Genomic DNA, 571605 nt, shown 5'->3' on the forward strand with positions numbered 1-571605 from the left:
CCAGCCCCAACCCACGGGCCTTCTCCTCCCAGGTCTCCATTCTCTCCTGTGCCTCTAGGGCCTTCTCTGGCTAAAAATACTTCCCGCTGAGCCCTGCTGAGCCCTTGCAGCTGCTCTCACAGAAGCTACAGAGGAAAGGATCCAGGAAGCCAGAAACCCAGCCTTTCAGGTGGAGGAAAAAGGAGACACTCCCCTTCCAGGGTTTAAACTGTTTGGGGTTGGATCAGCTTCAGTTGCTTCAGTTCTCTGTGCCTCAGTTTCCTCATCTGCAAAATGGGAGACTGTGAGTTCCAGGTGGCAGAGGGACTGTGACCAACACTATTAGCTCGGTTTGTAATGGTATTTAAAAGCATTTAATGATAGCATTTATTAAGCGCTTACTATGTGCAAAGCACTGTTCTAAGCGCTGGGGAGCTTACAAGGTGATCATCATCAATCGTATTTATTGAGCGCTTACTGTGTGCAGAGCACTGTACTAAGCGCTTGGGAAGTACAAGTTGGCAACATATAGAGACAGTCCCTACCCAATAGTGGTTGTCCCACGGGGGGCTCACAGTCTTAATCCCCATTTTACAGATGAGGTAACTGAGGCACAGAGAATAATGATAATAATGATGATGGCATTTATTAAGCACTTACTATGTGCAAAGTACTGTTCTAAGTTCTGGGGGAGGTTACGAGGTGATCAGGTGGTCCCACGGGGGGCTCACAGTCTTAATCTCCATTTTCCATATGAGGGAACTGAGGCCCAGAGAAGTGAAGTGACTTGCCCAGAGTCACACAGCTGACAAGTGGCGGAGCCAGGGTTTGAACCCATGACCTCTGACTCCAAAGCCCGGGCTCTTTCCACTGAGCCATGCTGCTTCTTCGCTGCTGTTTACTATGTGCCTGGCACTGTACTAAGCACTGAGGGTAGATACAAGCTAATCAGGTTGGACATTCATTTCTTCAATCGTATTTATTAAGCGCGTACTGTGTGCACAGCACTGAAAGAAAGAGCACAGACCTGCAAGTCAGAGGACATGGGTTCTAATCCCAGTTCTGCCACACATCTACTTTGTGACCCTGGGCAAGTCACTTCCCTGCGCCTCAGTTACCCCATCTGCAAAATGGGGATTAAGACTGTGGACACAGAGACTGTGAACAACCTGATGACTTCGTATCTATCCTAGCGCTTGGTACAGTAACTGGTACATAGTAAGCATTTATCAAACACTGCCATTATCAATCAATCAATCAATCAATCAATCGTATTTATTGAGCGCTTACTATGTGCAGAGCACTGTACTAAGCGCTTGGGAAGTACAAATTGGCATCACATAGAGACAGTCCCTACCCAACAGTGGGCTCACAGTCTAAAAGATCATTATGATTATTACTAGGAGACGATACTTTCCGAGCACTTAGTACAGTGCTCTGCACACAGTAAGCACTCAATAAATACAATTACAAATAAATACAACAGTAATAGTAATGATTATACTTGTTAAGTGCTTACTGTGTGCCAATCACTGTTCTAAGCATTGGGGTAGATTCATTCATTCATTCAATCATATTGATTGAGCGCTTACTGTGTGCAGAGCACTGTGCTAGGAGCTTGGGAAGTACAGGTCAGCATCATCATCAATCGTATTTATGCTGTCAGCAACATATATGTTATGTTTAACAACATATATTTGTTCATATAACATATGAACATAACAACATAACATAACATAACATAACATATATTCAGCAACATATATTTATGCTGTCAGCAACATATAGAGACGGTCCCTGCCCAACAACGGGCTTGCAGTCTAGAAGCAGTGTGGCTCAGTGGAAAGAGCCCGGGCTTTGGAGTCAGAGGTCATGGGTTCAAATCCTGACTCCGCCAACTGTCAGCTGTGTGACTTTGGGCAAGTCACTTCACTTCTCTGCGCCTCAGTTACCTCATCTGTCAAATGGGGATGAAAACTGTGAGCCCCCCGTGGGACAACCTGATCACCTTGGAACCTCCCCAGCGCTTAGAACAGTGCTTTGCACACCATTATTACTATTATTATTATTACAATTGAATGAATGAATGAAGAGAAATGGCAGCCTGGGCAATCATCCTCCCCTCGTTCATTAACACGGCTGCAGTCACTGGCTCCTCAGAGCCCTCCCGTCCGGAGGCTTTTAGGGGCTCTCTGCTGGGCAGCCACAGTGGAAACAGGGGGGACCGATGCCAGTCTTGGGGGGCAGGGGTCACATTGGGTGCTGAGTCTCTTCTCACTTTCCTCTGCTGCTCCTCGCCACCCAGAAACTCTCAGGAAGTGTGGGCGACTGAGTCAGTATGTGGGAGAGTGTGTGTCTGGCTGTTGCCATGGCCTGTACGTCTGGCTCTCTTTCTTCCCCCCTTTTCTGTCTCTTTTCATCTCTTTCTCGCTCTCTTTTCTCTTTCCATATGCATTTTCCTCTTCCCCCTCCATATCCCCCCGGGGACGCCAGACTGGACCCTGCAAACCCTGCCCCGTTCAAACCCCGTCCCTTTTCTGCTTCCAACCCCGGCTCACAGGGGCTCCGTAAGTAGGTTGGGAAAAGTCAGTTAATAATAGTAATTATGATATTCGTTAAGCACTTACTGTGCATCGAGCACCGCACTAAGTGCCGGGGTAGATTTAAGATAATTATGTCAGACACAGTTTCGGGGGGGAGGAAGAACAGGTATCTGATTCCCATTTTGCAGATGAGGAAACTGGGGCACAGAGAAGTTGAGGGACTTGAATTAGGTCACACAACAGGCGATTACATATCTGTATTTTATTTATATTGATGTCAGTAGCCCCCTCTAGACTGTGAGCTCACTGTGGGCAGGAAATGTGTCTGTCTATTGCCGCTGCTGATGATGGTGTTTGTTAAGCGTTTACTATGTGTCAAGCACTTTTCTAAGTGCTGGGGTAGATACAAGTTATACTGGACTCTCCCAAGCCTTTAGTACAGTGCCCTGCACATAGTAAGTGCTCAACATGGCATAATGGATAGAACACTGGCCTGAGAGTCAGAAGGTCATGGGTTCTAATCCTACCTCTGCCACTTGTCTGCTGTGTGACCCTGGGTAAGTCACTTCACTTCTCTATGCCTCAGTTACCTCATCTGTAAAATGGATCGAGACTGTGAGCCCTACATGGGACAAGAACTGTGTCCAACTTGCTTGTATCCACCCCAGCACTTAGTTCAGTGCCTGGCAACTACTACCACTTGTCTGCTGTGTGACCTTAAGCAAGTCACTTGACTTCTCTGTACCTCAGTTACCTCATCTGTAAAATGGGGAGTAAGACTGGTAACCAACCCTATGCAGCCCTATGTCTTGTTTTGTGTGAGCCCGCTGTTGGGTAGGGACCGTCTCTATATGTTGCCGACTTGTACTTCCCAAGCGCTTAGTACAGTGCTCTGCACACAGTAAGTGCTCAATAAATACGATTGAATGAATGAATGAATGACAGGAACTGTGTCCAACCCATTTTACTTCTATTCACCTCAGCACTTAGTTCAGTGCCTGGCACAGAATAAATGCTTAACAAATACATAATTATTATTATTTCTATGTGCTAAGCACTGTTCTAAGCACTGGGGTAGATACAAGTTAATGAGGTTGGACACAGTCCCTGTACCGCATGGGGTTCACACTCTTATCCCCATTTTATTATTATTATTTTGATGTTATTTTTTAAGTGTTTACTATGTGCCAGGCACTGTACTAAGTGCTGGGGAGGAATACAAGCAAATAGGATTGGACACAGTCCATGTCCCACATGGGTCTCACAGTCTTAATCTCTGTTTTCCAGATGAGGTAACTGAGGCAGAGAGAATTGAAGTGACTTGCCCAAGGTCACACAGCAGATGTATGGTGGATCGGGATTAGAACCCAGGTCCTTCTTGCATCCCAAGCCTGTGCTCTGTACACAAAGCCACGGGAAAAGAGTCCTACTTGCTCTGTGCTGCTGAGACTTACTCCCTGCAGACTGTAGGTTTGTTGTGGGCAGGGAACGTGTCTACCAACTCTGTCATGTTGTTCTCTCCCAAATGTTCAGTACAGTGCTTTGCACACAGTAAGCATTTGATAAATACATTGATTGACTAACTACCATTTTCTCCATCTTCACAGTGGCAGGCTGCGTGGGAGTCTATTTTGCACCTACTAAGAATGGTGTTATTTATTAAGTGCTTATTATGAGCCATCTACCGTGCTAAGAGCTGGGGTAGTTACAATAATAATACTAATACTAATACTAATAATAATAATGATGATGGTACTGGGTAGGGACCGTCTCTATATGTTGCCAAACTGTACTTCCCAAGCACTTAGTACAGTGCTCTGCACACAGTAAGCGCTCAATAAATACGATTGAATGAATGAATGAATGAATTTGTTAAGCGTTTACTATGTGCCAAGCACTGTTCTAAGTGCTGGGGGGAATACAAGGTGATCAGGTTGTCTGATGTGGGGCTCACAGTCTTCATCCCCATTTTACAGATAAGGGAACTGAGGTCCAGAGAATAATAATAATGGCACTTGTTAAGTGTTTACTATGTGCAAAGCACCATTCTAAGTGCTGGGGGGGATACAAGGTGATCAGATTGTCCCACGTGGGACTCATAATCTTCATCCCTATTTTACAGATGAGGTCACTGAGGCACAGAGAAGTGAAGTGACTTGCCCAAGGTCACCCAGCAGACATGTGGCGGAGCCGGGATTAGAATCCATGACCTCTGACTCCAAAGCCCGGGCTCTATGGCATTTGTTAAGCGCTTACTATGTGCAAAGCACTGTTCTAAGCACTGGGGAGGATACAAGGTGATCAGGTTGTCCCACGTGGGGCTCACAGTCTTAATCCCCATTTTACAGATGAGATTACTGAGGCACAGAGAAGTGAAGTGACTTGTCCAAAACCGCACAGCTGACAATTGGCAGAGCTGGGCTTTGAACCCATGACCTCTACCCCCAAGCCCGTGCTCTTTCCACTGAGCCGCGCTGCTTCTACAAGATAGGTCAGATACAGACCTTGTCTCACATGGGGCTCATTCATTCATTCAATCATATTTATTGAGCGCTCACTGTGTGCAGAGCACTGTACTAAGCACTTGGGAAGTTCAAGTTGGCAACGTATAGAGACAGGTCCCTGCCCAACAGTGGGCTCACATTCTAGAAGAGGATACTGAGGTCCAGAGAAGTGAAGTGACCTTCCCAAGGTTATCCAGCAGGCAGGGGGCAGAGCCGGAATTTGCAGCCAGATCCTTTGACTCCCAGACAGGTATTCTTTCCGCAAAGCCACGTTGCTTCCCACTCTGCCTCTGTGACATCACCCCACTTGTGTGACCTCCGGCTGATTTTTTGCAGGCCGCAGGCAGCCCTGGGCCTGACTGGGGGTGGGGTTTGCTCACCATTCATTCATTCAGTCGTATTTATTGAGCGCTTACTGTGTGCAGAGCACTGTACTAAGCGCTTGGGAAGTACAACTTGGCAACAAAGCCCTACTGAGAGCTCACCTCCTCAAGGAGGACTTCCCAGATTGAGCCCCCTCCTTCCTCTCCCCCTCCTCCCCCGCCTTACCTCCTTCCCCTCCCCACAGCACCTGTATATATGCATATGTTTGTACATATTTATTACTTTATTTCACTTGTACATATTTATTCTATTTATTTTATTTTGTTAATATGTTTTGTTTTGTTGTCTGTCTCCCCCTTCTAGACTGTGAGCCCGCTGTTGGGTAGGGACCGTCTCTAGATGTTGCCAGAGCAGGGCCATGTGAGCCCCTCCCTCATCCACACATCAACTCCTTCATTTCCCCCTCCTTGGCTGTCAGATTCATTCATTCATTCATTCAATCGTATTTATTGAGCGCTTACTGTGTGCAGAGCACTGTACTAAGCGCTTGGGAAGTACAAGTTGGTGACATATAGAGACAGTCCCTACCCAACAACGGGCTCACAGGTTAGAAGGGGGAGACAGAGGAGAAAACAAAACATGTGGTCAGGTGTCAAGTCATCAGAATAAATAGAAGTAAAGCTAGATGCACATCATTGACAAAATAAATAGAATAGTAAATATGTACAAGTAGAATAAATAGAGTAAAAAATCTGTACAAACATATATACAGGTGCTGTGGGGAGGGGAAGGAGGTAGGGCGGGGGGGATGGGGAGGGTGTGAGGAACACAGATGCATGGCAGTGGCAACCAGCGCTTAGAACATTCATTCATTCATTCATTCAATCGTATTTATTGAGCGCTTACTGTGTGCAGAGCACTGTACTAAGCGCTGGGGAAGTATAAGTTGGCAACATATAGAGACGGTCTCTACCCAACAGTGGGCTCACAGTCAATCAATCAATCAATCAATCAATCAATCGTATTTATTGAGCGCTTACTGTGTGCAGAGCACTGTACTAAGCGCTGGGGAAGTACAAGTTGGCAACATATAGAGACGGTCTCTACCCAACAGTGGGCTCACAGTCTAGATGGGGGAGACAGAGAACAAAACAAAACATATTAACAAAATAAAATAAATAGAATAAATATGCACAAATAAAATGAATAAATAGAGTAATAAATTCATACAAACATATACATATATACAGGTGCTGTGGGGAGGGGAAGGAGGTAAGGCGGGGGCGATGACGAGGGGGAGAGGAAGGAGGGGGCTCAGTCTGGGAAGGCCTCCTGGAGGAGGTGAGCTCTCAGTAGGGCCTTGAAGAGGGGAAGAGAGCTAGCTTGGCGGATGTGCGGAGGGAGGGAATTCCAGGCCAGGGGGAGGATGTGGGCCGGGGGTCGACGGTGGGACAGGCGAGAACGAGGCACAGTGAGGAGATTAGCGGCAGAGGAGCAGAGCATGCGGGCCGGGCTGTTTTCTGGAATAACAGTGCTTGACACATAGCAAACGCTTAACAAATGTCATCATTATTAACAAGGGCTCCATAATAATAATGATGGTATTCGTTAAGTACTTACTATTCATTCATTCATTCATTCATTCAATCGTATTTATTGAGCGCTTACTGTGTGCAGAGCACTGTACTAAGCCCTTGGGAAGTACAAGTTGGCAACATATAGATGTGCCAAGCACTGTTCTAAGCGCTGGATGACTGCAGTCTAGTGGGCATTTATGACCCCTTGACCTGACTCATGATCCCACTGTCCAGCTGCTGACATGGAACTTTCATTTCTTAGAGAAGCAGCGTGGCTCAATGGAAAGTGCCCGGGCTTGGGAATCAGAGGTCATGGGTTCTAATCCTGCTCCACCAGTTGTCAGCTGTGTGACTTTGGGCAAGTCACTTAACTTCTCTGTGCCTCAGTTACCTCTCTGTAAAATGGGGATTAAGACTGTGAGCCCCACGTGGGACAACCTGATCACCTTGTATCCGCCCCCCAGTGCTTAGAACTTAGAACATAGTAAGCACTTAACAAATGCCATTATTATTATTATGACTTGTGCCCATGGGTAGGTGGATGTGGCATATTGTGAGCCCGTCTTCTAGACTGTGAGTCCATTGTTGGGTAGGGATTGTCTCTGTTGCAGAATTGTACTTTCCAAGCACTTAGTACAGTGCTCTGCACACAGTAAGTGCTCAATAAATATGATTGAATGAATAAATAACCTGGACATGGCTGTGTTGATGTCCCCTGGGGCACCCATGGGCCCCATCCTCCTACAGCAAGCCACATCTGCCCAGAGGGGGACAGGAAGAGAACCCAGAGTTTTTTGGGGTTTTTTTAACAAATACTACAATTATTATAAGAAGCACCATGGCTTAGTGGATAGGACACAGGCTTGGAAGTCAGAAGGACCTGAGTTCCAGTCCTGACTCTGCCACATGTCTGTTATGTGAAGTTGGGTGAATCACTTCACTTCCCAGGCCTGAATTACCCCATCTGTAAAATGGGGATTAAAAGCATGAGTCCCATGGAGACAGGGACTATTTACAACCTGATTAATTTGTATCTACCGCTATGCTTAGAACAGTGCTTGACAACTAGTAAGTGCTTAATAAATACCATTATTCTTATTATTATGGCATTTTATTAAATCCTTACTCTGTGTCATTCATTCAATCATATTTATTGAGTACTTACTGTGTGCAGAGCACCGTACTAAGCGCTTGGGAAGTACAAATTGGCAACATATAGAGATGGTCCCTACCCAACAACGGGCTCACAGTCTAGAAGGGGAAGGCAGACAACAGAAACAAAACAGAGAAGTGAAGTGACTTGTCCAAAGCCACACAGCTGACAATTGGCGGAGCAGGTGTCAAAGTCGTCAGAACAAATAGAACTAAAGCTAAATGCACATCATGAACAAAATAAATAGAACAGTAAATATGTACAAGTAAAATCAATCAATCAATCGTATTTATTGAGCGCTTACTGTGTGCAAAGCACTGTACTGAGTGCTTGGGAAGTACAAGTTGGCAACATATAGAGATGGTCCCTACCCAACAGTGGGCTCACAGTCTAGAAGGGGGAGACAGAGAACAAAACAAAGCATATTAACAAAATAAAATAAATAGAATAAACATGTACAAATAAAATAGAGTAATAAATACGTACAAACATATATACATATATACAGGTGCTGTGGGGACGGGAAGGTGGGGGGATGGGGAGGGGGAGGAAGGGGGGAGGAAGGAGGGGGCTCAGTCTGGGAAGGCCTCCTGGAGGAGGTGAGCTCGCACTGTTCAAAGCACTGGGGCAGATACAAGTTAATCAGGCCGGACACAATCCCTGACCCATATGGGGCTAACAGTATAATTAAGAGGGCAAACAGACACTGAATCCTCATTTTACAGATGTGGAAATCGAGGCACAGGGAAGTTAAGTGACTTGCCCCTGGTCGCATAGCAGGCAACCGGCAGAGTGTCCACTAGACCACACTGCTTCCCTAGTAGACTTTCCAGCTGTAAGGCCCCAGCCAAGGAAGTGGGGCATTGCGGGCTGGGTTGGGGCAGCCAATGGGTCACGACAAAGCAGAAGCAGAACGGCGGGGGATTTCCAAAGACCACGAACTTAGCTGGAAACAGAAAGTCACATTCATCATTACAGTGAGTTTCCAGGCTAGTGGGAGGATTAAAAAAAATCATTATCCTAAAGCACAAGAGGAGAGAAGAGAAAATGAGATCCCGGCACCTAATTGGGGCAGGGATCTGGACTGGGGAAAGGGAGAGGAGGTCCTGATGTTTTCCAGAGCTTTGGGATGGCAAGAGGGGCAGGCGAAGGGAGCCAGAGGAGGGAAAGAAGGTTAGTGACAACTCGCCTTCATTCCTTCCGATGTCCTGGTGTCTCCATGGCAAAAGGCTACAGTGAGCCAAACCTATTCCAGCTGCTTGGGTTGGATTGATTCGAGGCCTGAGATTCAGGTCTTGGACGAAGCCCACGCAGACCCAGCAGAGGAGCTGTTTTGGCTTCCACTAGGGTTGGTTAGAAAGAAGCTTTTATATGCACCTCATCATTTTTCTTCTGGGTGACTTAAACCAGGTTGCTGAAAGGGGGCCACAGGACTGGGATCTCTGGCTGTAGTCTGATGGTTCCAGGTGAGGAGGGAACTTCAGCGGCGTGGCTTAGTGGAAAGAGCCCAGGCTTGGGAGTCAGAGGTCGTGGGTTCTAATCCAGGCTCTGCCACTTGTCAGCTGTGTGACTTTGGGGGAGTCACTTCACTTCTCTGTGCCTCAGTTACCTCATCTGTGAAATGAGGATTAAGACTGTCAACCCCAGGTGGGACAATCTGATCATCTTGTATCTATTCCAGCGTTTAGAACAGTGCTTGGCACATAGTAAGCACTTAACAAATACCATCATCATTATTATTATTAGTCCCCTCGGTTTCCTACTTCCAATGTCCCCCCCCCACGACCCCCCTCATCATCTCCTCTCTCTTCCACCCCTAATCCCCTTCTCCCTCCCCTCACCCCCCATTCACTCTCCACCCCCTCCTTTCCCATGCAATAAATATCACTGATTTCTCCCCTCACTCTCTCCATCCCCTCATCTTACAACACCTGTCCCTGGGGGAGTGGGGCAGGTATGGGAAGGTGGGGGACTATTTCTAGAAGCCCCCTCCTTCTTCAGGGTTCACACCCCATTAGCGAAGGTACTGAATGAACCCCATCCAATCCCAAAGGGAAAGGTAGTGTGGGGGTGAAACACATAGCATAGTGTTCTGCACACAGTAAGCACTGAAGAGATAAGATTGGGACTCCCAGGCCTGGGAGTCAAAGGTTGTGAGTTCTAATCATGGCCCCACCACTTATCTGCTATGTGACTTTGGGCAAATCACTTAATTTCTCTGTGCCTCAGTTACCTCATCTGTAAAATGGGGATTAAGACTGTGAGCCCCACGTGGGACAACCTGATTACCTTGTATCTACCCCAGTGTTTAGAATTGTGTTTGGCACATAGTAAGCACTTAACAAATACCATTATTATTATTATCATTATCATTATCATTATTATTATTATTATTATTATTAATAATAATAAAAGGCCTCGGTTCTCTTCCTGGCTCTGCCACTAACCTGCTTTGTGACCTTGGGCAAGTCTATTAACTTCTCTGTGCCACAGTCTCCTCATCAGTAAAATTTCTCCTCCTTACGAGAAAGGGACTGTGTCCTACCTGATTATCTTATGTCTACCCCCCGTTTAATAAAGAACCTGATATATAGGAAGCACTTATCAAATATTATTATTAATAATCAATAATTGTAGTATTTGTTAAACACTTACCCTGTGCCAAGCCCTGTACTAAGCACTGTGATGGGTACAACAAGCAAATCAGTCCCTGTGCCACTTGGGACTCAAGTCTCGATCCCCACTTTAAAGATGAGGTAACTGAGGTACAGAGAGGTTGTGATTTGCCCAAGGTCACACAGCAGACATGTGGCAGAGCAGAGATTAGACCTTCTAATTACCAGGCCAATGCTCTATCCACTATACCATGCTGCTTCTCTTATTAGGAAGGTCAAGTCTTGGAGCAGAAGATAAGCAGAGACAGACAACACCTGTCCCACCCTGTGTCCATCCTTTCTATCCTCCCTCTTTCCCTACCCCCTTCTCCTGGAAACATTATCTAACTTTGGCTTCACTGACCCTACTCTCTCCTGGTTCTCCTCCTATCTCTCTGGCCACTCACTCTCAGTCTCCTCCTCTGCCTCTCACCTCTCACCTGCTCCATGGGAGTCCCTCAGGGCTCAGTTCTGGGTCCCCTTCTGTTCTCCATCTCCACCTATTCCCTTGGAGAACTCATTCTTTCCCATGGCTTCAACTACCATCTCTACATAGATGATTCCCAAATTTACCTCTCCAGTTCCAACCTTTCTCCTTCTCTACAGGCTTGCATTTCCTCCTGCCTTCAGGACATCTCTAGTTGGATGTCCCGCTGGCACCTCAAGCTTGACACGTCTAAAACAGAACTCTTCATCTGCCCACCCACCCAAACCCTGTCCTCCCCCTGACATTTCCATTAATACCACCATAACTTACACCTTGTCTCACAAGTCTGTAACCTTGACATTATTCTCAACTCATCTCTCATTCAACCTGCATATTCAATTTGTCACCCATCCTGTCAGTTCTACCTTTTCATCTCCAGAATCCATCCCTTCCTCTCATCCAAACTGCTACCACACTTATGCAAGCACTTTCCATATCTTACCTCAACTACCGCATCAGCCTCCTCACTGACTGCCCCCTGCCTCCTGCCTTTCCCTCCTCCAGTCCCTACTTCACTCTTCTGCCTGGATCATTTTCCTAAAAAATCATTCAATCCACATCTCTCCACTCCTCAAAAACTTCCAGTCGTTGTCCATCCACCGCCACATCCAAGAGAAACTTCTTATTCTTGACTCTAGGTGCTCAATCAGCTCTCCTTCTCCTACCTCACCTCACTGGTGTCCTACTATACTTCACACTTTGATCCTCTATTGCCACCCTACTTGATGTACCTCCACCATGTCTATCTCAACACCAATCCCTTGACCACAACCTCTCTCTGGCTTGAAACTCCCTCCCCCTTCATAGCCAACAGAATTCCACTCTCCTCACCTTCAAAGCCCTCCTAAAATCTTATCTCCTCCAAGAGGCCCTCCCAGACGAAACCCTCATTTCCCCTACCCACCTTTGCCTCTGCTTCTCCTCTGCAGTTGAGTCTGTACCCTTAAGCACTTACTATTCACCCCACTCCCACAAAATAATAATGGTTTTTTTTAAGCACTCACTATGGGCCAGGCACTGTTCTGGGGAAGATACAAGATAATCGGGTTGGACACTCTCCCTGTCCCACATATGACTCACAGTCTTAATCCCCACTTTACAGATGAGGGAACTGAGGCCCAGAGAAGGGAGGTGACTCGTCCAAGGTCACACAGCAGACAAGTGGCAGAGCTGGGATTAGAACTCAAATCCTTCTGCCTCCCGTGCTCTATCCACGATGCTTCTAACCATATTCGCACTCTCTCATTTCCTCTATCTGCAATTTATTTTAATATCATCTCCCCCATAGTCTGTAAGCTCCTTGTGCCGATTTCATTGTACTGTACTCTCCCAAATGCTTAGCACAGTGTTTCATTCATTCATTCATTCAATCGTATTTATTGAGTGCTTACTGTGTGCAGAGCACTGTACTTAGCGCTTGGGAAGTACAAGTTGGCAACATATTGTTCTGCACACAGTAAGCACCCGGTAAATACCATTGATTGATTGATTGATTGATGGCTCCCCAGCGTTCAGCAAGGCTCCATGGAGGAAATCTAACAGCTGGGAGGAATTGTCCCCATATCCCAGGGGTCAGGGAGGTTCTAGATAAGCAGGAGAGCAAACACAGTCATCTGTTTAGGAAGGGAGGGAAGAGTGGAACAGGCTCTGTCCGGCCAATTAGGTAGAAGTCTCCCAGCAAAATATTTGCCCAATGGAATAAGGGAGTCAGGTCTGTCAACACTAGGGAGTAAGGCCGTGTGGAGCCGGTGAGGGTACACAACCCCCCACCCACACAAACCAGGTTATTGGAGAGGTGACAGCACTGCAGGAAGGGCAACGGCGGGCTCTGGGACATCAGTCCTAGCGAGGCCAGGATGGCGGGAGCCACGGAGCAGATGGAGAGGCCTAACATTTCCCTTCCAGATGATCCCTTTCATCCGGAGAGCTCAGAAACATTTGACCCAGGATGCTAACCCCCAGCATCCCTTGGGGAGCCTCTGTTCCATCCCACCTGGCCTGCGGAAGAGGACGCCATGGCAAGCACATGGAGGGAGACCCCTCAGGGCCCAGGCGGAGGGTCTGGGAGAGCACCCGCAGTGTGGCTCAGTGGAAAGAGCCCGGGCTTCGGAGTCAGAGGCCATGGGTTCAAATCCCAGCTCTGCCAATTGTCAGCTGTGTAGCTTTGGGCAGGTCACTTAACTTCTCTGGGCCTCAGTTACCTCAACTGTAAAATGGGGAATAAGACTGTGAGCCCCCCGTGGGACAACCTGATCACCTTGTAACCTCCCCAGTGCTTAGAATAGTGCTTTGCACATAGTTACCTCAACTGTAAAATGGGGAATAAGACTGTGAGCCCCCCGTGGGACAACCTGATCACCTTATAACCTCCCCAGCGCTTAGAATAGTGCTTTGCGCATAGTAAGTGCTTAATAAATGCTATCATTATTATTATTATTATTTCACCCTTCCAGCTGGCTGCTTCCAGCTCCCTCTGCCTCCCACAAAACCCACAAGTCAGTTGGCATCACCACCGCACCTAGAATCAGGTCCATGAGGAGAGTAGCAGAACGGGGTCTCACATCTGTTGAGGGACCCAGATCTTGCAGAGAGGGGGAGGGTAGGGGTGGAGACCTCTAGTTTTGGGTCTAGCCTGGATGGCCAGGAGGGAGCCAAGGGAAGTAATAATCATAATAATAACATCATAATAAATAATGGTATTTATTTGTATGGTATTTGTTAGGCGCTTACTATGTATCGGGAACTATAATAAGCGCTGGGGTAGACCAGGCTATTAAGTTTGGACTTAGTTTATGTCCCACATGGAGCTCACAGTCTTAACCCCCATTTTTTTTAGATGAAGGAACTGAGGCACAGAGAAGTTAAGTGACTTACCCGAGGTCAAAAGCAGACACGTGGTGGAGCCAGGATTAGAACCTAAGTCCTTCTGACTTTCAGGAGCATGCTGTATGTACTAGGCCACACTGTTTCTCTAAGCAGCACTTGGAGAGCTTATTAAGCACTTACTATGTGTCAAGCACTGTACTAAATGCTGGGGCATATATAAGATAATAAGATACCACAACATGGGGCTCACAGTCTACGTAAGAGGGAAACCAGGTATTGAGTCCTCATTTTGTAGGTGTGGAAACTGAGGCTTAGAGAAGTAAAGGGATTTGCCCAAGGTCACACAGCAGACCTTTGGCAGAGTCAAAATTAGAACCCACGTCTTCTGACTCCCAAGCCTGTGTTCTTTCCACTATGCTACACTGCTTTTCAGCCTCTTAGTTTAGTACTCTGCACAGAGTGTGTGCTCAATAAATATAACTGATTGTTTGAGAAGAGATTTACTGATTGAGAAAAGAGGATGAAGAGAGGAGGGAATTGGAGTGGACTTGTCTCAAAAGGAAACCAGCAGGAAGCTGGAACTAAAGTGGAAAAATGGACACCCTGCTTCTCCCTGCCCCTCCCACCCCAGGAGGAGATTAGAAGACCAGGTGTCTAGTGTACTTTGTACCCATTCACCCTAGAAGCCTTCCCCTGGGCTGTGGAATTAGCTAATCAATCAATAGTATTTGTTCATTCATTCACTCAATTGTATTCATTCATTCGTTCAATGTTCAATCGTATTTATTGAGAGCTTACTGTGTGCAGAGCACTGTACTAAGCGCTTGGGAAGTACGAATCAGCAATATATAGAGATGGTCCCTACCCAACAATGGGCTCAAAGTCTAGAAGGGGGAGACAGACAACAAAACAAAACAAGTAGACAGGTGTCAATACTATCAGAATAAATAGAATTATAGCTATATACACATCATTAATAATATAGAGTAATAGATATGTGGAAATATACACAAGTGTTGTGGGGAGGGGATGGGGGTAGGGCAGGGGGAGGGAGGGGAGGAGGAGGAGGAGAGGAAAAGTGGGGCTCAGGGTGGGAAGGCCTCCTGGAGGAGATGAGCTCTCAGTAGGGCTTTGAAGGGAGGAAGAAAGCTAGTTTGGCGGATGTGTGGAGGGAGGGCATTCAGGGCCAGAGGTAGGATGTGGGCCGGGGGTCGATGGTGGGACAGGCGAGAACGAGGCCCAGTGAGAAGGTTAGCAGCAGAGGAGCGGAGTGTGCGGACTGGGCCGGAGAAGGAGAGAAGGGAGGGGAGGTAGGAGGGGGCGAGGCGACGGAGAGCTCTGGAGCCAATAGTGAGGAGTCTTTGCTTGATATGAAGGTTGTTAGGCAACCACTGGAAATTTTTGAGGAGGGGAGTGACATGCCCAGAGCGTTTCCGTAGGCAGCAGAGTGAGGTATAGACTGCAGTGGGGAAAGACAGGAGGTTGGGAGTTCAGAAATTTTGAGTGCTTACTCTGTGTAGATCCCTGGAGTGAGTGCAGCCCCTTGGGACAAAGTACAATAGAGATAGTGGACACAGTCTCTGCCCTCGGGGGGTTTACAACCTAATGAAGCAGGCAGGAGCAAAGGCAGCATTGTCTAGGAGAGATATGGGGAAACTGAGGCACAGAGCGAGAGACAGAGGGAATTAGCCAGTTCCTTCAAGTTAGAGAGGGAGGGGGAGGAGGAGAGAAAGGAAACCAGGCCACTTGACTTCCATCTCAGAGTTGAGGGAAGAATCCAGTCATGTTACTGGAGGACCTTGCTCAGGTTGTAAATTCCTTGAGGGAGGGAATCATGCCTACTAACTCTCTCATACTCCCCCAAAAGCTTGATTCAGTCCTCTGCACATAGTAGGTGCTCAATAAATACAAGTAACCAAGAGAAAGAGCATGGTATTCGAAGACAGGAGAAACTGGTTACTTCCACTATGCCACTGGTCTTCTGTGTAACCTTGGGCATGTCACGACCTTTCTGAGCCTCAGTCTCCTCACCTGAAAAATGAGGATGAGAGAGATCGTGACCCCCACTCCTTGCTCCCCATGTGGGATAAGGTCTGTGCCTGATTTGATAATTTTCTGTCTACCCCAGTGCAGAGCACACTGCAATTGCTTCATAAACATCATTGTTATTATTTGGATCTAGATTCTAATTCCATCTCCTACACTTGTCTGCTCTGTGACCTTGGGCAAATCACTTAACTTCACTGTGCATAAATTCCCTCATCTACAAAAATGGGGTTCCGGTACCCGTTCTCCCCCCCTACTCAGACTGTGATCCCCATGTGGGACCTGATTATCTTGTATCTACCCCCTGCGCTTAGGACAGTGCTTGGCACACAGTGTTTAACAATTAATAAATCAATCAATGATATTTATTGAGCACTTACAATGTGCAGAGCACTGTACTAAGCGCCATGGCCCAGCAGATAGTGCACTGGCCTGGGAATCAGAAAGGCCTGGGTTCTAATTCTGCCTCTGCCACATGTCTGTTGTGTGACCTTGGGCAAGTCACAACTTCACTGTGCCTCAGTTACTTCATCTGTAAAATGAGGATTAAGATTGTGAGCACTATGTAGGCCAGGGACTGTGTCCAACGTGATTTCCTTGTATCCACCCCAGCTTAATAATAATAATAATAATGGCACTTATTGAGTGCTTACTATGTGTCAAACACTGTTCTAAGCACTGTGGAAGTTACAAGGTGAACAGGTTGTCCCACAGGGGGCTCACAGTCAATCCCCATTTTACAGATGAGGTAACTGAGGCACAGAGAAGTTAAGTGGCTTACCCAAGGTGACACAGCTGACAAGTGGTACAGTCAGGACTCGAACCCATGACCTCTGACTCCCAAGCCTGTGCTCTTTCCACTGAGCCACGCTGCTTCCACTGAGACAGTACAGTGTCTGGCATATAGTAAGTGCTTAATGAATGCCACAATTATTAATACAATACAATAGAGTTGGCAGGTATGATCGCTGCCCACAGCAAGCTTACAGTCTGGAGCTACCACAATTACTATCATTCCTTTTTATGGTATTTGTAAAGCACTTACTATGTACCAGGCACTGTGCTAAGCAATATGGGTCGATACAATAATAATGATGGTATTTGTTAAGCGCTTACTATGTGCCAAGCACTGTTCTAAGCTCTAAGAACAGGCTAATCAGGTTGGACCCAGTCCATATCGCACATGGGGCTCACAGACTTAATCCTCATTTTTCAGATGAGGTACCTGCGGCACCGAGAAGTGAAGCGACTTGCCTAAAGTCTCACAGCAGACAAGTGGTGGAGCCGGGATTAGAACCCAGGTCCTTCTGACTCCGGGAGCTTTATCCACGCTGCTTAGGTTATCGATTGCTCCTTTGGGCTGTCCATCTTCAATCTGGGGCAAATGGATGTATGGAAGACCAGGAGAGTTTGCAATGGGGAGGGAACCAGATGTTCCCAGCCGGGAGCAAGTGGCAGAGCCAGGTGGGGAGAAGGAGAACAGGGGGAGGGGGCGAGAAGGAGGAGAAAGGGAAGAAGAGTAGGAGTGTATGCAGTGTGGCTTAATGGAAAAAGCATGGGTTTGGAAGTCAGAGGACATGGGTTCTAATCCCGGCTACGTCCCTGGTGTGACCTTAGGCAAGCCACTTAACTTCTTTGTGCCTCAGTTACCTCATTTGGAAAATGGGATGGCGGTGGAATCTTGGGATTAGAGCCTGGGGTCCAGCTGGGCCGGGCCTGGGATGGAGAGGGGTGAGGGAGTTTGGGGAGGAGATGCAAGTATGTTGCCAACTTGTACTTCCCAAGCACTTAGTACAGTGTTCTGCACACAGTAAGCACTCAATAAATATGATTGAATGAATGAATGACTGGAGGAATACTCTCACCTCTCGCTTTCCTCCCCAACTTGTCCTGCCCCGTCCCAGTCATCTCTCTGCAGACCCTACAATAACAGAGCTTGGCGTGCAAAGAGGGCGGGCTTCGGAGTCAGAGGCCGTGGGTTCTAATCTTGGCTCCCCCACTTGTCCGCTGTGTGACCTTGGGCACGCCACTTCACTTCTCTGGGCCTCAGGGACGTCATCTGGAAAATGGGGTTGAAGACTGTGAGCCCCACGCGGGCCAACCTGATTACCTTGTATCTGTCCCGCGCTTCAAAGAGGGCTTGGCATATAGTAAGCGCTTAACAAATGCCATCATAATAATAATACTAGGAAGAGTCTTTGAGGAAGGAGAGGGCTCGTGGCACTGCTTAGTTGAGTCACCCGTCAGGCAGATAACTAGTAATGAGGGGATTAGGGGTTATTAAACTGTAATGACTCTGCACTCGGAGGAATAATGGAGCATTGAGCACTTCATAGAGCTATAATAACCCGTTATCACGCCGGTACGCTGAGCCGCCGCTGCAGTCGAGGCTCTCGCAACTGCCCGCGGGAGTGACCCAGAGATGCTTCATTAGGCCACTTCTCTGCATGCCAACCCACCCTTCGCCTCCCGCTTGCTCTCCCTCTTCCTCAGCCCAGGCCCTTGGGAGAGCAGGGGGGTGGTCGAACAGGGAGAAGCAGCGTGGCTTAGTGGAAAGAACCCAGGGTTGGGAGTCAGAAGTCATGGGTTCTAATCCTGCCGCCACCACTGATCAGCTCTGTGACTTTGGGCCAGTCACTTCACTTCTCTGTGCCTCGGTTACCTCATCTATAAAATGGGGAGTAAGTCTGTGAGCCCCACGGGGGACAACCTGATTACCTTGTACCTACCCCTGCCTCTGCCATTTGTCAGCTGTGTGACTTTGGGCATGTCACTAAACTTCTCTGCGCCTCAGTTACCTCATCTAGAAAATGGGGATGAAGACTGTGAGCCCCACTTAGGACAACCTGATCACCTTGTATCCCCCCCAGCACTTAGAACACTGCTTTCGAAGCAGTGTGGCTCAGGAAAGAGCCCGGGCTTTGGAGTCAGAGGTCATGGGTTCAAATCCCGGCTCCACCAATTGTCAGCCTTGTGACCTTGGGCAAGTCACTTAAATTCTCTGGGCCTCAGTTCCCTCATCTGTAAAATGGGGATTAAGACTGTGAGTCCCCCAAGGGACAACCTGATCATCTTGTAACCTCCCCAGTGCTTAGAATAGTGCTTTGCACATAGTAAGCACTTAATAAATACCATCATTATTATTAGAAGGGGGAGACAGACAACAAAACAAAACATGTGGACACTCTTGGAGGAGTTGTGCCTCCCCACTGCTTAGAACAGTGCTTTGCACATAGTAAGTGCTTAACAAATGCCATCATTATTATTATTATTATTACCCCCAGCGCTTAGAACAGTGACTTGGCACATAGTAAGCACCTAACAAATACCATCATCCTCATTTCTCTCCCTGCGTCCACATTCCTCCAATCTCTTCCCAGACTCGTCCTTACCACCCCTCTCATTCATTCAACTGTATTTACTGAGCACTTACTGTGTGCAGAGCACTCTACTAAGCACTTGGAAAGTACAATATAGCAATAAAGAGAGACAATCCCTGCCGACAACGGATTTACAGTCTGGAGGGGGAGGAGAAGACAGACATCAAAACAAATAAATAGACATCAGGATAAATAAATAGAATTATAGATATATACATATATACATAAGTACTGTGGGACAGGGGTGGTTGGTGAGGGGGAAGAGCAGAGGAAGCCAGTTGAGGTGACACAGAAGGGAGAGGGAGCTGAGGAAAGGGGGCTTAGTCTGGGAAGGACTCTTGGAAGAGATGCACCTTCAGTAGGGCTTTAAGGGGAGGAAGAGTGATTGCTGGGCATCTATAATTCTTCTAGACTATCTATAATTCTATAATTCTTCTAGACTGTGAGCCCACTGTTGGGTAGGGACCGTCTCTATATGTTGCCAACTTGTACTTCCCAAGCGCTTAGTACAGTGCTCTGCACACAGTAAGTGCTCAATAAATACGATTGAATGAATGAATGAATAAATGGACAGATTTGAGGAGGAAGGATGTTCCAGGCCAGAGGTAGGATGTGGGCTAGGGGTCAACAGCAAGACAGGCGAGGTGGAGGCACAGTGAGAAGGTTAGCACCTCCAAACCTCTCTCACCCGTGCCCCTGTAGACAATAATAATAATTGTGGCATTTGTTAAGAGCTCACTATGTGCCAGGCATTGTACTAAGCTCTGGCGTGGGTATAAGCAAATCTAGCTGGACACAGTCCCCATCCCACTTGGGGCTCACGGTCTCAATCCCAATTTACAGATGAGGGAACTGGGGCTCAAGAAAGTGAAGTGATTTGCCCAGGTGGCAGAGTGTGGATTAGAACCTGCAACCTTTTGGTTCCCAGGACCGGGCTCTATCTGCTACATCATGATGCTTCTCCAAACCGCTCCCAGACTCTTCCCTCCAGGCCTCTCTCCTCCCATCCTCGCCCCTCCAACCCCGCCCCACCATTCCTGACTGATTCCTCCTCAAATCTGCCGGCCAACATTCTGGGTTTTGCTAGGAAGCATTTTAATGCAGAAGCAGCATGGCTTAGTGGAAAGAGCACCTGCTTGGGAGTCAGAGGTCATGGGTTGTATTTCTGACTCTGCCACTTATCAGCTGTGTGACTTTGGGCCAGTCACTAAGCTTCTCTGGGCCTCAGTTCCCTCCTCTGTAAAATGGGAATTAAGATTGTGAGTCCTAAGTGGGACAACCTGATTGCCTTGTATTTATCCCGATGCTTAGAACAGGGTTTGCCACATAGTAAGTGCTTAACAAATACCATCATTATTATTATTATTCATTCATTCATTCAATCATATTTATTGAGCACTTACTGTGTGCAGAGCACTGTACTAAGCACTTGGAAAGTACAACTTGTCAACATATAGAGATGGTCCCTACCCAACAAAGGGCTCACAGTCTAGAAGGGAGAGACAAACAACAAAACAAACAAGTAGACAGGTGTCAATACTATCAGAAGTAATAGAATTATAGCTATATACACATCATTAATAAAATAAATAGAATAGTAAATATGTACAAGTAAAATGGAGCAGTAAATCTGTACAAACATATATGCAGGTCCTGTGGGGAGGGGGAGGAGGTAGGGTGGGGGGATAAGGAGGAGGAGAGGAAAAAGGGGGCTCAGTCTGGGAAGGCCTCTTGCAGGAGGTGAGTTCTCAGTAGGGCTTCGAAGGGAGAAAGAGAGCTAGCTTGGCGGATGTGCGGAGGGAGGGCATTCCAGGCCAGGGGGAGGACGTGGGCTGGGGGTCGACAGTGGGACAGGCGAGAATGAGGTACAGTGAGGAGGTTAGCGGCGGCAGAGGAGCAGAGGGTGTGGGCTGGGCTGTAGAAGGAGAGAAGGGAGGTGAGGTAGGAGGGGATGAGGGGATGGAGAGCCTTGAAGCCAAGAGTGAGGAGTTTTTGCTTGAACACGTGAAATGGGGCTGCCTGCAAATGGAATCCGGCCCAAGACCCTCGCTAAACTACCACGGTGCCTGTGGTGCCAAGAGAGCAATCTGTTGGCTTTCTTTTCCCTTTTAGTGATAGCCATCTAGTCTCTTTAATGTCAAGAGCTGGCTAAGTAATGCTCTAGTTCTGCAGCCTGGGCCTCTCATGCCACCTGTGACTGCACCTGTGGTGTCTAGAAGTCAAAGTTCAATTACTACCTGAGTGGGGCAGCTAAAAAGCAGTGAAAACATGGAGTTTCAGTGGCCTATTGTGTACTGTACTATGCACAGGATGAGCTTCCCACCCAAAGGGAGCCAGCACTCTAACAGGAGAGATGGGCATATGCATATCAAATATGCATAAGTGCATAAATAAATAAAGACATAAGTGCAAGAGGCGGCTGAAGGCTTGGTAGGAAGGGGGGTACTGATAATTATTTGGGGAAGATTTGCTAGAGGAGGTGGGGATTGTAGGAAGGCTTTGAAGGTAAGGACGGCTGACATCTGGAAGATGGATATGGGACGGCTGACAATCTGGTGGATGGATATGGATGGGGACAAGAGCTTGGAGAGGGAAGAGTTTGAGCAAAGAGGACGAGAAGGGCAGGATGTGAGTGAGGTGCAGCCAGGAGGGAAGGGTGGAAGGGTGAAGAACGTGTGCAGGGGGGTAGGGAGTGAAGAAGTCAATAAAGAAGGTGGCGAGAGCTGGATGAGCCAATTCATTAATTCATTCATTCAATCATATTTATTGAGCGCTTACTGTGTGCAGAGCACTGTACTAAGTGCTTGGGAAGTACAAGTTGGCAACATATAGAGACAGTCCCTTCCCAACAACGGGCTCAAAGTCTAGAAGGGGGAGACAGACAACAAAACAAACATGTGGACAGGTTTCAAGTCATCGGAATAAATAGAAATAAAACTAGATGCATGTAACAAAATAAATAGAATAGCCAATGGTAAGGAGTCACTGCCTGTTGTGGAAGGAGATGGGCAACCATTTTTTTAAATAGTATTTAAGTGTTTATTCATTCATTCATCCATATTTATTGAGCGCTTATTGTGTGCAGAACACTGTACTAAGCGCTTGGAAAGTACAATTTGGTAGCAAATAGAGATAATCCCTACCCAACAGTGGGCTCACAGTCTAGATGCGGAGACAACAAAACAAAACAAGTAGACAGGCCTCGATAGCCACGCTGCTCCTTCTGGAGGAACACATGGCGACCGGGCGGGTATACAGGCTCCCTGTGAACCAACCACTGTAGTGGGCACTGGAACAGATAAAAGCTAACTCGGTTGGACACAGTCCATGTCCCATGTGGGGCTCACAGTAATATTACTAATGGCATTTGTTAAGCACTTACTCTGTGCCAAGCCCTGTACTAAGCACTGGATCTTCATCCCCATTTTACAGATGAGGGAACTGAGCCACAGAGAAGTGAAGTGTTTTGCCCAAGGTCACACAGCAGACAAGTGGTGGAGCTGGGATTAGAACCCAGGCCCTTCTGACTTCCAGGCACACCCTGGAAGGAGTAACTGAGGGAAACTTCAGAAAGATGATTCGGGCAGCAGCGTGAAAATGGACCGAAAGGTCCGGGGAGACTGGAGGTAAGGGGAAGGGGGAAGAAGCTGAATCATTTGCCAAGCACAGATATGATGGATGCTTGGCCTAACCAAGTGGCTGTGGACCCCTCAGCATTCATGTCCATAACCTTAACCTTTGCTGATTCCCTAATCTGTTTCTTATTCCAATGTCTGTCTTCACCACTTGATTGTAAGCTCCTTGAGAGCAAGGATCGTACCTGACAAGTCTAGTGTGCTCTCCCAAGTGCTTAGTACAGTACTCTGCATACAGTAAGTGCTTGATAAATACCATTAATTGAGAACACATCTCCTCCAAGAGGCCTTCCCTGATTAAGCTCTCTTTTTCCCCGGCTCCCTCTCGGTTCCGTGTCACCTATGAACTTCTACCTGTGACCCCCCACCTTCAGCCCCCAAACACTAATGTACATATCTATAAATTATATATGATACATTATGTATATTAATGTCCATTTACCCCTGTAGACTGTAAACTTGATTTGGGCAGGAAATGTGTCTACCAACTCTTGAATTACTCTCCCAAGCACTTAGTACAGTGCTCTGCACACATTAAGCGGTGCGGCTCAGTGGAAAAGAGCCCGGGCTTCGGAGTCAGAGGTCATGGGTTCAAATCCCGGCTCCGCCAATTGTCAGCTGTGTGACTTTGGGCAAGTCACTTCACTTCTTTGTGCCTCAGTTCCCTCATCTGTAAAATGGGGATGAAGACTGTAAGCCCCCAGTGGGACAACCTGATCACATTGTAACCTAATCAGCGCTTAATGCTTTGCACATAGTAAGCACTTAATAAATGCCATTATTATTATTATTATTAAGTGCTCAATAAAATACTGATGATGATGAGTAACTGGTGAGGAAGGGGTGAATCTGAAATGTTTTTGAGGAAAAATTGACAGGTTTTAAACAGCTAAACCACTTTGCTTTAGAGGTCGTCTGGTCCATCCCTCAGCCTCCTGCCTCAACCACGATGGCGACAGAATCAGCTCAGACAGTTGAGAGTTTTCCTGCTGTTTAAAGATGTCAAGTGAAGGATAATGAGCAGTTTCGTGTCAGAGAAGTTAATTTCTCTCCTCTAGGGTCCTCAGAGGCTATATGTTCCACCTCTTTACCGAAGAGCTACATAAAGATAGACCCTCCCCCATCCCAGGGATTGTTGGCGGGCCAAAGGTGTGTGTGTGGGGGGGGGGGGGGGGGGGGGGGGGGGGTTGTGGAATCACCTGCTCTCCAGGGAAAGCCAAAAGCTGGACACATCCATTTTATTTCCAATGGAATAAAAGTCAGCTTTGCTCTCATGGAACCTTTCTGATTCAATATAAATGCATTCATATAACTATCTTACCCATCTCTGCTTGAATGCACAATCTGGGTAATTTTGGTCAAATGAGGGTGTCTGATCCTGGGGCAGGAGCCAATCCCCAATATATCACATTGTCCCTGTGAGAAAATTGGTTCCTCTGTACAACATTTTTTCTAATGGTACAGTTTTCATTCATTCAATCGTATTTATTGAGTGCTTACTGTGTGCAGAGCACGGTACTAAGTGCTTGGGAAGTACAAGTTGGCAACATAAAGAGATGGTCCCTACCCAACAACGGGCTCACAGTCTAGAATGGGGGAGACAGACAACAAAACGAAACATCTGGACAGGTGTCAAGTCATCAGAACAAATAGAATTAGAGCTAAATGCACATCATTAACAAAATAAATAGAATAGTAAATATGTACAAGTAAAATAGAGTAATAGATCTGTACAAACATATATACAGGTGCTGTGGGAGGGGAAGGAGGTAGGGTAGGGGGGATGGAGAGGAGGAGAGGAAAAAGGGGGCTCAGTCTGGGAAGGCCTCTTGGAGGAGATGAGCTCTCAGTGGTCAAATGAGGGTGTCTGATCCTGGGGCAGGAACCAATCCCCCATATATTGCATTGTCCCTGTGAGAAAATTGGTTCCTTTGTATAACATTTTTTCTAGTGGTACAGTTTTCCAAAGCTAACTGTACAAAGGTTGCCTGCAGAAGGAGTTCGGGGGAAACAGGAAACAGGAGGTAAGCCCAGGGTTGGGGGAGAAGAGCCAGAAAGGCACTGGCACAAAAAGGGCTGGGCTAGAAAGGGTGGTGGGGGAGAGCTTTTACTGTGGTTAGTTGGCTAAAGTGGGGACTCAGACTTGAAACCCTTCAAGAAGAAATGATTTCCACCTGGCAATGTGAAACCATTAAATCCCACTCAGCTTTCACTTCTACAAGGTTGGTAATCCCAAGGCCTCTTCCCTTTGCTTCTATTATACAGTCTATTCTAGCCATTTCCTGCCTCTGAGCCTCAGCCTCCCCCTGGGTCCCCCTCCCCCCACCCCAACCTCTCTCCCAAGGATCCTGGAAGCCCATTAAGTAGGTCTGCAAAGTGTTGGAAGAGCTTGGGAGAAATGAGATGAGAAGACAATCAAGTCAACAAGTAAAATGTGAGCAGCTAATAGTTGTGGCTGCCTCATTCTAGATATGCCAATGTGTGTGTGACTTTTTTTGAAAGATGGCACCACTGATGGTAAGATCCCTTCCACAGGAGTGGGCGTGACCAAAATGGTCTCTGCGCGGCCAACAATTCATCCTCTATTTTGTGGATGGAAAGATTGCCCCTTGCCATGGGAGCTCATTGGCCACTTGCAGCACATAGCCTTGTTTTTTAAAATCACCTATCTCTATCAGGGCTTTTGCCAATCCAGCCGCCCCTTATACAGCTGGATGAACAGAGGTGCAGAGTGGGGACTGGACTAGCTCTGAGGGGAAACAGATTTAGCATCGTGTCTTCTCCAGGAGGCCTTCCACAATTAATTCCTAATCTCCCCACCTCCTTTATCCTCCCTATTCATCATCATCATCAATTGTATTTATTGAGCACTTACTGTGTGCAGAGCACTGTACTAAGCGCTTGGGAAGTACAAGTTGGCAACATATAGAGACAGTCCCTACCCAACAGTGGGCTCACAGTCTAAAAGGGGGAGACAGAGAACAAAACCAAACATACTAACAAAATAAAATAAATAGAATAGATATGTACAAGTAAAATAAATTAATAAATAAATAGAGTAACAAATATGTATGAATGTATATACATATATACATTTGTACATTTGCCACTTCAGCATTTCTAAGCCTCCTAAGCACTTGGGGTCCTCACTTGGGGTCCTCACACCCCTTCGTAGCTCTTTGTCCGTGCCTTTATAGTCTATTACTTCCTCCTATTGGCAAAGTATTTAGTGCCTTGTCTCCCCTGCTAGAGGAAGCTCCTCAAGGGGAGGGATCATTGTACTAATTCCACTGTTCTCGCTCAAGTGTTTTGTTCAGCATTTTGCACACAGTTAATACTTCTGATTGACTGGATTCCCATCTCCTTGGCTTGGATTTTGCTGCTAAATGTATTTTTATCTCTCCTCCCCACAGTTGCAAGGAGGGCATATCTCTGACTCCCCCTGGTTCCAACCTCTGGTTCCTATGGCCTTGGAGAAGCTCTTCCAGTGGAGTTTCCAGAGGAAACATCAAATCCTAGGGAAGAGAAGCAGTGAGACCTAGTGAAAAGACCACGGGTCTGGGAGGTGGAGGGCCTGGGTTCGGATCCTGCTTGGCCACTTGTCTGCTATGTGACCTAAGTCATTTAACTTCCCTGTGCCTCACCTTCTTCATCTGTAAGCCCACTGTTGGGTAGGGACCATCTCTATATGTTGCCAACTTGTACTACCCAAGCGCTTAGTACAGTGCTCTGCACACAGTAAGCGCTCAATAAATATGATTGAATGAGTGAATGAATGGGGATTTAGACTGTGAGCCCATGTGGGATGTGGACTGTGTCCAACCCGATCAGCTTATATCTACCCCAGTGCATAGTACAGTGTTTGGCATGAAGTAAGTGCTTAACAAATGCCATAAAAAACAAAAAGATCTGGAGAAGAAGAAACAGGGAGTGTAAGGTGTCTTCTTCCCCTGAGTACTGAAGTAAGTGCTTAACAAATGCCATAAAAAACAAAAAGATCTGGAGAAGGAGAAACAGGGAGTGTAAGGTGTCTTCTCCCCCTGAGTACTGGACCCGTCCCATCTAAGCGTCCCAGTGCTCAGGGGGAGAATAATAATAATAATAATAATAATAATAATAATAATAATAATAATGGCATTTATTAAGTGCTTACTATGTGCAAAGCACTGTTCTAAGCACTGGGAAGGTTACAAGGTGATCAGGTTGTCCCATGGGGGGCTAACAGTCTTCATCCCCATTTTACAGACGAGGGAACTGAGGCACAGAGAAGCTAAGTGACTTGCCCAAAGTCACACAGCTGACAGTTGGTGGAGCTGGGATTTGAACCCATGACCTCTGACTCCAAAGCCCGTGCTCTCACCACTGAGCTATGCTGCTTACTTAGTGCTCCAGCACTTAGAACAGTGCTTCGCCGATAGTAAGCGCTTAACAAATGCCATCATTATTATCAGAGCCAGGAGCTGTCCCTCGGGTTTTGGATTCCAGTTCCAGTTGGATTCCAGTTCTCAAGTGCTTAGTACAGTGCTCTGCACCTGGTAAATGCTCAGTAAATATTATTGATTGATTTCCTGGGGCCCTCTTCTTGCAAGGAGTTGGATAGTGTCAGTTAGTGGGAGAGTCCATCAGTAGTGTGAAGTGGGCACCCATAGTGTGGGAGTCAGTGAGAGTAAAGGAAGAATCAGGCCGTGTCTGCCCTCCAGTTGTTGACAGATTTACGGGGAAGATGGGACTGACCTAGATTCTCAAGCATTCTCAAACAGAAAACACAAGGAATAAAAACACACAAAATTATCCTAAAATACAGAAGCAGCGCGGTCTAGTGGAAAGAGGACGGGCCCGGCAGTCAAAGGACCTGGGTTTTAATACCAGTTCTGCCACGTGTCTGCTGTGTGACCTTGGGCAAATCACTCAGCTTCTCTGGGCCTCAGTTATTTCATCTGTAAAATGAGGATTATGACTGAGCCCCACATGGGACAGTGACTGGGTCCAAATCTATTTGCCTGTATCTAACCCAGCGCTTAGTACAGTGTCTGGCATATAGTAAGCACTTAACAGATACCATAATAATAATTACTATTATTATTAATAATAATTATATGAGGATGTGGCCTGTCCTGAGCACTCTGAGGGCCTCCTCTTGGGATGGGCATCTTCCCCACACACCCCCGCCCCATACCTCCATCACGTCAGATTTCAGGGGGCCCTCAACCTAGCAGCTCACCTCTCCCTTTGGCTCCAGGGAGTTGGCCCCAGGAGTTCAGGGAGGGCTTCTGGAAAGTCTTCCAGGTGGGCAGCCTGAGGGGAGGTGACTCAGAAAGGACCCACAGGGGAGGGACGCAGAACTGTGGGGACCGAGTGGGATGGAAAGTTCGGATAGCGTGTTGGGAACAGCTTGAGCTCAGTGGTGACTAGAAGAGGCTGAAGGACGTAAACAACTCAGAAAGAGGAGGAGCCGGCCCGGGAGAGCCCAGGGAATGTCAGCGGGCACTGTATGATGAAACCACAGTGAAGAGATAAGTATAGAGTGCAGACTCAGTGTTCACAGACCGGTGCTGGATGCTGAGCTGGCCCGTCGGTATCCTGGGAAGCCTGGCACAGGAGTGACAGGCCTTGCCCCGATAGTGGTCTGGTTTGAGCCTGGCACCGATCCATCAGTTTGAAGCTTTGGAACTGTCCATCTTCCCTCCAGCCCGGAACTCCTTCCCCGTTCAAATTTGACAGACCATGACTCTCCCCACCTTCAAAGCCCTACTAAAATCACACCTCCTCCCAAAATCCTTCCCTGACTAATTGCTCTCTCTTCTCCCCTCTCTTTTCTCCCTCCTTTCCACATCGCCCATCCACTTGGGTCCATACCCCCTGAGCTCTTTAATACTTACTCCACCTCCAACCCATATCTTTATCTTCTCCATCTCCTGCCCCTATCTGACAGAAAATTACTGTCTCCCACTTCAAAGCTTTACTGAAGGCACAACTCCTCCAAGAGTGTCCACATGTTTTGTTTTGTTGCCTGTCTCCCCCTTCTAATAATAATGATGGCATTTATTAAGTGCTTACTATGTGCAAAGCACTCTTCTAAGCGCTGGGGAGGTTACAAGTTGATCAGGTTGTCCCATGGGGGGCTCACCGTCTTAATCCCCATTTTACAGATGAGGGAACTGAGGCCCAGAGAAGTTAAGTGACTTGCCCAAGGTCACACAGCTGACAATTGGTGGAGTCGGGATTTGAACCCATGACCTCTGACTCCAATCAATCAATCATCAATCAATCAATTGCATTAATTGAGTACTTGCTGTGTGCAGAGCACTGTACTAAGCGCTTGGGAAGTACAAGTTGGCAACAGATAGAGACAGTCCCTACCCAACAGTGGGCTCACAGTCTAGAAGGGGGAGACAGACAACAAAACAAAGCATATTAACAAAATAAAATAAATAGAATAGATATGTACAAGTAAAATAAATAGAGTAATAAATATGTACAAACATATATACATATATACAGGTGCTGTGGGGAAGGGAAGGAGGTAAGGCGGGGGGGATGGAGAGGGGGAGGAGGGGGAGGAGAAGGAGGGGGCTTAGTCTGGGAAGGCCTCCTGGAGGAGGTGAGCTCTCAGTAGGGCCTTGAAGGGAGGAAGGGAGCTAGCTTGGCGGATGTGGAGAGGGAGGGCATTCCAGGCCAGGGGGAGGATGTGGGCCGGGGGTCGATGGCGGGACGGGCGAGAACGAGGCACGGTGAGGAGATTAGTGGCAGAAGAGCGGAGGGTGCGGGCTGGGCTGGAGAAGGAGAGAAGGGAGGTGAGGTAGGAGGGGGCGAGGGGATGGACAGCCTTGAAGCCCAGGGTGAGGAGTTTCTGCCTGACTCCAGAGCCCAGGCTCTTTCCACTGAGCCACACTGCTTTTAAAGCACTGTTCTAAGTGCTGGGGGGATACAAGGTGCTCTGGTTGTCCCACGGGGGGCTCACAGTCTTAATCCCCATTTTACAGATGAGGTAACTGAGGCACAGAGAAGTTAAGTGACTTGCCCAAAGTCACACAGCTGACAATTGGTGGAGCAGGAACCTGAACCCATGACCTCTGACTCCAAAGCCCGGGCTATTTCCACTGAGCCACGCTGCTTCTCCTTCTAGACTGTGAACCCGTTGTTGGGTAGGGACCGTCACTATATGTTGCCAACTTGTACTTCCCAAGAGCTTAGTGCAGTGCTCTGCACACAGTAAGAGCTCAATAAATATGATTGAATGAATGAATGAAAAGAGGCCTTCCCTGACTTAAGCCCTTCCCTTTCCTGTTTTCCCACTCTCTTCTGCATCCCCCTGACTTGCTCCTTTTGTTCTTCCTCCCTCCCAGCCCCACAGCACTTATGTACATATCTGTAATTTATTTACTTATATTAATGCCTGTCTTTCCCTCCCCCAACCTCCAGGCTGTAAGCTCGTTTTGGGCAGGGAATATGTCTGCTTATTGTTGTAGTATACTCTCCCAAGCGCTTAGTATGGTGCTGTGCACACAGTAAGCACTCAATAAACATGATTGAAGGAAAGAATGAATCTGCTCCACCCAGGATGGGTTCTCTGTCTCCCAGCCCCTGCTCTAGGCTCCCTGATGCTAATAATGATAATAATAATAATAATGGCATTTATTAAGTACTTACTATGTGCAAAGCACTGTTCTAAGCGCTGGGGAGGTTACAAGGTGATCCAGTTGTCCCACTGGGGGCTCACAGTCTTAATCCCCATTTTATCAATCAATCAGTCGATCGTATTTATTGAGCACTTACTGTGTGCAGAGCACTGTACTAAGCGCTTGGGAAGTACAAGTCGGCAACACATGAGATAATTGAGGCCCAGAGAAGTGAAGTGACTTGCCCAAAGTCACACAGCTGACAATTGGCAGAGTCGGGATTTGAACCCATGACCTCTGACTCCAAAGCCCGGGCTCTTTCCACTGAGCCACGCTGCTTCTCCATCCTTGTCCCCTCCTCACCTTCTCAAGCGTTCCTGGGTCCCAGCCCACATTTTGAACTCTGTAAGCGGCTCACGGCCAGAGAAAGGCTGAGGCGGGGAAAGATTTTCTGTCAATACGGGCACCTCGTTAGCGGAATGTAAATATTATTAAATACTTTCTGATGGGTGCTGATGACGGTTCAGAAACTAAATATGACAGCAGCAGGTGCAGGTTTCTTACAGTAGGCGGCTGCGCGTGTGTGGATGTGCGTGCGTGCGTGCGTGCTTGGGTGCAGGCATGCGAGGGAGGAGAGAGGAATCTGAGCAAAGAAAATTCAGGTTGAATAGCAGGATGACTCTGATTGAAGGAGGTCTTCCTTGGAGTATAACAGGAATGACAGGATTTCTTTTTTTTTTTTTAGTGATATACCATGGTAATGGCATCCGTTAAGCTTTTACCATGTGCCAGGCACTATAATAAGCATTGAGATAGAGTCAAGGGAGCGTGGCTCAGTGGGTAGAGCACAGGCCTGGGAATCAGAAGGACTGGGTTCTAATCCCAGCTCTGCCACATGTCCGCTGTGTGACCTTGGGTAAGTCACTTCATTTCTCTGGGCCTCAGTTCCCTCATCTGTAAAGTGGGGATTTAAGAGTGCGAGCCCCATGTGGGACAGGAACCATGTCCAACCTGATTAACGTGTATCCACCCCAGTGCTTAGAACAGTGTTTGGCACATAGTAAGAACTTAACAAGTACTATATGGGACGCGGTCCCTGTCCCAAACGGGGCTCACAATCTTACTCCCCATTTTACAGATGAGGGAACCGAGGCCCAGAGAAGTGACACTTCACTTGCCCAAGGTCCCACAGCAGAGAAGTGGCAGAGCTGGAATTAGAACCCAGGTCCTTCTGACTCCCAGCCTGTGCTGTATCCACTAGGCTACACTCCTTCTCAAAGGGATCAGCAAAAGCTTGATGAATTACTGGGAAGAAAATAATAATAATAATAAAAATTTGTTAAGCACTTACTATTTGTCAAGCACTGTTGTAAGAGCTGGGATAGATACAAGTCAATAAGTATATATGTATATATGTTTGTACAGATTTATTACTCTATTTTATTTGTACACATTCTATTTATTTTATTTTGTTAATATGTTTTGTTTTGTTCTCTGTCTCCCCCTTCTAGACTGTGAGCCCGCTGTTGGGGGACCGTCTCTATATGTTGCCAACTTGTACTTCCCAAGCGCTTAGTACAGTGCTCTGCACACAGTAAATGCTCAATAAATACGATTGAAGGAATAAGGTTGGATGCAGTCCCTGGCCTACATGGGGCTCACGGCTGAAGTAGGAAAGAGAACAGGTATTTTATCCTCATTTTACCAATGAGGGACAGAGAAGCTAAGTGTCTTGCCCTAGTTCATACAGCAGGTAATTGATAAAGTTAGGATTATTATTATTGTATTTGTTAAATGCTTACTACATGCCAGATACTGTACTAAGCCCTGGGGTAGATACAAACTAATCAGGTTGGACACAGTTCATGTCCCACACTGGGATCACAGTCCAAATACCCATTTTTTACAGACTGTTTGATTGACTGAGGCTACAGATGAGGTAAATGAGGCCCAGAGAAGTAAAGTGACTTGCCCAAGGTCACTCATCAGAAAGGTGGGGAGCCGGGATTAGAAGCCAAGTCCTTTGACACTCTTTTCACTAGGCTGCCCTGCTGCTAGTTTTCTTGGCCCCTGGCCTGGCCCCTGGAGAGTAGGCAGGAAAGGTAATAATAGTGATAATGATGGCATTTATTAAGTGCTTACTATGTGCAAAGCGCTGGGGCCCATTACAAGGTGATCAGGTTGTCCCACGGGGGGCTCACAGTCTTAATCCCCTTTTTACAGATGAGGTAACTGAGGCACAGAGAAGTTAAATGACTTGCCCAAAGTCACACGGCTGACAATTGGCAGATCCTGGATTAAACCAAAGCCCGGGTTCTTTCCACTGAGTCACGCACTGGGGCCTTGTCTACATTCGATTTTGGGGATTGCTCATCAGCAAGACCAAGAGCTCCTTCTCGGTAGGAGTTCCCGGAGGCAGCCTCACTGGGAAAGACTTCAGATGAGAGCCCACTGTTGGGTAGGGACCGTCTCTCTATGTTGCCAACTTGTACTTCCCAAGCGCTTAGTACAGTGCTCTGCACACAGTAAGCACTCACTAAATAATAATAATAATAATAATAATAGCATTTATTAAGAGCTTACTATATTCAAAGCACTGTTCTAAGCACTGGGGAAGTTACAAGGAGATCAGGTTGTCCCACCGGGGGGCTCACAGTCTTAACCCCCATTTTACAGATGAGGGAACTGAGGCCCAGAGAAGTTAAGTGACTTGCCCAAAGTCACACAGCTGACAATTGGCAGAGCCGGAATTCGAACCCATGACCCCTGACTCCAAAGCCCATGTTCTTTCCACTGAGCCACGCTGCTTCTCTAAATCTCTTAAATATGATTGAATGAATGAATAGTGGATAGAGCACAGACATGGGAGTCAGAAGGATCTGGGTTCTAATCCCATCTCCACCACTTGCCTGCTGGGTGACCTCAGGCAAGCCACTTCACTTCCCTGGGCCTCAGTTACCTCATCTGTAAAATGGGGATCAAGACTGTGAGCCCCATGTGGGACAGGGACTGTGTCCAACCTGATTAGCTTGTACCTGCTCCAGCGCTTAGAACGGTGCTTGACATATAGTAAGCACTTAATAAATATCATCATCGTCATCATTATTATTATTAGCTTCGGTGGGTCCAGATGATAGGCCTGGATCGGCAGGGCCGTGGGACGTTGGCGTTCCAGGTTATCGTTTCCGGCTCTTGTCCCCCCTTTCTGGCCTCATCCCACCCCCTGATGGTGGGGACAGGAGCCCCCCGTCACCGCTCTGGGCTCAGGTGAGGAGGATCCCACGACATCTGCTCGAAATCCCCTTTCTGCTTTCGTCTGGGCTCTTTCACTCCAGAGTGTAAATTTCACATTTGCATCAGAGATGTTCCGGGCGGATGAAGCAGGGCTGACATTTAGAGTTGGCAGCGTTTCCTTCTTCTTGTTGCTTCACTCCTCCTGTACCCGCCCTCCTCCCTCTTCCTGCCTGCGGGGTCTCCCAGCCTCTGGGACGGAGAGCGATGGCAGGAGGGGAGATCCAAAGAATTCCCCCCTCATTCCTGTCCTGACCCTGGAAGGGTGGGATAATGCTAAGAATGGGGAACCAGGATGGAGGAAAGGGAAGGAAGGAGGGGGAAGAGGACCAGGGGTCTGGCCCTCAAGGTCCCAACAAAAGCAGCATGGCCTAATGGAAAGAGCACAGGTCTGGGCATCAGATGACCTGAGTTCTAATCCTGGCTCTGTCACTTGCCTGCTGGGTGATCTTGGGCAAGTCCCTTCACTTCTCTGGGCCTCAGTTTCCTCATCTGTAAAATGATGACTCAGTAGAGAAGCAGCATGGCTTAGTGGTTACAGCCACTACAGTGGGAGTCAGAAGGACCTGGGTTCTAATTCCGTTTCTGCCACATGTCTGCCGTGTGACCTTGGACAAGTCACTTAACTTCTTTGGGCCTCAGTTACCTAATCTGTAAAATGGGGATTAAGAGTTTGGACTCCATGTGGGTCAGGGACTGGGCCCAACCTGATTAACTTGAATCTCCCTCAGCGCTTAGAACAGTGCTTGGCCCATAGTAAGCGCTTAACAAGTACCATAATTATTATTATTACTATTATTATTAGCTCTTCTCCCTCCCACTTATACTGTGAGCCCTGGGTGGGACAGAGACTGAGTCCAACCCCATTATAATAATAATAATAATGATGGCATTTGTTAAGCACTTACTATGTGCAAAGCACTGTTCTAAGCGCTGAGGGAGGATACAAGGTGATCAGGTTGTCCCACGTGGGGCTCACAGTCTTCATCCCCATTTTACAGATGAGGGAACTGAGGCACAGAGAAGTTAAGTGACTTGCCCAAAGTCACACAGCTGACTATTGGCAGAGCTGGAATTTGAACCCATGACCTCTGACTCCAAAGCCCGGGCTCTTTCCATTGAGCCACGCTGCTTCACTTCATTATCTTCTATCTACCCCAGCGCTCAGAACAGGGCTTCACACATACTAAGCGCTCAACAAATTCCATAATCATCACCAGCTCCCCACCCCCTACCCGGCCCTGCAGCCGTAACGCAGTAGGAACGACATGACTCAAGCAGCAGCTGTTTCTCAGGCCGGGATCTCCCCTTCTCACTCCCCCGGCTTGGAGAGTCACCAACTGACGCACGTCCTCCTCCCACCCCCCAAAACCTGCAGACACTTTTAGCCCCTCGGGATCGACGGTGTCATCAGGCCCCCCTGGCTGCTGGGAGATGGGGTGCTCCCTCCTTCCCTCTTCTCCTTCCTTCTTCCCTCCAGGGATTCTTTCTCGGCTGGAGGAAAGGTTGACCTTCCCAAAGGCATTCTCCAAGGACTCCCATTAGGGGCCCGCATGAACGACTGTAGACTGTAAGCTCGTTGCGGACAGGGAAACTGTTTACCAACTTTATTACATTGTCCTCACCCAGGTGCTTAGCCCAGTGCTCTGCACGCAGTAAGCACTCAATAAATACCATTGATTGAGAGAGAATTACGCTACATGGACCGGAGCGTTTATAGGGCAGCCATGGACCTATTCAGTCTTATAAATTTATCCCCAACTTTCCCCTTCATCTCCCCAAACTTGCCCTCTAGTGACTTATTTCCAACTCCTCGTTCATGAATCAACTGATAAGTTCTTCCCGTGGCAATGAAATCTATATGTTTACCACTTGATTTGTTACGGACCTAAAGCTTCAGTGCAACAGCCTCCTGGCCCCAAGGGGTTTGGCACGATGTCCACACTCTTTATGGTTTTGTAGATATTAATCATGTCTGAAATTTTTTGCTAACCCTTTCAGACCGACCTCTTTAAGAGGCGTTTTTTAACGGTGTTTGTTAAGCAGTTACTATGCATCGTGTGCTGTTCTAAGCGCTGGAGTAGATACATGGTAATCAGGTTGGACACAGTCCGTGTCCCACATGAGGTTCACAGTCATAATCCCCATTTGCAGATGAGATAACTGAGGCACAGAGAAGTGATGTGATTTGCTCAAGGTCCCACAGCAGGTAAGTGGTGGAGCTGGGACTAGAACCCAGGTCCTATTGCCTCTCGGGCCTGTGCTCTATCCTCTAGGCAATACTGCTTCTCAAGAGATAAGAGGCTTCATTGCTCTTATCATCTTGGTTATCTTTTTCTAGCATGTCCTATCACATCCTTCCTCAAATGCGGTGACCAAAACCACATCTGCTAACCCAGATGTGAATGCCCCATGGGTTTTATATAATGATCAAACTGAGTCTGCTCTATTGATTTCTGTTGATTTCTATCCCTTCCTGAGGACACCCAGAATCCCTCTAGGCTGCAAGCTCATTATGGTTAGGGAATGTGTCTGCTAATTCTGTTGTATTATACTTAGCACAATGCTCTGCACATAGTAAATGCTCAATAAGTAAGACTGATTGATTGATACACATGGCCTTGTTTAAAAAAATGTTAAGCAGTAGAGTAGATATGAGCTAATCAGATTGGACACAGTCCATGGCCCACACAGGGCTCACAATCTTAATTCATATTTTACAGAGGAGGTAACCAAGGCACAGAGAAATTAAGTGACTTGACCAAGGTTACATAGCAGACAAGTGGCAGATCTGAGATTAGAATCCAGGTCCTTTTATCTCCCAGGCCCATTCTGTATCCACTAGACCATGCTGCCTTTTTTCCTTGCATCTAAGGGACTTGTAGAGTCCTGAAGTAATAATAATAATAATGATGGTATTTGTTAGGTGCTTACTATGTGCAAAGCACTGTTCTAAGCGCTGGGGGGTTACAAGCTGATCAGGTTGTCCCATGGCGGGGCTCATAGTTTTAATCCCCGTTTTACAGATGAGGTACAGAGAAGTTAAGTGACTTGCCCAAAGTCACACAGCTGACAGTTGGCGGAGCCAGGATTTGAGCCCATGACCTCTGACTCCAAAGCCTGTGTTCTTTCCACTGAGCCACGCTGCTTCATACTTCCCAGTGCAAGGACGGTCTTTCTTGGAGACAGAGGGAAGGATGAGATGACCTTTCAAAGTCCCTTCCAGCCCTATGGGTCAATGATTCTATGACTAGAAGAAGCCCAGGGTCACCTGGCTCAGTTTAAGTGGCTCTAGTGCAGCAAAAGCCTGTCTGACTGAGAACTGGCAGGTGCCGGAGGAGAGTTTGAGGCAAGGGGTAATGAGCAGTTGGGCCCATCTCCATCTAGGACACCCTAGAACCTGGGCTGAGTTCCCCAATCTGGACCACTGGGATACCAATGCTCCAACCTCCCAGTCCCCTTCCCCTTTAAGTAACAATAAGGAGAAGAAGGAAAAGGGGGAAAGGAGGAGGAGGAGAAGAAGGAGGAGGAGGAGGAGGAGGAGAAAGAGGAAGAGGAGGAGAAGAAGGAGGAAGAGGAGGAGAAGGAGGAGGAGAAGGAGGAGGAGGAGAAGGAGGAGGAGGAGAAGGAGGAGGAGGAGAAGGAAAAAGAGACGGAGGAGGAGAAGGAGGAGAAGGAGGCGGAAAAAGAGAGGGAGAAGGAGGAGGAGGATGAGAAGAAGGAGGAGGAGGAGGAGAAGGAGAAGGAGGAGGCGGAAAAAGAGAGGGAGAAGAAGGAAGAGGAGGAGAAGAAGAAGGAGAAGAATAGTGGTATTTAAGTGCTTAATTTGTGCCAAGCACTGTTCTTCCACCCCACAGCACTTAAGTACATACCTGTAATTTTTTTTTATATTATTGTCTGTCTCCCCCACTCAGACTGTAAGCTTGTTTTCATCAGGGAATGTGTCTGTTTATTGTTGTACTCTCCCAAGCACTTTGTACAGTGCTCTGTTTATGGTAAGTGCTCATTAAATATGATTGAATGAATGAATGAATGAATGAATGAATGAATACTAAGCACTGAGGTAGATACCAGTTAATCAGTTCCTGCCTGGGGTTCACAGTCTAAGTAGGAGGGAGAACAGGCATTTAATCCACATTTTGCAGATGAGGGAACTGAGGCACAGACAAGTTAAGTGACTTGCCCAAAGTCACACAGCAGGGAACTGGAGGAGCTGGAATTAGAACTCTGGTCCTTTGACTCCTAGGCCTGTGCTCTTTCCACTATGCTGTACTGCTTCTCGTACTGCTTTTAGAACCTGTCCTGCAGATGAGAGGGGGAGAAAAGAGAGAAGAGAGGAAGAGGAGGTGTCCATCTAGTTCCTCTGCTCCTCAGACTGTACTGTCTCCACGCTGGGCACAATGCCCATTTGCCACCCATCCAGGCACCTCCAAAAGGGGGTGTGGACAGGTTTCACTTGGGCCAGAGGAGAATGTCTTTATGGAGATGATCAGGATGACCTCGGGCCAATATGAGCCCTTTCCTACAGGCATCCCGGCCCGGGGTGGGGATGGAGGGGATTGGTTGCCCGCCCATCCAGGAGTGCAGCTTCAGCCAGAGCCTGGATCATCCTGCCCCAGAAATTAATCCTGGAGCTGCCCAAGAAATTAACTGATTGATTATTTAATTGATTAAAGAGAAAATCTAATCTGGAAAATTGGGAAAACCGATCTGATCTTCACAATCACTTGATCAGTTAGTGGTATTTATTGAGCACTTACTGTGTGAGGAACACTATTATGTACTTGGAAGAGTACCATACAACAGAGTTGATAGACATAGAGAAGCAGTGTGGCCTAGTGGATAGAGCTTGGGCCTGGAAGTCATTCATTCATTCATTCCATCGTATTTATTGAGCGCTTACTGTGTGCAGAACACTGTACTAAGCACTTGGTAAGTACAAGTTGGCAACATATAGAGACAGTCCCTACCCAACAACAGGCTCACACTCTAGAAGGGGGAGACAGACAACAAAACAAAACATGTAGACAGGTGTCAAGTCATTAGAACAAATAGAAATAAAGCTAGATGCACATCATTAACAAAATAAATAGAATAGTAAATATGTACAAGTAAAATAAATAGAGTAAGAAATCTGTACAAACATATATACAGGTGCTGTGGAGAGGGGAAGGAAGTAGGGCGGGGGGATGGGGAGGAGGTGAGGAAAAAGGGGGCTCAGTCAGAAGGACCTGAGTTCTAATCCTGCCTCCACCGCACCTCTGCTGTGTGGCCTTGAGCAAGTCGCTTAACTTCTCTGGGCCTCAGTTACCTCATCTGTAAAATGGGGATGAAGAGTGTGAACCCCATGTGGGACAGGGACCGTGTCCAACCTGATTAACTTGTATCTACTTCAGTGCTTAGAACAGTGCTTGGCACATAGTAAGTGTCTAACGAGTTCCAAAGTTACATGTTCCCTGTCCAATATGAGCTTCCCTTCTAGAGGGGTGTCAGTTTGGTGTCCAGCTTTCAGTTGGGTGCCCAGCTGCCTGGAGAGTCTGCCTATAGACGTGCTCAGGCCCAGGTGAGGAGAGCCAAGCCCAATCCATAACACCAGGCCTCCTCTGCCTCACAGCAACCTAGGAACAAAAAGAGACCACAGTTCCTGGAAACCACTGGGTCTGACGTCTCTTCCCTGAGGGGCCTTGGTGGGATTGGAGAAAGGTGGGGGGGGGGGGGGGGGTTAAATTTGGGTGAGGTCAGAAGGCTCTGGAAAGGTTGGGGGGTGAGGCTGGAAGACAGGAAAAGGAGAACATAAAAGTTATCAAAAGTGAAAGTCCCCAAAGCATAGAACAAGCCAATTCCCAGAGGAAATGCTGGAGTGATCCCATCACCTCAGGGAACCGCTCTGCGGCAGGGAGTGGAAGCTGGAGGCTGGGGCCGGAGTCCCAGGCCCCCAAAGCCCCCTGACCTGCAGATGGGAGCCGAGTTGGGATTACGGTCCCCTGGGGTGTTTCTCAGGGCTTCAGCTGCCAGCTGCTCCCTCTGCCCAGTTGTGTCACCCGTTCCCACCTCCCGAGTGGCATGTGACTGCTCCAGAGGCGTGAGAGGCAGCTGGAAAGTGACACAACACCACTCAATTACAGTTGTTCCTGGAGCTAAATTTAGCCAGCGGGACACTGGATGGGGAGACCAGCTCCACCCTCCCCTCGGAGAAGGAGGAGAAGAAGTCCCGGAGGGAGAGTCTCCAGGACAGGACAGGGTTGGACACCTGCTCCCCAGGCTTCTCCCCGTACTTTACTCCATCTCCCAGACTCCATGCCCCAGGTTGCAACAATTTCCCCCTCCTCTGATTCTCGCCTAGCTCCAGTCAGCGAGCCCTCCCTCTTTTTCTTTTCCTCACCCCTTCCTGCTGTTGCCACTTCCCTCCAGTTAACTGCCTCTTACCATCCCTCTGGGCAGATCTAGAAGAGGAAGTTATGTGGGGCAGGGAGAAGTGGCAGTACCAAGCCATCCTGTGGATTGAGAAGCAGTGGAAAGAGCACGGGCTTTGGAGTCAGAGGTCATGGGTTCAAATCCCAGCTTCGCCACTTGTCAGCTGTGTGACTTTAGGCAAGTCACTTAACTTCTCTGTGCCCCAGTTACTTCAACTGTAAAATGGGGATGAAGACTGTAAGCCCCCTATGGGACAATCTGATCACCTTGTAACCTCCCCAGTGCTTAGAACAGTGCTTTGCACATAGTAAGTGCTTAATAAATGTCATTATTATTATTATTATTATAGATTTGGTCCAGTCTTGAGCTGGAGGGAGGCAGTGAGGCCTGACAGAAAGAGCACATGCCTGGGAGTCAGAGGACCTGGGTTCTAATCCTGGCTTGTTGAGTGACCTTGGGCAAGTCACTTAACTTTTCTGTGCCTCAGTTTCCTCACCTGTAAAATGGGGATTTGATACTTGTCCCCCCTCCCACCCCTTAGATTATGAACTCTATGTGGGACAGAGGCTGTCCAATCTGATTATCTTGTATCTAACCCAGCACTTAGTATTCATTGGATCATTCAGTCATAGTTATTGAGTGCTTACTGTAGGCAGAGCACTGTACTAAGCGCTTGAGAAAGTACAACACAACAATAAACAGTGACATTCCCTGCCTACAATGAGCTTACAGTCTAGAGGCGGGGAGGGAGACATCAATACTAATAAATAAAATTACAAATATGTATGTATTCCCAGCTGTGGGGCTGGGAAGGGAGCAAAGGGAGCAAGTCAGGGCAATGCAGAAGGGAGTGGGAGATGAGGAAAAGTGGGGCTTAATCAGGGAAGGCTTCTTGGAGGACATGTGCCTTCAATAAGGCTTGAAAGGGGGGAAAGTCATTGTCTGTTGGATTTGAGGAGGGAGGGCATTCCAGGTCAGAGGAAGGATGTTGGCTAGGTGTCGGTAGTGCAGTGCCTGACATATAGTAAGTACTTAAATACCACCCCTCCCAAAATAAAGAGGGGTGTAAAAGGATTTTCTCTCTCCGTCCTCTGTGACTGCCTTTCTGCCAATCTGCAGAAGCTTCTCCGCAGCCTCCCCTTCTCTGTCAGAGAGCCCCAAGGCCAATAGCTCTTTGTCCTTTTGGTCAATTGACCTGAGTCCTGGAGAAACAGACCTCGGGTCATTTACTGGCTGTGGGCTTCCCTCTAAATCATTAATCCAGTCAGAGGGAGGCCAGTTGCTCGGAGATGGTAAACAAATTCGGGAGCAGTCTGGCTTCTGTCCGGATTTGGCTTCAACGCCTGGAGGTAGGGTGTCGTTTCCTGTTGAAGGTGAAAAAGCAGAATAATACCGAGGACAAAGGTGATGGGTCATTCTGGGCCAGTGTTCACGGGAAGACCCATTTCTTTTCAGCTTCCTGTCACACGTCAAAGTATTCACGGGAACACCCACTCCACTCCCTCCTGTTAAACCTCTCCTTTTTATTTTATGGTATTTGTTAAGCACTTACTGTATGCCAGGCACTGTACTAAGCACTGGGGTAGATATGAGTTAATCAGGTTGGACTCAGTCCAGATCCCACGTGGGGCTCACAGTCTTAATCCTCATTTTACAGATGAGGCCCAGAGAAGTTAAGTGACTTGCCCAAAGTCACACAGCAGACAAGTGGTGGAGCCAGGATCGGAACCCAAGTCCTTCTGATTCCCAGGCCGGTGCTCAATCCGTTAGGCCACACTGCTTCTCATGCCTAACCTCCCCCTGGGAATTTGGATGTGAGCACTGGTGCCAGAATAGCAGGGAGGGCTGACACTGCCTGTTTCCTTGTTTCCTCTAGGACACTTTCCCTGTCCAAGCCTTCGTCTCCCCATCCCTTCTCCGTCGCTCTTGCGTTTGGATTAGAACCCTTTATTCGCCCCATCCCCAGCCCCACAACACTTACGTCCGTATCTGTAATTTATTTATTTATATTAATGTCTGTCTCTCTCTAGACTGTAGCATCCTGGTGGAAAGGAAATGTGTCTACCAACTGTTGTACTCTCCGAAATACTTAATTCAGTGCTCTGCACACAGTTAAGTGCTCAATAAATGTCACTGACAGATTGATTCAGTCTTTCTTGACAGCCCTTCTTCCCGGCCCAACTCACAACCCCAACAGCCCCAAAACTGAGTCTCCCTTAACCCAGCCCTGGGATATGTTTGCTTCCCTCTCCTGAACAGATCGGATACTGAAAAGGTCCAGGCAGAAAGCATAACTCCTCCAAGAGGCCTTCCCCAACTAAAACCTCATTTCCCCTTCTCCCACTCCCTTCTGCATTGCTGTTGCACTTGGAATTGTCCCCTTTATTCGCCCCTCCCTCAGTCCCTTATTATTCATATTATTTATGAATAATAAGCACTTATTTATTCATATTAATATCTGTCTCCCCCTTCAGACTGTAAGCTCGTTATGGGTAGGGAACATGCCTGCTAATTCTGTTGTACTCTCCCAAGTGCTTAGTACAGCACTCTGCATATAGTAAAAGTTCAATAAATATTCCAGATTATGTGCATATCCATAATTTATTTATTTATATTAATGTTCTTCCTCCCTCTAGACTGTATGCTCATTCATTCATTCATTCAATCGTATTTATTGAGCGCTTACTGTGTGCAGAGCACTGTACTAAACGCTTGGGAAGTACATGTTGGCAACATAAAGAGCCGGTCCCTACCCAACAATGGGATCACAGTCTAGAAGGGGGAGACAGACAACAAAACAAAACATGTGGACAGGTGTCAAGTCATCAGAATAAATAGAAGTAAAGCTAGAGGCACATCATTAACAAAATAAATAAAATAGTAAATATGTACAAGTAAAGTAAATAGAGTAATAAATCTGTACAAACATATATACAGGTGCAGTGGGGAGGGGAAGGAGGTATGGTGGGGGGGATGTGGAGGAGGAGAGGATAAAGGGGGCTCAGTCCACAGTATGCTCACTGTGGGCTGGTAAATTCATTCATTCAATCATATTTATTGAGCACTTACTGTGTGCAGAGCACTGTACTAAGCGCTGGGGAAGTAGAAGTCAGCAATATAAATGTAAATGGTAAATGTAAATGGTAAATGTGTCTGCCAGCTCTCTTGTATTGTACTCTCCTGCGCATTTAGTACAGCCCTCTGCACATAGTAAGCATTCAGTAAATTGATCGATTAAGGGAGATGTGAAGCTGGGGTTCACAAGGGATGATAAAGAGGTGATGGGCAGGGGGGCTGCAGCCAAAAGCCAACATGGGTAGGGGGGTACAAAACTGTGGTAAGAGTGGAGGGGAAAGACCAGCACTCTCTCCATCTTCAAAGCCCTCCTATCATAATAATAATAATAATGATGATGGTATTTGTTAAGCGCTTACTATGTGCAAAGCACTGTTCTAAACACTGGGGGGATACAAGGTGAACAGGTTGTCCCACATGAGGCTCCCAGTCTTAATCCCTATTTGACAGATGAGGTAACTGAGGCACAGAGAAGTGAAGTGACTTGCCCAAAGTCACCCAGCTGACCGTTGGCGGAGCCGGGATTTGAACCCATGACCTCTGACTCCAAAGCCCGGGCTCTTTCCACTGAGCCACGCTGCTTCTCTGCTTATCATCTCATCTTCTCCAGGAAGCTTTCCCTAACCAATCTCTCAATCCCCTTACCCTATTCTGCCTCCCTTCTGAGACTCCTCTGCACTTCAGTCTGTAATCCCTGAACACTTTGATACTCACCCTACCATCATAGCTCTTGCGTACAGATCCTTACATGTCATTGTTTCCCCTTCCTGGAATTTATTTTAATGTGTTTCCCCTATTAGACTGTAAGCTCTTTGAGGGCAGGGGTCATGCCTTCCTATGCTATTATACCCTGCCTAACACCTGGTGAGGTGGTCTGTGCACAATCAGTACTTAAAACATATCACTGATTGATTGACGGAGTTGTTCTTTGGGAACATAAGAGCAGGAAGGGTGTGGAGGGCTGAATTTGGCAGGGTGAGGAGAGTCAATCAGTCAATCATATTTATTGAGCGCTTACTGTGGGCAGAGCACTATACTAAGCCTTTGGGAGGGTCCAATGCAACAATATAGCAGACACATTCTCTGCCCACAACAACGTGGCTCAGTGGAAAGAGCCCGGGCTTTGGAGTCAGAGGTCATGGGTTCAAATCCCCCTTGTCAGCTATGTGACTTTGGGCAAGTCATTTCACTTCTCTGCTCCTCAGTTACCTCATCTGTAAAATGGGGATTAAGACTGTGAGCCCCCCGTGGGACAACCTGATCACCTTGTAACCTCCCCAGCGCTTAGAAGAGTGCTTTGCACATAGTAAGCGTTTAATAAATGCTATCATTATTATTATTATTATTAAATTCTGGGTGGCACAGTTGATATGGGATGCAACTCAAGCCCAAGGGCAATAATCATCACAACAATTATTAAACCCTTGGATTTGAATAGCAGTTTCAGTCCTCCAAGGCACAGTCTCATCGGTAATTTCATTTTTCTCCTCAAACCAACCTTGGGGAGTGCAGTGGCGAGGGTGAGGGGAGAAGGGCAAGGGGAATAACAGAAGACTCAAGGTCAGTTTCTGGGAGGAAGAAGGATGGGACGGCGTCTCTTTGAACCACGTTCACTAAGCCGAAAGTGCTAGGTTCCCCCCACTCTTTTCTCCAGGAGGATCCCTTCCCAGGGGGAGAGGCGCTGCTTCCAGAAGAGGGTCTGGGATCGCGGTGAGCTGAGGGCAGCCTTGCGGATAACTACATGCCCACCTGTCTCCCTGCCACTGTCCAACCAGGAGGGCCAGGAGGAAAGCAGGCCAAGATGAGAAGCAGTGTGGCTTTGTGGATAAAGCATGGGCCTGGGATCCGGAGGACCTTTCTTCTACTACAGGCTCCACCACTTGTCGGCCGGTCATTCATTCATTCATTCAATCGCATTTATTGAGCGCTTACTGTGTGCAGAGCACTGGACTAAGCGCTTGGGAAGTACAAGTCTAGAACATATAGAGACGGTCCCTACCCAACAATGGGTTCACAGTCTAGAAGGGGGAGACAGACAACAAAACAAAACATATTAACAAAATAATAAATAAAATAGTAAATATGTGCAAGTAAAATAAACAGTAATCAAGGTGTGATAGGATAAATGCTCAGATTAACATGGTAGCATTCATTCAATCGTATTTATTGAGCACTTACTGTGTGCAGAGCACTGGACTAAGCACTTGGGAAGTCCAAGTCAGCAACGTATAGAGACGGTCCCTACCCGACAACGGGCTCACAGTCTAGAAGGGGGAGACAGACAACAAAACAAAACATATTAACAAAATAATAAATAAAATAGTAAATATGTGCAAGTAAAATAAACAGTAATCAAGGTGTGATAGGATAAATGCTCAGATTAACATGGTAGCATTCATTCAATCGTATTTATTGAGCACTTACTGTGTGCAGAGCACTGGACTAAGCACTTGGGAAGTCCAAGTCAGCAACGTATAGAGACGGTCCCTACCCGACAACGGGCTCACAGTCTAGAAGGGGGAGACAGACAACAAAACAAAACATATTAACACAATAATAAATAAAATAGAAAGTATGTACAAGTAAAATAACAGTAATCAAGGTGTGATAGGATAAATGCTCAGATTAACATGGTAGCATTCATTCAATCGTATTTATTGAGCACTTACTGTGTGCAGAGCACTGGACTAAGCACTTGGGAAGTACAAGTCGGCAACATATAGAGACGGTCCCTACCCAACAACGGGCTCACAGTCTAGAAGGGGGAGACAGACAACCAAACAAAACATGTGGACGGGCGTCAAGTCGTCAGAACAAACAGAATTACTTAACTTCTCCGGGCCTCAGTGACCTCACCTGTAAAATGGGGATTAAGACTGTGAGCCCCACGTGGGACAACCTGATCACCTATATTCCCCCCAGCGCTTAGAACAGTGCTTTGCACATAGTAAGCGCTTAACAAACACCATTATTATTATTATTATTATTATTGTGAGCCCACTGTTGGGTAGGGACCGTCTCTCTATGTTGCCAACTTGTACTTCCCAAGCGCTTAGTACAGTGCTCTGCACACAGTAAGCGCTCAATAAATACGATTGAATGAATGAATTATTATTACCTGGACTGCGCCCCCCGGCGGAACACGAAGCAACAGCAGCGCGGTCGGAGAACGAATAAGCGGGCTGGTGGCGCCCCCTTCCGGCCACAATAGGTACTCCTCCAAGGCCTTTACCTTGGACTGAAAAATGATCAATCAATCAACCAATCAATCAATCAATCATATTTATTGAGCGCTTACTGTGTGCAGAGCACTGTACTAGGCGCTTGGGAAGTACAAGTTGGCAACATATAGAGACAGTCCCTACCCAACAGTGGGCTCACAGTCTAAAAGGGGGAGACAGAGAACAAAACCAAACATATTAACAAAATAAAATAAATAGAATAGATACGTACAAGTAAAATAAATAAATAAGTAAATAAATAGAGTAATAATAATCACCATCATTCACTCATTCAATTGTATTTATTGAGCGCTTACTGTGTGCAGAGTGCTGGACTAAGCGCTTGGGATGTACAAGTCGGCAACATCTAGAGACGGTCCCTACCCGACAACGGGCTCACAGTCTAGAAGGGGGAGACAGACAACAAAACAAAACAAGTTTTGTGCTTTGCACATAGTAAGCCCCTAACAAATGCCAGCAGTATTATTATTATTATTAAGTAGACAGGTATCAATACCATCAGAATAGATAGATAATAATAAAAATAATGGTATTTGTTGAGCGCTAACTATGCACTGGGGAAGATACAAGGTAATTAGGTTGTCCCAAGAAGGGCTCACATTCTAATGCCCATTCTACAGGTGAGGTAACTGAGGCACAGAGAAGTTAAGTGACCTTTTTTTTAATTGGTATTTGTTAAGCACTTACTAAGTGCCAAGCACTGTTCTAAGCGCTGGAGAAGATACAAGGTAATTAGGTTGTCCCAAGAAGGGCTCACATTCTAATGCCCATTCTACAGATGAGGTAACTGAGGCACAGAGAAGTTAAGTGACTTTTTTAAATTGGTATTTGTTAAGCGCTTACTAAGTGCCAAGCACTGTTCTAAGCGCTGGAGAAGATACAAGGTAATTAGGTTGTCCCAAGAAGGGCTCACATTCTAATGCCCATTCTACAGATGAGGTAACTGAGGCACAGAGAAGAGTTAAGTGACTTTTTAAAATTGGTATTTGTTAAGCGCTTACTAAGTGCCAAGCACTGTTCTAAGCACTGGGGAAGATACAAGGTAATTAGGTTGCCCCACGTAGGGCTCACTGTCTTAATCCTCATTTTACAGATGAGGTAACTGAAGCACAGAGAAGTTAAGTGGCTTGCCCAAGGTCACACAGCTGACAAGTGGCGGAGCCGGGATGAGAACCCATGACCTCTGACCCCCAAGCCCATGCTCTTTCCACTAAGCCACGCTATTTGTTAAGCGCGTACTACATGCCAAGAACTGTTCTTAGTGCTGGGGTAGATACAAAGTAATCAGGTTGTCCCACGTGGGGTTCACAGTCTTTAATCCCCATTTTACAGATGAGGGAACTGAGGCTCGGAGAAGTGAAGTGACTTGCCCAATGTTATACAGCCGACACCTGGTGGCGCCGGGATTTGAACCCATCTCCTCCAACGCCCAAGCCCGTGCTCCTGCCACTAGGCTATAAAGAAGGCACGTGACCATCCAGGTTGGGGCACGGAGAGGCTGGGATTGGGAATGGGAGCTTCGTGGGAAAGCAAGCTGTTTGTCCTATCCCCCTGACACCTCACTCTTGACATGTCCAAAACAGAACTCCTCATCTTCCCGCTCCAAACCTGTCCACCCCCTGGCTTTTCCATCACTGTAGACAGCACCACCACCACCATCTCTCTAGAAAGTAACACTGGTGTTATCCTCGACTATCTCTCTCTTTCAACCTAGAAGCAGCGTGGCTCAGTGGGAAGAGCACGGGTTTGGGAGTCAGAGGTCATGGGTTCGAAGCCCCACTCCACCAATTGTCAGCTGTGTGACTTTGGGCAAGTCACGTAACTTCTCTGGGCCTCAGTGACCTCATCTGTAAAATGGGGATGACGACTGTGAGCCCCACGCGGGCCTGATCACCTTATATCCTCCCCAGAGCTTAGAACAGTGCTTTGCACTTATTCAGTCATTCAATTATATTTATTGTGTGCTTACTGTGTGCAGAGCACTGTACTAAGTGCTTGGGAAGTACAAGTTGGCAACATATAGAGATGGTCCCTACCCAACAGTGGGCTCACAGTCTAGAAGGGGGAGACAGACAACAAAACAAAACATCATCATCATCATCAGTCGTATTTATTGAGTGCTTACTGTGTGCAGAGCACTGTACTAAGCGCTTGGGAAGTACAAGTTGGCAACATATAGAGACAGTCCCTACCCAACAGTGGGCTCACAGTCTAAAAGGGGGAGACAGAGAACGAAACCAAACATACTAACAAAATAAAATAAATAGAATAGATATGTACAAGTAAAATAAATAAATAAATAGAGTAACAAATATGTACAAACATATATACATATATACAGGTGCTGTGGGGAAGGGAAGGAGGTAAGATTGGGGGGGTAGAGAGGGGGACGAGGGGGAGAGGAAGGAAGGGGCTCAGTGTGGGAAGGCCTCCTGGAGGAGGTGAGCTCTCAGTAGGGCCTTGAAGGGAGGAAGAGAGCTAGCTTGGCGGGTGGGCAGAGGGAGGCCATTCCAGGCCCGGGGGATGATGTGGGCCGGGGGTCGATGGCGGGACAGGCGAGAACGAGGTACGGTGAGGAGATTAGTGGCAGAGGAGCGGAGGGTGCGGGCTGGGCTGGAGAAGGACAGAAGGGAGGGGAGGGAGGAGGGGACGAGGTGATGGACAGCCTTGAAGCCCAGGGTGAGGAGTTTCTGGCTGATGCGCAGATTGATTGGTAGCCACTGGAGATTTTTGAGGAGGGGAGTAACATGCCCAGAGCGTTTCTGGACAAAGACAACCCAGGCAGCAGCATGAAGTATGGACATATTAACAAAATATTATTTTGTTATTATTATATGTTATTATTATATTATTATTATATTTGTTAATATTATTAACAAAACATATTAACAAAATAAAATAGAATAGTAAATATGTACAAGTAAAATAAATGGAGTAATCAATCAATCAATCAATCAATCGTATTTATTGAGCGCTTACTGTGTACAGAGCACTGTACTAAGTGCTTGGGAAGTATAAGTTGGCAACTTATAGAGACGGTCCCTACCCAACAGCGGGCTCACACGTGGTAAGTGCTCAGAAAATACCGTTGTTTGTTTGATTGCTCTGGCAGGGTCTCCTCACTTCTGTCTTCATCCCCTACACACACTTTTCTCTCTCCATGACAAGCCGGAGTGATCACTTCTGAAACTTTAAAGGATAAACTTGTTACTGTCTTGTCCTCCCGGCTGCCCAGGTCTGTCAAGCAAGCCTGAAGTTCCCTATGTACTACGTGGACCTCAGTGATAGTAAAGGCAACCGTATGTCTCAGAGCGTGAGTCCGAGGACCTGGGTTCTAATCCCAGCTCTGCCACTTGTCTGCTGTGTGACTTTGGGTAAGTCACTTCACTTCTCAGTTACCTCATCTTGTAGAAAGGGAATTAAGGCTATGAGCGCACGTGGAGGACAGGGGATTATGTTCTATCTGATTATCTTGCAGTTACCTCAGCACTTAGTGCAGTACCCAGCATACTACGTACTTAATAAATACCATTAAAAACAAAACCAAACAAAAAACCTCTCAGAGCCGGGTCGAGAGCAGAGGACTCGCAGGTGATTCCAAGTCAGAAAACATTCCAAGGGACCGCAGGGTCTCCCTTCCTCTTTGGTCCAACCCTCCTGCTTGCCAACAGTGGCTGCCTAGTAACATGCTTCCAAACCAAAACAACTGAAATCCTAAAATTCCGTACCTACGCTTCTTTCTCAAACACAGCACATTTTTAATAGACCGACATTCCAAAAGCGTGCACGTAGTTGCTGATGAGCAGCCCTGGGAAGGGGGCTACTCCAGGGCCGTGGTGGGGGGAAAGGTTCTGTGCCAGACTCGACAACAGGGACCCCAGAGGCCTCAGCCCCGGGCACAGGTGCCGGGCTCAGCCGATGACTCACTGAAACTATATTAGATCACCTTCCCACGTGTTGCAGCCTACTTGCCGTACTGTTGCTGTCCAATACACCCTTTCTCTATGAGAAAATAGGCAGGATGGGCGGCAGGGTGGGCGGCAGGGTGGGTGGCGGGATGGGTGAGGGAGTGTGTGGGAGGTGAGGCGGCAGGGTGGGCAGCTGGGTGGACGAGAGGGTGAGAGGTAGGATGGGGCGATAGGTGGGGGACTGGGTGGGCAGGAAGGTGGGCGACAGAGTCCGCAGCAGGGTGAGGTTGCTTGGCAGATTGGGCGGCAGGGTGGGCAGCAGGGTCCCTGTCCCACATAGGACTCATAGTCTTTATCCCCATTTTACAAATTAAGGAATTGAGGGACAGAGAAGCAAAGTGACTTTCCCAAGGTCACACAGCAGAAAAGTGGCAGAGCAGAGATTAGCACCCATGACCTTCTGATCCTCAGGCCCATGCTCTAGCCACTAGGTCATCAAAGCCCTACTGAGAGCTCACCTCCTCCAGGAGGCCTTCCCAGACTGAGCCCCCTCCTTCCTCTCCCCCTCCTCCCCCTCCCTATCTCCCCTGCCTCCTCACAGCACCTGTATATATGTTTGTACAGATTTATTACTCTATTTATTTTACTTGTACATATTTACTATTCTATTTATTTTATTTTGTTAATATGTTTTGTTTTGTTTGTCTCCCCCTTCTAGACTGTGAGCCCACTGTTGGGTAGGGACCGTCTCTGTATGTTGCCAACTTGTACTTCCCAAGTGCTTAGTCCAGTGCTCCGCACACAGTAAGCACTCAATAAATGCGATTGAATGAATGAATGAATGATGCTTCTCGGATCCACTCCAGCGCTTAATACAGTGCTTGGCACATAGTAAGTGCTTAACAAATACCACAATTATTATTATTAGTACTAGTAATAGTAATAATAATAATGATGGCATTTATTAAGCACTTACTATGTGCCAAGCACTGTTCTAAGCACTGGGGAGGTTACAAGGTGATCAGGTTGTCCCACGGGGGGCTCACAATCTTAATCCCCATTTTACAGATGGAGTCAGAGGTCAGAGGTCAGAGGTCAGAGGAGTCAGAGGTCATGGGTTCAAATCTCAACTCTGCAAATTGCCAGCTGTTTGACTTTGGGCAGGTCACTTCACTTCTCTGTGCCTCAGAGCCCGTTGTTGGGTAGCGACCAACTCTATATGTTGCCAACTTGTACTTCCCAAGTGCTTAGTACAGTGCTGTGCACACAGTAAGCGCTCAATAAATACAATTGAATGAATGAATGAAATCTCATGCTTACATTGCCCTTCCTCCTCATTTGGTTTTCTCCCCAGCCATCGCCAACAAATGCCCACTCCATGGAGGCAATGAGGGTGGTTGTCCCTCTCCTCTAGAGCTTTTTAATAATAATAATAATGATGGTATTTGTTAAGCAATTACTATGTGCAACGCACTGTTCTAAGTGTTGGGGGAGATACAAGGTGATCAGGTTGTCCCACAGGGGGCTCACAGTCTTCATCCTCATTTTCCAGATGAGGGAACTGAAGCCCAGAGAAGTGAAGTTACTGGCCCAAAGTCACGCAGCTGACAAGTGGTGGAGCCGGAATTAGAACCCACGACCTCTGACTCCCAAACCCGAGCTCTTTCCATTTAGCCACGCTGCTTCTCATTTTGAGCTCGTCTCCCAGGCTCACTCCTCCCCGGCCTCTGACAAGATGAGAGGGTTTCCTGTCAGGGCTGAAAAGACCCTAAATGTTGACTCTGTGGCCCGTTGGCTCTTTGAAGCACCAGTGGTTGCTTGTCAACCTACGAATCAAGTAAAAACTCCTCACCCTGGGCTTCAAGGCTGTCCATTCCCTCGCCCCCTCCTACCTCACCTCCCTTCTGTCCTTCTCCAGCCCAGCCCGCACCCTCCGCTCCTCTGCCGCTAATCTTCTCACCGTTAGGCCTCGTTCTCGCCTGTCCCGCCGTCGACCCCAGGCCCACATCATCCCCCGGGCCTGGAATGCCCTCCCTCCACACATCTGCCAAACAAGCTCTCTTCCTCCCTTCAAAGCCCTACTGAGAGCTCACCTCCTCCAGGAAGCCTCCCCAGACTGAGCCCCCTTTTTCCTCTCCTCCTCCCCATCCCCCCGACCCTACCTCCATCCCCTCCCCACAGCACTTGTATATATTTGTACAGATGTATTACCCTATTTATTTTACTTGTACATATTTACTACTCTATTTTATTAATGATGTGCATATAGCTCTAATTCTGTTTATTCTGACGGTTTCGACACCTGTCTACATGTATTGTCGTCTGTCTCCCCCTCCTAGACTGTGAGCCCGTTTTTGGGTAGGGACCATCTCTATATGTTGCTGACTTGTACTTCCCAAGCGCTTAGTACAGTGCTCTGCACACAGTAAGCGCTCAATAAATACGATTGAATGAATGAATGAATGAATGAATGAATGAATGAATGAAGCTTGGTCTCTTTCCTGTCCTCAAGTCCCTTAAAATCCCTGTCCCTTTTGCTTACCTGTGTTCAGAATGGAAAATTGGCACATCTGGGCAGGGCCAGTGTTCCGATGGGGGAGACCAAGTTGGAGGTAATGCTGACCACCATCTAGAGGGTCATCTCCACCAGGAAGGGTAGCTCAGAGGTATGGCCATGCTGTCCCTTCTGGAAGGCCGGGGCGGACGGGCGAGACAGCCCACACTCATGTCTATATTCTATGCCCTAGAGAAGGAAGTTGTTCTTTTCTTCCCAGATTGCAGCTGGGAAAACTGAGGCAAAACTGCACAGTGGGTTGGTGGTGAGGTGGAGCTCAGATTCCTAACTCTCCCAAGCCTCAGGGTTCTTTTGGTTTTTTAATGGTACTTTTGTTAAGCACTTACTACGTGCCAGGAACTCTTCTGAGAGCTAAGCTAATCAGGTTGGATACCGTCCAGGTACCACCTAGGGCTCACAGTCTTAATCCCCGTTTTACAGATGAGGTAACTGAGCCCCAGAAAAGTGAAATGACTCGCCCAAAGTCATACAGCAGACAAGCAGCAGAGCCGGGAATAGAACACAGGTCCTTCTGGCTGCCAGGCCTGTGCTCTATTCACTAGGCCATGCTGCTTCTCAGGTTGTGTCTTTCCCTAATAATAATAATAATAATAATGGCATTTATTAAGTGCTTACTATGTGCAAAGCACTGTTCTAAGCACTGGGGAGGTTACAAGGTGATCAGGTTGTCCCACGTGGGGCTCACAGTCTTAATCCCCATTTTACAGATGAGGGAACTGAGGCACAGAGAAGTGAAGTGACTTGCCCAAAGTTACACAGCTGACAGTTGGCAGAGCCGGGATTTGAACCCATGACCTCTGACTCCAAAGCCCGGGCTCTTTCCACTGAGCCACGCTGCTTCTCAATAATAATAAAACTCCAGCATCGGAATTAAGGTTAGGGATTACAGCAGAAGGTAGGACGTTCTGGAAAAATATATAATAATAATAACAATAATGGCATTTATTTAGCTCTTACTATATGCAAAGCATGGATCTAAGCACTGGGAAGGTTACAAGGTGATCAGGTTGTCCCTTGGGGGGCTCACAGTCTTAATGCCCATTTTACAGATGAGGTAACTGAGGCCCAGAGAAGTTGTGATTTGCCCGAAGTCACACAGCTGACAAATGGTGGAGCTGGGATTTGAACTCATGACCTCTGACTCCAAAGCCCGTGCTCTTTCCAGTAGAGTCGCCATGAATCGGAAATGACTCTACGGCATTTGATAACGGTGATAATAATCGGGGTTAAGGAAGCCAAGGGGAAGCAGCTCCACTGAGTCGAAGCCGGTCCCTGAGAGCTGGAGAGGAAGGAGGGTGCCTGCCTAGGAAGTTCTTGGGAAAGGGGCCTGCTTCCCAGGAATCAGGACTCCTCTGGACCCTTCTTGGCAGGAAAGTGGAGAGCTCGCTCAGCTCTCCCAGGAAGGAGGAGGAGGAAGAGAAGGAGGAGAAAGCAGCAAACTATGACAAAGGGGGAAGCCCAGGGCCTGGAGAGAGAGTAGGAGGGGGGAGTGGAGCTACAGCGAGGAGAAGCTGGAAGAGGGAGATGCCCGGAGGCGCTTGTTGCTGGGAAACTGGATCTGCTTAGTGAGGCGAGGGCTGTCCGGGCCTGCCACTCATTCATTCATTCATTCATTCATTCATGCAATCGTATTTATTGAGCGCTTACTGTGTGCAGAGCACTGGACTAAGCTCTTGGGAAGTACAAGTTGGCAACATCTAGAGACGGTCCTCACCCAACAGCGGGCTCGCAGTCTAGAAGGGGGAGATAGACAACAAAACAAACCATGTTAACAAAATGCAATAAATGGAATAAATATGTACAAATAAAATAAATAGAGTGATAAATCCGTACAAACATATATACATATATACAGGTGCTATGAGGAGGGGAAGGAGGTAAGGTTCGGGGGGGATGGGGAGGGGGTCTGCCCAACCCGCCTTGGCATTAATTCATTCATTCAGTGGTATTTATTGAGTGCTTACTGTGTGCAGAGCACTGTACTAAGCGCTTGGGAAGTACAAATTGGCAACACAAAGTTGGCATGGCATGGCATGGCAAGTTGTCATGGGCCCGTGGGCCAGCAGGGGGCGCCGGACACCTCTTTTTGAGGCTGATTTCCAGCCGAGCTGATCGGCAGCAGATGCTAAGTTAGAAGGCCCAGCCCTTCTGGATAATAATAATAATAATAATAATAATAATAATAACAATAACAATTGGCATTTGTTAAGCGCTTACTATGTGCAAAGCACTGTTCTAAGCGCTGGGGAGAATACAAGGTGATCGGGTTGTCCTATGTAGGGCTCACAGTCTTCCCCATTTGACAGATGAGGGAACCGAGGCCCAGAGAATAATAATAATAATGATAATAATGGCATTTATTAAGCACTTACGATGTGCAAAGCACTGTTCTAAGCGCTGGGAAGGTTACAAGGTGATCAGGTTGTCCCACGGGGGGCTCACAGTCTTAATCCCCATTTTACAGATGAGGTAACTGAGGCACAGAGAAGTTAAGCGACTTGCCCAAAGCCACACAGCTGACAATTGGCGGAGCCGGGATTTGAACCCATGACCTCTGACTCCAAAGCCCGTGCTCTTTTCCACTGAGCCACGCTGCTTCTCTAGGTGAAGTGACTTGCCCAAAGTCACCCAGCTGACAAGTTGTGGAGCCTGGATTTGAACCCGTGACCGCTGACTCCCAAGCCCGCGCTCTTTCCACTGAGCCACGCTGCTTCAGAATGCATGGGGGCCTGAAGCCTGTGCATATTTGGTCCCAGCCATTTCAGAGGTGCTGAAGGAGGGGGGTTCCAGTCCGGGGGTGGGATCTCGTTGAGGGTGGGGAAGGGACATTGGAGGGAGAGGCTCCTTCAAAGATGACCATAGATATGCTAGTTTGGAAGGTCAAAAGTGGATGATAATAATAATGATGATAATAATAATAATAATAATGGCATTTGTTAAGCTTACTATGTGCCAAGCACTATTCTAAGCACTGGAGAGAATACAAGTTGGTCAGGTTGTCACACATGGGGCTCACAGTCTTCATCCCCATTTTTCAGATGAGGGAACTGAGGCCCAGAGAAGTGAAGTGCAGAGCATCTTACCCCCCATCTTACCTCCTTCCCTTCCCCACAGCACCTGTATATATGTATATATGTTTGTACATATTTATTACTCTATTTATGTATTTATTTATTTTACTTGTACATATCTATTCTATTTATTTTATTTTGTTAGTATGTTTGGTTTTGTTCTCTGTCTTCCCCTTTTAGACTATGAGCCCACTGTTGGGTAGGGACTGTCTCTATATGTTGCCAACTTGTACTTCCCAAGCGCTTAGTACAGTGCTCTGCACACAGTAAGCGCTCAATAAATACGATTGATTGATTGATTGATTGAAGTGACTTGCCCAAAGTCACACAGCTGACAAGTGGCAGATCTGGAATTAGAACCCATGACCTCTGACTCCCAAGCCCGGGATCTTTCCACTGAGCCACGCTGCTTCTCTATGTTAGCTCTGGAGGGGCTTCTGGAGGAAAGGAATATTCCATTCAATTCAATTCAATCGTTTTTATTGAGCCCCTTCAGTGTGCAGAGCACTTTACTAAGCCTGGGAGAGTGCAGTGTGGCATAGTGGAAAGAGCCTGGGTTTGGGAGTCAGAGGTCGTGAGTTCTAATTCCACCTCTGCCACTTGTCTTCTGTGTGACTTTGGGTCAGGCATTTAACTTCTCTGTGCCTCAGTTACCTCATCTGTAAAACGGGGATTAAGACTGTGAGCCCCACGTGGGACAACCTGATCACCTTGTATCTCTCTCAGTGCTTAGAACAGTGCTTGGCATATAGTAAGCGCTTAACAAATGCCAACATTATTATTATTATTATCATGCAATGATAACAGACATGTGGCTCAGTGGAAAGAGCACGGGCTTTGGAGCCAGAGGTCAGGGGTTCAAATCCTGGCTCTGCCAAGTGTCAGCTGTGTGACTTTGGGCAAGTCATTTAACTTCTCTGGGCCTCAGTCCCTCATCTGTAAAATGGAGATTAAGATTGTGAGCCCCATGTGGGGCAATCTGATCGCCTTGTATCCCCCCAGTGCTTAGAACAGTGCTTTGCACATAGTAAGTGCTTAACAAATACCATCATTATTATTATTAACATTCCCTGTCCACAGCAAACTTGCAGTCTAGACAGGGGGAGACAGACACTAATAGAAATAAGTAAATGACAGATGTGTACTTAAGTACTGTCGGGATGGGAGCTGGGGATGAACAATAGAAGCAAGTCAGGGCGATGTAGAAGGGAGTGGGAGAAGAGGAAAGGGGGGCTTAGTTAGGGAAGTCCTCTTCAATGTGCCTTTAATAAGGCTCGGAAGGCCCGGAGAATATCTAGGCTGATGAGAGCTGCAATTAGAGGAGGAAATGGAGAGAGAGAAGCTGTGGGGTGTAGTGGATTCTATTTATTCTGATGACTTGACACCTGTCCACATGTTTTGTTTTGTTGTCTGTCTCCCCCTTCTAGACTATGAACCCGTTGTTGGGTAGGGACCATCTCTATATGTTGCTGACTTGTACTTCTCAAGCACTTAGTACAGTGCTCTGCACGCAGTAAGCGCTCAATAAATACGATTGAATGAATAAATGAATGAATTCAGCACAGGCCTGGGAGTCAGAAGGTCATGGATTCTAATTCTGCCTCCTCCACTTGCCTGCTGGGTGGCCTTGGGCAAGTCACTTCACTTCTCTGTGTCTCAGTTACCCCATCCGTAAAAGGGAGATTGAGACTGTGAACCCCACGTGGGACAGGGGCTGTGTCCAACTCATTCATTCATTCGATCACATTTACTGAGCGCTTACTGTGTACTAAAAATTTGGAAGAGTACAACATAACAATTAGACTTGATTTGCTTGTATCCAACCCTGCATTTAGTACAGTGCCTGGCACATAATAGGTGCTTAACAAATACCATCATCATTATTATTATTATTAGGAGAAAAGGGGCTCCATTGTGTCCAGTGTGATACCACACAGCATCTCTAAATATAGATTCCCCCTCTAGGCAGAGAATGTATCTGTTATATTTTTAAATTGTACTCTCCCAAGCACTTAGTACAGTGCTCTGCACACAGTAAGCACTCTATAAATATGATTAACTCATCAACTGACTGACAGCATCTCCCCCAAGGACTTTGTTGTGAGGAAACTCTCCGGTCTTCAACAACCAGAGAACTGAGAGTGCCTAATTCCGGCTCCACCAATTTTCTGCTGCATGACTTTGGGCAAGTCACTTCACTTATTTGTACCTCAGTTTCCTCTTCTGCAAAATGTGGACTAAGATTGTGAGCTCCATGTGGGTCAGGGATTGTGTCCAGCCTGACAAACCTGTGTCTACTCCAATGCTTAGTACAGTGGCTGGCACATACTAAGCGCTTAAGAAATATCGTTTAAAAAAAGTATCCCCAGGAGCCCGGGGTGCCGTGAGCTCAAACAAGGAGTATACCCAGTGGAGAGGTAGACCTTTTAGACTGTGAGCCCACTGTTGGGTAGGGACTGTCTCTATATGTTGCCGATTTGTACTTCCCAAGTGCTTAGTACAGTGCTCTGCACACAGTAAGCGCTCAATAAATACGATTGATGATGATGATGGAGAAAATTTGGGCCTGGAACTCAGAAAGATCTGAGTTCTATTGCTGTTTCCACTGCTTGGGTACTGTGTGCCCGGTGTTTCAGTTACCTCACCTGTAAAATGGGGTCTAAGATCGTGAGCCCCATGTGGGACGTGGACTGTATCCAACAGGTTTAGTTTGTATCTACCCCGACACTTATAACAGTGTCTGGCACATAGAGCTATTTTAAAAATACCCATTAAAAAAAGAGGGTTGCAGGTTATCTAGGAGGAAGGTCGTTGACCTTGCCAAACTCTGGCATGGCAAAGAAGAGTAACCCATCCTTCCTCTTCCCAGATCACTGAGGTGAATCTTTCAAAGACCCCTCACTACCACTCAGCGTGGCTCAGTGGCTCAGAGCACGGGTTTAGGAGTCAGAGGTCAATCAATCAATCAATCAATCAATCGTATTTATTGAGCGCTTACTGTGTGCAGAGCACTGTACTAAGCGCTTGGGAAGTACAAGTTGGCTAATCCCGGCTCTGCCACTTGTCAGCTGTGTGACTTTGGGCAAGCTACTTAACTTCTCTGTGCCCCAGTTACCTCATCTATAAAATGGGGATTAAGACTGTGAGCCCCACATGGGACAACCTGATTACCCCGTATCTCTCCCAGGGCTTAGAACAGTGCTTGGCACATAGTAAGTGCTTAACAAATACCATAATTATCATTTTTATTATTAATTAATCACTTGTATTTCTTGAGTGCTTGCACATAGTAAGTGCTTAATAAATGTCATCATTATTTATTTTTATTATTATTATTATGTGCAGAGCACTGCACTAAGCATTTGCATCTGCACTTGCATTTGCACTAAGCGTATGTCTCCCCCTTTTAGACTGTGAGCCCACTGTTGGGTCGGGACTGTCTCTATATGTTGCCAATTTGTACTTCCCAAGCACTTAGTACAGTGCTCTGCACATAGTAAGTGCTCAATAAATACGATTGATGATGATGATGATGATGAGAGTACAATATATCACAGTTGGTAGAAATGTTCCCTGCCCACACCGAGCTTATCCTATTGAATATCTCCTTTCCTTTTCATTTTCTGATCAACCCCCTCTACTCCATAGCCGGAGTTTCTTTTCCTTTGACACTCCCCAGGCTCTGCTCTTTCCTCCCCTTACTCACTCTTCTTCTCAGAACACTCTTACCGGTTCCTGCTCTTCACCTGCCTCCTTCCACCCTGGTCCCAAATCCTCTACTCTTGTGCCACTTCTGTCATGGACCCCTGCAGGGATGTCATTGCCCCAAAATTGATCAAGACACAGTTCCTGACACACAAGGAGCTCACGGCCCAAATGGGGAGCACTGACACAAAGCAATAAAAATATAATCCTGTAACAAGGCAGCTACAGTAGGCCTCTTAGAAAGAGCACAGGATGGGGGCCAAAAATTTTAAATTCTAGCCCTGGCTCCACCTCCGATGCCACCTTAGGCGAAACACTTGATGGCCCCACGCCTCAGTTTCCTCATCTGTAAAATGGGGTAAAATACCTCTTCTCCCTCTCTTTTAGAATGGGAACCCATTGTGGGGTAGGGACATCACCTGACCTAATTATCTTCTATCTACCCTGGTGCTTGGCACCTAGTAAGCACTAAATACAGATTTTGTACAGATTTATTGCTCTATTTATTTTACTTGTACATATTTACTGTTCTATTTATTTTGTTAATGATGTGCATCTAGCTTTACTTCTATTTATTCTGATGACTTGACACATGTCCTGTCCACATGTTTCGTTTTGTTATCTGTCTCCCCTTTGTAGAGTGTGAGCCCATTGTTGGGTAGGGACCATCTCTATATGTTGCCAACTTGTACTTCCCAAGCACTTAGTACAGTGCTCTGCACACAGTAAGCGCTTAATAAATATGATTGAATGAATGAATACATAAAGGGCATACATTAAGTCATTATTACCATTATTACTATTATTATTATTAACAGGAAAAAAGGGGTCAGATTCAATCATGCCAAAACACCAGCAGAAATTTGGAAGCTTTAATCACTGCTTAGAAAGGGCGGTCTTCAGGGACCTCTCCAACTTCGGGCAAAACGGATCTCGCTCAGGAAGCGGCAAAACTTTACAGATATTCTAAATGGGATACAGATTCTAAATGGTGGCAGATGGGAGGATGAAGGCAGGTCTGGCCTTTTGACCCCTCAGACCTCCAGAAGGCCCCAGAACCCCTATGGTTGGAAGGTTCCGGGCTGAGCCACTGTCAATCAGTCATACTTACTGTGTGCAGAGCACTCTACTATGTACAACAACCCAACAGAGTTGGTAGACACGTTCCTGCCCACAATGAGCTTAGAGTCTAGAGGGAATCACTCCCACAATTGGTTCTCAAATCTTCATTTCTAGCCCGGCCCTCTCATCCGCTTTACAATCTTAAATCCTCTGCTGCCACTGGGACAACTAATCCTATCTGACCTGCTGGCATCTTGTGCTCAAGGCACCCCAAACTGAATTTCCTCCCACTTCAAGTCTGACAGACCACCACTCTCCCCATCTTCAAAGTCATTAAAATCACATCTCCTCCAAGAGGCCTTCCCCAACTAAGCCCTTATTTCCCCTACTCCCTCTCCCTTCTGCATTGCCCTTACACTTGGGTCTCTCACCATTAAGCACTTGATTTTCACCCCAACCTCAGCCCCTCAGCACTTGCATATGTCTCTGAAATGTATTTATATGATTTGCCTCCCACTCTGGATCCTTATGGGCAGGGTATGTGCCTATCAACTGTGCCCTGCCAAGAGCTTAGTATGGTGCTCTGCACACAGTAAATGCTCAATAAATACCACTGATTGACCACTGATTGCTCTCTACACTTTCCTTTCGAAATCTTCCCCTCATCCTACCTTTCCCACCACTGTTGTTAACATCATCATCTTCCCTGTCCTAGAAGCTTGCAACCTTGGTGTCATTTCTGTCTCCTCTCTGTCATCTCCCTCCTACACTCAGTCTGTCTCTAATTGCTGCCGGTTTTTCCTCTGCATTATTTCCCAGATCTGCCTCCTTCCTCTCCACTCTTACTACAACCACCCTGGTTCAAGCCTTCATCAGCTCCCTGCTAGATCACTAGAACAGCCTCCTGACTGGTCTCCCCACCTCTCCCTTCAGTCTATTTCCATGGATCATCTTTTTAAAACATTGATCGGAACACATCGCTCTAAAATCTCCCCCTTTTCTTTTCTCACCAAAGACAAAAACTCCTAACTTTTGGCCTTTGGCTCTTCATCCATTGCTTTTTTTCTTGTTGTTGTTGTTTCAATGGTATTTGTTAAGCACTTACTATGTGCCAGACACTGTACTAAATGTTGGGGTAGATACAAAAGTCAGGTTAGACCCAATCCATGTCCCACAAGGGGCTCACAGTTTTAACTCCCATTATGCAGGTGAAGTAACTGAGGCACAGAGAAGTAAATGAGTTGCCCAAGGTCACACAGCAGATAAGTGATGGAGCCAGGATTAGAATCCAGGTCCTCAGGCTACCGGACCTGTGCTCCTTCCGTGCTACGTCACGCAGTTTCCTTTTAGACTATAAACTCCTTGAGAAAAGGGATTATGTCTACCAATTCATTCATTCATTCAATCGCATTTATTGAGCGCTTACTGTGTGCAGAGCACTGTACTAAGCTCTTGGGAAGTACCAATTCTATTGTATTGTCCAATCCCAAGCACTTACTACAGTGCTCTGCACACAGTAAGTTCTCAATAAGTACCACTGATTGATCGATTATGATAAAACACCTCAGTTCACGTGTGACTCCTTCATCCCCATTCCCAGCCCCCACAGGATTTATGTATATATCTGTAATTTATTTATTTATATTAATGTTTGTTTCCTTCTCTAGACTGCAAGCTTACTGTGGGCAGGGAAAGTATCTGTGATATTATTATATTGTACTCTCCCAAGCACTTAGTATGGTGCTCTGAACACAGTAAGTGCTCAATAAATGTGGCTGACGGACTGGCTGACTGACTTCCTAGATTGTCTGCTAGTGGGATCTGGCTCGCCACCTTCACATCTCTGAGTTACTATTTACACCTTTCTCTCTACTGGGGAGGCCTGTCCACTCTACTCCTCTCCTTTCCACTCATCTTTGGCAGGGACAAGATATTTTCCCTCTATAGGATGTTCTGCCAACATCTTCTAAAGTGCTCCACTTGTTAGAGTGTAAGCTCCTTGTGGGCAGTGAACATCTCTTCTTTGTGTTATCAGTCAATCAGTGACATTTATTGAGCACTTACTGCATGCAGAATGCTGAATGGCCTGCCCCACTCTACTCCCCTCTACCAATCTGTGGCAGGAAACAAATATTTTCTTTCTATAGGAAGGTCTGTGAACACCTTCCTCAGAGCTCCGCTTGTTAGATTTTAAGCTCCCTGTGGGCAGGGAATGTGTCTCTTCTTTGTGTCATCAAACAATGGCATTTGTTGAACGTTTACTGTATGCTGTGCACTGTACTAAATGGTTGGGAGAGTACAATACAACAGAGTCGGAAAGCACACCCCCTGCCCACAATGAGCTTCCAGTCTAGAGGGAGAGACAGACATTAATGCAGCTAATTTGCAATATAAAATTTCTAGATATGTGCGGATGTACATGTGTTGTGGTTTCCCAACACAGTGCACTGCAAACGGTGGTTTTTCATCAATATTATGACTGTTACTATGACTTCTACCCTGAAACCAGCATTAACAACAAATCCTGTTCTTGATGCTGTTTATCATCATCACTATCCTCAATGGTATTTATCGAGCACTTCCTATGTGCCGAGCACTGTACTAAGCTCTTGAGAGAGTACAACAAAGTTGGTAGACATGTTCCCTGTCTATCTTGAGTTCACAATCAAGATGGGGAGACATTCATTCAAATAAGTAACATAATATGTATATAATTTATAATTATGTATGTATGTACATGTGTTGTGCATTCACAATCATTCAATCGTATTTATTGAGCACTTACTGTGTGTACAGCACTGTACTAAGCGCTTGGGAAGTACAAGTTGGCAACATATAGAGACGGTCCCTACCCAACAGAGGGTTCACAGTCTAGAAGGGGGAGACAGACAACAAAACAAAACACATTAACAAAATAAAATAAATAGAATAAATATGTACAAGTAAAATAAATAAATAGAGTAATACATATGTACAAACATATACACAGTGCACTGCACAGAATGGGTTTTCCATAAATACTACGACTACTGTTACTACTACTTCAATTCTGCCCCAGCATTAATAACAAATGCTGTTATTGATGCAGCATGGACCAGCGGGTTGAGCATGGACGGGAGAGTCAGAGGGCCTAGGTTCTACCTGCTGGGTGACCTTGGGCAAGTCACTTAACTTCTCTGTGCCTCAGTTCCCTCATCAGCAAACTGAGGTTTTAATACCTCCTCTAGACTGTAAATTCACTATGGGCAGGAAGCGTGTCTACCAACTCTGTCATACTGTACTCTCCCAGGATTAAATATGGTGCTCTGCACACAGGAAGTGCTCAATAAATATGATTGATTGATTGATGTTGATTTTGATCGCGATGGTACCTCTATCCTGCCCTTCTTCCTGCAAACTGACTTTCCTTTCGTTACTAAGTGCTTACTATTTGTCAAGCACTGTACTAAGAGCTGGGGTGGATATAAGATAATCAGGTTGGACAAAGTCCCCGTACTTGATGGGGCTCACAGTCTAAGATGGAGGGAGAGAAGGGAAATCACATGTATCTGCCTGGACTGTGAGCTGGATGTGGGCAGGGGACACTTTGTACTGTATTCTCCCAAGCACTTAGTACAGTGCTTGACACGTAGTAAGCACTTAGTAACGAAGGGAAAGTCAGTTTGCAGGAAGAAGGGCAGGAGGACCTGCGCAGGGTAAGTGCTCAATAAATACCATTGATTGATTGATTGATGTCAGCCCACATCCAAGTCGATCCGTTTTGGGGCTGTGACTTTGTCCTGTGCCTTATATGTATATAACCTGTATATATGTTTGTACGTATTTATTACTCTATTTCATTTGTACATATTCTAATTATTTTACTTTGTTAATATGTTTGGTTTTGTTCTCTGTCTCCCCCTTCTAGACTGTGAGCCCACTGTTGGGTAGGGACTGTCTCTATATGATGCCAACTTGGACTTCCCAAGCGCTTAGTACAGTGCTCTGCACACAGTAAGTGCTCAATAAATATGATTGATTGATTGATTACATGGCAAAGTGTGGGCACTTGAACTGATAAGACACAATGACCTTCTTTGGGGGAGAAGACAAGCTTGGTGGCTCAAATGGCTATGCCACACAAGATAATAATAATAATGGTGGCATTTGTTAAGTACTTACTATGTGTCAAGCACTGTTTGAAGCTCTGGAGTAGTTACAAGCTAATCAGGTTGGACACAGTCCCTGTCCCATATGGGGCTCACAGTCTGAATCCCCATTTTACAGATGAGGTAACTGAGGCCCAGAGAAGTGAAGTGACTTGCCCAGAGTCACACAGCTGACAAGTGACAAGGCTGGGATTAGAACCCAGGCCCTTCTGACTCCCAGACGCGTAATCTATCTACTAGGCCACGCCGCAGACCAGAACATAACTCTCACCGAGCTTCCCGATCTCTCCGTTTCCCCTGGGTAAGATGTGGGGAGGAGAGGAGCAACTCCCAAGACAGACCTACTCCAGCTGATGGCGGAGGATAGTGTCAGTGATTCCCATTAATCAGAGAGATAGTGAACTCTTCTCCAGAGAGATCTGTGTTTCCACTTCAATAGCTCCCTAGCGTTTTGAGTATAATACTCGTTACTAGAAGGCCCATCAGGGAGATTAGGCTGACAAATAGACTTACTTAATAAGACTTACGGATCTCTCGAACCCTCTGTGCATTGCTGAGAGACTGTGGGCAAGAGTTAGTCAATCAGAAATGAACTCTAGAAGTTGGAGCCCAGAGCGAATGCGGCAAATCCTCACAAAGCCACTCCCTGTTTCCACCACCGCCACCCTGCCCATCATGGAAAATGATGGTGCTTGCGATGCTGAGTCAGAAAGTTTTGGCCCCCATCTCTAGGTCCCCACATGACAAGGAGGGCGGCAAGAAATCAGGGAAGACAAGTCCATTCAATTATATTTATTGAGCACTTACTGTGTGCAGAGCACTGTACTAAGCGCTTGGGAGAGTACAATACAGCAATAAACAGACGCATTCCCTGCCCACAACGAGTTTACAGTGTAGAAGACAAGTCCAATGCAATCATTTTTCTGCCTTTCTCTGGTGGGGATGGTAATAATAATAATAATAATAATAATAATGGCTTTTATTGAGCGCTTACTATGTGCAAAGCACTGTTCTAAGCGCTGGGGAGGTTACAAGGTGATCAGGTTGTCCCACGTGGGGCTCACAGTCTTAATCCCCATTTTACAGATGAGGGAACTGAGGCCCAGAGAAGTCAAGTGACTTGCCCAAAGTCACACAGCTGACAATTGGCGGAGCCGCGATTTGAACCCATGACCTCTGACTCCAAAGCCCGAGCTCTTTCCACTGAGCCACGCTGCTTCTCTTACTGGTACTTCCCAAGCGCTTAGTCCAGTGCTCTGCTCACAGTAAGCGCTCAATAAATACGATTGAATGAATGAATGAATGAATGAATGAATGGCTTGCTGATAATGGTCCACTCAAGCTCCCTTACGGCAGATGAATTCCTGGCCTGATCCTCCTTCCCCTTTCACTGTGAGCCCACATAGGACCAGGACTGGAGCTGATCTGCATATATTATATTTACCTCAGTGCTTAGCACAATGCTGAGCATATAGTAAGCACTTTGCACAGGACTGGGAGTCAGAGGACTTGGGTTCTAATCCCGGCTCCATCACTTGTCTGCTTTGGAACGTTGGTCAAGTCATTTAACTTCTGTGTGCCACAGTTTCCTCAGGTGAGAAATGGGGGAATTCAATACCTGTTCTCCCTCAATCAATCAATCAATTGTATTTATTGAGTGCTTACTGTGTGCAGAGCACTGTACTAAGCACTTGGGAAGTACAAGTTGGCAACATATAGAGACGGTCCCTACCCAACAGTGGGCTCACAGTCTAGAAGGGGGAGACAGAGAACAAAACAAAACAAAACATATTAACAAAATAAAATAAATAGAATAGATATGTACAAGTAAAATAAATAAATAAATAGAGTAATAAATACGTATAAATATATATACAGGTGCTGTGGGGAAGGGAAGGAGGTAAGGCGGGGGGGATGGAAAGGGGGAGGAGGGGGGGAGGAAGGAGGGGGCTCAGTCTGGGAAGGCCTCCTGGAGGAAGTGAGCTCTTAGTAGGGCCTTGAAGGGAGGAAGAGAGCTAGCTTGGCGGATGTGGGGAGGGAGGGCATTCCAGGCCAGGGGGATGATGTGGGCCGGGGGTCGACGGCGGGACAGGCGAGATCGAAGCACTGTGAGGAGATTAGCGGCAGGGGAGCGGAGGGTGCGGGCTGGGCTGGAGAAGGAGAGAAGGGAGGTGAGGTAGGAGGGGGCGAGGAGATGGACAGCCTTGAAGCTCAGGGTGAGGAGTTTCTGCCTGATGTGGAGGTTGATTGGTAGCCACTGGAGGTTTTTGAGGAGGGGAGTAAAATGCCCAGAGCGTTTCTGGACAAAGACAATCCAGGCAGTGGCGTGAAGTATGGATTGAAGTGGGGAGAGACAAGAGGATGGGAGATCGGAGAGGAGGCTGATACAGTAGTCCAGACAGGCTAGGATGAGAGCTTGAACGAGCAGGGTAGTGGTTTGGATGGAGAGGAAAGGGCGGATCTTGGCAATGTTGCGGAGCTGAGACCGGCAGGTTTTGGTGACGGCTTGGATGTGAGGGGTGAATGAGAGAGCGGAGTCAAGGAAGACACCAAGGTTGTGGGCTTGTGAGACGGGAAGGATGGCAGTGCCGTCAACAGTGATGGGAAAGTCTGGGAGAGGGCAGGGTTTGGGAGGGAAGACAAGGAGTTCAGTCTTGGACATGTTGAGCTTTAGGTGGCAGGCAGGCATCCAGATGGAGATGTCCTGAAGGCAGGAGGAGATGCGAGCTCTCTCTTCCGCTGGGGCTTGTCGTTCTCAGCCCCGGCGGCCGGGTCTTCCCTCTCGGACTGCTGGTCCAGCTGGTGGTCTTCCCACTTAGACTGTGCCCAACCTGATTATCTAGTATCTACCCCAGCTTTATGCACAGTGCTTGGCACTTAATAAGCCCTTAAAACCGCAATTATTATTGGACATTATTATTAACAAACACTGCAATTGTGTCATGAATTAGATGGCAGTTGATCATGGAACCAGGGTAGGGAAAATGTCGGCCAATTCTGCTGTATTGTACCTCCCAAGCGCTTAGTACAGTGCTTTGCACATAGTAAGCATTCAATAAATACCATCGCTCGACTGAATGATTGAGTGAATGGCAGGTCTGCCCAGGACTTCTAATTCAGCACCTGGTCTCCAGTGAAGGATGCACTGTAGGTAGACAGTTCTCCAGAGTAGTCTAAGAGGTCTCCAGAGAAGATGATGATCCCGAAATTGGCTCCAGGACTGGCTCCAGAACCAGCTCCATCATCATCAATCGTATTTATTGAGCGCTTACTGTGTGCAGAGCACTGTACTGCTCCAGAGACCATCAGCCTACTGACCGGTGTTTGCAAAGAGGCGAGAAAGAGGCCGCTTGGTAAAGGTGGCTCTCCTCTTGTGGAGAGCCAAGCCTCATAGTTGGCAACAGGCTAACTAGTCTGTTGGCTTGTTTATGCCAGGAGTGGCATAAACAATTTTACAGTCCTTAGGACTGGATAATTTGTCTCCTTCAGGGTATCTGTAAGCTCCATCTCCAGAGAGTTCCCTTTCCCCAGGCAGGCTATGTTTATTTTGCTCAGGTAAACATTTTGTTTTTAAACGGTATCTGTTAAGCACTTACTATGTGCCAGGCACTGTTCTAAGCTCTGGGACAAATACAAGGTAATCAGGTTGGACACAGTCCATGTCCCACACGGGGCTTACAGTCTTAATCCCCATTTTGCAGATGAGGTAATTTAGGTACAGAGAAGTTAAGTGACTTGCCCAAGGTCGCAGAGCAGACAAGTGGCTGAGCCGTAATTAAAACCCAAATCCTTCTGACTCCCAGGGTGGTGCTGTATCCATGTATTCTAGCTATTTATTCTTCTAGGTTTATCAGACTCCACCCAGGCCAGGAATTTATTCAACTCACTGGGAAGATGGGGAGGAAGAGAAAAATTCCCAGACCCTGCATTCTCCAGTGTAAACTAAGTGCAAAAGGACCAAATTTTGGAGTTAACCAGAGTTATGTACCCCTGAATTATCTATACTGAGGGCTGTTGGGTGACCCTGGGCAAGACATTTAACTTTTCTGTGGTTCACTGAGGATAGATACTCGTTCTCCTTCCCTCTTAAATTATGAGGCCTGGTTGGAACAGAGTGTGTCTATCCCAGCGTTTAGCATAATACTTGGCCCCTATTATTACATTTAATAAATACTATCAGAAGAAAAAGAGAAGAAGGAGTATTGCCTAGTGGAAAGAGCACAGGCCTGGGAGTCGGAGGTCGTGGGTTCTAATCCCGGTTCCGCCACTTCTCAGCCGTGTGACTTTGGGCAAGTCGCTTAACTTCTCTGTGCCTCAGTTACCTCATCTGGAAAATGGGGATTAAGACCGTGAGCCCCACGTGGGACAACCTGATTACCTTGTATCTCCCCCAGAGCTTAGAACAGTGCTTGGCACATAGTAAGTGCATAACAAATACCAAAATTATTATTATTATTATATTCTAATCCCAGCTCTGCCACTTTTCTGCTGCATGACCTTAGGCAAGTCACTTCACTCCTCTGTGCTTCAGTTACCTCATTTATAAAATGGGGATTTAGACTATGAGCTCCACATGGGACCTGGACTGTGTCCAACCTGATTAGCTTGTATCTACCCCAGCGCTTAGTTCAGTGCTTGGCACAGAGTAATCACTGAGCAAATATCATTAAAAAAAGTTGCAGCTGGAGGGATTTGGGTTAGACATGCAGAAGGACTTCCTGAGTGAGGTGTCGAGACATTTACATAGGCAGATGAGCCAGCTGGACCTTTAAGAAGAGGTTGAGAGTGACCCTCACACTACAGTTATGACTCAGAGGGAGGGGGCTCAGTTAATCAATCATATTTACTCATAATCATAATCATTTAATCATAATCAATCATATTAAGTCATACTAATGTTTACTAAACTTTCATTCATTCATTCTATCGTATTTATTGAGTGCTTACTGTGTGCAGAGCACTGCACTAAGCGCTTGGAAAGTACAATTCGGCAACAGATAGAGACAATCCCTACCCAACAAAGGGCTCACAGTCTCAAAGGGAGAGAGCACTGTACTACGCACTTGGGAGAGCACAATGTAACAGACTCCATAGATGACATCTACATTTACTTTCAGAATTAGGATTCTAAAAAATGCCCCACCAGAGCTCATCCGAAACCCATCCCCTTCCAAAAAAAAAAAAATTAAAAAGAAACACGAGGAATCCTGGCAATGCCACCTGATTGTCTGGGAGATGCTAACGTCAAATCAGAGAGTGATGATTTTGTTTAGCCAGACAAGCTGAATATTCTGGAGGCAGAGTCTTTTCCATGTGCCACTCCCCAGTAGACAAACACTCTTCAGGGACAATTGTTTAGAGAGTTCCTCTCTGGCCAGGACCTGCGATGGGAAGCAATTATTATGTCCATCTCCTTATCCTCATTGATTCCCCCATCTAAAATTGATTTTAACATCTGACTCACACTAGAATGTAAATCCCTGGCAGTCAACCGTATTTACTGAGCACTTATTGTGTGCAGAGCACTGTACTAAGTGCATGGGAGAGTATGATATAACAATAAACAGACACATTCCCAGCCCACGATGACCTTACAGTCTAGAGAGGGAGACAGACATTAATATAAATCAATCAATTACAGATATATACATAACTGCTGTGGGGCTGGGAGGGGGGAATGAATAAAGGGAGCAAGTCAGGGCAACGCAGAAGGAGTGGGAGAAGACGAAAGGAGGGCTTAGTCAGGGAAGGACTCTTGGAGGAAATGTGCCCTCAAAAAGGCTTTGAAGCTGGGGAGAGTCATTATCCGTCGGATATGAGGAGAGAGGGCATTTCAGGCCAGAAGCAGGATGTGGGTGAGAGATCGGCTGTGAGATAGACGAGACTGAGGTAATGGTGGTTGATGGCAGAGTTTTCTCTACTAATCAAGGCCCTCCCAACTTCAAGCAGAACAGAGTCTGTTTATATACAGTTGATACTGTGAGCCCACTGTTGGGTAGGGACTGTCTCTATATGTTGTCAATTTGTACTTCCCAAGCGCTTATACAGTACTCTGCACATAGTAAGCGCCCAATAAATATGATTGATGATGATGATGATGATGATACAGCATCCTAGCTATACGTGTGATCAGACAGCGCAATCATTGTGTCTACCTTTATACAAATAGCAGGAATTTCTCCTTGGGGTATTTTCAGGTCTTGCCTGGTTTCTCCATTATAAGGATCTGGTGGGCAACCACTACTGATAAGCGGGTTAGAAATCCTGATCTGTCTTTATCCTCTTTCAAGACTTTAGTGAACCAAATTTCCCGAGAAGACAGACACCTGGATGGGATGAAACAAGAAAGTGAGGAGGATAGGTGATGCACCCACTTCGAGTTAATGGCGACTTGGCCGGACAAAATGGCATCCAGGCCTGAGGCCCATCATGGTCCATCTCTTGGTATTCTACCACTTTTAGGGACTCTAGTCAACAGAGTTACTCTTGGTCACTTAAACAAGGTGGTTAAGGAGGCAATCCGGCAGGCCCAGAAACATAACAGCTCAGAGGGAACAGTAAGGTGAGAAGGGGTTAATGCAAAGCCTAGACCTCTGTGCTTCCACATTAATTATAATAATAATGATGATGGCATTTATTAAGCGCTTACTATGCGCAAAGCACTGTTCTAACCGCTGGGGAGGTTACAAGGTGATCAGGTTGTCCCACGGGGGGCTCACAGTCTTAATCCCCATTTGACAGATGAGGTAACTGAGGCCCAAAGAAGTTAAGTGACTTGCCCAAAGTCACACAGCTGACAATTGGTGGGGCCAAGATTTGAACCCATGACCTCTGGCTCCAAAGCCCGTGCTCTTTCCATTGAGCCATGCTTCTTCTCTATTACAAAGGCATAGTATGAGGATTTATCATCATCAACAATAGTCTATTGAGCACTTACTGTGTACTAAGCACTTGGGAGAGTACAATATAATAGAGTTGACAGACACGTTCCCCAGTTGCAAGGAGCTTAAAGGGAGCTTTAATACTCCCGAGTCAGAGCATAGTACAATTTTGCCATCCTAACATCCCATTCCACAGCTGCCACAGCAGAAGACAATCCTATGGCGCAGCTGCATTCTATCCTAGAGACAGTATGTTATACAGCTAAACTGTGACTCACATTCAAGCGAGGGGAAAATGCTCAAAAGTTACACATCAGCAAGTGGGATGCCAAAAATCATCTCGGTTTTGTCTTGCAAGATGTTCAGATTGATGAATGTGGGGCAGACGGAGGAAGGGTGGGGGAGAGAAGAAGCCAAAGGGAGAGAGAATCTTTCTACAACAGCCTCTGCCTGCCACAAACATTCCATAGAGTTTCCTAACACTTAGTATTTAAACCTTCCCTTTATCTTTGCATCATTAATTCATTAATCCACATAATAATAATAAGGGAATTTATTAAGCACTTACTATGTGCAAAGCACTGTTCTAAGCACTGGGGAGGTTACAAAGTGATCAGGTGGTCCCACGGGGAGCTCATGGTCTTAATCCCCATTTTACAGAAGAGGTAACTGAGGCCCAGAGAAGTGAATAATAATAATAATGATGGCATTTATTAAGCGCTTACTATGTACAAAGCACTGTTCTAAGCGCTGGGGAGGTTACAAGAGGATTAGGTTGGCCCACGGGGGGCTCACAGTCTTAATCCCCATTTGACGGATGAGGTAACTGAGGCACAGAGAAGTGAAGTGACTTGCCCAAAGTCACACAGCTGACAAGTGGCGGAGCTAGGGTTTGAACCCATGACCTCGGACTCCAAAGCCCATGCTGTTTCCACTGAGCCACGCTCCTTCTGCTGGGGTCAGGAGCCATGTTATTAACTCTCTCTGGAGGTCATGGGGAGACTGAGGCTCGGAGGGGTTAGGAGTAGGTTGCTCCAGTGAGACAGGCAGAGCAGGGCAGTGGGATTCTTTTTTCTTTTTTTAATGGTATTTCATTCATTCCTCCCCCTCCCCATCCCCCCCGTCTTACCTCCTTCCCCTCCCCACAGCACCTGTATATATGTATATATGGTTGTACGTGTTTATTATTCTATTTATTTATTTATTTTATTTGTACATGTTTATTCTAATTATTTTATTTTGTTAATATGTTTTGTTCTGTTCTCTGTCTCCCCCTTCTAGACTGTGAGTCCACTGTTGGGTAGGGGCCGTCTCCATATGTTTCCAACTTGTACTTCCCAAGCGCTTAGTACAGTGCTCTGCACCCAGTAAGTGCTCAATAAATACAACTGAATGAATGAATGAATGAATTGAGCACTTACTGGGTGCAGAGCACCGTACTAAGCGCTTGGGAAGTACAAGTTGGCAACATATAGAGATGGTCCCTACCCAACACAGGCTCACAGTCTAGAAGGGGTATTTGTTAAACGCTTTCTATGTGCCAGACACTGTACTAAGCACTGGGGGTAGACACAAGGTTGTCAGGTTGGACACAGTCCCTGTCCCACATGGGGCTCACAGTTTTAATCCTCATTTTACTGATGAGGTAACTGAGGCAGAGGGAACTCAAGTGCCTTGTACTTCCCAAGCGCTTAGTACAGTGCTCTGCACACAGTAAGCGATCAATAAATACGATTGATGATGATGATGATGATGACTTGCCCAAGGTCACCCAACAGACTAGATGTCCAGGGCCACAGCCCTGGATTTCCTCTCCTGCAGGTGTCCGGATTCTGTGCTCTGCTCATAACTGGTTCAAACCAGACTGGCCATCATCTCTGGAGATCACGCTACGAGGCATGAGCTAATTAATACTGGGCCCCGTGAGGATCTAAGGAAACCTGCAAAACTCTGATGGAGAACCCAAATATGACCCCGGGATGGGGCGAAGAACCAGGAGACGGGCATTCCCAGATCTCTTTTACCCTGCTTGGCTTGGGTGACTAGTTAAATCGTTTCCCTCTGAGCCCAACTTTGCCCATCTGCTAAAAAGACAAGACTAATTCTTACTTCCTGCCTGCATCGCAGAGATGTTGCGAGGCTAATTGAGACTATGTTTGCAAAGCGCCTTTTAAACATAAGATTATTCTCATCTCCTGGCTGGGACATTCCGATCGGAGAAACTCCTTTTCCAATTTCTTGGGATTTGGAATTTGAGATTTTCTGGGTGTTGGTTGCCTGCTGAAAGCTCCCTGTTTTTATTCTTTTTCTTTGGTGGAATGGAGACTCCAACCTCCTTTCTCTGCCCTGGACAGCTCCCTTGGGACTATTGTCTCTCTCACTGCTTTGTAAAAAATTAATAACTGTGGTATTATGTATATGTGTTTGTACATATTTTTTTACTCTATTTATTTATTTAATTTATTTGTACATATCTATTCTATTTATTTTATTTTGTTTGTATGTTTGGTTTTGTTCTCTGTCTCCCCCTTTTAGACTGTGAGCCCACTGTTGTGTAGGGACTGTCTCTATATGTTGCCAATTTGTACTTCCCAAGCGCTTAGTACAGTGCTCTGCACATAGTAAGCGCTCAATAAATTCGATTGATGATGATGATGATGATGGTATTTGCTACCTGCTATGCACCCAATTCTGTACGCTAAACTCTGGGTTAGATACAAGATAATCGTCGGAAACAGTCCTTGCCCACGAGGAGCTCACGGTCTAAGGGGGAGGGAGAGCAGGTTTACAAATGAGGAAACTGAGGCAAGAGAAGCAGAGACTCTAGGCTCATTCCTCTAAGCTCGCTGTGGACCGGGAATGTGTCTGTTTATTGTTCTTTTGCACTCCCCTAAGTGCTTAGTACAGTGCTTTGTACATAGTAAGCGCTCAATAAACACAGTTGAATGAATGAAAGAAGTGACTTGCCCAAGGTCACCCAGCAGGCAAAGAGAGGAGACAGTATTAGAATCCAGATCTCCTGACTCCCACAGTTGGGCCGATCCCTTGGAAAAGCCAGAAATATTTGAGCGAAGCAGCATGGCAAAGTAGATAGAGCACATCCCTGGGAAGCAGAAGGTCATGAGTTCTAATCCTGACTCTGCCACGTTTGCTGTGTGACCTTGGGCAAGTCATTTCACTTCTCTGTGCCTCGGTTACCTCATCTGAAAAATGGGGCACGGGACTGTGAGCCCTACACGGGACAGGAGCTGTGTCCAACCCAATTTGCCTGTAACCACCCCAGCGCTTAGTACAGTCCTGGCACATAGTAAGCGCTTAACAGATACCATAATAATAATAATGATGTTTGGAGGGAGTGGACAGAAAGGAAATGGAATGGTTTATAGATGGTTTCAATCCCTTTCAAAGAGGTGGGACTCGCTCTGCCTCAGCTGAGGAAGAACTCCAAGGGACCCCGGCCTCCAGAGCCTCTCTGCGTCCACCACCGCCCCAATATATCTATATATGTTTGTATGTATTTATTACTCTATTTATTTTATTTGTACATATTTATATTTATTTTATTTTGTTAATATGTTTGGTTTTGTTCTGTGTCTCCCCCTTCTAGGCTGTGAGCCCAGTGTTGGGTAGGGACCATCTCTTATATGTTGCCAACTTGTACTTCCCAAGTGCTTAGTACAGTGCTCTGCACACAGTAAGTGCTCAATAAATACGATTGAATGAATGAATGAATGTAGATATCCATAATTCTATTTATTGATATTGATGCCTGTTCACTTGTATTGATGTCTGCCTCCCCCCACCAGACTGAGAGCCCGTTGTGGGTAGGGATTGTCTCTCTCTATTAGCACTTGTGCATATTTGTACATATGTTTTATTAAAAATGGGTTTATGTATCTATAATTCTATTTATTTATTTTGGTGCTATTGATGCCTGCCTACTCGTTTTATTTTGTTATCTGTCTGCTAGACTGTGAGCCCGTTGTTGGATAGGGATTGTCTCTATTTGTTGCCGATTTGTACTTCCCAAGCATTTAGTATAGTGCTCTGCACATAGTAAGTGCTCAATAAATATGATTGAATGAATGAATGCTCTGCACACAGCAATAGCTCGATAAATACGACTGATTGAATGAACGAATGAATACTATACTTTCCAAGCACTTAGTCCAGTGCTCTGCACACAGCAAGCACTCAATAAATTCATTTGAATGAATGAATACTGTACTTTCCAAGTGCTTAGTAGAGTGCTCTGCACACAGCAAGCATTCAGTAAATGACTGATTGAATGAATGAAGGAAGGAATACTGTACTTTCCAAGCACTTAGTAGAGTGCTCTGCCCACGACAAGCACTCAATAAATATGACTGGTTGAATGAATGAATGAAGGAAGGAAGGAATTAATGATTGAATACTGTACTTTCCAAGCTCTTAGTGGAGTGCTCTGCACAAAGCAAGTGCTCAATAAATACGACTGATTGAATGAATGAATGATTGAGGGAATGAATGAAGTCATGAATGAATACTGTACTTTCCAAGCGCTTAGTAGAGTGCTCTGCACAAAGCAAGTGCTTAATAAATACGACTGATTGAATGAATGAATGAATGATTGAAGGAATGAATAAAGGAAGGAAGGAAGTAATGAATGAATACTGTACTTTCCAAGCACTTAGTAGAGTGACCTGCACACAGCAAGCGTTCAATAAATAGGAAGGAAGGAAGGAAGGGAGGGAAGGAGGGAAGGAGGGAGGAAGGGAGGAAGGAAGGAAGGGAGGAAGGAAGGAAGGAAGGAAGGAAGGAAGGAAGGAAGGAAGGAAGGAAGGAAGGAAGGAGGAGAGGGAGGAAGGGAGGGAGGAAGGTTAAGAGGGAAGGGAGGGAGAGAGGGAAGGAAGGAAGGATGGAAAGAAGGAAGGAGGAGAGGGAGGAAGGGAGGGAGGAAGGGAAAGAGGGAAGGGAGGGAGAGAGGGAAGGGAGGGAGAGAGGGAAGGAAGGAGGAAAGAAGGGAAGGAAGGAGGGAAGGAAGGAAGGAAGGAGGGAAGGAAGGAAGGAGGGAAGGAAGGGAAGGGAGGGAAGGAGGGAGGGAGGGAAGGAGGGAGGGAAGGAAGGAGGGAGGGAAGGGGGGAGGGAAGGAAGGAGGGAGGGAAGGAAGGAGGGAAGGAGGGAGGGAGGAAGGAAGGAAGGAGGGAGGGAAGGATGGAGGGAGGGAGAGAGAGGAGGAAGGAAGGAAGGAGGGAGGGAGAGGGGGAGGAAGAAAGGAAGGAGGGAAGGAAGGAGGAAGGAAGGAAGGTAGGAAGGAAGGAAGGAGGGAGGGGAGGAAGGAAGGATGGAGGGAGGGAGAGAGGGAAGGAAGGAGGGAAGAAAGGAGGAAGGAAGGAAGGTAGGAAGGAAGGAAGGAGGGAGGGAAGGAGGGAAGGAAGGAGGGAAGGAGGGAGGGAAGGCAGGCAGGCAGGCAGGCAGGCAGGCAGGCAGGCAGGTATGCATGCCCTTGCCCCGGCCCCCGGCCCGGACCTGGGGTCAGAGCAGGGCAGCGGGCAGCGGGCAGCGGGCAGCGGGCAGCGGGCAGCGGGCAGAGGGGCAGCGGGCAGAGGGCCCCGGGCAGAGGGCCGCGGCGGTTCCTCCGCGGGCCGGCGGGGGGCGCCGGCGGGGCCCCGGTCGCCATGGTTACGTGCGGCGGTGAGCGCCGGGCCTTACGTAACGAGGGGGCTCGGGGGGGGCGGGGGAGGGCCGGCCGGAGGGCGGCGCGGCGGAGGAGGACGGAGGAGGGCGGAGGACGGAGGAGGAGGGCGGAGGAGGAGGAGGCCGGAGGGCGGCGGCCGCGGGCAGTCGGGGCCTCGGGGAGCCCGGCATGGAGGAGGACGAGCCGGCCGAGCCGGACGGAGGTAAGAACCGCACACCCACCCACCCACCCATCCACCCAGGGAACAGGGCCCCGGCGGGGGAGACGGGGGGGGGGGGGACGGCGGGGACGGGGACACGCCACCAGAGTCCCTTGGCAGGGCCCGGGCGACTGGGCCGGGAGCCCCTTGGCAGAGGCGGGCCGAGGGAGGGAGGGAGAGGGGCAGTGGCCCCTGGGCAGAGGCCTGGGGAAAGAGGGGGCAGGGGCCCCCTGGCAGAGAGGTAGGGACAGGGGCAGCGTCCCCTGGGCAGCGGCGTGGGGAGAGGGGCAGCGCCCCCCGGGCAGAGGTGTGGGGAGAGGGGCAGCGTCCCCTGGGCAGAGATGGGGGGAGAGGGGCAGCATCCCCTGGGCAGAGGCGTGGGAGTAGGAGCAGTAGTCCCCTTGGCAGAGAGGTAGGGAGAGGGGCAGTGTCCCCTTGGCAGAGGTGTAGGGAGAGGGGCAGCGTCCCCTTGGCAGAGGCGTGGGGAGAGGGGCAGCGTCCCCTTGGCAGAGGCGTGGGGAGAGGGGCAGTGTCCCCTTGGCAGAGGCGTGGGGAGAGGGGCAATGTCCCCCTGGCAGAGGTGTAGGGAGAGGGGCAGTGTCCCCTGGGCAGAGGCGTGGGGAGGGGGCAGTATCCCCCTAGCAGAGATATAGGGAGAGGGGCAGTGTCCCCTGGGCAGAGGCGTGGGGAGGGGGCAGTATCCCCCTGGCAGAGATGTAGGGAGTAGGGGCAGTATCCCCTTGGCAGAGACGTAGGGAGAGGGGTAGCATCCCCTTGGCAGGGATGTGGGGAGAGTGGCAGTATCCCCTTGGCAGAGATGTAGGGAGAGGGGTAGCATCCCCTTGGCAGAGACGTGGGGAGAGGGGCAGTATCCCCTTGGCAGAGATGTAGGGAGAGGGGTAGCATCCCCTTGGCAGAGACGTGGGGAGAGGGGCAGTATCCCCTTGGCAGAGATGTAGGGAGAGGGGTAGCATCCCCTTGGCAGAGACGTGGGGAGAGGGGCAGTATCCCTTTGGCAGAGGTGTGGAACGAGGGGCAGTATCCTCTTGGTAGAGGCATGGGGAGAGGGGCAGTATCCCCTTGGTAGAGGTGTGGGGAGAGAAGCAGCGACTCCTTGGCAGAGGCGTGGAAAGAGGGGCAGTGTCCTCTTGGCAGAGACATAGGGAGAGGGGCAATATCCCCTTGGTAGAGGTGTGGGGAGAGAAGCAGCGACTCCTTGGCAGGGGCGTGGAAAGAGGGGCAGTGTCCTCTTGGCAGAGACATAGGGAGAGGGGCAGTATCCCCTTGCAGAGGCGTGGGGAGAAGAGCAGCGACTCCTTGGCAGAGTCTTGGGGAGGGGGGCAATGCTTCCTTGGCAGAGGCGTTGGGAGAGGGGCATTAAACCCCGCAGCAGAGGCGTGGGGAGAGCGTCTGTGTCCGTTTGGCAGAGACATGGAGAGAGGGGCCGAGTTTCCTTGGCAGAGGCGTGGGGAGTGGGGCCGTGTCCCCTTGGTGGAGGCTTGAGGAGAGAGGTCATTTCCCCTCGGCAAAGAGATGTGGGGACAGGGACTGTGTCCCCTTGGTAGAGGTGTGAGGAGTAAGACAGTACTCCCTTGGGGCTGGGCATGGAGGGAGACCAGTGCCCTCCTGGGATGGGCACAGAGAAAGGGAAAGTGTCTACGCCATGATGTGCATGGAGGGAAAGCAGCAGAGCTTAGTGGATAGAGCACAGGCTTGAGAGTCTGAAGGACTTGGATTCTAATACTGGCTCTGCCGCTTGTCTGCTGGGTGACCTTGGGCGAGTCATTTTATATCTCTGTGCCTCGGTTACCTCATCTGTAATGGGGATTTGAGACTGTGAGCCTCATGTGGGACAGGGACCGTGTCCGACCTGATTAGCTTGTGTCTACCCCAGTGGGACTTAACAAATACCATAGAAAAAAGAAAGAGTGAGGGTGCCCTCCCTCACCCCTAAGATAATAATAATAATAATAATGGTGGCATTTATTAAGTGTTTGTTATGTGCAAAGCACTGTTCTAAGCGCTGAAGCACTAAGGTGAATATGGAGAGTGGGCCAGGGCCTCCCTGAGCTGGGCACGGAGCAGTGGTCCTATGGAGAGATGGAAGGAGAAGGGCAATGCTGCCAGTTCCTCTCCTGTGGTCCCTAGGATGAAGGTGGTGAGGGTTCACCTCCTCTCTTCCCCTGGGGTGATGCCAGCTGGGCCCAGCTGAAGGGTTGTAAGAAGGAACGTCGTGTTCCAAGGTCTGGACCAGTCAGTTGGTAGCCTGTATGGTTGGCAAACAATTCAGGAACAAATGAGTGAAAGACCTAAATGTGTCCTTGGTTCTGGGTCCCAGGGTGGCGGCCAGGGAGAAGCACCCGCCCTTCCCACCAAGAAGTCTCAAAGACGAGCGAGACCTTTTTTTCAGGGTTCCCCCTCCCCTCCTCGCTGCCCTGGCTGGGCGGGTGCAGTGAGTCGGTGGGCTGTGTCTAGAGACGAGAAGCAGCGTGGCTCAGTGGAAAGAGCCCGGGCTTGGGAGTCAGAGATCGTGGGTTCTAATCCCGGCTCCGCCACTTGTCAGCTGTGTGACTTTGGGCAAGTCACTTGACTTCTCTGTGCCTCAGTTCCCTCATCTGTAAAATGGGGATTAAGACTGTGAGCCCCTATGGGACAACCTGTTAACCTTGTATCTACCCCAGTGAACAGTGCTTGGCACATGGTACTTAGTGCTTGGCACTGTGAGCCCACTGTTGGGTAGGGACTGTCTCTATATGTTGCCAACTTGTACTTCCCAAGTGCTTAGTACAGTGCTCTGCGCACAGTAAGCGCTCAATAAATGCGATTGATGATGATAGTAAGCGCTTAACAAATACCATCATCGTTATTGTTATTATTATTATAATTGCCAGAGAAGCAACGTGGCCTAGTGAAAAGAGCACAGGCCTGAGAGTCAAAGAATCTGGGTTCTAATCCCAGCTCGGCCAATTGCTTGTTGGGTGAACTTGGGCAAGTCACTTGACTTCTCTGTGCCTCAGTTTCCTCAACTGTAAAATAGGGGTTAAATCCTATTCCCTCCTATTTAGACTGTGAGTCCCATGTGGGACAGGGACCGTGTCTACCCTGATAACCTCGTATCTACCCCAGTGCTTAGAACAGTGCTTAACACATGGTAAGCACTTAACAAATACCATTAAAAAATCCACCATCTACACCAGCCTCAGCAGATGAGACGGGGGATGAGGCCTGCCCAGGACTATCAGAGAAGTTCCCCAAGGCAAATCATCTCTTCCGCGTATTTGCACTGCCTTGTTCTGTTTTAGAAATAGAAAGGTTAAGTCTCGCAACATTTGGGAATCCAAGCTCCATTTGTGGGGCAGCTCTCCATTAGCGTTTTGGAGTGGAAGACTTCCTTGCTTTGGCCCCATAAGATTTGCTTTTTCCACTGCATAATTAAGAGTGGTTCCACAGCTGTGGTGGACTTTCTGGGCCTTCTTCTGCTCTCCCTGAAAGTTTGGGCAAGGGTCTCCCTGGTGCATCATTTCTCCACATGTGGTTTAAAGACTCCGAGTACTCACGGGGTCCTTGGAACTCCTTGGAGGGGTACCATCGGGGACTGATGTAAAGGAACAGAAGGTGAGGGATTGCCCATTAGAGAGGGTATTTGGAAGAAAAAGGGGCATGAGGGACTGTATGGGGGAACAGACGGCACTTTTTTCCAAGGTGGGAAGATGAAAAGAGTGGGAAATCATTTGAAAGTAGAAGCATATCAGTAGGAGGGGAAGAAGAAAAGTAGGAAGAAACCTGGAAAAAAGGAGTCAAAGTGAATCCTATGCCAGAGGGGTTAATAATCAGGGTTCCTGGTGGAAAAAAGTTTAGGAACCAGTGACAGGGTGAGTCAGCAGCAGCAGCTCCAGAGCCAGGACCCAGGTTTCTCCAGTCCTCAGTTTGGCAACTGGACCCACGTTGGCTATATGATCCTCCAAGGGTTCAGCTTCCTAGAAGGGTTTTTCCCACAGCAAGCTGGTGCCCATCTGCCCTGCTCTGGATGCCCCTGGGTTGGTTGTACATATTTACTATTCTATTTATTTTGTAAATAATGTGCATCTAGTTTTATTTTTATTTATTCTGGTGTCCTGAAACCTGTCCACATGTTTTGTTTTGTTGTCTGTCTCCCCCTTCCAGACTGTGAGCCCGTTGTTGGGTAGAGACCGTCTCTATATGTTGCCAACTTGTACTTCCCAAGCGCTTAGTGCTCTGCACACAGTAAGCGCTCAATAAATTCGATTGAATGAATGAGTGAATGGTTTTCAGAGGCGTCAGATGCCCCCCCTCTCTACGGGGTCAGCCTTGGAGGTGAATTTGGGAAATGTTTTGTTTGGAAAGCCACCTCGACTTCCAGGGCTCCAGGGATGAGGTACTCTCCTCTGTATTAGAGCAAGTGGGACGGGCCAGCCTGGCCTGAGGGTGAAGGAAGGGTATGGGCCGCTGACCCAGAAGGGGAAGTTTGTTCGTCCAGCTGTCCACTTCTCTACAGCCTGTCCAGGGACTGAGTCATAGCCAGGTGTAGAAGGGGCGAAGGGCAACGGGGAAAAGACGGAGAAGGGGCGGAGGGTGTGATGGATGCCGGGCAACGATTTCAGCCTGGGCTCCCTGCCTGAGGCGTTCTACCTCAGCCAACCTCTCCAGAACCAGGCCAGGCTGGGACTTGATGCCGGCGAGAGATTGGTCCCTGATGGTGACGGTTGTTGGGTCACCGACCCTTCCCTTCGGGGTTGGGTTTTGGGTGAGCCCTGGGGTTGGATTTTAGAATCCTAATTCTGGACAGGTCACTTAGGGAGTCCCCTGCCTCAAACTTTAGTGTGAGGGTCACTCTCCTCTTCTTACAGCTCCAGCTGGCCCAACTGCCTATGCAAGTGTTTCGACGCCTTCAGGCAGGATGTCTTCCTTATGTTTTCTGTGTGTCTAGCCCAAATCCCTCCAGCTACAATATTTTTTTACAAGTATTTGTTAAGTGCTTACTATGTGCCAGGCACTGTACTAAAAGCTGGGGTAGATACAAGCTAGTCAGATTGGAAGACAGTCCTCTCCCACACGGGGCTCACAGTCTTAATCCCATTTTACGGATGAGGTGACCGAGGCCCAGAGAAGTGAAGTGACTTGCCCAAAGTCACATAGCAGACACTTGGTGGAGCCAGGATTAGAACCCAAGTCCTCTGACTCCCAGGCCCGGGGATTTTCCACTAATAATAATAATCATTATGGTATTTAAGTGCATACTGTGTGCCAAGCACTGTTCTAAGCGCTGGGGTAGATATAAAATAGTCAGGTAGGAGACAGTCCCTGTCCCCCGTTGGGCTCACAGACTTAATCCGCATTTTACAGATGAGGGAACTGAGGCCCAGAGAAGTAAAGTGACTTGTCCTAGGTCACACAGCAGACAAGTGGCAGACCCGGGATTAGAACCTATGACCGTCTGGCTCCCAGGCCTGTGCTCTATCCACTAGGCTTTCCTTAGGCTTCGCTGCTTCTCATCCTTCTGCCACTGCAGCCTGCATGCTACAACTTCATCCTATTTGGACAGCGTGAGAAGTTGGCCCTGTTGAGCTGGGGGTGGCAAGGTGAACTTTCATGCAGGGCAGAGGGTCTACTGTATCTCAGCGTTGTGGCCCCCTGCCTGGCCAAGTGGCCGCTTTGGGGGGCTCCGCTTTCTGGCAAGTGACATTTCCCAGGTACCTGGTGACATCACTCTATTACTGTTACTACTCTATTAGAGTAGTATTACTCTATCACCATTACTCTATTTTATTTGTACATATTTATTCTATTTATTTTATTTTGTTAATATGTTTGGTTTTGTTCCCTGTCTCCCCCTTCTAGACTGTGAGCCCACTGTTGGGTAGGGGCTGTCTCTATATGTTGCCAACTTGTACTTCCCGAGGGCTTATTACACTGCTCTGCACACAGTAAGCGCTTAATAAATGCAATTGAATGAATGAATGAATGAATGAATCACCGGTCCCGATTCCATCAGCCTTTCCGAGTCTGTCAGAAATGCCCTCCTAAGTGCCTGTCTCATCAGCGAGGACGATAATTAGCATTGCAGTTATTATTTAGTTTGCATAACCCTCCAGCCTACCCACCGTACTTGGCGTGTCCTGTCCTGTTCAACCTTTCGATTTGAAGTTGTAAGAGCCGTTTTCAGATGTCCCCTGGCCATCTGCTTCATATGCTGCTTCTCTGACCAGCAAAACCAGATGGCAGGCAGAGCTGATCCTGGGGCTGATGAGGGGGATTGGCGAGTCTTCCCTTAAAAAAGGGGTGAGGAGTCAGAGGCTCCCAGGCTCCCTGGCAAGGCATCTATGGGGAGAAATCAAATGTGAGAAGCCTCGGTTTTGGACGTTTCCGGTCACGTCTCCCGGATTGAGAGACGGGATCCTCCCCATGTGCGCCTCATTCCTACAGCCACTGTCCCTCTTGCGATTCCCCAGAAATCACCGTGTGAATATCCTCTGCTGCCTTCCTTGAGACAGCACTGGAGATGCTGGGATATGCTTAAAAAGAGCAGCCAGCAGGAACTTCATCCCAAGTTAGAGTTTGGCAGCGCACACTGTTCCTCTTCACCTCCACCTTGGCTTCCCTCCCTCCCTCCCTCCGTCCCTCTTCCCGCACAATCCGTTCTCTGGAGGCCGCTGCTCCGGAGGGGCCCGAGAATAATAGCTCATCAACCGTCGGTTGCTTCAGACCCGTTGGCCTTGTTCTGAGGAGTTAATGGTGTGAGGATTTCCTCATAAGGGCTGCTGTGCACTGTTTCCTGATGACCTGAGCCAGACTCTGCAGGCATATTGGGGGAATCATCAATGAGCTTGTGGTCACGAAAGAGAAATCTTTTTGAACCACCGTGGCTAGGACTTTGCAGGAAGTGGTTTTCTCCGCCACATGCGGCTTGCCTAAAACGGTTTCTCTTGGGTTTTGGGGTGGTGCTGCTGGCTTCTTATGTGCTTCTGAGTGCTTTTTTAAAGCCCTCAATCACCGTGCCCCCTCCTACCTCACCTCTCCTACTCTAATGCAGCCCGCACACTTCACTCCTCTAAGCTAACCTTCCCATCATCACCGTCAATCGTATTTATTGAGCGCTTACTGTGTGCAGAGCACTGTACTAAGCGCTTGGGAAGTACAAATTGGCAACATATAGAGACAGTCCCTACCCAACAGTGGGCTCACAGGCTAAAAGGGGGAGACAGAGAACAAAACCAAACATACTAACAAAATAAAATAAATAGAATAGATATGTACAAGTAAAATAAATAAATAAATAAATAGAGTAATAAATATGTACAAATATATATATATATATATATACATATATCCCATTGTGCCTCGATCTCGTCCGTCTCGCTGCTGACACCTTGCCCCTATCCTGCCTCTGGTCTGGATCACCCTCCCGCCTCAAATCGGACAGAGAATTACTCTCCCCACCTTCAGAGCTTTATTGAGGGCACGTCTCCAAGAGGCCTCCCCTGATTAAGCCCCCCTTTCCTCTTCTCCCACTCTCTTCTGCATCACCCTGACTTGCTCCCTCTGTTCATTCCCCTTCCCAGCCCCACAGCACTTAGGTATGTAGCTGTAATTTACTTATTCATATTAATGTCCGTCTCCCCCCTTCCAGACTGTAAGTTCACTGTGGGCAGGTAATGTATCTGTTTATTGTCATACTGTTAATAATAATAATAATGGCATTTATTAAGTGCTTACTATGTGCAAAGCACTGTTCTAGGCATTGGGGAGGTTACAAGGTGATCAGATTGTCCCACGGGGTGCTCACAGTCTTCATCCCCATTTTACAGATGAGGTAACTGAGGCACAGAGAAGTGAAGTGACTTGCCCAAAGTCACACAGCTGACAATTGGCGGAGCCAGGGTTTGAGCCATGACCTCTGACTCCAAAGCCTGTGCTCTTTCCACTGAGCCATGCTGCTTATGTTCTCTCTGAAGCGCTTAGTACAATGCTCTGCACACAGTAAGCACTCAATAAATACGATTGAATGAATGAATGTGCAGTGTCAACCTGAGTTGTGCGAGGGAGGAGGAATTAATAGGGTGTGCAAATGGAATACCTGGATCTAGACATTTAGGATGGGATCCCTGTTGGGGAAGGTGTACTGGACCGTAAGCTCACTATGGGCAGGGAACGTGTCTGCCAACTCTCTTGTATTCCACTCTCCCGAGGGCTTGTGTAGAGCACAAGGAGTCAGAAGGATCTGGGTTCTAATCCTGGCTCCGCCAATTTTCCGCTGTGCCTTGGGCAAGTCACCCAACTTCTCTGGGCCTCAGTTACCTCATCTGGAAAATGAGGATGAAGGCTGTGAGCCCTCTTGTGGGACAGGGACTGTGTCCAACCCGATTTGTTTGTATCCACCCCAGGCTAACTGTAGTGCTTGGCACATAGTAAGCACTTTAACAATAGAGTAGTTATTATTATAATATAATAATAATATAATAATACAACAACTATAATTATATATTATATATAATATAATAATAATAATGGTATTTGTTAAGCACTTACTATGTGCAAAGCACTGTTCTAAGTGCTGGGGAGGTTACAAGGTGATCAGGTTGTCCCGCGGAGGCTCACAGTTTTAATCCCCATTTTACAGATGAGGTAACTGAGGTATGGAGAAGTTCAGTGACTTGCCCAAACTCACACAGCTGACAGTTGGTGGAGCCGGGATTTGAACCCATGACCTCTGACTCCAAAGCCCGTGCTCTTTACACTGAGCCACACTGAGTAAAGAGTACAAATCCAAGCGTCCAACCTGATAAGCTTGTATGTGCCTCAGCACTGAGTACAGTGCTCAGCAGATAGTAAATGCTAAAATGCCATTAAAAAAAGTGCAGGGGCCACACAGAAGGGAATGGAGAAAGAGGAAATGAGGGCTTAGTCAGGGAAGTCCTCTTGTAGGAGGTGTGCCTTCAATGAGGCTTTAAAGTAGGGGAGAGTGATGGTCTATTGGATATGAAGAGATGAAGAGGGAGGGCATTCCAGGCCAGAGACAGCATGTGGGCGAGGGGTCGGTGGACAGATAGATGTGATTGAAGCTGTGAGTATGGGCTATAAAACTGCTGTTGGGGGATATTATTCAACCCCGAGGGAGAAAGCGGGATGCAGTGGAGTTCCAAGCTCCCCAGAATTTGAGCCTGGTTGGGAGTGGGGGTGAGGTTTCTCTGACCCAGAACTGGCTTTTGCTTTGTGGCGTGAGAAGCAGTGCGGCCTCGTTCGTTCATTCATTCGTTCATTCAATCATATTTATCGAGCGCTTACTGTGTGCAGAGCACTGTTGATTGAGCACGGGCCTGGGATTCAGAAGGACCTGGCTTCTAATCCTGGCTCCACCACTTGTCTGCTGTGTGACTTTGGACCAGTCACTTCTCTGTGCCTCAGTTACCTCACCTGTAAAATGGGGATGAAGGCCGTGAGCCCCATGTAGGACGTGGACTGTGTCCAACCTGATTAGCTTGTACCTCCCCCAGTGCTTAATACAGTGCCCACCACTGCCTAGAGAAGCAGCTTGGCTTAGTGGAAAGAGCCCGGGCTTGGGAGTCAGAGGTCGTGGGTTCTAATTCCGCCTCTGCTACTTATCAGCCGTGTGACTTTGGGCAAGTCACTTCACTTCTCTGTGCCTCAGTTACCTCATCTGGAAAATGAGGATTAAGATTGTGAGCCCCACGTGGGACAACCTGATTACCCTGTATCTACCCCAGTGCTTAGAACAGTGCTTGGCACATGGTAAGCACTTAACAAATACCAACATTATTATTATTATTATTACCACATAGTAAGCACATAACAAATACCATGAAAGGAGGGGAGGGGGGCTTCCAGGAGTTTGCTGCTTGCGGAGAAGGTTTGCGTAGAACTTGAGGGCTACAGGGGTGTCTTCCGAGGTGAGGTAATGCCTGGATTTTTAGTTGTGACCTGAGCCTGCTGACAGGACACGTCTGGGAAGGTGGGGTACAGAGGGCCTGTGCCCAAAATGCCTGGATGGGTGTACATGGGAACCCTCACACTTGCTCTTTCTCCAAAAACCCACCCAGGCGCTGGCAGATCGAAAATCGCGTCCCGGATTCTGCATCTGTGAATCTCCTCCCCTCCCACCCGACCCCGTCCGTGATCAGGGCAGAGGGAAGCTGGGAAAACCAGCCCCAATCCTGCCTTATTCATCCGCATTCCTGCTCTGACCTTTCCCGGGGCTGGAGGAGTCCAGATATTTCCTTGTGTGTCTCATGATATTCCTACAAACAGCAACATTGCTATGGAATAACTACAGTAATGCCCATTATTAAGTGCTTACTCAGTGCTACATGCTAGGGTAGATATGGGGTTATAATCAGATGCGGTCCCTACGTTATATGGGATTCACATTCTATTTTATCCTCATTTTACAGATGAGGAAACTGAGACCCAGAGAGATCACACCGCTTTTTCTGTCGTGGGCTTTCTATTTGTTCGGCATCTACCAGTGGTTCTCTCGTTGTAGTGGGGGCTGGATGAGCCCGACTGATTTTCACTTAATCCCCCTCAGGTTTCTAGCGATTGTGGGTGTATCCCGGCCCCTGGGGTTACCACCAAGGTAGTACCAATGTTCTCAACGCTTATTTCCAGTCGCTTGATCATTTTCTCACCAAATTACCCTTTAAAATTTCCCTTGCTTGAGTTAAGCTCAGGAGGTTGCTATTCTAGGAAGTTTCATTAAAACCCTTTCAGCTGTTTTGAAGTTCTCTGTACTTTGGGGATAGGTAGGAGGAGAGGGTTTTTTTTTTTTTTTCACCTGGTGGGGAGGATGGGGAGGGGAGGAAAGAAACACATGGAAAATCTCCAGTACTTGGATAGTAAACATGGGTTGGGGGTGTGTGTGTGTTGGGGGGGGCCGGGGGAGATGGGGAGAGGGAGGATGGGTGTTTTCATTGGAGGGAAGTCAGAATGCTTCAGATTTGTCCGGGATATTACCCAGGTCTTTGCCTCTTTGGAAACCATTTAATTAATTTAGGATTGATGTGCCTTTATTTAGTTGAGGTCAGGTGATTTATTATTGATGTCCATTCACATGAGAAAAATCATTGTTCACCTTCACAGCAAGCTAATGCCACCCCCCTGTTTTTTGTCTGAAGGACACACAGCAGGAAAGTGCTTTATGTTAAGGGTACTCAGACACGTACTTTCACACACCAGGTGCGGTCCGGCGGTCCCTAGGAGCAAGGCGAGAGAGTCCCCTTTGCCTCAGTGCCCGCTAGTTGCAGAGCGAGGTGGGAATCACCCAATTTCCTTGCCATCTTTCTCCATAACAGCGTTAAATGGTGGCCAGCATTTAGTTGATGCTTTCATCTGGCAATACAATTCCGTATCGCCAAGGCGGCTGGTTGAAATACTGAGGTGAGGACAGTCGGATGTACCCTCGTAATAACTTTTATTGATCATAAAAGACCCAAAGAGAGAGCAGTCCAGGAACACTTGAATGCCCTAAACATGACCCAGAGACGAAGACACGTGATGTGCAGGGTGTGTGTGTGTGTGTCTGACTGACTGACTGCGTTTCCTGGACAGAGCTCTCTAGAGCCCATGTTTGGTCCGCAAGGGGAATATGCTTCGATTCCCCAGACCAGATGGGAGTCAGAATCTGGGCTTGGGAATGGGTAATTACACTGCTTCCATGTAATAAAAATAACAATAATGACAGTATTTATTAAGCGCTTACTATTTGCCAAGCATTATTTGTTGAGCGCCGGGGCGGATGCCAGATAATCAGATTGGTTGCATCCAGATTGGTCACAGTCCCCGTCCCTTTATCTCCGAGTAAGGGAAAACAGGTTTCTTATCCCCATTTTACAAGTGAGGAAAGTGAGGCCCAGAGAAGTGAAGTGATGTGCCCAAGGTCACCCAGAAGACTGCTCCAAATTCTAATCTCAGCTCTGAGAAGCAGCACAGCCTACTGGATAAATAATAATAATGATGGCATTTGTTAAGCGCTTACTATGTGCGAAGCACTGTTCTAAGCACTGGGTGTTCAGATTGTCCCACGTGGGGCTCACAGTCTTAATCTCCATTTTGCAGATGAGGTAACTGAGGCTCAGAGAAGTTAAGTGACTTGCCCAAGGTCACACAGCAGACATGTGGCAGAGCCGGGACTAGAACCCGTGACGTCGGACTCCCAACCCTGGGCTCTTTTCACTGAAAAGCACGGGACTCGAAGCCAGAGGACCTGGGTTCTAATCCCAGTTTTGCCACTTACCTGCTGTGTGACCTTGGGCAAGTCACTTAACTTCTAGGTGCCTTAGATTCCTCAATTGCCAAATGGGGATTCAATACCTGTTCTCCCTCCTATGTAATCTGAGAGTACAAGGTGATCAGGTTGTCCCACGTGGGGCTCACAGTCTTAATCCCCATATTATAGATGAGGTAACTGAGGCACAGAGAAGTTAAGTGACTTGCCCAAAGTCACACAGCTGACAAGCGGCGGAGGCAATGAATAAATCATTTATAATACAGAAGAGGAGCAGCATGACCTAGTGGATAGAGCATGGACCTCGGAGTCAGGAGGATATGGGTTCTAATCCCGGCTTCGCCACTTGTCTGCTATGTGATGTTGAGCAAACAACATCACTTCTGTGCCTCAGTTCCCTCACGTGAAAACGGGGATTAAGACTGTGAGCCCAATGTGGGACAGAGACAGTGTCCAACCTGATTAGCTTGTGTCTATCTCAGATCTTAGTACAGGACCTAACAAATGCCATTTTATATGTATTTATATAAACTATAAATAATAATAATAATAATAATGGCATTTGTTAAGCGCTTACTATGTGCAAAGCACTGTTCTAAGTGCTGGGGAGGTTACAAGGTGATCAGGTTGTCCCCCGGGGGGCTCACAGTCTTCATCCCTGATAATAATAATGGCATTTGTTAAGCGCTTACTATGTGCAAAGCACTGTTCTAAGCGCTGGGGGGATACAATGGGATCACGTTGTCCCACGTGGGGCTCACAGTCTTAATCCTCATTTTACAGATGATGTAACTGAGGCTCAGAGAAGTTAAGTGACTTGCCCAAGGTCACACAGCAGACATGTGGCGGAGCGGGATTCGAACCCATGACCTGTGACTCCAAAGCCCGTGCTCTTCCCTAATGAAGTTAGGTTACTAATTGCCCGCTAGCTCAGTCAGTATAGCATGAGACTCTTAATCTCAGGGTCGTGGGTTTGAGCCCCACGTTGGGCGCATAATTTCATTGAAGAAGCAGCGTGGCTCAGTGGAAAGAGCCCGGGATTTGGAGTCAGAAGTCATGGGTTCAAATTCCGGCTCCGCCACTTATTAGCTGTGTGACTTTGGGCAAGTCACTTAACTTCTCTGTGCCTCAGTTACCTCATCTGTAAAATGGGGATGAAAACTGTGAGCCCTCCGTGGCACAACCTGATCACCTTGTATCTCCCAGTGCTTAGAACAGTGCCGTGCTGCGCACATAGTAAGCGCTTAACAAATACCATTATTATTATTATTATTATCCCCATTTTGCAGATGATGTCGCTGAGGCCCAGAGAAGTTAAGCGACTTGCCCAAAGTCACACAGCTGACAATTGGCAGAGCTGGGATTTGAACCCATGACCTCTGACCCCACAGCCCGGGCTCGTTCCACTGAGCCACGCTGCTTCTTGTGGCTTCTTATACATACATAATTTAAAGATCTGTACATGAGTGCTGTGGGTTGTTGGGGAGTGGGTGTGTGTTGAGGGGAGCTGGTTGTTTGGATGACCAAACTACCACAGAGGCCTTACCCTCAGGAATGAGGAAAGGCCAGCAAAGGGGCGAGCAGCGTGTAGGCCGGTCAGTGAAGAGGCCGGAATGCTGTTGGGGCTCCCAATGACCGGGCTCCAGGGTGGCTCTCGGTGGCCGGGAGCTCTCTGCCATCCCTCACCGTACCTCGTTCTCACCTGTCCCACCATCGAACCCCGTCCCACATCCTCCCCCGGCCCAGAATGCTCTCCCTCCGCACATCTGCCCAGCTGAAATAGTAATGCCATTTATTAAGCGCTTACTATGGGCAAAGCACTGTTCTAAGTGCTGGGGAGGTTACAAGGTGATCAGGTTGTCCCACGGGGGCTCACAGTCTTAATCCCCATTTTACAGATGAGGGAACTGAGGCACAGAGAAGTTAAGTGACTTGCCCAAGGTCATACAGCTGAGAATTGACTGAGCCGGGGTTTGAACCCCTGACCTCTGACTCCAAAGTCCGTGCTCTTTCCACTGAGCCACGCTACTTCCTCTCTTCCTCCCTTCAAAGCCCTACTGAGAGCTCACCTCCTCCGGGAGGCCTTCCCACACTGAGCCCCCTCCTTCCTCTCCCCCTCCCCCCTCCCCCCACCCTACCTCCTTCCCCTCCCCACAGCACCTGTATATATGTTTGTACAGATTTATTACTCTATTCATATTTACTATTCTATTTATTTTGTTAATGATGTGCATCTAGCTTTAATTCTGTTTGTTCTGACGACTTGACACCTGTCCACATGTTTTGTTTTGTTGTCTGTCTCCCCCTTCTAGACTGTGAGCCCGTTGTTGGGTAGGGACTGTCTCTCTATGTTGCCAACTTGTACTTCCCAAGCTCTTAATCCAGTGCTCTGCACACAGTAAGCGCTCAATAAATACGACTGAATGAATGAATGAATGAATGAAGTAAACAGGCATCAATAGCATCAATATAAATAAATAGAATTATAGATATGAGAGCTCACCTACCGAGAGCTCACCTCCTCCAGGAGGCCTTCTCAAACTGAGCCCCCTTTTTCTCTCCCCCTCCCCATCCCCCCGCCCTACCTCCTTCCCCTCCCCACAGCACTTGTATATATATATTTGTACAGATTTATTACTCTATTTTACTTGTACATATTTACTGTTCTATTTATTTTGTTAATGATGTGCATCTAGCTTTAATTCTGTTTGTTCCAACAACTTGACACCTGTCCACATGTTTTGTTTTGTTGTCTGTCTCCCCCTTCTAGACTGTGAGCCCGCTGTTAGGTAGGGACTATCTCTCTGTGTTGCCAACTTGTACTTCCCAAGTGCTTAGTACAGTGCTGTGCACACAGTAAGCACTCAATAAATACGATTGAATGAAATCCCATCAGCTGGGTTGCAGCGCAGGGCAGCGGTCTGTCAGGGATTGGGCAATTGCTCAAGCGCCAAATGGCTCCTGAAGGAAAAGGCAGAATCCTCTGGACACTCGGAGGGGAACAGGCGGGGCTGGCCCCTGTATGTCTCGCCCCGCCCAAGGACAGTTGGGAATCCAGTTCTGGACTGCCACCAAACTGACATTTCTTTTCACTTCCTCAAATTTCTCCTTTCTGCCGGCCCAGCATTACATCAGTCGGGCCTGGCAGCCATTTCAGCCACCTCCTTCTCATTCAGGTTCCTTTTTCTGCCAGATATTGGGACAGCGGGGGGAGGCCAGGCCCCTCAGTTGCCAGAGAGTTGGCAAGAGAGCCACCCTCCCGAAGACTTCTCCAGCATTCCAGGCAGGCCGTCCTCAGTTTCCCCCAGAATCCCCTGCCAAGCCACTGGACAGCTGCTCCCCCACCTAACTTGGATACCCTTTCCATTTCTTGGTGCTCCTTCAGCATCTTACTAGGCTAAGCTTTTTTTTTATGTTTTTTAAGCACTTACTACGTGTCAGGCACTGTACTAAGTACTTGCGTAGACACATGCTAATCAGGTTGGACACAGTCCATGTCATCATCATCATCATCAATCGTATTTATTGAGCGCTAACTATGTGCAGAGCACTGTACTAAGGGCTTGGGAAGTACAAATTGGCAACATATAGAGACAGTCCCTACCCAACAGTGGGCTCATGTCCCACGTGGGGCTCACAGTCTTAATCCCCGTTTTACAGATGAGGTAACTGAAGCACAGAGAAGTGAGGTGACTTGCTCAAGGTCATACAGCAGGCGAGTAGTACAGTGCTTTGCACACAGTAAGCACTCAATAAATACAATTGAATGAGTGGCGGAGCCTGGATCAGAACCCAGGTCCTCCTGACTCCTGGGCCTGTTCTCTATCCACTAGTCAAGCTGCTTCTCTTCTATATTAAGAATGACTCATTTATTAATATTAATGTCTGTCTCCCCCTCTAGATTGTAAGCTTCCATTTGGATTCACACCCTTTATTCACCCCCTTCCTCAGCCCCACAGCACTTAATGTCCATATCCGTAATCTGTTCATTGATATTAAATATCCATCTCCCTCTGTAGACCGTAAGTGCACTGTGGGCAGGGAACCCATCTACCAACTCTGTTGTATTGTTCTCTCCCAAGCGCTTAGTAAGGTGCTCTGCACATAGTAAGCGCTCAATAAATGCCACTGATTGATTGGTTCTTCCTGCGGACTGTCTCTGTCCCATGGCTCTTCCACTTCTGATATGCCTCGAGCTTGAACTGAATTACCTGGAAGTTTAGATGGGGAGCCGTAAGGGCAGGTGACTTGGCTTGTAGATATCAGGAACTTGGGCAGCCCTCAACAAGTGCTACAATTACAATAATAATAATAATTGATAATCGTTAAGCGCTTACTCTGTGTCAGGAACTCTGCTAAGTGCTCGGGCGGTTACATGGAAATCAGGTTGGACACAGTCCGTTTATATACACAATTATAATGTGGCCATTAACTTGTCCCGGAGGCCCATCAGTCTCCCTTGGTGGCCAAAATCAATCAATCGTATTTATTGAGCGCTTACTGTGAGCGCTTGGGAAGTACAAGTTGGCAACATATAGATACAGTCCCTACCCAACAGTGGGCTCACAGTCTAGAAGGAAAGGACTCTCTGGCTTAGACCCTTGTGGGAGAGGATTTGAGGGGGTCAATCAATCCATGGTTTTTATTGAGCGCTTACTGTGTGCCGAGCACTGTACGAAGCACTTGGGAGAGTACAATATAGCAGATGTGGTAGACGCGGTTCCCTGCTCACAGTCTAGAGAGGGAGATGAAGATTAATATCCATAAATAAATGACGGACGTGTACGTAAGTGCTGTGGGGCTGAGGGAGGGGTGAATGAAGGAGGCAAATCCAAATGGAAGGGCGATGAAGAAGGAAACAGGAGAAGAGGAAATGAGGGCTTAGTCGGGGAAGGCCTCTCCTAGGAGATGTGCTTTTAATAAGGTTTTGCAAGCGGGGAGAATGATCCTCTGTTGGATATGAAGAGGGAGGGCGTTCCAGGCCAGGGGCAGGATGTGGATGAGAGGTCGCTGGCGAAATAGATGAGGTGGAGGTACAGTTCTAGCAGGAAATCAGAAAGATAAGGTAGGAAGGTGTAATGTGATCGAGTGCTTTAAAGCCAATGGTAAGGAGTTTTTGTTCGATGCAGAGGCGGGTGGGCAACTGCTGGAGGTTCTTGAGGAGTGGGGAAGCGTAGACCGAACAGTTCTGTAGAAAAATGAGCCAGGCAGCAGAGTGAAGAATGGACTGGAGTGGGAAGAGAAAGGAGGCTGATAGTGTCATAATAATAATAACAACAATAATAATAATAATAATAGTATTTTATTAATGATGTGTATATAGCTATAATTCTGTTTATTCTGACAGTACAGACACCTGTCTACTTGTTTTGTTTTGTTGTTGGTCTCCCCCTTCTAGACTGTGAGCCCATTCAGGAGAAGCAGCGTGGCTCAGTGGAAAGAGCACGGGCTTTGGAGTCAGAGGTCATGGGTTCGAATCCTGACTCCGCCAACTGTCAGCTGTGTGACTTTGGGCAAGTCACTTATCTTCTCTGTGCCTCAGTTACCTCATCTGTAAAATGGGGGTTTAAACTGTGAGCCCCCCATGGGACAACCTGATCACCTTGTAACCTCCCCAGTGCTTAGAACAGTGCTTTGTACATAGTAAGCGCTTAACAGATACCATTATTATTATTATTATTGTTGGGTAGGGACTGTCTCTATATGTTGCCGATTTGTACTTCCTGAGCGCTTAAGTGCTCTGCACATGGTAAGCGCTCAATAAAGATGATTGAATGAATGAATGAATACTTGTTTAGCGCTTACTGTGTGCCAAGCATTGTTCTAAGCACTGGGGTAGATACAAGTTAATCAGGTTGGATACAGTTATGCATTCATTCATTCATTCATTCAGTCATATTTATTGAGCACTTACTGTGTGCAGAGCACTGTACTAAGAGCTTGGAAAGTACAATTCAGCAACAAAGAGAGACAATCCCTGCCCACAACGGGCTCACAAGGGCTTACACTCTTATCCCCAGTTTACAGATGAGGCAACTGTAGGACAGAGAAGGTAGTAATAATAATAATAATGGCATTTATTAAGCACTTGCTATGTGCAAAGCACTGTTCTAAGCGCTGGGGAGGTTACAAGGTGATCAGGTTGTCCCATGGGGGGCTCACAGTCTTCATCCCCATTTTACAGATGAGGTAACTGAGGCACAGAGAAGTGAAGTGACTTGCCCAAAGTCACACAGCTAACAAGTGGCGGAGTCGGGATTTGAACCCATGACCTCTGACTCCAAAGCCCATGCTCTTTCCACTGTGCCACGCTGCTTCTAGCATAGGATAACATAGGATAACATAACTAATATAAGTTAACATAGGATAAATGCCTGGGTTAATGTGGAAGCAGTTTGGATGGATTTGGTTGAATTTTAGCAATGTTGTGGAGGTGGGACTGACAGGATTCAGTGACAGATTGAATATGTGGGTTGAAGGAGATGAGTCGAGGATAACGCCAAGATTACAGGCTTGTGAGACGGGGCGGATGGTAGTGCTGTCTACAGTGATGGGAAAGCCATTTGGGTGGGAAGATGAAGAGTTCTGTTTTGGACGTGTTAAGTTTGAGGTGTTGGTTGGGATATCCAAGTAGAGATGTCCTGACGTTAGAAGGAAATGCAAGACAGCGGAGGAGGAGAGAGATAATAATAATAATAATTGTTATGGTATTTGTTAAGTGCTTAATATGTGCCAAGCGCTGGGGTAGATGCAAGGCAATCAGGTTGTCCCACGTGGGGCTCACAGTCATCTTCATCGTCATCATCATCAATCGTATTTATTGAGCACTTACTATGTGCAGAACACTGTACTAAGCGCTTGGGAAGTACAAATTGGCAACATATAGAGACAGTCCCTACCCAACAGTGGGCTCACAGTCTAAAAGTCTTCATCGCCATTTTACAGATGAGGGAACTGAGGCACAGAGAAGTGAAGCGACTTGCCCAAAGTCACACAGCTGACAAGCGGCAGGGCTGGGATTAGAACCCACGCCCGCTGACTTCCAAGCAAGTGCTTTTTCCGCTAAGGCACGCTGCTTCTCCAGTCAATTAGCAGGAGACACCCAACCTGTATATCGAGTTGTCTGGGAAAAGCGGGATGCCAGGGGCCCCTGCTCTGGATATTTCACTTTCCTTCAGGTCCACAAAGGGCCTTCACTGGAATTGATCAACTCTTGAGGTCACAGATGTGTCTGCGGGACCTGCTCGGGGTCTTTTTCATCCCAGCCTGGAGGGATGGCCGTTCCTGGTAAGAGAAACAAGGAATTGTGCGAGGATGGATCATCCAAGCAGCCTCCGGGAACAGATGCAGTTCTCCAGGAAGCCTTGCCTGATTCTTTCACAGACCATAGTCTCTGTGACCCAGTAGCCACTCTTAGCCTGTTCCTATTTAATTCCAACCCTTGGTGCTAATGTGCTGTTTTATAGTTGAGTACTTGACTTTTTATTCAGCAGTTCTCATCCTGACACTGGTACTACTTCCAGTTATAGCTGGTTCCTTCTTTCTTCTACCCCCATAATTTGTAGCCAAGTTTTGTCTGTCTTTCGGTCTGTCTCCCCCATTTGATTGCCCACACTTGGAGGACAGGGAGCATGCCATGTTTCTGTAGTTCTCATAACAATAATGATGGTATTTGTGAGAAGCAGCGTGGCTTAGTGGGAAGAGCGTGGGCTTGGGAGTCAGAGGTCGTGGGTTCTAATTCTGCCTCTGCCACTTGTCAGCTGTGTGACTTTGGGCAAGTCACTTAACTTCATTGTGCCTCAGTTACCTCCTCATGTGTAAAATGGGGATTAAGACTGTGAGCCCCACGTGGGACAACCTTGATTACCTTGTATCCCCCCAGCGCTTAGAACAGTGCTTGGCACATAGTAAGTGCTTAACAAATACCAACATTATTATCATTATCTGTGAAACGGGGATCAAGACTGTGAGCCCCAAGAAGGACAACCTAATAACCTTGTATCTATCCCAGCACTTAGAACAGTGCTTGGCACATAGGAAGCTCTTAACAAATACCATTATTATTATTATTATTATTAAGCACTTTCTATGTGCTAAGCACTGTTCTAAGCACTGGGGTAGATACCAGGTAATCAGGTTGTCCCACATGGGGCTCACAGCCTTAATCCCCATTTTACAGGTGAGGTAACTGAGGCACAGAGAAGTTAAGGGACTTGCCCAAGGTCACACAGCAGACAAGTGGCAGAGTCAGGATTAGAACCCATGTCCTCTGAATCCCAAGCCCGGGGTTACCATTCATTCATTCATTCATTCAATCGTATTTATTGAGCACTTACTGTGTGCAGAGCCCTGGACTAAGTGCTTGGGAAGTGCAAGTCGGCAACATGTAGAGACAGTCCCTACCCACCAACTAGCTCACAGTCTAGAAGGTGGAGACAGACAACAAAACAAAACATGGAGACAGGTGTCAAAATAGTCAGAACAAATAGAATTATAGCTATGTGCACATCATTAACAAAATAAATAGAATAGTAAATATGTACGAGTAAAATAAATAGAGTGATAAATCTGTACAAATATATACAAGTGCTGTGGGGAGAGGAAGGAGGTAGGGTTGGGGGCGGGTGGGGGAATGGGGAGGAGGAGAGGACCCCCCATACAGACCTAAATTGCAACTGTGTTCTCTTGAGGTTGACCAAGAACACGATCAGCAACCCGGTGGTTTACTCAGGATCCATTAATCGTGGTGTTTAAGCGCTTACTATGTGCCAGGCCCTGTACTAAGCACTAGGATGGATACATGCAAATCAGGTTGGACACAGTCCCCGTCCCACATGGGGCCCTCAGACCTAATCCCCGTTTTACAGATGAGGTAACTGAGGCACAGAGAAGTGAAATGACTTGCTCATGGTCACATAGCAGAGACGTGTCAGAGGCGGGATTAGAACCCAGGTACTTCTGAGTCCCAGGCCCGTGCTCTGTCCAATAGGTCATGCTGCTTCTCTACCCTATACCCATAAGGGCCAATTCCACAAGGGCGGTGGCCCCATCCACGGACTTTCTTAGGCCGGACTCCTCCTAGCCTTGCTCGTCCCAGGCCTCCAGCAAGACCTGAAAGTTTCCATTCAGGGCCCCAAAGACCCCAGATTGTGGCCTTCTGGCTTGTTAATGCTCTGAAACTGGTCCCCTCCTGGTCTCCCATCCTCCCAAAGCCCCGGCCCCTCTCAGAGTGAGAAGTTGGCTCCTAGAGGCTCACTCCCCAAGGAACTGGACTCCGAGTTTAAGACTGGCTGAAGCGAATACCATCCTCCCAAAGCCCCGGCCCCTCTCAGAGTGAGAAGTTGGCTCCTAGAGGCTCACTCCACAAGGAACTGGACTCCGAGTTTAAAACTGGCTGAAGCGAATACAGTCTTAGATCCTGGAATTCATGTTCTGGTCTGTTCTGTCTGCATTGCTTCTCGTGGGTTAGGAACACCTTCGATTCAATCAGTCATACTTACTGAGCACTTGTTGGGTGCAGAGCCCTGTATTAAGTGCTTGGAAGGGTACAGTGTACCAATAAACAGACTCATTCCCCGCCCACAGCGAGTAAGCGCACAGTAAATGCTACTGGATTGATTGACCGAATGCGGGCCGGAAGGAAAGTGCCCTGGCACTGAGAGAATCCCAGTCAGTGGAGTCGTCTGCTTCCCGCAGAATCTCCATTCTGAAGGAGGTCTCAGGCCCAAGACTCATCGGTCGTTCTCAATGGGAGCCTCCCTCTTGAAATAGGACCTGGGGAGGAAATGGAGGTGGTTCTTCAAGGCCTCTCCTCTTCCTGCCCTCCGTGTCAGTCAGAGCAGAACAAGAGATGGAGAGAAAAGGATCTACCAGGGGACAGATTCCCTCATCCCGACTCGCCTTCTCCGGGCTCTTTAGAAGGCCATATCCCACAGGCCTGCCATTGTTTCGCTCCCTCCCTCTGTTGCCTCTCAGCTGCAGCGGTCTTTCTGCCAGAGGGAACCCAAATGCCAAAGCAGAAAGCTTCTCCTCATCTTCTTTGTTCTTCACCAGTCCCCAGCGGTCCGTCTCTAGGCTTTGGGAAGTGTTTCTGTCACCCCGAGCTGCTGTGGGTTGTTCTCTGAGCGACAGGGGGCTGTTTGAGCTGATCAATCAATCAATCGTATTTATTGAGCGCTTACTGTGTGCAGAGCACTGTACTAAGCGCTTGGGAAGTACAAGTCGGCAACACATAGAGACAGTCCCTACCCAACAGCGGGCTCACAGTCTAGAAGGGGGAGACAGGGAACAAAACCAAACATACTAACAAAATAAAATAGATATGTACTAGCAAAATAAATAAATAAATAAATAGAGTAATTAATGTGTACAAACATATATATGTATATACAGGTGCTGTGGGGAAGGGAAGGAGGTAAGATGGGGGGGATGGAAAGGGGGACGAGGGGGAGAGGAAGAAAGGGGCTCAGAGGTCAGTGGAGCATTTTGAGCATCTTGAAATCTCCCTCCACGTTATTTGTTTAGTTATCATCATCAACATCATCATCAATCGTATTTATTGAGCACTTACTGTGTGCAGAGCACTGTACTAAGCGCTTGGGAAGTACAAGTTGGCAACATATAGAGACAGTCCCTACCCAACAGTGGGCTCACAGTCTAAAAGGTTATGGTATTATGGTGTTATGGTAGTTATGGTATTGGTTAAGCGTTTACTATGTGCCAGGCACTGTTCTGAGCGCTGGGCTAGATACAAAAGTAATCAGGTTGGACACAGTCCATGTCCCACAAGGGACTCATGTCCTAATCCCCATTTAGAGAAGCAGCGCGGCTCAGATACCCTCCACCAGTGAGCATCCTCCAGCTACCCGTGCTGAAGCCGTAACCCAACGGAGCTCACGGCGGGTCTCTGCCCGCACAGCCCTTCATGGAAATGTCATCAAATCCCCTTATAAAGCAGCTGGAGAAGGGCGTCCTGGGATGAATGAATTAGAGGGCTTTGCATGAAACTGTAGTTGGCAGCAGCTGGAGGCTCGACCGCTTCCAGACCGTATTGGGCCGAGGGACCCTGCTCTTAGGCTGAAACGATCCTTGCTGGGGGGGGGAGGGAGAGGTCATCATCATCATCAATCGTCTTTATTGAGCGCTTACTGTGTGCAGAGCACTGTACTAAGCGCTTGGGAAGTACAAGTTGGCAACACACAGAGATAGTCCCTACCCAACAGTGGGCTCGCAGTCTAAAAGGGGGAGACAAAGAACAAAACCAAACATACAAAATAAAATAAATAGAATAGATATGTACAAGTAAAATAAATAAATAAATAGAGTAATCATCATCATCATCAATCGTATTTATTGAGCGCTTACTGTGTGCAGAGCACTGTACTAAGCGCTTGGGACGTACAAGTTGGCAACATATAAAGACAGTCCCTACCCAGCAGTGGGCTCACAGTCTAAAAGGGGGAGACAGAGAACAAAACCAAACATACTAATAAAATAAAATAAATAGAATAGATATGTACAAGTAAAATAAATAAATAAATAGAGTAATCATCATCATCATCAATCGTATTTATTGAGCGCTTACTGTGTGCAGAGCACTGTACTAAGCACTTGGGAAGTACAAGTGGGCAACATATAGAGACAGTCCCTACCCAGCAGTGGGCTCACAGTCTAAGAGGGGGAGACAGAGAACAAAACCAAACATAGTAACAAAATAAAATAAATAGAATAGATATGTACAAGTAAAATAAATAAATAAATAGAGTAATAAATATGTACCAACATATATACAGGTGCTGTGGGGAAGGGAAGGAGGTCCATTCCGGAGGCGGAATTGACTGGCCCACTCCAGGCTGGCCGGAGCGGTTAGGAGAAAGTGTCGAGAGCCTCTTCGCCTTGAATGCAGTCAGTTGTATTTATTGAGTGCTTACTGTGTGCAGACCACTGTACAGAAGGCTTGGAAGACTACAGGATCATCATCAATCGTATTTATTGAGCGCTTACTATGTGCAGAGCACTGTACTAAGCGCTTGGGAAGTACAAATTGGCAACATATAGAGACAGTCCCTACCCAACAGTGGGCTCGCAGTCTAAAAGGATAACAGTAGTCCTAGACTGTGAGCCCGTTGTTGGGTAGGGACCATCTCTATATGTTGCCAACTTGGAACAAGTTGTAACACGCTGGAGAAGCAGCCTGGCTCAGTGGAGAGAGCCCGGGCTTTGGAGTCAGAGGTCACGGGTTCAAATCCCGGCTCCGCCAATTGTCAGCTGGGTGACTTTGGGCAAGTCACTTCACTCTTCTGGGCCTCAGTTACCTCATCTGTAAAATGGGGATTAAGACTGTGAGCCGCCCATGGGACAACCTGATCACCTTGTAACCTCCCCAGCGCTTAGAACGGTGCCTTGCACATAGTAAGCACTTAATAAATTAAGCCATTATTATTACTATTATTGTACTTCCCAAGTGCTTAGAACAGGGCTCTGCACACAGTAAGCGCTCTATAAATACGATTGAAAGAATGAATGAATGAATGAACAATAAACAAGATACATTCCCTGCCCACAATGAGTTTAGAGTCTAGAGTGGGGCAGTCAGATGTATTCTTCCCTAGAGAACCGTGGCTCCCTGCTTTTCACGGATGGGCAGTGGGCACAGTAGCCCAAGCAACCTGAGCGCTTAGTACAGTGCTCTGCACACAGTAAGCGCTCAATAAATACGATTGATTGATTGTATTCATTCAACCGTATTTACTGAGCGCTTACTGTGTGCAGAGCACTGTACTAAGCGCTTGGGAAGTACAAGTTGGTATGAGTTCAGGGGAACCACGGCAGCTTGCCTGTTTAGTACATGCTGAGCGCTTAGTACAATCTTTGCACATAGTAAGTGCTCAATGAATACTATTGATTGATTACTTAATCTCCCACCCTCATTTTGGATAACCCGCATTCACTTCTAGGCAGAAGCAGCATGGACTAGTCCTCTCCTCCTCCCCATCCCCCCCGCCCTACCTCCTTCCCCTCCCCACAGCACCTGTATCTATGTTTGTACAGATTTATTACTCTATTTATTTTACTTGTACATATTTACTATTCTTTTTTTTGGTTAATGATGTGCATTTAGCTTTAATTCAATTTGTTCTGTCAACTTGACACCCCTCCACATGTTTTGTTTAGTTGTCCGTCTCCCCCTTCCAGACTGTGAGCCCGTTGTTGGGTAGGGACCGTCTCTAGATGTTGCCAACTTGGACTTCCCAAGCGCTTAGTACAGTGCTCTGCACACAGTAAGCGCTCAATAAATACGATTGAATGAATGAATGTTAGATCATGGGCTCGGAAGTCAGAAGGACTTCACGCCGTGAAGCAGCGTGGCTCAGTGGAAAGAGCCCGGGCTTTGGAGTCAGAGGTCATGGGTTCAAATCCTGGCTCCGCCAGTTGGGCAAGTCACTTCACTTCTCTGTGCCTCAGTTCCCTCTTCTGTAAAATGGGGATTAAGACTGTGAGCCCCCCAAGGGACAACCTTATCACCTTGTAACCTCCCCAGCTCTTAGAACAGTGCTTTGCACATAGTAAGCGCTTAATAAATGCCATCATTATTATCATTATTATTATAAGGACCTGGGTTCTAATCCTGACTCTGCCAATTGTCTGGTGCGGGACCTTGGGGAAGTCACTTCACTTCCCTGGGCCTCAGTTTCCTCATCTGTAAAATGGAGATTAAGACTGTAAGCCCCATGTGGGCTCGCTGCAGGCAGGGAATGTGTCTGTTTATTGTTATATTGTACTCTCTCAAGCGCTTAATACACTTGTTTGCACGGGGTAAGTGCTCAGGAAATATGATTGAATGAATGTGGGAACTGGACTGTGTCCAACCTGGGTAGCTTGTGTCTGCCCCAGCGCTTAGGATAGTGCCTGCCACATAGTAAGCACTTAACAAATAAAAAAAAGAGAAAAGGAGGTATGCAGCTCTGCTCCCCTGCAAGAATGGGGTCCCTCCTCTCCAAGGCGAACCCTCCAGTGGACTAAGAGCCGGGACATTGAATAATAAGAAGGGTGGCGTTCAATAAGTGCGTACTTTGCGCCAAGCACTATGCTAAGCTCTCGGGTAGGTACTGTACCATCAGATTGGGCACAGCGTCTGCCTCCCACCAAGGGGCTTATAGTGCAAATGGGAGGGAGAACAGGTGGTTTCACAGGTGGAGAAACTGAGGCACAAGGGACTCGTCCAAGGGCACCCAGCAGGCAAGGGGCGGGTCTGGGGCCCGAGCCCACGTCTTAATAATAATAATAATGGCGATCGTATTTGTTAAGCGTTTACTATGTGCCAAGCACTTTTCTAAGCGCTGATAATAACTGTGGTATTTGTAAAGTGCTTACCAAATGCCAGGCACCGTACTAAGCGCTGGGGTGGTTACAAGCAAATTGAGTTAATAATGATGGCATTTGTTAAGCGCTTACTATGTGCCAAGCACTGTTCTAAGTGCTGATAATAACTGTGGTATTTGTAAAGTACTTACCATATGCCAGGCACTGTACTAAGCGCTGGGGTGGTTACAAGCAAATTGAGTTAATAATGATGGCATCTGTTAAGCGCTTACTATGTGCCAAGCACTTTTCTAAGCGCTGATAATAACTGTGGTGTTTGTAAAGTGCTTACTATATGCCAGGCACTGTACTAAGCGCTGGGGTGGTTACAAGCAAATTGAGTTAATAATGATGGCATCTGTTAAGCGCTTACTATGTGCCAAGCACTTTTCTAAGCGCTGATAATAACTGTGGTATTTTTAAAGTGCTTACTATATGCCAGGCACTGTACTAAGCGCTGGGGTGGTTACAAGCAAATTGAGTTAATAATGATGGCATTTGTTAAGCGCTTACTATGCACCAAGCACTTTTCTAAGTGCTGATAATAACTGTGGTATTTTTAAAGTGCTTACTATATGCCAGACACTGTACTAAGCGCTAGGGTGGTTACAAGCAAATTGAGTTAATAATGATGGCCTCTGTTAAGCGCTTACTGTGTGCCAGGCACTGTACTAAGCGCTGGGGTGGTTACAAGCAAATTGAGTTAATAATGATGACATTTGTTAAGCGCTTAATATGTGCCAAGCACTGTTCTAAGCACGGGGGGTGCTCCGAGAGGCATCCTGAGTTTTAGTCCGGGCTCGAGAGCTAAAGATGACTTAAACGTCTTTCAAAAATGTTCACCTCCAGGCTCTTCCCGAGCCCCCTGTCTTATCCTCGTCAGGAATAGCGGTTTCTGTTTTTGTTTTGTTTTTTGAACTTTTCCTCCCTGGATCCCACTTGGATGTGAGCGGTTTTTTATCTTCGTTCCACGTTACACCTCCACCTCTTAGCCGCTTCTAGTGGCCCTGAACCCTCGTCCTTTCCCTGGTTGATTTTCATCAATTGTTCACCGCCCGGGGAGGGAGGCTGCGGTGTGGAGATCTGAAAGCCAAGCCGTTCAGACGTTGGCTTTAATTAATGAGGGCACTTATTAAGCGCTTACTACATGCCAAGCACTGTTGTAAGCACTGGGGAGGCTACAAGCTGATCAGGTTGTCCCACATGGGGCTCACCGTCTTAATCCCCATTCTCCAGATGAGGTAACTGAGGCCCAGAGAAGTGAAGTGACTTGCCCAAAGTCACACAGCTGACAAGCGGCAGAGCCGGGATTTGAACCCATGACCTCCGACTCCAAAGCCCGGGCTCTTTCCACTGAGCCACGCTGCTTCTCTTTAAAGACACCGAAGTCAACCCATGGAGTTTCTTAAGCTCATTCCCGCATTTAGAGAAGCAGCGTGGCTCAATGACTTCCATCCCCCCCTTCTTACCTCCTTCGCTTCCCCACAGCACCTGTATATATGTATATATGTTTGTACATATTTATTACTCTATTTATTTATTTATTTATTTTATTTGTACATATCTATTCTATTTATTTTATTTTGTTAGTATGTTTGGTTTTGTTCTCTGTCTCCCCCTTTTAGACTGTGAGCCCACTGTTGGGTAGGGACTGTCTCTATATGTTGCCAATTTGTACTTCCCAAGCACTTAGTACAGTGCTCTGCACGTAGTAAGCTCTCAATAAATACGATTGATGATGATGATGATGAATGGAAAGAGCCCGGGCTTTGGAGTCAGAGGTCATGGGTTCGAAAACCGGCTCCGCCACAAGTCTGCTGTGTGACCTTGGGCAAGTCACTTAACTTCTCTGAGCCTCAGTTACCTCATCTGTAAAAATGGGGATTAAGACTGTGAGCCCCACGTGGGACAACTTGATCACCTTGTATCCCCCCCAGCGCTTAGAACAGTGCTTTGCACATAGTAAGCGCTTAACAAATGCCATCATCATCATCATCATCATTTTCATCTCTCTCTGGAAATGAATCGGTGGCTCCCGCGGCTCACGACCTGTCGGCTCCAGGCCCCGGAACCTAAAGAGGTTAAGGATCTTGGAGCGTTGATTGAGGGACCTGATCACGATCATCCTTCCGATCTCCTTTCCACTCCCCACCCCACATCCCTGCCAAGTCTTTCCGTCTAATGGGCTTTCCAGCCCTTAATGGAGCACCCTATAAAGCCGTGGAGGGTGAGGGGTGGAAATAACTTTGATCGTACATTCCAAGTGCACGCAGTGGTATGTTTTCCCTGGCCTACGGATTTCTGTTTAAACTGCACCTTGTCCAATAACCGCAGGGCAGGGTTTTGGAGGGCCGAGCGTGGACGTGTTCTAAGAACAGAGGAGCCCAGACTTGACCAAGGAACTTTCTGGAAGGTGGATCGTTTAATCAATCAATTAATTGTATTTACTGAGCGCTTACTGTGTGCAGAGCACCGTACTAAGCGCACCTGTCTGCATGTTTTGTTTCGTTGTCTGTCTCCCCCTTCTAGACTGTGAGCCCGTTGTTGGGTAGGGACCGCCTCTATATATTGCCAACTTGTACTTCCCAAGTGCTTAGTACAGTGCTCTGCACACAGTAAGCGCTCAATTAATACGATTGAATGAATGAATGAGAGTACAACAACAAAGTAACAGACACATTCCCTGCCCACATCGAGCTTACAGTTTAGGGGACTAAGCACCATTTTAGTACAGTGCTCTGCACACAGTAAGCGCTCAATAAATACAATTGAATGAATGAATGAATGAATGAATGAGAGTACAACAACAAAGTAACAGACACATTCCCTGCCCACATCGAGCTTACAGTTTAGGGGACTAAGCACCATTTTAGTACAGTGCTGTGCACACAGTAAGCGCTCAATAAATACGATTGAATGAATGAATGAATGAATTTTTTTTCCATGTTTCCACTGCAGGCTTTTGGTTTATTTTGGGTGTGCAGAGATGGGTGGGGTGTGTGTGTATGTCATGTGTCGTGTGTCCCTGTGTGAACCTGTTCCGTGAGTTGTGGAGTCACTTGGTTGGTCCAGGTGCCATTCCAGGGTGGGATGAATTCCCGTCCCGTGGACATTTCATTTTTCTCAAGGGCCTAATCTGAACTGAACTGAGTCATTCATCCAATCGTATTTATTGAGCGCTTATCGTGTGCAGGGCACTGTACTAAGCGCTCAGCTCTGTACTAGAGAAGCAGCATGGCTCAGTGGAAGGAGCCCGGGCTTTGGAGTCAGAGGACATGGGTTCAAATCCTGGCTCCGCCACTTGTCAGCTGTGTGACTTTGGGCAAGTCACTTCACTTCTCGGGGCCTCAGTTACCTCATCTGTAAAATGGGGATTAAGACTGTGAGCCCCCCGTGGGACAACCTGATCACCTTGTATCCCCCCAGTGCTTAGAACAGTGCTTTGCCCATAGTAAGCGCTTAATAAATGCCATCATTATTATTATTATTATCCATCCGCCCAAGTGTGGTGCTTTCGGAAGCATGAGAGTCATCTCTCCCTTCCCTCCCTCCCCTCCTCACACCCCGCCCCTCCAAATCATCCCACTTTCCCTCCCTCCTCCTGCTTTCCCATCCTTGGTCCTTGGCTCTCCCTGCCGCGCAAGTCTGGGAGGCGGCAGGTTGGCAGGGCGGTTAGAACAGCGGGGCCCCGGAGGGGAGGGAGGGACGGGGCAAATACAGGGAGGGGATGCCTGGGTGAGATGTCAGGTAAGACGAGGAAACCGCCCGCAGATAAAACCAGTGTCTCCATCCCACAGAAAGACTCCTTTTAACGTCTCCCACAGGCGGGAGGCTGAGAAAACGGCCGCTAACCGGTCCTGCTGGTTTGAGGGAATCGGGGCTGTTGGTCTCGGTGACGAGGACGTTGCTGTAAAGGAGTCATTGTGTTCGCCGCTCTCCTCTTCCTCAGCATTGGGGCCAGCGCTGCTCATCTTCTTTCCCGCCCCCTGTTTCCGCAGCGTTGGCTTGGCCTTCCCGCTCCCCTTGCCGTTCTTCGGGGGGAGGCCTGGTCCAGAGTCCTCAGCCTGGGGCTCAGCGGGGTTCTTATTCCCCCCAAAAGCCGCTCTCCCCTCCTGTGGAGGTCACAGCAAGTAGCCTAGGGGTTGGGGTGTGCGTGAGAAGGGCGGATAAAGCAGGAAGTGAAATCCTCGCAAGAGAAGGAGACTCGCGTCTGGGCCCTGGGCTGCCGGGCAGCAGATGCAAGATGGGGAGGAAAAGCCAGGGGGTCCCTGACTTGGGAGCAAGCCGTTGCCATGCTCTTAGGACAAGGGGAAGGAGTGCAGGCTGGAGGGTGGGGCGGTGGCCTTGTCTTTCTCCCCTGTCCCAGACGAGGGGTCCAGACAGGTGGCCCCCGTTCTGTAGGTGTGAGCCAAGATCCCGTCCCACTGCGAACCTGGTGCCGGGATTTCCCTGCCTGACTGACTCACACTCTCTGCTCCGCTGTTGTCGTATATCATGCAGAGGTTGTTTGTGAAGGTGTCTGGGTAATGACAGCGACTTACTTACGCATCTCCCCGCCAAGACGGAATCCCCCGGAACCTGGAGCCGCCAGCCTAGGTTGGGGGGATCGGTGATGGGAATCTGACCCGGGAGCCTCAGGTTCTGCCGCGGCTCCTCTCCCCAAGGAATTCTCCTTGTTCCTGCTGTTCTCAGGGCCCGGCTCCCAATCTCCCCCTTCCTGCCCTTTTCCTGCTATTCCAGATCGATGCCTGGAACGATCCTCGCACGATCCCTGGGGCGGAAGCCTGATTCAGCGGGGCTGAGAAAACCACCTTGGCCCTCTGTGCCACAGCAAGCTGAAGGGTGAAGGGGTCTTTTTGGGGAGGCTGGGGGCAGAAGCCTTCACCCTCCCTACAGCTGATTAATTGTTCCCCTTGCCTTACTGTATGCTCCTCTCCTCCCTCCTCCTAGAAGAGGAGAATAGAGAATTCATTGATTTTTTTTTTTCCATCCTGCTGCACGATTTCTGCTTTTCCCTCCCAAGCGAGGGGGTTGCGGAGGATGGTTGGAGGGGCTGGCGGGAGGGAGGGGGGTGTCTGTTGAGAGGCATCTTGGAGGTAGCCCTAGGTGCTGATGGATGCCCATGCCCCCGTCCCCCCACCCCCCAGCTCAGGGCAGAGTTTTCCACGTGAAGGCCCCCCGTGGAGGAGCGTGTCTGTGGTCTGCGGCTGTTCAGGCACACGTATGTCAGCGGGGGTAGATGGGCTGCCATTTCTTTGCGGGCGGTGGGGGGAAGGGCTGGCATGTGCCTGTGAGCAGACAGATGATGTGGAAGCGCTTCCACGCCGGCGTGTGGGGGTGGGCCGGCGTGGGGCGAGATGTGCTCCTCGTGGGCGCCTGCCGCGCTCTCCCAGGAAGGTGGTCCCTGCCCGCGGACCCCCGGGCAGCAGGATGCCCTCAGGGGGAGACTAGGGGAAGAATTTGGGAGGGGCCGCAGTGGAGGGCCTGGCATCCTAGGGAGCGGGCATCCTAGGGAGTGACTGGTCTTGGCTGCGGAAGCAGGCCCCTAATGACACGTATGGCTTCTGGCGTGGCCGGGTTTGTCGCCCCTGTCTCCTCCGGGTGGGTGAGAAGTTCTCAGTAGGCTGCAAAGGGCCCCCGGTGCCAGGCCCATCCTGGGCCTAATCCGGCCCACCGGGCCTCACCCGCAGTAGGCCCTCAATCAATCAATCAATCAATCAATCAATCAATCGTATTTATTGAGCGCTTACTGCGTGCAGAGCACTGTACTCAGCGCTTGGGAAGTACAAGTTGGCAACATATAGAGACAGTCCCTACCCAGCAGTGGGCTCACAGTCTAGAAGGGGGAGACAGAGAACAAAACCAAACGTATTAATCAAAATAAAGTAAATAGAATAGATATGTACAAGTAAAATAAATAGAGTAATAAATATGTACAACCATATATACATATATACAGGTGCTGTGGGGAAGGGAAGGAGGTAAGATGGGGGGATGGAGGGGGGGCAAGGGGGAGAGGAAGGAAGGGGCTCAGTCTGGGAAGGCCTCCTGGAGGCGGTGAGCTCTCAGTAGGGCTTTGAAGGGAGGAAGAGAGCTAGCTTGGCAGATGTGCGGAGGGAGGGCATTCCAGGCCCGGGGGATGACGTGGGCCGGGGGTCGACGGCGGGACAGGCGAGAACGAGGCCCAGTGAGGAGATTAATGGCAGAGGAGTGGAGGGTGCGGGCTGGGCTGGAGAAGGAGAGAAGGGAGGGGAGGGAGGAGGGGGCGAGGGGATGGACAGCCTGGAAGCCGAGGGTGAGGAGGCTCCTTGAGAAGCAACATGGCAAAGTGGATGGAACATGGGCCTCAAAGTCAGAAGGTCATGGGTTCTAAATGCCAGCTCCACCGCTTGTCTGCTGTGTGACTTGGCCCGTGGTTGGGTAGGGACCGTCTCTATATGGTGCCGACTTGTACTTCCCAAGCTCTTAGTGCAGTGCTCTGCACACAGTAAGCGCTCAGTAAATACGATTGAATGAATGAATGAATGAATTTCACTTCTCTGGACCTCCGTTACCTGATCTGTAAAAAACGGGGATTAAGAGTGGGAGCCCAGGGTTGGACAGGGACTGTGTCCAACCTGATTAACTCATATCTGCCTCAGCTCTTAGAACAGTGCTCGGCATATAGTATGCACTTAATAATAATAATAATCATCATCATCAATCGTATTTATTGAGCGCTTACTATGTGCAGAGCACTGTACTAAGCGCTTGGGAAGTACAAATTGGCAACATATACAGTCCCTACCCAACAGTGGGCTCACAGTCACATTATTAATAATAATAATGATAATGCCATTTGTTAAGCGCTTACTATGTGCAAAGCATAGTCCATGGATGATGGACTCCAGTAGCCTGATAGAAAGAGCAGCTGGCCCTCACATGGGAATGGGGGCTAGTGCTGGGGGCCGACGGGCCGTCTAGCCGTAGATTGGGCCACGCCACTGAGCCCCGGAGGCTGAATGAGCAGAACCTGGGAGCCGGGTGCGATTCTGCCAGGCCAGTGTCCCTCTAGACCATAAGCTCATTGTGGGCAGGGAATATGTCTGTGATATTGTTATATTGTAATAATAATAATGATGATGGCATTGATTAAGCGCTTACTATGTGCAAAGCACTATTCTAAGCGCTGGGGAGGTTACAGGGTGATCAGGTTGTCCCACTAGGGCCTCACAGTCTTAATCCCCATTTTACAGATGAGGTAACTGAGGCGCGGAGAAGTTAAGTAACTTGCCCAAAGTCGCACAGCTGACAGTTTGTGGAGCTTGTATTCTGTCAAGCGCTTAGCACAGTGCTCTGCACGCAGTAAGTGCTCAATAAATATGCTTGACTGGACCCCACAGAAAAAGAATGAGGTTAGACTGAGGGTCTACAGAGGGACTAGTGGCTCTCTAGGGGGATTTCTAGCCCCCCGCTTGCATTGTCGTCATCATAATCTTCATCATCCTCAGTGGTATTGATTTGAGAGCCCGCTGAGTGCTGGACAGGCAGTCAATCGTATTTATCGAGCGCTTACTGTGTGCAGGGCACTGTACTAAGCGCTTGGGAGAGTACAGTAAAACAATATAACAGACACATTCCCAGCCCACAGTGAGCTTACAGTCTAAACCGGGAGACAGACATGAATGTAGGTAAATAAATTACAGATATGTACATAAATGCTGTGTGGCTGGGAGGAGGGATGAATAAAGGGAGCAAGTAGGGTGATGCAGAAGGGAGTGGGAGAAGAGGAAAGGAGAGCTTAGTCAGGAAAGTCCTCTTGGAAGAGATGTGCCTTCACTCATTGTGAGCAGGGAATGTGTCTGTTTACTGTTGTATTGTACTCTCCCAAGCGTTTAGTACAGTGCCCGGCACATAGCAAGCGCTCAATAAATATGATTGAATGAATGAATAAGGCTTTGAAGGTGGGAGAACTTGGGAGAATAGAATAACAATGATGATTTTAATTGGACTGTTTGCTCAGCGCTCAGTATATTCATTCATTCAATCGTATTTATTGAGCGCTTACTGTGTGCAGAGCACTGTACTAAGCACTTAGCACTGTACTAAGCGCTTAGCCAGGCACCGTCGTAGACACTAGGATAGACAGAATACAGTCAGACCAGGCATAGTCTCTTTCCCACATGGGACTCTCATTCTAAGGGAGAGGGAGAACAGACATGAGACAGGTTTTCCCTGACCTCCAGGAGCATGCGATCTCGTGGGATGGATGACAGATAATTGACCAAGAGTGGGAACTAGAGGGAGAATGAGGGTGTGATATTTAATGGTCTAAATGTATCAAGGTGAAATTGCTGAATTAATAATTGAATGCAGAACTGGTAATACCATTTATTAAATGCTTGCTGTGTGCAGAGCATGGTACTTGCTGCCGGAAAATAGTAATAGCTGTGATATTTGTAAAGTGCTTACTAGGTGCCAAGCACTGATACAAGATAGTCAGGTCCCACGTGGGGCTCAAAGTCTAAGTAGGAGGGAGAACAGGGAAGCATAGTAAGCACTTAATAAATATTATTATTATTATTATTCCCTTCAAGGCCCTACTGAGAGCTCACCTCCTCCAGGAGGCCTTCCCAGACTGAGCCCCCTCCTTCCTCTCCCCCTCCTCCCCCTCTCCACCCCCCAACCTTACCTCCTTCCTACCCCACAGCACCTGTATATATGCATATATGTTTGTACATATTTATCACTCTATTTTACTTGTACATATCTATTCTATTTATTTTATTTTGTTAATATGATTTGTTTTGTTCTCTGTCTCCCCCTTCTAGACTGTGAGCCCGCTGTTGGGTAGGGACCGTCTCTATATATTGCCAACTTGTACTTCCCAAGCGCTTAGTACAGTGCTCTGCACACAGTAAGCGCTCAATAAATACGATTGATTGACTGATTGATTGATTGAATCCCCATTTGGTGATGAGGGAACTGAGGCCCAGAGATGTTAAATGAAGGTCCCACAGCAGCACAGCATGTCCTCTGACTATCAGGCCTGTGCTCTTTCCACTAGGCCACGCTGGCGGGAATTGGACACAATCCCTGCCCCATGGGCAAATAAATATCCAAATAAAAATGTTTCTGCCTGCAAACTGAGAATGGGAATAAGCTAGAGAAAGGCCAAGGGTGGAGTCGCTAGGAAATGTTTTGCGGTGAGAGTGTTCTCATTTGGGTTTTGCCCAGAGGGAGGATTTTGAAGGAAATCCACGTAGAAGCGCGGGTGCGTGTCTCTCTCGGGTTGTGGGGGGCAAAGGGCGGAGAACTTATCCTGCCACCCATCTGACTGGCAGAGTTGGGGGTGCCTGTGCCCGGGAGAGGGGGGCTTGGGAGAGCTGGGACAGACGGGCTCCAGGGGAGGCGTGGGGAGCGGGAGGGGCTGAGTGAGTGGAATCAGGGACACAACCGGGCACCATTTGGAGAAGGGGCGGGCAGCTCTGCTCTTCCCCGTAGAACTGGCGCTCCGGATCCCGGCATAAGCACCGGCACCCTTCCCGTGGGAGGGGAGTGGAAAGAGCGATGGGCCAAGTTTGGGTGGGCCACTGGTGATCTGAGACCACCGTTGGCATGGGGACCCCAGCTTTGCCCATTTAAGCCCGGACGGGGGTCGGCCGGAGGCCTCAGGAACGAGGAGCCCCCCGACGCCCCTCGACCATCTTACTCGTGGCAGATGGCAACCATGACTCCGTTTCTCCCCGCAGCTCTATCCCCCACCCCCTCGCCCTCCCTTAATTGTCTTTTTTTCCGATTTGGTGAAAGGGAAGGAAAAAAGAGCCCTGCACACTGAAAAAGCTGCTTTTGGAGCGCTCGTGATGACTGATGTTGGAAATGTCGGAATTTAGGACAGAGAGTCAGCACAAGCCCTCCCCTCCTCCTGCCCTACATGGGGCTCACGGGCTGAGTAGGAGGGAGAACAGGTCTTGAATCTCCATTTTGCAGATGAGGAAACTGAGGCTCTGAGAAGGGAAGCCCAAGGTTAGTGAGCAGGCAAGGGGCAGAGCCAGGGTGAGAACCCAGGCCCTCTAGCTCCCAGGCCTGGGTTCTTTCCATGGGCCACGCTGCTTCAGTGTGGCTCAGTGGAAAGAGCCCGGGCTTTGGAGTCAGAGGTCATGGGTTCAAATCGTGATTCCGCCAATTGTCAGCTGTGTGACTTTGGGCAAGTCAATTCACTTCTCTGTGCCTCAGTTACCTCATCTGTAAAATGGGGATGAAGACTGTGAGCCCCCCGTGGGACAACCTGATCGCCTTGTAACCTCCCCAGAGCTTAGAACAGTGCTTTGCACATAGTAAGCACTTGATAAATGCCATAATTATTATTATTATTATTATTCTCCAGTCTCTAATCAGGTAGGCAGATGTGAGAGTCCACAGGACCTGGGTTCTAATTCCGCTCTGCCACTTGTCTGCTGTGCAACCTCGGGCGAGTCACTTCACTTATCTGGGCCTCAGTTACCTCATCTGTCAAATGGGGATTAAGAGTGTGAGCCCTCTGTGGGACAGGGGCTATGTCCAACCGATTTGCTTGTATCTACATGTATGTAGATGTGTATGTATGTATATGTTGCCAACTTGTACTTCCCAAGCGCTTAGTACAGTGCTCTGCACACAGTAAGCGCTCAATAAATACGATTGATGATGATGATCTACCCCAGCGCTTAGTCCAGTGCTTAGCACATAGTAAGTGCTTAACAAATAACACCATTATTATTAGGTACCACAGGCATTTGGCACCGTTCCTTAGAAGCCTGGTCCCCGCCCTTCCCACGTTGGCGTTCTCCGTTGTCCACGGCCCATCCCAGGACTCACACCTGATCCATTATTTGCAGAAGGATTTTCCCGGCCTCAGCAGCCAGGCACAGTAACCAGGCTTCTGGTCCAAGGTGGACTGTGTGACTCTGAAAGAGACTGGCCATTTCCTCAGAGAGGGAAGATGGGGGGAGGCCTTTTCATTCAATCGTATTTATTGAGCGCTTACTGTGTGCGGAGCACTGTACTAAGCGCTTGGGAAGTACAAGTTGGCAACATACAGAGACGGACCCTACCCAACCGTGGGCTCACAGTCTAGAAGGGGAAGACAGAGAACAAACCAAAACATATTAACAAAATAAAATAAATAGAATAAATATGCACAAGTAAAATAAATAAATAAATAGAGTAATAAATACGTACAAACATATATACACATATACAGGATATTCATTCATTCATTCAGTCTTATTTATTGAGCGCTTACTGTGTGCAGAGCACTGTACTAAGCGCTTGGGAAGTACAAGTTGGCAACATATAGCCTTTCATTTCTTCCCCCACCCTCATCCTCCTCCCATCCCCGTTCCCAACGTTTTTGGGGTTCAGGACCTGTCTCAGCAGGGCCTTGGGGACCTGCCCTTGGGAAAACCTTCCTAGGTTTTGTGGAAATCCAGCACAGCCTAATGGATAGAGCACGGGCCTGGAAGTAAGAAGGCCGTGGGTTCTAATCCCAGCTCTGCCACTTGTCTGCTGTGTGTCCTTGGGCAAATCACTTCATTTCTCTGGGCCTCAATTACCAAACCTGTAAAATGGGGATCGAGACTGGTAGCCCCATGTAGGACACATATCTATTCTATTTATTTTATTTTGTTAGTATGTTTGGTTTTGTTCTCTGTCTCCCCCTTTTAGACTGTGAGCCCACTGTTGGGTAGGGACTGTCTCTGTATGTTGCCAATTTGCACTTCCCAAGCGCTTAGTACAGTGCTCTGCACACAGTAAGCGCTCAATAAATACGATTGATGATGATGATGATGACAGGGACTGTGTCCAAACAAATTTGCTTGTATCCACACCAGCGCTTAGAATACAGTGCCTGGCACACAGTAAGCATTTAACAAATACCCCATTACTATTATTATTATTATTATTTCCTCTATCCGTAATTTATTTTAATGACTGTCCTCCTGTCTAGATTGTAAGCTCCTTGTGGGTAGGGAATGTGACTGTAAACTCTACTGAATTGTTCCCCGGAGAAGCAGTGTGACCTAATGGACAGAGCTCGGTCCTGGGAGTCAGAAGAACCTGGATTCTAATCCTGGCTCCGCTACATGTCTGCTGTGTGAATTTGGACAAGTCACTTCTCTGTGCCTCAGTTACCTCATCAGTAAAATGGGGGTGAAAACTGTGAGTCCCCTGTGCGACATGGACTGTGTCTAACCTAATTAGTTTGTAGCTTCCCCAGTGCTTAGTACAGTGCCTGGTACATATTAAGCAGTTAACAAATACCATAAAAAGGCACCTAGTTCAGTGCTCCGCAGCCAGTAAGTGCTCAGTAAATTCCACTGATTGATTGATTGGTCCAGGCAGTTGAAATGGAAATTGACATGGAATTGGCCAGTGGAAACAAAGGGATCATGGAACAGAGAAGCAGAGTGGCTCAATGGAAAGAGCACGGGCTTTGGAGTCAGAGGTTGTGGGTTCAAACCCCAACTCCTCCAATTGTCAGCTGTGTGATTTTGGGCAAGTCACTTCACTTCTCTGGGCCTCAGTTACCTCATCTGGAAAATGGGGATTAAGACTGTGAGCCCCCTGTAGGACAACCTGATCACCTTGTAACCTCCCCAGCACTTAGAACAGTGCTTTGCACATGGTAAGTGCTTAACAAATGGCATCATTATTATTATTATTATTATTATTATATGGAACATGGTTAGGCACCTGGTTCACCTTTGTGAAAAGGAGGCATCTTGAAGATGGGAGAAGGGCACCGGAAGTCAGGAGGATCTGTGTTCTAATCATGGCTCCTCCGTGTGGCTGCTGTGTGACCTTGGGAAAGTCAGTTTACTTCTCTGGGCCTCAGTTACCTCATCTGTAAAATGGGGATTAAGACCGGGAGTCCCACATGGGACGAGGACTGTGTCCAACTCAATTACCTTGTATCCACTCCAGCGCTTAGTGGAAAGAGCATGGACTTTGGAGTCAGAGTTCATGGGTTCAAATCCCGGCTCCGGCAATTGTCAGCTGTGTGACCTTGGGCAAGTCACTTAACTTCTCTGGGCCTCAGTGACCTCATCTGTAAAATGGGGATGAAGACTGTGAGCCCCCCCGTGGGACAATCGGATCGCCTTGTAACCTCCCCAGCGCTTAGAAGAGTGCTTTGCACATAGTAAGCGCTTACCATACCATCATTATTAGTAGTAGTAGTAATGCCTGACACATAGTGAGCACTTAACAAATACCACAGTTATTATTAGTAATATTCCTATCCCAGAGAAGAGGAAGGAGCTGAAGTCTTCTGAAAGATCCTGGTGTATCACTTCCCCGGGGGGCTGGGAGTTCAGGCACTGTTGCCTTCCTGATCCCAATTCAATCGCTGCCTTTGTGTGGTTGAGGAGAAGGAGAAGGAGGAGGACACAAGCCCCTGGGAGCCGCCGAAGCAGTCCACACGTACACACCAGGAACACATGGAGTTTGCCCTCGGGCTGCCCTCCCCACCCCTCCTCCCCAGACAAAGCTTCCCTGTGTGGCTTCACCCCCTTCCCTCCATGACCTTCCCATCACCTCTGTAGGATGAATCAGATGGTCTTTTGAATCAATTAATCAATGGTATTTATTGAGCGCTTTGTGTGCAGGGCACTGTGCTAGGCGCTTGGGAGGAGTGCAGTATAACAGAGTGGGTAGACACATTCCCTGCCCACAACGACTTTACAGTCTCTTTCCTCCACTTCTACAGGGTAAAGAAATGCACACAGACACACACACACACAATCTCTCCCTCTCGCAGAGTACATCATTATACTAGGAAATTCTTATGGCCTCTCACCCCTCTCTGCCCATTCCTTCCTAGGCATCCTGCAAAATGGCTTTATTGCCAGAGAGTATGTGGCATTCTCTTTCCGTGGAGATCAGCTCATTCTTTGGGGTGACATGGAGGGAGAGAGGTTTCCCCTCCCATTCAGGAATTTGTATTTATTTATTGTGTGCAGAGCACTGTAGTAAGCTCTTGGTGGAGTACAATATAGCTATATAGCAGACACAGTCCCTGCCCATATCGAGCTTACGGTCTAGAGGGGGGACAGAAAATACATATGAATAAGTGACAGATATGTACATAGGTGCTGTTCCTTCCTCTCCCCCTCATTCCCCTCTCCATCCCCCCCCCATCTTACCTCCTTCCCTTCCCCACAGCACCTGTACATACGTACATATGTTTATACATATTTATTACTCTATTTTACTTGTACATATCTATTCTATTTATTTTATTTTGTTAGTATGTTTGGTTTTGTTCTCTGCCTCCCCCTTTTAGACTGTGAGCCCACTGTTGGGTAGGGACTGTCTCTATATGTTGCCAATTTGTACTTCCCAAGCGCTTAGTACAGTGCTCTGCACACACTAAGCGCTCACTTAATACGATTGATGATGATGATGATGAATAAAGGGAGCAAGTCAGGGCAACACAGAGGGAGTGGACAAGTTTGGTGGAGTGAAAAGCCATGATCCCTGCCCTTATAGGGGTTTACCATCTAACTGGAAAGAGGGCACTAAAATAATTTACCGACTGGAAGAAGAAAGAAAATATGAAGGAAACCGTGCCAGTCCAGCCAAGGGCAGTGTTTCCGGGAGAATCGATCAGTCAATCAGTGGTATTTATTGAGTGTTTTCTGTGTGCAGAGCACTGTTCAAAGCACTTGGGAGAGTACAATATGGTAACCCAATAATAAATATATATTAATATACGCAACACATATAAATATTTTATCTATTTATATATTATTTGTGATATATTTACCTGTAAATACTTTTATAAATATATACAATATGTATTAGAATAGTGTGTATTAAAATATATTAATAGTAATATAATACTAATAACCCAAAAAGAAAGAAAGAAAGAGAGGAGAGAGGAGGGGAGAAAGACTGAAAGATGTAGACATGTTCCCTGCCCACATGGCACTAGAGGGAGAGACAGGCATTAATATAAATAAATACATTATTTATGTACGTAAGTGCCGTGGGGCTGAGGGTGGCGTGAATGAAGGGCAACCCAGAAGGGAGAGGGGGTAGGGGAAATGAGGGCTTAGTCGGGGAAGGGCTCTTGGAAGAGATGTAACTTTAATAAAGCTTTGAAAGGTGGGGAGAGTGATGATCTGTTGAATAAAGGGTTGGGGTGGGGGGGAGTTTCAGGCCGGAGGCAGAACGTGGGCGAGGGTTGGCGCCGAGATAGATGAGATTGAGTATGACGAGTAGGGTTGTAGTGGGAAATCAGTGAGGTAAGATAGGAGGGGGTAAGCTGAGTGATGCTTTAAAGCCAGTGGTGAGGAGTTTCTTTCTGAAGCAGAGAAGGCATCAGCCTTCTCTCTGATCTCCCATCCTCATGTCTCTCCCCACTTCAATCCATACTTCATGCTGCTGCCCGGATTGTATTTGTCCAGAAATGCTCTGGGCATGTTACTCCCCTCCTCAAAAATCTCCAGTGGCTACCAATCAATCTGAGCATCAGCCAGAAACTCCTCACCCCGGGCTTCAAGGCTGTCCATCAGCTCGCCCCCTCCTACCTCACCTCCCTTCTCTCCTTCTACTGCCCAGCCCGCACCCTCCGCTCCTCCACCGCTAATCTCCTCACTGTACCTCGTTCTCGCCTGTCCCGCCATTGACCCGCGGCCCACGTCATCCCCCGGGCCTGGAATGCCCATCCTCTGCCCATCCGCCAAGCTAGCTCTCTTCCTCCCTTCAAGGCCCTACTGAGAGCACACCTCCTCCAGGAGGCCTTCCCAGACTGAGCCCCTTCCTTCCTCTCCCCCTCGTCCCCCCTCCATCCCCCCATCTTACCTCCTTCCCTTCTCCACAGCACCTGTATATATGTATATATGTCTGTACATATTTATTACTCTATTTATTTATTTATTTTACTTGTACATATCTATTCTATTTATTTTATTTTGTTAGTATGTTTGGTTTTGTTCTCTGTCTCCCCCTTTTAGACTGTGAGCCCACTGTTGGGTAGGGACCGTCTCTATATGTTGCCAACTTGTACTTCCCAAGCTCTTAGTACAGTGCTCTGCACACAGTAAGCGCTCAATAAATATGATTGATTGATTCAAAGCCAGAGGTGGAGGAAGGTTAGAAGAGAATGCGTGGATTTGGCCAGGGGATCGCCCCTTTTGACCCTTGTCTCAGCAGACCCAAGAGGGCAGAAACCGGATTGTTGTAGAAGGGAGTTGGACGAGAGGAGAGGGAGGCCGCAAGTGTAGACAACCCCTTGGAGGAGTTTAGGCAGGAATAGGAGGAGGGTGATGGGGTAATAGCCACAGTGGGATTCAGACAAAGGTTTGTACCAAACTAAGAGCTGGAATCGATCCAAACCAATCAGGTCAGACACAGCCCATGTCCCACATGGGGGTCACAGTCTGCGTGGCTCAGTTGAAAGAGCCCGGGCTTAGGAGTCAGAGGTCATGGGTTCAAATCCCTGCTCTGCCACTTGTCAGCTGTGTGACTTTGGGCACATCCCTTAACTTCTCTGGGCCTCAGTGACCTCATCTGTAAAATGGGGATGAAGATTGTCAGCCCCACATGGGACAACCTGATCACCTTGTATCCTCCCCAGCGTTTAGAACAGTGCTTTGCATATAGTAAGCGCGTAACAAATACCAAAATTATTATTATGATTATTAATCCCTGAGGCCCAGAGGTGTGTAGTGACTTGTCCAAGGTCACACAGCAGACATGTGACAGAGCCGGGATTAGAACCCAGGTCCTCCTGACTCCCAGGCTTGTGCTGTATCCACTAGGTCACTCCGCTTCTGGTCCACCCATCCTCACCCTGTCGTGACAAAGGGACCATCTTACCGAGGGTGATTTTAGTTTCCCCCCACCCCTCACCACCCTGACCTCTTTGAGGCTTGCTGGAACCCTCCCCTTGCAAAATATATACACACACACAGAGACAACACACACAAACACACTCTGTCTCTCTCTGTCTCTCTCTCTCTCTCCATCTTAGACTGTGAGCCCGCTGTTGGGTAGGGACTGTCTCTATATGTTGCCAATTTGTACTTCCCAAGCGCTTAGTACAGTGCTCTGCACACAGTAAGCGCTCAATAAATACGATTGATGATGATGATCAGCCCAGCCTTTGCCTGCTGAGTTGCTTCACCCTGAGATCCCAGCCAGGCCAGCGCATGTGGAAGAGAGGTCCCCCCCTCCTCCCAGCCATCCCTCACCCCCAAACACACACGACTCATCCGCTTCTGAAACCCTCCCCTCCAAGGGCTCTGCCTTTGGATGCCTCCTCCGAGCGCGTGGGCTGTGGACGGGGACAGTACCGAGGGGAGGGAGAGGAGGAGGAACAAGAAGAAATGGGGTTGTGGCCCCCGGGGGAGAAGAATGTTTTCCCACTGGGTCAATAGCCCACAGTGCTGACCGGTCCAGCGGGACTGCAACCACAAAAATTGTTCTAAGGACCACCCTTATGCTTAGTACAATGCTTGGCACATAGTAAGTGCTTAATTATAATTATAATGATTATTACTATTCATTTATCCAATTGTATTTATTGAGCACTTACTGTGTGCAGAGCACTGTACTAAGCGCTTGGGAAGTACAAGTTGGCAACATAGAGAGACGGTCCCTACCTAACAACGGGCTCACAGTCTAGAAGGGGGAGACAGACAACAAAACAAAGCACGTGGACGGGTGTCAAGTCGTCAGAACAAATAGAATTAAAGCTATATGCATATCATTAACAAAATAAATAGAATAGCAAATATGTACAAGTAAAATAGAGTAATAAATCTGTACAAAATATTATTATTATTAATATTATTAATATTGAGCTTTCTGACCACGGGTGGGAGAACTCGCCAATAATAATAATAATAATAATAATAATAATAATGGCATTTATTAAGCGCTTACTATGTGCAAGGCACTGTTCTAAGCGCTGGGGCGGTTACAAGGTGATCAGGTTGTCCCAAGGGGGCTCACAGTCTTAATCCCCATTTTACAGATGAGGGAACTGAGGCCCAGAGAAGTTGAGTGACTTGCCCAAAGTCACACAGCTGACAAGTGGCGGAGCTGGGATTTGAACCCATGACCTCTGACTCCAAAGTCCGTGCTCTTTCCATTGAGCCACGCTGCCAATCTAAATCCCTTCTCACTGCTAATGCTCACTGATGTTTTCTGGCCTGCTGCAAGCACCCATCACCCCCAGCCAGTTCACCCCAATTCATAATACGGGAATAATATGAATACATAATTAATACCAACCTGGAATTCCTCTAGTCATTTTCTGTAAAGAACTCCGAGGGCTTCACAGACGTGATCTCATTCATCCTCCCCAGGATCCAGGGAGGTCGAGAGAGGTCCCGGTTGTCCGTGCCAGGAAAACCCAGGGAACGGGGCGGGCGGCGGGCAGTGGGTGTTTGGTACTGGGCAGAGAAGGGACCGACCTGATTATTCTGTGTCTGCCCCAGCGCTTAGCTCAGTGCTTGGCACAGAGTAAGCACTTAACAAATGCCATCATCATCAGAGAACCCAGGCCTGCGGTCTCCCCGTCCTGGGCCCCGGCCCACATCGCGGTTGTTGATGTCTAGGAGCAGAAGCCAAAACCGCAGAGAGCCTATTACGGTGAGCACACTCCTGCGCCCCAAGGACCCATCGGGGATTATTGTTTATATGGCAGCAACACACCTCCCCGCGAGGATCTGGCTGCAGAGATCATTCTCACGGGCCTGGAGCCCGGCACGGGTGAAGAAACAGGTCCAAAAACCCAGTTGATTTCACCCCGCCTCTCAGCAGACATGCCGGGCCAACCTGCCTCCAGGTAGCAACCGTCAAAGGAGATAGCATTATCTCTAATCAGTCAACCAATCATATTTATTGAGCGCTCACGGTGTGCAGAGCACTGTACTAAGCACTTGGGAAGTACAAGTCGGCAACATACAGAGACGGTCCCTACCCGACAACGGGCTCGCAGTCTAGAAGGGGAGACAGACAGCGAAACGAAACAAATTTCCTCAAATGGCCTTGAAACAGCCGTATTAATGCGGATAATGACACCGTATTTTCTGTTACCCTTTTTGTGGGGAGTTTAAAGCTCTCAGCCAGTATTATTTTGTCACCTTTGACTTTCCCTTGGAGGAAGAATCAGTTGTGATTCCCATTTTATAGATTGGGAAACTGAGGGAATGTGTCTGTTTATTATTATATCGTAGTCTCCCAAGCGCTTAGTATGGTGCTCAGCACACAGTAAGCACTCAATAAATATGATTGAATGAATGAATGAAAGGAACAGAAAGATTAAGTGTGGCCTAATGGAAAGAGCACGGGCCTGGGGGTCAAAAAAATCTGGGTTCTAATCCCAACTCCATTTGGGTTTTCCTCTCATTCATTCAATCATATTTATTGAGCGCTTACTGTGTGCAGAGCACTGGACTAAGCGCTTGGGAAGTCCAAGTTGGCAACATATAGAGACGGTCCCTACCCAACAACGGGCTCACAGTCTAGAAGGGGGAGACAGACAACAAAATCAATCAATCAATCAATCAATCGTATTTATTGAGCGCTTACTGTGTGCAGAGCACTGTACTAAGCACTTGGGAAGTACAAGTTGGCAACATATAGAGACAGTCCCTACCCAACAGTGGGCTCACAGTCTAAAAGAGATGGGAAAGGAGGAGGAAAGGAGAAGGGAAAGGAGGAGGGAAGGAGATGGGAAAGGAGGAAGGAAGGAGAAAGGAAAGGAGGAGGGAAGGAGATGGGGAAGGAGGAGGGAAGGAGATGGGGAAGGAGGAGGGAAGGAGATGGGAAAGGAGGAGGGAAGGAGATGGGAAAGGAGGAGGGAAGGAGATGGGAAAGGAGGAGGAAAGGAGAAGGAAAGGAGAAGGGAAAGGAGGAGGGAAGGAGATGGGAAAGGAGGAGGGAAGGAGATGGGAAAGGAGGAGGGAAGGAGATGGGGAAGGATTTGGGAAAGGAGGAAGGAAGGAGAAAGTAAAGAGGGCAGGAGGCCGGAGCGTCCTGTGTACTCACGCACCCGTGGACAGGTGTCAAATCATCGGAATAAATAGAAATGAAGCTAGATGCACATCATTAACAAAATAAATAGAATAGTAAGTATGTACAGCTCTCAAGTTCTTTGAAGACCAGTCCTGGAATGGGGAAGCGGAAGCTTAGGGAGGGAACTGAGCCGCGGGCATGTCAGAGTGGGCAGCAGTTAAGTTGAGATCTTTGACATTTGCAAATCACCAAAACACCATCCTGTGCTCTGCTCCAAACACTTCCCAATTTGGCCCCAAGAGAGCAGGGACGGTGCCGGGGGCGAAGGCTCACTGGGTTGCTGATCCATCCCCTCATCCTTAATAGTAGTAATGATAATTGAGCTATTTATCACTTACTATGCGCCAAGCACTGTACTAAGCGCTGGTACACAATAATCAGGTCAGATACCAGAGAAGCAGCGTGGCTCAGTGGAAAGAGCCCGGGCTCTGGAGTCAGAGGTCGTGGTTTCAAATCCCGGCTCCGCCAACTGTCAGCTGTGTGACTTTGGGCAAGTCACTTCACTTCTCTGGGCCTCAGTTCCCTCATCTGTAAAATGGGGATTAAGACTGTGAGCCTCCCGTGGGACAACCTGATCCCCTTGTAACCGCCCCAGTGCTTAGAACAGTGCATTGCACATAGTAAGCACTTAATAAATGCCATTATCATTATCATTATTATTGTTATATCATCCCTGTTCCAAATGGAGCTCTCAGTCTAAATAGGAACGAGAATGGGCAGTGAGGACCCATTTTCCAGATGAGGAAACTGTGGCCTGGAGAAATGACTTGCTCAAGGTATCCCAGCAATCATCATCATCAATCGTATTTATTGAGTGCTTACTATGTGCAGAGCACTGTACTAAGCGCTTGGGAAGTACAAGTTGGCAATCAATCAATCAATCAATCAGTCGTATTTATTGAGCGCTTACTGTGTGCAGAGCACTGTACTAAGCGCTTGGGAAGTACAAGTTGGCAACACATAGAGACAGTCCCTACCCAACAGTGGGCTCACAGTCTAGAAGGGGGAGACAGAGAACAAAACCAAACATATTAACAAAATAAAATAAATAGAATAGATATGTACAAATAAAATAAATAAATAAATAGAGTAATAAATATGTACAAACATATACATATATACAGGTGCTGTGGGGAAGAGAAGGAGGTAAGATGGCGGGATGGAGAGGGGGACGAGGGGGAGAGGAAGGAAGGGGCTCAGTCAGGGAAGGCCTCCTGGAGGAGGTGAGCTCTCAGTAGGGCCTTGAAGGGAGGAAGAGAGCTAGCTTGGCGGATGGGCAGAGGGAGGGCATTCCAGGCCCGGGGGATGACGTGGGTCGGGGGTCGATGGCGGGACAGGCGAGGACGAGGTAAGGTGAGGAGATTAGCGGCAGAGGAACGGAGGGTGCGGGCTGGGCTGGAGAAGGAGAGAAGGGAGGTGAGGTAGGAGGGGGCGAGGTGATGGACAGCCTTGAAGCCCAGGGTGAGGAGTTTCTGCCTGATGTGCAGATTGGTAGCCACTGGAGATTTTTGAGGAGGGGAGTAACATGCCCAAAGCGTTTCTGGACAAAGACAATCTGGGCAGCAGCATGAAGTATGGATTGAAGTGGGGAGAGACAAGAGGATGGGAGATCAGAGAGAAGGCTGACGCAGTAGTCCAGACTACTAGGCCACTAGGCCACACTACCCCCTTTCCTTCGGGCCTCCACGGAGAGCCATTCAGGAATCACAGGCAGCCTGGAGAAGGGAGATGGGACAGGTGGTGGCCGGACCACTGACCTGAAAGGTGAGATTTTTTTTTTTCCCCAGCTGCACCTTTCCGTCACAGGAATGCATTTTCCTTCCTTTCCTAGTGGGTTGTCGAGATTTTGACTGTAAACTCCTCCCCAGTGTAGACCCAAGGCAGAAGCTTCTCTTTCTCCAGCTCTGCTCAAGGGGCCAGAACGCTGGGTTACTGATTATTCATTCAATCGTATTTATTGAGCGCTTACTGTGTGCAGAGCACTGTACTAAGTGCACGATTACCCTCAAGCAGGCAGAATGGTCAGCTGGGAGGAGGATATGTTTGAGGGGCGGTGGAGGCGGGGAGTGCCAAGAAGAAGCAGCATGGCCTAATAATAATAATAATGTTGATATTTGTTAAGCGCTTACTATGTGCCAAGCACTGTTCTAAGCGCTAGGGTAAATACAAGGTAATCAGGTTGTCCCACTTGGGGCTCACAGTATTAATCCCCATTTTACAGGTGAAGGAACTGAGGCACAGAGACGTTAAGTGACTTTCCCAAAGTCACACAGCTATGTGAGGGAGCCAGGATTAGAACCCATGACCTCTGACTCCCAAGCCCGGGCTCTTACCACTAAGCCACACGGCTTCTCTAACACGGGCGTATGAGTCAGTCCTTAGCTCTGCCATTTGTCTGCTGTGTGATCTGGGCCTTAGTTTCCTCAACTGTAAAATGGGGATTCTATACCTGTTCAATCATATTTATTGGGCACTTGCTGTGTGCAGAGCACTGTACTGAGCTCTTGGGAGAGTACAATATAACGAGCTCAGAGTCTAGAGGGGGAGAGAGACATTAATATAAAAAGTTACGGATATATACGTATGTACTGTGGGGTTGCCTCCTATTCATTCCAATCATATTTTTTATGGCATTTATAAAGCACTTACTATGTGCAGAGCACTTTTCTAAGCACTGGGGATATTACAAGGTGATCAGGTTGTCCCATGGGGGGCTCACAGTCTTAATCCCCATTTTGCAGATGAGGCAACTGAGGCCCAGAGAAGTGAAGTGACTTGCCCAAAGTCACACAGCTGACAGTTGGCAGAGCCGGGATTTGAACCCATGACCTCTGACTCCAAAGCCCGGGGTCTTTCCACTAAGCCACGCTGCTTCTCTGAGCACTTGAGCACTTACTGAGCATTTGAGCACTTATTGAGCACTTACTGTGTGCAGAGCACTGCACTAAGCACTTATAGTAAGTGCTTTGTACGTATAGTAAGTATAGTAAGCGCTTAACACATCCCATATTTTGAAAAAGGCAAAAAAATCCTAGGATTCTACGTCACGGTCCAAGTCCTGGAGCATATGTATGTGCCGCAGCTGACACTGAGCCAGAAAAGACATGCCGAAATCGGGCCCTGAGCCACAGTCTTCTTCCCTCCACATCTTATTATTATTAATCATAATAATAATAATAACAGTTGTATTTGTTAAGCACATTCACTGTACTAAGAGCTGGGGTAGATACAGATAACTCAGTGAGTCACACAGTCCTGACCCACTTAGTATTCATAGTCTAAGGCAGAAGAGGAAAGAAGTATTGCATCCCTATTTGACCAGTGAGGAAACTGAGGCTGGGAGAAGTTAAATGACTTGCCCAAGATCCCACAGTGGACAAGTGACAGAGGCGGGATTAGAACCCAGATCCCGGGCTCTTTCTACTAAGCCACGCTGCTTACTCTGAGAACTGAGAAGAACTGAGATAGCAGTCGATCCATCGGTGGTGTTTACTGAATGCTGACTTTGTGCAAAACAATGTGTTAAGTGCGTGGGAGAGTACAATACAGTTGGTAGATATGATCCCTGCTCTCAAGGAGCTTCCAGTGAAACAGGGGAGACAGACATTAAAATAAATTAAAGGTTAAGGGAGGAGCCAAGGGCAAGGAAATGTATATAAGTGCTGTGGGGATGGATGGCAGGGGGATTAAGTGCATGGAAGAAGGCATTTAGGGAGGTAATATAGGGTGGAGGGATGAGGGCTTAGTCTAGGAAGACTTCTTGGAGGAGATGTGATTTTAGAAGGGCTTTCAAGACGGAGAGAGCGATGGTCTGTCGGATGTGAGAAGCAGCGTGGCTCAGTGGAAAGAGCCCGGGCTTTGGAGTCAGAGGTCATGGGTTCAAATCCCGGCTCTGCCAATTGTCAGCTGTGTGACTTTGGGCAAGTCACTTCTCTGTGCCTCAGTTACCTCATCTGTAAAGTGGGGATGAACACTGTGAGCCCCTGTGGGACAGCCTGATCCCCTTGTAACCTCCCCAGTGCTTAGAACAGTGCTTAGCACGTAGTAAGCGCTTAATAAATGCCATTATTATTATTATTATGTGTACGGAGAGGGAGTTCCAGACAGGAGGGAGGACGTGAGTAGTAAGCGCTTAATAAATGCCATTATTATTATTGTTATTATTATGTGTATGGAGAGGGAGTTCCAGACAGGAGGGAGGACGTGAGTAGTAAGGGCTTAATAAATGCCATTCTTCTTCTTCTTCTTCTTCTTATTATTATTATTATTATGTGTATGGAGAGGGAGTTCCAGACAGGAAGGAGAATGTGAGTAGTAAGTGCTTAATAAATGTTATTATTATTATTATTATTATTATTATTATTATTATTATTATTATTATGTGTACGGAGAGGGAGTTCCAGACAGGAGGGAGGATGTGAGCAAGGGGTGACAACGAGTAGTTTGGTATTAGAGGAGCGAAGCTTGTGGGCTGGTGGCCCCCAGTTTGTTTTGGTTTTTGCTTTTTCCGTGGTATTTATTAAGCTCTTACCCAGTGACAAACACTGGGAAAGATACAGAGTCACCAGGTGGGCAGCGCAGTCTGTTCAGTCTTGGTCACTTCATTGAGTGAAGTGAGTGAGTGAAGGTCACCTCCTTCCCTTCCCCACAGCACCTGTATATATGTATATATGTTTGTACATATTTATTACTCTATTTATTTATTTATTTATTTTACTTGTACATATCTATTCTATTTATTTTATTTTGTTAGTATGTTTGGTTTTGTTCTCTGTCTCCCCCTTTTAGACTGTGAGCCCACTGTTGGGTAGGGACTGTCTCTATATGTTGCCAATTTGTACTTCCCAAGCGCTTAGTACAGTGCTCTGCACACAGTAAGCGCTCAATAAATACGATTGATGATGATGATGATGATTGAGAGCTAACGGTCTCCTACGACAAATGGCTGATGAGAAAGTTAGCTGACCGCTGTTCTGGAAGCAGGAGGCCCCCAAGCTGAAGTTGTGCTGTCAGACTATAGGAAAATGCTGAGGGTTGAAGGTTACCAGTACTGGGTTCAGATCCCTGTGGAGGGAACAGTATGTGAGAGGTTGGGAGTCAGGTTGTTTGGGTTCTGTTTCTGATTTGGCTCCAGATTCCATGCAGAGCCTCGGGCAGGTTTCGTCATTCCTCCTCCGAGCCCCAGTTTGTTCCTCTGTGAAACGAGTTCCAAAAATAGTGTCCGGGTCTGTTTAGATTATGATTTAGACAACAGCTTACTACTTGCGATGAGATGCAGTCAGGAGATCTGGGTTCTAGCCCTGCTTTGCCAATATGCCCATTGTGTGACTTTGGAGGGAATCACTTAACTTTTCTGGGCCTCAGTTTCCTCATCTGTAAAATGGGGGATGAAATACCTATACTCCCTCCCACTTTGAGCCCCGGGGGGACAAGGACTGTGTCCAATCTGCTCTTCTTGCACTAACCCCAATGTACCTAATAAGTACCGTTATTATTAACACTGAGATTTCATAGTAGTCAAACAATTAATTGTACTTATTGAGCACTTACTGTGTGCAGAGCACTGTACTAAGCTCTCGGGAGAGTCCAATACAACAGAATTAGCAGACATTCCCTTCCCGTAACGAACTTGCAGTCTTGTATTTATTACTTGCAGTCCAGTGTGCAGAGCACTGCGTATAGTGCTTCCCTCCCTACTCCTTTCTGTGCTCTGGAAAGGTGGAGGTCAGGGGTGGGCCCTGATTTTAATAATAATAATAATAATGGCATTTATTCAGCACTTACAATGTGCAAAGCACTGTTGTCTGGAGCCCAGAGAAGGGCAGACCTAACATCAGAAACAGGATTCTGTCCTTCTGGCTCCAGGTCAGAGCTTTCTTGGGAAGTCCACTTTCAACCTTCCAAACTATGGTCATCTTTGAAGGAGCCTCTCCCTCCAATGTCCCTTCCCCACCCTCAACGAGATCCCACCCCCGGACTGGAGCCCCCCTCCTTCAGCACCTCTGAAATGCCTGGGCCCGAATATGCACAGGCTTCAGGCCCCCATGCATTCTGAAGCAGCGTGGCTCAGTGGAAAGAGCGCGGGCTTGGGAGTCAGCGGTCATGGGTTCAAATCCCGGCTCCGCCACTTAGCTGTGTGACTCTGGGCAAGTCACTTCTCTGAGCCTCAGTGCCCTCATCTATCAAATGGGGGTGAAGACTGTGAGCCCCATGTGGGACAACCTGATCACCTTGTATCCTCCCCAGCGCTTAGAACAGTGTTTGGCACATAGCAAGCGCTTAACAAATGCCATCATTATTATTCCGCCACCGGGAAAGGCTTCTGCTGCCGAAACCCATGATGGCCACTGCAACGACACCCAGGGGAGTGGGTTAAAGAGAAACCGAGCAACCGGCAGGTTGGCCCGGAATGAGCAGTGCCCGGGAGGCTCCGATCCTGCCTTCTGCCTCCCGCCCCTCTTCCTCGGGTGCGTGTGAAGCAGTGGACACCCTTCCTCCCACCCAAAAGAAAAATCCAAATGGGCTGGGATCCGACAGTCCGAGTGCAGAACCGAGCCAAGGTCAGTGTCGGAGAGCCGGAGAGGGCCCCGGCTGGGGACCGGCGGAGGAAGCCGGAGTCAAAAGGGAATCAGCAGGGTGCCCCCCAAATGTCTTCATTAGCAGTCTAGAAATGGGGAAGGCTCGGTAAAGAAATTGGCCACAGATACTCAGTGCGGTGTGGCTCGCTCCAGGGTCCCGAGAGGAGACAACCAGATACTTGGGATCCAGGTGTGACATGTTTGCATGACTGCTCGGAGAAAAGTAGATTAATCCAAGAGGGGTAGATCGGTCTGAAGACCTCCTCTCTGCAGGGAGAGAGAATTTTAACATTGCAGTGTAGCCAGTTTGGGGTGAGGGGGTTAAGGAGGGGGGCGAGGTGAATGCAGGTTTGCGGCTTGAGGAGAAAAGAGTCTACCTGATTTGGAGGTGCTAGGGGAACTGGATTTGTCTAGAGGGAAGGCTTCCGGGGGTGGGGAGGGGAGCAGCGTCAAAGGGTCACTTTTGGCTTTATGATTTAAAGAGATCTTGGAAAGGGTCCAGAGGAGAAGCCACACAGATGACTAAAGGCTTGGAAAAGGAACTAAAGGTATGGGATTTATTTAGCCCGGAGAAAAAAAGACTGTCGGAAGGCCCAGCTGAGGACTATGGAGATCCCCTATTGTCTGTGAGGGTAAAATCCTAAGAAATTGGTTTCCACTATGGCAGGAGAGATTTTTCAAGTGAGATGTTGAAAAAGGAACTTTCCAAAAATTTGGAACAGTTGACTGAGGGAGGAGGCGTATTGCTTCCTCTCTAATGAGCTTTTGAAATGAGAAGGGTCTTTTCTCCGGCTTGGCTGGGACTCTGATCTGATGAGCCAACACCCTAAGAGTTCTATGATTCCATGAAACCCGTTTCCAAGGAAGGGTGAAAAAGGGATGCTTTGCCCAACAAAGCAGCTAAGCGAGATGATGATGATGATAGTAATTCCCTGGATATGGAACTTTCACATCGTAGTTTCCTCACCCCATGACTGCGAGGTAGGGAGAAAAACCCCTTTTACAAAGAATGGTACTGGAATAGCCAGAGGTTATTGACTGGTCAAATAGATACACCCAGCAGGCTAGGGATGGACCTGAGACGACAATCCAGGTGGCTCGCCATCACCTCGCCCCCTCCTTCCTCACCTCCCTTCTCTCCTTCTCCAGCCCAGCCCGCACCCTCCACTCCTCTGCTGCTAACCTCCTCACTGTGCCTCGTTCTCGCCTGTCCCGCCATCGACCCCCGGCCCACGTCCTCCCCCGGGCCCGGAATGCCCTCCCTCCACACATCTGCCAAGCTAGCTCTCTTCCCTTCAAAGCCCTACTGAGAGCTCACCTCCTCCAGGAGGCCTTCCCAGACTGAACCCCCTATTTCCTCTCCTCCTCCCCATCCCCCCCGCCCTACCTCCTTCCCCTCCCCACAGCACCTGTATATATGTTTGTACAGATTTATTACTCTATTTATTTTACTTGTACATATTTACTATTCTATTTATTTTGTTAATGATGTGCATCTAGCTTTATTTCCGTTTATTCTGAAGACTTGACACCTGTCCGCATGTTTTGTTTTGTTGTCTGTCTCCCCCTTCTAGACTGTGAGCCCGTTGTTGGGTAGGGACCGTCTCTATATGTTGCCGACTTGTACTTCCCAAGTGCTTAATACAGTGCTCTGCGCATAGTAAGCGCTCAATAAATATGATTGAATGAATGAATGAATGCCGTTCCCAAAAGAAAACTCCCTGGTAGATGCAAACCTCTAAGGAACAGATCAACAGGCTGAAAGGGGAGACCATATTTCCTCATGGGAAACAAATAGACATTCCCTGCAGTTATTCCTGTATCTAGGTTATAGGCACCACCTCTTAGACTGTAAGCTCCTTGTGGGCAGGGAATGTGACAGCCAACTCCTTTATATTGTACTCTCCTAGACTGTAAACTCGTTGTGGGCAAGGAATGTATCTGTTTATTGTTATATTGTACTCTTCCAAGCGTGTAGTACAGTGTTCTGCACTCAGTAAGTGCTCAGTAAATACAATTGAATGATGAATGCTGTCCCAAGCACTTAGTACAGTGCTCTCCAAACAATAAGTGCTCAATAAATACCACTGACTGACTGACTGACTGACTGTATCAACCTTCCCGTTCCCGCTAATTGTAAATAATTGGGGTCTGCATGCCTTCCTCATTAGACTGCAAGCTCAGCCAAAGGTTCTAATTCCAGCTCCTCCACTTGTCTGCTGTGTGGCCTTGGGCCAGTCCCTTCGTTCAATCATTCAATCGTACTTATTGAGCGCTTACTGTGTGCAGAACACTGTACTAAGCGCTTGGGAAGTACAAGTCGGCAACAAATAGAAACGGTCCCGACCCAACAACGGGCTCACAGTCTAGAAGGGGGAGGCAGACAACAAAACAAAACATGGAGACAGGTGTCAAAATCATTAACAAAATATATAGAATCGTAAATATGTACAAGGAGAATAAATAGAGTAATCAATCTGTTCAAATATACAAGTGCTGTGGGGATGGGAAGGAGGTAGGGCAGAGTGGGGGGATGGGGAGGAGGAGAGGGAAAAGGGGGCTCAGTGTGGGAAGGCCTCCTGGAGGAGGTGAGCTCTTAGTAGGGCTTTGACGGGAGGAAGAGGGCTAGTTTGGCGGATGTGTGGAGGGAGGGAATTCCGGGCCAGGGGGAGGATGTGGGCCGGGGGTCGACGGCGGGACGGGAGAGAATGAGGCCCTGTGAGGAGGTTAGTGGCGGCAGAGGAGCGGAGGGTGCGGGCTGGGCTGGAGAAGGACAGAAGGGAGGGGAGGTAGGAGGGGGCGAGGGGATGGACAGCCTTGAAGCCGAGAGTGAGGAGTTTTTGCTTCACTTCTCTGAGCCTCAGTTTCCTCATCTGTAAAATGGAGATTCAATACCTAGTATCACTCCTATTTAGCCTGTGAGCCCCGTGTGGAACGGGGACTGTGTCCAACCTGATGATCATTTTTCCACCCCAGTGCCTGGCATGTAGTAAGTGCTTTACAAATACTATTATTATTTATTATTAGTATCATTATCCTTTAGGGTAGCGATCATGTCTTTTTCCCCCTATTGCAGTCATCCAAATCTTTGGTACAGTGCTCAGTCAAGACCAGGCTATTGATTCTGTAGGGATTCCCTTTCACTTGTGGGGTTGTGTGACCTAATGAAAAGAGCATGGGCCTGGGAATCAGAAGATCTGGATTCTAATCGCGCCTCTGCCAGTTGCCTGCTGTGTGACCTTGGGTGAGTGACTTAACATCTCTGTGCTTCAGTTGCCTCATCTGTAAAATGGGGATCGAAAACCTGTTCTGCCTCCTATTTAGACTGTGAGTCCCAACGGGGACAGGACGATGTCCAGCCTGATTAACTTGCATCTACCCCAGCACTTAGAACAGTGTTGTACACATAGTAAGAGCTTAACAAATGTAAAAATAATAATAATAATAATTTGAATGTCCACTCCAGTGCTTAGTACAGTGTCTGGCACATAATAATAATAATAATGACGGCATTTGTTAAGCACTTACTATGGGCAAAGCACTGTTCTAAGCGCTGGGCACTGTTCTAAGTGCTGGATAGTAAGCGCTTAACAAATACCACAATTATTATTATTAATAGGAGATTCTGGGGAATGATGGGGCGCCAGCCTCCAGGACAGGGAAGAGACTAGCTGACCTCTGGGCCTCTCTCATGTCTCCGCAGTGCATTCCTCACTCCAGAATAAATCCCAGGAAATGAAAGCGCCAGATTCCAAAGGAGTTGGCCGGCGTCCGTGACTGGGCCAGCCGCAGATGGCTAATTCAGTTCAGTGTATTCATTCATTCATTCAATCGTATTTATTGAGCGCTTCCTGTGTGCAGAGCACTGTACTAAGCGCTTGGGAAGTACAAGTCGGCAACAGATAGAGACGGTCCCTACCCAACAATGGGCTCTAGAAGGGGGAGACAGACAACGAAACAAAACACGTGGAACAGGTGTCAAGTCATCAGAATAAACAGAAATAAAGCTAGATGCACATCATTAACAAAATAAATAGACTAGTAAATGTGTACAAGTAAAATAAATAGAGTGATAAATCTGTACAAACATATATACAGGTGCTGTGGGGAGGGGAAGGTGGTAGGGCGAGGGGGTGGGGAGGAGGAGAGGAGGAGACAAATGGGAAAGTATTAGAGCGAGCATGAGAAAGTGGGGACTTGGTGCTAAAGAGAACTGTGCTGAGGAAGAGGAGTCCAGGGTCATCATCATCAATCGTATTTATTGAGTGCTTACTGTGTGCAGAGCACTGTTCTAAGCGCTTGGGAAGTACAAATTGGCAACATATAGAGACAGTCCCAACCCAACAGTGGGCTCACAGTCTAAAAGGGGGAGACAGAGAACAAAACCAAACATACTAACAAAATAAAATAAATAGAATAGATATGTACAAGTAAAATAAATAGATAAATAGAGTAATAAATATGTACAAACATGTATACATATATACAGGTGCTGTGGGGAAGGGAAGGAGGTAAGATGGGGGATGGAGAGGGGGACGAGGGGGAGAGGAAGGAAGGGGCTCAGTCTGGGAAGGCCTCCTGGAGGAGGTGTGCTCTCAGTAGGGCCTTGAAGCGGGGAAGAGAGCTAGCTTGGCGGATGGGCAGAGGGAGGGCATTCCAGGCCTGGGGGGATGACAGTGGAGGAAGGCTTGGAGTCTGCAGCTAAGTCACCTGAGGATGACTGGAGGAATCTGGTTGGGATTTGGGATGTGCTGACTTCTCTCTCCTGGATACTAGTAATAATAGTTATGGTACTTGTTAATAGCTTACTATGTGCCAAGCACTGTTCTAAGCACTAGGGTAGATTCAGATTAATCAGGTTGGACACACCCCCTGTCCCACATGGGGCTCACACTCTCATCCCCATTTTACAGATTGAGGTAATGGAGGCACAGAGAAGATAAGTGACTTGCCCAAGGTCACACAGCAGCCATGTGGCAGAGCGGGATTAGAACCCAGGTCTTTCTGTCTCCAAAGCCCATGCTCTATCCACTAAGCCACGCTGAATTGCCAGTCAGTGTGAATCCCCAGCTCCTCCCAACTCGGTTTCTTTCTAGGTTCGTCTGACCAAGTTTCCAAGCTGAGTGTTTTCAGGTGAACAACACTGTTAAGTGAAAGACTGAGAAAATGACTGTAGTTGGCCCGGATCTGCCCGAGCGCCGGTGCCCCCCCACACTGAGGTGGGCACTGAACCCAGCCCGAGCGTGGCCCATACGGAATGATGCTTTGCACAGAGTAAGCGCTGAATAAATGCCATTATGAATTAATTAATTAACCTGCCTCTGCCAGCCGACATCAGGCACATAAAGAGGGGTAGAAAGGAACTCTTTGCTTCACACTTGTCTCTTGCTGAAATCTGGGCCCACCCCTGGGCAGGCTCAGTTCTGCCTTCTGCTCCAGCACATCTGATGTGTGAAAATCAACAGCTTTCAGGCCTCTGACTTGAGTTGAACACACATGGGCACAGCCTGGTGTCACACACCACTGCTAACCCACGCGTGCTCTTGCTTTCTGCCTTCTTCTTCTTCTCCTTCTCCTCCTCCTCCTCCTCCTTCTTTTCCTTCTTCTTCTTCTTTCTTCTTCTTCTTTCTTCTTCTTCTTCTTCTTTTCTTCTTCTTCTTCTTCTTCTTCTTCTTCTTCTTCTTCTTCCTGTGCCTTTCCTACCCCAGTTCCCCTGCAAGGCCGGCCTGGCTCAGCCTGTTGGAGCCCAAAGGCAGCAAAGAGGAAAACCTCTTTAAAAGACAGTAAGACAAACAAACTACCAGCGCTGCATCAATGTCATTTGTGCTCGAGCCAAAGGAGAAGTCTCAGGGCTTTGGTAGGTGATGGAGAAACATTCATTCATTGATTCAGTGGTATTTATTGAGCACTTACTGTGTGCAGAGCACTGTACTAAGCGCTTGGGAAGCAGCAGCACGTAGTGGCTAGAGCATGGGTCTCAGAGTCAGAAAGCCATGGGTTCTAATCCCGGCTCCGCCACTTGTCTGCTGTGTGACCTTGGGTAAGTCACTTCACTTCTCCGTGCCTCCGTTACCTCTTCTGTAAAATGGGGATTGAAACTGCGAGCCCCATGTGGGACAGGGACTGTGTCCATCCCGATTTGCTTGTATCACCCCAGTGCCTAGTACAGTGCCTGGCACATAGTAAGTTCTTAACAAATGCCATTATTATTATTATTATTATTATTATTATTATTATTAATAAAAGATAATAAGAGTGGGTGTCATGTGTCCCGATTCTAGTCTCAGCTTTGCCACTGGCTTGCTGGGTAACCTTGGGCAGGTCACTTCACCTCTTTGGGCCTCAATTTCCTCATCTGTAAAATGGGGATGAGACTTGTACTTCCCAACAGTGCTTTGCACACAGTAAGCGCTCAATAAATACAATTGAATGAATGAATAGCAAGTCTAGACTGTAAGCTCGTTGTGGGCAGGGAACGTGTCTGTTTATCGTTGCATTGTACTCTCCCAAGCACTTAGTACAATGCTCTGCACATAGTAAGCACTCAATAAATATGACTGAATGAATGAATAGCAGGTCCTATGTGGGATAGGGATTGTGCCCGAGCTGATAGTCTTGTATCCACCCCATGGTTGGGAACATAATGGTAATTAATGCCATCGTTATGATGATCCGGTATCCTGCTTTTTAGGGAGGCAAGGCTTTTGTGTCATTGGATTTGTGGGCTGTGTCTTCACTAAAGTGCCTGACCTACCTTTCTTGCCTGTTACCAAGGTAGCGAGCTGAGGAGAAATGACTTTGTCTCTGATTCACCGGTAGGATTAGAACTCACAGCCACCGATGCGCCAGCTTTACTACCTGGTGCTTTAGGGAATGAGGAGCAGGTTCCGGAGCGTTGTCCAGGCCATGAGAGGATGCCCCCTGAGTGTGCCCCCAAATGTGGCTATTTTATTTTGTTAATATGTTTTGTTTTGTTGCCTGTCTCCCCCTTCTAGACTGTGAGCCCGCTGTTGGGTAGGAACCGTCTCTATATGTCGCCAACTTGTACTTCCCAAGCGCTTAGTACAGTGCTCTGCACACAGTAAGCGCTCAATAAATACGATTGAAGGAATGAATGAAATTTGGATGGGACAACTGGATTTCCTCAAAATACATAGCGAGTCACCCCTAGCCCAGGGGTTCTTCTAGTAAGCAACACTACCTCCCCATCGTCTTTACGAAGCCCCCAAGCTTTCCTACGGAGCCCGGCTGTGACCCTCCCCTAAGAACGCCCCCAGCTCCCCGCTCCTCTTAGATTCCCGCAGACTAGACTGAAATTCCCAAAGCTGCCCCAAACTTCTGCTCCTTCCCTGGTGCAGTGCAGCATTCCCAAACTGAGGACGCGCTTCCTCTCTCGTCTTCCCAGTTGGTTCCCAAATAGTTCCCCGCTTGCTGGAACTGGAAGGACCATCCTGCTGTCCTCCCCCAACCTCCAGGGTGGCTGGCCTCTGCACTCTTCCTTTCCTGGCAGTGTCTAACAAAAGGCAGTGAATCAATCAATCAATGAGCGGTATTTATTGAGCGCTTACTATATGCAGAACACCGTATTAAACCTTGGATAAATCTGTGTGCAATGAGGAATGTTCTGCGGAAGCCAGAGAAACCTCAACCTTGCCCAGGAACCTCTTCCCACACCCAGTGATAAGAATTGTGGTATTTGTTAAGTGCTTACTTGGTGCCAAGAGCTGCTCCAGTGGGTCGAACAGCGTGGCATAGTCGCAAGAGCCCGGGTTTGGGAGCCAATCAATCAATCAATCGTATTTATTGAGCGCTTACTGGGTGCAGAGCACTGTACTAAGCGCTTGGGAAGTACAGGTTGGCAACATATAGAGACGGTCCCTACCCAACAGTGGGCTGACAGTCATGGTTTCTATGGTTTCTAATCCCAGCTCCGCCACTGATCAGCTGTGTGACTTGGAGTTGACTTCTCTGTGCCTCAGTTCCCTCATCTGTAAAATAGGGAAGAAGACTGTGAGCCCCACGTGGGGCAACCTCATTACCTTGTATCTACCCCAGCGCTTAGAACAGTGCTCGGCACATAGTAAGCGCTTAACAAATGCCAATAATAATGTATAATAATAGAGCTCGGGCCTGGGAGCCAGAAGGACCTGGGTTCTAAGCCCAGCTCCGCCACGTTGCCTGCTCTGTGTCACTTCGGGGAAGTCACTTCACTTCTTTGTGTCTCAGTTCCCTCATCTGTAAAATGGGGATTCATACTGTGAGCCCCAAGAGGGACATGGCTATGTCATTCTTTAAAAGCAGCATGGCTCAGGAGAAGCAGCGTGGCTCAGTGGAAAGAGCACGGGTTTTGGAGTCAGAGTTCATGGGTTCAATTCCCGGCTCTGCCAACTGTCAGTTGTGTGACTTTGGGCAAGTCACTTCACTTCTCTGTGCCTCAGTTACCTCATCTGTAAAACGGGGATTAAGACTGTGAGCACCATGTGGGACAACGTGATCACCTTGTGAAGCAGTGTGGCTCAGTGGAAAGAGCACGGGCTTTGGAGTCAGAGGTCACGGGTTCAAATTCCGGCTCCGCCAACTGTCAGCTGTGTGACTTGGGGCAAGTCACTTCACTTCTCTGCGCCTCAGTTCCCTCATCTGTAAAATGGGGGTTAAGACTGTGAGCCCCCCGTGGGACAACGTGATCAACTTGTAACCCCTCAGCGCTTAGAACAGTGCTTTGCACATAGTAAGCACTTAATAAATGCCATCATTATTATTATCCACTCCAGCGCTTAGAACAGTGCTTTGCGCATAGTAAGCGCTTAACAAATACCAACATTATTATTATTATTTGCTTGTATCTACTCTAGCATTTAGTTTAGTGCCTGGCACATAGCAAGTACTTAATAAATACCATTTTAAAAAAAAGATCTTGCGGTCTAAGTAAGAGGGAGAACAGGGATTGAATCCCCATTTTACAGATGAGGAAATTGAGGCACAGAGAAGTTAAGTGATTTGTCTGAGGTCACACAGCAGGTAAGAGGCAGAGCCAGGATTAAAACCCGGGTCTTTTGACTCCCAAGCCCATGCTTTGTCCATTAGGCCACACTGCTCATCCAGCCATAAGGTTAGGTAGATTTCTGGACTTATTATTTCAACTCCTGCCCAGTTCACCTAGGTGTATGCCATATCTCATCTGGGCCTCTGTGTCCTGCCCCTGTAAAATGAAACCAGTCCTGGCCAGAGTGCTTAGAGATCATTCTATCAATTAATGAATGACTCAATTACTCAATGTGCGCAGAGCATTGTACTAAGCGCTCGGGAGAGAACACTATAACAAGAGTCAGTCGACAAGACTCCTGCCCACAAGGAACTTACAGTCTCAAATGGAGACGGACATTAACGTAAATGAATAAATTACAGATCTATATGTAAGGGCTGTGGGGCTGAAGGTGGGGTGAATGAATGAATGAATCAATCAATCAATCGTATTTATTGAGCGCTTACTGTGTGCAGAGCACTGTACTAAGCGCTTGGGAAGTACAAGATGGCAACATATAGAGACAGTCCCTACCCAGCAGTGGGCTCCCAGTCTAAAAGGGGGAATGAAAGTTACAAATCCAAGCGTAAGGGCGACGCGGAAAGAAGAGGGAGCAGGGGAAATGAGGGCTTTGTCGGCGAAGGCCTCTTGGAGGAGATGTGATTTTAATAAGGCTTTGAAGGTGGGGAGAGTGGATGGTCTGTCATCATCATCATCATCATCATCATCAATCGTATTTATTGAGCGCTTACTGTGTGCAGAGCACTGTACTAAGCGCTTGGGAAGTACAAATTGGCAACATATAGAGACAGTCCCTACCCAACAGTGGGCTCACAGTCTAAAAGGGGGAGACAGAGAACAAAACCAAACATACTAACAGAATAAACTAAATAGAATAGATATGTACAAGTAAAATAAATAAATAATTAGAGTAATATGTACAAACATGTACACACATATATACATATATAATGTATATATGTAGGACTTGAAGGGGGAGGGAATTCCAGGCCAGAGGCAGGACACGAGCGAGGCTTTGGTGAGGAAATAGAGGAGCTCGTGGTATGGTGAATAGACCGGCATTAGAGGAACAGAGTGAGAGTGCCGGTTGGAGGGAACCAGCGAGGTAAGGTAAGAGGGGGCAAGATGAGTGAGTGTTTTAAAGTCAATGTTAAAGCATTTCTCTAAGGAGATCATTGGAGGGAAAGCACCTGGAGGTGCTGAGTACAGGGCCTCCTTTGAGACTCCCTACTTTCTAAAGGCCCCTTGCTCTCGGAGCGAAGATTCTTTCCTTGAGCAGAGAACAGTGAAGGCCACAAAAAAAAAATAATCGAGTGCGAAGCGGAAGGTTAAATGAGATGGGCTTCATCCCTTAGGAGGAAACTTGGGCTTGGCAGGCTTATTGGAGGGGATCAGTCATCTTCACTAGAGCCAGAGAAAAGCTGAACTTCAGGCTCCATGGGGAAAATGGATGCGCTTCGCTAACGGTACCTAAACTGGCATCTCCAGTGGGGAGCTGGGGAGAGATATTGTCAAGGGAAGGTAATTGATTAAAGACTTCACTGGAGCTGAAGGAAGGATGGCTAAACTTAGGGGGCCTTGGGATTTGTGTCTGGAGGATCGTGACGACGACGAAAAAGGAAAGACCTTGCAAGTCAGCCTGGTGTCCTAGAAAAGAATCTTTTTATCAGTGGTATTTTAGCCTGCTCTCCTTGACTCTGTTGGCCATATTTTATCCATCAGGGTCAACTTCACTGCCTCCCTTTCCTCATTGGAGAAGGATTGATAGGCCAGCTCATTGATCCCATCCGATACCCACTCCCGACTCCCAAATCCCAGAGCCAATCCCCGGCCTCCTGCCTCAGCCCCTGGCCACAGGTCCTGGCTCTGCCACCCCCAGAATGGGGGACCCTTGCTCCCTCAGAGGCATCTGTCCCCGAAATCAAGGAGCTGGCCAAGAAAGGACCTTAGAATTGGGAGCATTCAGACTTTCAACCAGAAAATGTCTGGGTTTCTCTGTGCAGGCCAGGCAGGTCCCTTATCAGAAGCTAGGAGGAAATACCCCCTCATAGATCTGTTCGGGAGCAGCAGCTCTGCCCCTCCCTGCCCTCCTTGTGGCAAGGAGTGAGGGCCAGAAAATAATAGTTATAATAATAATAATAATTGTGGCATTTGTTAGGTGCTTACTATGTGCCAAGAACTGTACTAAGCAGTGGGGTGGATACAAGCAAATTGGGTTGGACACAGTCCCTTCCCCAAAGGGGCTTGCAGTCTCAATATCCATTTTACAGATGTGAAGTGACTTGTCCAAGGCCACACAGCAGACAAGTGACAGAGCCGGGATTAGAACCCAAGACCTTCTGACCCCTGGGTCCGTGCCTTCCCCACAGTTCATCAGCTTTGCTTAGCCCTTTCTGGTCCCAACCGAGTGAGCAACAATACCCTCGTGCTACGTTGTAGCTTCCATTACTATTAAATTTCCTATTTCCTTGAGGTCTATTTGTTTCAGGCCACAGAGACCAAGGCCCTAGGCTAGCGAGTGGGATAGGCTGAGGCCCTCCGGGATTCCTGGCTTTCTAAAGTGAGAGAAATGTTGGCCAGGCTCCCTCCTTGAGTCTTCTGACCCCAAAAGCGTGACTCAGTGGAAAGAGCACAGGCTTGGGAGTCAGAGGTCATGGGTTCTAATCCCGACTCCGCTGCTTGTCGGCTGTGTGACTTTGGGCAAGTCACTTAGCTTCTCTGGGCCTCAGTGACCTCATCTGTAAAATGGGGATTAAGACTGTGAGCCCCCGGTGGGACAACCTGATCACCTTGTATCCTCCCCAGCACTTAGAACAGTGCTTTGCACATAGTAAGTGCTTAATAAATGCCATCATCATCATCATCATCACCCCGGCGCTTAGAATAGTGCTTCGCACATAGTAAGCGCTTAACAAATGTCATCATCGTCATCACCCCAGCGCTTAGAATAGTGCTTTGCACATAGTAAGTGCTTAACAAACGCCATCATCATCATCACCCCAGTGCTTACAATAGTGCTTCGCACATAGTAAGCGCTTAACCAATGCCATCATCATCATCACCCCAGTGCTTACAATAGTGCTTCGCACATAGTAAGCGCTTAACCAATGCCATCATCATCATCATCACCACCCCAGTGCTTAGAATAGTGCTTCACACAAAGTGCTTAACAAATGCCATCGTCATCATCATCACCCCAGCGCTTAGAGTAGTGCTTCACACATAGTAAGCGCTTAACAAATGCCATCATCATCATCACCACCCCAGCACTTAGAGTAGTGCTTCACACATAGTAAGCGCTTAACGAATGCCATCATCATCATCCTCATCACCCCAGCGCTTAGAGTAGTGCTTCACACATAGTAAGCGCTTAACAAATGCCATCGTCATCATCATCATCATCACCCCAGCGCTTAGAGTAGTGCTTCACACTACTAGACATTATTTATTACTCTATTTATTTTACTTGTACCTATCTATTCTGTTTATTTTGTTGACATGTTTTGTTCTCTGTCTCCCCCTTCTAGACTGTGAGCCCACTGTTGGGTAGGGACCGTCTCTATATGTTGCCAGCTTGGACTTCCCAAGCGCGTAGTACAGTGCTCTGCACACAGTAAGTGCTCAATAAATACGATTGATTGATTCACACCTAATAAGCGCTTACCAAATGCCATCATTATTAAAGAAAGCCCCAGCCCTGCCGGAAGGGGCCCCATCAGAAGAGGAAGGCAAGCCGTCATCATCATCATCAATCGTATTTATTGAGCGCTTACTATGTGCAGAGCACTGTACTAAGCGCTTGGGAAGTACAAATTGGCAACATATAGAGACAGTCCCTACCCAACAGTGGGCTCACAGTCTAAAAGCCGTCCCCATCACCCCAGCATCCGTCCTTCAGAGGGCCACCACGCCCACAAGCCAAGGGCAGAGGAGGCTCCTTTGTGAGGCCACTGCCCCTCCGCCACCACTCCCCACCACCACCCCAAGACATTTCCCACAGATGAAATCACCTCCCCCCCCACCACAAGACGAACAATCCCGGAATTGTGAGGTGCTGGGGTCGCCCGGAGAAAGAACACCATTCAGGGGCTTCGAAAATAGCGGCCTCGAGATTCACGACCGTGATGCCCAGCGGAATGGGCGATTTCCATGGCGTACACCCCACTGGCCCCGGGGCCGGCTGGGCCCAAGGCCCGTCCGCCGGCCGGAGCGGAGGGCACCTGGGGTTTCCAAATCAGGTGGGGAATGGGGGGGGAGCTGACTCTGGTCTGGAGACGGGGAGCGAGGAATTTCAGGGAGAGCCGGTGGTCTATTTATTTATTTATTTATTCTACTTGTACATATCTATTCTATTTATTTTATTTTGTTAGTATGTTTGGTTTTGTTCTCTGTCTCCCCCTTTTAGACTGTGAGCCCACTGTTGGGTAGGGTCTGTCTCTCTATGTTGCCAATTTGTACTTCCCAAGCGCTTAGCACAATGCTCTGCACATAGTAAGCGCTCAATAAATACGATTGATGATGATGATGATGGTTGGGTTCTCTGGGTGGCACTCAATCAATCGTATTCATTCATTCATTCAATCGTATTTATTGAGCGCTTACTGCGTGCAGAGCACTGGACTAAGTGCTTGGGAAGTCCAAGTTGGCAACAGATAGAGACGGTCCCTACCCAACGGCAGGCTCACAGTCTAGAAGGGGGAGACGGAAAACAAAACAAAAAATAAATGAATAGAATAGTAAATACGTACAAGTAAAATAAATAGAGTAATAAATCTGTACAAACATATATACAGGTGTGGGGAAGGGAAGGAGGTAGGGTGGGGAGGGATGTTTATTGAGCACTTACTGTGTGCAGAGCACTGTACTAAGCGCTTGGGAAGTACACTCGGCCACCATCTGACCAATATCGGGGCAGTGGTTCGGGGGTGCTGGTTCCCCCAGTCTGACCGGGCTCCAGCCTGTTGACGGCATGGTTTCTTCTGAGGCAGGGCTCCTTCAGGAAGGAAGCTCGCTCTCTTCCTCCCTTTAAGGCCCTACTGAGAGCTCACCTCCTCCAGGAGGCCTTCCCACACTCAGCCCCCTCCTTCCTCTCCCCCTCCTCTCCCTCTCCACCCCCCCGCCTTACCTCCTTCCCTTCCCCACAGCACCTGTATAGATGTTTGTACGCATTTATTACTCTATTTATTTCTTTTACTTGTCCTGTATATATGTTTGTACATATTTATTACTCTATTTATTTATTTGTTTATTTATTTTACTTGTACATATCTATTCTATTTATTGTATTTTGTTAACATGTTCGGTTTTGTTCTCTGTCTCCCCCTTCTAGACTGTGAGCCCACTGTTGGGTAGGGACCGTCTCTATACGTTGCCAGCTTGGACTTCCCAAGCGCTTAGTCCAGTGCTCTGCACACAGTAAGCGCTCAATAAATACGGTTGATTGATTGATCGATTGATTGATTGATTCCCACATGGGTGTGCCTTTCGTTAGCCCGCAAATTGTGTCTTTCGATAGCCTGGTGGGGGTCTCCAGGGCGTGAGAGAAGGCGAGGCGGTAGGTGCCCCTGGTGAACAAGGAGGGCGTAGTTACTGGGGTTTCTGAGGCAAAATGGGAATTTCGGGAATGGGAATGGGAATTTGTTGGTTTCTTGGATTGATGGTGTTGCGCCCGAACTAGGGCTCCTGGTGTCCAGGACGTTACTGCTCTTTCCTCTCCTCCTCCCCATCCCCCCAGCCCTACCTCCTTCCCCTCCCCACAGCACCTGTATATATATTTGTATAGATTTATTACTCTGTTTTACTTGTACATATTTACTATTTATTTTGTCAATGATGTGCATCTAGCTTTACTTCTGTTTATTCTGATGACTTGACACCTGTCTCCATGTTTTGTTTTGTTGTCTGTCTCCCCCATCTAGACTGTGCGCCCGTTGTTGGGTAGGGACCATCTCTAGATGTCGCCGACTTGGACTTCCCAAGCGCTTAGGACAGTGCTCTGCACACAGTGAGCGCTCAATAAATACGATTGAACGAATGAGTGAATGAATAAGGGCCCTGCAGCAGGTTGAGGAAGAGGCTGCTGGAGGTTTTTGCCACTCCAGCTAATGATGACACTAATAACTGTGCTTTTGGTTCAGCTTTTACTATGTGTGAAGACACTGCGCTAACTGCTGGAGTAGTTAGAGAAGCAGCGTGGCTCAGTGGAAAGAGCACGGGCTTGGGAGCCAGAGGTCATAATAATAATAATAATAATGGCATTTATTAAGCGCTTGCTATGTGCAGAGCACTGTTCTAGGCGCTGGGGAAGTTACAAGGTGATCAGGTTGTCCCATGGGGGGGCTCACAGTCTTAATCCCCATTTTACAGATGAGAGAATAATAATAATGGCATTTATCATCCCTGCTCCGCCCCTTGTCAGCCGTGTGACCTTGGGCAAGCCCCTTAACCTCTCTGGACCTCAGTTCCCTCATCTGTAAAATGGGGGTTAAGCCCCACGTGGGACAACCTGATTCCTTTGTATCCCCCAAGCTCTTAAAACGGTGCTTCTCACGTAGTGTCATAAGCAGCGTGGCTCAGTGGAAAGAGCATGGGCTTTGGAGTCAGAGGTCATGGGTTCGAATCCCAGCTCCACCACATGTCTGCTGTGTGACCTTGGGCAAGCCACTTAACCTCTCTGAGCCTCAGTTCCCTCGTCTGTAAAATGGGGGTTAAGCCCCACGTGGGACAACCTGATTCCTTTGTATCCCCCAAGCTCTTAGAACGGTGCTTCGCACGTAGTAAGTCATAAGCAGCATGGCTCAGTGGAAAGAGCATGGGCTTTGGAGTCAGAGGTCATGGGTTCGAATCCCAGCTCCACCACATGTCTGCTGTGTGACCTTGGGCAAGTCACTTAACTTCTGTGAGCCTCAGTTCCCTCATCTGTAAAATGGGGATGATGACTGTGAGCCCCCCGTGGGACAACCTGATCACCTTGTAACCTCCCCAGCGCTTAGAACAGTGCTTTGCACATAGTAAGAGCTTAATAAATGCCATTAAAAAAAAACAGTGCAAGCGCTTAGTACAGTGCTCTGCACACAGTAAGCGCTCAATAATGAATGAATGAGTGAATCATCATCATTATTATTATTGTACGACATAAGATCGGACACTGCCCCTGCCCCAGGTCTGAAGGGGTGGGAGGATGGGGACCATAGTTACAGAAGAGGAAACTGAGGCACAGAGCAGTTAAGTGACTCGCCCAACGCCACCCACCCAAACGGCGGGCAAGTGGTGGCCGGGATTAGACCCCTGCCTTCTCCTCTCCAGCCCCCCACCCCTGGTCCCCATCATGGAGCAGCCTCTTCCCCGGGGCCCCCCGGCCTTCCATGGGCCCGTGCCCGCCAAGCTCCTGAGGTTTGACCCTCGGTCCTGTACTTCCCAAGCGCTTAGTCCAGTGCTCTGCACACAGTAAGCGCTGGCCTAGTGGACAGAACACGTGTCTATTCTATTTATTTTATTAATATGTTTGGTTTTGTTCTCTGTCTCCCCCTTCTAGACTGTGAGCCCACTGTTGGGTAGGGACTGTCTATATGTTGCCAACTTGTACTTCCCAAGCGCTTAGTCCAGTGCTCTGCACACAGTAAGCGCTCAATAAATACGATTGATTGATTGATTGACGTGTCCGGGAGTCGAAAGGACCTGGGTTCTAAACCTGCCCCCGCCACTTTTCTGCTATGGGACCTCGGGCAGGTCGCTTCTCTTCCCTGCGCCTCAGTTACTTCGTCTGTAAAAGGGGATTAAGAGTGTGAGCCCCGTGTGGGACAAGGGACCATGTCCAACCTGATTAACTTGTTTCTACCCCAGCGCTTAAGATAGTGCGTGACCCGTAGTAAGTGCTTCACGAGAAGCAGCGTGGCTCAGTGGAACGAGCATGGGCTTTGGAGTCAGAGGTCATGGCGCTTAGTACAGTGCTCTGCACATAGTAAGCACTCAATAAATACAATTGATAATGATATCCCGGCTCCGCCAATTGTCAACTGTGTGACCTTGGGCAATCAATCAATTGTATTTATTGAGCGCTTACTGTGTGCAGAGCACTGTACTAAGCGCTTGGGAAGTAGAGTGCAAGTCACTTAGCTTCTCTGAGCCTCAGTTACCTCATCTGTAAACTGGGGATGAAGACTATGAGGCCCCGTGGGACAATCTGATCACCTTGTAACCTCCCCAGTGCTTAGAACAGTGCTTTGCACATAGTAAGCGCTTAATGTTCATTCATTCATTCAATCGTATTTATTGAGTGCTTACTGTGTGCAGAACACTGTACTAAGCGCTTGGGAAGTACAAGTTGGCAACATAATACATGTCATTATTATTATGAGCCCCTTCCTTCCTCTCCCCCTGCTCCCCATCCCCATCCACCGCCTTACCTCCTTCCCTTCCCCACAGCACCTGTGTATATGTATATATGTTTGTGCAGATTTATTACTCTATTTTACTTGTACATATTTATTCTATTTATTTTATTCTGTTAATACGTTGTGTTTTGTTGTCTGTCTCCCCCGTCTAGTCTGTGAGCCCGCTGTTGGGCAGGGACCGTCACTAGATGTTGCCAACTGGTACTTCCCAAGGGCCCAGTCCAGTGCTCTGCACACAGTAAGCGCTCAGTAAATACGATTGACTGACTGAATGAATGAATAAATACGACTGAATGAATGAATGAATGATTCCGAGAAAGAAGGCATCCTGGCTCTGGAGGATCCCCGTCTTCCCTGACTGGTCCCACTGTCCGGCCGGGCTGGCTGACCGGAGGCCCTCCACCTCCCCCCTCCTCTCCTGCATTCATTCATTCAGCCGTATTGATTGAGCGCTTACTGTGTGCAGAGCACTGGACTAAGCGCTTGGGAAGTCCAAGGTGGCAACACATAGAGACGGTCCCTACCCAACAGTGGGCTCACAGTCCTGCAGGGAGGCAGAGGCCGCCCCTCCCGCCCCCTCGCCTCTCCCCCTTCCCCTCCTCCTCCTCCCATTCCCCTTTTCCCCCTTTCCTCTTCCCTGCTCCTCCTCCTCCCATTCCCCTTTCCCCCTCCCGTCCTCCCTGCTGCTCCTCCCCCTCTTCCCCTCTCCCTTCCTCCTCTCCCCCCCTCTTCCCCTCTCCCTTCCTCCTCTCCCCCTCCCCTTTTCCTTCCTTTCCCCTCTCCCTCTTCCCCCTCTTGCCCCTTCCCTCCCCCTCCCTCCTTCTCCCCCCTCCCCCTTCTCCCCCTCCCCCTTCCACTCTTCCCCATCTCCCCCCACCCCTTCCCCTTCCCTCCTCTTTCCCCCTTCCCCCCTCCCCTCTCCCCCCACCCCTTCCCGCTCCCCCCTTCTTCTCCCTCCCCCTCCCCCTTTCTTCCCCCTCCCCCTTTCTTCCCCCTCCCCACCCCTTCTCTCTCTTCCCCCCTTTCCTTCCCCCTCTTCCCCCCACCCCTTCCCCCTCCTCTCCCCCCTTTCTTCCCCCTCATCCCCCCACTCCTCCCCCCTTTTCCCCCCTCCCCTCCCCCCTTTTCCCCCCTCCCCTCCCCCCTTTTCCCCCCTCCCCTCCCCCCCTTTCCCCCCCTCCCCTCCCCCCTTTTCCCCCCTCCCCTCCCCCCCTTTTCCCCCCTCCCCTCCCCCCTTTTCCCCCCTCCCCTCCCCCCTTCTTCCCCCTCCCCTCCCCCCTTCTTCCCCCCTCCCCTCCCCCCCTTTTCCCCCCTCCCCTCCCCCCCCTTCTCCCCCCTCCCCTCCCCCCCTTTTCCCCCCTCCCCTCCCCCCTTTCTTCCCCCCTCCTCCCCCCCTTCTTCCCCCTCCCTCCCGCCAATTCAGCGCATGCCTAGTTGGGGGGGCAGTCCCGAGGCCCCGCCCCCTATATCGAGGCCCCGCCCCTACACCGAGGCCCCTACACCGAGGCCCCGCCCCTACACCGAGGCCCCGCCCACTCCGCGCGTGCCCGGTGGGGAGTCCCGAGGCCCCGCCCCCGCCCGCAGAGGCCCCGCCCATCCAGCGCTGGCCCAGTGGGGCAGTCCCTTGGCCCCGCCCCCACCCAGAGGCCCCGCCCATTCAGCACGTGCCAGAGGGGACAGTCCTGAGGCCCCGCCCCCATCCAGAGGCCCCGCCCATTCAGCACCCGCCCAGTGGGGAGAGTCCCGAGGCCCCGCCCATTCAGCACGTGCCAAGGGGGAGAGTCCCGAAGCCCCGCCCACCTCCCCCATAGGCCCCGCCCACATCCAGCGGCCCCGCCCATTCAACGTCTGCCCAGGGGGCAGAGTCCCGAGGCCCCACCCACCTCCCCATAGGCCCCGCCCGCTACGCAGAGGCCCCGCCCATTCAGCGCATGCCCGGTGGGGACAGTCCCGAGGCCCCGCCTCCGTCCCGAGGCCCCGCCCAACAGAGGCCCCGCCCACTCTGCACATGCCCGGTGGGGACAGAGTCCCGAGGCCCCGCCCCAACTCTGAGGCCCCGCCCATTCGGCGCAGGCCCGGCGGGGGCAGAGCCCCGAGGCCCCGCCCACTCCGCGTGTGCCCAGTGGGGGCCAGAGTCCTGATGCCCCGCCCCGTTCCGAGGCCCCGCCCACTCGGCCCCTGCCCACTGGGGACAGAGTCCTGAGGCCCCGCCCCCGTGCCGAGGCCCCGCCCACTCAGCGCGCGCCCAGTGGGGGGCGGTCCCGAGGCCCCGCCCATTCGGCGCATGCGCAGTGGGGGGCCGAGGCCCCGCCCCTTGGGGGGCGCCCGGGGCCGAGCGGTGCCCTGCGCTGTGCCCTGCGCTGTGCCCGGCCCTGCGGTCCGTCCTCTGCCCACCCCGCGCCGGGTGACGTCACTTCCTCAGCGGTGGGCACCGCCACCGGGCCGGGCCGGGCCGGGCCGGGAGGATGCCGCGCCCCCGGACCGCGTGCCGTGTAAGCGGGGCCGGCCGGGGCAGGGCACCTCCTTCCCCTCCCCTCCCCTCCCCACCTCTATACATGTCTGTCGTCTGTCCGTCCCGGTTTATTACTCTACTTATTCTACTTGGGCAGCTTGACTGTTGGATTTACTTTATTGTGTTCCGAGGTTTTGGTGTCTGTCTCCCCCTTCCAGCCATTCATTCATTCAATCGTACTTATTGAGCACCCACCGTGTGCAGAGCACCGGGCTGAGCGCTTGGGAGGTGCAGGTTCATTCATTCAATCGGATTTATGGAGCGCCTACCCTGTGCAGAGCACTGGACTGAGCGCTTGGGAGGTACAAGTTCATTCATTCAGTTGTATTTATTGAGCGCCTACCGTATGCAGAGCACCGGGCTGAGCGCTTGGGAGGTACAAGTTCATTCATTCAATCGAATTTATTGAGCGCCTACCCTGTGCAGAGCTCCGGACTGAGCGCTTGGGAGGCACGAGTTCATTCAATCGTATTTATTGAACGCCCACTGTGTGCAGAGCACCGGACTGAGTGCTTGGGAGGTACGAGTTCATTCATTCAATCGGATTTGTTCAGCGCCTACCATGTGCAGAGCACCGGACTGAGCGCTTGGGAGGTATGAGTTCGTTCATTCAATCGTATTTATTGAGCGCCCACCGTGTGCAGAGCACCGGACTGAGCGCTTGGGAGGTACGAGTTCATTCAATCGTATTTATTGAGCGCCAACTGCGTGCAGAGCACCGGACTGAGCGCTTGGGAGGTACGAGTTCATTCAATCGTATTTATTGAGCGCCCACTGTCTGCAGAGCACCGGACTGAGTGCTTGGGAGGTACGAGTTCGTTCATTCAATCGTATTTATTGAGCGCCTACCGTATGCAGAGCACCGGACTGAGCGCTTGGGAGGTACGAGTTCGTTCATTCAATCGGATTTATTGAGCACCCACCGTGTGCAGAGCATCGGACTGAGCGCTTGGGAAGTACAAGTTCATTCATTCAATCGGATTTATGGAGCGCCTACCCTGTGCAGAGCACTGGACTGAGCGCTTGGGAGGTACGAGTTCATTCATTCAGTCGGATTTGTTGAGCGCCTACCGTGTGCAGAGCACCGGACTGAGCGCTTGGGAGGTACGAGTTCGTTCATTCAGTCGTATTTATTGAGCGCCTACCGTGTGCAGAGCACCGGACTGAGTGCTTGGGAGGTACAAGTTCATTCATTCAATCGGATTTATTGAGCACCTACCGTGTGCAGAGCACCGGACTGAGCGCTTGGGAGGTATGAGTTCGTTCATTCAATCGTATTTATTGAGCGCCTACCGTGTGCAGAGCACCAGACTGAGCGCTTGGGAGGTACAAGTTCGTTCATTCAATCGTATTTGTTAAGCGCCCACCGTGTGCAGAGCACCGGGCTGAGTGCTTGGGAGGTACAAGTTCATTCATTCAATCGTATTTGTTAAGCGCCCACCGTGTGCAGAGCACCGGGCTGAGCGCTTGGGAGGTATGAGTTCATTCATTCAATCGTATTTGTTGAGCACCTACCGTGTGCAGAGCATCGGACTAAGCGCTTGGGAAGTACAGGTTCATTCATTCAGTCGGATTTGTTGAGCGCCTACCGTGTGCAGAGCACCGGGCTGAGCGCTTGGGAGGTACGAGTTCGTTCATTCAATCGTATTTGTTGAGCGCCCACCGTGTGCAGAGCACCGGACTGAGTGCTTGGGAGGTACAAGTTCATTCATTCAATCGGATTTATTGAGCGCCTACCGTGTGCAGAGCACCAGACTGAGCGCTTGGGAGGTATGAGTTCGTTCATTCAATCGTATTTATTGAGCGCCTACCATGTGCAGAGCACCAGACTGAGCGCTTGGGAGGTACAAGTTCGTTCATTCAATCGTATTTGTTAAGCGCCCACCGTGTGCAGAGCACCGGGCTGAGTGCTTGGGAGGTACAAGTTCATTCATTCAATCGTATTTGTTAAGCGCCCACCGTGTGCAGAGCACCGGGCTGAGCGCTTGGGAGGTATGAGTTCGTTCATTCAATCGTATTTGTTGAGCACCTGCCGTGTGCAGAGCATCGGACTAAGTGCTTGGGAAGTACAAGTTCATTCATTCAGTCGGATTTGTTGAGCGCCTACCATGTGCAGAGCACCGGACTGAGCGCTTGGGAGGTATGAGTTCGTTCATTCAATCGTATTTATTGAGCGCCCACCGTGTGCAGGGCACCGGACTGAGTGCTTGGGAAGTACAAGTTCGTTCATTCAGTCGGATTTGTTGAGCGCCTACCGTGTGCAGAGCACCGGGCTGAGCGCTTGGGAGGTACAAGTTCGTTCATTCAATCGGATTTGTTGAGCGCCCACCATGTGCAGAGCACCGGACTGAGTGCTTGGGAGGTACAAGTTCATTCAATCGTATTTGTTGAGCGCCTACCGTGTGCAGAGCACCGGACTGAGCGCTTGGGAGGTATGAATTCGTTCATTCAGTCGTATTTATTGAGCGCCTACCGTGTGTAGAGCACCGGGCTAAGCGCTTGGGAGATACGAGTTCGTTCATTCAATCGTATTTATTGAGCGCTTACCATGTGCAGAGCACCGGACTGAGCGCTTGGGAGGTACAAGTTCATTCATTCAATCATATTTATTGAGCACTTACCGTGCGCAGAGCACCGGACTAAGCGCTTGGGAAATACAAGTTCATTCATTCAGTCGTATTTATTGAACGCTTAGACTAGACTGTGAGCCCACTGTTGGGTAGGGACCGTCTCTATATGTTGCCAACTTGTACTTCCCAAGCGTCTAGTACAGTGCTCTGCACACGGTAAGCGCTCAATAAATACGACTGAATGAATGACAGCAACCGGCCTGGGACCCCCGGCCTCCCCTGCAAGACCCCCGGCATTCACTCACTCACTCACTCAATCGGATTTAGTGAGCGCTTACCCTGTGCAGAGCACTGCACTAAGCGCTGGGGAAGGCCAAGTCGGCAACAGACAGAGACGGTCCCAACCCCACAACGGGCTCACCGTGTATTCATTCATTCAGTCGTATTTATTGAGCGCTTACTGTGTGCAGAGCACTGGACTAAGCGCTTGGGAAGTCCAAGTCGGCAACATCTAGAGACGGTCCGGACCCAACGACGGGCTCACAGTCTAGGAGGGGGGAGACGGACGACAGAACAAAACGTGGAGACAGGTGTCAAAACCGTCAGAACAAATAGAATTATAGCTATAATAATGCTGATGGCACTTGTTAAGTGCTTACTACGTGCAAAGCACTGTTCTAAGCGCTGGGGAGGATACAAGGTGATCAGGTTGTCCCACGGAGGGCTCACAGTCTTCATCCCCATTTTACAGATGAGGGAACTGAGGCACAGAGAAGCGAAGTGATTTGCCCAAAGTCACACAGCTGACAAGTGGCCCGAGCCAGGATTTGAACCCATGATCTCTGACTCCCAAGCCCGGGCTCTTTCCATTGAGCCACGCTGCTTCTCACACACACACATTCAGTCAGTCGTGTTTATTGAGCGCTATCTGTGTGCAGAGCACTGGACTAAGCGCTTGGAAAGTACAATTCATTCTATCATTCAGTTGTATTTATTGAGCACTATCTGTGTGCAGAGCACTGGACTAAGCGCTTGGAAAGTACAATTCATTCTTTCATTCAGTCGTATTTATTGAGCGCTATCTGTGTGCAGAGCACTGGACTAAGAGCTTGGAAAGTACAATTCATTCTTTCATTCAGTCGTATTTATTGAGCGCTTACTGGGTGCAGAGCACTGGACTAAGCGCTTGGGAACAACGGTTCATTCATTATCATATTTATTGAGCGCTTACTGAGTGCAGAGCACTGGACTAAGCGCTTGGGAAGTACAATTCATTCTTTCATTCAGCCGTATTTATTAAGCACTTACTGTGTGCAGAGCACTGGACTAAGCGTTTGGAAAGACAATTCATTCAGTCAATCATATTGAGCGCTTACTGTGTGCAGAGCACTGGACTAAGCGCTTGGGAGAGTACAATTCATTCTTTCATTCAGTTGTATTTATTGAGTGCTTACTGTGTGCAGAGCACTGGACTAAGCAGCAACAGAGACAAGACCTTCCCAACAACGGGCATGCACACACAGACACACGCATATATAGTAATGATAATAATGATGGCATTTATTAAGCACCTACTATGTGCAAAGCACTGTTCTATGCGCTGGGGGGGTTGCAAGGTGATCAGGTTGTCCCACGGGGGGCTCACAGTCTTAATCCCCATTTTACAGATGAGGGAGCTGAGGCCCAGAGAAGTTAAGTGACTTGCCCAAGTCACACAGCTGACATTTGATGGAGCCGGGATTTGAACCCGTGACCTCTGACTCCAAAGCCTGTGCTCTTTCCATTGAGCCACGCTGCTTCTCATACATGTCCACGCCCCCCCCCCCAAACTAGTTATTAATAATGAGTGGGTGGGATAATAAGCACTGTAACTGTGGATAATATTGACTTTTAGACTGTTAGCCCACTGTTGGGTAGGGACTGTCTCTATATGTTGCCAACTTGTACTTCCCAAGCGCTTAGTACAGTGCTCTGCACACAGTAAGCGCTCAATAAATACGATTGATTGATTGATTATGTAATATATCCACTGGGACTGTGGACGATACAGACTTCTAGACTGCGAGCCCGTTGTTGGGTAGGGACCGTCTCTATATGTTGCCCACTTGTACTTCCCAAGTGTCCAGTACAGTGCTCTGCACATAGTAAGCGCTCGATAAATACGATTAAATGAATAATATTCCGCGTGCGGCCCCTTCCCCTCTGGCCAGCTAAGAATGGTGGCCAGAGAGCAACTGATATCTCCTCCTCACTGTACCACCTGCCACTTCCCCTGCCCAGAGGTGAGGAGGCAGCCCTGTGGAGTGGAAGGGGGGAGACTGAGGCACAGAGAGAGAGAGAGATGCCCCGCTTCCCCAAGAACCCCCAGGAAGGCAGGGCCGGGACCTCTAAGGACACAATCTTGGTATGTGCTTTCTAAAAATCCGCCCCCATTCCCAACTCCTCGCTTCACTTGGCCGGTCACCTTTGCGTCTTGGCATCATTTTAATGAGAGGCTGGAGGGCGCGAGGGAAGCCATCAGCAGGAGACGGGCTCTGTAGGTGGGCACTGATGAATAAGGGACTTGTGAGTGAGAGAGGTGGGTGCCAACCCGTGGTGGGGAGCTGATTTTCGGAGGTGACTCGAGCGGGCAGAGGGCTGGGGCATCATCATCATCAATCGTCTTTATTGAGCGCTTACTATGTGCAGAGCACTGTACAAAGCACTTGGGAAGTACAAATTGGCAACATATAGAGACAGTCCCTACCCAACAGTGGGCTCACAGTCTAAAAGTGGGGCAGCAGGGCACGCCCGTCGGGCGCCGGTAAGATGGGTCCTGTAGCTCTCCGGATGCCTACTGGGGTGAGCGGCCGAACAGGGGCCGAGTTGGCAGAGCCCGCATCGGGCCAAGCGGCAGAAATGGGCCCCGGGCAGCAGTGGGAATGGCGGCGATGTGCAGCCGCTGTTGGGCCCTCCACCCCTTTCGTCTTATCTTTTCAGATGCCGCTCTTCTGAGGGTGGCGGAGACTCACCCAGCATCATCATCATCATCATCAATCGTATTTATTGAGCGCTTACTATGTGCAGAGCACTGGACTAAGCGCTTGGGAAGTACAGATTGGCAACATATAGAGACAGTCCCTACCCAACAGTGGGCTCACGGTCTAAAAGGGGGAGACAGAGAACAAAACCAAACATACTAACGAAATAAAATAAATAGAATAGATATGTACAAATAAAATAAATAAATAAATAGAGTAAAAAAAATATGTACAAACATATATACAGGTGCTGTGGGGAAGGGAAGGAGGTAAGATGAGGGGGGATGGAGAGGGGGACGAGGGGGAGAGGAAGGAAGGGGCTCAAGCAGCAAGTAGGGGCAGCGATGCTTGGGGTCAGTGCGTCCATTGTGAGTTCCACCAGCTCTCGGAGGGGACACTCGCCCTCCCCGCCACACCCAGCCCCATCTCCATCTCTACCCTCAGGTTGGCCCACGAGCTGCTGAGCTTTTCGGGACTCGCCAAGAAGCAGCTGCAGGCGTCTCCCTTCCCGCACCCGTATTGACGCTCTAATCCCGTGTGCTCTCTGCAGGAGGTGAGCATCGGGCCTGCTGAGCCTCCCCCGACCCGCTAGCCATGCCCGGGATCGTGGTGTTCCGCCGGCGCTGGTCTGTGGGCAGTGATGACCTCGTCCTGCCAGCCATCTTCCTCTTCCTCCTCCACACCACCTGGTAAGTCACAGAGACTCTTGGGAGTAGAGTCCCCCGACTGGGCCCGAGGAGCGTGGGGGGATGCCCGGGGCCTTAACTTGGCCCGAGTGGGGAGGGTCATGCGGATAGGGTGGGGTGGACACCCCTTCTGCTTGTAAAATGGGAGGAGGCAGAAGGCCATTCATTCATTCATCCATCCATCTCCCCGTCAGTGTTTTATCGAGGGCCTCGTGCGTACGGAGCACTGCCCTGGGCCCTTGGGAGCATCCAGTAATAATAGCTGACACACTTGCTGCCCTTAAGGAATTGATAATCTAGGGCCTCCGGGACCCCTAAGCATCCTCAGCGTCTCCATCACTGCCTCCTGTTGCCTCGCAGGTGGCTCTCAGACAGACGTCTCCTTACTCCCTCATCCCTTCCCTAATAACGGGCTATCCTCCCCACCCCAAAAAAGGTCCAATCAGAGGGGAGCCCGAGACGCCAAAATCACCCACCCGGCCCTGCGTGGCAACAGGTGGGCCTTTTTCGGAGGGGAGGCCCTCATGGACTGCTCCGACAGCCTCCCCTTCCCTTAACCCTCCCGTCTCAGCTGCCCCGAGATACCTTACGCACCAGAGAGCCGGGCCCAGGTCAGGTGGGAGGGAGGGAGGGAGGCGGGGTTCGGAGGGGAGGTAGAGGAAGACCCTCTCCGCGATAGCCGTTTCTTGGTCCTCTTCTCCCGCTGATAACTGGCTTGGTGTTTTCTGGTCCCCAGTGGCACTCGGGGCTCAAACTACATGAGTAGAGCACTGTAGTAAGCACTCGGGAGAGTACAGTACAGCAGAATTAGCGGATACGTTCCCTGCCCATAACGAGCTCACAGTCTAGAGGATCTCTAGTGAGCGTCTCCGTTTCCGGCCGGTCTCGCCACTGATAGCCTGACCCGTGCTTGGCAGGTTTGTGATTCTGTCGGTGGTGCTGTTTGGCCTGGCGTACAACCCCAACGAGACCTGCTCCCTCAACCTGGTGGACCACGGGCGGGGCTACCTGGGCATCCTGCTGAGTTGCATGATCGCAGAGATGGCCATCATCTGGCTGAGCATGCGGGGCGGCATCCTCTACACGGAACCGCGGGACTCCATGCAGTACGTGCTCTACGTCCGTCTGGGTAAGGGCTCTCGGCTCCTTGGCCCGCAGCTGGCATCGGGCAGCGCGCCCCGTCTCTGCCTGGGTCGGGTGGACGCAGCGTGCCCCGTGTTAATAATAATAATTATGCTACTTGGTAAGCACTTACTATGTGCCAAGCACCGTTCTAAACATTGGGGTGGTTACAGATTAATCCAGTTGGACGCAGTCCCTGTTCCACGTTGGGCTCACACTCTTAATCCCCGTTTTTTTTTACAGAGGTGATAACTGAGGCACAGAGAAGCAAAGTGACTTGCCCAAGGTCAGACAGCAGGCATTTGGCGGAGCCGGGATTAGAACCCAGGTCCTTCCGACTCTTAGGCCCGTGCTTGATCCACTAAGCCACGCTGCTTCTCAGACCCGTGTTGCTCTCCTCCCCACCCCCTGTAGCCCCAGCTGTACTGTGAGCCAAACCTCCGCCTGTCTTCAACTGCCTTATTCCCCCACCTGCTCACAAAGCGCGGCGTTCCTTTCCTCCTAAATCCCAGCCCCATCCTCACACCACCTAGAGAGCCCAGCTCCATCTCCCGGGCGTCAATCACATCCCTTCTCTCCCTGCCTCTTCCAGAGTCAGTAAGTCGATCGTATCTATTGAGCGCTTTACTGTGTGCAGAGCACTGTACTAAGTGCTAGGGAGAGTACAGTATAACAGACGGATACACTCCCTGCCCAGAATGAGCTTTCTAGTCTAGAGGGGAAGAGAGGCATTAATATAAATAAATGACAGATGTGGATATGAGCGCTGTGGAGCTGGGAGGATGAAAGAAGGGCGTAAGTAAGGGCGAAGTAGAAGGGAGTGGAAGAAAAGGAAAAGAGAGCTTATTCAGGGAAGGCTTCTTGGAGGAGATGTGCCTTCAGAAAGGCTTTGAAGGGTGGGAGAGTCACTGTCAGATCTGAGAAGGGAGGACATTCCAGGCTGGAGGCAGGACGTGGGCGAGAGGTCGGCGGCGAGATAGAAGAGATCGAGGTTCAGTGAGAAGGTTAGTGGTGGAAGAGCGAAGCGTGCAAACTGAGTTGTAGCAGGAGAAACCAGATCCCTTCCCCACTAACCTCTCCCTGGGGGTCTCAGTCCCTCCAACTCCTCGTTCTCTCTCCCTCTCCATCCCTGAGGTAGCATTTTTAATTCGGGAAAAACAAGGTGGGGGTCTCTCACTTTCATTCATTCAATCGTATTGAGTGCTTACTGTGTGCAGAGCACTGTACTAAGTGCTTGGGAGGTACAAGTTAACAACATGGAGACGGTCCCTACCCAACAGTGGGCTCACAGTCTCACTTCTTTCCCCTCTGCCCCTGAGCCCAGCCTGGAGCCATCTACTGCCCGTTGAATAATAATGGCATTTGTTAAGCACTTACTATGTGCAAAGCACTATTCTAAGCACTGGGGGGGGGGGTACAAGATGATCCGGTTGTCCCACGTGGGGCTCAAAGTCTTAATCCCCATTTTCCAGATGAGGTAACTGAGGCCCAGAGGAGTGAAGTGACTTGCCCAAGGTCACACAGCAGGCATGTGGCGGAGCTGGGATTTGAACCCATGACCTCTGACTCCAAAGCCCGGGCTCTTTCCACTGAGCCACGCTGCTTCTCTGTTTAAGGAGTCCCTGTTGGTGCTGAGTGCCAAGTGGGGACGGCGAAGCAGGAAGGCAGGCACCGTTTGATGAGGAAGATGCTAATGGTCATGAGCTTCTCCAGGGGACAGCCTGGCCCAGAAGGGACTCTCCCTTTTCCACCTAGCCTCCCAAAGTCATTTTTCTGGGCAGAGGAGCCGGGGGGAGAAATTCTGTGTGAATTGCCGAAAGATTAGAGAAAGGATTCAATCAGATCCAGCTCTCTGAACCGCCCTCCCTGGGAACAGCTCTACTGGGAGGCAGATGGCATTTGGGTGCCTGATGGGGCCTTGACAGAGAAGTTGGGGGAGGGTGGGACATGTCGCTATTGATAAGGGCGGCATATGTTGAGCGCTTCCCATGTCCCAGGCACTGTATTAAACCTTAGTGTAGACGCAAGGAAGTCGGGTTGGACACCGTCCCTGTTCCACATGGGACTCACAATCTAAGGGGGAGAGAGAACAGGTATTGAATTCCCATTTTCCAGATGGGGAAACTGAGGCACAGAGAAGTGAAGCGAGCTGCCCAGCAGTCAAGTGGCGGATTCCCAAGCCTATGCTCTTTCCACTGGGCCAGGCTGCCTCCCCAGGGGGTGATGGAAAGAAGTGGGGAACAATAAAGAGAAGGGGAGAAAGGGCCACCTCAACAGAGACAATAAAGGTCTTGGCAAGAAGATCCCAGAATCCGAGCTGGTGATGTCCAGTTATTTGGGACATCACTGGATTCATTCATTCATTCATTGTCGTATTTGTTGAGCGCTTACTGTGTGCAGAGCACTGTATTAAGCGCTTGGGAATTACAAGTTGGCAACATATAGAGACGGTCCCTACCCAACAGTGGGCTCACAGTCTAGAAGGGGGAGACAGACAGCAAAACAAAACATATTAACAAAGTAAAATAAATAGAATAAATATGTACAAATAAAATAAATAGAGTAATAAATACGTACAAACATATGTACATATATATAGGTGCCGTGGGGAGGGGAAGGAGGTAAGGCGGGGGGGGGATGGGGAGAGGAAGGAGGGGGCTCAGTCTGGGAAGGCCTCCTGGAAGAGGTGAGCTTTCAGTAGGGCATTGAAGGGAGGAAGAGAGCTGGATCCTAGTCACTGGGTGCCATTGGAAGTTATCGATGCTTACTGTGTGCAGAGCACTGTACTAAGCACTTGGAAGACTCTGGGTGTATAGCATCGGAAAGGTGGGACCAAATGCTCCTTTCTCACCCGTCTTCCGCAAAAAGGCTCAGTAGGGTTTTTTTTATGGTGTTTTTTAAGCGCTTACCGTGAGCCAGGCACTGTTCCAAGCTCTAGGTTGACGGGATCCCAAGAAAGTTGTTTCCTCGCAGAGCGCGTTTCGTTCCCTAGTGCTGCCCCTCGCCCTGCAGAAGCATCCAGCCACGGTGGGAGGGAAGAGGCCGCCCTCTGGGAAGCCATCACCCTGCCGGACTCTTTCTTTACAGCCATCTTGCTGATCGAGTTTATCTATGCCATCGTGGGTATCGTCTGGCTCACCCAGTACTACAACTCCTGCAATGACATCACCGCCAAGAACGTTACCCTAGGTAGGTCAGCATCTCCATAGCAGAGGGCTGGTGAAATTTCCTCTGTGGGCTCCTTCCGCCTGGCCGCAGGCTTGTGAGGTGGTTAAGGGATGGGGGTGATTATCCCCATTTCCAGACTCCCTGCCCGGCATCGCGGACCCTGCTCCGTATAGTCACTGGGCTCCCACCCCAACTGGGAATAACAATAATAATGATAATAGTAATGGTACTTGTTAAGCGCTTATGTACAAAGCACTATCCTAAGCACTGGGATAGCTACAAGTTGATCAGGTTGGACACGGTCCCTGTCCCACATGGGGCTCACACTCTTTATCCCCATTTTACTGATGAGGCTTCGAGAAGTTAAGTGACTGACCCAAAGTCACACAGCAGATGTGGCGGAGCCGGGAGCAGCCCGGCCCTGCTGCCACCTGGCACCCACTTTACCCTCAGCCACGCAGGTTGGGTTGGCTCAGTCGTTCCCGTTGGCCAAGATGGCAGTTTAGGCCTCCAGCACCGTGTCTCTTACCAAAGGGTCACCCAGCTTGGGTCAGTCCCAGGCGGAAATGGGATCACGCCAAGAGACCGGACCTGTGAGCGAGCACCTCGGCAGCAGGAGGCTCAGTTGAGATCTTCCGCCTCTTGTTCGGCATTCGGGGATCTGTCAATGCCATTGACTTTGTAGTACAGTCGAGAGAGGTAGAGTGGGCTGTCGGGAGAGGTCGGCCTCAGAAAAGAGTGAATGGACAGCCTCACCCCTTCCCCTCTGCCTTCCATCTTTCTCCTCCTGACTTGGCAGGGATGGTGGTCTGCAACTGGGTGGTCATCCTGAGCGTCTGCATCACCGTGCTGTGCGTCTTTGACCCCACGGGACGGACTTTCGTCAAACTGCGGGCCACCAAGAGGAGACAGCGCAACCTGAGGACGTACAACCTGCGGTAAGGCCAGGCTGGGGGTCAGGAGCCCCTCTGGGTCCTTGATAGCCACTGAGAGAAGCGACATGCCCCATTCCCCTACAAGGAGGTGATCACGAATAATTGAATTGCCAACAATCAATCGGTGGTATTTATCGATCACTTACTGTGGGCAGAGCTCTGTACCAAGCACTTGGAAAAGTACAACGCAGCAGAGTTACTAGGCACGTTCCCTGCCCACGTGAAGATTACGGCCGGAGACAGATGTTAAAATAGATTTCAGATAGGGGAAAGTGTTGTGGTATTTGGTAAGCGCCTGCTATGTGCCAGGCACTGGACTAGATACAGTAAAATCAGATCAGACTCCATCTCTGTCCTGTGGGCTCCCACCAGGTGTCTCTTATAGTCACTTCTGGCCTGGCCCGAGACCTCCTCTTCACAACCCTGCTGGGTCCCCATTCTTTCCCAGTCAGCCAATTCCTAAAGCATCTAAAGTTCTCGGGCCTCGGTTGTCCCTAAATCCAGCAAAACCATGTACGGTCATTTTCCTGCTCAGTATGTCCATCTGGCTAGCAGCCCCCACCCCCCAAATACCTTTTCCCGGTCCCCACTCCTCATCCTGGCTGTAATCTGTGCCTTCTTCAGTCAGGCCATCACTGACTATCCCCGGGGGCCCCAAATGCCTGCTGGTTTGCGGTTTGGGTTTTGGTGGTTGGTGTCATTTTAATTTAAAAGGGGTTTCCTGCCACCAGAACAAAAGAGTGGTGGCCGCCACCGCTGTTCCACTTCCCACCTGCTGTGTTTCCCCAGTACCACCATCTAATTTGGTTGGGCCTGTGTTGGGGGAGCCTCCATTTGCCACCCCAAATGGAACTGAGGACCCAGACTGCCTGCCTGCCTTCCGCAAGTAGGTCAGTGTTACGGGGAGCTGGATCAATCAATCAGCCGTATTTATGGAGCGCTTACTGAGTGCAGAACGCTGTACTAAGCGCTAGGGAGTACAGTACAACAGTGTTGGGAGATGCATCCCTTGCCCACAAAGAGCTTACAGTCTAGAGGGCCCCTCTGCCTCAGAAATCCACGGGGACACTGAACTCTAGACTAAGTTCATTGTGGGCAGGGACTGTGTCTGTTGTACTCTCCAAGTGCTTAGTTCAGTGCTCTCAACACAATAAGCACTCAATAAATATGACTGACTGATTGAGAACAGAGGCCTCATGAGGAAGTATGAGGCGAGAGGCCCTGTCTTGGCCATCAGGGAGAGGCCTGCTCGCCCGGTGATGGCTTGGGACCCTCAGACTGCTTCCCTTCCACCCTCTTCCCACCACTTTGGGCCCCACACTCCCCTTACAGCCCTCTGGGGAAGGAGCAGAGCCACGGCAGCACTTCCCCCCCGCCACCTACTACCTGCCAGGCAGGCAAGCTTGGGAGTTAGAGAGTTAGTCTTTGATTTTGACTCCTTCCAGAGTCTGGGTCCTCTGCTCCGGAAATGCCTTCCCTGCAGTTCCCAGCAGCCCCCAAGTAGTCCCTTGGCTCAGGCTCCTGGGCTTCCCGAACATCAGCCACCTTGTCGGCTGAGGAATCCTGTGTCTCAGTCCTGGGATCCTTCGCATCCAGCCAGTTGCCAAGCCAGGAGCTCCCCTGCACCCCACCACACCCCGGCCCACCTTCCTCTCCGGCTCCGGGCTGCCCAGGGGCCAGTAAACCTGTCTGCCTGAATTCCTCTGACATTTAAGATGCTTTCAAATCTTAGAGTGGATTTTTTTTAACAGTTCATTTTTGCTTGACGTCTTTTTTCCCAGGAGCCCAGGACGCTTTACACTTTGGGCCTCTGGCTTCCAGGGAGGGCACAAGAGTGATTGTCCTTTTTAATGGGTGAACCCAGCCGGCCCTGAGAAGAGACATAGCAAATTGGTGGCAAAGCGGAGAGTTGAATTCAGCATTCTTGCATTGAGTCTAGAAGTCTGTGAGCCTCATGAACTCACCCCTCCCCACCCCGCGACCACAATTAGGCAGTCTCAGATTTCCCCTTTCAGGGGTTCTTTTTGTATGGGTGCTGGAGATAGGCAACATTCCTTTCTCTCTGACCCCGCTCTGTTTATTGTTCCCTCCCCTCCTCCCACCCCTGACTTTTCCCTCACAAATATTGTCTCAGTCTCACTCTCCTCCTCCTCCTTGCTTTCTCTTTCGCTCCCTCTCTCTCTCTCTCTCTCTCCCTCTAGACATCGCTTAGAGGAGGGTCAAGCCACCAGCTGGTCTCGTCGCCTCAAAGTTTTCCTCTGCTGTACACGTACCAAGGACTCCCAGTCAGTAAGTACTAGAGAATCCCCCTTTGGAGCCGGAGGGTCTCTCAGTAGGGTGAGGGCGTTAACCAGGCCTGCTTCTCCCACCTCCTGGTGGGCCTCTCGGACTGGCAGCGCCATGCTGCCTGGATAAGGGGAGAGGGGCATCCCAGCCTCTTGGGGATGGCTTGGGGACAGACTGAACCCCACAAGGTTCAGACCCCAGGACTAGCCCAGCCTCGGGTGGGTCTCTGGAGGATGAGGATGAGAATCCTGCTTCCTCTCCTGTAGGAATTGGCACGTGGACAGCCATCCCCCAGGGCTGATTTATGGTCTCCTGGGTGGTTTGGAAGCGCTAGATAATTTTCTCCCCATTTTACTGCTGGGAAAACAGGCTCAGAGCTGGGGAATGACCCGGCCTAGGTCAGACAACAGGTGAGTGGCAAAACCAAGAGTAGTTACCACTAGATTTTACTGGAGGATTTTAGACCTAGAGGAAAACCATCACCAGGCAGCCTTTTGTTTCTCACCAATGGGCTTGTTTAACCCAAAAAAGGGACACTTCGGAGGGGACCAGAGTTAGCTAAGCTAAGGGATGTGACTGAGGAAAGGTGTGGGGCTACTCCCTGTATGCATTCACCCAGCTGGGCTCTCGGAAGAACCCCAAGTGGAGGGAGGTTCAGGAAGCCCTGATCTCCTGACTTGGGGGACAGGGCCCCCAACCTGTTGTGGGTGGCTGCCCAGGGCCCTTCGGGGCAAGACCACAAAGCCTTGGGCAAGTTGTTTCCCTCCAGGTTGAGAGAAATTGTTCATGGGATGATGATGGTAATGATGATGATACTGGTTTCTCCCTGTATTTGGGGTTTGGTGTGACTCCTTCCCAATCCCTTGTGTTTGGGTCAGGATGGGACTAGTTTGGGAGAGCCTTTCCTGAGACCGGAGTATCCTGGGAAGCCTGGTTGGTTCTGAGCCCACCCCGGGAAACCAGGTCATGATTCCATGGACTCAGGGATCCCTGGACTACCCCAAGACTGTAGAACCCCACCCCAAATCTCACAGGTGAAGCTAAGGCTCCCTGAGTCACCCAAAAGCCCTTCTCCAACCCATCCCCACCTCCAATGGTCAAGTCATTGCAGCAACATCCCAGAAACTGCTCTGAGCACTCAGGAGGATATCAGTTTATTCATTTTCCCCCTTGAGTTATTTCATAGTCACCAGTTGTAGCCGTGCTTGTTTCTGTTGTACGTACGCAATCTGTGCCTGCCTCTTTTCCCCCTTGCAGACAGGGACCACTGTGCCTTTTACTTTTCTGGTCTGCTCCCAAGCCCTAGAATGAACGGTGCTCTGCACAAAGTAGACAGTCGGGGCACGCTGCTGGATGGTTGTTTGGGTGGATGGATGGATGAATCAGTCACTCTGTCCTAGTACTGACTGGCGTTGAGGGGGTCATCTTCCCCTTCATCCCTTCCCCATTGCTCCCCTGTAACCTGCTCAACCCCAGGGTCCCACTGCGCACACATACCCAACCCCACGAATGTTGCTCATTCTCCTATTTCCAGTTCTGAGCAGGGTTACAATCCAGAAAGGTCGGCCGGGTCCTCCGATGGCTGACCAGATGCCTGAAAGATTCCTTTCTTTGAGCTCTCTGAGGCGTAATGGGCGATAGCGACAGGATGGCTTCTGAGTACTGGGCCTGGGGGCGGCTCGAGGGCCTGGAGGGAACAGAGCGCAGATGCTCTGTGACTGAACCAGAAGGAGCCGGTTCAGGATGAGATTGGGCAATCCGATGCAGAGGAAAGCAGATCCAGGCCGGGTGTGGCGGGGGGCGGTGGGAGTTGGGGGGACGCCACGTTCCTCCCCCAGCACCCTGGCAGGTAATGGGGCCAGCTATAAGGTCCCAGAGAACAATGGAGGTAAAAAGGGCCAAACAGACCAGTCGCTTCTTCTGGTTCCCGCAGCATTCCGGGTCCTGAGGCTCAAAAAAGAGGATACTTGCTGAAAAGGTGAAAGCAGGTTAAAGAGAATTTTCACAGACTTCATTGGGAAAGAGGGAAGTCCCGTGATAGCGAATACTGTTATAACAAAGGACTCCCCGCAGTGACATTTGTTGAAAGTCACGGCCAATTGCTTCTATCTGTGATGTATTTTTAGGTTCCAAAAGAGTGAACCTGGAAACTCAGTTGAATGCAGGATTTTACCGCTTTTCCTAGTTCATAATGGGAGCCGGGTATCAGACGTAAGTGCGGTTGGCCTTTGTGCCCTACAGCCCCGATTCTCTCACCCGTTTTTCCAGGTTAGCAGATCAGGACTCCAGAGGAGCCCAGCCCCCCGGGTTGGGGGCTGGCAAAGAGGGGCCGATGGCAAGCTGCTTAGCATGGAGAGCCTAGGGGCCGGGGGCCAGGGAAGCGGGGAGCCTCCAGGCCCAGGGAATGGTGAAGACCAGAGATGAGCAAGTTGCAAAGAAAGGGATGTGGCAATGGCTTATAGGAAAGGAGTGGTTTTCTTGGCTCTAGCAGGTGGGTTTAACCCCCAGGGACTGATCTGGAGACCCTTGCCAGGCACAAGCCCCCTCCCACCCCCACCTCCCCCACGTTGGACCCCAGTCCCAAGGGAGCAGCCAGTCCTGAAGAAGACAGGGGCTGGTCACTTACCGAACTGCTTAAGCCCAGTTTGATTTGATACCCAGTCTCTCTTCCTCCCTCATGCTCCTCCTCTTCCCCTGTGCTCCCCCCCGCGACCCCTCCCCGCGGGATTTTGCAGGACGCCTACTCGGAAATCGCCTACCTCTTCGCCGAGTTCTTCCGGGACCTAGACATCGTTCCGTCCGACATCATCGCGGGCCTGGTGCTCCTGCGGCAGCGGCAGCGTGCCAAGCGCAACGCTGTGCTGGATGAGGTGAGCGGGACCGGCCTCCCCGCGGCTGCTTTTGGGGTTCCTGGCTCTCAGCCTGCCTGCAGTCCTGGGGCTGGGGACTCCTCATCCCTCGTGGCCGAGGTCCCCTCTGCAGCCCGGTCACGGTGCCCCCCAGCTCCTTCCTCTCCAGCTGGGCAGTGCAGTGAGCCTCTCGTCGTCCTGAGCGGATGCCTCCGCTGCCTCCTGGATGAGATGCTATGAAGGCGACACAGCCAGAGATTGGGAACGGATTCTGGGGGGGCGGGGGCATTGAGACCCCATAAAACCGATCAGATTGGACAGCTGGCGGAATCCACTTGCTTAGGGTACTGCTCTGAGGAGGTACCAGGCAAGATGCCCAGCTGGGACGTGGCAGAGGCTTCAGCTAGGGTAAGGTGTACCCCCTTAATTGGGAGACAAGGGAGCAGGGTTGGTGTACAGGCCACAGGGTTCTACATGCTTGGGGAAAGGATTTACTTAGCAGCCATCACTGTACGGTGGAGTGAGAACGCCTCTTTACATGTGTGTGTCTGTGCGTGCATGTGTGCGTGTGTGTTTTCCAGGCCAACAATGACATTTTGGCTTTCTTATCTGGGATGCCAGTAACCAGAAACACCAAGTATCTGGATCTCAAAAACTCGGTGAGTCAGGAGACTAAACCCTATCCCTAATTGCTGTTCTAAGGCAAATGACCCCTTAGCCTACCGCCCTTCCCCAGCTCCTCCCTCTTGATGTCCCTCTTCCCCAAAATGAGAGCTTAGAGAATAGTGAGCAAGCGCCGTCAAAGGGCCTTCGCCCCACCCTCCCCGCCAGAGGCCTGGACCCAGTTAACACCTCCATTTTGTTGCCTGAAGCCGGAGTGAGGGAGGAGGACGAGAGTCACCTCATCCCTGTTGGAAGCAGAGTGTCAACTTTTCATTTCGGGGACAGGGACTTTAGTGGGGGGTTGAGATCTGGGAGAGGATGGGGTTCAGAGAGCAAACGGCCCAGAAAGGCACCAATCTGGGGTCTTTTCTGCCCCGATTGGCAGCTCTCGGGTCTCAACAGAGACGTGGGAGGAGTGGGGTTGGGAGTCCAGCTCCAACAGCCATAGGGATTCCCCAAGGAGCGGACACCTGGGTGGGGACGTGTCCTCCTGCTTCACAGGTGGCCTTGTTAGAATCTGCCTGCTGCTGCCCGTCTGCAGCCTGGGATGTTTCATTGGTCACCCTTCTCCCCAGATTTCCCCAAGCCATCTCTCCCTGCAGATCATAGCAGCCCCGGGTCTTCGGCAGTGCTCTCTCCTTTCCACTCACTGCATTCCCTCCCTTCAGACACATGTGAGTAGTGGAAAGAGCACCGTCCCGGGAATCGAGAGACCTGGGTTCGAGTCTCAACTCCACCACTGACCTACTCTGTGACCTTGGACAAGTCACTTAACCTCTCTGGGCCTCAGGTTTCCTCATCTGTTAAACGGGGATAAGATAGATTGTGAGCCCCATGTGGGACCGGAATGTTGTCCAAAAACTGTGTAAACCTCAGTGCTTAACACGTAGTGAGCACTTAATAAAGGCCATTATTGTTCTCTCTCCCCCTCAGACTGTGATCCCCATGAAGGGCAGGAACTATATCTATTGTGCTTACATCGACTCTACCCCGGTGCTTAGTACAGTGCCTGGCACATAGTAATCACTTAAGAAATGCCACCGTCATTATTATTATTGTCTCTCAACCCCACTCCACCATGGTTCTCAAACTTTGTTCAGTTAAAAATTCCCAAGTCTGGACCCCGTATCTAGAAAATTGAGAAGCAACATGGCCTTATGAATAGAGCACGGGCCTAGGAGTGCCTGACACATAGTAAGCGCTTAACAAATACCATTATCATCATTAGGTCCTGGGTTCTAATCCCAGCTCCACCACTTGTCTGCTGTGTGACTTTGGGCAGTCACTTAACTTCTCCGTGCCTCAGTTACCTTATCGCTAAAATGAAGATGAAGAATGTGAACTTCCCCCCATCTGGGGCATGGACTGTGTCCAACCTGATTAGCTTGTATCTGCCCCCATGCTTAGTACAGTGTCTGGCACTTAGTAAGGGCTTAACAAACACCATAAAAAAATTCAGTTACCCCATTATTTCTGGGAGGCCCACATTCTTAGGGTCAGTCTGGACTGTAATTTTTATGTATGTATGTGTGTACCCCAGACGCATTCATATGCACGCAGGTCTACGTATCCATATAGCTATCATGGCATAGTGGATAGAGCATGGGCCCGGGAGTTGGAAGGTCGTGGTTCTAATCCCAGCTGGCCACTTGTCTGCTGTGTGACCTTGGGCAAGTCACATCTCTGTGCCTCAGTTGCCTCATCTGTAAAATGGGGTTTGAGAGCAGCATGAGCCCCACGTTAGGACAGGGACTGTGTCCAACCTGATCAGCTTATATCCACCCCAGCACTTAAAATAGTACCTGGCACATAGTAAGCGCTTAGCCAATACCGCATTTATTATTATAATCCATACCCATTTAGTCCCACCTGCTCCCCTGCACCATTAGAACAGTGCTTTGCACATAGTAAGCGCTTAATAAATGCTGTCATTATTATAGGTAAACTTCCCATTCAGTGGCATTACCTTAGAGTACATAGCACCAACTATCTAGTTCTATGGTCACTCTGAACATAAGTAAATTCCTGCATAAAACTGCATAGGAACCCTCGACAGGGTAGATGAGGAAAGAAACCGGAGTGAAATTGAGCAGCTGAGCCAGGAGAAGTGGTGCCCAGCACTCCGGAGCTCAGCGCTGTTAGAAATTGAAGATGACAGTACCCAGTGCACCTCCAGATAAAATAAGGAGAAACCTAAATAGTCTGTGGTACTGTCCAGTCATTCAGTTTTGTGTGTCATCTTCATTTTCGTCATATTCTGAGTGGAACCGCAACTGAATAAAAATAGAAAAAAAATGAAATGATCCAGAATATCCTTGAATCCCCATTGGCCTCAATCTGGGTAATTGAATTTTTCTCATGTTTGGTCCCGGGCTTCTGCCTCAGCCATCCGGTCATCCCTGAACAAAATGGAAAAACTCAACTTTTCCAAGGCCTTCCTTGCCTCTTTGCCTTTGGGTACCTTCCAACTCCCCAGCCCCCCTCATATGACTACATCTTCTTGCTGACAGGCCACTGTGGCAGGTTTCTGACCACCACCACCACATTGGGCCTCCAAGCCGTTGTGCCATTCCCTTCACCCCAACCCCAGATCACCACCACCACTTTTGGCCCATCAACACTGACAGCCCCTAGCCGTCCGCCCATCAACACTGACAGCCCCTAGCCATCCCCCCGCCCAGCCTCTCAGCCGTCCTTGCCCCTTGCCCTTCTCTCAAGCCCACGATCCCCAGTACCCAGCCAGTCCGTGCCAAGACCTCAAGTCCCGGGACGCTTCCCTTCCAGAGGAGCCTGGCGCAGTCGGAGTCGCTGTCTGTCAAATCCGCAGCAGCTGCCAGCAGTAGCACCAGCCCGGGGAGGGAACGTCTCACAAAGACAATAATTGCTTTTCCGCACTTGTTCCTGAAGAGCAGACAGGGAAGACAGGGGTGTTTCCACCCCTCTGGGGCCCTGATTAAGGAGCTACCTATTTAACTTTTCAGGATGACTAATAACCTCTCTTTAACTTTTACAGGGTGACTAATTCCCTGTAAGAGTACGCTAAGCTCTCCGTTCCCTAAGGCTCTCAGGCAGGTGGGAGAAGTTTTTCAAAGGACAAGAGGCCAACCTCAAACTTCTTGAACTGCTTTCTGGAGACCTTCCAGAGTAACAGTATTGATCAGTCAATCGGTCGATGGTATTTATTGAGCGCTTATTGTATGCAGGGTGCCTTACTAAGTGTCTGGGAGAGTACAACACAGCGGAGTAGTTGGTTGATACGTTCCTTGCCCACAACGAACATACAGTATAAAGGGGGAGACAGGCATTGATATAAATAAATAATATATAGGTATGTACATAAGTTCAGTGGGGCCGAGGATGGGGGGACTATGAAATACCCCAACGGAGCAGATCCAAAGTGCATGGTCTTTGATCTGTAATAATAGTACTTATTAAGCGCTTACTGTGTGTGTACCAGTGTACTGCACCCCCTCCATTCTTATGATAGTAGTAGTAATAACCACGATACTTCTCAACAGGTCTACAAACGGTTGAAAACCAAGTAGTAATGGTGCAGTATTTTTCCAAGGATTCCCAAGTTCTTAGGAGACCTCTTTTTGTTCTCAGCTCCCCTAGGGAGGGATGAAGATAATTTTTCCCATTTAGAGAGAAGGAAACTGAGGCTCAGAGGGGGTAAGTGACTTTCTCTCATTGGCACAGCAAGCCAGTGGAAGAGCTGGGGCCTCCAGGCTTCCCATCCAAAGCATCCAGGCTCCCTCAGAGTTAAAACTGCCCACGAACAAGAGCTCCTCTCCGCCCAGCAATCCCTCTTCTAGGCGAGACAGTTTCTATTCAAGCTGTCCGCATTTCTCTCCTCCTCCTTGAGATGAGGAAATGGAGCCAGCACACAGAGGGCCTGTCTGTCCCCAAATCACTAACCCTGGGGATGCAGCAGTGGGCCAGGCCTCAGTAGGATTGGCGGTGACCTCATTGCACTGACATAATTAAGCAATTGAATGATCATCTTCGGGAGCTCTCTGCCTCCCCACGCCCTTGGGCCTCACCGCTCTCTTAGTTCTTCGGTTGCCAGTGAGAGGCTCTTGGGGCTCCCCTGGTCTTTAGGTCTGGGGTCCCGCCTAGTTGGGAGAGCTGAAAAGAGGGTGCAGGGGAGCCCAGGGAGAGGAAGGGGAAGCAACTCAGTCCTCCTGCCTGCCTATCTGTCTGTCTGTCCCTTTTAGCAAGAGATGCTGCGCTACAAAGAGGTCTGTTACTACATGCTCTTTGCCTTGGCTGCGTACGGGTGGCCCATGTACTTGATGCGGAAGCCAGCCTGTGGGGTCTGCCAGCTAGCCAGGTCCTGCTCGTGAGTATCCCTGTTACTCTCCCCGCCCACCTCTCTTCCTCTTCCCTCTGATGCCCCCACCCCCTTCCGTCTCCCCTCCACATGCTCCCCCGTCCCCGATCTCCTCTTCGCCGCTCCCTGGCATCTTATTTGTCTGTCTCTCTTCCTTCCCTTTGCTTGCCTTATTTCTTGTTCCTGCCTGCCCTCCACCTCCTTTCTTTCTCCCGTCTCCACAGTTGCTTCTCCCCCTCTCTCTCTCCCGGTTGAATCTCTTGACAAAAATGAAAGGCAAGTTTTTGAGACCACCCCTCTCCCCGCCGTCCCCAAGTGAATACCGAAGTCTCCTGGGAGGCCACTGAAGCGGCCCCCGCTTTAAACTCTCTGTCCGTCACCCGGGAGACAGGCAGCTGCATCTCACCCTGTGCGGGTAGAGCCTCCGCTGAACAGGTTCCCTGATGATTTCTTATAAAGGACAAAGCCCCATCGCCCGCCTCTCACCGATCGCCAGGCCATCTTGCCCCACTACCCGTCCTGAATTGGCTGGGGCTCCCAGGGGCCCTTTCTGAAGGCGAGCAGGCTAAGTGGGCCAGGCCAGCTGTGGGCAGGGCCTGGCAGCTCTGCCGACGAGCCCTCGTGTTCTCAAGAGCTGTCCCCCACCAGGCCTGCGGAGACAAACTAGGACAGCTCCCAGTGCTCCTGGCTCTCTGGAAGGGGCCAAGGCGGTGTCTGGGTCACCCAAAATAAAAATCTCCCTCCCGCCTCCATCACTGGGGGCCCCACAACCCCAGTTCAGCAATTGGGGGGCACTCCCAGAGTCCAGCCAGCTCCCTGTTGAGCAGCCAACTGCGCTTAAAGCCCCTGATGCCACATCCTGTCGACAAGTTGACTCTAGCGAGTCTCTGGCGGCTTCGCGACAATTTCCAGTTTTCTCCAAATGGCCAGCCCGCTGACCGCCAGCCCCCTCCATCGTCGCCAGCGTCTAAGCTGGGGCCACTGGGCAGCCGGGTCTGAAACCTCCAGGGTGGGTCAGGCCTTGCCCTCTGCTTGGTCGCAGCCTGTTTTGAGTTTGATCGTGGGCCCAACATGGCCGTGGGTGGAGGGACCGGCTCCCGGTTTGGGGCCCGGGTGGAGTCGCCGACCTCGAAGACCCCAGCGGCAGGCCGAGCGCTGAGCTGTGCGCTCGCTGGGGGAGCGTAGAGCTGGAGACCAGTGCTTGGCACCAAGTCTGAGCACGGGCTGAGAGTCAGAGGATGTGGGTTCAAACCCGGCGCCGCCACTTGTCTGCTGTGTGACCTTGGGCAAGTAACTTAACTTCTCTGTGCCTCAGTTACCTCATCTGGAAAATGGGGATTAAGACTGTGAGCCTCAGATGGGGCAACCTGACCACCTTGTATCTCCCCCAGTGCTTAGAACAGTGCTTAGCACGTAGTAAGTGCCTAATACCGTATTTATTATTATCATTAAGTCCGCACTCAATAAATACCATTGATTTGGGGGCTGGATAGAGAGAGAGCAGATGCCTGAAGGGGATAGTTGGGGCTAGTACCGTCATCATGATAATAAAGGTGGTATTTGTTAAGCCATCACTATGTGTCAAGCATTCTTCTAAGCACTGGAGTTCAAGATCATCAGGTTGGATCCAGTCCGTAGCCCACGTGGGATTCACAGTCCAACTAAGCAGGAGAGCAGATATTGACTCCCCATTTTCCAGACGAGGAAACCGAAGTGACTTGCCCAAAGTCACGCTTCAGGCAAGTGGCAGAGCTAGGATTAGAACCCAGGTTTCCTGACTCTCCGGCCCGTGCCCTTTCCACTAGGCCACCCTGCTTGACTCAGGCAGAGCAGGATTTCTCTTCAACCCCGGCTCCTTGGAGGGCAGGATTCTGTCCCCTGTCCGGTCTGCCAGTGTGTCACACCAAGGCTGGAGCGCAGCTGCAAGAGTGGGTGAGGAGGGTGATGTAACTGGTGAGCAGGAAGGAAGCCCAAGGATGACTTGCTTAAGCCTCCAGGCAGGAAGTTTCCACCCAAGGCCCCTCGGCTTTGGAAGAAATCAAGAGTAGGCAGAAATGGGGCCTTGACCCTAAACTGACAGCAAATGGAAAACAGGTTTCTAGTTCACCCTTGGTCGCAGGTGACTTGTTTCAGAGTCCCACCCTGAGAGGGGAGACTTCAAGTCCAGTACCTCCTTTCCCTTTGGGCTCCGGCCTGCGTCAGCACCTTGCTTCTTAACTTCTGACCTCTCCAGCCACCCTTGGGGCTCTCCAGGTGTGGCTCAGGAGGACATATACCCTGCTGGGGAAGAGTTCTGCAGTCATTCATTAATGACTGCATTCATTCATTCATTAATTCATTCATTCAATCGTATTTATTGAGCGCTTACTGTGTACATCTTGGGAAGTACAAGATGGCAACATATGGAGGCGGTCCCTACCCAACAGCGGGTTCACAGTCTAGACGGCGGAGACAAACAAAACAACTTCTAGACTGTGAGCCCACTGTTGGGTAGGAACCGTCTCCATATGTTGCCAACTTGTACTTCCCAAGCGCTTAGTACAGTGCTCTGCACACAGGAAGCGCTCAATAAATACGATTGAATGAATGAATGAATGAATGAATATTAACAAAATAAATAGAATAAATAATGTCCAAGTAAAATAAATATTCTATTTATTTTATTTTGTTACTATGTTTTGTTTTGTTGTCTGTCTCCCCCTTCTAGACTGTGAGCCTGCTGTTGGGTAGGGACCATCTCTATATGTTGCAAACTTGTACTTCCCAAGCACTTAGTACAGTGCTCTGCACACAGTAAGCACTCAATAAATATGATTGAATGAATGAAATAAATAGAGTAATAAAAGCCTCTGGTCTTCGGCGTAGTGGATAGAGTGTGGCCCTGGGAGTCAGAAGGTCATGGGTTCTAATCCTGGCCCCCTCACTTGTCTGCTGTGAGACCTAGGGCAAATCACTTCTCTGGGCCTCAGTTACCTCATCTGTAAACTGGGGATTGAGACCGGGACTGTGGGACAGGGACTGTGTCCAACACTATTTGTTTCCTCCCAGCGGTTAGTATAGTGCCTGGAACATAGTAAGCGCTAAACAAATACCATAATTATTATTATTATTATTCCTCAGGGCTGAACTAGGTGCCCAGGCTGGGTCAACCCAAGTCGGGTGATCACAGGTTGTCCTGGAAGGGCAAGAGCCACTAAGGCCAATCCATCCAACGAGGGATCACCATGCCCATGTCGGTCTGTGCCCCTTAACAAATACAACAGGTGTTGATTATTCTCCAAACACTTCCCTCATGTTTCTCACAATTTCATTCATTCATTCAATCGTATTTATTGAGCGCTTACTGTGTGCAAAGCACTGTACTAAGCGCTTGGGAAGTACAAGTTGGCAACATGTAGAGACGGTCCCTACCCATCAACGGGCTCACAGTGGAAGGCTCACAGTCTAGAATCTTCCCTCAGTCAACCAATCAGTCATATTTAGTGAGCGCTTATCGTGTGCAGAGCACTGTACTAAGCCCTTGGGAGAATACGATATAACGGAGTAGGTAGGCATGTTCCCTGCCCACAACAGGCTTACAGTCTAGCGGGGAGACAAACATTAATATAATAATTTATGGATATGTCCGTAAGTGCTGTGGGGCTGAAGGAGAGGTGAATAAAATCCTAGTGCAAGGGGGACGCAGAAGGGAGTGGGAGAAGAGCAAATGAGGATTTAGGCAGGGAGGTCCTCTTGAAGGAGGTATGCTTTCAGTAAGGCTTTGAAGGTGGGAAGAGTGATCATTTGTCGAATACGAAGAAGGAGGGTGTTCCAGGGAAGAAGTATGATGTGGGTAAAAGGCCAGCAACAAGATAGACGAGATCAAGGTTCAGTGAGTAGGTTAGAATTAGAGGAGCAGACTGTGGGCTGGGGGGTTATAGGAAATCAGAGAGGTAAGGTAGGAGGGAACAACGTGATTAAATACTTTATAGCTGATGATAAGGCGTGTCTGATTCAGAGATGAAAGGACAGCCACTGGAGGTTCTTGAGGAATGGGGAAATACGTACTGAACGTTTTCGAGGAAAAATGATCCGGGCAGCAGAGTGAAGTATGGATTGGGGAGGTCAGCAAGGAGGCTGATATAGTAATCGAGGTGGGATAGGACAAGTGCTTGGATTAATATGGGAGCAGCTTGGATGGAGAGGAAACTGGATTTTAGCATTGTTGTGAAGGTTGAAGCGACACGATTTGGTGACAGATCGAATATATGGATTGAAAGAGAGATGAGTCGAGGACAGTGCCAAGGTTATTTTTTTCTGGGAAGGAGAAGACCGGGACAGTTCTCCCCCGTTTTCTAGGTAGAGGGAGTTGAAATTGGGAGAGAAACAGCAACAGACCGAAATTCTCTTGGCAGTTCAGTGCTGGAGGCAAGGAGCAGAATCCAGAAACAGGTATTTCTGGATCCCACTCCGTGCCCTTATCTCTAACTGCCTGGCCTTCCCAGGGGTGTCTGGGTGTTGCATGTCGGTGGGGTTGACGTCGGCCCAATCGTCCTCCCTGCATTTCCCTGCGCTTTACAACCGGCTCACGCCTAGCGTGGACCTCTCCTTGCAAGTTCCGCTGCCAAGGGGCCTGTCCCGACTTCAGTCCGGAAGCTCATCTAATCGCACTCCGTGAGGAGCAAAAGGCTCACCCCAGTTTTTGTTTTCATGGTACTCGTTACGCACTTTGTCAACTCCCCAACCCCGCCAGGCACTGTTTCTACGTGTTGGGGTAGGTTGGACAAAGTCCGTGTCCCACATAGGGCTCACGGTCTTAATCCCCATTTTACAGATGAGGTAACTGAAGCACAGAGAAGTTAAGTGACTTGCCCAAGGTCCCAAAGTAGACAAGTGACAGGGCAGATCTTAGAACCCAGGTCCTTTAGTCTCCCAGGCCCATGCTGTATCCATTAGGACAAACTGCTTCTCAACCCCTGTTGTTTCTGCCCCAGGTTTTTAGACTGTCTCTATATGTTGCCAACTTGTACTTCCCAAGTGCTTAGTACAGTGCTCTGCACACAGTAAGCGCTCAATAAATACGATTGATTGATTGATTGATTGATTAGATGGTTTGTTTCCTGGCAGGAAATAAGGCCTTGGTTATAAGGTCTCAAGCACGGCCCCGAATGATGATAAGTCACTCCGGTGGTCAGAAGAAATTCCAGCTTCTTAAAGACATGGCAGTAATTCCAAGGCGTTGAAAGGCCTACCTCCTTCCCCTCCCCACAGCACCTGTATATGTGTTTTTACAGATTTTTACTCTATTTATTTTACTTGTCCATATTTACTGTTCTATTTATTTTGTTAATGATGTGCATTTAGCCTTAATTCTGTTTGTTCTGACAACTTGACACCTGTCCACATGTTTTGCTGTCTGGCTCCCCCTTTTATTCATTCATTCATATTTATTGAGCGCTTACTGTGTGCAGAGCACTGCACTAAATGCTTGGGAAGCACAATCAATCAATTGTATTTATTGAGCGCTTACTGTGTGCAGAGCACCGGACTAAGCGCTTGGGAAGTACAAGTTGACAACATATAGAGACGGTCCCTACCCAACAACAGGTTCACAGTCTAGAAGGGGGAGACAGACAACCAAACAAAACATATTAACAAAATAAAATAGATAGAATAAATATGTACAAGTAAAATAAATAAATAAATAGAGTAATAAATATGTACAAGCATGTATACCTATATACAGGATAATAAGGGCATTTGTTAAGCACTTACTATGTGCAAAGCATCGTTCTAAGCGCTGGGGAGGATACAAGGTGATCAGGTTGTCCCACGTGGGGCTCACAGTCTTAATCCCCATTTTCCAGATGAGGTAACTGAGGCCCAGAGAAGTGAAGTGACTTGCCCAAAGTCACACAGCTGACAATTGGCAGAGCCGGGATTTGAACCCATGACCTCCAACTCCCAAACCCGGACTCTTTCCACTGAGCCACGCTGCTTGTAAACTGTGAGCCCGTTGTTGGGTAGGGACCGTCTCTAGATGTCGCTGACTTATACTTCCCAAGCGCTTAGTACAGTGCTCTGCACACAGTAAGCGCTCAGTAAATACGATTGAATGAATGAAAAGGCCAAAAGGATCATCCCGCCGTGGCCAACTCCCTCCCTAACTTCATCTTGGGATGGATTTCTAGCTCTCCGGGACCCGTCTAATCCTAATAACAGTAATAATACTTGTGGTATTTGCTAATAGTTATGGTATTACTGTTACTAATACTGTTATGTTATTATTCATTACTAATAACAGTAATAATACTTGTGGTATTTGCTAATAGTTATGGTATTACTGTTATGAATACTGTTATGTTATTAGTCATTACTAATAAGAGTGATAATACTTGTGGTATTTGCCAATAGTTATGGTATTACTGTTACTAATACTGTTATGTTATTAGTCATTACTAATAACAGTAATAATACTTGTGGTATTTGCTCCTAGTTATGGTATTACTGTTACTAGTACTGTTATGTTATCAGTCGTGACTAATAACAGTAATAATACTTGTGGTATTTGCCAATAGTTATGGTATTACTGTTACTAATACTGTTATGTTATTAGCCATTACTAATAACAGTAATAATACTTGTGGTATTTGCCAATAGTTATGGTATTACTGTTACTAATACTGTTATGTTATTAGTCATTACTAATAACAGTGATAATACTTGTGGTATTTGCCCATAGTTATGGTATTACTGTTACTAATACTGTTATGTTATTAGTCATTGCTAATAACAGTAATAATGCTTGTGGTATTTGCTCATAGTTATGGTATTACTGTTACTAGTACTGTTATGTTATCAGTCATTACTAATAACAGTAATAATACTTGTGGTATTTGCCCATAGTTATGGTATTACTGTTACTAATACTGTTATGTTATTAGTCATTACTAATAACAGTAATAATACTTGTGGTATTTGCCAATAGTTATGGTATTACTGTTACTAATACTATGTTATTAGTCATTACTAATAACAGTAATAATGCTTGTGGTATTTGCTCATAGTTATGGTATTACTGTTACTAATACTGTTATGTTATTAGTCATTACTAATAACAGTAATAATACTTGTGGTATTTGCCAATAGTTATGGTACTACTGTTACTAATAAATACTGTTATGTTATTAGTCATTACTAATAGTAATAATGCTTGTGGTATTTGCCAATAGTTATGGTATCACTGTTACTAATACTGTTATTAGTCATTACTAATAACAGTAATAATACTTGTATTTGCTAATAGTTATGGCATTACTGTTACTAATACTGTTATGTTGTCAGTAATGACTAATAACAGTAATACTACTTGTGGTATTTGCTAATAGTTATGGTATTCGTTAAGCACTTACTCTATGCCAAGCTCTGTACTAAGCGCTGGGATAGATGCAAGTTAATTAGGTTGGACACAATCCCTAGCCTACATGGGGATGACAGTCTAACTAGGAGGGAGGAATTAATCCCCATTTTACAGATGAGGTAAGTTAAGTGACGTGCCCACAGCAGTAACGTGGCGGAGCTGGGATTGGAACCCGGGTCCTCGGACCCCCAAGCCCGGGCTGTTTCCACTAGACCGTGCTGCTTCTCATTTGCTCATTCGTCCTCCATCTCCCTGCTGCTCCTTTCCTGTCGTCCCTCCCCTGAGGAGCTGAGCGGCCCCCCCGGCTCTCCGCAGGTGCTGCCTGTGTCCCACCCGGCCCCGCTACGGTCCGGGCGTCACCATCGAGGAAGACAACTGCTGCGGCTGCAACGCCATGGCCATCCGCCGCCACTTCTTGGACGAGAACCTGACCTCAGTGGATATCGTCTACACCTCCTGCCACGACGCGGTAAGGGTTCGGGCCCCAGGCGTTTGCCGGTCTCGCCAGTTGACCGAGGGAGCGTCTCTGACCTCTGGCTGGAGGGGACTGATCCCCCCTCTCTCCCCGCGGCCTCAACCCAACCCTGCCAGGCAGCCAAGGGGGAAAATGAAATCTGGCGGGGCTCCTAGGCTGTTATCCATCCCCGTCCTTCAGGCGCGGTAGTTCCAAGTTGCCAGGAGCGGGAGGACTCACGGGGTTGTTTTCAAATAGTAATAATAATAATAATGATGGCATTTATTAAGCGCTTACTAAGTGCAAAGCTCTGTTCTAAGCGCTGGGGAGGTTACAAGGTGATCAGGTTGCCCCATGGGGGGGCTCACAGTCTTCAACCCCATTTTACAGATGAGATAACTGAGGCCCAGAGAAGTGACTTGCCCACAGTCACACAGTTGATAAGTGGCGGAGCTGGGATTTAAACCCGTGACCTCTGACTCCAAAGCCCGGGCTCTTTCCCCCGAGCCACGCTGCTTCTAATAACCGTGGTATTTGTTAAGCGTTTACCGCGTGCCAGGCACTGTACTAAGCGCTGGGAAACATACAAGCAAATCGAGTTGGATGCAGTCCCTGTCCCACATGGGGCTCACAGTCTTAATCCTCATTTTACAGATGAGTTTCGTAAACCGAGACCCCGAGAAGTGAAGCGACTTGCCCCGGGTCACGCAACAGAAAAGTGGAGGGCCAGGGTTGGGACCCAGGTCCTCCTGATTCCCAGTCCCGTGCGCTGTCCATTCGGGCACGCTGCTTCGGCCACTAGAGAGAAGCCCTGGCAATTCCAGTCAGAGAATCCCTGTCTCTCTGCCCCCTCCTTTAGCAGCTCCATCCCTGTCCTTGTTGCACATTTGCTCGGACGCTGCCTTTCTCAAAGTCCAGGGCCGGCGGAGTCCCTGCTTCTCTGCTGGGGAAACTGAGAGGATCGGGGCTGGCGCGGGCCGGGACAGAGCCGGGGCTCGTGGGGTGGGGTAGAGGAGCCCCAAAGGCCTCCTGTGGCCCCGTGGTTCTGCCAGCCTGCTTGTGGGCACAACGTCTCACCAAAGGAGCAGTTCCAAGCCCTCAGGGGCTGGACGTGCCGACCCGTGTGGCCCTCTCCTCAGGTCTACGAAACGCCCTTCTACGTGGCAGTGGACCACGATAAGAAGAAGGTGGTCATCAGCATCCGAGGAACGCTGTCCCCCAAGGTACCCTGGTCCCCCTCTTTTTTTTTTCCTTAATGATATTTGTTAAACACTTACTATGTGCCAGGCACTGTAGTGAGCACTGAGTAGATATAAGTTAATCAGGGTGGACACTATCCCTGTCCCCCATGGGGCTCACAGTATTAATCCCTGTTTTAATAATAATAACAGTGGAATTTATTAAGCATTGGCTCTGTTCTAAGCGCCGGGGTAGATCCAAACAAGTCGGGTCGGACACAGTCCCGGTCCCTCGTGAGGCTCACGGTCTCAATCCCCATTTTACAGATGAGGTCACTGAGGCCCAGGGAAGTGAAGTGACTTGCTCAAGGTCACACAGCAAAAAAGTGGCAAAGCCAGGATTAAAACCCAGGTCCTCTGACTCCCAAGCCCGTGCTCTCTCCACTAGGCCACGCTGCTTCCTCCGCACCACCTCTTGTTTCATTTTCTTTTTGTGGTATTTGTTAATTGCCTGTTAAATGCGCCAGGCACTGTACTAATCGCTGGGGAAGGTACAAGCTAGTGAGGATGGGCACAGCCATTCATTCATTCATTCAATCGTATTTATTGAGCGCTTACTGTGTGCAGAGCACTGTACTAAGCGCTTGGGAAGTACAAGTTGGCAACAGACAGAGGCGGTCCCTACCCAACAATGGGCTCACAGTCTAGAGGGGGAGACAGACAACAAAACAAAACAGGTGGTCAGGTGTCAAGTCATCAGAATAAACAGAAGTAAAGCTAGATGCACATCACTGACAAAATAAATAGAATAGTAAATATGTACAAGTTGACTAAATAGAGTAAAAAATCTGTACAAACTTATACAGGTGCTGTGGGGAGGGGGAAGGGGAGACAGGAAGGAGGGGGCTCAGTGTGGGAAGGCCTCCTGGAGGAGGTGAGCTCTCAGTAGGGCTTTGAAGGGAGGAAGAGAGCTAGCTTGGCGGATGTGCGGAGGGAGGGCATTCCGGGCCCGGGGGAGGACATTCATTCATTCATTCAATCGTATTTATTGAGCGCTTACTGTGTGCACAGCACTGTACTAAGCGCTTGGGAAGTACAAATCGGCGACATATAGATACAGTCCCTACCCAACAACGGGCTCACGGGCTGGGGGTCGACGGCGGGACAGGCGAGAACGAGGCACAGTGAGGAGATTAGCAGCAGAGGGTGCGGGCTGGGCTGGAGAAGGAGAGAAGGGAGGTGAGGTAGGAGGGGGCGAGGCGATGGACAGCCTTGAAGCCGAGAGTGAGGAGTTTTTCTTGATGCGTAGGTTGGCTGGTAGCCACTGGAGATTTCCCTGTCTCATGTGGGGTTCACGGTTTCCTGCTTCCCTGGGGGCTCCCCCTGATATCTGACAGCTCAATACCATTTGGATCCCTGGAGTTCCAAATCAGATGTGGGGATTCCCGCCCATCAGCGCCCATAGACCCTCGGGTCTGAGGAGGTGGCCTTGTTCCAGCCTCTTTTCCCAGAAGATTCTGGTTGGTAACCCAGAGGCTGGTATCAATCGGTGGTATTTATTGAGCACTTACTATGTGCAGAGCACTGTACTAATCGCTTGGGAGAGTACAACAGAGTTAGCCATCACGTTCCCTGCCCGTAACAAGCTTACGGTCTAGAGGGGAAGATGTCCAATTCCGACTATCTAGTAGCCAACGGGCTGTCCTGTGCCCACGGGTGTTCAGTACATTCATTCATTCATTCAATCAATCATTTATTGAGCTCTTACTGTGTGCAGAGCACTGGACTAAGCGCTTGGGAAGTACAAGTTGGCAGCATATAGGGACGGTCCCTACTCAACAGCGGGCTCACATTCTAGAAGGGGAAGACAGACAACAAAACAAAACATATGGACAGGTGTCAAGTCGTCAGAACAAATAGAATTAGAGCTTAAATGCACATCATTAACAAAATAAATAGAATAGTAAATATGTACACCATCCCCAGGGGTGCGGAGAAGGGGCTGAACCATGTAAGTGACCCTGGGGCTTCTGCCCAGACCCCTAGGAGCCTCTTCTGAGGTACTGGGCAGGATCAATCAATCAATCGTATTTATTGAGCACTTACTGTGTGCAGGGCACTGTACTAAGCACTTGGGAAGTACAAGTTGGTAACATATAGAGACAGTCCCTATCCAAAAGTGGGCTCAAAGTCTAGAAGGGTGAGACAGAGAACAAAACCAAGCATATTAACAAAATAAAATAAATAGAATATATATGTACAAGTAAAATAAATAAAATAAATAAATAGAGTAATAAATACGTACAAACATATATACATATATACAGGTGCTGTGGGGAAGGGAAGGAGGTCCCTCCTCAAGCGGAAGGGGATTGATGATGATGATGATGGCATTTATTAAGCGCTTACTATGAGCAAAGCACTGTTCTAAGCGCTGGGGAGGTTACAAGGTGATCAGGTTGTCCCACAGGGGGCTCACAGTCAATCGCCATTTTACAGATGAGGGAACTGAGGCCCAGAGAAGTGAAGTGACTTGCCCAAAGTCACCCAGCTGACAAGTGGCGGAGGTGGGATTTGAACCCATGACCTCTGACTCCAAAGCCCGGGCTCTTTCCACTGAGCCACGCTGCTTCTCTTGGGCCGAACTGGTCCGACTTTGAGCTGCAGCGAGCTGAGCAGCAGCTGAATGGCTTTTGGCTTAACTCCCCATCCCCGCCTCCACCGAACACTGACACCCCCTTGCCCCCCGTGTCTCCCATGACTCCTCCCATCCAGACTGGCTCATTTCCCCTCCTTGGCCCCCTCACCCTGCCCTCCTGTTCACCACACCACCACCCCAGCTCCCCACCGCCTGGCTCCCCACCCCGCCACGACTGTCCGGCCCCTGCTCTCGCCCTCTCTGATGCATCTGGGATCTCTCCCTCTCAGGATGCTCTGACGGACCTGACCGGGGATGCGGAGCGCCTCCCGGTAGAGGGTCACCACGGAACATGGCTGGGTCACAAGGTATGGCTCAGTGAGAGACCCTCCAACCCTCCTCGGCCACCCCCTCTGCTTGCCTTGGCCCAGTGGAGTCGTGCCCTGAGGTGATTGGGCATGGCACCCAATCAGGGGAGCGGCATTGCCCTTTTCCACCCTCTGGAAGTGGCCGTTGCAGTTGCTTCTGATGATGATGATGATGATAACAGTAGTAATAATATCGGTGATACTTGTTCATTGATTACATAATCAGATTGGACACCACCTTCTCCCAGTAGTAATAATAATATTGAGGGTATATGATAAGGACTCACTATGTGCCAAGCACCGGAGTGGATACACAGTCATCTGGTTGGACCCAATCCCCTTCCCACGAGGGTGCCCAGACCGAGAGGGTTGAAGACCGGATATTTTATCCCCGTTTTGCTGATGAGGAACCTGAGGCCCAGAGATGTTAAGTGATCTGACCAAGGTCCCACAGCAATCAATCAATCAATCAATCAATCGTATTTATTGAGCGCTTACTGTGTGCAGAGCACTGGACTAAGCAGGCAAGAGGCAGAGCCTGGATGAGAACCCGAGTCCCAGGCCCTTTCCACTAGGCCCTGCTGCTTCTCAGACCCCATTGAGGGGGTCTTTCAAAGACAACCGTGCTCACGTTTCTCAGGGCTCTTATCCCGCCTCTCTGGAAAATGAGGAAGCCATGGTTTTTCATCCATAATATCCACCCTCAGCCAGCGGGTCCGGGCAAGGACCACCCAAGTCTTCATCTCCTCCCTCAGGCACTTTGTGCCTGTGTTCCCATCCCCATCTGTGGCGCTGACCTGTCTTTCCTGGTGGAACGATAGTAGCTCATTTGGGGGGTTCTGGGCCGTGGGGGTGGGCAGGAGGAGAGCATCTTGCTGACCTTTCTCCCACCTGCCTGGCCTCATCCAGGGAATGGTCCTCTCTGCTGAATACATTAAGAAGAAACTGGAGCAAGAGATGGTCCTCTCTCAGGCGTTTGGGCGGGACCTGGTGAGTCCTGTCCCCGTCACTGCTGCCTCAGGGGCTACTTGAGGATCTGCGGTCTCTCCCTCCGTCTCCCGAATGTCCCTCCCACTGTCCGTCCATCGTTGTCATCCCGTTTCCTCTGGCCCCTCCAGAATCTGTCCCTCTGGCTACTGTCCCTGGAGGGGAAGGGTCTCATCCCAAAGCCTGGGCCCTACCCCTTTCCTGTCCCCGGCATGGCCCAGAGCAGAGGAACCTGGGAGCTTAGAGATTGAACTCCGGGCCCCACTGAACCAAGAGCCTGGGGTCCCCTGGAGCACCGAGTTCCTTTCCAGCTGTGGGGTGGTGGAGAAGGAGCCCGCTTGGCTGGAAAGCGTTGTCCCAGGGCCACCCCCGGCCTTTTGACAGGCTTCCATCTCTCCGCCTTCCAGGGCCGAGGAACCAAGCACTATGGCCTGATCGTGGTGGGCCACTCCCTGGGGGCGGGCACCGCCGCCATCCTCTCTTTCCTGCTGCGCCCTCAGTATCCGACGCTCAAGTGTTTTGCCTATTCTCCTCCCGGCGGGCTGCTCAGGTAAACGGAAGGCCTGACGTCTCCTCAGAGAGGCCAGAAGGGACAGGGGTCCTTGAGGGTCTGAGGGTGCCGAAGCCTGGAGCCCCGGGTGGGGCTGGAGACTGCCGGATGGGGCTTGTGTCCCCAAGAATCCCCACCACTGGGATTGTCAGGATCTTAAACTGGGCACAAAGGCCAGAAACCCTTTCCTCCGTAACCCGGTGTTCCCTTCCAGTGATGACGCTATGGAGTACTCCAAGGAGTTTGTGACGGCTGTTGTCCTGGGCAAAGACCTCGTCCCCAGGCAAGTCATCTACCCCTGCCCCTCTCTGGCTCCCCCGCGCCTCTCCGATTTCCCTCGGAGACCCCGGGCCACCTCCCATCTCCAGTGGCCTCCACGCCCCCATCCTCATGTGCTCCTCCTGTCCCTCTCTCCCCAGTTACCCGTCTTGCTGTGGTGTGTGCTGTGTGTCTCTCACCCGTCTGTCGGCATGTCCCTCCCCTCTCTCTCAGTTGCCTGTGTGAGCGGACCAGGTGAATATCCCCTCCCCGCTCCTCCTACCCCTCCTCACCCCTCCCCACCATCTCTCCGCCCGGCTGGGTCATCAAAGTACTGATTATTATATGAGCCCCCAAGTGTCAATCTGGCCCCACCTTCCCTGGCCAATCCCACTGGAGCCCAGGACCCACCGGGGCTAAGACTGGCTTGGGCATGAGCCAGGCCGGACGTGGCTTGGGGCTCATTCCCCATTCTGCTGCTCAGAGACAAGGCTTCTCTGGACTGCTGGGAACTGGAGTCCCAGCAGCCTCGGGGGTAGTGTCAAATTTGCCAAGGTGGCGGCACGTTCCCCCAGCCCCGGGGGTGAGGTTTAAGCTCATTTGGGAGTTGGCGTGGCACAGCTGCTAGGTGGTAGGATCTCAGCCCTAAGTAAGGTACCCACTACGGGGATGGCACCAGCCCGGGCCTGTCTGGGTAGAGCTGCGTGCCACATCTACTGCCCAGCAGGCTCTGGACAGGCTGGACCGGGCCAACTCTCCTCCCCCGCACTTCACTCCTCATCATCATATCTCCCCATTCCATCCATCCCCATAGCCTCCCCCACTGGCCCATTGTGAGTCCCACTGCCTGTTCTCCCCCTTCCCTGTGGATCCTCTGCTCTGACACCTCCTGTTCAGCAGGCCTCCGTCCCCTCTACCTCCCTGCATCCTCTGCTCTCCTCCATCCCTCCCCCTGGGCTACCCGGGCAGCGGCTGAGGGCTGGCTCCCCTCTCTTCCCGCAGGATTGGCCTCTCGCAGCTGGAGGGTTTCCGGCGACAGCTCCTCGACGTTCTCCAGCGGAGCACCAAGCCCAAGGTGAGGGGCGACCCCTTCCCCCTGCCCCTGCTCATGGCCCTGCCCAAGGGTGGCCCGGTGGGGAGGGGATTCAGGGAAGTCACGGCCTAAAGGGTTCAGAGAAATGCCGGGGGATTAGGTGGTGTCAAGGGGCCATGGTCAATAACTTCCCTGTGGTTGGGGGACAGACTGGGCCTGAAGCTCCACTGAGCTTGCCGCATTGTAGGTAATAATAATAGGAATGATAACCATAACAACTGTGGTATCTGTTTAACCACTTCCTATTTTCCTAACCCCATGCTAAGTGGTGGGAGAGGTACGAGCAGATCAGACCAATGCCAGTTCCACGTGGGGTTCCCAATAGGCGAAAAGGCATTTAATCCCCATTTTCCAGATGAGGAAACTGAGGCACAGAGAAATCAAGTGACTCGCCTAAGTTCACCCAGCAGACAAGTGACAGAGCCAGGATTAGAACCCAGTCTCCTGATTCCCAGGCCTGTGCTCTTTCCCCTCGGATTCTTGAACACCTAAGGAAGGAAATTCTTTCCTACAAATTTGGAGTTTTCTCTCAGTCACATTTCCCATGGAAAGCAGGTGTCTTTTAACCAAAACGAAGCGGGGAGCAGTGAATCCATGGGATCATTAGCGGCCCGGGGGCTCAGTGGCCCCCAGTGCCTTGGGGTCCCAGCTCCCCGAGTGGGAGCCCCCGTTTCCCTGTTCAAGGCACTGCATCATGCTCACTTGGGAACGGGGTCCTTGGAGGCTGCCCTGGTTCTCTCATTCAGTCGTATTTATTGAGTGCTTACTGTGTGCAGATCACTTTACTAAGCACTTGGGAGAATACAGTATAACAATAAACAGACACATTCCCTGCCCACAACGAGCTGACAGTCTAGAGGGACCAAGCCCCGGGACAAAGCACCGAGGTTCCATGGGAGAAATGTTTAGGGCTGGGTCCTTGGTGGGCATTGCAACATCTCAGATGAAGGGCGTGACTGCAAATCAGCCATTAGCCTGGGGGCTAGTCTGGGAAGTAGTCCAGGGATGATCGGGGCGGGTGTCAGGGGCTATAAGATTCCTCCCGAGCCCAGCTGCTGACGTCTGCGGTTTACCCTTTCTATCATTCAGAGTTGCCCCTCAGTGGCATCCAAACCCACTCCCCGGCTACCCACCTCCGCCCCAGGTGCTTCCCCTACCTCAGCAATCCCTCACTCCCCTCACGCTCAGAGTCCTGCGCCTCATTCAGCCATCCCTCTGCCAGAGCTCCAGTGATGCCCCCTGCAACCCCTGGCCAGATTCTCCAACCCCCGCCATTGGCCCCGGCCAGGCTTCCCGCAGCCCCCTCCTGTGAGCTCTCTGACCACGAGTTATCTCCTCTCCCAGTGGAGAATCATCGTGGGGGCCACCAAGTGCATCCCCAAGTCAGAGCTCCCCGAGGAGGCAGAGGTGACCACCATGGCGAGCAACCGGCTCTGGACCCACCCCAGCGACTTGACCATCGCCCTGTCGGCCAGCACCCCCCTCTACCCGCCCGGCCGCATCATCCACGTGGTGCACAATCACCCCGCCGAGCAGTGCTGGTAGGTCCCCCGGCCCCTGGGCGCAGCCACCCTGCCAAATTGTGCGTCTTGTTACCCCCGGCCGGGCCGGGTTCCTGGGGACAGCCACTCCGTTGAGCAGTTCTGGTAGAGCCCCTGACGTGGACCCCGCCAATCTCTTCGGTCAGCCCCCTTTGCCGGGGGACTACAGCCTCAAAGTACCCAGCCTAGAACTAGAAAGAGGTGACTGCTTAGTGTCTGGCCACCGTTTTTCTCCTGTGGAGGGCAAAGGGGCCCACCTCGGGCGCCTGCGGAGATCTGCGTCTGGAGAGTAACCTCGTCAAGCTTGGTTGGGCCTGGACATAGACAGATCCCTGAGCCTGCTAAGCCCCGGCTCAGACCCATAATAATACCTAATATTTATGGTATTTGTTAAGCACTTATTATATTGCCAGGCACTGTACTAAGCACTGAAGGGAAGGGTAGCCGAGGTTCGAGGGTCCGCTGCCCACAGTCCCCGAGCCTCTGGGGGAGCCTCAAGCCCAACCTCTTCAATCATTCATTCATTGTCGTATTTATTGAGCGCTTACTGTGTGCAGAGCACTGTACTAAGCGCTTGGGAAGTACAAGTTGGCAACATATAGAGACGGTCCCTATCCAACAGCGGGTTCACAGTCTAGAAGGGGGAGACAGACAACAAAACAAAACATATTAACAAAATAAAATAAATAGAATAAATATGTACAAATAAAAGAAATAAATAAATAGAGTAATAAATAAGTACAAACGTATATACAGGTGCTGTGGGGAGGGGAAGGAGGTAAGGCGGGGGGGGGGATGGGGACGGGGAGGAGGGGGAGAGGAAGGAGGGGGCTCAGTGTGGGAAGGCCTCCTGGAGGAGGTGAGCTCTCAGTAGGGCTTTGAAGGGAGGAAGAGAGCTAGCTTGGTGGATATGAGGAGGGAGGGCATTCCGGGCCGGGGGAGGACATGGGCCAGGAGTCGATGGCGGGACGGGCGAGAACGAGGCCTGGTGAGGAAGTTAGCAGTGGCAGAGGAGCGGAGGGTGCGGGCTGGGCTGGAGAAGGACAAAAGGGAGGGGAGGTAGGAGGGGGCGAGGGGATGGACAGCCTTGAAGCCGAGCGTGAGGAGTTTTTGCCTGATGCGTAGGTTGATTGGTAGCCACTGGAGATTTTTGAGGAATCTTCTGGTTGGTGCTTCACAGCTACCAGGATCCCAGCAGGGAGCCAGTGAGCCCCGAGTCTGTCTGCTCCATCCCGCGGCCCCCAGAACAGCTCCACCACCTCCAGGAGCCCAAGCCCCTTCCTTTTGCCTCTAGGTGGCCCAGGGCCTAAGGTTGCGGGGGGGTTTTGGTTTTTTTTACGGTATTTGTTAAGCACTTACTATGTGCAAGACACTATTCTAAGCACTGGGGTAAATGCAAACTAATCAACTTGTACACAGTCCAGTAGTGGCAGTCGGGTGGCACTCAACTCGGCCCCAGGGCAACCTCATCCTGGACAAGAGCTGTGGCTGAAGGGCTGGGAGCTAGCGGCCAGGGTATTGGGAGGCACTGACAGTGCCAGGTCCCTGCCAAGCATCACCAACCCATCCGGTCCAAGCCAAGGCTGGCACTGGGGAGCAGAGCCACTCTGAGCTGGGGAGATTTCCTAGACGCCATCCCAGAGGACGGACTGGGCCACTCCATGCTCATCCCCAAGGGGCTGAGGGTAGATAAGACTTCAGCCAGGGGCTCTGGTTATCCCCCTCCAAGCCTCGTGGGACATGTAGTCACCACCGCTGTTTGGCTCCTCCCCTTTGCGGGGGCAAAGAGCAACATCTGAGGAAGCGGGGAAAGTGCCAAATGCAGCTGGGATTTTCCCAGGATGTCCCTCTCTCCTCGGGCCTCCCCCTGCCTCACCCGAGCCCCACTGCGTCTCCTTCGCGCCCCTTTCCCATCCCTGTGCAGTTGCTGTGAGCAGGAGGAGCCCACGTATTTTGCCATTTGGGGTGACAACAAGGCTTTCAACGAGGTGATCATCTCCCCAGCCATGCTGCACGAGCACCTCCCATATGTGGTCATGGAGGGGCTCAACAAGGTAAGGCTGGACGGGCTGCTGACCGGGGTTTGGGAGGCCCTGAAGGCAGCTCCTTGGGTCCTCCCTGAGGGGCTGGGCCGGGCTGGGGATGGCACATTGCCCAGATCACACTTCCTCCATCCCCAGAGAAGCATCAACCATCGTCTCTGCTGCCGCTGCTGTTGCTACTGCCCATTTTGGAAGGGCCCTTGGGGGCAGGGGGCAGGAAGCTGCTGCCCAGGCCCAGCCACTGCCCGCACACTCTCCTCTGCTGCAGCTTCCGAACTGGGTCCTGGGCCTAGATAATAACAATGATGGCATTTATTAAGCGCTTACTCTGTGCAAAGCACTGTTCTAAGTTCTGGGGAGGTTGCAGAGTGATCAGGTTGTCCCACGGGGGGCTCACAGTCTTCATCCCCATTTAGAGATGAGCGAACTGAGGCCCAGAGAAGTGAAGTGACTTACCCAAAGTCACACAGCTGACAGTTGGCGGAGCCGGGATTTGAACCCATGAGCCCGGGCTCTTTCCACCGAGCCACGCTGCTTCTAGATCCCGCCACTGACCCTGTCTGGGGGGGACAGAGAGGGAGTGGGTGGTCTGGGGTTGCCCGGAGCCCACGTCAAGAGTCTGGATTATCAGACCCACCAGGCTGGGGTCAGCCCAGTTGAGCCTGACCCTCCTATAGGTCCAGGATCTCCCCTGCAGATGGTCCTTGGCAGAGCTCCGGCAGCAGGGACGACAGCAGGGTTGCCCAGGGTAGAGGGTCTTTTTCTTTTTCTTTCTTTCAGTCGTATTTATTGAGCGCTTACTGTGTGCAGAGCACTGTCCTAAGCGCTTGGGAAGTACAAGTCAGCAACGTATAGAGACAGTCCCTACCCAACAACGGGCTCACAGTCTAGAAGGGGGAGGCAGACAACAGAACAAAACATATGGACAGGTGTCATCAGAATAAATAGAAATAAAGCTAGATGCACCATGGCATGGACATCATCATCATCATCATCAATTGTATTTATTGAGCGCTTACTGTGTGCAGGGCACTGTACTAAGCGCTTGGTAAGGGATGGCAGCTTGCCAGACCGACCAGTCTAAAGGGGCTGTGCCTCCAGTGCGAGAGGTGGGGGCGGTGGGGTGGGGTTGGACCTGGGGAGGGGCTTCCCGACTGGGAAGCGATGAGGGAGGTGGGGCAGGGATCTCCTGTCTCGAAGTTCTGGACAGGACAGACTGTCCAAGGACAGGTTCTGGGTGGTACAGGAAACCTAAATCAGGGTGGCAGAGGGATGATCCCTCCTGAGGTGTCCTCTGGTTCCCCAGCCCTGCGCGGATGACCCTTTTTGCCCAGTGGGCACAGGACCCAGGGCATCCCCCCCCGCCCCGGCCTCCCCTCTTGGGCCCCTAGCACTGCCTCCTCCCTCAGACTCTGCTACTTTTTTAGGTCTTGGAGAACTACAACAAGGGGAAGACGGCCCTGCTGTCCGCAGCCAAAGTGATGGTCAGTCCCACCGAGGTGGACCTGACCCCAGAGCTCATCTTCCAGCAGCAGCCGCTGCCCACCGGCCCTCCGGTGCCCACCAGCCTCACCTTGGAGCTGCCCACGGCCGACGGGAGGAACAGCAGTGTCAAGTACGGGTCCGGATCCCTCCCCACGTAGCATGAACCCCATAGGGGGCTCCCCTGGTGGGATGGGGGTGGGAGGGGGAGGGGTCTCTCCTGGGCCACCTCTTCCGTCCGCCCTGGTCTCTACTCTGTCGGCTCGAGTCCCTTTTACCAGGGGCAGCGCCCTGGGGGCTAGAGCTAAGGCCCTGGCAAGGTTGAAGATCGAAGCTGGCAGTGTCAGTCGGTCATTGGTACTTATCGTGCGTTTACTGGGTGCAGAGCCCTGGACTAAGCAGTTGGGAGAGTTCTTGCCCTGCATCCCCCACCTCACCTCCCTTTCCCCTCCCACTCCGACCTCTCTGCCTGCCCCCGCTGCTGGCCCGAGGGCTACGTGGCTGTGCAACTCCTGCTTCTCCCCGCAACCCATCTCCACAAAAGATTGGAGGGTGCTGTCTGCTTCTTGCTTCTCCCCCGACACCCTCTCCACCAATCAATCAATCAATCAATCAGTCAATCAATCGTATTTATTGAGCACTTACTGTGTGCAGAGCACTGTACTAAGCGCTTGGGAAGCACAAGTTGGCAACACATAGAGACGGTCCCTACCCAACAGTGGGCTCACAGTCTGTGATCGCAGGGCGCTGTCCCCTTCACACCACACCTCTGCAGTCCCTCCCCAAGTGGCAGGGCAACCCTGAGCAGGTAGAAATGGCAGCTGGGACGAGATCTGTCCTGGGGCCTGCCGAGACTTCCCTCGGCCCCGTCCCCAGTCAGGCCCTCCTGTCCTCTCTCCCCCTCCTCTGTGGCCAGAGACAGTGACACCGATCAATCAGTGGTGTTTCTTGAGTCCTAAAGGTGTGCAGCGCCCACCTTAAGGACAGTACCACGGAGTTAGCAGACATGTTCTGGAGGGGAAGCCCACCAGAGATCATGATAGGGACTAACGGGCTTACAGTTTAGAGGGGAAGCCCACCAGAGATCATGATAGGGACTAACGGGCTCCAGCCAGTCCGTGTGAGAGCCACACGCTTCCCGATACCCCGGGGGAGTGTCCTCTTTGTTCACGACTGGCCGACATGCGGACCTGGGGGATGGCCGGTGGACAGGGCGGCGATGAGACCCCCACCCCGCTCCAGGGCTCCGTAAAGAGCAGCCACACCCGGGGTCGGGGGGACCGCCCTGCCCCGATCCCCCCACCGGCGCTTCATCCCTCTCCCTCGCCCCTCCGCCTCCACAGGAGCAAGTCGCAGTCGGAGATCAGCCTGGAAGGCTTCTACGAGGCCAAGCCCCTGTCCCCGGGCCCCAAGGACCCCGTGGAGCTGCTCCTGCTGACCACGCAGGAGCGCCTGGCGGCCGAGCTGCAGGACCGGCGGGCCCCGCTGGCCACCATGGAGAGCCTGTCGGACAACGAGTCCCTGTACAGCCTGGACTCGCGCCGCTCCTCGGGCTTCCGCAGCATCCGCGGCTCGCCCAGCCTGCACGCCGTCCTGGAGCGGGACGAGGGCCCCTGCTTCTACATCGACCCCGCCATCCCCGAAGAGAACCCCTCGCTCAGCTCGCGCACGGAGCTGCTGGCCTCGGACAGCCTGTCGAAGCACTCCCAGGACAGCCAGCCCCCGGAGGCGGGCCCGGGCGGCAGCCCCGAGGAGCGGGGCTCGCCCCCCGGCCCGGCCCTGCCCAACGGACGGCTCGGGGACTCGCCCAGCCCCCAGGTGCTGGAGTTCGCCGAGTTCATCGACAGCCTCTTCAACCTGGACAGCGAGAGCAGCTCCTTCCAGGACCTGTACTGCATGATGGTGGCCGACAGCCCCGCCCCCCGCGACCTGGCCGACCTGCCCAAGTCCGTGAGTGAGCAGGAGATCCTCCTCCGGGCCCAGTTCGAGCCCAACCTGGTGCCCAAGCCCCCCCGGCTCTTCGCCGGCTCCACCGACCCCTCCTCCGGCATCTCCGTGTCCCCCTCCTTCCCGCTCAGCTCGTCCGGGGAGCTCACGGACCTGACCCCCACCGGCCTGAGCAGCCAGGAGTGCCTGGCCGCGGACAAGATCCGGACTTCTACTCCGGTCGGCGCCCCGGCCGGCCCCTCCAAGCAGGAAGAGCTGATGATCTCGGCCCTCTAATACCGGGGAGGGGGGGAGGCTCCCGGGCTCCTCCCCCGCAGCCGCCTCCAGGGAGACGGGGGCCACCCGGGAGGGGACGTGAACCAGAGGGGCACCCTGAGGGATGGAGCCCGTGGGCCCCGAGGGCCCCGGGATAAGGCAGGGAAAGCAGAGGTGGAGCGGTCACCGCCGTCCACAGGTCACGGACGTAGGGCCCGGGCCAACAGGGACTGGGCAATGGAGAGCTCGGCCGCCCGGCTGAGCTCCTGGCCCGGGAGGAGGCCAGCCCGCCTGGCCGAGGGCACGGTATGGGTGAGGGCGGGACAGGGTCCCCTCACACTGGCCCAGCCCAAGACCCCTCCTGTCACCGGCCACTTGCCAGCCCGGGTCCCCCGTTTGAAAGCCATCCAGGATGTGGCCCCTGCCCCCCGCAAGAATACAGCCACCCCTTCCCTGCAGGGGCAGTGAACTACCCGCCCGCCCCACCTCTCCTCCCCTCCCCCGACAGACCCCAGGGTCTCTGGGTCAGTGGGGGCCGTAGAAGCAGCCTCCGCACAGGTGGGTCCCTAGAACACCGGGTCAGGTGGGCATCTGGCTGGGTGGGCATGGGGCCCACTGGCCCCCACCCGGCCCCCACCCTGCTCTCCGCCCCGCTCAGTTCAGGGAAACGGCCAGCCTTCACTGCAAGCCGAGGGCCGCCATGTGCATTTACACCGGGCTCCACCCGGGACGTTTCTGCCATTGAGGGTTTTGGCCCACCCAGGTGCCACCACCTCCCCTTGGCTGGGGCGGCCTCAGTCTTTCAGTGGGTAGCCTTCCTCTGACCCCTGCTACCGAGCCCCGGCTGGCCGGGCTCCCCTCAGGCTCTTTGCCCCAAGGAGGCCAAGCCCTCCAGGCCCACCCTGCCTCTACCCTGGCCCACCCTACCTCTCCTCTGGCCCTTGGGTCCAAGCCTCATCTCCCCTTTCCCTGTTGCTCCCCTTCCTCGCCTCCCTTAAGCTCTGTGCTCACGTCACCCTTCCCTTCCGTCCTACCCCCTCTGGAGTGTCTGGGGCGGACCATCCTGGGCATCCTCCCAACCCGGCCTAGGACTCGGATGACCCTTCTTCATTTCCCCCTTAAAAGGGGCAGATGCAGTTGGAGGAGGAGCCATGGGGTAGGTCCCCACCCCCATCGCCCATCTCCAGCGGGCCCCAGCTACCTGGAGGAGACCGCTGGCTGGTCAGCCCTTGAAAGGCAAGAAGCTCTGGCTGCTGGATGGGGCTGGTGGGAGCCCCGCTCCCTGGGGCCACGAGGGCTGCTGGCCAAAGGGCCCCAGCTCTATCTCCCGCAGGATTGGCTGCAGGCCATCCTTTATGCACAACTTTTGCTGACCCCCACTCCCCACTTGACAACTTGACCCAGAAGCACTGCTTTCTTACACTCCAGACAGTCCGTCCTTCCTCAGCCACTCGGTCTCCTCTGCCCACCAGTTCTGCATACCCTGCTCCCTCTCCCCTGCTGCCGGGGCCTGGCCACGACGAAGTCCTGGAGCCCTCTGCCAGCCAGAGAGAGATTCCACCCTTGCCTCCCCCCAGCTCGTCCCCACCCGTTCCAGAAATGCAGCTGCTTCTGGGGTAGGATAAGGAGCACCCCAGCAGCACGGGAGAGGAGAAGGCAAGTTGTGAGTTGAGGTTTCGGCTCAGGGTTCTTGATATAGTTGCCCTGCCTGCACCACTCTTCTCTTGGTCTCGCCCTGGAGAGGCCTCTCCCCCAATCTAGCCTCTCTCTATCCATCCAGGTCCCTGGCCCATCGCAGAGAACCTGTCCCCACCTCTCTCCCTTCCCTGGCCCTGAACGCCTTTGACTTGGGAATTTGAAACCAAATCCCTCACTCCCTCCTCCTGGCTGGCCCCCCATCTTGCCACAGGCCGCCTGAATCGATTGGAGCCGGAGGGAGGAAACTCAGCTACTTTGCACACTAAACCCCCTGGTCTCCTCCTGCGGGTCCTTTACGGGTCTTCTCTTCCCTCTGGAGGTTTGCTCAGCCCGTCGCCTTCAGCAGATCCATACCCATGTCAGCCCTCCTTGGTACCTGGGAGTTTTTCCAGTCACCCCATCCCCTGCACTGTGGCTCACCACGGGCTCCGGGCCAGCGTTGCCCTCGGTGACGAGGCTGGGAGAGCTGCTATTCCCAGCTGCTACTCTCCCCCTGGCTCCCGCTGGGTCAGGTCTGCTCCTGCTCTTGCTCTGCTTTTCCTCCTCCTCCCGGGCCGCTCTCCACCCGCTTTTCCTCCCAAGATCTGCCCGTTGGAGCCACGGGGGCCCAAGGGAACGGATCGGCGACTTGTACCCTCAGCGCCTATTGCGGAGGAAGAGTTTCTACCTTGCATCTCAGCGCTTTCCCGACCAAGCCAAAACAACTTGGAGGACGGCAGGAGCTTAGCTCTCTCCTGGGCCCGTCTGGCGGGGAAACTGCATGCGTGTGTCTGCGCGTATGTTGCGTGTGCATGGGCGCATGTGAGCGTGGCTGTCAGAGGGAGAGCTCACCTTGTCCCTGTGGGCCCACCTGCTCCCAGATTTACCAAGATGTTTCCGGCAGCCTCGCCGCGGGCCTTCCCAGGTCTCGGCTGTGCCCTGAGGGGCACTCGCTTCCTCGTCTCCTCCTGCAGGCCCAATCCCCTCCATGGTCCTCCCGGCTCACGCTGCCACCTGGGAGGGTCCGGCCCTATTCCCGGCCCCCTTTTCTACCCCTTGACCACCTCGGCCCCTCCTTCACACACACACACACACCCCTTTCCCTCCATGCAGTCAGATCTTTTCTCGGGGAGGGGTTTGGGCAGTCAGCCCCTCCCACCCAAAACTTTCAAGTGCCAACAGCCAAGGGTGCCACCTTGGAAATGGGTCCAATCCGTCCCCTCTCTCCCAGCACCAGAAGCATCGGCAGTCCTCCGTGGGAAACGGAGCCGTGGCACGTGGCCCTGGGTATTTGTGCCAAGGGACAGGGCTGGGGGCTGCCCGATGGGCCCTGGGAACACGGCCCTGGCCGGGCCGGTTCTGCTCCGTTACCCGTTGTGGCTTCAGGCCCGCTGTTCCCTTGGTGCGCCTCACCTCCATCCTAACTATCTGGGCCTGGTTGGACGGGCAGAGCTGCCCTAACCCTGGGCTGAAAGTGCCAGGGTCCCTGGGCACCCAACAGGGAGACTAGCAGCAAAAGAGGGGCAAACAGTGCCACCCAACATGGTCACCCTCAGTCCCTGCTGCTGCCATAAGCCCTCAGCCGAGGGCAGGCAGGGTTCGGACTCGGGCTCCCCGAGGATCTCCCGCAGCACTGCCCTCTCCATCTTCCCCCTCCAAGCTGCCTCACGGGGTCCGCAGCCCGCCAGGCTTCAGTGCCCATCTTGGCACTCCAGTCTCCACCTGGACCCCCACCCCTCTTCCTCAGGGCAGGTCGGAGCGGGAAGCCCAAGGCAGCAGAAGTCCCCGGGCCTGTGGGAATCCAGGCCCAGCCAAATCCCACCCGGCTCCATTTTCGGAGAGCTGGGGAGGGGGCCCTGACCAGTCTTAATATGCAATCACCAGGGAAACAGCCCCTCTCCGAACCCCCCCCCACTTGCCCACCCTCTCCGTGCCCCGTTCTCACCTGACCCGTTTTTTTTTTTGTACCGAATGTATGAAAGATCCAAACTAATATCACTGTAAAAAGGAGAGACAAATTAATATAGCCTATTCTATAAATATATCTGTATATAAAGGTTTCTGTATATTGTATAGAGCGGTGTATAAACTGGATGTAGAAGCCGACTGCGTATCGTGCGACTCTTCCCTGCTGCAGGGGCCGGGGCGCTGGATTTATCCGCCAGGATTGCGCTTATAGCAACTTGGCCTAGTGGGAAGAGGACGGGATTGGGAGTCAGAGGACGTGAGTTTTAATCCCGGCTCTGCCGGTTGCTAGCTGAGTCGCCTTGGGCAAGTGACTTAGCGTCCCTGTTCCATGGATTCCTCAACTGTAAAATGGGGATTCAATGCTTGTTTTCCCTTCCACTTCGGACTGTGAGCCTCGTGCCGTCATATAGGGACCTTATCCGGCCTGACTTGTACCTGCCCCAGCACTCAGTACAGTGTTTGACACATAGTAAGCGCTTAAGAAGTGCCATAAAACAAAAGCAAACGGGTTTTTTTATGGTGTTAAGTTCTTTTTGTGGGTAGATACAAAATAATCAGGTTGGACACAGCTCACATCCCACATTAATCAATCAATCAATCGTATTCATTGAGCGCTCACTGTGTGCAGAGCACTGTACTAAGCGCTTGGGCTCACGTGGCTCACAGCCTTAGTCCTCGTTTTACAGATGAGGTAACTGAGGCACAGAGAAATGAAGTGACTTGCCCACGGTCACACGGCAGACAATGAGAAGCAGCGTGGCTCAGTGGAAAGAGCCTGGGCTTGGGAGTCAGAGGTCATGGGTTCAAATCCCAGCTCCGCCAATTGTCAGCTGTGTGACCTTGGGGAAGGCACTTCACTTCTCTGTGCCCCAGTGACTTCATCTGTAAAATGGGGATGAAGACTGGGAGCCCCCCGTGGGACAACCTGATCACCTTGTAACCTCCCCAGCGCTTAGAACAGTGCTTTGCACGTAGTAAGTGTTTAATAAATGCCATTATTATTATTATTAAGTGGCAAAGCAGGGATTAGAATCCAGGTCTTAATGATTCCCAGGACTGCTCTATCCACTTGGCCACGCTGCTTGCCCACCATGGGGATGGAAGTGGGGACGGAGGGATACAGAATCCTTGAGCATCCAGTAAAGGGGAAATGCTCAGTCAACCCTATTTATTAAGTAATCATTAGTAATAATAATAATAATTGTGTTATTAAGCGCTTACTATGTGCAAGGCACTGTACTATATGCTAGGGAAGATACAAGGTAATCGGGTTGGACACAGTCCCTGTCCCCCATGGGGCTCACACTCTTAATCTCCATTCTACAAGTGAGGCCCAGAGACGTGAAGTGACTTGCCTAAGGTCACACAGCAGCCAAGTGGTAGAGCTGGGTTTAGAACCCAGGTCCTCTCACTCCCAGTCCCGTGCTCTATCCACTAAGCCACTATGCTTGCTATGTACTAAGTGTTTGGGGGAGTCCAGTGCAGTAAAGTGTCATGATCTCTGCCCTCAAGAGCCTACAATCTAATGGGAGAGATACACAGAATACATAGATGCACTAATAATCCTCTACCGTGTAGAGGAAAGAAAAGAGAAAGACTGATAGGTAAATAAGTGTTAATAATAATGGTATTTATTAAGCACTTACTATGTGCTAAGCACTGTTCTAAGCGCTGGGAAGGTTACAAGGTAATCAGGTTGTCCCACGGGGGGCTCACAGTCTTAATTCCCGTTTTGCAGATGAGGTAACTGAGGCCCAGAGAAGTGAAGTGACTTGCCCAAAGTCACACAGCTGACAATTGGCGGGGCCAGGATTTGAACCCGTGACCTCTGACTCCAAAGCCCGGGCTCTTTCCACTGAGCCACGCTACAGTAGAGGACGTAAATCCATCCGTGGATAAGAGCCACGGGGCCTACTGTGAGTGGGAACCCCCGCTGCTGTGGCCGCTGGGAGGGATGGAGTTGAAGAGGATCGGGGGCTGAGGGCTAGGATAGATGGAGGGGCAAGAATCTATCAATCAATGGCATTCAATCAATCAATCAATCATTTATTGAGCGCTTACTATGTGCAGAGCATTGTACTAAGCGCTTGGGAAGTACAAATTGGCAACATAGAGAGACAGTCCCTACCCAACATTGGGCTCACAGTCTATTTATTGAGCGCTTACTATGTGCAAAGCAAGTACTAAGCAATACCACAGAATTAGCAGACGCGTTCCTCACCCATAATGGCTCTGCCGCTTGTCAGCTGTGTGACTTTGGGCAAGTCGCTTCACTTCTCTCTGCCTCAGTTCCCTCGTCGGTAAAATGGGGATGAAGGCTGCGAGCCCCCCGTGGGACAACCTGATCGCCTTGTGTCCTCCCCAGCGCTTAGAACAGTGCTTTGCACATAGTAAGCGCTCACCAAATGCCATCATTATTATTATAATGAGTTTATAGGCTAGAGGAAGGCGAGTGTACAGTGCTCTGCACGCAGTAAGCGCTCAATAAATACGATTGAATGAATGAATGAAAGTGTAAATCATCCTTCCCTGTACCAACCTATGTACCCAAAGACAGAGAGGGATGTAGTGGTAGTAATAGTGGAGGTGGGAGTGGTAATAATAATAATAATTATGGTATTTGGTAAGCGCTTACTATGTGCCAGGCACGGAGCTAAGCACTGGGGTGGCTACAAGCAAATTGGATTGGATGCAGTCCCTCTTCCACGTGGGGCTCCAAGTCTCAGTCCCCATTTTACATATGAGGTAACTGAGGCCCAGAGAATTGACTTGCCCAAGTTCACACAAGTTCTTTTAAACTGTGAGCCCGCCGTTGGGTAGGGACTGTCTCTATATGTTGCCAACTTGTACTTCCCAAGCGCTTAGTCCAGTGCTCTGCACACAGGCAGCGCTCAATAAGTACGATTGACTGACTGACTGACACAGCACATAAGTAGCAGAGCGGGGATTAGAACCCATGACCCTCTGTCTCCCAGACATCTCCTTCTGATCTTCTGCATCCCCTATCTGTAACCCATTTTAATGTCTGTCTTCCCTTCTAGGATGTAAGGTCTTTGAGGGAAGGGGTCGCTTACTATGTGCCAGGCACCGATGTGTCTCCCAAATAGTACTGTACTCTCTCCCGAGTGTTTACTACAGTGCTCTGCACATTGTAGGCGCTCAATAAATACCACTGCGTTCTCTGTGACAGCAGATGGCGCTCTCCCCTAGCCCTCTGCAGACGCTGGTGGGAGGAAATAATAAAAATAGCATTTATTAAGCGCTTACTATGTGCAAAGCACTGTTCTAAGCGCTGGGGGGGATACAAGGTGATCAGGTTGTCCCACGTGGGGCTCACAGTCTTCATCCCCATTTTCCAGAAGAGGGAACTGAGGCCCAGAGAAGGGAAGTGACTTGTCCAAAGTCACACAGCTGACAAGTGGCGGAGCCAGGATTAGAACCCAAGACCTCTGGCTCCCAAGCCCGGGCTCTTTCCACTGAGCCACGCTGCTTCCCTAAATAATTCTAAATAAATAGAATTATAGTTACAATGAATAGAATTGTAGCTATAATAAATAGAATTATAGCTATAGCTCTTCTCACCCATGCCTGTGAAGGTGCCCAGACAGCGATGGTTAATGAGTTCATTCATTAATCGTATTTATTGAGCGCTTACTATGTGCAGAGCACTGGACTAAGCGCTTGGGAAGTACACGTTGGCAACATATAGAGACGGTCCCTACCCAACAGCGGGCTCATAGTCTAGAAGGGAGAGACAGACAACAAAACAAAACATATTAACAAAATAAAATAAATAGAATAAATATGTATAAATAAAATAAATAAACAGAGTAATTCATTCATTCATTCAATCGTATTTATTGAGCGCTTACTGTGTGCAGAGCACAGTACTAAGCGCTTGGGAAGTGCAAGTTGGCAACATATAGAGACGGTCCCTACCCAACAGTGGGCTCACAGTCTAGAAGGGGGAGACAAACAAAATGAAACATATTAACAAAATAAAATAAATATGTACAAACAAAATAGAGTAATTCATTCATTCATTCAATCGTATTTATCCATTCATTCATTCATTCAATCGTATTTATTCATTCATTCATATAATCGTATTTATTGAGTGCTTACTGTGTACAGAGCATGTACTAAGCGCTTGGGAAGTACAATTTGGCAACATCTAGAGACGGTACCTGCCCAACAGTGAGCTCACAGTCTAGAAGGGGGAGATATGATGGCATTTATTAGGCACTTACTTTGTGCACAGCACTGTGCTAAGTGCTGGGGAGGTTACAAGGTGATCAGGTTGTCCCATGGAGGGGGGGTCTCACAGTCTTAATCCCCATTTTACAGATGTGGTAACTGAGCCCCAGAGAAGTGAAGTGACTAGTCTCAGTCTAGAAGGGGGAGACCGAGAACAAAACGAAACATATTAACAAAATAAAATAAATATGTACAAATAAAATAAATAAATGGAGTAATAAATCCGTACAAACATATATACATATATGCAGGTGCTGTGGGGAGGGCAAGGAGGTAAGGCGGTGGGGGGGGGGGATGGGGAGAGGAAGGAGGGGGCTCAGGCTGGGAAGGCCTTTATCGAGCACTTACTTTGTGCAGAGCACTGTACTAAGCGCTTGGGAAGTACAAGTTGGCAACATCTAGAGACGGTCCCTACCGTGGTGGGGGGGTGGGGGGGAATGAGTGATACAACTAGATGGTTAATGAGTGATGGTTAATGAGTAATACAACAAGATAACAGTAATGGGGACTTCCTCTTCCAAGCTTCCAGGGGGGCATCCCCAGCAGGAGGCCCCTGAGTCCTCCATCCCCCAAAACTGGAGCTGCCATCTGACCTTGACTCCCCCAGAGGATGTATATATGTTTGTACGTATTTATTACTCTATTTATTGATTTATTTAACTTGTACATATCTATTCTATTGATTTTATTTTGTTAATATGTTTGGTTTTGTTGTCTGTCTCCCCCTTCTAGACTGTGAGCCCGCTGTTGGGTAGGGACCGTCTCTATATGTTGCCAACTTGGACTTCCCAAGCGCTTAGTCCAGTGCTCTGCACACAGTAAGCGCTCAATAAATACGATGGATTGATTGATTGATTGATTGAGAAGACCCTCTGGGCCTGACTGGGCAGACCCCCACCGCAACCCGATTGGCAGGCTCTGCCCCCGCCAGCTGGGACCCCTGAGGTTCAGGGCTAAGGCTGACCCAAGTCCACCCGCAAGATCAATCAATCGTATTTATTGAGCGCTTACTGTGTGCAGAGCACTGTACTAAGCGCTTGGGAAGTACAAGTTGGCAACATAGAGAGACGGTCCCTACCCAACAGCGGGCTCACAGTCTAGAAGGGGGAAGATGGGGTGGGGGGGAGGCCAGACCAGTGGACTGCAGCTGCTCCAGAGCCAGGCCTAGGACCCCCCACCTCTGAGGACACGAATCCACAGGTGAGGACAGTGTTTAGTTGTCTGTCTCCCCCTTCTAGACTGGGAGCCCGCTGTTGGGGAGGGACGGTCTCTAGATGTTCATTCATTCATTCATTCAATCGTATTTATTGAGCACTTACTGTGTGCAGAACACTGGACTAAGCGCTTGGGAAGTACAAGTTGGCAACATAGAGAGACGGTCCCTACCCAACAGTGGGCTCACAGTCTAGAAGGGGGAAGATGGGGTGGGGGGGAGGCCAGACCAGTGGACTGCAGCTGCTCCAGAGCCAGGCCTAGGACCCCCCACCTCTGAGGACACGAATCCACAGGTGAGGACAGTGTTTAGTTGTCTGTCTCCCCCTTCTAGACTGGGAGCCCGCTGTTGGGGAGGGACGGTCTCTAGATGTTCATTCATTCATTCATTCAATCGTATTTATTGAGCACTTACTGTGTGCAGAACACTGGACTAAGCGCTTGGGAAGTCCAAGTTGGCAACATAGAGAGATAAATAAAGTAATAAGTATGTACAAATGAGCCCGCTGTTGGGTAGGGACCGTCTCTATATGTTGCCAACTTGTACTTCCCAAGCGCTTAGTCCAGTGCTCTGCACACAGTAAGCGCTCAATAAATACGATTGATTGATTGATTGATTGATTCCTCTGGGAGAATCAGATGGTGGGTGGCTCAATGGATTCGGCTGCCAATTTCAGGCACCCGGCCTAGCGAAGCCTGCGTCCCGGAGGGGAACGGTGCTGGGGAGGGAGTGGGTGGGACCCCACGGTGGGGAAGTCGGGGGGCCCAGGGGAGGGAACTGGTCTGGGGGACAACCCCGCCCCAGCCCCCCAGGTCTGCATTGTCAGCTGTGTGACTTTGGGCAAGTCACTTCACTTCTCTGGGCCTCAGTTACCTCATCTGGAAAATGGGGATTAAGGCTGTGAGCCCCCCCGTGGGACAACCTGATCACCTTGTAACCTCCCCAGCGCTTAGAACAGTGCTTTGCACATACTAAGCATTTAATAAATGCCGTTATTATTATTATTACTATTATCCATTGCTCCCACTACCCGCACCCCATAAAGGAAGATGGGCAGGGGGCTGGACTTTGAGCCTCTGGGAGCATTATGATAATAATAATAATAATAAAAATAGAATTTATTAAGCGCTTACTATGTGCAAAGCACTGTTCTAAGCACTGGGGAAGTTACAAGCCCATGGGGGGCTCACAGTCTTAATCTCCATTTTACAGATGAGGCTCAGAGAAGTGAACTGACTTTCCCAAAGTCACATAGCTGTGACTTAGAGAAGCAGCATGGCTCAGTGGAAAGAGCCCGGGCTTTGGAGTCAGAGGTCATGGGTTCAAATCCCGGCTCTGCCAATTGTCAGCTATGTGACTTTGGACAAGTCACTTCACTTCTCTGTGCCTCGGTTACCTCATCTGTAAAATGGGGATTAAGACTGTGAGCCCCATGTGGGACAACCTGATCACCTTGTATCCCCCCAGTGCTTAGAACAGTGCTTTGCACGTAGTAAGCGCTTAACAAATACCATTATTATTATTATCATTATAGCTGACAATCGGAGGAGGTGGGATTTGAACTCATGACCTCTGACTCCAAAGCCCAGGCTCTTTCCATTGAGCCACGCTACACGTCCCCCAAACCCCTGCCCCTGAGGTGTGTTCGTGTCCAGGAGGGTCCGGGCTGGAGCAGGCCCTGGAAGGTCAGGGAGCGGGTCAGCGGAAGGGGAGACAGACCCCATCCATCCCTGCGGACAGAAAGGTAAATGGGCTGGGGTTCTTACTTGTACATATCTATTCTATTTATTTTATTTTGTCAGTATGTTTGGTTTTGTTCTCTGTCTCCCCCTTTTAGACTGTGAGCCCACTGTTGGGTAGGGACCGTCTCTATACGTTGCCAACTTGTACTTCCCAAGCGCTTAGTCATCATCATCATCATCAATCGTATTTATTGAGCACTTACTATGTGCAGAGCACTGTACTAAGCGCTTGGGAAGTACAAATTGGCAACATCTAGAGACAGTCCCTACCCAACAGTGGGCTCACGGTCTGAAAGGGGGAGGCAGAGAACAAAACCAAACATACTAACAGAATAAAATAAATAGAATAGATATGTACAAGTAGAATAAATAAATAAATAAATAGTCCAGTGCTCTGCACACAGTAAGCGCTCAATAAATACGATTGATGATGATGATGATGGGTCTCCGTCAATGACCAGAGGAGGTGACAGGAGGACAGAGAGGCTGCACCTGCTCCGCGCCCCCAGGCCTCGGCTGGCACCGGGCCCAGGCAGGAGGGAGTGTGTTTACCCAACCGCCGGGCACCACGGCGACGGGCCTGGGCACGGTCCCCTGCAGCGGGGCAAGGTAATGTCCAGGGAAGGGGCAGGAAGGCATCCCCACAAACTCAGCCCTCTAAATCCCTCTCAGACCCTTCCCATTCATTCAATCGTATTTATTAATAATAATGATGGTATTTGTTAAACGCTTACTAAGTGTAAAGCACTGTTCTAAGCACTGGGGAGGTTACAAGGTGATCAGGTTGTCCCACGGGGGGGCTCCCAGTTTTAATCCTCATTTTGCACTGCGGCACAGAGAAGTGAAGTGACTTGCCCCAAGTCACACAGCTGACAGAGCCGGGATTTGAACCCATGACCTGTGACTCCAAAGCCCGCGCCCTTTCCACCGAGCCAACCTGCTTCTCGAGTGCTTGCTGTGTGCAGAGCACTCGACTGAACGCTCAGAAAGTTACAAGGTGATCAGGTTGTCCCACGGGGGGGCTCCCAGTTTTAATACTCATTTTGCAGTGCGGCACAGAGAAACGAAGTGACTTGCCCAAAGTCACACAGCTGACAGAGCCAGGATTTGAACCCACGGTCGAGAAGGGGGAGGCAGACAATGAAACTGAACATCGCCGACCCCATAGTGTCCACCCTGCCCCTTCAGCCCCTCCTCAGGATACCCTTGGTGGGGAGGAGAGGAGGGATCAAGGTGCAGTGGAGGGAGGGCAGGAGGAAAGGGTAACAATTAATAATAATAATAATAATAATGGTATTTGTTAAGCGCTTACTATGTGCAAAGCACTGTTCTAAGCGCTGGGGTAGATACAAGGTGATCAGGTTGCCCCATGTGGGGCTCACAGTCTTAGTCCCCATTGTCCTAAGGGGGTGAGGGGAGGGGTGGGGGGCAGACCGCCCCAGCTTCCCACCCCTGAAATGAGAATCAATCATCAATCAATCAATCGTATTTATTGAGCGCTTACTGTGTGCAGAGCACTGGACTAAGCGCTTGGGAAGTACAAGTTGGCAACATAGAGAGACGGTCCCTACCCAACAGTGGGCTCACAGTCTAGAAGGGGGAGACAGAGAACAAAACCAAACATACTAACAAAATAAATAGAATAGATACGTACAAGTAAAATAAGTAAATAAATAAATAGAGTAATAAATATGTAAGCAGCAGGGCTTAGTGGAAAGAGCCCGGGGTTGGGAGTCAGAAGATGTGGGTTCTAATCCCTATCTAATAATAATAATAATGGAATTTATTAAGCGCTTACTATGTGCAAGGCACTGTTCTAAGCACCATCTGCTGCAAGACCTTGGGCAAGCCACTTAACTTCTCCAGGCCTCAATTACCTCGTCTGTCAAATCATCATCAATCGTATTTATGGAGCGCTTACTGTGTGCAGAGCACTGTACTAAGCGCTGGGGAAGTACAAGTTGGCAACATATAGAGACGGCCCCTACCCAACAGTGGGCTCACAGTCCAATGGGCCATGTGGGACAACCTGATTACCTTCTATCTACCCCAGCGCTTAGAACGGTGCTTGGCACATACTAAGCGCTTAACATATACGGTAATTGTTGTTATTATTATAAATAATAGGCCTATTAGTGGGGGACACCCCCTTTCCCTCCCTCCCCAGAGAGGAACGGGGCAGTCCACAGCTGGGGAGGCCAGCAAAATCTGCTTCTATATCTAAGAGAAGCGGCCCTAACAGGCAGGCCCACGGAGCCGGACAAAACCCCATTGTCCGCCGACTCCGCGGACCGGAGAATGAAGGCCCAGTAACGGCCTCTCTGGCCCGCTGCCGTGGGGGGACGGGCCCCACGGATCACTGTCCACGCATTGACCGCCCTCGGCCCGGGCCTATTGATTGTGTCCCCATCTGGAAGGGGGGTCCCACCGGCCCCCTCCCCATCTGCGGCAGTGGGCCCGGGCTGGGGGAAGAGCCTGGAGTCCGGCTGGGCCGGGCCTGGGATGGACGGGGGTGAAGGGAGGTTGGAGAGGAGATCAATCAATCAATCAATCGTCTTGATTGAGCGCTTATTGGGTGCAGAGCACCGGCCCACGTCATCCCCCGGGCCTGGAATGCCCTCCCTCTGCCCATCCGCCAAGCTAGCTCTCGTCCTCCCTTCAAGGCCCTGCTGAGAGCTCACCTTCTCCAGGAGGCCTTCCCAGACTGAGCCCCTTCCTTCCTCTCCCCCTCGCCCCCCTCTCCATCCCCCCATCTTACCTCCTTCCCCTCCCCACAGCACCTGTATATATGTATATATGTTTGTACATATTTATTACTCTATTTATTTATTTATTTTACTTGTACATATCTATCCTATTTATTTTATTTTGTTAGTATGTTTGGTTTTGTTCTCTGTCTCCCCCTTTTAGACTGTGAGCCCACTGTTGGGTAGGGACTGTCTCTATATGTTGCCAATTTGTACTTCCCAAGCGCTTAGTACAGTGCTCTGCACATAGTAAGCGCTCAATAAATACGATTGATGATGGACTAAGCGCTTGGGAAGTCCAAGTTGGCAACATCTAGAGCCAGTCCCTACCCAACCGTGGGCTCACAGTCTAAAACGGGGAGACAGAGAACAAAACCAAACATACTAACAAAATGAAATAAATAGAATAGATATGTACAAGTAAAATAAATAAATAAATAGAGTAGTAAATATGTGCAGCTGGAGGAACACTCCCACCCCACCCCTTCCTCCCCGACTCGTCGTCCCTCCCTGCCCCGTCATCTTGCTGGAGAGCCTACAATAACAGAGCCTGGCGTGCAAATAATAATAATAAAAATGGCATTTGTTAAGCGCTTACTATGTGCAAAGCACTGTCCTAAGCGCAGGGGAGGTAACAAGGTGATCAGGTTGTCCCACAGCGGGCTCACAGTCTTAATTCCCATTTTCCAGATGAGGGAACTGAGGCCCAGAGAAGTGAAGTGACTCGCCCAAAGTCACCCAGCTGACAATTGGCGGAGCTGGGATTTGAACCCATGACCTCTGACTCCAAAGCCCGGGCTCTTTCCACTGAGCCACGCTGCTTCTCGAAGAGAGCAGGCTCGGGAGTCGGAGGACGTGGGTTCTAATCCGGCGCCGCCACTTGTCTGCTGGGTGACCTTGGGCGAGTCACTTCACTTCTCCGGGCCTCAGCTACCTCACCTGGAAAATGGGGATTAAGACTGCCAGGCCCACGTGGGACAACCTGATTACCTTTTATCTATCCCAGCGCTAAGAACAGTGCTTGGCACATAGTAAGCACTTAACAAATACTACCATTATTATTACTATGTCGAGCCTCCCCACCAATCATTCCATCCCCCAATCTTATTTATTGAGCGCTATACCATAACCACCCCAGCACTTAGTTCAGTGCCTGGCACATTCATTCATTCATTCAATCGTATTTATTGAGCGCTTACTGTGTGCAGAGCACTGGACTAAGCACTTGGGAAGTACAAGTCGGCAACAGAGACGGTCCCTACCCAACAACTGGGTAGCAGAGAAGCAGCGTGGCTCAGTGGAAAGAGCCCGGGCTTTGGAGTCAGAGGTCATGGGTTCAAATCCCGGCTCCGCCAATTGTCAGCTGGGTGACTTTGGGCAAGTCACTTCACTTCTCTGCGCCTCAGTTCCCTCATCTGTAAAATGGGGATCGTGACTGTGAGCCCCCCCCCACCATGGGACAACCTGATCACCTTGTAACCTCCCCAGCACTCAGAACAGTGCTTTGCACATAGTAAGCGCTTAATGAATGCCATTTTTAAAAAACTGGCTCACAGTCTAGAAAGGGGAGACAGACAATAAAACAAGTAGACAGGTGTCAACACCATCCGAATAAATAGAATTATAGCTATATACACATCATCAGACTGTGAGCCCACTGTTGGGTAGGGACTGTCTCTATATGTTGCCAATTTGTACTTCCCAAGCGCTTAGTACAGTGCTCTGCACACAGTGAGCGCTCAATAAATGCGATTGATGATTAATAAAATAGAGTAATAAATATGAACAAATATACACAAGTGCAGTGAGGAGGGGATGGGGGCAATGGGGAGGGGAGATAGTGGCGTGTAATAAGTGCTTAACGAATGCCAACATTATTAAGCTCAGAGGCCCGGGCGCTCTCGGAGCCGGCTAGGACCGGCCCCGGCCCTTCCAGGGGGAGTCCGGCCTGGACAGGGAGCGGAGGAAAGACTGTGGCGGAGGAAAGTCTTCTAGACTGTGAGCCCACTGTTGGGTAGGGACCGTCTCTATATGTTGCCAACTTGTACTTCCCAAGCGCTTAGTACACTGCTCTACACACAGTAAGCGCTCAAGAAATGCGATTGATTGATTGATTGATTGAAAGAGGGAGGGGTCTGGAACCGAGCTCTGAAGGTAATCGATCCGTCTCCCAGGCGGCCTGCGGACCCCACCGCATCACTGCATCCCGGCCAGGCTGAGCCACCCTACAATAATAAAGTCACTCCCACAGCCCTACTAACAATATTATTATTATGGTATCTGTTAAGCGCTTACTGTGTGCCAGGCACTGTACTAAGCCCTGGAGTGGATACAAGCAAATCGGCCTGGACGCAGTCCCTATCCCACGTGGGGCTTCACACCCTCAATCTCCATTCTGCAGATGAGGTAACCGAGGCGCGGAGCAGTGAAATGACTTGCCCAAGATGACACGGCAGACAAGTGGCGGAGCGGGGATTGGAACTATTCTTGTGGTCTCAGTTTACCTGGAGGGAAGACGCTGCAATAATAATAATAAATAATAATAATAATAATAGCATTTGTTAAGTGTTTACTATGTGCCAAGCACTGTTCTAAGCGCTGGGGGAGAGGGGGGAATACAAGGTGATGAGGTTGTCCCACGTGGGGCTCACAGTCTTCATCCCCATTTTACAGATGAGGGAACTGAGGCACAGAGAAGTGAAGTGACGTGCCCAAAGTCACACAGCAGACAAGTGGTGGAGCCAGAATTAGAACCCATGACCTTCCCAGACTGAGCCCCCTCCTTCCTCTGCCCCTCCTCCCCCTCCCCATCCCCCCCACCTTACCTCCTTCCCCTCCCCACAGCACCCATATATATATATGTATATATATGTATATATGTTTGTACATATTTATTACTCTATTTATTTTACTTGTACATATTTATTCTATTTATTTTATTTTGTTAATATGTCTTGTTTTGTTATCTGTCTCCCCCTTCCAGACTGTGAACCCGCTGTAGGGTAGGGACCATCTCTAGATGTTGCCAACTTGTACTTCCCAAGTGCTTAGAACAGTGCTCTGCACACAGTAAGCGCTCAATAAATATGATTGATTGATTGATTGACTCCCAATAATAAGAATAATAATGATGGCATTTATTAAGCGCTTACTATGTGCAAAGCACTCTTCTAAGCGCTGGGGAGGTTACAAGGTGATCAGGTTGTCCCACGTGGGTCTCACAATCTTCATCCCCATTTTATTCATTCATTCATTCAATCGTATTTATTGAGCGCTCACTGTGTGCACAGCACTGTCCTAAGCGCTTGGGAAGTACGAGTTGGCGACACATAGAGACGGTCCCTACCCAACAGCGGGCTCACAGCCTAGAAGGGGGAGAGAGACAACAGAACAAAAGATATTAACAAAATAAAATAAATAGAATAAATATGTACAAATAAAATAAATAGAGTAATAAATACGTACAAACATATAAACAGGTGAGGGAACTGAGGCCCAGAGAAGTGAAGTGACTTGCCCAAAGTCACACAGCTGACAATCGGAGGAGGCGGGATTTGAACCCATGACCTCGGACTCCAAAGCCCGGGCTCTTTCCACTGAGCCACTCTGCAAGCAGCCTCGCCCTCAACCGAGCGACCCCCGTCCCTGATACACCCCGGGGGGCGACCCTCCAAAACCAGAGCGGGTCAGGCCGCAGCCCGGGAGGACCCGCAGGCCTGATCCCGCAGCCTTCATTCACTCCTTCAATCGTATTTATTGAGCGCTTACTGTGTGCAGAGCACCGGACTAAGCGCTTAGGAAGGACAAATGGGCAACATCTAGAGAGGGTCCCTACTCACCAAGAGGCTCACAAGTCTGGAAGGGGGAGACAGACAACGAAACCAAAGAAGTAGACAGGTGTCAGTCAGTACCGTTCATCCCGTAGGGCCCGTCCCGCGGGACTGGATCCCCAGGGTTGACCCCGCAGGGCTGATCCCGCAGCGTTTATCCCGTAGGGCCCGTCCCGCAGGGCTGACCCCGCAGAGGTGATCCCTCAGAGGTGACCCCTCAGAGCTGACTCCTCAGAGCTGACCCATCAGGACTGACCTATCAGGGCTGACCCCCTCAGGGCTGACCCCGCAGGGCTGACCTTTCAGAGCTGACCCCTCAGGGCTGACCCCTCAGAGCTGACCCCTCAGGGCTGACCCCCCAGATCTGACCCATCAGGGCTGACCCCTCAGAGCTGACCCCTCAGAGCTGATCCCGCAGGGCTGACCCCCCAGATCTGACCCCTCAGGGCTGACCCCTCAGAGCTGACCCCTCAGAGCTGATCCCGCAGGGCTGACCCCTCAGGACTGACCCCTCAGGCTGACCCCGCAGGGCTGACCCCTCAGGGCTGACCCTTCAGAGCTGACCCCACAGGGCTGACCCCTCAGGGCTGACCCCGCAGGGTTGACCCCCTCAGGGCTGACCCCTCAGGGCTGACCCCTCAGAGTTGACCCCGCAGAGCTGACTCCACAGGGCTGACCCCTCAGAGCTGACCCCTCAGAGCTGACCCTGAAGGGCTGACCCTGAAGGGCTGACCTCGCAGAGCTGACCCCTCAGAGGTGACCCCCTCAGAGCTGACCCCTCAGAGCTGACCCCTCAGGGCTGACCCCCACAGAGCTGACCCCCACAGAGCTGACCCCCTCAGAGCTAACCCCTCAGGGCTGACCCCTCAGAGCTGACCCTGAAGGGCTGACCCTGCAGAGCTGACCCCTCAGAGCTGACCCCCGCAGAGCTGACGACCCCCGAGAGGTGACCCCTCAGAGGTGACCCCGCAGGGCGGCTTCTCTGCCTCCCCGTACCGTGGGGGGGGAGCTGCAGCTCCGGGAGAAACCGCCAGGGGGCAGGCCGGGGGGGCACTCATTCATTCATTCATTCATTCATTCATTCATTCAATCGTATTTATTGAGCGCTTACTGTGTGCAGAGCACTGGACTAAGCGCTTGGGAAGTAATAATAATAATAATAATAATAATAATGTAATAATAATAATGGCATTTGTTAAGCGCTTACGATGTGCAAAGCACTGTTCTAAGCTCTTGGGAAGTAATAATAATAATAATAATGGTATTTGTTAAGCGCTTACTACGTGCAAAGCATTGTTCTAAGCGCTGGGGAGCTTACAACGTGATCAGGTGGTCCCACGGCGGGGGCTCACAGTTTTAATCCCCATTTTCCAGATGAGGTCACTGCGGCCCAGGCAAGTGAAGTGGCTTGCCCAAAGTCACCCAGCTGACAGTTGGCGGAGCCGGGATTCGAACCCAGGGCCTCTGACTCCCAAGCCCGGGCTCTTTCCACTGAGCCGCGCTGTCGGCAACAGCTAGAGACGGGCCCTACTCAACAGGGGGCAGTGCGGGGGGGGGGGGGGGGGGGGGGGAGGGGAGCAGTGCGGGGGCAGTGAGGGGGAAGTGAGGGGGTAGTGAGGGGGAAGTGACGGGGCAGTGAGGGGGCAGTGAGGGGGCAGTGAGGGGGCAGTGAAGGGGCAGTGAGGGGGTAGTGAGGGGGCAGTGACGGGGCAGTGAGGGGGTAGTGAGGGGGTAGTGACTGGGCAGTGAGGGAGCAGTGAGGGAGCAGTGAAGGGGCAGTGCGGGGGCGGGGCAGTGCGGGGGCAGTGAAGGGGCAGTGAGGGGGGCGGTGAGGAGGTTGGGGCAGTGGGGGGCGGGGCAGTGAGGGGGCAGTGAAGGGGCAGTGAGGGGGCAGTGAGGGGGCAGTGAAGGGGCAGTGAGGGGGCAGTGAAGGGGCAGTGAGGGGGTAGTGAGGGGGCAGTGAAGGGGCAGTGCGGGGGCAGTGCGGGGGCAGTGAGGGGGCAGTGAGGGGGCAGTGAGGAGGACGGGGCAGTGAAGGGGCAGTGCGGGGGCGGGGCAGGGCGGGGGTAGTGTAGGGGCGGGGGGCAGTGCGGGGGCAGTGCGGGGGCAGTGCGGGGGCAGTGCGGGGCAGTGAAGGGGCAGTGCGGAGGCGGGGTCAGTGTGTGGGGCGGGGCCCGGGGCCCGGGGCGGGCGCAGGGAGCGCGGCGCTGAGCGGAGCCGCGGGGGGCCCCGGCACGGCCACGGCGGGGCCGGACCGCACCGCACCGCACCGCACCGCACCGGGACCGGACGGGACCCTAGAGGGCCGGACAGGCCCGGGGTCGGCGTCCGGGGTCCGGGGCTCGGGGTCCGGCGTCCGGTCCGGGGCGGGGATGGCCCCCCTCCGGGCGGGACAGTAGCGGGAGCCGGCCCGGACATGGAGGTGGTGGACGAGACCGAGGCGCTGCAGCGCTTCTTCGAAGGTCAGACTGGCCCCCTCCGGCCCGACCCACCCCCCGGACGGACGGACGGACGGACGGACGGGCGGAGGGAGGGACGGGGGGCCGGAGGGAGGGGAGGGCCGGGGGGCCGGGGGACGAGCCGCCCCCCACGACTGGCCCCCGGGCTCGGACCCCTGTCCCCGTCTCCCCCCGCCCCCAGGCCGGACACTGGGGTCCGCCTACAGACGGGTCCCCGGGTCCTATTCTGGAACTTCTTCTTCCCAGCGCTTCCATAGCTGGGAGAGATCCCCGAGGGAGAGAGAGACCCCCGAGGGAGGGACCCCCGAGGGAGGGGAGACCCCGAGGTTTTCTCCCCGTCCCCAATCAGCTCTCCTGCCCCGTTCTGAGCCCCTGGATCGGCCGGCTCTCCCGGCTGTCCAGATCGGACTCCAAAGTGGCTAGGGGCGCCCCTTGGGACCCAGGACCCTTCCCTGCCCCTGCCCCTGCCCCTGCCCCTTTCCCATCCCACCTCCTGCTCCTGCCCCAGCTCCTTCTCCTGCCCCTATCCCACCTCCTGCCCATCCCACCTCCTGCTCCTGCCCCAGATCCTTCCCCTGCCCCATCCCACCTCCTGCCCCTGCCCCTTTCCCATCTCCTACCCCTATCCCACCTACTTCTCCTGCCCCTGCCCCTTTCCCATCTCCTACCCCTATCCCACCTCCTTCTCCAGCCCCTGCCCCTTTCCCACCTCCTGCCCCTACCCCACCTCCTACCCCATCCTACCTCCTGCCCCTATCCCACCTCCTGCCCCTGCCCCTTTCCCATCTCCAGCCCCTATCCCACCTCCTTCTCCTGCCCTTATCCCTCCTCCTGCCCCATCCTACCTCCTGCCCCATCCCACCTTCTGCCCCCTTCCCACCTCCTGCTCCTGTCCCATCCCAGCTCCTTCTCCTACCCCTTCCACTTTCCCGTCTCCTGCCCATCCCACCTCCTGCCCCTGCCCCACCTCCTTCTCCTGCCCCATCCCCCCTCCTGCCCCATCCCACCTCCTGCTCCTCCCGCAGCCCCTTCTCCTGCCCCTATCCCACCTCCTGCTCCTGCCCCAGCTCCTTCTCTTTCCCCTACCCCTATCCCACCTCCTTCCCCATCCCACCTCCTGCCCCATCCCACCTCCTGCTCCAGCTTCTTCCCCTGCGCCTGCCCCAACTCCTGCCCCTTTCCCACCTTCTGCTCCCTCCCCAAGTCCTCCCTAAGCCCAGCTCCAAGCCTGCTTCAGCTCCTCCGCCGTTCCCCCACCCCGCGTCTGCCCCTGTGCCCTATGCCAACCCCTGCCCCTGCCCCAGCCTCTGCTCGGGCCCAGGCCGCCTCTCTTATTCTTGCCCCCACCCCGCGTCTGCCCCTGTGCCCTATGCCAACCCCTGCCCCTGCCCCAGCCTCTGCTCGGGCCCAGGCCGCCTCTCTTATTCTTGCCCCCAGCCCTGCCTCAGCCCTTTCTCTTGCTCTTTCCCCCCTCCCCTGATGATGCGGCCCTGGTTCAGCCCCTGCTCCGGCCCTGGCCCCGACACACACCGTCCCCTCCAGCTCTGAGAAGTCCGTCGAGGGGACGGGGAACTGTCCCGAGGAAGAGCAGGGAGTGTGGTCGAGGGGACGGGGAACTGTCCTGAGGAAGAGCAGGGAGTGTGGTCGAGAGGACGGGGAACCGTCCTGAGGAAGAGCGGGGAATGTGGACACTCAGAAAAGCAGCGCACCGAGCTCAGCCTGGGCCTCATGGAGACAGCTGTTGGGGGGAAAGAGACTCCCAGAAACAACCCTTACCCTCTTTCCCCTTTGGGTTAGTCATCCTGGGACTCAGATACCCCCTCTCCCGCTCCCACCCACTCCTGTTCCAGCTTGAACTCCATCTCTCCCTCCCCTAACCCTAAACCTAGCTTCCTTTCCTCCGAGTGTCCCATCTTGATGGAATTTGGGGGACCAAAAAACCATTACCCTAGTTCACCTTCCCCATCCTGGAGTGGGTGGCAGAGTCGAGGGGTCCCCTCCCTCAAGAGCCAGAGGGCTTTTCACCCCTCAAACAACAGTGGGGATCAGATCCTCCCTCTCTTTAGTGTGTGGGCTTGTTTGGTCTCTGACCTTTGACTTTCCTGATCTCTTTTATGTTTGGATGGGGAAAAGGGGCGGGGGTCCTTTGGCCCCCAGTTTCTCTGGGTACCGAAAGCGAGACCTCCTGGGATTGCTCAAGAATGGAGGCCCAGAGAGGGGCTGACTCTACGTTGATCCTTTGGGGACAGCCCAGAGATCCTTGTTTGGTTTTGGGGGCGGGGGGCGGGCGGAGAGGGAAAGGGGCACGATAGTGTGGAAAGGGGAGAGAGTATCCCAAGCCTTGGAAAGTTAGACGAGGAAGGCACCCCATAGCTGGTATCCCCGAGCTTTGATGAACCTCTCTCCCCTTACAGCTCTTTTCAGAAACTGTGTCCACTTCTTCACCCCAACCCCTGCAGAGCCAGCCAACTTGCCCCATTTCACAAAGGGAAAACTGAGGCCCAGGGCAGGCCCCCCTGCTCACACGGCCTGGGTCACAGAGTAGGGCCCAGGCCTCTGTCTACTGCGCCCAGAGTCAGCTTCCCGGTGGGAGCGAGGGGGACAACGGGAAAGGTGGTCAACAGGTCTCCCTCCCTCATCCAGGCAGGGAGAGAAGAGGGCTCAGGGATGGGGGAGAGACGAGGAGGAGGCAGAGGGAGATTGAAGGCCTTGTTGTGTGCTGGAGGAGTTGACTGATGAGAAACATGGATGCCTACTGGCTGGCATCTCCAAAAGCTTCCCAGAACTTGTGAGCCCACTATTGGGTAGGGACTGTCTCTAGATGTTGCCAACTTGTACTTCCCAAGTGCTTAGTACAGTGCTCTGCACACAGTAAGCACTCAATAAATACGATTGATGATGATGAGGGACGCTTGTTGCTTCTTAGAGCCGCCCCTCCCCAGCAGCCCTATCCCCTTGAGTCACTCCCGGGAGCAAGGCTTTCCCATGGCCCTGCCCCCGGCCCCACCCCATCTCTAGCTCCCGGCAAACCCCCAAAGGCCAGGCTGCACCCTCCAGCTCCTGCCCCAGGAGATGAGCAATACACTGGAAATCCCAAAGCCCAGCCACCCCTTCCTCCCCCCTAGTTGGCCCTGCTTCCAACCAGTCCCCGGAGGGGGTAGGAAGAGCCGAGCCTTGGGGTGGGGGTCTGGGGCCTGGTGTCTGGGGCCCAGTGGGGGTGTTGGCTACCAAGCGGGCAGATCTTTGCTGCCATAGGGGGTAAGGGAGAGGGGAGCGCTTGAGGCTTGGCTCCGTCCTCGCCCGAAACCCCAACACCCCCCTGGCCGCGTGGGGGAAGCGCTGACGCCACAGCTCAGCCATGCGGCCCGAAGGGCGGTGGAGATAAGGGGCCGTCCAAGAATGCCTCTGCGAGAGACGGTCCTCGGGCTGGAGGGGTGGGTAGGCCCTGGCCCCGGCCGGGGGTGGCGGAGGGAGGGGGCTGCCCCGGCCTAACATACCAACAGAGAAGCAGCATGGCTCAGTGGAAAGAGCCCAGGCTTCGGAGTCAGAGGTCACGGGTTCAAATCCCGGCTCCGCCACTTGTCAGCTGTGTGACTTTGGGCAAGTCACTTCACTTCTCTGGGCCTCAGTTACCTCATCTGTAAAATGGGGATGAAGACTGTGAGCCCCGATCATCTTGCAACCTCCCCAGCGCTTAAAACAGTGCTTTGCACATAGTAAGTGCTTAATAAATGCCATTATTATTATTATTATCAGGGGTCGGTGAGTGTGTGGACACAAGAAACGGGCGGGGTTTAGATGCCTGCAAGGGCATGGGGCAATGGGCTCAGGTGTAAACGGCTCCAGGAGTGGGATTGTGTTGTGCACGTGTGTACATTACCGTGTGTCGATGCTTTCATGGGGGCGTCTGTGCGGGTCCCTGTGAACCGGGACCTGCAGGCCCGAGAGCCTGATTGGAGAGGGGGCAAGAAGGCGGGGGCAACCTGGGCAAGCCCCGGGCCCTTCCTGGCCCTAAGGGGTTGGAGGTAAGGAGAGTGCCAGTCATCCTCCGTGTCCCCAGGGCTGTGCTGCGAAGCTAGAGGCTCTGCAGGGCCGGCTTCGTGGAGGCAAAGACCCTCGCCGCCCCATGGGTTGGACGCCCATTGTAAACGGACTTTGGGGGCCTTCAAGGGTGAGTGTGTGTTTGTGTGCGCGTGCCTGCAAATTCTCTCTCAGCCAGGACAGCTGTGCACATGTGATTTGGGGAGAGATGTAGTGGCGGGGAATGAATCAGCGTCATCCAAACTGGAGTCTTTTAACTGCACTCGGGGGGAGGACGTTGAATGACCCCCTCAGGAGCGGCCCATGGTGGTTGGCAGGGAAGGAGGGAGGGTCCCAGGAGCCCCAAGCCTCTGCTCCCCCTGGCTCTGTACCCAAGCTCTCTTACCTGTGTCCACCCTGGCCAAGCTTGCCCCTCTGGGAAGCAGCAAGAGAAGCAGCGTTGGTCAGTGGAAAGAGCCTGGGCTTTGGAGTCAGAGGTCATGGGTTTCTTGGCTCCACCAACTGTCAGCTGTGGTACTTTGGGCAAGCCACTTAACTTCTCTGTGACTCAGTTACCTCATCTGTAAAATGGGGATTAAGACTGTGAGACCCCCCCCCCCCCCTCCATGGGACAACCTGATCACCTTGTAACCTCCCCAGCACTTAGAACAGTGCTTTGCACATAGTAAGCGCTTAACAAATACCATTATTATTATTATTATGGAAGAGAGACCCGGGGGGGCGGAGGGGGGTGTCTCAGAGGTAGAGAGGGCCAGCAGGACCAGGGAGGGGCTGTTCGGAGGAGGAAGGTGGGAATCAGAGGAGATCGTGGTTTGAATAGACTGAAAGGAGGCAGAGGCTGGCTGGAGTGGGTGGCTGGGGAAGAAAGACCCCTCTATCACCCTCCCTTCACCCTCCCTATGACTCAGTCTCCCTCTTTGCCCCCCACCACCCAGAATGGAGACCCCATCTTGCCCCTTCTGAGCAGTGTGGGGTTGAGCAGGAAGGGAAATTGGCAAACTGGCATTATTTGCCAGGAGCCAGAGCTTCTGACCTTCCTCCTCCCTCCTCCCCTCCTTCCCGCCCCTAACCCCCACAGACTCATCCTCTTGGAGGGTCTCCCTTTCTTAATGGTATTTGTTAAGTGCTTACTAGGTGCCAGGCACTGTAATAACCCTTGGGGTACATAAAAACCAATCAGTTTGGAGGCCGTCCAAGTCCCACGTGGGGCTCGCAGTCTTACATACCATTTTACAGATAATAATAATAATGATGGTATTTGTTAAGTGCTTACTATGTGCAAAGCACTGTTCTAAGCGCTGGGGCGGTTATAGGGCGATCAGGTTGTCCCACAGGGGGCTCACAGTTTTAATCCCCGTTTGACAGATGAGGTAACTAGGCACAGATAAGTCAAGTGACTTGCCCGAGATCACACAGCAGACAAGTGGCGGAGCCGGAATTAGACCCCAGGTCCTCTAACCCCCAGGCCCGTGCTTTAATGGCTAGGCCACATTGCCTCTCCTCAGGAAAAATCATCAAGACAGCGAGGGGCTTCTGGGAAGCGAGCACTTGTTACCGGAGCAGGGACTGGAGTAGACTTGTCTCCTGAAAATCTGTTCCCCTTTCCACCCCTCCTTTAGGGTCAGGATCCCCCCCAAACCTAGAGGTCACTGACGGCACTCCCTGGTGCCTTGGAACCGTGGAGGGGAGGAATGACCCACCCTCCGGCCCCCATCCATTTCACCTGGCTTAAAAAGGAGTGGAGAAAGAGCTAAGGAGCTTTGTGGTGAGTGAGGGAGGCAGTGACAGGGAGCCCGAGGAGGCTGGTACATCCCAGCCGCATGACTGGCCCTAGGTAATCTCCCCCGCCCCCGCTGCAGGAGACGCCCCCTGCCAGGGAGCCAGTAGCCGCCCCAAAGAGCGGAGCAGGAAGCAGGGTGGGCAGCAGAGAGAGGAGTGGCGTGGCACTGTCCTGCAGGGATGCGCTGGGTCAGAGCAGGTAACCTTAATAATAATAATAATAATGGCATTTATTAACCGCTTACTATCTGCAAAGCACTGTTCTAAGCGCTGGGGAGGTTACACGATCAGGTTGTCCCACGGGGGGCTCACAGTCTTCATCCCCATTTTACAGATGAGGGAACTGAGGCCCAGAGAAGCGAAGTGACTTGCCCAAAGTCACGCAGCTGACAATTGGCAGAGCCGGGATTTGAACCCAAGCCCACGCTCTTTCCACTGAGCCATGCTGCTTCTCTAACTTTCGGGGTGGGGGTGGGGAGGGGGGCCGGAGTTGCCTCCCTGAATCTCAGCTCCAGGGAAGGTAGGGAGAGCCTGGGTATTCATTCATTCATTCAATCGTATTTATTGAGCGCTTACTGTGTGCAGAGCACTGTACTAAGCGCTTGGGAAATACAAGTTGGGAGTAAGAAGGAGAGCAGAGAGTAGGAAAGAAGAGCAGCTGCTGGAGAGGGGGAGCCCTCTCTGTAGAGGGCCAGGCTGTAGGGGGGCCCAGGCCCCATGGAGACGGATGGTCTCCAGCCCCGTTACCTGGGCTGGAAGATTCGGGGGCTCCCGGAGAGCCCGGGAAAGAAAGCAGAAGCTACTGAGGCATGGCTTAATGCAAAAAGCACAGGTTTGGGAGTCAGAGATCGTGGGTTCTAATCTTGCTCAGCCACTTGTCTGCTGTGTGACCTTGGGCAAGCCGCTTAACTTCTCTCTGCCTCAGTTACCTCATCTGTAAAATGGGGATTAAAGCTGTGAGCCCCACATGGGGCAACCTGATTACCCTGTATCTATCCCAGTGCTTAGAACAGTGTTTGGCACATAGTAATTGCTTAACGAATACCACAATTATTATTATTGGGGGCAAATATTATTATTATTGGGGGCGGGAAGGGGCCTAGGCCAGGAAGCAGGAAACAAAGGGAGATTAGGGGCTGGAGGGACAGCTTCAGGCCCATTCAGCACATCTCCTCCAGGAGGCCTTCCCCGACTAAGCCCTCCTTTTCTCTTCTCCCCTTCCTTCCAGGCCACCCTTGCACTTGAATTTGCCCCCTTTATTCAGCCCTCCCTCAGCCCCACAGCATTTATGTGCATATCCATAATTTACTTACTTATATAAATGTCTGTCTCCCCCTCTAGACTGTAAGTCTCATTGTGGGCAGGGAGCATGTCTACCAACTCTGTTATAATGTACTCTCCCAAGTGCTTAGTATAGTGCTCTGTACACAGTAAGCACTCAATAAACATGATTGATTGACTGGAGCAGAGAGGAAGAGGGACATAGGGCCCAGGGGGGAGCCATGGAACGGGGCGCCCAGAGCAGCAAGGCAGCAAGAGGGAGAGGACAACTGTCCAGATGGACTGGAGGAAGGAGGAGCCAGAGGGGGAGTGGATACAGGAAACACCGGGAGATAAAGGGGGAAAATGGCTGGGTCAGTGGACAGTTAAGGGAGTGAAGGGAGTGGAGGCTGGTGGTGGGGCCGGCAAGATGCCCTAGTGGAGTGGATCCCTGCCTCCCTCTTGCATGCAGTGTGCTTATTTGTCCAGACTCCCTGTGGCTGAGCACAGGCCTGGAGGAGAGGGCCCTACACCGGTCTAAGTCAGCCAGTCAGTAGTATTTATTGAGCACTGTACTGAGCGCTTGGCAGAGGAGCCGGCAGAGTCAAGGGGCAGGGAGGGGGCTGGGAGGGGGCTGCCGGCACTGTGGGAAAAAATCAGGGAATTGAGTCAGAGAGGAAAGTGGGATTGGTGGGTCTGGGGGGATTCCTGGTTTGGAGGACTTCCTCCCTCCAGATTACCAGAACGGGGAGCAGAGGCCAGGTCGGGAGCCGGCAGCCGGGTGAGAAGTCGGGGGCCCATCTGGAAGGAAAACTTGGGCCAGGGAGGGAGGGGGGTTGGGGAAAGTGGAGGCCAACAGAGGAAGGATCCCGCGAGGAGCCATGGCCCGTGGACGGTTCTTGGGAGCTTGGGCTGAGGCGGGCAGAGGAATGGGCCTTAGAGACGGACCCCTTTTTGTGCTGCCCCCACCCCCCTTCTGCCCTCCGTTCCACCTGCCGAGGTTCCTCGCTGTGTGGTAGTGCTAGGATTGGGGACTTCCTGAGCTCAGAGCCCCCAGGCTGAGGTGAGGAGCGGACGAGGACAGACGGAGTCTGACTTCCTTGAGGTAACTCAGGGACTGCCGTCCTCTCAGGCAGAGAGGAAGACCCTACCTGGGGTAGGGAGACCCATGGCCTCCAAGGAGTTTGGGGGCTCTGCCTCTATCCCCAAACCCAAGGGCCAGGGCTCTGTCTGCCCAGTTCGCAGGCCCAGGGGGCCGGGAATGTAGCCATCCCCCTGCCAGACTAAGGGCTCTGGTCCCTCTGCTTGCTACTTTCTACTTCCAGCGTGATTCAGTGGAACGAGCCCGGACTTTGGAGTCAGAGGTCAGGGGTTCAAACCCCGGCTCCGCCACTTGTCAGTTGCGTGACTTTGGGCAAGTAAGTTCACCTCTCTGTGCCTCAGTTACCTCATCTGGAAAATGGGGATTAAGACTGTAAGCCCCCGGTGGGACAACCTGATCACCTTGTAACCTCCCCAGCGCTTAGAACAGTGCTTTGCACATAGTAAGTGCTTAATAAATGCTATTATTATTATTATTATTATTATTATTATTATTATTACTTTCACCTGAGGAGAGCAGGCCTCCAGTCCCCCCAGACTTTCTATGCATAGTAGAGGGGGCAGCCTCTGGGGAGTGTGACTATGGAAGGCATCCCGGGAAATCCCCAGCAGCCACTGTTTGGTCCCACCCTTGAACTTTGCGCTGCTGCCCGATAAGGAGTCCTGAGCCTAGCCACTGAGGAATGATTAACCCAGGGCTCCCCGGGTCCCCTCCTCTCTTTCTTCCCTCCCTCCTTCCCACCCTTCCTCTTCCTTCCACTCTTCCTCTTCCAGAGTGGCTCTAGCTTGGCCCAAAGGAAGCAGAATCCAGTTGGAGGAGAGCCTGGCTTCTGCTCCTCTCTTGGCCTTAAAATGGCCTTTTCCTCCCCACTCCGGCCTCAATTTAGGAAGAAGTGTGGCCTAATGGCTAGAGCACGGGCCTGGGAGCCAGAAGAACCTGGGTTCCAATCCCGGCTCGGCCACTTGTCTGCTCTGTGACTTGGGCATCTGTAAAATGGAGACTGACACTGTGAGCCCTGTGTGGGACAGGGACTGTGTCCAACCCCATTAGTTTGGATCTACCCCAGCGCTCAGTACAGTGCCTGGCACTTAATAAGTGCTTAACAAATGCCACAATTATTATTATTATTATTATTGTTATTATTATTATTCTATCTCTGAAGCCAGCCCTTGAAATGGGGACAAAAGCCCCATAAATTATTCCGGTGCTTACTTTATGCCAAGCCCTGTGGTAGATGCAGTGCAATTAAATTAGTTCCTGTTCCACGTGGGGCTCACACAGTCTAAGGGAGAAGGAGACCAGATACCCATTTTACAGATGAGGACTTGCCCAGGGACACACAGAAGGCAAATAGGGGACCTGGGATTAGACCTAGGTCTCCTGATTCCCAGTCCCGTGCGCTTTCCGATATGCCCTGCTGCTTCTCTTGGAGGCGGTGAGGAAAGGGTAGTTTGGGATCCCCCAGCTCAGAACAGTCTGCATGAAGACCTGGAAGAGGCTCCTCCATATGTGGATGATGTGATGGGGCAGGAGAGGACCAAGGGTCAGTGGGATCCTGTGGACTGGGCCTTGTCTCCTCACAGACTGGAGACAGCTGGGCCACCGTTCTTCTCCCCATCGACCCAGGTGGGTGCCAGTTTGTTACCCAGTCCAGATGCCCAGTCCATGCCCAAGGGCTGTCCGTGGTTCCCTGGTCCCCACTCAGCTGCTGACTCCTGAAAAGTTGAAGAGGCAGGGCGAGGTACAGCATGATTTCAACCCAGGTCATGGCTGGTGAGATTGGGCGGCTGTCGGCTGAGTGCCCAGGGGAGCCTTACCTTGGCTGTGGACTGAGCGGTGTCACTGCGTTATTGGGCGGCCCCTCTCCATCCTGCACCACTGCCACCCTGGGTCCCCGGCTCTGGTAGGAGAAGCCTTGGGTCGGAAGAACCCCCGGGATCCCACTGTCAGTCCTAAGTCAACCCCTGGCAGGGGCCGGGCTGTGGCCAGGGGCAGGGTCAGTCAACAGCAGAGTCGGCCAGGGGCCAGTCCTTCCATGGCGGCTCTTTGTGTTCCCTGAGGATTCATCAATTTCTTCCCAGGCAACAGCCAGGCCCCCTCTCCTTGCCCATTCCCACCTTCCCAGCCTCTGTCTCCCCCTTGGCTGCTCTTCTTCCCTTTGTTCAGTTGGGCATCTCGGACCCTCCCTCCCCTCAGCTTGGGGGCAAAGTGGATGAGTCTAGACCCTTTGGGGAGGAGGAAGGGGAGGATGGAGTGCAGAGCAAGGCCTGGGGCAGGCAGCTGATGCTCTGAGTCTTAGGCTCCTGGCCATCTCAGTGCTTAGAACAGTGCTTTGCACATAGTAATCGCTGAATAAATGCCATCACTATTATTATTATTATTATTATTATTATTATTATTATCTCTGTGCTGCGGGATTTGAGTTGCCCACCCATGCCCCCTGCCCATCCCTGCATCTCCCTGAACATCCAGAGCTCGGTCAGCTCCAGGGGTTTCCCTGGGAGACAGGACACCACCCTCTTCCTCATGGGAACACCCTCCTCCTGCCCCACTGCAGCCCCAAGAGAAGGGTGGGTAGACCAGCGGTCTGGCCGAGAATCAGCAGGCTGAACTAGGGCCTGTTTCTGAGAGCTCTGGTGGGAGTCCTTCTAGACTGTGAGCCCACTGTTGGGTAGGGACCGTCTCTATATGTTGCCAACTTGTACTTCCCAAGCGCTTAGTCCAGTGCTCTGCACACAGTAAGTGCTCAATAAATACAATTGAATGAATGAATGAATGAAGGGTGACAGTATGCTGGGTGCTGGTTACTTGTCCATATTTACAAGTGCAGTGTGCTGGTTCCTTGTCCATATTTACTCTTCTGTTTATTTTATTTTGTTAATACGTTTTGTTTTGTTGTCTGTCTCCCCCTTCTAGACTGTGAGCCCGTTGTTGGGTAGGGACCGTCTCTATAGATTGCCAACTTGTACTTCCCAAGCACTTAGGACAGTGGTCTGCACACAGTAAGTGCTCAAGAAATACAATTGAATGAATGAATGAATGAATGAATGAACGAAGGGTGACAGTATGCTGAGTGCTGGTTACTTGTCCATATTTACAAGTGCAGTGTGCTGGTTCCTTGTCCATATTTACGATTCTGTTTATTTTATTTCGTTAATATGTTTTGTTTTGTTGTCTGTCTCCCCCTTCTAGACTGTGAGCCCGTTGTTGGGTAGGGACCGTCTCTATAGGTTGCCAACTTGTACTTCCCAAGCGCTTAGGACAGTGCTCTGCACACAGTAAGTGCTCAATAAATGCGACTGAATGAATGAATGAATGGGGGCAGGGGAGTAGGACCAGGAAGTAAGTAAAATAGCATTTGTTAAGCGCTTACTATGTGCAAAGCACTGTTTGTTCTAAGCACTGGGGGGATCAATCAATCAATCAATCGTATTTATTGAGCGCTTACTGTGTGCAGAGCACTGGACTAAGCGCTTGGGAAGTACAAATTGGCAACATATAGAGACAGTCCCTACCCAACAGTGGGCTCACAGTCTAAAACAAGGTATCCCGCGTGGAGCTCACAGTCTTAACCTCCATTTTACAGCAGAGGTAACTGAGGCTCAGAGAAGTTAAGTGACTTCCCCAAGGTCACACAGCAGACACGTGGTGGAGCCGGGATTAGAACCCATGACCTCTGACTCCCAAGCCCGGGCTCTTTCCACTGAGCCACGCTGCTTCTCTAAGGAGAGTTGCCCCTGGTCCATGGCAGGGGGGGCCAGGGCATAGGGCTCCCTGCATCTACTGGGCTGAGCCCACTGTTGGGTAGGGACTGTCTCTATATGTTGCCAACTTGTACTTCCCAAGCGCTTAGTCCAGTGCTCTGCACACAGTAAGCGCTCAATAAATACGATTGATTGGTTGATTGATTGATTAATCTACTGCCTGCGGAGAGTAGAGCCTGAAGGAGCCCGGCATCTGCGGCCTGCTGGCTGGGGGAGAGGAGGGACGGGAGGGAGGCCCACTGTAGATCCTGCGGCCCCTTGGCTACCGGCGGAGCAAGCTGGACTCAAGGCCTAGGCGGGAGCGCAACTGGCATAGTCAAGCCGGTGATTCCCAAAACTGGGCATCCCCCACCCTAGCCCCCTCCTCACCCACCCACCCAGCAGTGAGCCTCCGCTTGCCCCCACTGAGAAAAAATAATAATAATGACGATGGTATCTGTTAAGCACTTACTATGCGCCAAGCATAGCATAGCATAGCTCCCACAGTGTGCTGGGTGCTGGTTACTTCTACATATTTACAAGTGCAGTGTGCTGGTTACTCGTCCATATTTACTATTCTATTTATTTTATTTTATTAATAGACTGTGAGCCCACTGTTGGGTAGGGACTGTCTCTATATGTTGCCAACTTGTACTTCCCAAGCGCTTAGTCCAGTGCTCTGCACACAGTAAGTGCTCAATAAATATGATGATTGATTGATTAATATGTTTTGTTTTGTTCTCCGTCTCCCCCTTCTAGACTGTGAGCCCACTGTTGGGTAGGGACCGTCTCTATATGTTGCCAACTTGGACTTCCCAAGCTCTGCACACAGGAAGCGCTCAATAAATACGATTGAATGAATGAATGAATAGTTACTATTCTATTTATTTTATTTGGTTAACATGTTTTGTTTTGTTTTCTGTCTCCCCCTTCTAGACTTTGAGCCCACTGTTGGGTAGGGACCACCTCTTTATGTTGCCAACTTGTACTTCCCAAGCTCTTAGTACAGTGCTCTAGACACAGTAAGCGCTCAATAAATACGATTGAATGAATGAATGGTTACTATTCTATTTATTTTATTCTGTTAATATGTTTTGTTTTGTTCTCTTTCTCCCCCTTCTAGACTGTGAGCCTACTGTTGGGTAGGGACTGTCTCTATATGTTGCCAACTTGTACTTCCCAAGCACTTAGTACAGTGCTCTGCACACAGTAAGCGCTCAATAAATACAATTGAATGAGTGAATGAATGAATGAATAGTTACTATTCTATTTATTTTATTTTGTTAATAGGTTTTGTTTTGTTCTCCGTCTTCCTAGACTATGAGCCTACTGTTGGGTAGGGACCATCTCTATATGTTGCCAACTTGTACTTCCCAAGCACTTAGTCCAGTGCTCTGCACACAGTAAGGGCTCAATAAATACGATTGAATGAATGAATGAATGAAGCACTGTTCTAAGCGCTGGGGTAGATACAGCATAATCAGGTGGTCCCCCATGGGGCTCGCAGTCTAATCCCATTTTACAGGTGAGATAACTGAGGCCCAGAGAAGTGACTTGCCTAGAGTCTCACAGCTGATAAGTGAGCCCACTGTTGAGTAGGGACTGTCTGTATATGTTGCCAACTTGTACTTCCCAAGCGCTTAGTACAGTGCTCCGCACACAGTAAGCGCTCAATAAATACGATTGATGATGATGATAAGTGGCAGAGTCGGGATAAGAACCCGCGACCTCTGACTCCCAAGCCCGGGTTCTTTCCACTGAGCCACGCTGCTTCTCTAAAGAATCAATCAATCAATCAATCGTATTTATTGAGCGCTTACTGTGTGCAGAGCACTGGACTAAGCGCTTGGGAAGGACAAGTTGGCAACATAGAGAGACGGTCAAAGGCTGCAGGGAACGGGGGTGAGGGTGAACAGAGAGGCTGCAGCCAGATGCTAGGGAGCAGCCCCAGGAAGAGCTAGCTCTCTTCCTCCCTTCAAGGCCCTACTGAGGGCTCACCTCCTCCAGGAGGCCTTCCCACACTCAGCCCCCTCCTCCCCGTCTCCATCCCCCCCGCCTTACCTCCTTCCCTTCCCCACAGCACCTGTCTATATGTCTGTACCTATTTATCACCCTATTTATTTATTTCTTTTACTTGTACATATTTATTCTACTTATTTCATTTTGTTCATATGTTTTGTTCTGTTCTCTGTCTCCCCCTTCTAGGCTGTGAGCCCGCTGTTGGGTAGGGACCGTCTCTAGATGTTGCCGACTTGTCCTTCCCAAGCGTTTAGTCCAGTGCTCTGCACACAGTAAGCGCTCAATAAATACGATTGAATGACTGAATGAAGAGCCCTGGTCCCAGAGGACACCTGTCCGCGCCAGGCCCGGGACAAAAGCGGCTGCCCTGTAGGACCATGGACAGCAGAGGTGGGATCAGGAGGGACTAGGCCCCTCTCTGCTGAGGGTCTGCGCTCCACTTCTAGAACTCGTCCTTCCCAAGCGCTTAGTCCAGTGCTCTGCACGCAGTAAGCGCTCAATCAATGCGATTGAAGGAAGGAATGACTCCTAAACCCCTGCGGTGTGAGCCCACTGTTGGGTAGGGACTGTCTCTATATGTTGCCAATTTGTACTTCCCAAGCGCTTAGTACACTGCTCTGCACATAGTAAGCGCTCAATAAATACGATTGATGATGATGATGATGATGGTGGAAGGACCCCGGAGAGATCACCCAATCCAGTCCCCCATAATAATCATCATCATAATAACCATGGTATTAAGCGCTTATTATGTCCCGTGCAATGTACTGAGCGCTGGGTTAATAAGAATAATGATAATGATGGCATTTATTAAGCGCTTACTCTGTGCAGAACACTGTTCTAAGCGCTGGGGAGGTTACAAGGTGATCAGGTTGTCCCACGGGGGGCTCACAGTCTTAATCCTCACCTCACCTCCTCCAGGAGGCCTCCCCAGACTGAGCCCCCTCCTTCCTCTCCCCCCCATCCCCCCTGCCTTACCTCCTTTCCCTCCCCACCGCACCTGTATATATATGTATGTTTGTGCATATTTATTACTCTATTTATTTTGCTTGTACATATTTATTCTATTTATCTTATTTTGTTAATTTGCTTTGTTCTGTTGTCTATCTCCCCCTTCTAGACTGTGAGCCCACTGTTGGGTAGGGACCGTCTCTGTATGTTGCCAACTTGTACTTCCCAAGCGCTTAGTACAGTGCTCTGCACACAGTAAGAACTCAATAAATACGATTGAATGAATGAATGAATAATCCCCATTTTACAGATGAGGGAATTGAGGCCCAGAGAAGTGAAGTAACTTGGCCAAGGTCACACAGCTGACAAGTGGCAGAGCCGGGATTTGAACTCATGACCTCTGACTCCAAAGCCTGGGCTCTTTCCACTGAGCCACACTACTTCTCTGGGTTAGGCACAATACAATTAGATCGGATACATTTCCTGTCCCACGTGGCTCACAGTTCATTCATTCATTCATTCAATCGTATTTATTGAGCGCTTACTGTGTGCAGAGCACTGTACTAAGCGCTTTGGAAGTACAAATTGGCAACATATAGAGACGGTCCCTGCCCAACAGTGGGGTCACAGTTGAAGGAGGAGGGAGAACAGGTATTGAATTCCTGTTTGGCAGTTGAGGAAACTGAGTCACAGAGAACAATAATAATAATAATTGTGGTATTGGATGATGATGATGATGGCATTTATTAAGCGCTTACTATGTGCAAAGCGCTGCTCTAAGTGCTGGGGAGGTTACAGGGTGATCAGGTTGTCCCACGGGGGGCTCACAGTCTTCATCCTCATTTTACAGATGCGGCAACTGAGGCCCAGAGAAGTGAAGTGACTTGCCCAAAGTCACACAGCTGACAATTGGGGGAGCCGGGATTTGAACCCCTGACCTCTGACTCCAAAGCCCCGAGCCACGCTGCTTCTCAAGCACCGCTTCTTAAGCATTACTACGTGTCAGGCATTGTAATTGCACTAACTGTTGGGGGTAGACACAAGCTAGTCAGGTTGGACCCAATCTGTGTCCCACATGGAGCTCACAGTCTTCATTCTCATTTTACAAGTGAGGAAAGTGAGGCCCAAAGAAGTGAAGTCAGTCAGTCGTACTTATTGAGCGCTTACTGCGTGCAGAGCACTGTACTAAGCGCTTGGGAGGTACAACAGAACAGTAAAATAAACACAGTCCCTGCCCTCAACAAGCTTATAGCCTAGAGGACTTGCCCCAGGTGACACAGTAAGCAAGCGGCAGAGCCGGGGTCAGACTCGCAGGTCTACTATGCTCCTTCCGCTGGGCCGAGCTGCTTCTCTAAAAATCGGTCCAAATCACTCCACCTTGGAGATGGACACTCCGGGGCCTCCCTCAGTTCCACAGGGCCGGGACAGGAAATTCCCCTTTTCATGAAAACCCTCTTTCCCCGAGCAGAGATGGAAAGGGCTGGTCCCCATCCTCTGTGAAAGACGTCAGGGCTTAGTTGGGGAAGGCCTCTTGGAGGAGATGTAAGACTTCTGGGGAAGCAGCGTGGCTCAGTGGAAAGAGCCCGGGCTTTGGAGTCGGAGGTCGTGGGTTCAAATCCTGGCTCTGCCACTTGTCAGCTGTGCGACTTTGGGCAAGTCACTTAGCTTCTCTGGGCCTCATCTGTAAAATGGGGATGAAGACTGTGAGTCCCACGTGGGACAACCTGATTACCTTGTATCTACCCCAGCGCTTAGAACAGTGCCTTGCACATAGTAAGCGCTTAACAAATACCAACATTATTATTATTATTATTACTTCTGGGAAGGTAGAGAGGAGGCTGTCTGGGGCAAGGAGTCCCCAGGATGGGGAAGAGGAGCCTGCCCCTAGGAGGACTACCCCTAGGACACTGAAGCAGGGAGACCAGAAAGAACTGTACTAAGCGCTTGGGAGGTACAATAGAACAGTAAAATAAACACAGTCCCTGCCCTCAACAAGCTTAAAGCCTAGAGGACTTGCCCCAGGTGACACAGTAAGCAAGCGGCAGAGCTGGGGTTACACTCGCAGGTCTACTATGCTCCTTCCACTGGGCCGAGCTGCTTCTCTAAAAATCAGTCCAAATCACTCCACCTTGGAGATGGACACTCCGGGGCCTCCCTCAGTTCCACAGGGCCGGGACAGGAAATTCCCCTTTTCATGAAAACCCTCTTTCCCCGAGCGGAGATGGAAAGGGCTGGTCCCCATCCTCCGTGAAAGACGTCAGGGCTTAATTGGGGAAGGCCTCTTGGAGGAGATGTAAGACTTCTGGGGAAGCAGCGTGGCTCAGTGGAAAGAGCCCGGGCTTTGGAGTCGGAGGTCGTGGGTTCAAATCCTGGCTCTGCCACTTGTCAGCTGTGCGACTTTGGGCAAGTCACTTAACTTCTCTGGGCCTCATCTGTAAAATGGGGATGAAGACTGTGAGTCCCACGTGGGACAACCTGATTACCTTGTATCTACCCCAGCGCTTAGAACAGTGCCTTGCACATAGTAAGCGCTTAACAAATACCAACATTATTATTATTATTATTACTTCTGGGAAGGTAGAGAGGAGGCTGTCTGGGGCAAGGAGTCCCCAGGATGGGGAAGAGGAGCCTGCCCCTAGGAGGACTACCCCTAGGACACTGAAGCAGGGAGACCAGAAAGAACTGTACTAAGCGCTTGGGAAGTACAATAGAACAGTAAAATAAACACAGTCCCTGCCCTCAACAAGCTTAAAGCCTAGAGGACTTGCCCCAGGTGACACAGTAAGCAAGCGGCAGAGCTGGGGTTACACTCGCAGGTCTACTATGCTCCTTCCACTGGGCCAAGCTGCTTCTCTAAAAATCAGTCCAAATCATTCCACCTTGGAGATGGACACTCCGGAGCCTCCCTCAGTTCCACAGGGCAGGGACAGGAAATTCCCCTTTTCATGAAAACCCTCTTTCCCCGAGCAGAGATGGAAAGGGCTGGTCCCCATCCTCTGTGAAAGACGTCAGGGCTTAGTTGGGGAAGGCCTCTTGGAGGAGATGTAAGACTTCTGGAGAAGCAGCATAGCTCAGTGGAAAGAGCACGGGCTTTGGAGTCAAAGGTCGTGGATTCAAATCCCGGCTCTGCCACTTGTCGGCTGTGCGACTTTGGGCAAGTCACTTAACTTCTCTGGGCCTCTTCTGTAAAATGGGGATGAAGACCGTGAGTCCCACATGGGACAACCTGATTACCTTGTATCTACCCCAGCGCTTAGAACAGTGCCTCGCACATAGTAAGCGCTTAACAAATACCAACATTATTATTATTATTACTTCTGGGAAGGTAGAGAGGAGGCTGTCTGGGGCAAGGAGTCCCCCAGGATGGGGAAGGGGAGCCTGCCCCTAGGAGGACTACCCCTAGGATGCTGAAGCAGGGACACCAGAAAGACCCCCAGTCAGTAGGGATTATAATTGCAAGAGTTGTGGAAGAGTCTTGTCTTGTCCTATCCTGTCAAGTCGTCTCCGACCCACAGCGACTCCACGGACACATCTCTTCCAGAACGCCTCACCTTCATCTGCAATCGCTCTGCCAATGTATCCATAGAGTTTTCCTGGTCCAAATGCAAAACTGCAAAATCCATTGCCTTCTTCCGCTCAGTAAACTTGAGTCTCCGCCCTCGACTCCCTTCCCCACAGCACCTGCATATATGTATATATGTTTGTACATATTTATTACTCTATTTATTTATTTATTTTACTTGCACCTATCTATTCTATTTATTTTATTTTGTCAGTATGTTTGGTTTTGTTCTCTGTCTCCCCCTTCTAGACTGTGAGCCCACTGTTGGGTAGGGACTGTCTCTGTATGTTGCAGCTTGTACTTCCCAAGTGCTTAGTACAGTGCTCTGCACAGAGTAAGCGCTCAATAAATACGATTGATTGATTGATTGACTCTCTCCCATGACGCTGCTGCCCAGCACAGATGAGCAGATTGCCTTCCACTTGTTGGCCGCTGCCCAAGCTAGGAGTGGAATGGGTAGGGCTCTCCCTCCCCTAGCCGAGAGTGGAAGAATACTGGAAACTCTCCAGGTGTGATCCTGAGAGGGACATGGAAGAGTACGGGGAGATAGTCATTCATTCATTCACAATCGTATTTATTGAGCGCTTACTGTGTGCAGAGCACTGGACTAAACGCTTGGGAAGTACAAGTTGGCAACGTATAGAGACGGTCCCTACCCGACAGCGGGCTCACAGTCTAGAATGGGGAGACAGACAACAAAACAAAACATATTAATAAAATAAATAGAATAAATATGTACAAATAAAATAAATAAATAGAGTAGTAAATATGTACAAACATCTATACAGGTTCTGTGGGGAGGGGAAGGAGGTAAGGCGGGGAGGATGGGGAGGGGGAAAGGAGAGGAAGGAGGGGGCTCAGTGTGGGAAGGCCTCCAGAGCAATGTGGCCTAGTGGAAACCAGCCCGGGCTTGGGAGTCAGAGGACCTGGGTTCTAATCCTAGCTCCACCACTTGTCTGCTGTGTGACCTTGGGAAAGTCTGTTAACCTCTCTGTTACCTCATTTGTAAAATAGAGCTGGACGTGGACTGTGTTCAAACGGATTATCTTGTATCTACCAATCAATTCATCAATCAGTCGTCCTTATTGAGTGCTTACCATGTACTAAGTAGTTGGGAGAGCACAATACAACTGAATGAGCAGACCCCAGTACTTAGTACAGTGCACGGCACACATAAACTACTTAATGTATACTATTAAGAAGCAGTGTGGCTCAGTGGAAAGAGCACAGGCTTTGGAGTCAGAGGTCATGGGTTCAAATCGCAGCTCCGCCAACTGTCAGCTCTGTGACTTTGGGCAAGTCATTTAACTTCTCTGGGCCTCAGTTACCTCACCTGTAAAATGGGGATTAAGACTGTGAGCCCCCCGGGGGACAGCCTGATCACCTTGTAACCTCCCCAGCGCTTAGAACAGTGCTTTGCACATAGTAAGCGCTTAATAAATGCCATCATCATCATCATCCAGTACCACAATTATTATTATTATTCTCTGTGACTCAGTTTCCTCAACTACCAAACAGGAATTCAATACGTGTTCTCCCTCCTCCTTCAACTGTGAGCCACGTGGGACAGGAATTGTGTCCGACCTAATTGTATTGTGCCTAACCCAGCGTTTAGTACCTTGCTCGGAACATAATAATACCATGGTTATTATCATTATTATTATGGGGGACTGGATTGGGTGATCTGTAAAATGGGGATTAAGACTGTGAGCCCCCCGTGGGACAGCCTGATCATTTTGTAATCTCCCCAGTTCCTAGAACAGGGCTTTGCACATAGTAAGCGCTTAATAAATGACATTATTATTATTATTATTATTAAATACCAAAAAATAATAAACAATTGTGGACGTTGTAGGGCAGCTCTAGCAGGGAAAGCTTCTTGCCAAAGGTGGTCTTGGAGGAGGTGAGTTGGGAGGCAAGGAAGGATGGCCTGTAGCCCAGGGACTGGGATGAGAGGGAGTCAATCCTCTCCTCTGGGGCGGGAGCAGGAGGGGGTGGCCAGCAGGACTAGGATGAGGGAAGAAATAGCCGCTTTGGCTCTAGGCAGGAGGAGGCTTGGAACTGGGAAGAGGAGGAAGAGGAGGTGGAGGAAGTGGAAGAGGAGGTGGCCATGGCCCTGCTTGACTCCCTTCCTGAGCTTGCAGCTCCAGCAGGGTTTCTAGTGGTTCAGGCAGGTCAGTGAGTGGGCAAGGAACTGCCAAGCTGGGACCAGCCCTCTAGCAGGGAGGGTTGGGACACTGGCCCAAGATGGACAAGGTGCCATCAGTGGCCAAAGGCGTGGGCAAAAGGCCTAAGTTTCTGGAGGAGACCGGGGCCCTGCCTTGGCAGTGTGATGGGGAGGGTCTGGGATCGAGAGGACCTGGGGCCATTGGGGTTGGAATGGGGAGCTGAAGAGGGCTCCATACCCCTTGGGGTGGTGGGGAATGGAGTGGAGAGTGGGCCCGGTGCTTTTTAGGGCCATGGGGAACGTATTGGGGAGCTGCGGAGGGCCCCGTGCAAGGGTATTTGCCTGGGGGCAAAGCTGGCCAAGAGACTGAGGTCAGAGCTGGACCCCAGAGAGCTTGGAGGGTAGCCAGGAGCTGGCCCCAGGTGGGGAGGTGGGGCCCAGGGTACTGGGGCCTAGGGTGTTGCCCGTCCAGCCCCCAGCCCAGGGTGTCAAACAAACAGGCCAATGTGTCCTGGCCCCTGCCCCCCGTGTTTGTGTTTGTTGGTGATTTCCGCCATCTTAGCCCATGAATTAACAAGTGACCCATTGACGGGGGTGGAGGGGGGGCCCTGGGCCCCGCACAAACCTCCCACTGTGTGGCCTCTCCCACCTTCCCTTCCCCCCTTGCCCCTTGGACAATGGCGTGGTCTGAGCCAACGGCCACAGCTGGCGGGGGTGGGGGAGGGGGCCGGAAGGGGGTAGGCCACCAGAGGGCTGGGGTGGGCTGGGGGGGGGGCAAGGGCCACTGACCCCTCTAGGTTCAGGTTGGAGGGCCACCTGTAGCCAGGCCCTGGACAGTCCTGAAGACCCAACCCAAAGGTCCACTAGACAATGTCCTTGCTCCCTCCATCTTCCCAGCAGGTGCTATGTGGACACCGCCCATCCTGGGGTCCTCGCCAGGCCCAGGGGGGCAGAAAGGGGAGGGCGGAGTTGCGGCCTTTGCTGGGAAACCAAGTCTCTGGGTGGGTAGGGAAGAGCCTTGTCCTGGTGGCAATGGAACCAAGGTGCCTTGAGCCTCTCCTGCCCTGTGGGAGACTAGGCCCAGAGGGATGGGGGGTGGGGAGGGGCGAAGGCCTTGGTCTCCCCGAGTGAGCCCCAGCCCCTTCCCCCACAGGAGCCCTCGAGGATCCGTGGGGTGAGAGTGAGCGGCCCCAGCCCCCTCCCCTGGGTGGTCCCAAGGGAAGGGGGGAGGGGAGTCCAATCAGACCACTTTCCACGGCGGGGTGGGGGGAAGGAAGGGGAAGACAGGAGAAGGGCTGGTTATCCTTAGCGTCAGGTAATAAAGAGCATAATTAATGAGGAATGCTGGCCACATAGCTCAGGGGGGAGGGGTTGGAGTTAAACTGTGTCTTGGGATGGGGAGTGGGGTCCTCTGGACCCCTTCGAGGAGCCCTCTTCTCCCCTGCCCCCCTGAGCACATGGTCCCCAAATCCCTCCTCTGACATTTCCTCGGGACCCTTAGTTTGTGGGGGCAGAGGGGGAGACCTGGGCTTTTGAGGGTCTTATGGCCAGCCCCTTGGGGGGTTAAGAAGGAAGTTGATGGTGGAGGAGGGGCAGGGGATGGGAGTCAAATCCCCTCACGCCCCTCACCCCCCCCCCCCCATCCTTCTTCTCCTCCTCCTCCTCCTCTCCGTCTCCCCGCCAGTGTGGGGCCTTCAGAGTGTTTGGTCAGAAATGTCGAGTGCGGATTCTGGAGGCTTGTGGCAGGGCGGGTGGCCAGTGAGCAGAGAGGAGCAGATAAACGGAGCGGAGGGAGGGGGCTGCTGGCCGCCCTTACTTGCTGCCGACCCACTGTGGGCATGGCTTGAGTACGGCCAGTGCCACACACTGAACCCAGGGCTGACTGGCCCAGCCTGGGCCCTCTCCCACAGTGCCCTCAGCTCCATGGGGAGGCCCAGTGGTGCTCTGGAGGTGCCAGGGAGTGGTCAATGCCCTGGGGGCTCGAAGGAGGCGAGAAGTGGCCCCCAATCTCCAGGAGGTCACTGTCCCCAGGTCAAGACTGGAACTCTAGCGGGCCCCCACAGGCGTCCACACTGCCCCAGGGTCTGGCCTCTGGCCCCCTCCAGCCAGCTGCCTCCCTGCCCGCTCAATGACCATGGCACACTTTGGCCAGAGCAGAGAAGCGGCGTGGCTCAGTGGAAAGAGCACGGGCTTGGGAGCCAGATCAATCAATCAATCAATCAATTGTATTTATTGAGCGCTTACTGTGTGCAGAGCACTGTACTAAGCGCTTGGGAAGTACAAGTTGGCAACATATAGAGACGGTCCCTACCCAACAGTGGGCTCAGAGTCTAGAAGGGGGAACCCAGATGTGATGGGTTCTAATCCCACCTCCGCCACTTGTCAGCTGTGTGACTTTGGGCAAGCCACTTCACTTCTCTGGGCCTCAGTGACCTCATCTGTAAAATGGGGATTAAGACTGTGAGCCCCACTTGGGACAACCTGATCACCTTGTATCCCCCCCAGTGCTTCGCACATAGTAAGTGCTTAACAAATGCCATCGTCATTATCGAAATTGAGGCCCTTGGGCTGGGGCTGCCACCCTTGGCGGGCTCCCCTCCTCTTCCCATTTCCCAAAGACCCAGCAACATCTGGTTCTCGTTAGGGGGTCCGAGCCCCCCGCCCCCCCATCTCTGGAGAGGGAGGGCAGCAGTGAGGATTAGGGCGATTAGGAGCGCTGCTGGCTGGGGGAGGGGAGGAGGCTGAGGGAGAGGAGCCGACTTGTTATAAATAGAAATACCATAAACTTATCAGCCTATCACTCTAGGTAAATTCTGAGTTTAATCTTGAAAACTTGTAAATACAGAGGCTGGGAGGGTGAGGGTAGTTTTAACCCCTTTTTGTTCAGCTCCCAGCCAGGACCTCTCAGGGTTTTGGAGTCTTAGAGGCTCCTGGAGAAAGGGCAGGGAGCTCTGGGAACCGAGAGCTGGATGCTGCCCCTGGTCTGGACTTCCTCTTTCTCATCCTCCCTGCAGCTGGGGCTGTCAGGCAGAGGGTGGAGGTGGAAGATGGGGAGTGGGACCCAGGGAGCCGGGAAGAGGTGTGGGGCCCGGCGGACTCTTTTGGCCACAGATCAAGTTGTGGGGCAGCAGGAGGGGAAGTCAACCAAACAGTGGGATTCCTAACATTCCCACGTGTCTCCTTCTCTGGGGTCCTGGATCTCCAGACCCAGCTCAGGGGAAGGGCAGCGGGTGGGTGGAGGGAAGGGGGTGTTCAGAGAGTGGGAGGGAAAGACGGGAAAATCCTTGGGGCAGAGGCCTGGCGGGCACCCGGGGCGGGGGGAGAGAGAAGTGCTGATGGGGCCTAGGAATCCGGAGGGGAGGAAGAGAGCAAGGTGAGGGCTCCCATCCCCAGGTCAGAGGGAGGGGAAAACGGGCAGTAACTTCCATGAAATCAGTAGGAAACAAGGGCAGGGTTGGGGGGACTTTCAGGAAGAGGTGGAGGTGTGTGAGCTTGGGGGCTGCCCCACACTGACCTGTCTCCCGGTGGTTCTCCTGCCTACTCCCCTCTAATCCCGGGCTGCTGAGGGCGGGTGGGCCGGGGGTCCCGGGCCTGTCGCTGGAAGCGCGTGACTGTAGCAAGCGGCATTAGCCTCTCATTAATTACCTAAGCTGGAATGGCGCTCGCAGCAGCCTCTAGGAAAACCCTTGGACTCCAGGGACTCCAGGACTGGGGGGCCTGCGGCTGAGAAGGGGGAAGGAGGAACACGGGAGCCTTGAGCGGAGAGGGAAGAGAGGTGGGGGGCTTAGGGCTAAGGGGGAGGAAGGCCAGGGGCTGTGCTGGAGAGGCCAGGAATGGGGAGGCTAGAGGTGGGGAGCAGCTCAGTTTGGGGTCTGGGGAAGAAGGGTGAAGCGGAAGAATTGGTAATAGGGAGAGAAGGAAACAGCGATGGAAAGGAGGCCCAGAGGGTCTGGGAAATGGGAACTTCAGGAATTTTGGAATTTGGGGTCTGGGGAGGAAGGGTGAGTGGAAGAATTGGTGATGGGTAGAGAAGGAAACAGTGATTCATTCATTCATTCATTCAATCGTATTTATTGAGCGCTTACTGTGTGCAGAGTACTGTACTAAGCGCTTGGGAAGTACAAGTTGGCAACATATAGAGATGGTCCCTACCCAACAGTGGGCTCACAGTCTAGAAGGGGGAGACAGAGAACAAAACAAACCATATTAACAAAATAAAATAAATAGAATAAATATATACAAATAAAATAAATACATAGAATAATGCATACAAACATATATACATATATACAGGATATACATATATACAGGATATACATATATACAGGAAGGTGATGAAGTGATGAAGAGGAGGCCCAAAGGGTCTGGGAAATGGCAACTTCAGGAATTTGGGAAGCAGGGCGGAAGACCAAGGACCTGAGTTCTAATGTGGCTCCACCACCTGTCTGCTGGATGATCTTAGGCAAGTCACTTAATTTCTCTGTGCCTCAGCTACCTCATCTGTAAAGTGGAGATTAAGACCGAGCCCCACCGTGGGACAAGAACTGTTTCCAGTCTGATTATCTTTTATCCAGCCCGGTGTTTAGCACAGTGTCTGGCTCATATTAAGCTCTTAACAAATACCATAAAAAAAGAAAAAGAAAAAGACTGGGTGGCCCCCTGACACCCTCAGATGTACCAAACGGCCCTTGGCTGATGTGGAAGTCACAGACCTTTCTTACATGTGTTACACAATATAGTGACATCAGCTAGAACTTTTCATGGAAATACTCAGACCCCAGATCTGCCCACCTCAGCTTGCTCCACCTGAGGTCCCTCTGAACACCAGTGACACTTCTGAGCCACGGGGCTTGTCGGCGGAGCTGGGGTGGAGAGCTGCTGAACGGAAAGGAGCCGTGTCTGCTCCAGACGGCAAGAGGAGGGACTAAAAGCATACTGAGGGCCATCCTGGGGGGAGTGGACAGGCTTCAGCTGGCCCGATTTGGGCCAAACAGAGCCCACTCATTGCTGGCCCATATGCTGGCAGACACTAGTCTTCCTGAGGCTTGGAGCCGGGAGGTGGCAGGACCGCTTCCTGTCGCTCCCAGGTCTCCCAAACAAGAGCCGAGAGCATCAGAGGCAAAAAATGCAGGGAAGCAGCATGGCTGGTGGAAAGAGCAAGGGCTTGAGAGTCAGAGGAGCTAGGTTCTAATCCTGGCTCTGCCAGTTGCTTGCTCTGTGACCTTGGGCAAGTCGCTTAACAGCTCAGTGCCTCAGTTTTCTCATCTGTAAAATAGGGATTAAATACATGTTTCTCCCTCCTACTTAGACTGTGAGCCCCATGCATGCATGCATGACCTAATTAACTTATACCCACCCCAGCGCTTAAACCAGTGTTTGATACATAGTAAGTGATTAAAAAACACCACAAAAGAAGAAGACATGCTGAGGCAGGGGACCAAGGGACTCGGGTGCAGGCCCTGGGTCAATCAATGATACTTATTAAGGGCTTACTGTGCGCAGAGTATGATCACCTTGTAACCTCCCCAGCACTTAGAACAATGCTTTGCACATAGTAAGCACTTAATAAATGCCATCACTATTATTATTATTATTATTACTAAGTACTTGGGAGAGAACAACAAAACAGAGGAGGAAGACGCGCGTTCCCTGCCTGCTGGGAGAGGCCTGAGCCCAGAGGGCTGGTTCCTGAAGAACTAAGAGCTGGGTTCAGGTCCGCCCCGTCCACCTGCATCCTTGAGTTCCCCTGAGGGGATCTGAGGGAGATGCCTCCTCCCCATCCACTCCCCGGTGGGATCAGGAGCACCTCAACATTAATCCTTCCCTTCCCCAACATCTGAGGACCTCAGGACCCTCCCCTCTGCATCCTCAAGGGGTGGAGGTGGAGCAGGAGACTGGGAATCAAGATACCCCCGGCCTCTTGCTCCTGGAGAGGGAAAATGCTCTCTGGGCCGCCCTACCAGCTTCTCCATCCTCAGCCAAGCTGTCTGCTCTCCCTGGGAGGAGATTAGGCTGGGCAAGGGGTGGGGCCTGGCCAGGGCTGGGGCTGGGCTGGAGCTGAACAGAAGCTGGGCTGGGGTTGCAGGGAGGACTGGGCAGGGGCTGGGATGCAGCTGGGCTGAGCAAGAGCTAGGCTAGGGGCTGGGGCTGGGCCTGGGGCTAGTCTAGAGGCTGGGTGGGAGCACAAGAGCTAAGTTTCAGATTCCAGAAAAGGCCCTGAATCCAAGATCCAAGCCTGCCTGGGCAGGGGTAGGACCAGTCACCCTCCTCCCACCCCATAGGGGCCCATCATTCAGCTCAGCTACCCCTCCCTCTGTGTTCTCCTCCCCCATTGCCTCCTGCTGGGACACTAAGGAAGAGATTGGGAGTTGGGGGTCGTGGCTTCCAGCTCACAGAGCCCTGAGAAGGGGGAGGAGTGGGTAGGGGGGACCCTGCTGTCTGTCTCATCTCCCTGACTGCCTTCCGGCTTCCCCACCCCCCAACACAGGCCATGACATCAATGGGGCGCTGGAGCCCTCCAACATCGACACCAGTATCCTGGAAGAGTACATCAGCAAGGAAGACTCCCCAGACATGTAAGCCCCCCTACTCCCCTCTCTGGTCCATCCTCACTCCCTAACCTCCCACCCCCTTCCTGAATTCGGGTGGTGACAATTTTTCTATTTCCAAAGCTTTTTCACACGATCGCTCTTACTGCATCCTCACAACGTCCCTGGGGGAGGTCGATGCAGCTATTCCCATTTTACCCACTGAAGCCTGATGCCCAGAGAGGTTAAGGGGCCTGCCCGAGGATCTTAAGTGCCAGATCTTTTCCTTTTCCACCAGATCCTGAAGTGGGTACCACCTTCCCCATCCATCATTCTCTCTTTCTTTCCATCCCCTTCCCGCTCCACCTCCTCCTTTCCCTCCCCAGGTTCAGTCCTTGTCTCCCTCAAATGCCCCAGGCTGGAAGGGCCATTAGAAGGCATCCCACCTGGGACGTGGTGGCAGTGGTGGAGGAGAGATGGAGGGAGGCATATGGGAGACAGAAGGCTGGGGATTGAGAACTGGTCATGCCATGGATTCACTCTGCTTGCTTGGACAGTTGCTAAAACGCACTATCCCTCAACTTCCTCCTCACTCGAGCGGTGAGAACGAGGGTCCCTTGCCTCCTCTCACTGCCCCAAGGTATAAGCATCTCTTCTACTCCTTCCCCTAGCCGAGGAGCAGCCCAACGAGCCTGGGGTAGGGATGGGATAGAAGTAACAGTCTTTGTTAAATGCTTACTGTGTGTAGAGCACTGTTAGTAAGCACTGAGAGAGAATACACAGATGAGAAGTAGACAGGGTCCCTGTTCCTCGGTGGACTCACAATCTAAAAAGGGTGGAGGTGTCTCTTTTGTGTTCAAAGTCTTCTGAAGGAGCTTCCACCAGCCCCTCCAACCAACAGGGGGCTATTTGGAGGACCTCTTTTAGGGGACAAGCTCCTCACAAAGTCTTTGTGAGAGCACTACAGGGGCAAGGAACAAATTTCCTGCCCTTGAGGGGTTTGCCATAGAATAGGGAGTCAATAATGGAAAGCAGGAGGAAGAGCCAGGGTAAAACAGGAAGGAGTACTAACGTTGAGACGAAATTGCTGAACAAATAATCAAGAGGGCAGAGCCTCCTGCCAAACCTGAATAATCAAGACATGCATACCTAGGTGCTGCAGAGAGGAGTTAAGTACCTAAGCATTAGGAGAGTTCGTTGGGCTGGCGGGATGAGCTTTTCTCCCACAAGGCCCACAAGGAGGGAAGGAGGGAAGGAGGGAAGAGAGGGACTTGCATGGGAGAGCTCCGGGGTCTGGGCTGGAGACTTTCCAGATCCCATTTCCCATGCCTGTGCACACTCCAGGCTCCATTGCCGAGAGAGGCATTTCCTATTTTCCACTCCAAATTCTGCCCCCGGACACAACATCACATCACTCACCTGGCCTCTCACAGCGTCCCCATGTCCACAGTCTCCCTGTGCCCATGATACCCTACCCAGCCTCTGGTTCTCCGGGCCTCCAGTCCCCCCCACCCTCCAGTCCCCATTACCAGCAGACCCTTTGGCTCAGCCCAATCCCTGAATAATAATAATAAGTGTAGCATTTGTTACGTGCTTACTATGTGCCGGGCATAGCGCTGGGATGGATACCGGTAAATTGGGTTGGACACAGTCCCTGTCCCACATGGGGCTCATAATTTCCATCCCCATTTTACAGATGAGTAACTGAGGCACAGAGAAGTGAAGTAACTTGCCCCAGCTTGCACATCCGCCAAGCTAGCTCTCTTCCTCCCTTCAATGCCCTACTGAGAGCTCACCTCCTCCAAGAGGCCTTCCCAGACTGAGCCCCCTTTTTCCTCTCCTCCTTCCCCTCCCCACAGCACCTGTATATATGTTTGTACAGATGAGTGAGCCCCCTTTTTCCTCTCCTCCTTCCCCTCCCCACAGCACCTGTATATATGTTTGTACAGATTTATTACTCTATTTTCCTTGTACATATTTACTATTCTATTTATTTTGTTAATGATGTGCATCTAAGCTTTATTTCTATTTGTTCTGACGACTTGACACCTGTCCACACGTTTTGTTTTGTTGTCTGTCTCCCCCTTCTAGAACGTGAGCCCGTTGTTGGGTAGGGACCGTCTCTATCTGTTGCCAGCTTGTACTTCCCAAGCGCTAAGTACAGTGCTCTGCACACAGTAAGCGCTCAATAAATACAACTGAATGAAAAAAGTGGCGGAGTCAGGATTAGAACCCAGGTTCTTCTGACTTCCAAGCCCGTGCTCTATCCACTAGGCCATGATGCCTCCTGAACTCTTCTGCTCTGCCTCTCCCCCACAGCTGTTTCCCGGACATCCCGGGCCCGGCTGGCTACCCGCATCCCCAGCCCTCTGGATCGGCTGCCGGTCCTCTCGCAGCCCACGGGACTTCCCCTGGCTCCGGGGGCGTCCACCATCTGAGCTCCCAGGGTGGAGGACCCTCACCAGGACGCCATGGGCCACCTCTGCCCCCGCCACCCTGCGGGCCCGGCTACAGCGGCCACCTCAACTGCAACAACAACAACGGGCTGGGGCCCAAGGGCTTCCTAGGGGGCCACTGCCTGAGCGGCGGGGGGCCCCCAATCAAGGCGGAGCCCAAGGCACCCTACGCCCCGGGGTGAGTGTGGGCCAGGAGGAGGGGCGGGAGGCGGTCAGGGCCTGGAGGAGTCAAATAGGCCAGGGCAGTAGAGAGTGGGCCACAGCGTGGCTCAGTGGAAAGAGCACGGGCTGTGGAGTTAGAGGTCCTGGGTTCAAATCCCAGCTCCGCCATTTGTCAGCTGGGTGACTTTGGGCAAGTCACTTCACTTCTCTGGGCCTCAGTTACCTCATCTGTCCAATGGGGATGAAGACTGTGAGCCCCCGTGGGACAACCTGATCACCTTGTAACCTCCCCTGCGCTTAGAACAGTGCTTTGCACATAGTATAAGCTTAGTGAAATGCCATCATTATTATTTTAGGAAAGAGCTCGAGAGAGGGAAGGGGGAAGGAAGAGGGAGGGGCTTGGGAGCAGGCGAGGGGTTTGGGGGAGAGGAATAGCTGTGGAGAGGGAAGGATCTGGGGAGCAGGGAGGGAACGGGGGGCAGGGATAATGGGGTCAGCCTTCAGAGCCCCTTTCACCACCCTATATACCCTGAGTCCTTTTCCTGTGCCCCATCGCAGCCTGGGCCCAAGCTGAGCTCTGGAGATACAAGAACTGCCTTCTCTGACCCTCACCTACCGGTTAGCACATCTACAGGCCGTGGAGACTCCGTGCCTCCCCACGCTGGGTCTCTATCGCGTATACCCCAGGGTCAACAGCGGTAGGGGCCGTGGTCACTTCCATCTCTGCTCCCCTGGCCAAGCAGGAATCTGTGGGGCTCGGGGGCAGACCAAGTGTTAATGCAGAGGACCCCCTTTGTCCAGGGAATTAGCCCAGTGCTGAATCACCAACTGCCAGGGAGAAAGAGGCAAATGTCACCTGGGTGGTCTGTGGTAGCCAAAACTGCCAGAACCTTCGGGCATCCAAAGCCCAGTTTATCCCCTAGTTCTGCCCTTGGTTCTGCCCGGCAGGGCACACCAAGCCTCCCCCTTCCTGGAAGTGAGCAGTCCCGTGTGCCAGCCTTCTCCGATAGAGGCCTGCCATCTCCCTGCAGGAGCAGCAATGTCTCAGAGGGAAATAATAATAATAATAATAATAATAATGGCATTTATTAAGTGCTTACTATGTGTGAAGCACTGTTCTAAGCACTGGGGAGATTACAAGGTAATCAGGTTGTCCCCCCGGGGGGCTCACAGTCTTAATCCCCATTTTTGCAGATGAGGGAACTGGGGCACAGAGAAGTTAAGTGACTTGTCCAGAGTCACCCAGCTGACAATGGGCAGAGCCGGAATTTGAACCCACAACCTCTGACTCCAAAGCCCGGGCTCTTTCCACTGAGCCACGCTGCTGGCCTTCTTGCAGCCCTGGTGGCCCTTCCTTGCCCACCCCACTCCTAACTTCTGGGGTCCAGGAAGAGGGGGTGCTGAGCGTGGCTTCTTGCTGCTTCTCTCCCCATCACGAGGCCCATGTGCTGGACTGGGGGTCCAGAGGGATGGGAGTGGCAAACATGAGTTGGGGAGGGAGTGAGAGCCTGAGGGGCAGAAAGTCCTGCCCCTTCTGTCAATTAGGCAGGCCCAGGGGCCAATCAGGAGGCACATGACATGCAACCCCTCCCCACCCAACACACACACCTGTCCCTCCGCCTTAAAAACGCCCAGTCTGCCTGGGCTGAAGCAAGAGGCTTTCAGCTGATTGTGAAGAGAAGGGGGCAGATGGATAGCGAAAGCTGCTGGGTGCCCACTCCCCGGATTTGGGTGGAAGATGGGATGGGAATGACAGCTCCATTAGGAAGTCTGGCGGGTGGGGCTGGGATAGGGCCAATGACTTTCCCAGCAGAGCCTCAGCCCTAGCTGGACTCGAGTTGCATTGATGTGGCCAGGATAGTGGGTGGGGAACAGATTCTAGCTACAGCCCTGAGGGGCAGGGAAGCCCTAGCTTTGTCCCCAGCCTGTTCAAAGAACCCCTGCAGGGGCTGCAAGAGTGGCCAACTCCCACCAGCCCATGTTCCATCTCCCCTGAGAGAGCCTTGGAGCTGGGGGCCTAGGGAAAGGCTTTGAGGGTGGAAATCTCTCTCTTTGGGTAATGCTCCCTGCCTCCCAGAGTCTTCTGGGACCTGCATGCTTCTTCCCGGGGCTACATGTGCTAGCCTCTGGAGGGGTTGGGGCTGCCTAGGTATGAGTAGCCACAACTAGTTTCGGTGCAGAGGATGGAGGGTCTGGCCTCTGGCCCCCCCGAGGTCTCCTCCCATCAGCAAGAGTTGGGACAAGTGGGGAGGGATTGGAACAAAGCGTCTGTGGAAACACTGTCACTGCTCCAGAGGGTGGGGTTTCCTGAGGCGCTCCACAAGCCGAGAGACCACCACGGTCCTGCTCTCATCCCGGTCAGCCCTGCAGGAGGCTCCGGCTGCTTACTGGAGCTTTGGCCCCATCGGTGGGTCCGTGTGACTGGTGTGTGGGGCAACCACTCTGTCGCTCAGAGCTGGTAAAGGGGGGAGCCTGGAGGGGTGGGGGCTACAGGGACAGTTCCTGTGGTCTCAAATTGGATGATGGGTGGTTGCCCCCACCGCCCCTGGGCCCTACCCTTCACCCCCACCTCCCTCAGGGGCTTGCCCTCCCTACATCTGGGCCCCTTGGCTCTGGGTTGGGGAACGGCTTTCCGTGGAACCGGATCCCAGCCGTGTTCAGCCCTGGTGGCGGTCTCCTTCGCCCTCATGATCCTGACTGTGAAAGAGGCTGAATGAGGCCCTGGTAGGTCAAATCCCTTTTGGCAAATAGTATCTCACAGTTGGGTCTGAACATCGCTGTTCCATGCTATTGCGTGATACTGTCCCATGCAAACAAGATTGGTTGGTAATACAGCACAGTAGTGTCGCACCCCAAACTTCAATGTAACATCAGTTAATCAGGGATATTTATTGAACGCTTACTATGTGCAGAGAACTGTACTAAGGCTTGGAAGAGTATAGTACAATAGAGTTAGTAGACTTGTTCCCTGCTCATCAGGAGGCCAAAGGGGGAGATCACATCACCTCAGGCCCACCATTGCCCGTAATGAGTCAGGGGCGGTTGTGAGTTCCTGAAGGAAGAGGAGGGGGAGAAGGAGGCCTTCAGTGTCAACTGTGTGTTGCACCTCTGGGACCCAAAGGAAGTTGGAGGGGTCTATGAGCCCTCTGGGAGGGGTGGGCTCTGGTGGGTATGATGTATTAGCAGTGCCAGGGCCCATCTGGGACAGATGTTTGCAGGTCTGCCTGATCTGGGTGGGAATATGGACGTCCTTTCCTTCGAACGGTGGTCAGCTAGGCTTGGGACACTCTTTCCACTGTCCACCCCACCATGGGAGCTGGTCCAGGGCTCAGTGGCATGGTCTGCCATGTGGAGATGCCCAGCCTGTGGCAGACATCCTCCCTGTTGGGCAGCCATGCCCTCCAGCCCAATCTTGGCAGCACCCCATGGGCTTAGTCCTGGTTCTATGGGTAGAGAGCTGCATGCCCCAGGCACAGCACATGACACACTGAGGGATAGTCTCACCCACCTCAGTCTGGAAGCTTTACCCCTAAGCCAAGTGACTGGGGTGGAGGATGGGGGATAGGCCTGGGGCAGAAGCAGGGCTTTCCCCATCCCAGACCCTGTTGGGAATGGGTCTTCCAGGGGTCGGGAGAGCCAGGTGACCAGATCGAGAAGGATTCGCCCCATCTTCCCTTCTCCCCCTCTGCTGTTGCCGGGGCAGTGCAGACCTTCCTGGTGCTCTTTTGTTCCTTTTCCGAGCGGCTGATAACAACCCCCGCCCAGGGCCTGGCCCTCCGCCCGATGCCACACCTGCCCCTCCTGGGGCCTTGGCAGGGCTTCCTCTGGGCAATCCTCTGCTTTCCTAAACCCCGGGGGTGAGGTCCCACCCTGCCCTCCCCTGCTAAGCCAGTGCAGGATGAGCTCACTGAGCAGGGCGGAAGGCCAGGCCACTGCTGTCTGTGTTTGCAGAGGAGAGGACCGGGCCCGGGCAGTTTGGGGGATAGGGAGGAGAAGGCCAGGTGGGAGGATGGGGCCTGGGCAGGGCAGATGGGGCCCCGGTGGGGGACATTGGGCTCAGGCAGGTGTGGGCTTGGACAGGGGTGGGGGTGGGACCTGGGCAGAGCGAATGGCCTCAGGTGGGGAAGACGAGATCTGGGTGAGGGGCACTGCCCAGGTGGGGAGCACTGCACTGGGGCATGAAGGAGTGGGTCCTTCATGAAGAGAGGGACAATTGTGACCGGTTGGCGGACGAGGGGTCTCCCAAGGGCTCAGGCCCACCCCCTCCATGCCGGCCTCTCGGGCCCGTTTCCCCGGTGATGGGGCTGGCCTGGCCTCTCTTTCTTTATCAGTTGGCGCCCCTTCCCCCAAACAAGGAGAGGGAGGGTCAGCTGTCGAGCCCCAGGCTCAATCCCTGGCAGCCGCCTGGGGGAAGAGGCCGGGAGAGGGCAGTGCCCTGTAGTGGGCAGCCCCGGTGCCCTTGGGAAGGGTAAAGTTCAGCTGGGGCCAGTCCGCCCCATCCAATGGGAGGAGGTCAGGGGCTCCTGGTCCACCGCTGCTGGAAGAGGGGCTGTGGGGCCAGCGGATGGGTGGCCCAGGCTCACCTGCCCCTTCTCTCCCCAGCACGCTCCCCGACTCTCCCCCGGACTCAGGCTCTGAGGCCTACTCCCCCCAGCAGGTGAATGGTAAGTCCAGCGGGCAGCGCCACCCCCCACCCGGCTTTGGGGAGAGCGGTTGGCCGGTGTTATCGGACGGGCGGGCAGGGGTGGGGTAAGGAGGTGCGGGGGAGGGACCTGGCGGGGGCCACGTTACGTGGGGAGAGAGATTATCGCTTGGCAAATACTCCCCGGCTCCTGCCTATTGTTTGGGATGAGGGGCAGGGGGGGCCATGGGGATTGGGGAGCGGCCAGGTCCCCCAAGAGAGCCCGGCCCCCAGAATGGGCCCAGCCCGCTGAGCGAGCCCGGCCCCAGGGGCGTCGGGTCCTGCCGTCTGTGCCTGCTGGAGCCCATGCGGGCGATGAGGCCTGCCTTGCCAACCTCGCCATGCACTCGCCCTTTGGTGGTAAGTCCTGGCCTGGGCGTGGGCCCGCCGAGAGCCCTTGGGCAGGGCGACGGGTGGCCAGGTGGGAGGGACAGGCCCGGAAGGAGATTCCAGGGGAATGTCTGTGACTTGGGACCCTCTGGCCGGAGCCACCCAGAGCGAGGGCCTCTGGGAAAGGGCTCTCCTTCTCTCTTTCTCTCCTCTCCTGCATTTCAGCAGTTCCCCGGCAGAATCCGCCCTGTAGAGGCACCCAGCTCGCCTCCCCACATTGGGAGAGGGGTCAAGAGTTCTGTTTATCTTACCAAAAAATCCCTGGAATTCCTCCGGGCCTTTCCTCCGGTGGAACAAAGGGAATGGGACCTTCCCCCACCCCCCAGCAGCCCCTCTGCTTGTCTGTGGGCTGGCCAGGGGTCTGGCCTTTGGGGGGGCCTGCTGGGACCCTCGCCCCAGGGGATCCGGCCCGGGGGGTCTGACAGAGGGCTGGCTGGAGTCTTGTGGGGTCTGGTCAGGGGTCTGCCTGGGGACAAGACGGGGGGAGCCATCCTGTTCCCAGAGGTGGGGACGGCTCTGAGAGAGGTCAGCTGGAGATGCCGGGGCTCCCGGCGGCTCTGGGGGCAGAGGAGGCATCTCCCCCATCTTCCCATCCCACCCATCCCATCCTATTCCTGGTAGTGGGGAAACGTGGCCCTTCCAGCCTGTAAATGGAAGCCCCAGCCCCAGGAGGAGGAAGAGGAGGAGGAGGCTGGAGCCCAGCTAGGAGGGAGGGAGGTCAGGGAGGAGTGAGGGGGTCCAGACCAGGGTTGTCCCACCAAGCCCACTGTGCCTGGGAAACAGTCTCACTCCTGTCTCCTTCACTAGCTTCAATCTCCCAGTCCAGACTCCCTCAGGCCCGGAGTGATCCGACTGGCTGGCCGGCCGGCCTCCGTCGCTTGGGCCTGGCCATGTGTTCACACATGAAGACAAAAAGCCGGGGCCCTGCGAAGCCGGTGGCCATGACCTCTCGAGGGAATCGCCAAGCAGACGTGTCCCTTGGAGCCCACCTAGCCTTGCCCCAGGGGGCCGGAGGCAGGGCAGGGGGAGTGTGAGCCAGCCTCCATGCCGAGGCAACCACCCCCTGTAAAGGGTCCAGGTCCTCGGCCTCTGAGCAAGAGGGACAGATACTCGATAATTCTGGGACATCCCTGCCCTGGCCACCAAGGCAAAGCCCGCCTTTACCCTCTCCCTCAGTTTCCCCAACCTGTCTCCCTACTGACCTGGAACACATAGTCAGACTGGGCTCTCTTCAGCTCTACTTTGCTGCCACAGAAGTCTCCCTCCCGCCTCCCTCCTTCCCCAACTTCCCTCTCTCCTTTAGCCTCTCTCCTCTGTCAATCAATCAATCGTATTTATTGAGCGCTTACTGTGTGCAGAGCACTGTTCTAAGCGCTTGGGAAGTACAAGTTGGCAACGTATAGAGACGGTCCCTACCCAACAGTGGGCTCACAGTCTAGAAGGGGGAGACAGAGAACAAAACCAAACATATTAACAAAATAAAATAAATAGAATAGATATGTACAAGTAAAATAAATAGAGTAATAAATACGTACAAACATATATACATCTATACAGGTGCTGTGGGGAAGGGAAGGAGGTAAGGCAGGGGGGATGGAGAGGGGAAGGAGGGAGAGAGGTGTCCTTCCCCAGCCCCTCCCTCCTTTAGCCTCCTTTCTTTCTCAAGCAACCTCCCTCCTTTGGCCTCTCTCATTCCCTCTCCTCTCTCTTTTAGCCCCTCTCCTTCCCCAGCCCCCTCCTTCCTTTTTTTGGCATTTGCTAATTTTTTGCTATGTGTTAGGCACTGTACTAAGTGCTGAAATGGATATATGGGCCCGGGCTCTATCCACTATGCCATAATATTTTTGGCCCGAGTCCCTAGGAGAAGTGTCACGTTGGACACAGTCCATGGGGCTCCCATTTTATGGGTGAGGTAACTGAGGCACAGAGAAGTGAAGTGACTTGCCCGAGGCCACCCAGCAGATAAGTGGCAGAACCAGAATTAGAATCCATGTCCTTCTGATTCCCTCCTTCCCCAGTTTCCCTCTTTCCTCAGCTCCCTCCCTCTTTCCTCATACCCGTCCCTCATTCCCCATCCCCACTCCCTTCTTTAGCCTCCCCCCTTTCCCAACCTCCCTCCTTCCCTCTCCTGCCTTCCCCTTTTTCCTAGCCTCCCTCCCTCCCTATCAGCCCACAACTTGTTGAGGTAGAAGGCATTTCACTTCTCCTAGGGACTCGGGCCAAAAGTATTATGGCATAGTGGATAGAGCCCGGGCTTGGGAGTTACAGGACATGGGTTTTAGTCCTGGCTCTGCCACTTGTCTGCTGGGTGACCTTGGACAAGTCACTTAACTTCTCCGGGCCTCAGTCACCTCATCTGTAAAACAGGGATTGAGACTGTGAGCCCCAAGCGGGACAGGGACCGTGTCCAACCCTATTTGCTTGTATCCATTTCAGCGCTTAGTACAGTCCCTGACACATAGTAAGTGCTTAACAAATGCCACAATTATCATCAGATCCCTGATGAGATCATCAGTCCCAGAGAAGCAGCTTGGCTCAATGGAAAGAGCCCGGGCTTGGGAGTCAGAGGTCGTGGGTTCAAATCCCGGCTCCGCCACTTTTCATTCGTTCAATCGTATTTTAGACTGTGAGCCCACTGTTGGGTAGGGACTGTCTCTATATGTTGCCAACTTGTACTTCCCAAGCGCTTAGTACAGTGCTCTGCACACAGTAAGCGCTCAACAAATATGATTGATTGATTGATTGAGTGCTTACTGGGTGCAGAGCACTGTACTAAGCGCTTGTCAGCTGTGTGACTTTGGGTGAGTCACATCACTTCTCTGTGCCTCAGTTACCTCATCTGTAAAATGGGGATTAAGACTGTGAGCCCCACGTGGGACAACCTGATCACCTTGTATCCTCCCCAGTGCTTAGAACAGTGCTTGGCACATAGTAAGCGCTTAACAAATGCCATTATTATTTTTATTATTATTATTATGAGTCCCCTCAGGCAGACTTGTTCAAAAAGAGTCCTTAGAATCGACCCTTACTGATCCACATTCAGAGAACCACAGACAGAGGGAGAGACTGTCTGACCGAGAGATTGACAGGCCAACTTGTACTTCCCAAGCGCTTAGCACAGTGCTCTGCACACTGTAAGCGCTCAATAAATACGATTGATGATGATGATTGACAGGGATACTGACAGACTGACAGGCAGATTTCTTTCCTTCCAGTCCTTGAGCCCCAGGATGGTTCTGGGGTTTGGGGAGCCCTGGGGAGTGTGGTGTGTTTGCTGCTGAGCAGGAATGGAGTCTGGGGAAAGGAAGGCGGTGGCAGTGGGTGGGCCAGGGACTGGTGGGGGGCATTTTCCTCAGGGAAGAGTTGGTTCGGTGCCCCCGTCCCGATGAGGATCTGACAGGATCACGGAGCGGACCACATGAGCCGGGGCCGAAAGGCGAGGGGGCCGGATTAGGAAGGAGGCCACATTCAGAGACCAGAGGGAGATTTGTTGGAGGTCCAAAGCAGCATGGCATAGTGATAGAGCACCAGCCTGGGAGTAAGAAGCTCATGAGTTCTAATCCCTGCTCTGCCACTTGTCTACTGTGTGCCCTTGGATGAGTCATTTCACTTCTCTCGGCCTCAATTACCTCATCTGTAAAATGGGGATTGAGACTGTGAGCCCCGTATGGGGCAGGGACTACGTCCCTCCCGATTTGCTTGTATCCATCCCTGTGCTTAGTACAGTGCCTGGCACATAGTAAGTGCTTAACAAATCCCATCATTATCATTATTATCAATAAGCCTCGGGCTGGGCGGCATCATTCATTCGGTCATTCAGTCGTATTTACTGAGCGCTTACTGTGTGCAAGACACCATACTAAGCGCTTGGGAAGTACAAGTCGGCAACATATAGAGACGGTCCCTACCTCACAACGGGCTCACAGACTAGAAGAGGGGAGACAGAGAACAAAACCAAACACGCAGACGGGTGTCAAAATCGTCAGAATAAATAGTGGGCAGAACCCGGTTCCCCCAAGCCCCAGGTGGCCCACTGGTTAGAGCCGGGGGTGGCAGAGGCTGGTCTGCGTCTGTTCGGAAGGGGGATGGAGGGATTTGGGGGGGGGGGGGGCAACAAATAAGGGGAGGGGGAAGGAGCGCGGGGGCCCAGGCCTGGTTCCTCCAGGGGCCTGATGGGCACGGGCCTTGGGCTTCTCTCCCAAAGATTCCCACCTCCTGCGCACGATGACCCCCGAGAACATGTGCCACATCAGCATCTCCTCCCGCCTGGAGCCCCCCCTGCCTCCTCCCCCACCTCACCTGCCCGGTCCGCCTCCCCCTCCCCACCCCCACCAGCCCCCCCCACTGCACCCCCCCCACTACCCCGGCCTGCAGAGGGATCTGTATATGAAGGCCGAACCCCTGCTGCCCCCCTTTGCCATGGGGCAAGGCCTGGCCCCCGGAGACCTCCATCACGCCCAGCAAACCCAGATGCTTCACCAGCTACTGCAACAGCACGGAGCAGAGTAAGAGGGGAGAGAGGGAGGGGGCCTTGGGGGAACCCAGAGCGCGGCGGGGCCGGGTATGACCCGCTGTGGGATGGCAGCCCGGGGGACACCCAGGAGCAGCGGGAGAACAAGATTTGGGAGGCGAGGGCAGGGTCTGGGCCTTGGGGTGCAACCGCTGCCATGAGGTGGGTTGGTAGCGCTCTGCGGGAGGTGATCGTGCCACAGGGAGGTAAGGGGGATGCTCCTTGGAGAAGCAGCGTGGCTCAGTGGAAAGAGCCCGGGCTTTGGAGCCGGAGGTCAAGGGTTCAAATCCCGGCTCCACCAATTGTCATCATCATCATCATCAGTCGTATTTATTGAGCGCTTACTGTGTGCAGAGCACTGTACTAAGCGCTTGGGAAGTACAAATTGGCAACATATAGAGACAGTCCCTACCCAACAGTGGGCTCACAGTCTAAAAGGGGGAGACAGAGAACAAAACCAAACATACTAACAAGATGAAATAAATAGAATAGATCTGTACAAATAAAATAAATAAATAAATAAATAAATAGAGTAAAAAAAAATATGTACAAACATATATACAGCTGTGTGACTTTGGGCAAGTCACTTCACGTCTCTGGGCCTCAGTTACCTCACCTGTAAAATGGGGATTAGGACTGTGAGCCCCCTGTGGGACAACCTGATCACCTTGTAACCTCCCCAGCGCTTAGAACAGTGCTTTGCACATAGTGAGCGCTTAATAAATGCCATTATTATTATTGTTCTCTGGGCCTCAGTTACCTCACCTGTAAAATGGGGATTATGACTGTGAGCCCCCTGTGGGACAACCTGATCACCTTGTAACCTCCCCAGCGCTTAGAACAGCGCTTTGCACATAGTAAGCGATTAATAAATGCCATCATCATTATTATTATTCTCTGGGCTTCAGTTACCTCACCTGTAAAACGGGGATTAGGACTGTGAGCCCCCTGTGGGACAACCTGATCACCTTGTAACCTCCCCAGCGCTTAGAACAGTGCTTTGCACATAGTAAGCGCTTAATAAATGCCATCATCATTATTATTATTCTCTGGGCCTCAGTTACCTCACCTGTAAAATGGAGATTATGACTGTGAGCCCCCTGTGGAACAACCTGATCACCTTGTAACCTCCCCAGCGCTTAGAACAGCACTTTGCACATAGTAAGCGCTTAATAAATGCCATTATTATCATCCTCCCAAAGTGCAGAATGCCAATCAAGGCTAGACTTCTGGGTGGGTGACAGAGTGGGGGGAAAGAAATATGCTCTAATGAGCCGTGATGCCACATCAAGAAGTTGGGTTGTGGGGGCCTACATCTGTGGGCAGGAATTTGTCTGTTCTTATAGGGTACTTTCCCAAGCACTTAATACAGAGCTTTGCATTCATTCATTCATTCGTTCAGTCGTATTTATTGAGCGCCTACTGTGAGCAGAGCACCGGACTAAGCGCTTGGGAAGTACAAGTTGGCAACATACAGAGACGATCCCTCCCCAACAACGGGCTCACGGTCTCGAAGGGGGAGACAGGCAACAAAACAAAACATGTGGACGGGTGTCAAGTCGACAGAACAAATAGAATTAAAGCTAAATGCACATCATTAACAAAATAGAATAGTAAACGCCAGAACGAGGTACAGTGAGGAGGTTACAGTAAGGGCTCAATTGAATTGTAGAGGAGTAAGGTTCAGGGGTGGGAGCAGGGTGGGAATGGGCCCCAGAGAGGCAGGATTGTGAACACCCACCCTCTCTCAATCCGATCTCTTGAGCATTTACTTTGGGTAATAATAAATAATAATAATAATAATAATAATGGTATTTGTTAAGCGCTTACTATGTGCAAAACACCGTTCTAAGCGCTGTGGGGGGATACAAGGTGATCAGGCTGTCCCCCGTGGGGCTCCCAGTCTTCATCCCCATTTGACAGATGAGGGAACTGAGGCCCAGAGAAGTGAAGTGACTTGCCCGAAGTCACACAGACTTAGAGCACTAAACTAATTTATCACTCTATTTTACTTGTACATATCTATTTTATTTATTTTATTTTGTTAGTGTGTTTGGTTTTGTTCTCTGTCTCCCCCTTTTAGACTGTGAGCCCACTGTTGGGGAGGGACCGTCTCTATATGTTGCCAACTTGGACTTCCCAAGCGCTTAGTACAGTGCTCTGCACACAGTAAGCGCTCAATAAATACGATTGATTGATTAGTGCTCAGGACAGTACAGTAGTGTCAGAAGACATAATCGCTGCCTTTGGGGAGTTTAAAATCTAGTGTGGGGTGCAGGAAGACAGACACTATAATATTCATTCATTTAATAGTATTTATTGGACACACTGCGCGCAGAGCACTGTACTAAGCGCTTGGAAGAGCGCGATACAACAATAAACAGACACATTCTCCGCCCACAGTGAGCTTACAGTCCAGGTGGGGGACAGATGCCGCGTGCAGAGCACTGTACTAAGCACTTGGAAGAGCGCGATACAACAATAAACAGACACATTCTCCGCCCACAGTGAGCTTACAGTCTAGGCGGGGGACAGATGTTAATACAAAAAAGAAATTATAGGTATCTACACAGGTGCCGTGGGGCTGGGAGGGAGGTAGAATAAAGGGAGCAAGTCGGTGTGACACAGAAGAGAAGCCGTGTGGCTTAGTAGAAAGAGCCCGGGCTTGGAAGTCAGAGGTCGTGGGTTCGAATCCCGGCTCCACCACCTGTCAGCTGTGTGACTTTGGGCCAGTCACTTCGCTTCTCTGGGCCTCAGTTCCCTCATCTGGAAAATGGGGATTAAGACTGTGAGCCCCACGTGGGACAACCTGATTACCTTGTATCTTCCCCAGTGCTTAGAACAGTGCCTGGCACATAGTAAGCACTTAACAAATACTATCATTATTATTATTATTATTATTATTATTGTATCCCCCCAGTGCTTAGAACAGTGTTTGGCACATAGCGCTTAACAAATACTATCATTATTATTATTATTATTATTGTAACCCCCCAGTTCTTAGGACAGTGTTTGGCACATAGTAAGCACTTAACAAATACTATCATTATTATTATTGTTGTTGCATCCCCCCAGTGCTTAGAACAGTGTTTGGCACATAGTAAGCGCTTAACAAATACTATCATTATTATTATTGTTGTTGCATCCTCCCAGTGCTTAGAACAGTGTTTGGCACATAGTAAGCACTTAACAAATACTATCATTATTATTATGATTGTTGTATCCCCCCAGTGCTTAGAACAGTGTCTGGCACATAGTAAGCACTTAACAAATACTATCATTATTATTATTATTGTATCCCCCCAGGTCTTAGAACAGTGTTTGGCACATAGTAAGCGCTTAACAAATACTATCATTATTATTATTGTTGTTGTATCCCCCCCAGCCCTTAGAACAGTGTCTGGCACATAGTAAGCGCTTAACAAATACTATCATTGTTATTATTGTTGTTGTATCCCATTAGCGCTTAGAACAGTACTTGTCATATAGTAAGCGCTTAACAAATACTATCATTATTATTATTGTACCCCCAACCCCCAGGGCTTAGAACAGTGTTTGGCACATAGTAAGCACTTAACAAATACTATCGTTATTATTATTATTATTATTATTATTATTATTGTATCCCTCAGTGCTTGGAACAGTGTTTGGCACATAGTATGCGCTTAACCAATGCTATCATTATTATTATTGTTGTTGTTGCATCCCCCCAGTGCTTAGAATAGTGTTTGGCACATAGTAAGCGCTTAACAAATACTATCATTATTATTATTGTTGTTGTATCCCATTAGCGCTTAGAACAGTGCTTGCCACATAGTAAGCGCTTAACAAATACTATCATTATTATTATTGTTCCCCCAACCCCCAGCGCTTAGACCAGCGTTTGGCACATAGTAAGCGCTTAACAAATACTATCATTATTATTAGTATTGTATCCCCCCAGTGTTTAGAACAGTGTTTGGCACATAGTAAGCGCTTAACAAATACTATCATTATTATTAGTATTGTATCCCCCCAGTGCTTAGAACAGTGTTTGGCACATAGTAAGCGCTTAACAAATACTATCATTATTATTATTATTCTTATTGTATCCCCCCAGTGCTTAGAACAGTGTTTGGCACACAGTAACTGCTTAACAAATACTATCATTATTATTATTGTTGTTGTATCCCATTAGCGCTTAGAACAGTGCTTGCCACATAGTAAGCGCTTAACAAATACTATCATTATTATTATTGTACCCCCAACCCTAGCGCTTAGGACAGTGTTTGGCACATAGTAAGCACTTAACAAATACTATCGTTATTATTATTATTATTATTATTATTGTATCCCTCAGTGCTTGGAACAGTGTTTGGCACACAGTAAGCGCTTAACAAATACTATCATTATTATTATTGTTGTTGTATCCCATTAGCGCTTAGAACAGTGCTTGCCACATAGTAAGCACTTAACAAATACTATCATTATTATTATTGTTGTTGTATCCCATTGGCACTTAGAACAGTGCTTGCCACATAGTAAGCACTTAACAAATACTATTATTATTATTATTGTGCCCCCAACCCCCAGTGCTTAGAACCGTGTTAGGCACATAGTAAGCACTTAACAAATACTATCGTTATTATTGTTATTATTATTATTATTATTATTATTATTATTATTATTATTGTATCCCCCCAGTGCTTAGAACAGTGTTTGGCACATAGTATGAGCTTAACCAATGCTATCATTATTATTATTGTTGTTGTATCCCCCCTAGTGCTTAGAACAGTGTTTGGCACATAGTAAGCACTTAACAAATACTATCATTATTATTATTGTTGTTGTATCCCATTAGCGCTTAGAACAGTGCTTGCCACATAGTACGCACTTAACAAGTACTATTATTATTATTATTGTTCCCCCAACCCACAGTGCTTAGAACAGTGTTTGCCAAATAGTAAGCGCTTAATAAATGCTATCATTATTATTATGATTGTTGTATCCCCCCGGTGCTTAGAACAGTGCTTGGCACATAGTAAGCGCTTAACAAATACTATCATTACTATTATTATTAGTGTATCCCCCCGGCACTAAGAATGGTGTTTCATTCATTCAATCATATTTATTGAGCGCTTACTGTGTGCACTGTACTAAATGCTTGGGAAGTACAAATCGGCAACATATATATAAACAAATATGTTTGGCACATGGTAAATGCTAAACAAATACTATCATTATTATTATGCTTGTTGTATCCCTCTTGACACTCAGAACAATGTTTGGCACATAGTAAGTGCTTAACAAATACTATCATTATTATTATTATGATTGTTGCATCCCCCCAGCGCTTAGAACGGTGCCTGGCACGTATTATGTGCTTAACAAATACTATCATTATTATTATGATTGTTGTATCCCCCCCAGTGATTAGAACAGTGCTTGGCACATAGTAAGCACTCAACAAATACTATCATTATTATTAGTGTATTCGCCCAGTGCTTAGAGCAGTGTTTGGCACATAATAAGCGCTTAACAAATACTATCATTATTATTATGATTGTTGTATCCCCCCCAGCGCTTAGATGAGTGCTTGGCACATAGTAAGCGCTTAACAAATACTATCATTATTATTATTATTAGTGTATTCCCCCAGCGTTTAGAACAGTGTTTGGCACATAGTAAGCGCTTAACAAATACTATCATTATTAGTGTATCCCCCCAGCTTTTAGAACAGTGTTTGGCACATAGTAAGCGCTTAACAAATACTATCATTATTATTATTAGTGTATCCCCCCAGCTTTTAGAACAGTGTTTGGCACATAGTAAGCATTTAACAAATACTATCGTTATTATTATTGTTGTTGTATCCCCACAGCGCTTAGATGAGTGCTTGGCACATAGTAAGCGCTTAACAAATACTATCATTATTATTATTAGTGTATTCCCCCAGCGTTTAGAACAGTGTTTGGCACATAGCACTTAACAAATACTATCGTTATTATTATTGTTGTTGTATACCCCCAGTGCTTAGAACAGTGCTTGGCACATAGTAAGCGCTTAACAAATACTATTATTATTAGTGTATACCCCCAGCGTTTAGAACTGTGTTTGGCACATAGTAAGCGCTTAACAAATACTATCGTTATTATTATTGTTGTTGTATCCCCCCCAGCGCTTAGATGAGTGCTTGGCACATAGTAAGCGCTTAACAAATACTATCATTATTATTATTAGTGTATTCCCCCAGCGTTTAGAACAGTGTTTGGCACATGGTAAGCACTTAACAAATACTATCGTTATTATTATTGTTGTTGTATCCCCCCAGTGCTTAGAACGGTGCTTGGCACATAGTAAGCGCTTAACAAATACTATCATTATTATTATTAGTGTATCCCCCCAGCGTTTAGAACAGTGTTTGGCACATAGTAAGCGCTTAACAAATGCTATCGTTATTATTATTGTTGTTGTATCCCCCCCAGCACTTAGAATGGTGTTTGGCACATAGTAAGCGCTTAACAAATACTGTAATTATTATTATTGTTGTTGTATCCCCCCAGTGCTTAGAACAGTGATTGGCACATAGTAAGCGCTTAACAAATACTATCATTATTATTATTAGTGTATTCCCCCAGCACTTAGAGCAGTGTTTGGCACACAGTAAGCGCTTAACAAATACTGTAATTATTATTATTGTTGTTGTATCCCCCCCAGCGCTTAGAACGGTGTTTGGCGCCTAATAAGCGCTTAACAAATACCATCATCATCATCATCATCATCATGATGAGGAAAGGGGCACCTAGTAAGCACCTAACAAATACCATCATCACGAGGAAAGGGGTCGCTTAGAGAAGCAGCACGGCTCAGTGGAAAGAGCCCGGGCTTTGGAGTCAGAGGTCATGGGTTCAAATCCCGGCTCCACCAATTGTCAGCTGTGTGACTTTAGGCAAGTCACTTGACTTCTCTGGGCCTCAGTTCCCTCATCTGTAAAATGGGGATGAAGACTGTGAGCCCCACACGGGACAACCTGATCAGCCTGTATCCCCCCAGCGCTTAGAACAGTGCTTTGCACATAGTAAGCACCTTATAAATCATCATCAATCGTATTTATTGAGCGCTTACTATGTGCAGAGCACTGTACTTAGCGCTTGGGAAGTACAAATTGGCAACATCTAGAGACGGTCCCTACCCAACAGTGGGCTCACAGTCTAAAAGGGGGGGACAGAGAACAGAACCAAACATACTAACAAAATAAAATAAATAGAATAGATATGTACAAATAAAATAAATAAATAAACAGAGTAAAAAATATGTACAAACATATATACATATGTACAGGTGCTGTGGGGAAGGGAAGGAGGTAAGATGGGGGGATGGAGAGGGGGACAAGGGGGAGAGGAAGGAAGGGGCTCAGTCTGGGAAGGCCTCCTGGAGGAGGTGAGCTCTCAGCAGGGCCTTGAAGATATGTACAAGTAAAATAAATAAATAAATAGAGTAATAAATCTGTACAAACCTATATCCATATATACAGGTGCTGTGGGGAAGGGAAGGAGGTGGTTAGACTGTGAGCCCACTGTTGGGTAGGGACTGTCTCTATGTGTTGCCAATTTGTACTTCCCAAGCGCTTAGTACAGTCCTCTGCACATAGTAAGCGCTCAATAAATACAATTGATTGATTGATTGATTGAGGTAAGATGGGGGGATGGAGAGGGGGATGAGGGGAAAACTTAACAAATACCATCATTATTATTAGTAGTAGTCAGGGAAGGCCTCTCGAAGGCGGTGTGACAGGGAGGGGGGCCAGCCCCATCCCAGCCGGACGAGTCAGGGTCCCGCCGCCCTGCAGGCTCCCCGTGCACCCCAGCAAGAAGAGGAAGCATTCGGAGTCGCCCCCCAACACCCTCAGCGCCCAGATGCTCAACGGCCTGATCAAACAGGAGCCCGGGACGGGGGTCTCCCTGCCCCTCCATCCTGCCAGAGCCCCGACGCCTCCCTGGAGTCAACAAGGGGCGTCCTCACCAGGACCGGGGGTCCTGCCCCTCCACGCCGCCAGAGCCCCGACACCCCCCTGGAACCAGCAAGGGGCCCTCTCGCCAGGTACACAGCCACCGGGGCACCTCGGCTGGGGTGGGCACAGGGAGACCACCCACTGTTGGGTAGGGACCGTCTCTCTATGTTGCCATCTTCTACTTCCCAAGCGCTTAGTCCGGTGCTCTGCACACAGTAAGCGCTCAATAAATACGATTGATGATGATGATGCTCTGCACACAGGAAGCGCTCAATAAATCCGATTGATGATGATGATGGTGCTCTGCACACAGTAAGCGCTCAATAAATACGACTGATTGATTGAGGAGGCCAAGCGGGACGGTCAACGGGGAAGCAGCGTGGCTTGGGAGTCAGAGGTCGTGGGTTCGGATCCTGGCTCCGCCACTCGTCAGCTGGGTGACCCTAGGCAAGTCACTTCACTTCTCTGGGCCTCAGTCCCCTCATCTGGAAAATGGGGATGAAGACCGGGAGCCCCATGTGGGACAACCTGATTACCTTGTATCCCCCCTGTGCTTAGAACAGTGCTTGGCACACAGTAAGCGCTTAACAAATGCCATCAGCTGTGTGATTTGGGGCAAGTAATTTCACTTCCCTGGGCCTCAGTCCCCTCATCCGGAAAATGGGGATGAAGACCGGGAGCCCCATGTGGGACAACCTGATTACCTTGTATCCCCCCAGCGCTTAGAACAGTGCTTGGCACATAATAAGCGCTTAACAAATGGCATCAGCTGTGTGATTTGGGGCAAGTCACTTCACTTCTAGACTGTGAGCCCACTGTTGGGTAGGGACCGTCTCTATATGTTGCCAACTTGTCCTTCCCAAGCGCTTAGTACAGTGCTCTGCACACAGTAAGCGCTCAATAAATACGATTGGATGAATGAATGAATCTGTAAAATGGGGATGAAAACTGTGAGCCCCCCATGGGACAACCTGATCACCTTGTAACCTCCCCAGCGCTTAGAACAGTGCTTTGCACATAGTAAGCGCTTAACAAATACCATCATTATTATTATTATCATCATCATCACTAGCCGGCCTCCACTGGCTGTGCCCCCCTTGGTGGTGCTGCCCGCGGGGGACGGGAGAAATGGGTTGTTGGGTTGGGGGGTCGGGGGAGACCAACTACGTGCCCCCTTGTTGCCAGGACAGTGAGGCAGAGAGCCTGCAGGAAGGGACTGGGATAAGCCCTTCCCATCTGTAAAATCAGTCGGAGGCCTTCCCAGACTGAGCCCCCTCCTTCCTCTCCCCCTCCCCATCATCATCATCATCATCATCATCAGTCGTATTTATTGAGCGCTTACTAGGTGCAGAGCACTGTACTAAGCGCTTGGGAAGTACAAATTGGCAACATACAGAGACAGTCCCTACCGAACAGCGGGCTCACAGTCTAAAAGGGGGAGACAGAGAACAAAACCAAACATGCTAACAAAATAAAATAAATACCCCCCCGCCTTACCCCCTTCCCCTCCCCACAGCACCTGTATATATGTTTGTACATATTTATTACTCTATTTGTACATATTCTATTTCTTTTATTTTGTTAATATGTTTGGTTCCGTTGCCCGTCTCCCCCTCCTAGCCTGTGAGCCCGCTGTTGGGTAAGGACCGTCTCTGTATGTTGCCGACTTGGACTTCCCAAGCGCTTAGTCCAGTGCTCTGCACACAGTAAGCGCTCAATAAATACGACTGAATGAACGAATGAATGAGGACACCGGGTCGGGGGGGGTGGGGGAGGGATTGGGATGGGGTTGACTGAGGTTTTTCCATCCCCCCTCAGGCCTCATGCAGGACAATGACAGTTTGAACGGCTCCTACCTGGACCCCAACTACCAGTCCATCAAGTGGCAGCCCCACCAGCAGAACAAGTGGGCCTCGCTGTACGATGCCAGCTACAAGGAACTGTGAGTTATCCCGGGGGTCCGGGGACCCCCAGCTTCTCTCCCCGCCTCCGCAGGGACTGTGGAACGGCATGGCCCAGTGGAAAGATCCCAGGCTTGGGAGTCAGAGGTCATACGGGTTCATTCATTCACTCGATCGTATTTATTGAGCGCTTACTGTGTGCAGAGCACTGGACTAAGCGCTTGGGAACGTACAAGTTGGCCACATATAGAGACGGTCCCTACCCAACAGCGGGCTCACGGTCTAGAAGGGGGAGACAGACAACAAAACAAAACACGTGGACAGGTGTCAAGTCTTCAGAACAAATAGAATTAAAGCTAAATTCATTCATTCAAGCATATTGATTGAGTGCTCACTGTGTGCAGAGCACTGTACTAAGGACTTGGGAAGTACAAGTTGGCCTCTTCTGCCTGGATGATTTTTCTACAGAAACGTTCAATCTATGTTTCCCCCACTCGTCAAGAACCGCTAGCCCTTACATCCACCTACGTATCCACCTACGGGTTCTAATCCCAGCCCCGCCGCTTGTCAGCTGGGTGACTTTGGGCAAGTCGCTTCCCTTCTCTGGGCCTCAGTGACCTCATCTGGAAAATGGGGAGGAAGACTGTGAGCCCCCTGAGGGACAATCTGATTACCTTGAATCCTCCCAGAGCTTAGAACAGTACTTGGCACATAGTAGGTGCTTAACAAATGCCATCATCATTCATTCTTCTACACTGTGAGCCCACTGTTGGGTAGGGACTCTCTCTATATGTTGCCAACTTGTATTTCCCAAGAGCTTAGTACAGTGCTCTGCACACAGTAAGCACTCAATAAATACAAGTGATTGATTGATTGATTCAGTCAATTAATTGTATTTACTGAGCGCTTACTGTGTGCAGAGCACTGTACTAAGTGCTTGGGAAGTACAAGTTGGCAACATATAGAGATGGTCCCTAATAATAATAATAATAATGGCACTTGTTAAGTGCTTACTATGTGCAGAGCACTGTACTAAGCGCTTGGGAAGTACAAGTTGGCAACATATACAGATGGTCCCTAATAATAATAATAATGATGGCACTTGTTAAGTGCTTACTATATGCAAAGCACTGTTCTAAGCGCTGGGGAGGTTACAAGGTGATCAAGTTGTCCCATGGGGGGCTCACAGTCTTAATCCAAATTTTACAGATGAGGTAACTAAGGCCCAGAGAATAGTAATAATAATAATAATGATGATGGCATTTATTAAGCACTTACTATGTGCAGAGCACTGTTCTAAGTGCTGGGGAGGTTACAAGGCAATCAGGTTGTCCCACAGGGGGCTCACATTCTTAACCCCCATTTTACAGATGAGGTAGCTGAGGCCCAGAGAAGTGAAGTGACTCGCCCAAAGTCACACAGCTGACAATTGGCGGAGCTGGGATTTGAACCCATGACCTCTGACTCCAAAGCCCGGGCTCTTTCCACTGAGCCACGCTGCTTCTCTACCCAACAACCCTACCCAACAACGGGCTCACAGTCTAGAAGGGGGAGACAGCCAACAAAACGAAACATGTGGGCAGGTGTCAAGTCATCAGAACAAATAGAATAAAAGTTAAACGCACCCCCCGGCCCCCTCCCCGGCCCCCTCCAGGGATCAGTCCTGGGTTGGGAATTGGGAACGCGCCAACTGAGAACGGGAGGTGGGGAGAGGCCTACGGGCGGGGGAGTCGGGCAGGGAGAGATGGATGTTTTGGGCAGGGACGGGGCTGGATCCTCCTCCCTGCATTCCAGAAAGGTGATAGGAAGCTGGCCGGCTGTGGGGGCCCTTCCAGGAACCACCGCCCCCACGCACCCCGCCAGGGCCTGGGGGGGGGAACGAGGGAGGGAAGGGCTGCTCCACACTGTTGGGAGGTGGGAGACCACTGAGGGGTGATTGGGAAGACCCAGCTTGGCTGCTGCCAAGCTCTCTGAGGGCTTCTAGACTGTGAGCCCACTGTTGGGTAGGGACTGTCTCTATATGTTGCCAGCTTGTACTTCCCAAGCGCTTACTACAGTGCTCTGCACACAGTAAGCACTCAATAAATACGATTGATTGATTGATTCTGTGGCCCCAAACCACTGAGGGCTGGAGCAGAAAGGGCAACGGTTGCCGCCCCTGACCTCCCACACCAGAGGGTCTGGCCCCAGGGGTGTTACACAGGAGCACCTGGGGCAGGCAGGCCCCTTCCACAGTCTTTTAGACTGTGAGCCCACTGTTGTGTAGGGATTGTCTCTATATGTTGCCAACTTGTACTTCCCAAGTGCTTACTATGGTGCTCTGCACACAGTAAGCGCTCAATAAATACGATTGATTGATTGATTGAGTAGGGTCTCCCAGCCGCATCTGCCCCGGACCAGGGCAATGGTAAGGAAGTGCTTGGACTTGCTTGTGGCTTGGGTCCCTGCTCCTCCATCCCGCCCTGGGCTGAACCAGAATTTGATCTTGGGGCAGCTCTGATGGGAACTGACCGAGGGTCGGGCTGAGGCCTGAGCCCTCTCCCCCGTCCCAATCTCTGGGCTCCCATCGGCTGTGATTACCCGCCAGGAAGCTGATATCACCCCTGCGCACCCCAAGACAGATCTGGGTGTGGACAGCGGAGAAGAGACTCCCTCCCCTCCCCCAGTTCTGGTCCGAGCAGTCAAGGAGGGGCACCTAGGAAGGGAGGAGGGGAGAGCTGGCCGCCTGCCCCGCTGGACATTAACCAGACTCCGCTCCCCGGCCCTCCCTCCCAGCTCAGCCGGAGCAGCTCCCTGTCCTGTGGCCCTTGGGGGCTCAGGCTGTCCGTCCACTAAGCTCCCCGAGGAGGTGGGGAGGGGGAGACGGGAGAGCTGGGGGTCGAAGGGGGAGGGGGGAGGACTGGATGGAGTGAGGTGGGAGTTGGGGACTGAGAACTTTGGTTCAGGGAGGCTGGTCCAGTGGGGTCCATCCCCGGGGAGGCTCGTTCGGAGCTGAGTCGACCTCCTTCCAGCCCGGGATGGGACTGAAGGATCCACCCCGATCCTGTTGGCGGCCTCGGAGGGGCAGAGAGTGAGGGGACAGGGGAAACTGAGCCCGGGCAGGCACTGGACATGTGGGCAGGGAGACAGACCGCTCTCCCTATAAGGCCCTGGCCCGAGAGGCTGCCGGTGGGAGGGGGCGTTAGGGGGCTGGGGGCAGGGGGAGAAGGGGCCTGCAGGGTCGGCTGCATAGTTCCCCATCCCCATGGCAACCAGCCGTCAGCCCCAGATGAGGCTCCCCAGATGGCAGGGGCTGCGGCTACTCTCGCGGCCTGGGCCCCTGCCCCCTTTCCCTTCCCCCCCCAAGGGAGGTGGAGGGGTGGGAGAGACTCCCAGGTGGTTCTGATTTGGTCAGGAATCTGGCAGGGGCGAGGCGGTGTTGGCTTCAAGTATCTGCTGGGCCAGCCCCCTCCCAGCAACTTCACAGATGGAATCTCCCCCTCCCTCCTCTGTCTCCCACACTGCCCCTCTCTCCTCTGAAAAGCCCAGGCCCCTAGGGTCTGGCCTAGGGCTGGGGCCTGAGATTGTCTGGGGGTCTACTTTAGGGTTGGAGAAGGTCCTGAGATGGGCCGGGGGCCCGGTCTAGTGAGGTGGGCTGATGGCCTGGTCTAGGGCTGGGGCCTGAGACAGTCTGGAGGCCTCATCTTTTAGACTGTGAGCCCACTGTTGGGTAGGGACTGTCTCTATGTGTTGCCAATTTGTACTTCCCAAGCACTTAGTACAGTGCTCTGCACATAGTAAGCGCTCAATAAATACGATTGATGATCTTGGGCTGGGGAAGGACCCGAGATTGGCCGGGGGCTCGTTCCTCGGTTGGGTCCTGAGCCAGGCTTGGGGTCCGGTCTAAGGTTAGGGCCTGGTCTAGAGTTGGGTCCTGAGGCAAGTCGGGGGTCTGGTTAGGGTTGGAACCTGAGGCAGGCTGGGTGACCGGTCTACGGGTGGGAGACCATCAAGGGAGCAGTGAAAAAGACTCGGAGTCAGGCTAAGCTCAGTCTCAGACTGGGGCTCGTTGTTCTGAGCCGGGGGGCGGACGGCAGGGCAGGAAGGTGTCAGGATTCCGGGAACCCCGGCTGCACCCCGCCTGCACGGGGGAAGGAAGGCTGGGGAATCCCAGTGGGCCGTCCAGAGATCAGCTCTGAGCCGACAGGGCTGGCAGGAGTGACCAGTGGGAGCTGAAACTTTAGACAAAGCCCGGAATAAGGCCGGAGGAGGGGATCCCAGCACCCCCCCCCCCCCCCAGCCAGTCCAGCTGTGGCCATCTTGGCCCCTGCCGCACTCAGCCCCGCCCCAGCCTGTCCTGCCCTGTCCCCTCAGACCCATGCCTACCTACCGAGTGGACGCGGACAAGGGCTTCAACTTCTCTGTGGGGGACGATGCCTTCGTGTGCCAGAAAAAGAACCACTTCCAGGTGACGGTCTACATCGGTATGCTGGGGGAGCCCAAGTACGTCAAGACCCCCGAGGGTCTCAAGCCCCTCGATTGCTTCTACCTGAAACTACACGGAGTCAAGGCAGGTCCATGTCCAGGGAAGGCAGTTGGTGTGTATGTGTGCGCGGGGGGTGGGCGTCGGTTCAGGGCCCCTTTCTCTGCCCCGTCAGGGTTGGCTAGGGCAGCCCCTTCCCCAGAAGCCCCTCAAATGGAGTGTCTCCCCGCCACACAGCCCTCTTCCTCCCGAAGAGCCCAGGCTGGCCCCAAGACGGGCTGGGGAAGGGCCAGGGATGGGGAAGCTAGAGATGGGGGCAGGATCGCAAGGGAGTTGGGTGAAGGGGGGCTGGGAGGGGTGGGGAGAGGGATAGTCGGGCCTGGGTTAGAGAATGGGTCCTTAGGAAGGCACGATGAGGGGACGTGGACAGGCCCGGGGGATGGAGGTGGGAAGAGTGGGAGCTGACGGCCATGGCCATGGGCCCTAGGCCAGGGCTGGGGATGAGGGGACCTGGGCAGAGGTTGAGACTGGCTGGGAATTGGCTGTCTCCAGGCCTCCTCGTAGTAAGTACAGGGCTCTGTTTCGGGGCTCTGAGGCCCTGCGGTCCTGTGCTTCTGGGGAATATTCAAAGCAGAGAAGCTGCCGCCAATGCCGATGTGGCTCAGGCCCGACCCGCTGCTCTCTCCCTCCTTGGGGTCGTCCTTCCTGGGGCCGGCAGCCAGTTGAGGCCGGCGGATGTGCCGAGAGGAAGTGTCAAGGCAGAGGGGTCGGGATGGTGGGGGCCAGGATGGGCAGCGCCCGCCCCCTGACCTGTCCCCTGGGCCCTCTGCCCACAGCTGGAGGCCTTGAACCAGTCCATCAATATTGAGCAGTCTCAGTCAGACCGGAGCAAGCGGCCCTTCAATCCTGTCACGTGGGTATTTTCTCCCCTCCCGCTGCTGGGGTGAGGAGGGACCCCCTACCCTCGGGTGCGGGGCGGCATGGAGGGGCTTCCGGCTCCCGGGGAGGGGCTCGATCTCGCCCATCACTGCCCCCACCGCATCCCTGAGCGTCCCCTTTCTGGGGGGGGGCGGTTGGCCTGAGCCCCACCACCTCCCCGCAGGGTCACGCTGCCCCCAGAGCAGGTCACCAAGGTGACAGTGGGGCGACTGCACTTCAGTGAGACCACAGCCAACAACATGCGCAAGAAGGGCAAACCCAATCCTGACCAAAGGTGAGCCGGGCGGCACCTCCCGAGGGCCGGTTGGGCGGGGTCGGCTCCCTGCTCCGAGGGTGCATCCGGAGGGTGGGAGAGGGGAAGATAGAGATGCGCTGGTGGTCATAGGACATAGGGTGCCAACTGCTGGGGAGCTTGGAGGGCACTTCTCTCCTTCTCCAGCCCAGCCCGCACCCTCCGCTCCTCCGCCGCTAATCTCCTCACCGTACCTCGTTCTCGCCTGTCCCGCCATCGACCCCCCGGCCCACGTCATCCCCCGGGCCTGGAATGCCCTCCCTCTGCCCATCCACCAAGCTAGCTCTCTTCCTCCCTTCAAGGCCCTACTGAGAGCTCACCTCCTCCAGGAGGCCTTCCCACACTGAGCCCCTTCCTTCCTCTCCCCCTCGTCCCCCTCTCCATCCCATCTTACCTCCTTCCCTTCCCTACAGCACCTGTATATATATATACATGTTTGTACATATTTATTACTCTATTTATTTTACTTGTACATATCTATTCTATTTTATTTTGTTAGTATGTTTGGTTTTGTTCTCTGTCTCCCCCTTTTAGACTGTGAGCCCAATGTTGAGTAGGGACTGTCTCTATATGTTGCCAATTTGTACTTCCCAAGCGCTTAGTACAGTGCTCTGCACATAGTAAGCGCTCAATAAATATGATTGATGATGATGATGATGATGACAGGGGTTAGTGTCCTCTAGGGAGCGGGAGATGGGAAGGAATTGGGACTCCTGCTGGAGCACAGACAATGAGAAGGGGCCTAAGGGGCAGTGATCGCTGGGGAGGAGGGAGTGATGAGGCATGGTCCAGCCCTTGGGCGCAATGTCAATCAATCAATCGTATTTATTGAGCGCTTACTGTGTGCAGAGCACTGTGCTAAGCGCTTGGGAAGTACAAGTTGGCAACATATAGAGACAGTCCCTACCCAACAGTGGGCTCACAGTCTAGAAGATGAGGATAGAATGTGCCCTGGGGCAATGCCCCTTTACCCCATGGGGACAGACAGTGTGCCGGGGCAGCCCAGTGGAGAACCTCACCCTCTCTCTGCCCAGGTACTTCATGCTGGTGGTGGCCCTGCAAGCACAGGCCCAGAACCAGACCTACACCTTGGCTGCCCAGATCTCCGAGCGGATCATCGTCAGAGTAAGTCCTGTTCTCCCTTTGGGGTCCCCAGCCTCCCCCGGGGATGCCCTGGCCCCATCCTTTCCCTAGACTCTCGGGGCTCCGGACTTTTCCTCAGTGGCTCCCGCCACCAGTAAGGAAAATCTGCTTGAAGGCAGGGGGACGAATGAATTAACCTCTGAGGTCCTTCCCCAGCTGGGGGTCGAGGTCTCCGGCAGCACTGCTGCCCGGGTGTGTGGCTGGCCAGAGAGCCGCCCGGCTGGACCTGACTGGCCCTGGGCCCTTTCCCGTTGCCCTTCTCCCAGCATCTGAGGGGGTCAGGGGTAGAGATGGGCGTCACTAGAAAAGCAGCGTGGCCTAGTGGAAATAGCATGGGCCAGCGTGTCAGGGGATCTGGGTTCTAATCCCGGCTCTGCCACTTGTCTGCTGTGTGACCTTGACTTCACTTCTCTGTGACACAGTTAATTCAACTGTAAAATGGGGATAAAGACTGTAAGCCCAATGTGGGACATGGACTGTGTCCAACGTGATTAACTTGTATCCATTCCAGTATTTAGTAAAATGCCTGGCACACAGTAAGCGCTTAACAAATAGCATTTTAAAAAAAGAAACCCAACCCAAGATCTTCCTTTTCAACTTCCAGGCCTTGGCCCCTGCCTTCCCTGGGTGACTCCCCACTGCCCACCCTCTATGGCTCCTAGTGTGGCCCTAGGTCAGCGCCCCCGGCCCAGTGACCGCTGGTCACCCTCGGGAGGCGGGGAGAGGAAGAGCCAGTGACTCCCTGAAGGATCCAGGGCCCTGCTTTAACGCTCTTGTGCCCTTGCCACACCCCAGGCCTCAAATCCAGGCCAGTTCGAGAGCGACAGCGATGTACTGTGGCAGCGGGCCCAGCTGCCCGACACTGTCTTCCACCACGGCCGGGTGGGCATCAACACCGACCGGCCGGACGAGGCCCTGGTGGTCCACGGCAACGTGAAGGTCATGGGCTCACTCATGCACCCCTCGGACATCCGGGCCAAGGAGCACGTGGAGGAGGTCAGGACTCGGGGATCCCGGAAGCCCCGGGGTGGCGGGCACCGCTGGGGAACGGGTGACCAGTGCAAGGGGAAAGGGCAAGTTCAGGAGCTGACCGGGCCCTGCCTGGCCCGACGCTGCCCAGGTGAAGAAGAGCCCCGCCTTGAGTGTCAGGATACACCCAGCTCGGGACAGAATGTGCTGCTTGGGTCCCGGGGTCTGAGTGTGTTTGGGACGGGAGGGCACGGGACCACCCACAAGGAGGGCACTGCTTGGTTCCTGGCCTCTGCGGTGGCTCCTAGAGGGTAGCCCTGGGCTTGGTTTGGGGGGCCGGGGTGCACAGGTGGAGGAGGAAGAGAGGTCCAGAGTGGAAACACCCTCCCCAGACCTCGGACCCAAGGCCACCAAGGGCCACGTAGGACAGGAAAGAAGGGATCCCACTCTGTGCTCTTGGGTCTGCCTGGAGACCACCAGGTGAAAGAGCCCTGGGATCGGGGGTAGGAGAATGGGCCCGTACAGTCCTGGCACTAGCCCCCATCCCGTGGCTTGCCCATGCCAGGTGGACACTACAGAGCAGCTGAAGAGGATCTCCCGCATGCGGCTAGTGCATTACAACTACAAGCCCGAGTTTGCTGCCAGCGCGGGCCTCGATGCTGCTCCTGAGACAGGTATGGGCCCCCCTAACGTGAGGGCTGGGGGAGGAGAGGGGGTCTCTGCAGACTGCTGCTCCCCTCTCTGCAGCCGCATGATCCCTTCCCTGCAGCCAATGGCTGGGCTCAGCTAGCCCAGACTCTCTAGCCCTAGACTCCCTAGACTCTTGGGGCTCCGGACTTTTCCTCACTGGCTTCTGCCGCCGGTAACAAAATCCCGCTGGGAGGCAAGGGGATGAACAAATTGACTTCTGAGGTCCCTCCCAAGATGGGGGTCGGCTGGCTGGGTGTGTGGATGGCCAAAGAGCCTCCTGGCAGAGCTTGACTGGACCTGGGCTCTCTGCCACTCCCCTTCTTCCAACACGTTGGGGGGGTTGGGGGTCGAGGCGAGCATTGCTAGAGAAGCAGCCCAAATCTAGAGCCCAAGCCTGGAACCCCCGGGGCCCAAGCGTTCCCCACAACCAGGTCTGTCCCACGCTGCAGGGGTCATCGCCCAGGAGGTGAAGGAGATCCTCCCCGAAGCAGTGAAGGACACCGGGGACATGGTCTTTGCCAACGGAAAGACCATCGAGAACTTTCTGGTGGTGAACAAGGTCAGAGGGTGGGCCCGGGCCCTGGCAGGGTTGGGGGGTGGGGGTTAGGAGGAGGGCTCCAGGGGGAAGCAGGATGGCATCGCGGCCCGTTGCCCTGGCACTGCGATTCCTTCCCGGGAGGGGATGGGCTCGGGTGGGGTCGGAGCTAGGCCAGGGCAGCAGGTTCTGCGCAGCAGCCGAGCCTGAGCCCAGACCCCTGCTGGGCCCCTGGCTCTCCAGGCCAGCCAGTGCTGATGTCCCGCTCCCCAACCCCACAAACGGAGCCGGCCTGCCTGCTCACCTCCAGCCCACTCTCCCTGCGTGGCCCGTGACCCGGGCCTGTGCCCCGCAGGAGCGGATTTTCATGGAGAACGTGGGGGCCGTGAAGGAGCTGTGCAAGTTGACCGACAACCTGGAGACACGCATCGACGAGTTGGAGCGCTGGAGCCACAAGCTGGCCAAGTTGCGGCGTCTGGACAGCATGAAGTCCACAGGCAGCTCGGGGGCCTTCAGGTGGGGCCCCATCCCTCGCCCCCACTCGCTTCTCCAGGGCCAAGCACAGAGGGAGGGAAAGCCCCGGGAAGGGCTGGCCCAAGCCCCCACATCTCTCTCCTAATACAGCCAAGCCGGCAGCCAGTTCAGCCGGGCAGGGAGCGTACCCCACAAGAAGAGGCCCCCCAAACTGGCCAGCAAGGTGAGGGGCTGGGCCCGTGACCCGCGGTGGAGGAACGCTGGCCCTCAGAGGGGATTGAAGGTGGCCACACTGCTTCTCCCACAATCATCAGTGTGCAGCCTCCTACCACTCTCTGCTCCCAGGGAAGCGGCCTTCTCGCTCCACCCAATCTCCCGAACTCCCACGTGCTCCTTTCCCATCCCGGCCCCTCCCCTGCATCCCTGCCACCCACCTCCACTCTCCCTTCCATCCTTCCTCACGACTAGGAGCAGATTCCTCCCCCCTTTCGCCCCCTCCTCCTGCTGCGTCCCATCCAGCCGGCTGCCACCGGTGTCCCAACTCCTACGGACCTTCTGGTCTCCCCCACGCCCCTGCCCACGGACAGCCCCGAGAACACAGCCCTCGGCCCACGCGGTGCCCCAGAGAGGGGGTCGGGTCCCCTGCTCCTCCCAGGACCTGAGGAAGGGCCTGCACCCTTCCTCTCCCTGTACAGGCCCCCTCGGTTGTCCCGGAGCAGGCCTGCATCAGCCAGCGTTTCCTGCAGGGCACCATCATCGCCCTGGTGGTTGTCATGGCCTTCAGGTGAGAGGGGGGTGGTCCTGGGGCTGAGGGGAGGGGTACCAATGGGAAAGTCCTCGCAGAGCCCCAGGACCGCCGGACCCTCTGGAGGGGAGGGTGGGACCCACGGTACTGCCCAGATGGTGCTGGGAGATCCCAATGCCCTTCTCATGGCTCTCCTGGTCCCTCCAGTCTTAGGAGTGGAAGAAGAGCACAAGGAGTGACCCCTCTGGGGGTGGGCAAACCCTACAATGCCACCCCGCCCACCTCCCTCTCTCTCTACCTCTCTGTAGTGTCGTGTCCATGTCCACGCTGTACGTGCTGAGCCTGCGGACCGAGGAGGAGGTGATAGACACAGATGGGTATGGCCTCTATAGGGCCCCGGGCTTCCCTGGCCCCTCTGCCGATCCCTGCTCCCAGAAGCCCACTTCCCCTATGAAAGCAGCCAGGGCAAGCTTTCTTAGAGAGGAGCCTCGCCCACCACTATCAAGGCGTCTCCCCAACCCCCAAGGGCCAGGGAAAGTCCTCCTGCTTTAGAAGCCAGGGGATACGGTGGGGGCCTTGGCCCTGGGCTCTGTTCGGTAGATCCCTGTGGCTTTGGGGGCTAATTACCCTTCTCTTCTCCACTATTCCTCAGTCGGGAGCTCAGGGGCTGGACCTCAGGAGGATGAGGCCGTGTCAGCCAACCTGGATGGGCGAGCAAGTCTCGGCTTGGGTCCAGGAGGCTGAGGAGTGGGGTTGGGCTGGTGGTAGGCCCAGACTCTCTCGGACCTGCCCTGCTGATGTTTGTCTTCTCTCCTCCCTCATCTTTGGTCTGTGCCTGTCTCCCTCTCTGCTCTCCCCTAGTTCTTTCGCTGTGTCCACTTCCTGTCTCCAGGCCCTTCTCCGGCCCCAGGACTCTGGGGGGGCTGTGGCTTTGTGCCCGTGGTACGTGAGCACCCCTCACCCCATGTTCTCCATGTTAGCTCTCCCCTGCCACCCTCCTTCCGTGGTCCCTCTTCCCTGTCTCCAGCCACCCGGGTGCTGCTTCGTCTTCCTTGTTCTCCCCAGCTTCTCTTTCCAAAGTGTTGTGCAGGCCATATTCCTGGGGCCCCTCTCGTCCCACGGTCACCTCACTCCCACTGGTCCAAGCAGCTCTGGGGGAGTGTAAATGTGCTGCTTTTTCCAGAAGCCACTGGCTTCCACCCCCACCTCCCATCGGAGCCCCCTCCCCTCCCAGGGCTCAACCCCCATCCTCACTGTTGTAGGTCAAGCCAGAGTTATGGGACCACACAGGTGCGCCTGTCCACCTCCTCCCTGGGCCCTGCTGTCAGGCCCTTTTCCCAACAGCCTGGTGAGTGCCCAGAGCAGCGGGGAGAGGAAAGGGCTGGTGTGGGGAGAAGGGAAGAGGGAGGAGGGCCATTCCAGGGTCCTGGATGGGACAGAGGGGACTTGTGAGGACCACAGAAGCAGCATGCCTGGTGGATAGAGCATGGGCCTACGTCGGAAGGACCCGAGTTCTAATCCCTGCTCCGCCACCTGTCTGTTGTGTGACCCCATCTCTCAGTCACCCTGACCTCGCCAAGCTCTCCCCCCGAAGTGGCCATTCCCCACTTGAGCCTGTGCCCCAGTCCCCGCTGCCCGGCCGTCTGCTGCTCCCTGCCTACCCCCAGCGCCACCCCCGGGACCGGCCTCAGTGCCAACCGCTCAGGTATGTGCCCGGGGAAAAGTGAACGGGTCGGGGGAAGGAGGGGCGCTCTCTATTAATGATCTGTGCCAAGCACCGGGGGTGCAACTAGGACCCCCAGCCTGTGGCCGGACAAGGAGAGCTGTCTCTAGGGGTGGGGGGAGAGATGCAGGTGACAGTCTTTTCCCAGGTACAGTGCCCTGCCAGTTGGGACCCAGTAAATGCCCTTGATTATGATGATGTTGCCGGGGGGTGAAGGTGGAGAAGGGAGACTCTCTCTTCTGGACACTGTTTCCCCTCTCCCCCTCTCTCCAGACCAGAGCCAGACCTCACTGCTGCAAGTCCCCAACATCCGAGCCAAATCCTGGGGCCTCCCGGGCAATGGGATCTCCCACGTCAAACGCCCCAAGAGCCTGGAGCGGGGCATCGGAAGGGGTCCCCCAGCCAGCCCCTCGGCCCCCTTCACTGGGGCTCAGAGCAAGACCAAGAACAGCCCCAACCTGTCCTTTCCCGCCCGCGCCCCCCGCAGCGCTCCCCAGCCCAGCCCGGCCTGGGCCCCGGTCCAGCCCACCAGCCCCTCCGCCCAGCACGGTGAGCTCCCAATAGTCCCAAAAGCCGACTGGTCCTTCCCCTACCTGCTGTGCAGCCTCCTTTCTGCCCTCCCCCATGCCACGGGAGCAAACGTGTACTCTTACCCAGTGCACTGCCCGGCCCAGAGCTTAATAAACCTTTTGAAAATGGCATCTGTCAAGCGCTCACTGTGGGCCACTCACTGTACTAAGCGCTGAGGTAGATACTGGTTAATGAACATGAGCCCAGTCCACGTCCCACGTAGGGCTCCCAGTCTTAATCCTCATTTTGTAGTTGAGGAAATTGAGGCCCAGAGAAGTGACTTGCCCGAGGTCACGCAGCAGACATGGCAGAGCCGGGATTAGATCGCAGGTCCTCGGACCCCCGGGCCCGTGCTCTTTCCTCTAGGCCATGCTGCTTCTCGTACCCACCACGGTGCCCGATGCCGTCTGTCCCCTCACCCCCTCTTGCCAGTACGATTGCTGGCTTGGCCCCAGGCCTCGCCGCTCTCTTCTCCGGCCCCTGGCCCTCCTTTCTAGACTGTGAGCCCACTGCTGGGTAGGGACCATCTCTATATGTTGCCAACTTGTACTTCCCAAGCGCTTAGTACAGCGCTCTGCACACAGTAAGCACTCAATAGATATGATTGATTGATTGACTGATTGATTCCCCCTCTGGCCTCTCTCTTTGCAGACCTGCCTCCTTCCCTGAGCTCCATCCGGGTCCTGGAGAACTCGCTGCCCATCACGTCCCAGTACTGTGCAGCGGGCAAGGCCTGCAGGTGGGTAGAAGGGGGAAAGGGTCCCTCACCCCCCCGTTGCCCCTTTGGTGAGCCCAGGCCTCCTGCCTTGTACCGATGCCCTGATAGGGGAACCTCTAGGGTCTGAAACCATTTCTCTGCCCTTGCCAGGCCGGGGAACTTTACCTATGGAATCCCCATCAGCAGCACGACCCCCCTGCACCTCGGCCTGACCCTGGAAATGAAGTGAGTGAGCAGGGGGCCCGGAGCCGGGGAGGGAAGTGCAGGCATGGAGAAGGGGTGTAAGACGGATGCTCAGGTTTCATCGTATTTATTACTCTATTTTACTTGTACATATCTATTCTGTTAGCATGTTTGGTTTTGTTCTCTGTCTCCCCCTTTTAGACTGTGAGCCCACTGGTGGGTAGGGACTGTCTCTAGATGTTGCCAACTTGTACTTCCCAAGCGCTTAGTACAGTGCTCTGCACACAGTAAGCGCTCAATAAATACAATTGATTGATTGATCGATCAGGAAAAAGGAGGCAGGAAAGGCCTGGTGTTGGAGGATCGTCCCTCCTTCCCCTTCCCCAGGCTCACTAGGGTCTCTCTTCAGTGCCTCCTCTCCCGTGTCGGTGGTGCTGTGTGGCCTCGTGTCCCAAGAGACTCCCTGTGAGGAGGGGAGCCATCCCTACAGCCTCCCAGACACCCCAGACACCCAGGTAAGAACTGGCACCACCGATCCCTTCCCTTCTCTGGCACAGCCGGAGCCACCGCCTTCGGCACCCAACTCTGGGCCAGACGGACTACCCCTGGATAGTCCATCCTGCCTGGGAGACAGCAGCGTAACCAAGGAGCTAGGACGCCTGGGTCCTACGTGCTCTCCATTGACCTCATAACCGGAGAGTTCTCACCATGCTGGATGCCTCGGTTTCCCCATCTGTCCGGGGGGAGGTCTGCAATGGCAATGTTGTAGGGAAATGGAGTGGGCAGGGTAACGGAGGTGGGGGCATCCTGCTAGAAGGATGGTTTCCCTTGGTGCTTCATTTCATCCCCTTCCGTTCTCCCCAGGGCACTTCTCACCAATGGGCTGTAGCTCTCCTACCTTTCCGCGAGTTCACCTACCATTTCCGGGTGGCACTGCCGGTGAGTTGGGGAATCCCTGGCTCCCTCCCTCCCTCCCCCCTGCCCAGGGGCAGGCAGCACGACCCGGGGCCTCCGCCTGGATGGGAAAGGGCAGGAGAGGCCTGGGGGAGAACCCAGCAGGGCTTGCTGACCCCTTGGGGGGCTGGAGATCAGCAGCAGCAGGGCGGACCACTGGTCAGACCACCCTCTGAGCCCCTCTTTCACCCCCGCCTCCCCCAGGGCCAGGTCAGCTGCAGCTCAGAGCCACCCGTCGGCCCCGTCGGCGACTACTACTTCCGCTTCTACCGGCTGTGCGACTGAGCCGGACCCCCGCGGCCCCCCACCCTGGGCAGTGCCCACGTGACACTGGAGCGGGGCAGGGTGGACCCATCCCTCCCCGGGGCCCACCCCAAGCCCAGCCTCACCGACACTGTAGCCCTCGGGGAACACACTGGAATTCCTGCTGGAGACCGAAGCCGGGCAACTAGGCCCGGATCTGGACAAACTGGAAGTTCTTTACACTGGAGTTGCTGTTCCTGCTGGTTGTTCTGGCCAGACCCCCCTTTCCACTGCTCTCTCATCAAAGGGGGGTGTCCGGCAGGGGGGGGGGACCCAGCCCCTTCCCCTTAAGAAGCCTGCACCCCTCCTCCTCCAGAGCCTGGTGGACAGACTCACATCTGCCCGGTTGTGGGAGGCGTACAGGAGGGTGAGATGACCATACCACTGTCTGATTTTCTCTACTCCCTCCCCTTTTTAGCTTTGAGCCGCCCCCTGCCCTGCGGCTTCACCCGTGGCCTCCCCCAGCCCTAGCAACTTGGCCGGGGCCCAGAAAGGGCAGCAGGGTTATGGCTGGGACCCCCGATACCCACCAGGCTGTCCTCTGGGAGGCAGCCGGTGACCCTTCTGGGGTTTTTCTGTTACGTCCGATATGAACTACTGAGCTGTGAGGCTGGAGTGGTAGGGTGGCAGGGGGGTGGTCTCTCTGCACTCCTTCTCTTCTGCCACCCTGCCTCCAGCCCCCGCCCCCAAGGTGCCTAATACCTGTAGAGAAGCCCTAGTCGGGGGTCTGGTCCCGGGGGCGAGCAGGGCAGGGCTGGAGGTGTGGGGGTGGCCCGGACTGAGTCCCCACTCCCAAGCCCCACGGCGCTGGATGAATGAAGAAGGGCTCAGCCCGGTCCTAAAAGCCTCTCTGGGACACGTCCAGTTGGTCCTAGGTTGAAGGCGGCGGCAGTCCCAGAGCCTCTGTGGTCAGCCCCTGGGGCAGCTTCTCAGGCACCGCCTCCCCTTTCTGCCTCAGTCTCCCCTCTGTTTTGACCTACTAGGCGGCTGGGTGAGACCGTGGGGTGGGAGGGCAGCAGGCCAAGACGGCCCCCGGAGGCAATTGAGTTTTCTGTTGTTACTGAGCGACTTACTCAAACGCACTTGAACTGCGGCCAGGGCGGGATGGAGAAGCCCAGGGCCCTTGGGATGACGCTCGCCTGGAAGGCGGGGTTCTGAACCCTCCCGTCACCCCAGGATGACTATGGGGCTGCAGCCCCCACCCCTTCTTCCATGCTCAAGCCAGAGGAGTCAGAGGGGGCCACGGAAAAGCAGCGTCCAGTAGCCCCTGGCTAAGGGACGCCCTTCGCACCCAGGCTTTTCCCTGCGAGCACTGACGAGGGCCTTTGCCAGTTCCCAGCATCAGGCCTCCCCAAGTCCCCACCTCTACCCCAGGCGGATGGCCCGTGAGCGGGGGGGCCCGCGATCGTCAGGCCAAACACCACCCCGTCCCCACGAACTGGGCCCGGCCCCAGACTGGAGGGCTTCCCGCAGCGTGCGGTACATTCCCTTGCCAGGTTATTGCACTTACGGCGCTGTTCGCCATGGATCTCAAAGCGCTTAACCCGGGCAGGCAGGGGCCGGGTGCTGGCCCAGCCCTCCCAGGGAACAACGGGGAAAGGCAGAGATGCCCGGCCTCACTCTACGCGGCTCCTCTTCCTCTTCTTGGTATAGGGACACGCTCGGACACTCCCCGTTCCGGGGCAGGGGACCCGGCCCCTGAGAGGAAAGCCTGTCACCTCCCGCCTGGTAGCGGCCCTTCCCTGTCCGTCCCCCGGAACGGGAATCCATTGCTACCCCCACTTCGGGTCAGCCGCATGCTTGGCCTGAGACCCGCCCGGCCCTGAGGGGCGGGACCACCCTAGCTGACCCTCCCCAGAGACCAGCGGGCAGACCCGCGGCCGGGGTGACCCCAGAGGACCCCGAGGCGGGAGAGGGTTACAGGGTGGAAGGTCCGAGTGGGAGCGGGATTCCAGCCGGATAGCCAAGGGGAGCTCTGGACCAAAGGTGCCTTATTCCCTCGGTAAAAGCGTTTCTGGGAAGGGGAGGGAGAAGCTGGCTGGGCCCCGAAGAGGGTCGAGGCTAGAGGGGTCAGCCCCCATCAGCCTGCCCAAGCAGCACCCCCTCCCACTCCTCATCTGTTGTTTTCTAGCTGCCCCTTGCACCCCCCGCCAGCTTCCAGCTGTAAATAGCCCCGCCACGCACTAATCTGCCCGGCCGAGATGGTGCCCTCACTGCTTACGCCCCCGTAGAGCTGCCTCGATGCCACCTACTAACGAGCCCCCAACCCTCTCCTCCGCTGCGTGGGGGCGGCGCGCTCCGATCTGTATTTATACCGCGCTCGTTCTGGGCGGGACGCCCCTTCTCGCCCGGGGTTTTTGTTGAGCTTCACCTAGACCATCCTTTCCGCTGGAGGTAAATATACATATATATATAAATAAATATATAAATACGGCTTTGTATCCAAGCCCGCCTTCCCGCTTTCTCGTGTCACGACAGGCCCCGGGGCGGCGGAAGTGAACCCCGGAGGGGCAGCCCCGGCCGCCCTGACTGCAGATTGCCGTGTCACAACGTGTTTCTCTTCCTCAGAGCCCCGGGGTGATTAGATACAAGGCAGCGGCAGGCCTGGCATATAATAAGTGTCCCAGTCTGCCTCCCACCTGCTTCCAATAATAATAATAATAATAGCCACTGTGCACTGTACTGTGCTGGAGTAGATACAACCAAGTCAGGTTAGACATAGTCCAGCCCCTCTTAAAGCTCTCAGTCTTAATCCCCATTTTACAGCTGAGGTAACTGAGGCATGAAGAAGTTAAATGACTTGTCCAAGGTCACCCAGTGTTGGAGCCAGGATTAGAACCTAGGTCCTTCTGTCTCCCAAGCCCGTGCTCACTCTGTTAGGCCACACTGCTTCTATAGCTGCTAGACCCCACCTTCTAGGGACACAAAGTCAAGGGGGCTGGGGCTGGATGAGGGAAAGGTGGTGACCCCTTCCTTCCCCTCTCACTCCAGTCCCTTAGCTTTGTGGGGACAGCCAGCAAAGCTAGGAAAGAAAAGAAACAGAACGGGATGGGGGGTGGGAACATAATCAAGTCTGTACTAGGGTCCAGGGAGTGGGTAGACTTTGGGGTGTAGGAAGGGATGGAGACCAGGAAAACCATGTTTTGGGAACCTGGGAGGGGCGAGGCTTACTTCCACGGCAAGTGTGCATAAGCAGAAACCAAAGCAGCAATCACTACAACTGGAAGTCATTTCCCCGCCACCCCTCCGCCCCCAGAGCTCTGGTCCTCCTTCCTGAAGAACCTGAGGGCTCCGTTCCAAACCGGCCGTAGGACCCAGGGGAGAGGGGTGAAAGCGACAGCTTCCCCTCTCTTCAGTGAGGGCCAGAGGCCTGGCCGTGACACATCTGCCTTTATTGTCCACGGCTGGAACAATTTTTGCAACAGTACAAAATTAAAAAAAAAAAAAAGAAAGAGCGGAACTCCTCGAGGTCTTCCGAATGGAGCCTAAAATGAAAGACGACGTGGGGCTGAGAATCCTCCTCCGCCTAATGGGGCCCATCAGCGCCGAAGCATCTCCCCATGAAAAAGCCACGTCGCTGACCCACTAGTACAGGCGGGCCACCGAACCACAACCAATTCAGGCCCTTCCTGTTCCCATTAGTCCCTGCTTCGGGCAGGGTAGAGGATGAAATGCCTAGTTCCTCAGCCCAGGGAGCTTCCAGGCCCATGCCAGTTTCACCCGCCAATAAGGTATTCAATGAGTAGTCGAAGGATAAGACAGAGGAGTGGGAGGCGCAAAGCCAATTCTGGATCTATGCCCACAGCTTCTCCTGGGGCTGAGGAAGACTTGCCCAAACTCTTCTCTCTGGGACTGCTTGTACTTCCCAAGCGCTCAGTACAGTGCTCTGCACAAAATAAGCGCTCAATAAATACCACTGATTGCGGTTCTTACCTAAGCGATGGGTCAGACGTATATGCCGACCCAGAGGAGGAGGAAGAGCACACCGAAGCCCATGAAGAGTGAGGCCACCAGAGAGATGAGCAACTCTTTGTAGATGTCCCGGGTATATTTGGTGGAGGTCACCTCGTAGCTTCACAGGGCAGTTAAGAATCTGACCGACGAGAAGGACTTGGGGGCATGGGGAGCATGCTGAACTCCACCACCCCATTCGAGCTCGGGGAAGCTCCCAGCTCTGGCATGGAGGATGCTGCATCTAATACACCTGAGGTGCTGGGTCACCCTGAGAGCTCGATGCCAGGTAAATTCATTAGCACCGATTCCAGCAAGGACCAAACCCCACCCCAGTGATTCCCTTGTTTGGGCTGCTAGAACCATCCCCCACCAGAAGCAGAATCAAGTCAGTACGCTTGGTTTTTTTTAAGGTATTTGTTACGCACTTACTGTACGTCAGGCACCGTACTGGGGTAGATACAAAATAATCCCATACAGGGCTCACAGTCTTAATCCTCATTTTACAGATGAGGTAACTGAGGCCCCGAGAAGCGAAGTGACTTGGCCAAGGTCACACGGCATTCAAGTGGCGGAGCCGGGATTAGAACCCGGGGCCTTCCTGCTCCCGTACTCTATCCACTAGGCTATGCTGCTTCTCTGATATCCCTCCTGCCCTTGGCCCAGCTTTTTCTTCTCTCCGGGGTCCACCTGCTACTCGGCCAAAGGATACACGAAGAACCAGGCGGTGAAGAACATGCCAATCGCCAACAAGACCACCGTGAGATGAGGGAAGACAGCTGGGTTCACGGGGCTGGTATATCTGCTCATGGCCTCGAGCTCCTAGGGAAAAATATGGATCCAAGCAATAACTCCGGCACCGAATCTCAGACCATCAGAGAAGCGGCACGGACCAAAGTAAGGACTGCGAATCAGGAAACCTATTAATTTTTATTTTTTGGCTGGTATTTGTTAAGCACTTACTTCGTGCAAAGCACTGTTCTAAGCACTGGAGGGGGGATACAATGGGAATTAACACTGTGAGCACCATGTGGGACATGGATCGTTCCAACCTGATCGTCTTGTACCTATCCCAGTGCTTAGGACGGTGCCTGGCACATAGTAAGCGCTTTAACGAATGCCATTAAAAAAAAAAAAATGGAGGAGCTGGGGTTAGAATCCTGGCCTTGGGTTCGAGTCCTGACACTGCCACTTACCAGCTCTGTGAACTTGGGGCAGGTCACTCTGGGTCCCTGGGCCTCGGTTTCATTATATGTAAAATGATAATGATGGCATTTATTAAGCGCTTACTATGTGCAATGCACTGTTCTAAGCGCTGGGGAAGTGACAAGGTCATCAGATTGTCCCACGTGGGGCTCACAGTCTTCATCCCCATTTTACAGATGAGGCAACTGAGGCACAGAGAAGTTTTTAGACTGTGAGCCCACTGTTGGGTAGGGACTGGCCCTGTATGTTGCCAACTTGTACTTCCCAAGCGCTTAGTACAGTGCTCTGCACACAGTAAGCGCTCAATAAATACGATTGATTAGGTGGCTTGCCCAAGGTCACACAGCTGACGAGTGACGGAGCCAGGATTCGAATCCATGACCCCTGACTCCCAAGCCCGGGCTCTTTCCACTGAGCCGTGCTGCTTCTCTAGATTGTGATATCTGTTCAGTGTTATGTGCCAAGCACTGTGGTACGCGCTGCGATCGATACAGGAGAATCAGTTGGACACAATCCGAGTCCCATATGGGACAGGGATTCACCACCTAAGTAGGAAGGCGACCAGCTATAGAATCCTCATTTTAGAGAAGCAGTGTGGCTCAGTGGAAAGAACCCGGGCTTTGGAGTCAGAGGTCATGGGTTCGAATCCCGACTCCCCCAATTGCCAGCTGTGTGACTTTGGGCAAGTCACTTCACTTCTTTATGCCTCAGTTCCCTCATCTGTAAAATGGGGATGAAGACTGTGAGCCCCCCGTACAAGTGCTCTGCACACAGAACGTGCTCAATAAACATGATTGAAAGAATGAATGAATAAATGCCACCGTTATTACTATTATCGCGGCTCCGCCGGCTGTCAGCAATGTGACTTTGGGCAAGTCACTTCACTGGGCCTCAGTTCCCTCATCCGTAAAATGGGGATGAAGGCTGGGAGCCCCAAATGGGACAACCTAATCACCTTGTATTCCCCCCAGTGTTTAGAACAGTGCTTTCTAATAAAGCTCTAATAAATAATCAGAGCTCTTAGTAAGCTCTAATAAATAATCAAACCAAATGGGACAACCTAATCACCTTGTATCCCCCCCAGTGTTTAGAACAGTGCTTTCGAATAAAGCTGTAATAATTAGAGCTCTTAGTAAGCTCTAATAAATAATCAAACCAAATGGGACAACCTAATCACCTTGTATCCCCCCCAATGTTTAGAACTTTCTAATAAAGCTCTAATAAATAATCTGTGCTTTCTAATAAAGCTGTAATAAATAATTAGAGCTCTTAGTAAGCTCTAATAAATAATCATAAATGCCATCATTATTGCTATTATTGCGGCTCCGCCGCTTGTCAGCTGTGTGACTTTGGGCGAGTCGCTTCACTGGGCCTCAGTTCCCTCATCTGTAAAATGGGGATGAAGGCTGGGAGCCCCACATGGGACAACCTAATCACCTTGTATCCCCCCCAGTGTTTAGAACAGTGCTTTCTAATAAAGCTCTAATAAATACTCAGAGCTCTTAGTAAGCTCTAATAAATAATCAAACCAAATGGGACAACCTAATCACCTTGTATCCCCCCCAGTGTTTAGAACAGTGCTTTCGAATAAAGCTGTAATAATTAGAGCTCTTAGTAAGCTCTAATAAATAATCAAACCAAATGGGACAACCTAATCACTTTGTATCCCCCCCAGTGTTTAGAACAGTGCTTTCTAATAAAGCTCTAATAAATAATTAGAGCTCTTAGTAAGCTCTAATAAATAATCATAAATGCCATCATTATTGTTATTATCGCGGCTCCGCCGCTTGTCATTTGCGTGACTTTGGGCGAGTCGCTTCACTGGGCCTCAGTTCCCTCATCTGTAAAATGGGGTTGAAGGCTGGGAGCCCCAAATGGGACAACCTAATCACCTTGTATCCCCCTCGGTGTTTAGAACAGTGCTTTCTAATAAAGCTCTAATAAATAATTAGAGCTCTTAGTAAGCTCTAATAAATAATCAAACCAAATGGGACAACCTAATCACCTTGTATCCCCCCCCCCAATGTTTAGAACTTTCTAATAAAGCTCTAATAAATAATCTGTGCTTTCTAATAAAGGTCTAATAAATAATCAGAGCTCTTAGTAAGCTCTAATAAATAATCAAACCAAATGGGACAACCTAATCACCTTGTATCCCCCCCCATGTTTAGAACTTTCTAATAAAGCTCTAATAAATAATCTGTGCTTTCTAATAAAGCTCTAATAAATAATCAGAGCTCTTAGTAAGCTCTAATAAATAATCAAACCAAATGGGACAACCTAATCACCTTGTACCCCCCCCCCCAATGTTTAGAACTTTCTAATAAAGCTCTAATAAATAATCAGTGCTTTCTAATAAAGCTCTAATAAATAATCAGAGCTCTTAGTAAGCTCTAATAAATAATCAAACCAAATGGGACAACCTAATCACCTTGTATCCCCCCCCCAATGTTTAGAACTTTCTAATAAAGCTCTAATAAATAATCTGTGCTTTCTAATAAAGCTTTAATAAATAATCAGAGCTCTTAGTAAGCTCTAATAAATAATCAAACCAAATGGGACAACCTAATCACCTTGTATCCCCCCCCCCAATGTTTAGAACTTTCTAATAAAGCTCTAATAAATAATCTGTGCTTTCTAATAAAGCTTTAATAAATAATCAGAGCTCTTAGTAAGCTCTAATAAATAATCAAACCAAATGGGACAACCTAATCACCTTGTATCCCCCCCCCCCCCAATGTTTAGAACTTTCTAATAAAGCTCTAATAAATAATCTGTGCTTTCTAATAAAGCTCTAATAAATAATCAGAGCTCTTAGTAAGCTCTAATAAATAATCAAACCAAATGGGACAACCTAATCACCTTGTATCCCCCCCCCCCCATGTTTAGAACTTTCTAATAAAGCTCTAATAAATAATCTGTGCTTTCTAATAAAGCTCTAATAAATAATCAGAGCTCTTAGTAAGCTCTAATAAATAATCATAAATGCCATCATTATTGTTATTATCGCGGCTCCGCCGCTTGTCAGCTGTGTGACTTTGGGCGAGTCACTTCCCTGGGCCTCAGTTCCCTCATCTGTAAAATGGGGTGGAAGGCTGGGAGCCCCCCAGGGGACAACGTGATGACCTTGTAACCTCCCCAGCGCTTAGAACAGTGCTTTGCACATAGTAAGCGCTTAACAAATGGCATCAACCTGTCGGGGAAGGGGCGGTGGGCCACGACGGACTGGGCCTGTCTCTCTCACCATCCTGCCTCCTCCTCCTCTCGCCGCCGCCTGGGCCGCCCCTAAACCGGAAGTCCACGTCGGCGGGGCCTCGCGCCCCGGGACCGGAAGGGCCCCGGAGGCCGCGGGGCCCGACGGGAAACGTAGTTCTCCGCCCCGGGCCTCCTCCCCTCGCGCCTCAGGCGCCTGACAGGGAGAAAGACTCCATTACCCAGGGGGCTGCGCGCGCGGGGGAAAAAGGAGAAAAACTCCATTACCCAGGGGGCTGCGCGCGCGGGGAAGGGAGGAAAACGCCATTACCCAGAGGGCTGCGCGCGCGGGGAAGGGAGGAAATCAATCAATCAATCAATCGTATTTATTGAGCGCTTACTATGTGCAGAGCACTGTACTAAGCGCTTGGGAAGTACAAATTGGCAACACATAGAGACAGTCCCTACCCAACAGTGGGCTCACAGTCTAAAAACTCCATTACCCAGAGGGCTGCGCGCGAGGGGAAGGGGGAACTCCATTACCCAGAGGGCTGCGCGCGCGAGGGAGGGAGGAAAAACTCCATTATTCAATCGTATTTATTGAGCGCTTACTGTGTGCAGAGCACTGGACTAAGCGCTTGGTACAGCATTACCCAGGGAGCTGCGCGCGCGGGGAAGGGAGGAAAAACTCCATTACCCAGAGGGCTGCGCGCGCGGGGAAGGGAGGAAAAACTCCATTACCCAGAGGGCTGCGCGCGCGAGGGAAGGAGGAAAAACTCCATTATTCAATCGTATTTATTGAGCGCTTACTGTGTGCTGAGCACTGTACTAAGCGCTTAATACAGCATTACCCAGAGGGCTGCGCGCGCGGGGGAAGGGAAAAAACTCCATTACCCAGACGGCTGCGCGCGCGGGGAAGGGGGGGAAACTCCATTACCCAGAGGGCTGCGCGCGCGAGGGAGGGAGGAAAAACTCCATTATTCAATCGTATTTATTGAGCGCTTAATGTGTGCAGAGCGCTGTCCTAAGCGCTTAATACAGCATTACCCAGGGGGCTGCGCGAGGGAGGAAAAACTCCATTATTCAATCGAATTTATTGAGCGCTTACTGTGTGCAGAGCACTGTACTAAGCACTTAATACAGCATTACCCAGGGGGCTGCGCGAGGGAGGGAGGAAAAGCTCCATTATTCAATCGTATTTATTGAGCGCTTACTGTGTGCAGAGCACTGTCCTAAGCGCTTGGCACAGCGTTATCCAGGGGGCTGCGCGCGCGGGGAGAGGAGAAAAACTCCATTACCCAGAGGGCTGCGCGCGAGGGAGGGAGAAAAACTCCATTATCCATGGGGTTGCGCGAGGGAGGGAGGAAAGACTTCATTATTCAATCGTATTTATTGAGCGCTTACTGTGTGCACAGCACGGTACTAAGCGCTTGGTACAGCGTTACCCAGGGGGCTGCGCGCGCGAGGGAGGGAGGAAAAACTCCATTACCCAGAGGGCTGCGCGCGGGGAAGTGAGGAAAAACTCCATTACCCAGAGGGCTGCGCGCGAGGGCGGGAGAAAAACTCCATTACCCAGGGGGCTGCGCGAGGGAGGGTGAAAAACTCCCTTACCCAGGGAGCTGGAAACTGCATTAGCCAGGGGGTGCGCGTGCTGGGGCTTGAGGGCGAGAAAAACTGTATCACCATTCATTCATTCAGTCGTATTTATAGAGCGCTTACTGTGTTTGGAGCACTGTACTAAGCGCTTATGAAAAGAGAAGAGAAACCAGTGGTTGAAAAAAAAGCAAAGATGAAAATAGTTAAAATTTAACATGAAACATGAAGGGCAGGAGAATAATTCCATTATGCCGGGGGCTGCGCGCGCAAGCGCACTCCTGGGGCATCACGTGATCGGGAGAAAACTACGTTACCCAGGGGCATCACGTGAGCGGAGCGCGGGGGCGGGAGAAAACTACGTTACTCAGAGGGCTGCGCGCGCGCACTCCGGGCGCGTCACGTGAACGGGGGTGGGAGAAAACTACGTTACCCAGGGGGCTGCGCACGCGCTCCAGGGGTATCACGTGAGCGGAGCGCGGGGGCGGGAGAACACTACGTTACCCAGGGGGCTGCGCGCGTGCGCGCGCTCCGGACGCATCACGTGAGCGGAGCGCAGGGGCGGGAGAAAACTACCTTACCCAGGGGGCTGCGCGCGCGCGCGCTCTGGGGGCATCACGTGAGCGGAGCGCGGGGGCGGGAGAAAACTACGTTACCCAGGGGGCTGCGCGGCGCGCGCGCGCGCTGCGGGGGCACCACGTGAGCGGAGCGCGGGGGCGGGAGAAAACTACGTTACCCAGGGGGCTGCGCGGCGCGCGCGCGCGCGCTCCGGGGTCGTCACGTGAGCGGAGCGCGGGCTTTTGGGCGTCCCGTGGGAGCTGAGGCGAGGGCTTCGACCACCACCATCACACTGTGCTGTGCGCTCCGGTGAGACCCTGCTCCCTCCCCTCTCTCTCCTCCTTCCCTCCCTCCTGGAAAGAGCGCCGGCTTGGGAGTCAGAGGTCATGGGTTCAAATCCCAGCTCTGCCAATTGTCAGCTGGGTGACTCTGGGCAAGTCACTTCACTTCTCTGGGCCTCAGTGACCTCATCTGTAAAATGGGGATGAAGACTGGGAGCCCCCCGTGGGACCATCTGATCACCTTGTAAAACCCCCCCCATCGCTTAGAACAGTGCTTTGCACTTAGTAAGCGCTTAACAAATACCAAAATTATTATTATTAGTTTATGCGCCTCAGTTTTCTCATCTGTAAAATGGGGATGAAGACTGTGAGCCCCACGTGGGACAACCTGATCACCTTCTAACACCCCCCCCCCCCAGCGCTTAGAACTGTGCTTTGCACTTAGTAAGCGCTTAACAAATACCAAAGTTATTATTATTGTTAGTCTGTGTGCCTCAGTTCCCTCATCTGTAAAATGGGGATGACGACTGTGAGCCCCCCGTGGGACCACCTGATCACCTTGTAACCTCCCCAGCGCTTAGAACAGTGCTTGGCACTTAGAAAGCGCCTAACAAATACCAACGTTATTATTATTATAATTATTCTCTGGGCCTCAGTGACCTCATCTGTAAAATGGGGATGAAGACTGTGAGCCCCCCGTGGGACCACCTGATCACCTTCTAACCCCCCCCCCCCACCAGCGCTTAAAACAATGCTTTGCACTTAGTAAGCGCTTAACAAATACCAAAGTTATTATTATTAGTCTGTGTGCCTCAGTTCTCTCATCTGTAAAATGGGGATGAAGACTGAGCCCCCCCGTGGGACCACCCGACCACCTTGTAACCTCCCCAGCGCTTAGAACAGTGCTTGGCACTTAGAAAGCGCCTAACAAATACCAACGTTATTATTATTATTCTCTGGGCCTCAGTGACCTCATCTGTAAAATGGGGATGAAGACTGTGAGCCCCCCGTGGGACCACCTGATCACCCTGTAACCCACCCACCCCCAGCACTTAGCACAGTGCTTTGCACATAGTAAGCGCTTAATAAATGCCTTTATTATTATTATAATTATTAAAGCCACCCTAGAATCACTCCACCCGCCCCTTCAGAGCCTGACTGAATAATAATGAGGGCATTTGTGAAGCGCTTACTACGTGTCAAAGCACTGTGCTAAGCGCTGGGGACGTTACAGGGTGATCAGGTGGTCCCACGGTGGGGGGGGACTCACTGTCTTCATCCCCATTTGACAGATGTGGTAACTGAGGCACAGAGAAGTGAAGTGACTTGTCCAAAGTCACACAGCCGACAATAATAATAATGGTATTTGTGAAGCGCTTACTGTGTGCAAAGCACTGTTCTAAGCGCTGAGGAGGTTACAGGGGGATCAGGTTGTCCCTCGGGGGGCTCACAGTCTTCATCCCCATTTTACAGATGTGGTAACTGAGGCGCAGAGAAGTGAAGTGACTTGTCCAAAGTCACAGCTGACAATAATAATAATGGTATTTGTTAAGCGCTTACTATGTGCAAAGCACTGTTCTAAGCGCTGAGGAGGTTACGGGGGATCAGGTGGTCCCACGGGGGGCTCACAGTCTTCATCCCCATTTGACAGATGAGGGAACTGAGGCCCAGAGAAGTGAAGTGACTTGCCCAAGGTCACACAGCTGACAAGTGGCGGAGCCAGGATTTGAACCCACGACCTCTGACTCCCAAGCCCGGGCTTTTTCCATTGAGCCATGTTGCTTCTAAGCGCTGGGGTATTATTATTATTATTATTATAATATTATATATAATTATTATTATATATATTATTATATTATTATATTATATATTATTAAGTATTATTACAATACTAACAGTGATGGTATTTGTGAAGCGCTTACTATGTGCCGAGCACTGTTCTAAGCGCTGGGGTAATAATACTAACAGTGATGGTATTTGTGAAGCGCTTACTATGTGCCAAGCACTGTTCTAAGCGCTGGGGTAATAGTAATAATAGTGATGGTATTTGTGAAGCGCTTACTATGTGCCCTGCACTGTTCTGAGCGCTGGGGTAATAGTAATAATAGTGATGGTATTTGTGAAGCGCTTACTATGTGCCCTGCACTGTTCTAAGCGCTGGGGTAATAGTGATAATAGTGATGGTATTTGTGAAGCGCTTACTATGTGTCATGCACTGTTCTAAGCGATGGAATAATAGTAATAATAGTGATGGTATTTGTGAAGCGCTCACTATGTGCCCTGCACTGTTCTAAGCGCTGGGGTAATAATACTAACAGTGATGGTATTTGTGAAGCGCTTACTATGTGCCCTGCACTGTTTTAAGCGATGGGGTAATAATACTGACAGTGATGGTATTTCTGAAGTGCTCACTATGTGCCAAGCGCTGGAGTAATAATAATAATGATGGTATTTGTTAAGCGCTTACTATGTGCCCAGCGCTGGGGTAATAATAATAGTGATGGCATTTGTTAAGCGCTTACTACTCATTCATTCATTGTTGCATTTATTGAGCGCTTACTGTGTGCAGAGCACTGGACTGAACGCTGGGGAAGTACAAGTTGGCAACACATAGAGACGGTCCCTACCCAACAACGGGCTCACATGGTGATGATGTTATGTGCTAAGCGCTTACTATGTGTGAAGCGCTGTTCTAAGCGCTGGGTGGATACGAGGTGATCAGGTTGTCCCACGTGGGGCTCCCAGTCTTCATCCCCGTTTTCCAGATGAGGGAACTGAGGCCCAGAGAAGTGGCTTGCCCAAGGTCACACTGCAGAGAAAGGGCGGAGCAGGATTAGAACCCACGTCCTCCGACTCCCAAGCCCGGGCCCTTTCCACCGAGCCGCGCTCCTTCTCCTCCGAGAGGCCTTCCCAGATAAATCCCACTTTTCCTCGTCTCCCATTCCCTTCTGCGTCGCCCTAACTCGCTCCCTCTTCTCTTCCCTCCCCGCAGCACTTAATGTCTGTATCTGTAATATTATTTGCTTATATTGATGTCTGTTTCATTAATATAATTAATGAATTATTTTATACTTTTAGACTGTGAGCCCACTGTTGGGTAGGGGCTGTCTCTATATGTTGCCAATTTGTACTTCCCAAGCGCTTAGTACAGTGCTCTGCACATAGTAAGCACTCAATAAATACGATTGATGATGATGATATAATTAATTAAGCGCTTAGTACAGTGCTCTGCACACAGTAGGCGCTCAATAAATACGATTGATTATAATTACCATTATTAGCAGACATCAATATAAGCTATTTATTTATTTTATTTGTACATATGTATTCTGTTTATTTTATTTCGTTAGTATGTTTGGTTTTGTTCTCTGTCTCCCCCTTTTAGACTGTGAGCCCACTGTTGGGTAGGGACTGTCTCTATGTGTTGCCAATTTGTACTTCCCAAGCGTTTAGTACCGTGCTCTGCACATAGTAAGCGCTCAATAAATACGATTGATGATGATGATAAGCAAATAATATCACAGATACAGCCATAAGTGCTGTCTTTGGCTTTCTTTCCCCCCTCCTCAGACTGTGAGCCCATTGTGGACAGGGATTGACCCTCTTTATTGCTGTATTGTGCTTTCCCAAGCGCTTAGTACAGCGCTGTGCACACAGTAAGTGCTCAATAAATACGATTGAATGAATGAATGAATGAATAAATACGATTGAATGAATGAATGACCAGGCGGGAAGGCGCCCGACTTCCTCCGGCCCATCTTTTGTTCCCTCCGATCCCGCTTTTTCCCCCTTGTTGCCATGGGAATCCACGGCGACCCCCTCCAGCATCCCCCCTTCCTCTTTTCCCCCCTCAGGACAATCCCCCCCTCCCCTCCCATTGCCATGGTATTCATTCATTCATTCATTCAATCGTATTTATTGAGCGCTTACTGTACAATTCAGCAACAAATAGAGACAATCCCAGCCCACAACGGGCTCACAGTGGGATAGCTCCTATCTGATTTAGTACAGTGCTCTGCACACAGAAAGCGCTCAGTAAATTCATTCACTCATTCAGTCGTATTTATTGAGCGCTTACTGCGTGCAGAGCACTGTACTGAGCGCTTGGGAAGTACACGTTGGCAACATCTAGAGACGGTCCCTACCCACCAACGGGCTCACAGTCTAGAAAGGGGAGACAGACAACAAAACAAAACATGTGGACAGGTGTCAAGTTGGAACAAGTAGAATATTTGTATATTCTGTATATATGTTTGTACATATTTGTTACTCCATTTTACTTGTACATATTTAGTCTATTTGATTTTGTTAATGTGATTTGTTGTCTGTTTCCCCCTTCTAGACTGTGAGCCCGCTGTTGGGCAGGGACCGTCTCTAGATGTTGCCAACTTGTACTTCCCAAGCACTTAGTACAGTACTGTGCACACAGTAAGCGCTCAATAAATACAATTGAATGAATGAATGAATAGAATTAAAGCTAAATTCAGCCTGGAGTAGTGGCTAGAGCCCGGGCCTAGGAAGCAGAAGGTCTTGAGTTCTAATCCCAGCTCCGCCACCGGTCGGCTGTGTCATCTTGGGCAGGTCACTTCACTTCTCCGGCCCTCAGTGACCTCATCTGTAAATTGGGGATTGAGAGTGTGAGCCCTATCAATCAATCAATCAATCAATCAATCGTATTTATTGAGCGCTTACTATGTGCAGAGCACTGTACTAAGCGCTTGGGAAGTACAAATTGGCATCACATAGAGACAGTCCCTACCCAACAGTGGGCTCACAGTCTAAAAGGGGGAGACAGAGAACAGAACCAAACATACCAACAAAATAAAATAAGTAGGATAGAAATGTACAAGTAAAATAAATAAATAAATAGATAAATAGAGTAATAAATATGTACAACCATATATACATATATACAGGTGCTGTGGGGAAGGGAAGGAGGTAAGACGGGAGGATGGAGAGGGGGACGAGGGGGAGAGGAAAGAAGGGGCTCAGTCTGGGAAGGCCTCCTGGAGGAGGTGAGCTCTCAGCAGGGCCTTGAAGGGAGGAAGAGAGCTAGCTTGGCGGATGGGCAGAGGGAGGGCATTCCAGGCCCGGGGGATGACGTGGGCCGGGGGTCGATGGCGGGACAGGCGAGAGCGAGGTACAGTGAGGAGATTAGTGGTGGAGGAGCGGAGGGTGCGGGCTGGGCAGTAGAAGGAGAGAAGGGAGGTGAGGTAGGAGGGGGCGAGGTGATGGACAGCCTTGAAGCCCAGGGTGAGGAGTTTCTGCTTGATGCGCAGATTGATCGGTAGCCATTGGAGGTTTTTGAGGAGGGGAGTAATATGTCCAGAGCGTTTCTGGACAAAGATAATCCGGGCAGCAGCATGAAGTATGGATTGAAGTGGAGAGAGACACGAGGATGGGAGATCAGAGAGAAGGCTAGTGCAGTAGTCCAGACGGGATAGGATGAGAGCTTGAATTAGCAGGGTAGCGGTTTGGTTGGTCCCTGTGGGACAGGGACCGTGTCCAACCCGATTTGCTCGTATCCATTCCCAGCGCTTAGTTCAGTGCCTGGTACTCAGTAAGCGCATAACAAATACCGCGCAATCAAGCGCTTAGTACAGTGCTCTGCACACAGTAAGCGCTCTAAAAATACGATTGATTGATTGAAATACCGCAATTATTATTACTACTACTACTAATAATAATAGTGATGGCATTTATTAAGCTAGACTGTGAGCCCACTGTTGGGTAGGGACCGTCTCTATATGTTGCCAACTTATACTTCCCAAGCGCTCTGCACACAGTAAGCGCTCAATAAATACGATTGATTGAAATACCGCAATTATTATTACTACTACTACTAATAATAATAATAGTGATGGCATTTATTAAGCTAGACTGTGAGCCCACTGTTGGGTAGGGACCGTCTCTATATGTTGCCAACTTATACTTCCCAAGCGCTCTGCACACAGTAAGCGCTCAATAAATACGATTGATTGAAATACCGCAATTATTATTACTACTACTACTAATAATAATAATAGTGATGGCATTTATTAAGCTAGACTGTGAGCCCACTGTTGGGTAGGGACCGTCTCTATATGTTGCCAACTTATACTTCCCAAGCGCTCTGCACACAGTAAGCGCTCAACAAATACGATTGAACGAATGAATGAATGAATGAATGAAGCGCTTGCGACTTGCAAAGCACCGTTCTAAGCGCTGGGGAGTTTACAGGGTGATGAGGTTGTCCCATTGGGGGGCTCCCAGTCTTCATCCCCATTTGACAGTTGAGGGAACTGAGGCCCAGAGAAGTGAAGTGACTTGCCCAGAGTCACACAGCTGGCAGGTGGCGGAGCCGGGATTTGAACCGATGATCTCTGACTCCAAAGCCCGGGCTCTTTCCGCTGCTTCCCCATTAGTATTACTATTATTATTATTATTATTATCGGCTAACCACCCCCCATCCAAGATGTCTCCCTCCTCTTTGCCCTGGCAGGACGATCCCGCCCCTCCACCCCCGCCACCCTGTTTGCCATGGGAATCCGTGGTGACCCGCCGCCCCCGCCCCCGGTCGGCCTGGGAACCCACGGCTAATTCCCTCCCTCCCCCGGGCGTTGCCATCCCCTTTGCCCCCCTCAGGACGACCCACCCCTCCCCGCCGCTATGGGAATCCACGGCCTGGCCAAGCTGATCGCCGACGTGGCCCCGGGGGCCATCCGGGAGAACGACATCAAGAGCTACTTCGGGCGCAAGGTGGCCATCGACGCGTCCATGAGCATCTACCAGTTCCTGATCGCCGTGCGGCAGGGCGGGGACGTGCTGCAGAACGAGGAGGGGGAGACCACCAGCCACCTGATGGGCATGTTCTACCGCACCATCCGCATGGTGGAGAACGGCGTCAAGCCCGTGTACGTCTTCGACGGCAAGCCCCCGCAGCTCAAGTCGGGCGAGCTGGCCAGGCGGGGCGAGCGGCGCGCCGAGGCCGAGAAGCAGCTGCAGCGGGCCCAGGACGCCGGCGCCGAGGAGGACGTGGAGAAGTTCGCCAAGCGGCTGGTGAAGGTCACCAAGCAGCACAACGACGACTGCAAGCGGCTGCTCCGCCTCATGGGCATCCCCTACCTGGAGGCGCCCGGGGAGGCCGAGGCCAGCTGCGCCGCCTTGGTGAAGGCGGGCAAGGTCTACGCCGCGGCCACGGAGGACATGGACTGCCTGACCTTCGGCAGCCCCGTGCTGATGCGGCACCTGACGGCCAGCGAGGCCAAGAAGCTGCCCATCCAGGAGTTCCACCTGAGCCGGGTTCTGCAGGAGCTGGGCCTGACCCAGGAGCAGTTCGTGGACCTGTGCATCCTGCTGGGCAGCGACTACTGCGACAGCATCCGGGGCATCGGGCCCAAGCGGGCCGTGGACCTCATCCGGCAGCACAAGAGCATCGAGGAGATCGTGCGCCGGCTGGACCCCAACAAGTATCCCGTCCCCGACCACTGGCTGCACAAGGAGGCCCGGCGGCTGTTCCTGGAGCCCGAGGTGGTGGACCCGGAGACCGTGGAGCTGAAGTGGAGCGAGCCGGACGAGGACGGCCTGGTGCTCTTCATGTGCGGGGAGAAGCAGTTCAACGAGGACCGCGTCCGCGGCGGCGTCCGGCGGCTGAGCAGGAGCCGGCGGGGCAGCACCCAGGGCCGCCTGGACGATTTCTTCAAGGTGACGGGCTGCCTCACCTCGGCCAAGCGCAAGGAGCCGGAACCCAAGGGATCCACCAAGAAGAAGCCCAAGACGGCCCCGGCTCCCGGGGGGAAGTTCCGGAAGGGGAAATAAAGCCCTCGGAGCTCCAGAACTTGAGCCCTCCTCCCTCTCCCCCCCACGCAGCGCTAGGTGGTCCGGCCTCCCGTCAAGTTGTAGGAGATCCCGGCCCCCAGGTCGGGTCAGGACGTCCCCCGGGCTGGCGGAGAAGGGAAGGCCCCGTTTAGGCCGCCGCTGTGGTTTAAGCTGATCCAGGATTTGGGGCGGGAGGGTCGCAAGTCTGTCTTTGGGAAAAGGGGAGGGAGCGCGAATGGGAGGAGGGAGGGAGGGAGGGAGGGACTGAATCCGCTGACCCGGGGCCACGAGGCCCAACTGGAACTCGTCCCCTTGACTTAGCGGACTCTCGGACGGCTCCGTAGTCCGAGGCACGCGGATCGGCTTGTGGCTTGGAAAGCGCCGTAGGTGGCTTTTAGGCATCCTCCCTTTCCAAGTGGGTGATAGTGGTTGCCCAGTGGAAGGAGAGAGCTGAGAGAACGGGGGTGGGCTTGATTAGTTTGGGCGGGATTGAATTCCCCAAGTCACTCTCGCGATTGATGGTCCGGGACAAGTTAAGGATCGGAATCCGGTCCGCTTCGTCCGGGGCTCCGCCGTTCAGGCGACGGAACCGTGAGGAAGCACGTTTCCCCCCAACGAGGTTGAAACGAGACACGGTCCGACCTTTTCCCCCGGCTTAGTTTTAACTGCTGTGTGTGGGTACGGGAAGCTACGGTCTCCCAGGCCTGTGCTAAGGAAAGGATGCTTTTTATTCCCCCCACCCCGCGTGTGGTGTGCTTCTTTGGAAAACCAATAAAATTTCAGATTACCCAAACATTGTTTTTTATTGGAAGGAGGGAGCTGTCTGAGGAGGTAAGCCTTGACGCTAGGGAAAAGGACCGGGTCTGGAGAAGTGCCCTGCTCTGCTCTCGCGATCTGTACTTCCCAAGCGCTTAGTACAGTGCTCTGCACCCAGTAAGCGCTCAATAAATACGATTGAATGAATGCTCTGTAGGGGATGGAAGGCCCAGGCCAGTGTCTAATGAGAACTGCCCATGTGGAGGCACCATTTCCTCACAGAAGGTTGGGCAAAGTGGCCTCTTAGGTTTGAAGCCAGAAAAGCTATGCTACCCTGGAGATTGTGTTATTATAATAATAATTCTTATTATTATGGTATTTGTTAAGCGCTTACTATGTGCCAAGCACTGTTCTAAGCGCTGGAGTAGATACAAGGCAATCAGGTTGTCCCACGTGGGGGTCACGGTCATTTTGACTAAAGTTGAGTTTCTGAGTTCCTTGTCCTGCGTCAGGATGAGCCGTCTGAGGAGGAAAGCCTTGACGCCAGGGAAATGGGCCGGGTCTGGAGAAGTGCCCTGCGCTGCTGTCCCACGTGGTGAGGATCGCTAAAATAATGATAATAATAATAATAATAATAATAATGTTGGTATTTGTTAAGCGCTTACTATGTGCCAAGCACTGTTCTAAGCGCTGGGGTAGATACAAGGTAATCAGGTTGTCCCACGTGGGGCTCACAGGCTTAATCCCCATTTTACAGATGAGGGAACTGAGGCCCAGAGAAGTGAAGTGACTTGCCCAAAGTCACACAGCTGACAAGTGGCGGAGCCGGGATTTGAACCCCTGACCATGAAAGGGATGAAAAATGAAAGGGATGACTTTCCTAGGCAGGGGCACTGAGTAAAGTAAGAAATTTTTTTATTGTAGCTATTAGCACCTAAACTCTTAGATCAGCTTAACACGCTAAATTATAGGGTGGAAAGAACGGGCTCTCGTTCTGTTCCTTTCCGATCCTTTCCCAGGGTCATATTCAGATCTGAGGTTCCCACTCTTAATACGAGTACAAGAGGCCCTCGTTAAAACTGCATCGTGGGTCATCAGCTTTGAACCTCCTGAATGTTTCGAGCTCCTCTGACCATTTTGGGGAATTTACTGCGGAGTGCTAAAGGAAATTCCTTAATACCTCTTGCGATGAGCTGGGAGATTACTAGCCATGGTGGAACAAGTGACGGGGGAGCCGGAGCCGAGAAGTGGAACTGAACTGCAGCTTGGAGAAAGATTAAATATCGGGAACGTGGTTTTGGCTGGTTTCTCCAAACATGCCGTAAAATCTTCACTGGGGGAGGATTAAAAAACCCTGTGCTTCACTGCATAGTTTCGTTTAATTTCCTGTGATTCACGTGGTGGTGGATCCCGAGGTCCCAGGGTGGAAACTGAGGCTCGGGCAGGGGCCCTGGAATCACGGCATTGTCCAGGTAGGAGTCTTAATGTCTGTCTTCCCCGTTGCGGGGGGAGAAACGACACCATATCGTAATTAGTCGGGTTTCAAGTGGACTGTTCTAATCCCTTCCGGCAGCCTAATCTTTCAAGAGCTGGAGAGCAGCCTGCATCTCGAAAAATATTTGAGGGTAAGACGATTGCGATGGATTTCTTTAATGGGTCTTTGGGCTTCCAACAGAAGCATGAGGGTAGAAGGAGCAAGGAAGAGGGTTAACACGCAGTTGATGACTTGCAGCCCCGAGCCAGTCTTACATTTCAAATACCGTAGTGTTATAGGGGTTAAGGAGATTACACATCCCCAAGGTTATTCTGCAAATGTTTTGTAGGAAAAAAAAAAATCCCAAACCACCGGTTAGTGATTACCATGAAAACCCCTGTCTCAGAAGACAAAACTGAAGGCTTGAAGTCGGGGGAACGGGGTGGGCCTGGGGTAATCAATCAGTCGTATTTATTGAGCGCTTACTGTGGGCGGAGTACTGTACTAAGCGCTTGGGAAGTACAAGTTGGCAACATATAGAGACGGTCCCTACCCAACAGTGGGCTCACGGTCTAGAAGGGGGAGACAGACAACAAAACCAAACATATTAACAAAATAAAATAAATAGGATAGGGGTACTTGGAGAAGCAGCGTGGCTCAGTGGAAAGAGCCTGGGCTTTGGAGTCAGAGGTCATGGGTTCAAACCCCGGCTCCGCCAATTGTCAGTTGTGTGACTTTGGGCAACTCACTTCATTTCTCTGGGCCTCAGTTCCCTCATCTGTAAAATGGGGATGAAGACTGTGAGCCCCCCCGTGAGACAACCTGGTCACCTTATAACCTCCCCAGCGCTTAGAACAGTGCTTTGCACACAGCGCTTAACAAATGCCATTATTATTATTTAAACTGGGGGAGTGATAGGGGAAGATGTGACTTTTCTCCTCCAGGCTATCTTGTTCCCCATTTCCCTTCTCCTTCCGCAATTTCCAGGGGATATTTTCCAGTTAGAGCTCGTGTTCAGAAGTAAAGGAAGAGAAGAGGGCATGGCCCCTATCGGAGCAGAAAAGAGCCTAGCCTGTAGGCACGTTGTGGGTAGGAAACAGGTCTACCAACTCCATTAAACTCTACTCTCCCGACCGCTTAGTACAGTACTCTCTAATGCAGTAAGTGCTCAATAATCAGTGGTACTTACTGAGTTCTTTTCTATGTGCAGCGCTAAGCGCTTGGGAGAGTACATTGAGAAGCAGCGTGGCTCAGTGGAAAGAGCCCGGGCTTTGGAGTCAGAGGCCATGGGTTCAAATCCCAGCTCTGCCAACTGTCAGCTGGGTGACTTTGGGCAAGTCACTTCACTTCTCTGGGCCTGTTACCTCATCTGTAAAACGGGGATTAAAACTGTGAGCCCTCCTGGGACAATCTGATCACCTTGTAACCTCCCCAGCGCTTAGAACAGTGCTTTGCACATAGTAAGCGCTTAACAAATACCATCATTATTATTACAATACAGCAGAATTAGACATGTCCCCTTATCATACTAAGTTTACAGTAAATGACAGATTAGCTTGGGATGGGAAACTTTCCCAAAAGAACTCCCAATCCAGATTAACTTTATTGGTCCCTGGTTTGGGCCACAGGACTGTTGTACTGTTCTCCTCCAAGTGCTCAATCAATCAATCAATTGTATTTATTGAGCGCTTACTGTGTGCAGAGCACTGTACTAAGCGCTTGGGAAGCACAAGTTGGCAACCTATAGAGACGGTCCCTACCCAACAGTGGGCTCACAGTCTAAAAGGGGGAGACACTGCTCAGTACAGTGTTCTGAAAAAGTAAGTGCTCAATTGATACCACTAGCTGACTGATGCCTGGTGACTATTAACACACTGATTTCAACTGGATTCTGAGAGTTTGGGATTAAGCAAGTGAGGCTGGGTCCCAGGAGGGTCCTTTTAAATATGCTGCCACTGTCATACACCACTTGGTATCATCAGTGGGCAAGGCCGAAATCCAGAGAGCGGAGGGAACAGTCTCCCAGACTGAGCCCCCTTTCTCCTTCCCCTCCCCACAGCACCTGTATATATATTTGTACAGATTTATTACTCTATTTTACTTGTACATACTTACTATTAGATTTATTTTGTTAATGATGTGCATCTAGCTTTATTTCTATTTATTCTTGATGACTTGACACCTGTCCACATGTTGTTTTGTTGTCTGTCTCCCCCTTCTAGGCTGTGAGCCCGTTGTTGGGTAGGGACCGTCTCTAGATGTTGCCGACTTGTACTTCCCAAGCGCTTAGTACGGTGCTCTGCACACAGTAAGCGCTCAGTAAATACGATTGAATGAATGAATGCGTGAATGAAGAGCCAGAAAAGCCTCACCTATCACCGTCTCTATATGTTGCCGACTTGTACTTCCCAAGCGCTTAGTACAGTGCTCTGCACACAGTAAGCGCTCAATAAATATGAGTGAATGAATGAATGACTTTTGTTTTCTCCAGATTTCACAATCTCCTGGGGCCCTGTGCGGCAGGACTTTACCCACTGCAGTCTGAACTGGAAAATACCTGGTGGTTCTTCGAGGTTTCCTCTGATCCCATGTCCCGGGCTATTTGATCCCTCTCCCATCACCTCCTAAACCTTTAAGCCTTTCCTCACCTTACTGGAAAGAGCCTGGGCCTGGGAATCAGAAGGTCACGGGTTCTAATCCCAGCTCCGCCACTTGTCCGCTGTGTGACCTTGGGCAAATCACTTCACTTCTCTGGGCCTCGGTGACCTCATCTGTCAAATGGAGATTGAGACTGAGCCCCAACTGTGTCCTACTTGATTTGCTTGAGTCCACCCCAGTGCTTAGTACAGTGTTTTGCACATGGTAAGTGCTTAATAAATGCCATCATTATTATACAGTGCCTGGCATAGAGTAAGCACTTAAATACCATTGTTATTATTAACTCCATAGGATCCACCTTTATTTCATAGCTGTAAATCAACTTCTTTGATTTCTTTGTGTCAGGAGTCTAATATGCCCGCCTCTCTACAAACCTAGTACGGTGCTACACACATAGTAAGTCCTCAATCTATAGCAATGTAATACAAAGTCTCATCAAGATCACCGTTCAACTTTAAACCTGAAAATGAAAACTTAGGAGTACCATCATGCCGACCGGTTTTTGTTGTTGTGCCTATTGTGGGAGGTGAGACTATGAGCTCCGACTCCCTAATCACTACTTTCCCCCTTGGTTCTGCCCAGTTTTACGGGTGGAGTGGTTGAACATCTATACCCTCGTCAAAGGAAAACGGGAGATTATGGTGGAGGGGAATTAGAGGGTAGAGCCAGACATGTTAGAAAATACATTTATCAGCATCATGATCATCAGTGGTATTTACTGAGTGCTTACTCTGGGCACAGCTCTGTACTAAGTGCTTCAGAGAGCACAAAAGAGTTAGCAGACACCTTCCCCTCCCTAACCCCGAAGATGGCTAGCACTTATCACACTGATATATATTTTTTTTTTGGGGGGTGGGGACTGTCCCCAAGAATACTGAGCTAGAAGGACCGTTGGTCTGCCTCAGGATTGCATTTCCTATGTTCTTTTGGTGACAGGTAGTGTGAAAACCAGAAGATTTCCCAACCCACGCTTCCTATACTCAGTCCTTCAGGCCTTGCCTCTAGGGACTAGTTTCATTACGACATCTTCACTGAGGCCCTAAAAGGGTGAGACTAACGAGGTTTCCCTATCACTTGAAGGAAATGATGAGCATTTTTTTTCTGGGACTCCATTTCTGGTTTGGAAGGTGTTCACGCTATTTAATGCCCTCTTTGTTGTTTCAAGTAAACCTTGCCTGCTTTGTAGTAATGCGGGGTGGGGGGGATGGGAGTTCTCAGCTTTGTGTCTGGGCCTTTACCATGGTTTGTCCGTATAATGAATTTGTGAAATGGGTGGTTAAGGAAATGAGGGGAAAACCAATCCCTCTTCACTTGGAAGGGGGGATGCCTTGCACCTTCAGTTGCCCAAAAACAAAAACTCCCAGGGTGTGGTGGTTCTTGGGTGGGGGTTTTGGCTGCTAGGATCTGGCTCCCTGCTGCGGCCAACCCACATCCCTGCCTTCTCTCGGTAGCTTTGGCTCTTGGGCGACTGAGTAGTGAAGAAGAGGAAGGAATTGGGAGGAGAAGAAAAAGGGATCTCCAGACACCAACAGCTTTGCCGGCCTCCAACCCGGAGGTTTGGATAAAATGCTAATAGGGGCGGGAGATGGAGCCACGGGCCTCTGGCCCGATAATTTATCGGCTTTTATGGGTTTAGCTCTCAGCCGTCTGGCCGAAAGTCAAACGAGTTGATCTCAGTGCTCCTGAGAACGCAAGAAGCAACTTTTTTCCCGTAATGCTCGGGGCTGGTTCAGGACTGTCACCTCAACTTGGTCTTCTTTGAAGAGTCGGCGCTCCCAGTTCTTCGCCCTTCAGCCGAGCTCGGAGGGATGCCATCTTGCGCTGGGGCTCCGGCTAGGTTGGCGGCCACCCCGGAGACCTGGACGTGAAGAGTTCTGCTCACGGGATTTCCACTGGGAGTAGCCCATGCCCTAGGGGCAAACCCCACTGGGGCTTCCTTTCTCCCTCCAGTCTGGGAAAAAGTCGGACAGATCCTTGCTCCTCAATCTGAGGTGGTGTTCCATCTCCCCGGCTCTGATGCGGTGCTTGTCCTCGTTTCTACCTTCTGCTCTTATAGATTCCACTAAATCTCCTTCTCTTCTGCCCTCCCAGCTCCCAAACTGGTTTCCACCCAACCAATTCTCCAGCTCTACCGTTCTGGCACACGGCTGGGCCGTCGGTCTTAGTCCGATGGCTGTTTCTCCCCAGCAGGGTCTCCACCTGTCCCCACCAGTCACCATTTCTGTGCCCGAAACCGAAAGAGGGGAAAATGTGTAGGGCAGACTCCTGGTTCCACATCCCCGCCCCCATTGGAAACTAGATTGAAAGTGGCCCGGTCCTTTGTCTTCTGCTGTTCTCGGCTCCAAGATTCCCTCCTCTTTTTCCTCTTCCTTTAGGGACTGTTGGTTACTTGTGAAGGTAGGCGTCCAGCCAGAGTTCCCCTGACTCCTTCAGTGAGCTGCAGTGGGGAGAGATCGGAGGAGGAGATGATGATAATAACAATAATAATGCTTCTTAAGTGCCTATTATGCGCCAAGCACTGTTGTAAACACTGGGGTAGATACGAATTAATCAGGTTGGACACAGTCCCCGTCCCACGTGGGGATTACACTCTCAATCCTCCCTTTACAGATAAGGTGACTGAGGCACGGAGAAGTGAAGTGACTCGCCAAAGGTCACACCGGAGACGAGTGGGGGAGACGGGATTAGAACCCAGATCCTGCTGACTCCAGGCCCGTGCTCTATCCACTAAGCCGGGAGGATGACCCTGGGGCGTCCAGTTAAGTAACACCACCTCTGTCACTTCTGGCTTTCTGCTCTTCTCCTTTCTTTCCCACTTTTCTTCTCCCTTTCTTCACCCTGACTTGCCCCCTTTAGTCACCCCCCTCCCCGCCCCACAGCACTTCCGTCCAGCTCTGTCATTTATTGATTTATATTAATGTCGGTCTCCCTCCTCTAGACTGTCAACTCTTTGTGGGCAGGGATTGCGTCTGTTTATTGTTGTATTGTACTCTCCCAAGCACTCAGTACAGTGCTCTGCGCACGGTAAGTGCTCACTAAATGTGACTGAATGAGGGTGCTAAATGCACCGCTCCAGTTTCCCGAATGCCATCAGGGAGACGGCCTGGAGGATCAATGGCTTCTGGAGGTGAGACGGCTGGGAGCGTAGCCCAGGAGGGAGGGTGGGGAAGAACAGAGGCCTGAGTTTGGGAGATACCAGACTGAGGCCCCTGCCTCAGCCCAGGACACTTGATACACGCAGTCCAGGACACGCAGATGGGCTCTGGGTGCCCTAACGGATAGCGCATGGGCCGAGGGCCTGGGTTCCAATCCCGGCTCCTCCCCTGATCTGCGGTGCGACCCTGGGCAGGTCACGCCACTTCTCCGGGCCTCGGTTACCTCATCTGTAAATGGGGGCTAAGACCGTGAGCCCCATGTGAACCCCAATCTGGTTAGCCTACACCTATTCCAGCGCTTAGTACGGTGCCTGGCGCAGCATAAGCACTTAGCAAATACCATAAAAACGGATAGCACGTGGGCCTGAGCGTCAGGAGGACCTGGGTTCCAATCCCGGCTCCTCCACTGATCTGCGGTGCGACCTTGGGCAGGTCACGCCACTTCTCGGGGCCTCGGTTACCTCATCTGTAAACGGGGGTTAAGACCGTGAGCCCCATGTGAACCCCAATCTGGTTAGCCTACACCTATTCCAGCGCTTAGTACGGTGCCTGGCGCATCATACGCACTTAACAAATACCATAAAAAGAAAACGAACAAAAAACTGTTTAAGGTCATCCCTGTCTCACTGCCACAGTGCTCCTCCTTTTCCTTCCCCTACCAGGGCACTGCCGCTTCCCCCCACCCACCCTTCACCCGCCCACCAGTCCGAAAGTACTTACTGAACGATGTCGGCGAAGGCGGTGAACAGAGGCTTGGACTTGTAGATTACGCCATACTTGGCACACAGAGACTTCACCAGCGGGGCCACTTTACGATAATTATGTCGAGGCATCGTAGGGAAAAGGCTGGCGGGGAGATCGAGAGGAGGGTTTACTGGGTTTCTGTTCCCCAGCGCCCTTCCCCGAGTGCCCACGCCCATCCGTTAACGTCCCTCTTCCATCCCCTGATCATCAATCGTATTTATTGAGCGCTTGCTGTGTGCAGAGCACTGTACTAAGCGCTTGGGAAGTACAAATTGGCAACATCTAGAGACGGTCCCTACCCAACAGTGGGCTCACAGTCTAACAGATACCGGTACTCCTTCCCACTTGGCGCGATGCCCGCGTCGTAACCCCCCCAAGGCCCCCGCACTCACTGATGCTCAATCTGGAAGTTGAGGTGCCCGCTGAACCAGTCGTTGAAGGGGGACTCGTGCACGTTGCACGTCGCCTGGAGCTGGAAGGAGGAATCGGAAACAGGGGAGCGCGACGTTGGTGGGGAGTAGCTGGATGAAGGGCGGGAGCTGGACCCGGCCCTTGGGGACCACTGGATGAGAAGCGGCGTGGCTTAGTGGGAAGAGCCCGGGCTTGGGAGTCTGGGGACCTGGGTTCCAATCCCGGCTCCGCCACCTGTCTGCTGTGTGGCCTTGGGCAAGCCACTTCGCTTCTCTGGGCCTCAGTTCCCTCATCTGGAAAATGGGGATTAAGACTGTGAGCCCCCCGTGGGACAACCCGATCACCTTGTCACCTCCCCGCCACTTAGAACAGTGCTTTGCACATATTAAGCGCTTAATAAATGCTATTATTATTATTCTCTGGGCCTCAGTTCCCTCATCTGGAAAATGGGGATGGAGACTGTGAGCCCCACGTGGGACAACCTGATTACGTTGTATCTACCCCAGTGCATGGAACAGTGCTTAGAACATAGTAAGTGCTTAACAAATACCACGATTATTATTATTATTGCTATTATGAGGGCCCCTTCCCAGCGCCTTAACCAGGATTGATACCCTGCCACTGACTGACCCCATCATCTCATTTTGGTGGACAGAAGAAGAGACCTGTGAGGGGATTTGGGGGACCCCTCCTTCCGGTGGCCACTGAGCCCCCTTTCAGATGCTGTGATTCTTGTGAACACCCAGTAAAGCCTTGCTAAGTGACCGAGATTTAAAAGTCTTCGGTTCTGGGACCACCCCATAAATCAGGGCTCCTCCTATACTCTCATACACAGGGAAGCAGCATCGCCTAATAAAAAGACCACGGGGTAGGAGCGAGAGGGCCTGGATTCTAATTCTGGCTCTGCCACTTGTCTGCCGGGTGAGCTTGGGTGAGTCACTCAACTTCTCTGTTCCTCATCTGGCAAATAAGGACTCAGTGCCTGTTCCCCTTCTCCCTTAAACCGTGAGCCCCATGTGGGACGGGGACTGATTTTCTTGTGTCTCCTCCAGCGCTTCGTACACAGAGGAGGCACTGAATATCATCATTAATGATTACTATTATTATTATTATTCTCTCTCCATTTAGCCACCACCCCCAATATCTCTTTACCACTGGCTTCTCTGCCCTCCATCCCTTACCTGGGTGGAGACCCAGTCCATATTCCGGTCACGGTCAATGTGCATGGGGATGTGGTTCATCTGTGTCACCCACACAAACCAGTTGCTCTCCAAGAACCTAGTCACACACACACACACACGCACGCACAGTGGTTGTTGCCCGGAATCCAAGTGTCGCTCCTCCCGACAACGCCTGTTACTGAGCCGCCGCCCCCCGGCCGACCTGGCACCCGTAGCCCTCCCCTGACGCCTGCCCACCACCCCGGGTGACACCCGGATCGGGGGTGGTGGGGGGGAGAGACAGGAATTCCACAAAAAGGGACGCCCCCTTCCCTGCCCTGACCACTACCTGACCAGGAAGAAGAGCCCCACAAAGCTTTTCAATCCCAGCAGGGGCACGTAGGTGAAGGAGAGGCGGACGTAGAAGGAGATCATCCAGGCCAGATCCTGTGTTTGGAGGCAGAATAACAGAGAGGGGCACAAGGGCATCAGGTGTTACCTTTGACCCCCCCGGGGGGACCAGGCCAGCGAAGATTTGGCGTCCAACCCTCTCACTCTCCCCCGCAATGACACCCGGATCCTTCCTCTTCCTCCTCACCCAGGAGGCTCCCTGAAACAGCCCTCTAAGCAACGGCACCCCCCCCGCCCCCCGTCACAATTTTTGATCCCGGGAACCAACGTGTGACTCCGGTTGTCTCCCGCTGAGATCCGCCCAAGATCACCCCTCTCCCTCAGCAGCGGAGACGGGAATGGAGAGGGGACCTGGGGCTGCTGCGTGAGGGATACTCACAACCCACTTCTTGCGCTTGATGACGAAGTAGAAAATATACCACTGGAAGTAGACGGGCAACAGGGCGGGGGGTCCAACTGGGAAGAAAGGCAAGACAGGGCAGAGCTGTCAGCGGCAGGGAGGGCCAACCGGGTTGGGGACTGGAGTTCCGGGGCTGAAGAAAGCTATCATCGCCCCATTCTTTCCGCCGGTTTCCTCATCTTTCCAGGGACCCTGCATTAGAGAGGGCTGAAGGGATGCTAGCGCAGGGAGAACAGGAGCTTCAGGGGGCCGGGACAGCCCCCCAGGAAGTTGGGTCTAGTGGGATGGAGAGGGAACACCCGTCCCTCCAGTCAAAGCCCCGTCCGTCCTATCTCGAACGTGGCTACACCTTGCAACCGTGCTCGGGGAAGGGCTGGACTCGGCATATCGAAGGATTAGTGGAAGGGGCCGGGCGGAATAGTCAGTTGACCCATGGTATTTACCGAGTGCTTACAGGGGGCAGAGCACTATTGTAAACAGTGTATGGTGGACTGCTTCGCGAAGCCTTGTCGGTTCCAGGAAGAACAGCTGGGGCGGGGGTTGGGGGAGCAAATATATTGGGAGAAGGTCAGGCCTGGAGTTGGGCAGCCATGACTTCCCTTGAGCATCTGAGTGAGGAAGGGCAGGGGAGGGCTTCCCTGAAGAAGAAGCGGAGAGCACGGGAGGAGTGGAAAGGAGAGGCAAGGAACAAGGGATGAGGCCCTATGTGGAAGAGCCAGCATGTGGAAAGCAGAGCATTCACTAATAATTATGATGATTATGTTGTTAACTGCTTACTATGTGCCAAGCACTGTTCTAAGCGCTGGGGTAGATACAAGGTAATCAGTTGTCCCACGTGGGGCTCACTGTCTTAATCCCCATTTTACAGATGAGGGAACTGAGGCACAGAGAAGTTAAGTGGCTTGCCCAAGTATCACATAACAGGCAAGTGGGGGAGGGGGGGTTGGGATTAGAACCCATCTGAGGAGCATCATCATCAATCGTATTTATCATCAATCATATTTATTGAGCGCTTACTATGTGCAGAGCATTGTACTAAGCGCTTGGGAAGTACAAACTGGCAACATATAGAGACAGTCCCTACCCAACAGTGGGCTCACAGTCTAAAAGGGGGAGACAGAGAACAAAACCAAACATACTAACAAAATAAAATAAATAGAATAGATATGTACAAACAAAATAAATAAATAAATAATTAGAGTAAAAAATATGTACAATTAGAGCAGATTTCTACTTCCTTGTGGGAAGGGAATGTTCTGCTTATTCTTGTACTGTACTCTCCCAAGTGCTTAGTACAGTGCTTTGCCCACAGTAAGTGCTCAATAAATACGACTGAATGATGAATAAATGAATGAATGAATGAAAAGGATAGAGGCGGGGTTCCCAAGGGCCCCTCCATTTCTCTGGTTCTCAATATTCACAGTCTTCTAGACTGTGAGCCCACTGTTGGGTAGGGACCGTCTCTATATGTTGCCAACTTGTACTTCCCAGGCACTTAGTACAGTGCTCTGCACACAGTAAGCGCTCAATAAATATGATTGAACGAATGAATGAATGAATGAATGAATGAATAAATGAAAAGGATAGAGGTGGGGTTTCCAAGGCCCCCTCCATTTCTCTGGTTCTCAATATTCAGCAGATGTACTGTTACGAAGCTCCAGGTTGGCTATGGTGCATCTCCTTAGAATTTCCATATCCTTTGTTAATAGTAATAATAATTGTAGTATTTGTTAAGCATTTACTATGTGCCAGCCTCTGTACTAAGCGCTGGGGTGGATACCAGCAAATTGGGTTGGACACAGTTCTTGTCCCACATGGGATAGCAATAATAATAATAATTATTATGGCATTTATTAAGTGCTTACTATGCGCAAAGCACTGTTCTAAGCACTGGGAAGGTACAAAGTAATCTGGTTGTCCCATGTGGGACTCGCAGTCAGTCTTCACCCCCATTTTCCCCTTTTAGACTGTGAGCCCACTGTTGGGTAGGGACTGTCTCTCTATGTTGCCAATTTGTACTTCCCAAGCGCTTAGTCCAGTGCTCTGCACATAGTAAGCGCTCAATAAATACGACTGATGATGATGATGATGATTTTCCAGAGGAGGTAACTGAGGCCCAGAGAAGTGAAGTGACTTGCCCAAGGCCACCCAGCGGGCAAGTGGCGGGGCCAGGATTAGAAGCCAGGACTCTCAGGCCCGGGCTCTAGCCGCTATGCCCTGCTGCTTCCCAGGTTGTGAGACGCTTCCCTCCCTGCCCACTGGATGTAGGTACTCACTAAGGAAGAAGTATTTGTGCTGGTGATTGTAAGGCATGTACTTCTTCTTCTGCATACCGAGCTGTGAGGAGAGGAGCAGAAATATGAGCTGAACTGACCAGTCAAGACACTGCCCATACCAATGGAGATACCATTGTCCCCCCCACCCCCCCACCCCCACACATCAGGGAGTAGCTCTCTTCCTCCCTTCAAGGCCCTGCTGAGAGCTCACCTCCTCCAGGAGGCCTTCCCAGACTGAGCCCCTTCCTTCCTGTCCCCCTCGTCCCCCTCTCCATCCCCCCCCATCTTACCTCCTTCCCTTCCCCACAGCACCTGTATATATGTTTGAACATATTTATTACTCTATTTATTTATTTTATTTGTACATATCTATTCTATTTATTTTATTTTGTTAGTATGTTTGGTTGTGTTCTCTGTCTCCCCCTTTTAGACTGTGAGCCCACTGTGGGGTAGGGACTGTCTCTATATGTTGCCAATTTGTACTTCCCAAGCGCTTAGTCCAGTGCTCTGCACATAGTAAGCGCTCAATAAATACGATTGATGATGATGATCAGGCTCTATTCCGCCCCTTCTCCCTCCTCCCATTCCTCTTTCCTTGAGCCTCCCACTGCGTCACTGCTGTCCAAATCTACCCAACTCTGGCCTTCCTTAGCAGTCGACACGGAGCGCAACAGCGGATTATTTCCTTATTCGCCTACGTACGTACTACGGAGCTAAAAAGGCCCTGTCTCTGTGCTTAAACTGAAAAATACAAAAGGTGATCTGGACATTCATTCATTCATTCGTATTTATTGAGCACTTACTGTGTGCAGAGCACTGTACTAAGCGCTTGGGAAGTACAAGTTGGCAATTCTCAGTGGTGATTGGTGACTATCACACTCCCTTGGGTCGGGATTGAGTACTCCCGATATGGAAGTCAACGCCGGGGACCCGGGTTCTTTGATTAGGCTTCTGTGGGGAGGTGGGGAGGGAGAGAAATGGCCAGGGGAGGGGGAAAAGGAGGTGACCATGGTCAGATAATCTTTTCCTGCTGATAACTGTGGTGTTTGTTACTATCTGCCAAGTGGGACAACCTGATTATCTTGTATCTCCCCCAGCGCTTAGAACAGTGCTTGGCACATAGTGAGCGCTTAACAAATACCAAAGTTATTATTATTATTACCCCAGTGCTTGGCACATAGTAAGTGCTTAACAAGTAGTAGTAGTAGTAGTAGTAGTAGTAGTAGTAGTAGTAGTAGTAGTAGTAGTATCTATAGTGTTTTCTTGGTCAAAATATGGAAGTGGTTTACCATTGCTTCCTTCCGCGTGGGAAACTTGAGTCTCCGCCCTCGACTCTCTCAATCAATCAATCATATTTACTGAGCGCTTACTGTGTGCAGAGCACTGTACTAAGCGCTTGGGAAGTCCAAGTTGGCAACATCTAGAGACGGTCCCTACCCAACAGCGGGCTCACAGTCTAGAAGGGGGAGACGGAGAACAAAAGCAGGCCGCGGCTGCCCAGCAGAGGTGAGTTTTGACTTGTAGAGGATTGCCTTCCGCTCGCTAGCCATTGCCCAAGATAGGAATGAAATGGGTAGGCCTCTGCTTGACTCTCCCTCTTGTAGTTGAGGCTGGTAGAGGACTGGAAATTCTCCAGGTGCGACTTACTATTCAGCCACTCTCAGCCCCACGGCACTCACTTCCGTATATATCCATAATCGATTTATTTATTTTAATGCCTGTCTCTTGCCCTAGACTGTGAGCTCCTTGTGCGTAGGGGACGTGTCTGCTCATCCTGGCATAGAAGCAGCCTGGTCCAGTGGATAGATCACAAACTTGGGGGCCAGAAGGACCTGGGTTCGAAACCCAGCTCTGCCCCTTGTCCGCTGTGTGGCCTTGGTCAAGTCACTTCACTTCTCTGGGCCTCAGTTACCTCATCGGTAAAATCGGAATTAAGACTGTGAGCCCCATGCGGGACAGGGACTGTGTCCAACCTGATAAGCTTGTATCTACCCAGCGCTCAGTGCAGTGTTCAGCATGTAGTAAGCGCTTAACGAATGCCATAATTTCATTTTATTTACTCTCCCAAGTGCTTTGTACAGTGCTCTGTGCACAGTAAGTGCTCACTAGATACCCCCGACTGATTGGTTCTTGGGAGAGAAGCAAAGTGCAAGGGCTGGAATATTCTGAAGGAGTAAAAAATCACTAATAGTGGAACAAGAGAAGAGTTTGAGGGAGTAAAGGACCACTGGGAGTGGACCAAGAGAAGCAGCATGGCGTAGAGCACAGGTCTCGGAGGCAGAAGGTCATGGGTTCAAATTCCGCCTCTGCCTCTTGTCTGCTGTGTGACCTCGGGCAAGTCAATTCACTTCTCTGTGCCTCGGTTACCTCAGCTGTAAAATGGGGATTGAGATTGTGACTACGGGAGGGAGAGTCAAGCGGTACTAGTCATTCCATTCCTAGCCTGGGCAGCGGATAGCGAGCGGAAGGCGATCAAGCTACAAGTCAAAACTTACCCGTGCTGGGCAGCAGCGGCTTGGGAGAGAGCCGAGGGCGGAGACTCAAGTCTTTTGAGAAAACTTTTTCTCAAGAAAACTCTACGGATACACTAGCAAAGGGACTGCAGGCGGAGAGCAGGGTGCTCTGGGAGAGATACGTCCATGGCGTCACTGTGGGTCGGAAACAACTCGACGGCCTAAGACAATTTGTTAAGTGCCTACTATGTGTCAGGTACTGGAACTAAGCGCTGCGGTAGATACAAGGTAATCATGTTGGACACGGTCCATGTCCCGTGTAGGGCTCACAGTTTTCATCCCCATTTTTTAGGTGAGGGAACTGAGGCACAGAGCAGTGAAGCAACTTGCCCAAGGTCACACAGCAAACAAGTGGCAGGGCTGGGATTAGAACCCAGGTCCTCTGACTCTTAGGCCCGTGCTCTTTCCACTACACCACACTGCTAAGTTTGGCGCAATTCCATGACTCAGGCATGTCTGAGACTGTTATATGTATATATGTTTGTATGTATTTATTACTCTATTTATTTTACTTGTACATATTTATTCTACTGATTTTATTTTGTTAATATGTTTTGTTTTGTTCTCTGTCTCCCCCTTCTAGACTGTGAGCCCGCTGTTGGGTAGGGACCGTCTCTATATGTTGCCAACTTGTACTTCCCGAGCACTTAGTACAGTGCTCTGCACACAGTAAGTGCTCAATAAATACGATTGAATGAATGAATGAATAATGGCAGCCCAGGTCCCCCACCCTGAAAAGTGAAACTCCTGGGCCTGACTTCTTAGGACACTTTATATTATTATATATAATAACATGTAACCATAATTATGGGGTTATTTGTTAAGCACTTACTTGGTGCCAAGAACTGTACTACAGGTTGGGGGAGATACAGGATAATCGGGTTGGACACAGCTCCTGTTCCACGTGGGGATCACAGTCTAAAGGGGAGGGGCATCAGCTATTGAATCCCCATTTTGCAGATAAACTGAGGCATAGAGAAGTGAAGTAACTTGCCCATGTTGGCACAGCAGGTCAATGGCAGAGCCCGGATTAGAGCCCAGGTCCTCTGATTCCCAGGCCGGTGCTCTTAGGAGAGAGTGGGAGAGAGAGACAGAGAGAGAGAGAGAGAAATTGGGAGAGAGGAAAAGAGTCAGAGTGAAAAGGGGAGGACAGAGCCATTGAAGGAAAATGAAACCGGGAATTTCCTGTCTCTCCTTCCATGAATGGTGGCTTCCCATCAAAGAAGCCGACTATTCATTTTGAATGGGAGGTGAAGGTTTCAGGAAACAGGCCAAAAAAAGGCAGTCTCGTATCTCCTCCTGCCTTCAAGACATCTCTACTTGGATGCCCTCCTATCACCTCAAACTGACATGTCCAAAACGGAGCTCCTTATCTTCCCACCCAAACCCTGTCCTCCCCGTGACTTTCCCATCCCTGTAAAGGGCACCACCATCCGTCCTGTCTCCCATTACCTTGGCATATCCTTGACCCATCTCTGTCATTCACCACACACATTCAATCTGCTCCCAAATCCTGTCGGTCCCACCTTCACATCACTAAAATCCCCCCTTTCCTCTCCTTCATTAATGAATCACTAAAATCCCCCCTTTCCTCTCCTTCCAAACTGCTACCACGTTATTACAATCACTCATCCTCTCACGCCTGGATTCTAGCATCGGCCTCCTTGCTGACCTCCCAGCCTCCTGTTTCTTCCCACTCCACTTCACTCTGTCGCCCGGATCATTTTTCTACAAAAACGTTCAGGACGTGTCACCCTGCTCCTCCAAATACTCCAGTGGTTGCCCATCCACCTCCGTGTCGAACAAAAACTCCTCACCATTGGCTTTAAAGCAGTCCATCACCTTGCCCCCCTTACCTCATCTTGCTTCTTTCTCTCCTACAACCCAGCCGCGCACTTTGCTCTTCTAGTGCCAACCTTCCTTCTCACCGTACCTCGCCCTAACCTGCCTCGCCGCCAACCCCTAGCCCACGTCCTGCCTTTGGCCTGAAATGCCCTCCCTCCTCAAATCTGACAATGACTCTCCCCACCCTTCAAATCCTTATTGCAGGCACATCTCCTCCAAGAGGCCTTCCCAGATTAAGCCTAGCCTAGAGAAGCAGTGTGGCATAGTGGAAAGAGCCCAGGCTTGGGAGTCCGAGGTCGTGGGTTCTAATCCCGGCTCCGCCACTGATCAGCTGTGTGACTTTGGGCAAGTCACTTGACTTCTCTGGGCCCCAGTGACCTCATCTGTAAAAGGGGGATTAAGACCGTGAGCCCCAAGTGGGACAACCTGATTCCCCTGTATCTCCCCCAGTACTTAGAACAGTGCTTGGCACATAGTAAGCGCTTAACAAATGCCATCATCATTAAGCCCCACTTTTCCTCATAGCCCACTCCCTTTTACGTCACCCTGACTTGCTCCCGCTGCACTTATGTCCATATCTGCAACTTTATTTCTTTGTATTGATGTCTGTCTCCCCCTTCTACATAGACTGTAAGCTCACTGCGGGCAGGGAATGTCACTATTTATTGTTATATTGTGCTTTCCCAAGTGCTTAGTACAGTGCTCTGCACACAGTGAGCATTCATTAAATACGACTGAATGAATGCATGAATATGTCAGAGGGATTCGGGTTCCAATTCTGACTCTGCCATGTGTCTGCTGTGTGACCTTGGACAAGTCACTTAACTTCTCTGTGCCTCAGTTATCTCATCTGTAAAAATGGGGATTCAATCTTACCCCCTCCAACTTAGACCGTGAGCCTCATGTGGGACGGGGACTCTGTCCAACCTGATTAATTTGTATCTTCCAGCCCTTAGAACAGACTGGCACATAGTAAGTGCTGAACAAATACCAACATTATTATTACAATTACCCTGGTGCTTAGAACAGTGCTTGGCACCTAGTAAGCATTTAACAAGCACCATAACCATTATTAATTATTATTATTATTACAAGAAAGAGATGGAGAGGGAAAAGTGTATATCGAGAAGCAGCGTGGCTCAGTGGAACGAGCCCGGGCTTTGGAGTCAGAGGTCATGGGTTCAAATCGCGGCTCCGCCAATTACCAGCTGTGTGACTTTGGGCACGTCACTTCACTTCCCTGGGCCTCAGTTCCCTCATCTGTAAAATGGGGGGATTAAGACTGTGAGCCCTGAGTGGGGCAACCTGCTCACCCTGTAACCTCCCCAGCGCTTAGAACAGTGCTTTGCACATAGTAAGCGACTAATAAATGCCATTATTATTATATCTGTAAATATTAGGATGAATGGCCAGGACAGCAGCCTTAATTCTGTTCCTCCAAGCCCCCCGATGCCACCGTTGGAGAGAAAATTCTGGTCAGGAATGGCACTGATTTATGTCGTACTACGCAAGGTTAAGTATTTGTGCTTCTTGTGCGTGTGGGTGGGAAGGGAGGCGTGCGGGTCACTGGGCAGCAGAGGAAAAAATATCATCTCCTTTCCACCCTCAGGGAAGGCGTTCCTAACTCCCCCCTGCTTGCCCCTCGGAAACAAAGCCATTCTGAGCGGCCTCTTGCTCGCTGGCTCTCGCCCTCCTCCAGACTGCCAAGTCCCTGCCCTTTTGGATGTGAGCAGTTGGCTTGGTCCCCTTACTGGGGATGACTCTCCCTCCCCTCCTGCCACACTCAACCCTTCCCTTCCTCCTCATCGCAGGGATCTCTCCCTCTGACATCAGTCAAGCTCACCTCCACAGGAAGAACTTTCCCCAGGGCAAAGAGCAAGGGGTGCATGTTGATGTCTGGGTCCTTCCGATAGCAGTTGGGCTTGGCATGATGCTGGAAGTGTAAGTGGTTCCACCAGCTGGCAGGGGCCCCCTAGGGAAGGAGACAAAGACGGGAAGACAGGAAGAGGAAGAGGTTTTGTTGTCTGTCTCCCCCTTCTAGGCTGTGAGCCCGTTCATTCATTCATTCATTCATTCATTCATTCATTCAATCGTATTTATTGAGCGCTTACTGTGTGCAGAGCACTGGACTAAGCGCTTGGGAAGTACAAGTTGGGCCCGTTGTTGGGTAGGGACCGTCTCTAGATGTTGCCGACTTGTCCTTCCCAAGCGCTTAGTCCAGTGCTCTGCACACACTAAGCGCTCAATAAATACGATTGAATGAATGAATTTTCACTTCTTTCAATTAATCAATCAACAAATGCCATCATTATTATTATTCTATTAATGATGTGTATATATAATTCTATTTATTTTGATGCTATTGATGCTTGTCCACTTGTTTTGTTGTCTGTCTCCCCACCAACAGGCTGTGTCCCCGTTGGGTAGGGACCATCTCTATATGTTGCCGTGTACTTCCCAAGCGCTTAGTCCAGTGCTCTGCGCACACTAAGCGCTCAATAAATACGATTGAATGAATGAATTTTCACTTCTTTCAATTAATCAATCAACAAATGCCATCATTATTATTATTCTATTAATGATGTGTATATATAATTCTATTTATTTTGATGCTATTGATGCTTGTCCACTTGTTTTGTTGTCTGTCTCCCCACCAACAGGCTGTGTCCCCGTTGGGTAGGGACCATCTCTATATGTTGCCGTGTACTTCCCAAGCGCTTAGTCCAGTGCTCTGCGCACACTAAGCGCTCAATAAATACGATTGAATGAATGAATTTTCACTTCTTTCAATTAATCAATCAACAAATGCCATCATTATTATTATTCTATTAATGATGTGTATATATAATTCTATTTATTTTGATGCTATTGATGCTTGTCCACTTGTTTTGTTGTCTGTCTCCCCACCAACAGGCTGTGTCCCCGTTGGGTAGGGACCATCTCTATATGTTGCCGTGTACTTCCCAAGCGCTTAGTCCAGTGCTCTGCACACACTAAGCGCTCAATAAATACGATTGAATGAATGAATGAATTTTCACTTCTTTCAATTAATCAATCAACAAATGCCATCATTATTATTATTCTATTAATGATGTGTATATATAATTCTATTTATTTTGATGCTATTGATGCTTGTCCACTTGTTATGTTGTCTGTCTCCCCACCAACAGGCTGTGTCCCCGTTGGGTAGGGACCATCTCTATATGTTGCCAACTTGTACTTTCCAAGCGCTTAGTCCAATGCTCTGCGCACAGTAAGCACTCAATAAATACGCTTGAATGAATGAATTTTCACTTCTTTCAATTAATCAATCAACAAATGCCATCATTATTATTATTCTATTAATGATGTGTATATATAATTCTATTTATTTTGATGCTATTGATGCTTGTCCACTTGTTTTGTTGTCTGTCTCCCCACCAACAGGCTGTGTCCCCGTTGGGTAGGGACCATCTCTATATGTTGCCGTGTACTTCCCAAGCGCTTAGTCCAGTGCTCTGCGCACACTAAGCGCTCAATAAATACGATTGAATGAATGAATTTTCACTTCTTTCAATTAATCAATCAACAAATGCCATCATTATTATTATTCTATTAATGATGTGTATATATAATTCTATTTATTTTGATGCTATTGATGCTTGTCCACTTGTTTTGTTGTCTGTCTCCCCACCAACAGGCTGTGTCCCCGTTGGGTAGGGACCATCTCTATATGTTGCCGTGTACTTCCCAAGCGCTTAGTCCAGTGCTCTGCACACACTAAGCGCTCAATAAATACGATTGAATGAATGAATTTTCACTTCTTTCAATTAATCAATCAACAAATGCCATCATTATTATTATTCTATTAATGATGTGTATATATAATTCTATTTATTTTGATGCTATTGATGCTTGTCCACTTGTTATGTTGTCTGTCTCCCCACCAACAGGCTGTGTCCCCGTTGGGGAGGGACCATCTCTATATGTTGCCAACTTGTACTTTCCAAGCGCTTAGTCCAATGCTCTGCGCACAGTAAGCACTCAATAAATACGCTTGAATGAATGAATTTTCACTTCTTTCAATTAATCAATCAACAAATGCCATCATTATTATTATTCTATTAATGATGTGTACATATAATTCTATTTATTTTGATGCTATTGGTGCTTGTCCACTTGTTTTGTTGTCTGTCTCCCCACCAAGAGACTGTGTCCCCGTTGGGGAGGGACCATCTCTATATGTTGCCAACTTGTACTTCCCAAGAGCTTAGTCCAGTGCTCTGCACACACTAAGCGCTCAATAAATACGATTGAATGAATGAATGAATTTTCACTTCTTTCAATTAATCAATCAACAAATGCCATCATTATTATTATTCTATTAATGACATGTATATATAATTCTATTTATTTTGATGCTATTGATGCTTGTCCACTTGTTTTGTTGTCTGTCTCCCCACCAACAGGCTGTGTCCCCGTTGGGTAGGGACCATCTCTATATGTTGCCAACTTGTACTTCCCAAACGCTTAGTCCAGTGCTCTGCACACAGTAAGCGCTCAATAAATACAACTGAATGAATTTTCACTTCTTTCAATTAATCAATTAACAAATGCCATCATTACTATTATTCTATTAATGATGTGTATATATAATTCTATTTATTTTGATGCTATTGATGCTTGTCCACTTGGTTTGTTGTCTGTCTCCCCCCCAATAGACTGTGACCCCATTGGGTAGGGATTGTCTCTATACGTTGATTTGCACTTCCCAAGCGCTTAGTCCAGTGCTCTGCACACAGTAAGCGCTCAATAAATACGACTGAATGAATGAATTTTCACTTCTTTCAATTAATCAATTAACAAATGCCATCATTATTATTATTATTATTCTATTAATGATGTGTATATATAATTCTATTTATTTTGATGCTATTGATGCTTGTCCACTTGTTTTGTTGTCTGTCTCCCCCCCAACAGACTGTGACCCCGTTGGGTAGGGACTGTCTCTGTATGTTGCTGAACTGTACTTTCCAAGCGCTTAGTACAGTTCTCTGCACGCAGTAAGCACTCAATAAATACAATTGAATGAATGAATGAATGGTATTTATTGAGGGCTTACTATGTGCAGAGCACTGTACTGAGAGCTGGGGAGAGAACAACAGAGTTGGTAAACACATTCCCTGCCCACAATGAGCTTCTATTGTGTAAAAATGTGTTCCCTTTCCATGGATTCTAACTAGACTCAGAATGCTTTTTCAATGTAAAGTTAGGGGAGCTCTGTGCTGAGCGCAAAATGCTTTGTGCAAAGATTGCCCTGGCCATAAATACCTTCTCAAGAGGGAGGAGGGGAAAGGCATGCTGCTGATCTGCAGACTGCACGCTCCTCGTGGGTGGGTATACCATTCGACTTGTCCTTCCCAAGCGCTTAGTACAGTGCTCTGCACACAGTAAGCGCTCAACAAATACCACTGAATGAATGACTCTACCAACTCTTGTATTGTACTGGAGCATGGGCCTGGGTGTCAGAGCACCTGGGTTCTCATCCCAGCTCTCTCACTTGTCTGCTGTGTGACCTGGGGAAAGTCACTTCAATTCTCTGTGACTCAGTTCCCTTATTGGTAAAATGGGGGTTTACTACCTACTTTCCCTCCTACTCAGATTGTGAGCTCCACGTGGGACCTGGTTAGCTTGGATCTACTCCAGCTCTTGGAAGAGTGCGCTTAACAAATACCGCAATTATTATCATAATTAGATAGTAGGCTTTTTACGGGCAAGGATCGTGCCGGTTATACTGTACTCTCCCAAGTACTTAGTGCAGTGCTCTCCACATAGTAAGCGCTCAATGAATAGGATTGATTGGTGTAAAGTGTCTCAGCAGTTCCAAGCAAAGGTTGGAAAGGAGCTCTTGCTAACAACTGACTGATGGATTATTATTACTGTCCCAAGGGATTAATACAGTTCTCCAGACATCATCATCATCAATCGTATTTATTGAGCGCTTCCTATGTGCAGAACACTGTACTAAGCGCTTGGGAAGTACAAATTGGCAACATATAGAGACGGTCCCTACCCAACAGTGGGCTCACAGTCTAAAAGACATAGCTTGCACTTAATAAATACCACTGATTGACTGACTGATTTTCCCCGGATGGTAATACTAATAATAATGATGGCATTTGTTAAGCGCTTACCATGTGCAAAGCACTGTTCTAAGCGCTGGGGAGGATACAAGGTGATGAGATTGTCCCACGTGGGGCTTCACAGTCTTAATCCCCATTTTCCAGATGACGGAACTGAGGCACAGAGAAGTGACTTGCCCAAAGTCACACGGCTGACAGTGGGCAGAACCGGAATTTGAACCCATGACCTCCGAGTCCCAAGCCCGTGCCCTATCCACTGAGCCACGCTGTACCCTCTTAGACCCTACTTAAATTTCTCTGCTAAAGATGGACTGCTCCATTTCGGTCTAACCCCGCCGCCCCAAGAAAACCGGGATCATTTCCTTGGTGGTTTGAACACAGTAAGCGCTTAATAAATGCCATTATTGTTATTATTATTGGCACTGACCTGACAAGGCTAAGCCAAAAATAAAGGAAGTCTTCTGGATTCATGGCCCGTCGCCAGAGAGGCCATTCCCATCACGCCCGGCCTCCAAGCCCCGCTCCCCCTCACCTTCAGGTGGCCAATGACGAACTTATGAAACAAGTGGTTCCATCCAGACTTGCTGAAAACCGACAGGTGACCGAGGTCGTGCTGCAGCCACCCAGCCTGGGCCTAGGACAGAAAGGACACGGTTAGGGCCACACCATCTTCCGGCTCCTCCGCCTCAACACGCCCGTGAGGCAGAGTGGGCATTTGTTCCGGCCTAAGAGCCACTTCTTGGACTGCCCTCCCCGTTTTCCCGGGGGCGTCCGCGGTGGATACGGGAACCTCACAAGAAGTTTGGGGCCGGGAGGCGGAGAGGCACTAAGGGCTCCTGCTTGGGAGAGTCATATTCTAGGAAATGCAGCAAGTAGGAGGGGCGGCCAAGCCTTTCTGGGCAACTGACTACAGGGCAGCGCAGGATCCCGTGGAAAAAGGACCCGGACTTGGCTTCCATAGGCTGCGGAGGCTAGACACCAAAGCTTCGGGCCATATGGGGAGCTTCCAGGAAGGGAAAACAGGGGTAAAAAGAAGAAATACGGGGATGCAGCGAGAGAAGGACAAGTTGATGGGATCAGAAAGAGGAGGAGGGTCGAAGAATAATAACAATAATAATAATAATGATGGCATTTGTTAAGCGCTTACTATGTGCAGAGCACTGTTCTAAGCGCTGGGGGTGGATACAAGGTGATCAAGTTGTCCCACATGGGGCTCACAGCCTCCACCCCCATTTTACAGATGAGGTAACTGAGGCTCAGAGAAGTTAAGTCACTTGCCCAAGGTCACACAGCAGACATGTGGCGGAGCTGGGATTCGAACCCATGATCTCTGACTCCAAAGCCCGGGCTCTTCTCCACTGAGCCACGCTGCTCCTCTATTATTGTTATTACTATTAGTAAAGAACTGACTATAGTTAGGAGCAGACAGGCAGCTAACACTTCCTGCTTGAAAGAATGAACCAGTTGGCCACAGCCAATGGTCTATATATTTTTCATATCTCAACTTAGCCATTTGGGCAATCTGGAAGGACAGAAATGGAAACTGCTTAGAAAACTGTTCAAGAGAAGCAACATAGCCTAGAGGAAAGAGCTCAGGACTGGCAGGCAAGAAGAGCTGGCTTCTAATTCTGGCTCCACCTCTTCCCAGCTGGGTGACCAATTAAGCAAGTTACTTAATTTCTCTGTACCTTACTTGGTTTCCTCATCTGTACAATGTCAGTTAAATACCTGTTCTCCCTCCCTCTTATTATCACTATTATTATTATTATTTATAATAGTAATAATAATAATGGTGGTATTTGTTAAATGCTTACTATGTGTCAAGCATTCTACTAAACCCTGGGATAAATAAAAGATAATAGGATTGGGCACAAAATCTCTAAGGACATGTGAGCCCCAACTGAAACAGGGACTGTACTTCATCTGACTGCACTGTAGCTAACCCAGTGCGTCGCATACAGTCCGCATTTAATATACGTCACAATTTTGATTACTATTATCTTAGCTCTGAGGTCCATTCTCTGCCCTCCCCTCTCCTGCTGGTTTAACGTTTTAGCTTCAGTCCCCTTTTACCAACAACTTCCTCGAGAAGCTACTGATTCCTTGAGAAGCATCATGGCCTAGTGAAAAGAACGAAGGCCTGGGAGCTAGAAGACCTGGATTCGAATCCCAGCTGTACCACCAGGCTGCTGTGTGACCCTGGCCAAGTCACTTCACTGCACTGTGCTTCAGTTTCTGCATCTGTAAAATGGGGATTAAATCCTACTCCCTCTTACTTACACTGTGAGCCCCATTTGGGACAGGGACTGTGTCCAACCTGATTATCCTGTAGCCACCCCAGTGATTAGAACAATGACTGATACATAGTAAGCGCTTAACCGATACCACGTACAAATACCTTCCCAAACCTAAGGAGGGCTTCTTTTTGATTTTATGGTATTTGTTAAGTCTTACAATGTGCTAGGCACTGTACTAATAATAATAATGATGGCATTTATTAAGCGCTTACTATGTGCAAGTGTACTATGTCAAGCGCTTAGTACAGTGCTCTGCACACAGTAAGCACTCAATAAATACAATTGATTGATTGCAAAGCACTGTTCTAAGCGCTGGGGAGGTTACAAGGTGCTCAGGTTGTCCCACGGAGGGCTCAGTCTTCATCCCCATTTTACAGATGAGGGAACAGAGGCACAGAGAAGTTAAGTGACTTGCCCAAAGCCACATAGCTGACAAGTGGCAGAGCCGGGATTTGAACCCATGACCTCTGACTCCAAAGCCCGTGCTCTTTCCACCGAGCCACGCTGCTTCTCAGTAGTAATAATGATGGCGTTTGTTAAGCGCTTACTATGTGCGAAGCACTGTTCTAAGTGTTGGGGAGGGTACAAGGTCATCACTTTGCCCCAGGTGGGGCTCACCGTCTTAATCCCCATTTCACAGATGAGGTAACTGAGGCTCAGAGAAGTTAACTTCTCTGTGCCTGTTACCTCATCTGTAAAATGGGGATTAAGACGGTGAGCCCCCCGTGGGACAACCTGATCACCTTGTAACCTCCCCAGCGCTTAGAACAGTGCTTTGCACATAGTAAGCGCTTAATAAATGCTATCATCATTATTATTATTATTAAGTGACTTGCCCAAGGTCACACAGCAGACGTGTGGGGGAGCCGGGATTAGAACCCATGGCCTCTGACTCCCAAACCCGGGCTCTTTCCCTGAGCCACGCTGCTCCTCTGTACTAGGTACAAGCTTATCAGGTGGGACCCAATCCCTGTCCCACATGGGGCTCAAGAGTCTTACAGATGAGGATTCTGAGGCCCAGAGAAGTGAAGTGACTTCCCCAAGGTCACACAGCAGACAAGTGGTGGAGCCGGGATTAGGACCCAGATCTTCTGAATCCCAGGCCCGTGCTCTAGCCACTGGACTGTGCTGCTTCTTTGGCACAGAGAACGCCTTGATAAAGGCAAGTCGGGACCTGCTTACCTGGACGGCGCTGAGTAACAGGGCACAGACAAGGAAGGGCACCAGAGATGTCCCGAAGAGCCAGAGGGTCAGCCAGGCGGCCACGTCCAGCAGAAGGATGTGCAGCAGATACAGCAGGAAGAACCCCTTGCTGGCCTTCAGGAGCCCCATCTGCTCCACGGTTGTCCGGAGTGCGCGGAACTCATCCAGCAGCTCTTTCTGTCGGGGTGAGGCCGCTAAACGTTACAATCTTTAAGGACTGAGAACTTATCAACAAGAAGGATGCGCCTCACGGGACGTGTGTGGAAAATCTGAGGAAACCTGGAAATCCACAGAGGAGGGGATTCTGACCGCTTCCCTGAAAGGCCAATCGTGTCCCCTGGCGATCGCTCGTGGTGGGCAGGGAACGAGCCTGCCAACTGCGTTGCGCTGTACTCTCCGAAGTGCTTAGTACAGTGCTCTGCACACGGTAAGTGTTCAATAAATACCCACTGCTGATGATGATAATGTATAATCCCATGTACTTCCCAAGAGCTTAGTACAGTGCTCTGCACACAGTAAGCGCTCAATAAATATGACTGAATGAATGAATGAATAATGATAATTGTGGTATTAGTTAGGCACTTGCGATGTGCCAGGCCCTGTTCTAAGCGCTGAGGTGGATGCAAGCAAATCGCGCTGGACACAGATTCTGTCCCCCATGGGGCTTACGTTCTCAATCCCCAATTTACAGATGAGGTAACTGAAGCACAGAGAAGTGAAGTGACTTGCCCAAGGCCACACAGTAGACAAGTGGTCGAGTTGGGATTAGAACCCAAGAACTTCTGACTCGCAGCCCACACTCACTCCCCTATAGTAATAATGATGGTATTTGTTAAGCGCTTACTATGTGCAAAGCACTGTTCTAAGCACTGGGGAGATACAAGGTGATCAGGTGGTCCCACGTGGGGCTCACGGTCGTCATCCCCATTTTACAGATGAGGGAACTGAGGCCCAGAGAAGTGAAGTGACTTGCCCAAAGTCACCCAGCTGAACAATTGGCGGAGCCGGGATTTGAACCCATGACCTCTGACTCCAAAGTCCGGGCTCTTTCCACTGAGCCACGCTGCTTCTCTACTGCTGCTGATGGCTAGGGCTAAAGACGCCCGCTTCTGCCAGTACGATTCCACAAACAAATGGACTCCAAATGGGAGTCTGGGCCACCACCAAACCCAAAGGCGAGGTCAGATGGCCACTGCTTCCCCCAGACGGCTCCTGTCTCCCGACACTGGAGAAGCAGCATGGCGTTGTTGACAGAGCACAGGCCGGGGAGCCCGAAGGCCATGGGTTCTAAACCCGGCGCAGCCACCTGTCTGCTGTGTGACCCTGGGCAAGTCACTTCTCTGAGCCTCAGTGACCTCATCTGAAAAACGGGGGATGAGACAGGGAGCCCCATGTCCAACCTGGTTTGCTTGAATCCACCCCAGCGCTTAACACGGTGCCTGGCACACAGTAAGCGCTTAACAAATACCACAATTATTATTATCATTTGCGTCCTCATTCATTCATTCATTCAGTCGTATTTATTGAGCGCTTACTGTGTGCAGAGCACTGTACTAAGTGCTTGGGAAGTACAAGTTGGCAACATATAGAGACGGTCCCTACCCAACAGTGGGCTCACAGCCTAGAAGGGAGAACAAAACACGTTAACAAAATAAAATAGAATAAATATGTACAAATAAAATAGAGTAATAAATACACAGACAGAGAACAAAACACGTTAACAAAATAAAATAAATAGAATAAATATGTACAAATAAAATAAATAGAGTAATAAATACGTACAAACACATATACATATACACAGGTGCCCCGCCTGGCAAACTCACATTCTTTTTGGGTTCAAAGCTGGGCTGGTCCGGAGCCAGCTCCCCAATCAGCAGGGAACTCATATATTTGCGCACCAGGGCCTTGTTGATGTGGAAGGCCGTGAAGGGATCCTGCAACAGTAAGGAAGAAGGGTGAGGTGACCCGCCGCTGACTCAGTCACCGACACCCCCAGCTCAGGGACAAAGAAGCCGCTCTCCCGTTGGGCTAGCTGGCTCTCTACCTCTCCCTCTCTCACCCCTTCTGCCTCGGGTGGTCGGTTTTCTCAGCTCTCCATATGGAAAGGATTAACACGAGCTACCTGGTTCTCTTAGGAAAAAGAAAAAACCTTGTAACCATTGTCCTCTTGAGAAGGGTGTAATATTGTCCGGCCCTATTGCACGGGAACGACCTGTGCTCCACAGGGGCTCAGACATTTAGCCCTCTCATGTTCTTACCCAAAAGTCCGCAGGCTGCCATGCGGCACCTGGGGAGGGAACATCACTCCAGCAGAACTGGTTTGGGAAATGCGGCTTGTGTCGAGAGAAGAGAGAACTGAAAATCTGCATCTGTATTCATTCAATCTTATTTATTGAGCGCTTACTGTGTGCAGAGCACTGGACTAAGCGCTTGGGAAGTACAAGTTGGCAACATAGAGAGACGGTCCCTGCCCAAAAGTGGGCTCACAGTCTAGAAGACTGTACTTAACTAAGGACTGACTCATTGCTTGGAATCATTGTTCATTGCAGGAGGCCTTCCCAGACTGAGCCGCCTTTGTCCTCCCCTCCTCCCCATCAGCCTCGCCCTACCTCCTTCCCCTCCCCACAGCACCTGTATACATATATTTCTACACATTTATTACTCTATTTATTTTAATTGTACATATTTACTATTCTATTTATTTTGTTAATGATGTGCATGTAGCTTTAATTCTATATGTTCTGATGATTTTGACACCTGTCTCCATGTTTTGTTTTGTTGTCTTTCTCCCCCTTCTAGACTGTGAGCCCGTTGTTGGGTGGGGACCGTCTCTATATGTTGCCGACTTGTACTTCCCAAGCGCTTAGTCCAGCGCTCTGCACACAGTAAGCGCTCAATACACTCGATTGAATGAATGAATGAATCAAACATTAAAGGAGCTTAAGATCAACTCTCAGGTATTTTCTGAGCTAAGGTATCAAGATAAACAATCCTTGTTGTGGGCAGCGAATGTGCCCGATTATTGTTGTATTATAGTCCCCCAAGTACTTAGTACAGTGCTTCATACAGAGCGCTCAATAAATACAAATGAATAATAGTAGCAGTAGTAGTAACAATAGTGGTATTTGTTAAGTGTTTACTAAGCGGCAAGAACCGTACTAAGAGTGGGGCAAATAATAATAATGGTATTTGTTAAGGGCATACTATGTGCCAGGCACTGTTCTAAGCGCTGGGGTGGATACAAGCAAATCGGGGTGGACAGCAGTCCCTGTCCCATGTTGGGCTCACAGTCTCAATCCCCATTTTACAGATGAGGTCACTGAGGCACAGAGAAGTGAAGTGACTCACCCAAGACAAGCGGCAGATCCGGCATTAGAACCCATGACCTTCTTAACTCCCAGGCCCGGGCTCTAGCTACTAAGAGATGCTGCTTCTCATTCATTCATTCAATCATATTTATCTCCAGTGGCTACCAGTCAACCTACGCGTCAGGCAAAAACTCCTCACCCTGGGCTTCCAGGCTGTCCATCCCCTCGCCCCCTCCTACCTCACCTCCCTTCTGTCCTTCTCCAGCCCAGCCCGCACCCTCCGCTCCTCTAACGCCGCTAACCTCCTCACAGGGCCTCGTTCTCGCCCATGAATGCCCTCCCTCCGCGCATCCCCCAAACTAGCTCTCTTCCTCCCTTCAAAGCCCTACTGAGAGCTCACCTCCTCCAGGAGGCCTTCCCACACTCACCCCCCTCCTTCCTCTCCCCCTCCCTCCTTCCCCTCCCCACAGCACCTGTATATATGCTTGTACAGATTTATTACTCTTTTTACTTGTACATATTTACTATTCCATTTATTTTGTTAATGATGTGCATCTAGCTTTACTTCTGTTTATTCTGATGACTTGACACCTGTTCACATGTTTTGTTTTGTTGTCTGGCTCCCCCTTCTAGACTGTGAGCCCGTTGTTAGGTAGGGACCGTCTCTATATGTTGCCGAACTGTACTTCCCAAGCGCTTAGTACAGTGCTCTGCGCACAGTAAGCGCTCAATAAATATGGTTGAATGAATGAATTTATTGAGCGCTTTCTGTGTGCAGGGCACTGTACTAAATCAGATAGGAGCTATCCCACTGTAAGCCCGTTGTGGGCAGGGATTTTCTCTATTTGCTGCTGAAATGTACTGCCCAGTGCTTAGCACAGTGCTCTGCACACAGTAAGCGCTCAATAAATACGATAGAATGATGAATAAAGAGGGAGAACAGCCAGGTTTCTTTCCACTGGGCCACTGCTGCTTGGTACAACTTTGATTACAGAACCCACTTCAGGCTTTCAGACTAATGGAAAAAGAGGGTCTCTTTGAACCCCCACATATTGCTCCCCCTCCCTTCCGTGTCACCTCGACTCGCTCCCTTTGCTCTCCCCCGCAGCACACACACACACACATATATATACACACACACACACACACACACACATATATATGCATATACCTATAATTCTATTTATTTATATTTATGCCTGTTTACTTGTTTTGATGTCAAGTCTCCCCTGCTCTAGACTGTAAGCCCGTTGTGGGCGGGGACTGCCTCTATTGCTGTATTATACTAAGTGCTTAGTACAGTGCTTTGCACAGGTCGTGGGTTCAAATCCCAGCTCCGCCACTTGTCAGCTGTGTGACTTTAGGCAAGTCACTTCTCTGTGCCTCAGTTCCCTCATCTGGAAAATGGGGACTAAGACTGTGAGCCCCACGTGGGACCACCTGATTACTTTCCATCTACCCCAGCGCTTAGAACAGTAGCTGGCACGTAGTAAGCGCTTAACAAATACCATTATTATTATTAATAAATAATTCATTCAATCATATTTATTTATTAATCATATTTATTGTACTAAACGCTTGGAAAGTGCAATGCAACAACAAAGAGGGACAATCCCTGCCCACCACGGGCTCACAGTCTAGAAGGGGGGAGACAGACATCGAAACAAGTAAACAGGCATCAATAGCATCAATATAAATAAATAGAATTGTAGATATATATGCACATCAGAACAAGTTAAACAGGTATTAGTATAAATAAATAGAATTATAGATATGTACATATATATACACAAGTGCTGTGTGGGCCGGGGGCCGGGGGGTAGAGCAAAGGGAGTGAGCTGGGGCGAATAATGATGGTATTTGTTAAGCTATTACTACGTGCCAGGCACTGTTCATTCATTCAATCATATTTATTGAGCGCTTACTGTGTGCAGCGCACTATGCTTTCTAAGCGCTGGGGTAGACAGAGAAGCAGCGTGGCTTCATTCATTCATTCAATCGTATTTATTGAGCGCTTACTGTGTGCCAAGCACTGTACTAAGCGCTTGGGAAGTACAAGTCGGCAACATATAGAGACGGTCCCTACCCAACAACGGGCTTACAGGCTTAAAGGAAAGAGCCCGGGCTTGGGAGTCGGAGGTCGTGGGTTCTAATCCCGGCTCTGCCACGTGTCAGCTGTGTGACTTTGGGCAAGTCACTTCACTTCTCTGTGCCCCATCTGTAAAGTGGGGATTACGACTGAGCCCCGCAGGGGACAACCTGATCACCTTGTATCTACCCCAGCACTCAGAACAATGCTTGGCACATAGTAAGTGCTTAACAAAAACCATCATCATTATTATTAGATACAAGGTAATCAGATTGGACAGAGTCCCTGTCCCACATGCGGCTCACAGTCTTAATCCCCATTTTATAGAGGAGGTAACTGAGGTCTGAAGAAGTGAAGTGACTTAAATATGATTGATTGAAGGGATGCATGAATGAATGCAAGCATGAATTAATGATGCATATATAGCTATAATTCTATTTATTCTGATGGTATTTGTCACCTGTCTACTTGTTTAGTTTTGTCTGTCTGTCTCCCCCCTCTAGACTGTGAGCCCATTGTTGGTGATTTGTACTTCCCAAGCGCTTAGTACAGTGCTCTGTGCCCAGTAAGCAGTGTGGCTTAATGGAAAGAGCCCGGCCTTTGGAGTCAGAGGTCATGGGTTCTAATCCCAGAACCGCCGCTTATCAGATGTGTGACTTTGGGCAAGTCACTTCACTTCTCTGGGCCTCAGTTCCCTCATCTGTCAAATGGGGATGGAGACTGTGAGCCCCACGTGGGACAACCTCATCTCCTTGAATCCTCCCCAGTGCTTAGAATGGGGCTTGGCACATAGCGCTTAACAAATACCATCATTATTCATCCAATCGTATTTATTGAGCGCTTACTGTGTGCAGAGCAGTTTACTAAGCGCTTGGGAAGTACAGGTTGGCAACATATAGAGAGGGTCCCTACTCAACAGTGGACTCACTATTATTATTATTAGTAGTAGTACTAGTAGTAGTAGTAAGCGCTCAATAAATACGGTGGAATGAATCTGTTCGGGCCATCCGCAGGGGAATAATAATAATGGCATTTGTAAAGCACCCCATCCATAGGGGAATAATAATAATGGAATTTGTTAAGTGCTTACTATGTGCCAAGCACTGTTTTAAGCGTTGGGGGATATAAGGTAATCAGATTGTCCCCCATGGGTTCCTCCCTTCAAAGCCCTACTGAGAGCTCACCTCCTCCAGGAGGCCTTCCCAGACTGGGCCCTCTCCTTCCTCTCCCCATCCCTCCCACCTTACCTCCTTCCCCTCCCCACAGCACCAGTATATATGTATATATGTTTGTACATATTTATTACTCTTTTTATTTATTTACTTTACTTGCACATATTTATTCTATTTATTTTATTTTGTTAATATGTTTTGTTTTGTTCTCTGTCTCCCCCTTCTAGACTGTGAGCCCGCTGTTGGGTAGGGACTGTCTCTGTACGTTGCCAACTTGGACTTCCCAAGCGCTTAGTCCAGTGCTCTGCACACAGTAAGCGCTCAATAAATATGACTGGATGAATGAATGAATAATAATGATAATAATGGCATTTGTTAAGCACTTACTCTGTGCAAAGCACTGTTCTAAGTGCTGGGGAGGATACAAGGTGATCAGGTTGTCCCATGTGGGGTTCACAGTCTTCATCCCCATTTTACAGATGAGGGAACTGAGGCCCAAAGAAGTTAAGTGACTTACCCAAAGTCATACAGCTGACAAGTGGCAGAGGCGGGATTTGAACCCATGACCTCTGACTCCCAAGACCGAGCTCTTTCCATTGAGCTATGCTGCTTCTCTATGAATCCTCATTATACAGATGAGGGAACCGAGGCCCAGAGAAGTGAAGTGACTGGCCCAAAGTCACCCAGCTGCCAAGTGGCGGGGCTGGGATTAGAACCCACCACCTCTGACTCCCAAGCCCCCGCTCCTTCCACTGAGCCACGCTGCTTCTCTATGAATCCTCATTATACAGATGAGGGAACCGAGGCCCAGAGAAGGGAAGCGACTGGCCCAAAGTCACCCAGCTGCCAGGTGGCGGGGCTGGGATTCGAACCCACCACCTCTGGCTCCCAAGCCCCGGGTTTTTTCCACTGAGCCCTGCTGTTTTTCAAGCATGTGCGGGGGAGAGGGAGGGTGGGCACAGCCTCCTGCCCAGGCCCCTGCGGGGGATGGCGGGGGCGGAGGAGGGGTGGCATTGGCCCGGAGGACCCCCAATTTGGCCGAGGGCCCTCGGGGGCGGGACCCGGGGCCCGGGCCCGGGCAGGAGAGCGGTGGTGCCACCCGGCCGGACCAATCACCGCCCCCTCCCCACCCCCGCCCCGGCCGGACAGTCCAATTCAACGGCAAAAATGAAATAAAAAGCAAAGGGCACAAAGAACGTGGTTGGACACCGGCCGGGCATTCATTTGGTCATTCATTCATTCATTCATTAATAATAATAATAATAATAATGATAATAATGTTGGTATTTGTTAAGCGCTTACTATGTGCCAAGCACTGTTCTAAGCAGCTGGGGAAGTTCCAAGGTGATCAGGTGGTCCCACGGGGGGCTCACAGTCTTCACCCCCATTTTACAGATGAGGTCACTGAGGCCCAGAGAATAATAATAATAATAACGTTGGTATTTGTTAAGCGCTTACTAAGTGCAAAGCACTGTCCTATGCGCTGGGGAGGTTACAAGGTGATCAGGTGGTCCCACGGGGGGCTCAAAGTCTTCATCCCCATTTGACAGATGAGGTCACTGAGGCATGGAGAATAATAATAATAATGTTGGTATTTGTTAAGCGCTTACTCTGTGCCAAGCACTGTTCTAAGCACTGGGGAGGTTACAAGGTGATCAGGTTGTCCCACGGGGGGCTCAGTCTTCATCCCCATTTTACAGATGAGGTCACTGTGGCACGGAGAATAATAATAATAATGTTGGTATTTGTTAAGTGCCTACTAAGTGCAAAGCATTGTTCTAAGCGCTGGAGAGGTTACAAGGTGATCAGGTGGTCCCACGGGGGGCTCACAGTCTTCATCCCCATTTGACAGATGAGGTCACTGAGGCACGGAGAATAATAATAATGACGTTGGTATTTGTTAAGTGCCGACTAAGTGCAAAGCACTGTTCTAAGCGCTGGGGAGGTTACAAGGTGATCAGGTGGTCCCACAGGAGTCTCACAATTTTAATCCCCATTTTACAGATGAGGGATGAAGTCCAGTGACTTGCCCAGAGTCACCCAGCTGATAAGCGGCGGAGCCGGCATTGGAACCCATGACCTCTAACTCCCAAGCCCGGGCTCTTTCCTCTGAGCCATGCTGCTTCTCTAAGCATTCATTCAAATGTGTTAATTGGGTGCTTACTGTGTGCACGGCACTGTACTAAGCGCTTGGAAAGTACAATTCAGCAATTCAGCAACCAGTTTCCCACATGGTTATGTGCATATCTTTAAATTATACATTGTAAGTTATTTCTCTTCTGATTTATTATTATTATTATTAGAGAAGCAGTGGAAAGAGCCCGGATTTGGGAGTCAGAGGTGATGGGTTCTAATCCCTGCTCCGCCACTTGTCAGCTGGGTGACTTTGGGCAAGTCACTTCGCTTCTCTGGGCCTCAGTTCCCGCATCTGTAAAATGGGGATGAAGACTGTGAGCCCCCCATGGGACAACCTTGTATCTACCCCAGCGCTTAGAACAGTGCTTGGCACATAGTAAGCACTAAACAAATACCAACATTATTATTATTATTCTCCGTGCCTCAATGACCTCATCTGTAAAATGGGGCACTTAACAAATGCCAACATTATTATTATTATTATTAATTAGTACGATTGAATAGTAGGCACCCAGTAAATACCAGATAGCTCATCCGAGGCCAGCTGCAGTCGGGTGAGGCGATGCCTCTCGTCTTGCGTGGCCAAAAAGGGGCTCCCACCTTCCCCGAGGGGGGCCTCCCTGCCTCGGGCCGGGAAGGGGGTGCGAGACTGCAAGGTCCTCTCCTCTTCGGCCAGGGCAGGACGGAGGGGTTGCCGACCGTGTCTACCAACTCCGCTGCACCGTCCTCTCCCAAGCGCTTAGTCCAGTGCCCTGCACCCGGAGAGCGCTCAATAAGTACCACTGATGGATTCATTCAGTCGTGTTTATTGAGCGCTTACTGGGTGCAGAGACTGAGCACTTGGGAGAGTATACTATAACACGCCATGGCAGCGGCCTCCCTCTTCCGCGATGCCCCGGAGGGTCAGCCCGTTCTGGTCTTTAAACTCCTGGCCGATTTCCGGGAGGACAAGGACCCCGGCAAGGTCAATCTTGGGGTGGGCGCCCAGCCCAGCCCGCACACTCCGCTCCCAGACTGAGCCCCCCTTTTCCTCTGCTCCTTCTCCCCTCCCCATCATCCCCACTCCCTCTCTCTGCCCTCCCCTCTCCTCCTTCCCACAGCACTTGTGTGTATTTGTACATATTTATTACTCTATTTATTTTATTAATGATGTGTCCATAGCTATAATTCTATTTATTCTGATGATATTGACACCTGTTTGTTTTGTTTTGTTGTCTGTCTCCCCTTTCTAGACTGCGAGCCCATTGTTGGGTAGGGAACATCTCTATATGTTGCCAATTTGTACTTCCCAAGCACTTAGTACAGTGCTCTGCACACACTAAGCTCTCAATAAATACGACTGAATGAATGAATGAATGAATAACAGTAAACAGACACCTTTCCCTGCCCACAATGAGCTTATATTCATTCATTCAAACGTATTTATTGTTTACCAATAATAATAATAATGGTACTTGTTAAGTGCTTACTATGTGCCAAGCACCATTCTGAGCTCTGGGGTAGATATACGGTAATCAGGTTGTCCCACGTGGGGCTCACGGTCTTAATCCCCATTTTACAGATAAGGCAACTGAGGCCCAGAGAAGTGAAGTGACTTGCCCAAAGTCACGCAGCTGACAAATGGCGGAGCAGGATTTAGAACCCACAACCTCTTGCTCCCAAACCCATGCTCTTTCCACTAAGTCAGGCTGCTTCTCTTACTATGTGCAAAGCCCTATACTAAGCGCTTGGGAGAGTACAATACAACTTGCCTGCTGTATGACCTTGGGCAAGTCACTTCAAGTCTCTGTGCCTCAGTTACCTCTTTTGTAAAATGAGGATTGAGACTGTGAGCCCCACGTGGGACAGGGACTGTATCCAACCCACTTTGCTTGTATCCACCCCAGCGCTGAGTTCAGTGCCTGGCACATGGTAAGCACCTAACAAATATCATTATTATTATTATAACAGACACATTCCCTGCCCACAATAAGCTCACAGTCTAGAGGAACATGTCTACCTACAGAAGCAGTGTGACTCGGTGGAAAGAGCCCGGGATTTGGAGTCAGAAGTCATGGGTTCAAATCCCGCCTCTGCCACCTGTCAGCTGTGTGACTTTGGGCAAGTCACTTCACTTCTCTGGGCCTCAGTTCCCCCATCTGTAAAATGGGGGTGAAGATGGTGAGCCCCCCGAGGGACAACCTGATCACCTTGTAACCTCCCCAGTGCTTAGAACAGTGCTTTGCACATAGTCAGCGCTTAGTAAATGCCATTATTGTTATTATTATCACCAACTCTGTTGTACTGTACTCTCCCTAGCGCTCAGTACAGTCTAGAAGATTGACACGGGGGCTACGTGCGGGACAACGGTGAAACTAATACATCTGATTCCTACCAATCTCCTCTGGGCTGTGGAATTCCCGAAGGGAGGTACAGACCCGGGGCGTGGAGCTGGGCACACCTGGGCACCCTGCCCTCCCAAGCGGCGAGGCTGCTTTGAAAACTGTCATTCTTTCCGGGCCGGGCCGGGCAGGAGGTCGGGGCGGGGGATGACGGGCAGAGCCGCTCTGAGCCAGGGAATCCAACTCCTGGACTAGCAACTTCCCTGCCATGAGGTGAATCTTTTTTTTTATGGTACTTATTAAGCGCTTACTATGTGCCGGGCACTGTACTACACACTGGGGTGGATACAAGCAAATCGGGTTGGACACAGTCCCTGCCCCGCATAGAGCTCACAATTTTATTCCCTATTTTAAAGATGAGGCAACTGAGGCCCAGAGAAGTGAAGTGACTTGCCCCAGGTCACAGAGCAGACAAGGAGCAGAGCTGGGATTAAAACCCATGATCGGGTTTTAACAAGGTAATCGGTATGGACACGGTCCCTGCCCCGCATAGGGCTTGACAATCTTAATCCCCATTTTACAGATGAGGGAACTGAGGCACAGAAGAGTGAAGTGACTTGCCCGAGGTCACACAGCAGACGGGTGGCAGAGCCAGGATTAGAACCCAGGTCTTTCTGATTCCCTGGACCGTACTCTATCTGCTCCTTCTTCCCCGTTTTCACTACTTTGAGGGTTTTCTACGGCACATATGAGCCCCCACTCTCCACAGAGCATGAACCCTGTTCTTCCAGACGATCGTCTCCCCTTTCCTTTTCCTCATCTCACAACCCCGAGATTATTCCCTATCAATCTATTTGTTGTACCTGCCGGAGCATTTCCTAGTGATGCTCCTCTTGCTTATCAAGCACTTAGTACAATGCTTTGCAGGCAGCAAGCGCTCAATAAATATGACTGAATGAATTAATCAGTTTGTTATACCTGCCCGAGCACTTCCTAGGGATGCTCCTCTTTGCCAGCCCTCTTTTCATGCTCTGCTTCTTGACAGAGCTAGATGCTCCCCTATAGTAGTGGCAGTAGTAGTAGTAATGGTATTTAGTAAGTGCTTGCATTATGCTAAACACTGCAATAAACTCTGGGACGAAAACAAAATAAGCAAATTCTGAAACGGTCCCTTTGGTATTCACAATCTCTGTGGAGGAAAGACGTTCCATACTGGTACATTAATGGTCAATGACTCAATAATTCCTAAATTCCTTCTATAGATATTGGTCCATTCATTCATTCAATCGTATTTATTGGGCGCTTACTGCACGCAAAGCACAGAACTAAGCGCTTGTGAGAGTACAATCTAACACTGGACACATTCCCTGCCCACAATGAGCTCACAGTCTAAAAGGAGAGTCAGACATTAATATAAATACATTACAGATATATACCGATATATACATATGTGCTATGGGGAAGGGAGGGAAGATGAATGAAGGAGCAAGTATGAGAGGTGCATAAGGGAGTGGGAGAAGAGAAGGGCTCAGTCAGGGAAGGCTTCCTGGAGGAGATGTCCACGAATGGCTACGCTGTCCCTGCACCTCCTACCTCCTGCTCCTGAATCCACATCCTCAGGTTAAGCTTCCTCTGCTGCCTTGGCATCCTTACTCCCTCTGGATTTTGATTTTGATGTTGCATTGTCCTCTCCCATGCGCTCAGTACAGTGCTTTGCACACAGTAAGTGTTCAATAAATAGGATTAATAATAATAACAATACAACCATTGCCGGGGCCCCACTACTCTCATCTATCAGTACTGCAGATCCTTCCTCTGCAATAAGGTGCTCATTTAGAACGGGATTCCCTCTTAGTCCCTGCTTTTTCGCTTATCTATCTTAGAGAAGCAGGGAGTCAGAGGATGTGGGTTCTGATCCCGGCTCCGCCCCTTGTCTGCTGTGTGAACCTGGGCCAGCCACTTAACTTATCGGTACCTCAGTTACCTCACCTGTAAAATGGGGGTTAAGACTGTGAGCCCCGCGTGTGACAATCTGATCACCTGCATCTACCCCAGTGCTTCGAACAGGGCTCGGTCCCTAGGAAGCGCTTAACAAAGAGCATGATTTCTTTGTCCTTTTCGCTCTCTTCTTTGGATAGGGTGTGGATCCCGGGTCCCAGGTTCTTCCACCCCGCCTCGCCCCCCCCCCGCCCCCCAGGAGGTGTGAGACAACGAGCGGCCCCTCCCCAAGGACCGGCATCCCTCAGGACTGCCCCCGCCCCCCCCCCGCCCAAAGGGCCGGCATCCCTCAGAAATGCCCCCCCCCACACCAACCCCGGACCGACATCCCTCAGGACTGCCCCCCCCCCCCCAAGGCCCGGCATCCCTCAGGGCTGCCCCCCCATTCACCACAGGCCCGGCATCCCCCAGGACTGTCGTCCCCCCCAGCACCACCACCCAAGGCCCGGCATTCCTCAGGCCTGCCCCCACCCCCAGAATCGGCATCCCTCAGGACTGTCGCGCCTCCCACCCAGAACCGGCATCCCTCAGGACTGGCCGCCCTCCCCCCCGCCCCTCACCTCACCACAGGCCCGGCATCCCTCAGGACTGTCGTCCCCCCCCCCCCCCCCCAAGGCCCGGCATCCCCTCAGGACTGCCCCCCTCCCCCCCAGGAGCGGCATCCCTCAGGATTGCCTCCCCCCACCAGAACAGGCATCCCTCAGGGCTGCCCCCCCCCCCCCCACACCAGGACCGGCATCCCTCAGGACTGTCGTCGCCCCCGAAGAACCGGCATCCCCTCAGGATTGCCCCCCACCCCCCCAGGGCCGGCATCCCTCAGGATTGCCTCCCCCCACCAGAACCGGCATCCCTCAGGGCTGCCCCCCACTCACCACAGGACCGGCATCCCTCAGGACTGTCCCCCCCCCCCCCGAAGAACCGGCATCCCCTCAGGACTGCCCCCACCCCCCCCAGGACCGGCATCCCTCAGGATTGCCTCCCCCCACCAGAACCGGCATCCCTCAGGACTGTCGTCCCCCCCACCCCAAGGACCGGCATCCTTCAGGACTACCCCCCCACCAGGACCGACATCCCTTAGGACTGCCCCCCCCCCCACCACAGGACCGGCATCCCTCAGGACTGTCCCCCCCTCACAGGACCGGCATCCCTCAGGACTGTCCCCCCCCCCCCCCACCCCAGAACCGGCATCCCTCAGGGCTGCCCCCCCACTTACCACAGGCCCGGCATCCTTCAGGACTGTCATCCCCCCCCACCCAAGGGCCGGCATCCCTCAGGGCTGCCCCCACCACCACCACAGGACCCCTGCCCCCCACCCCCAGAACCGGCATGCCTCAGGATTGCCCCCCCAAGTCCGGCATCCCTCAGGGCTGCCCCCCACCAGGACCGACAGCCGTTAGGTAGGGACTGTCTCTATATGTTGCCAGTTTCTACTTCCCAAGCGCTTAGTGCAGTGCTCTGCACATAGTAAGCACTCAATAAATACGATTGATGATAATGATGATGATGATCCCTTAGGGCTGCGTCCCCCAACCCCAGGCCCGGCATCCCTCAGGCCCGTCGTTTTGCTTTGTTGTCCGTCTCCCCCGCTGCTGGGCAGGGGCCTGCCTCCCTCTGCTGCCGCCTCAGCGCTCAGTTCCGCGCCGTGCCCGCAGTCAGCGCTCGGTAAGCAGGACCGAACGAACGAACGAACGAACGACGGCGTCCCCCGCGGCCGGGTGGCTCACCGTGGCATCCTGGCCCGCGTAGTGGCTGATGACCCGGGAGCCCCCCGGGTGCCTCCGGCTGAAGTCGCTGATGTCGTAGACCTTGCGGTCGATCACCAGCCATCGCTCCGGCTCCCTCCCGGAGCGCAGGGACACCTCCTCCCACGTGAAGTACCGCGACGGCGGGGCAGAAGCCGGGGCCATCGCTGCCGCGGGACGCGCGTCCCCGGCCCGCTGCACGAGCCCTGCCGCGCGGGCGCGCGCCTCCGCCTGAGGGGACGCCTCTGCCGCCCTCCCATTGGTCAAGCGGCGCGGCGCGGGTCTTTCTCGCCTTCCCATTGGCTGCCGCCTCACGGCCGCGCGGCAGGGCGGGCGCGAGGCGGGAGGCGCGAGGCGGGGGGAGGGGCATCTCCCTCGGCCCCACAGCCCGCGGGCACGCGCCTCCGCCTGAGGGGACGCCTCTGCCGCCCTCCCATTGGTCAAGCGGCGCGGCGCGGGTCTTTCTCGCCTTCCCATTGGCTGCCGCCTCAAGGCCGCGCGGCAGGGCGGGCGCGAGGCGGGAGGCGCGAGGCGGGGGGAGGGGCATCTCCCTCGGCCCCACAGCCCGCGGGCACGCGCCTCCGCCTGAGGGGACGCCTCTGCCGCCCTCCCATTGGTCAAGCGGCGCGGCGCGGGTCTTTCTCGCCTTCCCATTGGCTGCCGCCTCAAGGCCGCGCGGCAGGGCGGGCGGAAGGGAGGTGCGAGGCGGGGGTGAGGGGCATCTCCCTCAGCCCCACAGCCCGCGGGCGCGCGCCTCCGCCTGAGGGGACGCCTCTGCCGCCCGCCCATTGGCCAAGCGGCGCGGCGCGGGTCTTTCTCGCCTTCCCGTTGGCTGCTGCCTCACGGCCGCGCGGCAGGGCGGGTGCGAGGCGGGAGGCGCGAGGCGGTAGGGAGGGGCATCTCCCTCAGCCCCACAGCCCGCGTGCGCGCGCCTCGGCCTGAGGGGACGCCTCTGCCGCCCTCCCATTGGTCAAGCGGCGCGGCGCGGGTCTTTCTCGCCTTCCCATTGGCTGCCGCCTCAAGGCCGCGCGGCAGGGCGGGCGGAACGGAGGTGCGAGGCGGGGGTGAGGGGCATCTCCCACAGCCCGCGGGCGCGTGCCTCCGCCTGAGGGGACGCCTCTGCCGCCCTCTCATTGGCCAAGCGGCGCGGCGCGGGTCCATCTCGCCTTCCCATTGGCTGCCGCCTCACGGCCGCGCGGCAGGGCGGGCGCGAGGAGGGGCAGCTCCCTCAGCCCCACAGCCCGCGGGCGCGTGCCTCCGCCTGAGGGGACGCCTCTGCCGCCCTCCCATTGGCCAAGCGGCGCGGCGCGGGTCCTTCTCGCCTTCCCATTGGCTGCCGCCTCACGGCCGCGCGGCAGGGCGGGCGGAGGGGCATCTCCCTCAGCCCCACAGCCCGCGGGCACGCGCCTCCGCCTGAGGGGACGCCTCTGCCGCCCTCCCATTGGCCAAGCGGCGCGGCGCGGGTCTTTCTCGCCTTCCCATTGGCTGCCGCCTCAAGGCCGCGCCGCAGGGCGGGCGCGAGGCGGGAGGCACGAGGCGGGGGGAGTGGCATCTCCCTCAGCCCCACAGCCCGCGGGCGCATCTCCGTTATTCATTCATTCATTCATTCATTCAATCGTATTTATTGAGCGCTTACTGTGTGCAGAGCACTGTGCTAAGCACTTGGGAAGTCCAAGTTGGCAACATCTAGAGACGGTCCCTACCCAACAGTGGGCTTACAGTCTAGAAGGGGGAGACAGACAACAAAACAAAACATATTAACAAAATAAAATAAATAGAATAAGTTGGCAACATCTAGAGACGGTCCCTACCCAACGGCGGCCTCACAGTCTAGAAGGGGGAGACAGACAACAAAACAAAACATATTAACAAAATAAAACAAATGATAGCATTTATTAAGCGCTTACTATGTGCCAAGCACTGTTCTAAGCGCTGGGGAGGTTGCAAGGTGATCAGGTTGTCCCATGGAGGGGGGGGCTCACAGTCTTCATCCCCATTAGACAGCTGTGGTAACTGAGGCACAGAGAAGTGAAGTGACTTGTCCAAAGTCACACAGCTGACAATAATAATAATAATAACAATGGTATTTGTTAAGCGCTTACTGTGTGCACAGCGCTGGGGAGGTTACAAGGTGATCAGGTTGTCCCACGGAGGGGGGTTCACAGTCTTCATCCCCATTTGACAGATGTGGTAATTGAGGCACAGAGAAGTGAAGTGACTTGCCCAAAGACACACAGCCGACAATAATAATAATAATAATAATGGTATTTGTTAAGTGCTTACTATGTGCAAAGCACTGTTCTAAGCGCTGGGGAGGTTACAAGGTGATCAGGTGGTCCCACGGAGGGGGGTGCTCACAGTCTTCATCCCCATTTGACAGATGTGGTAACTGAGGCCCAGAGAAGTGAAGTGACTTGCCCAAAGACACACAGCCGACAATAATAATAATAATAATAATGGTATTTTGTTCTAAGCGCTGGGGAGGTTACAAGGTGATCAGGTGGTCCCACGGAGGGGGGGGCTCACAGTCTTCATCCCCATTTGACAGATGTGGTAACAGGCGCAGAGAAGTGAAGTGACTTGCCCAAAGTCGCACAGCCGACAATAGTAATAATAATAACAATGGTATTTGTTAAGTGCTTACTATGTGCAAAGCACTGTTCTAAGCGCTGGGGAGGTTACATGGCGATCAGGTTGTCCCACGGAGGGGGGTTCACAGTCTTCATTCCCATTTGACGGATGTGGTCATTGAGGCACAGAGATTCAATCAATCAATCATATTTATTGAGCGCTTACTGTGTGCAGAGCACTGTACTAAGCGCTTGGGAAGGACAAGTTGGCAACATATAGAGACGGTCCCTACCCAACAGTGGGCTCACAGTCTAGAAGAAGAGAAGTTAAGAGACTTCCCCAAAGTCACACAGCTGACAGTTGGCGGAGCCGGGATTTGAACCCAGGACATTCATTCATCCAATCGTATTTATTGAGCGCTTACTCTGTGCAGAGCACTGTACTAAGCGCTTGGGAAGTACAAGTTGGCAACATATAGAGGCGGTCCCTACCCAACAGCGGGCTCACAGGCTAGGAATCTGACTCCAAAGCCCATGCTCTTTCCACTGAGCCATTCTGCTTCTCTATTTATTGACTTATATTCATTCAATCATATTTATTGAGCGCTTACTGTGTGCAGAGCACCGGACTAAGCACTTGGAAAGTACAAATCAGCAACAGAGACGGTCCCTACCCAACAACGGGCTCACAGTCTAGAAGGGGGGAGACAGACAACAAAACAAAACAAGTAGACAGGTGTCAATTCATTCATTCAATTTTATTTATTAAGCGCTTGGGAGAGTACAAGACAACAATAAACAGTGACCAGCCCTGCCCACAAATAATGATGATGGTAGTTGTTAAGCGCTTACTATGTGCCAAGCACTGTTTTAAGCACTGGGGTAGAATCAAGGTAATCAGATTGTCCCACATGGGGTTCACAGTCTTAATCCCCATTTTACAGATGAGGGAACTGAGGCACAGAGAAGTGAAGTGATGACGATGATGATAATGATGGGATTTGATAAGCGCTTACTATGTGCCAAGCACTGTTTTAAGCGCTGGGATAGAATCAAGGTAATCAGATTGTCCCACGTGAGGCTCACAGTCTTAATCCCCATTTTACAGATGAGGGAACCGAGGCACAGAGCAGTGAAGTGACGACGATGATGATGGGATTTGTTATGCACTTACTATGTGCCGAGGACTGTTCTAAGCGCTGGGATAGATACAAGGTTATCAGATTGTCCCACGTGGAGCTCACAGTCTTCATCCCCATTTTACAGATGAGGGAACTGAGGCACAGAGAAGTGAAGTGATCGATGATGATGATGGGATTTGTTATACACTTACTATGTGCCGAGCACTGTTCTAAGCCCTGGGGTAGATGCAAGGTTATCAGATTGTCCCACGTGGAGCTCACAGTCTTCATCCCCATTTTACAGATGAGGGAACTGAGGCACGGGGAAGTGAAGTGACTCGCCCAAAGTCGCATAGCTGACAGGCGGTGGAGCTAGGATTAGAACCATGACCTCTGTCTCCCAAGCCGGGGCTTTTTCCACTAAGCCACCCACAAAGTACTTGCCCAAGCGCTTAGTACTGTGTTCTGCACACAGTAAGCGCTCAATAAATAAGAAATAAATAAGATAATAATAAATAAATAAGATCTTATAATAAATAAGATTATAATAAATAATAATCAGTAATAATAAATAAATAAATGGGGATTATAATAAATAAGATCAGTAAGTAGAAGGGCAGAGAGGAAGTTGTTCGGGTTGTAGAAACTGAGAGGATAGTGACCATCGTGAGGGGTGTGAGGAATGGACCTCACCCCTGCTGCCTAATGGCAGGGACTATCGTTTTCCTTTTTAGATCAATCAATAGTATCTACTGAGCACTTACTGAGTGCATCATCATCATCATCATCATAATGATAGCATTTATTAAGCGCTTACTATGTGCAAAGCACTGTTCTAAGCGCTGGGGAGGTTACAAGGTGATGAGGTTGTCCCACATGGGGCTCACAGTCTTCATCCCCAATTTACAGATGAGGGAACTGAGGCCCAGAGAAGTGAAGTGACTTGCCCAAAGTCACACAGCTGACAGTAGATAAGTGGCGGAGCCTGTAATAATAATGATAATTATGGTACTTGTTAAGCACTTACTGTGAGCCAGGCACCATTAAGCGCTGGGGTGGATACAAGCAAATTGTATCAGACACAGTCCCTGCCCCATCTGGGGCTCGCAGTCTCAATCCCCATTTTGCAGATGAGGTAACTGAGGCCCAGAGAAGTGAAGCGACTTGCCCAAGGTCACACAGCAGACAAGGGGCGGAGCGGGGATTAGAACACATGACTAAGACTAGGGAGTAGGATTTAATCCCCATTTTTCAGAGGGAGAACTAAGGTCAAGAGAAGTTGATTGACTTGTCCAAGGTCACTTAGCAAACAAGTCGTGGGGCTGGGACTAGAACCCAGGTCTTCTGACTCCCAGGACTGTGCTCTATCCTCGACGCCATGCTGCTTCTCTATGTAAACTCCTTGTGGGTAGGGAATGTGTCTGTTTATTGTTATATGGTACTCTCCCAAGCGCTTAGTACAGTGCTCTACAGTAAGCACTCAATAAATATGATTGAATGAATATATTTTGAGCATCTACTAGGCACAGAATACTGTACAAAGCTCTTGGGAGAATAAATTACAACAGAACTGGCAAGCACATTCCCTGCTAACAAGGAGTTTACAGTCTAGAGAGGTAGATAGACATTAATATAAACAAATAAATAAAGAAATAATGGGCATAGAGACAGACCAATAAATAAATAAATTACAAATGCCTCTGTAGTGCTCTATCCTCTAGGCCACGCTGCTTCTCCATGTAAACTCCTTGTGGGTAGGGAATGTGTCTGTTTATTGTTATATGGTACTCTCCCAAGCGCTTAGTACAGTGCTCTGCAGTAAGCACTCAATAAATGCTATTGAATGAATATATTTGGAGCATCTACTAGGCACAGAATACTGTACAAAGCTCTTGGGAGAATAAATTACAACAGAACTGGCAGGCGCATTCCCTGCTCACGAGGAGTTTACAGTCTAGAGAGGTAGATAGACATTAATATAAACAAGTAAATAAAGAAATAATGGGCATAGAGACAGACCAATAAATAAATAAATTACAAATGCCTCTGTAGTGCTCTATACTCTAGGCCACGCTGCTTCTCTATGTAAACTCCTTGTGGGTAGGGAATGTGTCTGTTTATTATATGGTACTCTCCCAAGTGCTTAGTACAGTGCTCTGCAGTAAACACTCAATAAATACGATTGAATGAATATATTTTGAGCATCTACTAGGCACAGGATACTGTACAAAGCTCTTGGGAGAATAAATTACAACAGAACTGGCAGGCGCATTCCCTGCTAACGAGGAGTTTACAGTCTAGAGAGGTAGATAGACATTAATATACACAAATAAATAAAGAAGTAATGGGCAGAGACCAATAAATAAATAAATTACAAATGCCTCTGTAGTGCTCTATCCTCTAGGCCACGCTGCTTCTCTATGTAAACTCCTTGTATGTAGGGAATGTGTCTGTTTATTGTTATATGGTACTCTCCCAAGCGCTTAGTACAGTGCCCTGCAGTAAGCACTCAATAAATACGATTGAATGAATATATTTTGAGCATCTACTAGGCACAGAATACTGTACAGAGCTCTTGGGAGAATAAATTACAACAGAACTGGCAGGCAAATTCCCTGCTAACGAAGAGTTTACAGTCTAGAGAGGTAGATAGACATTAATATAAACAAATAAATAAAGAAGTAATGGGCATAGAGACAGACCAATAAATAAATAAATTACAAATGCCTCTGTTCTGAGACCACCTTCCGTTATCTTTGCAGGATTCTGGTAGAAGGGGGTTGGAGGTGACCATGGTCAGATAATCTTTTCCTGCTAATAACTGTGGTGTTTGTTACTATCTGCCAAGTGCTGTGGTAGCTATGGTACAATCAGATTAGGAGTAGTTTATACCCCATGGGGGACTCACAGTCTGAGGGGGAGGGAGAAGCAGCATGGTTTAGTGGAAAGAGCACAGGCTTGGGGGTCAGAAGACCTGGGTTCTAGTCCCAGCTCCACCACTCGTCTGCTAAGTGACCTTGGACAAGTCAATCAGCTTCTCTCGGCCTTAGTTCTCCATCTGAAAAATGAGGATTAAATCCTACTCCCTCCTACTTAGACTGGGAGCCCCACGTGGGAAAGGGACGGGCTCCAACCTAATTAACTTGCATCTACTCCAACATCTGGAACAGTGCTGGTCACACATACCATAAAAAAACAAAGAAACAAATGAAAACCAGGGATTTAATCCCCATTTGACAGATGAGGAAATCAAGGCACAGATAACCTAGTGATTTGCCCAAGGTCCTACTTCAGGCACATGTCAGAACTGGGATTAGAACCCAGATCTCTTGACTCATTCATTCATTCATTCATTCATTCAATTGGATTTATTGAGCGCTTACTGTGTGCGGAGCACTGTACTAAGCACTCGGGAAGTACAAGTTGGCAACATATAGAGACGGTCCCTACCCAACAGTGGGCTCACAGTCTATTCTGTGACCTTTCTACCAGGCCACGCTGCTTCTCCAGTCCTTTCACACTGCCAAATTACAGTTGGAAGGAGAGGCAGCGGGCCCAACCCTCTGACTCTCCAATTTACCTCACCCCACAATCCCTCCATGTACTACTCACCTCCTGCCCTGGTTAGAGAAGGCATCAGGCCAACCCCAGGCCCCACCAGGGAACACCTGCCTGTGATAAACCATTGCCCTGGATTTCCCTTTTTTGCTCTGAACACCAAGCCTCTTGAAGTTGAACCCATGAAAGCCAGAAGAGATTCCAAATAGTGGAAATAATAATAATTGTGCTGTTTTTTCACTCCTACCCAAGTGCCAATCACTGTACTAAACGCTGTAGGAGAGACAGCATTTAGCTTTAATTCTATTTGTTCTGATGACTTGACACCTGTCCACATGTTGTGTTTTGTTGTCTGTCTCCCCATTCTAGACTGTGAGCCCGTTGTTTGGTAGGGACCGTCTCTATAGGTTGCCAACTTGTACTTCCCAAGCGCTTAGTACAGTGCTCTGCACACAGTAAGTGCTCAATAAAGGCCTTCCCAGACTGAGCCCCCTCCACATCCCCCTCACCTTACCCCCTTTCCCTCCCCACAGCACCTCTATATATGTATATATGCTTGTATGTATTTATTACTCTATTTATTTTATTTGTACATATTTATTCTATTTATTTTATTTTGTTAATATGTTTTGTTTTGTTGTCTGTCTCCCCCTTCTAGACCGTGAGCCCACTGTTGGGTAGGGACCGTCTCTACATGTTGCCAACTTGTACTTCCCAAGCGCTTAGTACAGTGCTCTGCACACAGTAAGCGCTCAGTAAATACGATTGAATGAATGAATGAATAAATACAATTGAATGAATGAATACAGGATAATCGATCAATCAATCGTATTTACTGAGCACTTACTGTGTGCAGACACTGTACTAAGCGCTTGGGAAGTACAAGCTGGCAACATATAGAGACAGTCCCTACCCAACAGTGGGCTCACAGTCTAGAAGGGGGAGACAGAGCACAAAACCAAACATACTAACAAAATAAAATAAATAGAATAGATAGGTACAAGTAAAATAAATAAATAAATAGAGTAATAAATATGTACAAACATATTTACATATATACAGGTGCTGTGGGGAAGGGAAGGAGGTAAGATGGGGGAATGGAGAGGGGGACGAGGGGGAGAGTCAGCAAGGAAGAAGGAAAACAGGAAAGAGGAGCCCCACTCCTTATAACAATTAATAATTGTGGTATTTGTTAAAGGCTTACTATGTGGCAGGTATTATACTAAGCACTGGGATGGATACAGTTAAATGGGGTTGGACCCAAATGGGTCTCAAAGTCTTAATTGCCATTTTACAGCTGTGGTAACTGAGGCCCAGAGAAGTTAAGTAACTTGCCCCAGGTCACACAGCAGAGGAGGGAGAGTACAGCAGAAATAGCTTACAATGAAGTGGGGAAAACAGGCACTAAAATAAATTACAGCCAGCCCCAGTGACAGAATCCAGGAGTCCCCTACATAAACCTCTGTTGTCAGCTAATTTGCTAATTACAAATGCCAGTGTCTCAGCTTCCAAGTCGTTATTTTCAAGAAAAGACCATAGATGTACTACAGTTTGAAGTGCTTTTGTTACCAACGTTACTCCGTGCCTATTGGGAAGGAGTAGCTTGTCCATCTGCATAAAAGATTCATTTTGTTAGAGGCCTCAGTTATTTTTGCTTTTTTGGGAGAAAGGAGCCATACTGCAGAAGCTAAATAAACTATATACTAACCACATTTGCATAAAATATACATGAGTTTTGCATGTTTCTTCTTTCCTGGGTCTCCCCAAACGAATCCTCTGTGTTGCCCCTTGCATTTCCCTGAAAGAAAGCAAGGATTAGTGGAAAGACCATGGATCTTGGAGTCGGAGGACCTGGGTTCAAATCATAGCTCTGCCACCTGTCTGCTGTGTGGCCTTGGGCAAGTGAGTTAACTTCTCTGTGCTCCGTTTCCTCATTTTTTTTTATGGTGTATCTAAGCGATGGGAAGAGGGGAAAGAGCACGGGCCGAGGAGTCTAATCCCAGCCCTGCCGCTTATCTGCTGTGTGACTTTGGGCAAGTCACTTAACCTCTCTGGGCCTCAGTTACCTCATTTATAAAATGGGGATTGAGACCGTGAGCACCACATTCATTCATTCATTCTTTCAATCGTATTTATTGAGCGCTTACTGTGTGCAGAGCACTGTACTAAGCACTTGGGAAGTACAAGTTGGTGACATCTAGAGACGGTCCCTACCCAACAGTGGGCTCACAGTCTAGAAGAGTGGGCTCACATCATCGTCATCATCATCATCATCAATCGCATTTATTGAGCGCTTACTATGTGCAGAGCACTGTACTAAGCTCTTGGGAGGTACAAGTTGGCAACATATAGAGACAGTCCCTACCCAACAGTGGGCTCACAGTCTAAAAGGGGGAGACAGGGAACAAAACCAAACATACTAACAAAATAAAATAAATAGAATAGATATGTACAAATAAAATAAATAAATAAATAGAGTAAAAAATATGTACAAACATATATACATATATACAGGTGCTGTGGGGAAGGGAAGGAGGTAGTAATAATAATAATAATAATCATAATAATTGGCATTTGTTAAGCGCTTACTATGTGCAAAGCACTGTTCTAAGCGCTGGGGAGGATACAGGGTGATCAGGTGGTCCCACGGGGGGCTCACAGCCTTAATCCCCATTTTACAGATGAGGGAACTGAGGCCCAGAGAAGTGAAGTGACTTGCCCAAGATCGCACAGCAGACATGTGGCGGAGTCGGGATTCGAACCCATGACCTCTGACTCCAAAGCCCGGTAAGATGGGGGGGATGGAGAGGGGGACGAGGGGGAGAGGAAGGAAGGGGCTCAGTCTGGGAAGGCCTCCTGGAGGAGGTGAGCTCTCAGCAGGGCCTTGAAGGGAAGGCACACACAGTCACTCACTGTGCACTCACAGTCTAGAAGCCACATGGGTCAGGGACTGTGTCCAACCTGATTAGCTTGTATCTACCCCAGCACTTAGGTCAGTGCCTTGCAGATAGTAAGTGCTTAACAAATCACATTACAGAAAAAAAAGCTAGAGCCTAGAGAGGGTCACTGTTGTCCACTACAGTGCCTGGCGCATAGTAAGCACTTAACAAATATATAAAGGACAGAGAGCTAGTATCCTATCTCCACTTCACAGATGAGGAAACTAAGACACAGAGCGATCTAGCGGACCAGTGGCAGAGCCGCTCCCCTGATTTTTAATCCCGTAAAATTTCCACTAGACCCCACTGCTCTGCATGTTTCAGTAACATGGGGATGAAGACGGTGAGTCCCACGTGGGACAACCTAATCACCTTGTATCCCCCCCAGTGCTTTGCACATAGTAAGCGCTTAACAAATGTCATTATTATTATTATTATTATTAGAAATGTTAGAGCCGAGCACTTTACTTGCTTTTCAGGATGGACACACCAAATGACCAGGAGGGAGGAAAGCAATTGCATTGTGCCCTGGCACCATGATGCCAAAAATCTGGGGTCACCTTGGGACGATCTGGTTCTAACCCACTGGGTCTCAAGACACCCTCCTTCCTCCGACTTAGATTGGGAGTCCCATGTGGGACAGGGACTCCCACCTTACCTCCTTCCCTTCCCCACAGCACCTGTATATATGTATACATGTTTGTACATATTTATTATTCTATTTATTTATTTTACTTGTACATATCTATTCTATTGATTTTATTTTGTTAGTACGTTTGGTTTTGTTGTCTGTCTCCCCCTTTTAGACTGTGAGCCCACTGTTGGGTAGGGGCTGTCTCTATATGTTGCCAACTTGGACTTCCCTAGCGCTTAGTCCAGTGCTCTGCACACAGTAAGCGCTCAGTAAATACGATTGATGATGATGATGATGAGGGACTATGTCCAAGGCTGGACTGGATTAGTCTTGGCTTTATCTGCCTTTATATGTAAGCCTTTTTATAAGCCTTTATATATATAGGCTTTACCTATATATATGTTTGTACAGATTTATTACTCTATTTTACTTGTACATATTTACTATTCTATTTATTTTCTTGATGATGTGCATCTAGCTTTATTTCTATTTATTCTGATGACTTGACACCTGTCCACGTGTTTTGTTTTGTTGTCTGTCTCCCCCTTCTAGACTGTGAGCCCGTTGTTGGGTAGAGACCGTCTCTGTATGTTGCCAATTTGCCCTTCCCAAGCGCTTAGTACAGTGCTCTGCACACAGTAAGCGCTCAATAAATACGATTGAATGAATGAATGAATAGGGACTGTCTCTAGATGTTGCCAGCTTGTAATAAGAATAATAATGATAATAATGATGATGGCATTTATTAAGCGCTTACTATGTGTAAAGCACTGTTCTAAGCACTGTGGAGGTTACAAAGTGATCAGCTTGTCCTTCGGGGGGCTCACAGTCTTAATCCCCATTTTACAGATGAGGTCACTGAAGCATAGAGAAGTTAAGTGACTTGCCCAAAGTCACACAGCTGACAATTGGCGGAGCTGGGATTTGAACCCATGACCTCTGACTCCAAAGCCCGTGCTCTTTCCACTGAGCCACACGGCTTCTCTTGTACTTCCCAAGCGCTTAGTACAGTGCTCTGCACACAGTAAGCGCTCAATAAATATGATTGAATGAATGAATGAACCTGCTTGTCTTATATCTAGCCCAGCACTTAGCCCGATGCCTGGCACATAATAAGCACTTAATATCATAAAAAAAGACATACCATGTTGGTGCTACAAAGTTTTTAGCGGATTTAATCTTGGCGTCTTAGAAACCCAAACTACATGGGACCTTCATTTCCAGACTGTTAAAGATTAGGCAGCCTTCATTTTTTTCTTCTATATTTTGCAATGAGCTCTAGTTCCGGAGCTTACGCAATGGGGTAAAAAGGATACCAGATACGGCCAATGCAAAGCTCACTTCAAGGCCATCATTACAATCCAGGCTAAACATTATAAGCCAAATCTAATATTTAACATAGAAATGGGGGAGAGTACACTCAGAATTTTTCCACTCATCTATAAAATTGGGGATCCAATAGCTGTTCTTCCTCCTGCTTAGATTGTAAGCCCCCAGGGGGACAGGGACTGCATCCAACCTGATTATCTTGTACCAACCCCAGTGCTTAGGAAAGTGGTTGACACATAATATGCACTTAACAAATACCATTTTTATTAAAAGCCTCCCCCAGCCTTCTTTCCTGGGGCTTACTGTTTTCTCTCTCTACTTCTCCTTCCAGGTCTGAGTTTCTTTTTCCATCAGTTTTCCCTCTCCATCCCCCCCATCTTACCTCCTTCCCTTCCCCACAGCACCTGTATATATGTATATATGTTTGTACATATTTTTTTACTCTATTTATTTATTTATTTATTTATTTTGTACATATCTATTCTATTTATTTTATTTTGTTAGTATGTTTGGTTTTGTTCTCTGTCTCCCCCTTTTAGACTGTGAGCCCACTGTTGGGTAGGGACTGTCTCTATATGTTGCCAATTTGTACTTCCCAAGCGCTTAGTACAGTGCTCTGCACATAGTAAGCGCTCAATAAATACGATTGATGATGATGATGATGATGATCAGTTTGCTCTTGCTTATCTGGGTAGACAAAGATGGCAGCTATGGTTATTATACTATGGACTTGCTTGGGGTTGGCCTGTGGATTTTTTTTTTACTTTTATTTGTTAAGTTCTTACTATATGCTAAGCACTGTACTCAGCACAGGGGTAGATGCAAGATAATCAGGTCCATGTCCCTCATAGGCTCACAGTCTTAATCCCCATTTTGCAGATTGAGTAACCGAGGCACAGAGAAATTAAGTGACTTGTCCAAGTTCACACAGTAGACAAGTGGCGGTGGTGGGATTAGAACCCAGGTCCTTTTACTCCCAGCCCCGTGCTCTTTCCACTAGGCCCTGATTTTATGAAGAGGTCCCCACTGAAAGAATCCTCTAGGCTTCATAAATCATCCCTTCTCCTCTAGAATATAAGCGTCTTGTGGGCAGGAAACGTGACTACCAATTCTGTTGTAGTGTCTGTCCCAAGTGCTCAGTGCAATGCTCTGCACCCAATAAGTGCTCAATAAATACCATTAATTGATTGATTCTCCAACAGAGAGGACACACTAGCTAGTGCCTCGTGGTCTGTGTGTCAATATGATTCTTTAAGGGCTTTGAATGCAGATGAGAAGCACCATGACCTAATGAACAGAGCATGGGCCCGGAGTCAGAAGGGCCTGTGTTCTAATCTCGCCTCTGCCACTTGTCTGCTGTGTGATCTTGGGCAAGTCACTTCACTTCTCTATGTTCCAGTTACCTCATCTGTAAAGTTGGGAGTGAGACTGTGACCCCCGTGTGGGAAATGGATTGTGTCTAACCTGATTTGCTTGTATCCGCCCCAGCGCATAGTACAGTGCCTGGCCCATAGTAAGTTCTTAACAAATATTAACAATAATAATAACCTGATGATCATTGTGCTTAGTACCAGTGCTTGACACATAGTAGGTGCTTAACAAATGTCATTAAAAAAGGCATAAAATAAATTCATTCATCCATTCATTCAATCGTATTTGTTGAGTGCTGCAATAATTGCTCATCATTATCTTTTAAATAGCGAAAGTACACATATCCAGAGTTCATTGGAAATATTTGTAGAATTATTCAACAGTTTTCTAGATTCTGTAACTTAGTTGGCTTCAGTAATGCCCCATGAAGATTTCCTCCCTGGAGACTCTGTTTAATGGCTTGTATTTATTGAAATGGCTTAATTTTTTTCCACTGTTACTATGCCAGTTTAGAGTGACTTCAGGATCCTGCAGAGCGTACCCAGAAAATAGCCCAAAAACAAGCATCTCAGGCTGGGAAAAGGAAGCACTGTTTTTTTTGGATGCGTTTCCACTCTAGGCTATAAGCTCGCTGTGGGCAGGGAACATGTCTCCCAAGCGATTTGCGACTTGCTCTGCACACCATAAGCACTCAGTAAATACCGCTGATTGATTTTCCCTTATGAAGGGTCACCAAGAAGCTTAGTATCTGCCCTGTTCCACCAATTCATTCATTCATTCATTCATTCATTCATTCATTCATTCGTATTTATTGATCCTTACTGTTTGCAGAGCACTGTACTAAGAGCTTGGGAAGTACAAATCGGCAACATATAGAGTCGGTCCCTACCCAACAACAGGCTCACAGTCTAGAAGGGGGAGACAGACAACAAAACAAAACAAGTAGACAGGTGACAATACCATCAGAATAAATAGAATTATAGCTATATACATATCATTAGTAAACTAGAGTAATGAATATGTACAAATATACACAAGTAGGGTAGTGCAGAGGGAGGGAAGGGGGACTTTTGGGGGGGAAGGAGAAGGGGAGGGAAAGGGGGGACTCAGTCTGGGAAGGCCTCCTGGAGGAGGTGAGCTCTCAGTAGGGCTTTGAAGGGAGGAAGAGAGCGAGTTTGGCAGATGTGTAGAGGGATTGGGGGCATTCCAGGCCAGTGGTAGGACATGGGCCAGGGGTCAACAGTGGGACAGGTGAAAATGAGGTACAGTGAGGAGGTGAGCTGCAGAGGAGTGGAGTGTGCTGGCTGGGCTATAGAATAGTAATGGCGGCATTTGTTAAGCGCTTACCATGTGCGAAGCACTGCACTAAACACTAGGATGGAGACAAGCTAATCAGGTCGGATGCAGTTCCTGTTCCTCACGGGAGTCCCAGTTAAGTAGGTGGGAGAATGGGTGTTGAATGGGTGTTGAGAATGGGTGTTGAATCCTCATTCTACAGATGAGGAAACTGCGGCAGAGGAGTGAAGTGATTTACCTAAAGTCACACAGCAGGCAAATGGCAGAGTAGGGACTAGAACCCAGGTCCTCAGATTCCCAGGCCCTTGGCTCTTTCCACTAGGTCACGCCGCTTCCTCCTGCTCCGTGAAGGGGAGGAGAGGTAAAGAGGGGGAGAGCGGGATGATTTCCCCAACCCAACTTCACATTCAAATACGAACGATGTCTTTATCATCAATGGAACATGCTGAGCACTAAGCACTTGGGAGGGTACAATTCAACAGAGTTGAGAGACTCTTTCTTCTAGACTGTAAGCCCACTGTTGGGTAGGGACCGTCTCTATATGTCGCCAACTTGTACTTCCCAAGTGCTTAGTACAGTGCTCTGCACACAGTAAGCGCTCAATAAATACGATTGAATGAATGAATTCCCTAGGTACCCTTATGACATTGCATCGCGTTTGGGTGGAAAATGGCATCTCAGTGGGGCCATCAGCATGTTGCCATGGACACAGTGCCCTTTGGGGCATGAATGGGTACTCCTCCTCTGCCACAGAAGCGTATGGGAGAGGGGAAGTCTGTTTGAGGTGAAGAGGAGGGTGATACCAAGGACAAAGAGGCCTAATGCCCAGCGCTTAGAACAGTGCTTTGCACATAGTAAGCGCTTAATAAACGCCATTATTATTATTATTTATTATTATTAATGCTGCCATCATTACCTTCCACCCTGAGCTTGACTCCTAAACTAACGACAACACCGCTCAGCTGAGCACAAAATAGGGAAAGAAGCCCTAAGGAAGAGCACACATATTAAGTGCTTACTTTGTGCCAAGCACTGTTTTAAGTAATAATAATAATAATAATGGCATTTGCTAAGCACTTACTATGTGCCAAGCACTGTTCTAAACGCTGGGGGAATACAAAGTAGTCAGGTTGTCCCACGTGGGGCTCATAGTAATCATCCCCATTTTACAGATGAGGTAACTGAGGCACAGAGAAGTTAAATGACTTGCCCAAAGTCACACAGCTGACAATTGGTGGAGCCAGGATTTGAACCCATGACCTCTGACTCCAAAGCCCGGGCTCTTTCCTTTGAGCCACCCTGCAGGAGGTAGAAGTTAATCAAGTTGGACACAGTCCCTGTCCCACACGGGCTAACATTCGTAATCCTCATTTTACAGATGAGGTGACCGAGGCCCAGAGAAGTTAAGCGACTTGCCCGAGTTCACACAGCAGACGTGTGGCATTGCGGGGTTTAGAGTCCAGGTCCTTCTGACTCCCGAGTCCGTGCTCTGTCCACAAAGCCGCACTGCTTCTCTAACAAAATGGGGGAGGGAGTTGGGAGAAATGCGAGCAAAGGAAAATTAAACTGTGATGGATAGGGGCCAACCAACCAACACTTTGAAATTTGCAAACCGTCTTGTACCCTGGTTCTTGCGGAATAGGATTTGGGAGGTACTTGATGGCTAACGGACCCTCCCCTACGACTCCAACAAAAGTCCAGTTCTACACAGATTTGTTGGTTCAGATTGGGGGTGATTCTTCCCAGGGCTTCGCTTGGAGGAGTTTGGATGAGTTAGCAGTGGCCCCGGGGAGACTGCGCTGGATCTCTGGGCATCCCAATTCCTCAAACTGGAGTTTAAGTTGCTTTCTTCTAGACTGTAAGCCCGCTGTTGGGTAGGGACTGTCTCTATGTGTTGCCGACTTGTACTTCCCGAGCGCTTCGTACAGTGCTCTGCACACAGTAAGCGCTCAATAAATACGATTGATTGATTGACTGATTTCTCATGGCCCCAGAAGGAGGGCCTTTAGTCCTTAGGGCTATGGACCTGATGATGTTGGTTGCAGACACTCTAGGGAGACTCAAGATAGACCTGTCTTGAATTGTCTGAGCAGATTCAGACCAATAATAATAATAATAATAATAATGGCATTTATTAAGTACTTACTATGTGCAAAGCACTGTTCTAAGCGCTGGGGAGGTTACAAGGTGATGAGGTTGTCCTATGTGGGGCTCACAGTCTTCATCCCCATTTTACAGCTGAGGGAACTGAGGCACAGAGAAGTTAAGTGACTGGCCCAAAGTCACCCAGCTGACAATTGGCAGAGCTGGGATTTGAACCCGTGACCTCTGACTCCAAAGCCCGGGCTCTTTCCACTGAGCCACGCTGCTTCTCTGAACTGTGAACCCCATGTAGGACACAGACTTTATCTAACCTGATCATTCATTCATTCAATCGTATTTATTGAGCGCTTACTGTGTGCAGAGCACTGGACTAAACACTTGGGAAGTACAAGTCGGCAACAGATAGAGACGGTCCCTACCCGCTTATATCTGCTTCAGCGCTTGTACTGGCTACCCCATTACACAGGAATACATCAGCACAAAGCTAGCAGGGTTAGCCAGCTGAGAGAGATTTTGCCCCTGAGCAATCATTTATGAAAACTGGCTTCATCCAGGGCAAAGAAGGCAAACTCTTCCCAAAAATCCTCTGGGAAATGTAGACAATCCAGTCCCTTTGTTTCCTAGGTGATGCAATTTTTCCCTCTCCTTCCCTTCAGTTCCCTTCCAGACTTGCGCAGGGAGATTGAGAGAATGCACCACTCTTACCCAAAAGACTGGCTGTGACTCAGTCATCTAGCAGGCTCTTGGCTTGAGCCAGATCTCCATACAGTGCCCATATAATAATAATGATGGCATTTATTAAGCGCTTACTATGTGCAAAGCACTGTTCTAAACACTGGGGAGGTTACAAGTTGATCAGGTTGTCTTACGTGGGGCTCACAGTCCTAATCCCCGTTTTACAGATGTGGGAACTGAGGCCCAGAGAAGTTAAGTGATTTGCCCAAAGTCACCCAGCTGACAATTGGCAGAGCTGGGATTTGAACCCATGACCTCTGACTCCAAAGCCCGGGCTCTTTCCACTGAGCCACGCTGCTTCTCTGAACTGCAAACCCCATGTAGGACACGGACTTTATCTAACCTGATTATTCATTCATTCAATCAATCGTATTTATTGAGCGCTTACTGTGTGCAGAGCACTGGACTAAGCACTTGGGAAGCACAAATCGGCAACAGATAGAGACGGTCCCTACCCACTTATATCTGCTCCAGCGCTTGTACTGGCTACCCCTTTACATAGGAATACATCAGCACAAAGCAAGCAGGGTTAGCCAGCTGAGAGAGATTTTGCCCCTGAGCAATCATTTATGGAAACTGGCTTCACCCAGGACAAAGAAGGCAAACTCTTCCCAAAAATCCTCTGGGAAATGTAGACAATCCAGTCCCTTTGTTTCCTAGGTGATGCAATTTTTCCCTCTCCTTCCCTTCAGTTCCCTTCCAGACTTGCGCAGGGAGATTGAGAGAATGCACCACTCTTACCCAAAAGACTGGCTGTGACTCAATCGTCTAGCAGGCTCTTGGCTTGAGCCAGATCTCCATACAGTGCCCATATAATAATAATGATGGCATTTATTAAGCGCTTACTATGTGCAAAGCACTGTTCTAAACACTGGGGAGGTTACAAGTTGATCAGGTTGTCTTACATGGGGCTCACAGTCCTAATCCCCGTTTTACAGATGTGGGAACTGAGTCCCAGAGAAGTTAAGTGATTTGCCCAAAGTCACCCAGCTGACAATTGGCAGAGCTGGGATTTGAACCCATGACCTCTGACTCCAAAGCCCGGGCTCTTTCCACTGAGCTACGCTGCTTCTCTGAACTGCAAACCCCATGTAGGACACGGACTTTATCTAACCTGATTATTCATTCATTCAATCAATCGTATTTATTGAGCGCTTACTGTGTGCAGAGCACTGGACTAAGCACTTGGGAAGCACAAATCGGCAACAGATAGAGACAGTCCCTACCCGCTTATATCTGCTCCAGCGCTTGTACTGGCTACCCCTTTACATAGGAATACATCAGCACAAAGCAAGCAGGGTTAGCCAGCTGAGAGAGATTTTGCCCCTGAGCAATCATTTATGGAAACTGGCTTCACCCAGGACAAAGAAGGCAAACTCTTCCCAAAAATCCTCTGGGAAATGTAGACAATCCAGTCCCTTTGTTTCCTAGGTGATGCAATTTTTCCCTCTCCTACCCTTCATTTCCCTTCCAGACCTGCTCAGGGAGATTGAGAGAACACACCACTCTTACCCAAAAGACTGGCTGTGACTCAGTCGTCTAGCAGGCTCTTGGCTTGAGCCAGATCACCAGACAGTGCCCATATAATAATAATGATGGCATTTATTAAGCGCTTACTATGTGCAAAGCACTGTTCTAAGCACTGGGGAGGTTACAAGGTGATCAGGTTGTCTCACGTGGGGCTCACAGTCCTAATCCCCATTTAACAGATGAGGTAACTGAGGCCCAGAGAAGTTAAGTGATTTGCCCAAAGTCATACAGCTGACAATTGGAGGAGCGGGGATTTGAACCCATAACCTCTGCCTCCAAAGCCCGGGCTCTTTCCACTGAGCCACGCTGCTCCTCTACCTGACGTCTTCCTTCTGCCTCTCTCCCCTATTCCAGGCAGTAACTTGGAGAAGATGTTAGGAAGCGATGTGGAAAGCCCTGGATTCTAACCCCAGCTCTGCAACTTGCCTGCTGTGCGACCTGAGGCAAGTCACTTAACTTGTCTGTGCCTCGGTTTCCTCAACTGTAAAATGGGGATCCAATGCCTGTTCTCCCTCTTACTTAGACTGTAAGCTCCTAATGGGCAGGGAATGTGTCTTCCCACTCTGTTGCGCTTTACTCTCCCAAGTGCTTAGTACAGTGTTCTACGCCCAGTGAGCACTCAATAAATACCATCATTTAGCGACTGTGAGCCGCTTGTGGGACAGAGACTGCTCTGCATGTAGTAAATGCTCAAAAATATGACTAAATGCATGAATGAATGACCTGATAATAATAATAATAATAATGATGGCATTTGTTAAGCACTTACTATGTGCAAAGCACTGTTCTAAGTGCTTGATTAACTTGTATCTACCCCATGGCCTAGAACAGTGCTTGATACAGAGGCGCTGGATTAACTTATATCTACCCCAGGGCCTAGAACAGTGCTTGATACAGAGAAAGCATTTAACAACTACCTTAATTGATTAATGAATTAATTAAGATGGATTTTAACCCAAACCCAACAGACATGGATCAGGACAAGAGCTAGTAATCAACAGCAAGGACCCATGGATAGGTATTGGGAGTCAGAAAGAGACAAGGGAAGATTAGGAAAGGGATCAGAAGATAAGGAAACCTCAGATCAAAAAAAAAAAAAGAAGAAGAAGAAACAGCCAGGACAAGTATCCGAAGGAGAAGTGGGAGAAATAAACCAAAGATCTTTTTGGAGTACTGTTTGAGATTTGATTTCTGAGATTCTTTATCTGTTTCTGTCTACTGGGTGACCTTAATCAAGTCACAACCCCTCTGGGTCATAGTTTCTTCATCAGTAAAATGTAAAAAAGCTATTTGATCCTTGGGGGGAGCAGTATGAATGACTGGTTTTGTAAAGGGCTTACTATGTGCTAAGCACTGGTGTCGGGTACCATACGATATCCTTATAGAGATACCATCGAGAAGCAGCGTGGCTCAGTGGAAAGAGCCTGGGCTTTGGAGTCAGAGGTCATGGGTTCATATCCCAGCTCTGCCAATTGTCAGCTGTGTGACTTTGGGCAAGTCACTTCATTTCTCTGTGCCTCAGTTCCCTCATCTGTAAAATGGGGATGAAGACCGTGAGCCCCTTGTGGGACCACCTGATCACCTTTTAGACTGTGAGCCCACTGTTGGGTAGGGACCGTCTCTATATGTTGCCAACTTGTACTTCCCAAGCGCTTAGTACAGTGCTCTGCACACAGTAAGCGCTAAATAAATACGATTGATTGTAATCTCCCCAGCGCTTAGAACAGTGCTTTGCATATAGTAAGCGCTTAATAAATGCCATCATTATTATATATGATCGGACCAGACACACAGTCCCTGCTCCACACAGTGCTCACAGTCTAAGATACTAAGAATAATAATAATAATAATAATGATGGCATTTATTAAGCAATTACTCTGTGCAAAGCACTGTTCTAAGTGCTGGAGAGGTTGCAAGGTGATCAGGTTGTCCCATGGGGGGGCTACAGTCTTAACCCCCATTTTACAGATGAGGTAACTGAGGCACAGAGAAGTTAAGTGACTTGCCCAAAGTCACACAGCTGACAATTGGCGGAGCCAGGATTTGAACCCATGACCTCTGACTCCAAAGCCCAGGCTCTTTCCGCCGAGCCATGCTGCTTCTCTATGAGATGGAGGGATGAACAGGTATTTAATCCCCATTTTACAGATGAGGAATTTGAGGACCGGGAATGTGAAGTGATTCGCCCACGGTCACCCAGCAGCCGGGATTAGAACTCAGGTCTCCTGACTCCCAGCCCAGTGCTCTTCCCACTAGGCCACACTGCTTCTCAGCATAGGGACAAGCTGAGAACAAGAGATAAAATAAATTTCACGAGGGAACAAAGGTACACCTGTGAAATTTTTGTCCCTGGGGATCAGTCAGTCAATCAATCAACTAATCAATCAATAGTGTTTATTGAGCACTTACTGTGTGCAGAACATGTTTCTAAGCACTTGGGAAAACCCAACAAAGTTGATATACGTTTCCTGCCCACAACGAGTTTACAGTCTAAATGATCTTCTAGACTGTGAGCCCACCGTTGGGTAGGGACCGTCTCTATATGTTGCCAACTTGGACTTCCCAAGCGCTTAGTACAGTGCTCTGCACACAGTAAGTGCTCAATAAATATGACTGATTGATTGATTGATCTATAAAGCATTATTTTCTGAAAGACTAGGAGTCCTTAGGCACCTGGGAGAATACAACAGAGTTGGTAGACACGTTTCCTGCCCGCAGTGAGCTTACATTCTAGAGGATCCGTCGGACTAAGAGACCTATCCATTGTCTGTGCTACCTTATGAGCAGTCGTATCTAGAAGGCGGAGAAATGAAATAAATGACTGCTTAAGGTTCCTGCCAGTTTCATGATTCCGAGAGTATCTGAAAACTCATTTCAGAACCTCACAGAGAAAGGTCCTATTTTGATCTAATTTATCTAGAACATTTACAGAGCAGTAAAGAAAGGGAGCGAACAAGTAAGAGACACATAGCTTCGTGGGAAGTGAATGACATTTTACTTCTTCCTCTTTTCCCAATTTCCTTGGAAGAAAAAAAAGCCGGAGCTGAATGGAGCATGAACTTTGTGGGTCTCATTTGCGTAATTTCCCTTGCAAATGAGCAGGCAAATGGAGTGCAATACAAGAGCCTGGAATTCTGTCAGGCCGGACCAAGCCAAGGGAGCTTGGGATAAGTGGGGAGAGAGAAATCGTCCCAGGACCCTGAACTGTATGTTTATTGAGACGAAATTTATCCTTCAAAGCGGGGATCCTTCCTGTCCCAAGCAGAGACACTCAGACCAGGAGCCCCCTCTAAAGCCGGAGAATTAGAGCTGGCAAAATCCGAGTCCCGCTCAAAATGATCTCCCAGGAAACTGGAGCGTGAACCTCCTCTAGTCTTCTCACACCGGGCTACGGGAGCCTGCAGTGAGACAGAGGACACCTCCCATCCCCTCCTTCCACCTAGACACGCATCCCGTGGGAAGGAACAGCTGCAGCGCATTCATTCATTCAATCGTATTTATTGAGCGCTTACTGTGTGCAGAGCACTGTAATAAGCGCTTGGGAAGTACAAGTTGGGCACATGTCTTTAGGAAGGCTGTGACTATGGTTGGGTCTGTGACAGTTGGACTCTGAGCTGTTAGGAGCCTGAAACTACTCCTCTAGCCACAGTTCTCAGGTCCTCTTGTATATATATATATACACACACACACACACATATATATATATGTGTGTGTGTGTGTGTGTGTGTATATACACATACACACACATATATATACACACACACACACATATATATATATACACATACACACACACATAATTTCACAGGTGTACCTTTATATATATATATATATATATATATATATATATATACACACATACACACACACATAATTTCACAGGTGTACCTTTATATATATAAAGACTTGTTGTCTTTCTTTTATATTGGTTCTGTGTCCGTCACCCATCCCCTCTCCACTCCCTTATGCTTAGATCACGAACTCCTTTTTGGGCAACAACCCTGTCCAATTTTCACCTCTGTATTTTTTTTTTCCCGGGACTTAGGACGGTGCTCTGCCCAAAGAAGACACTTAATACCATGACTGCTACTTCTCTCTCCTCGAAATCTCACATTTCTTCTTGTACCTAGTATGCTGCTACTTGGATGTCCAACTGTTATCGCAAGCTCAACGTACGATATTTTATCTACCCTCGCAAATCCTCTCCTCCATCTAACTTTCTCATTACGGTCGACAGTATCACCAGCATTCCCACCCCTCAGACCCATTAATAATGAAGAATAGACTGGAAAGGAGAGAGGCTGGAGGCAGGGAGCTCAGCGAGGAGGCTGATGGAAAAGTTAAGACGGGATATGACAAGGGCCTGAACCAGTTTGGTGGCCATTTGGAGGAGGGAGAGGGGAGGATCCTGAAAATGTTTTGGAGGAAGAACCAAGAGGATTTGCCCATAGACTAAATAAAGGGTTTAAAAGAGAGGGAGGAGTGGAGGATAATGCCGACTAATAAGCTCCTTAAGGGCAGGGAACATGTCTGTTAACTGTTGTACTCTCAAACGCTTAGTACGGGGTCTGCACACACAGTAAGTGCTCAATAAGTACCACTGATTGAAAAATACTATTGATTGATAGCTTACTCACTGGGCCTCCTTATAATGATGGCATTTATTAAGCGCTTACTATGTGCAAAGCACTGTTCTAAGTGCTGGGGAGGCTACAAGGTGATCAGGTTGTCCCACAGGGGGCTCACAGTCAATCCCCATTTTCCAGATGAGGTAACTGAGGCCCAGAGAAGTGAAGTGACTTGCCCAAAATCACACAGCTGACAATTGGCGGAGCCAGGATTTGAACCCATGACCTCTGACTCCAAATCCCGGGCTCTTTCCACTGAGCCACGCTGCTTCTCTATCTTTCCCACCACCAACATCTTGCTCATGCTTCCTTTCTGCCAGAAACTCTCTCCCCTTTTTTGTCCCACAGATCAGTGCTCTCCCCATTTTCAAAGCCATTTCTGAAATTATATCTTCTCCAGGAGGCCTTCCCTGAGTAGCCTCTCCTCTCCACACTTTTATAATAATAATAATAATGGCATTTATTAAGCACTTACTATGTGCAAAGCACCACTGTAAGCGCTGGGGAGGATACAAGGTAATCAGGTTGTCCCACAGGGGGCTCACAGTCTTATCCCCAATGTACAGATGAGGGAACTGAGGCACAGATAAGTGAAGTGACTTGCCCAAAGTCACACAGCTGATAAAGGGCAGAGCTGGGATTCGAACCCATGACCTCTGACTCCAAAGCCTGGGCTCTTTCCACTGAGCCACGCTGCTTCTCTGTATCCCTCCTAACTGCCACATCAGCACTTTCACACTACCTTAATAATAATAATAATAATGATGGTATTTGTTAAGCACTTACTATGTGCAAAGCACTGTTCTAAGCGCTGGGGAGGTTACAAGGTGATCAGGTTGTCCCACCGTGGGGCTCACCGTTTTAATCCCCATTTTACAGATGAGGGAACTGAGGCCCAGAGAAGTGAAGTGACTTGCCCAAAGTCACACAGCTGACAGTTGGCAGAGCCGGGATTTGAACCCATGACCTCTGACTCCAAAGCCCGGGCTCTTTCCGCTGAGCCACGCTGCTTCTAGTGCTCACAATCTTCAGTGGCATTCATGTACATATCTTATTGTTTCCTCCTGTTGGTAGTGAATTTAGTTTCTGTCTCCTTGCCTAGATTATAAACTCCTTGAGGGTAGGGATCATACTTACCAACTGTATCTACTCTCCCAAGTACAATTCTCCGCATACACTAGGTATGCAGTGGGGCCTAGTGGATAGAGCATGCGCCAGGGAGCCAGGCGGACCTGAGTTCTAATCCCAGGTCCACCATTCATTCATTCAATCATATTTATTGAGCACTTACTGTGTGCAGAGCACTGTACTAAGCGCTTGGGAAGTACAAGTTGGTAACAAGACAGTCCCTACCCAATAGCGGGCTCACAGTGTAGAAGGGGGAGACAGACAACAAAACAACACATATTAACAAAATAAGATAAATAGAATAGTAAATATGTCACTTTGCTGCTTGACCCTGGGCAAGTCACTTCACTTCTGAAGCAGCACGGCTTAGTGGAAAGAGCCCGGGCTTGGGAGTCAGAGGTCGTGGGTTCTAATCCCAGCTCTGCTACTTATCAGCTGGGTGACTTTGGGCAAGTCACTTCACTTCTCTGGGCCTCAGTTCCCTCATCTGTGAAATGGGGATGAAGACTGTGAGCCCCCCGTGGGACAACCTAATTACCATGTATCTATCCCAGTGCTTAGAACAGTGCTTGCCACATACTAAGCACTTAACAAGATACCATTATTATTATTATTATCAATAACCTCATTTGTAAAATGGGGCTTAATACCATGAGCCCTAGGTAGGACATGGACTGTGTCTAACCTGATTAGCTTGTATCTACCCCAGCGCTTACTACAGTGCCTGGGACATAATAGGCACTTAATAAACACCATTTAAAAAGAATAGAGGCTCAAGAAATATTATGGATTGACTTCTAGTACTACTGCCATTACTATTACTACTACTACTATTATTACTGTTGCTACTACTACTATTATTATTAATAATAATGGCATTTATTAAGCGCTTACTATGTGCAAAGCACTGTTCTAAGCGCCGGAAAGATTACAAGGTGATCAGGTTGTCCCCCAGGGGGCTCACAGTCTTCATCCCCATTTTACAGATGAGGTAAATGAGGCACAGAGAAGTGAAGTGACTTGCCCAAAGTCACACAGCTGACAACTGGTGGAGCCAGGATTTGAACCCATGGCCTCTGACTCCACAGCTCATGCTCTTTCCATTGAGCTATGCTGCTTATTATTGTTACTACTACTACTACTACTACTACTACTACTACTACTACTACTACTACTACTACTACTACTACTACTACTACTACTACTACTACTACTACTACTACTACTATGAAGCAGCGTGGCTCAGTGGAAAGAGCCCGGGCTTGGGAATCAGAGGTCATGGGTTCAAATCCCAGCGCCACTGCTTGTCAGCTGTGTGATTTTGGGCAAGTCACTTCACTTCTCTGTGCCTCAGTTACCCCATCTGTACAATGGTGATTAAGAGTGTGAGCCCCATGAGGGACAACCTGATCACCTTGTATCCTTCCCAGCACTTAGAAAAGTGCTTTTCACATAGTAAGTGCTTAACAAATGTCATTATTATTATTACCACTATTATCAGCGCTTAGAACAGTGCTTTGCATGTAGTAAGCGCTTAACAAATGCCATTATTATTATTACTACTGCTATTACTACCTGTATTACTATTACTATTATTACTATGTAGAAGCAGCGTGGCTCAGTGGAAAGAGCCCGGGCTTTGGAGTCAGAGGTCATAAGTTCAAACCCTGGCTCTGCCAATTGTTAGCTGTGTGACTTTGGGCAAGTCACTTCACTTCTCTATACCTCAGTTACCTCATCTGTAAAATGGGGATTAAGGCTGTGAGCCCCTCGTGGGTCAACCTGATCACCTTGTAACCTCCCCAGCGCTTAGAACAGTGCTTTGCATATAGTAAGCGCTTAATAAATGCCATCATTACTATCATTATTATTACTACCACTACTATCACTACTACTACAACTAGAGAAGCAGCGTGGCTCAGTGGAAAGAGCCTGGGCTTTGGAGTCAGAGGTCAGGGGTTCGAATCCCGGCTCCACCACAAGTCTGCTGTGTGACCTTGGGCAAGTCACTTAACTTCTCTGAGCCTCAGTTCCCTCATCTGTAAAAACGGGGATTAAGACTGTGAGCCCCACGTGGGACAACTTGATCACATTGTATCCCCCCCAGCGCTTAGAACAGAGCTTTGCACATAGTAAGTGCTTAACAAATGCCATGATTATTATTATTACTACCATTAGAACTGTTTTTCAGGACTGTGCACCCACCTCCGTTGATCTTTTTCAATTCCTCTCCTCTCCGAAGCCAGAGGTGACTTGGGCTGTTCCCGCAAACGTGGACAAAGGAGGCATTGAGACCCAATTCCCCGGTCCCAATTCCAAGCTCCCTCTAAGATCAGCCTGAAAAGAAGTCCAATCCCGCCTCTAAAGGTCCCTCTCCCGGGAAACACGACTGTTAAAAAAATAAGTAAATAAAAAATTCCCTCAATCCCCTTTGTCGACACATACTTTCTCCTGCTCCTTCAAGGGCGTGCCTATGTGCTAAGGTCACGCTGGGACTCTGGGAGACCCAGAACATAATAGGAAGTAGTGTGTTCAGGGCAAGGGGCGACCATCCCTCCTCCTATGCCTTCAGTGAGGCGGTATGTTCTGTCCCGGCCCAGGGTTGGAGGATGCAGCCAAGAACTTTGCCTTGTGACAGTGGGGTGATGTTAACCCGTCCCTCCCCATCCCAAGCCCCGGTTGCGGCCACGCTTCCATCCCGGGATTGGGAACATCTCGGACCGAGGCCTCGTCCCCCCGGCACCCTGAACTGTGGCACGTAGCGACCCGTGACTGCTGTCAGTCCCAGCTCCGGGACAGGTTGCCACATCCTGCCGGGCAGGCCAAATTCACTCAGCCCTATTTATTGAGGGCTCATTTTGTGCAGAGCACTGTACTAAGCGCTTGGGAGGGTACAATACAACAATAAACAGTTACACCCTTGCCCACAACGAGTGTACCTCACCTCCCTTCTCTCCTTCTCCAGCCCAGCCTGCACCCTCCGCTCCTCCGCCGCTAATCTCCTCACTGTACCTCGTTCTCGCCTGTCCCGCCATCGACCCCCGGCCCACGTCCTCCCCCGGGCCTGGAATGCCCTCCCTCTGCCCATCCGCCAAGCTAGCTCTCTTCCTCCCTTCAAGGCCCTATTGAGAGCTCACCTCCTCCAGGAGGCCTTCCCAGACTGAGCCCCTTCCTTCCTCTCCCCCTCGTCCCCCTCTCCATCCCCCCATCTTACCTCCTTCCCTTCCCCACAGCACCTGTATATATGTATATATGTCCGTACATATTTATTACTCTATTTATTTATTTATTTTACTTGTACATATCTATTCTATTTATTTTATTTTGTTAGTATGTTTGGTTTTGTTCTCCGTCTCCCCCTTTTAGACTGTGAGCCCACTGTTGGGTAGGGACTGTCTCTATATGTTGCCAATTTGTACTTCCCAAGCACTTAGTACAGTGCTCTGCACATAGTAAGCGCTCAATAAATACAATTGATGATGATGATGGTGTACGAATGCCCCTCCCCTAATAATAATAATTTTGGTATTTGTTAAGCGCTTACTATGTGCAAAGTACAGTTCTAAGCACTGGGGAGGTTACAAGGATACAAGCCCCCCCCCCCCCCCCCCCCCGCCCCCATGGGGGGCTCACAGTCTTCATCCCCATTTTACAGATGAGTTAACTGTGGCACAGAGAAGTTAAGTGACTTGCCCAAAGTCACACGGCTGACCCTTGGTGGAGCCGGGATTTGAACCCATGACCTCTGGCTCCAAAGCCCGTGCACTTTCCATTGAGCCACGCTGCTAGGGGGAGGTGGGATGAAATATCAGCCACAAAGCAGGCAGGAGACCCCAGCGGGCAGGATTTCAGAGCAGGGTCCAATGACTCTCTTGGCAGAGGCTTCTCTGAAAAATAATAATATTTGCGGTATTTGTTAAGCACTTATTATGTGCCAGGCACTGTACTAAACACTGGGGTGGACACAAGCAAATAGGGATGAACAAAGTCCCCATCCCATTTGGGGCTCAAGCCCCATTTTACAGATGAGGTAACTGAGGCACAGAGAAGTGCCTCAGGAGCAACAACTCTCCCTGTGCCCCCTTCCCCCTCGTCTTTGGAGCAGAAATGATTTTATTTATTAAACACCTACTGGTAGTGGTGCTGGGAAAAAGTGCACAGATTCATTCAATCATATTTATTGAGTGCTTACTCTATGCAGAGCACTGTACTAAGCGCTTGGGAAAGTACAACACAATAAAAGGTGACAATCCCTGCCCACAATGAGACGAGAATTAGACTCGGTCTCTGGCCCTCAAGAGGCTCAAGATCAAAGATAAAGTGAGGTGCATTGGCAATGGCTCTATCAATCAATCAGTCGTATTTATTGAGCACAGACTTACTGTAGTAAGCGCTTGGGAGAGCACAGTATAACAGAGTTGGTAAACATGTTACCTGCCCACAGTGAGCTTAGCTGAAGAAGCAAGAAACGGAGAAGTGACTTAATAATAATAATAATAATGATGGCATTTGTTAAGCTCTTACTATGTGCAAAGCACTGTTCTAAGTGCTGGGGAGGATACAAGGTGATCAGATTGTCCCACGTGGGGCTCACAGTCTTAATCCCCATTTTACAGATGAGGTAGCTGAGGCAAAGAGAAGTGAAGTAACTTGCCCAAAGTCACACAGCTGACAAGCAGCAGAGCCGGGATTTGAACCCACAACCTCTGACTCCCAAACCCGTGCTCTTTCCACTGAGCCACGCTAAACAAGGGTAAGACTAGCTACCCTAGGAGGTAATAATAATCACCGTGGCTTTGGTCAAGTGCTTATTATGTGCCAAACACTGTCCTAAGCACTGGGATAGATACAATAAAAGCAGATCATACTTATTCCCTGTCCCTCATAGAGCTCATAGTCTAAAAGGGAGAAGAATACTTAATTTATCCCTGTTTTTACAGATGAGGAAACTGAGGCATAGAAAAGTTAAGTGACAATAATAATGTTGGTATTTGTTAAGTGCTTACTATGTGCCAAGTACTGTTCTAAGCACTGAGGTAGATACAAGGTCAGCAGGTTGTCCCACATGGGGCTCACAGTCTTCATCCCCATTTTACAGATGAGGGAACTGAGGCACAGAGAAATTGTGACTTGCCCAAGGTCACACAGCTGACAAGTGGCAGAGCTGGAATTAGAACTCACAACTTCTGACTCCCAAGCCCGTGCTCTTTCCACTAAACTATGCTGCTTCTATAATTATGGTATTTATTAAGCACTGTTCTAAGCACCGGGGCAGATACAAGGTCAGCAGGTTGTCCCACATGAGGCTCACCGTCTTAATCCCCATTTTACAAATGAGGTAACTGAGGCACAGAGAAGCTAAGTGACTTGCCCAAAGTCACACAGGTGACGAGTGGCAGAGCCGGCATTAGAACCCATGACCTCTGACTCCCAAGCCCGTGCTCTTTCCAATCAATCAATCAATCGATCGTATTTATTGAGCGCTTACTGTGTGCAGAGCACTGTACTGAGCGCTTGGGAAGTACAAGTTGTTTCCACTGAGCCATCCTGCTTCTTTCACATGGCAAGTAAGTGGCGGAGCCCGAAATAGAACCCAAAACTCCTGCTTCCCAGCCCGGAAGTCTTTCCACTAGGCCATTCTGCTTCGCAAGCAAATTGCTACAGAACAATTAGGCTAAAGGATCTGTTTTGTCTATATACACACACACATATATATATATATATATTTTTTTTTTTTTCTATATACAGGCAGGTCTATATACAGTCCAAAAATCACAGAATCCACAGCCCCAACCACCGCAAATTCTAACATTTTAGAGGTTCAGAAGTCCTTCTAGTCCTACCTCTTCTTCATCCCGCCACGGTGGAGAGAGCAGGATCTTTGAGGACAGAGAATATGTCTACCAACCCTGCTGTATTGTACTCTCCTGAGTGCTTAGTACAGTGTAGTGCACACACTAGCACTCAGTAAACACAGTTATGCTCATTGTGGGCAAAGAATGGGTCTACCAACTCTGTTGTGACATGCTCTCTCAAGGGCTAGTAGAGTGTTCTCCGGCGTTCAATAAATACGATTGATTGATGGATGGATTGCTTGATGGGGCTGGATGTGGAGGGGATGTGGAGGGTCAGAGTGACTGCAGGGTGGTGAGGCTTGCACGGCGGTGGCAGAGGCGTGCCAAGTGGACCCATCCTGGCACTCTTGGGACTTCGGGAAGCGACTCAGTCGCTTCTGGAGAGACGGCAGTCTGACCTCCAGTCTGGGGACTTGGGGCAAGTGGCAGATGGCAGGCTGGATGGAGAGGTGCCTTATTGCCCCTCTGACCATATATAAAAATATATATATCTTTATAGATATGTACATATATCTATATAGATATAAATAGATATAATATATGGGGGGGGGGCAAAGAGAGAGAGAGAATTATAGACACAATCCCTGTCTTCAAGAGAGAGAGAATTATAGAAACAATCCCTGTCTTCAAGAGAGAGAGAATTATAGACACAATCCCTGTCTTCAAGGAACTAATATTCTAGTGGGGAGACAGACATTAGATATGTGCACATATCTATATAGATATAAATAGATATAATATATGGGGGGAGGACAGAGAGAGAGAGAGAATTATAGGCACAATCCCTGTCTTCGAGAGAGAATTATAGACACAATCCCTGTCTTCAAGAGAGAGAGAATTATAGACACAATCCCTGTCTTCAAGGAACTAATATTCTAGTGGGGAGACAGACATTAATGCTCATTGATCACATATATGTGTATATAATATATAATATACAATATAATATATAACATACAATATATATACAATATAATATATAACATACAATATATATAATATACTATATATACAATATAGAATATATATATAATATTATATATATATAGGTGGGTCTGTCTCAGAGAGCAGGGGAGGGTTATAAACACAATCCCTGTCCTCAAGGAGCTGACACTAATGTACCAGTGACTATATCTACCTATATATATCATCTATCTATCCATCTATCTATCTATCTATCTATCTATCTATCTATCTATCTATCTATCATCTATCTATCTTTATATATATTGAGAGGGGGAGGGTTATAGAGATGACCCCTGTCCTCGAGCTGACACTCTAGCAGGGAGACAGACAGTAATGCCCCATTAACCATAAATATTCACAAATATATATATGTATATATATATATTTCTGTCTATATATATTTTTGTCCCTCTCTATACATATATTTATTTACATGTACATGTGTATATAGATATATACACATACATATGTATACACAGAAAAAGAGAGGGTGGGGGGGTATAAACTCTATCCCCGTCTTCAAGGAGCTGACACTAATGTCCCATTGACCATATAAATACATACAGAGAGAGAAAGAGAGGGAGAGAGAGAGAGAAAGACAGAGAGAGAGTTAAGGCACGAGCCCTGCCCCTGAGGAGCTAATACTCTGGAGAGGGAGACAAACACTAAATTAAATAACAGGTAGGGGGAAGCAACCAGGAGAAAAGCAATAAAAAACAAGAGCAGTAAAACAAAAGCGAGAACAACAGTGACCAAAAATTCACAGAATTGTCCCCCTCACAGAGCCAAATCTGGAAAACAGAAGGGCAGAGCAGGGCAGCTGTAGGAAAGGGCGGTTGTTTTGGGGAGCGGCATGGCATCATGAGCCTTCTACCTCTGGGCAGATTCGGGCCAGTGGGAGATTAAATAAATAAAATAATTAAATAAAAATGAGAAATGACTTATCCTGTGTATTGTCATCCCATCATTAGGATCCTGATTGGCACTAATAATTATAACAGTGGTATTTGTTTAGTACTTCCTCTGCCAAGCACTGTTCTAAGCACTGGGGAAGATACAAGGTCAGACACAGTCGCTGTACCACAAAGGGCTCACAATTCGAGTAGGAGAGAGAACGAGCATTGAAACCCCATTTTACAGATGAGGTAGCTGAAGCACAGAGAAGTGACTTGCCCATGCAGCAGGCACGTCCTGGAACATGACTCACTGTTGTGGAGTAACGCTCCTCCTTTAAATGCACAAAATATGGGCAAATAAAAGGGGCTTGACAGATGATTGGGTGAATAAGTGAAAACTGCATATCCATATAATAATAATAATGATGATGGTATTTGTTGAGCACTTACTATGTGCAAAGCACTTGGGGAGGTTATAAGGTGATCAGGTTGTTCCATGGGGGGCTCACAGTTTTAATCCCCATTTGACAGATGAGGGAATTGAGGCCCAGAGAAGTGAAGTGACTTGCCCAAAGTCTCACAGCTGACAGAGTCGAGATTTGAACCCATGACCTCTGACTCCAAAGCCAGGGCTCTTTCCACTGAGCCATGACATTTTCTCTGAGGGCTAAGGCGTCTGGACTTCTGGACTATCCTGAGAAGCAGCATAGCCTAGTGGATAGAGCATGGGCCAGGAAGTAAGAAGAACCTGGGTTCTAATCTTGGTTCCATCACCTGTCTGCTGTATGACCATGGGCAAGTCACTTCACTTCTCTGGGCCTCAGTTACCTCACCTATAAAATGGGGATTAACGTGGCTCTGTGGAAAGAGCCTGGGCTTTGGAGTCAGAGGTCATGGATTCAAGTCCTGGCTCTGCTGCTTGTCAGCTGTGTGACTTTGGGCAAGTCACTTCACTTCTCTGTGCCTCAGTTACCTCATCTGGAAAATGCGTATTAAGACCGTGAGCCCCCGTGGGACAACCTGATCACCTTGTAACCTCCCCAGGGCTTAGAACAGTGCTTTGCACATAGTAAGTGCTTAATAAATGCCATTATTATTATTATTATTATTATTATTATTATTATTATTATTATGCGCCCCATGTGGGACAGGGACTGTGTCCAACCTGATTATCTTGTATCTACCCAGCACTTAGTACAGTGTCCGAGGCAACTTGTACTTCCCAGGCGCTTAGTACAGTGCTCTGCACACAGTAAGGACACAATAAATACGGAGAAGCAGCATGGCTAGAGAAGCAACGTGGCTCAGTGGACAGAGCCCGGGCTTTGAAGTCAGAGGTCATGGATTCAAATCCTGGCTCTGCCAACTGTCAGTTGTGTGACTTTGGGCAAGTCATTTAACTTCTCTGAGCCTCAGTTACCTCATCTGTAAAATGGGGATTAAAACTGTGAGCCTCCCTGGGGACAACCTGATCACCTTGTAACCTCCCCAGCTCTTAGAACAGTGCTTTGCACATAGTAAGTGCTTAACAAATACTATCATTATTATTAATAAATACAATTGAATGAATGAATGAATGATGCATAATAAGTGCTTAACAAATACCATAAAAATGGCCCATATCCATTTTTTATGGCATTTTTTAAGTGTTTATTATGTGTCAAACTCTGTTCTAAGTTCTGGGTAGGTATAGATTAATTAGGTTGGACACAGTCCCTGTCCGTCATGGGGCTTTCTCCCATCTCCCCCACATTCGCTCTCTTCCTCCCTTCAAGGCCCTACTGAGAGCTCACCTCCTCCAGGAGGCCTTCCCAGACTGAGCCCTTTCCTTCCTCTCCCCCTCATCCCCCTCTCCATCCCCCCCATCTTACCTCCTTCCCTTCCCCACAGCACCTGTATATATGTATATATGTTTGTACATGTTTATTACTCTATTTATTTTATTTGTCCATATCTATTCTATTTATTTTATTTTGTTAGTATGTTTGGCTTTGTTCTCTGTCTCCCCCGTTTAGACTGTGAGCCCACTGCTGGGAAGGGACTGTCTCTATATGTTACCAACTTGGACTTCCCAAGCGCTTAGTACAGTGCTCTGCACACAGTAAGTGCTCAATAAATATGATTGATGATGATGATGATGATTCGCACCCTACCCCTAGGCCTGACATCCTGAGGGTTCCCCCTTTTCTCTCTCTCTCTCTCTCTCTCTCTCTCTCTCTCTCTCTCTCTCTCTCTCGTAGTAGACACAACCCAATCAGTTAATTTTAAGCCGCAGTTCTCCTAGCAACCGTGACTCAGTTTCACACCCCACTTTGCTGTACTCCTGGTTAGGAAGGGCTCCTCCTTTCTCGGGAATCAACGCACCCTCCAGACCTACTGGTAGGGTTGTGGGATAATAATAATAATAATAATGATGGCATTTATTAAGCGCTTACTAAGTGCAATGCACTGTTCTAAGCGCTGGGGAGGTTACAAGGTGATCAGGTTGTCCCGCAGCGGGGCTCACAGTCTTAATCCTAATTTTCCAGATGAGGGAACTGAGGCCCAGAGAAGTGAAGTGACTTGCCCAAAGTCACACAGCTGGCAATTGGTGGAGCCGGGATTTGAACCCATGACCTCTGACTCCAAAGCCCAGGCTCTTTTCACTGAGCCACGCTGTGTTAATCGAGCCATCAACCAATCCATCGGTGGTATTTACTGAGCACTTGCTGTGCGGAGCACTGTACTAAGCACTTCATTCATTCATTCATTCAATTTCATTTATTGAGTGCTTACTGTGTGCCGAGCACTGGACTAAGTGCTTGGGAAGTTGGCAACATATAGAGAGGGTCCCTACCCAACAACGGGCTTACAGTCTAAAAGACGGGCTCACGGTCTAGGCTCTGTACTTGGGAAAGTACAGAGATGGTGGACACATTCCCTGACCGTGGCCCAGTGGAAAGAGCCCGGGCTTTGGAGTCAGAGGTCATGGGTTCAAATCCCAGCTCCACCAATTTCCAGCTGTGTGACTTTGGGCAAGTCACTTCACTTCTCTGTGCCTCAGTTACCTCATCTGTAAAATGGGGATTAAGACTGTGAGCCCCCCATGGGACAACCTGATCACCTTGTAAACTCCCCAGCGCTTAGAACAGTGCTTTGCACATAGTAAGCACTTAATAAATGCTATTATTATTATTATTATTACAACAGTCATCATTCTGGACTCCCCTGCTAGGCTGTAAGACCCTTAAGGGCAGAAATCATGTCTACCAACTCTATTATACTCTCCTAAGTGTTTAGAACACTGTTCTGCACACAGTGAGCACTCAAGAAATACCACTGATTGATTTATTATAAGAATAATAAATCTCTCCCCTTTCTAGACTGTGAGCCCACTGTTGGGTAGGGACCGTCTCTATATGTTGCCAACTTGGACTTCCCAAGCGCTTGGTACGGTGCTCTGCACACAGTAAGCGCTCAATAAATATGATTGAATGAATAATTGTGGAATTTAAGTGCTTACAAATGCCAAGAACCTCTGCATCAAACAAAAGCTCCTCCTCATTGGCTTTAAAGCAGTCCACCACCTTGCCCTCTCCTATCTCACCTCGCTACTCTCCTACTACAATCCAGCCCACAAACTTTGATTTTCTAATGTTAACCTTCTCACTGTGCCTCGATTTCTCTATCTCGCCGCCGATCTCTGACCCACACCTTCGCCTGCATCCTGCCTCTGGCCTGGAGTGTTCTCCCTCCTCCCAAGAGACAGATAATTGCTCTCCTCCACTTCAAAGCCTTATTAAAGGCCCATCTCTTCCAAGAAGCCTTCCCTGACTAAGCCCTCCTCTCTTCTCTCACTCCCTTCTGCATTGCCCTGACTTGCTCCCTTCATTCATTCTCCCTCCCAGCTCTATAGCGTATCTCAGTGGAAAGAGCACGGGCTTGAGAGTCAGAGGTCACGGGTTCTAATCCCAGCTCTGCCAATGCCTGCTGTGTGACCTTGGGCAAGTCACTTCACTTCTCTGAGCCTCAGTTACCTCCTCTGTAAAATGGGGATTAAGACTGTGAGCCCCACGTGGGACAACCTGATCACCTTGCCCCCCAGCACTTAGAACAGTGCTTCGTCCATAGTAAGCCCTTAACAAATGCCATTATTATAACATATTCATTCATTCATTCAATCATATTTATTGAGCACTTACTGTGTGCAGAGCACTGTACTAATCAATCAATCGTATTTATTGAGTGCTTACTGTGTGCAGAGCACTGTGCTAAGAGCTTGGGAAGTACAAGTTGGAAACATATAGAGACGGTCCCTACCCAACAGTGAGCTCACAGTCTAGAAGGGGGAGACAGAGAACAAAACAAAACACATTAACAACATAAAACAAGTAGAATAAATATGTACAAGTAAAATAAATAGAGTAATAAATACATACAAACATATATACTAATATTACACACAGAATGAAAGACAGAGGAAGGCACCACAGGAAGATTATATGTATATGTTATTTATTTATTTCTGTATATTAATAACTCTCCCCCCTCTAGTCTGTGAGCTCCTTGTGGGCAGAGAATGTGTCTTTTTGTTGTTGAATTGGACTTTCAAGCACTTAGTATAGTCAGTAATTACAATTGAATGAATACATCATCATCATCATCAATCGTATTTATTGAGCCCTTACTGTGTGCAGAGCACTGTACTAAGCGCTTGGGAAGTACAAATTGGCAACATACAGAGACGGTCCCTACCCAACAGTGGGCTCACAGTCTAAAAGATTAATGATGGCATTTGTTAAGCGCTTACTATGTGCAAAGCACTGTTCTAAGCGCTGAGGAGGATACAAGGTGATCAGGTTGTCCCATGGGGGGCTTACAGTTTTCATCCCCATTTTACGGATGAGGGAACTGAGGCACAGAGAAGTGAAGTGACTTGCCCAAAGTCACACAGCTGATAATGGGTGGAGGCAGGATTCAAACCCATGACCTCTGACTCCAAAGCCCGGGCTCTTTCCACTGAGCCACGCTGAATACATGAATGAATGAACACTAAGCACTGGAGTAGATGCAAGACAATCATGTCAGACACTCACCAACCCACTTAGGGCTCACAGTTTGAGGGAGGACAGATATTCATTCCCCCATTTTACAGATGAGGAAACGGAGGGCCAGAGAAGTGAAGTGACTTGCCCGTGGTCACACAGCAGGCAAGTGGCAGAGTCCTGATTAGAACCCAGGTCTTCTGATCCCAAGCCTGGACTCCTTCCTCTGGGCCCTGCTGTTGGATTGCTGGAAGCTCAGAGTCGGGATTAGCGTTCCCACACAACGCTCCTTGGCAGGTCTCAGCCTCCTCTACTAAGAACCTGAAAAACCTCTTTTCTAGGTATCCAAGTGCAAACTCTGTCCCTTGACTAGAGAAGATTCATTCATTCAATTGTATTTATTGAGCGCCGACTATGTGCAGAACACTGGACTAAGCGCTTGGGAAGTACAAGCTGGCAACATATAGAGACGGTCCCTACCCAACAGCGGGCTCACAGTCTAGAAGGGGGAGACGGACAACCAAACAAAACATATTAACGAAAGAAAATAAATAGAATAGTAAGTATGTACAAGTAAAATACCTGTACAAGCATTCGTTCATTCATTCAATCGTATTTACTGAGCGCTATGTGCAGAGCACTGTACTAAGCGCTTGGGAAGTTCAAGTTGGCAACATCTAGAGATGGTCCCTACCCAGCAGCGGGCTCACAGTCTAGAAGGGGGAGACGGACAACAAAGCAAAACATATTAACAAAATAAAATAAATAGAATAGTAAATATGTACAAGTGAAATAGAGTAATAAATCTGTACAAACATTCATTCATTCATTCAATCGTATTTATTGAGCGCTGACTGTGTGCAGAGCACTGTACTAAGCGCTTGGGAAGTCCAAGTTGGCAACATATAGAGACGGTCCCTACGCAACAGCAGGCTCACAGTCTAGAAGGGGGAGACAGACAACAAAACAAAACGTATTAATGAAATAAAGTAAAAAGAATAAATACGTACAAATAAAATGAAAAGAGTAATACATCTGTACAAACATATATACATATATACAGGTGGTGTGGGGAGGGGAAGGAGGTAAGGCGGGGGGGATGGGGAGGGGGCAAGTCTGGGAAGGCCTTCTGGAGGAGGTGAGCTCTCAGTATTCATTGTCAGTCATATTTATTGAGCGCTTACTGTGTGAGGAGCACTGTACTAAGCGCTTGGGAAGTCCAAGTTGGCAACATATAGAGACAATCCTTACCCAACAGCGGGCTCACAGTCTAGAAGAGGGAGACAGACAACAATGAAACAAAACGTGTGAAATCCTAAATATTTGAAACCTGGAGCAGTGTGGCTTAGCAGATAGAGCATAAGCCTTGGAGTCAGAAGGGTCTAGGGCTCTAATCCTGGCCCCACCACCTGTCTACTGTGTGACTTTGGGCAAGTCCCTTCGCTTCTCTGGGACTCAGTTACCTCATCTATAAAATGGGGATTGAGACTGTGAGCTTTATGTTGGACAGGGACTGTGTCCAGTTGAATTAGCTTGTATGGACTGCAGTGACAGTGCCTGGCACACAACAAGCACTTAACAAATACTATAAAAAAAGAAAAAACAAAACCTTGGGTCTTTGCTATTTCCAGATTGGGATGCGAGAGATGATCAGGGCTAGTTCAGCACTTAGTGCTCAGTGCTTCGAACAATGCTTTGCACATGGTGAGCGCTTAATAAATGCCATCATTATTGGGTAGGGACTGTCTCTATATGTTGCCATCTTGTACTTCCCAAGCGCTTAGTACAGTGCTTTGCACACAGTAAGCGCTCAATAAATATGATTGACTGATTGATTATTATAATGATGATGGCATTTGTTAAGCTCTTACTATGTGCCAAACACTGTTCTAAGGGCTGAGGTAGATACAAGGTAACCACGTTATCCCACGTGGGGCTCACAGGCCTTGTCCCCATTTTACAGATGAGATAACCGAGGCCCAGAGAAGTTAAGTGACCTGCCCAAAGTCACACAGAGCAGAGGTGGGATGCTTAAAGTCGGTGATTTTTCCGTGCTTGCCTTCTCCTGCCCTCCCAGGTTGTAAACTGCTATCCCCAATTTATAATTTTTTTGTAGCTCTCAAAAAAGCACGGCCTGTTGCGGTGCTTGTGCCAAATTGACATTTGGCAAATGTTAGTAATAATAATAATAATAATAATGATGACAATTAACCAGGAGTCAAACTTGAGGCTCATTAAGGGGGTGGAGGAAAGCTGCTGAACACCAGTGAGGCGTGCGTGGGTGTTCACTCGCCCTTGGGGAAACCAAGACAATTAAGAGGGATGTGAGCAGATGTCCCAGGTGAGATGAGACAGTCATGAATTAAAGGTGGGAGGGGGACTGGCAGTTCATTAAACTCCCGCCATCTGCAAGGTAGAGAGGGGAACCCAGCTGAAGGGAGTTATAAGACCGTCTCTGGGTTGTAAGCTCACTGTGGGCAGGGAAGCCATCACTCTGCTGAACTGTGGTGCAAACTGTCCACAAAACCCTACAACAAAGGAGTCATACTCTTGAGAATATGACTAAGAATATGCCCCCCCCATCTTACCTCCTTCCCTTCCCCACAGCACCTGTATATATGTATACATGTTTGTACAGATTTATTACTCTATTTATTTTACTTGTACATATCTATTCTATTTATTTGATTTTGTTAGTAGGTTTGGTTTTGTTCTCTGTCTCCCCCTTTTAGACTGTGAGCCCACTGTTGGGTAGGGACTGTCTCTATATGTTGCCAATTTGTACTTCCCAAGCGCTTAGTACAGTGCTCTGCACATAGTAAGCGCTCAATAAATACGACTGATGATGATGATGATGATGAATTAAAGGCAGGAGGGGGACTGGCAGTTCATTAAACTCCCGCCACCTGCAAGGTAGAGAGGGGAACCCAGCTGAAGGGAGTTATAAGACCGTCTCCGGGTTGTAAGCTCACTGTGGGCAGGGAAGACATCACTCTGCTGAACTGTGGTGCAAACTGTCCACAAAATTCTACAACAAAGGAGTCATATTCTTGAGAATATGACTTGGCCTCCTCCAGGAGGCCTTCCCAGACTGAGCCCCTTCCTTCCTCTCCCCCTCGTCCCCCTCTCCATCCCCCCATCTTACCTCCCTCCCTTCCCCACAGCACCTGTATCTATGTATATATGTTTGTACATATTTATTACTCTATTTATTTATTTATTTTACTTGTACGTATCTATTCTATTTATTTGATTTTGTTAGTATGTTTGGTTTTGTTCTCTGTCTCCCCCTTTTAGACTGTGAGCCCACTGTTGGGTAGGGACTGTCTCTATATGTTGCCAATTTGTACTTCCCAAGCGCTTAGTACAGTGCTCTGCACATAGTAAGCGCTCAATAAATACGATTGATGAGAAACCTCACTGTGGGAAAAATTATTTTAAAGTGACCATTGGCGCAATGGGGATTATTCATTCCATCATATTTACTGAGCGCTTACTGTCTACACAGCACTGTACTAACTGCTTGGGAGAGTGCAATACATATGTATATATGTTTGTACGTATTTATTACTCTATTTTACTTGTACCTATTTATTCTATTTATTTTATTTTGTTAATATGTTTTGTTTTGTTGTTCTAGACCGTGAGCTCGCTTTTGGGTAGGGACTGTCTCTATATGTTGCCAACTTGTACTTCCCAAGCGCTTAGTACAGAGCTCTGCACATAGTAAGCGCTCAATAAATACGATTGATGAGAAACCTCACTGTGGGAAAAATTATTTTAAAGTGACCATTGGCTCAATGGGGATTATTCATTCCATCATATTTACTGAGCGCTTACTGTCTACACAGCACTGTACTAGCTGCTTGGGAGAGTACAATGCATATGTATATATGTTTGTATGTATTTATTACTCTATTTTACTTGTACCTATTTATTTTATTTTGTTAATATGCTTTGTTTTGTTGTTCTAGACTGTGAGCTTGCTGTTGGGTAGGGACTGTCTCTATATGTTGCCAACTTGGACTTCCCAAGCGCTTAGTACAGTGCTCTGCACATAGTAAGCGCTCAATAAATACGATTGATGAGAAACCTCACTGTGGGAAAAATTATTTTAAAGTGACCATTGGCTCAATGGGGATTATTCATTCCATCATATTTACTGAGCGCTTACTGTCTACACAGCACTGTACTAGCTGCTTGGGAGAGTACAATACGTATGTATATATGTTTGTACGTATTTATTACTCTATTTTACTTGTACCTATTTATTTTATTTTGTTAATATGTTTTGTTTTGTTGTTCTAGACTGTGAGCTTGCTGTTGGGTAGGGACTGTCTCTATATGTTGCCAACTTGGACTTCCCAAGCGCTTAGTACAGTGCTGTGCACACAGTAAGCGCTCAATAAATACGATTGAATGAATAAATGAATGAATGAATGTGTCTTTTTCTGTTTATACCTTTACTGTACTCTCCCAACTGCTTAGTTCGGTGCTTTGCGTTCAGTAAGCGCTCAATAAATAAGAATGAACGAATGAATGAAAGTGAGGCGGTACAGGTTGGGGAAGTGCGACAGCACTGCTGGGGAAGGTGAGGCAGGATAGGTGGAAGAATTGAGGCAGTCCAGGTTGGGGGAGGGAGGCAGGACAGGTGGGGCAACTCAATCTCTTTTTCATCCTCCTCCTCCTCCTCCTCCTCCTTTTCTTTATGGCATTTAAGTCCTTATTATGTCAGACACTGTATTAAGAAATAAAATAAAAATAAAAGTGCAGCGCCGAAAGAGCCCAGGCTCAGGAATCGGAGAGGTCCTGGGTTCTAATCCCGGCTCCACCACTTAGGTGTGTGACTTTGGGCAAGACACTTCACTTCTCTGGGCCTCAGTGACCTCATCTGGAAAATGGGGATGAAGACTGGGGGCCTCATGTGGGACAACCTGATCACCTATTTATTTATTTATTTTATTCTATTTTATTATCTATTATTTTATTTATTTATTTATTTATTTATTTATTTATTTATTTATTTATGACTCTATTTTATTAATGATGTGCCTCTAGCTATAATTCTATTTATTCTGATGGTATTGAAGCCTGTCTACTTATTCTGTGTTGTTGTCTCTCCCCCTTCTAGACTGTGAGCCCACTGTTGGGTAGGGACCGTCTCTAGATGTTGCCAATTTGTTCTTCCCAAGCGCTTAGTACAGTGCTCTGCACACAGTAAGCGCTCAATAAATACGATTGAATGAATGAATGAATGAACTAGGGTAGATACAGGCCAATCGGGTTGGACAAAGTCCCTGTCCCAAGTGGGGCTCACCGTCTGAATCCCCATTTTACAGGTGAGGTAACTGAGGCACAGAGAAGTGAAATGACTTGCCCAAGGTCACACGGCACACAAGTGAGTGGCCTAGTGGAAAGAACACGGGCCTGGGATTCTATCCCGGCTCTGTTAATTGCTTGCTGTGTGACCTTGGGCAAGTCATTTAACTTTTCTGGGCCTCAGTTCTGCTGTTCTCTCTCCAACTTAAACTGTGATACTAATTAACTTGGATCTACCCCAACACTTAAAACAGCGTTGACCCACAGTAAGAAGTTAACAATTACCATAACAACGTGGCTCAGTGGAAAGAGCCCGGGCTTTGGAGTCAGAGGTCGTGGGTTCAAATCCCGGCTCCACCGCTTGTCAGCTGGGTGACTCTGGGCAAGTCACTTCACTTCTCTGGGCCTCAGTTACCTCATCTGTAAAATGGGGATGAAGACTGTGAGCCCCCCGTGGGACAACCTGATCACCTTGTAACCTTCCCAGTGCTTAGAACAGTGCTTTGGACATAGTAAGCGCTTAATAAATGCCATCATCATCATTATTATTATTATAAAAAAGTGGCAGAGGCAGGATTAGAACCCAGGTCCTTCTGACTCGCTCTACCCACTTAGCCATGCTGCTTCTTTTCTTCTCCACTACTTTTCCTCCTCCGCTATATTTTCCTCTCCACTACTTCCTTCTCCTCCTCCATCTCTAGACTGTAAGCTCACTGTGGGCATGGAATGTGTCTGTTTTATTGTTCTATAGTAATATATATAATATAATATAAAATATAATATAATATAATATAATATAATATAATATAATACAATACAATATAATATAAAATAATAATATAAAATGTAACATAATACAAGATAATATAATACAATACAAAATATAATATAATATAATATAATATAATATAATATAAGATAATATAACATAATATAATATATAATAATATAACATAATGCTTAACATAACATAATATAACATAACATAATATAATATAATATAATATAACATAATATAACATAACATAATATAATATATTATAATATAATATATAATATAATATAATATAAAATGTAACATAATACAATATAATATAATACAATTCAATATAATATAATATAATATAATATAATATAATATAATATAATATAATATAACATAATATAATATAATATAATACAATACATAATATAATACAATACATAATATAATATAATATAATATAATATAAATATAATAATATAATATAGTATAATATAGTATAATATATTAATATAATATATATTAATATGATATGATATAATATAATGTAATATAGTACTCTTCCAAGCACTTAGTACAGTGCTCTGCACAGAGTAAGTGCTCATTAAATGCAATTGACTGACTGACTGACACCATCGCCACTGCCTGAGGCCCAGAGAAATTAAGTGACTTGCCCTTGGTTGGCTGTGTGACCTTGGACAAGTCACTTAACTTCTCTGAGCTTCAGTTCCCTCATCTCTAAAATTCCCCATTTTAAGACCGAGAGCTCCACCTGGGACATGGACCGCGTCCAACCTGATTAGCTTGTATCTACCCCGGCTGTTAGCACAGTGCCTGGCACATAGTAAGCATTGAACAAATACCATAAAAACAAGCAAAAAAAGATTCACCGGCCTTCTGATCTGTTTCTGGCCGTGCGACTCCATGCCACTCCAGTGGTAGAAGCCACCAGGGGCCCTGTTGCTACACAGGTGTCAGTGGGTCAAACAATTATATTTATTGAGCGCTTACTGTGTGCAGAGCACTGCACTAAGTGCTTGGGAGAGTAAAATACAACAATAGAACAGGCACATTCCCTGCCCACAAGGAGCTTATATTCAAGAGGGCAAAACTGGACATCTATCAGGTCAGCGCTGGCATCTGACTTGGAGAAGCAGCGTGGCTCAGTGGAAAGCGCACGGGCTTGGGAGTCAGAGGTCATGGGTTCGAATCCCGGCTCCGTCACTGTGAGACTTTGGGCAAGTCACTTCACTTCTCTGGGCCTCAGTCACCTCATCTGTAAAAGGGGAATTAAGATTGTGAGCCCCCCGTGGGACAACCTGATCACCTTGTATCCCCCCCAGTGCTTAGAACAGTGCTTTGCACATAGTAAGCGCTTAATAAATGTCATTATTATTATTATTATTATTATCTGAGCAGCAGCCGGAGTCCCCTTCCGCCCCCCCCATCCCCACCGTCCCATTACCACAGTCTGGCTTACTTCCCCTCCATCCCCATCGTCCCCTTTCCGACAGAAGACTGTGTGAGCAACTAGTGTGATGACTTCAGATCGTGTGGAACAGAACGGTTAAATCATCATCATCAGCATCAATCGTATTTATTGAGCGCGTCCTATGTGCAGAGCACTGTACTAAGCGCTTGGGAAGTACAAATTGGCAACATATAGAGACAGTCCCTACCCAACAGTGGGAAAAGGTTAAATGTCAGAAGCCGGCTGGGTTTTCGTCTCCGGCCAAAGGAGAGCAGCTCTTCGAGGGGCTGAAGGAACCTCTCCTCTTGTTCATCTCCTTCTAGGCTGTGGCCCACTGTTGGGTAGGGACCGTCTCTATAAGTTGCCGACTTGTACTTCCCAAGCGCTCAGTACAGTGCTCTGCATATAGTAAGTGCTCAATAAATACGATTGAATGAATGAATGAATGAATAACTCTCTCATAAACTGTCCCCGTTAACTCGCGCAAGCCCAGACAGGGCCCCACCATGACGCTGCCCTCAGTAAGCCGCTTTCTCCCTGCAGCTAACATTAGGGATGAGCTGGCTGTTTTTCCCCAAGGACAGCCCTGCCCAGCCAAGTAAAGGCTTGAATAAAGAAGGGAAAGTGGATTGGGATGCTTTGAGAGGAGGGATGCCGGGTCGGCTCCTCGTTGAACGACTGGGTGGAGGCTTAGTCAAGATATGCCTCAGACACGGACCTGAAAATTCTCCATGCTGGCATTTTTTTTTCCAAGATGACAGATTCTACGAACCTGTTCCAGTCATTATTATGACTACGGTATTTGTTAAGCGCTTACTATGTGCCAAGCACTGGGAAAGACACAAGATAATCCGGTTGGACAAAGTCCCTGGCCCACATGGGGCTCACAGTCTTATTCCCCATTTTACAGATGAGGTAACTGAGGCCTGGAGAAGTTAAGTGACTTGCCCAAGGTCACACAGCAGACAAGTGGTGGAGGCGGGATTAAAACTCACATCCTCTGATTCCCAAGCCGAGGCTCTTGCCACTAGGCCACGCTGCTTTCCATATCATATGCTGCTTCCCAGCAGCAGCGTGGCTCAATGGAAAGAGCACGGGCTTTGGAGTCAGTGGTCATGGGTTCAAATCCTGGCTCCGCCAATTGCCAGCTGTGTGACCTTGGGCAAGTCACCTAACTTCTCTGTGCCTCAGTTATCTCATCTGTAAAATGGGGATTGACTGTGAGCCCCCCGTGGGGCAACCTGATCATCTTGTATCCCCCCAGCACTTAGAACAGTGCTTTGCACATAGTAGGCACTTAATAAATGCCATTATTATTATTCCCAGTCTTCCTAAATCAAGAAATCCTTCTTAATGCCTAAGCTCATTCTGTCTTGCTGCCCTTAATTTCTCCCAATGAAATCTCAGATTATATTCGTTATTATGGTAATTGTGCTGTTTGTTGAGCACTTACTTTGTGCCAGACGTTGTACTAAACGTTGGGGTAGATACAAGGTGAATAGGTTGGACACAGTCCCTGTCCTACATGGGACATCCCCCTGTCCCATTTTGCAGATGAGGTAATTGAGGCACAGAGAAGTGAAGTGTCTTGCCCAAGGTCACACAGCAGAAAAGTGGTGGAGCAGGGATTAGAACCCAGGTCTTTATGATTCCCAGGCCCATTCTCTATCCACTAAGCCACACTGCTTCCCTTTATTTGGCTTTTCTAGGCTCAGCAGCATAAATCCGTTGGAACTTTCTTTATGGGACTCATTTTCTCTCCCTCTAATCCCTTGAGTCCTTCTCTCTCTGCCTTACTGATGATGCCTAATCTGGCCAATCAATCAATCCATCATTTGTATTTATTCATTCATTCAATCATATTTATTGAGAGCTTACTATGCGCAGAGCACTATACTAAGCCCTTGGGAAAGTATGATGATACAGAATTAGCAGATAATAATAATAATAACGGCATTTATTAAGCACTTACTATGTGCAAAGCCCTGTTCTAAGTGCTGGGGAGTTAACAAGGTGATCAGGAGGAGGAGATGCATGGTGTAGTGGAGAGAGCAGAGTCCCGAGAGTCAGAAGTAATAATAATAATAATAATAATGGCATTTGTTAAGTGCTTACTATGTGCAAAGCACTGTTCTAAGCGTCGGGGAGGATACGAGGTGATCAGGTTGTCCCACATGGGGCTCAAAGTCTTAATCCCCATTTTACAGACGAGGTAACTGAGGCCCAGGTGTCCATCTAGCTTTACTTCTATTTATTCTGATGACTTGACAACTGTTCACATGTTTTGTTTTGTTGTCCGTCTCCCCCTCCTAGACTGTGAGCCTGTTGTTGGGTAGGGACCGGCTCTATATGCTGCCAACTTGTACTTCCCAAGCGCTTAGTACAGTGCTCTGCACACAGTAAGTGCTCAATAAATACGATTGAATGAATGAAGTAGACCGTGAGCCCGTTGTTGGGTAGGGACTGCCTCTATATGTTGCCGACTTGTACTTACCAAGCGCTTAGTGCAGTGCTCTGCACACAGAAGCGCTCAATAAATACTATTAAATGAATGAATGAATAAGTGACTTGCCCAAGGTCACACAGCTGACAACTGGCGGAGCTGGGATTTGAACCCACGACCTCCGACTCCCAGCCCGTGCTCTTTCCACTGAGCCACGCTGCTTCTCCGCATTAGGTCATAGGTTCCAAACCCGGCTCCACCACGTGTCTGCTGTGTGACCTTGGGCAAGTCACTTCGCTTCTCTGTGCCTCGGTTCTCGCATCTAGAAAATGGGGATTGAGACTGGGAACTCCATGTGGGGCAGGGACTGTGTCCCACTGGATTTGCTTGTACCCACTCCAGCGCTTAATACAGTGCTTGGCACATAGTAAGCACTTAACAAATACTACAATCCAGTGCTTAGAACAGTGCTCCAGTGCTTAGAACAGTGTCTGGCACATAGTAAGCGCTTAACAAATACCACCATCATCATCATCATCAATCGTATTTATTGAGCGCTTACTGTGTGCAGAGCACTGTACTAAGCGCTTGGGAAGTACAGGTTGGCAACATATAGAGACAGTCCCTACCCAGCAGTGGGCTCACAGTCTAAAAGGGGGAGACAGAGAACAAAACCAAACATACTAACAAAATAAAATAAATAGAATAGATATGTACAAGTAAAATAAATAAATAAATAGAGTAACAAATATGTACAAACATATATACATCTATGCAGGTGCTGTGGGGAAGGGAAGGAGGTAAGATGGGGGGATGGAGAGGGGGACGAGGGGGAGAGGAAGGAAGGGGCTCAGTCTGGGAAGGCCTCCTGGAGGAGGTGAGCTCTCAGTAGGTCGTGGGTTCTAATCCCGGCTCCGCCACTAGTCAGCTGTGTGACCTTGGGCAAGTCACTTAACTAGCGTGACTCAGGGGAAAGAGCCCGGGCTTTGGAGCCAGAGGTCATGGGTTCAAATCCCGGCTCTGCCAATTGTCGGCTGTGTGACGTTAGGCAAGTCACTTAACTTCTCTATGCCTCAGTTCCCTCATCTGTAAAATGGGGATGAAGATTGTGAGCCCCCCGTGGGATAACCTCATCACCTTCTAACCTCCCCAGAGCTTAGAGCAGTGCTTTGCACTTAGTAAACGCTTAATAAATGCCATCATTATTATTATTATTATGATTCTCTGTGCCTCAGTTACCTCATCTAAAGAAGGGGATTAAGACTGTGAGCCCCTCGTGGGACAACCTGATTACCTTGTATCTACCCCAATGCTTAAAACAGTGCTTGACACATAGTAAGTGTTTAACAAATATCGTCATTATCATTATTATTATTAAAGCTACTGGCCAGTCGCGATGGTCCATTAATCCCCTCTAACTTTTACATATTCATTTATTCATATTTTCATGTCCTCCGTAGTTAGAGTGTAATAATAATAAGTATTATTATTATACAAGCATTATTCTACAAGCATTATTATACCAAGTTAACTCCTTGTGGTCAGGAAATATATCTGGTGTTTCTGGTGTACTTTCCCAAATGCTTAGCTCAGTGCAGAGCCCCAGTGGATACTCTATAAAAGAATACATTTACTAGCTTTAAGACACAGCCCTCAGGACCAGTTATATCAGCACAAAGTCATCCTGACCTGGTTTGGACTGGGTTTGGAAAGACTCCCAGTTCCCTGAAAGCCCCGGTTTTAACTGGGGGCCGGCCAGAGTGAAATGAACCAGAAGTGCCTCAGAATTTGTTTCCAAAGGACTCTGTGATACACACAATTGTGTGACCTAGAGGAAAGAACCTGGATCCTAAACCCTAATCCTCCACGGGCCTGCTGTGTGACCTTGGCAAGTCACTTCACTTCCAGTGCCTCAGTTTCTGTAAAATGGGGATTAAATACTTACTCTCCCTCTATTTTGGAGAGAGATGGGATTTTTTGGTTTGTTTTACTTGTTTTTGGTATTTGTTGCGCACTTCATTCACTCATTCATTTAATAGTATTTATGGAGCGCTTCTGTGTGCAGAGCACTGTATAAGTCGGCAACATATAGAGACGGTCTCTGCCCAACAACGGGCTCACGGTCTACTTCATTCATTCATTCATTCAATCGTATTTATTGAGCGCTTCTGTGTGCAGAGCACTGTGCAAGTCGGCAACATATAGAGACGGTCCCTACCCAACAACGGGCTCAAGGTCTACTTCATTCATTCATTCATTCATTCAATCGTATTTATTGAGCGCTTCTGTGTGCAGAGCACTGTACAAGTCGGCAACATATAGAGACGGTCCCTACCCAACAACGGGCTCACGGTCTACTTCATTCATTCATTCTTTCAATCGTATTTATTGAGCGCTTCTGTGTGCAGAGCACTGTACAAGTCGGCAACATATAGAGACGGTCTCTACCCAACAACCGGGCTCACGGTCTACTTCATTCATTCATTCATTCAATCGTATTTATTGAGCGCTTACTGTGTGCCGAGCACTGTACTAAGCGCTTGGGAAGTACAAGTTGGCAACATATAGAGACGGTCCCTACCCAACAGCGGGCTCACAGTCTAGAAAGGCTCACAGTCTACTATGTGCCAGGCACTGTATTAAGCCCTGGGGTAGAAACTAGCTAGTCAGGCTGGACACAGTCCCTGTCCCACGTGGGGCTCACAGTCTTCATCCCCATTTTCCAGATGAGTTAACTGAGTCTCAGAGAAGTGAAGGGACTTGCCCAGTGTCACACAGCAGACAAGTGGCGGAGCCAGGATTCGAACCAGGTCCTTCTAACTCCCAGGCCCCTGCTCTATCCACTAGGCCGCATGGTTCCCCTGTGGGCTAGGGACTGGATCTGATCCAATTGTGTTGCTTCTACACATAGTAATCACTTACCAAATATCCCGATGATGATGACTGTACTGAGAGCTCACCTCCTCCAGGAGGCCTTCCCAAACTGAGCCCCTTCCTTCCTCTCCCCCCTCCATCCCCCGCATCTTACCTCCTTCCCTTCCCCACTGCACCTGTGTATATGTATATATGTCTGTACATATTTATTACTCTATTTATTTATTTATTTATTTTACTTGTCCCTATCTATTCTATTTATTTTATTTTGTTAGTATGTTTGGTTTTGTTCTCTGTCTCCCCCTTCTAGACTGTGAGCCCACTGTTGGGTAGGGACTGTCTCCATATGTTGCCAACTTGTACTTCCCAAGCGCTTAGTACAGTGCTCTGCACACAGTAAGCGCTCAATAAATACGATTGATTGATTGATTGTTACCTGTTGGCTCCTAAGTATCTACGGCAGCCATAATTCAATGATGATTCCCACTCCAAACATATAGTAATGCATGTTTGGGCCCCCTCCTGATCCTCACCTACTCCGCCTCAGACAGGGTGATTTCCAACAGGGCAGACCTCTTTTCTAGGGCCCAATCTTCTGACTCAGGATAATAATAATAATAATAATAATAATAATAATAATAATAATAATAATAATAATAATAATAATAAAAACAATAATAATAATAATAATGGTATTTGCTAAGCACTTACTATGTGCAAAGCACTATTCTAAGTGCTGGGGAGGTTACAAGGTGATCAGGTTCTCCACGGGTGGGCTCACAGTTTTAATCCCCATTTTACAGATGAGGGAACTGAGGCCCAGGGAAGTTAAGTGACTTGCCCAAAGTCACACAGCTGACAGTTGGCGGAGCCAGGATTTGAACCCATGACCTCTGACTCCAAAGCCCGGGCTCTTTCCACTGAACCACGCTGAAGGAGTGTGGCTCAGTGGAAAGATCCCAGGCCTAAGAGAAAGAGGTTTTGGGTTGGGTCCTTATTCATTCATTCATTCATTCATTCATTCATTCATTCATTCAATCGTATTTATTGAGAACTTACTGTGTGCAGAGCATTGTACTAAGCACTTGGGAAGTGCAAGTCAGTAACATATAGAGATGGTCCCTACCCAACAATGGGCTCACAGTCTAGAAGGGGGAGACAGACAACAAAACAAAACATGGAGACAGAGGTCAAAATAGAACAAATAGAATTAAAGCTATATGCACATCATTAACAAAATAAATAGTAAGTATGTACAAGTAATAAGTAGAGTAATAAATCTGTACAAATGTACAAATATATATATACAGGTGCTGTGGGGAGGGGAAGGAGGAGAGGGAAAAGGGGAGTCAGTCAGGGAAGGCCTCCTGGAGGAGGTGAGCTCTCAGTAGGGCTTTGAAGGGAGGAAGAGAGCTAGCTTGGTGGATGGGCAGAGGGAGGGCATTCCAGGCCCGGGGGAGGACGTGGGCCGGGGGTCGACGGCGGGACAGGCGAGAATGAGGTACTGTGAGGAGGTGAGGGGCAGCAGAGGAGCGGAGGGTGCGGGCTGGGCTGGAGAAGGACAGAAGGGAGGTGGGGTAGGAGGGGGTGAGGGGATGGACAGCCTGGAAGCCCAGAGTGAAGAGTTTTTGCCTTACAGCACAGTGCATTTCACCTGGGCAGGGAGGTCTCAGTAGATTCATGCTACTACTACCATTACTATTACAAGTACTGCTACTACTACTACTACTATTACTACTACTACTACTCCTAATGATGATCGTATTTGTTAAGCACTTACTATGTGCAAACCACTGTTCAAAGCGCTGGGGGGATACAAGGTGATCAGATTGGCCCTCGTGGGGCTCACAGTCTTAATCCCCATTTTACAGATGAGGTAACTGAGGCTCAGAGAAGCTAAGTGACTTGCCCAAGGTCACACAGCAGACATGTGGCAGATCCGGGATCCGAACCCATGACCTCTGACTCCAAAGCCCATGCTCTTTCCACTGAGCCACGCTAGAGAGAAGCACGAGAAGCAGCGTGGCTCAGTGGAAAGAGCCCGGGCTTTGGAGTCAGCGGTCAGGGGTTCAAATCCCGGCTCTGCCAATTGTCAGCTGTATGACTTTGGGCAAGTCACTTCACTTCTCTGGGCCTCAGTTTCCTCATCTGTAAAATGGGGATTAAGACCGTGAGCCCCCCACATGGGACAACCCGATCACCTTGTACCTCCCCAGTGTTCAGAACAGTGCTTTGCACATAGTAAGTGCTTAATAAATGCCATTATTATCATCTATAATTCTATTTATTGCTATTGATGCGTTTACTTGTTTTGAGCTCTGCCTCCCTGCCTCTAGACTTACGCCTGGTGTGGGCAGGGATTGTTTTTCTTTATTGCTGACTTGTACTTTCCTTGTGCTTAGTACAGTGCTCTGCACTGTGTAAGCACTCAACAAGGAAGCAGCATGGCTCAGTGGAAAGAGCCCGGGGTTTGGAGTCAGAGGTCATGGGTTCAAATCCCGGCTCCGCCAGTTGTCAGCTGTGTGACTTTGGGCAAGTCACTTCACTTCTCTGGGCCTCAGTTACCTCATCTGTCAAATGGGGATGAAGACTGTGAGCTTCCCCTGGGACAACCTGATCACCTTGTAACCTCCCCAGCGCTTAGAACAGTGCTTTGCACATAGTAAGCGCTTAATAAATGCCATCATTATTATTAACAAATATGATTGAATGAATGAATGAATGTTATTTCAGATCTCATTTACCCACCTACCATCTTTCCAAGTTCTTTTTCCTTCTGCCTCCCCTGTTAGATTGTCAGCTCCTTGAAGCTAGCGACAGTGTATTTACTGCTAATGTACCCTCCCAAGCATTTAACACAGTGCTTTGCACATAGTAGGTGCTCAATAGATACCACCTATTGATTCCTAGCCAGTGGAAGTACTTGACCATCAGCATCAGTGTGGGAATTGCCACTGCTCCAGTATATTTTCTAAAATCCCCTTGCCAAACCTGCAAGCTGCTACCGAGCATATCCTTGACCCCACACTTCATAATAATTATAATTATGCTATTTGTTAAGCTCTTACTATGTACTAGACACTATCTCCATCCAGTGTCAATCACTGGCAAATCCAATTTGAGAAGGTTTGAGGATAAGTTCAAATTTTGGGGGTTTTGTGGTACGTTACAAGCTAGCTCAGAGCCATCGCCCTCTGTGCCTCAGTTCTCCTGTTTTTCCTCCTCCAGGAGGCCTTCCCAGACTGAGCCCCCTCAGAGAAGCAGCGTGGCTCAGTGGAAAGAGCCCGGGCTTTGGAGTCAGAGGTCGTGGGTTCGAATCCCAGCTCCGCCAATTGTCAGCTGGGTGACTTTGGGCAGGTCACTTCACTTCTCTGATCCTCAGTTACCTCATCTGTCAAATGGGGATGAAGACTGTGAGCCCCACGTGGGACAACTTGATCACCTTGTATCCCCTCCAGTGCTTAGAACAGTGCTCTGCACATAGTAAGCGCTTAACAAATGCCATTATTATTATTATTCCTCTCCCCCTCCTCCCCCTCTGCCTTACCTCCTTCCCTTCCCCACAGCACCTGTATATATGTATTTATGTTTGTTCGTATTTATTACTCTATTTATTTATTTATTCTACTTGTACATATTTATTCTATTTATTTTATTTTGTTAGCATGTTTGGTTTTGTTCTCTGTCTCCCCCTTTTAGACTGTGAGCCCACTGTTGGGTAGGGACCGTCTCTATATGTTGCCAACTTGTACTTCCTAAGTGCTTAGTACAGTGCTCTGCACACAGTAAGTGCTCAATAAATACGATTGATTGATTGATTGATTGATTGATCTCCTCCAACTTAGAATGTGAGCCCCAGGTGGGACAGGGACTGTATCCAACTGAATCCACTTGTATCTACTTAGATACATGCGTTTTAGTACAGTGCTCTGCACACAGTAAGTGCTCAATAAATATGATTGAATGAATGAATGAACGCATGCCATTTCAAATCTCATTTACCCACCAACCATCTTTCCAAGCTCTTTTTCCTTCTGCCTCCCCCCTTAGCAGCATGGCTCAGTGGAAAGAGCCCGGGCTCTGGAGTCAGAGGTCATGGGTTCAAATCCCGGCTCTGCCGATTGTCAGCTGTGTGACTTTGGGCAAGTCACTTCACTTCTCTCTGCCTCAGTTCCCTCCTCTGTAAAATGGGGATTGACTGTGAGTCCCACAGGTGAGTCCCACCTGATCACCTTGTAACCTCCCCAGTGCTTAGAACAGTGCTTTGCACATAGTAAGCGCTTAATAAATGTCATTATTATTATTACTGTCAGCTGCTTGAAGGTAGCGATGGTGTATTTAGCTCTAATGTACTCCTGCTTAGAACCAGGTTGGACACATAGTAAGCGCTTAACATATACCATAAAAAACCCAAGCAAAAAAACAAAACCCCAAGGGCTGTGTCAACTTTCCCAGTCCAGGCCACTGACCTCCCCCGGCTGGGAAAACCACCCCAGCCTCCACAGGGAGCTTGGCCTTTCACCCATTTGGCCAAAGGGACCTGCGATTAGGGAAATTTGCTGACCACCAAGGAATTTCTTCACTCAATGCCTTAGGGTCAAAAGGTCCAGGCTCTATCTATACAGGCCTCTGGGTTGTTTTCTGGGAACAGAGGTTCCCAACGTAGAGGCTGATGATGGGTAAGGCGGAGGCCCAAACTAGGATAATAATGGTATTCGTTAAGCGCTTACTATGTTCAGTAAGTGCTCGGTAAATATGACTGAAAGAATGAATAAACGCATGCCATTTCAGATCTCATTTACCCACCAACCATCTTTCCAAGCTCTTTTTCCTTCTGCCTCCCCCCCTCAGCAGCATGGCTCAGTGGAAAGAGCCCGGGCTCTGGAGTCAGAGGTCACGGGTTCAAATCCCGGCTCCGCCAAATGGCAGCTGGGTGACTTTGGGCAAGTCACTTCACTTCTCTCTGCCTCAGTTATTACTAGGGTAATAATAATGATGGTATTTGTTAAGCACTTACTACGTGCAAAGCGCTGGGGGGATACAAGGTGATCAGGTTGTCCCGCATGGAACTCACAGTCTTAATCCCCATTTTACAGATGAGGTAACTGAGACACAGAGAAGTTAAGTGGCTTGCCCAAGGTCACACAGCTGACAAGTGGCGGATCGGGGATTCAAACCCATGACCTCTGACTCCCAAGCCTGAGCTCTTTCCACTGAGCCACGCTGCTTCTCTGGTAATCAGGTTGTCCCACGTGGGGCTCACAGTCTTAATCCCCATTTTACAGATGAGGTAACTAAGGCCCAGAGAAGTGGAGTTGCCCAAAGTCACATAACTGACAAGTAGCAGAGCCGGGATTAGAACCCACAGACCTCTGGCTCCCAAGCCTGGGCTCTTTCCACTGAGCCACGCTGCCTCACATCTCTAGGATCTCTAGAAAGGTTAGGGGGAATTGGGGATGAGGGGAGGGAGTGGGGACAGTTCTAGTATGGGGTGTCTCAGGATAGTGAAGGGAATAAAGGACCTTGCTAAAAAAATCATTCGATCGTATTTATTGCATGCTTACTGTGTGCCGAGCACTATACTAAGAGCTTGGGAAGTACAAGTCGGCAACATATAGAGACGGTCCCTACCCAATAATGGACTCGCAGTCTAGAAGAGGGAGACAGAAAACAAAACAAAACATGTAGACAGGTGTCAAAATCTTCAGAACAAATAGAATTAAAGCTATATGCACCTCGTTAACAAAATAAATAGAATTCCATACCTTTTATTTCTCCCCCAAGAAAAATTAAATTCACCAGTCACTGTGCTAAAAATCACTCAATCCAACAGCCAAGGAAAATACTTTATAGGATTGTCCTTCATCTTACGTAATTTCTTCAACATAAAAATAATGGTAATGATAATAATATTTGTTAAGCACTCACTATGTGCGAAGCACTGACCGAAACACTGAAGTAGATCCAAGATAATCAAGTTGATTACAGTCCCTGTCCCACGTAGTTCTACCTCTGGCCTGGAATGTCCTTCCTCCTCTTTTCAGGCAATTACTCTCCTTCCCCTTCAAAGCCTGACTGAAGGCCCACCTCCTCCAAGATGCCTTCCCTGATTAAGCCCTCCGTTCCTCTTCTCCCACTCCCCTCTGCATCGACCTTGACTCACTCCCTTCATCCATTCCCTCCACCCCCAGCCCCACAGCACCTGGCTTAGTGGAAAGAGCCCGGGCTTGGGAGTCAGAGGATTGTGGGTTCTAATCCTCCTCCCCCGCTTGCCTGCTGTGTGACCTTGGGCAAGTCACCTGACTTTTCTGTGCCTCAGTTACCTCATCTGGAAAATGGGGATTAAGGCTGTGGGTCCCACGTGGGACAACCTGATTACCTTGTATCTACCCCAGCGCTTAGAACAGTGCTTGGCACATAGTAAGGGCTTCACAAATACTATCATTATTATATTTGTAATCTGTAGTTTATTTATATTAATATTTGTCTCCCCTTCTGGCCAGTTGTGGGAAGGGAATGTGTCTCTTTATTGTTATATTGTACTCTCCCAAATAATAATAATACTATTGGTATTTGTTAAGCGCTTACTATGTGCAAAGCTCTGTTCTAAGCGCTGGGGGGAACACAAGGTGATGAGGTTGTCCCACGTGGGGCTCACAATCTTAATCCCCATTTTACAGATGAGGGAACTGAGGCACAGAGAAGTGAAGTGACTTGCCCAAGGTCACACAGCAGACGTGGGGGAGGCGGGGTTCGAACCCATGACCTCTGACTCCCAAGCCCGCGCTCTTTCCACTGAGCCATGCTGCTTCCCAAATGCTTAGTATAGTGCTCTGCACCCATCATCATCATCATCATCATCAATCGTATTTATTGAGCGCTTACTGTGTGCAGAGCACTGTACTAAGAGCTTGGGAAGTACAAATTGGCAACATCTAGAGACGGTCCCTACCCAACAGCGGGCTCACAGGGGGAGACAGAGAACAGAACCCAACATACTAACAAAATAAAATAAATAGAATAGGTATGAACAATAGATATCATCATCATCAATCGTATTTATTGAGCGCTTACTATGTGCAGAGCACTTGGGGATTAAGACTTCGAGCCCAACATGGGACAACCTTGATTACCTTGTATCCCCTCCCCAGGGCTTAGAACAGTGCTTGGCACATAGTAAGCGCTTAACAAATACCCATATTATTATTATTATTATGCATTGAATGAATGAATGAAAATGACAACGGCTGAACATTGGCCTCAAAGCTTTCCCTGCTCTTTCTCCCTCTTACCTGTCAGTTCTCAAGTCCGGTTACACCTCAGCTTGCGGGCTTCGCTCCTTCTAACTGTTCTTTACTCACTATTCCCCCAACTCAACCCCAGGCCCCCCAGCCCTTTTGTCCATTGCCTTATACCCTGCTGCATCCCTAGCTGTAGTTTATTTCATGTCTGTCTCCCCCACTAGACTGTAAGCCCCTTGAAGGCGGAGACGTTGTCTGTTTCCCCCACTAGACTGTAAGCCCCTTGAAGCCCCTTGAAGGCAGAGACATTGTCTACCACCTCCACTGTAGTGTAGTATCTACCAAGCATTTTGTACTCTGGGCACAGCACACAATCAATCATATTTATTGAGTGCTTACTGTGTGCAGAGCACTGTACTAAGAGCTTGGGAGAGTACAATTCATTCAGCATTTGGTTCTGTTCTCTGTCTCCCCCTTTTAGACTGTGAGCCCACTGTTGGGTAGGGACTGTCTCTATGTGTTGCCAATTTGTACTTCCCAAGCGCTAAGTACAGTGCTCTGCACATAGTAAGCGCTCAATAAATACGATTGATTGATTGATTGATTGATTCAGCGTTCGTAGATGCATTCCCCTCCCACAAGGAGTTTACCATCCAGAATCACTAGCGGCCATGCCGCTTTAGCATAGGTTTATCCCTTTAACATTTATTTATCTATTGAATTGCACCTTCTTCAATTGTCGTGTCTCTAACTCTTTCACCAACGTTAGGTCGAATGATTTATGTCCATATGCCTCCTCCATTTGATTGTAAGCTCCCCAAGAGCAGGAGAAGCAGCGTGGCTCAGTGGGAAGAGCCCGGGCTTTGGAGTCAGAGGTCGTGAGTTCAAATCGCGGCTCCTCCAGTTGTCAGCTGTGTGACTTTGGGCAACTCACTTAATTTCTTTGTTCCTCAGTTCCCTCATCTGCAAAATGGGGATTAAGCCTGTGAGCCCCATGTGGGACAACCTGATCACCTTGTAACCGCCTCAGCGCTTAACGGTGCTTTGCACATAGTAAGTGCCTAATAAATGCCATCATTATTATTATTCAATGTCAATCAATTAATAGTATTTACTGAACGCAGAGCACTGTACTAGGGGTTCTGCCCTTTTCTTCTTTAATAACTCCCGATTTTCTGGAGGTAGGGCTCTGCATACCACGAGCAGCTGAAATGTTATCAGTGACAATAATGTTGATGATAATGACCCCTATGCTCTTTGATGTTTGGTAGATCAACTGTGAATTTCCCATATGTTTGCCTTTCCCCTTAGACTGTGGACTCCTTGACCATTCGTATCTTTGAAGTTTTGGCAGTTTTTAATATAGGACTGTGTACTCACCGAACACTTATCAACCGGTATTTCCAGGACCATAAATTTCCTAGAGTTGGGGAGGGGAGAAACCCAGCACCCCTATTCCCCCGAGGAGGGGCTTTTCCCCTGTGGGACCTCTGTCTCTGGAGGTTCGGTGTGCCTGGTGAGTTTGGCCCTTTCCCCACTTGGCCAAACTGACCTTCCTTCCTCTCCCCCTCGTCCCCCTCTCCATCCCCCCATCTTACCTCCTTCCCTTCCCCACAGCACCTGTATATATGTATATATGTTTGTACATATTTATTACTCTATTTATTTATTTATTTATTTTACTTGTACATATCTATTCTATTTATTTTATTTTGTTAGTATGTTTGGTTTTGTTCTCTGTCTCCCCCTTTTAGACTGTGAGCCCACTGTTGGGTAGGGACTGTCTCTATATGTTGCCAATTTGTACTTCCCAAGCGCTTAGTACAGTGCTCTGCACATAGTAAGCGCTCAATAAATACGATTGATGATGATGATATGTTTGTACATATTTATTACTCTATTTATTTATTTATTTATTTTACTTGTACATATCTATTCTATTTTATTTTGTTAGTATGTTTGGTTTTGTTCTCTGTCTCCCCCTTTTAGACTGTGAGCCCACTGTTGGGTAGGGACTGTCTCTATATGTTGCCAATTTGTACTTCCCAAGCGCTTAGTACAGGGCTCTGCACATAGTAAGCGCTCAATAAATACGATTGATGATGACGATGATGATGATGATAACCTGGGGACAGCTTCCTGCTTGCTTACTTTCCAAGTAAGTGAAGTCCAAATGCTATGTCAAGGCCCCGGCGAGAGTCCAGAGGAGCAAACACCTCTTGATAGTGCTGAGGGACAGAAAAGGTGTTCCCTCCATGCCTCTTCCCCAGTTACGGCCAGTAGAATTGGAGCATGCTCAACGCTCCCTTTGAAAATGTTCTAATCATCCCAACCGATACACCAGAGCAATAAATAATATAAAAGTGTGAACAGGGTGGAGTGTTAGCAGGTGCAGGGAATTATGATTCTGCACTTGTGCCAGGAATTTTACACTGGCAGGAGGTGGGGAGAAGGGTGTGTGTGTGTATATTCACATCCTCAGTCTTTCTCATCCCTGCAGAGAAGGAGTTTCTTCTTTTTTATTGAAAGAGAGATTTAGCTCTTACTTGCTCCTCCATTCATCCTTCCTCCAGCCCCACAGCACATATGCATAAATCTGTAATTTGTTTATTGATCTAGTCTGATGTCTGTCTCTCCCTCGAGATTGTGAGGTCATTTTGGGCAGGAATGTATCTGTTGTTCTATTGTACTCTCCCAAATGCTTAGTACAGTGCTTTTCACCCAGTAAGTGTTCAGTAAATAATAATAATAGTAATAATTATGGTATTTGTTAAGCGCTTACTATGTGCCTAGCACTGTTCTAAGCACGGGGGTAGATACAAGGTAATTAGGTTGTCCCAATACAATTGAATGAACGACTGTGTACCATACCCTCCCAAGTGCTTAGTACAGTGTTTTTCACACAGTAAGTGTTCAGTAAATAATAACAGCAATAATAATAATTATTATTATGTTATTTGTTAAGAGCTTACTATGTGCCAAGCACTGTTCTAAGAGCTGGGGTAGATAGAAGGTAATCAGGTTGTCCCAATACAATTGAATGAAAGACTGAGTACCATACTCTCCCAAGTGCTTAGTACAGTGTTTTTCACACAGTAAGTGTTCAGTAAATAATAACAGCAATAATAATAATTATTATTATGTTATTTGTTAAGAGCTTACTATGTGCCAAGCACTGTTCTAAGCGCTGGGGTAGATACAAGGTAATCAGGTTGTCCCAATACAATTGACTAAACGACTGAGTAGCATACTCTCCCAAATGCTTAGTACAGTGTTCTGGACACAGTAAGCACCCCCAGAATACCAGTGATTTGTTGGCTGTGAGAGTGAAAAGGCTTTGAGAGCAGAATAATAATAATAATGGCATCTATTAAGCGCTTACTATGTGCAAAGCACTGTTCTAAGTGCTGGGGAGGTTATAAGGTGATCAGGTTGTCCCACAGGGGGCTCACAGTCAATCCCCATTTTACAGATGAGGTAACTGAGGCACGGAGAAGTTAAGTGACTTGCCCAAAGTCACACAGCTGACAGAAGACCCTGTAGAAGATGTAGACTCTGAAGACACGGTCGAAACGTTTCTACAGAAACGTTCTTATTTTGTCAATGATGTGCATAGAGCTGTAGTTCTATTTATTCTGACAGTTTTGACACCCGTCTAAGTGTTTTGTTTTCATTCATTCATTCATTCAATCATATTTATTGAGCGCTTACTGTGTGCAGAGCACTGTACTAAGCGCTTGGAAAGTACAATTCAGCAACATATAGAGATACGTCCTGCCCAACAACGGGCTCACAGTCTAGAAGGGGGGAGACAGAGAAAAAAAACAATTAAACAGGATCAATAGCGTCAGTATAAATAAATAGAACTATATATAGACATCATTAATAAAGCACATAGAATGATAAATATGTACATATAGACACAAGTGCTGTGGGGAGGGGAGAGGGGCAGAGCTGAGGGAGCGAATCGGGGCGATGGGGAGGGGAGGAGGAGCAGAGGAAAAGAGGGACTTAGTAGGCCCTTGACATTAACTCTCTCCTCAGTCCCACAGCACTTATACACATCCATAATTCATTTTAATGTCTGTCTCTCCCTTTAGGCTGTAAAGTTCTTGTGAGCAGGGAATGTGTCTATTGATTCTTTTTGCATCGTACCCTGCCAAATGCTTATCCCAGTACTCTGTATGCAGTAAGCACTCAATAAATACCACTGATGGGTCCTCACCCAGAGTTCTTCCCCACCTCCTCCACCTTAGTTCCCACTCAACACCTCCTGGCCCCTCACTCCCCTCCCCGGGTTCCCCGGTCATTGGGGGGACCCTGGCCCCCTGAACGACTCCCCAATATTGCCTCCTAGCTACCCCAGCCCCCACCCCCACCCCGCATCCCTGGCAGCACGAAAGCCCTGAAGCCTGCGTGGCCCCCGGCCCCCCAGCCTTTTCTTGTCTGTCTCCCCCTTCTACACTGTGAGCCCACTGTTGGGTAGGGACCGTCTCTATATGTTGCCAATTTGTACTTCCCAAGCGCTTAGTACAGTGCTCTGCACAGAGTAAGTGCTCAATAAATTCATTCATTCATTCATTCATTCATTCAATCGTATTTATTGAGCGCTTACTGTGTGCAGAGCACTGTACTAAGCGCTTGGGAAGTCCAATTTGGCAACATCTAGAGATGGTCCCTACCCAACAGCGGGCTCACAGTCTAGAAGGGAGAGACAGACAACAAAATGTGTTTTACTATATATTAACAAAATAAGAGAAATAGAAGATATATGTACAAGTAAAATAGAGTAATAAATACGTACAAACATATTCAACGTACAAACAAAATAAATACAATTGAATGAATGAATGTTGCCGACTTGTACTTCCCAGTGCTCTGCACACAGTAAGCGCTCAATAAATACGACTGAATGAATGAATGAAACTTCATTCGTGCATTCATTCATTCAGTTGTATTTATTGAGCGCTTACTGTGTGCAAAGCACTGTACTAAGCGCTTGGGAGAGTACAATATAACAATAAACAGATATATTCCTGCCCACAACAAACTCACAGTCTAGAGGGGGAGACATCTCCCCCTCCTCCCCCTCCCCATCCCCCTGCCTTACCTCCTTCCCCTCCCCACAGCACCTGTATATATGTTTGTACATATTTATTACTCTATTTATTTATTTCTTTTACTTGTACATATTTATTCTATTTATTTTATTTTGTTAATATGTTTTGTTTTGTTGTCTGTGTCCCCCTTCTAGACTGTGAGTCTGCTGTTGGGTAGGGACCGTCTCTATATGTTGCCAACTTGTACTTCCCAAGCGCTTAGTCCAGTGCTCTGCATGCAGTAAGGGCTCAATAAATACGATTGAATGAATGAATGAATGACAAATACTAATATAAATAAATAAATTACCCCCAGGTATTCTGGGGGTGCTTACTGTGTCCAGAACACTGTACTAAGCACTTGGGAGAGTTCTGGTCTCCGTATGGAGGCGTGGGTTCATATCCCACTTCTGACACATTGTATTCAGCGCTTAGAACAGTGCCTTGCACATAGTAAGTGCTTAACAAATGCCATTATTATTATAATTATTATTATTATTATGGTAGTCGTTCATTCAGTTGTATTTACTGAATACTTACTGTGTGAAAAGCGCTGTACTAAGCACTTGGGAGAGTACAATAGAACAGATACATTCCTGCCCAAAACGACCTCACAGTCTAGAGGGAGAGACAGACATCAGACAAGATAAATAAACAAATTACAGATATAGATATGCACATATGTGCTGCGGGGATGGGAGGGAGGATGAATGAAGGAGAGAGTAAGAGCGGCGTAGAAGGGAGTGGGAGGAGAGGAGGGCTTAGTCAGGGAAGGCTTCTTGGAGGAGATGTGCCTTCAATAGGTTTTGAAGTGGGAGAGTGCAACTATCTGTGTGATATGAGGAAGGAGGGCACTCCAGGCCAGAGGTAGGATGCGGGCGAGAGTTCAGCAGCAAGATAGACGAGATTGAGGTACAGTGAAAAGGTTAGCTTGACGGAACGAAGTGTGAGGGCTGGGTTTAGTGGGAGAGTAGTGAGGTGAGGTTGGAGGGGGGCTAAGGTGACTAAGTGCTTTAAAGACAATGGTGAGGAGATTTTGTCCGAGGACTTCCCCATCTGTGGTCTCCCCGCCCACCACTTTTAGACTGTGAGCCCACTGTTGGGTAGGGACCGTCTCTATATGTTGCCAATTTGTACTTCCCAAGCGCTTAGTACAGTGCTCTGCACATAGTAAGCGCTCAATAAATACGATTGATGATGATGATGATGATGATGACCACTATGTGGAGGTGACAAGGAGGTGACGATGTTGGTGGCCTCATGATGAAGTAAAAAGAGTTGTTTGGCTTGCCCTTGGCCTGGATTGCACTGGGCCCAGAGATGATTATTGACCATTTTCTCAGAACTGAGTACACCTGCCTGGCAACTTGCCCAGTGCCCATGGCGACCTGGCTTTGGATACAAAATATTAGTGATGATTGAGAACTCTGTTTAGTTGAAAATAATGAAGAAATTTGTCCGGGGCTGGAATTTGAATAACAAGCAGCAAGAAAAGCTTGAAATTCCCAAGTTTCTTTCTTCTGGGGATGGGACTTTGTGAGCTTTAAGAGCATAGTAATTGTGATATTTGTTAAACGCTTATTGTGTATCCAGCATTCATTCATTCATTCGATCTTACTTATTGAGTGCTCATTGTGTGCAGAGCAGGGTACTAAGCGCTTGGGAGAGTACAATACAATAATAAGCAGTCACATTCCCTGCCCACACGGGCTTACAGTCTTCACTGGGGGTGACAGACATCAGCACAAATAAATAAAATAGCAGATACGTACATAAGTGCAGTGGGGCTGGGAAGGGGGAAGAGCGGAGGAGACACAGAAGGGGGTGGGAGATGAGGAAAAGTGGGGTTTAGTCTGGGAAGGCCTCTTGGAGATGCGCCTTCAGTAAGGATTTGAAGTTGCGGGGAGAGGTTATCTGTCGGATTTGGGACGGAGGACATTCCAGGCCAGAGGCAGGACTTGGGCGAGGGGTCGGCCGAGAGACAGGAGAGACTGAGGCACAGTGAGAGGGTTAGCACTTAGAGGAGCGAAGTATACGAGCTGGGCTGTAGAAGGAGAGAAGCGAGGTGAGGTATGAGGAGGCAAGGTGAGGAATTTCCATTTGATTCGGAGGTTGATGGGCAACCACTGGAGTTTTTTGAGGAGCAGGGTGACATGTCCTGAACATTTCTGTGGAAAAATGATCCGGGCAGAAGAGTGCGGTGTGGACTGGAAAGGGGAGAGACAGGAGGCTGATGCAGTGATCTAGGTGGGATAGGATGAGTGATTGTATTAACGTGGATAATAATAATAATGATGGCATTTGTTAAGTGCTTATTATATGCAAAGCACTGTTCTAAGCACTGGGGAGGCCACAAGGTGATCAGGCTGTCCCACGGGGGGCTCACAGTCTTAATCCCCATTTTACAGATGAGGTAACTGAGGCACAGAGAAGTTAAGTGACTTGCCCAAAGCCACAGAGTTGACAATTGGCGGAGCCGGGATTTGAACCCATGACCTCTGACTGCAAATCCCGGGCTCTTTCCATTGAGCCACGCTGGTTCTCAGCAGAAAAGGGAAAGATAGGAGAGTTGAATAAGGGGCAGGAGGAGGGTGAGAGTGGAGGGGTGGGGAGAAGATTTTAGGGAGATCACGCTTGACGATTTCAATTTCATAGGTAAAATGGGTGGCAAGATTATTAGGAACAAGAGATGGGGAGGTGGGGATAGGGGATTTGAGGAGGGAGTGAAAAGTCTGAAACAGCTGGCTTGGGCGATGGGCAGGAAAGTCATTAAGGGTGAAGAACCATCCCCGGTGACCAGGGAATCCCACATTCCACCCCCTCGTCCATCCACCCCTGACCTCTTAAGGTTAGAGACACTCTGACCATCTCATCTACCTTACCGCTGGCCTTTCGCCCACATCCTGGGCAGTGTGACTCAGCGGAAAGAGCCCGGGCTTTGGAGTCAGAGGTCATGGGTTCAAATCCCGGCTCTGCCAATTGTCAGCTGGGTGACTCTGGGCAGGTCATTTAACTTCTCTGCACCTCAGTGCCCTCATCTGTAAAATGGGGATTAAGACTGTGAGCCCCACGTGGGACAATCTGATCACCTTGTAACCTCCCCAGCACTTAGAACAGTGCTTTGCACATAGTAAGTGCTTAATAAATGCCATCATTATTATTATTATCCTGCCTCTGGCCTGGAATGCCCTCCCTCCTCGTAACCGACAGACAATGACTCTCCCCTCATTCAAAGCCTTACTGAAGGCCCATCTCCTCCAAGAGGCCTTCCCTGACTAAGCCCTCCTTTCCTCTTCTCCCTCTTCCTTCTGTGTCACCCTGACTTGCTCCTTTCATTCATCCCCTTTCCCAGCCCCACAGCACTTAGACAGTAAATCACATTTATTGAATACTTACTGTGTGCACAGCACTATACTAAGTACTTGGGAGAGTATAATACAACAATAAACAGACACATTCCCTGCCCACAAAGAGCTTACAGTCTAGAGGGGCTTATGTAATAATAATAATAGTAGCATTTATTAAGCACTTACTATGTGTAAAGCACCGTTCTAAGCACTGGGGAGGTTACAAGGTGATCAGGTTGTCCCACGGGGACTCATAGTCTTAATCCCTATTTTACAGATGAGGTAACTGAGGCACAGAGAAGTTAAGTGACTTGCCCAAAGTCACAGAGCTGACAATTGGTGGAGGCTGGATTTGAACCCATGACCTCTGACTCCAAAGCCCATGCTCTTTCCACTGAGCCACGCTGCTTCTCTATTTATGTACCGATCTGTAATTTATTTATATTAATGTCTGTATATATGTATATATGTTTGTACAGATTTATTACTCTATGTGTTTTACTTGTACATATTTATTCTATTTATTTTATTTTGTTAATATGTTTTGTTTTCTGTTGTCTGTCTCCCCTTTCTAGACTGTGAGCTCGCTGTTGTGTAGGGACCGTCTCTATATGTTGCCAACTTGGACTCCCCAAGTGCTTAGTACAGTGCTCTGCACACAGTAAACGCTCAATAAACACGATTGATTGTACAATTTATTACTCTAATTATTTATTTATTTTATGTGTGCATATTTGTTCTATTGAATTTATTTTGTTAATATGTTTTGTTCTGTTCTCTGTCTCCCCCTTCTAGACTGTGAGCCCGCTGTTGGGTTGGGACCGCTTCTATATGTTGCCAACTTGGACTCCCCAAGCGCTTAGTAAAGTGCTCTGCACACAGTAAGAGCTCAATAAATACGATTGATTGATTGATTGTACAAATTTATTACCCTAATCATTTATTTATTTAATTTGTGCATATTTATTCTACTTATTTCATTTTGTTCATATGTTTTGTTCTGTTGTCTGTCTCCCCCTTCTAGACTGTGAGCCCGCTGTTGGGTAGGGACCGTCTCTAGATGTTGCCAACTTGGACTCCCCAAGTGCTTAGTACAGTGCTCTGCACACAGTAAGCGCTCAATAAATACGATTGATTGATTGTACAAATTTATTACTCTAATTATTTATTAATTTTATGTGTGCATATTTGTTCTATTGAATTTATTTTAATATGTTTTGTTCTGTTCTCCGTCTCCCCCTTCTAGACTGTGAGCCCAACTGTTGGGTAGGGACCGTCTCCATATGTTGCCCACTTGGACTTCCCAAGCGCTTAGTACAGTGCTCTGCACACAGTAAGCGCTCAATAAATACGATTGATTGATTGATTGTCAAATTTATTACCCTAATTATTTATTTATTTAATTTGTGCATATTTATTCTATTGATTTCATTTTGTTAGTATGTTTTGTTCTGTTCTCTGTCTCCCCTTTCCAGTCTGTGAGCCCGCTGTTGGGTAGGGACTGTCTCTAGATGTTGCCAACTTGGACTTCCCAAGCGCTTAGTCCAGTGCTCTGCACACAGTAAGCGTTCAATGCACACAGTAAGCACTCAAGAAATACAATTGAATGTATGAATGGGGAGGAAAGGTGGGACACATGGTACAACCTGATCACCTTGTATCCCCCCAGCACTTAGAACAGTGCTTTGCACATAGTAAGCGCTTAACAAATGCCATCATTATTATTATTATTACCTTGGGCAAGTCACTTAACTTCTCTGGGCCTCAGTTCCCTCATCTGTAAAGTGGGAATTAAGACTGTGAGCAAGGTGGGACAACCTGATCACTTTGTAGCCTCCCCAGCGCTCAGAACAGTGCTTTGTACATAGTAAGCACTTAATAAATGCCATCATTGTTATTATTATTATTACCTTGGGCAAGTCACTTAACTTCTCTGAGCCTCAGTTCCCTCATCTGTAGAATGGGGATGAAGACTGTGAGCCCCCCGTGGGACAACCTGATCACCTTGTATCCCCTCAGCGCATAGAACAGTGCTTTGCACATAGTAAGCGCTTAACAAAGTTAGGCGCTTCCTATGGGCCTGGCGCTGTAATATGTATAATCACCTGTATATATGTATGTATGTTTGTACACATTTATTACTCTGTTTATTCATTTTACCTGTACATATTTATTCTATCTATTTTATTTTGTTAATATGTTTGGTTTTGTTCTCCGTCTTCCCCTTCTAGACTGTGAGCCCACTGTTGGGTAGGGACCATCTCTATATGTTGCCAACTTGTACTTCCCAAGCGCTTAGTACAGTGCTCTGCACACAGTAAGCGCTCAATAAATACGATTGAATGAGTGAATGAGTGAATGAATGAATGAATGAATGAATGAATGAATGAAAGAAACAAAAAAGGCCTCCCTTGTGACCCCCCCAGAGGGCTGAGGGAGGGGGGGGCGCGGCTGGCACGAGGCGCATGCGCGGGCACGGCGCCCGCAGGGGCGGGTGGGGCAGCGCGGCCCCGCTCAGCCTTCGAATGATCAGCGCGGGCCAATGAGAGGAGGGCGCCCGGCCGGCGGCGCGCGCTGATTGGTGCAGGGGCTCTGCTGATCCCGGGGGGGCGGGGCCGGGGGCGTCGCTTGGGGCTGGACAGCGGAGCGGCCCCTAGGGGGCGCCCGGCCGGCGGCGGGCCGCGCGCTGATTGGTGGAGGGGCTCTGCTGATCCCCCGGGCGGGCGGGGCAGGGGGCGTCGCGTGGGGATGGACAGCGGAGTCGCCTCTAGGGGGCGCCCGACCGGAGCTGGGCCGCCCGCTGATTGGTGGAGGGGCTCTGCTGATCCGGGGGGGCGCGGCCGGGGGCGTCGCGTGGGGTTGGAAAGTGGAGTCGCCTCTAGAGGGCGCCCGGCCGGCGGCGGGGCACGCGCTGATTGGTGGAGGAGCTCTGCTGATCCCCGGGGGGCGGGGCCGGGGGGTGTCAGATGGGGATGGACGGGGAGCCGCCCCAAGGGGGCGCCCGGCCGGCGGCGAGGCGCGCGCTGATTGGTGGAGGGGCTCGGCTGATCCCTGGGGGCGGGGCCGGGGGCGTCGCGTGAGGTTGGAAAGCAGAGTTGCCTCTAGGGGGCGCCCGGCCGGCAGCGGGCCGAGCGCTGATTGGTGGAGGGGCTCTGCTGATCCATTCATTCATTCAATCGTGTTCATTCACTCATTCAATCGTATTTATTGAGCGCTTACTGGGTGCAGAGCACTGGACTCAGCGCTTGGGAAGTCCAAGTTGGCAACATACAGAGACGGTCCCTACCCAACAGCGGGCTCACAGGCTAGAAGCGGGGAGATGGACAACAAAACATATGAACAAAATAAAATAAATAGAATAAATATGTACAAATAAAATAGAGTAATAAATACGTTCAAACAAACATATATACAAATATACAGGGGCTGTGGGGTGGGGAAGGAGGTAAGGCAGGGGGGATGGGAGGGATGGAGGGGCTCTGCTGATTCAATCCTTCATTCAATCGTGTTCATTCATTCATTCATTCAATCGTATTTATTCATTCATTCAATCGTATTTATTGAGCGCTTACTGCGGGCAGAGCACTGGACTAAGCGCTTGGGAAGTACAAGTTGGCAACATACAGAGATGGTCCCTACCCAACAGCGGGCTCACAGTCTAGAAGGCGGAGACAGACAACAAAACAAAATATATTAAAAAAATAAAATAAATAGAATAAATATGTACAAATGAAATAAATAAAGAGTAATAAATACGTACAAATATATATATATATATATATGTATATGCAGGTGCTGTGGGGTGGGGAAGGAGGTAAGGCAGGGGGATGGGAGGGGTGGAGGAGCTCTGCTGATTCATTCATTCATTCAATCGTGTTCATTCATTCAATCATATTTATTGAGTGCTTACTGTGTGCAGAGCACTGGACTAAGAAAGCGCTTGGGAAGTACAAGTTGGCAACATCTAGAGACGGTCCCTACCCAACAGCGGGCTCACAGTCTAGGAGGGGGAGACAGACAACAAAACAAAACACATTAACCAAATAAAGTAAATAGAATAAATATGTACAAGTAAAATAAATAAATAAATGGAGTAATAAATACGTACAAACATATATACATATATATAGGTGCTGTGGGGAGGGGAAGGAGGTAAGGCGGGGGATGGGGAGGGGGGCAGGGGGAGAGGAAGGAGGGGGCTCAGTGTGGGAAGGCCTCCTGGAGGAGGTGAGCTCTCAGTAGGGCCTTGAAGGGAGGAAGAGAGCTAGCTTGGCGGATGGGCAGAGGGAGGGCATTCCAGGCAAGGGGGAGGATGTGGGCCGGGGGTCGATGGCGGGACAGGCGAGAACGAGGCACAGTGAGGAGGTGAGTGGCAGAGGAGCAGAGGGTGCGGGCTGGGCCACAGCACAGTGCCCATTCTCGAGGAGCGCTCCTGTTTGGAAGAACTTGAGCGGTTTCTCCACGGAGTAGTAGAGGCTGTGGTAGTCCCCCTTGGCCAGGAACACCCTGACCAGGCCGACCACGATGACCAGCCACCCGGCGGTCATGACGACATGTTTCTAGACTGTGAGCCCGCTGTTGGGTAGGGACCGTCTCTCTATGTTGCCAACTTGTACTTCCCAAGCGCTTAGTACAGTGCTCTGCACACAGTAAGCGTTCAATAAATACGATTGAAGGAATGAATCGTGTTTATTGAGTGCTTACTGCGTGCAGAGCACTGGACTCAGCGCTTGGGAAGTACAAGCTGGCAACATATAATAATAATAATAATGGCATTTATTAAGCGCTTAGTATGTGCAAAGCACTGTTCTAAGCACTGGGACACTTTGGTCCCCGCCCAACAACGGGCTCACAGTCTAGAAGGGGGACACAGACAACAAAACGAAACATGTGGACAGGTGTCAATCACTCGGGGGGCCGGGGCCAGGGACTTGGTGTGAGGATGGAAAGCGGAGCGGCCCCTAGGGGGCGCCAGATTGGTGATGGGGCTCTGCTGATCCCTGGGGGGCGGGGCCGGGGACATAATAATAATTAATAATAATAATTATAAATAATAATAATAGTATTTGTTAAGAAGCGCTTACTTTGTGCAAAATACTGTTCTAAGCGCTGGGGGGGATAGAAGGGGGTCAGGTTGCCCCACGAGGGGCTCACAGTCTTAATCCCCATTTTACAGATGCGAGAACTGGTCTGTTAGTGCCACCGACGGGACTGCCCAAGGAGCCAGATGTGGCACCTTTAGGGTGTCTTGACCTCCCAACTTTAGGGAAGGCAGGGCAGTGCCGCAGCTCTGTCCACCTCGAGTGTGATCGAGAGTCCCGTACCCCACTGCCGCCACCCTCTGTCTGGCCATCTCCCAGAGGAACTGAGGCCCAGAGAAGTGAAGTGACTTGCCCAAAGTCACACAGGTGACAAGGGGTGCAGCTGGGATTCGAACCCGTGACCTCTGTCTCCCAAGCCCGGGCTCTTGGTGTGATGGGGGGAAAGCGTAGCCGCCCTTAGGGGGCACCAGACCGGTGGCACATGCCGATTGGTGGAGGGGCTCTGCCTGTCACCTGGAGAGGCGGGGCCGGGGACATAATAGTAGTGGGATTTGTTAAGTGCTGATCACAAGGTGGTCAGGTTGTCCCACGTGGGGCTCACAGTCTTAATCCCCATTTTACAGATGAAGGAACTGAGGCCCAGAGAAGTGAAGTGACTGGCCCATAGTCACACAGGTGACAAGGGGCGCAGCTGGGTATTCGAACCCGTGACCTCTGACTCCTAAGCCCGAGCTCTTCGTGTGAGAGGGAGGGAAAGCGGAGCGGCCCCTAGGGGGCACCGCACCCAAATCTCCATCTCTGCCCCTGCTCTCTCCCCCTCCCTCCAGGCTCGCATCTCCTCCTGCCTTCAGGACATCTCCATCTGGATGTCTGCCCGCCACCTAAAACGCAACATGTCCAAGACTGAACTCCTTGTCTTCCCTCCCAAACCCTGCCCTCTCCCTGACTTTCCCATCTCCGTTGACGGCACTACCACCCTTCCCGTCTCACAAGCCCGCAACCTCGGTGTCATCCTCGACTCCGCTCTCTCATTCACCCCTCACATCCAATCTGTCACCAAAACCTGCAGGTCTCAGCTCCGCAACATTGCCAAGCTCCGCCCTTTCCTCTCCATCCATACCGCTACCCTGCTCAGTCAAGCTCTCATCCTATCCCATCTGGACTACTGCGTCAGCCTCCTCTCTGATCTTCCATCCTCTTGTCTCCACACTTTAATCCATACTTCACGCTGCTGCCCGGATTGTCTTTGTCCAGAAACGCTCTGGGCATGTTACTCCCCTCCTCAAAAATCTCCAGTGGCTACCAATCAACCTACGCATCAGGCAGAAACTCCCCATCCACGGCTTCAAGGTTCTCCATCCTCTCGTCCCTTCCTACCTCACCTCCCTTCTGTCCTTCTCCAGCCCAGCCCGCACCCTCCGCTCCTCTGCCACTAATCTCCTCACCGTGCCTCATTCTCGCCCATCCAGCCGTCGATCCCCGGCTCTCATCATCCCCCTGGCCTGAAATGCCCTCCCTCCACACATCCGCCAAGCTAGCTCTCTTCCTCCCTTCAAGGTCCTACTGAGAGCTCACCTCCTCCAGGAGGCCTTCCCAGACTGAGCCCCATCCTTCTTCTCCCCCTCATCCCCCTCTCCATCCCCCACCTTACCTCCTTCCCTTCCCCGCAGCACCTGTATATATGCATATATGTTTGTACGTATTTATTACTCCATTTATTTATTTTACTTGTACATATCAATCAATCAATCAATCAATCAATCGTATTTATTGAGCGCTTACTATGTGCAGAGCACTGTACTAAGCACTTGGGAAGTACAAATTGGCAACACATAGAGACAGTCCCTACCCAACAGTGGGCTCACAGTCTAAAAGGGGGAGACAGAGAACAGAACCAAACATACCAACAAAATAAAATAAATAGGATAGAAATGTACAAGTAAAATAAATAAATAAATAAATAATAGAGTAATAAATATGTACAACCATATATACATATATACAGGTGCTGTGGGGAAGGGAAGGAGGTAAGATGGGGGGATGGAGAGGGGGACGAGGGGGAGGGGAAGGAAGGGGCTCAGTCTGGGAAGGCCTCCTGGAGGAGGTGAGCTCTCAGCAGGGCCTTGAAGGGAGGAAGAGAGCTAGCTTGGCGGAGGGGCAGAGGGAGGCCATTCCAGGCCCGGGGGAGGACGTGGGCCGGGGGTCGATGGCGGGACAGGCGAGAGCGAGGCCTAACGGTGAGGAGATCAGCGGCGGAGGAGCGGAGGGTGCGGGCTGCGCTGGAGGAGGACAGAAGGGAGGTGAGGTATGAGGGGGCGAGGGGATGGACAGCCTTGAAGCCCAGGGTGAGGAGTTTCTGCCTGATGCGCAGATTGATTGGTAGCCACTGGAGATTTTTGAGGAGGGGAGTAATATGCCCAGAGCGTTTCTGGACAAAGATAATCTGGGCAGCAGCATGAAGTATGGATTGAAGTGGAGAGAGACACGAGGATGGGAGATCAGAGAGAAGGCTGGTGCAGTAGTCCAGACGGGATAGGATGAGAGCTTGAATGAGCAGGGTAGCGGTCTGGATGGAGAGGAAAGGGCGGATCTTGGCAATGTTGTGGAGCTGAGACCAGCAGGTTTTGGTGACGGCTTGGATGTGAGGGGTGAATGAGAGAGCGGAGTCGAGGATGACACCAAGGTTGCGGGCTTGTGAGACGGGAAGGATGGTAGTGCCGTCAACAGAGATGGGAAAGTCAGGGAGAGGACAAGGTTTGGGAGGGAAGACAAGGAGCTCAGTCTTCGACATGTTGAGCTTTAGGTGGCGGGCGGACATCCAGGTGGAGATGTCCTGAAGGCAGGAGGAGATGCGAGCCTGGAGGGAGGGGGAGAGAGCAGGGGCAGAGATGGAGATCTGGGTGTCATCAGCGTAGAGATGATAGTTGAAGCCGTGGGAGCGAATGAGGTCGCCGAGGGAGTGCGTGTAGATTGAGAACAGAAGGGGACCAAGCACTGAACCTTGGGGAACCCCCACAGTGAGGGGATGGGAGGGGGAGGAGGAGCCTGCAAAAGAGACTGAGAAAGAACGACCGGAGAGATAAGAGAGGAGAACCGGGAGAGGACGGAATCTGTGAAGCCAAGGTCAGATAGCATGTTGAGGAGAAGGGGGTGGTCCACAGTGTCAAAGGCAGCTGAGAGGTCGAGGAGGATTAGGACAGAGTAGGAGCCGTTGGATTTGGCAAGCAGGAGGTCATTGGTGACCTTTGAGAGGGCAGTTTCCGTGGAATGAAGGGAACGGAAGCCAGATTGGAGGGGGTCGAGGAGAGAGTTGAACATATCTATTCTATTTATTTTATTTTGTTCATATGTTTTGTTTTGTGGTCTGTCTCCCCCTTCTAGACCGTGAACCCACTGTTGGGTAGGGACCGTCTCTCTATGTTGCCAACTTGTACTTCCCAAGCGCTTAGTACAGTGCTCTGCACACAGTAAGCGCTCAATAAATACGATTGATTGATTGATTGATTGATCTGCGTCGGGGCAGGCGCCGATTGGTGGAGGGGCTCTGCTGATCACCCGGTGGGGAGGGAAAGGGAGGCGGCCCCTGGGGGGCGCCCGACCGGTGGCGGGGCGTGCACTGATTGGTGGAACCCCTCCCCCCCCGGGGGGAGGGAAAACAGAGTCGCCTCTAGGGGGCGTCCAACCGATTGGTGGAGGGGCTCTGCTGATCCCTAGGGGGCGCCCGATCGGCAGAGTGCACCGATTGGTGGAGGGGCTCTGAGGATCCCCCGAGGGGAGGGAAAGCGGAGCGGCCGCTAGGGGGTGAACGACCGGAGGTGGGGCGCGCGCCTCGATTGGTGGAGGGGCTCTGCGGACCTCCCCGGGGGGAGGGAAAGCAGAGTCGCCCCTAGGGGGTGCCCTACTGGCGGCGGGGTGCACCCCCATTGGTGGAGGGGCTGTGCTGATCACCCGGGGGGAGGGAAATAGGAGCGGCCGCTAAGGGGCATCCGAGCAGCGGCGGGGCGCGCGCCTCGATTGGTGGAGGGGCTCTGCGGATCCCCCGGGGAGAGGGAAAGCGGAGCGGCCGCTAGGGGGCACCCGACCGGCGGTGGGGCGCGCGCCCCGATTGGTGGAGGGGCTCCGCTGATCCCTTGGGGGAGCCCAGGGGCTCTGCTGATCCCCCGGGGGGAGGGAAAACAGAGTCGCCTCTAGGGGGCGCCCGAGCGGCTGCGGGGTGCTCGCCGATTGGTGGAGGGGTTCTACTGATTGCCCTGGGGGAGGGAAACAGGAGCGGCCGCTAGGGGGCGCCTGATTGGCGGCGTGCCCCGATTGGTGGAGGGGCTCTGCGGATCCCCCGGGGGGGAGGGAAGGCGGAGCGGCCGCTAGGGGGCGTCCGAGCGGTGGCGGGGCGCAAGCCGATTGGTGGAGGGGCTCTGCGGATCCCTCGGAGGGAGGGAATACAGAGTTGCCTCTAGGGGGCGCCCGAGCGGCAGTGGGGCGCGCGCCGATTGGTGGAGGGGCTCTGCGGATCCCCGGGGGGGGGGGGGGGAGGGAAAGCAGAGTCGTCTCTAGGGGGCGCCCTACCGGCGACGAGGTGCGCGCCGATTGGTGGAGGGGTTATGCTGATCCCCGGGGGGGGGGTGGAGAGAAGGCGGAGCGGCCGCTAGGGGGCGCCCGACCGGCGGCGCCCGACCGGCGGCGCGCCCCGATTGGTGGAGGGGCTCTGCGGATTCCCGGGGGGGAGGGAAAGCGGAGCGGCCGCTAGGGGGCGTCCGAGCGGCGGTGGGGCGCGCGCCGATTGGTGGAGGGGCTCTGCTTATCCCTAGGGGGCGCCCGAGCGGCGGCGCTCCCCGATTGGTGGAGGGGCTCTGAGGATCCCCCGCGGGGGGGGGGGGGAGGGAAAGCGGAGCGGCCGCTAGGGGGCGCCCGATCGGCGGCGCGCCCTGATTGGTGGAGGGGCTCCGCGGATCCCCCGGGGGTGGGGGGGAGGGAAGGCGGAGCGGCCGCTAGGGGGCGTCCGGCCGGCGGCGGGGGCGCGCGGGCGCGCGAGGCCGAGGAGACAAAAGGGGCGGGCGTGGGCGGGGCGCGCTCCCGGAGGGCCGAGAGAGCGAGCGAGCGAGCGAGGGAGGGAGCAGCGGGCCGGGGAGCGGGAGCGGCCGTATCGCGGGGCGATGGGGAAAGGCGGGGAGCAGGGCGACGAGAGCGGGGAGGCGGCGGCGGCGGGCCGCACGTTCCGCTGGGAGGAGATCCAGAAGCACGACCAGCGCGCCGACAGGTGGCTGGTCATCGACCGCAAGGTCTACAACGTCACCCGCTGGGCCCTGCGGCACCCGGGGGGGGTCCGCCTCCTCGGACACTACGCCGGGGAGGATGCCACGGTAACCGCCGGCGGGAAGGGGAGGGGAGGGGGGGGACCCACCGCGAGGGATGGAGGGAGGGATGGATGGATGGATGGGGGAGGAGGAGGAGGAGGACGGGGAGCGCTCAGCACGGTGCTCGGCGCGCAGGAGCCGCTCGATCGGTACGATTGAATGGATGGATGAATGGGGGAGGATGAAGGAGGAGGATGGGGAGCGCTCAGCACGGTGCTCTGCGCGCAGGAACCGCTCGATCGATACGATTGAATGAATGAATGAATGAATGAATGAAGAGGGGAGGATGAAGGAGGAGGATGGAGGAATGAATATGAAGGAGGAGGAGGGGGAGCGCTCAGCACGGGGCTCTGCGCGCGGGAGCCGCTCAGTCAATGCGATTGAATGAATGAGTGAATGAATGGGGGAGGAGGATGGGGAGCGCTGAGGACGGTGCTCTACGCGCAGGAACCGCTCAATCAATGCGATTGAATGAATGAATGAATGAATGGGGGAGGATGAAGGAGGAGGATGGAGGAATGAATATGAAGGAGGAGGAGGGGGAGCGCTCAGCACGGGGCTCGGCGCGCAGGAACCACTCAATCAATACGATTGAGTGAATGAATGAGTGAATGGGGGAGGAGGATGGAGAGCGCTGAGGACGGTGCTCTACGCGCAGGAACCGCTCAGTCGATACGATTGAATGAATGAATGAGTGAATGGGGGAGGATGAAGGAGGAGGAGGAGGGATGAGTGTGAAGGAGGAGGGTGGGGAGCGCTCAGCACAGTGCTCTGCGCGCGGGAGCCGCTCAGTCAATGCGATTGAATGAGTGAATGAATGTGGGAGGATGAAGGAGGAGGATGGGGAGCGCTTAGGACGGTGCTCTGCGCGCAGGATGCGCTCAGTCAATGCGATTGAATGAATGAATGAATGAATGGGGAGGATGAAGGAGGAGGATGCGGAGCGCTCAGCACGGTGCTCGGCGCGCAGGAACCGCTCGATCAATGCGATAGAATGAATGAATGAATGAGTGAATGGGGGAGGAGGAGGATGGAGAGAGATGGAGGAGGGTGGGGAGCGCTCAGGACGGGGCTCGGCGCGCAGGAGCCGCTCAATCAACGCGATTGAATGAATGAATGAATGGGGGAGGATGAAGGAGGAGGATGAAGGAGGATGAATGGGGGAGGATGAAGGAGGAGGAGGAGGAATGAATATGAAGGAGGAGGATGGGGAGCGCTGAGGACGGTGCTCTACGCGCAGGAACCGCTCAATCGATACGATTGAATGAATGAATGAGTGAATGGGGGAGGATGAAGGAGGAGGAGGAGGGATGAGTGTGAAGGAGGAGGAGGGGGAGCGCTCAGCACGGGGCTCTGCGCGCAGGAGCCGCTCAGTCAATGCGATTGAATGAATGAATGAATGAATGAATGGGGAGGATGAAGGAGGAGGATGGAGGAGGATGGGGAGCGCCGAGGACGGTGCTCTACGCGCAGGAACCGCTCAGTCAATACGATTGAATGAATGAATGAGTGAATGAATGGGGAGGATGAAGGAGGAGGATGGGGAGCGCTGAGGACAGCGCTTAGGTCAATCAATGCGGTTGAATGAATGAATGAATGGGGGAGGATGAAGGAGGAGGATGGAGAGAGATGGAGGAGGATGGGGAGCGCTGAGGACGGTGCTCTGCGCGCAGGAACCGCTCGATCAATGCGCTAGAATGAATGAGTGAATGGGGGAGGATGAAGGAGGAGGCTGGGGAGTGCTTAGGACAGTGCTCTGCACACAGTAAGTGTTCAATAAATACGATTGAACGAATGAATGAATGGGGAAGGATGAAGGAAGAGGACGGGGAGAGGTGGGGGAGGTGGAAGGAGGAAGATGGAGAGCGGTGGAGGAGGAGGAGGAGGAGGAGGAGGATGGGGAGAAATGGGGAGGAGGATGCAGGAGGAAGAGGATGAAGGAGGACAGGGAGAATGGTGGAGGAGGATAAAGGACGGAGAGATGGGGAGGAAGAAGGAGGACAGGGAGAATGGTAGTGGAGGATAAAGGAGGAGGACAGGGAGACATAGGTGGATGGTGGAGGAGGATGGGGAGGGGGATGGAAGAGGATGGGGAGGGGGATGGAGGAGGATGGGGAAGAGATGGAGAACGGGGATGGAGAAAAAAATAGGGAGGGGGCTGGAGGTAGGAGGGGACAGAGGTGGAAGCATCCCCACTATTTCAGATGGAGGAGGTCGGGGAGGGATGGAGAGGAGGATGGGGAGGTGGGGTGGAGGACCCCCACTCTTTCAGAAGGTGGATGCGGCGCTTTCCCTTAGGGAGCTGCTCCGGGCAGCCCCGGCTGGGCCCGGTGTCTAGTCTTCTTTGTCTCCTGCCCCGGTCTACACGGGCATCCCAAATTCCCTTCCTTCCCATCCCAAGAGGCTCCCAGAATCTCTTTCAGGCTCCCGCCTGAGACGTGTGTATGAGTGGGGCCTGTGTCTGCTGTGGTGGAGGTGAAGTAGACCGTCCGCGCGTGTGTATGTGTGTATAGCCGTGCGGTGGGAGTGTGTATATATCGTGTGAAGAATGTATATTTGTGCGGCGTCTGTATGTGGTGTGTCTGCAGTGTGCCATGTGTGCCATGTATGTGCAGTGTTTGTGTATTTGTGGTGTGTATGTGGACACCTTTTGTGTGTGTGTGTGGGGGGGGGGGAAGGGGTTTGGAGGGTTGTGTGCCGCTAGGATTTTTGCATTGCTGTCCCATGGTGGGGAAAGGTGGCTGTGTTGCCGTTGGGGTTCGTGGCCCGGAGAGTAGCTCGGGGAGAGCCCGGGGCTGCCGAGCCACCCGTGTCGGATGGCTCCTGGAGAGAGAGAGAGCCATCTGGATAAAGACAGGGACTCCAAGACCCTGAGAACATTTTTCTTTGGTGGTAATTGTTGGAATGATCTTTAATCGTAGTAGTAATCAAAGAGCTCACTGTGGCAAGGGAATGTGTCCGTTTACTGTTGCACGGGAGTCTCCCAAGTGCTTAGTACAGTGCTCTGCACACAGTAAGCGGTCAATAAATATGATTAAATCAATGAATGAGAGCGGTCCGTGGGCGCCCCGCGTTGAGAGATTGCCCTCCTCCTTCTCCTCCTGGCATCAACCTCTACCGGCTTTTTCGTTCATTCATCCAGTCCCGTTTATTGAGTGCTTATTGTCTGTGCAGAGCCCTGTACGAAGCCCTTGGGGGAGTACAGTGCGATAATAGACACGTTCTCTGTCCATAAAGAGGCCGGGAGAGACAGACATCAGTACAAATAAATACATGATAGATATGTACAAAAGTGCTGTGGGGCCGGGAGAGGGGGGAGAACAAAGGGAGCAAGTCAGGGCGGCCCAGAAGGGAGTAGGAGAAGAGGAGAGTGGAGGAGTTGAGTCTGGGAAGGCCTCTTGGAGGAGACGTAACTTCAGTAAGGCCTTGAAGGGCCCGGAGAGTAAATGTCTGTCCGATTTGAGGTGTTCCCAAAGAGCCACCAGAAGTCGGCCACCTGCTCGCCGGGGTCAGGCGGCAGCCCTTTCCCCAGCTGGACCCCGGACGGAGGGTGGGTTTGGTGCCAGCCCAGGGCGCAGGATGGGCACCACGTGGCACAGACGTGTCTGGATTTCCCCCTCCACCCCCTCGGGAGTGACCCTGGCCGCGTTGGCCAAAGAGCTCCAGGTCTGAGGTTACTTCAGGTTATTCTCTGGGAAACTCAATGGCGTGTACTGTTTCTTCAGCCCGGCGGCCTCCTCTCCTGTCCATCCTCCTCCCCAGCTCAGGGAATCGCCCGACCACCGAAGCGTGTGTACGGGTACGCTGTGTTTGTGCGCTTACACGTACCTGGACGGAAGCCGTGTGAAGTTTCGGAATGAGACAGGAAAACGAAGACCACGAAGAAAAAGAAGAGGCGCGAATGGAGGGCCAAGAGAACGGCCTTGCTCCTGCCGGATAGTCAGGATCAGAGCAAACAGAGGAATAGAAGGGGATGGACTTAGCAGGCTTTTTCGTGCTGCGGGGAGACGGGAGCGAGCAGAGAGCCGGGAGACAGGGAGCGCAGACACCCAGGAGTACCCGGGACCAAATTCAGAAGCACCGTCCTACCCCAAAAGACTTTCCACACAGGGAAGGGAATAATAATAATAATGACATTTATTAAGCACTGTTCTAAGCGCTGGGAAGGTTACAAGGTGACCAGGTTGTCCCACGGGGGGGCTCACAGCCTTAATCCCCATTTTACAGAGGAGGGAACTGAGGCACCGAGAAGTTAAGCGACTTGCCCAAAGTCACACAACTGACAACTGGCTGAGCCGGGATTTGAACCCATGACCTCCGACCCCAAAGCCCGGGCTCTTCCCACTGAGCCACGCTGCTTCTGGGGACATTTTCCAGGAGTTGATAGTCAAAGGGAGAGTTGAGGCTCAGGGGTCCTTGGAAACGTTTCATCAGGTGTCCAGAGTGATAGTCAGGACACACACACACACACACACACACACACACAAATCTCAATCTCTCTCTCTCTCTCTCTCTCTCCCCCTCTCCCTCCCTCCCTCCCTCCCTGCCTCCCCTTGCCCCTGAAGAGTCCAGTACCAGTATGAATACCTGCCTGAGGAGGTCGGGGACATCCCACATCAAACAGAACCTCCTTACCGTCAATTTTAAGACACTCAGTTAGCTCCCCCCACCCCTCTCCCCCACCTACTACTACCTCACTATTCTCCCACTGCAATCCAACCCGCAAGCCTCACTCTCTTAAATGCCAACCTACTCACTGCACCTCACTCTCAGCCCCTGGTCCATGTCTTCCCTCCCCCTTCATCTCAGACAGATCACCACTCTCCCTACCTTCAAAGCCCTACTAAAAGCCTAACTCACCTCTCACAGTCCCACTCTATTCACCCCCCACCTTCCTCATCGCCTAGGCACTGGGGTCCCGTACCCCTTAGGAACTTTGATACCCCACCCCCAATCCCATAGCATTTATGTGCATATTCTAATTCACTGCCGTTTCCCCTAGCTGTAATTCATTTTAAGTCTGTTTCACCCTCTAGACTGTAAGTTCCTTGTGGGCAGGGATCGGGTCCACCAACCGGATTGGAGTCTCCCAGTGCTCAGTACAGTGCTCGGCACACAGTAAGTGCTCGATAAATGCCATTGATTGCCATTACTCATCATCATCATCATCAATCGTATTTATTGAGCGCTTACTGTATGCAGAGCACTGTACTAAGCGCTTGGGAAGTACAAGTTGGCAACGTCTAGAGACAGTCCCTACCCAACAGTGGGCTCACAGTCTAAAAGATTAATAAATGCCATTAATTTGGCATTGATTGGAGAAGTAGCATGGCTCAGTGGAAAGAGCCCGGGCTTTGGTGTCAGAGGTCCTGGGTTCAAACCCCGGCTCCGCCAGTTGTCAGCTGTGTGACTTTGGGCAAGTCACCTAACGTCTCTGTGCCTCAGTTACCTCATCTGCAAAATGGGGACTAAGACTGTGAGCCCCCCCGTGGGGCAACCTCGTAACCTCCCCAGCGCTTAGAACAGCTTTGCACATAGTAAGCGCTTAATAAATGCCATTATTATGATGATTGATTGATTATGCCCTGCTCCTAAAGTGGATCTTGCTTTCTGAAACCAGTCAACTAGTTCCCAGTGCTATAGGTGGCACTTTGGGAATCCTAATCAATGGATCAGTGGTGTTTATTAAGCACTTACTTTGTGCGGAGCACTGAATTAAGTGCTTGGGAGGACACAATCCAACAGAGTTGGTAGACATGTGCCCTGTCCACAAGGAAACCGAATGGTGGCTAGAGCTCAAGCCTGAGAGTCAGAAGGACCTGGGTTCTAATTCCAGCTCTGCCACTTGTCTGCTGTGCGACCTGGGGCAAGTCACTTCACTTGAGCCCACTGTTGGGTAGGGACCGTCTCTCTATGTTGCCAACTTGTACTTCCCAAGCGCTTAGTACAGTGCTCTGCACACAGTAAGCGCTCAATAAATACGATTGATTGATTCTCTCGGCTTCAGTTCCCTCATTCATTCATTCAATCGTATTTATTGAGCGCTTACTGTGTGCAGAGCACTGTACTAAGCGCTTGGGAAGTACAAGTTGGCAACATATAGAGATGGTCCCTACCCAACAGCTTACTGTGTGCAGAGCACTGTACTAAGCGCTTGGGAAGTACAAGTTGGCAACAGAGACGGTCCATACCCAACAGCGGGCTCACAGTCTAGAAGGGGGAGACAGACAACAAAACAAAACATATTAACAAAATAAAATAAATAGAATAAATATTTACAAGTAAAATAAATAAATAGAGTAATAAATAGGTACAAACATATATACATATATACAGGTGCGGTGGGGACGGGAAGGAGGTAAGGGGAGGGGAAGGAGGGGGCTCATTCTGGGATAAAGAGGTGAGAGAGAGGTGAAAGATGAGAGAAGAGAGATGAGAGATAGGGAGCAGAGAGATGGAGAGAGACTAAGAGGGAAGAGAGAGATGAAACAGAAGAGGGAGGAGAGACAGAGAGAGGAAGATGGAGGGGGAAGAGATGAAGAGGTGAGAGAGAGGTGAAAGATGAGAGAAGAGATGAGAGATGGCAAGCAGAGAGATGGAGAGAAAGGGGAGAGATGAAACAGAGAGAAGAGAGATGGAGAGAGACAGAGATGAAAGATTGTGAGCAGAGAGATGGAGAGAGACAAAAGGGAGAGAGATAAAACAGAAGAGAGAAGAGAGATGGAGTCACCGGCTCTACCAGAGACAGAGGGAATTCTTCACACATCCACAGCATTGCTTTAAACCTCTCGAAGGCGATGTAAAATGGGGAATAAAATCGTGGACCCCTTGTGGAACAGGGACTGTGACCAATCTGATTAGTTTGTATTACCCCAGTGCTTAGAAGCACATAGTAAGCGCTTAACAAATACCATTGAAAAAAGGACCTTCGGTCTAGAGGGAGAGACATTAAAATAAATTATGGCTGTAAGTAACTATCAAACCACCTTGCCTCCAGCCCACCTGATGGCCCCCTCCTTCTCCTGCTCCTGCGTCCAGCCCTACCTCAAGCCTGGTGGAACTGCAAAGCTTCTCACCGTTCATTTTTTTTCCATCCACCTGGACAAACCCATGCAGGACCCGATCTCCCTTAAACCCTGCTGGAGGCCCCATCCACGTGATAGGACTCGAGATGACCCCTGTGCCCAGTGTAAATCACGGTGCACTCAGTGACGTGAACGGGAGAGAGGCAGTACCTTTCCACTCATCTAGAGGCACAGGAAAAGCGCACCGTACTTTCTGCGGTTCCTGAGATTCAAAATTCCCTGAGCAAATTCCCCCTGTACCTTCTTTTCGTCTTATTCATCTCCAAGAAGCCTTCCCTGACTGAGCCCTCTTTTCCTCCGCTTGCCCTCCCTTCTGTGTCATCTTACCCACTTGGATCTGTGACCTTTGGACATCCCCCCCCCCACCCTACCTCCTTCCCCTCCCCACAGCACCTGTATATATGTTTGTACAGATTTATTACTCTATTTTACTTGTGTATATTTACTATTCTATTTATTTTATTTTGTTAATATGTTTTGTTTCGTTGTCTGTGTCCCCCTTCTAGACTGTGAGCCCGTTGTTGGGTAGGGACCGTCTCTATATGTTGGAGAAGCAGCGTGGCTCAGTGGAAAGAGCCAGGGCTTTGGAGTCAGAGGTCATGGGTTCAAACCCCGGCTCCACCAGTTGTCAGCTCTGTGACTTTGGACAAGTCACTTCACTTCTCTGGGCCTCAGTTACCTCTTCTGTAAAATGGGGACTAAGACTGTGAGCCCCCCGTGGGACAACCTGATCACCTTGTAACCTCCCCAGCGCTTAGAACAGTGCCTTGCACATAGTAAATGCCATTATTATTATAATTATTATTATTATGTTGCCAACTTGTACTTCCCAAGCGCTTAGTACAGTTCCCTGCACACAGTAAGCGCTCAATAAATACGATTGAATGAATGAATGAATGAATGAATTTGATGTGCGCCTCAACCCCACAGCACTTATGCACCTATCTTTAAATTATAGATTGTTAATCACTTAATCGCTGCAAGCTCGTTACGGGCAGGGAACGTGCCTCCTAATTCTGCTGTACTCTCCCAGTCGCTTAGCACAGTGCTCTGCACAGCATAAGCACTCAATAAATACTATTGCTTGATTGATTGAGGGTGAAAGACAGCATAAGCACTCAGCAAATACTATTGCTTGATTGACTGAGGGTGAAAGACACTTGGCACTCTTGCCCAGGAAAAATGAGAAGGGTGTCCAGGGTGCAGGTGATGAAAGGGATACGTCTGGCTGTCTGATTTATGATGGGGAAAGGTAGGACCTCTCTGCATCTTTCATATAATCCAGCAACATAAAAGATTGATAGCCCCTAGCTCTCCTCAACCCAAGAGCATGTAAAGCCTTTCCTTTTGAACAGATCCACCAGCTCCGACCGCCTCTACTTCTCTCGTGGTCTCCCAGCGGCTCCTCCGCCCATACAACGTTCCTGCATCCGGTTCGTCGTCTATATTTAAGGGAAGGTATCCGGACTTGAGTGTCAGTTGCAACGAGGAACGGGGCTGAAGGAACTGATAACTCAAGGTGGGAAGGAAGAGGGTAGGGGGATTGGATAGAGCTGTGAAAATCAGGCTGCTTTTCAGTTGCTGATTTCGGTTAAATCCAAATCCTGTTCCAAAATAGAGTATTCTGAAGACACCACTGAAGGGGAAATGCTTCAGCGCTTAGTGCAGTGCTCTGCACACAGTAAGCGCTCAATAAATACGATTAAATGAAATGCTGGAAAGGCCAATGTGGCACCCTCAGGCCTGGCCACATTTTGCGCAGAAAAACGGCTTGCAGTGCTTTTAAGTTTAATGTTTGCAGCAATTCATGCTTTTCCCCCCTTCGCCTCCTTGCCCTTCACTCCTTTCTTCATGGCATTTTTAAGCACTTACTATGTGCCAGGCGCTGTACTAAGCACCGGCCTAGTGGCAAGAGCACGGGCTTGGGAGTCAGAGGACGTGGGTTCTAGTCCTGGCCCTGCCGCTTGTCTGCTGTGTGACCTTGGACAAGTCACTTAACTTCTCTGTGCCTCAGTGCTCACATCTGTAAAACGGGGATTAAGACTGTGAGCCCCACGTGGGACAACCTCAATACCTTGTATCTTCCCCAGCGCTTAGAACAGTGCTTAGCACATAGTAAGCGCTTAACAAATACCGTTATTATTGTTATTACAAGCCAATCAGATTGGACTCAGCCTCTGTTCCACATGGGGCTCCCTGTCTTAATCCCCATTTTTCAGATGAGGTAACCGAGGCTCAGAGAAGTTGTGTGACTTGCCCAAGGTCACACAGCAGACAAGGGGCGGAGCGGGGATTAGACCCTTCCAGGCCCGTGCTCTATCCCCTAAGCCGCACTGCTTCTCAGCTGCTTTGCGATGCTTTTGCTCAAAAAAAAGAACCACTCTTTCCTTTATAGCAGTCCGCTATGTTGGTCTGTCCTCGCCAGTTTACTCCCTGCATTGTCTGAGGCTTTGATTTACCGTGCCCGTAAAACACTTCCTCTGCCCTCCTGGATTTCAGTTTCCCATATTCAGCTCTCCTTATGACAGTTGTTTGGGTAGCCTGCTGTCGTTCGTTATCCTCATGTATCCCACCCAGGGTCACTGCGTTCAGGTGAGCAAATTCTCCCTGTTAGGAGACTTGACTCCGTTCCAGAATTTCATCATCTGTGAACTTGTCTTGCCGTCTGATATTGAGCCAGAGGCAGTGCCTGTTTAGGCATTGTTGCTCACTCCGCCGCTTCCAAAATAAAAGTTTAAGTCAAGGAATGTTCCGAGGACAGAACTTCCTTTTGGGTCTATAGATCACAGAGGCAATGGGACATGTATGGTGTCGACTTCATTTAATTTAAGGAGACTGGAGGTAGGGACTGCCCTTTATGCTTGTTCTTGAAAGATCAGAAATTCAAATGGGAGAGAAACCAGCCGGCGAGGTGATTGACTAGCAGCGACACAAAGCTTGTGCTGGGTGGGGTATTCCTTGTTTTGTTTTCCAAAGGGGTTGAGAAAAGGGGAAGGAGAGAAGCAGATGATGGGTGAGGGTAACTACCATAGTGGACATTTAAGTCAGAGGGGTGGGCCCCGGCGGGGAAGATTGCACACAGTAAGTACTCATCGTCATCATCATCAATCGTATTTATTGAGCGCTTACTGTGTGCAGAGCACTGTACTAAGCGCTTGGGAAGTACAAGTTGGCAACATATAGAGACGGTCCCTACCCAGCAGTGGGCTCACAGTCTAAAAGGGGGAGACAGAGAACAAAACCAAACATACTAACAAAATCAAATAAATAGAATAGATATGTACAAGTAAAATAAATAAATAAATAGAGTAACAAATATGTACAAACATATATACAGGTGCTGTGGGGAAGGGAAGGAGGTAAGATGGGGGGGTGGAGAGGGGGACGAGGAGGAGAGGAAGGAAGGGGCTCAGTCTGGGAATGATCGATGGATGGATGGATGGATTAAGAAAGTAGGGTTAGGCCACAGGCCAAAGGGTGTGATCCTTGGGTTTACTTCAGGCTAACCTGGAAGACAGCTGTAAACTGGGCCGAACAGGAAGAGGGAAAGGCAGTAGTGTGAGGATTTCCCAGTTTTTTTTTCTTTATATTGCCCCTTTTACCTGGAAGGAGGGAGGATCTGGAAACAAAACCCCAATTTCCTCCCAAGTAAAACTGGGTTTCCAGGAACTTTTTCAAAATTCTCTTTCATTGGAATGCTGAGAAACTTGGCTTGAATTCAGTCACACGTTAACATCTCCCCATTACTGCCTCCTGAGAAAGAAGGAAGAGTCCATTAAGGACTCTGAGCCTTTTGTCTCCAACTTTTTACTGAGGGACCGTGGAACACTCACTGAATTTTACCTAAGAATAATTCTGGTTTTCCGTTTGGTCTGAACCCAATTCCCTTAACTTTTAAAATGGGGTGCTCTTTACACAGATTGGTGAAGGGAAAAGGGTGTCTAGAGGAAAATCAGGCAGGCCAAGAAGCTGGACTCTGTGAATACCAGGAATTCAGAATAGGACTAGGTAGACCACGGAGGTAGCGAGTGTGTGTTTTCAAGTTTGTTTTCTTAGAGTTTAGCATTGTTGGAAGCATTTGGGAATTAATGTTGGTGGGTCCTGCGTCTTGAGTTGTTTAATTCCTTTTACAAGGAATCCGGTAAGGAAATCTGCCTCACTAACATCTGTAAATGACTTTAAAGAACAAAATAAAATAGGACTCTTCCTTTAAGGGACTTCTGCATGGTTCTTCACTCGCATCACAGCCTTTAGGGCCACAACTGAGAGGGATTGTGGAGAGACGTGAGTGGCTTAAATGTAGTCTTGGAGTCAGAAAACTAATGGCCCTGTTCTGGGGCATGGCATCATCTTGCTCTGTGATTTTGTGCAAGTCATTTGGTCTCTCTGGAATTCAGTGATCTCGTAAGGAAATGGGGGTACGTGAGTCCTTAGTGGTCTCTTCCTTCTCAGGAGGCAGTATTGGGAAGATGTTAATCTGTGGTTGGGTTCAAGCCAAGTTTCTCTGCTTTCCAATGAAAAGGCATGAGACAGGCCCTGGAAACCCTGTTTTACTTGGAAGGAGAATGGGGTTTTGTTTCCCGGTCTCCCCTCCCTCCCGGTAAAAGGGACAGATGTAAAGGAAAAAAATCTCCATGTTCATATGTTGTGGGTGGAGGAGGGATAGAACCCCATAAAACGATAGAGTCCCCTTGCTCTTTGCTCACATCATGGGGGCAGAAACCTATAAAAGTAACTTCGCGTGTGGAAAGAGGGAAGAAGCCAAGGTAGGGAACTGATGGCCCGATTGTCCTGGAGCCGACGAAACTTCAGCAGCAGTGGTTTTGCGAAGCCTGCAGTCAGGGAGAACTGAGAGAAGGGGGACAGACCTCAGACAAGACTTGTATTTGTGGCAGACTGACTTGAGAGGGACTCCCTTGTCAACCTACTCACAGGACTTCGATCTGGTCTATCTCGTCGCCAGCCCCTCAGCCACGTCCTCTCCCTGGCATGGAACTCTTTCTCCCTTCACGTCTGACAAACCATCCTGCTCCTCACCTCAAAGCCTTATTATAATCACGACTCCTTCAAAAGGCCTTCCCCGACTGTCTCATTTCCCCTCCTTTCCCTCCCTTCTGCATCATTTATGCATTTAGAGCTGTACCCTGTAAGCATTTTATAATAATAATAATAATGACATTTATTAAGCGCTTTCTGTGTGCAAAGCACTGTTCTAAGCGCTGGGGAAGTTACAAGGTGATCAGGTTGCCCCATGGGGGGCTCACAGTCTTCATCCCCAATCAAATTATGCATTTGATATTCACCCTGTACTCACAGGACTTATTTTAATGACTGTCTCCCACTCTAGACTGTAAGGTCCTTTTGAACAGGAAGTGGGTCTACCAACTCTTTTGCATTGTACTCTCCCAAGTACTTAGTATAATGCTCTGCACACAATAAGTGCGTAATAAATACCATAGATTGATTTCATAATTGTACCTTCCGAGATGCTATCTGCCCTGACCAAATAGCCTGAGGCCCTTCTGAGTCCCAACACTGAACAGGAGGGAAGAGGAGATTGGCCCCGGAGCTTGGTTCCAATTCTCAATGGTGGTGAAGCCCATTTCCCAAGGTACTAGCCACCGGGAACACTGGATAGGCGGATTGCCGAGGAACACGGCTCCCGGAAAGCCCAGCCTCCTGAAAGTGAATTCATTCACGGAGCGTCCCTGTCCCTCCTCTGTAAAAAGGAAAAGGAACACGTTCACAGCCACGTTGTACCCTGCTCCCTGTCTGCTTTCCCTGCCAGAGGTATCTGGAGACTCAATAAATGAAATCTGCTACCCTCTGTACATAACACGTAACTCTTGTTGAGAGGATAGTTGGTTGGTGAGTGAATCTACAAAAGAACATTTTGAGATGCCCAGAAATGATGAAAGCCAGTGGGGAAGGTCCCAGGCCGGAGCATTGGCACATCCAACTTGTACTTCCCAAGCACTTAGTACAGTGCTCTGCACACAGTAAATGCACAATAAATATGAATGAATGAATGAATTCATTTATTCAGTCGTATTTATTAAATGCTTGCTGTGTGCGGGGCACTGTACTAAGCGCTTGAGCAAGTACAACAAAAAAGTGACACTCCCTGCCCACAATGAGTTCACAGTCTAGATTGGGGAAGACAGACATCACAAGGGCTTGGGAGGAAGTGCAACACTGCCGCGTTGACTGGAAGCTCCCCTCTCGACTGTAAGCTCCTTGTGGGCGGGTTGGGAACATGTCTGCCAATTTTGTGGTATTGTACTCTCTCATGTGCTTAGCACAGGCCCCTGCCCACAGTAAGTGCTCAATAAATACCACTGTTTGGTTGTTAACTGCTATCAGGGGACACATGATATAATAATAATAATGATGATGGCATTTATTAAGCGCTTACTATGTGCAAAGCACCGTTCTAAGCGCTGGGGAGGTTACAAGGTGATCAGGCTGTCCCATGGGGGGCTCGCGGTCTTAATCCCCATTTTCCAGATGAGGTAACTGAGGCCCAGAGAAGTTAAGTGACTTGCCCAAAGTCTGATAATTGGCGGAGCTGGGATTTGAACCCATGACTTCTGACTCCAAAGCCCGGGCTCTTTCCCCTGAGCCACTTCTCTTTCCATAGGTGCTGGCTGCCTTGGGCCTTGCTTCCACATTTGGCGGTCTCCCTGCCTCTATCTGGGTGATTGGGTTACCTTAAAGGGGTATCTCCTTCCCTTCCCCACAGCACCTGTATATATGTATATATGTTTGTACCTATTTATTACTCTATTTATTTATTTATTTATTTTACTTGTACATATCTATTCTATTTATTTTATTTTGTTAGTATGTTTGGTTTTGTTCTCTGTCTCCCCCTTTTAGACTGTGAGCCCACTGTTGGGTAGGGACTGTCTCTATATGTTGCCAATTTGTACTTCCCAAGCGCTTAGTACAGTGCTCTGCACATAGTAAGCACTCAATAAATACGACTGATGATGATGATGATGATATGGACCCTGAGGGACTGAAAAGCATCCTAGGCTCCAGAGCAGAGCAACAAGTGGCCCCTACCTGGGAAGCACGTAATAAATACGATTGAGTGAATGAAGGCAGAGGGTGGGAGAAGCAGGTGGTGTTCTATAGCCCAGCAGATGTCATAACCTGTTTCCCTGACTGTCTGTCTGCTTGTCTGCTCTTTCTTCTCAGGATGCTTTCCGCGCTTTCCACCTGGACCTCAACTATGTCAGGAAGTTCCTCAAGCCTCTGCTGATCGGGGAGCTCGCCCCGGGGGAGCCCAGCCAGGACCGAGACAAAAGTGTGAGTTGGGATGGGTAGCACTGGGCAGCCGGGAGTTGAAGTGGGACCTTCCACACCAACTCTGGAGTCCCTCAGATGGCCGGCTTCAGGGGAGAGCGGGTGTCTTGGGCTGGCTTCTCCCCTCACCCCCAGCCCCACCTCTGCACCCAGTAAGCGCTCAATAAATACGATTGAATGAATCTCCTCAGTCCTTATTTTTCATCCCTTCCATCCATCTCCCATTCAGCCCCACCTCTCTGTCCACCAGGCCCTCTTTCGCCACATTAGAAATTCTCCAGTTTCTTCTATGGAGGAGAGACAGGAGGTTCTTTCAGCTCATCCCTCCAGGTCTTCTGTCCAACTTCAAACCCAGGGCCAATCTGGTCACAAGCCCAGCAGATGAGCCCAGGCCCAACCTGAACTTTCTTGGGTAGCTGTGCTAGATTTTGTCAAGGCCCAGGGTCACGTTGGCCCCAGGGTCACAGAAGGTCAGGCTCTGCCTTTCTGCATGTGCCTTCTCTACCGGGTGGATGGAGGGGTTGGCCGACGGTCCCGAGGGTGACCAAAGCAGGATGCAACTCTCCGTTTGCTGCTTCACCTCCCCTGGCCTGGAACTCCTCCCCGTGAAAAGTCTGTCGGGCCTTGACTTTTTCCACCATCAGAGCCCTACTAAAATGCCATCTCTGTCTGCCGACCCCGGTTAGCTTGTGAGCTCCTTGGGGGTCAGGGAATGGCCTGCTGCTTCTGTCATTCTTTCTCAACTGCTTGGCCCAGAGCACTGCAGTCAGGTACTCAATAAATACCATTTCTTCTACTATTCCTGCTGGGAAATGCAGCTTAGCACTTGGATGCTCTATCCTGGCAAGCTTTAGGCCCTGGAGGGTGTGATTTGGTTGGTCGTGTGGGGTCAGTGCCAGCGAACCATGTAAGTCGATTTTTTGTTCAGCTTTCTTTGCAGGCATCCTAGAGAGCCCTGCTTTCGCTCCCAGAGTTCTGCTCATCGAGCACTCAAGTCCGTTGCCTGTTGGCTGCTTCCGCACCAAAGCCCCGTGCCACCCACCGGCCCTGTCATCCCCAGCCCAAGCCCCGTTCACCCGCCGTGTCCCCAGGACAGAGTTGAGCTCCCCCAGTGTCCCACCAGCCTCTGATCCCTCTTAGTCCACCCACAGCCCCATTGGCACAAACCTGCTAGCCTGGGAGAGGTCCAGGGTTCAGTTCAGGGAGAGACTCACGTGGAATCGAGCCCGTTGCTGGGGTGGGGAGGCTGAGGCTGGCAGAGAGGGGAAGCCCCACATGGAGTGGAGCGAGAGACTTATTGCTTTTCTCTTGGTAAGTAATGGGCCGGCCCGGTGGACAGAATTCTGGTTCCAGCTCTGCCGTCGGCCTACCATGTGGCCGTGGGCAAGTCACCTAACCGCTCCGTGCCCTTGTTTCCTTGTATGTAAAATGGAAACACGCCTACCATTCCCTACCTCGCAGGGATGATGTGTAGATAAGATGAGAGAAGTGATTAAAAACGCTTGGTATTGTTCCCAGAGAAAGTGGCCTTGTTCCCAGAGAAAGTGGCCCCACCGGGCCGGGCTCCCGAGGGAGCCGCCAGGTCTTTGGCTCTCATGATCCGCCCCGCCCCATGGTGCGCTCTTGTTTGACAGACCCAAATCACACAAGATTTCCGCGCCCTGAGACAGACGGCGGAGGACATGAATCTCTTCAAGGCCAACCACCTGTTCTACTTCCTTCTCCTGGGACACATCTTTGCCCTGGAGGGGCTGGCGTGGTTCACAGTCTCTTACTTTGGCACCGGCTGGATTTCCACCATCCTCGCGGCTTTCATCTTGGCAACCTCCCAGGTGAGGGCTCCCTCAGAGGCATCGGGGTCCGGCCCCTCCCACCTCCCCCGACCCCCTCGCGCCTGCCACTATCCTGGAAGTCCTGTTCTCCTTCATCCCCAGGCTCAAGCTGGATGGCTACAGCATGACTACGGACACCTCTCCGTCTACAAGAAGTCCTCGTGGAACCACATAGTCCACAAATTTGTGATTGGCCACCTGAAGGTAAATGGGATCAGCCAGAGGTTGTCCTCTGCCGTGGGTGGGGCCGGGAGGGGCACTGGTTCCATCTCAGTTCCTCGTAGAGATTGGTGTCATCCCTTGGGACCCCTTGTAATTTATTTATTTATATTGTCTATTTCATTTCTAGACTGTTAGCTCATTGTGGACAGGGCATGTGCCTGTTACGTTGTTGTATTGTACTCTCCCAAGTGCTTAGTACTGTGCACACGGTAAATATGACTGACTGACTGGATGCCAGTGGATACCAGTGGCATGTCAGAGGATACACGGACCCCAAAAGAGGCCCAAAGGCCAGAGCCTCCCTCCTTCAGCCCGTTGCCACTCCAGCTTTGGGTTCCACCATCCGCCGCCCCGCAGACTGCGAGACCCTTCCCCTTTTCAAATTCCTGGCAGGGGCTATGGGATGAGGCTCTGCCCGCTTAGTCTCCAAGTCTGAATCATGAGAAAGACTCCACAAACAGTCCAGTCCAGCCCCCTGTCTCCAGGCAGGTGGAAACCAAAAGCGAGTCAGGGGGATGGAAGCAGCGAACTGCCCTCTGGATTACTTACGGACCGAGTTTCAAGGGAAGGAGCCAATGTGAAAAATTGGTTTCTTTCCGGCAGCACAGTCCAGCCCTTTGTTGTCTTTCCCATTCTCTGCAGCTGCAGACATTAGGAAGTAGCGTTCCCTTTCCAGGCATTTTATCTTTTGGTAAAAAGGACAGATTGTCTGCTGCTATTTGGCTCCTGCTCAGGCCTGAGGAAAGGGATTCTGTGCTTGAATCACTCTCTCAGCTCTCAGGCGACTCTTAGGGCAACAGCAGAGGGGAAAACCAAGCTGCCTGAGCTCCAGCCCTTGGAGGGATCTGGAATGGCTGGGAACGATCTCTGATGGAGACCCACCTGTGGCCTGAGATCAAACCCAACCGTGCAACAGAGAACTGGAGTCAGGTGTCAGCGACTGGACTGCTGACCAGTTCTGGGACCTTGGACAAAGCAGTTATTATTAGGTCCTTCTGACTCCCAAACCCGGGCACTATCCACTATGTCATGCTGCTTCTCTAGAGGGCAGAGATGCAGAGGGAGGGAAGCGTGTTTGTGCAGTTTGGGGATGCTTATCGCTACCTAGTTGGATGCCCACTCCACGGAGAGTGGGTTGTCGGTCAGTGAGTGTGGGCCAGGCCCCACCGCAGACCCCAACGCTCTCGTCTCTCCCCGCCTCCAGGGCGCCTCCGCCAACTGGTGGAACCACCGCCATTTCCAGCACCACGCGAAGCCCAACATCTTCCAGAAGGATCCAGATGTGAACATGCTGCATGTGTTTGTCCTGGGCGACTGGCAACCTGTCGAGGTAAGGGGAAGAGATGGGGTGAGCAGCGATCTTGCTTCCAAGTCCATGTAGTCGGCAGCAGTGACCCGCCCCAGGCTCTAGCTTTTCTTTTTAATTAAATGGTATTTGTTAAGCACTTACTATGTGCCAGGAACTGTACTAAGTACTGGGGTCGGTATTAGATAAATCCTGGCCCACATCCTCCCCCTGATCTGGAATGCCCTTCCTCCACAGTTCTCTTCCTCCCTTCAAAGCCCTACTGAAAGCTCACCTCCTCCAAGAGACCTTCCCAGACTGAGCCCCCTTTTTTCCTCTCCTCCTCCCCATCCCCCCACCCCGGCCCTACCTCCTGCCCCTCCCCACAGCACCTGTATATATGTTTGTACAGATTTATTACTCTATTCTACTTGTACATATTTACTATTCTATTTATTTTGTTAATGATGTGCATTTAGCTTTAATTCTATTTATTCTGACGAATTGACACCCGTCCACATGTTTTGTCATCTGTCTCCCCCGTCTAGACCGTAAGCCCGTTGTTGGGTAGGGACCGTCTGTATATGTCGCCAACTTGTCCTTCCCAAGCGCTTAGTACAGTGCTCTGCACACAGTTAGCGCTCAATAAATACGATTGAATGAATGAATGGAAAGTTAGACACAGTTCATATCCCCACATAGGGCTCACGGTCTTAATCCCTATTTTACAGAAGAGGGAACTGAGGCACAGAGAAGTGAAGTGACTTGCTCACGGTCTCACAGCGGACAAATGGCCGGAGCTGTGACCAGGTCCTCTGATTCCCAGGCCTATGCTCTATCCATTAGTCCACACTGCCTCTCGAGTTTCCAGGTGCCCGGGCTGGGCTTGCCCTATCTGCTTGGGCTTAATTGTTGTTTTGGGGGGCCTGGGGCCCGTTCCTCCTCCTCCAGTGTGGCTCAGGAGTTGTTTCTATCCTGACAGATGGCAATACAGGCAACAGCTGGGAGAGCGTCAGAGTCGCTCCCTCCCCTTCCCACAGACTCCCCCTTTCCATCCATCTGAAGGACCCCCGGGGGTCTGGGCCCATCCCCCTGCCAGGGAAGATGGCCCTTCTAGGGATGGCTGATCAGGTTAGAGCTTGCCGTTTTTGAGCGGATAAAAGCAATCTTATATCCCGGAGGCCCCATTACACCAGCCTTGAAAAGCACCGCAGTCTCCGCAGAGCGAGTCCTCAGCACCTCGAGATGAAGAAAGCCAGTGTTGTGATGGGTGTGTACGGGCCTTGGGAAAGGGACACCGGTGGCTATGAAGGCAGCTCTTTCTGAAAGTAGAAGGAAATGGGATGTTCCACTCTCGGCTGCCTGCTCTCTCTCACTCTCCTCTCTCTCTTCCCCTACCTTGGATGGTATTGGATTAATAATGATGACATTTAGTTCTTTTGCTCTCTCTTATCTGCCAGAGGCCTGGCTTTAATAATGGTGATTATTTATTAAGCATTTAACTCTGTACAATCACCGAGATCGAGACAGGATAATCTGGCCAGACACCATCCCTGTTCCTCTCGGAGTTCACCTTCGAAGAGGGATGTATTTTATCTCCGTTTCATAGATGAGGAAACTGAGGCAGCGAAAAGCTAAGTGACTTGCCCAAGGTCACACACCAGGAAAGGGGCAGAGCTAGCCCCAGAACCTGGGTCTTTTGACTCTGTGAACCATGCTGGTTTGTTCTCTCTTTCTCTCTCTGTCTCTCTCTTTATCTGTCTCCTTGGCTCTCTGTCTTTCTCTGAGTGGCTCAGCTATGTCTCTGTGTGTTCCCTTCTGTGTTTGGAGGAGAAGGAGTGTTACCCTTTGGGGAATAAAATGTGGACTTCTTTATAATAATAATAATAATGATGGCATTTATTGAGCGCTTACTATGTGCAAAGCACTGTTCTAAGCACTGGGGAGGTTACAAGGTCATCAGGTTGACCCACGGGGGGCTCACAGTCGTAATCCCCATTTTACAGATGAGGTAACTTGATGCACAGAGAAGTTAAGTGACTTGCCCAAAGTCACGCAGCTGACAGTTGGTGGAGCCGGGATTTGAACCCATGACCTCCGACTCCAAAGCCCGGGCTCCTTCCACTGAGCCACGCTGCTTCTCTGTCAAATGAGGAGCATGGCAGCCAGGTGACGAGTTAAAAAAAGTAATACGTTTTGAAAGTGGTAGATTGTGCTGGCCTGGGCTTAGCAGAGATCTCACTCCCTGCAAAAATATACGATGTCTTTGCTGAGAAACAGTTGATTTTGAGGCCAGAGATGAGGCAAAGGAATTGGATAGCATGTTGGCCTCTGATAAGGAAGGAACAAGGCTTTCAACTCTGCAGACCGCTTGTTTTCTATTGATAGCTGTAGGTATTGGACTCTCCCAAGCATCTAGTCGAGTGCTGTGCACACAGTAAGCATTCAATAAATGGCTTTGATCTCCAGAGCCACACAACTGAGTCCGAAAGGTGGCCCGGGGCAAGCCAGAGCCACCACTCCAACCCAGTATTTCTAGCAATGGCCTCCAGCGTATTCGGCTCATCTGGCTTCCTCGTGGGAATCACTGTCAGAACGAAGTGGTCTTTTAGACTGTGAGCCCACTGTTGGGTAGGGACCGTCTCTATATGTTGCCAACTTGTACTTCCGAAGCGCTTAGTACAGTGCTGTGCACACAGTAAGCGCTCAGTAAATTTCCTCCCTTCAAGGCCCTATTGAGAGCTCACCTCCTCCAGGAGGCCTTCCCAGACTGAGCCCCTTCCTTCCTCTCCCCCCTCGCCCCCCTCCATCCCCCCCTTCTTACCTCCTTCCCTTCTCCACAGCACCTGTATATATGTATATATGTTTGTACATATTTATTACTCTATTTATTTTACTTGTACATATCTATTCTATTTATTTTATTTTGTTAGTATGTTTGGTTTGTACTCTGTCTTCCCCTTTTAGACTGTGAGCCCACTGTTGGGTAGGGACTGTCTCTATATTTTGCCAATTTGTACTTCCCAAGCGCTTAGTACAGTGCTCTGCACATAGTAAGCGCTCAATAAATACGATTGATGATGATGATGATGATGATGAAATACGATTGATTGATTGGCCAGAATACCCTCAGGGCGAGCACACCTTGGAAACCCCTAAGCAGCCAGCCGGGGGTTTGCAAGCTGCCAGATTAATAATAATGATGGTATTTTTTATGTGCATACTGTGTGCCAGGCACTGTACTAAGCACTGGGGTGAATTCAGGCAAATCAGGTTGGACACAGTCCCTGTCCCACGTGAGGTTCCCAGTTTCAATCTCCATTTTACAGATGAGGCAACTGAGGCACAGAAAAGTAGAGTGATTTAATCAATCAATCAATTGTATTTATTGAGCGCCTACTGTGTGCAGAGCACTGTACTAAGCGCTTGGGAAGTCCAAGTTGGCAACATATAGAGACGGTCCCTACCCAACAGTGGGCTCACAGTCTAGAAGGGGGAGACAGAGAACAAAACAGAACATATCAACAAAATAAAATAAATAGAATAGATATGTACAAGTAAATTTAATTTAACCAGGGTCACAGTGCAGACAAGTGTTAGAGCTTGGATTAGGACCTGCAACCTTTGACTCCCAGGCTCCTGGTCTGTTCACAATAAAACAATAATAATAATAATAATAATAACATTTGTTAAGCGCCTAATATGTGCAAAGCACTGTTCTAAGCGCTGGGGAGGATACAAGGTGATCAAGTTGTCCCATGCGGGACTCACAGTCTTAATCTCCACTTTCCAGATTAGGTAACTGAGGCACAGGGAAGTGAAGTGACTTGCCCAAAGTCACACAGCTGACAATTGGCGGAGCCGAGATTTGAACCCATGACCTCTGACTCCAAAGCCCAAGCTCTTTCCACTGAGCCACGCTGCTTCTCTATGCCATATTCACTGTGCCATGCTGCTTAGCATGGTTGTGTCTCTGGCACTGGCCCAGAAGTCTGTGCTCTCTGACAATAAAAATTATTATTTTTTAAAATATTATTCCTGGCTAAAAAGTACTCTGGTGCTTATGGTGCTGTGCTCTCCTGAAATCCGTATTGAGTTCGTTTGGATCAGGGAGAGGAGCTCATAATAATAATTATTGTATTTGTTAATCATTTACTATGTACTGAGGACTGTACTAAGCTCTGGGGAAAATTCAAGATTCCCAGGTTGGACACGGTCTCTGTCCCACCTGAGACCCACAGTCTAAGTAGGAAGGAAAACAGGTACTCTCCCAAGTGCTTAGTACAGTGCTTTGCACACAGTAAGTGTTCAATAAGAGGTTCCCAGACTGAGCTCCCTCCTTCCTCTCCCCCTCCTCCCCATCCCCCCCCGCCTTACCTCCTTCCCCTCCCCACAGCACCTGTATATATGTATATATGTTTGTACGTATTTATTACTCTATTTGTTTATTTACTTATTTATTTTATTTGTACATATTTATTCTATTTTATTTTGTTAATATGTTTTGTTCTGTTCTCTGTCTCCCCCTTCTAGACTGTGAGCCCACTGTTGGGTAGGGATCATCTCTGTATGTTGCCAACTTGTACTTCCCAAGTGCTTAGTACAGTGCTCTGCACACAGTAAGCGCTCAATAAATATGATTGAGTGAATGAATAAATACGATTGAATGAATGAACAGGTATTGAATCATAATAATAATGGTACTTGTTAAGGGCTTACTATGTGCCAAGCACTGTTCTAAGCCCAGGGGGGGATAAAAGGTAATCGGGTTGTCCCACTTGGGGCTCACAGTCTTAATCCCCATTTTACAGATGAGGTAACTGAGGCACAGAATGTCCATTTTACAGATGAAACAGAGACTCAATCGGTGGTATTTTTTGACAGTTTACTTTGTGCAGAGCACTGTGCAGAGTGCTTGGGAGAGTACACTACAGCATAATTAGTCGGCAAGGTCCCTGCCCATAAAAAGTCTAGAGGAGTCAAGCGACTTGCCCGAGGTCACACAGCAGGTAGTCATTGGAGCCGGGATTAGAACCCAGGTCCTCTGATCTCAGGCCTGTGTTCTTTGCAGCTCAGGACCTCTCCTGGGCTTCTTGGCTGTCTACTCCCCCAGTCAGCAGCAGCCCTTTTATCTGGCCCCTCTCCCAGACGCTCCGAACGCTCCGCTCGCCATCTCCCATTCGTCATCGCAGCCTCCTTGGCATAACCCAGCAAGCCCGGGATGACAGATCCGTAAACCGTCACCTCCGGATAGCCCTCCGGGGCTGGCTTGCCCAGTTGTCGGTGACTCGACCTCCCCACTCCCCGCACCCCCTTCCACCCTGGGAAAAGCTTCAACTACCTCCCGGCGGGAAGGAGCAAACAAGAAAAGGAACCAACCGTCAGAAAGGGCTGGCTCAGCGTTGCGCTGTTTGAACCGGGCCGAAACGGTCCTTTGGCTTTTCTCCAGCAGCAGTTAGAGGAACTGGGCGGAGCCATGCACCCAGCCCGGGACTCCAACCTGCTCCCACACGCAGAAGACAAGACAAGATGTTCCCGTGGGGGGTCATCTAGCCTGCCTCCCCGTGCCAAACGGCGTGGGAGCTGACCGGCGTCCACCCACCCACCTAGCCTCAGGATGGAGTTGGTGTTGGGAGGGACTCAGCCCCATTTCCAGGGTAGCGCGAGTCCCGAAGGGGCAGAGAAGGGTGGAAGCGGTCGGAGGTGGCACCGCCAGTTGTTCAGTCAGAGCAGGCGAGGGGGGCGACTGGCGGCACCGAAGAACACGGCCCGTCTCTTTGCCCGCCTCCCTCCCCGAACGGCCCTAGCGCGGGCCAGAGGATGGGCGAGCTGAAAACCATACTGTGGCCTAGTCGACGCTTGAGTAATCACCCTGCAGCAAAGCCCGCTTCCCTCTATCTTCCCTGAAAATCAGCTCATAGAAGGGACTAAAGGTCTACCTTCCCCGTTTCTTCCTCACCTCGGGGTGTCCGGATGTCCGAAGCCAGCCCTGGTCAGTAGCCTCGACTGGAAAGAACACGGGTATTGGCGTCAGAGGTCATGGGTTCAAATCCCCGCTCCGCCAATTGTCAGCTGTAAGACTTTGGGCAAGTCACTTAACTTCTCTGGACCTCAGTTATAATAATAATAATAATAATGATGGCATTTATTAAGTGCTTACTATGTGCAAAGCACTGTTCTAAGCGCTGGGAGGATACACGGTGATGAGGTTGTCCCACGTGGGGCTCACAGTCTTCATCCCCATTTTACAGATGAGGGAACTGAGGCCCAGAGAAGTGAAGTGACTTGCCCAAAGTCACACAGCTGACGAGTGGTGGAGCCGGGATTTGAACCCATGACCTCTGACTCCAAAGCCCGGGCTCTTTCCCACTGAGCCACGCTGCTTCTCTCATCTGTAAAATGGGGATTAAAACTGTGAGCCCCCCGTGGGACAACCTGATCACCTTGTAACCTCCCCAGCGCTTCAAACAGTGCTTTGCACATAGTAAACGCTCAATAAATGCCATTATTATTACTGTTATTATTAATGGCCCCACAGAGGTGTGTCAGGCTCAATAGCATCAAGGCCAGTTTGCTTCTGATTCGCCCATGTCAATCTTTGCAGGCAAGTGACAGACAGTTCACCTGGGCCCGCAGAGCAGTGCTGGATTCCCCAAAAGATCAGCCCCTCTGTATACATTTCTCCCGTGGTTGCGAAGGAGGGGAGTTTGAAGGGTGCGGAGGAGGGCTGAGGTATCTCTTATTACGAAAAGGATGCTATATTTGAGGAATAACATACCCTGCCCCCCCCTTTTAGACTGTGAGCCCACTGTTGGGTAGGGACTGTCTCTATATGTTGCCAATTTGTACTTCCCAAGCGCTTAGTACAGTGCTCTGCACATAGTAAGTGCTCAATAAATGCGATTGATGATGATGAAATAACCTCAGGTGAAAAAGCACCCGCTTCATCCTTCTCCCCACTTCCCCTTTCTATCTGAACTCCTGCCCGGTCAGTAGGTCTGGCCTCCTTCCCTCCCCACTAGCAATCCCCAATCGTGGACCAGTGTGGTACCCACCCCCCAATCAAGACTGCCCATCCTTCCGGCTTTACAGTGGACAGCCTGGTTTTCAGCTGGCCTGTCCCCTATCAACACGGTGTTAAATTTTCAGCACTGTGTCATCATCATCACCATCATCAATCGTATTTATTGAGCGCTTACTGTGTGCAGAGCACTGTACTAAGCGCTTTGGGAAGTACAAATTGGCAACATATAGAGACGGTCCCTACCCAACAGTGGGCTCACAGTCTAAAAGGAGGAGACAGAGAACAAAGCCAAACATACTCCCTTCTACTGCCAGGTTCCACGGCTCAGACACGGCCCCCAGTTTCACATGGACCTGGGAAGGATGGTCCCCAGTTTCACATGGACCTGGGAAGGGAACCCAGACTCTGGAATACACTGGGATACTAGGTGCTCCCCAAGAGAAATGGTCTACGATCACCCCAGCTCAGCGCATGCAAAATGGTGCATGTGACATCAGCCCATTACTCTGAGGGCCCAGTGTGACACACATGTGATGACACATGGGTCTCCTTGACAACTATTTGTGCGAGCTGTCTGTGGCCACCCCACCCCAATCGACCCAGTCTTCTTCCACTTCCCATCAGGATCCCAAGAGTGACTCTGAGGGAAAACAGGCCTGGAATTCAAAGGACCTGGGTTCTAATTCCAGCTCTGCCACTTGTCTGCTGAGTGGCCTTCAGTTCTCTTTGCTTCATTGTCTGTTCTCCAATCAATCAATCAATCAATCGTATTGAGCGCTTACTTTGTGCAGAGCACTGTGCTAAGCGCTTGGGAAGTACAAGTTGGCAACAACTTCTCCACCCACCTTGTTCTGTTAAAAACGGTTAGCTGTGTGACTTTAGGCAAGTCACTTAGCTTCTCTGTGCCTCAGTTACCTAGTCTGTAAAATGGGGATTAAGACTGGTGAGCCCCACGTGGGACAACCTGATCACCTTGTATCCTCCTCAGCACTTAGAACAGTGCTTTGCACATAGTAAGCGCTTAACAAATGCCATTATTATTATTATTGTTATTACTAACTCCCTGTAGGACGGGGACTGTGTCCAACCTGATTATCTTGAATATACTTCTCTGTGCCTCAGTTACCCCACTTACCTGTAAAATATAAATGTATATTTATATTTAAAGTGTAAATGTAGAAGGGACCTCAGTTATCTGTAAAATGGGGATTAAATGTATATTTATATTTAAAGTGTAAATGTAGAAGTTACCTCAGTTATCTGTAAAATGGGGATTAAATCCCTCTTCCTCTGATTTAGCCCGTAAGCTCCGAGTGAGACAGGGGTCTGTGTCCAACCTGGTAACTTTGTCCCTACTCCAGTGCTTAGGACGATGCTTGACATATAATTGCTTAACAAATGTAATTGTTTCTTGGGACACTTTAAGTGCTTAAGAAATACCAGAATTACTACCGTTATTGTTATTATTATTATTACTATTTTCTACCCATTCCATTTTTTATGAATCCCCTCTCCTTCACTCAGCTGGTCTGGTTGTTGCCTGTCTCCCCCTTCTAGACTGTGAGCCCGCTGTTGGGTAGGGACCATCTCTATATGTTGCCAACTTGGACTTCCCAAGCGCTTAGTCCAGTGCTCTGCACACAGTAAGCGCTCAATAAATGCGATTGAATGAATGAATGAATGAATGGTGGTATTAGTTAAGCGCCTACTATATGCCAGGCACTGGACTAGGCGTTGAGGGAGGTACAAGCTAAAGATTATTTTACTTGTACATATTTATTTTTTATTTTACTTGTACCTATTTACTATTCTATTCATTTTATTTTGTTAATATATTTTGCTTTGTTGTCTGTCTCCCCCTTCTAGACTGTGAGCCCGTTGTTGGGTAGGGACCGTCTCTAGATGTTGCCAACTTGGACTTCCCAAGCACTTAGTACAGTGCTGTGCACACAGTAAGCGCTCAATAAATACGATTGAATGAATGAATGAATGAATGGTGGTATTAGTTAAGCGCCTACTATGTGCCAGGCACTGGACTAGGCGTTGAGGGAGGTACAAGCTAAAGATTATTTTACTTGTACATATTTATTTTATTTTACTTGTACCTATTTACTATTCTATTCATTTTATTTTGTTACTGTATTTTGCTTTGTTGTCTGTCTCCCCCTTCTAGACTGTGAGCCCGTTGTTGGGTAGGGACCGTCTCTAGATGTTGCCAACTTGGACTTCCCAAGCGCTTAGTACAGTGCTCTGCACACAGTAAGCGCTCAATAAATAGGAATGAATGAATGACTATCCCTAGCCAAATCTGTTAGCATAGTGCCCTCTACTGGTGTAGCCCGGAAAGGTCTCACACAGATTGGCCAGTGGCCTAATCTTGATGTGTCCGGCCCTTTCTCTGATTCCTTCCTTCCTTCCTTCAGTCGTATTTATTGATGTGCCTTCAATAAGACTTTGAAGATGGGGGAGAGTTCATTCATTTAATCGTATTTATTGAGCGCTTCCTGAGTGCAGAGCACTGTACTAAGCGCTTGGGAAGCACAAGTTGGCAACATACAGAGACGGTCCCTACCCAACAACGGGCTGATCTGCCCCCAGGATGAAGAGGCTAAGGCCACTGTTTGTCACAAATGACAAATAAAATGACTCTGGGGAAACAACCAAAAATATTTCAGTCAGTCAGTCAGTCAGTCAGTCAATCGTATTTATTGAGCACTTACTATGTGCAGAGCACCGTACCAAGCACTTGGGAGAGTACAGTGAAACAATATAGCAGGCACATTCCCCAACCACGGTGAGCTTACAGTCTGGAGGGGGGGAAACACACCTACATACACTTAAATAAATGACAGGTATGTACATAAGCTCTTAGAACGGTGCTTTGTGCATAGTAAGTGCTTAATAAATGCCATTATTATTATTATAAGCGCTATGGGGCTGGGACGTGGGATAAATAAAGGGAGCAAGTCAGGGTGACACAGAAGGGAGTTGAAGAGAAGGAAAGGAGGGCTGAGGGAAGGAGATGTGCCTTCAGTAAGACTTTGAAGATGGGGGAGAGTTAGTTGTTTGAAGAAAAGGAAAAGAGGGCTTAGTCAGGAAAGGCCTCTTGGAGGAGATGTGCCTTCAGTAAGACTTCGAAGATGGGGGAGAGTTAATTGTCTGTCGGATATGAGGAGGGAGGGCGTTCCGGGCCGGAGGCAGGACGGGGGCGAGAGGTTGGCAGCAAGATAGACGAGATCAAGGTATAGTGAGAAGGCTGGCATTAGAAGAACGAAGTCTGTGGGCTAGGTTGTGGGAGAGCAGTGAGGCGAGGCAGGAGGGAGCAAGGTGACCAAGTGCTTCCCAAGGCTAGTACTTTAGCCCACCATCTTGTTTCTCCAGGGAGATTGTGTGTGGTCTCTTTAGGGTCCACACAAAATAGCCGTTCTTTAACATGCCTCTTAAAAATCCAGCACCAACACGTGAGCTTTGAACTGCATTATTAGAAGTGCATTTCCAGAAATGGGGAGACATCCAGAGCTCAGGGAACAGTGAGGGGATATGGCCAATCAGCGGTATTTGTGGATAATAATGAATAAGCGCTTAGTACAGTGCTCTGCACACAGTAAGTGCTCAATAAATGTGATTGATTGAATGAATAATAATAGTAACGGCACTTATTATGTGCTTACTATGTGCAAAGCACCATTCTAAGCACTGGGGAGGATACAAGGTGATCAGGTTGTCCCACGGGGGGGGGGGGGCTCACAGTCTTAACCCCCATTTTACAGATGAGGGAACTGAGGCACAGAGAAGTTAAGTGACTTGCCCAAAGTCACACAGCTGACAATTGACGGAGCCGGGATTTGAACCCATGACCTCTGACTCCAAAGCCCGGGCTCTTTCCACTGAGCCACGCTGTTTCTTACCGCGTGCCGAGGACTGTAACAGAAGCTTGGGAGAGAACAGTACAGTAGTATCTGTGGACAAGTTCCCTGTCCACAAGGAGCTCGGAGTCTATTCATTCATTCAATTGTATTTATTGAGCGCTTACTGTGTGCAGAGCACTGTACTAAGCGCTTGGGAAGTACAAGTTGGCAACGTATAGAGACGGTCCCTACCCAACAGTGGGCTCACAGTCTGGAAGGGGGAGACAGAGAACAAAACAAAACATATTAACAAAATAACAGAATATGTACAAATAAAATAGAGTAATAAATACGTACAAACATATATACATATATACAGGTGCTGTGGGGAGGGGAAGAAGGTAAGGCAGGGGGGATGGGGAGGGGGTCTCGCAAGTAGTGGTCTCAACAAATACAGGTGGCATCCCCCAAAAGACACAGAGAGCGGTTGAGGGGAGACCTGAGAAGCGTGCCACAGGTGTAAGCAGAAACCAGACAGACTGAGAAGTCTCCGAACGTGGCTGGCCACTAAAATTCTAGGTGGCTACATTACAAGCTCAGAGGATCACCAATGTCACCTGGTGACTTCAATCTTAGGCCTTAAAAACGGCTGAAAGAAAGCCTGGGACATTTGGCGATAAGATTATATGCAGCACCTAGCAACATTAACTTTTCATTTTGCCACTTAAAAATTAAACTACTGATGGTCCGTTCGGTCAGGGCCACGGGGCTGGACAACTCAAATCCCTGGGACCAGCGTGTGAGGAAATCTGCTGGGTAAAAGCCTCAGGCCGACCTTGGCGACTCTTCCCCTCGTCTGTCCGGATTCAGCTGGATCCGAATCCCAGATTAGACCCGGGTCAGAAAGGGCAGGAGCAAATAGAGAGGACCCCCAAGGAACCAGCTAGTTCCAGGAGCAGAGAGCCTTCTGGCTGCCGGATCGTAGCCTGGGCTCGCTCAAAGCCTCAACACATCTTCCTGAACACAGTACTCTGCACACAGTAAGCGCTCAATAAATACGATTGATTGATTGATTCCCGCAGCCCGCAGCTAGCACTGGCCTGTTTCAGACCTTCTCTCTGGAAGGAAACAGTTACGGCCCCACACTGAGGCTTTCTTGTCCAGCCTGACAAGGCCAAATCCCCCCTCGTGGGCAATCACAGCCCGAGTCTTAATTAAAATCCCACAGGAATGTGCATTCTAAACAAGGATTCAGGCTGAGGAGGCAGGAAGGAACAAAGAAATCGTTTGTTTTGGACCGCCTAGGCCACTAACGCTGCTTCTGGTCCAGGGACAAAGGGCAGGGGGCCAGCTGGATGTTTGTCCTGTCCTGTCCCACTGGATCTTCTTTCCTCCTTCAGGGATTTGGCGGACGTCTGTGGCCCGCTCCGGGTCTGGAAGAAGAATCCCCATGGCCTTGCAGGGAACTAGTGTGGCCAAGTGGAAAGAGCCTGGGCCTTGGTGATAGGGGACCTGGGTTCTAATCCCCGCCCTGCCACTTACCTGCTGTGTGACCTTGGGCAACTCTCTTCACTTCTCTGTGCCTCAGTTACCCCAGTTACCTGTAAAATATAAATGCATATTTATATTTAATGTGTAAATCAATCAATCAATCGTATTTATTGAGCGCTTACTGTGTGCAGAGCACTGTACTGAGCGCTTGGGAAGTACAAGTTGGCAACATATAGAGACAGTCCCTACCCAACAGTGGGCTCACAGTCTAAAAAAGGTACCTCAGTTATCTGTAAAATGGGAATTAAATCCCTCTCCCTCTGATTTAGTCCAGAAGCTCCAAGTGAGACGGGGTCTGTGTCCAACCTGATAACCTGGTCTCTACCCCAGTGCTTAGGACGATGCTTGGCATATAATTGCTTAACAAATATTGTTGTCATTATTGAATAATAAAAATAATATCAAAGTTAAGGGTGGGATAGTGAGGTCAGGTAGACAAAGTGTTGTTGGGGATCCCTCTCTGTACCATTCGATTAGAACCCCCAAAAGGGCAGGGAGCGTGCCCAGTGGCTAGTCATCCTCAGTGGACTCTTAATCCCCTGACTGAATAAGGGTCTGGAAGGTAGAGCTTTTTTATGCCAATCGATCAATCAATGAATTAATGGTATTTATTGAGAATTTACTGTGTGCAGAGCATTGTATTAAGCGCTCAGAAAAGTACAACGTAATTAAGTTGGTAAACCTGATCCCTGTCCAGAAGGAGCTTACGATCTGCAGGGGGAGATGGACGTTAAAATAAATTACACACAGGGGAAATAGTAGGGTATAAAGATATTTACGTGAATGCTGTGGGGCTGGGAGGTGTATCAAAGTGCTTAAGGAATACTCAGCCAAGTGCCTGGTCAATGAACAGACACATTCCCTGCCCACAGTGAGCCTTCTTCAATAAATTTGTTTATTTATAGTATTATAGTAATTGTCTGTCTCCCCCTCTAGACTGTAGGCTAGAGGGGGAGACAGACAATTACTATAATACTATAAATAAATAAATTAGAGATATGTACATAAGAACTGTGGAGCTGGGAGGGAGAATGAATATGTAAGACAGGATGATGCAGAAGGGTGACGGAAAACAGCGTGGCCTAGTGGAAAGAGCACAGGCCCGGGAATCAGAGGATTTGGGTTCTAATCCTGGCTCTGCCACGTCTGCTGTGTGACCTTGGGCAAGCCACTTAACTTCTCTCTGACTCAATTACCTCATCTGTAAAATGGGGATTAATACTGTGAGCCCCATTTGGGACAGGGCCTGTGTCCAACCTGATTACCTTGTGTCTACTCCGGTGCTTAGAACAGTGCTTGGCACAGAGAAAGTGCTTAACAAATTACCACAATTATTATCACTATTCATTCAATCGTATTTATTGAGCGCTTACTGTGTGCAGAGCACTGGACTAAGCGCTTGGGAAGTCCAAGTTGGCAACATATAGAGACGGTCCCTACCCAACAGCGGGCTCACAGTCTAGAAGGGGGAGACAGACAACAAAACAAAACATGTGGACGGGCGTCAAGTCATCAAAATAAATAGAAAGAAAGCTAGATGCACGTCATTAACAAAATAAATAGAATAGTAAATATGTACAAGGAAAATAGAGTAATAAATCTGTACAAACATATATACAGGTGCTGTGGGGAGGGGAAGGAGGTAGGGCGGGGGCGATGGGGAGGAGGAGAGGAAAAAGGGGGCTCAGTGGGAAGGCCTCCTGGAGGAGGTGAGCTCTCAGTAGGGCTTTTAAGGGAGGGAAGAGAGCGAGCTTGGTGGATGTGTGGAGGGAGGGCATTCCAGACCAGGAGGAAGACGTGGGCCGGGGGTCGACAGCGAGACGGGCGAGAACGAGGTACAGTGAGGAGATTAATGGCAGAGGAGCGGAGGGTGCGGGCTGGGCTGGAGAAGGAGAGAAGAGAAGTAAGGTAAGTGGGGGCAAGGTGACGGACAGCCTTGAAGAATTATGAGAGTGATAGAAGAGGAAAGGGGCTTTGTCAGGGAAGCCCTCTTGGGGAAGATGTGCCTTCAGTAAGGCTTTGAAGATGGGGAGCGTAATTGTCTGTTGGATTTGAGGAGGGAGGCGTTTCAGGCCAGAGGGAGGACGTGGGCGAGAAGTTGGCAGCGAGATAGAGGAGATCGAGGTACAGTGAGAAGATTGGTATTAGAAGATACTAGGATGCTGTGCCCTCAAGGGGAGTGACTGAGAGACACCCAGCTGGAGTCTCCTAGTCTGTGGGGCTTGCCCTGAGTTGTAGCATGGCTCCAGGCCACCCTGTTCAGCAGGCCTCAGTGTGCCCTTCTCATTTCCACGGCAGCAGCAGCTTCTCTCCAAAACCATCTGGTGACGAGCCTGGGGTGTCAGCCAGGGCCGTTCAGGTCAATATATCGTACATGTCCAGGAAATGCGACCAAAAAGTAGGCAGTGAGGTGGGACGTCTAGTCTAGTAACGCCTTCTTGCCCGCAAAGCCCAGTCTGGCCCGTTCCCTGGTCCAGAACGGGTACGGGATCCTGTACCCCTTCCCCTTCCCCCTTAGACCGTGGGCTTCATATGGGACAGGGACTGTGTCCAATCTGATTATCTTGACTCTATCCCAGGACTCAACACAGTGTCTGACACATAGTAAGTACTTAGCAAACATCACAGTTATTACTGTTGGGGGGGTCAGTGACTTCCCAAGTCTGCTGTAATAAATTGTGGCTGTCCTCAGCTATTTCATCGTGGAAACTTTTAGTGAAACAATTAATTGGGAATTAAGACTTCCCAATTTTTGGGGGGTATTTGTTGAGTGCTTATTATGTGCCAAGCACTGTACTGAGTGTCGGGATAGATTCAAGATAATCAGCTTGGATACATCCCTGTATTACATGAAGCTCACAGCCTTAATCCCCATTGTACAGGTGAGGTGTTTGAGGTACAGAGAAGCGAAGCGACTTGACCGTGGTTACCAGCAGACAAGTGGCAGAGCTGGGGCTGGGACTGTCTGTCTATGTTGCCAACTTGGCGCTTAGTACAGTGCTCTGCACACAGTAAGCGCTCAATAAATACGATTGATTAAACCCTAGCTTCTTCGGACTCTCAGGCCCGAGTTCTATCCACTAGGCCAGGTTACTTCTCACTTGCCAGCATTTGTGGGAGTTTAGGATCTACTGTAAAATGGAGATTAAGATTGTGAGCCCCACGTGGGGCAACTTGATCACCTTGTATCCCCCCAGTGCTTAGAACAGTGCTCTGCACATAGTAAATGCTTAACAAATGCCATTATTATTATTATTATTATTACTGGGGTATGATGGGTTCTGGAGAGTGGGAGCCCTGGTGCCCAGCCAATGAGAGTTCACCCAAAGAGACTATCTAAGGCTTCTGCTGGGGCAGTCCTCACATCCCCAGATCTCTAGAGCACGAGCTGGTAGTCAGAAGGATCTGAGTTCTAATCCCGGCTCCACCACACATCTGCCATGTGAAGCAGCGTGGCTCAGCGGAAAGAGCCCGGGCTTTAGAGTCAGAGGTCATGGGTTCAAATGCCGGCTCCGCCAGTTGTCAGCTGTGTGACTTTGGGCAAGTCACTTCACTTCTCTGGGCCTCGGTTGCCTCATCTGTAAAATGGGGGGTTAAGATTGTGAGCCCCACGTGGGACAACCTCATCACCTTGTATCCCCCCCCAGTGCTTAGAACAGTGCTTTGCACATAGTAAGCGCTTAACAAATACCATCATTATAATTATTATTATTATGTGACCTTGGGCAAGACAATTCACTTCTCTGTGCTTCAGTTACCTCATCTGTAAATTGGGGATTAAGATTGTAAAATTGGACCGTGTCCAACCTGATTTGCTTGTATCCAGCCCAGTGCTTAGAAGAGTGCCCTGCACATAGTAAGTGCTTAACAAATATCACAGTTATTCTTCTTATTATCTCTTTGGCATTCTCTTTCTCTCCTTCCTCTCTTAACCTTGGCCCATATGATTTGGCACGCAGAGTTTGGGTTAATATAACTTTTATATTAGAAAATGGAGTTGCTCTATTATTGGTTTCCATATGTTGCTATAGGCATAGAACTTGGATGTCTGGTAACTTACATATAGAGAAGCAGCGTGGCTTACTGGAAGGAACACGGGTTTGGAAGTCAGAGGTCATGGGTTCTAATCCCAGCTCCGCCACTTGTCAGCTTTGTGACTTTGGGCAAGTCACTTAACTTCTCTGGGCCTCAGTTACCTCATCTGTAAAATGGGGATTAAGACTGTGAACCCCATGTGGGACAACCTGATTACCTTGTATATATCCCAGTGCTTTGAACAGTGCTTGGCACTTAGTAAGCGCTTAACAAATACCATTATCATCGTATGATTGATCGGTCAATAAAACCCATTCCCCACCTTATACATAGGCAGAGTAATCCCACTTGTCACAATGCATTTGTGTGTGTGTGTGTGTGTGTGTGTATTAATCAATAGTGAAAATTGAGTACTTACTGTGTGCAGAGCACTGAACTAAGCACTTGGGAAAGTACAGAATAACAAGAGTTGGTAGACACCATTCTCTGCCCACAATGAGCTTACAATCTAGAGAGGATGTGTCTATACTAGGTAGGAGTCCCCCTTCTAGACTGTGAGCCCACTGTTGGGTAGGGACCGTCTCTATATGTTGCCAACTTGTACTTCCCAAGCGCTTAGTACAGTGCTCTGCACACAGTGAGCGCTCAATAAATACGATCGAATGAATGAATAGGAGACAATCATGGAAACTTTTAATAAAACAATCTTTTGAGCTTCCGTTCCCAGCCATATTCCGGCCAGCATTATTCATCGTATGCCTCTGAATCTCACCTTCCCTTCACAAAACCTTAGTCAGTTTCCTCCGGAGGAAAACGGGTTCACTGAAAGAGGGAAAGCTCTTGATCAGAAAGGATGTGGCCCGGTGAGGTGAGAGTGGATTTTTCAGTGGTTTTGGAGTGCTTTCTTGTGGTAAGGAAGTTTGGAGAATGAACTCTAACAATTTACTAGCCTACTGGAGAAGCCTTGTGAGCTAATGGAAGGAGCATGGGCCTGGGGGAACAGAGGACCTGGGTTCTAATCCGCGCTCTGCCACTTCATCATCAATCATATTTATTGAGCGCTTACTGTGTGCAGAGCACTGGACTAAGCGCTTGGGAAGTACAAGTTGGCAACATATAGAGACAGTCCCTACCCAACAGTGGGCTCACAGTCTGCTATGTGACCTTGGGCCAGTCCCTTCACTTCTCTGTGCCTCAGTTCCCTCATCTGCAAAATGGGGATTCAGTACCTATTATGAGAAGCAGCGCGGCTCAGTGGCAAGAGCCCGGGCTTTGGAGTCAGAGGTCATGGGTTCAAATCCCGGCTCTGCCACTTAGCAGCTGCGTGACTTCGGGCAAGTCACTTCACTTCTCTGGGCCTCAGTTACCTCATCTGTCAAATGGGGATTAAGACCGTGAGCCCCCCGTGGGACAACCTGATCGCCTTGTAACCTCCCCAGCGCTTAGAACAGTGCTTTGCACATAGTAAGCGCTTAATAAATGCCATTATTATCATTATCATTATTATTTTTCTCCTGCCTACTTAGAATGTGAATCTCATGTGGGCCCTGATGATCTTGTATTCATTCATTCATTCATTCAATCATATTTATTGAGCGCTTACTGTGTGCAGAGCACTGTGCTAAGCTCTTGGGAAGAACAAGTCGGCAACATATAGAGACGGTTCCTACCCAACAACGGGCTCACAGTCTAGAAGGGGGAGACAGACAACAAAACAAAACATGGAGACAGGTGTCAAAATCGCCAGAACAAATAGAATTAAAGCTAGTATCTACCACAGTGCTTAGTACAGTCCCTGGCACATAGTAAGCACTTAACAAATATCACAGTTATTTGTTATTATTAATATTCTTCCTCCGTTTACCAGCCTGCTCTCACCAGGCAAGTACAGGAATAAGGACACGAATAGCGAGAGCATTTCCACCTATTCACCTAGTCTACAGTCCCAGTACTGAGGATATGATGATGATGATGGTATTTGTTAAGCGCTTACTGTGTGCAAAGCACTGTTCTAAGCACTGGGGAGGTTACAAGGTGATCAGGTTGTCCCATGGGGGGGGTCACAGTTTCAGTCCCCATTTTACAGATGAGGTAACTGAGGCACAGGGAAGTGAAGTGACTTGCCCAAAGTCACACAGGATATGGTCTAGTGGAAAGAGCTCAGGACTGGGTTTTAATCCTGGCTCTATCACTTGCCTTCTGGGTGACCTTAACCAAGTCGTTTCACTTCTCTGTGCCTCAGTGTCCTCATCTGTAAAATGGGGAGCCTGTACCCGTTCCCCTTCCCCCTTATACCGTGGGCTTCACATGGGACAGGGACTGTGTCCAATCTGATGATCTTGAATCTATCCCAGCACCCAGCACAGTGTCTGACACATAGTAAGTGCTTAGCAAACATCGCAGTTATTATTGTTAGGGGGGTCAGTGACCTCCCAAGGCTGCTGTAATAAATCGTGGCTGTCCTCACCTATTTCATCATCGTCAGTGGTATTTATTGAGCACTAAACTAAGTGTTTGGGAGTGTACAGTACAACAGAGTTGGTAGACACAGTCCCTGCCCATGATTCATTCATTCAGTCATATTTATTGAGCGCTTACTGTGTGCGGAGCACTGTACTAAGCGCTTGGGAGGTACAAGTTGGCAACATGATGAGCTTACAGTCTAGCGGGAGAGACAGATATTACTATAAATGAATCATTAGGGATATATTATTTATTAAACATTATTTATTCATTTATAGAATCAGGGATATATCCCTAATGATTCATTTATTCATTTGTTATATATATATATTATATATCAATCAATCAATCATATTTATTGAGCGCTTACTATGTGCAGAGCACTGTACTAAGCGCTTGGGAAGTACAAATTGGCAACATATAGAGACAGTCCCTACCCAACATTGGGCTCACAGTCTAAAAGGGGGAGAGAGAGGACAAAACCAAACATACTAACAAAATAAAATAAATAGAATAGATACGTGCAAGTAATGTTTCTTTTCTCTCTTTTTAGTATGGCAAGAAGAAGTTGAAGTACCTGCCTTACAACCACCAGCATCAGTACTTTTTCTTGAGTGAGTGTTTCATTTCCCCCAGCCCCCGCCACCTTTCTTCTGGTCGTTTGGGGGCTGCCCCAACCCAGGATCCTTTCTTCTCCGGCCAGGCCCTCCCTAGTCGATGCCTCAGCCCCGTCAGGCCCCTTCCCGCCAGCGAATCTCAACAGACCCAGGACAGCCCCCGGCAGCGCGGCGTGGGCCTGAGAGAGAACCTGCCTTCTAATCCCGGATCCGCCACTTGTCCGCTTTGTGACCTTGGACAAGTCATTTCAGTTGTCTGGGCCGCAGTTACCTCATCTGTAAACTGGGGATTAAGACTGTGAGCCCTGTGTGGGACAGGGACTGTGTCCAACCTGCATATCTTGCATCTGCCCCAGCGCTTAGTACAGTGCCTGGTGCATAGGAAGCGATTGAGAAATAGCGTAAAAGAATATAAAAATGTCAGGACGGGACTTGAGGAAGAAGCAAGGTAAAAACCAATTCAGGATCTCTGGCCTTCCCACCCCAGCCCCATTCAGCCTTCCCTTGGACTACCATCATCATCATCATCATCAATCGTATTTATTGAGCGCTTACTGTGTGCAGAGCACTGTAGCAGCCTCCCTTGAGGATCTCCCCTTCTGCTCTCTTGTAGTCGGGCCGCCCCTGCTCATCCCAATGTACTTCCAGATGCAGATCATCATGACAATGATCGTCCGCAAGGACTGGGTGGTGAGTATTGCCTCTCGGCTGCCCCGGGACCGACTGGGAATGGCAGAGCCTGGGAGAGGATTGGATCTTGAGCGGGTGAAGCGTGGGCGGCAGTGCTTGGGGTGCAGAGCGGGTGAGCCAGAGAGCCGTCGAAGAGGAGTGGGCCTTTAAACTTCCTCAGGAGAGTGGGCACATTGGCGTTTTTTTTATTTTTTAACACAGGTGATAGCAAACTGAGTGTGCTAGGTTGAGGGAGGGCTTCCTCTCAGGAGCAGAAATTGCCATTCAGCCACCATTTCCGTCCCCGGATTCCCAAGAAGAGTCCAATTCCCCCCCAAATCCCTCAGGTCCAGACGGGGACCATCCAGCCCCGATCTCCCCGAGAGGTACAAACCCGCCTGAGTCCTGAAGGCCAGTAGCCCCCCGGCAGCCTGGATTGCTGCAGTATAGGGTTGGGGTGGCTCCTGGAAGGTACAGACTGGCACCTGAGGCCTGTGTGGTGCCAGTCACCTGAGCCACTGGTTGAAGGATGTCCAGTCTCTCGGGATCCATCGGCCTGAGGGTCTGCGTTGGCCAGGCTAACCCCTGGGGGATCCTACTGTTGGACGTGGACCCAGATAAACCCCGGGCCAGATCAGTCCCAAGCTAAAGCCAAGGCCTGAAAACCCATTTCTTGTTCCCCAGGACACCCCCTCCCCCTGTCCCTTGTGCGTGCGCGCAGGGTAGTGGATGAGGGATCAGGGGAGGAGGAGATAGTGCGTGTGGCTCGTCAAATCCCTTTCCTCTTTCCTTAGGACCTCGCCTGGGCTATCAGCTATTACACCCGTTTCTTCATCACTTACATCCCTTTCTATGGGGTCCTGGGTGCTCTGCTTTTCCTCAACTTTATCAGGTGAGTGAACAGAGCCAAGACCCTATAAGAGCACTCTGCATTAGAGGATTTCAGGCAGGCACCTTTGCCTTCGGCAAGCCCCATTTTCCAGGTATCTCCCACACTCACAGGGTGAAGAAAGCTTTATTTCCTATCTCCTTCTGTCCAGAGGAGTGTGAGTATAAGCAGCCTGGCCTTGTGGATAGAGCAGAGGCCTAGGAATTTGAAGGACCTGGGTTCTAATCCCGGCTCTGCCACTTGTCTGCTGGGTGACCTTGGGCAAGTCGTTTCACTTCTCTGTACCTCAGTTCCCGTGTCTGTAAAATGGGGGCTGAGACGGTGAGCCCCATGTGCTTGGCACATGGTAAGTGCTTAACAAATACCATTATTATTATTATTCAAATAGGTACATCTCCTCCAAGAAGATTTCACTGACTAGGCTCTCCTCTCTTCTTCTCCTGCTCCCTTCTGCACCGCTCTTACTTGCTCCTTCATTCATCCGCCCTTCCATCCCTACAGCACATATGTATATACCTGTATATATCTTTGGGTAGGGATCGTCTCTATATGTTGCCGATTTGTACTTCCCAAGCACTTAGTACAGTGCTCTGCTCACAGTAAGCACTCAATAAATACGATTGAATGAGTGAATGAATGAAATGTGGGAAATGGACTGTGTCCAACCTGATTATCTTGTATCTATCCCAGAATTTAGGACAGTGCCTGGCACATAGTAAGTGCTTAACAAATACCATAAAAAAATGCAATAGAAGTAAACGACGTGATCCCTGCCCTCAAGGAGTTTACAGTCTACTAGAGCTTTCAACCTGAGTTTTGACGGCATCCTCCCGACTCCCCTTGTGGCTGCTACTTATCCCAGAGTGCCAGCTCCTATCAGTCAAAAAATCAGTAGTATTTATTAAGTGCTTACTATATGCTGAGCACTGTACTAAGGATCCCCGGTGGATGTGGTCCCAGCCTTCCGGATGCCCAGGCTAAAGAAAGTAGGTTTGTTAGTGTTTTCTTGTGTTTGTTGCAAAGGTTCCTCGAGAGCCACTGGTTTGTGTGGGTCACCCAGATGAATCACATCCCCATGGAGATTGATCGCGAGAAACACCGAGATTGGCTCTCGTGTCAGGTAAGGGATACAGAGACCTGCTTCCCCTTCCCCTTTCCCTGGGGCTTGCTCACAAGGCAGGATCATTATCCTGAGCTCTCGTGCCTGAGTTTTAATTAGGACTTTGGGCCTGGGCATTCTGGGCATGGGTTGTCCTCTCTGACTCTAGATTCTTTAAATCTGGGCTCTCCAGCCCTAGGCCCTCCAGGGCTGGGCTCTCCAAACTTGGGCACCCTGGGCCTGGATACTTTAGGCCTGGGCTCTTTGGGCTTATGCTCTCTGGTCCTGGGTTCTTCAGATCTGGTCTCTCTGGGCCTGGTCCTGGGCTCTCCAAAGCTGAGCCCTCCAGATCTGGGCTCTCCAGCCTGGGCTTTCTGGGCCTGGTTGTCTGGTTCTGGGCTCTCCGCCCTGTGCTCTCTTGTCCTGGACCCTCCAGCTGTGGGCTCTCTGGGCCTGGGCTCTCCAAAGCTGGGATTTCTGGGCCTGGATCTCGGTTCTGGACTCTCCAGGCTTGGCCTGTCCGGTCCTGGGCTCTCTGCCCCTGGACTCGCCTTTCCTGGGCTTTCTGGTCTTGGGTTTTCTGGCCCTGGGCTCTCCTTTCCTCTTTCCTGGGCTCTCTGGCTCTGGGTTCATGAATGCTGTCAGAGTGCTATCCTCTTGCACTGCTCAGTATCCTGGGAGAACAGAGGACCGAGCAAAGGGAGCCCTTGGGGAGGAGGAAGAGCCTGGCATCCAGCCTGGATGCTAGAGTGAGGCCAGATAGCATGAAGGGGTCAAGCCACCCCTGATGGAATGAGGGTGAGGGGATGCCAATGGGGTGGCCAACCCAAGAGAGGAGCCGTGGCTAACAAGCCCAAAGTAGGACCCAGAACAATTAGAGAAGCAGTGTGGCTCAGTGGAAAGAGCCTGGGCTTTGGAGTCAGAGGTCATGGGTTCAAACCCCGGCTCCACCAATTGTCAGCTGTGTGACTTTGGGCAAGTCGCTTCACTTCTCTGTGCCCCAGTTACCTCAACTGTAAAATGGGGATTAAGACTGTGAGACCCACATGGGACAACCTGATCACCTTGTAACCTCCCCAGTGCTTAGAACAGTGCTTTGCACATAGTAAGTGCTTAATAAATGCCATCATCATTATTATTATTATTAATTAGGCCAAGCACCAGGACGGTCCCCTCCCTATCACTCACGTGGTGGTTTCTCTCCCCGGCAGCTGGTAGCCACCTGTAACGTGGAGCAGTCCTTCTTCAATGACTGGTTCAGTGGGCATCTCAACTTCCAGATCGAGCACCAGTGAGTCAAGCCCCCGGGGCCGGGCGGGTGTTCCGAGGTGGAAAGGCCAGGGGTCACCCGCTCACCCAGCTTCCTATTTACCGGCTCACGGACGGAGAGCTGTCAGGCCAGCCTGGGCCGGTTCCTGATAGGACACCTCTTCTGCTGGAGAAGAGGAGCTCAGCTACTCAATATCTCCTGCCCAGCAAGACTCAGTCTGCCTTGCCGGGGACCATTTAGGAATCCAGCACTTCTGCCATTCCCAGGGTTTCTGCAGAAACCAAGAGGGGATGGTCCCTAAAGCTTCCTCCCTGGAGACTGAGTGTGGGCTGCTCCTCCATTTCTGGGTCCACCTCCCACCCATTCATCCCTGCCCAACCCAGAATGGTTTCAGTCACTCCTGACCTGAGGGGTCAGATCAGCCCAGGTCCTATAGGGCAGAGGGGGACCACCATTCTTGGGCCTAGGCGAAAACATGGAGCCTGGAGGGGTACCCTCGTACCCTAGAGAAGCAGCGTGGCTCAGTGGAAAGAGCACAGGCTTGGGAGTCAGAGGTCATGGGTTCTGATCCAGGCTCCGCTACTTATCAGCTGTGTGACTTTGGGCAAGTCACTTAACTTCTCTGGGCCTCAGTTACCTCATCTGGAAAGTGGGGATGAAGACTGTGAGCCCCATGTGGGACAACGTGAATACCTTATACCTCCCCCGGTACTTAGAACAGTGTTTAGCACATTAACAAATACCAAAATTATTGCTAGTGGAGAGGTTGCCTCTGCCTCAGAGGTAATGCCACCTCTTTTTCTTTCTTTCTGGCCACGTTCTTTCCTCCTGCTCTCCCTCCCCCCATACCCCAGCACCTCGGGCTTGGTCCTTCCCTGGGCCTCTGTTGTAGCAGCCAGGGAGAAGGAGCCCCGGCTTTCCTGAGCTCCAGCTCTCCCAGTCACTTACCGTCTCCCCTGGATTCTTCCAGCCTCTTTCCCACGATGCCTCGGCACAATTATCACAAGGTCGCCCCGCTGGTGAAGTCTCTTTGCGCCAAGCACGGCGTCCCATATCAAGAGAAATCCCTGCTGCGGGCGCTGCTGGACATCATTGGGTAAGGGGACTAAGATTGGCCCTAGCAGAAAGCCAGGGTGGTCGGGGGGTGACCCCAGCCAGCGGTCACCCCGCCAGGGGAGTGAGGAGGGAGGCAGGGGATGGGAGGGGTGTGGGCCGCTACTGTCAAGGTGTGATTTGTGGCTGTGGATGCAGGAAGCGCTGGTAGTGCTGTCTCTGGGGTCCCTGCCGAATCAGGGCAGTGGAAGCCCCCTGAGGGTTCACTTTTCAGCCAGCAAGACTCCCAGGGTGCTCCGGAGCTGTAGGGCTTGCCCCGGCACACATTCCTTTCTAGTGGAGTGCTGCTGTTTCTTGTTTGACACTGGGAAACATGGTGGGGGTGGGGGGGAGCCTCATCTCCCTGCAAACACCTCCTTATTGGGTCCCTGCCCTCTCCCTTCAGCATCATCTATGCACTTGGATTTGTGACCTTTGGGCATTTGGGATTCACCCAATTCTCAACCCCACAGCACTTACAGATGTATCTATAAATTACTTATTAATGTCTGTCTCCCCCTCTAGATTGTAAGCTCATGGGGGTGAAGAGTATGTGTCTCCAACTCCCAAGCACTTAGTACCGTGCTCTGACAGCGCAGCTAGTAAATGCCACTGTTGATGATGATACCCACGAGCCCCAGAGAACCCGAGGGGCCCGGAGGCCTAGCATTACCCTGCTCCACCAAGGAGCTCCCTCCTCTCAGCCAGTGGTGGCCCCTACCCTGCCCGTTACTAGACTTCTCTCCCTCTCTGCAGGTCCCTGAAGAAGTCTGGAGACCTTTGGCTGGATGCTTATCTCCACAAATGAAGCCACCTCTGGGGGAATGGGAGGGATGGGGAGGGAAGGGGGAAGTGCCGAACGACTCTGATTTCTGTCCTGGTGCTGTGTCTGTGTGTATGTGTGCTGTTTGAAGAGAGTTTCCTGGGCTGGTCCATCGATGCAAAGAGCCGGTTGACCCACACTTTGTCCTGGGGCCTGAGGCCCAGCGCCTGCTTCCCGGCTACTCTGTCAGCTGAGACCGCTGACTATTTCCTGGGGGTGAGGGGTGAAACGGGGGAAGACTGCCTGCAGTCAGCATCCCACCATTCCAGATCCAGGAACTCAGGCCCGGCCCTGGCCCCCTCTTCCTCCCACCTTGTGTGTTGCCCCCTGAACATCATTTGACTTGCCGCTCTCTGGGAGCTAGGGACCACCTCTCTACCAGCCCTGGTGTTGCCTTCCTCAAGGGGCAGCAGGAGAAGTGGTCCTTCCAGGTTGGTGGGTGGGGGGAGGAGGGGTCCACTTGCCAGCCCTCTCTCTCTCTCTCTCAGAGAAGGCACTCTCCCCTGCCCCAGATTCCTGTCACCCGTGGAAGGGGAGGAGGGGAAGGGAGGGGAGGAAGCAGCAGCCCATCTCCAAGAACTCCCAGCCTCCACTGCTGCTCCCTCCTCTTCCCTTCTGTCTAATCCTGCTCCTTCATCCGTTCGTACTTCTGGGTCAGTCCCAGCCTCTAGATCCCCCTGTCCTCCGGACCGACATTTTGGCTCCAAAACTGCGTGGGCAGATTCCAAATGAGATGAAACGCTTTGCCGTTCTGTCCCGTCCTGGGGCACTTCCTGGCCACCTGCACGCCTCTGAACAGCTCCCTATCTGCCATGAGTTTGTTCTGAGTCTCAGTTGGTTCTTGGGGCCGGGACTCTTCTGGGGAGAGATTCCCTCAGAGAGGAAGCCGACCAGCATCAAAGGGTTGGCATCCACCTTCGAAACGGCCCACGGCCTGTCCCCTGGGCAGGGGAGCCTGAGAGGTTTTGAATAATTAGTCTCTTCAGGAACCTGTTCCTCTAGAGTTCATTTTGCCCTTCTGCTCTTTTCTACATCCCTCTTCTTTTTTTTTCTAGTCTCCTACTGAGCCTCTGTAGGCTCTGCCTCACCCCTTTGTTGCCACCCTCTACTCCCGGGGAAACGCTCAGATCTGCCGGGGGCTCAAGCAGGCTGGTCTCTGAAGTTGCGTGTGGCCCTAACAGGAAGTTGCTACTATTGCTGGGATACCTGGACCAAATTCCAACTAGAGGCATTTTCAGCTTAGTGCTTCCTGACCCCAATCCCGGAGGGACAGCCCTCCTGTGCTTCAGTGGCCCTAAAGAAACCTCAAAACCCCGCTCCCTCTCCTCTTCTCCCCATCATCTTCTCTCCTCTCTGATCTTGGCTGCCTTCGCTGGCTCATGGGCACAGGGCTGAGGAACCCTCAAAGAAGTCTCAGTTCAGATAACTCAGATTTTGACATTGGGTGGAGTTGGAAAAATGGAACTGGATGGATGTCTCTGATGAAGATCCACTTCTTCCTAGAGGAGAATTGCATAGTTGGAGCCAGGTTGTCCCTGAAACCATGATCCCTAACCAGTGTGATGGTCTGGCTTCAGGGCTGAATCAGCTACCCGGGCTTGGGGCTTTTTCCCTGAGAAAATTCCAGGTCCCAGCTGGCTGCAGGAGAACCCGGGGGTGTGAGTAGCAGGAAGCGAGACCAGGCCTGCCTCTCCCCTGAGTCCTAGTTGCAAGGGGTAAATAGAGCAATTTTTAATCATGACGTCCTCTAGCCGAGTCCGATCAGAACGTACCCTTGCTGCTGGTGGCGGCGAGGGCCCTGTGCTCTTAGGAACTATCCTTCCAGTGGAGTCCCCTCAAAGCGGTTGAAGATGTGGAGAGGCGAGGTGGGTGGAAATGGAGCTGCAGCTTACCTAGACAGCAGAGCATCTTGCGCAGGGGAGGGGAGAGGCTGAAAAGTTAGAAACAGCTGGAATCTGAGGGGAATGAGGAGGATGGAGACAGAGGGACCTGAGAAAGTGAATTCAGAGCCACAGGGATGTGGGGGAGGAGGAGGATGAAGAGAGGGAGAGTCCTAAGGTCATGATCCAGGCCAGGGGAGAGGGAGAATAGGCAAAAGCAGCCACTGATGGAAGTAGGAGAAGGAAGAAATCCAGGATCCAGGGTGGGAGCAGCCCCAAGATTGGCTGGCTAGCCCCCGGTGTCTTCCCTCCCAGTCTCTGCTGGGTTAAGGTGCCTTCCGCCACCCGCAACGCCTGAGGGAATTAGAATCCGTGTTTCTAACTCACTAACAAGCTTGCTGGATTCCAGGGTTTAGTGCCCCCGGGAAGATGAAGGGATGGCCCTTGGGATTGTCAGTGACCTCCTGCTTCAGTCTCCCCAGTATTTCCATGGCAATAAGATGCCCGGCCACCTACTCTCTGAGAACCCCATTTCTGCAACCCCCTACAAGCACCAGACCCCTCTGTCCATCCCCTCCTTCCCAGTTGGAGGGATGGCAGTCCTCCATCCACCCCCAAATCAACTCCCTCCCTGAGACTGAACCCGCAGGGAATAGATCATGATTTTATCACTTGGGATTGTTTTTCAAATATTTTGGAAATAAAAGAAGCTATTTTTTTTTCTGGTGTATTTGATGCTCAATAAAATCATAACCTTTTGTGGAACGGAAAGCATCGCAGGTGGTTTGTTTGGATCCTGGGGGTGAAAATGAGTGAAGGTTCTCAGTGGCCTGGCCCCAGGGAGCCCCCCAGGTCCTCAGCTGGAGCCCAGAATGCATTCACCTGCCTGGTGGAGGTTCCTAGATGTGCCAATCTAAGCTGGTTGTTCAGAGGAAGGAGCTCATCCCTGTGGAGGTGGAGTGCCCGTCGTGAGGGGAGGTGACCTCACCTTCGGTCCTCTGCCCACAGGGCTGGGCTTCCTGTGGGATGACGTGATTTGGGTCCACGGCACCGGATTTCAGCTTTGATTCTCTTCAGGTTCTGCCGGTCTGGGCAGTCACAAGGGCCACCAAGACCCTTGGATCGGCCTGGGAGGTCTCAGTCCTAGATGCCCTGGCATATTTGGGGGTCGGGGGGTGGATGGAGAGGGGTCACAGAGCCGCCCTTCTCCTCCTGGAGCTCCGTTCCAACTCGGTACATGCTGAATAATGGGCAACCACCCCTTGCCCGATTCACCCCTACTCAGTTACCTCATTTGTAAAATGGAGATTGAGACTGTGAGCCCCACATGGGATGGGGACTGGGTACAACTCAATTTGCTTATATTCACCCCCAAAACTTAGTACAGTGCCTGGCACATAGTAAGCACTTAACAATTACCTTCATTATTATTTTTATTATTGGAAGTCCCGGAACCTGGACTACAATCCCAGCTCTGTCGCTTGCCTGCATCATGACCTTGGCAAAGCACTTAACTTTCCTGTGCCTCAACTTCCTCATCTGTAAAATACCCATTCTTCCTCCTACTTAAGACCGTGAGCCCCAATATGCATCCAACTTGACTATCTTGTGTCTGTTTCACTGCTTATTACAAGTGTGTGGCACATAGTAACTGCTTAACAAAGCCCACCATTGTCATCATTAGCAATTGTATTTATTGAGCACTCACTGTGTACAGAGCCTTGCATTAATAATAGTAATAATAATAATAATAATATTAATAATAATAATGTTGGTATTTGTTAAGTGCTTACTATGTGCCAAGAACTGTTCTAATAATAATAATGATGACATTTATTAAGCACTTACTATATGCAAAGCACTGTTCTAAGCGCTGGGGAGGTTACAAGGTGATCAGGTTGTCCCACATGGGGCTCACAGCCTTAATCCCCATTTTACAGATGAGGTAACTGAGGTACAGAGAAGTTAAGTGACTTGCCCAAGTCACACAGCTGACAATTGGCAGAGCCGGGATTTGAATCCATGACCTCTGACTCCAAAGCCCTTGCTCTTTCCACTGAGCCACGCTGCTTCTCTAAGCGCCGGGGTAGATACAAGGTAATCAGGTTGTCCCATGTGGGGCTCACCGTCTTAATCCCCATTTTACAGATGAGGTAACTGAGGCACAAAGAAGTTAAGCGACTTGCCCAAGGTCACACAGCTGACAAGCGGCAGAGTTGGGATTAGAACCCACGACCTCTGAGTCCCAAGCCAAGCACTTGGGGAAGTACAACAGAGTTGATAGACACATCTCCTCCCCACAATAAATTTATAGTCTAATCTCACTGTTGTTATGATTCCTGTATTCTTCCAGATGGGGAAAAGTGGAACATGGAGGAGCAAAGGTGTCAATCAATCAATTAATCAATCGTACTTATTGAGCGCTTACTGTGGGCAGAGCACTGTACTAAGCGCTTGGGAAGTCCAAGTTGGCAACATATAGAGACAGTCCCTACCCAACAGTGGGCTCACAGTCCACAGTCCATGTGTGTCCACATGTCCAGCCATTCTATAATTGATATCAATTGTGGTATGAGAAGCAGCATGGCTCAGTGAAAAGAGCCCGGGCTTGGGAGTCAGAGGTCATGGGTTCAAATCCCGGCTCCGCCAATTGTCAGCTGTGTGAGTTTGGGCAAGTCACTTAACTTCTCTGTGCCTCGGTTACCTCATCTGTAAAATGGGGATTAAGACTGTGAGCCCCACGTGGGACAACCTGATCACCCTTAATCTACCCCAGCGCTTAGAACAGTGCTTTGCACATAGTAAGTGCTTAACACATGCTATTATTATTATTATTTGTTAAACACTTACTATGTGCCAGGCACTATACTAAGCACTGGGGTTGATATGAGCAAATTCATTCATTCATTCAATCATATTTATTGAGCGCTTACTATGAGCAGAGCACTGTACTAAGCGCTTGGGAAGTACAAGTCGGCAACATATTGAGACGGTCCCTACCCAACGACGGGCTCACAGTCTAGAAGGGGGAGACTGTACACAGTCCCTGTCCCACGTGAGGCTCACCGTCTGAATTCCCATTTTGCAGTTGAGGTAGCCGAGGCCCAGAGAGGTTAAGTGACTTGCTCAAGTTCAATCAATCAATCAATCATATTTATTGAGCACTTACTGTGTGCGGAGCACTGACAGGTGGCAACTGGATTAAAACCCAGGACCTCTAACTCCCCAGCCCATAGTCTTTCCACTAGGCCATGCTGCTTCTAATTGATTCCATACTAAAAGCAAGCTCTCCATACTTGGAATATCTCCGGAAATCTGCTCATTTTCCAGCCCCCGGCCCCTGCCGATAACTTGGCTACTGTTGGCCGGGGCTCACTCTGTCCTTGATCTTGTTTCCTCTCTTTCTTGAGCTTGTGTTTTCTCAACCAGGGTGATAAGAACCAAAGTACAGGGTGACCTTTTGACATCCATCGCTACCTCTGTTGCATTGTACTCTCCCAAGTACTTAGCACAGTGCTCTGTATATAGTCAGTGCTCAATAAGCACTATTGATTGATCGATCCATCAGTTGGTCTGACCCTTTGCCAGGGTAATAATAATAATAATATGTTGGTATTTGTTAAGCGCTTACTATGTGCCAAGCACTGGGTCAGTTACAAGGTAATCATTTTGTCCCATGTGGGGCTCACAGTCTTCATCCCCATTTTATAGATGAGGGAACTGAGGCCCAGAGAAGTTAAGTGACTTGCCCAAAGTCACACAGCTGATAAGTGGCAGAGCTGGGATTTGAACCCATGACCTCGGACTCCAAAGCCCGTGCTCTTTCCATTGAGCCTTGCTGCTGCATGGGAAGCCCTCAGTCCCATGAGGAGAAGAGAACAACTTCTCCCAGTCCCTTCTCTTCCTTTTGGAGAAGCAGCATGGCTCAGTGGAAAGAGCACAGGCCTTGGAGTCAGAGGTCATGGGTTCAGATCCCGACTCGGCCCAACTTGTACTTCCCAAGCGCTTAGTACAGTGCTCTGCACACAGTAAGCACTCAATAAATACGATTGATGATGATCCCGACTCGGCCAACTGTCAGCTGTGTGATTTTGAGCAAGTCACTTAGCTTCTCTGCACCTCAGTTACTTCATCTGTAAAATGGGGATGAAGACTGCGAGCCCGCCGTGGGACAACCTGATCGCCTTGTAACCTCCCCAGCGCTTAGAACAGAGCTTTGCACATAGTAAGCGCTTACCAAATACCATTATTATTATTATTATTTTGCAGCAGACCTCACTGTGCTCCAGGGAAGGCAGATGAACAGGCAGCTATGAGCCCTAGATTCTCTCTATTTTATTTATTTTGTAATGGTACCTGCTAAGCGCTTACTATGTGCCAAGCTCTGTTCTAAGCATTTAGGTAGATACAGGCAGTGTGAGAAGCAGTGTGGCTCAGTGGGAAGAGCAATGGGCTTTGGAGTCAGAGGTCATGGGTTCAAATCCCGGCTCTGCCACTTGTCCGCTGTGTGACTTCGGACAAGTCACTTCACTTCTCTGTGCCTCAGTTACCTCATCTGTAAAATGGGGATGAAGACCGTGAGCCCCCTGTGGGACAACCTGATCACCTTGTAACCCCCCCTTGCGCTTAGAACAGTGCTTTGCACATAGTAAGTGCTTAATAAATGCTATCATTATTATTATTATTACAAGTTAATCAGGTTGGACACAGTCCCTGTCCCACGGGGGGCTCACAGTCTTCACCCCCATTTTACAGAGGAGGTAACTGAGGCCCAGAGAAGTTAAGCGACTGACCCAAGATCACACGGCAGAGATGTGGTGGAGTCAGGATTGGAACCCAGGTCCTTCTGACTCTTAGGCCCATGCTCTGTCCACCAAGTCACAGTGCTTCTCTCTCTTAGGCTGTGGTTCCACTGCTGCATTTTAGGTGCATTTTAGCAGTCTTACACCATTGCTCTTGGGAAAGGTGGGCAACAGAGGCTTGACAGTGTGGCCACTGGCCTGGTATGTGACCTTGCGCAAATGGACTGACTTCTCTACACTTCAATTTCCTCGTCTGTAAAATGGGCATTCAATACCTCTCCTCTCCCCTTTAAATTGTGAGCATATATGGGGTGGGAACTGTGTCAACCTGATTATCTTGTATCTACCCCAGTTCTTAATAGAAGCAGCGTGGCTCAGTGGAAAGAGCATGGGCTTTGGAGTCAGAGGTCATGGGTTCAAATCCCAGCTCTGCCACTTAGCTGTGTGACTTTGGGCAAGTCACTTAACTTCCCTGTGCCTCAGTTACCTCATCTGTAAAATGGGGATTAAGACTGTGAGCCCCGCATGGGACAACCTGATCACCTTGTAACCTCCCCAGCGCTTAGAACAGTGCTTTGCACATAGTAAGCGCTTAACATCATCATCATCATCATCATCAATTGTATTTATTGAGCGCTTACTATGTGCAGAGCACTGTACTAAGTGCTTGGGAAGTACAAATTGGCAACATATAGAGACAGTCCCTACCCAACAGTAGGCTCACAGTCTAAAAGGGGGAGACAGAGAACAAAACCAAACATACCAAAATAATGGTATTAACAAATACCATTATTATTATTATTAATACAGTCGCCATTGCTTGGCACATATTATTATGTTGTTTGTTATTATCATTAACTTTTAATAAAATGGAGAGACTTGGACCTGCCAGAGAAGTTTCATCTGATTTCTCAAACTTTTTCATCGTATCTAGATTGTAAGCTTGTTGTGAGTAGGGAATGTCTTTGTTTATTGTTATATTGTATTCTCCCAAGTGCAGTGCTCTGCACACAGTAAGCACTCAATAAATATGATTAAACGAATGAATAGATCTTCCCCCATGAGCCCCGCTTACTCCCATTGGAAAGAGCATAGGCCGGGGAGTTGGACGACCTGGGTTTAATCCGAATGCTCTACCAATGGCCTGCTGTGTGACCTAAGGCAAGTCACTTAACTTCCCTGGGCCTCAGTTACCTCAACTGTAAAATGGGGATTAAGACTGCTCAGGTGCACAGACTACTCTGGCCTCAATATCCCCGGTTCCAATCAAGCTCTTGTCTCTGTTGCCGAATTGTTCTTTCCAAGCACTTAGTACAGTGCTCTGCACACAGTAAGCGTTCAATAAATACGAATGAATGAATGAAAGTGGGGCTCTGCTCAACAGAGTTCCACTTGGGAGAGCATGGATGAAAGCAGGAGACCCATGCTGGGCAGCTCCATCTGGAGAGCAGCAGGAGGCCAGTCATTAGCTAATGGGCAGAAGACTATTAAAAATGATGGCATTTATTAAGCACTTACTATATGCAAAGCACTGTTCTAAGGGCTGGGGAGGTTACATGGTGATGAGGTTGTCCCACGGGGGGCTCACAGTCTTCATCCCCATTTTACAGATGAGGTAACTGAGGCCCAGAGAAGTTAAGCGACTTGCCCAAAGTCACACAGCAGACAAGTGGCAGTCGGGATTAGAACCCATGATCTCTGACTCCCAAGCCCGTGCTCTTTCCACTGAGCCACGCTGCTTCTCTATTATTATTATTGTATTTGTTAAGCACTTACTATGTGTCAGACACTGTACTGAGCACTTAGACTATCTCTAAGAACACCCTGAAGCCATTGTGAAATAATAATAACAACAATAATGATGGCATTTGTTAAGTACTTACTCTGTGCGAAGCAGTGTTTTAAGTGTTGGGGGGATACAAGGTGATCAGATTGTCCCATGTGGGGCTCACAGTCTTCATCCCCATTTTACAGATGAGGGAACTGAGGCTCAGAGAAGTTAAGTGACTTGCCCAAGGGCACACAGCAGACATGTGGTGGAGCTGGGATTAGAATCCATGACCACTGACTCCCAAGCCCGGGCTCTTTCCACTGAGCCATGCTTCTTCTCTATTATTTTCCTCCCCCTCGCCATCCCCCCCGCCTTACCTCCTTCCCCTCCCCACAGCACCTGTATATATGTATATATGTTTGTACGTATTTATTACTCTATTTTATTTGTACATATTTATTCTATTTATTTTATTTTGTTAATATGTTTTGTTTTGTTCTCTCTCTCCCCCTTCCAGACTGTGAGCCCACTGTTGGGTAGGGACCGTCTCTATATGTTGCCAACTTGTACTTCCCAAGCTCTTAGTCCAGTGCTCTGCACAGTAAGCGCTCAATAAATACGATTGAATGAATTATTACTATTGTATTTAAGTACTTACTGTGTATCAGGCTCTGTATTAAGCACTTAGACTATCTCTAAGACCACTCTGAAGCCATTGGGAAAGAAACAGCATCACCGTGGATTGCTGGGAAACAAGAAGGGGGCTGCAGGGAATTTGCCTGACAGTTGTAAATAGGACGAGGCCTCTCCCAGCCACACAGATGCCTCCTCATGTACCTGTTGTGTGACTTTGGGCAAGTCACTTAACTTCTCTGCACCTCAGTTCCTTCATCTGCAAATTGGGGATTCGATACCTTTCAATAATAATAGTATTTGTTAAGCGCTTACTATGTGCCAAGCATTGTTCCAAGCAGGGGGCGGGGGGTGGTACAAGGTAATCAGGTTGTCCCACGTGGCGCTCACAGTCTTAAAAAAAAAGGAGCACAGGCCTAGGAGTTGGAAGACCTGGGTTCTAATCCTGCCTCCGCATGTAGCTGTTGTGTGACTTTGGGCAAGTCACTTAACTTCTCTGCACCTCAGTTCCTTCATCTGCAAATTGGGGATTCGATACCTTTCAATAATAATAGTATTTGTTAAGCGCTTACTATGTGCCAAGCACTGTTCTAAGCAGGGGGCGGGGGGTGGTACAAGGTAATCAGGTTGTCCCACGTGGCACTCACAGTCTTAAAAAAAAGGAGCACAGGCCTAAGAGTTGGAAGACCTGGGTTCTAATCCTGCCTCCGCATGTGTAGCTGTTGTGTGACTTTGGGCAAGTCACTTAACTTCTCTGCACCTCAGTTCCTTTATCTGCAAATTGTTGATTTGATACCTTTCAATGATAATAGTATTTGTTAAGTGCTTACTACGTGCCAAGCACCGTTCTAAGCGGGGTGGGGGTGGGGGTACAAGGTAATCAGGTTGTCCCACATGGGGCTCACAGTCTTAAAAAAAAAAAGGAGCACAGGCCTAGGATTTGGAAGACCTGGGTTCTAATCCTGCCTCCACATGTACTTGTTGTGTGACTTTGGGCAAGTCACTTAACTTCTCTGCACCTCAGTTCCTTCATCTGCGAATTGGGGATTCGATACCTTTCAATAATAATAGTATTTGTTAAGCGCTTACTATGTGCCAAGCACTGTTCTAAGCACTTGGGGGGGGGGGGGGTACAAGGTGATCAGGTTGTCCCACGTGGGGCTCACAGTCTTAATCCCCATTTTCCAGATGAGGTCACCGAGGCCCAGAGAAGTGAAGTGACTTGTCCCAAGTCACACAGCTGACAAGTGGCGGAGCCGGGATTAGGACCCAAGCCCTCTGACTCCCAAGCCCATACTCTTTCCACTGAGCCACACTGCTCCTCTCCCTGGTACTTAGAAGACGAGCTCCCTGGGGGACCTATCTTGCTCCTACCCCAGTGCTTAGTACAGAGCTTGGCACATAGTAAGTGCTAATAACACTTATTGGCACTTATTAGCACTTACTAGCACTAATAATAATTACTATTATTAGTAAGTGCTCGTAATAACAAATATTATTATTATTTTGTTGTTGTTGCTATTGTTGCTGTTACTGTCCTTTCAGCTTCCTCACCCTTTTTGCCCTTTGAAAGAAGCAGGGTGGCTCAGTGGAAAGAGCCCGGGCTTTGGAGTCAGAGGTCATGGTTCCACCACTTTTCAGCTGTGTGACTTTGGGCAACTCACTTTACTTCTCTGGGCCTCAGTTCCCTCATCTGGAAATCAATCAATCAATCAGTCGTATTTACTGAGCGCTTACTGTGTGCAGAGCACTGGACTAAGCGCTTGGGAAGTACAAGTTGGCAACATAGAGAGACAGTCCCTACCCAACAGTGGGAAATGGGGATGAAGACTGTGAGCCCCCCGTGGGACAACCTGATCACCTTGTAACCTCCCCAGCGCTTAGAACAGTGCTTTGCACATAGTAAGCGCTTAATAAATGCCATTTTTATTTGTTATTATCCCCAAACGGGCCCAATGAAATGTTTGATGCCGTCCGTTAATAGGGAGCAATTCCCGCTGCTGCCAGTAGGAGGTGGTGGCGGTTCAGCTTTCTCTGTCCCCTCTGTCGGCCGGAGGGAAAGGGAGGGAAAATGATAATTTGTCCCCATATAATAATAATTACGGTATTTGTCAACGCCTACTATGTGTCAGGCACTGTACTAAGCGCTGGGGTGAATACAAGCAAATCGGGTTGGATGCAGTCCCTGTCCCGCTCGCAGTCTCAATCCCCATTTTACAGATAAGGAAACTGAGGCCCAGAGAAGTGATGTAACTAACTTGCCCACCTGTCTCCATGTTTTGTTTCGTTGTCTGTCTCCCCCTTCTAGACTGTGAGCCCGTTATTGGGTAGGGACCGTCCCTAGATTCATTCATTCACTCATTCAGTCGTATTTATTGAGCGCTTACTGTGTGCAGAGCACTGGACTAAGCGCTTGGGAAGTACAAGTCGGCAACATATAGAGACGGTCCCTACCCAACAACGGGCTCACAGTCTAGAAATGTTGCCGACTTGTACTCCCCAAGCGCTTAGTACAGTGTTCTGCACACAGTAAGCGCTCAATAAATACGTTTGAATGAATGAACACAGCGGATGAGTGGGGGAGCCCCGATTAGAACCCATGACCTTCTGACGCCCAGGCCTGTGCTCTATCCGTTGTCACTGTTGACTGTCATATCGTACTTTCCCAAGCACTTAGTCCAGTGCTTTGTACCCGTAAGCGCTCAATAAATACGATTGGATGAGTGGATGAAAGAATTGTGCCATGCTGCCCCATATATACAACTTTACATTCCCTGGAATTTCAGGGGGAGAAAACTCACCTCTGAGGATCCAAAAGGAGGAAATGAGTTTGTGAACAGCAGCAAGGGTGACTTAGGTCAGATATCCAGAAGAACATCCTGATAAAAAAAATGTTACATTCTTCAGGTGGGAGGTGAAATCCCCTTCCGTGGAGATTCATTCATTGATTCATTCAATCGTATTTATTGAGCACTTACTGTGTGCAGAGCACTGGACTAAGCACTTGGGAAGTACAAGTTGGCAACATATAGAGATGGTCCCTACCCAACAGTGGGCTCACAGTCTAGAAGGGGGAGACAGAGAACAAAACAAAACATATCAACAAAATAAAATAAATAGAATAAATATGTACAAATAAAATAAATAGAGTAATAAATGCGTACAAACATATATACATATATACAGGTGCTGTGGGGAGGGGAAGGAGGTAAGGCAGGGGGATGGGGAGGGGGAGGAGGGGGAGAGGAAGGAGGGGACTCAGTCTGGGAAGTCCTCCTGGAGGAGGTGAGCTCTCAGTAGGGCTTTGAAGGGAGGAAGAGAGCTAGCTTGGCATCGGATGTGCGGAGGGAGGGCATTCCGGGCCAGGGGATGACGTGGGCAGGGTGTCTACGGTGGGACAGGCGAGAACGAGGCACAGTGAGGAGATTAGCGGCAGAGGAGTGGAAGGTGCGGGCTGGGCTGGAGAAGAGATCAATACAAGCTGGGTAGTGTATAAGTATCTGACCTAGCGTGGTGTCGGAGTGGTACTTTAGGTGCCGGAAAGTATGGATGGGGCAATATGGAGTCATGGAAAGACCGTAGGGTGGGAAGTAAGAAGATCTGCACTCTAATCCTGGTTCTGCCACTTGCCTGCTGTGTGACCTTAGGTGGGTCGCTTACTTTGTCAGTGCCTCGGTTTCCTCATCTGTAAAATAGAATTTCAATACCTGTTCTCCCTCCTTCTCGACTGAGCCCCATGTAGGACAGGGACCGGGGCTCACAATCTAAGGGAGAGGGAGAATGAGTATTGGAACCCCCATTTCACGGATGAGGAAACGGAAGCACAGAGAAATCGAGTGCCTTGACACACATCGGCCAAGTGCTGGAGTTGGGATTAGAGTCTAGGTCTCCTGCCCCCCAGTCCTGCGTTATTTCCACTCAGTCATGCTGCTGCCCCTCGTGAGTGAAGGAAAGCCAGCTGCTAGGTCAGAAATTCAACAGCGAAGCATAAAGGCAGATTCAGAATAGGCTACACCCAGCCACCCAAGCAGACGGCCTCCTTGTCCACAAATGTTTTAAAGCAAATCTCACCTCCAGTCCTCCCACAGCTCTGCAGAGTGCTCTCCCCCTCCACTCACCACCCATTAGGCCCTGGCTCTGACCCAGAGCTGAGCTTTTTTTTTTTATGGTATTCATTAAGGGCTTACTATGTGCCAAGCACTGTTCTAAACACTGGAGTAGATACAAGGTAATCAGATTGTACACAGTCCCTGTCCCACGTGGGGTTTCACAGCCTTAAGACCCCAAGAAGTGAAGTGACTTGTCCAAGGTCACACAGCAGACAAGTGGTGGAGCTTGGAGTAGAACCCAGGTCCTTGTGATTCCCAGGACTGTGCTCTAGCCATTAGGCAACACCACTTCTGGCCCAGGGCCTTGGGGTGGGAGAGAGGAGCTTGGTTAGACCGTTTCCCGTGGCCCCGGCTTATTCTGTTGCCAGGGTGAGAACAGCTTGGGGTGTGGTGGGGGAGCGGAGGGGACACGGACAGCAGTGCCGGATCTCACTGAGGAGCCTGGAACGGAACCAAGAGGTGCTCAGGTGAGTCACGGCCCTGGGCCTGGGAATCCGCCTCTGAATTCAGACCAGTCTGTGTTCTCCAAATTGGGCCTAACAATAGTGACGCTGTGACAAGCGAATCCTGGTTTATTCAGCCTTCCTCAGGGCAAAGGGCGTACAGGCAGGGCACGGGGAACATGGCAGGGACATGGCACATGGGTAGGACACAGAACACACAGACAAGGAGGTGAAGGGAGACGTAGACAGAGCACACGGGCAAGACACACAACTCAGAGTCAGGGCGAGCACGGGACACCCAGGCAGGGCATAACGCACTTAGGCCTCAGACAAATTATCGTCAGAACTGGGCCGTTGGCAGAGATGGAGCTGGGGAAGGGCAATGGGGGTACCAAACCTTTTCTGCACAAATGCCAGGAGGGATCAAATGGAACTAAATAGAAATATGGTAAATGGGGGCTCAGCAGCTGCTGCCCAGGCCTGGCTCCACCCCACCTCCCATCAGGAAGAAGAGCCAGGGAGAGTTCGACCCCCTAAATGGCCTCACAGATCCTCTCTTGGATCAGGCCTCCCATCCTGGACCTCCGACTGCAATCACTCCGCATCTGGTCTCCACCTCCACCCACTCCCTTGGAGAACTCATTCTCTCCCATAGCTTCAACGATCATCTCTATGCGGATGATTCCCAAATCTACTTCTGCAGCCCCGACCTCTCTCCTTCCCTGCAGTCTCGCATTTTCTCCTGCCTTCAGGATATCTTTATCTGGAGGTCCTGCCGACACCTCTCACTAAAAATGTCCCAAACCGAACTCCTTACCTGCCAACACATATCCTGTCCTCTCCCATCTTTCCCATCACTGGAGACAATACCACTCTGTTCCCTATCTCGCAAGCCCATAACCTTGGAATTGTCCTTGACTCATCTTTCTCGTTCCACTGACATATTCCGTCACCAAATCCTGTCGGCTCTACCTTTAGAACATTACTAAAACCCTCCCTTTCTGCTCCATCCAAATTATTACCACGCTGACCCAAACACCTATCCAATCCCACCCTTGACTAGTGCATCTGCCTCCTAACCACCCTGCCTCTTGTCTCCCCTCACTCTAGTCAATACTTCACTCTACTGCACGGATCATTTTTCGACAAAAACGTTCAGTCCATGTCTCCCCACTTCTGAAGAACTCCTAGGGGTTGCCACTTTGCTAAATCTAGTGCTAACCTTCTCACTGTGCCTCTGTCTCACCTGTCTCGCCACCGATCCTTAGCCCACATCCTGCCTCTGGCCTGGATCGCCCTCCCTCCTCAAATCTGGCCGACAACAACTCTCCCCCGCTTCAAATCCTTCCTGAAGGCACATCTCCTCCAAGAGGCCTTCCCAGACAGAGCCCCACTTTTCTTCAACTCCCACGCCCTTCCGCGTTTCCGAGTTGCTTCCTTTGCTCTTCTCCTCCCCCAGCCCCAGAGCACTTATAATAATAATAATGATGGCATTTGTTAAGCGCTTACTATGTGCAAAGTACTGTTCTAAGTGCTGGGAAGGTTACCAGGTGATCAGGTTGCTCCATGGGGGGCTCCCAGTCTTCATCCCCATTTTACAGATGAGGGAACTGAGGCACAGAGAAGTTAAGTGACTTGCCCAAAGTCACACAGCTGTCGACAATTGGCAGGGTCGGAATTTGAACCCATGACCTCTGACTCCAAAGCCCGTGCTCTTTCCACTAAGCCATGCTGCTCCTCTCAATCCAGTCTCCTGTCCCCAGTCCCTGTTCCCTGGTTCCCAGTCCCTGTTATTATTATTATTATTAATGATAATAATAATAATGATGATGATGATGATGATGATGGTATTTGTTAAGCACTTACTACATGCTGAACACTGTTCTAAGCAGCGGGGTAGACACAAGCTAATATGGTTGTCCCACGTCTTCATCCCCATTTTTCAGATGTGGTAACTGAGGCCCAGAGAAGCGAAATGACTTGCCCAAGGTCACACAGCAGACAAGGGGCAGAGCCGGGATAAGAACCCACGTCCTCTGACTCCCAAGCCCGGGCTCTTGCCAACTAGGCCCCGCTGCTTCTGTTCACTGTCCCCAGTCCAAGTTCTCTGGTCCCCAGTTCCAGGCCCCAGTCCCTGTTCACCAGTTCCTTATATCCAGTTTCCCATCTTTGGTCTCCGTTCCCTGGTCCTCAGTTGTCTAGTCCCTGTTTCCCACTTCCCACTCCCAGGCCCCAGTCCCTCCCTCCTCTCTCAGCCAATCAGAGCCATGCCATCTCTCCATCCCCCCCATCATCATCATCAATCGTATTTATTGAGCGCTTACTATGTGCAGAGCACTGTACTAAACACTTGGGAAGTACAAATTGGCAACATATAGAGACAGTCCCTACCCAACCATCTTACCATCTTACCTCCTTCCCTTCCCCACAGCACCTGCATATATGTATGTACATATTTATTACTCTATTTATTTATTTTGATTGTACATATCTATTCTATTTATTTTAGTTTGTTAGTATGCTTGGTTTTGTTCTCTGTCTCCCCCTTTTAGACCGCGAGCCCGCTGTTGGGTAGGGACTGTCTCTCTATGTTGCCAACTTGGACTTCCCAAGCGCTTCGTACAGTGCCCTGCACACAGTGAGCGCTCAATAAATACGATTGATTGATCTCTGGATGAGAGTTGGAGAAGAGGGAACCGATCCTATTCCCAGAACGCTAGGCCCAGTGAGCCCCAAGGAGGCCCAGGCTTTGGGCCAACCCTCAGGGAGCCACCTCCAAAAACCAGCCAGGGGCCTGGGCCAGGGTCAGGTCGGGGGTCAAGACTGGAGGAGGAGGGAGTGGCCATAAACCCATTTCTGCTGGTGGCCTGACAATTAGCCACTGAGCCACGCTGACCGACTGAGGAAGCCGTCGAGCCGTGCTGCTCGGCACCTAGCTCCAGGAGGCCAGGGTGGGTGGGGAGAGGCCTGGGTTTCCAGAGAACTGGGTCTCGAGTTGACTGGAAGTCAGAGGACCTGAGTTCTAATCTTAGCTCTGCCCCTTGCCAAGTCGGACAAGTCTCTTCACTTCTTTGGACCTCGGTTTTCTCATCTGTAAAACGGGAATTAAATATTTGGTCTTCTTTCCACAGCTTCCCACCCCATGGTGGGACTGGGACTGTGTCTCATTTGATTATCTTGTAATAATAAATAATAATGATGGCATTTGTTAAGCACTTACTATGTGCAAGCATTGTTCTAAGGGCTGGGGAGGATACAAGGTGATCAGGTTGTCCCACGTCGGGCTCACAGTCTTCATCCCCACTTTACAGATGAGGTAACTGAGGCCCAGAGAAGTGAAGTGACTTGCCCAAAGTCACACAGCTGTTAATTGGTGGAGACGGGATTCGAACCCATGACCACTGACTCCAAAGCCCGGGCTCTTTCCACTGAGCCACGCTGCTTCTCCAGCACTTAGCACAGGGCTCAGCACATAGCAAGGGCTTAACAAATACTATTATTAATAGTAATTATAGCAATAGTAATAATATTTATAAGCCTCCCAGTGAAGAGAGATCAGAAACAGAGGGACCGCGGAGAATCTTGCAAATTTCCCATGCGCCAAGTAAATTTAGCTGAAGTAGATAATCATAGAAATAAGGCTTTTTTAAGCCCTAACTACATTCCAAGCACCGTACTAGCAGTACAGTCCCTGCCCCACATGGAGCTCACAATCTAAGTAGGAGGAAGTAGGATCTAATCCCCATTTTACAGATGAGGTAACTGAGGCCCAGAGAAGTGAAGTGACTTACCCAAGATCACACAGCAGACAAGGGGGGAAGCCAGGATTAGACTAACTCCCAGGCCTGTGCTCATTTGGGCACCTGGCAGGTCGTCGGAGGAGCTGTAGTTTTTTTTTTCAATGGCATTTATTAAGCGCTTACTATGTGCAAAGCACTGTTCTAAGCGCTGGGGAGGTTACAAGGTGATCAGGTTGTCCCACGGGGGGCTCACAGTCTTAATCCTCATTTCACAGTTGAGGGAACTGAGGCACAGAGAAGTGAAGTGACTTGCCCAACGTCACACAGCTGACAGTTGGCGGAGCCGGGATTTGAACCCATGACCTTCGACTCCAAAGCCATGCTCTTTCCACTGAGTCACGCTGCTTCTCTGTAGTTATGATGTAGTAGGAATTCAGAAGTGAAGGACTCATGTATCTACCCCAGCACTTAGTACAATGCTTGGCACAGAGTAAGCACTTAACAAATACCACAATAATAATAATAATTATTATTAGCCTGATGTCTCCATACCCTAGAGAAAAAGGGGTTCCATAGTGGTCGAGGCTCTAGGAAAGCAGCATGGTTCAGTGGAAGGAGCACGGGGCTTTGGAGTCAGAGGTCATGGGTTCAAATCCCAACTCTGCCAACTGTCAGCTGTGTGACTTTGGGCAAGTCACTTCATTTCTCTGTGCCTCAGTTACCTCAGCTGTAAAATGGGGATTAGAACTGTGAACCCACCGTGGGGCAACCTGATCACCTTTTAACCCCTCCAGCGCTTAGAACAGTGCTTTACACATAGTAAGGGCTTAACAAATACCATTATTATCACTCAAGCAGAGAGCACAGGTATGCAAGCTACCCTGGTTTATATTGTTATATTGTATTTAACATTTATATTTATGTTGCGGACTATTTGTTATATATATTTACTATCCAATATGATAATAATAATAATTGTGGTATTTGTTAAGCACTTACAGTGTTCCAGACACTGCTCTAAGTGCTGAGGTAGATTCAAGGTAATCGAGTTGGACACAGACCCTATCCCACATGGGGCTCACAGTCTTAATCTTATTTTACAGATGAGGGAACTGAGGCACAAAGAAGTAAAGTGACCTGCCCAAGGTCACACGGCAGACAAGTTGTGGAGCCGGGATTGGATCCCAGGTTCTTTTGGCTGCCAGGCCCATGCTCTATATCTTTATGTCATATTGTATATACATTTATATTGTATATTGTTTATTGTACTCTCCCAAGCACTTACTACAGTGCTCTGCACACAATAAGCACTCAATAAATACAATTTACTGACTGACTGATGGCTGCTTATTCCCGGAAACTGTGGTTCCTGGCTCCCCCTGAATCCTGGCTTCCCGGCTCCCCTTCCTGCCATTCCCCCTCAGTTCACTCATTGAGAAATGTTTCTGGTGGTCATCGCTTGGCTGGTTTATCAAGCGACTCCCGAAATCTGGCCTCGGGGCCCAAGTAGTGGAGGAAAGCCACTATTGAACCCTGATAGACAAATCCAGTGATGCGCCGGGAAGAACCCCGGCGGCTTGGGAATGCAAGGGACGGAGGATCTAATTCCAGTTTATTAGGATGGATCGGGAACTAGAGCGAAGGCGAATCGAGTGTCGGCATAGAACAGAACTCAGAATTAAACACGCCCCTGCCCCACTGACTGGGCCCAAGAGAAACAAGTTCAAATTTAAAAGGACAGCTGAGACGTCACCTGGGAACGTCTGGTTTTTGTGCCAACCGAGGCTCTCTATGTGACAGTGGCCAGGTGAAGCCGGTGGGGAGACCTACAGTGAGAAATCACATGAATATCCGTTTCTGCAGAAACATTCATAATTACATTCATAAATACAGAAAGTTCGCGGGATGAGGAGAACATATTGGAAAAATACTAATCTTCCTCCTCCTTGTCTTCCTCCTCCTCCTCCTCCAATGAGGGTCTGCAGAGAAGTGTTACAAGAGCAAATTCCTGTCCATCTCCAAGCGCCCGTGGCTGATGGGCAGAATCCAGCAGGCCATCCTCCAGGGGAAGGTCGCAGGCACAATCTGGTTTTCCTTATAAAGCTGGCTCCTCTGAGCCCCAGGGAGAAAGTGCAGGCAGACAAGACTTCTGCAGGTGCATTGGGGTGAGGGGAGAGGCGCCGTGATGGGGTGGTGGGCGAGGGGAGGAAATGAGGGAGACAGAGTGGGTGGAAGGGAAAAAAGGAGGGGAGGAAGGGGAGGACCAACTCCTCTTTCTGCAGGCCACTGACCCCCAACCCTTTCAGACATCATCCAGTCTAGTGAGCCCAGAGGCTGGCGAGAAAAGGATGCTCAGACTTGGCGGGGTCTTGGGGAGAGAGGATGCAAACCAGGCAGAGAGATCTTGGTGGTCCCAGCCTCCAGGCTGCTCACCCTCCCGGGGAAGCCTCCTTGGGAGACCCCCTCAGACTCATAACCAGAAGAGAATCCGCACTCCTCCTCGCCCCCCTCTTGGGCCTGTACCCGAGCGGCTTCATTTGTGGAGGTAGGCGTCCAGCCAGACTTCTCCGGACTTCTTCAGGGACCTGCGGAAAGAGGGGGAGTCAGAGGGCTGCCTGGATGGGATCCCAGGTCAAACCCAAGCTCCCCTTATAGGAATTTTGGCCCGTGTTTGGGGCAGGGCCCATTGGTGAGTGTGGGGATCCCTGCTCAGGGAAACAGGGATCCCTGCTCAGGGAAACAGGGATCATCCAGGTGTCCTGCTGGACAGGGGGTTGGAGACTGGGTCCTGGGAGCTGCCCCCTGAGGATCTGGATTTATAAGCTCCCCGGCTAGATTGTATATTTCTAGCAATTCTACTGCACCCTCCCAAGGGCTTGGTTCAGTACGGTACCCAGGGGAAGTGGTCCAGAACCATGACTGGTGGACTGGGTGAAAACGCTTTTATGTAGCTTTGGAAACAACCGCTCTTGCGGTTTACTTGCCCGAGGGGTGAGAAGCAATTTATGGCAGAGGAGTCACATTTCCACGAGGGGAAAGGGGTAATGAAAGGCATCAGGTGTTTGGGCATAGTTACTGGGCCAGTTGCTGAAGCAGCCTTCCTCTGGGGGATCAGGGAGCCCTGGGGCTAGAGGACTGGTGGGGCAGGAGACCTGAAGCCAGGCTACGGCAGGGATTCTGCCTGGGTTTGGGCTCTGGGCAGTTGGACCGGTACTCGGGCCCGCTACAGACCGAGCTTGAAGTTGGCCCCAAAGCATCTTGGCGTGAACTCCAGGAAATGGGGAAGAAAGGAAAATCACATTCCCGGGGAAGCGACGTGGCCTGGTGGAAAGAGCACGGGCCTGGGAGTAAAAGGATCTGGGTTCTAATCCTGGCTCTGCCAATCGTTTGCTGTGTGACCTTGGGCAAATCACTTGGCTTCTCTGTGCTTCAGTTCTCCCTCCTAGTTAGACTGTGAACCCCACGCAGACTGTGTCCAACCTAATTCAGACTGTCCGATTCAGCCTGGTTCAGACCAGAACCCCAGACTGAGCCCCCTCCTTCCTCTCCCCCTCCCCATCCCCCCGCCCTACCCCCTTCCCCTCCCCACAGCACCTGTATATATGTTTGTACAGATTTATTACTCTATTTATTTGACTTGCACATATTTACATATTCTATTTATTTTATTTTGTTAATATGTTTTGTTTTGTTGTCTGTCTCCCCCTTCTAGACTGTGAGCCCGCTGTTGGGTAGGGACCGTCTCTATATGTTGCCAACTTGTACTTCCCAAGCACTTAGTACAGTGTTCTGCACACAGTAAGCGCTACCACTGATTAGCTGAAAAAGATGAGATCTGAGTGATAGTAGGATGGCGATGGAGGAGGGAAGCGTGTGGGCTGGGTTAGTAAGGAGAAGCAGCTTGGCTCAATGGAAAGAGCCCGGGCTTTGGAGTCAGAGGTCATGGGTTCAAACCCCGGCTCCGCCAATTGTCAGCTGTGTGACTTTGGGCAAGTCACTTCACTTCTCTGTGTCTCAGTTACCTCATCTGGAAAATGGGGATTAAGACCGTGAGCCCCCCCCCGGGACAACCTGATCACCTTGTAACCTCCCCAGCGCTTAGAACAGTGCTTTGCACATAGTAAGCGCTTAATAAATGCCATTATTATTATTATAAATACGATTGAATGAATGAATGAATAATTCACTTGTATCAACCCCAATGCTTAGAACGGTTTTTGACACACAGTAAGCACTTAGCAAACACCATTAAAAAAAAAAGAGAGAGCATAAATGCCTGTGATGAGATGCACAAATCCCCCCACCCCCGGTTAAGGGGGTCTCTCTCAGGACGGATTTTTCTAGAACATCCGCACGCCTCCCGGCGCTCCCGGCCCAATCGTGTTTGGGCCCGACGGAGGGTCTTGAGGCTGGACCACAGGCCTCGCCCCCCCAACTCCTTACCCAACGATGTCCACCATCGCCGTCAGGAAGGGTTTCACCTCATAGTTCAGGCCGTGCTTGGCGCATAGAGACTTCACTAGCGGGGCCACCTTCGGGTAATTGTGGCGAGGCATTGTTGGAAAGAGGCTGGAAAAACCACAGAGAGAAGGTGTGAGAGAAGCCTGGATACCAAATCAGAAGGCCACAGAGCCCTGAGGAGACTCTGGGGCAGAGGGAAGCTATTGGGACCCCCCCCGTCCCCGCCCCGAAAATCCCACCCCACTCCCACCCCAGTGGGCTGTAGAAGAGTATTCAACAGGACAGGCACCGATGAGGTGGATGGCTCCAACGGGACCATTTCTCTGAAGCAGGAAAGAGCACAGGCTTGGGAGTCAGAGGACCCGGGTTCTAATCCCGCCTCCGCCACTTGCCTGCTGTGTGACCTTGGGCAAGTCCCTTCAGTTCTCTGTGACTCAGTTTCCTCATCTGCAAAATAGGGATTCAATACCCGTTCTTCCTCCTCCTTAGTTTGTGAGTCCCACTTGGGACAGGGACTGGGTCTGAAGTGATGATCTTGTACCGCCCTCGGGCTTAGTAAAAAGCATTGGTACGTAGCACTATCGCAGTGTTTTGTTATTATTCTCTGGGGAACCAGATCCAGATCTAAAGGCCAAAGCCGACAGAAGGGAGCAAGGTGGGCCCTGCTCCCCCGTCGGCCAGCGGGCGGGTCGGTTCTGAGGGGAGGAGGAAGGTGGCTCTGCTAGGGCAGCCTAGGCCTTCTGCCATGGGCATCTCACCAGTCCCCCCCAGCTCCCGTTCCCCTCAGGGCCAGACTCACTGGTGCTCGATCTGGAAGTTGAGGTGCCCACTGAACCAGTTGATGAAGAAGGACTGCTCCACATTACAGGTGGCCATCAGCTGCCGGGGAGAGAAGCCCCCAGGGCATCAGGGATAGCAGCCCAGGATCCTCCATGACCAGCTGTCCGTCCGTTTGCCTCCCGGGGGGCCCCGACAGAGTCAAACTTCCTGTCTTGGGCGGCCTGCCCCATCAATCAATCAATCAATCATATTTATTGAGCGCTTACTGTATGCAGAGCACTGTACTAAGCGCTTGGGAAGTACAAGTTGGCAACATATAGAGACAGTCCCTACCCAACAGGGGGCTCACAGTCTAGAAGGGGGAGACAGAGAACAAAACCAAACATACTAACAAAATAAAATAAATAGAATAGATATGGTCCCTGGAGATTATCTCTACCAACTTGGGGGACAGTGATTCCCCTGGGGATGGGCTCCTGGGGCCTGGTCAGATTGGCTGAGATACCCAGCAGCATGGCCTACTAGGTAGAACATGAGCCTGAGAGTCAGAAGTTCATGGGTTCTAATCCTGGCTCTGCCACTTATTTGCTGTGTGACCTTGGACAAGTCATTTCACTTCCCTGGGCCTCAGTTACCTCACCTGTAAAAGGGGGATTGAAACTGTGAGCCCCATGTGGGTCAGGGACTACGTCCAACCCGATTTGCTTGTATCCACCCCAATGCTTAGTACGGTGACTGGCACATAGTAAGTGCTTAATGAATACCACAATTATTATTCATTATTACTATTATTGACTCTGGTGTCTTTCCCTGACAGGTCTGTCAGGGAGTCCCAGTCAATCGATGGCATTTATGGAGCGCTTACTATGCGCAGACCACTGTACAAAGCACTCGAGAGAGTACAATGCGAGAGAATTAATGGACACGTTCCTTTCCCAGAATGAGCTGACAGTCAAGAGTGGTTTGTCCATTTGCTGAGCCTTACCTGACTGCTGACCCAGTCTCTGTGCTTCTCGCTGCCAATTTCCTTAGGAATGTGGTTCATCTGAGTGATCCATACAAACCAGTGGCTCTCCAGCACCCTTTGGGGGCAAGGTGAAAGAGAATGGGACCCATCAGCCCCTCATCCTCCCTAGGGGGAGGATGGATGGTGAGGAGAAGAAGAGGTGATGGGGAACTGTGAGGGAGGAAGGTTATAGGAAAAGAGGGCTGAGGACAAAGAGGCGGAAGGGACATTGCCCCCAGAACCTTTAGAAACTGCAAAAATCTCATTACTCTCAGAGCGTGAACCCCAAGTGGAAGTCAACTCAATCCTCGGCCCGGGCCAGATGGGGGATTTGGGTTCTGCTAAGGGCCCCAAGCTCCGGTTGAGTCAGTCACGAACCCCAGGGAACATGAGAAGCAGCATGGCTTAGGGGAAAGAGCCCCAGGCTTGAGAGTCAGAGGTCGTGGGTTCTAATTCCTGAGCAGCCGCTTGTCAGCTGTGTGACTTTGGGCCAGTCACTTCACTTCTCTGTGCCTCAGTTCCCTCATCTGTACAACGGAGGTTAAGATTGTGAGCCCCACAAGGGACAACCTGATAACCTTGTATCTACCCCGGTGCTTAGAACGGTGCTTGGCACATAGTAAGCGCTTAACGAATACCATCATTAGTATAATACGCTAATGCTGCGGGAGTAAAAAGCAACTCCTTCAAGAGGCCCAAAATTGAGTGTTGGAAGAAACGACAAATGAGTGAGCAAGACAGAGGGGGGTGGAATCCAGAAGCGGCAGGGCTTAGTGGAAAGAGCGTGGGTTTGGGAGTCAGAGGCTGTGGGTCCTAACTCCGGCTCTGTCACTTATCAGCTGTGTGACTTTGGGCAAGTCACTTAACTTCTCGGTGTCTCAGTGACCTCATCTATAAAATGGGGATTAAGACTGTGAGCCCCATGTGGGACGACCTGATTATCTTGTATCTACCTCAGTGCTTAGGACAGTGTTTGGCCCATAGTAAGCGCTTAACAAATACCATCATTATCTTCTGGGCTGTGAGCCTATTGTTGGGTAGGGATTATCTCTGTTGCCTAATTGTACTTTCCAAGTGCTCATACAGTGCTCAGCACACAGTTAATGCTCAACAGCAGCAGAAGCAGCAGAACAGAACAGAGCAGAACAGAAGCAGCATGGCTCAGTGGAAAGAGCCTGGGCTTTGGAGTCAGAGGTCTTGGGTTCAAATCCCGGCTCCACCAATTATAATAATAATAATGGCATTTGTTAAGTGCTTACTATGTGCAAAGCACCGTTCTAAGCACTGGGGGGGATACAAGGTGATCAGGTTGTCCCACGTGGGGCTCATAGTCATCATTCCCATTTTACAGATGAGGGAACTGAGGCTCCGAGAAGTTAAGTGACTTGCCCAAGGTCACACAACTGACATGTGGCGGAGCCGGAATTCAAACTCACGACCTCTGACTCCAAAGCCCGTGTTCTTTCCCGCTGAGCCACGCTACTTCTCTGTCAGCTGTGTGACTTTGGGCAAGTCACTTAATTTTTCTGTGCCCCAGTTACCTCATCTGTAAAATGGGGATTAATACTGTGAGCCCCCCCGTGCGACAACCTGATCACCTTGTAACCTCCCCAGGGCTTTGCATATAGTAAGTGCTTAATAAATGACATTAAAAAAAACCACCCCCCCCCCCCCCCCGCAACACCAAAATACGATTGAATGAATGCATCTTCTTCCCATATTCCCCGACTACTTCCCTGCCGGTTCTTTCCTGATGGGCAGAGAAAATGATGGGAGTAGGGGAGGATGGAGTTGGAAGGGAAGTACTGGTGGCCATGGCAACCTACAACTTTCCTCGATGGCTGTCACCAGGCCGACAATGCCTCTTCCCCTCTCCCTTCTTCCCTAGCACTAGCAATTCCACTCAGGAACTGTATGGCTAAGTAAGCTTGACCAACGGAAACCAAGGGGACGTCCACCTGCCAGAAACCTGACTCGCAGTGGAGGAGGAGCAGGTTGTCTCAGAGACCCCCTGAAATCCTTACCTGACAGAGGCAAAGAGGAGCAGGGCCCCCATGGTTCCATAGAAAGGGATATAGGAGGTGAAGAAGCGGACATAAAAGCTGATGGCCCATAGCAAGTCCTAGAGGGAGAGAGAATAATAATAATAATATTAATGATGACATTTATTAAGCACTTATTATGTGCAAAGCTCTGTTCTAAGCGCTGAGAAGAGATTAGACATGACACCTCCATCTCCCCAACCCACCAACCTCATCGGAGAATGAAAGTTGTCCCCCACCCCACCCCATCTCACTATTTCTAACACACCTTTTGGGGAGAGAAGGGTATTTGTTAAGTGCTTCCTATGTGTCAAACGCTGTTCTAAGCACTGGGCTTGGTTAATAATAATATTGTAATCAGGTGGGACACAGTCCCTCTCCCACATGGGGGTCACAGTCAACTAGGAAGGAGACCATGAATCAAATCCTCATTTTATAGTTGGAGAAACTGAGGCAGAGGGAAGTGACTTTCCCAAGGTCATACAGCAGGCAAGTAGTGGAGCTGGGTCCTTTGGCTCCCAGGACTATGCTTTACTCACTAGGCCATACTTTATCGTGTAGGCCATTGTTACACAAACACACACCCACACACGCACGCACACACACCCCTTATCTTTGTTAGAGCACAGGACTGGGAATCAGAACACCTGGGATCTAGTCCCAGCTCTGTGCACTACAATCAACCAGTTGTATTTATTGAGCACTTACCGTGTGAAGAGCACCGTACAAAACACCTGGGAAAGTACAACACAGCTAAGTTGGTAGACACGTTCCCTGGCCTCAGTGAGCTTAGTCTAGAGGGATGACTTGCCTGTTGGGTAGGGACCGTCTCTATATGTTGCCAACTTGCACTTCCCAAGCGTTTAGTACAGTGCTTAAGCGCTCAATAAATATGATTGAATGCATGAATGTTGTATTGACCTTAGGTAACTCACTTGACTTCTCTGTATCTCAGTTTTCCAATCTGTAAAACGGGTATTACATGCCTGTTCTCCCTCCCTCCGTCTTAGATCATGAGCCCCCTGTGGGGCAGAGACTGTCTGATCTGATTGCATTGTATCTTCTCCAGCCTTTAGCTCAGTACTTCATTCATTCAATCATATTTATTGAGCTTACTGAGGGCAGAGCACTGTACTAAGCACTTGCCGAGTACAATGTAACAATAAACAGACACATTCCCTGCCCACAGTGAGCTTACAATCTAGAGAACGAGCTTGACCCAAATATCACAAGAATTATTATTATTATTGTTCCTATAAACCCACCGCACCTGCCCAGTTAGTCGCCTGTGGACACATTTACAAGTATGAAAATTTTATTTCAGCCACACGGCCTAGTGGATAGGACCCGAGAGTCAGAAGGTCACGGCTCCACCACCGGTCTGCTGTGTGACCTTGGGCAAGTCACTTCACTTCTCTGTGCCTCCGTTACATCATCTGAAAAATGGAGATTCAGACTATGAGCGCCACATGGGACTGGAACTGTGCGCAACTCAATTTACCTGTATCTACCGCAGAGCTGAGTACAGTGCCTGGTACATAGTTAGCGCTTAACAAATACCATCATCATCAGCATCATCCTCTCCCACTGAACACACTCACGCCCATTTACACATTCTCGTGCACGCTCACACATTTACACACTCATACCGTCACACGCACCCGTGCTTACTTGCACAGAGGTACCCGCACTCATACAGTCACTCAGCCCTTCAGGGGAGGTCAGGCCCACGGTTTCCCCTGCTCTCCCCGGGCCCGGTGGGCAGTGGAGCTCGGCGGGTAGTGCCACACTCACCATCCACCTCAGGCACACAATCATGTAGGCCAAGTTCTCCACTTCGAAATTAACCAGCGTGAGGAGCGGAGGCCCAACTGCAGAAGGAGAGCGGGGCGTGTCGTCAGAAGGGGCCGGAGCGGAGGACTCATGGGGTGGGGTCTACCGGGGGGGTAAGGGGGCAATTCCAGGCTCTGGGGAGGGAGCCTGGCTGTCCCCAGAGAAGAGAGAGACCAGGATTGATTACAGGTCACTTCAGGTGACCCAGTCAGCCGCAGGCCTTTGAGCTCTGGGCTGACCCGGGATAACCATCCTCTCGTAGTAGCCGATGGGCCAAGAGTTGGTGACCGGACAGTGCAAGGAGTTGGGGCAGGGAGAGGCCTTGACTGGTGTCACCTGCTGGGCCGCACTGGGCCGGGACCCTCCCCAACCAGCCCCCCGGGGTTGGGGGGCGAAGGGGGAATGCTTCGTCAGATGTCCCGAGGGCGAGTCCAGCTGGGCAGGAAGTAGCCCCCAGAGCCTTGGAACGATCACCTCTTCCTCTTGGCGGGGATGTGGTGAGGCAGAGGGGAGGAAGGACACTCACTCAGAAAGAAGTACTGATGCTGATGATTATAAGGCAAGTATCTCCGCTTCTTCTCGCCGTACTGAATGGAAAGGGGAAGGAATTTGGAAAGGGGAAGGAGGTTGGGGTCATCTTATGACAGAAGGGGTCACCTTGGGTCAGTCGGACGGCCCGATGGGCGGGGTCTTGCCAACTCACAAAACAATCTTGCCTGGTAATGGGGGACTCGTTAAGCATGGCATTCCCAACTCAGTCCACCATTGGTGGGGCAGGGGGAAGCAGTCATGCTGCAGCCCCTCTCTCACCAAGGCCTGAGCAAGAACAGTGGCAGGGGGATGAACCACATGACAGGAGGTCTTCCCAGACGGAGCCCCCTTTTTCCTCTCCTCCTCCCCATCCCCCCCGGCCTTACCTCCTTCCCCTCCCCACAGCACTTGTATAGATGTTTGTACAGATTAATTACTTTATTTTACCTGTACATATTTACTATTCTATTTATTGTATTAATGATGTGCATCTAGCTTCATTTCTACTTATTCTGATCAATCAATCAATCAATCAATCGTATTTATTGAGTGCTTACTGTGTGCAGAGCACTGTACTAAGCGCTTGGGAAGTACAAGTTGGCAACATATAGAGACAGTCCCTATCCAACAGTGAGATGACTTGACACCTGTCCACGTGTTTTGTCTTGTTGTCTGTCTCTCCCTTCTAGACTGTGAGTCCATTGTTGGGTAGGGACCGTCTCTCTATGTTGCCGACTTGTACTTCCCAAGTGCTTAGTACAGTGCTCTGCACACAGTAAGTGCTCAATAAATATGATTGAATGAATGAATGAATGACCCGTGGAAGGCTCTCCCAGCCCTGTGATCCCATGGAAACAGAATTCTAGATTTACTTTAGCTCAGGAGACAATTGGTCCCTTGGGAAATGCCCCAGGCAATTGAGACTGATCCAGAAGCTCTGCCTCTCTTCAGGGGCACACTTTCATTGGCCCCACCCCTCCCCAGTAGGGTCACAGCTGCAGCCTGGTCCCTGAGGCCAAAGTCCAAATAGCTACTGCCCACTGCCGCAGTCATCAACACTGTCCCCCTGCTGCTCTGCCGCCCAGTCCCTCATTTGTCCTGGATTCCCAGGCATCCTCAGAGCCCATTCCGCTTCCTCTGCCTTCTCTCTTCCATAGTCCTTTGCTCCTGGGGGACACTGCCTGGAAGCTTCTCGCCTGCCTGACCTACCTCAACAGACGACTCTCCCAGGAGAAAAACTGGGGCTACGGTCACATCTGGGTCTTTGTGGAAGATGTTGGGTTTGGCGTGGTGTTGGAAGTGTCGGAAATTCCACCAGTGGGCTGAGAAACCCTGCAGAGGGAAAAGAGGCGTCAGGCAGGCCCTGGTGTATACGACAGCCCCCTGCCAGGGAGGGACCTTGTTACACTGAAAACTCTCTCCCAGTATCCACCTCGATCTCATCTATCTCGTCGCCTTCCTCTCACCCATGTTCTGCTTGAGCTCCCTCCCTCCTCATAGCCTATAGACAATTACTCTCACCCCCTTCAAAGCCTTATTTAGTCATTCATTCATTCAATCGCATTTATTGAGCGCTTACTGTGTGTGTGCTCTGCACACAGTAAGCGCTCAATAAATACAATTGATGATGGAAAGCACTGTTCTAAGCGCTGGGCGGATACAAGGTGATCAGGTTGTCCCACATGGGGCTCACAGTCTTAATCCCCATTTTACAGATGAGGGAACTGAGGCCCAGAGAAGTTAAGTGACTTGCCCAAAGTCACACAGCTGACAACTGGCGGAGCCGGGATTTGAACCCTTGACCTCTGACTCCAAAGTCCGGGCTCTTTCCACTGAGCCACACTGTTTATTGGAAGAGCATCTCCTCCAAGAGGTGATCACTAAGCCCTCCTTTCCTCTTCTTTCATCCCCTTCTGCATCATCCTGACTTGCTCCCTTTATTCACCCCCCCCTCCCAGACCCACAGCACTTACGTACATATTGTAATTTATTTATTTCTATTAAGGTCGGTTTCTCCCTCTAGACTGTAAGCTCTTTGTGGGCAGGGAGTGTGTCTGTTTATTGTTATATTGTACTCTCCCAAATGCTTAGTACAGTGCTCTGCACACAGTAAGCACTCAAAAAATACGATTGACTGGCTGACTGACCCCAGGCCACCCTCCAGGCAGACTGACCGAGGAGATTCTCCTCTTGACCCATGCAACAGAGGCAACCATCTCCATTCCATCCCACGCCGAGGTCCCACTGGCTCCTAGGAAGTGGTGCCGGGCTCCTGGACCCGGGTGTCCTGTCTGCCCACCTCCCGCTCATGGCCTTTACCTTCAGGTGCCCCATCACAAACTGCTGGGCGAGGTAGTTCCACTTGGACTTCTGGAAGACGGAGATATGGCCCAGGTCGTGTTGCAAGCACCAGCATTGGGCCTGGAAGAGGAAAAGGCGGGGTAAGAAGAGGAAAGAATTAGATCCAGGTTGGGGCCAAAGACTTCACGACTAAATTACCGGAAGCTCTCTTAATTGTGCAAAGCCTCAGGGCTGGGGACAGAAATCTGGAAAGGGCGCAGAGTTGGTCTGCAAGTAAAACCCTAGAATCCTTGAGCTGGAAGGGCCCCTGAGAGGTTATCCGTTCCAGCCCCCTGCCTCCCTGGAACATTAATCACTGACCATCCATGCTAAATGCTAAGTGGTGTGGCCTAGTGGAAAGAGCAAGGGCCGAATGAATGAATGAATAATCCCACTTCGGCCACATGCCTGCTCTGTGACCTCAGGCAAGTCATTTAACTTCCCAGTTAAATGCCTCAGTTACCTCATCTGTAAAATGGAGATTCAATCCTACTCCCTCCTATTGAGACTGTGAGGCTCATGTCGATCAGGGACTGTGTCATCATCATCAGTCGTATTTATTGAGCGCTTACTGTGTGCAGAGCACTGTACTAAGCGCTTGGGAAGTACAAATTGGCAACATGTAGAGACAGTCCCTACCCAACAGTGGGCTCACAGTCTAAAAGGGGGAGACAGAGTACAAAACCAAACATACTAACTAAATAAAATAAATAGAATAGATATGTACAAGTAAAATAAATAAATAAATAGAGTATTAAATATGTACAAACATATATACATACATACAGGTGTCCAAACTTGTATCTACCTAAGTGCTTAGAACAGTGTCTGGCACATAGTAAGTGCTTAACAAGTACTATTATTATTATCAGTAGTGGTAATAATAGTAATAATAATAGCAACAAATACCACAATTCCACAGTTTTTCTTACTTTTTCTTAAGTGCTCCAGGGATGGGAGATTTTCCTCCAAGGGCTTTATTGGGCCAGAAGAAAGAGAGCTGGAGGCTCTCCTCCAGGCTAGCAGATGCTGGAGGTTTGGGCTTGGGGGAGTGGGGCAGGGAAATTTCTGGGTGGCACCTGTACAGAACGCTTCAGGGCTTTTTTGTAGACATCTTCATTGTGTCATGGTATGGGAAGTTGGGATTTTTTTCCCCCTTTTAACTGCTCGATTCCCCTTTCAACTGAATTTTTTTGTTCAATAGCAATAAAAGATTCTGAAGGTTCAGTATGTCCTCCATGAGTGTCACACCCAGCAGTGGGTTATGAGATTAATTAATTAATTAATTAAGCGTTTACTATGTGCAAAGCACTGTTCTAAGCTCTGGGGAGGTTACAAGGTGATCAGGTTGTCCCACATGGGGCTCACAGTCTTCATCCCCATTTTACAGATGAGGTAACTGGGGCCCAGAGAATAATAATAATAATGGCATTTATTAAGCACTGACTATGTGCAAAGCACTGTTCTAAGCGCTGGGGAGGTTACAAGGTGATCAGGTTGTCCCACGTGGGGCTCACAGTCTTAATTCCCACTTTACAGATGAGGCAACTGAAGCACAGAGAAGTGAAGTGACTTGCCCAAAGTCACACAGCTGACAGGTGGCAGAGCCGGGATGCGAACCCATGACCTCTGCCTCCAAAGCCCGTGCTCTTTCCACTGAGCTACGCTGCTTCTCAAGTTGAGTGACTTGCCCAAAGTCACACAGCTGACAACTGGCGGAGCTGGGATTTGAACCCATGGCCTCTGACTCCAAAGCCCGGGCTCCTTTCCACTGAGGCACGCTGCTTCTCTAAGATGGGTTGGGGCACTGCGGAATCTGTTCCTAAAGGAGATCTCTCAGAGATACCCTGATCTACGCCCACAGATGCCGTCCGCTCTCCCTGCCAGCCACCTCACCCTGCCTGCTGCTGGCTTCCCGGGAGCTCGGTGAGAGAGTGCGGATGGCTCAGCGCAAACCATCACCACCACCACCACCACCGGCCAGTCTCCCCTTTCCCTTGCCAATTATTAAAATGGATGCCAGGAGAGCCGGCAGCTCCCATTGATCGGTCTATGGGCAACACCACCGGTGAGGAATTAGCTCTATTGAGGGATACAAAGCTCACCCAGAGGGGCAAAAGACTGTAAAATTGTATTGGTGTTTTCAGGCTGACCTTCATAAACACAGACCGTAAGATTCTAGACTGTAAGCTCGTAGTGGGCAGGGCATGTGTCTATTATATTGAAGCAGCGTGGCTCAGTGGAGGAGAGCCCGGGCTTTGGAGTCAGAGGTCATGGGTTCAAACCCTGGCTCCGCCAATTCATCATCATCAATCATATTTATTGAGCGCTTACTATGTGCAGAGCACTGTACTAAGCGCTTGGGAAGTACAAATTGGCAATATTTAGAGACAGTCCCTACCCAACAGTGGGCTCACAGTCTAAAAGGGGAGACAGAGAACAAAACCAAACATACTAACAAAATAAAATAAATAGAATAGATATGTACAAGTAAAATGAATAAATAAATAGAATAATAAATATGTACAAACATATATACATATATACAGGTGTTGTGGGGAAGGGAAGGAGGTAAGATGGGGGGATGGAGAGGGGGACAAGGGGGAGAGGAAGGAAGGGGCTCAGTCTGGGAAGGCCTCCTGGAGGAGGTGAGCTCTCAGCAGGGTGACTTTGGGCAACTCACTTAACTTCTCTGTGCCTCAGTTACCTCATCTGTAAAATGGGGATTGAGACTGTGAGCCCCACGTGGGACAACCTGATCACCTTGTAACATCCCCAGCGCTTAGAACAGTGCTTCGCACATAGCAAGCGCTTAATAAATGCCATTATTATTATTATTATTATATTGTTATATTCTATTCTCTCAAGGGCTCTGCACACAGTAAGTGCTCAATAAATACAGCTGGCTGACAATTGACTGACTGACAGGGATGAGGCCCACTGTCGGCAGTGCCATCTTGGAATTCACCCGACAGTTGTGTCTAGACTCCCCATTCGAGTTCAGGTGTCAGCCGTGCCTCTGGCTGCTTCTCTTCCAAAGGTGGGGAAGGAAAGAGGGAGAAACCAATGGCCAGTTATGGAAATGTCTGTGGACCTAATCATCTTCGCTTTTGGCAGCTTTTTCTTGGGCGTGGGGGAGGTAGCCTGGCCTAGTGGAAAGAGCAGGGGATGAGGAATCAGGAGACCCCCATCTCTGCCCCTGGGCCACTGGGAGACCTTAGGTAACTTCATTTAACCTCTCTGAGCCTCAACGTTTTCATCTGTAAAATAGGGATGACCTTGAGTACCTCTCATTTAACCTCTCTGAGCCTCAAGTTTTTCATCTGCAAAATGGGGATGAGCTCTATTGCGAAGCCCCACACGTCGCGATAGACATTGCGTCCGATCTGATCATTTCTTATCCACCCCAGCACTTAGCGCGTAGTAAGCTCTTAAGAAATCAGCGGATCGTATTTATTGAGAAGCCGCGTGGCTTAGTGGGTAGAGCCCGCCCCTGGGAGTCAGAGACCTGGATTAGAAAATCTCCACCACATGTTTGCTGTGTGACCTTGGGCAAGTCACTTGACTTCTCTGTGTCTCAATTACCTCATCTGTAAAATGGGGATTAAGAGTGTGAGTCCATGTGGGATTATTTTTTTATATTACTGTCGTCTCCCCCTACTCTAGACTGTAAGCTTGTTTTGGACAGAGAATGTGTGTGTTTATTGTTGTATCATACTCTCACAAGCACTTAGTGTAGTGCTCTGCACACGGTAAGCACTCAATAAATGCAACTGAATGAATGAATAACTTGTATCTACCCCAGTCCTTAGAACAATGCTTAGCACATAGTAACAAGTACCATTATTATTACGATTATTATTTATCGAATGCTTACCGTGAGCCGAAATGAACTAAGCGCTTGGGAGAGTACAATGTAACAGAGTCGGTAGACAGATTTCCTGCCCACAACGAGCTTACGGTCTAGGATCTAATAAATGCCATCATGATTATTTATTACTTTGCTAAGAGAAAGACCATCCTGGGGGCCTGAGTCTGGGCAAATCGGATCTGAGTGAGGGGGGGCATGGAGGTTCTAAAGCCTGCTCTAATTCCAAATTCTGGTGTCCCGGAGGGCGAAACCACCCCAAGGAAGCTTCAGTAGGGGTGTTTGCTATATCAGGGTGGATTAATACCCCGGTCGCCCCGTCGAAGGGGACCGGCTGGGGCCTCACCTGGGAGATGGCCAAAATGAAAGCTGCAAGGATGGTGGGGATCCAGCCGGCGCTGAAGAAGTAGACCATCAGCCACGCCACAGCCTCCATGGCGAGGATGTGACCCAGGAGCAGGGAGAAGAAGCGGGAATCTGCCTGGAAGAGCTTCATGTCCTCCACCGTCTTCCTCAGGGTGCGGAAATCTTCGATCAGCTGAGGCTAGAAAGAGGAGGAGAGCACAGGGAGTTGGCCGCCGGGCTGGCCCAGAGGAGCCTCCCCGAATCCGAGGGCCCGTGCCCATCCGCACCCAAGCTGACAGCACAGTGGAGACTCCCAAACTCACTTTCTTTGGGGCTTCCCCTGGATGCCAGGCTCAGTCTTCCCCTGGGTGGGGTTCTTGGCCTTCCCAGACTGAGCCCCTTCCTTCCTCTCCCTCTCCCCATCCCCCCCACCCTACCTCCTTCCCCTCCCCACAGCACCTGTATAGATGTTTGTACAGATTTATTACTCTATTTATTTTACTTGTACATATTTACTATTCTTTTAATTTTATTTTGTTAATATGTTTTGTTCTATAGTCTGTCTCCCCCTTCTAGACTGTAAGCCTGTTGTTGGGTAGGGACCGTCTCTATATGTTGCCAACTTGTACTTCCCAAGTGCTTAGTACAGTGCTCTGCACACAGTAAGTGCTCAATAAATATGATTGAATGAATGAATGGGCCCCATCCCACGGGAATCCCTTCCTGAACTGAGCCCTGCACCTTCATTCCTTCATTCAATTCAATCCTATTAATTGAGCGCTTACTGTGTGCAGAGCACTGTACTAAGCACTCGGGAGAGTACAATAATAATAATAATAATAATGATGATGGTATTTGTCAAGAGCTTACTGTGTGCAATGCACTGTTCTAAGCACTGGGGAGGTTACAAGGTGATCAGGTTGTACCACGAGGGGCTCACAGTTTTAATCCCCATTTTACAGATGAGGTAACTGAGGCCCAGAGAAGTTCAGTGACTTGCCCAAAGTCACACAGCTGACAAGTGGCAGAGCCGGGATTAGAACCCATGACCTCTAACTCCCAAGCCCTTGCTTTTTCCACTAAGCCATGCTGCTTCTAGTTTGTCGTTGGCAAATGAACTCCTCAGAGCAGGGAATTTCTGTTTTGCTTCCCCTTTATACTCCCAAACACTAAGTACGGTGCTTTTACATGAAAGTGCTTAATAAACACTACTGATTTTTGAGTATGGAAGATGAGCAGTAAAAAGATTGGGGAAGTTTCATTCCCACTATAAAAGTATAACAGAATCAGCATGGCTCAGTGGAAAGAGCCTGGGCTTTGGAGTCAGAGGTCACGGGTTCAGATCCCAGCTCTGCCAGTTGTCAGCTGTGTGACTTTGGCAAGTCACTTAACTTCTCTGTGCCTCAGTTACCTCTTCTGTAAAATGGGGATTAAGACTGTGAGCCCCCCGCGGGACAACCTCATCACTTTGTAACCTCTCCAGCAATTAGAACAGTGCTTTGCACATAGTAAACGCTTAACAAATGCCATTAAAAAAAGAGCCATGAAACAAATACACTGCAAATAGAAAACAAGTCCCAAGATCCAGTCACAGTCTATTGACATAGCTCTGTTCTGATGTTCAGTGCAGGTGCTTAGTACAGTGCTTTGCATTCTGTAAGCGCTCTGCACACTGTAAGCTCTCAATAAGTATGGCTGACTACTCTTCTAGACTGTTAACTCTTTGCGGGCAGGGAATGTGTCTGTTTATTGTTATAGTGTGCTCTCCCAAGCGCTTAGTACAGTGCTCAGCACGCAGTCAGCATTAAATAAAAATGATTGAACGAATGAACTATAAACAGACACATTCCATGCCCACGACAACTTACACCTCTTCTGGGCTGACAGGTTTGTGCCAATAGGACTGCTGGTGGGAAGTCAGAGAAGGTCAGTGACTTGTCCCAAATCACACAGCTGACGGAGCCGGGATTTGAACCCATGATCTCTGACTCTTTCCACTGAGACATGCTGCTTCTCTGCATAGCCAGGGCAGGTGGTCCTAGGCCTAAGGAAACGGCAGACCCCTGCAGCCACTGATCTAAAAAAGAACATTGGGCACCCCTCCTCTTCACCGCATGACCCCCGCCTCGCTAACACCCCAGGAAAGAAGCCAGCGGGAGGTCACAAGTCACAGGAAGTTATGGACGTTCTCCACGAAGGGTGGGAACAGCCAGGGAGCCTCGGGAACCAAGGGAATGTAGAGCACTAACTTACAAAAACAAAATCTTATCTTTTATGACCGAAGCCCTTCCCTGGGAATTTACAAGAATTCATGGAAAATATTTGTCAAGATGCCAGTGGCACCAGCAGCCTCGGTTGCTATTAAGCCAGGGAGGCTGAACGGAGAATCTGAGCATTTTAAGGGTGAAAGAATAAGGTCATTATTAAAGCTCTCTGGAGTAAAATTCCGCAGTATCCAGGGGGAGGAAGTGAAATGTCCTGTTCTCTTCATCTGAACTCAGAGCTGTGAACCACGTCCTCTTTTCCCGCAAGTTCTTTTCGTGGTGAAACTTTTATCTGGTGAAGCTATGTGATATATCGGGCATCTGTGATATTTTTACCCCTTGAAGAGCTGTATGATTTCTTGCTATATTGGCTACTGTGAGTGTTTTTTTTCCTCCTACAGAATTTGACTTTGACATTGGCGGCAGGTTACTTATCAGTAGTATTCAGGAGTTCTTGGGTGTTGTTACTATATCATGTTTTTAGGTATCAAAAGAGATAAAAAGCATGATTACTGTCCATACTTCCTCTTGAATTTCCAGGAGTAGTGCCTTCCCGCCTGCAGAAGTGCAAAGATGTGGAAGGCTGACAGACAATCAATCAATCATATTTATTAAGCGCTTACTGTGTGCAGAGCACTGTACTAAGCGCTTGGGAAGTCCAAGTTGGCAACATATAGAGACAGTCCCTACCCAACAGTGGGCTCACAGTCTAGAAGGGGGAGACAGAGAAAAAACCAAACATACTAACAAAATAAAATAAATAGAATAGATATGTACAAGTAAAAGAAATAAACAGAGTAATAAATATGTACAGACATATATACATATATACAGGTGCTGTGGGGAAGGGAAGGAGGTAAGATGAGGGGGATGGAGGGGGGACAAGGGGGAGAGGAAGGAAGGGGCTCAGTCTGGGAAGGCCTCCTGGAGGAGGTGGGCTCTCAGTAGGACAGACAATCACTTTCCCCACCTTCAAAGCCTCGTTGAAGGCACATCTCCTCCAAGAGGCCTTCCCAGACTAAGCCCTCATTTCTCCTTCTCCCCCTTCCTTCAGCATCACCTCTGAACTCACTTATGTACATGTCCTCAATTTATTTACCTTAATGTCTATCAATCCCTGTAGACTGTAAACCTGTTGTGGGCGAGTTACGTGTCTATCAACTGTTATATTGTGCTCTCCCAAGCTCTTGGTACAGTGCTCTGCACACAATAAGTGCTCAATAAATGCTACTGATTGATGGGAAACTGAAGGCGAAACCCTTCTTCACCCAGCAGATGCAAGCTCAGGGGCTGAGTCTTAATATCTGCTAGTATCCAGAGTTTCCTGGAAACTCCCGCCCTCCTGCTGCCGTCCCCTGACCATCTGCGCCTCCCGAACTCACGTTTTGGTCTTGGTACTGGCTGGGCTCCCCTGGGGCGAGCTCCCCGATCAGCAGAGGCTTGAGGAACTTCCGAACGTAGCTGAGGTCCAGGTGGAAAGCGTGGAAAGCATCCTGAGAGGGAAGAGCAGGCAGACGGATGGACAGGATGAAGCAGCAGTCTGGCGGGTGGCAACTCAAAGCATCCCACCTCTCCCCAACACTCCTCTCCACCCTCCTCTGCTTCCTTATTATTATTATTATGGTATTTATTAAATGCTTACTGTGCATTTAATGCACAGTACCTGATACAAGGTAATCAGGTTGTCCCATGTGGGGCTCACAGTCTTAATCCCCATTTTACAAATGAAGTAACTGAGGCACAGAGAAGTTAAGTGATCTGTCCAAAGTCACACAGTTGACAAGTGGTGGAGCCGGGATTAGAACCCATGACCTCTGACTCCCAAGCCCGGGCTCTCTCCACTAAGTCACGCTCCTCCTCCTTTCTTTACGGGGATTCCCAGCTGGCACCACGGACTTGAAGGAGAGAGGCATGGACTGGCTCTCAGGCCAGAAAATGGGCCATCACAATGCCTATAGTGGTATTTGGAGAAGCAGCGTGGCTCAGTGGAAAGAGCCCGGGCTTTGGAGTCAGAGTTCATGGGTTCAAATCCCGGCTCCACCAATTGTCAGCTGTGTGACTTTGGATGAGTCACTTAACTTCTCTGGGTCTCAGTTACCTCATCTGTAAAATGGGGATTAAAACTGTGAGCCCCCCCATGGGACAACCTGATCACCTTGTAACCTCCCCAGTGCTTAGAACAGTGCTTTGCACATAGTAAGTGCCTCCCCCTTCTAGACTGTGAGCCAGTTGTTGGGTAGGGACCGTCTCTGTATGTTGCCAACTTGTACTTCCCAAGCACTTAGTAGAGTGCCCTGCACACAGTAAATGCTCAATAAATATGATTGAATGAATGAATGAATGAATAAATGCCTTCGTTATTATTATTTGCTATTATTATTTTAATATTATATAATATATAACTATAATATAATAATTATATTATTAGTAGTAATAATAGTGACATTTGTTAAGTGCTTACTATGTATTCATTAATTCATTCAATCATACTTATTGAGCACTTACTGTATGCAGAGCACTGTACTAAGCACTCTCCCCCCAGTGATAGTAAGCTCCTTGTGGGCAGGGTATCTGTCTGTTTAGTGTTGTGTTGTACTCTCCCAAGTGCTTAGTACAGTACTCTGAACACAGTACGCTCTCAATAAATACAATTGAATGCATTAATGAATGAATACGCTACAACAATAAGCAGACACATTCCCTGCCCACAAAGAGCTTGTACTAAGCGCTGAGGTAGATACAAGACAATCAGGTTGGACACAATTCCTGTCCCATATCTTAATCCTCATTTTACAGATGAGGTAACTGAGGCCCCCGGGAAGTTAAGTGATTTGCCCAAGGTCACACAGCAGACAAGTGTTAAGCACTTTTCTATGTCTTGGAATCAGATCAGACACAGTCCTTATCCCACATAGGGCACACAGCCGAAGGAGAACAGGTATGTAATCCCCAATTTACAGATGAGGAAACGGAGGCACAGAGGAGTCAAATGATTGTCTAAATTCCCACAGCAGGCAAGTGGTGGAGCCAGGATTAGAACCCAGGTCTCCTGACTCCCGGTTCTTGTCTCTTTCCATTAGGCCATGCTGCTTCTCATGAGAAGCAGTGTGGCTCAGTGGAAAGAGTGCGGGCTTTGGAGTCAGAGGTCATGGGTTCAAATCCAAGCTCCGCCAATTGTCAGCTGTGTGACTTTGGTCAAGTCACTTAACTTTCCGGGCCTCAGTTCCCTCATCTGGAGAATGGGGATTAAGACTGTGAGCCTCTGGTGGGACAACCAGATTACTTTGTAACCTCCCCAGCGCTTAGAACAGTGCTTTGCACATAGTTAGTGCAACATAGTTAGTGCATAGTTAGTCTTCTAGACTGTAAGCCCGCTTTTGGGTAGCGACTGTCTCTATGTGTTGCCGACTTGTCCTTCCCAAGAGCTTAGTACAGTGCTCTGCACAAAGTAAGTGCTCAATAAATACGATTGATTGATTGATAGTTAGTGCTCAATAAATGCCATCATTATTATTATTATTCTCAAGTTCCAGGGATTCAGGTCACCCAGACTTTCCCAAGAGATAGCCTTACTCTCAGGTTTCAATCTTGGGAATAAATGGGTTTCCACCGTTTTAAATGAAAAAAAATCAGAGCTTCACCCACTTTATAACCCTGTGGTAGTGAATGAGGTAAGCGCGTGGTACCCAATGGGAAGGAGTCAAATTTGCCTGTTGGGGATTTCGGAGGCCCAGTTCAGCCACCACACCCCAAAGCAAATCTGTTCTTATTTATTCCCCCAATTTTCACAAGATGTTGTCACCAAAATCCACTTAGAGAACATTCCATCCCCTTTCAGCTCTTTCCTAACCTTGGTGAATCACAGCCCCGATTTCTTAAGCGTGGCTACCCAAGATGATCACAGATTAACCGGGTGAGAGCAGAGCAGCTAGTGGACTCGATCTGCCGGGAACACGTTCCTCTCCTGAGTCCGAGCTGAATTCCTAGCCGGGCAGTGCCAGGAGAGGCTGGAGAGGTCCGTAGCGGTGGTACTTCAGGGTGGTCACCAGATCCTCTCCCCCACCCCCTGTATTCCCCCAAACTCTTCCCCTAATATCGATGAGGGCAACCAACAAAATAATCAATTACAATGACAAATGTACATATTGGAAGTTCAATTTTCATGTACTTTGCTAAGTGCTTATTTGCCCAATATGGTGAGCCCCAGAACTGTGTCCAACCTGATTAACTTGCATCCACCCAGCACTTAGTACAGTGGCTGGGACATAATAATAATAATAATAATGATGATGATGGCATTTATTAAGTGCTTACTATGTGCAAAGCACTGTTCTAAGCGCTGGGGAGGTTACAAGGTGATCAGGTTGTCCCACGTGGGGCTCACAATCTTAATCCCCATTTTACAGAGGAGATCACTGAGGCACAGAGAAGTTAAGTGACATGCCCAAAGTCCCACAGCTGACAAGTGGCAGCGTGGCTCAGTGGAAAGAGCCCAGGCTTTGGAGTCAGAGGTCATGGGTTTGAATCCCGGCTCCGCCACACGTCTGCTGTGTGACCTTGGGCAAGTCACTTAACTTCTCTGAGCCTCAGTTACCTCATCTGTAAAATGGGGATTGACTGTGAGCCCCACATGGGACAACCTGATCATGTTATATCCCCCCAGTGCTTAGAACAGTGCTTTGCACATAGTAAGTGCTTAACAAATGCCATCGTTAAGTGGCAGAGCTGGGATTTGAACCCATGACTTCTGACTTCAAAGCCCGGGCTCTTTCCTCTGAGGCACGTTGCTTCTCCAAAGTAAGTGCTTAACAAATACCGCAGTAGCGTCAAAGTGAAAACGTTTGATGTTCTCTCAGGGTCAGTAAGGACAGTCACAAAGCTGTTGTGGTGACTTCCAGAGTCCGGGTGGGAGAATGCTATTTGAGGACCAATGGATCCTAGGGCTCTGGCCCTCAGAACCATCAAGGAAGGTAGAAGCAGTGTGTCCTGGTGGAAAAAGCAAAAACCTAGGGCTCAGAGGACCTGGGTTTGAATCCCAGCTCTGCCAGTTGCCTGCTGTGTGACTGTGGACAACTCACTTACCTTCTCTGTGCCGCAGTTCCCTCATCGCAAATGGGGATTCAATACCTGTTCTTCCTCCTACTTAAACTGTGAACCCCAGGTAGGGCCTGTTTCTCTTGTATCTACTCCAGCGCTTAGTACAATGCTTGGCACAAAGTGCTTAGCAAATAGTAATATTACTATTATTAATATTATGACAGTATATAGAACAAGGCAGGAGCCTGGGTGTCCCAGAAAACCCTTGGATACCGGGTGGCAGCAGCTATAAGTTTTCCAATTCCACAGACCCATTTGCAACTGATTTGGGTTCATTCACTCAATCAGATTTATAGAGCGCTTATTGTGTGCAGAGCACTGTACTAAGCAGTTCACACCCCCGCCTTTTTAAAAATGGTATTTGTTAAGCACTTACTCTGTGCCAGACACCGTTCTAAGCACTGGGGTAGATGCAAGATAATCAGGTTGGACACATGGGGCTCACAGTCTTAATCCCCATTTTACAGATGAGGTCACTGAGGCCCAGAGAAGTGAAGTGACTTGCCCAAGGACTCACCGCAGACAAGTGGCAGAGCTGGGCTTAGGACCCAGATCTTTTTGATTCCCAGACCCTTGCTCTATTCACTAGACAACTCTGCTCTGACTCTCACCTTCCCATTTGTGTCACAAGCCACTGTCTTATTCTTCGCTTTCCTTCAAAGTTCATTCATTCATTCAATCGTATCTATTGAGCGCTTACTGTATGCAGAGCACTGTACTAAGCGTCTGGGAAGTACAAGTTGGCAACATACAGAGACGGTCCCTACCGAACAGTGGGCTCACAGTCTAGTCATCATCATCATCATCATCTCTCCTATAAAATGGGGATGGAGACGGGGGCGTGGGACAGGGCCTGGGTCCAAATTGGCTTGGATTGGCCCCAGTGCTTAGTACAGTGCCTGGCACATAGTGAACACTTAAATACCACCATCATGATTACTTTGCCACCAAGGGCTCACACTTGCAGATTTCCAAGTGCGCACTCTCTGTCTACCCCTTCTAGACTGTGAGCCCACTGTTGTAGGGACTGTCTCTATATGTTGCCAACTTGTACTTCCCAAGCGCTTAGTACAGTGCTCTGCACACAGTAAGTGCTCAATAAATACGATTGATTGATTGATTGATACACACAAACACACATACACACTCACTCACACACTCACTCACTCACTCACTCACTCACTCACTCCCAGAAAGCCAGTAAGGCATCCCATGGGACTCTCTCTCAGCTCCTATTGGCCTGGTCAATCAATATTTATTAATAACGTTAATAATAATAATAATAATGGTATTTATTAAGCGCATACTATGTGCAAAGTACTATTCTAAGCTCTGGAGAGGTTACAAGGTGATCAGGTTGTCCCACGTGGGGCTCACAGTCTTAATGCCCATTTTACAGATGAGGGAACTGAAGCTCAGAGAGTTAAGCGACTTGCCCAAAGTCACACAGCTGACAAGTGGCAGAGCTGGGATTTTTTTTTATATAATGGCATTTATTAAGTGCTTACTATGTGCAAAGCACTGTTCTAAGGATTTGAACCCATGACCTCTGACTCCAAAGCCCATGCTCTTTCCACTGAGCCACATTGTTTCTCTGAACACTTACTGTGTGCGGAACACTATTTTAAGCAATTGGGAGAGTGCGGTATAGCAGTGTAACAGGTATATTCCCTGTTCACGACAAACTCACGGTCTAGAGGAGGAGACAGACATTAATAGAAATGAATATTTGTATTTATGGTCAACTATTTCCACAAAATCAAAGCCAACAGGCATGCTCTCCCCAAAGTCTCCTGCTCACCTACCCGACTCCCATCCTCCCCAGCCGCGTGGCTCAGTGGAAAGAACACGGGCTTGGGAGTCAGAGGTCATGGGTTCAAACCCCGGCTCTGCCAATTGTCAGCTGTGTGACTTTGAGCAAGTCACTTCACTTCTCTGGGCCTCAGTTCCCTCATCTGTAAAATGGGGATTTAGACTGTGAGTCCCCAGAGGGACCACCTGATCACCCTGTTACCTCCCCAGCGCTTAGAACAGTGCTTTGCACATATTAAGCACTTAATAAATGCCATCATCATTATTATTATTATTATTATTATTAACAATCCATTACCTCATCCTTCTCAGCTGTCTCTCAAGACATCTCCTCCCAGCTTTCAAAATCTACCCTCTCCACCTGGGCCTCCGACCCCATCCTTTCTCTCTTTCTAAAAACAGCTACAACCCTCCTTGCCTGCCTTCTTTGACAGCTCCCTCTCCGAAGGCTCCTTTCTCTCTGTCTTCAAACACACCCACATCTCCCCTAACTTAGAAACAAACCAAATACCTTTCTCTGGATCCAGGCAGTCAGTCAGTCAATCATACTTATTGAGCTCTTTCTGTGTGCAGAGCACAGTACTAAGCACTTGGGAGAGTACAGCATGATGATAAAGAGACACATTCCCTGCTCACAATGAGTTGCAGAAACTTCTCACCCTTGGCTTCAAGGCTGTCCATCATCTCACCCCCTCCTACCTCACCTCCCTTCTCTCCTTCTCCAGCCCAGCCCTCACCCTCCGCTCCTCTGCCACTAATCTCCTCACCGTACCTCGTTCTCGCCTGTCCCGCCATCGACCCCTGGCCCACGTCATCCCCCGGGCCTGGAATGCCCTCCCTCTGCCCATCCGCCAAGCTAGCTCTCTTCCTCCCTTCAAGGCCCTACTGAGAGCTCACCTCCTCCAGGAGGCCTTCCCACACTGAGCCCCCTCCTTCCTCTCCCCCTCCTCCCCCTCTCCATCCCCCCGCCTTACCTCCTTCCCTTCCCCACAGCACCTATATATATGTATACATGTTTGTACGTATTTATTACTCTATTTATTTTACTTGTACATATTTATTCTATTTATTTTATTTTGTTAATATGTTTTGTTTTGTTCCCTGTCTCCCCCTTCTAGACTGTGAGCCCACTGTTGGGTAGGGGCCGTCTCTATATGTTGCCAACTTGGACTTCCCAAGCTCTTGGTACAGCGCTCTGCACACAGTAAGCGCTCAATAAATACGATTGAATGAATGAATGAAAGAGTTTACAGTCTATCCGCACCTCCCAATCTCCCTCTTCCTGTTTTTCTCCAAACCCCTCAGATGGCCTGTATACATCGCTCCACTCTCTTCATTTGGCTTCTACCCTCTCCATTCCACTGAAACCACTCTCTCTCAGGTCACCAGTGACCTCCTACTTGCCAGTTCTAACGGACCGTACCCTGTCCTGATCCTCTTCCAGCTCTTGGTTCAATCAATCAATCAAACAATCAATCGTATTTATTGAGCACTTACTGTGTGCAGAGCACTGTACTAAGTGCTTGGGAAGTACAAGTTGGCAACATGTAGAGACAGTCCCTACCCAACAGTGGGCTCACAGTCTAAAAGGGGGAGACGGAGAACAAAACCAAACATACTAACAAAATAAAATAAGTAGAATAGATATGTACAAGCAAAATAAATAAATAAATAAACAGAGTAAAATAAATAAATAAATAAAGTAAAATAAATAAATAAATAGAGTAAAATAAATAAAATAAATAAATAAAATAAATAGGATGCCTCTGACACTATGGAAACACTAACTAACCTTAAGTTTTCTGACACTGTTGTCTTCTGGTTCTCCTCTTACCATCTTATTGAGCCAATCTCTCTTTGTTTTTTTTTGAATAATAATAATAATAATGGCATTTATTAAGCGCTTACTATGTGCAAAGCACTGTTCTAAGCGCTGGGGAGGTTACAAGGTGATCAGGTTGTCCCACGGGGGGCTCACAGTCTTAATTCCCATTTTACAGATGAGGGAACTGAGGCAGAGAGAAGTGAAGTGACATGTCCAAAGTCACACAGCAGCCAAGTGGCAGAGGCGGGATTAGAACCCATGACCTTCTGATTCCAAAGCCCGTGCTCTTTCCACTGAGCCATGATTTGTTAAGCACTTACTATGTTCCAGGCACTGTACTAAGCACTCCTTTGTACTAAGACTCTTCTTCTGCTGCCCGTTCTCTAACTGTGGGTATATCTCCACAATTCTGGAGTTCTGTTCTGGGCCCTCTTCTCTCTCCCTTGGGGAGTTCCTCTGCTCTCCAGAGCTGCAACTGCCATCTCTCTGCAGTCGTATTTACTGACCACTTACTGTGTGCAGAGCACTGTACTAAGCGCCTGGGAGAGTAGAATATAACAAAAAAAACAGAAACATTCCCTGACCACAAAGAGCTTAGAGGGGGAGACAGACATGAACATAAATAGATGAATTACAGAAGACATAAGTGCTGTGCCACTGTGAGGGTGTTGCTTTCCCTTAAAAGTCCACCCCTCCTTCCTGACACGCAAAATGATATGTTGGCACCTTTGCTGCCAGTCTGAGAGACCAGGGCTTCGGCAGCTCTGGAATTTACCGCCATAGATGACTGCACAGGCAGAAAATTTCTATAGGATCAAAAGGAATTTTATTAGGGAGAAAAGCAGGGGTGTTAAAAATCCCATCCCTAACCTTGCAGGTGGGTGTCAGTCAATCAATCGTATTTACTCATTCATTTGATCGTAGTTTTTGAGTGCTTACTGTGTGCAGAGCACTGTAATAAGTGCTTGGAAAGTACAATTCAGCAATAGAGACAATCCCTGGATTGAATGAATATTTATTGAGCCCTTGCTGTACTTAGACTTAGTACAGTTTTTGTCTTGTCTTATGCCGTCGAGTTGTTTCCGACCCATAGCGATACCACAGACACACCTCTCCCAGAATGTCCCGCTCTCCATCTGCAGTCGTTCTGGTAGTGGATCCAAAGAGCTTTCTTGATAAAAATCCATAAGTGGTTTTCCATTGTCACCTTCCACGCAGTAAACCTGAGCCTCTGCCCTCAGCTCTCTCCCATCCTGCTGCTGCCGAGCACGGGTTAGTTTTGACGTAGTAATCAATCAATCAATCAATCAATCAATCGTATTTATTGAGTGCTTACTGTGTGCAGAGCACTGTACTAAGCGCTTGGGAAGTACAAGTTGGCAACATATAGAGACAGTCCCTGCCCAACAGTGGGCTCACAGTCTAAAAGGGGACAGTCTAAAAGCAGATTGCCTTCCACTCGCTAGTCACGGGCCAAGGTAGGAATGGAATTGTTAGGCCTCCAGCTTGACTCTCCCTCCCATAGCTGAGTCTGGTAGAGTACTGGAAACTCTCCAGGTGTGACTCTCAGAGGGAGTACAGTTCTTGGGAGAGTACAGTATAACAAAGTTGGTAGACATGGCCCCTGCCCACAAGGAGCTTTCGGCCTGGCGGGTGAAAGAAACATGAAAATAAATATAGAAATTACAGATATGCACATAAAGTGCTGTGGGGCTGAGCGTGTAGTGAATAAGGGGTGCAATTCCAAGTACAAGAGCAACAAGGAAGAGGAAGAGGAAATAAGGGCTTAGTTGGGGAAGGCCTCTTGGAAGACATGTACTTTGAATAAGGCTCTGAGATGGGAAGAGTGTCAAGGAAGATAACTTAGACTGTAAGTTCCTTGTGGGCCCCGAATGTGTCTGCCAATTCTGTTACATGGTAGTCTCCCAAGAGTGTAGTACAGTGCTCTGCACACTATAAGTTCAATAAATATGACTAACTGATTGACTGATAACCACGACACTGTGTCTCCAAGCATCCTTGGATACCATTTTCGGAGACAGAATGCTGGGCCGGTGGGATCACGAGTCTGGCTCGTGGATTGCGAACGGGCTCTTTAGTGGGGAGTAGCAGGAAAGAGTCCCTATTTAGGCAACACCCAGACTCAGCTTGTCACGCTTCCCTCGGGGTCATACCGCATACGAACAACACTCTGCAACTTCAAGGGAGCCATATTTATGCCGGAATTGCAAACAGGTTGACCAAGAGACCCACTCCAGCATACTCCAGCTCTTCATTCCAGCCCTCTCTTCGATAACAGCCCTCTCTTTGAAGCACTGTGACTTAGTGGATAGAGCGCGGGCCTGGGAATCAACAGGACCTGGGTTCTAGTCCCGACTCCGCCACATGGCTGCTGTGTGACCTTGGGCCAGTCATTTAACTTCTCTGGGCCTCAGCTACCTCATCTGGAAAATGTGGAAACTGGGGACTAAGAGTGTGAGCCCCATGTGGGATGGGGACTGTGTCCAACCTGATTAGTTTGTAATAATAATAATAATAATGATGGCATTTGTTAAGCGCTTACTATGTGCAAAGCACTGTTCTAAGCACTGGGGGGGATACAATATGATCAAGTTGTCCCACGTTAAGCGCTTACTATGTGCAAAGCACTGTTCTAAGCGCTGGGGGGGATACACTATGATCAAGTTGTCCCACGTGGGGCTCACAGTCTTAATCCCCATTTTTACAGTTGAGGGAACTGAGGCTCAGAGAAGTTAAGTAACTTGCCCAAGGTCACACAGCAGACTTGTGGTGAAGCCGGGATTCGAACCCCTGACCTCTGACTCTAAAGCCCAGGCTCTTTCCACTGAGCCATGCTGCTTCTACCCCAATGCTTAGAACAATGCTTGGCATGCAGTGAGCACTTAACAAATACCGCTTTTATTATTATGATTATACTTGTTAAGCACTTACTACGTGCCAAGCATTGTATTCAGTGCTGGGATAGATACAAGATCATCATCATCATCAATCATATTTATTGAGCGCTTACTATGTGCAGAGCACTGTATTAAGCGCTTGGGAAGTACAAATTGGTAACATATAGAGACAGTCCCTACCCAACAGTGGGCTCACAGTCCAAAAGGGGGACCCACATGGAGCTCACATTCTAAGTAGGAGGGAGCACAGGTATTTAATCCCCATTTTGCAGATGAGGGAACTGAGTCACGGGGAAGTGAAGTGGCCTGCCCAAGAGTATGCAGCAGGCTTGAGGTGGAGCAGGGATTAGAACCCAGGTCCTCTGACACCCAGGCCTGTGATCTTTAAGAGAAGCAGCGTGGCTCAGTGGAAAGAGGCCGGGCTTTGGAGTCAGGGGTCACGGATTCGAATCCCGGCTCCGCCAATTGTCAGCTGGGTGAGTTTGGGCAAGTCACTTCACTTCTCTGGGCCTCAGTTCCCTCATCTGGAAAATGGGGATGAAGATCGGGAGCCCCCCGTGGGACAACCTGACCTTCTTGTACCCTCCCCAGCGCTTAGAACGGTGCTTTGCACATAGTAAGCGCTTCATAAATGCCATTAGAGAAGCAGTGTGGCTCAACGGAAAGAGCACGGGCTTTGGAGTCAGAGGTTGTGGGTTCAAATCCCGGCTCTGCCAATTGTCAGCTGTGTGACTTTGGGCAAGTCACTTCACTTCTCTGTGCCTCAGTTACCTCTTCCGTAAAATGGGGATTAAGACTGTGAGCCCCCCGTGGGACAACCTGATCACCTTGTAACTTCCCCAGTGCTTAGAACAGTGCTTTGCACATAGTAAGCGCTTAATAAATGCTACCATTATTATTATTATTATTTCCAGCAGGCCATGCTGCTTTCCCTTTGATGGACCCCAGGTTGGGGTGAGGACACCCCAGGGTGGCCCAGAATGGATGCAGCAGCCTCCAGGGGTGGGGCCTGGAGAGACCCACCTTCCCTTTGACCTGTGGTAGCCCCGCGGCCCCTAATTTAGGATTTCCAGGAAGCCAACTGCAGGCCTGTATTCCTGCTGATCACAACTGTGACTAGAGAAATCATTCTCTCTCCAGCCCAAACACATTCATTCACTCTGCTTTCCTCTCTCCCCACCATTTTTGATGGTATTGGTTAAGCCCTTACTATGTGACAAGCGCTGTGCTGTTCTAAGCGCTGGGGAGATACAAGATAATCAGGACTGACAGAGTCCCTGGCCCACAAGGGGCTCACAGTCTAAGCAGGAAAGAGACCAGGTAGCGAATCCCTGTTTTACAGTTGAGGAAACTGAAGCCCAGAGAAGTGAAGTGACTTGCCCGGGGTCACGCGGCGGGCAAATTTCAGAGCTGGGATTAGAGAAGCAGCGCGGCTCAGTGGAAAGAGCCCGGGCTTGGGAGTCAGAGGTCTTGGGTTCGAATCCCGGCTCCATCACGTGTCCGCTGTGTGACCTTGGGCAAGTCACTTAACTTCTCTGAGCCTCAGTTGCCTCATCTGTAAAATGGGGATTAAGACTGTGAGCCCCACGTGGGGCAACCTGATCACTTTGTATCCCCCCAGCACTTAGAACAGTGCTTTGCACATCGTAAGTGCTTAACAAATGCCAACATTATTATTATTATTATTATTATTATTATTATTATGGGTTCAAATCCCGGCTCCACCAACTGTCAGCTAGGTGACTTTGGGCAAGTCACTTAACTTCTCTGGGCCTTAGTTCCCTCATCTGTAAAATGGGGATTAGGACTGTGAACCCCACATGGGACAGTCTGATCACCTTGTAGCCTCCCCAGCGCTTAGAACAGTGCTTTGCACATAGTAAGTGCTTAACAAATATTATTATTATTATTATTAGAACCCAGGTCCTCTGACTTCCAGGCATGTGCTCTTTCCACTAGGCCACGGTGCTTTCCCGTCCCTTCCCTGCCTGCCTTCTCAGGTTAAATTCATTTTTTAAAGTCCACGTAAGTGGTCACAGAAGTGGCCTTGGTTCCCAATTCATGCCTCACGCAGGACAAACAGGTTCCCTTCCCTTCGCCTGGGGCAGGGTGGCAGGGCTTTCTGCCAACTCCAACCTGGTTCTGACCAATTCACCAGGGAAAATGTTACAAACCAGCCATCTAACTGCGATGCCCAGCAGTGTGGGTGGCACCCCTGCCACTCCCCAAGGCTTCATACATCCCTGCCGCTGTCCATTCATTCATTCAGTCATATTTATTGAGTGCTTACTCATAAAGAAGCAGCATGGCTCAGTGGAAAGAGCCCGGGCTTTGGAATCAGAGGTAATGGGTTAAAATCCCGGCTCCGCCAGTTGTCAGCTGTGTGACTTTGGGTAAGTCACTTCACTTCTCTGTGCCTCAGTTACCTCATCTGTAAAATGGGGATGAAGACTGTGAGCCCCCCGTGGGACAACCTGATCACCTTGTAACCTCCCCAGGACTTAGAACAGTGCTTCGCACATTGTAAGCACTTAATAAATGCCGTTATTATTATTATTATTCATTCAATCATATTTATTGAGCGCTTACTATGTGCAAAGCACTGTACTAGGTGCTTGGGAGAATACAGTATTATTATGTGCAAAGCACTGTACTAAGCACTTGGGAGAGTACAATATAACAGTAAACACATTCCTGACCACAACAAGCTCACAGTCTACAGGGGGACAGACATGAATATAAATAAGCAAATAAATAAATAAATAAATTCATTCATTCATTCAATCGTATTTATCGAGCACTTACTGTGTGCAGAGCACTGTACTAAGCACTTGGGAAGTACAAGATGGCAAATAAATAACAGATATATACATATGTGCCGTGGGGATAGGAGGGAGGATGAATGAAGGAGCAAGTAAGAGCCATTCAAAAGGGAGTAGGTAAAAGAAGAGAGGAGGGCTTAGTCAGGGAAGGTTTCTTGGAGGAAATATGCCTTCAATCAATCAATCAATCAATCAATCAATCAATCGTATTTATTGAGCGCTTACTGTGTGCAGAGCACTGGACTAAGCGCTTGGGAAGTACAAGCTGGCAACATAGAGAGACAGTCCCTACCCAACAGTGGGCTCACAGTCTAAAAGGGGGAGACAGAGAACAAAATCAAACAAACTAATAAAATAAAATAAATAGAATAGATCTGTACAAGTAAAATAAATGAATAATTCCATTCAATTCAATAATTCAATAAGGCTTTGAAGTAGGGGAGAGCAATTTTCTGTCTGATATGAGAAGCACCATGGTGTAGTGGACTCAGAAGGTGATGAGTTCTAATCCCGGCTCTGCCACTTGTCTGCTGTGTGACCTTGGGCAAGTCGTTTCACTTCTCAGGGCCTCAGTTCCCTCTTCTGTAAAATGGGGATTGAGACTGTGAGCCCCATGTGAGGCAGAACAAGGGGTTCTAATCCCGGCTCTGCCATGTCTCTGCTGTGTTGACCTTGGGCAAGTCACTTCACTTCTCTGTGCATTAGATGCCTCATCTGGAAAATAAGGATTAAGACTGTGAGCCCCATGTGGGGCAGGGACTGTGTTCAACCCGATTTGCTTGTATCCACTCCTGCATTTAGCACAGTGCCTGACACACAGTAAGCACTTAACAAATGCCATACTTACTATTATTATTATTATGTGAGGAGGGAGAACATTCCAGTCCAGAGGGAGGATGTGGCCGAGAGGTGGGCGGCGAGATACGGCTGGTCTATGCTGGACACCATGTGCCAAGTGCTGGGATAGATGCAAGCTAATCAGGTTGGACACAGTCCCTGTCCCACATGGGGCTCACAGTCTTAATCCTTATTTTCCAGATGAGGCATCTAAGGCACAGAGAAGTGAAATGACTTGCCCAAGGTCAACACAGCAGAGACATGGCAGAGGCGGGACAAGAACCCCTTGTTCCATTTTTCCCCAGGGTTAATACAGAGGTGAAAAGTTTGAACCCCAAAGTCAAGGTCACGACTCCAAGGGCTAAATCCAGCATCTGCCTCAGACTTTCAGTTAAAGCTGCTGGGCCTCAGCCTCATTTTCCTTCCCCAACTCTCCTTCCACAAGAAAAGCAAGTATATTTGCAAACGAACTGTGTCTTACGCTGTCGAGTTGTCTCCGACCCAAAGCAACTCCACGGACAAGTCTCTCCCAGACCGCCCCACTTCCAACTGGATCCGTAGAGTTCTCTTGGTAAAAATGCAGAATTGGCTTACCATTGCCTTCTTCCACACAGTAAACTTGAGTCTCTGCCCTAGACTCTCTCCCGGCACAGATGACTTTTGATTTATCAATCAATCAATCAATCAATCAATCGTATTTATTGAGCGCTTACTATGTGCAGAGCACTGTACTAAGCGCTTGGGAAGTACAAATTGGCAACATATAGAGACAGTCCCTACCCAACAGTGGGCTCACAGTCTAAAAGGGGGAGACAGAGAACAAAACCAAACATACTAACAAAATAAAATAAATAGAATAGATATGTACAAATAAAATAAATAAATAAATAAATAGAGTAATAAATATGTACAAACATATATACATATATACAGGTGCTGTGGGGAAGGGAAGGAGGTAAGATTTATAGCAGATTGCCTTCCACTCTCTAGCTACTGCCCCAGCTAGGAATTCATTCTTCCAATCAATCGTATTTATTGAGCGCTTACTGTGTGCAGGGCACGGTACTAAGCACTTGGGAAGTACAAGTTGGCAACATAGAGAGACGGTCCCTACCCAACCACAGGCTCACAGTCTAGAAGGGGGAGACAGACAACAAAATAAAACATGTGGACAGGTGGCAAGTCATCAGAATAAATAGAAGTAAAGCTAGATGCACGTCATTAACAAAATAAATGGAATAGTAAATATGTACAAGTAAAATAAATCGAGTAATAAATCCGCAAAAACATATGTACAGGTGCTGCGGGGAGGGGAAGGAGGTAGGGTGGGGGGGATGGGGAGGAGGAGAGGAAAAAGGGGGCTCAGTCTGGGAAGGCCTCCTGGAAGAGGTGACCTCTCAGTAGGGATGGAATGGGTAGGCCTTTGCTTGACTCTCCCTCCTGTAGTCGAGATTGGTAGCCCTCTCCCCCTCTCTCCCCCTCCTCCCCATCCCCCCTGCCTTACCTCCTTCCCCTCCCCACAGCACCTGTATATATGTATATATGTTTGTATGCATTTATTACTCTATTTATTTATTTTATTTGTACATATTTATTCTATTTATTTTATTTGGTTAATATGCTTTGTTTTGTTCTCTGTCTCCCCCTTCTAGACTGTGAGCCCACTATTGGGTAGGGACCATCTCTCTATGTTGCCAACTTGTACTTCCCAAGTGCTTAGTCCAGTGCTCTGCACACAGTAAGCACTCAATAAATACGATTGAATGAATGAATGAATGAGTAGAGTGTCGGAGAGGAGTTGCAAACCCTATCCTTGATTTTTCTCTCTTTTCCCCTGCTCTGACTGTCCTTCCTCACCAGGGAGCCAGAGATCTGGTACTGAGAACGCCAGAATATCCTTTCCGCTGTTTCACCTGCGTTTCCAGAGAGACAGACCTCCACCCGGAGAATGACTAGGACTAGCGGATGGTGTTCTTTTGTTCTGGACTCACAGACGGAGTTCTGTCGCTCCAGCCTCACAGAAAATACTCCATTGTTCCATACCCAGAGAAAGAGTCATGGACACAAGTCTACTGCCTCAGAATCACAAGAGAGTTTTATTGTCCTGAGCTCAGAGTTATTCGTTCTTTCATTCAATCGTATTTATTGAGCGCTTACTGTGTGCAGAGCACTGGACTAAGCGCTTGGGAAGTACAAGTTGGCAACATATAGAGATGGTCCCTACCCAACAGTGGGCTTACAGTCTAGAAGGGGGAGACGGAGAACAAAACAAAACATATTAACAGAATAAATAAATATGTACACATAAAATAAATAGAGTAATAAATCTGTACAAACATATACATCTATACAGGTGCTGTGGAGAGGGGAAGGAGGTAAGGCAGGGGGGATGGAGAGGGGGAGGAGAGTTATTTAGCTCCATATTCAGACACATTCTCTTGCTCCAAACTCTAGGACAGAGTTCTACTGCTCTAGGCTCCCAGACAAAAATCCTATTACTCTGTACTCACGAACAGATTTCTATTGCTCATTTATAGGTTTCGTCCTTCCTGACACTCAATTTGGTCCAAGCGGCACCACGACTGCAGAGGCCAGCTCAGCCCTCAGCCCAGGTTTAGCCTGAAGTAAGTTCGTTGATGATGCCCCCAAATCTAACAATGATGCCTGAAGAAAAATGCCCCGGGATTCACCAGGAAGCTTATGCCAGCTCACCCAGGAGCCGAGAGAGTAATAATAATAGCGGTATTTGTTAAGCGTTTACTCTGTGCCAGGCACTGTACTAAATGCTGGGGTAAACGCAAGCAAATCGAGTCGGACGTAGCGTCTGTCCCACGTGGGGCTCACAGTCTTAATCATTCATTTATTCAATTGTATTTATTGAGCGCTTACTGTGTGCAGAGCACTGTCCTAAGCGCTTGGGAAGTACAAGTTGGCAACATATAGAGACGGTCCCTACCCAACAGTGGGCTCACAGTCTAGAAGACCCCATTTCACAGATGAGGTAACTGAGGCACAGAGAAGTGACTTCTCCAAGGTCACCCAGCAGATAAGTGGCGGAGTCAGGATTAGAACCCAAGTCCTTCTGACTCCCAGGACCGTGCTCTACCCACTAGGCCATACCGCTTGAGAAGTCAGCATGATGTCCCGGCATATCAAACCATTATTGAGTAGTAGTAGTAATAATAATTGCAGTATTTGGTCAGTGTTTAGTATGTGCCAGGCACTGTATTAAGCACTGGGGTAGATACAAGGTAATCAGATTGTTAATCGGTAGCCAGACCACACTTCCTTCAATGCCCACAAAAGAAGTGATAGCCCTTTTTCCTCTCCTCCTCCCCATCCTCCCAGCCCTACCTCCTTCCCTTCCCCACAGCACTTGTATATATTTGTACAGATTTATTACTCTGTTTATTTTACTTGTACATATTTACTAATCTATTTATTTTGTTAGTGATGTGCATACAGCTATAATTCTATTTGTTCTAATGATTTTGACACCTGTCTCCATGTTTTGTTTTGTTGTCTGTCTCCCCCTTCTAGACTGTGAGCCTGTTGTTGGGTAGGGACCGCCTCTATATATTGCCGACTTGTACTTCCCAAGCACTTAGTAGAGTGTCCTGCACACAGTAAGCGCTCAATAAATACGATTGAATGAATGAATGAATGAACCATCTCCTGGGAGCTGATTCTTCAATACTGCCAGGACAATGCCTCCCACCCTCCTTCCTCACCTCTTAATAGTAATAATAATGGCATTTATTAAGAGCATGGGCTTTGGAGTCAGAGGTCAAGGGTTCAAATCCCGGCTCCACCACTTGTCAGCCATGTGACTTTGGGCAAGTCGCTTAACTTCTCTGTGCCTCAGTTGCCTCATCTGTAAAATGGGGATTAAGACTGTGAGCCCCACGTGGGACAACCTGATCACCTTGTATTCTCCACAGCGCTTAGAACAGTGCTTTGCACATAGTAAGCGCTTAATAAATACCATTATTATTATTATTATTATTATTATTATTAAGCGCTTACTATATGCAAAGTACCGTTCTAACCTTATCCATCCTCCTCCCTCCCCTTTCTCCTCTCTCAGATTCTGTGCGCTCTAGCTTCCTGGGCTGATTCCTACCAAACCTGGGCTTTCTTATCCCAATATGACAGAGGAGTGAAGGAGGAGTGGGGACAAATCATGGTCAACATCCAGGCCTCTAAGCTCTGGAAACCCTCTGGGCTTCGCAGAGATGGAAGCTGCTAAGGAGAGCTCTTCTTCAGCATCTTCGGCAGGATTCACTCAGACAAACCTGGGGTCTGAGCTAGTGGGAATGAAGACATGAGTGAGCAAATCAATCGATCAATCAGTTGTATTTATTGAGCACTTACTGTGTGCAGAGCACTGGATTGAGCACTTGGGAGCATATAACAGACACATTCCCTGCCCACAGTGAGCTCTTGATTTTGTCAAGAAGCCAGGAAATGGAGACCCCCCCCAGCACACTGGGGGCTTGGATTCCAGGACACGAAAATGGGATTCTATTGAGTGCGAGGCCTTTTTTTTTTAAATGATATTTGGGTTTTTTTGATGGCATTTATTAAGCGCTTACTATGTGCAAAGCACTGTTCTAAGCGCTGGGGAGGATACAAGGTAATCAGGTTGTCCCACAGGGGGCTCACAGTCTTAATCCATTTTACAGATGAGGTAACTGAGGCGCAGAGAAGTTAAGTGACTTGCCCAAAGTCACACAGCTGACAAGTGGCAGAGCCGGGATTTGAACCCATGACCTCTGACTCCAAAGCCCGGGCTCTTTCCACTGAGCCACACTGCTTCCCAAGCAGTGTTTGTTAAGCGCTTACTATGTGCCAGGCACTGTACTAAGAGTTGATGTAGATATCAAGTAAACAGGTTGGACACAGTCCCTGTCCCACGTGGGCTCACAGTCTTAATCCCCATTTTACAGATGAGGGAACTAAGGCACAGGGAAGGGAAGTGACTTATCCAAAGTCACACAGCGGACAAGTGGTGGAATCGGAACTAGAACTCAGGTCCTTCTGGTTCCCAGGCCCGTGCTCTATCTACTAGGCTATGTTGCTTTTTGAGGAAAGTTCCTTCTGAGTCACCCTTGCGCTTGGGTTTACACTGTTTATTCAGCCCTCCCTCAGCCCTAGAACACTTATGTACAAATCCGTAATTTATCTATATTAGTGCCTGTCTCGTGTTTTAGACTGTGAGCTCACTATGGGCTGGGAAGGTGTTTCTCACCTCTGTTATACTGAACTCTCCCAAGTGTTTAATACAGTGCTCTGTATGCAGTAAGTGCTCAATAAATAAGATTGATTGATCGATTATTAGCCTCTCTGTCTCTCAGTATGCCCGCATGCAAAAGGAAGATCGAGAGACTCAGTCCGCCCCAGGTGTGGTGATGAATTAAATACTGGCTCTTTCATGCTTGGAGGAATTTAGAGGAAGATACCGAATAAGCATATCTGCACACAGTAAGTGCTCAATAAATACGATTGACTGACTGGACTGCTCTGTCTACAGCCCCATGACAGTAGAGCCAACTACTCTGAGTACTCTACTGTCCTCCTCCAAGCACTTAGTATAGTGCTCAACATCCAGTAGGTGCTCAATAAATACCACTGATTGAATTCTGCCGTTTTCCAACTCCCCAACTATTACACCTCAACCCTTCTGGGGGAATGGGGCCACAATGAATCAAAGCCCCCCATGGTTTGCTGTAAAATCTGGGAAGCTAGAGACCCATCCTAGGAGAGGAGAGACTAGTTTCTTCCAGGCACAAAATCTAGGGAGTTAGCTGGCTTGTTTTAGAACTGGGCTAGGCTCAAAATGCTCTCTCACTTCCCCTCTTTCATGAGAAATAATTGTGGTATTTATTAAGTGGTCCCTATGCTCTAAGTATTATTGTAAGCATGAGGAGCAGCGTGGTTGAGCAGAATTCATTCATTCAATCGTATTTATGGAGCGCTTACTGTGTGCAGAGCACTGTACTAAGCGCTTGGGAAGTACAAGTTGGAATGAGCACGAGCTTGGGAGTCAGAAGTCACGGGTTCTAATCCCAGCTCGGCCGCTAGTCTGCTGTGTGACCTTGGGCAAGTCACTTCTCTTTTCTGTGCCTCAGTTGCCTAATCTGTAAAATGTGGATTGAAACTGTGAGCCCCACATAGGACAACCTGATTACCTTGCATCTCCCCCAGCGCTTAGAACAGTGTTTGGCACATAGTGAGCACTTTACAAGTACCAGAATTAGTAGTATTATTATTACTAATTGCTAGGTTTGACAGAAAAATAGATTGGACACAGCCCCTACCCCACATGGGGCTCATCGTCTAATCAATCAATAGTATTTATTCAGCGCCTACTGGGTGCAGAGAACTATACTAAGCACTTGGGAAAGTACAGTACAACAGAGTTGGTAGACATGGTCCAATCATTCAAACAATTATTCATATTTGTTGAGCACTCTCTGTGTGCAGAGCACTGTACTAAGTACTTGGCAGAGTACAGTATAGCAGATTAGGAAGATACATTCCCTGTCAACGATGAGCTTACAGTCTACAGTAGGAAGTCTGAGTAGATATAAATAGGAGGGAGAACAGGTACTGAATCTCAATGTTACACACTGAGGAAACTGGGGCCCAGAGACGTGAAGCAATTTGCCCAAGTTCACCCAGCAGGAAAGTGACAGAACAGGGGTTATTTTAGTGTTTATCTTTAGGTGGTAAGTTCCTTATGGGAAAGAAACATGTCCACCAACTCTGTTGTATCAGACTCTCCCAAGTACTTAATCATACCTGTATATATGTATATATGTTTGTACATATTTATTACTCTATTTATTTATTTATTTCACTTGCACACCTATTCTATTTATTTTATTTTGTTAATATGGTTGGTTTTGTTCTCTGTCTCTCCCTTCTAGACTGTGAGCCCACTGTTGGGTAGGGACTGTCTCTATATGTTGCCAACTTGTACTTCCCAAGCGCTTAGTACAGTGCTCTGCACACAATAATCGCTCAATAAATACGATTGATTGACTGATTGATTGATACAGTACTTTGTACGCACTTACTATGTGCCAGGCACTCTTCTAAGGGCTGGGGTAGACACAGGCTAATCAGGTTGGACACAGTCCCTATTCCATGTGGGGCTCACGCTCTTAATCCTCATTTTACAGATGAGGTAACTGAGGTCCAGAGAAGTGAAGTGATTTGCCCAAGGTCACACTGCAGTCATTTGGTGGAGCAGGGATCAGAACCCAGGTCTTTCTGACTCCCGGGCCTGAGCTCTATCCACTAAGCCACGTGCTTCCCGTGCTCTGCACAAAGTGTTCAATAAATACCAGAAGCAATAAGTGGAGAAGCAGTGTAGCTCAGTGGAAGGAGCACAGGCTTTGGACTCAGAGGTCATGGGTTCAAATCCTGACTCTGCCATTGTCAGCTGTGTGATTTTGGGTGAGTTACTTAACTTCTCTTGCCTCAGTTACCTCATCTGGAAAATAGGGATTAAGACTGTGAGCCCCCCCCGTGGGACTCTACGCTGGTGACACCCAGATCTCCATCTCTGCCCCTGCTCTCTCCCCCTCCCTCCAGGCTCGCATCTCCTCCTGCCTTCAGGACATCTCCATCTGGATGTCCGCCCGCCACCTAAAGCTCAACATGTCGAAGACTGAGCTCCTTGTCTTCCCTCCCAAACCTTGTCCTCTCCCTGACTTTCCCATCTCTGTTGACGGCACTACCATCCTTCCCGTCTCACAAGCCCGCAACCTTGATGTAATCCTCGACTCCGCTCTCTCATTCACCCCTCACATCCAAGCCGTCACCAAAACCTGCCGGTCTCAGCTCCGCAACATTGCCAAGATCCGCCTTTTCCTCTCCATCCAAACTGCTACCCTGCTCATTCAAGCTCTCATCCTATCCCGTCTGGACTACTGCACCAGCCTTCTCTCTGATCTCCCATCCTCGTGTCTCTCTCCACTTCAATCCATACTTCATGCTGCTGCCCGGATTATCTTTGTCCAGAAACGCTCTGGGCATATTACTCCCCTCCTCAAAAATCTCCAGTGGCTACCAATCAATCTGCGCATCAGGCAGAAACTCCTCACCCTGGGCTTCAAGGCTGTCCATCACCTCGCCCCCTCCTACCTCACCTCCCTTCTCTCCTTCTACTGCCCAGCCCGCAACCTCCGCTCCTCCACCGCTAATCTCCTCACTGTACCTCGTTCTCGCCTGTCCCGCCGTCGACCCCAGGCCCACGTCATCCCCCGGTCCTGGAATGCCCTCCTTCTGCCCCTCTGCCAAGCTAGCTCTCTTCCTCCCTTCAAGGCCCTGCTGAGAGCTCACCTCCTCCAGGAGGCCTTCCCACACTGAGCCCCTTCCTTCCTCTCCCCCTCGTCTCCCTCTCCATCCCCCCATCTTACCTCCTTCCCTTCCCCATAGCACCTGTATATATGTATATATGGTTGTACATATTTATTACTCAATTTATTTATTTATTTATTTATTTATTTTACTTGTACATTTCTATCCTATTTTATTTTGTTGGTATGTTTGGTTCTGTTCTCTGTCTCCCCCTTTTAGACTGTGAGCCCACTGTTGGGTAGGGACTGTCTCTATGTGTTGCCAATTTGTACTTCCCAAGCGCTTAGTACAGTGCTCTGCACATAGTAAGCGCTCAATAAATACGATTGATTGACAACCTGATCATCAATTTATAATCCTCCCTCAGCGCTTAGACCAGTGCTTTGCACATAGTAAGCACGTAATAAATGTCATTATTATAATTATTATTACCACTGATTAGAACCCAAGGTCTCAGACGCCCAGGCCCATAGGTGGCCATCCATCTGCCTTGTATCATCTAGTGGATAAAATGGAGGCCACTAAGGTACTACTATTACTACTACTAATAATAATGGCATTTGTTAAGTGCTTACTACGTGAAAAGCACTGTTCTAAGCGCTAGTCGTTTGACCCAGGAACTCACCAGCCTCAGAGAAACTAATGCCGCTCTGGCTCTATATTAAGCATGGGGCCTCCCTCCCTACCAACCTCACCCCTGGTGACTGTGATAGGAGAGACCTCAAAGGGCCTTCTCTGAGGTGGGGCATTTTTCAGCTCTCTGCTTGAGTCTGAGACAATAATAATAATAATAATAATGGCATTTGTTAAGCGCTTACTATGTGCAAAGCACTGTTCTAAGCGCTGGGGGAGATACAATGTGATCAAGTTGTCCCACGTGGGGCTCACAGTCTTAATCCCCATTTTAACAGATGAGGTAACTGAGGCTCAGAGAAGTTAAGTGACTTGCCCAAGGTCACACAGCAGACTTGCAGTGCAGCCGGGATTCAAACCCATGACCTCTGACTCCAAAGCCCGGGCTCTTTCCACTGAGCCACGCTGCTTCTCCTAAGATCCTAAGACAAGATGGATAAACCAAGACCTGAGGTCTTTTGCCTTCTTCCTTCCCGGGCGAAGATGCCGGCCGCTTTCTTTCCTGTCAGCTAGGGCCTGCGCTTCAAACTAGCTTAGCGAGAAGTCTGAAAGACTCAGTGTCAAGTTATCGTCCTGTGCCAGTTGGAGGAGATGGTTTTCATTTGTTCATTCATTCGTTCAATCGTATTTATTGAGCGCTTACTGTGTGCAGAGCACTGGACTAAGAGCTTGGGAAGTACAAACTGGCAACATCTAGAGACTGTCCCTTCCCAACAACGGGCTCACAGTCTAGAAGGGGGAGACAGGCAACAAAACAAAACATGGAGACAGGTGAACTGCACTGAAGTGAATGGGTTAAGTAAGTGAGTGAGTGAGTGAGTGGGTGAGAGAGAGTGTGTGTGTGTGTGTGTTCTCTCCCTAACACTCATTAACATTGAGCTAGCACTTGACAATTCCCTTTTATCTGATGATAGGCACTGTCTCCCTTCCAGGCACCTGAGCGTTATGATCCTCATTTCCACAGGTGAGGAAACAGGGAGATAGAGAGATGAAGTGATTTGCCCCGGGCTGTGAGTCTGTGGCAGAGATAAATTTAGCACTAAGCAGACTCTAGAGTACAACTGTGATGTTCAGAGTTGCTTTAAATAGAACAAAAAAATGGATTTTTTTCATCGCCGGCTACGCTGACCAGTAACCCTGCACAAAGGCTGGGAATTATTTCCCAAGATACAACCCCCTGCCTCTCAAGGGCGGGTGGGGAGGCAGAACGGGCAACCCACGTCCCCCTGGGGACACAGAAAAATAGATGCTGTCATTTCTGGAGACCAAGGAACGCCAGTTCTCATCCTGCTTCTAGTCCTAAAGCATTGCCAGTACTCTGACCCTGAACTGAGGCGTGGGTCCAGGGGTGGCGAGGGGAGGGGGAGTGTTAGGGTCATGGGCATCGGGGGAGCAGTTGGAAAAGGAATTCCCTCTCAAGCAAACTAAGGAGTGCCTACTCTACTGTGCACAGAGCACTGTACTGAATGCTTGGAGATGTGCACAGAAACAAAGGACATGGTCACTCAGATGAATAGGCTGACATCCAATGGGGGAAGAGGAGTAAGCAAATTATTTACGGAATGGAAGTAGAAAGAAGGAGGCTAGATGAAGTTCCCTTGTCATGTTGCCTAAGACTGAGCCATATGCCTCACCCCTAGGCTTGCTGTTCTCCCTCTTCCCTCAGTTTACGGGTGGTCTTTCCCCTCACCTCAGACCAGCCTGGGAGCCAGTCTGAACTGTTCCCCAGATGACACCCAATTTAGTCCAAGAGATTTTGGAGAAATTGAAATTTAATCCCTTCACCAAAAATTACTTCCGGTCAAAAAGGCTGAAGCAGGCCTGAAGCCTTCATCATCGATCGTATTTATTGAGCGCTCACTGTGTGCAGAGCACTGTACTAAGCACTTGGGAAGTACAAGTTGGCAACATATAGAGACAGTCCCTACCCAATAGTGGGCTCACAGTCTAAAAGCTAATAATGGCATTTATTAAGCACTTACTATGTGCAAAGCACTGTTCTAAGCACTGGGGAGGTGACAAGGTGATCAGGTTGTCCCCCGGGGGGCTCACAGTCTTAATCCCCATTTTCCAGATGAGGGAACTGAGGCCTGGAAAAGTGAAGTGACTGGCCCAAAGTCACACAGCTTGGAGGAGCCAGGATTTGAACCCATGACCTCTGACTCCAAAGCCCGGGCTCTTTCCACTGAGCCACGCTGCTTCTAAGCCTTCAGACTCGTAATTCACTTTGCTGGTTGACAGCAGTCATTGTATTTCATCTTCTTCAGTGGTATGTAAGGAGTGCCTACTCTACTGTGCACAGAGCACTGTACTGAATGCTTGGAGACGTTCACAGAAACAAAGGACATGGTCACTCAAATGAAGAGGCTGACATCCAATGGGGAAGAGGAGCAAGCAAATTATTTACAGAGTGGAAGTAGAAAGAAGGAGGCTAGAGTAGGTATTAGCCTAAGCATGTCCGATTGAAAGAGTTGAATAAATATTTCAATGCCCAGTTGCACGTCCATGTATACACATGTGCTGAGGATGGGTATAAATCAGAAGGTCATGGGTTCTAATCCAGGCTCCGCCGCTTGTCTGCTTTGTGACCTAGAGAAGTCACTTCACTTCTAAGGGCCTCAGTTACCTCATCTGTAAAATGGGGATTGCGACTGTGAGCTCCACTTGGGGCAGAGACTGTCTGTGTCCAACCGATCTGCTTGTATCCACCCCAGCACGTAATACAGTGCTTGGTACATAGTAAGTGATTACCAAATACCATAATTATTATTATTATTCATAAGAAGAACATCTGTGCTAGAGGAGACTATTGGGTTGATGCAACTCTGGGTGATGGGAAGCAATCAGGGAAGGCCTCAGGGAAGTGATCAGGGAGGAGGAGGTGGGGTTTTGGAGGGTTTTGAAGATGGAGAAAATAGGGTTTTGAAGTGGGAGGAAATTCCAGGCAGGGGAAATAGAGTGAGCAAGGAGTCAAGTGTTGGGACAGTCTTATTTGATCAAGAAAATAGTTCCTAGTTCAGCCAGGGCATTCAGGCAGCATCTTGGCCAACATCGTGGGGGAAGAAACAGCTAGAAGTTGTGTTTTCTTGTTGATTGGAGGGAGAGAGCAAGAGCAAGAGTGACAGAGACAGAAAGAGAGACAGAGACAAACAGAAACATAGAGAATGTGAGAGACAGAAACAGAGAGGTAGAAGAGACAGGGAAGGTGTGAGAGAGACATAGACGAGAGGCAGAGAGAAGGGGAGAGGGAGATGGAGAGAGGCTGAGAGATGGGCAAAGAAACAGAGAAGAGAGAATGACAGAGAGAGAAACAGAGAATGTAAGAACAGAGGGATAGAAGACAGATAGAAAGTGTGAAAAAGAGACAGAAACAGGAGTTGGAGAGAGGCACAGAGACAGCAGAAAAAAGGGAGCCAAAGGTGAGAGACACAGGGAGGGAAGAAAGAATAGAGAGACAGAAAGAATAGTAGTAATAGTGGTATCTGTAAAGTGCTTACTATGTCAAGCACTGTTTTAAGTGCTGGGGTAGATACAAGCTAATCAGGTTTGACGCAGTCCCTGTCCCACATGGAGCTAACAGTTTTAATCCTTATTTTACAGATGAGGTAACTGAGGCCCAGAGGAGTTGTGACTTGCCCAAAGTCACACAGAAGTCAGGTGGCAGAGCAGAGGTTAGAACCCAGTACCTTCTGATTCTCAGGCCTGTGCTCTATCGTTGATGCCATGCTGCTTAGCAGAGTATAAGAGGGACAGAGACACAGACACCCCCAGAGAAATAGACAGAGAAGCAGCGTGGCTCAGTGGAAAGAGCCCGGGCTTTGGAGTCAGAGGTCATGGGTTCGAATCCCTGCTCTACCAATTGTCAGCTGTGTGACTTTGGTCAAGTCACTTCACTTCTCTGGGCCTCAGTTCCCTCATCTGTAAAAGGGGGATTAAGACTGTGAGCCCCCCCGTGGGACAACCTGATCACCTTGTAACCTCCCCAGTGCTTAGAACGGTGCTTTGCATGTAGTAAGTGCTTAATAAATGCCATTATTATTATTATTATTATTATTATTAGACAGGGTATGTTTGTGCCAAAAGAAATGGCAAAATGTGGGGTAGCAATAGTTTCCCCGCAGAGATCTGTAGTGGAAGGTGAGGGCTTTCCGACAAGCAGATGGTCTGTTTGGTGGCCGAGAAAGGCTAGCAAGTGAGGTAGACAATAGCGGTGGTAGCAGCATTCATTCATTCATTCATTCATTCATTCATGCAATGGTATTTATTGAGTACGTCCTGTGGGCAAAGCACAATACTAAGCGGTGGGAAAAAATTCCCGGATGAGAATTAGACAGGCTCCCTGGAAGCATCAGCCAGTAGACCGATCACCAGAGCTATTCCTCTGCACAGGGGTCCAATGTGTCTGTAGTGGAGGTGAAACACACGGTAGGTGCTCAGTAAATGTTAACAGTCAGTCAACAACGAATGCCAACTTCCAGACTCGGAAAAGGCCTGCGGAGGGTGGAGGTTTTTCAGGAGCTCTTAGTCTTGGCTCTCACCAGAATTTCAGAGGCTTCAGCTCTTGGACTCTGTGACTGGCTGCTCCCCTCTCATCACCAGGGTCACCACAGAAAGAGGCCCTGGATCCTGACAAACATGCAACACAAAACAATTTCCTTCTTCCCAGGGTATTTCTCTCGCCACGGTCCCCACCAACTGGCCTCTGATTGTCTAGCACTTCACACACTTCAGCTCACTTACAACAGAGCCCTACTGCTTTGAAGCTTTTCTTGTAGGAGGACACGGGCTATTATCATCACCGTCATCAACCAAAGATTTTATTTTTTTAAATTTTTTTGGATGGTATTTGTTAAGCGCTTACTATATGCAAGGCACTGTTCTAAGTGCTGGGGGTTGAGCGCTTACTCTGTGCAGAGCATTGTACAAAGCGCTTTACAACAGAGTCGGTAGTCACGGCCCTTGCCCACAACAAGCTTACAGTTTAGAGAGGCAGACATTAGTTTAAATAAATAATTTATAAGGGCTATGATATTTAAAGGAAGTAAGTCATGTTAGCTTAGGTGTAAGACCTACAACTCTCCACATACACACAAATACACACACCCACACATTCCTCAGCCTTTGATTTTTAAGCCAGTTAATCCCAGCCTGTTGATGGGACCATAATCCTAATGATAACAGTACTCATTAAGGGCTTTCTATATGCTAGAGCACCATGCTAAGCATCGGGTTAGGGGCAAGATCATCAGATCTACTCTCCATGACCTCTCCTGGTCTAGAAGAGAGCACTGGGTCTTCAACCACAGATGTTTCTATTTCCCAACCAGATTCCCACTTTCCCTGTTCCAGCGTGGAACCCGGCATCCCTGGGGAAGAAGAAGGCGACGTGTCTAGGGTAAGAACTAGGTGAAAGAGCAGAAGAAAGCCCTCCCGGGGCTGGGGGGAATGTGTCCCCAACTCTGTGGAATTGCACTCTTCCAAGCGCTTAGTACGGAGCTCTGTACATAGTAAGCGCTCAATAAATACCATCGGTGATGATGATGATGACGATGGAGGAGGAACAGGGAGAAGGGGGAGAGTAGGCGGAGAGGCAGAGGTGGGACGGAGAGGGAACTCCAGGCCCATTCTCGGGAAGGTGGGAGGGGTGGGGGAAAGGTCTCTTGGCTTCCCTTTGGAGAAGAGGAATCCACAGGGGACACTGAGCAGACGCAAAGGGGAGAATCCAGGTCTGAGACTGGACTATCCAGAAGAGCTAAGAGGGTGTGCAGGCCTAGGTCTTCACTGGCTCCCACCCTACAGCAGATGCCAAGAGGAGCTTTAATTGGCCCACACAAAGTCTGCTGGGCCTCAGTGAAAAGCGAAGCTTTTGTTTCTTAATTCCTTTTATCTCAGGTTAGGGTTATAGACAAGTCCCTCCCAGACTTAAGTGCTCTCCAATGAGTTACTTTCTTCACTGGGCAGTCTGGTGACTCATTCGGACTCGCTCTCTCCAGAACTGTTATTTGAACTAATTTCCCCGGATGAACCGCAGACCTACTAGCCCTGACACATAAACTGGATATCATGCGGCATGGGGAGGTTTGGGAAGGACAAATGTATTTGAGCAGAAAACACCTAGTCCCAGGGAGAGCAACCAGAAAGAGGGGCTCCAGCTGGTCAGACAGTTCCAAAATAAACAGGGGACTCCTTTCCTCGCTTTGAAGCTAACAATGATCTTCCCGAGCCCTTTCCTCCCTGTCCCCAGACTGATGGATACCCCACCTGCACTTTGCATTGTAACCAGAGCACTGGAAGAATAGATGGGGTGGGGAGGCTAGGACGTGGAGTCTTTCTTCCCCCTGCTCCCCCCAACCCCCCTCGACTGAAGACAAAGGTCCCGGATTGCCGGAGAGCACGGAGGCCAGGCCAGGAAACAGCTTCCTGGTCCCAGGGGGTCACCCGGGCTCCGATTTTAGCTTCCCCTATTCTTTATCTCAACCCCCACCTTTCATTCTGACCACTACTGGGGCTGAGACCGCAGTTCAGAGATGATCGAAGCCACTCTCCGGAGCTCGAAGACACTGGAGGGCCATTCTACTTCCAGCCTCCTCCCGGGTTCCTCATGTTATTGGAGGGAAGCACCCCGCCTCGGGTCCTGAGGGCATCTAGACAGTGAGCCCGCTGTTGGGTAGGGACCGTCTCTACATGTTGCCAACTTGTACTTCCCAAGCGCTTAGTCCAGTGCTCTGCACTCAGAAAGCGCTCAATAAATACGATTGAATCGATGAATCTCAGATTGAGCCAAGTGAGCAGAGCGTGGCCGTTCCTTTTACCACCCTCTGGAGTAGTGGGGAGAGGCAGGGCCAACCGGGTGGTTTAAGGGGACCGGCCAGAGGGGCCGCACAGACCGTGACTCTCCTTACCGTGGCATCTTCACCCGCGTGGTGACTGATGAGCCGGTTGCCCCCTGGGTGTTTCTCAGCCCAGCGGGTGATGTTGTAGACCTTCCGTTCAATCACCAGCCACTTGTCCATGGGCAAGTTATGCTTCTTGATCTCCTCCCAGTCATAAACGGGGATCTGCTCCTCCCCCGGCTCCTGGGACTCTTTGCCCTTCTCCCCTCCTTTCCCCATGCTCTCCTTTCCTCTCGGGCTTATCCAGGAGGGGGTTGCTTTGCTTCTAATTCTCTCTTGGTGCCGGTTAGAAAATGCTCACGAGGCTTCCGGACCTCTGTTTCCCCTCTCCTGTTCCTTCTCCTCCTCGTTTTCCTTTTCTTCTTCCTATTCCTTTCTGGCCCGTCTCTTCTTCCTAGCCCTCTGCCCTGCCCTGCCCTTCCACGGGCTCTGTTGCTCTCTCCACCCTGAGGACCTTTTCCCTCCCTTATAAATCCATTGACGGCAAACCTCAGCCTCGCCCCCTCCTTCTCCACATCCTCCTCCTCCTCCACTCGTCATCGCCCATGGGGTTTCCACAGCGAGTCCAGGCACCAATCCAAGTTCTGTGTCAACAGGACTGCGGGGCTGCCATTGGCTGGGAACTCATATCTCAGAGGGCCAGCTTTCGAGTTGCCACTTCAGCCAGAAGCTGGCACATTCCCCAGTGGGGCCCAGCGAGGTCCCCAGGTGGGCACGAAATTCTGGGGAACATCATCCTCTCCCTCCATCTTCCCCCTGCCTCTTCCCACCTGGGCCGTCAAGCCCCTCACGGCTTCCAACAACCGCCTAGAGATCCGAGATCTTCGCCTCCTTCTCTCCCTACAGGATGAGACCCTCACCCAACTGGGCCACCCCGCTTCTCGGCGGCCTCCCCCATTTCCCCCGCTAGCCACAGCAGAGCGCCCAGGCCAGGGAATCAGAAGGTCATGGGTTCTAATCCCGGTTCCACCACTTAATAATAATAATAATAATGGCATTTATTAAGCGCTTACTACGTGCCAAGCACTGTTCTAAGCGCTGGGGAGGTCACAAGGTGATCAGGTTGTCCCACAGGGGGCTCTCAGTCTTAATCGCCATTTTACAGATGAGGTAACTGAGGCCCAGAGAAGTGAAGTGACTTGCCCAAAGTCACACAGCTAAGTGGCGGAGCGGGGATTTGAACCCAAGACCTCTGACTCTAAAGCCCCTGCTCTTTCCACTGTGGCTTCTCTTGTCTGCTGTGTGACTTTGGGCAAGTCACTTCACTTCTCCGGGCCTCAGTTACCTCATCTGTAAAATGGGGATTGAGACTGGGAGCCTCACATGGGACAGGGACTGTGTCCAACCCAGTTAGCGTCTATCCACTCCCAGCGCTCAGTACAGTGCCTGGCACATAGTAAGTGCTTAACAAATACCACAATTATTATTATTACCTGAGACGGGTAGAAAGTCCAACACGCTGGGCCACAGACCCTGCATTCATTCTTCAACAGAGAAACTGAGTCACCCAGGTTTGTCCAGTCTCCGGAATCCTAGGTATTACTGCCGGCCGGAGGCAGGGGACTGGCCTGGGTAGTCCCTTGAGGTCCCTTCTAACTCGATGATAGAATGCAAACTCGTCATGACAGGGAACGTGTCTGCTAATTCTGTCACATTGTAAGCAGCATGGCGTAGTGGATGGAGCTTTCAAAAAGTCACGGGTTCTAATTCCGGCTCCGCCACTTGTTCGCTGTGTGACCTAGGGCAAGTCACTTCTCTTCTTTGGGCCTCAGTTACCTCATCTGGAAAATGGGGATCGAGACTGTGAGCCCATGTGGGACTATGTCCAACCCGATTTGCTTGTAGCCACCCCAGCGTTTAGTGCAGTGCCCGGCATGCGGTAAGTGCTTAACAAATACCACAGTCATTATTATTACTCTCTCAAGTGTTTAGTACAGTGCTCTGCATTCATTTCTTCATTCGATCGTATTTATTGGGTGCTTACTGTGTGCAAAACACCGTACAAAGTGCTTAAGCACTGTACTAAGCGCTTGCATATAGTAGATACCATTGATTGATGGATAATAATGGCATTTATTAAGCGCTTACTATGTGCAAAGCACCGTTCTAAGCGCTGGGGAAATTACAAGGTGATCAGATTGTCCCAAATGGGGCTCACAGTCTTCATCCCCATTTTCCAGACGAGGGAACGGAGGCCCAGAGAAGTGAAGTGACTTGCCCGAAGTCACACAGCTGACAATTGGCGGAGCTGGGATTTGAACCCTTGACCTCTGACTCCAGAGTCCGGGCTCTTTCCCCTGACCCACGCTGCTGCTTTTCATGATGATGCTTCTCATGATGACGGTAGTGGGACTAAGCCCTGGGCCATGCCCTTGCATCCCCACCTTTCCACCTCCCCCTCTCTGCTCCTCTACCTTGCTCCTTACCTCCTTTGCTGTCCACTTCCACACCCTCCTCTCTTTCCACGCCAGCTGCCGAGCGGTGGTGACTCCTCCGGAAGAAATGGTTGAACGGCAGCCAGTTAGCCCAGGGGTGGCTTCCAAGTGGAGGAGGATCATTGGAATGAAGCAGCCCAGGTCTCCTGGCACCACCGGGGGTGAAGGTGAAGATGAGGCCGTCGCCCCCATCATCAGAGCTGAAACCGGCTGGGAATTCGACCGGGAACCACAACGGCCCTGGAAGAGGCGGGAGCCGGGAATGAAACCTCCCTACCTTGTCTCGGGAGTGGGTGAGATGACAGACGCCCGGCTTGTTGGGAGGAGGATGGGAATCTGGGGCTGGTGCCCAGGGCTGTTACAAAAAGTCCTGTGTGATGGGGAACGGAGAAGCAGAAGACAATGGGGAGACACACACACACAAACATACGCGCACACACATCACACACACACACAGATAGGGAGAGTGTTGGAAGAGGAAGAACAAGCAGTTCTCTGAAGCGAGTCTGGTTTCCTGTTGTTGGCGTCTTTCGAATCGAGAAGCCGGGAGCAGCAAAAAATGTGGAAGCTGTAGGGCGAGAGGATTGCGGTTGCCGTGGCAATGCCAGCGGCTTGTGACATCATGGGAGTCAGAGGTCACATGTGAGACATTGAAGTCAACGGGATGTTCAGAGGGGCAAAAGCGGCTGCTTTCAGCTCTCAGGGAAGCGGGGACCTCCCCCAGCCCCTGATGAATAGTAGGGACTGTCTCTATATGTTGCCAACTTGCACTTCCCAAGCGCTTAGTACAGTGCTCTGCACACAGTAAGCGCTCAATAAATACGACTGATTGACTGATTGATTGAATAGGGACAGGCCCCGTCTGAGTTCCCTGGTCCCCAGTTGCTCACGTACCAGGGGGCCACCCGTTTTCAGGGACCCCTTGCCTGAGGCCTGTGGAATACCATGGATTCCAACACAGTGAATCAGAAGGCTTTTCCGCTCACTTCATTCCCAGGCTGATACAGGTCCAGTCGAAGCCCCGGGCAGCCTTGGGAATGCCGTATTCCCTTTGGCAGGCCCCTGGAACATCCAGGCAGCTGTGCGGCACCCCCTGTTTCAAAGGCCCCATCATCATCATCAATCGTATTTATTGAGCGCTTACTGTGTGCAGAGCACTGTACTAAGTGCTTGGGAAGTACAAGTTGGCAACCTATAGAGACAGTCCCTACCCAACAGTGGGCTCACAGTCTAAAAGGGGGAGACAGAGAACAAAACCAAACATACTAACAAAATAAATAGAATAGATATGTACAAGTAAGATAAATAAATAAATAGAGTAATAAATATGTACAAACATATATACAGGTGCTGTGGGGAAGGGAAGGAGGTAAGATGGGGGGATGGAGGGGGGACGACGGGGAGAGGAAGGATAGGCCTGAGTGTGGGAAGGCCTCCTGGAGGAGGTGAGCTCTCAGTAGGGCCTTGAAGGGAGGACGAGAGCTATCTTGGCGGATGGGCAGAGGGAGGGAATTCCAGGCCCGGGGGATGACGTGGGCCGGGGGTCGATGGCGGGACAGGCGAGAACGAGGTACGGTGAAGAGATTAGCGGCGGAGGAGCGGAGGGTGCGGGCTGGACTGCAGAAGGAGAGAAGGGAGGTGAGGTCAGAGGGGGCGAGGGGATGGATGGACAGCCTTGAAGCCCAGGGTGAGGAGTTTCTGCCCCAGCCGGTCTGGTTCGGTTCTGACTAGCCCAGCCTGGGGTTTCGAGAGGAGCCGGAGGGTTGGTTCAGGTTGGATTGCACAGAGCCTGGGCGGTACTCAGCAGCGATTCAGACTGCGGGGAATTTTCTTCAGTTAGGTCCCCCCCGATGTCCTTGGAGCTGGGGATGACCAACGCCTGTCCCCACCATCACTGACCCCCATAACGGCCCCTGGACCCTATTGCTCAGAAGCCACTACTCTGGGCCAGACCAGTCTTAACAGATAATCATGCCTGTTTCCCCCTCTAGACTGCAAGCTCGCTGTGGGCAGGGAATTTGTCTGTTATTTTGTAATAATAATAATAATGATGGCATTTATTATGCGCTTACTATGGGCAAAGCACTGTTCTAAGCACTGGGGAGGATACAAGGTGATCAGGTTGTTCCACGGGGGGCTCACAGTCTGAACTCCCATTTTTACAGATGAAGTAACTGAGGCACAGAGGAGTGACTTGCCCAAAGTCACACAGCTGATAATTGGTGGAGCCAGGATTTGGACACGTGACCGCTGACTCCAAAGCCCGGGCTCTTTCCACTGAGCCACGCTGCTTCTCTACTCTCCCAAGCACTTAATACAGTGCTCTGCACACAGTAAGAGCTCAATAAATACAATTGACTGCCTGACTGACAGAAGACCATGATGGGTGGGCTTTCAGGCACTTGGAGAAGCAGCGTGGCTCACTGGACAGAGCCCGGGCTTTGGAGTCAGAGGTCATGGGTTCAAATCCCGGCTCCGCCAACTGTCAGCTGCGTGACTTTGGGCAAGTCACTTCACTTCTCTGTGCCTCAGTTCCCTCATCTGTAAAATGGGGCGGTTAAGACTGTGAGCCCCACGTAGGACAACCTGATCACCTTGTAACCTCCCCAGTGCTTAGAACAGTGCTTTGCACATAGTAAGCGCTTAATAAATGCCATCATCATTCCCAAGTGTTCAATACAGTGCTCTGCACACAGTAAGAGCTCAATAAATACAATTGACTGCCTGACTGACAGAAGACCATGATGAGTGGGCTTTCAGGCACTTCCCAAGTGTTTAATACAGTGCTCTGCACAAAGTAAGCGCTCAATAAATATGATTGAATGAATGAAAGCTCTCCCGCTGGACTAGAGCAGGGAAATGCCACTGTCCCCTTGGCCAGAAAGGAGGCTCTATTGCCCAGATCAGTCCTACTCAGCTTGGGAAATCCAGGTAGTGAAGCAGTGTGGCCTAGTGAATATAGCATAGCCTAGTGAATACATCATAGTCCTGGGAGTCAGAAGGACCTGGGTTCTAATCCCGGCTCTTCCACTAGTCCGCTGTGAGCTTCAGCGAGTCACGTCGTTTCTCTGCGCCTCAGTTACCTCATCTATAAAATGGGGATTATGACTGTGAGCCCCATGTGGGACAGGGACTGCGTCCAACCTGATTCGCTTGTATCTCCCCCGGCCCTTAGTACAGTGCCTGGCATATAGTAAGCGCTTAACCAATACCAAAATTGTTATTGTTGTTGTTGTTGGCACTGGCAGAGAGCTGGTATTGTTATGGTATTTGTTGAGCGCTTACTACTACTATTTTACTATTCTATTTATTTTGTTAATGATGTGTATATTTTATTCTGGTGACTTGACACCTGTCCACATATTTTTTGTTGCCTGTCTCCCCCTTCTAGACCGTGAGCCGGTTGTTGGGTAGGGACTGTCTCTATATGTTGCCAACATGTACTTCCCAAGCGCTTAGTACAGTGCTCTGCACACAGGAAGCGCACAGTAAATATGATTGAATGAATAAATGAATGAATGGTGAACCTCTGCCAACTCTGTACTTCCCAAGAGCTTAGTCCAGTGCTCTGCACACAGTAAGCGCTCAATAAATATGATTGAATGAATGAATGGCCTCCTGGCCTCCCGGAGAGGCTCTGTCACAGGCCAGGTTTCACTGACATGACTTGAAAAGGGTCAGAGGAGGCAGAGGATAGACAAGGAGCATAGGAGCCTTGAAGGAGGGCAGCACCAGAAAGCGCCAACATCTGGGATTTCTACCTTCGGGAATCTTGGACTCTGGCTCTACTGCCTCAGTCCTCACCAGGCGTGATGTCATTCATTACTCATTGTGGCTTTGGAGGTCAGGGGCCTGGGATTCCAGACTGCCTCAGAAGAAATTTTCTTGGCGAGGGCCATAACTTCCCTTCTCATTCTCCTATTTTTTTTTTTCTTGAAATAGCCCCCTTCATCCCAGCTCCAGAGCTGGAGTGGGCGGCCTAGGGATCGGGCCCCCACCCCCTTCGGCCCCATCACGGGAGAGAAGCCACATCCTCTCTATTAAGACTGTTGGGAAGATTGCGACCATTCAAGCAGGACAGCCCAGGCTGTGGCAATGAAGAATTGAGGGATGAATGAACTCTTGTACTTTACTACTGTTTCTGAATTTAATTTTCTTTTCCTTTTGCATCTGTCCTCCCCACTTTTAACCTGTGAATCCTCTGTGGGGCAGGAATTGGGTCTGAATGAGTGAATCAATCAATCAATCATTTATTGAGCGCTTACTGAGTGCAGAGCACTGTACTAAGCACTTGGGAAGTACAAGTTGGCAACATATAGAGACGGTCCCTATCCAACAGTGGGCTCACAGTCTAGAATGGGGAGACAGAGAACAAAATCATAGTTGCTCAGGGGCTTACTTCAGAGCCTCATGCGAAGTAAGAGCTTTATCACTGACTTTTTTGATTGATTACAGCCGACTTTGGGCATCCAGCTCCCTGTTGAAGTTGGATAAAATTAGCACACGGAAGCCCAAGTCATTTTTAAAGGGAAGGAAAAATGACTAAGGTTCAGAACAGTGAGTCTCTCGAAGATGTCCTTTCTGGCCAAAGGGAGGAATGAAGACGTCCCTGCCCGGGTCCGGCACGCGGCTTTGTCCTTAAACAGAAGATGGGGATACCGAACCAGAGCTCTTCAGGCCCAAGATGTAGTTTAAGACATTTAAGACATCTATGTTTTGCAACTAAGAGACAGGACTTCAGCATTCGGCAGGGAACTTCCTGTACCAAATATGGCATGATCTAAAGAGTCTGCTGTGGGAAAGAGAGTCTATTCTGGCTCGAATATTGACTCGTTGAGGGCTCTGGGGTAAGTCTCTTAAATCTCATCTCTCTTTGCCGGCTAGTAAAAATCTGGGGGAGCCTCGACTGCTTTAATAATAATCAATCAATCAATCAATCAATCGTATTTATTGAGCGCTTACTGTGTGCAGAGCACTGTACAAAGCGCTTGGGAAGTACAAGTTGGCAACATATAGAGACAGTCCCTACCCAACAGTGGGCTCACAGTCTAGAAGAGGAAGGGGAATAATAGCACAGGAATAATAATTGTGTTACTATTATTAATGTTCTTATGGTATTTAAGCACTTTCTGTATGCGAGACACTAAGTGCTGGGGTAGATATAGACTTCTAGACTGTGAGCCCACTGCTGGGTAGGGACCGTCTCTATATGTTGCCGACTTGTAATAATAATAATAATTTGGTATTTGTTAAGTGCTTACTATGCGCAAAGCACCGTTTTAAGCACTGGGGAGGATACAAGGTGACCAGGTTGTCCCATGTGGGGCTCACAATCTTAATCCCCATTTTACAGATGAGATAACTGAGGCTTAGAAAAGTTAAGTGATGTGCTCAAAGTCACACAGCTGACAAGCGGCGGAGCCGGGATTTGAATCCATGACTCCTAAGCCCGTGCTCTTTCCACTGAGCATGCTGCTTCTCTAGACTTGTACTTCCCAAGCGCTTAGTACAGTGCTCTGCACACAGTAAGTGCTCAATAAATACGATTGAATGAATGAATATAGGGTAACCAGGATCCCCAGGGGGCTCACAGTCTAAGTAGAAGGGAGAACAGGGTTGCAGAGGGAACTGAGGCACAGAGCAATTAAGTGACTTGTCCAAGGTTACACAGCAGTTAAGTGGCAGAACGGGGATTAGAACCCAAGTCCTCTTACTCTCAGGCCCATGCTCCTTCCACTAGGTCATGCTGCTTCTCTAACCGTGAGAAGCAGCATGGCATAGTGGATAGAACACAGGCCTGGGAATCTGTGCCTCAGTTACCTCATCTGTAAAATGGGGATCGAGATTGTGAGCCAACCCGGGACATGGACAGGGACTGTGCCCAACCCGATTTGCTTGCATCCACCCCCAGGACTCAGTACAGTGTCTGGCACATAGTAAGTGTTTAATAAATACGATAACAATAATAATTATTATTATTAATAACCACAGTCCGCCTTGGAAATTGACCGTTAGAGAGTTTAAAGATAAAGGCTGTTGTTCTGTTAACTTATGTTTGGTGTTTGATTTATTCTGTTGGGCTTTATTTGTGCAATTCTTCACTTCTCCATGCCTCAGTTACCTCATCTGTAAAATGGGGATTCAGAGTGGGAGCCCCACGTGAGACAACCTGATCACCTTGTATCCCCCCAGCGCTTAGAACAGTGCTTTGCACATAGTAAGCGCTTAACAAATACCATCTTAATTCTGCTACCTAGGCAGGACACTAACCAGCGATGGAAGGATAAACAGGGAAATAGACAGCCCAATCAAGAAGACCAGCACATCTCTAGACTGTAAACTCGTTATGGGTAGGGAGTTTGTCTGCTAATTCTGTTGCAGTGTACTCTCCTAAGCGCTTAGTCCAATACTCTGCACATAGTAAGCACTTAATAAATGCCATTGATTGATTGAACCTTTGGGAGACTGTCAGAAAAAGTGTGGAAACAGTGTAGCAACAGGTTTCAGACCAACTGAAGATCTAGAGAAGGTAGTGTTGTCTAAGCTTCTCTACAGCACTGAGATATGGTCCATAGCTACACACATCTGACTCCTTGGGTATTCATTCATTCAATTGTATTTATTGAGCACTTACTGTGTGCAGGGCACTGTAGTAAGCGCTTGGGAAGTACAAATCGGCCACATATAGAGACGGTCCCTACCCAACAACGGGCTCACAGTCTAGAAGATTGGTGGGTAGTTCCACCAATGTGGCTCTGGGCCAAGCTCAATAGCATATGGCAATCAAGATACAGAAAGTGAGATTCTGGAATAATAATCATCATCATCAATCGTATTTATTGAGCGCTTACTATCTTCAGAGCACTGTACTAAGCGCTTGGAAAGTACAAATTGGCAACATATAGAGACAGTCCCTACCCAACAGTGGGCTCACAGTCTAAAAGATAACAATGGCATTTGTTAAGTGCTTACTATGTGCAAAGCACTGTACTAAGCACTGGCATGTAGACATTTCCCTAGCTTCAAAACTACGCTCACCTCAACACCTATTTTGGGAGGGACACTGGGGAAGAATGATCAACAGTGCTTTGCACATAGTAAGCGCTTAATAAATGCCATTAAAAAAAAAAACAAAAACAGCAGGAGACCCAAACCGCTACTGTGTGGAGAACTGAAATTGGGACACTGAAATCAGAGAGGTCAGAGGAATTGTTTTAAGGATACGGTAAAATGAAGTCCGAGACAGTGCTGCAACCCTGCTGAAAACTGGGAGTAAATTGCCTGGCCCACAATTATTAAGAGGAAAGTAGCTCTTCTGAGCAAAAGCTTCCAATAGAAAGATAATCCTTGTGCGCCTGTCTTTCCCTCATCTTTTAGATGGTAAGCCCCCTGAGGGCCAGAGACCGTTCCTTAATTATTATCCTTAATTATTTATAATAATTCCGTAATTATTTATTTTATTTGGTTAGTATGTTTGGTTTTGTTCTCTGTCTCCCCCTTTTAGACTGCGAGCCCACTGTTGGGTAGGGACTGTCTCTATATGTTGCCAATTTGTACTTCCCAAGCGCTTAGTACAGTGCTCTGCACATAGTAAGCGCTCATTAAATACGATTGATGATGATGATGATGATGATCCAGGTGCCTTTCCCTGATGCTTGGTACTGCTCTGCACACAATAAGAGCTTATCAGATGTAACAACAACAACCACGGCAATAATAAACACAATAAAAAATAAAACTGATGTCTTCATTTTACTGTCTGCATAGCTCCTTGGGGCAAGGCAGGCTAATAGGGTTTTTTTTTTTTATCTTGCTTACAAGGCTGCTTTATTTAGAGGCCAAGTATCATTGTTCCCCTCATTTCAGAGATGGTGGGGATTGTGGGGGAGGCTAATCATGGGGCTGGGAGTCAACATAAAATGAGCTTTACCTGGGAGATGACCCTTTCGGGACAAAGGGGAGTCCTGTGAGGAAGGAGAAGCGTGGCCTAGTGAAAGGAGCACAAGCCTGGGCCTCAGGGGAACTGGGTTCTAATCCTAGTTCCACCACTTCTCTGCTGTGCAACCTTGGGCAAGTAACTTACCTACTCTGGGCCTCGGTTCCCTCATCGTAAAACGAGACAGGTCTGAGAGCTCTACGTGGGACACGGACTGTGTCCAACCTGGCTCAGTGGAAAGAGCCCGGGCTTGGGAGTCAGAGGTCGTGGGTTCTAATCCCGGCTCCGCCGCTTGTCCGCTCTGTGACTTTGGGCAAGTCGCTTGACTTCTCTGTGCCTCAGTGACCTCATCTGTAAATTGGGGATGGAGTCTGTGAGCCCCATGTGGGACAATCTGATTGCCTCGTATCGCCCCAAGGCTTAGAACGGTGCTTGGCGCATAAGAAGCACTTAACAAATGCCATCATTATTATTATTATTATCCTGTATCTACTCCAGTGCTTAGTACAGTCCCTGGCACACAGAAACACTTAACAAGTACCATTGAAAAAAATAAGGAGGGATGAAAGACAGAGGAGGAAGGTGCAGATGCAGCCTGACCTAGCGGAAAGAGCACCTGCCTGGGTGTCAGAGGACCTGGGTTCTAATCCCGGTCTTCTAGACTGTGAGCCCGCTGTTGGGTAGGGACCGTCTCTATATGTTGCCAACTTGTACTTCCCAAGTGCTTAGTACAGTGCTCTGTACACAGTAAGCGCTCAATAAATACGATTGAATGAACCCCAGCTCCACTACTTGCCTGCTGAGTGACTTTGGGCAAATAATAATAATAATTGGCATTTGTTAAGTGCTTACTATGTGCAAAGCACTGTTCTAAGCACTGGGGAGGATACAGGGTGATCAGGCTGTCCCATGTGGGGCTCACAGTCTTAATCCCCATTTTACAGATGAGGTAACTGAGGCCCAGAGAAGTTAAGTTACTTGCCCAAGATCACATAGCAGACATGTGGTGGAGTCAGGATTCGAACCCATGACTTCTGACTCCAAAGCCAGTGCTCTTTCCACTGAGCCACACTGCTTCTCTAATCACTTAACTTCTCTGTGCTTCAGTTACCTCACCTGTGAAAGGGGATTAAATATTTCTTCTCCTTCCCCCTTTTTCATTCATTCATTCATTCATTCATTCATTCATTCATTCAATTGTATTTATTGAGCACTTACTATGTGCAGAGCACTGTACTAAGCAATTGGGAAGTACAAGTTGGCAACATATAGAGACGGTCCCTACCCAACGACGGGCTCACAGTCTAGAAGGGGGAGACAGACAACAAGACAAAACATGTGGACAGGTGTCAAGTCGACAGAACAAATAGAATTAAAGCTAGATGCACATCATTAACAAAATAAATAGAATGTTAAATATGTACAAGAAAAATAAATAGAGTAATAAATCTGTACAAACATATATACAGGTGCTGTGGGGAGGGGAAGGAGGTAGGGTGGGGGGGGATGGGGAGGTGAACTCTATGTGGGACACGGACTGTGTCCAACCTGATTATCTTGTATAATAATATAATAATAATGGCATTTGTTAAGCGCTTACTATGTGCAAAGCACTGTTCTAAGCGCTGGGGGGATACAAGGTGATCAGGTTGTCCCGCGTGGGGCTCACAGTCATCATCCCCATTTTACAGATGAGGGAACTGAGACTCTGAGAAGTTAAGTCACTTGCCCAAGGTCACACAGCAGACATATTACGGAGCCAGGATTCGAACCCATGACCTCTGACTCCAAAGCCCATGCTCCGTCCACTGAGCCACGTTGCTTCACTGTCTTCTTGTATCTACCCCAGGGCTTAGTACACTGTTTGGGCCAAAGGAAGGGCTTAACAGATACTATCATCATTATTATTGCTAGTATTAATATTGATATGCACCTCCTTCCCCTCCCCACAGCACCTGTATATGTTTGTACAGATTTATTACTCTATTTATTTTACTTGTACATATTTACTATTCCATTCATTTTATTTTGTTAATATGTTTTGTTTTGTTGTCTGTCTCCCACTTCTAGACTGTAAGCCTGTTGTTGGGTAGGAACTGTCTCTATATGGTGCCAACTTGTACTTCCCAAGCTCTTAGTACAGTGTTCTGCACACAGTAAGCGCTCAATAAATACGATTGAATGAATGAATGAATAAACAGTAAGCGCTCAATAAATACGATTGAATGAATGAATGAATATATTATTATTATTATTATTATTATCATGCTCCATCTGGGCTGAATCATTCCCGATCCAGAAGCAGCGTGGCTCAGTGGAAAGAGCCCGGGCTTTGGAGTCAGAGGTCAGGGGTTCGAATCCCGGCTCCGCCACATGTCTGCTGTGTGACCTTGGGCAAGTCACTTCACTTCTCTGGGCCTCAGTTACCTCATCTGTAAAATGGGGATTAAGACTGGGAGCCCCCCGTGGGACAACCTGATCCCCTTGTAACCTCCCCAGGGGCTTAGAACAGGGCTTTGCACATAGTAAGCACTTAATAAATGCCATCATCATCGTCATCATCAACCCAAGAACACATTTCTCCCAGGATCAACCTATAGAGGTGATCTTTGATGGTGTGAGTGGTTGGACCAGGCCTGCCCTGTTGGGTGGGGGGTTGGCACATGGGGAGGGGTGGCTAGCCAGTCATCATCATCATCAATCATATTTATTGAGCGCTTACTATGTGCAGAGCACTGTACTAAGCGCTTGGGAAGTACAAATTGGCAACATATAGTACAAATCGGCAACATATGACGTTGTCTGGAGACAGACAACAAAACAATAATAATAATAGTAACAATAATAATGATGGCATTTATTAAGCACTTACTATGTGCAAAGCACTGTTCTAAGCACTGGGGAATTTACAAAGCGATCAAGTTGTCCCACGTGGGGCTCACAGTCTTAATCCCCGTTTTACAGAGGAGGTAACTGAGGCACAGAGAAGTGAAGTGACTTTATAACAGGCAACAGTCCCGGGCAGAGAGCCCTAGCTCACTGGCACCTGGGCGAGAGCTTGATAAACGGTGGAAAACATCACTAAAAATAACAACAACATGCTTTCCAGCGCCTTTGATCGGATGCCCACGTCATCCCCCGGGCCCGGAATGCCCTCCCTCTGCCCATCCGCCAAGCTAGCTCTCTTCCTCCCTTCAAGGCCCTACTGAGAGCTCACCTCCTCCAGGAGGCCTTCCCACACTCAGCCCCTTCCTTCCTCTCCCCCTCGTCCCCCTCTCCATCCCCCCCATCTTACCTCCTTCCCTTCCCCACAGCACCTGTATATATGTTTGTACGGATTTATTACTCTATTTCTTTATTTATTTTACTTGTACATATCTATTCTATTTATTTTATTTTGTTAGTATGTTTGGTTCTGTTCTCTGTCTCCCCCTTTTAGACTGTGAGCCCGCTGTTGGGTAGGGACCGTCTCTAGATGTTGCCAATTCGTACTTCCCAAGCTCTTAGTACAGTGCTCTGCACATAGTAAGCGCTCAATAAATACGATTGATGATGATGATGATTCCTTGGCGTCCTCCCGGGCACCTAGCCCAGGGTGGGGTCTCCAGCTGATGCTTCCTCGCTCCGCGCCCCGCTCTCTCACGAGGGAAACCATCTGTGGCAAATCCTCGATTCTGTCGCTTCCGAGGACAACTGACGCCAACCAACCTGAATGTCTGGCCCACCATGGGGGTGTGGGCCAACTAGGGGAGGGCTGGGGGTGGATGTGAGGCCCAAGGAGCAGGACAGCAGGGATGCAGGTCACCCAGAGATCTCTAGCAGCTTCTTGAAGCCACCCCAAACCCCAAGCAGAACAAAGGCTTTGACAGGGTAAAGCGTGAGCTTGGACCCCTCAACAGTGATGATGATAATAATGATAATAATAAATGCTTGAACTTGGATGGGTGGTCCCAGGAAACCTTAACAGTGATGATAATAATGATAACAATAATAACAAATGCTTGAACTTGGACGGGTGGTCCCAGGAAACCTTAACAGTGATGATGATAATAATTCATTCATTCATTCATTCAATCGTACTTATTGAGCGCTTACTGTGTGCAGAGCACTGGACGAAGCGCTCGGGAAGTACAAGTTGGCGACAGATGGAGACGGTCCCTACCCAACAGCGGGCTCGCAGTCTAGACGGGGGAGACAGACGACCGAACGAAACATATTAACAGAATAAAATAAATAGAAGAGCAAATATGTATAAGTAAAATAAATAGAGTAGTAAATCTGCACAAACAGAGTTCTGCCTAACTTTAAGCAAGGAGGAGTGAGGGGCTCCAACTTTATCTTTGCTTTCCTCCTCTCCCCTTCCTCACCCATCCCCAACTAGTATGGCCCACCCACTGACCAGAAAAAAGGCTTTAATACTAAACTGGAAACGTGACTGATGTTACCTGCCATGGCCTTGCAGCTCTAATGCAAACCCATGGGATAGGGAATCTGAGAAGAGTTTGGGAAGCTTTCTGTGTCATGTGCTGCTGATATCCCTGCCCAACAGAGCTCAAGACATGTAGTAATAATAATAATAGTAAGGGGATTTCTAAAGCTTACCATCTGTCAAGCACTAATGATAATAATAATAATAATAAAAAGTGATATTTGTTAAGCGCTTACTATGTAAGCATAGTAAACTACGAGAAGCAGCATGGCTTAGTGGCTAGAGCATGGGCCTGAGCGTCAGGAGGACCTGGGTTCTAATCCCAGCTCCACCAAATGACTGCTGGGTGACCTTGGGCAAGTCACTGAACTTCTCTGGGCCTCAGTTACCTCACCTGTAAAATGGGGATTAAGGGTGTGAGCCCCACGGGGGACAGGGACTGTGTCCAACCTGATTAACTTGTATCTACCCCAGCGCTTAGAACAGTATTTGGCACAAAGTAAGCGTTTAACAAGTATTCATTCACTCAATCGTATTTATTGAGCGCTTACTGTGTGCAGAGCACTGGACTAAGTGCTTGGGAAGTACAAGTCGGCAACATCTAGAGACGGTCCCTACCCAACGACGGGCTCACAGTCTAGAAGGGGGAGACAGACAACAAAATGCCCCCAAAATGCCTCCAGCCCCCAGGAGTCCTTCCTGCCAGGCTGAAAGGAGATGAACGCTTAGTTCATTAAGCACTTAGTACAGTGCTCTGCACACAGTAAGCGCTCAATAAATACGATTGATGATGATGATGAACAGGGTGGCTTGTGGCTGGTCACTGATTCCTTGTCGTGGCTCGCAGACAAACTCTGAGAACTTGCCGCTGAGAGCTTTCACTCACTGACTGCAGCCACCATGACCAGAATCATCATCATCATCATCACTAGGAGCCCCTGAAAAGGCCTTTGTGAAGTGCTGTCCTCCCCATAGCCCAGATTTATTCATTCAATCGTATTTATTGAGCGCTGACTGTGTGCAGAGCACTGGACTAAGCGTTTGGGAAGTCCAAGTCGGCAACATCTAGAGACGGTCCCGACCCAACAACGGGCTCACAGCCTTGAAGGGAGAGACAGACAACAATCAGGGCTATTCATCTGAAGTCTGTCGCCCTTACAAGTCTGTGTCGCAATGGAACGAGCCCGGGCTTTGGAGTCAGAGGTCAGGGGTTCAAATCCCGGCTCCGTCAACTGTCAGCTGTGTGACTTTGGGCAAGTCATTTAACTTCTCTGTGCCTCAGTTACCTCATCTGTAAAATAGGGATTAAGACTGTGAGCCCCCCGTGGGGCAACCTGATCACCTTGTAGCCTCCCCAGCGCTTAGAACAGTGCTTTGTATATAGTAAGCGCTTTAAAGCAGCATGGCTCAGTGGAAAGAGCCCGGGCTTTGGAGTCAGAGGTCATGGGTTCAAATCCCGGCTCCGCCACTTGTCAGCTGTGTGACTTTGGGAAAGTGACAACTTCTCTGGGCCTCAGTTCCCTCAACTGTAAAATGGGGATAAAGACTGTGAGCCCCCCGTGGGACAACCTGAACACTTTGTAACCTCCCCAGTGCTTAGAACAGTGCTTTGCACATAGTAAGCACTTAATAAATGCTATTATTATTATTATTATTATTATTATTATTATAAATGCCATTAAAAAGTCTGTATGCTTGCTTATTATTATTATTATTATTATTATAAATGCCATTAAAAAAGTCTGTATGCTTGCTGTGGGCGGGGAACGTGTCTGCCAACTCTGTTCTACTGTACCCTCCCAAGTGCTTAGTACAATGTCCTGCACAAGTAAGCGCTCAATAAATAATCACCGATGATGAAGACGATCAGGAGAGGCTTGGGCCCAGAAGAGGATGCCCCAGCCACTAGCCTGGATCCTATCAAACCTCGTCTCTTGCTGAAGTTCACAAGCCCTGAGCTGGGATGTGTGATTCATTCCATTTTATTTATTGAGCATTTACTGCGTGCAGAGCACTGTACTAAGCACCTGGGAGAGCGTAGTATAACAATAAACAGACACACTCCGGGCCCACAACGAGCTTACAGTAGCTTACAGTAGATGGAGAGACAGACATTAATGTATATAAACAAATTACAAATATGTACATAAATGCCGTGGGGCTGGGAGGATGAATAAAGGGAGCAAGTCAGGGCGATGCAGGAGGGAGTGGGAGAAGAGGAAAGGGGGGTTTAGTTAGGGAAGGCCTCTTGAAGGAGGTATGCCTTCAATACAACTTCGAAGTTGCGGAGAGTAATTGTTTATTGGACATGAGGAGGGAGGGTGTTCCAGGCCAGAGGGAGGATGCGGTAAGACAGATAATAATAACGATGGCATTTATTAAGCGCTTCCTATGTGCAAAGCACTGTTCTAAGCGCTGGGGAGGTTACAAGGTGATCAGGTTGTCCTTCTGGGGGCTCGTGGTCTTAATCCCCATTTTACAAATGAGGTAACTGAGGCACAGAGAAGTGAAGTGGCCTGCCCAGAGTCACACAGCTGACAATTGGCAGAGCCGGGATTTGAACGCATCAATCAATCAATCAACCAATCGTATTTATTGGGCGCTTACTGTGTGCAGAGCACTGTACTAAGCGCTTGGGAAGCACAAGTTGGCAACATATAGAGACAGTCCCCACCCAACAGTGGGCTCACAGTCTAAAACGCATGACCTCTGACTCCAAAGCCTGTGCTCTTTCCACTGGGCCACGCTGCTTCTCAACTGTGAGCCCGCTGGTGGGTAGGGACCGTCTCTATATGTTGCCAACTTGTACTTCCCAAGCGCTTGGTACAGTGCTCTGCGCACAGTAAGCGCTCAATAAATACGATTGAATGAATGAATGAATAGCAGGGGTGTCCCGCGGCCCATAAGACAGATGAGATCAAGGTGTAGTGAGAAGGGTACGTTAGACGAGTGAAGTAATTTATTTATTTATTTACTTATTTATTTTACTTGTACATACCCCTTTTATACTGTGAGCCCACTGTCGGGTAGGGACTGTCTCTACGTGTTGCCAATTTGTATTTCCCAAGCGCTTAGTACAGTGCTCTGCACATAGTAAGCGCTCAATAAATACGATTGATGATGATGATGATGATGAAGTGTGCGGGCTGGGTTGTAGGAGAGTAGCGAGGTGAGGAAGGAGGGGCATGGTGGTAGAGTGCTTTAAAGACAGTGATGGGGAGTTTTTGTTTGCCGCGGAGGTGGATGGGCAATAACTGGAATTACCTCAGATCGGCAGGCAGAAAATCCCCACCACCCTGCCCACGGGCTCTACAGGTTGGCTCATCCATCCATTTTTTTTTCTTTTATGGTATTCGTTAAGTGCTTACTATGTGTCAGACACTGTACAGGCCCTGGAGGAGATGCTAGATAATCAGGTTGGACACAGTCCATGTCCCACATGGGGCTCACAGTCTTGGTCCCCATTTTACAGATGAGGTAAATGGGGGCCAGAGAAGTTGCGACTTGCCCGATGCCACGCAGCAGACACAGCGGAGTAGGGATTCTCCCCCTTTTAGACCGTGAGCCCACTGTTGGGTAGGGACTGTCTCTAAATGTTGCCAACTTGTACTTCCCAAGTGCTTAGTACAGTGCTTTGCACACAGTAAGCGCTCAATAAATACGATTGATTGATTGATTGATTAGAAACCGGGTCCACTTACTCCCAGGCTGGTGTTTTAGACGCTTAGGCCATGCTACATCCCTTACTTACCTGAGAAGCTACATGCTACATCCCTTACTGCCTTACCTGAGAAGCAGCGTGGCTCAGTGGAAGGAGCCTGGGCTTTGGAGTCAGAGGTCATGGGTTCAAATCCCGGCTCTGCCACTTGTCAGCTGTGTGACTTTAGACATGTCACTTAACTTCTCTGTGCCTCAGTTACCTCATCTGTAAAAAATGGGGATTAGGACTGTGAGCCCCATATGGGACAACCTGATCACCTTGTAACCTCTCCAGCGCTTAGAACAGTGCTTTGCACATAGTAAGCGCCTGGAATGCCCTCCCTCTGCCCATCCGCCAAGCTAGCTCTCTTCCTCCCTTCAAGGCCCTGCTGAGAGCTCACCTCCTCCAGGAGGCCTTCCCAGACTGAGTCCCTTCCTTCCTCTCCCCCTCGTCCCCCCTCCATCCCCCCCATCTTACCTCCTTCCCTTCCCCACAGCACCTGTATATAAGTATATACGTTTGTACATATTTATTACTCTATTTTACTTGTACATATCTATTCTATTTATTTTATTTTGTTAGTATATTTGGTTTTGTTCTCTGTCTCCCCCTTTTAGACTGTGAGCCCACTGTTGGGTAGGGACTGTCTCTATGTGTTGCCAATTTGTACTTCCCAAGCGCTTAGTACAGTGCTCTGCACATAGTAAGCGCTCAATAAATACGATTGATGATGATGATGATGATATTATTATTATTGTTATTATTATTATTACTTTGTTCACTGTTTTCCCAGTTACCAATTTTGGATTGCTGAATTTTCCTACATTTGGGTCTCTTAGACTGTAAACTTCTCAAGGGCAGAGCCACCCACCTTGTAATTCCCCCCCGGCTCTTAGCGCGGAGAGGTAGTTAATTCTTACTTGAGAATTAAAGTTGCAAAATGGAGACGGGCTGGTCCAGCAGGATTTAGTTGGGTATTGTGCAAAAGAGCGAAGAGTAAAGGAGTGTTGCAAATATGGTGTGTTGAGTTACCCTACCTCTGGGGAATGCTGAGAGGCAGAAGAGGGGGTTGGAGTAAAACTGATGGACTTCTCATTTCTACATGAATCACGGGGTGAGAAATGCCCTTTAGCTGAAGAAATTAAATCAAAACGTTGCCTCCCATTCTAACACTCTTTCCTGACTCTGAAGGACAGATCTCTCATTCAGCCCACATGTTCAAATGTCATCAAATCCTGCCGTTCCTACTGTCACAAAATTGCTAAAATAATAATAATAATGATGGCATTTGTTAAGCATTTACTATGTACAAAGCACTGTTCTAAGCGCTGGGGGGATACAAGGTGATCAGGTTGTCCCACGGGGGTGCTCACCGTCTTTATCCCCATTTTCCAGATGAGGGAACTGATGCTCAGAGAAGTGAAGTGACTTGCCCAAGGTCACACAGCAGACAAATGGCGGAGCCGAGATTAGAACCCATGACCCCTGACTCCCAAGCCCGGGCTCTTTCCACTGAGCCACGCTCCTTCTCTAAAACCCACCCTTTCCTCTCCATCCAACCCGCTACCACGCTGATCCTTGTACATATTTACTATTCTATTTATTTTATTTTGTTAATATATTTTGTTTTGTTGTCTGTATGTATGTATATATGTTTGTACGTACTTATTATTCTATTTATTTATTTATTTTATTTGTATATACTTATTCTATTTATTTTATTTTGTTAATATGCTTTGTTTTGTTCTCTGTCTCCCCCTTCTAGACCGTGAGCCCACTGTTGGGTAGGGACCATCTCTAGATGTTGCCAGCTTGTACTTCCCAAGCGCTTAGTCCAGTGCTCTGCACACAGTAAGCGTTCAATAAACATGATTGAATGAATAAATGAATGAATGAATGTCTCCCCCTTCTAGACTGTGAGCCCGTTGTTGGGTAGGGACCGTCTCTAGATGTTGCCAACTTGCACTTCCCAAGCGCTTAGTCCAGTGCTCTGCACACAGTAAGCGCTCAATAAATACGATTGAATGAATGAATGAATGAATGTCTCCCCCTTCTAGACTGTGAGCCCATTGTTGGGTAGGGACCGTTTCTATATGTTGCCAACTTGTACTTCCCAAGCGCTTAGTCCAGTGCTCTGCACACAGTAAGCGCTCAATAAATACGATTGAATGAATGATCCAAGTACTTATCCCATCCCAACTTTAACTAGTGCTTAGTGCTAGAGTGCTTAGAGATGCAGCGTGGCTCAGTGGAAAGAGCAAGGGCTTTGGAGTCAGAGGTCATGGGTTCAAATCCCAGCTCTGCCAATTGTCAGCAGTGTGACTTGGGCAAGTCACTTAACTTCTCTGTGCTTCAGTTACCTCATCTGTAAAATAGGGATTAAGGCTGTGAGCCCCATGTGGGACAACCTGATCACCTTGTAACCACCCCAGCGCTTAAAACAGTGCTTTGCACATAGTAAGTGCTTAATAAATGTCATCATTATTATCCATCGACCCCCGGCCCACGTCATCCCCCGGGCCTGGAATGGCCTCCCTCTGCCCATCCGCCAAGCTAGCTCTCTTCCTCCCTTCAAGGCCCTGCTGAGAGCTCACCTCCTCCAGGAGGCCTTCCCAGACTGAGCCCCTTCCTTCCTCTCCCCCTCGTCCCCCTCTCCATCCCCCCCATCTTACCTCCTTCCCTTCCCCACAGCACCTGTATATATGTATATATGGTTGTACATATTTATTACTCTATTTATTTATTTATTTTACTTGTACATATCTATCCTATTTATTTTATTTTGTTAGTATGTTTGGTTTTGTTCTCTGTCTCCCCCTTTTAGACTGTGAGCCCACTGTTGGGTAGGGACTGTCTCTATATGTTGCCAATTTGTACTTCCCAAGCGCTTAGTACAGTGCTCTGCACATAGTAAGCACTCAATAAATACGATTGATGATGATGATGATGATAATAATGATGGCATTTGTTAAACATTTACTATGTGCAAATCACTGTTCTAAGCTCTGGGGGGGATACAGGGTGATCAGGTTGTCCCACGGGGGTGCTCACCGTCTTTATCCCCATTTTCCAGATGAGGGAACTGAGGCTCAGAGAAGTGAAGTGACTTGCCCAAGGTCACACAGCAGACAAATGGCGGAGCCGAGATTAGAACCCACGACCCCTGACTCCCAAGCCTGGGCTCTTTCCACTGAGCCACGCTCCTTCTCTAAAACCCACCCTTTCCTCTCCATCCAACCCGCTACCAAGCTGATCCTTGTATATATTTACTATTCTATTTATTTTATTTTGTTAATATATTTTGTTTTGTTGTCTGTATATATGTATATATGTTTGTACGTACTTATTATTCTATTTATTTATTTATTTTATTTGTACATACTTATTCTATTTATTTTATTTTGTTAATATGTTTTGTTTTGTTCTCTGTCTCCCCCTTCTAGACTGTGAGCCCGCTGTTGGGTAGGGACCGTCTCTCTATGTTGCCAACTTGTACTTCCCAAGCGCTTAGTCCAGTGCTCTGCACACAGTAAGCGCTCAATAAATACAATTGAATGAATGATCCAAGCACTTATCCCATCCCAACTTTGACTATTGCGACTGCCTCCCCGCTGACCTCTCTGCCTCCTGTCTCTCCCCACTTCGGCCCATACGGTCTGCTGCCCGGATCATTTTTCTGCACAACCTTTCTGCCCATCCACCTCTGCACTGAATAATAATAATAATGGCATTTATTAAGCACTTACTATGTGCAAAGCACTGTTCTAAGCGCTGGGGAGGTTACAAGGGATCAGGTTGTCCCACGGGGGGCTCACAGTCTTCATCCCCATTTTCCAGATGAGGGAACTGAGGCCCAGAGAAGTTACGTGACTTGTCTAAAGTCGCACAGCTGACAAGTGGCGGAACCAGGATTTAATATTGATAGCATTTATTAAGCGCTTACAGAAACTCTGTACCATTAGCTTCAAAGACAAGACTGTAAACTAGACTGTAAGCTCATTATGGAACAGTGCCTTGCACATAGTAAGCGCTTAATAAATGCCATCATCATTATTATTATTGTGGGTAAGGCACATAACCACTAATTCTGTTGTAGTGTACTCTCCCAAGAGCTTAGTCCAAATGCCCTGCACTTAACAAGCACGCAATAAATACCACTGACTGATCCAAAGCGCTATGTGATGCCGACTTGTACTTCCCAAGCGCTTAATCCAGTGCTCTGCACACACTAAGTGCTCAATAAATACGACTGACTGAATGAATGAATCACCTATTACAGCCCAACCTGCACATTCAGCTCCTCCATTGCTAGCATACTCACTGGGCCGTGATTTCGCCTATCTCACGGCAACCCCTCCCATGTATTCCCCCAAGTCTGGGACTCTCTCCCCCATCCATATCATCAATCGTATTTATTGAGCGCTTCCTATGTTCAGAGCATACGCATCCAATGACCACTCTCCCCACCTTAAAAGCCTTATAAAGGTCGCATCTCAAGTAAGCGCTTAATAAATGCCATCATTATTACTATTACGGTATGGAGAAGCAGCGTGGCTCGGTGGGAGTCACAGGCTGTGGGTTCTAATCCCGGCTCCGCCACTTGTCAGCTGTGTGACTTTGGGCAAGTCAGACTTGTACACATTTACTAGTCTATTTATTTTATTTTGTTACTATGTTTGGTTTTGTTGTCTGTCTCCCCCTCGTAGACTGTGAGCCCACTGTTGGGTAGGGGCCGTCTCCAGATGTCGCCAACTTGGACTTCCCAAGCGCTTAGTACAGTGCTCTGCACACAGCAAGCGTTCAATAAATACGATCGAATGAATGAGTGTGACTTTGGGCAAGTCACTTCTCTGGGCCTCAGTTTCCTCATCTGCAAAATGGGGATGAAGACTGGGACCCTCCCCCCCGTGGGACAACCTGATTACTTTGTAACTTCCCCAGCGCTTAGAACAGTGCTATGCACATAGTAAGCACTTAACAAATGCCATCATTGTTATTGTTGTTGTTATCTCCTCCAAGTGGAGGAGAGGAGTCTTTTCCCCGGCTTCCTCTCCCTTCTGAGTCAACTAATGCACTTGGATCTGTGATCTTCGGGCATTTGATATTCACCTCACACTCAGCCCCACAGCACTTATTTACATATCTATAAATTAAATATGATAAATTATTTACATAAATGTCCATCTCCCCCCTCTAGACCGTAAGCTCGTTGTGGGCAAGGAACGTGTCTGCCAATTCTGTTGTATTGGACTCTCCCAAGTGATCAGTAGATTGTTCTGCTTGTCGTTAGTGCTCAATAAATACCACTGATGATGAGGAATAGGAGGAGGACCGGAATCTCTCAGAATTCCATATCCTACTCTGACAAACCCCAAAGCCTGCATTCCTTTGGATCAAGCATCATGGTCTAGAGAAGAGAGCACAGGTTTGACAGTCCTGTGGCTCAGTGGAAAGAGCCCGGGCTTTGGAATCAGAGGTCACGGGTTCAAATCCCAGCTCTGCCAATTGTCAGCTGTGTGACTTTGGGCAAGTCACTTCACTTCTCTGTGCCTCAGTTGCCTCATCTGTAAAATGGGGATTAAGACCGTGAGCCCCCTATGGAACAACCTGATTGCCTGTATCCCCCCAGTGCTTAGAATAGTGCTTTGCTCATAGTAAGCGCTTAACAAATACCATTATTATGGAGAAGCAGCGTGGCTCAGTGGAAAGAGCTCGGGCTTTGGAGTCAGAGGTCACGGGTTCAAATCCCAGCTCTGCTAATTGTCAGCTGTGTGACTTTGGGCAAGTCACTTCACTTCTCTGTGCCTCAGTTGCCTCACGTGTAAAATGGGGATTAAGACTGTGAGCCCCCTGTGGGACAACCTGATTGCCTTGTAACCTCCCCAGCGCTTAGAACAGTGCTTTGCACATAGTAAGTGCTTAATAAGTGCCATTATTATTATTATTATTATTATTATTAATCCCGGCTCTGCCAACTGCTTGCTGTGAGACCTTAGGTAAGTCACTTAACCTCTCTGCGCCTCAGTTTCCTCAGCTGTAAAATGGGGCTACCTGTTTTCCCTCCTACTTAGACTGTGAGCCTCATGCAGTTCAGGGAGTGTATCTGCACTAAATTAACTTGTACCTACCTCGGAGCTTAGAACAGGATTTGACACATTAAGCGCTGAACAAATAACATTAAAACAACAACAATAACCTCATGGGATTGACTAAGTAGCACAACCTAGTGCAATCAGCACAAGCCTGGGGTTGAGAGGACAAGGATTCTAATCCTGTTTTTTTATTTATTATTAATCCTGGGTCTGCCATTTGGCTGCTGTGCCACCTTAGGCAAGTCCCTTAGTTTCTCTCTCTGCCTCAATTCCTTCATTAGTCAAAATGCCCTCATCATCATTATTATTAGTTTGTATCCAACCTGATTATTTTGTATCTATCCCAGCCCTTAGTACAGTGCCTGCCACATAGTAAGCACTTAACAAATATCATAAAAAAAATGGGACAAATGACTAGTCATTAAGATTCTTTGGGACCCTGGGAAAAACAACAACTGAGTACGAATAATCCCTAAAAATAGAACAACTGGTCACCCAACCATCAACTATTTCCTCACTCTACCTTACCTGGTTTTCAAAAAATGGATGTTATTTCCTTTGCTGGTCTATCTTAGTTCCTTGAGCTACAGAGGCCGTGGAGAGAAGCACATTGGCCCTGCTCATAGATGGGAAATTCAGAATATACCTACAGGCCGTTAGGTTTTGATGTTAAAAATCCCCTTCCATGCTGCTCTTCAAGAACAAAGTATACCTCCCTGGAAGATTTTGGGAGGCAGAAGGAATTGAACTATTTCAGGGCTTCTCAGCCTTTTATGTTCTGGATGCATCCTTTACAGAGGATATTTTTCTTCAAAATATGCGCCGGTCCCACCTGTCAAGGCAAGGACCAAGGTGATCTGAATTCTCATTGTAAGCTCCTTGAGGGCAAGACTCATACCTATCAACTCTACTGTCTCCGTGGAAAGAGCCCGGGCTTTGGAGTCAGAGGTCATGGGTTCAAATCCCGGCTCCGCCAGTTGTCAGCTGTGTGAGTTTGGGCAAGTCACTTCACTTCTCTGAGCCTCAGTTTCCTCATCTGTAAAATGGGGATTAAGGCTGTGAGCCCCCTGTGGGACAACCTGATCACCTTCTTTCCCCCTCAGAGCTTCAGTGCTTTGCACATAGTAAGTGCTTAACAAATACCATTATTATTATTATTATTGTATGGGATTCTTCCAAGCACTTAGTACAGTGCTCTGCCCACAGAAAGCACTAGATAAATAATATCGACTAATAGATAGATTAATTGGGAGAATGGGCATTTGCACCTTGGTGACAGCCTTCTCTATCCCACTCCCCTCTTATAATAATAATAATAATGGCATTTATTAAGCACTTACTATGTGCAAAGCACTGTTCTAAGCACTGGGGAGGTTACAAGGTGATCAGGCTGTCCCACGGGGGGCTCACAGTCTTAATCCCCATTTCACAGATGAGGGAACTGAGGCACAGAGAAGTGAAGTGACCTGCCCAAAGTCACACAGATGACAATTGGTGGAGTCAATCAATCAATCAATCAATCGTATTTATTGAGCACTTACTGTGTGCAGAGCACTATACTAAGCACATGGGAAGTAGAAGTTGGCAACACATAGAGACAGTCCCTACCCAACAGTGGGCTCACAGTCTAGAAGGGGGAGACAGAGAACAAAACAAAACATATTAACAAAATATCGGGATTTGAACCCATGACCTCTGACTCCAAAGCCCTCTTGAAACCAGTGATGAGGGGTGGGAAGAAGTGAGGGTGCTTTGGGTGAGAATCAAATCCCTGGAATTTCTTCCCCTGCCTTTGATGCCCAGGGACAAGACCAGTGAGAGAAATTGTCTTCCATGCCTGGAAAATTCTGGAAAATCATGGCGCCTGGCACCTTAGTAAAGCAGCATGGCATAGTGGACAGAGTGTGTATCATTCATTCATTCAATCGTATTTATTGAGCGCTTACTGTGTGCAGAGCACTGTACTAAGCGCTTGGGAAGTCTAATTTGGCAACATATAGAGACGGTCCCTACCCAGCAGCGGGTTCACAGTCTAGAAGGGGGAGACAGACAACAAAACATAACATACTAACATAATCAAATAAATGGAATAAATACGTACAAGTAAAATAGAGTAATAAATATGTACCTATATACATATAGATAGATAGTCCTAGGCCTAGTCTTTAGGGCCTCATTCATTCATTCAATCAATCGTATTTATTGAGTGCTTACTGTGTGCAGAGCACTGTACTAAGCACTTGGGAAGTCCAAGTTGGCAACATATAGAGACAATCAATCAATCAATCAGTCGTATTTATTGAGTGCTTATTGTGTGCAGAGCACTGTACTAAGCGCTTGGGAAGTCCAAGTTGGCAACATATAGAGACAATCAATCAATCAATCAGTCGTATTTATTGAGTGCTTACTGTGTGCAGAGCACTGTACTAAGCGCTTGGGAAGTCCAAGTTGGCAACGTATAGAGACAATCAATCAATCAATCAATCAATCGTATTTATTGAGTGCTTACTGTGTGCAGATACACAGATACTGTGTATCTGGGAGTCGGAGGTCATGAATTCTAATCCCAGCACCACCACTTGTCTGCTGTATAATCTTGGGCAAGCCACTTCACTTCTCTGGACCTCAGCTACGTCATCTGCAAAATGGGGATTGAGACTGGGAGCCCCACGTGGGATGGGGGACTGTGTCCAACCCGATTTGCTTGTATCCGCCCCTGCGCTTAGTACAGTGCCTGCCACATAGTAAGTGCTTAACAAATACCTCAATTATTATTCTTAATAATAATAATGTTAACATTGCCAGAGTTCCAGGTAACACTGGATGAAATAGTCACCCCATGGGGCGACTTGTGACCCCCTGGTGCCAAGGTCCTGGTCATTCTTCCAGAGCCAGATGCAGCAGACGGCAGTTGCCGGTCCCTCTACCCTAATATCCCGCCCGGCTCTGGCACGGCACGCAAGCATCCTCCCATGCCTGGGGAACAGAAACCGCCCGAGAATTCGAATCCAGATCCCAGTGCCAACCTCGGGCCTGGCTGGTGAGTCTCTGCCCGGAGAGTCCCTGCCCAGTGAGTCCCTGCCTCTGGCTCGGCGGGTACCTGGGGACAGTCCCTGAACTCATAGCGGGGAAGGAAATCATCCCTACGGATGCCCTTGCACAGCGCTTAGAACCTGTATATATGTATATATGTTTGTACATATTTATTACTCTATTTATTTGTTCTAAATAAATTTATTTTAAACAATTTAAATTGTTATAGACTGTGAGCCCACTGTTGGGTAGGGACTGTCTCTATATGTTGCCAATTTGTACTTCCCAAGCGCTTAGTACAGTGCTCTGCACATAGTAAACGCTCAGTAAATACTATTGATGATGATTTATTTTACTTGTACATATCTATTCTATTAGTATGTTTGGTTTTGTTCTCTGTCTCCCCCTTTTAGACTGTGAGCCCACTGTTGGGTAGGGACTGTCTCTATATGTTGCCATTTTGTACTTCCCAAGCGCTTAGTACAGTGCTCTGCACACAGTAAGCGCTCAATAAATACGACTGATGATGGTCTCAGACTGCTTTGCCAAAAGATTTTCTCACTGACTCCTGTTCCTGCCTCTCCCGGTATCCTGGGCCCTTTTTTAATGGTATTTGTTAGACACTTGCTATGAGCCGGGCACTGTACTAAACAGTAGGATAGATATAAGAGAATCAGGTTGGTCACAGGCAATGTTCCATATGGGGCTCATGGTCTTAATCCCCATTTTACAGACGAGGCAACTGAGGCACAGAGAATTGAAGTGACTTTCCCAAGGTCACACAGCAGACAGGTGGTGGAGCCAGGATTAGAGCCTTGGGCCTTCTGGTTCCCAGGCCCGGGCTCCGTGCCCGAGGTCGCTCCGCTTCTCTCACCCATCTGGACCTCATCCAGTCCATCATCATCATCATCAATCGTATTTATTGAGCGCTTACTATGTGCAGAGCACTGTACTAAGCGCTTGGGAAGTACAAATTGGCAACATATAGAGACAGTCCCTACCCAACAGTGGGCTCACAGTCTAAAAGACAGTCCAGCAGCACCTCTGCATTTCCGATTTGGAGAGAAAAAGGGGCCATTGGGCCTGTTCATTCAGTCAATCGTATTTATTGAGCGCTTACTGTGCGCAGAGCTCTGCATTAAAAAATACAATTCTCTATTTCTGAATTCAGCCACCCCCAGTGGGTTGCGGCCTAGCAGCCAAAGCCTGGGCTCACCTACTGCTACTGCAGAGAAGCAGGGTGGCTCAGGGGAAAGACCACGGGCTTGGGAGTCAGAGGTCATGGGTTCTAATCTCGGCTCCCCCACAGGTCTGCTGTGTGACCTTGGGCAAGTCACTTAACTTCTCTGAGCCTCAGTTACCTCGTCTCTAAAATGGGGATTAAGACTGTGAGCCCCCCGTGGGACAACGCGATCACCTTGGATCCCCTACAGCGCTTAGAACAGTGCTTTGCACATAGTAGGAGTGTTTTCGTTGTGGAAGAGAATGGGGGGAGATTAGCCAAATTTGCACCGGACCGGTTGGCGATGAACCGCACGCTTAAAAGAAAGAACCCATTTTCTGGGGGCGACAGCGACATAAATGGAGCGATCACCTCCCGGGAAAGTTTATGTTTTAGTCGGAGTGTCCGTCTGTCCGTCCCTCCTATTTTCAGTGGGACCTTTCTTCAAAAGCGTGGCTCAGTGGAAAGAGCCCGGGTTTGGGAGTCAGAGGCCTTGGGTTCGAATCCCCGCTCCGCCACATGTCTGCTGCGTGACCTTGGGCGAGACACTTCACTTCTCTGAGCCTCAGTGGCCTCGTCTGGAAAATGGGGGTGAAGACTGTGAGCCCCACGTGGTACAACCTTGTAACCTCCCCGGCGCTTAGAACAGTGCTTTGCACATAGTAAGGGCTTAATAAATGCCATTATTATTAGTAGTAGTAGTAGTAAGCGCTTAACAAATGCCATTATTATTATTATTATTATTACCTACGAGAAGCATATGAGAAGCGTGGCATGGGAGTCAGAAGGTTGTGGATTCTCATGTCGGCTGTGCCACTTGTCTGCCGTGTGAGACCTTGGGCCAGTTACTTCATTTCTCTGGGCCTCAGTTATCTCATCTGTAAAATGGGATTGAAACTGTGAGCCCCAAGTGGGACAGCGACTGTGTCCAACCCGGTTGGTTGTATCAACACTAGCGCTTAGTACAGTGTCTGGCATACAGTAAGTGCTTAACAAATACCACAATTATTATTATTACCTCGGGATGGGAGGGGTCCATGCCATTGCCGGGACACTGTCCTGGACCAGTAGCCCTAATTGCCCAGAGGCCACGATACTGATCCAGGAGCCCCGGTACTAGCCATGGAGCCATTCTGGGATAGACTCTCTTGGGGCTACTGTCAGCAGAATGAACCCCCAAAGGGAACCCAGAGACAGGGGACTTTAGAACAGTGCTTTGCACATAGTAAGCGCTTAATAAATGCCATTATTATTATTATTATTATTTGAAGCCTCACGTTTGCCTGGATCTGGGACCAATTAGCATCAGGACAGAAGCACTGTGGCCTAGTGGGGGGAGTCCCGTCTTCTAAGTAGCCTGGTCTAATAGATAGAGCACAGAGAGCGTGGATAAAGCACTGGGCTGGAAGTTAGAAGGACCTTGGTTCTAATCCTGGTTCTGCCACTGAGCTAGTTTTTCCAAGCTCTCTTCCTCCCTTCATAGCCCTACTGAGAGCTCTAGACTGTGAGCCCACTGTTGGGTAGGGACCGTCTCTATATGTTGCCAACTTGTACTTCCCAAGCGCTTAGTACAGTGTTCTGCACACAGTAAGCGCTCAATAAATACGATTGATTGATTGATTGAGAGCTCACCTCCTCCAGGAGGCCTTCCCAGACTGAATCCCCTCCTTCCTCTCCCCCTCCTCCCCCTCTCCATCCCCACCACCTTACCTCCTTCCCCTCCCCACAGTACCTGTATATATGTATATATGTTTGTACATATTTATTACTTTATTTATTTATTTTACTTGCACATATTTATTCTTTTTCTTTTATTTTGTTAATATGTTTTGTTTTGTTGTCTGTCTCCCCCTTCTAGACTGTGAACCCGCTGTTGGGTAGGGACCATCACTATATGTTGCCAACTTGTACTTCCCAAGCACTTAGTACAGTGCTCTGCACACAGTAGGCGCTCAATAAATACAATTGAATGAATGAATGACTGACATTGGGCAAGTCACTTCACTTCTCCAGGCCTCAATAAATGGGAATTAAGACTGTGAGTCCCATATGGGACAGGGACTGTGTCCCACCTGATCATCTTGTTTCTACTCTGTGCTTAACGCAGAGTAAGCACTTAACGGATGTAATAATAATAATAATGGCATTTATTAAGTGCTTACTATGTGCAAAGCACTGTTCTAAGCGCTGGGAAAAATAAACAAATAAATAAATAATAAAAAATAACGCCTGCTCCACCACTTGCCTGCCATATGACTTAACTTCTCTTTGCCTCAATTTCTTCCTCCGTAAAAATGGGGTTAAAATATCTGTTCTCTCTCTCCTCCTCCATAGCCCCAGGTGGGACAGAGACTGTGTCCAATCTGATTTATTTCAGTGCTTGGCACATAATAAGCACTTAACAAATACCCCAGTGATTATATGAAGCAATGTCAGATTGGGTCAGACCAGTCGCTTAGGCATTAGCCTGTCTCCAACAAGGGTGACGAGGTGCTTGGAGGAGCAGTGTGAAAACTGCCATTTCTGAGCTTCCTCTTGAAAGGTTATGAATGGATCATCAAACATCCCTACTTTTTCCTGCTAATAACAGGTCATGAATCACTTAGCCAGGAATTTCTCCAAACCCTTCTGGAACACATTGACACTTTGGGCCCTGCACAACTTCCTGCGGTAGCAGAGTTCATGTACTTTATTATTTTTTTATGGAATTTGTTAAGTGCTTCAGATGTGTCAAGCACTGTTCTAAAGGCTGGGGTAGATACAAATTAATCTGATGGGACCCAGTTCCTGCCCCAACATGGGGCTTACAGCCCAAATCGGAGGGAGGAGGATTTAATCTCCATTTTACAGAAAACTGAGGTGCAGAAAAATGAATAGACTTGCCCAAGGTCACACAGCCGACAAGTGGGGGAGTCAGAATTAGAACCCAGGGCCTCTGATTCCCAGGGCCGTGCTCTCTCCAATAGGCCACACTGCTTCCCACCTGCTCCAGGAAGAATGGTTTCCTTTAGACCAGTGCTCTGCACATAGTGAGCGCTCATTAAATACCTTTAATTAAGTGGCTACAGAACCTAGCACCTTCCGGCTTTAATGGGACTTGAGGATTTGGGAAATGACAATTGGGTGTTTTTCCCATTCGCAGCCTTTTAGATTTGGTAAACAACAGTCAGATCCGCTTTTGGCCTTTCACGTTGCTTTCATTCAATCATATTTATTGAGCGTTTACTGTGTACAGAGCACTGTACTACGTGCTGGGGAAGTGCAAGTTGGTAACATATAGAGATGGTACCCAACAACAGGCTCACAGTCTAGAAGGGGGAGACAGACAACAAAACAAAACACGTAGACAGGTGTCAAAATCATCAGAACCAATAGAATTAAAGCTATATGCACATCATTAACAAAATAAATAGTAAATATGTACAAGTAATAGAGTAATAAATCTGCACAAATATATATATACAGGTGCTGTGGGGAGGGGAAGGAGGTAGGGTGGGGGGATGGGGAGGAGGAGAGGAAAAAGGGGGCTCAGTCTGGGAAGGCCTCCTGGAGGAGGTGAGCTCTCAGTAGGGATTTGAAGGGAGGGAGAGAGCTAGTTTGGCGGATATGCGGAAGGAGGGCATTCCGGGCCAGGGGGAGGACGTGGGCCGGGGGTCAACAGCGGGACAGGCAAGAACGAGGTACAGTGAGGAGGTGAGCGGCAGAAGAGCGGAGGGTGTGGGCTGGGCTGGAGAAGGAGAGAAGGCAAACTGAAGAGACTTAACTCTTCCTTGGGAAGCAGTTGGCCCAGTGCGAAGAGCATAGGCCTGGGAATCGGAGGACCTGGATTCTAATCCCACCTCTGCCACTTGTCTGCAGTATCACCTTGGGCAAGTCACTTTGTGTTCCTCAGTTCCCTCATCTGCAAAATGGTGATTCAATCTCTGTTCTCCCTCCTACTTAGACTGTGACTTAGATCTTGTACTTACCCAGTGCTTAGTACAGTGCGTGGCACATAGTAAGTTCTTAATGAATATCACAATTATTATTACTATTCCAGCCTACCCTCAAATAGCTTCCTCCAAGAAGCCTCCCTAAGCCCTCCTCTCCTCTTCTCCAACTCCCTTCTGCGTCACTCTTGCTTGCTCCTTCATTCATCCTCCCTCCCAGCCCCACGGCATATACGTATATATCTGAATAAATCTGCACTGTATTTATTTATTTGTTTATATTAATGTCTGTCTGCCCCACTAGACTTTGAGCTCATTGTGGGCAGGAATGTGTCTGTTTGTTGTTGTATGGTACTCTCCCAAGTGCTTAGTACAGTGCTTTGCACACAGAAGGTGCTCAATAAATCCAATTGAATGAATGAATGAATTGCATGGTATTTATCCCAGTGCTTGGCACATAATAAGCACTTACCAAATACCCCTATGATTATATGAAGCAATGTCAGATTGGGTCAGACCAGAGACAGGCCTGTCTCCAACATGGGTGACGAGGTTCTTGAAGGAGCAGTGTGAAAGCTGCCATTTTTGAGCTTCCTCTTAAAAGGTAATGAATGGATCATCAAACATCCCTAACTCTTCCTGCTAATAACAGGTCATGAATCACTTAGCCAGGAATTTCTCCAAACCCTTCTGGAACACACTGACACTTTGGGCTCTGCACAACTTCCTGCGGTAGCAGAGTTCACGTACTTTATTATTTTTTTATGGATGTTGTTAAGTGCTTCATATGTGTCAAACACTGTTCTAAAGGCTGGGGTAGATACAGATTAATCTGAAGGGACTCAGTTCCTGCCCCACATGGAGCTTACAGCCCAAATCAGAGGGAGGAGGATTTAATCTCCATTTTACAGAAAACTGAGGCGCAGAAAAATTAATAGACTTACCCAAGGTCACACAGCCGACAAGTGGTGGAGCCAGGATTAGAACCCAGGGCCTCTGACACCCAGGCCTGTGCTCTCTCTAATAGGCCACGCTGCTTTTCACCTGCTCCAGGAAGAATGGTTTCCTTTAGACCAGGGCTCTGCACATAAGAGAAGCAGCGTGGCTCAGTGGAAAGAGCCCGGGCTTGGGAGTCAGAGGTCATGGGTTCGAATCCCGGCTCTGCCACATGTCTGCTGTGTGACCTTGGGCAAGTCACTTGACTTCTCTGAGCCTCAGTGAGCTCATCTGTAAAAAGGGGATTAAGATTGTGAGCCCCACGTGGGACAACCTGATCACCTTGTATCCCCCCACAGCACTTAGAACAGTGCTTTGCACATAGTAAGCGCTTAACAAATGCCATTATTATTATTATAGTAAGCGCTCATTAAATACCTTTAATTAAGTGGTTACAGAACCTAGCACTTTCCGGCTCTAACGGGACTTGAGGATTTGGGAAATGCCGATCAGGTGTTTTTCTCATTTGCAGCCTTTTAGATTTTGTAAACAACAGTCAGATCCCCTTTTGGCCTTTCACATTGCAACCTGAAGAGACTTAACTCTTCCTTGGGAAGCAGTTGGCCCAGTGGGAAGAGCATAGGCCTGGGAATCGGAGGACCTGGATTCGAATCCCACCTCTGCCACTTGTCTGCAGTATCACCTTGGGCAAGTCACTTTGTTCCTCAGTTCCCTCATCTGCAAAATGGAGATTCAATCTCTGTTCTCCCTCCTACTTAGACTGTGACTTAGCTCTTATATTTACCCAGTGCTTAGTACAGTGTGTGGCACATAGTAAGTTCTTAATGAATATCACAATTATTATTACTATTCCAGCCTACCCTCAAATGGCTTCCTCCAAGAAGCCTTCCCTAAGCCCTCCTCTTCTCCAACTCCCTTCTGCGTCACTCTTGCTTGCTCCTTCATTCATCCTCCCTCCCAGCCCCACAGCATATATGTATACATCTCAGCAGCGTGACTCAGTGGAAAGAGCATGGGCTTTGGAGTCAGAGGTCATGGGTTCAAATCCCTGCTCCGCCAATTGTCAGCTGTGTGACTCTGGGCAAGTCACTTAACTTCTCCGGGCCTCAGTTACCTCATCTGTAAAATGGGGATTAGGACTGTGAGCCCCCCGGGACAACCCAATCACCTTGTATCTACTCCAATGCTTAGAACAGTGCTTTGCACATAATAAGCACTTAACAAATACCATCATCATTATTATTATCATTATTATTATCTGTGTAGATCTGAACTTTATTTATTTATTTATGTATTTATTTATATTAAAGTGCTTTGCACATAATAAGCACTTAACAAATACCATCATCATCATTATTATTATTATTATCTGTGTAGATCTGAACTTTATTTATTTATGTATTTATTTATATTAATGTCTGTCTCCCCCACTAGACTGTGAGCTCGTTGTGGGCAGGAATGTGTCTGTTTGTTGTTGTATTGTACTCTCCCAAGCGCTTAGTACAGTGCTTTGCACACAGAAAGCGCTCAATAAATACGATTGAATTAATGAATTGCATGGTATTTATCCCAGTGCTTGGCACATAATAAGCACTTAACAAATACCCCAATGATTATATGAAGCAATGTCAGATTGAGAAGCGGCGTGGCTCAGTGGAAAGAGCCCCAGCTTTGGAGTCAGAGGTCATGCGTTCAAATTCCGGCTCCACCACTTATCAACTGTGTGACTTTGGGCGACTCACTTAACTTCTCTGGGCCTCAGTTCCCTCATCTGTAAAATGGGGATTAAGACTGTGAGCGCCACGTGGGACAACCTGATCATCTTGTTAACCTCCCCAGCGCTTAGAACAGTGCTTTGCACATAGTAAGCGCTTAATAAATGCTATCATTATTATTATTATTATTGGGTAAGCGCTCAATAAATCCGACTGAATGAATGAATGAATGAATGAATGAATGAATGAATGAATGAATGAAACAGAAGTTACCTCAAACGCTCTTCCCTTCCTCTGTCCTCCTCTGGCCCTTTTCTGGTCAGAGGCATGGACCCCAGAACTCCCGGGGCGGATGTACAGCTTGGCTTAGTGGAGCGAGCATGGGCCTAGGTGTCAGAAGGTCCTGGGTTCAGGTCCCGGCTCCGCCACGGGTCTGCTGTATGACCTTGGGCAAGTCACTTAACTTCTCTGGGCCTCAGCTGCCTCATCTGTAAAATGAGGATGGATAATGTGAGCCCCACATGGGACAGGGACTGTGTCCAATATGCTTGTATCCATCCCAGCCCTTAGTACAGGTCCCGGCACATAGTAAGCACTTAACAAAACCCATAATTATTATTATTATTATTATTTTGTGCCCATTAGATGGTCACAAAGCTTTGTGTTTGGCTTCTGCTGCCCTTTTGGCCGATGCCCTGCAGGGATGATTGCCCAAGGGTGAGTCAGGGGCCTTCTTGGTGAGATCACAGTGTGGCCTAGTGGCGAGAGAACAGGCGAGTCAGAGGACATGGGTTCTAATCCCGTTTCCACCATGCGTCTGCTGTGCGTGACCTTGGGCAAGTCACTTCTCTGTGTCCCAGATATCTCATCTGAAAAACGGGGATTAAGGCTGTGGGCCTTATGTGGGACAGGGACTCTGTCCAACCTATCTTGCATCTATCCCAGCACTTAGTACAGTGACTAGCATATAGTAAGCACATAACAAATGCTGTTTAAAAAAAAAAAGAAAGAAAATAACTCATTCACCAGTCCTTCCTTCTTCCCTCTAGACTGTAAGCTGGTTTTGGGCAGGTAACATATCTCCCCACTCTGTTCATTCGTTCATTCATTCAATCGTATTTATTGAGCATTTACTGTGTGCAGAGCACTGTACTAAGCACTTGGGAAGTACAAGTCGGCAACACAGAGACACGGTCCCTACCCAACAACAGGCTCACAGTCTAGAAGGGGGGAGACAGACAACAAAACAAAACATGCAGACAGGTGTCAAAATCGTCAGAACAAATAGAATTATAGCTAGATGCACATCATTAACAAAATAGAGTAGTAAATATGTACAAGTAAAATAAATAGAGTAATAAATCTGTACAAATATAAACAAGTGCTGTGGGGAGGGGAAGGAGATAGGGCGGGAGGGGGGATGGGGAGGAGGAGAGGAAAAAGGGGGCTCAGTCTGGGAAGACCTCCTGGAGGAGGGGAGCTCTCAGTAGGGCTTTGAAGGGAGGAAGAGAGCTAGTTTGGCGGATGTGTGGAGGGAGGGAATTCCGGGCCAGGGGAAGGACGTGGGCTGGGAGTCGACGGCGGGACAGGCGAGAACGAGGCCCGGTGAGGAGGTGAGCGGCGGCCGAGGAGCGGAGGGTGCGGGCTGGGCTGGAGAAGGACAGAAGGGAGGGGAGGTAGGAGGGGGGCGAGGGGATGGACAGCCTGGAAGCCCAGAGTGAGGAGCTTTGTTGTTCTGTTCTGTTGTACTCTCCGAAGTACTTTGTATGGTACTCTGCACACGGGAAGCGCTCAATAAATACGATCCATGGATTGATCCCGAATATGGATTGGTGGCCCAGGTGAGCAGCAAGGCTGCGGTGGGCCCTGAAACACTGCCTGGTTTAAAGCCCTTGGATGTGGGTTCATTCATTCAATCATATTTATTGAGTGCTTACTGTGTGCAGAGCACTGTGCTAAGCACTTGGGAAGTACAAGTTGGCAACAGAGAGAGACGGTCCCTACCCAACAACGGGCTCTCAGTATAGAAGGGTTCAGTGGAACTGAGTCCAGACTGATCAGCCCTGGAGGGGACTCCCTGCGGGAGCCAACCGAATCCAGGACGAGCAAGCCTGACCCTCTAGACTCTAAAGCTTCTTGATTGAGCCTGTTGTACTCTCCCAGGCGCTTAGTACAGTGCCCACAATAGGTGCTCTGTGGCTAGCACTGATTGATTGATCGCCGGACAGACAGACAGAGGCAGAAGGGTTCTGCCTTCTCGAACCGGCTCCTCTATATCAATCAATCAATCAATCAATCGTATTTATTGAGCGCTTACTATGTGCAGAGCACTGTACTAAGCGCTTGGGAAGTACAAATTGGCAACACATAGAGACAGTCCCTACCCAACAGTGGGCTCACAGTCTAAAAGGGGGAGACAGAGAACAGAACCAAACATACCAACAAAATAAAATAAATAGGATAGAAATGTACAAGTAAAATAAATAAATAAATAAATAAATAGAGTAATAAATATGTACAACCATATATACATATATACAGGTGCTGTGGGGAAGGGAAGGAGGTAAGATGGGGGGATGGAGAGGGGGACGAGGGGGAGAGGAAGGAAGGGGCTCAGTCTGGGAAGGCCTCCTGGAGGAGGTGAGCTCTCAGCAGGGCCTTGAAGGGAGGAAGAGAGTTAGCTTGGCGGAGGGGCAGAGGGAGGGTATTCCAGGCCCGGGGGAGGACGTGGGCCGGGGGTCGACGGCTCTCTATCTTATCCCACGGTCTTCGGACGGCTCGGCGGCTCCCGCAGGGGCCGGAGGCCAGCCAGGAGCCCGCCTCCTCCTCGGGCTCCACAGTGGGCTCAGTCAGTCCGTGGCCTCCAGCTCCGGGGAGATGGGTACAGCGGGCACAAGGGCCAACGTCTTCATCTCGGAAGATCTGCAGACTGTCCTGACGCAAATACAGTGCCACATTTACGTGTCACAGCTAGCCCAAATCCCAGTCCTCGGGTTGCCACGTCCCTCAGGGCCCAGCTGCCCTTCCCACACTGCCGAGACCGATGACCCGAGCTGTGCCACAGCGTTCCCACCCTGGGAGAAGGGCTCTTCCCGACAGGATCTAAGTGATGGGTCAAATATAACCACTCTAGGGTCCTTACATTTCCCCTCCCTGCCTCACTCCAGGTGAGCTCAATTCAAAATCTCTCCATCGCTCAGTTTTTTAGTGGTATTTGATAAGCACTTACTATGCGCCAGGCACTGTACTAAGCACTGGGTAGATAGAAGCTAATCAGGTTCATTCATTCATTCATTCATTCATTCATTCATTCATTTCCCCTCCCTGCCTCACTCCAAGTGAGCTCAATTCAAAATCTCTCCATCACTCAGTTTTTTAGTGGTCTTTGTTAAGCACTTACTATGTGCCAGGCACTGTACTAAGCACTGGGTAGATAGAAGCTAATCAGGTTCATTCATTCATTCATTCATTCATTCATTCATTCATTTCCCCTCCCTGCCTCACTCCAAGTGATCTCAATTCAAAATCTCTCCATCGCTCAGTTTTTTAGTGGTATTTGTTAAGCACTTACTATGCGCCAGGCACTGTACTAAGCACTGGGTAGATAGAAGCTAATCAGGTTCATTCATTCATTCATTCATTCATTCATTTCCCCTCCCTGCCTCACTCCAAGTGAGCTCAATTCAAAATCTCTCCATCACTCAGTTTTTTAGTGGTCTTTGTTAAGCACTTACTATGTGCCAGGCACCGTACTAAGCACTGGGTAGATAGAAGCTAATCAGGTTCATTCATTCATTCAATCGTATTTATTGAGCGCTTACTGTGTGCAGAGCACTGCACTAAGCGCTTGGGAAGTACAAGTTGGCAACATATAGAGATGGTCCCTTCAATGCTCTGCACATAGCAAGTACTCAGTAAATACCGTTGATTGATTGATTGAAGCGGGAGGAGCACGGGGCCGACCTCCGCCGCTCCAAGATGCTTAAGGAGAGAGATGAAGTCCAATTTAAGAGGCTCCCTGCACTTGAAGGCCACTTGCCCGAAGTGGTCATATTTTTGTTATTAGATCACAGTTCTGGAAGTTTCCTCAAGAGATCGTGGAGGGCAGCCCCCCGCCTCCAGGCAGGGAGACGGCTCCAAGAATTCCTGGCTGGTCTCCCATCCCAGGACGAGCCCCACCCCAGCCGCCTCACCTTCCAAGATCATCCAGTCCTGAGCCCGAATTTTCTTTCCTCCGGGAATAACGCACTCCGGCTCTGCATCTGCGAAGCGGCGTGGCCTAGTGGATAGAGCCCAGGCCTGAGAGTCAGGAGGACCTGGGTTCTAATCCTGGTCGGCTGTGTGAACTTGGGCAAGTCACTTCCCTTCTCTGGGCCTCTCATCCGGGTAGGGACCGTCTCTGTATGTTGCCAACTTGTCCTTCCCAAGCGCTTAGTATAGTGCTGTGCACACAGTAAGCGCTCTGGGTTATCTCATCCGGGTAGGGACCGTCTCTATATGTTGCCGACTTGTCCTTCCCAAGCGCTTAGTCCAGTGCTGTGCACACAGTAAGCGCTCAATAAATACGATTGAATGAATGAATGAATGTAAAATGGGGGTGAAGACTGTGAGCCCCATGTGGGACAGGGACTGTTTCTAACCTGATTAATGACATCTACCCCAGTGCTTGTGCCTGACACATAATAATAATAATAATAATAATAATAATGACATTTATTAAGCGCTTACTATATGTAATTCAAAGCCCTACTGGGAGCTCACCTCCTCCAGGAGGCCTTCCCACACTGAGCCCCTTTTATTTTGTTAATATGTTTTGTTTTGTTCTCTGTCTCCCCCTTCTAGACCGTGAGCCCACTGTTGGGTAGGGACCGTCTCTGTATGTTGCCAACTTGTACTTCCCAAGCGCTTAGTACAGTGCTCTGCACGCCGTAAGCGCTCAATAAATACGATTGATTGATTGATTGATTGATTGATTCTAAGTCCCGGGGAGGTTACAAGGTGATCCGTTTGTCCCACGGTGGGGCTCACGGTCTTAATCCCCGTTTTACAGATGAGGTAACTGAGGCACAGAGAAGCAATTAACAAATACCACAATTATTATTATTATTTTTTTTATTATTATTATCTGAGGCCTCCAGCTTCACGCAGCCCGGGAGTCCCTCTGGTAGGCAGGCAGACAGACAGAGGGATGAGTGAGCGGGCTCACTTTTTAAAAATCTCTTTGAAAGGACGGCAGGGAGACCGAGGACGTGAAGACCCTTACACTAAGACAATCTGACTTCTGGCATTCATAGCCGGCCCTGAAAGGTAGCTTGGCCTAGTGGAAAAAGCGTGGGCCTGGGAGTTGGAAGACCTGGGTTCTAATCCTGCCTCTTCCAACTGTTTTCAATCATCCATTCACTCGATCGTATTTATTGAGCGCTTACTGTGTGCAGAGCGCTGTACTAAGCACTTGGGAAGTACAATCAATCAATCAATCAATCAATCGTATTTATTGAGCGCTTACTGTGTGCAGAGCACTGGACTAAGCGCTTAGGAAGTACAAGTTGGCAACATATAGAGACGGTCCCTACCCAACAACAGGCTCACAGTAGCGTGGCTCAGCGGCAGGAGCCCGGGCTTTGGAGTCAGAGGTCACGGGTTCTAATTCCGGCTCCGCCAATTGTCAGCTGTGTGACTTTGGGCAAGCCACTTCACTTCTCTGGGCCTCAGTTCCCTCATCTGTAAAAAATGGGGATTAAGACTGTGAGCCCCACGTGGGACAAGCTAGTCACCTTGTAACCTCTCCAGAGCTTAGAACAGTGCTTTGCACATAGTAAGTGCTTAATAAATGCTGTCATTATTATTATTGAGCACTTACTCTGTATAGAGCACTGTACTAAACGCTTGGGAGTGTACAATATACCAGAGTTGGTAGACATATTCCCTTCTCACAATGTGCTTTCTGTGTGACCTCGGGCAAATCACTTGAGAAGCAGCATAGCTTAGTGGAAAAAGCACAGGCTTGGGAGTCAGAGGACATGGGTTCTAATCCTGGCTCTGCCACTTGTCTGCTAGGTGACTTTGGGCAAGCCTCTTCACTTCTCTGTGCCTCAGTTCCCTCATCTGTAAAATGGGGTTGAAGACTGTGAGCCCCACGTGGGACAACCTGATCACCTTGTATTCATTCATCATTCATTCATTCAATGGTATTTATTAGGAGAAGCAGCGTGGCTCAGTGGAAAGAGCCGGGGCTTTGGAGTCAGAGGACACGGGTTCAAATCCCGGCTCTGCCAATTGTCAGCTGGGTGACTTTGGGCAAGTCACTTCACTTCTCTGGGCCTCAGTTACCTCATCTGTAAAGTGGGGATGAGGACTGTGAGCCCCCTGTGGGACAACCTGATCACCTTGTAACCTCCCCAGTGCTTAGAACAGTGCTTTGCACATAGTAAGCGCTTAATAAATGCCATCATTATTACTGAGCACTTACTGAGTGCAGAGCACTGTACTGAGCGCTTGGGAAATACAAATCAGCAACATATAGAGACAGTCCCTACCCACCAATGGGCTCACAGTCTGGAAGGGGGAGACAGACAACAAAACAAAACAAGTAGAGACTCCCCAGCGCTTGGAACAGTGCGTGGCACATAGTAAGTGTTTAACAAACACCATCATTATTATTATTATTTAGCTTCTCTGTGCCTCAGTTTCCTCAACTGTAAAATGGGAATTAAATACCTGTTCTCCCCTCCTATTTTGTCTGTGAACTCTGTGTGAGACGGGGACTGTGTCTGACTTAATTAACTTGCACCTACCTACCCCTAAAACCCTAACCCGAACCTTGACAGCGTGGCTCAGTGGAAAGAGCCCGGGCTTTGGAGTCTGAGGTCACGGGTTCAAATCCCGCTCCGCAGTTTGTCAGCTGTGTGACTTTGGGCAAGTCACTTCACTTCTCTGGGCCTCAGTTCCCTCATCTGTAAAATGGGGATTAAGACTGTGATCCCCCCGTGGGACAATCTGTAACCTCCCCAGCGTTTAGAACAGTGCTTTGTACATGGTAAGCACTTAATAAATGCCATTATGATTGTTATTAAAACAGTGTGTGGCACATACTAAGTGTTTAACAAACACCATCATTATTATTATTATTTAGCTTCTCTGTGCCTCAGTTTCCTCAACTGTAAAATGGGAATTAAATACCTGTTCTCCCCTCCTATTTTGTCTGTGAACTCTGTGTGAGACGGGGACTGTGTCTGACTTAATTAACTTGCACCTACCTACCCCTAAAACCCTAACCCGAACCTTGACAGCGTGGCTCAGTGGAAAGAGCCCGGGCTTTGGAGTCTGAGGTCACGGGTTCAAATCCCGCTCCGCAGTTTGTCAGCTGTGTGACTTTGGGCAAGTCACTTCACTTCTCTGGGCCTCAGTTCCCTCATCTGTAAAATGGGGATTAAGACTGTGATCCCCCCGTGGGACAATCTGTAACCTCCCCAGCGTTTAGAACAGTGCTTTGTACACAGTAAGCACTTAATAAATGCCATTATGATTGTTATTAAAACAGTGTGTGGCACATAGTAAGTGTTTAACAAACACCATCATTATTATTATTATTATTTAGCTTCTCTGTGCCTCAGTTTCCTCAACTGTAAAATGGGAATTAGATACCTGTTCTCCCCTCCTATTTTGTCTGTGAACTCTGTGTGAAAAGGGGACTTTGACTTAATTAACTTTACCCACCTACCCCTAAAACCCTAACCCGAACCCTAACAGCGTGGCTCAGTGGAAAGAGCCTGTGCTTTGGAGTCAGAGGTCACGGGTTCAAATTCCAGCCCCGCCGTTTGTCAGCTGTGTGACAAGTCACTTTACTTCTCTGGGCTTCAGTTCCCTCATCTGTAAAATGGGGATTAAGACTGTGATCCCCCCGTGGGACAATCTGTAACCTCCCCAGCGTTTAGAACAGTGCTTTGTACATGGTAAGCACTTAATAAATGCCATTATGATTGTTATTAAAACAGTGCTTGACACAGAGGAAGTGCTTAACAAATACCATAAAAAAAAACAAATAAAAAAGAACTCATCAGACCAGAACTGGACAATCATCAGGACCCCAGGGGCCACTGACCATGTGGCCTCCAGGAGGCCTTCCCAGACTGAGCCCCTTCCCTCCTCTCCCCTTCGTCCCCCTCTCCATGCCCCCCATCTTACCTCCTTCCCTTCCCCACAGCACCTGTATATATGTATATATGTTTGTACATATTTATTACTCTATTTAGTTATTTATTTTACTTGTACATATCTATTCTATTTATTTTATTTTGTTAGTATGTTTGGTTCTGTTCTTTGTCTCCCCCTTTTAGACTGTGAGCCCACTGTTGGGTAGGGACTGTCTCTATATGTCGCCAACTTGTGCTTCCCAAGCGCTTAGTGCAGTGCTCTGCACACAGTAAGCACTCAATAAATACGATTGATGATGATGATGATGAAGTGCCAGCTGACAGAGAAAAGGCGAGGGCGGAGGAAGCTTGGAGGCCTTGAAAGCCAGACGCTTCCCTTTGCAAGCAGCTCCTCCCAGACACGAAACCAGACTCTGGGGACAGTCAGTGATCATTCATTCAATCGTATTTATTGAGCGCTTACTGTGTGCAGAGCACTGTACTAAGCGCTTGGGAAGTACAAATCGGCCACATCTAGAGACGGTCCCTACCCAACACCGGGCTCACAGTCGAGAAGGGGGAGACAGACGTGAATACAAATCAATAAATGACGGATAT

The 571605-nt window shown here is 49.5% G+C and overlaps 7 protein-coding genes across 9 annotated transcripts; 4 read left to right on the plus strand and 3 right to left on the minus strand.

Moving 5' to 3' along the window:
• The first annotated feature begins 77906 nt into the window (after nt 1–77906).
• Nucleotides 77907–198890, plus strand: DAGLA (diacylglycerol lipase alpha). The gene is made up of 20 exons (XM_038764302.1): nt 77907–77978; nt 157314–157452; nt 158367–158578; nt 161659–161760; nt 162539–162677; nt 164876–164963; nt 167696–167830; nt 168391–168468; nt 172690–172814; nt 180520–180673; nt 181798–181881; nt 184765–184842; nt 185752–185832; nt 186237–186379; nt 186594–186662; nt 187640–187712; nt 189075–189271; nt 191196–191325; nt 192741–192928; nt 194139–198890. Exons 2-20 carry the CDS (start codon nt 157358–157360, stop codon nt 195016–195018), a joined length of 3051 nt encoding a protein of 1016 aa, XP_038620230.1. The 5' UTR covers nt 77907–77978; nt 157314–157357; the 3' UTR covers nt 195019–198890.
• A 15827-nt stretch (nt 198891–214717) lies between these two features.
• On the plus strand, nt 214718–280141 carry MYRF (myelin regulatory factor). 2 transcript variants are annotated; one of them, XM_038764322.1, is made up of 27 exons: nt 214718–214893; nt 242002–242089; nt 244361–244675; nt 249262–249323; nt 253935–254235; nt 262069–262319; nt 264049–264172; nt 268485–268680; nt 269430–269506; nt 269696–269806; nt 270859–270949; nt 271763–271963; nt 272502–272610; nt 273076–273185; nt 273517–273677; nt 273786–273858; nt 274331–274419; nt 274689–274757; nt 275242–275322; nt 275643–275728; nt 275942–276085; nt 276377–276652; nt 277325–277412; nt 277542–277616; nt 277984–278089; nt 278439–278513; nt 278733–280141. In XM_038764322.1, exons 1-27 carry the CDS (start codon nt 214848–214850, stop codon nt 278811–278813), a joined length of 3486 nt encoding a protein of 1161 aa, XP_038620250.1. In that variant the 5' UTR covers nt 214718–214847; the 3' UTR covers nt 278814–280141. The 2 variants fall into 2 exon arrangements, with proteins under 2 accessions (XP_038620250.1, XP_038620251.1); XM_038764323.1 differs by lacking the exon at nt 275242–275322.
• A 2041-nt stretch (nt 280142–282182) lies between these two features.
• On the minus strand, nt 282183–287307 carry TMEM258 (transmembrane protein 258). The gene is made up of 4 exons (XM_038764811.1): nt 287233–287307; nt 283495–283604; nt 282765–282903; nt 282183–282316 (listed from the first exon to the last, which is right to left on the minus strand). Exons 1-3 carry the CDS (start codon nt 287233–287235, stop codon nt 282777–282779), a joined length of 240 nt encoding a protein of 79 aa, XP_038620739.1. The 5' UTR covers nt 287236–287307; the 3' UTR covers nt 282183–282316; nt 282765–282776.
• A 2279-nt stretch (nt 287308–289586) lies between these two features.
• FEN1 (flap structure-specific endonuclease 1) lies at nt 289587–298202 on the plus strand. The gene is made up of 2 exons (XM_038764407.1): nt 289587–289640; nt 296237–298202. Exon 2 carries the CDS (start codon nt 296261–296263, stop codon nt 297407–297409), a length of 1149 nt encoding a protein of 382 aa, XP_038620335.1. The 5' UTR covers nt 289587–289640; nt 296237–296260; the 3' UTR covers nt 297410–298202.
• A 4368-nt stretch (nt 298203–302570) lies between these two features.
• FADS1 (fatty acid desaturase 1) lies at nt 302571–339783 on the minus strand. The gene is made up of 12 exons (XM_038764746.1): nt 339586–339783; nt 326661–326771; nt 324814–325011; nt 321867–321968; nt 317056–317184; nt 310855–310915; nt 308558–308634; nt 308117–308214; nt 307789–307885; nt 306589–306668; nt 306173–306298; nt 302571–304734 (listed from the first exon to the last, which is right to left on the minus strand). The coding sequence occupies exons 1-12, from the start codon at nt 339766–339768 to the stop codon at nt 304683–304685; spliced, it is 1314 nt and encodes a 437-aa protein (XP_038620674.1). The 5' UTR covers nt 339769–339783; the 3' UTR covers nt 302571–304682.
• A 76238-nt stretch (nt 339784–416021) lies between these two features.
• Nucleotides 416022–462003, plus strand: FADS2 (fatty acid desaturase 2). Its single transcript, XM_038764745.1, has 12 exons — nt 416022–416243; nt 430526–430636; nt 432268–432465; nt 432568–432669; nt 433892–434017; nt 453447–453507; nt 454124–454200; nt 454974–455071; nt 456092–456188; nt 457379–457458; nt 458408–458533; nt 459286–462003. Exons 1-12 carry the CDS (start codon nt 416037–416039, stop codon nt 459335–459337), a joined length of 1335 nt encoding a protein of 444 aa, XP_038620673.1. The 5' UTR covers nt 416022–416036; the 3' UTR covers nt 459338–462003.
• Nucleotides 462004–478325: 16322 nt separating this feature from the next.
• LOC119943665 (fatty acid desaturase 3-like) lies at nt 478326–530366 on the minus strand. 2 transcript variants are annotated; one of them, XM_038764781.1, is made up of 12 exons: nt 529834–530366; nt 497583–497693; nt 493938–494135; nt 489703–489804; nt 488593–488715; nt 487379–487439; nt 486814–486890; nt 485002–485099; nt 482957–483053; nt 481991–482070; nt 481174–481299; nt 478326–479315 (listed from the first exon to the last, which is right to left on the minus strand). In XM_038764781.1, the coding sequence occupies exons 1-12, from the start codon at nt 530035–530037 to the stop codon at nt 479264–479266; spliced, it is 1329 nt and encodes a 442-aa protein (XP_038620709.1). In that variant the 5' UTR covers nt 530038–530366; the 3' UTR covers nt 478326–479263. The 2 variants fall into 2 exon arrangements, with proteins under 2 accessions (XP_038620709.1, XP_038620708.1); XM_038764780.1 differs by lacking the exon at nt 529834–530366 and adding an exon at nt 527417–527808.
• Nucleotides 530367–571605: the final 41239 nt, after the last annotated feature.

This window comes from Tachyglossus aculeatus, chromosome 22 (genome assembly GCF_015852505.1).
Source record: "Tachyglossus aculeatus isolate mTacAcu1 chromosome 22, mTacAcu1.pri, whole genome shotgun sequence".
Classification (NCBI taxonomy): domain Eukaryota; kingdom Metazoa; phylum Chordata; class Mammalia; order Monotremata; family Tachyglossidae; genus Tachyglossus; species Tachyglossus aculeatus.

What these genes read in the sequence shown, in the direction of transcription:
- FEN1 (XM_038764407.1), top strand. Translation starts at nt 296,261, where the DNA reads ATGGGAATCCACGGCCTGGCCAAGCTGATCGCCGACGTGGCCCCGGGG.
- MYRF (XM_038764322.1), top strand. Translation starts at nt 214,848, where the DNA reads ATGGAGGTGGTGGACGAGACCGAGGCGCTGCAGCGCTTCTTCGAAG. An exon ending in GATGCCAGCTACAAGGAACT is followed by an intron (nt 264,173 to 268,484) that starts GTGAGTTATCCC and finishes CTGTCCCCTCAG; the next exon opens with ACCCATGCCTACCTACCGAG. An exon ending in GCCCTTTTCCCAACAGCCTG is followed by an intron (nt 275,729 to 275,941) that starts GTGAGTGCCCAG and finishes CCCATCTCTCAG; the next exon opens with TCACCCTGACCTCGCCAAGC.
- LOC119943665 (XM_038764780.1), bottom strand. Translation starts at nt 527,626, where the DNA reads ATGGGGAAAGGAGGGGAGAAGGGCAAAGAGTCCCAGGAGCCGGGGGAG. An exon ending in ACGCGGGTGAAGATGCCACG is followed by an intron (nt 497,694 to 527,416) that starts GTAAGGAGAGTC and finishes CTTCCCTCTCAG; the next exon opens with GATGCTTTCCACGCTTTCCA. An exon ending in CTCCTCTTTGCCTCTGTCAG is followed by an intron (nt 483,054 to 485,001) that starts GTAAGGATTTCA and finishes TTGCCCCCAAAG; the next exon opens with GGTGCTGGAGAGCCACTGGT.
- TMEM258 (XM_038764811.1), bottom strand. An exon ending in TTCACCGCCTGGTTCTTCGT is followed by an intron (nt 282,904 to 283,494) that starts GTATCCTTTGGC and finishes TGCCCTGTGAAG; the next exon opens with CTACGAGGTGACCTCCACCA.
- FADS2 (XM_038764745.1), top strand. Translation starts at nt 416,037, where the DNA reads ATGGGGAAAGGCGGGGAGCAGGGCGACGAGAGCGGGGAGGCGGCGGCG. An exon ending in ACGCCGGGGAGGATGCCACG is followed by an intron (nt 416,244 to 430,525) that starts GTAACCGCCGGC and finishes CTTTCTTCTCAG; the next exon opens with GATGCTTTCCGCGCTTTCCA. An exon ending in GAGATTGGCTCTCGTGTCAG is followed by an intron (nt 456,189 to 457,378) that starts GTAAGGGATACA and finishes TCTCCCCGGCAG; the next exon opens with CTGGTAGCCACCTGTAACGT.
- DAGLA (XM_038764302.1), top strand. Translation starts at nt 157,358, where the DNA reads ATGCCCGGGATCGTGGTGTTCCGCCGGCGCTGGTCTGTGGGCAGTGAT. An exon ending in CGTGCTCTACGTCCGTCTGG is followed by an intron (nt 158,579 to 161,658) that starts GTAAGGGCTCTC and finishes CTTTCTTTACAG; the next exon opens with CCATCTTGCTGATCGAGTTT. An exon ending in CACCCCGCCGAGCAGTGCTG is followed by an intron (nt 189,272 to 191,195) that starts GTAGGTCCCCCG and finishes ATCCCTGTGCAG; the next exon opens with TTGCTGTGAGCAGGAGGAGC.
- FADS1 (XM_038764746.1), bottom strand. Translation starts at nt 339,768, where the DNA reads ATGGCCCCGGCTTCTGCCCCGCCGTCGCGGTACTTCACGTGGGAGGAG. An exon ending in GCTTTGAACCCAAAAAGAAT is followed by an intron (nt 325,012 to 326,660) that starts GTGAGTTTGCCA and finishes TCACCCCGACAG; the next exon opens with AAAGAGCTGCTGGATGAGTT. An exon ending in GGGCTCTTCTTCCTGGTCAG is followed by an intron (nt 307,886 to 308,116) that starts GTAGTGGTCAGG and finishes GTGTGTGACTAG; the next exon opens with GTTCTTGGAGAGCAACTGGT.